This window comes from Pholcus phalangioides, unplaced genomic scaffold (assembly GCF_987345545.1).
Source record: "Pholcus phalangioides strain wild (caught in Gottingen) unplaced genomic scaffold, Ppha-v1.0 ptg000015l_1, whole genome shotgun sequence".
Lineage (NCBI taxonomy): Eukaryota > Metazoa > Arthropoda > Arachnida > Araneae > Pholcidae > Pholcus > Pholcus phalangioides.
The window spans coordinates 42,165,759-42,742,474 of record NW_028301608.1 but is presented as its reverse complement, the minus strand read 5'-3'; the positions used below and the strand labels follow the sequence as shown (position 1 = coordinate 42,742,474).

The following is a 576,716-nucleotide window of genomic DNA, read 5'->3' as shown; positions in this document are numbered from 1 at the left end:
TTATGAAAATTATAGTCATAATTATATAGTTATGTATGATAATTGTTGCTATAATTATATAGTTAGGAGCCATTCAAGTATTACGTAAGCAGATTTTCAGCCATTGTTGACCCCCCTCGTCAGCAAAATTTCGTCAACAACTTAGAATATTTCATATCTTCAAAAAGGGGTGGTTGATGGCGTAAGCAACCTTCAAACTCCCCTCCCCCCTTGTCATCAAAAGCCAGCAAATCCGAACCCCCCCCCGATGCTGACATAATACTTGAATGACCCCTTATGTTATGATAATTATAGTCATAATTATCACATAACACGATTTTGATTATAATAAGTCACGGAAATAATCTGAGTCCTTGATTTCAGTAAGAATAAAAATTAAAGAGTAAGCTTCGTTGATCATATCGGAAGAAAGCAGGACATTTTATTTAAAAAAAAAAGATTAAAATCGGGACGTCCAAAACAACGGGAAATGACCCGGTGCCTAATGGTCACACTATATACAATGAGACCTCGATATAACGATACTCTGTGGACCAAGAAAAATATCGTTATATACATAGATCTGGCCCCGCAAATATCTTAATTCTCACATAATTGCCAAGTGATTGGAGTACTAACCAAAAACCAGTGTGTCCTAGATTTAAATTCTAGTTTGGGAAATTCTAACCGATTTTTTAGCGTACTGTAACAACGTTGAATTGAAGCAAATAGAGAAGAAAGAGAACGTTCATTAATCAATCTCGCACAAAGATTACGTCATCACACACTTCGTTGAGGGTATGCATTAATTACCGACCGAAGCTACTTCTGCATTTCACGTCGAGAGCTGCGCGATGATTGTTTCACTTTCACCAGGGTTAGCATCGGTAATTTGTGATGGCGTGGCTCTAATTATCTCGCAACAGATGTGATATTTTATTGGACAGACTACGCTTCAAGCACCGTCGTGGATTTAACCTGAACCCTCCGAGTTATTCTTTTAAAACCTTATTTGAATGTGAATACAGTAAAACCTCTCTTTACGGACACCCCTGAGATGCGGTCAACCCCCCTCTTTTACGGCATGCATTGACGGTATGAGTGACCACGTAAGTGAGTGGCCTATGAGTGATTATATAAGTGGGTGAGTGAGAGAGAGAGACCGTGAGTCAGTGATCGCATGAGTAAGTTAATGTCAGTGACTGTATGGTTGAGTAAATGCCAGTGACTGTATGGTTGAGTTAATGTCAGTGACTGTATGGTTGAGTGAATGACCATATAAATGATCAAGTGAGTGACCTCGTATTAGTGACCAATCAAGTGGCTGTGTGTATATGCGAGTCACGGTATGAGACTACTTTACCGCACATCAACTCCGGTCATATACATCATCATCATACGGAAATTTCCAACAGAAGCTGGGTGGGAAATGAAGGTTCCATCCATCGGTGGCTTTCCAGGATGGGGAGGTAAAGAACGTGCTTCTAACGTTCTATGTCTAGATTCGAACCCATGGGACTTGATTGTAACATTCGTAGTGGAAGATGAACATCTTACCACAGCGCCACTCGCGCCGTGTTAACAAATTAACATATATACCACGAAGTTTTTCCTATCTTTTTATTTATGCGTTGCTACGAAAGTTTCTAGAGAAGTGACAGCCCTGAGTTCATACGTTTGTGACCAAAGGCGTAAGAAGGAGCGAACATGGGGGGGGGGGCATGCCCTCTTCAAGATGATCAAAAAGTAGGAAATATGTATATTTTCAAATATTTTAGTAAAAAAATTAAAATATTGGATGAAAATACCTCTGTGATGTATGTTATCTGTTAATTTAAAATCTATTTGAAGGGTAGTAGCTTAGAATTTCTGTGGGAGATTGCTTGTCTCCCCGAACCCAATAAACCCCCTTCCCCCCCTGGTTAGAACTGGGTCTAGGTCAATTCGTCGCGATCAACTTGTCGCGCGACAATTCGTCGCAATCAATTTGTCGCAGCGTCAATTCGTCGTGCTACAAACTCGTCGCGGTACAAATTTGTCGCAGAGTCAGTTCGTCGCGGTACAAATTTGTCGCAGAGTCATTTCGTCGCGGTACAAATTTGTCGCAGAGTCAATTTGTCGCGGTACAAATTTGTCGCAGAATCAGTTCGTCGCGGTACGAATTTGTCGCAGAATCAGTTCGTCGCGGTACAAATTTGTCGCAGAGTCAGTACGCCGATCAAATAAATTTTCAAAATTCAGTTTTCATGGTATTCATGCCACACTTCCCGCTTTCTGGCGGGATCTCCATTTCTCGCAGCGAGGGGCGTTGGGCGAACACACGAAGATGATAGATAAGTTATGATAAAATAAATTTTTAAAATTAAATTTTCACCGTATAAGCCGCACTCCCGCTTTCTGGCGGGATCTCCATTTCTCGCAGCGAGGGGTGTTGCGGGAACACACCAAGATGATAAATTAGGATCAATGCCCATCCCAAAGCACAATTTGCCTAAGGGGTCATTTAAGTATTACGTCAGGATCGGGGAGGGAGTTTCGGATTTGTTGACTTTTGATGGCGGGGGGGGGGGGGGGTTGAAGGTCGCTTACGTCATCAACCACCCCTTTTTGAAGATATGAAATATTCTAAGCTGCTGGTGAAATTTTGCTGACAGGGGAGGGGATGGGGGTCAGTGTTTTGCTGATTTTTGCTGACAAGGGGGAGGGGGTCAAAAATGGCTGAAAATCTGCTTACGTAATACTTGAATGGCCCTAATTCACTATTGAATATGTATCTGCCATGTAGAGAATACATCTTTGAGGAATTTTTTACCGACAATATATCTAAGGCTAGCATTACACTATGAAAGTGTTCTAAAAGTCCTTTTATAAAACTTGAAAAATTCAACCAATAAGATTATCGGTTGCATTTGCTCGAATGTAACCTATGAACTTTATTGGTTGGATTTTTTGAGTTTTTAACTTGAGCAACTTATCCGGTGCAAATTAAATTTTGAAAATGTATGTGATCGCAATTTATCATCTCGGTGTGCGCCCCAACTCCCCTCGCTACGAGTAATGGAAATCTCGAGAGAAAGCGACAAGTGTGGCTTATCCGGTGAAAATGAAATATTAATTAAATTAAATTATTAATTATTTCAGGTTCTTGTGGAGATACTGTAGTGGTTAATGTTGGTGGGAGTCTCGAGTCCACATGGGACAGATACAAGTTTACACTTAAAGAGAGCCTCCGCTGTGCTGTAATTTGGGGAATATCATAAACACCGACATTTTTTTACAGAATTTTAAAATTTTATCATAGAAAAAATGATTTTTTTAACATTTACAATAATTGAATAATAAAACATTAATATCAATTGTAATTTTAATTTCGATGTAATTTCGATGATTTTTTTCGAAATGACAAAAAAAAAATTTAATAAACTGTGTGCATTTCTTGATGGAAAAAAACTTTTCTTCATGTTTATTTTTTCACGTATGTGACAAAAAACCTACATACAGATCGCGTGACGAGTTGACTCTGCGATAAATTGACGTCCCGACGAATTGGTTACACGACAAATTGTCACTGCGACGAATTTGTACCGCGACGAATTGGCTCTGCGACGAATTTGTACCGCGACGAATTGGCTCTGCGACGAATTTGTACCGCGACGAATTGGCTCTGCGACGAATTTGTACCGCGACGAATTTGTATCGCGACGAATTGGCTCTGCGACGAATTTGTACCGCGACGAATTGGCACTGCGACAAATTGATGCGCGACGAGTTGAGCGCGACAAGTTGAGTGCGACAAATTGACCGGCTACGGTTAGAACTTTTAGACCTTGACCCCCAATAACTTTGAAGCACGGTAGCATGGCTGGCAACACCACCCCTCCTGCTCAACTATCCCCAATCAAATTTCGATTGACGGCCACGATATAAAACTAGCAAACACCCACATATACAAAGATGGCTCCAAAACCGATGAAGGCGTCGGGGCAGCCTATTGTGTATACACAAACAATATAGAAAAGCAAACGTGGCAAGCAGCGCTAGATAAAAACAATAGTAACTTTCAAGCAGAATTGTTAGCGATAGAAGCAGCTGCACAATACGCAACGGGAGCAGAAGAACGAGTTTTAATAATAACTGATAGCCGCTCCTCCCTTCAAGCACTTCCAGATCCAACAAATAGAAACACAATAGTACGTGCATTGAAGTGGCGTCTATTAGATAACCCAAAAATTTTCCTAGTTTGGACTAAGGTCCATGAAGGTAATCTTGGAAACGAGGAAGCAGGCTCTCTAGCCAAAGCTGCAATCAACTGTGACAATAAACTTGACAATTTCAACTTGATGACCCTTTCCCACTAACGCTCCTGAAGCGACAACTTAAACAAGCAACCCTCCAGAAATGGCAGCAAATTTGGGACCAAGGAACAACAGCTAGGAAAGAGCACGAAATTGTCCCTCGAGTCACATACAACTCACTAAACTAGAATAGGGAGGTGACTCTTTTCATAACAGGACACGGCATATTCCCTATGCACCGAACCGACAAATGTGCCAGAGGTATGGTGGTGGGTACTCCTGTTCACTATGCAACAGAGTGCAAATTTACAAAACATCTACACATGCACAAAAATTCCGAAAACAATAGAAAACAATGGTTCACTCAAATAATCAAAATCAAAAACACAGCAGCAAGGATTACAAGCCTTGTCAAATATATACACGCGAACGAAAAACAAAAAAATCTGTCCACCAGATTTATAAAATAATGTTTTAAATGTTACACCAAAATAAGGGGGAGAAAAACAGAAATGGATAAAAACAACAAAAATCATATCCACACATGACTGCCGCTACTAATACATAACCCTTACATGTACAAGATATAGCATGTACTAACGGGACCCGAACAAGAATTTTTATGACATGCCCGTTACAATGATGTAAATGTGATAGCCACACGTGTCCATCATGCCGCTATTCTAGCTATGGTGCTAGGCGGGACGACACGAATGGTTTCATAATAACCATTACATGTAGTTTATATTTTTATATATTCATTTTTTTAATATAAATATAACCAGCCCGATCGACTTAACCAAAACACGGAGACCGAAGCTGATCCTCAGCTACGACTCTCTCCTGACAATCCCCCATTTAAACCAAGCCCACATTGCTCACCAAAATAGGTTTAGGGCGAGACGACTCCACCTGGCAGTTATATATATATATGTATATAAAAGTATGTATATGTGTATTTCTCTTTCCTCTATTCAAGTTCTTCATGCATTTCATGTCCACAACACACGTGCGTACTCATATTGTCGTATTCATGTTGCTCACCGAATAAGGTGCTTAGCGAGATGGCACGGGTGATCCCCTAATTGTATATATTCCTACACAATATTTCTATTTTGCATATTTTCATCAAATCCACCGGAGCGAGTGAACTCGACCCAATAAAACTGATGTTGGCGTCTAGTCCGCAAGTTATCAAACCCATTTGCTCACCAATAAGGTGTTAAGCGAGATGACTCGCTCCAATGGATATAAACTGAAGAGCCAAAAAAACTGGTACAGGCATGCGTATGCAAATAAAGAGATATGGAACCAATCAGAGTACGGCGCTGCGGTCGGCAACGCCTATATAATACAAGTGTCTGGCATAGTTGTTAGATCGGTTACTGCTGCTACAATGGCAGGTTATCGAGATTTAAGTGAGTTTGAACGTGGTGTTATAGTCGACGCACGAGAGATGGGACATAGCATCTCTGAGGTAGCGATGAAATTTGGATTTTCACGTACGACCATTTCACGAGTGTAACGTGAATATCGGGAATCCGGTAAAAAGTTAAATCTACGACATCGCTGCGGCCGGAAAAAGATCATGCAAGAACGGGACCAACGACGACTGACGAGAATCATTAAACGTGACAGACGTGCAACCCTTCCGCAAATTGCTGCAGATTTCAATGCTGGGCCATCAAAAAGTGTCAGCGTGCGAACCATTCAACGAAACATCATCGATACGGGCTTTCGGAGCCGAAGGCCCACTCGTGTACCCTTGATGACTGCACGACACAAAGCTTTACGCCTCGCCTGGGCCCGACAACACCGACATTGGGCTGTTGAGGACTGGAAACACGTTGCCTGGTCTGACGAGTCTCGGTTCCAATTGCTTCGAGCTGATGCACGTGTACGGGTATGGAGACAACCTTATGAATCCATGGACCCTACATGTCAACAGGGGACTGTTCAAGCTGGTGGAGGCTCTGTGATGGTATGGGGCGTGTGCAGTTGGCGTGGCATGAACATTATTGAACATATCTGGGATGTCTTGCAACGTGCTGTTCAGAAGAGATCTCTACCCCCTCTTACTCCTGCGGATTTGTGGACAGCCCTGCAGGATTCATGGTGTCAATTACCTCCAGCACTACTTCAGACATTAGTCGAGTCCATGCCACGTCGTGTTGCGGCACTTCTGTGGGCTCGCGGGGGCCCTACACGATATTAGGCAGGTGAACCAGTTTTTTTGGCTCTTCAGTGTATATATATATATGTATACTTTTATTTCACAATAAGATTCTCATTTCTTTCTCTTTTTGTATCCTGTGTGTATTATACGCCAAGTGTAAGATAATAGATGAGATGGCATGTGGGGGGGGGGGGAGAGTGCCCCCAATTGCTTTTAAAACATACCTCCATCCTAATATGTGTACATTCATCCGTGTTAACTAAACCCTGAAACTTTTCTCCAACTCCCGAGCCCATCTCGTCTGTAATCACCACAAAATTTGTTCATCGCGACAGTACCTAATTGTCCGGGGAAAATATGTTGTAAAAATTTTGTATGTTTTTTTGTTTTTTTTTGACACAAAATGTGTGGACCCTACAACGAAGCTGGGCTGGAAGAGATCTCGGCAACAGGATAAGTCCAGTGGCAAATTTCTGGCGTTCATTCATTCATGCTAGGTGACATTGTTTTTCATTAGGGGCGGTACAAAAGAACTGCAATTTTTTATTTCCTCAGTAACAATTTTCTTCTCTTTGATTTTTCTTATTTTTCTTTACTTTGAAAATCAACGTTATCATTTTTATCGGACACTTTCGGTAAAACACTTCGTATATCACAAAATAAAAATAAGTTCCAAGGTACTCAAAAATATAGGATAAGTTTTTTTTTTTTTTTTAGTTTTAAGGTTTTCTTCACAGATTTCCTGTGCGAAGGGAATAATTACGCATAAGAGCCTTGTATGGGCTTTTCAAAGGCATTTCACGCGGATCACGCTTTCATCAGCTTCCCGATGGAAAAATGAAAACTTTGGTTTTTATCTTTATTCTTCCAAAATACATATGAGAGCATTAAACACCATTGCGATAGTTCTAAATTGCAAAGATTCTTCTTCTCCGCTTTTCAATCTTGTACAGGAATAAATACAACGTGCTTTCCTAAGAGAAATGTGTCAAACATACTAGTGCAAATGTCTCTCTGTGTCTTGATTTTGTACATCTGTTGATTTTGATGTATTTACTTTAGTGACAAGGAAGAGAATCGACGGAGCAACAAAATATATCTGTAAAAAAGAAGTTTACATTAGCAAGGTATATATACTCGTGTAGATATCTATACACACATATATTAGTAAAAATGCTCGAGAAAACGTCCTTTGGATATCCAGCTAGTTTCAACAAACATTTGCTTTGACATATTCACAGTTCGGAGCGTTCACTGACTGCATTCACGAGCGTAGATATATATATATGCATATTCTGGAATATATACATTTACACAGAAGCATACATGCATGCATGCATGCATCACACGAGCTAGGCGTGAACGTCAATCCGCATTTAATAATTAGCAGTTTCGTTTGAAATCCTGACTTTCCAGTGGCGTTCCTTTCACAGACAGGGGCGTAATTTGTTCTGGATGCAGAGCAGGTAAAAATTAATCATTGTGGAATGGGAGAGCGTGAACAATAATTATTTCACGAAGCAGTGGGAACTAATATTCAGATAGTGATCGTATAGGGGAGGAGGTGGTGGCTTCTTGTTCCGTGATGAATTTGAATGAACTGGATTTCGGATGGGTTCATGAAAGATATTAACTTAGATTTTGAAGTTTTGGGATGTTCGAATTCCCTTTAAAACCTGCAATTTCTAATGAAAGCCTCTCGAATATATGGGGGGGGGGGCGAGAAAGCAATTCACCCGGGAATTTTCATCTTGAATAATGGTCATTTTCACGAAGTTAATATGAATATGAGGGGTACTGTATATTATGATGGACATTGCGGTGGGTGGACACTGTCCCATTCGATGAATATGTATACAGTAGTTTCGATTCATTTGATGTTGTGGGAAATCTTGCGTAGTTAATGTATATTTATGCAATGTATATTATGTTATTCTTAGAATATTAAGAGTCTGTTTATAATGGACGTAAAAATTAGTTACAGGATAAATGTGCTTTTGGCACCGATTTTGAAATGATTGGGAAATTGACTATATTTGGCTATATTGGCATTTATTTGGCTGCCCCATAGACAGTTTATGTTGCAGTTCTATATAAATAGACATAAAATTAAGAGCAAATTCTAAAAAGCTTGGTTGTGCGATATACATAACATAATTCATTTATCTATAATTGATACATTAAAAAATTAAATTTTACAATGCAGGTAAAGTTTGAAATAAAGACAAACCCAATATAGATCTGGACCTGAAATATTTAACATACTAGTATGTGTTATAACAGGGGTGACCAGCAGCTTTCCCGCTGGCCGCATCGGCTCGAGAGGTGATTTTGTGTGGTCAGCGACAAGATGAAAAAACTATTATATTAATAACACACACACACACACACACACACACACACACACACACACACAAAACCTCTTTAAACACACAGGTCACATGATTGATTTCAAAAACTTACTATGGTAGTTATGGAAGTAGCAGTAGCAGATTTTCTTTCGCAATTACCAGATAGTAATCTCGACGACTGAAACTTCCCTCAAAAATTTTTCTTTAGGTTTTTCCATGAAAATTCGAAACGAATGTGCTATTGTCAATTGGTAAAAATATTCAGTCAAGTATTTAACTGGGAAAAAAGCAGCATAGAAAAGCATTGCATGGAATTCCGGAAACAAATTTCAAAATATGAAATTATTATTATTTTTTTGACAAACTTTAAACGTTTTATGTTTTATGAAGTGGAATCCTCAACCCTGGTTAGAGAGCATTGACATTCACAATTTGTTGAAAAGAAAGAAAGATGAAAAAGTTTTTTTTTCCTTAATTTGAATTTAGTCTGGTATAAGGAATTGTAGTCCATGATGCCGCTATTTACGCACATGATTATTTCACGTCGATTTCACTATCTATGAAGAAACGAATTGAATAATCCAAGGTGAATAATCTTACCTAAAAAAATGATAACTATTTATAATTAGTATTCAATTAAAAATAGAATTTATATAGAGTTAATTAGCTAAATACCATGACAAAATGTTTGTGGCTCACGATGCCGTAGCAGGCAATTATACTGATTGCGGCTTATATGGCGGAGTTCTCTCCCCTTGTGCATACGGCTTATATACCGGAGTTTTATACTTGGTCAGGCCCATGACACTTTGTGTATTATGTTGGCTCTGGATCAGACAGAAGTTGGCCACCCTGTCTTAGAATGGGCTCAGTGAAGCAAAAATAGAAAGATACGGGTGTATACGAGTGAAAAAGGATTACAACGTGAGCTTAATTAATATATTAATGTGATGTACTGATGTGTTAATGTAATAAGAATAAAATGAAATCGATATTTACGACGTGATACTAGTACGTACGTTATCTTGCATTCCATAAACAAATTTTCAGGACTTATTTTCGGTTAAATGAACTGAAATAAAGTTTTTTCTGGTGTTTAAATTTTTTTATAGCATTCGTCAATATTTTTGCTTTTTTCCCCTGTCAATATTTTTAAATAATAATTTTCCATTAAATAAACTAATTTATGTCTTGGCGTAAGTGCCGAAAGACTCCAAAATTAGTTTTTTTTTGACAATTTATGTGTTGGTGGTAGGTTATGAGTTTTATGCAGTATAGTAAATTATTTGCGCCTCTCTTTCGAAATTTCCCCCAATATTCGAAGAAGATGTAATCACATAACTTAAATTGAATAGATACTTTTTTTCTCACTATTAACATTTTTTAATTGAAAGAATGTTAATTAAACAGCTATTATTCAGCTTCAAGACGTATTTACTCTATCCAATAAATAAATAATACACATAGAAACATTTCTCTACAACTACCGAAGTCTCAGTGCTTCAAGGTTGTATCTTCATGAAAGGAACTCTTTCATCGACTTGTAGCTGAAACGACGTGTCCTGTTGGTGAGTGATGGAGGAGTTGAAAAAAATAACGATCATGCGAGTTAAAAAATAAAATATTTATTGCTATATATAATTTATTAACTTAACAATTTCAGGACGGTTGTTATACGTGGTCATTCCGCGGTGACTGTCAGAGGAAGTGTGTGTGTGTGTGTATGTTAGGTTTCTCGCCAAACATCGGCGGCATATACAAAAGACGTATCATAGAAAACCAAACTAAGCACTGCTTGTAAACTCGTAACTCTAAGAGCAAAAACCATCATTTACTCAAAAAAATTGTCAACGAATAAGGCAAATTCCAGGATATAGTAAAAAATTCCTAATGCATTTCAACACACAATGTGTGATTCTTCACAGGATAAGAGTATCACGCTGACCGAGTTTCCCACTTGGATTGATTACCAAATCTTCAATCTCGGTTGCTCAGTGGAACGAAAACTATACGTCTGATCAAGTCAAGAATCGTGGCAAGAATGAAGCGAAGCGCCTGCGTGTGTCTTTTGCAACAGGCTGATTGGCTGCTCGCGAAATGGAGCTATTCAATTGGTCTATTCAAATTTTCTTTAAATTCACGATCGTAATTAATTTGAGCCATGCTACTGCGATCGGTATTGCTGATTTATTGTCGTTTATTAATTCAGTTTTGAAGGCTCGGATGGACAGGGGTTGGACAAAATAATGTGAACACCTGTGCAAAAAACAACGCTCGAGGGAACCTGTCGTGTACGCCCACCGTCTAGTGTGGAAGTGTTCCACTTAGTGGGCGATAATGTGCACATATCAGTCTAGTCGTAGCAGTGATAGCGTTCAGATGCGATGCATATTGGGGCGTTAAAACTTCGTTATGGCTGACCTCACAGATTTCAAAAGAGGCATGATTGTTGGCGCCCGTCTTGTCGGGGCCACAGTAATGAAAACGGCTACTCTTGTTGGTGTCGGGAGAAGTACTGTGTCGATGGTAATGGCAGCCTATAGCAAACAGGGAAAGACATAATCTACCAAGCATAGCAGTGGCCAGAAGTCGAAGATGGCTGATAGACCCAGAAGGGTTCCGAAACGGATTGTGGCCAGAAAGCACAAGATAACAGCATCCCAGATAACATCTGAGATGAAAACACATCTACAGGAAGGTGTATCGACAAAAACTATCCGCCGTGAACTGGATGCAGCAAACATGCAAGGTAGAGCGAAATGTTTACGAGGTGCATGTGCGGTGTAATAGTAGTAGTAGTGGATAGGTGATATGGTCAACTGAATTAATTGCCTAATCAATATCGTATATCGAGGAGGTCTAGTTCAGGCTATACCGGCTTATTTATGGCAAACACTTAGCAGCGTTTCACGAAAATTCGAGACACATGTCAGCTTTTCAGTTCTTTCAGATTTTTCAATCTTGCAGAGTTTCACATTATGTGAGAACGAAATTAATTGGCAGTCACAGGCATGCTTTTTTGTACCAATCATTTTGAATTACCCTGTACACTCGTGCATATGTCGGGGAAAATACAGTACTATGCATCAAGTCAATTCTTTGATGTCATCAGAGTCTTAGATGAATTTAAACATTGAAGATACTGCGATTGAGCATTATCTTAACTGATATCATCCTTCTATGATGACATTTAGGTGCTTATTCACTGCGACAATGACTTAGATTTGATCCGGCAAACTCAACTCTAATAATAAACGAAAAAAAAAAAAAACCACTCACATGCTTGATTCACTGCGAAAGTTATTTTTTGTACTTTTTCCCATATTTTCCCGAAACATCGAGAAAAAATTGGCATCACTCCAAGACGAAACATATCTCACTCAAACATACTAAATATATCTCACTATCTTACATCATAAAGAAATAAAATAAATAAAATAGAATAGATTTCTCAATAAAATCCAACAGAGTTACACTTACAGAAAAACAAAACATTTAAACGATTCACGTATTTCAGTATCCAGTTTTTACGACCCAATTTCCGTAAGAATATATGCGACATAATCACGCATGAGATAAATTCCGAAGAAACCGGATAATTATTGTACCTCTTAAACATATTTCAACAGGATAGTTACACATACATGTATGAAATACATAACAAGCAATAGTTTAAGCTCATGGACCTTTTAATCACCGTTCGCTAACGTCAGGTTAATGCCAGAAGATATTTCAAGACGTTATTGCACCCAAAAACCCATCGGCTCCAAATCACCTCACATCCGGGTTTGAATATAAAAAGAAACGAATGTATAAAAGCAAGACATCACAATAATAATAAAAAAACGACAAGAAGTCCACGAAACGTTTTAGCACTTCAATGCTTTCTTCTATTTCTATCTTCTTCTCTCTTTTTTTTAAAGCTATATCTTTTCGGTGTTCGCGATTCCAACTCCTCTTTTAAACAGAAAACTCGATTAAATGGAAGGAATCCAACACTTCTTCACAATCATCGTTTTCTTCTTTTAACGACTTTGGGATTTAAGGAATATATTTCTTCAGCTGAGAGAATCCTCTTCTTCCTCGTCGTCCTTCCCATTCTCTTCCCACAGCATTTCAAGCTTCCTTAAAGATCCTATTTCCTGGATAGTTCAATGACGTAATGACTAATGTATTCTTTGGAACGCCTGATGAAGTCGTAAATAAAACGGAAAAAGGAGCACCCGGGAGATAGAAGGATGTGGGATGTATAAGGATAGGAGGGATTCTAGGTAGCTAGAAAGAGAGAGAGAGAGAGAGTTAGTGTCGTCGACCGATTCCATCTCGAAAAGAACGGCCACCGCTCCAGAATCCCAATAAACGAGAGAAGTACTATCCACAATGGTCCCGCAAGGATTAGAAGACTTAGGCTGTAAACGGTATCGTCAAGGGATTTTAATACTGTCCCTGCTAAAGCTCTAACTCTCTCTTTCTCGCTCTAGCTCGCGCTCTGTACTGCACACCATCCAGAGAAATAGTTTGTAATTTGCTCGTATAATGGCGATAGGGATTTTCGTTCCGTGGAGCTGATTTCTCCTCTCGGTTTGGCACTCGAGAGGATTTTTGCGGTTGTTGAGATTGATTGGATTTTCATTCCATTTTATTGTGTTGTTTGTTTCTAATAATTATTTTGACTGATACGACGTTTTAATTTTAGAAAATAATTACTTTGCTTTATGTTTGATATAAGCAAGGGATTGAGACCAAAATAAAGTAATTTAAATATCAGTTAGTCAAGAGCTGTGTGAATTGGCCATCGTAAGTTTTGATTTTCGGTCATCAACAATATCTATGAATCATTTTTCGGAAAACTACGCAAAAATGATAATTACATTAGGATATATATCTGTCAAATAACTTAAAGTATGGCATTGAATAATAGTGCTATTTTAATATTTTTGTATTATACTATATTTCTTACTCTACTGTATTGTTTAACTTTAGGCTGGTCCACCCTATGTATTAACATAGTTTAGAGTGAAAAAAGACCCCCAAGAGAAAAACAATTTTTTTGGAAAAACCTTTCTCTATTAAATTTTTAGAATGAAGTTTTTAAACTATTTTATAGCAATTATAATATATATGTAACAGTGAAATAAATAAATTCCTGAAACTATGAATAATAACTAATTGCATCGCGAAGTTTCATAAATTTTTCAATATTCATTTTTTGATTAATGCGATTATGCAATGTTAATGCGAGTTTGATAACAATGGGAAAATCATATGAAAATATCACTTTAATCCTTAAAAGTGCATCGCAGTGCTTTATGTGCAGAGGGTCCTTTAAACGTTCATTACTGCAACCAGTTCGATGATAACAATTCAGAATCTCCTTTGCACATAAGGTGAAGTCATATTCTTTCCACTGTATTTTTTCAATTTGCTTGTAGATGCTCCAATTAACACAAATTTTTGTTTGTTGCAGAGCGTGTGGTTCTGTGATTTCGCTAATATGTTGAAATGTTTTGTTTGCATTTCTGCTTTTTTTCTCTTGTTAGCAACCCGAATTTTTTTTCTTACGCTAGTTTGATTCACGAATAATTTAGCTATATATTTGGAAAGTGATATTACTACTTCAATGCATTTATTTCATGTGTTATTTTTGAAGAACTATAAATCCACTTAAAGGCCCTGTATAGGCAGTATAATTAAGTTATACTTACTTATTAAGTAGTTATTAGGCAGTTAAGATTGTTTTAAAAAAATTCTTCAGGCTTTCTATACTTGTCAGTGATTATAAATATAAAATAAATATAAATATAAAAATTTTCCGGTATGGTGTAAATCCAACATACATAATAATACCACCACTAATGATAATAATAATAACTAATGGGACTCACCTATTGATCAAAAAGACTGCATATATGAGAGTTGGTGTTCTTTTTTAATTTTTCGTGTTATTGAATCTCATTGAAAAACCGATTGATTGGGAATATCACCCCCCAGGAAACGCCCCCAAACCTTAAGTCGTGTCATTTAAACATAAAGCGAATGCTTTGACGACCTAAGTGCTACAAATGATCAACTATAAGGAACTTTTACACCGCCAGAAATTTTTTTTTTTCCAAAACTGGACAAAGTCACCCCAGTTGACGGAATTGAAAGTTCTTGCCGGCTAATTATCACGTGTCAATCTAAATAACAAAAGTTATATACGTTAACTTTTTTATTGATTCGGATTCTCGCAGTAGTAGTAAAATAATATAAGTGTAAATCCCCGAACACTTATCACTTCATGGGACTCGGTGATGTTTTGTTTCTTTTCGTATCACCTTTTTTCATATCTTTCATCGCGCAATTGTTTCTTTCGGCAAAAGAACAAAAAATATATAAAAACTTAAATCCCTTACACGACTCCCAAACGCATCCCTAAATCTGCGACTCCTTTTCTTATATATATATATATATATATATATATTATTTTTTTCCTCGGTTTCTTTCTCAGGCTACAGTTTGATTAGATTTGAAGACCTTTAAGTCTGATGTTTTAGACCTTTCCACCTTCTAGGCGTTCATATACTCGTGGGATATCTGTTCTAAATTTCCCGGGGGAGCTCTTTCTTAGGAGGAGGAGAAGAGAGGTGACTCTTTCGGAGACGACTCACTTCACAACCTTATAAAAAGTTTAGCTAGGTAAACGGGTAAAAATAATAATAATAATAATAATAGAAGAAGAAAAAAAGAAACGAAAGGAAAGAAGAGGAAACGGAAGAAAAGGGGGGCAAAATAAATAGATCAGGAGCAAAGAAAGAACTACTACATTCCGAACTTTTAGCTACACTCTGTTGTGACAGGAATAAAGAAAATATAAAAGAATAAGTAGAAGGAAAATCCGAAGAAATTGCTGTGAAGCGAAGTGGAAGCACTTGTAGGCCATTTTCTCTTATCAACAGAGAGTCTGGATGGATACTTTGTGATCATATTTATTTATTTTATATTTATTATTTTCGCCTTCTATCATTTCAAAGTTGGATTTATCCGCTCAGTGAGTCGGACATATTTTTCTCTAACAAGGCCTTCGTGGAAACCAGAATTTTCAGAAATAATTAATTTTACCCAATGTTTAGCTATATTTTCATTAATTGTAGTTAGTGAAGCCCACAGCCACTTCCTTCGGGCAATGTGCTTGCATTAAGCAAGCGCGGAACTAGCCGTGCTCAGTGAGTAAGTTAGTGAAGTTTAATTAAATATAATGTTTCGTTTTTTTTAAATTTTTGTGTCCGACATGAAAATATTCTATTCCGAATGTGGTTGGCCTTCTGAACGCGAATATCACGAGGAAAAAGTTTTACTGGCTGTCGTTTTGGGGATATTTCCCATGTTAAATTTTATCATGGTATCACTGGGAACCAATGAAACGGTGTCTGACATGAAAACTTGCAGTTGCGCATGATTTTGACCTTTTGAACTCGAATATCACCATGAAAAAAGTTTCTTAGTACAATGTTGACTACAAAATTTGAATTCAAAAATCTGAGAAAAGTTGGGGAAGAACAGCATAAACTAACGGGGAACGCTTCTTCCCTTCGTTTATGTTGTTCTTTCTCAACTTTTCACCGATTTGTGAATTCAAATGTCTCGGCGAATATTGCACTTAGTACAATGACTTACAAAAACTTAGAATTAGAATTTTAGAACTTAGAATTTTTTTTTGTTGCCTCAGGAGAGACAGGGCAGACACTTTTTTGTTGGGCCTTTCAAGATGGGGTGTCCATATAAGATTTTTTTATTTTGTAATTGACTGTATTTTCCCTCTCAAAACTCGTACAGGGTGATTTTCCAGCAAATTTGGAGTATTTTTTAAATTAGAACCATTCCTCTACGACAAACGGTTGATAAGATGAAAGTGGCAGCAAAACTTACAGTACACCCTGTATAAATTCATAATTCTCGGTTAAAGTGATAAATGTAGTAAAATTTATCAATCTTATGGAGATGATTTTTCTTGCATAATAACCTATGTAATGAAGAGATTTTTTTCTTGTCAACAGGGGACTGTTCAAGCTGGTGGAGGCTCTGTGATGGTATGGGGCGTGTGCAGTTGGCGTGATATGGGACCCCTGATACGTCTAGATACGACTCTGACAGGTGACAGGTACGTAAGCATCCTGTCTGATCACCTGCACCCATTCATGTCCATTGTGCATTCCGACGGACTTGGACAATTTCAGCAGGACAATGCGACACCCCACAATTCCAGAATTGCTAAAAAGTGGCTCCAGGAACACTTTTCTGACACTTCCGCTGGCCACCTAAATCCCCAGACATGAACATTATTGAACATATCTGGGATGCCTTGCAACGTGCTGTTCAGAAGATATCTCCACCCCCTCTTACTCCTACGGATTTATGGACAGCCCTGCAGGATTCATGGTGTCAATTACCCCCAACACTACTTTAGACATTAGTCGAGTCCATGCCACGTCGTGTTGCGGCACTTCTGCGTGCTCGCGGGGGCCCTACATTATATTAGGCAGGTGAACCAGTTTTTTTGGCTCTTCAGTGTTTAACAAGCAAACATCTTGTGCCATTGAGTGATGAACTTCTCTGGAGTTTCGAGAAATCATGATGAAGACAAGAGCTCGGTACTTCGCACCAACTAGCAACAACAATCTATACCACTCTTTTAAATATTGCTTAACTTAAACCAGTAATTAATAAACTCAAAAGACGAACTAAAAATATAGTGCGTTCAGATTATATAATCATGTGAAAAACAAATCCCCCGGCGTACAATAGAAAAATTCACTACAGTAATGTCAGACAATGGCGATCAGAGTCCATATGTACAATCCAGAGACGTTGAGACGTACACGGGATCGACCTATGAAGGGGCCACAAATGCAAGTGCCGCAAGCGGCAAACTGCCTACCTATGTGACTGGAAAAAAAAACCAAAATATGCCCATAAAAATATGAATAACAAAGAAAAATTTAAAATTCGGCAACCCAAAGTAAAAGAAATTCATAAGAAAAATAAGGAAAGTTACTACGCCTATTTAGCAATGAAGTGACAGATAATCCTGAGATTAGTTTAGGCACCTCTTCTGTGATTGGACCATATCTCGACACACAGCCCAATGAAATCTAAACCAAAAATCCCACGTGAAACAAGCATGGTTCTTGGAATTATTTGATTGAATTTTTAAAAAAAAAAACGTGTCACTTGTTACAAAAATCTTGTTTCTAATCAAATAAATGATGATTTCGGAAGGGATATAATAATATAAGGAAAATGTCTTTCATATAAAAACTAATTACATTGATATTTAACGAAAAGGTACGCCGTAATGTGTTTACGTGGCCCAACTCAGAATGAAACACTCTAATTAAGTTCCCTATCTATTTTCGAGAAGGTAAATAACACTAAAACGAACTTACAAACCTGGGTATTGAACATTCGCTTACATGTATGTCCTTTGCTAGTTACGCAATAATAATTACTGCAGTTCATGTCTCACGGTATGCATCTAAATACTCAGAATACCTTATTTTTTTTGCCGTCGACATATCTGTGCCGGATTCAAAGAGAAACGTCGACAGGAATTAATATAAGTGTGTTATTTATTTTTCCTCGTAACTAAGTGTAGCTAATTAAAATTTGAGATGATAGTTTCTAATGATCGGAAGGAATAATTAAGAACTAGATGTTTTATCTGGAGGCGGAATTCGGAAAATTCGAAAATGTAGAAACGGTGCTTCTTTTCACGCGGAGAAGTAAAGTAAACAAGGCATTCGCGACGTTTGGAAAGAAGACTACAATCTAATTCCTTACGTGCTATCAAATGCTGAATCCGTATAATTCAACGTTAGAGAAGTGTCGCGTGTGTTTAAAGGCATCTTCACAATTAGCTTGACAGCACCTACCATGTGAATCGGGTTTTCATTCCCTTACGACGAAGTGCTCTTTAAAAAGGAAATAACGTAGAATTATCATACAAATGAATAGCGCGTCTTTTAAGAACGAAGCACACGACAGATCTTCGGAGAGATTTCCGTATCTAATAAAGTGTTGAGCGACAGTTTGTCCATTCGAACAGGGAAAAGGGGTCAAAAGGGTATTTCTGCGTCTTTGACTCCCTCTACTAATTCAAGGATTTCAATTCGAAAAGCTAGAGACTATTCCACTTACCCCTCGCCTACCATGAAACACGTTTGTCTTTTGCACGAGTTCGAGATACTCTCCAAGATGTCGGTATTGGAAAAAGATTTTCGAAACGAATTATTTCCGGAGTCGAGTTTGTTGTATATTTTATAGAGATTTCCTTTGGAAAATGTGAAATCTCTGTTCAACATAGGACTTATCTTGTCCGATTCTGTTCAGATTTATTTTTGTTTAATTCGGAGAGAGAGTCAAGTCTTTTTCCGGTAGACTGGGAGAAGTCGAGTCTTCCAGGAAATAATGTCTTGCATTTTTTTACTCTTCCACCACCTGCAGTCACTACAAAGTCACGAATCCGAAAGCTTAATTGGAAATCTCAATTTTGTTAGTGCGTGCAATGAAAAAAAAAAAAGGTAAATTAGACATTTTCTCCGAGATTAAAAGTCCGATAGGTAATAAGATAGGCTTAAGAGATTCACCATGTTTGATCCAGAGGGAACTCAAATTATGTTTTGAGTCTTCGACTTTTACTAAAGCCATCACTAAGATCTTTATTCCTTCCTTATATATATATATATATATATATGCTACCCATTTCCAGAAATTTCTATGGAATATGTTTTTCTCTGCAAAATACGCCTTTACTGCTCGGAGAAGTAGAACTCAATTTACTTGTCTTTGCGGATCAATGACCATAGCACCTGTTTGAAGGATTAAAAATGATCCAAAAGAAAACTGTAAGGCGTGAAATCGCGCAATCACATTCCGAATGCTTCTGGTTTGGGCAGATGTGAAATCTCTGAATCGATTTCGCGAGTCGGGAATGAAATAAAAACAATGCTGAATGGTGAGTTTCGCTTCAGTGCAGTCGTATTGGGAAAATATTTTGAGAAAATTATGAAAATTATATGATTTTATCTTTATTTTTCTTTCAACTGAATTTCTTTAAATTTACTTTTTCCATGAATACAAATTCAAAGAGAGAGGGAGGAAAAAGAGTATTCGTTTTATGAATAAATTTCTTCCAGAAAAAGAAATCTGTGCATATGGCATTAACCTTTTACTGGTGGAATTAAAATATTAAAATTTAAATTTTTTTCATATTTGTCTTCCTTTTTAATTCCCTTTTGATCCTTCATTTTTACGGTTTTAGACACATAAATCAAAAAACATTTATGAAATTTTTTTCTCTGCATGTGTTTTCTCGACTTGCCCATGTCCGTAGAAACAACATTAAAATTAAAAACAGAAAAAAATTAAAGTTCATTTTTCCTTGATAATAGGGGATTTAAAAATAAACAAATTGATTGCATATGTGTTGAAATTATTGAAATTTTTGTTTTGTAAATCGAGTTTTGAATCTCACACCTTCAGGGGGAAAAAATCAAGTGCTTTCATTAATAAAAATATTTTCTTCTGATCAATTAATTAATCAATTGAATTGGGAACGTCAGCCGTTAAAAGGGTTTTCAAGATATTACTCTACATGTAGTATTAAGATGATTTAAGATGGTATCAGATGAATTTTTCCTACATCATCAATCATTGACGAATCTTGAGCAGATGTTGCGGATAATGTACAAAGTCTGGCTCTTCACGAAGTGGACGATGTCAGAAATCTGTCCAATGTGCGAAATGGCTAACCGCTTTCTGAGATATCAGACTTTGTATTTTGCATGTTTCATCTGGACTGTCAGAAGTACCACTAAAATATCCAATTAAATTCCCGGTATTTATTTTTTTGGCTGCCGTGTGTTTGTATGTGTATCATGGTGATGAGCACACATGGGAAAAATCTAGGTTCGGACCATTGACGGAGCAGTGGTGGTCGCAGAAACAGATATAGATTTGATGGGGGAATTAGGCTATTGAAGATAATTGGGCCTTTCATATGTCCAAACTCTAGCTGCTTGCCAAAGACAAATTGTCGCTGTTTTAGTGTCTGCACAATAGCATTAACGGTACTAAATGTCTCAATATGTTAAAATTTGAACTTTGAACAATTTCTCCCAAAAATAACAGTTTCAGATTTTTGACGCCTCTGTAGACTTCAAGGCCGTAGGCTGCACTCTGTCTAACCCAAGGGGTTGTCAAACTGTGCGCCACGAAGCGGCGGCCGGACAAAAGCTTTTCGAAAGGATTCTCTGTTAAACTACTCTCGAGAAGCCTCGGATAAGCGTTGATTAGGGAAAGGGGTGTACTGGGTGGAAAAAGTTTGAAAAATCCTGGTCTATCCTACAGGGCAATCCGGCACTGGGTGGTCTGCTGAAGTTTTCTGAGATTTTTCTAACTTCGAGGTGGTTTAACGGATGTAAGGTGCTTTGCCTCAGTCCGGGGTTGTGAGCGGTTCTATCTATAACTTCGAGGTGTGAATGTCAGTCTCCAATCTGCAATAGTCTCTCTGCAGAGAGCAGGCAGACCTTTAATGCGATGTTTACATAAAATGACAAAAAAAATCAGCCATCTGAAATTTATCTTAAAAATACGTAAGAGAAGTGACAGCAGCACCAGAACACGAAAAATCTACAACTTTGACAACATAAATACGTATAGAAGACACACATGCAAAACATTCAGTCATGCATCAACTTGTTATAAATCAAATAGATGAATGATTCCGAGATGGGGATGTACACGGCTAAGTGGTAATAGTTATTTCTTTGTGACACGAAAAGTTATTTCTTTGTGTATATTGACATGAACAAAACATATTCATGTTTCTAAATGCCGTATCCACCGAGATGTTGGTCATTGAAATCTAAGGAGCATCTCAGAATTTAGAAAAACTTTAACATTAAAAAAAAAAACTGCAACTTTAAAAAGAATCTTTAGAATTTTTGTGCTGTTTTTTCTGAAGTTTGTCTCCTAATATAAGTTGCTCTTTCTTTCATTTTCAGCGATTTTTTTTAGTTAAAATATCGTGGCTGATGTCGAAATTCCCCCACTATTATATATTGAAAGCTATGCAATATACAGTGTGAATGCTATCGACTGCCCAATAATTGGACACGTGATTTCTTTAAGAAAACTAATATACAAAAATGCTTTCCGTTTAAGGAACGAATTAATATTCAGGGAGTTAAGTTATAACGTTTTGAATTTTCGTTACGTGTCAGTCTTGTACTGGTTAGTCACGCGCCAAACACCGAACGAAAGTAAATTTCTCCCTCAGCAGGAGAGTTGCTGCGTTTTGAATATGAATTAAAATATTGAATATACCGTTAGAAGCCAGGTTCGATAGTTCTTTTTTTTTTTTTTTACGATTGGCGCTATTTCTCTCTATGCAGAGTGATGCCATAAACTTTTCATTACACCTATTAACTTCACCCACTATATTCGTAAATTCATCACCAGATTTGTAAAACGTGAGTAAACGAGATCAAGTTATTTTACCAAAATAAACAGTTTTTGCCAAAATTGCACTGGTTGTGCATATTCAGCTTTTTTTTTTTAGTTTCATTGATACCAGGTTCAAAAACATCAAATTATACGTTTGGTGCAAGTTCAGTGAATTTGGTAGGATTTGAAAGTGACGAAATCAATTTCTGAAGCGTTCTAACTCCATACCTTTTGTGTAGTTCATAATTATTAGTCCAATCAAAAAACTGCGGAAACCCTTCTCCATATTAGTTTTTTTCGCCAAAAGGAATACTAAATAACAAAAATCAAGAATCTGAAAAAAGTTAAGATGAGATTTCTCCACTTTTAAAAGCAATACATACCGCATGAACTGCATTGAAGAACTGTCAAATACTTGAATGAATAACAGAATTTACAAAATTCAAAAAAAATTATTACTACCAACTTTTAAACATGGACATCACTATACATATGCATTACGTCTGCACGTATACATACTATTTCCGAATAACTGAATCATGCGAAAATGATACTCTAATGGATTCTAAGGCGTATTTAAATATTCATGCCACGAAAAGCCTCTTCCGTTTCCTTGGCATTTATTTCCGTTTAGGAAATTTATTTTTATTGATGGTGGAAAATTTCTAACGGATTTTCATATATTCAGAAAGTTTTCCAGATTGCCAACTTATCCTTGAAAAATATGGAAATCAGGGAGTCCTTGGAAGACTTCATGAAGAATATAGTTACTATTCATAAGCAACTGAAAGGGGATACATAAGAAAATGTAAAATATTATGTTTTTTTTCCTCATTATAAGCATTTATTCTGATTCATTTTTCAACGGTTCGTAGGCGTCGCACTGCTAGCTATTGATCAACGTCTTACATAAATTAATCTTTTCTATAGAATTTTACTGAAGTTTATCAAGATATGTGTAAGTACTGAAATGAAAAAAAAAAATACCGAGTTTGTGGTTGTAATTTTTTTAAATGGCAGAATAAAGCATGAGTGCACTAAAATTTTAGCCTGCGGGTTATATATTGGCCATGGGTCCTTCCTGCGAGAAAGTAAAGCTACATGTTTAAATATCAATAAAAATACTCATAAAAACTATTCAAACATATTACCAACATTTCTCAATTAAGATATTTGCCATATGTCAGTATTTATCAAAATAAATAATACATTACATAATTATCTTTTCCATACAAATAATGTATTTTATCTCAGTCCTATAGCACATGTTTCAAAATAATATTTTTCTTAATTGCTACATGGAAAGGATAGAATCTTTTAATACATTGCCCGTGAGGCAGGAGCCTCATAATGAAATTTAAAATGAATGAAAAATACGAGTCGATCTCACATTTGGAAAAGTCTTTGCAGACAGAGCAGACAGATATTTAACAAAATACTTATACAGGGTGTCTCAGCGCCAGGTTTACAAACTTCTGGGTTGTATGTAGGGTACGCCTATCATCTATCGACTACGAATCGCATAGCAATGCATGGCTAGAAATGCTTCCCTGACGCGGTAGGGTACACACAGAAAACACCAGAAATGGAAGGAAACCACATATGTGAACATGTGTTTGAATAATAAATGTGAATCGAAAAAGTAACAGAAGTCAAGAGTGTTCAAAGTGTCATCCGCGATATTTAATGCACGTCTCGTATCGCAAGTGAATTTCGAACATTCTGGAAGATTCCGGGCATGTATAGGACTACTCTGCAATGTAGGCAACAAGTTCCTTAGTGCTGTCGACTGAGGTGTCATACATGAATGTTTTTATATGCTTCCAGTCTGGGGAAAACGGAAGCACTAGTCAAGACACGGTAGATCCTTCCTAGAAGTTTGTAAACGAGATGCTGAGACACCCTGTATAACATGAAACGTTATGACATCATCCTTTTCCATTTCAAAATATGGGAGTCAGATGGCAGCACCAGCAGAATACAAAACAAAGCTCAATTCTGACAAGATATACGTTAAGACCACACACACTCAGTCAGAACACACGTTCCAGCATGTAACCAGTTCATTATACTTTCCCCAGAGGAATGCTTACGATATGCGCGTGCGGCCAAGTAGTAGAATATTAATGATTTCATATAATTAAAGCGTAATACGTTTGTTTAACTGAAGGAAATTGACATTTTCTGGATACTATGCCTATGTGACCTCAGAAAGAGAAGTCAAATGGTCTCCACCGGGAATCGAATCCAGGTTCTCTTGCAAACCGAGCAAGTGTACTACCATATAAATCACTAGAGAGACGAACATATTTTCCCTATTTCACGCACTGTGTCGGGAGCTGCTGGATTAGAGGCACATTAGCTGCCTCGCTGAACTTCAGCAAGTGGCACCCAGGTGGGACGGTAGATCAAATGAGACGTCTTTTTTCCCAGCCCAACACATCATCGAAATACACATTTTCTGGACATTACGTTCAGGTGAACGCGGGAAGAAATATTATCTGGTTTCATCGGGAATGGAACCCAGGTACTCTTGCAAACTGGCCAAATGCACTACCACATGAACCCATGGAGACATGAACTCATTTTCCTCATTTCACGCACCGGTAGCGCTCTTGTCCGGTTTGTGAGAGGACTTGGTTTCGATTCCTGGCGGGGACCATAAGACTTTTCTTTCCGGGTCACCTCGGCATATTATCCAAAAAATATCTATTAACTTGATATATTGAGCTGTCATCTCATTTCCGTAACTGTTACATTTGTTTCTTTGCAAAGACATAATGTATGTAAGAAAGTGTCATATTTGGGGCAGGTCATTGAAAATCCTGTAAAAACATATTTAAACGTTGATATTTAAACGAGTTGATTGACGGTGTTAATAAATCATGGTCAACTTTATCCATTCCGTTGAAAATTTTAAAGAATTCAATCACATCCCCCCCCCGACACCTGCGCTCTTCCAATGTAGACATTTCCAGAAAATCAAGTCTTTCTTCATAGCTTCAGCCCCCCGTGTGCCATCAAGAGCACGCGGGGCTCTTCTCTACACTCCCTTTTACCAAGTCAATGTACCTCTGTAAGTATTGTCTCCAACACCTGACGGCATACTTCAATCCAAGACGAACTAAGCCCCGGAAAAGTGAAAGGACCACTTTACGAGAGCGCAAAGATACCTTTTTTGAGAATGAAACCGAACGTTCTGTATGCTTTTTTAACCGCTGAACAATGTTCAGAAAACCTGATCCGCTCGTCGATGAGGATTCTCAAATCGATGATCTTGCATCCGGAATGACATCACCATTCCGATTGTAAGGGAAACGTATGTTGTCTGAATTAAAATGATCGACAATGCACGTGCCAATGCTAAACGCTATACTTCGATTTTTAGCCCATGCTGCCATAATATTCAAGTTCAAGTTTGTCTGGATCCTCTCCCTTCGGCTTTAATTCTCAACTATCCCAATAAGTTTCACGTCATATGCGAATTCGCAATCACATCGATACTTTGATCGAGTTTATCAATAAAAAGGGAAGAAAAAGAATAGCATCAAGGGCACTTTCTTGAGGTACTGCACTTCTGATAGCTCTTTAATCGGAAAATTCCCCGTTCACCATAACCCGCTGTGATCTATCTTGCAAGCACGGTCCTATGCAGAAGTTGCCCCAATACGGCATCACATGTAAACGTTTCAAGAGTCTAACATATTGGACCCGATCGAATGCCTTCTGGAAATCAAAATGACAATGTCGACATTTTTTCCTTTACCCAAATCGTTAATTATGTTATCATAGACGCAAAGGAGATGGGTTACACGTGAATTCCCCTTCCTGAACCAATGCTGGTTTTCCGACATCACATAATTTTCGTCTATCCACTTCAGCAATTGCCTTTTGATAATAGTTTTCAAACTTTGCGAGAGGGAAGCTCGTCAATCACTGGACGGTAATTGGTTACGGTTTCTCTACCACCCTTTTTAAGTATCGGAACCACAGTAGCAAGCTTCCAATTATCTGGGACGATACCCTCAGCAACACTACTGCTGTGCAACTGGCCCCAAAAGTTCATTAGCACGTTTCCTAAGGACCCCAGGCAAAAATGGGGTCCTAGTGCTTTGCTTGAGTATACATTTTTTAAAAGTTTTAGGACTTTCACAACTTTGACCTGAATATCGCTGAGGGCTTTATCACCCCATGACACACTCCTGTATTGGATATAATCTTTTCTACATATTAAAAACCGATGCGAAAAAGTCATTGAAAATACTACAAATGCCTACATTTTTCTCTAACGTAGACCCTTTTACCGAGGAGGGGGGAGGGGGAGTAAATTCATTATAAACGTACCTGAAAAATGACTTTCAGATATGTTTGGATGAGAGCCGTAGCCGATAGATTAATTTTTAAAACGGGTTTTCCACATTTAACGTGGTATTTTCCCCAAATTTCCTGTTTTTCGAATTCGAATATTTCAGTGAATATCACACTTAGAAACGTGGAATGATTTGCTGGCATCAGAAGAGACAGAGAAAAACTTTCTAACTGGGTTTTGGGGCACACGGGGAAAAAGTTTATCTTATATTTTAATAACTATTAATCTTTTGCAACATGAATGGCATATCTGAGTACTAAACTCCATTTGGAAACATTTCTAATTGGAAATATCAACGGTTCGCCAGTAAAATGCCATTACCTCTCGTTTGCTATGCACCCTGCATAAAGAACTATTACTCTTTATGGTCAAGACAAAAAAAATTCTTATCCAAAAAATCAGGATAAAATTTCTGAGAGTTTAATTTATGAAAAATCATAAAAAATTCAATTTTAAAAAAAAAATGCGTTGCGCAACATCAGTCAAAAATGGATTAATAATCTTTTTATATAGATATTGATAGAAATAGTACACTGAAGAGCCAAAAAAACTGGCAAACCTGCCTAATATCGTGTAGGGCCCCCGCGAGCCCGCAGAAGTGCCGCAACACCACGTGGCATGGACTCGACTAATCTCTGAAGTAGCGCTGGAGGTAATTGAATCCTGCAGGGCTGTCCATAAATCCATAGGAGTAAGAGGGGGTGGAGATCTCTTCTGAACAGCACGTTGCAAGACATCCCAGATATGTTCAATAATGTTCATGTCTGGAGATTTTGGCGGCCAGCGGAAGTGTCTAAAGTCAGAAGAGTGTTCCTGGAGCCACTTTGTAGCAATTCTGGACGTGTGGGGTGTCACATTGACCTGCTGAAATTGTCCAAGTCCGTCGTAATGCACAATGGACATGAATGGGTGCAGGTGATTAGAGAGAATGCTTACGTACCTGTCACCTGTCAGAGTCGTATATAGACGTATCAGGGGTCCCATATCACGCCAATACGCCCCATACCATCAACAGCTTAAACAGTCCCCTGTTGACATGTAGGGTCCATGGATTCATGAGGTTGTCTCCATACCCGTACACGTCCATCAGCTCGAAGCAATTGGAACCCAGACTCGTCAGACCAGGCAACGTGTTTCTAGTCCTCAACAGTCCAATGTCGATGGTGTCGGGCCCAGACGAGGCATAAAGCTTTGTGTTGTGCAGTCATCAAGGGTACACGAGTGGGCCTTCGGCTCCGAATGCCCATATCGATGATGTTTCGTTGAATGTTTCGCACGCTGACACTTGTTGATGGCCCAGCATTGAAATCTGCAGCAATTTGCGGAAGGGTTGCACGTCTGTCACGTTTAATGATTCTCGTCAGTCGTCGTTGGTCCCGTTCTTGCATGATCTTTTTCCGGCCGCAGCGATGTCGTAGATTTAATTTTTTACCGGATTCCCGATATTCACGGTACACTCGTGAAATGGTCGTACGTGAAAATCCAAATTTCATCGCTACCTCGGAGATGCTATGTCCCATCTCTCGTGCGCCGACTATAACACCACGTTCAAACTCACTTAAATCTCGATAACCCGCCATTCTAGCAGCAGTAACCGATCTAACAACTCTGCCAGACACTTGTTGTGTTATATAGGCGTTGCCGACAGAAGCGCCGTACTCTGATTGGTTCCATATCTCTTTATTTGCATACGCATGCCTGTACCAGTTTTTTTGACTCTTCAGTTTAATTGGGAGCTCCTGTTTGAGTTAAGAAATTTTAATCATTTATGAGTCCCTGAATGACATTATTCGATTATGATTATCAAATATGTAGTTGAATTCGTAAAATTTTATCTTTGTACATCATTTGTGTAACGTAGTTGTTTTGCACAATGATAATACGTATAACACAATATTTTCAAAAATATTAATCGAATTCCCATATTCACTCAAGAAATAAATGTGATATATTTTCAAAATTTTATTTCTCTCTACAAAATATCTACCATTTCGATAGAGAGAAATTAATGTTTTCGACGAATATGAAAATTAGATCCACTGCACTTTCCATTCTGACATAAACATTTCAAGCAAACAATCACTAAAAATATGAATAATATGTATCGCATTTGTCTCAACACGTATATTTACTCAAGAAAACTGTTTTCTTATTTTATTTTAATGATGCATTCCGATGATTTTGTTTACCTTCTTCATCTGCTGTATAAAAATCACTGCATGAATCTTGTTACGAGACGGCATGAATATTTCTCTTTCCATTTACGGAATTCATCCACATTATAGTCAAATATTATTGATATAAAGTTATCTCCTAGCTCTAGAGCCGAAAAATAATAATCCCATAGCTGACTTCACTGTGTGAAAAGTGATTCCGTCTGGTGACTTTTCATTTTATCGTTGAATTGGATTTATATCAAACCTTTTTTTGACACACACATACATATATTAAGATTGAAAGTTCAAAATGAATAGAAATGGAATAAAATTGAAAGTAATGGAAAAAAAACTTGCATAGAATTTTTTTTTTGTTACTTGTTCTTTTCCGTCTAGACGTATCGATTGGATTACTTTTCTATACGGTAAAAAATTAGTATTTTGAGTAACTTATAATCAAATAAATATAATGAAACATAAAAATTTCTTAACATCATGAAAGCGATAAAAACATTAATTTTAAAAAATAAATAGCAGCAAATAAGATATTCAATACGTGTGAAAACATTCTTTACAAATTTATTTCCGTTTTCGTCATTGTAAATGGATTGCGAAAGCATAAATTAATTGACGCGTAATGATATAGCCAGAAGTATTGCGAAAATACGAGTCTGTAAATATCTTAATGTAGTTTTTGTGCGAAGAAATTAATTAACCAACTAATTAGTTAGGATCGTGGTTAAGAAAACGTGCATTTCAAGCACCGGAGGGAAAAACTATGGAAAAGAATATGGTAACTCTGCCACAGAAGACACAACGTCCATTAGATAACACTAGTCTACAAGGTTTTTCTAACATGGGGAAAATCCAGCTTTTCGTAATTAATATTTGGGTGCTGATTCTAGATAAGACCTTAAAAAATGGTCATTACGTCTAGTTTTTTTTTTTTGTTATATGCCATTTAATTTTGAATATCTTTGAAAGGTTACATATAGGTTACAGGCTAAACGTGTGAAATGTACTAGAATTATATCGCCATTTTTTTCCATCTAAAACTTGTGGAATGGCAACACTGGCTTTATCTCAAATGCAACCGGATTCTCCGTTTTTCTAATTAAAACAGAAGCACGGGCTTTATGTTTATGCACAAAACTTTAGTGAAAAAATAGAGGTAAGTAAATGTCGCAGATGCATTTATGTTCCAAATAAGTTATGCTAGTATACTATATGTTTCGCTGTCACTTCACATTAAATTTGATCAGAGGCGTATGTGGGGGGGGGGTGCATAGGGGTCTATGCCCCTCCAATACAATCAAAAGTTAAAAATATTTGTTATTATTTTCTGTCAGAAATAAAATGTCGAAAGACTAAATAAGAAAGACCAATAAAATGCTTTTATCAGCTATTTCAATGAATTTTTATTAACTTGAAGGTTTAATGTGAATGAAAATCCTCGTGGAACGCCCCCCCCCCCTCCAAAGCTTCTGTGACCCCCTCCTAAGTAGATCTTGCATACGCCTCTGGATATGATGGAAAACATTATGGATGAGAATGGACAGCTCTGTCCCAGGTTTCTCGCACTTAAAAGGAAATTTTTCCAAAATTAAATGGGAAAAAACTAGAAGAAACTAATTGTTCCTGGAATAAAATATGTATAGTGTGGTTTTTTTTCACATAGAACTCGCTGCAAGTCAATCATTCACATCTCCAATGAAGGGGTTTTTAGGGGAACCAAGGCATGTCGGACCCGCCAATGACAAGTGATTATTATTGGTTTTTTGCAGAAAGAAGACATCACAATATACAGTATAAGAGAAAGAAAATAACTATTCTGATAAAATACTGGAAAAATGAGTATACATTTCGTTTTGTGTACATGCATGTGTACTGTATGGTTATTATATGTATGCGTATGAGAAATGTTTTTTTGTTTCATATGTAACGAGATGTAGGGATAAAATAACTATCGTAATAAACACAGTATAATTTCAAGGAAACAGTTATTTTCCGGATATTATACTGAGGTGAGCTCGGAAAGAAAAGTCATCACGTCTCCGCCGGGACTCGAACCCAGGCCCTCTTGCATACCGGGCAAGCATGCTACCATCTACACCACTGGAGACACATGAGTCTGCCTTCCTAATTTCACGCACTGTGTCGTGAGGCGCTGAAGTAGAGGCATTAGTAGCCTCTCTTAACTTCAGGAAATGGCCCCCGGGTGGGACGGTTTAGAGAGATATAGATGGCTTTTTTCTCAGCCAGTGATATCAAGGAAACAGTTATTTTCCGGATATTATGCTGAGGTGAGCTCGGAAAGAAAAGTCATCACGTCTCCGCCGGGACTCGAACCCAGGCCCTCTTGCATACCGGGCAAGCATGACACAGTGCGTGAAATTAGGAAGGCAGATTCATGTGTCTCCAGTGGTGTAGATGGTAGCATGCTTGCCCGGTATGCAAGAGGGCTTGGGTTCGAGTCCCGGCGGAGACGTGATGACTTTTCTTTCCGAGCTCACCTCAGCATAATATCCGGAAAATAACTGTTTCCTTGATATCACTGGCTGAGAAAAAAGCCATCTATATCTCTCTAAACAGTATAATTTGTTATCAAAAATATGCTAAATATCTCCATTACAGATGCGTAAGTCTTTTCACAGTGTATGCGTATTCAAAAAATGACCATCATGCATGCATAAAAAACTGCATTGATGGGGATTTTTTACATTCATATATGAATTCAGCACCCCAAAATCAGTGTATAAAAAGTTATTCCATTCACATTAAAAAAACAAGGTAAAAAATAGTTGACCGGTGTGATTATTTCTTTTGTGGATAGTTGGCGATATCTAATATAAATATATTATAATGAAAGCCAGTATGAACCTTGCATCATAATGTAAGAAAAACACACGCAACCTGTTTTCTTAAACTAAATTTCTTCGCAATAGTTAACATTAAAAATGTGAACTAAGATAAAAATAGAAGGCTTACGTGAGAGAGATAATTATCTTACAAATAATTAAGAAAAGCAAATTAATTGAAAAAAAAAATTTTCTTCACTCATTTGGATGGTTCATGACCAACTGAATTTTGAAATTTAAATATCAAAATAGCTGATGAATTTGAAAAGTATCAATCATTGCCTATGTGGAATCATCACTAGCAACACAATCGTGAGCACACTGTTTGCACATGCGCAAAAATGCACAGTTATAATACTTGCTTTGAAAATTTGTACTACACTTTCTATGGTTACTTTTCTTGAACTACGCATGATAAATCGTCTACGTGACATCCAGATAAGAAAGGTCTGAAGTTTCAAATATCACCTCCAGATCGCTTACTCAGCATACAACCGTATATCAGTGTTAGTTTTGAGAGAAGTGGCTACTTAGCGGAATACATTTTGTACTTTTGATGTTATCAGTGCAACCTGAGAGGTGTGCATTGGATGTTTAGAAGGTGGGATACTCTTTAATTCCCCTCGGCACACTTTACTGGAGAACCATTGATCCTAGAGGCATACTTCCAATTAGAAAAATTATCCTAATAACCTATAGAACTCAGATACGTCATTCATGTTACAAGGGGTTGTATGGTTATTAAAATGAAAAAAGAAATGAACTTTTTGTACGGACAACCTATTCTCAAAATTCCAATTCAAAAGTTGTTGCTTTGTTACTTCTGAGGCAAAAAAAAATCCACGTTTCTAAGTGTAATATTCACTGGAATATTGGAATTTATAAATTGGGGGAAAGCTGAGAAAAAGCAGCATAAATGACAGAAAGCAGCCAAACTTCTGTACAATTTTTGAATTCTCAGTGACTATTACACGTGGAAACGTGGAAACATGGATTTTTTTCCTCAGTAGCGACAGCACAACCACTTTCTAATTGGGTTCTTGAGCACCACAGGATGTCTATATAAAAAGTAAACTTTTTATTTTAATAACTCTGCAATCACTAGGAATATGAATGATGTATCAGGTCCGCACGTTATTTGAATTCTTTTTTTAAGTGGAAGTATGCCTCTAAGATCAACGGTTCACCAGTAAAATGCGACAAGGGGAATTAAAGATTCACTCTGTACACAGGGCGATTCAAAACTCAACGTACACACTTTCAGGGGAAGTAGAAAACACAAAACAAAACAGAATCTCATAGGAATGTATGACCGGAAACCAAAGCCCGATGAGCTGAAGAAAGATAAACGAAGATGCAGAAATGACAAGCCAGTAATGGAAGGGAAAACTCTTTATTTAGCGATACTTTAAACGAGGACAGTACGTGTGCACATTAAGTTTTACAACAAGTGCTCAACGTTCTTACCACATCCACAGTTACGCACGCTTGAGGGCTCTGTTTGCTAGCACTGTAGTTGGGATGCCGCGCTAGTCATTTGAGCTAATCCGTTGTGAAGCGTGCATAACTGTGGATGGTAAGAACTTTAAGCACTTGTTGTGAAACTGAACGTGCACACGTACTGTCCTCGTGTAAAGTACCGCTAAATAAAGAGTTAGAGAAACATACATCCCTATGTGATTCTATTTTGCTTTTGTGTTTTGTACTTCCCCTAAACGTTTTTACGGTGAGTTTTAAATCATCCTGTATGAAAACATGTAGTTTTGATTGAAATTTTTTCGATAAAAACTGGAGTTTTTCATAAATTGGTTAAATTGACCAATATTAGTTGCAGCCTGACTTACGCGAATTCAACTAGTCGGTCCCTAGTCGGTCTCACCTATCAGTAACTACCGGGTATTACTGTATTTCATGTGCAAATGTTTTTTTCCCTCAACCACAAAGTCATGTGGGAAATCTGAATTGACAATGGCAAACACGTTTTACGAATATTCTTTCAAACGTTATTCCCAGAAATGATATAAACATTATGTAAAATGATGATGTGCACGGAATTCATGTAAGAAGAGAACACCATAGATAAAAGAAAGCGGATTATACGACAATTCATAGTGATGAAAACACGGTGCATGCTTTTGGTGCGGACGTGAATAACGTACAGAATGAATCAGGGGGGAATTAACGCGTGCAATTCAGAAGTGAAAGAAGAAAATTCCCTTTGAAGTGAGGGATGCAAAGCGAGGGAATAAGAAAAATCCGTGAATGAAAACTTGGACCCATAGAAGAAGACCAGAATAAAATGAAATAAAACAATATATATATAAAAGCACTCATGAGGGAGGAGGAAAAGCAAAAGTCCTCAGAGGACTGAAAAACAGGAGCATCATCACACCCCAACTTTGTTACTTACAAACTTCTCCCCATTTCCTCCAACATCACCACTTTCTCCCTTTATCTTCCAACTAGAAAACTTTATTTATTTTTTTTCTTATATCTTGTCTTCTTCTGACCGCCTTTAGTAGTACGTGACTCTAAAGAAAAATGAGGACTTTGAGGACCACAAAACACAATTGGATATGGGAGCGAAGATGTTTGGAGGATTGGACATGGCAAATTATATTCCATCTCCCAACGGGCACGTAAACTTTTGCCGTCGTTTCGGCCATCTTCTCTATCTTTCTATCCATCCAACTTCTTCGGCTTCTTTTTTGCTGTTTGTTATATATGTTTATTCTTAAAAAAAGAAGCCAAACACTTAATTTGTTGGCTGGCATTTGTGAAAATGTTTGAGGGGAAAAAAATGTTTGTGTAGAATCGCACATTCAAGAGAAAAAAAGTTGTTGCACTGTAACGTCTGTTAAAGTTCGCCAATGAATGTTTTCGTGATTCAGTTGATATATCTTTGAGATGTTAACATTCACTTTGAAGATTACTGAAGAGTATGGTCAAAATAATATTTGAAAACTTTGTTTTACAGGTTGCACTAAATAAAAATATATGGATTGAAGTTTTTTTAATAGCAATTAAACGTAGTTAACATTTTACCGGCTGAATTATGAATTGGATTGATTTTTTTTTTATTTTCATTTCACCTTTTGATCCTTTAGTTTAAAAATACGAGCCAAAATTGTTTTCTAGTATGTTTTCTGGACTTAAAAAAAAAAATTACCGTATTTTAATAAGGAAGTATATATATGAGGAAGCCCCTCTGTTTTCAAAAAATAAGTCCAAAAAAAAATTATGAAGGGTTTCTTATGTATGTATAGTTACGCAGATACATCGTTTCAACTTTTTTTAAAATTTTAAGACCAAAAAATCAGGGAGGTTCCTTGTTCACGTTAAAATACGGTAAATTTTGTTTCACTTGAAAAATGGCTGATTTGAAAATGAATTTACGGCGTAAATGCTGAAATGTATGAACATCATTTTGTTGTGTAAATTAAAAGTGTGGAATCTCACAACTTCAGGGAAGGGGGGGGGGGTGGAAATCAAGTGCATTCATTTGCGAAAAATACGTTTTTGTAATTAATGAAACAGATGTTTTCCATTAGGATTATTGGCCGTTTTGATAGCGATAACATGTGCACAATTGCAACTTTCTGTACACGGTGTTAAAAAAAAGCCAAATTTTAAGAAGTTGTAGTACACATCATACTAAACTTTTATAGCTATAGTTTACCAGGTCAGGGGATGACCAAATGATACCTGAAGGTGCTACTGAGTTAGGAAGTGTTCAGCAAACTTGAAAGGCGTTATTTTTGTTGTGATTTTATGGTTGAAGAATATAGCTAAGAACGCCAATTTTAGGCCAATACAGGGGGCGATAAAGAGTCCTTATACAAATTTCCGTAACGCCGAATGTTTGAACGGTTTTATAAGATGTTCTTTCGGTTTGCAGAGATGGACAGGTCACCAATCTTTTCATACATCACTGTTGTGAGACGGCAGTCGAGAGATTTTATCCAATGGCGCCTCAGTTTGGTATAAGCATCCAACCAAAAAAACACAACACAGGCCCTACATAGAGCACATAGAAAATTTATTTTAACAATAACGAGGGCCTATGACACAACAGCCACGCTCGGACTCCAGGTGATAACGGGCAACTGCCAACTACATCTGAAACTCCAAATTTAAGCAGTCTATACAAAAACGCAGTTAGGTTTAGGAAAAACATTCAACCAGATAGACTTTGACTCACTCATAGAATATTTTTGAAGCACGAGAGCATGGCTGGCACCGCCGCCTCTCCTGCTCAACTATCCCCAATCAATTTTTAATTGACGGCCACGATATAAACCTAGCAAACACCCATTTATACACAGATGGCTCCAAAGCCGATGAAGGTGTCGGGACAGCCTATTATGTATACACAAACGATACAGAAAAGCAAACGTGGCAAGCATAGATAAAAACAATAGTAACTTTCAAGCAGAATTGTTAGTGATAGAACCAAGACACAATACGCAACGGGAACAGAAGAACGAATTTTAATAATAACTGATAGCCGCTCTTCCCTTTCATCACTTCTAGATCCAACAAATAGAAACACAATAGTACGCGAATTGAGGTGGTGTCTATTAGATAACCCAAAAATTTTTCTGGGTTGGACTAAGGCCCATGAAGGTAATCTTGGAAACGAGAGAGCAGTCTCTCTAGCCAAAGCTGCAATCAACTGTGACAATAAATTTCATAACCCTTTCCAACTAACGCTCCTGAAGCGCAACTTAAACAAGCAATCCTCCAGAAATGGCAGCAAATTTGGGACCAAGGAACAATAGCTAGGAAAGTGCACGAAATTGTCCCTCAAGTCACATACAACATACTAAACTGGAATAGGAAGGTGACTATCTTAATAACAGGACACACGGCCCATTCCCTATATATATATATATATTTACAACAACGGAAACGCTGCCAAACAGACAAATGTGCCTGCGATAAGATGCGTACTCTATGCCACAGAGGGAAAATTCACAAAGCATCTTCACATATTCAAATATACCGAAAACAATAGAAAACACTGGTTCACTCAAATAATCAAAAACAAAAACACAGCAGTAAGAATTACAAGCCTTGTCAGATATATACACGCCAACGAAAAAAAAAAATCTGTCCAGAAGAGGATTTATAATAATGTTTTACAAAAATAAGGGGAAAAAGAAGTAGATAAAACAACAAAAATCATAACCACAATGACTGCCACTACTAATTCATAACCTATTACATGTACAAGATATAGTATGTACTAACGGGACCCGAACAAGAATTTTTACGACATTCCGGTAACAATGATGTAAATGTTATAGCCACAAGTGTCCTTCATTCAGCTTTCTAACGGGACTGCTAGGCGGGAGGATACGAATGGTGTTATAATAACCATTACATGTAGTTTTTATTTTATATATATTCATACTTTTTCTTTAATAAATATAACCAGCCAGAGCGAGTCAACCAAAACAAGACCGTAGGTAATCCTTAGCTGAGGCTCTCTTCAGACAATCCCCCATTTAAACGAAGGCCACATTGCACATTGCTCACCAAAATAGGCTTAGAGCGAGGCTACACTACCTGACAGTTATATATATATATATATGTATATAAAAGTATGTATATGTGTATTTCTCTTTCCTCTATTCAAGTTCTTCATGCATTTCATGTCCACAACACACGTGCGTACTCATATTGTCGTATTCATGTTGCTCACCAAATAAGGTGCTAAGCGAGATGGCACGGGTGATCCCCCTAATTGTATATATTCCTACACAATATTTCTATTTTGCATATTTTCATCAAATCCACCGGAGCGAGTGAACTCAACCCAATAAAACTGATGCTGGCGTCTAGTCCGCAAGTTATCAAACCTATTTGGGCACCAATAAGGTGTTAAGCGAGATGACTCGCTCCGATGGATATTTTATACTTCCCAATATGTGTGATTCTAATTTCGTTTTTATTTATTTTTTTGTATCCTGTGTATATAATATGAGAAGTCTTAAAATATACCTCCATCCTAGTATGTGTACATCCATCCCCCGTATTAAGGAAACCCAGAAACTTTTCAACTCCCAACCCCATTCCGTCTGAAATCACCACAAAATTAAGTGTTCCGGACTCTGCCACGAAGCTGGACTGGAAGCGATCTCGGACGGGAAAAGTCCAGTGGCAAAGTTGTATAGTCCATTCATTCATTGCCACAAAATAGTGATTAGGGGCAGGCAGACACTCTGCTATAAGGGATGATTGCACGTTTTCGAATAGTAGTAGAGCACCCAATCGATAATTTGTTGGTGTTTGTGGGTTCGAACCCACGTTCACAAACTGTTTTTTTATTGCATTATGCAATGGAACTTGTACGAAACGGAACGTCAATCGACTGAAATAATATTCCATTTTACAAAGGTGTGCACACACACACACATAAAAAGTTAATCAATGAAGGGACTTTTTTTGATTCCATCGAAGACAGGTTTTCGACTCATTCAGTGTCCTTCTTAGATAGGTATGGCTTACGAAGTTTACGGTTAACGAACTTGGTTCCGGAGCGCGTTCTCTTCGTTAGCCGAGGTATCCCTTTATTTGCAACCTATGAGTTTGTGTGATACCTATCTTTCACAAAAGACAAATGAAAAAAAAAACCGATGTTTTTTAGGCAAATATTTTGAGAGCAGCTTTTATCCGGCTTATTCCCGCAGCCTAAGAGTGTATGGTACCATAATCCACGCTTGTGAATTAGCATGATTTCTAAAAGAAGTGTCGCAGTGTTCATTTGTTCAAAAAGCCCATTTGGGAGGCATGCAGTCCTTCTGCCAATGCGGCATTTACGCGAATTCCCTTTTAAAGAAAGAAATAATAATAGTATTTTAAGAACAACAACGGAACTTAACACATATAAATGAGATAAACAAAAAATAGGAAAGGAATCCACTTTCGAATTTTGGTAAAGTAATAGTGGCATAAAATGGGATAAGTTGACACGGTGCAGCGTTTCTGACAATAATCGGTTTTTTTCGGATGTACATAATACATATTTTTTAAAAATTACGCATTCGAAAATTGAATCAATTTCAAAAAACTTCTGAGTCAGATGATTGTGAAAATAGACATGGCTGTCTTCGATAAATACAGTACATTAAGTTATTAACATCTATTAGATTTTATAAATATGTGCAGAAAAGAGGAGATATTAACATCATGAAAGATATCGACAGGGAACCAATAATTCATAATTTCCAATGTGTACTTTATATACTGTCTTTAATCTACTAAATTTCATAAATTGAAACACAGTTTAAATCAACATCTATCTGTACAGGGTGTCCTGCAAGTCCTTATTCAGCCTTCGTCATAGAGGTATGTTTCTCATTTGAAAAATGCTCAACACTTGCCCAGGAATCACTCCGGACCAGATTCCAGAGTCAAAACACAGCGTGTCATAAAATGAAAAAAAAAACTAAATTTTTCGGTGATCCTCCCGTTCTATAACTTCAATTACAGTAAAACCTCTCTATAATGATACTCTAGGGATCTGGAAAAAAATATTGTTATAAAAAGGTTATCGTTGTAAACAGTTTGAGCATTTGCGCTATTTCCTATTGAATAGGAATTCCACCGGGACCACAGAAAATATCGTTATAGGGAGATTTATCGTTATAGACAGTATAGTTATTCACAGGTTTCACTGTAGAAATCCAGAAAGTTGTTGCCCTGTCTGTCCTGAGGCAAACTGAAAAAAACAACAACTTCCTGGTTCCTAAGTGTAATATTCGCTGCGATATTTGAATTAAAAAGTCGGAGAAAACTTGGGAAAACAGCGTAAATGAGGGAAAGAAGAGTTTTCCATTATTTGTGCTGTTCTTTCCATTCTTTTCTCCGATTTGCGAATTCAAAAATCACAGCGAATATTGCACTTGAAAAGTTAATAAGTTGGGAAAGAACAACATAAACTAACGGTGAGGGATTATTTTCCTTATTTAAGCTGTTCTTTTTCCCAACTTTCCTCTGTTTTTTGCATTCTAATATCTCTGCGAAAATTTACTCTTCGAAACGTGGAATTTTTCTGTTGCTATCAGGAAAGACAGGGCAACAACTTTCTGATTGGAAGTTAGAGGGCAGGGGGCTGTATAAAAATTTAGATTTTTTTTATTTTGTGACACACTGTATTTTCACTCTCGGAACTGGTAGAGAGTGATTTTTGAACACATTTTGAACAGTTTTAAAAGTAAAGCCATATCTCTACGGCGAACGTTTGATGAGATAAAGGCCGAATATGGACTTATACAGGATACCCTGTATAACTTTCATCATGATCAAATGCTTTTATTTTCCACATCACCATCGTTCATTGATTTTGGAAAATCAGCATATCCAGAATCACTTTCAAAATCAGAATCACTTTCAAAATCAGAATCACTTTCAAAATCAGAATCACTTTCAAAATCAGAATCACTTTCAAAATCAGAATCACTTTCAAAATCAAATTCACTTTCAATCAAATCACTTTCAAATCACCATCAAAACTTTCGATTGCAAAATATTGCCGAATTCTAATTGGAAACTACTAAGAATTATCAAGACCAGGAATCTCGTAATACATACAGAATGTCTTTTATTCTTGTTTTCAAAAGATTCAAGCACATTAAACTGAACAGAAAAGAACAAAAAAGAAAATGAAGAAGCAACAGAATCTCATTCAGAATTTTTCAAAAAAAAATCATCTTGGAAAAAAAAAAAGAAATCACCGGAATCTAGTCACCTATAACCGCTAACCATAGTTATGGTTAGGTGTGGTATATCCATTCATCTATCCATGCACTTCCATCCATCTTCACCACACAAACTCATTAGAAATGTTCTTCCCTCTCATCCATCCAAGGGATTTGAGATTTCGACTCACGTAGCCATCCCAGAATAACGTCTGGAATCATAAAAGAATCCAGGAAAGGAAAAAATAAGAGAAGCGGGGAGAAAGGAATCGAAACTTCGTGAATTATTACGTAGTGTTACGGTCCCAAGTTCCGATGTCCATGCTCAATATTGAGACCACATTCAATAATGATGTCTGCGATTACAAGAAATAAATTACTTATCCCTATGTATATATATATAGCCCTCGAGCCTTACGGTAAATGTGATAAATTCGGTTATTGTGCATAGTAACTGGTTATTATGCATACTTACCAAGCATTTTGGTAAGTTTGATAAATTTCCCTAAATCAAGCTTTTTTTATCGGTGATTATGGGTAATATCAGGCGTCGTTAGCAAGTTTAACTAAAAAATGACACTTTTTACCAGCGACTATGCATAATACCCACTTAATTACACATTAACCCGTTGGCGTTAAACATGGTAAATCGTACTGTATGATATACTATGTATGATAATTCATACATGGATTGTATCATTATATCGGGGTTCGACTATATCCATCACACTTACCAGGATCATTTGACTATATATATATATATATATATATTTATTTATTTATTTATTTATTTATTTATTTTTCATATTTATCCATTTCACCAATAACACTAGTGTATTATGCGTAATCACAGATATAAATTAGATAAATTCAAACCAAACCGAAACCAAACGTCGTGTAAATGTAAAAGTCGTATAAACGAGGCTCTACTGTACGTCGTTCCTCCCCCATTATTGGGAAAAATTTTCGGTCCTATGGGTGTCATGCGGAAATATGTCATTGGCCACCATTGAAATATGCCAATGTAAATTGCCATTTGTGAGTGATTAGCAAAGTTAACGTGGGCCGCTTGAATGATCAAGCACTGTAACACGGGAAACTTAAGTGATCTGGATCTGCACCACAAGCCACTTAAATGTTCTGGAAGTAGCCATACGTCACTTAAATGATCTGCAAATATGCCACGGGCCACTTAAGTGACGTTTAAATGTACCGCGGATAACTGAAAGATTTTTTAATGTTCCTCGAGCCAAGGGCTACTTGAGTGCTTTGTAAATGAACCACGAGTCAGTTGTGTGCTCTGTAAATATGTTAAGGGTCACTGAAGTAAGTCATCCCCAAATGAGGCGCATTTTTTAAAAATTAGGTTTGTGGTCGCGGACCATGGGTTGAACATATACGTACTAAGGGAACCACATATGCTTAATTATGAAAGTTCTGCGCTATCGATCGCATCAGGACGTCCCCGAGAATAGATAATTCATATTCAAGTGAACAGTCTTTTACTTTTCCATATACCTTCACTCGCGCTGTCATTAAAAATCGCTACATCATCTAATTAGCAATTACACTTAATAATCTTAAGAGCGTAATCAGAGTGCTGAGGTGGTATTAACAATCCTGCGTATAAGAAATTACGAGGTTGTCGGAGATGAAATGCATGAAATAGTGAAGAGGTATGAGGAGAAAAAGAAAGAAAGAAGAGGAAGAAGCCAAAGAGTAATGAAAAATAAACCTCACCATGGAAATCAGGTAATGTTTACTTAGCAGGTAGCTCATTATCCACCGACTAATAACTGACAAAGGTAATTAAATCTGTAAATGTCAGCTAATTAAGGTGGCTGGGTTTTACTCATTTTTTTTCGCCCTCCCTTTCATTATACGTATATTTCTCTCGGTGTTAAGGGAATTCGTCCAGAATAAACTAATTTCAGGCTTGGAATGATTGAAAATGGTAGGGGAATAAAAATATATACCTTGTCTGTCCTTAGGAAAGAGGTTTTTTCTTCCTTGGAGTACGATGAAAAAAATAAAAATTCCACGAAGTAAGAAAAAGATCTCACTTATGGGCAAGACGTTTCATTAGAGATGATGCTTTTCTTTCCCCCTCAGTTTAATTATATATACTTTTCTTTTTGCCGTACGTAGACGAAATGTATCGAATGAATTTTTTTTTAATACGCTTTCAATTACTAAGATGACGGTTTCTAAGCCGTTGCTCGAAATTCGTATGCAAATAAAATTTTTTCGTGAAATTTAGAGAAAATTGTTGCGTTCCAAATAAGCATACAGCATATCTAAATTTACCGATATGAATATGTTTCCGGCGAAAAACTATTTAATATAAATGTAGTAGTTTCATTGTAGTATAATTCATCGAACGCTATATCCCCCCCCCCCCCATACCAGAAGCATGAATGTGAAATTTTCTAAAACGTTAGAAATGAAGTTTGAATGTTTACGCTATACATTTTAGTCTATGAGTGCCATTTCTCCCTGGAATGTTTTTTTTCTGATGATACGTTGATAACAAAAATCCTGGATCCAACCAGATGATAACCCCAAAAAAGTGAAAATTTACACAATCATTCTTCCGGCATGAGAGGGCCGATGAATTGTCAAGGGAATTTGAAGCTTAAACTTTCAATTATTAGTAAACACTAAATTAATGATATACAGGATGTTTCAGAAAGGACGCTCTGACTTTGAAATGGCGTAACTTGGAAACAGTGATAGATAGAAAGGTGAAACAAGTAGTTCGTGTAACGGAAAGGCCTGGTATTTAAATTACGCCGGTTCATAGAATTGGTTACAACTTTGGCTGATGGATGGCACCGCAGTCTCGGTGCAATGCCGATTAAGCAGTGAGTGATATTCTCCTTTGTATACATGGCTGGAATCACGAAACGATGGATTCGAACAAGTCAACAAAAGCTAAGAATTGAGATTTAAGCCTACTTTCTTGTACTGTCTGTACTGTAATGGATGCGTATTCCATACAGATGCACTGTTCAAGCCGATACAGCCCTTGAAGATTCTTACTGGGAATTATGACCTTCAAATTGCCCCATAGAAAGAAATCATGAAATGAAACGACAGTTGTATCATCTATAATACAGTAGTAGTAATAACTTGTTAAGGAAAATATCCAGTAAAGTCACGTTCAACGTAAACAAATGAACATAGTGAGGGGACTGCCATGACTTGCGTGCATATGATTCAGCAGTGATAGATCTCATACTGAGAGATGCTCATATCTACATAAATACCTACATGCTACTCAATTTAGACAAAAATGTAAAATCCATTACATTTCAAATATAATGTAATGTGGCCAGACTTAAGATTTTTATGAAAATTGAGCGATGTCGAGGATAATAATCACATGGACAGGCCCGTCATTTAGGGCCCCCCCCCCGGAAAAAGTTGAAATGACGGCCCTGCATATACACATTCAAAACATTTGGAATTTTGAGATGTGGCCTGTTGTATTACATGTGCATTACATTGTTTATTACTGCATTTATTTTGCGCATAACGATTCTAATTATTGCTCGCCAGTGAAAAGAAAACTCCGGCACATGAGAAGCATTAAACATGGCTAGATTGCTCTTTCCGTAAATGTTTAAAGAGGTTAAAGTCGAAGTTCAAAAAAATGAAATAACTATTGAACAGCAGGATTCAACGATAGCACACACGTGCTTCTGATGGTAAACAGTGAAATTCTACTAGACATACGCACAAGAACTTAGACTTTCTTCTTTTCAACAGTGCGTCACTTCGGTTTATACGTTTTCCACTTCCGACGCTATACAGGAATTCCGAGGACACCATTTCAAACAAAAATAGGTATAACATTTTATGTCTACTTTTACACCCTATGCGCCCTGTTACGATATACCTAAATGAAGCACTCTTGAAATTTTTTCTATTCCTATTTTTTACGAAGACACCTTGTTCATTTAGTTTTATAGCAATGTCAGAAATTACAAAGCAATGAAAATTTATAATACTTTGCTACGGCCGATTATGTGCATATATATGCATATATGTGCATATATATGTGCTCCGTATCCCGAGTAGGAAAAGAATTCTTCATGAAAAAAAAACAGGATGGTTTCTAGCTAGCGCTCTCAAAATCTTTGAAAAAGGGGGAAAAAAGGAAGATGGAAAATAATCACGATGTTTGTTGAACTCGAAACCAATTATTCAGACACTTGAACGTCGCAACACGCTATAAACTCGAGAATAGTTGGCGAAATCGGGAAAATGGACCAGGAGTCCCGATTTATTGGACAGAAACACTGAGTCGGAGACTTGTTTATACACCCATCTACTCTACTTGATATTTCTACTCACGTTCTAGCTAATAGCAACCGCAAGATAAATTATGAGAACGTTTCCGGCGCTATTACTATTCCGAAAATGTTGCGCCAAAGTCGACTTTTCTTCATTTTCGCCACTACCATCTAGTAGTCGAGCGAGAGTATGCGTATGTATCCTCGCCGCGAAAAAGTCAACACAGTAGCACAGCATAACGCGATCGCCATTTCCTTCGCGCGCTTCCCCCCTCCCCTCAAGTACGTGATTTCTGAGCCACTAATAATTTAAGACATGGAAAGTTACGAGTGTGTGTGTGATCCACACATTCCCCCCCCCCTCTTTTCGCTTATCCTATCTCATATATATTTTCCCGGTGTGCAAAAAATGAAATAAATAGAAAAGTCCGCCGTGGATGCAATGAAAAAAATTGGGGTAGACACAGCCCCAAGGTTTGACGTGGATACATTCTTTGCGTCTACTTTTGCGTGGTAAGTATTGACGTAATTTAATTGATATCGTCGGATTTGTCTTTGTAAAAGCTAACAGATGATACTAATGTTGCTTATTTGTGATGCGAAATTCTCGAGATACAGAGTAAAACCATTTCGTTGCAAATTCGGGCCGCGTGCATGGGACCCAGTCCAAAAACGTAGGGTATCATCAGATTTGTCTTTTGAATATCTAACAGACATTACCTTTGGCTTATATTTACGTAGCGAACCGCTCAAGATATAGCATAAAACAATTTAATAACGAAAGCGGGACGCGAGGCTGGTGCCTAGACCAGAAGAGGTACTAACACCAAAGTGACATTATTAGACTAGTCTTAATAATGCTTATCAGACGACACCATTGACTTTCATTTGAGTAGCGAACTTCTCGAGATATAGTGTAAAGCAATTTCGTTACGAAAGCGGGTCGTGAGCTTGATGCCCCGACAGGAAGAGAGGATTGAATCAGAGTGTGGTATCACTGGAGATTCGCCTTAACGAGCACTGATGTATTCCGAATACTTTCCGAGCGTTTAAAGAATTTCTTCACGCAAGTTTTAACGAATGTTCACAATATTATCAGATTTAATAGATGTATTCACGTAAAAAGAAGTTGTATTTGCAAGCATTAGAATCGTACAAGGAATGCGCTGTGATAGCAAAGCTCTCTGCACGAAGCTCGTGACGTCACTGAAGAAGGCCATCTTACCTATATCCATTGGATATAATAGAAAAAATACTAGAAGATGGCGCATGCGTTTTCCTTCTATATCCAATGACTATAGGCGAGATAACCTTTTCACTAACGTCACAAGTTTCGTACGGAGGCCTTCTGTTATAAATGATGTTGCCCGGGATCACTTAAGTGAGTCACTTGAGTGAATTGGTCACTCAATTGACGTGGAAGTGCAGTGTAGATCACTTAATTGATCTAGGAATGTGCCGCTTAGTTAAATTTTACAATATAATGTTCGAGGTCGCGGGTCACATCGGATTACTCCCAAGACACATTTCGCCCGCGGACCATGGGTGGATCGTGTATGCCTTAAACAGCGGAAAAAAGTCGTCGTATCATTTTGCTATGGAGTACCAGTATATAATTTAGAGTTTTTGCTCGTTCCGATTCTTATGAAAACGTTCCATTGCCGCATTTTTTCCCCACATGAAATGAATGTCGTGCCTAATAATGATAGCAATATACAGAAATATGCTATTTAGTGTATCGCATTCGCCGGAAAGAATTTCCCGACATACAGTCAATGATAACGCCAAAGCTAAAAGATATAAACTGCTGCGAAGGTTTGTTGCTTAAGTACTACCATTTAGCATTTTAATGATGGTGGAGCTGAGAGAATTTTGGCCTTAACGTTTCCTTTAAACATGTTCCCTTTCAACTCCTAATGGTCTGTGCGAGCTATCATAAGGGCAGAAACGAATGGCAAAAAAGAAAATAATGGCCGGTACGTTCACTTTTGGAAAGTTTTCCGAAAAAAAAAGAAGAAATATATAGAGGGGACTTTTCTTTGCATTCTTTCATTTATAAAAGCAGTAGTTTTTATTCTTTTTTTTTTTGCAACTCCTCTTTATCAATTTCTTTTTTCACCAGGTTCTGGGAAACTGTTTTAAGTTATATTACACAGGAGAAAGAGAGGAGGAAAAAAGTGTCCTTTTGCTTTCATAGGAGAAACTTGGAAGTTTCAATGACTACCTGAAGATTATTTTTTCCTTTATACCTCATTAGATATTTTTTAAAATAACTTATATAATATTGAATCATACATTATCATACATTAGTGATTAATCATACATTAGTGGAAATTAGCTAACCAGTACCGGGATATAAGACAAAATGTCATGTTTAATTTTTCTTTGAGTTTTATAATCACACGGAAGTGAATATAATTTTGATAAGAAGCATCGAATGATCTGAAATTATTAAGGACAATTTGTGTACAATTAAAAAAAAAAAAACAACTATTTTTCAGCGATACAATAGTTTCATTAATATATAAATCTTCTATGTACCGCTGCACGGAGGAGTATGTGACCCGAAAACTTGGCCAAAATTATTTTTACATTTTTAGTACGTTATTTTGTGTTATGAAATATGAACTAATATATCATTAAAATATCGAATAATGATGTTATGTGCTAAATTATGTGAAATATTCTTGTGTTTTTTGAATTTTCTTTATTATTTCGGAGCTGCTCCGTTTGCATGTTTTACACCTTCGCTTGCAACATTGGATAACTATTTTTTGAAGCCCGATGGATCTGTAACTAGAAGCTATTAAGGACGCCTTGGCCCTTGAGGCAGCACCTCCTACAGATAGAAGGCCTCCGCAGTCTACTTGTGACGTCAGCAAGTAGTCCATTTTCCCTCAGAATATTCAATGGAAAAAAATTCTCTGCTCGTGCCAGTATCATCGTTGTGAGGAAAAAAAAATTTATCGGGCTGAGAATTGGCGATTTCTATGCCCCACATCCAATCACTATGCGGTATTTGTGAGCCAATCAGGAGGATTCTGCGCCAAAATAACAAGAAACGGAATAGGATGCTGTGTTTCAAAATGTAGCAAACTTGCTAGGTAGTATGAATGACGTTTATGGCAAACGGTGCAGAGGCCTTCTATCTGTAGGAGGTGCTGCTTGAAGTCACCATCTCTTGCATATTCGAGTTTTTTCATATTTTCTTATCCCGAAATAAAAAAAATCTAAATTCTTATACTGTACCCTTGTCTTTTAACTTCAAATTAGAAAGTTCTTCAACATAAAAATTTCCATATTTTCAAGTAAAATATTTGAATCCGAAAAATCGCCGAGAAGAATGGAAAGGCTACAATAATGAGAGTGCCCGTTAGTTTATGCTGTTCTTCCTTCTGTGTGTGTTTTCTGTTATTAAATTCAAATTATCTGGTTTTGAATTCAAATATCTAAGGGAATGCTGCACTTCGAAAAAGGGTTTTTTTTATTGGCCTCGGGCAACGCCGGTTTAAGTGAAGGCCAACAAAGCTGGAGATCACGTACCTTCATCCGTCTGATCCTCGGGCATGACCGACTCGATCTGTTAGTTCAAGTGAGACATCAACGTAAGGAATATATTTACATTCGAAAATAATATGCGTTGGAAATACATTCAATCGCAGGAAACATGTACCCTAGGCCTGGCGGAAGAATTCACGTGATCTCTAACTTCATTGGCCATATGAGTCGGCCGTGCTTAGAAAAGACAGGGCAACAACTTTTTCAAGTTGGAGAACAGGAGGCCGTATAAAAATTTAGATTTTTTTATTCTGTGGCACTCTATTTTCCCTCTCAAAGTTGATACACATTGATTTCTGAACACATTTGGAGCACTTTTTAACGATACATCTACTACGAACGGTTGATGAGATAACGGCCGAATCAGAGCGTGCAAGACAACCTGTATGGATTAGTTATGCAGTACCAGACAACAACCAAGCATAATACACCGATAAAGATTTGATGGAAAACAAAATTCAATGGATACGTATATATATCTCCAAACACTGATTTGAATATTGTGACTACGACATGGTGTATCAAGAAATCACGTATAAAGCTCAAAGCTCAATTATGAGTTTATTCATGAACCAAGCATAATTTTCGGATGGTTCGACGCGTGAGAGATGATGTCGACGTTGTAGCAAGTTCTCGAAAATTATGCAATGCTTATCTCTATCCAAGTTTCGAAGTAAGTATCCAATATAGAGATGATTGATGAACACGCACCTCACACCTCTTTTACACTACATACACTTCTTCAGAACACACACAAGAAGCTGTTATCAATTTCTCTCGTGTTTGGACATAATCTGGATTATCCATCCTTGAAATATCCTTGATATTACTGAGGATATTACCTATACGCGCAGGTGGTGGGTTGATCGCCAAACAGATGAAATGACTGATTACGTAAATGCATAAAAAGACTAACATAAATCGATAAATTTTGGCAAAAAGTTCCATTCATTGTGCTGGACACGCACATTTTCCGTCCAGTTGTTCTCTTGAATAAATCCCTAAGAAACGGATAAGGCATTTTTCTTTTATTTATGGTGCTCTTTCCCATCTTTTCTCCTATTTTTGAATTCAAATATTTCAGCGATTAATGCTGTTACAGCCATGGGACTTGTTGTTCCTAGGAGAGACAGGTTAACAACTTTCTAATTATGGCAGAGATTCGTATATTAGATTATTCTTAATTTGGAGAACGGGGTATCGTATACAAATGTAAATATTCTATTTTATGACACATACTGTATTTTCATTCTTGAAAATGGTGTAGAGTGATTTTTGAACACATTTTGAGAATTTTTTAAAATTAGAATCATCGGATGATGAGACAAAAGCCGAATTAGGGCTTACAGGTCACCATGTACATATATTTAGTGACTATATGATCCATATTTTCCCGTAAATTGGCCACCCCGATTCATATTTATGAAAATGTTTACATTTTCAACGGATCATAATTGTTTTGCTCTTTACTGAAATCGAAGATTAAGATTAGTTTCACCACTTATAAATTATATTGTGATAATTATGGCTACACATTCATAACTAATTATGGTCACATGAATATTCATCTCACCTATTTGTCAACCTGTGAATGTTTACATTGTAAATTACATTTTACTCTACCGTGATTTACAACAGCGCTTCGTTCCCCTTCATTAGTGATTTTCCAATGATTCCAGGCATAAATGTGACTTTTCTTTCCTTTTTCATCCTTTAGTAACTTTTGGCGACGTATTCCCGCATTTTATCGCTGGATTAATGATTACTCATATTTTTCTCGAAGAATTATGGCGAGTCTCATGCGTGTTTTGATATTTTCTTGAGCAATAACTTTCGTGGGTCCAATGGAACTTTTTGGCAGGCCGCATGTGACCCACGCAACCGAGGTTGTGCACCTCTGCCTTATATCGGGCGCGGTAACTCAGGTCGATAAGATACTCTCTTAAAGTACCAAAGGATGTTTAGAGGTGTTGCGAGTTCGATGTCCGGTTCGACCTTGTCAGAAACTTTCCTGACACAGGGGTACAACAGAAACGACGATGACCAACGAAAAACATTGCTACCGCAGGGAGTTCCACACCGAGGGGTTAGCGCACCAACCTCTTGGTGAGTATAAAAAAAGCTGAAGTTCAGAATTGGCAATAAATTGTAGGTCCCGGTCTAATTAGCCCTAGTGTGCAGAAAATGACCGTGGTGCAAAAAAATGATGAAATGAGCTTACATTAATTCCCGCTTTAAATTACAAAGGACTAAATTATTTTTTGTTCTTGTTTCTACTGAAGGAAAGCTACACTAAGCTTGAATAGCTACTAGGTCTAAGATTTATGGAGATTTTTCAAGTCATTTTGAGCTATCACATTAGAAGTTCTTCGCATATAACTCGCTGAAAAAGATAATACTTTAAATACACTTCTTGATCTAGCCTTGCCGAACTTAAGAATTCCTCAAGATAAATTAATTGAACTACAAAATCTAGAAAATAATAGATATTGTGATTCGGTTCTATATTGTTATTGGAAATTTCTTAGGTGAAATTAGTGTATCCGACTGAAGAAGTCCTCGGAAATCAAATTTCTAGAAATTAAGAGGTGGTATGCCACAAAAGTTTAACAAAAAAAAATAAAAAATCTCATTAAGGTAACTTACTTTATACGAGTAAAAAAAAATCAATTGAAGATCTTGATTTATAGATACCGTAAGTTTAATTCAACTAATGAGGAAATTAATGAAGCCGTTCGTGAAAAAATCACAAATAAATATCTAACACCTGAATATTTTATTGAACAGAAACCTCATATATTTGAATGGGGTTTTTTTTGGTATATGTATTCAAAAAGAAAAGAGGGGAAAAGAATAGGAATAGTAAGGAATTTAAGTAAGACGGAATGAAGAGGAAAAAGGCATTGGAACGCAGTCTGAAAACTGACATCATGAATTTTGCATGAACTCTGTAACGATGTTGATATTTTCCAAAAGGAAAGAATTCACTTTTTTTTTCTTACTCACTTATTTCTCGTGTTTTCGCTGTACCTTTCTTCTTCTTTTTAAAAGCATTTGAACTTTTAGAGGGAATTTGAAAGATTGTGGGTTTTCCATTCTTTTTTCAAAGAGTTTGTAAATAAGGAAGATTTTAAAAGTAAAACAATGTTTGATAAGCTGAAACAAGTACTGCCGAACAGTTAAAAAGTACAAGGTCGTCCGAGATGAAAGTAAAATAAAGAATAAAGCGATAAAACTTTGGAGAACGAAGCTATCAAACTCTACTGTAGTTTTTTTTATAGGAATTGGTTTTTTTTTCATAGAGTTATGGGAGTTTTTTGTAAACGCTAACCAAGTTAGATATAATGAAGAAAATATAATTTTTCATAACCTCTTTACTCCTCAGCCAAAACTGTTAGAATTTTTTAAATTGATTTGTGTTTATTGCAGGGCTGGAGAAATCTCAATGATCCAATTCATTTTGGCGACTGAAAAAATTTTGTCACCTAAAATTTTATTTCTGTAGTTGGTTCTTCTGTAGTTTGTTCTGTTTTTCTTTCTTTTATGTACTTACTAAATCACATTCCAAGAGCGGCACAAAACATTTGGAATTCGTAGCAGCATATCTGCCAACATGAAAGAAGGTCACTGTACCCTATAAAAGTTAAAAGAAGCTTTATTTAGGACCTTTTGCTTCTGGTAAAAAATTTTTGGTTCTTAAAAATATTTTCTGAAGGACAGATATTTTGCGATTTGTCCAGCACTTGTTTATTACACATCAAAATGTCGTTTGAAAAGGAAATAAAAATAATGGATGAATTATTTAATTTTTGTCAGTATCTCCCACTACTCAATCTATTTAGGTTAGATATACATATATGGGCCTCAAGTGGAAAAAAGACTCATTCAAAACCGTTAAAAATTAAATTACACATATGTGTGTATCTTTGGCGCGAAGATGTTATTCGTCGAATCAGTCATTAGGTCCATGAATAGCAATACAGAATGGCTACTTTTATCCCTCATAAAATAGAGGTCTTATAGTTTTAGTAAGCTTGTTTGGCAAACTTATAATAACTAATAATCCATATTTTCATTATACACTAATGGGAAAGCAAAGGCAGCTAATTCATCTGGAAAAATAAATAAATAAACATGTATTCTAACACAGTGCAGAAACATATTCCTCATAATTTTCGACTTTATTTCGATACAAAATAACATATTTTTAGGCTTGTTATAGACGTTATGCTAAGATCAATGACAAAATTTTATTATGACTAGTACGCTGATAAAAGAACTAATGTGAGAATAATAATGAAACTATTAGCGGAATTCTCTCACATTTTTCAGTGAATTTATTGTACGTTGAAAACCATCTTTTTTACAACGAATTTTTTGATAGAATCATGAAATCAGTCCGTTTCTCATGAGCCCGCTTTTTATTCTGATTGTAGCACAGCGTACAGGCTGTTCCACCATAATTGACAGAAAATAATATAAATTCTTTGATTGATTTTAAAATTCAACAAAATATGAAAAATGATCAGCAAAGAGAACGGAATGTATCTGTGATAGTTGAGCCCAAGTCATTATTAGGGGAAATGCAGAAATTAAAATTTGTTTATGGGATCCTGTCTAAAAAATGTCAATTAGTAAATTTTGCATTTTATCTATGAAATGTAAAGAAATTTACCCCTTAAAATTTGGGTCAAAATGCATTGAAATATTAAAGTTTTTCTCATCTAATGTGTGTGTGTGTGCGTGTGGTATTTGGGGGACTAACCAGTACACGAAAGAAAGAAAGCGCAAATAAATAAATAAAATAAATATAATAAATAAATAGAATAAAATGAAACATTACTGAAAGGGAAAGCAGAATTTTTATGAATGAACAGGAAAAATTATGAATAATTATTCTAGTGATTATTTCTTGATGATTATTTAATAATAAATATTTATTATTTTTTATATGGAATGCTAGTCCAGCATTTTTACAATCATAAGTTTATTGATGCTCCCTCATTCGGCTCCTCAGAATCGACTAAGAACATTTTTCTTTGGAAAGTGCCAAAAAAAAAAAAAAACCACGAATTTTACTTATTAGTAATGTATATTGGCGAATTTTGATACACATTTTAAGGGATAAATTTCTTTGAGTTTCAAAAAGAAGGTTCAAAATTTACTGATTGACATTTTTTAGATTGGGAGCGTTACAAAAATGTAATTTTTGTATTTCCCTCTATAATGATTTTCTTTGGGAGGACGGCGTATCGCAGATAAATTTCGTTCTCTTTGCTGACCATTGTCCATATTTTTTGTTGAATTTTAAAATGAAGTATAGAATTTATATTCCTTTCTGTGAGTTACGGTGAAACAGCCTGTATAATATTTACAGCCACATTTAGTTAGTTAAAATTGCTATTATCATTATTTTAATTAAGTCAGCGGTCACCAACCTTTCGAACCTCACGGACAATCAAATTCACGACTTTGAATTTGACTGAACATTAACATGAATTGCTTTTAAACGATACTAAAATAATTGAAATAATGATTTTTAAAGGTTAATTATTTTTAAAAATGAATTGGATTTTTAATTATTATTATTACTATTATTTTGCCTATCTTAAGTTGGTGATGCAAAGACGATTCACAGAAACCGTATAAAAAATATAAAAGTTTCAAATAATATCGAAATTCACAGACTAACAAACTTTTTCGATGGTACATCAGTTGTTGGTTACAACTAATTCACCGAACATGCGCCGTACACATTCTGTTCAGATCCACGTCAGAAATAGTGAAACGGAGGAACGGAAATGACGTAAGCTTTCCATTTTGCGGTACCTTTCCCTACCTTCCGTGACAACACCTCTAATCGTAGAAGAGGACGTTCTACGATTAGAGGCGGGTAGAAGTATTAGAGGTAGATTTCTACTACCTTAGGGATGTTAGGGTGGACGTTGCACACAGTTTGGAAGGTAAAAAAATTGAGGTGGAGTAGAGGAAGGAGTGTGTGTTCCCCACGCTTCGATATCTTGCGACCAGTAACAGATAGATGTGAGGCGAGGTGAATCTCGTCATGGCAAATCAGACTTGGACAATTATTATATTATAAAAGTCCTTTTATAAAACTGCTAAAAAATGTAAGCAATAAGGGTATTGGTTGCATTAGCACAAATGCATTCAATAGGCTTATTGGTTGCATTCTTCAAGTTTTGGAAAATATCTTTTATAAAACTTTTATTCTATAATCTCGGCTTCAAAAACCTAGAAATAGACGTTTCAATTCTATCGCACGAGTGTCTCACGCAGATTTTTTTTTATCTTACATGGGCAATATATTTTTTCTATTTTATTCAATTTATTCAAATCAAATTGCATAGATATAAATTACAGATTATAGGTACAAGTAAGTTAAATAATAAATGCAGAAAAATGATTTGAATACAAAATGTAAAAAAAAGAAAAAATAATAATATTTAAATAATTCGAAAAATATGAATTACTCATATGAAACATATCTACAAAGTACCTCATAAATTTTTTGAATGATCGAAATTTTATCGAAGTATTCTGAATAGTCTGAATCTTATATATTAATGTGAAAGTATGTATGTATGTTTTTAACTTAAACAAATCGACAATTTTAGACCGATCGGCGTCAAATTTTGCATATATACCAAACAGCACAGGGATTGAACCATGGTATAGTTTAAAAGTTCGTCAAAGCTGAGTAAATGTCCGAAATGGGTATTTCAGACATACATTATGCCTTTACAATGGTTTGTCGCATCTTTAATGCTGCCAGTATTATGTATAAAAGTTTATTCCTTTATAATGTTTTTTATGTCACTCTTTCAATCCTCCAAGTAAACGAAGAAAACCCGGGCAGCGCCGGGTATTATGGCTAGTAATTGATAAAAACTGGAAAATTTCTATAAAAAAAAACTAAAAACCCTCAAAATGAACTTTAAGTTAAATATTTTCCGAAATCTTATTGTGTGCACGTATCTTCTTTTCTGTTCGGAAAAAAACTAATTATAAATAAATTTAATTAATTATTCCAAAGTATACTTACGTAACGAAAGAAAAATTATCTCGGTTGATAATTTGTTTCGCATTATAAAAAACGATTTGCTAATTTCTTTGGTGTTTTACTTATAACAAGTTTTTGTTTGATTTTAATAATTTTTTTAAAGGAAGAAAAATTAACATTCCTTGAGTTCTTATAAATATTTTATAAATAATTAAAAAAAATGGTTTTCTATTGTTAGTGGAATGTTGTATTTTGAAGCATTATGATTAACGGCGTGTTCAAATACCTTAATCAGCTTATTTATTTAATAATGATAGCTTCAGCTCCGCGAAAGATAAACCGTTATGTACTTAGATACTAAATAATGAATGGAAAAAAAATGAATATAGTAAGAAGGAAGCTAAGATTTTCATTCATTTCCCGATTCATTTTTTTCTTTAAATTCCAGGAGATAATCAGTACCCAATATGGTTTTATACTGTATATATATTCCGTAGATATATATCTTGGAAGAAATAGTGTTTGATAATATATAAGGGTAGTGAAGTTTTCTAATCTCAAGAACTATTCTGAGTTATATTTCTAGGTTCTAGTTATATTTAGTAATTACCTGTAAATTAAAATAGTTTCGATGTATTTTAATTCATAAACATTAATAACTGTCAAAAACAAAACCCTTTTGAGACTAAAATAAAGGAAAATATTTATATAAATTATTATCTTCTGAAGTATATTTTGAAACTATATTTATATGAAATGAAAATCTCTACCCCTATTCAGAAAAAAATTAAATTGACCCGTTATATTTTCAAAATTTCTTATGCTGTGAAACCTCGATATAACGTTATTCGGTGAACCAAAAAAAAAATAGCGTTGCTGAAGAATTATCGTTACATGAAAAGGCAAGCAGTATTATGATCACATGCCGACAAATTTATGTTGCTATTGGTATCGTTTTTAAATCGGTGTTATTAGTACCACCAAAAAATGTGCTTTTCAGTACTCATTTGCCGTTAAAACAACAAAATTCAGATTATTGTTCCTGTAAAGAGGTTTATTGCAATGTACTTGGTGTGTCACAGAAAAAGTAGCAATAGCGAAAACTGCATCTACACTTTTTATGGTCAGGTGATACTAAACACTGACGCGTTTTAAAAAGACATCCTCGGAAGAACTGAAATATGCGATGAGTTTAAAAATATACTGAAGGATATTTCTAGCGAAACGTACAAAAATATATATGTGATCGCTGTAACAGTTTTGGAATATCCTAAAAAAAATATCGTAGGGGAACGATATCGTTGTATCGAGAAGAGTTCAACATTAGACTTGAACTTATTCCAAATAAGATTTGAAAAAATATCGTTGTAGAGAGATTTGCCGTAATATCAAGTATCGTTGTGTTGAGATTTCACTGCAATTGAACTGCTATTCATTCATTCATGTGATTTTTCAAATGTAAATGCAAATATCTATCAAAATTAGAAACTTTCAAGATGTCGTTCTATCTTTTTCAGATATTTCCTCGTTTTTCCATAAAAACTGGCATCAAAGAAGAACAAACTTCCACCTAAATGCCCTTCTTTCAAGCTAACTCTTTTTCCTCTTTTTTTTTGTATTTGTTCGTATATAAACACTGGAGGTAAAGGAACTAGTGCTCCAAAGAAAATAAGATAGAAAGAGGAGCCCTAGAGAGAGAGAGAAAGAGGAAAGGAAACTGGCAAAAAGGAAGTGAACACCGTGAGGAAAGGAAACAGATAACACTCAAAAGAGATAGCGTATTACACTGCAATTAATTAATCAGGAAGAAGAAGCTGTGAATACCCAAAAAAAAAGAGAAGAAGAAGAGAGAAAGTTTTTCATTTGTCTTCATTAAGAAAAGGGTGGGAAAAAAAACTTTTCTGCTGTCCTTATTCTTTTCTTAGCAGATCGTTCTATGCAACCATCTGTTAACGGAGATGCCGCTGCAATCTCAGAGAAGACTGTATTGTTCTTGAGGTAATTGTTCCAACCTGCTTCTTTTTCGTTTTAGTTCTATGCCTTCATTTTTTTTTTTTACCTTTCATCTCTTTCAGTTCCGCTTAATTGGTTAGTTGAAAGCCGATTGACTTGAGTCAGCTTTTCTTTCGTGTTAGAGAGATGGTTATAAATTGATAATTGGGTCTGAGTTTATTTTTTTCTCTTATTATAATTTTTGCAATTTTTTTCACATATAGGTCACACTACTATAAGTGCTGTAAGTGGGTTGTAAGGAAGGCGAAGTCCCGTGCGTCACGAGGTGTGAGTAAAGGAATTTTTTTATTGGTAGGACCCTTGTGTGCGCGGATCGCAAGAGGAATGAGGTTTGATTTCCCGGTGGAGACAGTACACTTTTCTTTCCGAGAGTTCACTTCAGAATAATACTCTAGAAAGTTTTTCTTTGTTTGATAAATCGTTTTATGACTTCGCGACTGATTATTATGAGAGGGTGTTTAACGGAGCGAGCTGCAAGGTTAATGTTCTAATCTTCGGGTGTAAATCTCTTGATTCGAATCTTTGCTTGACGTTGTTCCCGTGTAGTTGTTTGCGATTGGCTCACAACCGTAGATAGCAAATTTTAAGGCATGTTATCCACTTTTGTTATTATGAGGAAAAACGATTTGATCGTTTAATGTACAGCATATGCAAATTTCATTCACCAAAAATGAAATGGAAGGGTTTGTTGGTAACGTTTTTGTCGAAAATTTTACGATTTTTCTGCTCGCATTTCTACGCCATCTATGAATCTTTAGCATTTTTGCACTTTGATAAATCTTTAGCATTTTTGCACTTTGATAAATCTTTAGCATTTTTGCACTTTGATAAATCTTTAGCATTTTTGCACTTTGATAAATCTTTAGCATTTTTGCACTTTGATAAATCTTTAGCATTTTTGCACTTTGATAAATCTTTAGCATTTTTGCACTTTGATAAATCTTTAGCATTTTTGCACTTTGATAAATCTTTAGCATTTTTGCACTTTGATAAATCTTTAGCATTTTTGCACTTTGATAAATCTTTAGCATTTTTGCACTTTGATAAATCTTTAGCATTTTTGCACTTTGATAAATCTTTAGCATTTTTGCACTTTGATAAATCTTCAGCATTTTTGCACTTTGATAAATCTTCAGCATTTTTGCACTTTGATAAATCTTCAGCATTTTTGCACTTTGATAAGGCTTTTTTATAAATCTCTGTGATACTCTTTCTTTTCTTTGATAATTTCTCTGATAAATCTTTCTTCTCTGTGATAATATTTGGACAATTCTTTCTTTTCTTTGAAAATCCCTTTTATGATTTCGTGACTGAAAGCAATAAGAAGGATTTAACAGAGTGAGATGCAAGGTTGATGCTGTGATCTTCGTGCGTAAAGCCTTCTATTCGAATCTCGTCTAAATGTTTGCGATTGTCACAAATCCTTAGATATCAAATTTTAATGCATGTAATCCGCGCGTCATTTGACTACTTCGAGAAATAATGTAATCGTTTAATTTACAACAAATGCAAATTCTATTCACCAATAATGAAATCCTCAGAAATGGAAGGGTTTGTTAGTCACGTTTTATTTTTATTTCAAACTCTAAGAAAAATAAAGCAGCATATAATACGTTGTGTTATATATTTCACACTAAGGAATTTCGACGTTTCTCAGCTTATAATACGTAGATTATACGCAGGAAAATACGGTACTAGTTTAAATAGTTCATCAGAAAGCATAACGATTAAATCAAAGTTTTGTATTTTTCACTATTTTAGCAATTTGTTTTCACATATCTGTGGTTTATCTCATTTGTACTGACAATTAAGATAGTCATATAACATAGCACACCTCATACAAGGTTAATGCAGGTCAGAATTGAAATTTTTTATTACTTTCACAATTACTATCTAATACTATCTAATATACCTTTGATCTTTTACTAGTTTATACAGACCATCAAGCACATAACAACAGATCAAGGTTTCTTATTTCCAATTAATTATTTTCATAATTCTTCTGTTACACATTTCTGTAATATAAATGTCTTTATTTTACTTACAGCGTAACATTTTACAGTTCCAGAAAAGTCATTCATGAGTTGGAAGCCAATGATGTGCTACAAAATATCAACGGTCTAGGTGCCTCTTACAATATAGAAACTTTTTCTGATTAAGAAACTCATCTTGAAATCCCTTAAACAATAACAAGAATTAAAAAAAATGAAGTTTTGAAGGGGAAAGCTGGGAAAGCTGTTTTTTGAAGTAATTTACATTTATAATTCTTATGGGGAAGTGTCATCTATTAGCAAAACTTTAAAAACAATTATTGTAAAATCCATGACATACTCGTATAACATTTTTTACTTCATTTCTCGCTGAATTTCAAGAATCAAGTGAATTTTTGGCTCACCTTATATATGACAATGTTTACAATTCATGTCGTTATACTGTATTTGATTTACCGAGTAAGTTATGCATGATTAAAAAAATAGTTAACATCCATAAATTTTAAAAATATTATAAACAATTTTTTAAACATTATTCTGTTAAGTAAAATATATAGTATATTCTATCGGAACCACTTTACTTATGTTGATATTATTTTTAAAGTTGACTGTAACTTAAATTTATAAATGAGAAGTAATTTAAATATTTTTATAGGATTATAAGGATTAAAGCCGATGTTATTCTCTAGTGTTATTCAATCAATACAGGGATATCGAAAATATTGAAACTACCGTTCTTGCAAAAAAAAAACTTGGTCACAGTGAAATGCGCCGAAATTTACTACTCAACAACGAAGTAAGTTTAAAAAATAAATAAATAAAATGACGTGATCAGGTGAGAAAGTCTCAGGAAAAGTAGGGCCATGAATTTTTCATGAGTGAAATAACGATGTTGGTATTTTCAAGAAGAAAACATTTTCGCACCTTTTTTAAAGCATTATTTTTCTAAGAAGTTACCTTAGCATTAAAGGAATTTAAGAAAGTGCAAAAGGCTAAAAAGGGAAGAAAAGAAAAAGGAAAAAAAAAAACTTTGTGGATTTGAAAAAAAAAATTGAGTATGCATATACATGTAATTTAAAACCGAACGGGGAAAAAAAAACTTCTATATTTCTTTCCTAAAACATGTAAAATTGGATCTATGAAAAATATAAAACACACACGTGTAATTGAGTGGAGAGAGTTTGTGTATCCGAAAAACTCATAAATATCTAAAAAAGTGAATTTTTTTTTATAATGCTAGTAGAAAATACGTATGAGTAGCATTAACCCATTGACGCCGGTTGGTAAGAAAATTTGCCATTCGAAATTTTAATTTTTTTCTTTTCCAATAAATGGTGGGAGTGGTTCTACACACAACACCCAGTGTTTTTTTTTCTTTCTAAACATCAAAGTCATCTTTTTTGCGTTAAGGAAGATTATGCAGTTGGGTCATAGAAAACCAATAATATCGAGTAATTATTATATCGCATTATCACTTCAAAACTATGATTCTTTTATTGAGATATAGTATTTTCGAAAACTCCTGCTATAATATAAAGAAAATTGAAAATATTTTTGTTTCGACACAGCTATACAAGAAAGCTATATATATTATATACACAGCTATACTATTCAAAGAAATACTCCAATTTTACGAAATTAACTGTTGTTAATGGTGACTGTCTTTAAAAAATTAAAATAATAATCTCAAATAAATGAACTAGAATAAATAATGATGTGAATAAATATAATTTTTTTTGGCAGCAGCAGGCTGTTGTACGTCCTCAGAATACAGTAATAAATTTGGATTTATATCCAAATTTATTACTGTATTCCGTGTCTAATCACATAGATAAATAGATAAATAGATAAATAAATAAATAAATAGATAAATAGATAAATAAATAAATAACTAAATAAATAAATAAATAGATAAATAAATAAATAACTAAATAAATAAATAAATAGATAAATATAATCGGCCGACCATTTCGGTAAGTTTGATAAATTTCCTAAATGTATCACTTATACAGAAGATTATGCATAGTACCCAAGCATCGTTGGGGAACGAGATAAATACTCAATTCATCATATTTGCCAGTTATTATGTATATTCACTAGGGCTTGGAGTCGATTATAATTTTTAATCGATTATTGAAAAAAGGGTTAATAAAAAATTCTTCAATCGAATATTTTAAAAAATGCCAACACTTAATAACAAACGATCAACTAAAAATTAACTACAATATGAACCGAATTTAATAAATTCCGATTTTGTTTTAATTAAATCAGATTTTATTTAATTTAATTCTAATTTTTCCGAACACCACCCCCCTCACCCGAAATAACTGCTATAATTAACTCCTATTTGACGAATTCTGTAATTGAATCTCCATGTGAAGAACCCCTATTAAGAAATATTACAATCATACCCGAATAACAATCCCTTATTTTACAAATTTTACGATCTCACCCCGATATAACAATTTTGCATTTAACAAATTTTATGATCGTACAAGATATAATAAATTCTTATTTGACAAATTTTACCATCCTGCCCCGATATAACGGACCGACGAATTCTTTAATTTAACGAATTTTTACAAGTTTCTCTGCGTATTCAATCACGCCCTAATATAACAAACTCTCATCTAACGAGTTCTACAATCAGACCTCGATATAATGAACTCTTGCGTAACGAATTCTACAATCGGGTTTCAATATGACAAACTCCTATTTTTCGAATTCTACAATCGGACCTCGGAAAAAAGAACTATTAAACAAACTTTATGATTGTACCCCGGTATGAATAATATTTAACGAATTCTCATTTAACAACCATAACTGAACTATAACCAACTACAACTAACGACGCTTGGGTATATTATGTATAATCGCCGGTGAAATTGATAAATTTATCAAACTTTCACAGACAAATGACAATTACGCATAAGAATCGATTTATTACAATTACCATAGCATATATACAGTGAATATATGGCCGCCAACACTAGGTTGGAATGCGCCGTGGATTGTACTTGACATACTGTTGTCAATTGTAGACTACCTAATATATCTCCAATCCAACAATCTTATCGTAAATCTCGTTGGTGCATAGGGTGACAATGCTACGGTAAATGTGACGAATCCGGTTATTATGCATAATCATCGAGTATTTTGGTAAGTTTGGTAAATTTCCCTAAATGTATTACTTTTACCGGCGATTATGCATAGTACCCAAGCGTCGTTGGTAAACATTATAAATCGTACCATATAATAAACTATTCATGATAATTCATACATATACTGTATTATTATATTGGGGCACTATCGTAAAATTGATCATTATATATCGGAGTCCGACTATATCCATCACACATACTAGACCCATTTTGGAATTTTTTCCATATTTATCAAATTCACAAATTACTCTATGGTAGTATGCATAATCACAGATAAAGGCGATAAATTTATTTAAAAGTATTTATCAAGTTTACCAACGACACTTGGTTATTATGCATGATAGTAAAAGTGATAAATCTACCAAACTTATCAAGGTGATTGGTAAATATGCATAATAACCGGTTATTATGTATAATTACAGATTTATTTCATTTACCGTAGCTGCTATAAAAGTTATGCGAAGAGGCTTTGAACTTGCCTTGACATAATTAACCTTTATAATCAACCGATTAATCTCGTTCGAAGAAGTCATACTTGATGTATCGTAATGAATGGTAAAATTTCATTTAGTTGGTGTTATCAATCGAACTAAAACATTATCTTAAACTCGTATAATTATTGAGACATCGGAGGAATTCCTTATTTAACACTTACAGCATTAGCCTTTGTGCATGCGAAGAAATAAGGACCTTCGTGGGAATAAATAACTTGACCTTATACTGCCCTTATCATGGCATTTCCTTCAGCCAGCGCATCGATCTCCTAGGGAATCAGTTTTTCCTCGAGGTACTCGCTTGTCTTAGTCTGGTATAACCAATAGCTTTGCTTTATAAATATTATCTACCGAAACTGATTACGATGGTAACGCGAAGCTTAACGTATTACCTCATCTTGAATCGATCAGGAGATCATACTATACACCTTTAATGCATCGTGGAGGTCCTGATGGGAATTTCCTTCATGGTGGACAAAACAGCAATTCTGTAGAGAGAGAGAGAGAGAGAAGGAAAGAAAATTACACAGACACAGTCATATAATAAAATACTGTTTAATTTTATAACAAATTACAAATGTAAGGTAAGTGAGGGTAATATGGCCATGCTAAGCTCGTGTTTTTTTTTCTGAGGCCTGTATGATAAATTCTGGAAGACAGATGATGTTAAAAAATGCTTTGAAGAGATGTAACATGAATTTTTTTTTTCAAGGGTCTACCTCCTGGCCTTATTCCCCCACAGGCAGATGGTACAGTGGCCAATGAAGTCCTCAACGTATCAACTAATTAACAGGATTTTCACGAGAGCTTAATAATTTAATCAAAGAAAGTTATTCAACTAAGCAAGCTTTTAGCTGAAAGTTAAATACAAAAAGTGCGAAATAAACTTCGTCCGGATAATAAATATCATAAGCTTTAACTAAATCAAAATAATAAATCAAAAATTAAAATTTTTTTAAGGGAATCACGACGCACATTCAAGACATATGAATCCTTTTCCTTCCTTCTTAGTGAATAGATATCAGGGGTGGGGGCACTAGAAACCTGGTCATATGAGTACACGGATACGCGGAGTAGAATAGTAATATTTGTTAAATAAGAGTTCATTGTATGGACGTCTGATTTCAGAATTTGTCAAGTAGGAGTTAATCATGGGAGTTACTTCGGGGAAATTCGCTGAATCAGAGTTCATTATTCTTGGGTTCAGCCTCTTACTAAAAAGTATGGTCATCTAAATAATAAATATTATCACGACAATGGCACCAATTTATTATATTTACCAGTGCCAAATGACGATTATGTATAATAACCGGCAAATGAATTTAGTACGAATCATTATTCGTTAATGAATTTTTTTTATCATATTCACTTACGAGGATTTTGTATTATGCATAATCACCGGTAAAAATGATAATTTTTTTATTATTGATCAAATTTAATAACGACACTTGGGTATTATGTATAATCGCCGGTTAAACATATATAATTAGGGAAATTTATTAAACTCACCAAATTGATCAGTGATTGTGTGCAATAACTAGATTTATCGCATTTACTATGTTTATGGTGTAACTTAACGGATGGTCAGAACTGTAAGAAGTGATAGAACTCGCCAAAACAAAAAAAGACTTCCATCATATAATGTAGAGTTGAAAAGCAAGCGACGATCCGCGAGAGGGCGCTTACTCTGTAGTGAATTAAACATCACCTTTCGCAGAACCCGTCATTCAGCCACTATCTTTCGCCAATGCGACTCCTGTATTGGCGCTCATTTGAGCTTTTTGTTGCAAAGATTTTGAGAATAAAGATTCTTTCCCGCTCTCATCCGTCTTCACTGTGATCTTCTTATCCACCACGCAGGCGCCCTCTCGCGGCTAGCCGCTTGCTTTCCGACCCCGCATTAAAAGGTGAAAATTGTTTGTATTGGCGAGTTCCATCACCGAATACAGTTACACCTTGTATATAAACACCAATAATTGAAAGTTTAGTATTTCAGATACAAGTTCTTTCAAGGCATAAATAGTCGACATAATGAATAAATACTAAAAACAATTGAATCCACGTAATCTATAGATATTATAAACAGAGATCAATTATAACAAAAAATAGATTAGAATTCTTTATTTACGTCAAAACTGAATTAATATAAACAAACAGTACATATTGAGTCCCCGTTCAGAGCAAATATACAGCTAAGATTAAAGATTCGTTTTATTTAATTACGTATGTACATGTCATCGAATTCAAACAAATAGATAGAAGAGTCCTATTGTTAAAAAAAAAAAAAGAGGAAGAAAATAATCAATAAATGAAGTACTTACATGGAGGAGAAAAAAAAAACAGAGCAGTGATAATTAATCAGCAAAGCCAGGAAAGAAAGAGAGAGTAAATTAATGAGTAAGCGTTTTCTTCTTCTTTTTTTTTTTCTAGTCGAACCTCATTAAGACATCTCTACATCTTATCAGGAGAATATTCTCACTCTTCAAAACAGATGCTGTAGACATGGAAATTGAACTGAGAGTAAATTAGTTGACGAATTTTTTTTATCTTTTGTTGTACTTTTCTTTTTTTTTTGCAATTTCGATTGTGTGTGAAATTTACTGATTAGAGTAACAGAATTGCTGTTCATTAGTGGTATTTTTTTTTAATTGGAGTGTGACAAATCCTGTTTCATTCCTCTAATCCTCTTTTATTCCCCTTATTGTACGGGGATTTTTGACTTCTTTTTTCCCCCCGCACTGAATATCCAGAATAGCATCGAATATCGTGAATTTTCTTTTTTTAATCATAGCAATTAAATATCCCTTTGTTTTTTTCTACGCTGATTAGATGCTGATTCAATGATATACATAATGAATCATATTTCAGTTTTTAAAAATTATGTCTATGTATTTTTTTTTTTTTATCATTAAAGAATCGTTGATTCAGACTATTTGTGAGAAATTCCATTACTTCTTGATTGTTAATTTTTAATTACGAAGTCTAGTTAGATGGTATCGTGAGGGTTATTTTATTACGTTCGTGGTACTTTCGTGACAGTTTTTCTTCATGCAAAATTCGTATTTTTCGGGTTGTTAAGTCGACGTGATGGAAAGTTTATACCTTCCGGGGTTCACATCGTTTTATCACGTCGGCCTAAAAACCCGGAAGCTATGAATTTTGCATTAAATAATGGCCACAAAAGACTCGTTTAGTCTTGCTTGAAATGCATTTTTTTAATAGACGAAAGATAATTGAAACGGAGATGAAGTACTAAAGATTTACATTATGTACGCAACCCAGTAGGTTTCGTAGGTGTCGGTGATGATGACGTCTGTTCGTAGATGTCCGTCTGCAGGTGATGTGATCAGTTCATTAACGTGTTTCATACATGCAAATGGAAAATACTGGGTAGATGAGAAGTCCTCTGGACACTGTTAAAAATCAATAACAAATCAACCAATTGACATAAAAAGGTACGGTTTGCGGTTAGATACTTAACATGGCTCAGAAATTCTTTACACAAAAAAAGTTCAAATTTCATTCACAGGTGAAATGCGACACAAACAGTGCATAATTATTGTTTATGACAATGTGCGAAGTTTTGTGAGGTCAAAATTATCTCTCTCTATGTAACTAAAATTTTTTCTGACCAGCCTTAAAATTCTTTTGTGTGGAATACAAATGGCACGAACATAAAAGCACAAGCATATAGCTACAGCAAATGTTACACAGTGAGTAGTTCTTAGCATTTCTTCGTAGGAAATGGGACCAAAACCGGTCAAAAAAACCTTTACTAATTTGAAATCTCTGTTGTATTTTGTGTATACTGACTGTCGATGCAAAAATAATTAACTGAGTGAAATTCTCGAATATTCAGAATGAACTGCTAGGGTGATTTAAATATAGACAACACACCATTATATACGAAATAAACCAAGGATACTCAACCTTTAGAAGAGTTCAGGCTACTTCATTGATTTGAAAACATGTCGCAGACCATTCAAGGCATTTACAGGAACAGCACCTCACGTCACTAAAATGATCTGTAAATGTGCTGCGTGCAACTTGAGTGATCTAAAACTGTGTTGCAGGTTATTCAAGTTGTCTGTAAATACGCCAACGGTCATTCAAGTGATCTGCGACTGTGTCTCAGTGATCTGCACGTATGCAGCAGCACACGTTAGTGATCTGGAATTGTGACATGGGTGACATAAGTGCCTTGGGAATGACACGTGGCTTATTGTGTATGTCGCGGGTTACTTAAATAGTCTGCGAATGTGCCACCGGCATGGCCAGCAAATTGTGAAGCAGGGACCACTAGGGCTATCACGGACCCTTCTGCAGTGAATTTAAAGCATGAAAAAAAATTACAGCAATTCTCGGGACATCAAGGCTGGAGGCCCCAATAATCTCATCTTTGTGGGAAACATGGGCCACGGGATATTTAAGTGATTTGAAAATGTGTTACGAGCTGCTTGAGTAATACGTAAATTTACCACTGGCCACTCAAGGTGGTGACGTGGGACTTTCCGCGGGCGGGTAACTTAAGTCATCTAGAACTATGTCGCGTAGTTCATTTTTACAAAATTAGAATTGGAGCCACATTTGGCCTGCTGGGCTGGACATAGGTTGAGCATGTATAAATTAAATCATGTATAACCATTGAGAAGAAACTTTTACTAATTTGAAATCTTTGTCTTTTTTGCGTTTAAAATGACTGCGGTGCCATAAAAACAATCAAATTAGCGAAACTCTAGTCCTCAGAATGAACAGAATGAACTGCCAGAGCGATTTGATAGATAGACAACACCATTATATACGAATTAAAGTTGTTATTGTCCAAGAAATGATTTATGATAAGAACAAAATAATCGCTAGTTTTCTGATGTATTAAAGATGTAGGTCCAGATCGATGCGGGGGGAGGATCACGTTAAGCCTCATGTTACCATCGTAATCAGTTTCGGGACGATAATATTTATAAACAAAACAACGGGATGCTGGACTTCTAAGAAAAGAGTTAAGTATCTTGAAGAAAAGCGGATTACTTAAAGGATCGTTCCCGAATGTACAGGCGGAAGGAAATGCCAATGATAAGGGCAGACGGATCAAGTTAGCCTAATATAATACGTCATTTCTCTACGTCTAACTGCAGAAGAGAGATGCCGCTAACAGAAATAAATAATTCCAGTTTGAGCACAAAATACACTGAAGTGCCAGAAAAACTTGTACACATGCGATCGTGTGCTAGTAAAGGAGGAATTCAACCAATCAGCGTAACTCGATGCGGTCAACACCGCCTATATGAGAGAAGTAGCTAGGGAAGCTGTTAGATCGGGGTTTCTCTGGTTAAAATGTCAGGTTATCCGGTTATAACGATTTAGGCTGTTTTTAACAACACTAATTAGTCGATGCTCATGAGATGGGTCACAGAATTTCCGAGGTAGAAATGAAATTTTGGATTTCTGCATTCAACTATCGCAAGAGCGTGCTGTGCTATTAAAGAATCCTGGAAAACATCTCATCTCAGACATAGGTGCGGGCGGAAAAGGGCCTTGGAGAAACGGGACATAGACGGCTAATAAGAATCGTTTCACGAGATAGACGTGCGACATTGCCTCAAAAAAATCACTACACATTTCATTGTTGAGACATCAACAAGTTCCAGCATGCGAACAAGTTCCATCATTTTCAGTTGTATCTGGCTGATGAACGTGCACGGGTATGAAGAAAACCGCATATAACCATGGACCCCACCTGTCAACAAGAGACTGTTTGAAATGGTAGAGGGTCTGTCATGGTGTAGGACGTGTGTAGTTGGCATGATATAGGACACCCCCGATAGGGCTACAGATTTCTCTTAATGGAGATCGGTACATAAACATTGAGAAACAAGTTCATTTCTCTGGTGGGAGCCTGGGGTGACCACTGATGTGGATGGAGTCTTTATTTCTCACCCAACTTCATTGATTGGAAATTGCCGTATGGCGAAATATGACCGGAGTTGGTATGCGGTAAAGTAGTGCATAAACATGGACATATTTTCAATATGGTTAAAATGCAAAATGAAATAATACATATGCTCATATCCCATACGCATTCAACAATTTCCAAACATTTCAGAAATACTCATACATACAAGCACAGTAAAATACAAGCAAAATAAAATAGTTACATATGTGCATCCCAATCACATTCCCAATTTCAGAAATAGAAATACAAACAAAAATGTGTACATCAGATAACCCAATCACATATGGCTAGTCATCAGATATGCAATACGTTACCAGAGCGTTTACTATAATATTGAGATTAATGAATTCTGATCGCATTGTTAGTCTATTGTTAGTCTATAGTGCAGGGATTTGCTTCGAGTAATAGGCGGCGAGTATCCATAGGCCGCAGGTGACCCAGATAAGAAAATAATATTAGTCATGTATATGAGGGGTCGTTGTAATTTTTTTTTTCAGTCGAAAATAGGTCTAGACGTACTATTTCGTGTCCATTTTCATTGAAATAGTATATTAGACTGGAGAAACGCGAAAAATAAAAACATAAAGGAAAATATAAATAAGAAAAAAAAAGTCTCCAACAGACACATTTGGGACAACGATCTCCACCGAAGCTAGTTCTAGTCAGAAAATGCGGAACCTGATCTAACCTCATGTTTATGTTAACGGAAATCTCCGCATGATGCAGCCGAACAAAATGACGGCGATTTCGAGTCTCTTTTCTGGCGCAAGCCTAAAGCACGGCTATTCTCTAGGACATAGGGTACGTTGAAATGTTTGAATGAGCCTCCATGTGGAAAACAGTAATATAAAATAGAGGAAGAGAACCAGGCAAACAGAGAGAAGCCAAGATAAAAATGATAATAATAATAAAAAAAAAAAAATAAATAGAAAAAAAAAGCAATATATGAAATCCTACTGTGGGTGGAAAGTTGTACCTCATGAATTTTACATGAGCGAAGTAACGATGTTTATGTATCGCGAGAAAGACTTTAAAGACTATTTTTTATATATATTTTTGCACTGGGCGACCCTCTTCGTCCACGTATGTGTGTATGTAGTCTAGTCCGAAGGGACAAATGAAAAGCAGAATATAATGCGATAAAAACTGAAAATTGTGTTTCCCCCTTTTGCGTGGGTAATGCAATTAAAAGAGCTTAGAAGACGAAAAAAAAAAAACAATTTCACTTTCATGCTCTAGATATATCTCAGGTTCATGATGTTTAGAATTTTATGATGCAAATTTCGGAGTGAATTATAGGAAAGAAAACATGAACTTACAACAATAAAATGTTTCTAAAATTATACTGTGTTAACTGCATCCTGTTTGTGAAAAAAAATTCGCATTCTGTCGTCTTCTAAATTATAAATATAGTGAAGTGTGTGTGCATTGAATAGAATTAAAAAATTACTTAATATTTGAATCGGCGAGAAGAAGAACACAGTACGAGTCCAAAATGTTCAATTCGAGATAATCGAGTTTATATTTCGAAACAGGTACTATTGTTTTACTAGTTCAAATTTGAATCATGCCTAAAACTATTGAAGGAAAGTTGGTATAATACCGCCCTTACACTCAATTTAGATATATATTTATCGAACGGATTCATAAAAAATAATAATAAAATAATAAAGGTGGAATTTTTGAACTTGTACTATATTCTTCTTCTCATCGATTCATTTTAATAAAACCATTCAAAGACAATGTAAAATGAGCGGACCATTCATAGTTTCAAAAAAAAAAAAAACTCCATCGAAATGTTAAATATATAGTGAGGAATACGAAAAACCTCAACACCATTTATGAGTAAATGACAGAAAATTTAATTGGTCATAAAGAATTTTGGATTTAGTGTCAAAAAGATGTATGATACAGAAAAAGTAGTGATCCGAAAACTTCGTTATATACTTTGAGAGCATAGGAATTCATGAGCACTCGTAAGTATGGATGAATACATGAGGGGAGGATACACTGCCCCCCAAGGAACACGTAGGCTTGTGTGAGCACTCATGGATTCTGACCACGACGTTTGACTTGAGTAGACGTCTTTTTCCGCTGAGCAACAGGGAGTTAAGATTTTGTATTCAGGCTGAAGTCGAGCAGTTATGTAGCCCGTTATGCAGTCGAGCTACGATAATTCAAAGCAAAAAAGTTCAAATTATCCAATTCATCGGTATATGATAACTAAACTTTCACGAAAAGTAAAAAAAATCTTGATAATTATAAAAAAAAATGTATTGAATAATATCATATAGTGTTCCAGTTTCTTCGTTGTTGCAACTACTGTTTGTATAAAACGTAAATGATCACGAAAACTATTTCACTTGTAAAACTGTAATTTTAATTTGTCTTCTTTTGGATGCTCTTGAACATTGTACAATATCTTCAAGCTGATTTCCAGAATGAAAGATGCAAGTTTTGAACTTCAACAGTTACAATTTTTCTAGCATGTCCATAGCCTCTGCCGGTTTTTGAATAGAGATCTCTAATGCTTTCTTAGATATGTTTTCGTCACCTTCACGAGAAGATTCATGTGACTTTATCTTCTACTTCTTCAACAATGTTCGCATCTGTAAGTCACAACCACAATTTTATTTCTTAGAGGTGAACAAGCCTATGAACCTAGTTTGGACGTTGAGAAAAATGTTACTAGGCTACATTGATATTTCAAAATAAACGAACAATAACACACGAACTTTCAACACTTTTTAGCAGACGATAAATAGTATTTCAGCACTCCTGTTTTCAAATATTCTGTATGTGAAGGAGGTGTTTATCAAATACACACATAAACTTTCATATTTCCTGAGTAGTGTTCCATCATTGCATGTGTCATTGGCAGGTAATCTAAGATCCGGCAAAACTCTAGCTGCCAAGACAAAGGCCAACAATGTGGAACTGGCAACGAAATCATTGATTTTTGCCTAGAACCAAAACTAAATTGTACCATTTTTAATGTCTTAATGTAGGCTATATGCTGTATTCTGGTAAAAATAAGTAAATCACGGAATAAGTAGCAAGGTGACTAAAAGTTAGCCAGAAATTCAGAGAAAAGAGAAATTTTGCGATTGAGACATTACCTGTGTTAAACTTCGCATTATCTAAATCATTGGTGGGGAAAATTTGAAATAAACAGATAATTTAAACATTAGGTTGAATAGAAAGTTCGAACTACTCAAGTTCACTTGTATTATATTTATCCTTTGCAGACGGCACTCAAAACAATGTTGAAATGTATTAGGAATTGCGTATCTTTTCATGTATTTACCTTTTCTTTTGCTCTACATATATGTGATTATATCAGGCAAAGACCTGGCCATGTTGGAAAAACATCTCATTGACCGAAATGGAAGAAAAACCTACTATGTATAGGATCCTGGTTGAACTGTTGTGTGCATAAATGACCATTTGAGAAAAAGGTGATGGAATGAAAATATTTGTAATTGCGGAAAAATGAGTGAAAAAACGATGATAAGAAATTTACGAATGATAAATGAACGAAAAAATAACAATAATTAATTATGTAAATAATTTATTATCCAGCTTAGCACCGAAAATGCCAATTTTATTGCCGTATTTCTCCTAAATATGTTAGCGAATAATAATTGATGAATAGAAACAGTAAAATTAAGTAAAACTGTGTTCATGACGAATCGGGATTTATTTCAAAACCTTACGTTTAACGAATTATAAAATTATTATATAGATAAAAGGAAATTTCATTACCCATCCTCAAATATTTGAATCAATTTATATGCAAGATAACAAATAAAATCACTTGAAAAACTCCAAAAAATTGAATTTTTCCCATTATAATTGCACAAACATTCTAAATTGAAGAAACCAATTTTACTTAATTAAAAACTAATAACTTAATTAAAAAGCAGATTTTAATAGGATTATTTCTAGTTGAAAGTTTTTCCATTCATTTCCATTGGACACATTAAGTACGTATAAAAAAATAAAAGATAAAAGTATTCACATTCAAGTGAAATAATTTTTTTACGTAAATTTTCAGACGAAAATAAATAAATTGAATTTATGTTGTAATAATTGATCGATAAAGAAAAATATGGTTTTTTTTTCCCTTAAAATTTCTATCTTTTTCCAACAATTTCACACAGACGTTACATCTGTCACAATTTCCTTTAATTTGACTTGAATTGGATATTAAAATAAAATTAAAAAAAACAAAACAAAAGTAACAAGATTTTCGCCAAAATAAAACAAAAAACAGAAAAAGTATCGACTGGAACGTAATCGTTTTCCATCCGGAACAGATTCCTTACTGTGACAATGATTGATTGGAAGAAGAATTTCTTTTATCTTTCTTAAATTCTTTTCTTCTCTAGTTCTTCTCGAAATTTCAATCGATCTTCCCTCTAAACAAATCCAAAAATTTGAATTTTTTTTTATTTGAGATCACTTCCGTTTTCTCCTGTTTCAAATCTTTTTCTTTTCTTATCTTTTTCTTTTAGTCTAAGTTGAATCTTTCCTTGAAATCTGAGGGTAGTGGCAGAAAAGGAAAAGGAAATTGCAATGAGAGCGAATAAGGTTCAAAATAGGGCTCTTTTATTCCTTTTGCAAGCGTGAATTCTTCCTTCCTATTCTTTTATTTCGTTTTCTCTTTTGCTATTTTTTTTTTCTTCTTACAGAGTCCGTTATCATCTGGCAAATTTTCCGGGTTTACGTTTTCGACACACGTTTTACGAATTGGTATTGATTCGAATTGGTGCATTCAACCATGCTATAAACTCGGCTGAGAAAAAGAGAGGGAATACCGAAATAAAAATAGAGAGGGAAATAATTTATAATACACACACATACATGCATAGAAGGATTTTATAGAAAAATTGTTTGGCACATTTATGGTGTATTTTCCGTATCCATTATATGAGTATTGGAAACGTATATGTATTACATAGTTACGAGCTATAATTTTTTTGTTAGACTGATTGATAGCCTGATGGATTATATTTATGCTGCTGCTGAATATTTGAAGATTGTATTATTGAGTTAGTGGTGAAATATAATATAAGTGGAGAACCTAAAACTCCAATAACGTTTTGACTACATTTTCTTGGCTTCGTATAAATCCAATCAATTAATTTCACGTCGTATACAAGTTGCGTAAGACTAGAAGGGAAAAAAGTGCATTTGGCTGTAAAAGTGTATTGTTGAAATGATGTGTTTCAAAGGAAAAAGTAAATTAACAGATGTATGTATCATTTACTCATCTTATTCGAAGTGATAGCAGAGATAGCATATACTCGAAGACGCATACGAGTGAAGAAATTTGTCTTGGTGGGAATTTTCCGTTTAATTCATTTGCGAATACCATAGGAAGTATAATTTTTTTTTAATGTCTTTGCTGAAGTGGACAGATGTCCAGTTTTTTTTTTTGGTAATAAATACATATTACTCCCTAAAATGCTTTTGGGACGCCCATTTATCCCAGTTTTTAACACGTAAGATTTTTAAAGTTTGTCCAGTCTTCCTACTTAGGAATTTCTGTTATGTCACGGTTTTTATGAAGGAATTCCGGTATTTGTCCCGGTTCCGCAGTTGCATATTGCGGTCACCCTATCAGAGGGTGAATCATGAGAGCACAAACTTTTGCGTACATGGGAATACTTTTGCTAGCACTATGAAGTTCCTCCTTCAAAGCCCAAGTATGGAATAAAAAAATGGTAATGAGTTGAATTCATGAATATTTAATTTTTAATCAATTTTATATAATTTAATTAAATATATTTATTATTATTTTTCATTACACGTTTATTTAATTTGATTTATCCAGAAGTACGTGTTAACTGAACAAACTTTGTTTAAATTACTAAAATATGTAGTATACAGGAAGCATGACATTTTACTGGTAAACCGATGATCCCAGAGGCATACTTTCAATTACAAAAAAGTGTCCAAATAACACGTAGTACTCAGATATGTGAATACTTGAAACATGAATGACATATTTGAGTACTGAATACTAGACGTTGTTTGGAAAGTTTTTTCTAACTGGAAGTATGCCTTTAGGATTAATGGTTCACCAGTGAAATGTCATACCCCCTGTTTGCTATGCACCCTGCATAAATGCATTCACTACTTTTATTTCTCAGGCTTGTACCTACAACATATGTCTTAAGTATTATAACTACATGTATAATACTTAAATTATAAGTATTATGAATATAGTATATTATATGGGAAGTAAATAACTTCCCATGAGTAAAGAAATGATTCACAATGCCTGAGATAATAAAAAAAAATAACTTAACTGATTCAATTTTACATAGAGTTTTATGATATATTTTGAAATATATCATAAAAATCAATACATATGGTATTTTGAAATACTGTATATTCTTTGATATATTAAAATATATTCTTCGATATAATTAAAATATTATAATAATTTGATATTTATGATATTTTGTATAAATAAATAAATTTTCTTATAATGCGTTTTAGTGTTTTGTTATTTAAAACTAGGTTCATTCAAAAAATAAGAAATACGTTTTCAAGGTCCGATTTCGAATGTATTTAAACGGTATAAAAAGTAATACCATCAAATAATTGATAATTTGAGAAGAACAGTTGAACCAATATATATATATATATTTTTTTTTTCAATCTATGAAGAATTTTTTTCTATGTTTTTAGAAGTAAAAACAAGCCAAAACTTTTTAAAAAAAAATCTCAATTTTTCTTTCTATTTCCGAATCAAGTAGGAATAATTCTATAGAGGGATACAATACATTACTTTCGGAATCCTTTTTTGAGATATCTGGAAATATAAAGTCTAGGACGTGGACTGTTCGGATTGATCACGTTGACAGCATCATCTTCCTTGGTTCACTTTCTTTTCTCGAATGTCTTTTTTCTTTCTTTTTTTCCACGATAGTCGTCGTCATCGTCTTCCTCAGGGATAAACAGATATAAAACGATTTCCGATTGGATTTACCATCGATTGGTTTATCCCCTGGAACGTGCAAAACTTTGGAATCCGTGACAAGGCTCGCCTCGAGCTGTTGAAAACCCACTAAAACCCTCTTTCTATTCCCCTTCCCCTCATTCTACATTTCTGTATACGTGCTACACGTAAACATATTCCTTTTGGACCGTTTTATTATTATTTATTTTTATTCGAGGGCATGTTCAAAAGAATTCTGACTGGCGTTCATATGATGAGCGGTGCACATGGTACTTTATCAATCTGTATGGATTTGTCAGTGCTTTATTTTCTTCTGTCGTTGAGATCAATGGATGTAGTGCTGGGCAAGATGTCCACTATAATATTCCGGATCACCGATGAATGATGAGGGACGTAGATATTCTTCAGCAGTCTCTGCGACGGACTTTGTCAAGTCACGGAAATTTATTTGAATCCTTTATCTGCCTACCGGGAAGCATAACTGCACCGTGTAAATAGAAAGGTGCGTCATCTAGAACGTTTGTTCTTTCTTCAGAGAAGAATAGCTTCAAAAAATACATTTCATTTCATACCATACACTTCTCAGGCTATATCTACCATTGTAAATTTTATCCATTGCCCCGGATGAGGGGCTACAACTAAACGACACATGCACCTCGTCCATATTCCTCTGCGGAACTCCTAATTAATTGGTGCGTGTTCGTGTTTTGAACCGAATGTGAAGCTTGTTTCTGTGCATTGCTTGTTATAGTGCTGTCATTTGCTTCCTATTTCTGTGGTGTTTGGTCAGAACATGATATCTCCAAAAAATGGCTTTTTAATCTAAAAGTAAGTCTTGCGAATTATAACTAATTAGAAGTGAGTCAAATGTGCAAATACGTGCGTACGGCTAAACAACATGCTGATGTATGATATTTTCATTTGCATTTGTGTGTATGCTATATTTTCGATTTTTAAATGACAATGAAAATGCTAATATCTCAAAATATGATTTTGGAGTTATATTCTGATCAAACACCATCGATTTTTCGAAATATGAGTGAAGTGTAATGATTGAAGATTCTACTGTTACAGGTCTGTTGATCTCTGTTGCATTCGCACCTCGAAGTTGGGAACCACAGAAAACAAACTTCAGCCGACCACCACTATGACGACGGTGGGGTTTGAACCCGGGCCCTCGGATGAGGCGGCTGGATGGTGTCGGGTGCTTTATTATGCATTAGCTTCAATACAGAGTTCCGGGTTCATCATTCTTCTTGAATTCGACTAACTCATACTTAAAGATATTGGCAAAATATAGCCATTAATTTTCCTCCGAATATTCAACATCGAAGTTTAAAATCATGAGAATATTCTTATAATAAACAAATGGACTGGGAATCTATTGAAGTTTTAACTGGTTAATCGAAAATTTTTAATCGATTAAAAATCGATCTAACGGTCCAAGGTTCGTGCCCGTTTTTACACGTGTGAAGTTAGGGCCCACTGGCTTTGCGCAGGTTTGTATATTAACTAAATAAAAATAATCGAGTTTTTTAATTTCCAAAAGCTATATTTTTTATAGCAAACTTATTACAGGTAACTTTTTGTTATTAAGTGAGTTGGATGTACGCTTTAAATAATGCTAAAAATTTCCGTTTTTTTCCTAATCATTCAGTTATGTTAGTCACTGATTTCAAAAGTACTTTCGATCTTTATTCTGTTACTTTTCTCCCTATAACATGCTCCCAAATAGTACTGAAGGAAAGAAGGGAGAAAATGTTTCCCGATAACGTAAAGTGTTCTTGACAGCAGAGACAACAAATCTTAGACTTGTCTTCCGAAATACCCATTGAACCCAAACTGAAATCACACATCTTCCGTTTTCATTTGCTCTAGTAGTATTTCTCTTACGTTGCAAAATTTGATTAAAATATCGCTTCAGATATTGTTACATATAGTTACTCATCTGAAATGTTATATCTGGAATTATAATTCATAAAACATCTAGTCGGTTTCATCAAACAAATCAAAATAAATGATGAACTTTCAGTAAAAATTTTAATCGAGTTTTAATCGGATTGATGGAGTCGATTAACACAACCAAAACTTTTAACTGCGATTAACAACTGTTAGATTAATCGATTAATCAGACTAGCCCTAAAAAATATGAATAACAGGACAACTTCAAGTTCTTTATTCAAAAGTTCTATATCCTTTGTTACTGAAGACCATAGTTTATTGAGACCAAAGCCCAATGTCCAGAAAATTATTTGTCATTATTTTGTCAAATTTAAATTGTCATCGATTCGAGATCAAAAACAGAATACATGGCTATAGTTCTTTTCCTCAGATTTTCTCAGCTCCTCCTACTTTTTTTTTTCGAATATTATTACGCTATTAATAATGAAATTGAAGTTTTTCTATGTATTATTAATGTAGTATTCCGATATTATCGAAATCGATTGGCGTACGTTTATGTTGATTTGAAAAATGCAGCAATTTCACTTCTTTAATAAGCTTACGACATGGGTACATACAAGACCTTTGAGATACGTACGACCGGTATTATCCTAATTATTTCTTCACCACTCAAACAACTATACATGATATTAGCCCGAGTGGAAGCACTCTGAGTATACACAAACTCTCGAGGGGATACTGTCTTTCTTCCGAACCGAGCACAACTCAGGCCTATCCACATCTATGGGCAATTTACTACCTAGTGAGTTGTGGCAGAAGTGTAATCATTGCCGATTCCGAACGGCAGACTTTGTTTTTACACTTACCGAGAAGTTGAGGTGCTAACCCCTCGATGTGGGACTTCCTGCGGTAGCATTCTTTTACTGTGGTCATGTCGTCGTTTTTCTGTTGTATTCCTGTGTCAGGAAAGTTTCTGACAAGGATGAAGAGGGTATCGAACTCGCGACACGTCTAAACATCCTAATGTAACTAACCCAAATTATCGAAAAATAAATATTAATAACTCCGGATATGACGTCATACTTTTCTTTCGCATTTTTCTCGAAAACTATGGGTCGTACAGCTACAGTTCTATGGACATTTTTTATGTATCCCAAGCGAGGAATCTGGCTGTGCATAGTTTGGGCGGTCTTGATGGGACACCCTGTATAGTTAATAAAAAGCAACCAAGATGAATTTGAAAGCAAATAGCTTAGTGAAAAATGAAATCAGAATGTAATTTAAAATATTCAGTCAAAACAAATACGTATCGGTTTTAATTTGAAAAAATCCAGAAATAATTCACCATCACAAGACCGTCAATTCATACACAACAAGGTATATGGCATAGAAGGAAATATCTTCTTAATTCAGTTATCTCGAAGCACTTATTGTCACTATAATTACGGATAATTACACAAGGGTTATTGCGAAGCACCGCATCAATAAAAACATAACCAAATATCAACATAAATAAGCTGATCGCGCGCCAAATAAAAGACTTGAAGACACGAAAATAAATCTAGCACGTGTTTGAGGACAAATAAGTAATTTTCAGAAAGCCGCCGAGAAAAACATGCGGGCAAAAAACACCAGTACAAAGCTCCGAATATCCGCATCTCAGCATGTACTCAGTTATACGGCCATTGATTGCCTACAAGCAATAGGCGTCTCCTAAGTGTAGGGAAAGCTCTCGTTACGTGTCCAGAGCAGAAGGACAGCACAACGGAAGAGTCAATCTCCTAAAGGAATACTTAAACATAGCTATTTTCTCTTCTGGGACAAATACCCCGTTTTTCTTTCTTTCCTGTCTCGCTAAGGAACAGCCCGCGCAGACAAGCAAGACAATGACTACTGGTTAGGTGATAGAACCGAAGTAAAAGATCTGTACCTACCCTTTCAAAGATAACCATTAAGAAAAAAAATAAATGTGGAGTATGTCTTTCCACCTCTTTCCAGTAAGAGAAAACTGGAAATGGAGGAACAGAGCAGAAAAAAAGGTGCATACGTATATAATAGAGAAAAAAACCATCTTATATCTTTTCTTTAGCGCGCTGTCTTCGAGAAAAAAGACATTTGCCGCGTCTTGATCTTGAATATAACTTCTTTAAATGAACTAATAGTAGTAATTGGAACTTCAGATGGAAACGGATCGGAAAAATAGACGTATCTAACTTGATTCATTAAGACCTTCCATTTAGGTATATATATATCGCTTTTCTTCATTCGGCCGTTCATGCTCCATCAAATTTTAGCAATTGAAAGACAAGAAAGAAAGTTGAGATTATTTTATGGATTATGAAGGCATAATTCAATAGGGGGGGGGGAAGAAATATAATTATAGCTTCGTATCATTTCAGAAGTTTCGCTTCATCCATTGATGGATTTATTCTGGGATGATTTTTAATTAACTATTCATCTAGAAACAAACCATTAAACATCGTTCCTAAGGAATGAAACTTTTTATTGCATCGCGTTTCTTTTCTTGAGGTGAAATTATTCTCTGTGAAGTGTGATTTATTTCAGCCGAGGCAATATAGGATGGAGTAATGCTGGCGATGCTCCATTTTTATTCGATTGGTAGCCATCAGTTAAGTTCTTTTAGCACGTAAAGTAGGGTACCTTTTTAGCGCACATTTCATGTGCAGTGTAATACCCATAAATTCGAAAATAGTTCAAAAATTCATTAAAAAAATGAAGGAAATGGTATATTTTAATGCGGTGTTTTAAATGTAATTCTCACAAAAGGGGAATTTATTTTGATTCAGATTAATTTAGTTCATATTTTTGTTGCTAGAGCTCTATATAAAAGCAAACCAATAGAAATATGCATATCAGAGTCTTATAAAATCCAATTAACAGTTCATTTCGCAGTTCTCCTGTTACTGGCGCTTAATTAAGGTTTTCATTGGAAGTTGACATTGGTTGTTGGTGAATAAAGCACTATTGGTGAAGATGCTTTACCTCAGCTACGAATCACCGGCTGAAGCTTTACAAACGTTTCGGACATAGAAGAGATTGAAGAAAGGTTCCGGTTCAATCACACCTGCCGGATGGATTTCCCTGATTTGTGTGGCATTTATAAAGATTCAAAAGGAATGAATGCAAAGTGCAGTGGCATCTCAACAAAGTAGCCCACGAGACCCGAGTTAAAAAAGACCTCAGATTATAGAAAACCTTTTGTGGCCCGAAATTTTATTTCACTGGTTATGAATTTTCAATGATTTTTGAACATTTTATTCAGCTGAAAACGAACCGTTAATTATCGTGAGAAGGAATGAAACATTTTATTGCATCACGTTTCTCTTTCTTAAAATGAAATTATTCTCGTAAAGTGCGGGATATATTCCATCTGGAACAGTACGATGAGGTAATGTTGGTGATGCTCCAGTTTTATGCTATTGGTAGCTATCAGTCAAATCGCTTTAGCATGTAAAATACGATAATTTTTAACACACATTTCATGTACAGAGTGTCCCATAAATTGGTAAATAGTTTCAAAAATTCATAAAAATTTAAGAAATTTCTATATTTGAATGTGGCTTGCGAAGAAATTATTCTCACGAAAGATAATTTCACTTTTTTTGGTTCCAAAATTTAAAATTGATTAAGTTCAAATTTTTCGTCAATAGTGAGCTCTGAATGAAAGAAAATCACTTGAAATATGAAAGTCAGAGTCCTACAAAATGTAGGGTGTACGATTAACAGCTTATTTCTGAATTTTCCTGTTACCTGCACTTATACAAAATTTTCAATTTGATGTTGACATTAGTAAGTAATACACTATTGGTTAAGATCAAGTCTGAAATTATTATAGAAATACAAATATAATCAAATTATTTCTTTCATTAATAATAAATTTTCAACAATTATGAAACAACTTTTTTCAATAATCATGAAATAACATTTCAATAATCATGAAATAACATTTCAATTATCGCGAAATAACATTTTGAATAATCATGAAATAACGTTTTCAACGATCATGAAATAGCGTTTTCAACGATCATGAAATAGCGTTTTCAACGATCATGAAATAGCGTTTTCAACGATCATGAAATAGCGTTTTCAACGATCAAGAAATAACTTTTGAATAATCATGAAATAACTTTTGAATAATCATGAAATAACTTTTGAATAATCATGAAATAACTTTTGAATAATCATGAAATAACTTTTGAATAATCATCAAATAACTTTTGAATAATCATCAAATAACTTTTGAATAATCATCAAATAACTTTTGAATAATCATCAAATAACTTTTGAATAATCATCAAATAACTTTCGAATAATCATGAAATAACTTTTTTTAATAACTATGAAATAAATTATTTCAATAATATGAATTTTAATTTTTTGATAATACTGAGTTTGTTCCTAAAAAGTAATTATAAAATTATTTTTATCCAGTGATTCTGAAGTTATTTCTCTCAGAAATGATGTCGAAATATTTTGAAAATTTTTCTAAAATTATTTATTTCATGTTAGTGTTTTTGAGCAATTCTCTAATTATGCATACTTATAGGATGGTGAATTTTCCTCTCGAAGTACACTGCTGGCCACCCAAATTGCAACACCAAGAAAGACAAGAGATATCGCAACAATATTTATTTTGTAGATAACATGTTGACCAAGCATCAAATGATTAAATTTATAGACTTCTGTGAAGTGTGGTTCCTGCCAAAATCAGTAGCCAGAGTAGCCGCCGTTGTTGGAGATCACCGCTGCCACACGCCTCGGCATTGATTCAAAGAGACTTTGGATGTGTTCTTGGGGTACAGCAGACCAAGCAGCTTCCACGCGTTGCCAAAGTTGATCTGGTGTGGCAGCTGGGGATGTAATCTGGGTCAATCGTTGAGCAACCATGGACCACATGTTTTCTATCGGCGAAAGATCCGGAGAGCGAGCTGGCCAGGGAAGCAATTCAATCTGGCGATTGACGAAGAACCTTTGGACAATGCGTGCCACGTGTGGTCGCGCATTATCCTGTTGAAATATGGCTGTGGGCAAGCCCTGAAGGTAAGGAAGGACAACTGGCTCCAACACCTCGGAGATGTAGCGCTGGCTTTTTGAAGTACCGGCAATGCGTACTAGAGGAGTGCGAGAGTGATATCCAATACCGCCCCATACCATAATACCCGGTGCAGGATCAGTGTGGCGGTGCATAACGCAGCTGTTCAGCATCCTCTCTCCACGGTGTCTCCAGACTCGAATCCGACCATCGTGGTGTTGCAGACAGAAGCGTGACTCGTCCGTAAAGACAATTTCATTTCATTGTGCCGTCCACATCCTTCTTTCATCGCACCATTGGCGGCGGAGACGTCTGTGGTTCTGCTTCAAGGGTAGACGAAGCAATGGACGTCTTGCGGACAGACCACTCTGCTGTAAACGCCGTCGAATGGTACGCGCAGACACTGGATGATGTGGTACAGACTGAATGTGCTGTGCTATGGTTCGTGATGTGGCTGAGCGATCCGTCACTGCCATACGCACAATACGCCTGTCATCACGTGAAGTGGTGCACTGAGGTGGATGCGATCGAACACGTCGGTCCGTCGTACCCTTCTGCATCCAACGATCACATATCCGCATTAAAGTTGTTTGGTTTCGTTCAATACGACTACCGATTTCCCTGAAAGATAATCCACAATCTCGGTAGGCCACTATCCTTCCTCTGTCCAACTCGGATACTTGATCAAAAGATGATCGCTGTTTTCTACGAGGCATAATTGATCGTTTTTTTGAAAAAACCACAAGAAAAACACAATTGCCGTACTTCAAATCGTCGAAATCTCCAAGCCTTAAATAGCGCTTTGAAGTGGCGCCACAGGCACGCGTGATGTGCGTCTGCGCTGAAATTCTAATCATTTGCATATCTCACCTCCGCTAATGCATGTTGTAAATTTCATATTATTTGCATGCTTCCTTCAGGGTGTTGCATTTACGGTGGCCAGCAGTGTATATGGAATCAGGCCACCCCCCCCCCTCCCGAAAAGAGCTTGGGGTTTCTGATCCCCTTATTAATATGAATTTTATTTCTATTATCTCAAAATGGTTGAGGAGCCATGTGTTGAAGATCTCTGCAGTAGACCCTGAAAATCAATCAGTTGCAGAGAATAAAATATGTTGTCTCTTATCAGAAACAACTTCATCGTCGGAGAAATCTGAGCTCAGTCGGATAGCCAATCCTCTTTCTATTCGACCGCCATCTACTCTCTGGATTTCGACATTGTTGAGCTGAGGTTGAGTGTGTGCGTCTCGACATTCTAGCGGTTCTCAGCCTAATTGAACAAACTAAGTACGCCAAAGAGACGATAATACCATATTCTACCGAACAGATTGTTGTGATAAGCACGGACGATTCCCGTTAATTCCGGCAATCAAAATATTTTGTCCACTTGAACACGTTCCCCGTTTGTAACCTTATTCATTGACGAACACCGAGTTGTATGTCTGAGTGGTTCGTCTCTGAAAGATACGCAAACGTCGAGTTTTCAGCCATTGAATGGAAGAAATCCGTGAAACGAATCATTATAAACCAAACGGGCTGGAGATGGAGATTGAGGATTTTCGTAACTTAGGGTTAGGTCTAATAGACTTATAGAACCATTTGAAGTATTTCAGTTTTAAAAGCTATTGTGTTAGTGACATGTTTGGTTTTAAGACGGGGTGCACAATTTTTTTAGTCCACGGGACTGATATGCGGTAATTCTGTCGCTCATGGGCGGAGATACGAGGTGGAGGTGTGTTGGGGGTGGGGGCAATGCCTCTCAGCGTCAAAGGTGGAGTCAACTGATCTAATGTATATATGTATATATGAATTCACATCATCGTCATCGTGCCCCCAGCAATAATGGCTGTGCCCCCCCCCCTAGACTTCCAAGTCTATCTCCACCTATGCTGCCACTCACGGGCCAGAAACTTGCATATATATAGGTTGCAGACCATATAATCGTAGTTTACGGCACATTCGTGTATTTTTGGCAGTCCCAACTATTTCATAAAATATCATGCCCCCCCCCCTGTCTTAACGAGGCTTACTTGAATTTTCCAAATCAAGAATGAAGATTATTTTCATAAATTATAAATTGACGCCTTTGATAGTTTGTCAATTATAATTGAGAAATTTACTTGTGTTTGGCTTCAATTGGCCACCTTGCTTTGCCTTAGACCCTTTTTGGCCATAATTGGCTTCCTTACTGGCTTTAGACAGGTTTGTTGACTATAATTGACAACCTTTGTCGGCAAACTTGGCTTTGACTTTCTTTTGGCCGCGATTGGCAACCTTACTTTGTTTTAAACACTTTTTGACCATATAATTGGCTACCTTATGCTGATTTAGTCATTTTTTACTGCAATTAGCAACCTTACACAATTTTATTGCGTGTAATTTGTACCTTTACTTGCTTCAGACAATTTTATTACCATAATTGGCAACTTTACTTGCATTTGACAACTTTTTCCCCAATTTCCCATATTTTCATGAAGGAAGTATGATCAGCATAGGCTTCTATAGTGTTGCGTGTATTTATAATTTTCTACCGGATCACTTTTCGTAGGCCAGATGGTACTTGATGGCGGGCCGCATTTGGTCCGAGGGCCAGAGGTTGTGCACCTCTGCCTTAAGGCATTTTCGTGTGTTGAAACAGTACCAGAATTACTCGAGTATGCATAATTTTTTTTCCGAGACAGAAAAAGCCGATGAAAACACGTTCAACTGAAATTATCTTGTTCATCTGTAGATCGTGTGAATACAGCAAGGAAATAAGTACCATTTCTCTTTCGTATGACTTTCATCACGGATTGGCGCAGTATCATCTACTTACGGCCAGAAACTAATCATCTGCTTCAACGACCAAATCCAATGGAAAAGATAAATGGAATTGATGATGAATGTACAAACTTAGTAGGAAAAGTTAGATGTCTTCAAAGTAAGTTGCCGCTAAAAAAAAAATAAATTCCAAATTAAGATTTTTCAATGACCGACTTTGTAAAGATGGTATTTTTAGTTTAAAATGATTACACGCGGTAAGTTTTCGGAAACGTAATTATAATATGATTTTCAGGGGAATATTTTTCCATTAATTTCCTCTTTAAGACACTGTATAAGCAATACAATTCGAAATAAGTATTTTTGGATATATTTTCTGGCTTTCATATACGCTTTATTAACTATGGAAAAAATTATAAGCTCAAAAAAAAATCATGCATTGTTGGGTTAAGTGACCAGCGGCGCAGTTTCTGATCCTTTCAGTTGCCCGCGGCATATTTACAGATCAAATAAGTGGCCCGTGGCACATTGCCTAATTAACATGCGGTGTAGTTCCAGACCACTTTAAATACCCACGGTGCATTAGCTGACCCCGCGGGTAATTTGAATGGCCTGGAGCACAGTTCCACATGGTTTAATTGGCCCGCGACATGTTTCCAAACCGATGGGGTGCACCCCCCCCCCCCTATTCCCCAAAAGGAAATGCACACTTGGTGTAAGGTGTGATACTATGTTGCTGTCATGTACTTAGTAGTGTAAGTCATGTAAGCGCTTTGTACAGGGTCCGTAGGAACTTTAAAAATGAATAAAAACCGGAAAAAAACCAAAATAAAAAACATTTTGCAAATTAGCATCGCTAGGTCACGGGAATTTTTTTTAAGACAAGCAAAAAAACTCAAAACAGTCGATAGGTGGTGCTGGTACGAGTGACTTCGGAGGAAATATTCAAATGAGACAGTTATAAGAACTTGTTCTTCTAATCTACAACCAGTTCACCGTTGTAAACCGTGTATGTGGACCTGCTGCACACTGCCGTTGCTGGATTTGTGACTCACCGGCAATGTGTTATCCCCTCTGGTGGTGGTGTCACGGTTTACACGTACTGCTGTAATAAACGATTTGGAGGCATTTTGTTTGTTATTTGCGTATTTTTTTTTTACTTTTCTTTGTGTACGTCAGCACCACCTGTCGGCTGTTTCTGAACTATTTTTTTGCTGTGTTAAAAATTCCCCGCGACCTAGCGATGCTAATCCTGCAAATTGTTTTTGATTTCGGTTATTTTTTCGGTTTTTATGAAATTTTAAAGTTTCTACGGACTTTTTTCCACGCTGTATATAAGTGTAAGTCATTTATATCTGGATATAAACTTTTAGTTAATGTAAAGTAAGTAAATCTGTGTTTCAAGCATGCTTTGATAACTTCCACTGGTATATGGTAATATTGCCAATGATCTAGAACTAAAGTAAAACATGTTCTGATTCTTCTGTGATACAATTAAACCTCGCGACAACGGCCACTAACGGACCGTGAAAATTTGGCCGCCATTGGGAAGTGGACGTTATTGAGAATGAAAATTTTATTTCTGAAAAAAAACAACTAAAATTCATGATCTATGCAAAATTTAAAATTATAATCCGTTCTGTAATTGATCACGAAAACTATATAATTAATTATATTACAATGTATGATTATATTGAGTCACTTTTTCAAAATTTCACGAGGGCAAATTTGTAAACAATATTTTGCAAAATGTGACACTGTGGCTTTTCGACATCTTGCAATTTGCCTCCGTTGGTTCCTTATAAACCGAAAGAGATGGACGAAATTTTCTCACCTTCCATAATTTTGACGAACGAGACTCCAGAATGCGAACAACTCAATTTTTTGGGAAAAGTGACTTGTGACATTTTGCCATCTGACCACAGAACTATTGGTTAATCGACAGGGCTTCAGAAGGGATCAGGTGGTCTGGTGCTCCTGGCGCCAGAGGAGAAAGACCACAAATTTCACTTTTCAAACTCTCCTCCAGCATTAAAAGAGCGTGCCAAAATGTGTGCTTGCCCCGGATGACCAAGCATCTAGTTGTGGCCCTGTAAATCGATCTATATTTGCATCCTAAAGTTTCAGTGCGTTAGCAACCCGCACATAGTTATTTATTCCCACCCACGTTCATCTAGACCAGCGGTTCTCAATCGGTGCTTCGTGTGAACTTCCAGGGGCCTCCGCAGCCCCTCGAGAAAAATAAAAAACCCAATTCTAAATTCGATTCTAAACCCAATTCTAAAGATCTAAATTTGAAAAAAATAATTATCAATATTTTTGAATAATAAGTCAGAAACTTTGATGAATAAATAAAAAGATAGGCGTCCGGGGCTCCGCCATAGAAATTCCATACGGGAAAGGGCTCCGTGGGTAAAAAAGGTTGAGAACCTCTAATATAAACCAACCCATGACGTGCGGGCCAAATGCGACCCTCGGAGTCATCTGATGTGGTCCGTGATCTCAAACCTAGTTTTGTAAGAATGAACTCTGAGACACGTGCCCCACCGACAGACCAGACACGACCCAGGCTCTGTCCCTCCCGGGATATAAGCCTTTTACCCTTGCGGGTTGGGGTCGCGCTGGGGAGTACGTCCCCCCCCCCCACCACACACACATAGATCACATCACCCGTGCCACATTTAGTTCCCTCAAGTGACCAGCGGTACATTTAAAAATGTGGCCCGCGGTGCAACTATATATATGACTTAATTGGCTCCTTTCCCTCTTCACTGCTTTCAATGTACCCATCTAGCATTTGTATCGAGGAAAAGAAAGTTTGGGGAAAATCCCTTGAAAATGCGCTTGCAAATGATTTTTCTCATAGCGATATGCGTTTTTTTTTTCTCCGAGTTCAATGTGGCCGTTGTGTATTCGGAGGTCACCTGAAATTGTAAGTCTATAAGACACGTTCGGTTTCAACAAAATGTGGCCATTGTTCGAAGATTCCTTTTCTCGTTTCCATGCTAAAAAAAAAAGAAAATCGAATGTGACAATAAAATTCGAAAGAGGCAAACGATTATTTAAATCATCATTTCATAATCAGTTCGTATTTAAATCCACTTCTATATATTGTTTGCTTTAACAATTATATCCTTGTTCAACCTCTTAATTTGTGTCATTTAAACCCACGAAAATCCATTTCGATCCGATAATCATACTAGTATAAACTGAAATATAATTCTCATATAAAATGTATGTATAAATATCGTTTCTGTAATGAATTCCATCTACATTTTCCTAATTCAATCACAATATACGATAGTTTTCGATTTTCAACGCTTAATGAGCTTTGCGTAACTAAACATTTCCAATGCTCTCTCATTTAGTAAATTCTTCGGAAAATTTGTAAAAAGTCGGTTCTTTTCATCGGCATATTATTTTCAATTTCAAAGCCACAATATTTTGTTCGACCTTCCTTTTTCATCAGTTACAACATTTTATTTTGTAAAACAACAATTTTTCCAACAATTTTCTGGAAAACAATGGCTATTTCGTCTTCCTTTCTTTCAGGACAGAATATGCGTTAATGGATAACCTTTTTCCAACAAAACGTAAGTTTAAATTAATGTCCAATAATCTTCTGCGTAATAATTGTTTTATGAATAACGATTTAGGTAAGAATTGGAGGCAATGCCTTAAATATTTGAACATGCAGTAAAAGCTATGAATTAATGTTGTATCGAAATTAGATTCTTTGTCTAATCAAAACGCAATCCAGTGCCATTTTTGTGATTTTTTCATCTATTTTTTTACAAGGTTTTATCAGGTAAGATCCGGTCTAATTTTCTGGAAATGCAATAACTTCCGTGTAAGATCTAAAAACTTCTCAGATCTCGATAGAATTTTTATGTGAGTTTTCCTTCGCTTAACAAAACACTCATATTTTCCCTATGTTTCCTACTTTTTCCCCCCTATACATCTCCCACCCAGTCTTTCACGTATAAAATGTCATGAATTTTGATAGTGAAAGATTTCATAGATAATTTCTGTTCTTAACATATGCCATGTCACCAAAAAAGGAAAAGCCTTAATGCATTCCCTTTTTACTTCCTTCGTTCTGATTAAATTATCCAGAATTCTTTATAACTTTGAGGAAACGGGTGCCAAAATAAGCTTGTGCCAAATAAGATACATCTTTTTCACCCAGCCTGTATCTCATTTCATCTATTATAATATACGCGTGTATTACATGACGTTTACAGTTAGGGGGGATAACGTTTCCAAGTTTATTCGATATCTCTATATAATATAAAATACATAACGCACTGACTCAGAGAATACACGCTGTTATACATGGTTATGGAAATGCTTTTAGAACCCCGAACACGAGCCATTTTTGGCTCACAAATTATTTCTACTACAGTGAAACCTCGATATAACGATATTCTGCAGATCAAATGAAAATGTCATTCTAGAGACATTATCATTATACTAAGAGTCAGATCAGATTTACATTAGTATTGGCATTTCTAAACATGACTTAAAAAGGTATCGTTGTAGAGAGATTTATCGTTATATCTAGGATCGTTGTAGTGAGGTTTCACTGCTCGCATTTATATTGTAGTGCACTCCGCACGATGACAGTAGTATGCAGTGAGTTTCGTCCTCATATCCATGACCACTCGACCATCGACTTCGACTCGGCTTATCACCAAATTCCAGTGGCAGAAGCTGACGTGCCCAAGACTGCCGTCATCACGCCATTCGGGCTTTATGAATTTCTTTTCATGATCTACGGACTTTGCAATGCCGCCCAGACATTTCAGAGGTACATCGACCAAGTGTTGGCAGGTCTCAATTTTTCCGCGGGATACATAGATGACATCCTCATCGCATCAGAAAACTCTGAACAGCACAAACAGCACCTGGACATAGTTTTCAAACGACTGACAGAGCATGGTTAAAGATCAACTCTCTGAAGTGCAAATTCTTCCAAGATGAAGTCACATTTCTTGAGCACAGGATATCATCAAAAAAGGGATTTCTCCACTTCATGATAAAGTGAAGGCGATAGAAGATTTCCCAAGACCGGCAACCATCCAAGAACTTCGACGTTTTCTAGGAATGTTGAATTTTTATCGAAGATTCCTTCCTGAGTTAGCAGAAACACAAGCTCCATTGTGTTCATATCTTCAAAACAAATACAAAAGCAACGCGAAGATCGAGTGGACTGAAGTATCAAATCAAGCTTTCGTAGATTGCAAGCAAAAAACTCGTTTCTGCAACTCTTCTTGCTTTTCCACATCCATCAGGCGAACTCTCTATCATGGTAGACGCATCAAACACAGCAATCGGTGCCTGCCTACAACGGCTTGTCAACTCGCACTGGCAACCTCTCGCTTTATACTCCAGGAAGCTTACCGAAGCTGAGATGAATTATAGCACTTACGACAGAGAGCTATTAGGGGCCATTCAAGTATTACGTAAGCAGATTTTCAGCTATTTTTGACCCCCCCCCCCTTGTCAGCAAAAGTAAGTCATTAATATTCTGCCAGGTACGCAAATTACTTCTACTTTTTTCTCTCTTATTCATTCATTTTAGGTCCGAAAATTACTTCCACGTATTTTTTTTTTCAATCCATGAGTTTTTGACCCACAAAAAATTTATGCCATTTCCGCAGATCTACAAATTATTTCTCTTGCTCCTTGCCGTTGCACAAAAATGTTTTAACTACTTTCACCGGTCCGCAGTTGCAAAAAATTTAAAGAGCACTGACTTAGAAAATACATGCTGTTATGCATAAGTATTATAAAACACTCTAAAAATAACCAACAAGAGCCATTGGACCATGCTTCGCGAAAATTCTACGCGTTCCGATGATTATAATAAAGCTGCATGTGAAGCGTGCACAAGCACGCGAATGTGTTAACCTCTCTATATACTCATATATCATGCACAGACGTACTAATAGGCTCAGCAACTACACCTCTCCCGATATTTGCAATCACAGCCAATGACGATTCGATATGATTCCATTAAGGATAGGGAACTGATGCATGTTTACTCTGGTTCGTTTTAATAAGCATTAGTGGTAAGTGGTTCCCCATCGATGATATATTCGCTTGTGTATGAAGTCACCGACATTGATCAAGTTGAATGGATCCAACAGCTGGTGATTTGTGAATTAAATGCTAAAATGTGATAATTAGTATCATCTGTGGATTAACATGAATTAAACCATCCTACAAGATAGATGAAATGTATGAATTTTATAATGACGTGCCGCTATTAAATACAATTGAAATTATATAACTAAATAACTGATAGAAGCACTTGAAATTTCAGTTGGGATAGACTATATTTTATTTATATGAATATATATATAATAAAATTGGTTGTTTATATGTTTTATGAACTCATACTCTCATTGAAGCTATGTGAGGGGGGTGGCCAACCTTTCAGCTCGTCTTTTACACCCGTTGCAATTTTATGTTGTTAGACTGGCCGATCGTACAGATTTTTTGTTGCTATCATTTTTCCACAAATTATTGAATAACAAGATTATTAATTGTATGAAAATTTTACATTTTACAGGAAGTGAAGATGAATGTACCAATGCATCGCACGGGATCATATAATATATTAACAATTAAAAACTATCGATCCATATTATTGCCGAACAGGGTAACTATATATATATATATATATATGTGTGTGTGTGTGTGTAATATTTCTTAAAAGAGTATAATATATATATATATATTATACTCTTTTAAGAAATATTACAAATTACCTTTTTGAACGGTGAAAATTTTGTTTTTATTTCATATATATTTATGTTCTTATACATACATATTTATGTTATTTTTACTTTTTTTGAATTTTTCATCACATTTATTCTTGATTTAGCCTATTTTTATTAGTCAGTCGGACGTTCTGCATGATTTTTATTTCATTTCTTATGTAATTTCAACCATTCGTTTTTGCAATTGTTTCATTTGTTGTGTGCTTTGTTTTGTACTATTACGTCATTTTTCTTCTCTCTCCAACTGCATTATTTGTTGTTGGAATGATGAGTTAATAAATAAATTGTCTCATATCAATGATATCAGACAATAATCGAATCAATGACTGCCTGAGACTACTACTTCACCGCACACCAACTCCGGTCATATATCGCCATACAGCAATTTCGAACCATTGGAGTTGGGTGGGAAATGAAAGCTCCATCCATCGGTGGTCGCCCTAGGTTCGGTAGGTAAAGAACTTGCTTCTGATGTTCTATGCCCGGATTCGAACCCATGGACCTTGATGGTAACCTTCATAGTGGAAGACGAGCATCTTTACCACTGCGCCACTCGGGCGCGACTGCCTGAGACTAGCGAAGACAGAGAACGCAACGTATAGCAACCTGAACGTTATTCGATGGGACCAAGTCCGTGACCTACGTGAGTGACATTATTACTTTCGAAGGTCACGCCAAGTCAATGATTTGGCTTCACTAACAGCAGAGGGCAACAGTTCCGACGTCAAAAAATGAGAATAAAATACCTGACTGAAGCAAACAGCTCTGACGCCACAGGCAATCCCTTATTCAGACCCATAGAGCTGTGAATTACTTTATTAAGTATTCTTTTAACCCCCTTGTATTCAGACCGAGGAGAAAATAATATTATATTCATAGATTCAGACCACGGTTTTTTTTGTGTACACTACCTCGAGAACGACATCTATGAGTACCGAAACATGTGTCGGCATCTTTAAACTTACAACCAAAATAAATAAATTTTAAAACATTTTTAAATTTATTATTTGTCTGTTGCAATTTTGCAATTTGTCTTTTCGGTCTTCACTAGATAAACTGCAATCGAAGATATACTCATTAGTGTTTTAATAATCAAATACATCCACTCGAATTTCTTAAGTTTGGATAAGACTCTTTTTTTTCTCCGATATTTCATCTGTTTATACGAATTTCCTGAGATAACATGGATATAAGATTCTCTTCATGAATGTCATTTCGATGAAATTTGACTACGAGTGAGAAGCAATTTCACATGAGCTTCAAGTATGTTGCTGATAAATGTCTGCAAGTCCTTGAAATCGCAATTAAATTGAACGAGGTATTATTTGAATTTACTCCGCGAAAGCTAACCACTGATTCTAATTTTGACTACTGATGATTGTTATAGAAATACTTAACCAATATGAATTCCTGGCCTCATCCGAGTGCTCTTCAAACCTCCTATTGACTCAGTCCTTTTCTCCTACATGAATTGGGTGTCGTTGAGTTTTGTTGTAATAAAATCTTTCCTAAGATACCCCCCATGTTGTCGATTTCGAATTTCGATAATTGGCAAAATATTTGGAAATGAATTTGCAGCCTCAAACTCGAGCTCTTTAATCCTTTGTCTGTAGCCTCTCGACCTAGCAACTACAACGATCGAACCTACTGTTGGATTTGTCTCAATTATACCCGTCAAATCATGGGGGTGCACAAACTTTTAGACCACGTGCCAGGAAATGCTTCCGCTCAAGGACCAGAAACCGAGGTATACAGTGTGGCCGAACGATTCGTATTTTAAGGAGCATTTCTGTGTTTTTTTAGCCGTCCGAATTTTTTATAAAATCAGCCGTTTTCCCCCGCTGTTTCAACGAAGCTCACTAAAATTTTTATTCCTTACTGAAATCAGCGATTGGGATTATTTTTATATCTAATAAATTATATTACGATAACTACGACTATAATTCTGTATGTCGCAGGTAAAGAGCACTATGTTCCCCAAAAGGAACCGTTCGACAATTTCTTTTTAGTACATCTTTCTATGGAACTCATTTGTTTTATAAAGTGAATATCTCTGTCATTTATTGAAATTGGACGCACACACACACAAAAGAGCATCAATCGCAATGGAGGGACTATTTCTTATTCCGTCGAGACAGGTTTCCGTCTCATACAGTATCGTCTTATATCGTCAGGGGACACATCGTCTATATAGCACATGCATCGTCTTAGATGGGTTTCACTGCACCTCGGCTAAAGAACGTGATTGCGGAACGAATTATTGTCGTTAGCCGAGGTATCACTGTATTTGCAACGTATGAGTTCGGGAGTTTCATCTATCTTTCACAAAAATATCTGAAATTTTTTTTTTACGCAGCCGTTTGTCGGAGATAGCTGTTCTCCGACTATTCCCGCAGCCTAAGGGTTAAGTTCCCAAACAGAAAAATCCCGATTTATGAGAGAGAGACGTGTTTAGTTAATTTCTTTGAATGCTTCACAAAAAAATAATAATTTGATATTTCCTGGACCAGATTTTTACCTTAAAAAGGGACTAAGGGAGAGACGTTATTAGTACGTCATAGTAAGAATGGAAAGTTTTTTATTAACCCGTTTATGAAAACCGAATGAAAATCAGTGGTTGAAAAATACACAATAACAAAAAAAGCGATTCCATATTGTTGCTGGTTCTGAATGAACGCTATTGAAATTGCATGTCTTCAGGGTAGAGAAACTCACTCACACAGACACAGAGGTAAGGCGTGCAGATGAATACGTATTCATAGAGAGACGAAGAACGAAGAGTGGGAGCGAGATTCGCACCCAAACCATTTCAGTTGGAGAATAACAGTCTCCATGTGCATATCTCTCTCTCTCTCTCCGCCCCCCCCCCCCATCTAAATATACGAATCACCCACTGAAAGATCACATTGTAGCAAGTTCGAAAATTTCAGGTTTGGTATTATGCCGAGTTTTGTTGAGAGGCACAGCATCCCATTCTCCACTCGATGCGAATCCATTAAGCTCGGCTTCCTCCTTACCGAAGACCACTGCTCCTCTTTGCTCTCTAGGAATTAATTGTACGCTGAAGTTTGTTTAGCCATTAGGCTTGAAACGGTTCAACGACGTTCTTCATTCAATATATCAGTAGAACCCGTGTATGTTTATACATGCACGTATGAAATATCTGACTGTTTCCCTCCTTCCTTCATACCCCGTGTGACTGAGCGAATATTCGCGCCGTTGCTTGTACAGCTCATGCAAAACGTTCCGGTTAAAGTGGATTTAGGCCAGGTTTCAAGTTCACGATTCACAAAACTCGATCTGCACCCCGAGGTTATCCATTTAGCTGCGGCAATATTGTGGAACTTCGCACGTAGTTTTCACACACTAATGTAAGTTCATGTTCTAACGCTGGCGAAAGCGAGTATGTCAGTATCGGTTCGCAGAGATGACTCTTTGGAACGTGAGTCTTTAACTCCCTCTCATATACATATACATAACCCATATAACCAAGGTCGGTACTAGAAATTCTGCCGCCTAAGGCGAATAACATTTTGCCGCCCTTAAGATACGACTGTCTGAAAAGAGTTTTCTTTCTTCACTTCTGTTACCTTAATACAATGGTTCCCAAATGCAATGTTAGTCAGGACCCCCGTGTGTAACGTTGATGATTTAAGATGTTAAAGATAATTTCCTAAATAGAAACGTTCTGATAGAGTAAATGTATCAAATCAATTTAATAACTCGTCTTTGAGGGGGGGGGGATATTGTCCCATAGTGGGCGCACTTGTTTACATTTTTACATATGGGTTTTGAAAAAATGTCTGCCCTTCAAAGGATTAATTGAGCTATTTAGCACATATATATCATATAACGCATTAAAATTTTACGTAAAATTTACGAAAAATAATATGAAGAAAAAGTTTATTCAATCAAGTATCACAAATGTGTTTTTACGCATTTTTACGAGAAACGTGATAGTTAATAAATACATTTTTATTCCAAGTCCAAAAACAAAATTTATTTATTGAAAATCAAAGAATCATTTCCTAGTTTTTAAACCGTGGCGTTATGTTTCTTACATGTTATTAGGTTACGCAGCGTAAATAAAGTTTTCCCTACCTTTTTATTTATACTTTGCAACGAAGTAACAGCCCTGAGTTTCTACGTTTCTGACCAGAGGCGTAGCACGCAGGAGAAAACACAGGGCAAGTGCCCTCCCGAAGACGATAAAAAATATAAAATATTTCCTAATATTTCAGCAAAAAATTAAAATATCGAAAGATACCTTTACACCGTATGTTACCTTTATCAGTTTCTGTTAATTTAAGATTCTTTTTGAAGGTTAGTAGCTCAAAATTTCTCTGGGAGATATTCCTTGTGCTCCAGGAACCCTCTGTGCCCCCTCTAAAGGTCGATCTTCGTACGCCAATGCTCGTGACCAGGATGCAGGGTATTGTAATGTGGTAGGTCTTATAATGGTGCAACCTGGTAACGCAAATTCTATCACAAGTCATTATAGAGCTTAATCATTTTTTGGCGCATATATATATCATAACCTTGATGGTCGTTGCGCCTATAAAAAACTCCAATCCAATCCGAATGTGCATATGCACCCTCGAATGAATAATAGCACATATCGCAGCAAATTTGTCGGAAAAAATCAACAAATCATTCTCCAAAAACACCCTCTACCACATTTGCTATTGCGATTCAACAGCATATTCTAAAATTACTCAAAATCAATATACAAAGCAAAGAATGGCATCGGTTTGCGGGTTCTAATAACGTTGTTTTACCACCGACAAATAATGAATGCCAAAATAAGTTGATAATTTAACTAATATTATTGCTTATAAAATGTTAACTCAACTTTCATGTGATATTGTGTTTTCACGTGGCGCACTAATCAAAATCCAATTACTACTTTCAATCGAAGAATTTTAATTTTTATTTGATGGGTGGCGGTAGAGGTTCTAGTTCATTGATACGTTTCTCACGTGTAAATATAATACTGTACTGTATAATTGTTTTCAATATTTTTTGGAAGGCATATTTTTTGTGGATGAAATTTTAATTTTTACCCGTTTATTGTTATGGGCAAAAGTGCCTCATTTTTTCATATTTACAAAATATGACCGTTTAGAGTCTGGGAATGCTTCCACGTACATAGGGTTTTTGCTGAGCAGAAAAAAAATCCCTATATTGTATAAGGCAGCATGCTATTTGATCATTCCGCACAGATGTATCGAAATTCTGTGAGCAAAGAAACAGGTCTGTACAGGTGTCATAAAAAGCAATGTGACTCTATCGAGGGGAAAATAATTAAAGGACACATTTCATGTAAGAATAGCATTTTTCCTTTTTACTGTGAGCATCTCGGTACTCATCACCCCCCCCCCATAATCATGGAGCCGCCCCTCCCCCCCAAGACCAAGATCTTTGGTGGGGGCCTCCTCTATAGGGAATGTATAGTGTAAGAAAAACAACGAGGTTTGTCCTGGGCCTCCGTGCTAGAGCCCTGCCAGCCCTACCCTTCTAGGAGTCATAGAGGGTCTCAGGAAGGAAGTTCGAAAATTTTCAGTGCTTCGAATTATCCGGAAACTCAACTTTCCGGGCTCATATATTCGAGGCTCTACTGTAGTTTGTTTCACTGCTTCATTTCGCACAAGTTACACAGATAAGGATCCTAAATGTGACAACTACCGGTACATCGTGAACCGATTGCAACGAATTCCGATATCAGACACATTGATTTTTCTACATAAATACAGTTTCAAACGTTATATTTTATACATGCTCTGGCACGAAACATTTCCCCCATTTCTTGAATAAAACATTGGTCGTTATCCGAGACGTGCTATTTTTTTTCCCTTCAAATTCTGTATTTGTTTTCCACCCGTAGCAATATCGCATTATTTCCACCATAAGATTTTAGTCGGGTGGACATAACAAACATAAAGAAAAAAAAAATGCATACCCCGAATAGAATATGCATCCGTAGAAACAAGAAAGGAAAGTAAGAAAACAAACTACGGATTTTCAAAGGAAGCTGAACGCGTAAGAAAAATAAAATAAAAGACAATAAAAAATATATAGTACATAATACAAGAAGAAAGCTTTCGCTTTCTGCAGGGGATTGATCGATCGTTTCTTCAACTCACGGCATCATACAACATCTTGACGTGAACAAAGTCGGAAGTTTTCAAACTGACATTAGAAGGGGGTTATAAGGGAAGCCCCCATCGAAATGCAACCAAAAGAATGTTGTCGTCACTCACAACTTTATTAGCGATAGCGAAAAAAGAACTTCGCTGCAAATACCGTATATGTATACTCTGAAAGACGAACAAAAGGGTGTCCCGACGAAAAATAAATGAACATGACCTTTTTTCTTAAAAGAAAAAAAAAAGAAAGAATAGATATATTCTCGTAGATATTGATAGGGAGAATGAAGAGAAAGCAAAAAAAAATTATTGTACAAGCACATTGTGTTACACCAAACAACGTTGTTAGTACCAACAATCCACTCCTCCCTCTAATCTTCACATGCCATAGTGTGTATGTATGTACTCTTCTCTTCTCATCAAGCTTTTTCCTATATGGATAGCGTAGCATCAGCTTCTTGGGCACATATCCCTTTGAAAAATGTGCATTTTTCCCTCTCTTTTTTTATTTTTATTTTCTTATCTTTTAGTCCTTTTATATGCAGTAAAAAGCCAATCCCCCCGAAAAATCCATTAGTTTGCTTAAAAGTAGGCGAGGTTGGCAGCATGCGAACATCAATCTTGTCACTTGACGCCAGCTGTAGAGGAGGCATTTTTCCTGCTGCCTTTTCCTTCATTTTTAGTTCCTGTTTCCCGTTTTTTTTTTCCTGTCTCCTGTTGTCTATACACATATGTGCGCGTGTGTATATATACAACATTTATAGAAATATATGTGTACGCGTGCGCGAACACACAACAGACATCGAACTCATCAAAAGACTCTCAGGACCTATGCTGAACCCCCTTCGTATTTTTTCTTTTTTACTCTCTTAGAGCTCTATCTGTTCTTATTTTTCCCGGAGATTTTTTCCTTTTACTGTACAACACTCCGAGATAAACTTTTTTATTCCGAATCTTTCTTTTCCTTTTTCCTTGGCAACACGAGGTGCTGCTTTTAGTGGACTTTTGATCAGAAAAGGCCAGCAGCCCAGCGAGCACTTTCCAAGGCGAAAGTTTGCTTTATCTGGCGATCGTTTCTTTCACTCTACGTGTTTTCCATTATATCAAAATACTTTACCTCACTTTTTATTCACCACGCAGCTCTTTTTTCTCAATATTTAAACTTCGTAGAAGAAGCGATTTTTTTTTATCTTTGTACAAAATATAAAACGTAGATGTTATAGTTTTTTTAGCCAAGCGTTATCCATTGACCAATATTCAAGGAATGTCTCAGTATTTTAAATTCACCTTGATTGCATTCGCTTCTCACAGCATTCAATATAAATATGATGTTCATCGAATAAAATTTATGTATTAATCATTTCAGTACTGACGGTACTTTCAAAGTATCAATAACATTTTTACCCTCGTAACATCCCTTACATACGTTGTTGAATTTTGGTATTTCGAAGAATAAAGGCTGTATAACTATTTCACGATAACTAGATGACAACACAAGTGGGAGACTATTATTGTTATTTTTTAAATCTGTTAATTAATAGATTTCAATGGGATGTTTCGCCCCTATAAATGTATTTACTGCATTTTTGTGTGATGCTGTGAATCACTGCTTTTACAAAATAATAGTATAAAACCGATTATGGGTCTTTTTTGGGGTAAAATAAATAAATATCCATCATTATGTATTCAAAATATTTGAATGGGCATTTTTTTTTTAAATTGTAAGCGTATAGTGTCAACACTATCTATAGCAGAAGGCCTTCGCGCGAAGCTCGTGACGTCACTGAAGAAGGTTATCTCACCTATACCCATTCGATATACTACAAAAAAGGGTAAAAATGGCACGTGCGTCGGCCTACTATACTATACTTAATTTCTATAGATGAGATGACCTTCTTCAGTGACGTCACGAGCTTCGCGTGGAGGCCTTATGCTATAGATGGTGTTGATAGTGCTGATGAAACTTTCAAGTACCAGGTCAATTAAATAATTGTGGACTAATGTTTTGAAAGAAAGTATTTTTATTTTTGTTTTTAAGCTTTTATTTACAACTAAAATGATCTGCAAAAAATTTGCATGATAATTATTTCATTCTTTCATAATGTGGTACTGAAAGGATTAAATTATGCTATTTATACCTCACCACGTAGTAACACCTGTGATATCACCATTCAGCAGCAATTTACTAGTGATCGAGTTGGGTCGGATATGAAGGCGCGATCTATCGGTGGTCGTCTCAGGTTCGGTAGGAAAATAACTTGTTATATCCATGTTCTTCCCCAGAATCTCGAACTCGCGGACTTGACAGCAGCTCCCATGGTAGTAGATGAGCGACTTTCCACTGCGTTACATAATATAGATGTCTTTAATATCCATTTTTCTAAAAAATAACAATAATCCACTGCTATTTAATAGTAGTCTAAGAGTGAATATGAGACATCAAACTTTTTATTAAATTTTGAAACACTTGTATCAAGTGTCAAGTCCGCTGTTCATGTGTTAACACACTGGGGAAAATACTTTGACTTGCTTCCATAACATGTGCTCCTATCAGAGCGCCAATTATGTACCTTGACTCGTCACTCTAAGAGTTGTTTCACTATTACCGATTAACCGTACATGCAACTCGTATACATACCACTTCGGAATTTCTAATTAATATGCCGGAATGTGTGTTTAGACGTTCCGAGTACATGTGCAGCCGTAGCGTATTGATATTGACTGAGTTGTGCTTCTTTCTTATTCTTCCTGGTGCTGCCACCTGTCTTCCATATAATGGGGTGATAATGGTAAATGCTTGAATTCTCATGTTTTGTAATAATCTTGTCGTAGTTCCACATGGTCTCTGTGGAGAGTCGTTTTTCAAATGGCGAACCGGCTTGCATTCACCTTTCGCAGTTTGAAATCCACAGGAAAACATCAATGTGCCGCCAAAGGACGCAGAACCACACGATGTGATTCCAGCACGATGCCAACACGACCGCAGAGAGAGAGAGTTGCACTTTCTTTCACCGCTCCAGTGTTCCATATCGTAATGCTTGCACAATTCCACACGATGTCGATCATTGGTAAGTGGGATGAAAGGTTGACATTTTTTCACCCTCTGACAAACAGACATATAATTCAGGTACGTACCTGCTGAATCGTTGACAAATATAATATTCTAAGCGATATTTTTCGCAATAACTTCAGTGTTATTCAGTTGCGAATAATTACTACGCCGGAATACAGAAAAGTGTTTGTGAGTTAGAAAGCAATCACCAAAGCAAATTTTTGGGGCCTTCCAAGCAGTTATTTAGTTCAGTATGTCCAGGACGTTAGACTTGTAATGACATCTACCTAAAATGAGCAAAGTTTCAACTGCTAGGACATCTCAAAAAATCACCAATGAAAAAGGCGAATACAAGGAATATACAAAACTCCTTATGCATTTCGACACGCTATGGGTGCCGTCTTCAGAGGATAAAACGCTGATCGAGGATCCCAATGGATTGGTTACCAAATCTTAATTCTCGGTTGCTCAGCGGAAAGGAAAAAAAAAAAAACGTCTGTCCGATTCAAACGTCGTGACCAGGACTTGGACAGATCGATCTATTTTTTTCTTTCAGCTGAGCAACCGACAGTTAAGATGTGGTAGCCAATCCAAGTGCGATCCTCGGTCAGCGTGATATATTTTATCCTGTGAAGACACGGCGGCATCCATAGCTTGTCAAAATGCATGAAGAAGTTTGTATTTTTTCCTTGTATTTGTCTTTTTCGTTGGTGAATTCTCTAAGTATTATTAGGCAAGGTTTACCAACTCTTCCATGCTGGAACATCTGCTTCACAGATTGTACGAATTTATTAACTCCTACGACGATTCACCTTTTAAATGTATTTAACTCTCATCTTCAACTGATTTTGGTTGAGGTCCGCGAAACACTACATAGCACATGTTATACAGTATAACATATCATGTATATGTTATACTGTGAAGACATAGACGACTTGTCAGACCATATAAGTAAATATTCTCAAGGGAATATAAATTGATATTCCCAAATGAAGTTGATATTCCCCATTAAATATTAGTGAAGAAATAAAGTAAGTAGAATATAAGTAAAACGTGTGTACTTGTGTCCCATAACAGGAACGTGAGATCCTATTTGGCTACCACCGCCATGCGCAGTCTGACAAATATGCTTCTAACCCCGCTCCCATTATTTGCACCGCCACAGATGTTTTAACGTATAATCCGCGGATTATACGCAGGAAACTGGTTGTTCAATCAGAAAATCAATTTTTTATGAATCTTCGTCAAAATCGGTAATTTTATGCTCAGATATATATTGTCCCCCGATAAAGTGGAAAGAAAATTGTGTAAGAAATGGATCAAATTTCAAAAGAATCGATGGAAATTCTTTTTTTCTCCCTTTCTTAAAAGAATCTGCCAATTCACGAATAGAATTAATAAGCTCCAAAAGCGACGTTATTAACGGAGTTTTCCCCCCAATCTTAGAGAAAGAGCTCAAACAAATTCGGGAACAAATTTTGATATCCGATTAATCTTCCATTATAACCGAAGTGGGATATAAAAGAAGGGGAAAAAATTTAGATTTCTTTCAAGGCCTATCAATCACGCTTTATTCGATGCCTCCGCAATACTTTTTCTTTTAATTTTTCTTTCCTACACTAAAGAACTGCTATTTTTCAACCATTATTAGTGCCATAAAATGCGAAGAACGATATCATATTAAAGAAATAGAAAACATTTATAATAATACATTTTTCAATGACTGCTATGCATTGAAATGAACTCAGACAATATTTCTCTTCCAAATTATTGTCTTACATTGTTTCTCTTTCGCGCGCAAATCCTTCGCGTTCCATCCTAATAAAGTTTTCACCAATTATTACCTAGTATTGTAAAACGCAATACTGAAATCCATTGTAATTGATGTTTTAATATTTTTATTATAATTAAAAAAATCTCTGTCAATTAAGTAAATTTCCCTGTGCTGTGCAAGAATGAGAGATCAGTGATGATGATGCATTCAATTTTAATTTCTCCATGTCATATACGGCTTGGTTATGTTATACCTTATGATGAAACATCATGAAAATGTTTGGCTAAGATAGTCAACGTTCATGTTTATTATATTTTTACACCGTCGTTGTAAAAATATAATAAACATTTCTATCGAATATGCCGTTAAAATGAAAAAAGTTATGAGTACTTAAATTTTATTTAATTTTATATTTCAACCTCTATGTTCCATTATTGTCCATTCAGTTATAGTTACTTAAGCTATTCAGAAATAAAATGTTTTTTTATTTTAATTTAAACACACGAGGATGTTTAGTTCAATGTATCCGACTATATATATATATATATACCTGTTTTTGTGCTTTTCTATATAATGGTCCTGGAGTGAACTTTAATAAAAGTTTTTGTTAGAAAGTGTTTCAAAATGGTGAAAACAATGATAAATTTTGGACTACCTATGCCATTCTCTAGAAAAAAGTCATTTTTAAGTCGGACTTCAAGAAAAATTCACGTCATGTTCAAAACACGATTACAAAAAAATTCTGTGAATGAAATGTTTTTTTTTTGTTGTTTCCACATTACATTCAACTTGTCAGATTAGACATAACCAGGACTCTCTCCCTTCCAGGATATAAGCCCTTTACCCGCGAGGGTTGGGTTATGCTGGGAGAGAGTACATTCAACTAGTAATTATGCAGGTCTGACACCAAAATTGAATGAATTGTACGGTATGCTTATAAGTTATAATCAAATCTGTTAACGTACGTGTGCATTTTTTGAAATTTCATTCAAAATATCGTTTATATAAAACACTGTAATCGGACAAATACATGCGATAGTCCTTAGATTTTGGTTTTTAACATCATTAAAAAAAGTATCAATCGACTTTCAGAAATCATATTTAAAACTCAAGTGAAATGTCAAAAAATTAGTGTTCTTCGTAAAACACGTTTACAATATTTATTCACGCATTACTTATATGTAAAAACGCAATGCTAAAGGGGGCGCAATTTCGATTCTAAGCATTATACCAAGAAATCAAAACCTGTTTTGGAATCAAAACAAACAATAAAAAATGAAAAAAAAAAGTTGAAATCGCGTTATTTTCATCCAAAATGACGTTTTAAACGTAGTCAGATAAATTAATAAATTTGGGCGGTCATAAATGTGCCACGTGTTTGATTGATTTAAAATTAAATACGTTGATGTTTTTAATTTTGAATCAAACATAATCCTATGTTAATTTCGACCGGGCGTGTATTTTTTTTCGACCCCGTGCCCAAAGCGGGCGTTAAAAAGAAAGAAAAAACGAACTTTCGTTTTTTTAATGTTTTCATTGAGAATTTTGAGCGTCCCTAAACATTAGTGAAATTCCACAGAAATTCTTTCTTCGGCGGACATGATGCAAATGTGTAATACGTATTACAATCTATTTTCACGGTTCTACTACAGTATTAAGCGGCTCTGTACGGTCATGGGCTCTCACATAATGCAACTGAGAAGTTTTAGAAAACGGGAAGCACCTCACTTCCATGAATACCATCAGGTATAGTGTTTTTCTGGAAGGAGAAAAAACGACTTCTTCGTTGCATAAAAAAGTAAAAATATATTTTTCCAAAAAAGTATTTACAACGTGTCCCCCCCCCCTCTTCTCTACAGTATTTAAAGTGCCCGGTATGGACAAAAATTCAGCGAATGATTCTCTAATTGTGGAAAAATATTTATGTGTATTTATCTTCTATACGAAAATATAAGAAAAAAATATGACTTCTGCTGACAGTCAATTCAAATCAAAACTACACAATCCGATGTAATTTTTCGTTCTCCTAAAGTCGTTCTTCCATTTTTCCGAGGCTTAGTTTGTCCTGCACCGGAGTATGCCGTTAGGTTTCAGAGACCGTACCTACAGAGGGACGTAGATCTATATGAAGGGGTAGAGAGAAGAGTTACGAGTACTCTTCTTGGTACACAAGGCTTGAACTATAAAGAAAGCCTTGATTTCTTGAATATGTTTACTCTGAAGGAACGAAGGTGTCGGATGGATATTATCGAAGTGCTTATAATTCTCAACAGGATGGATATGATGGATCGTGGATAATTAATACACCGTCAATCGAATGCTTCGACAAGGGGATACCAGTAAGTATCGTTTAGTAAGGCACAATTCCAGGTTCTGGTGTTGCAGAGAGTTTTTGACTAATAAGGGTTGTTAATAAATGGAATAGCTCACCTCCGGTGGTCGTGAATTCTCACACAATTGGCACGTTCAAAAAGAAATATGCTAGAAATGGTGGGGTAAATCGAGAGAGAAGCTATCCATGATTTAAAAAAAAAACATTGGTAAAACAACCATAATCTTAATTATATTGTCTTAACCATAATCTTAATTATATTGTCTTAACCATAATCTTAATCAACCATAATTAAAATTTTATGGGCAGTGTATTATGTATTACTCATTTTTTGGTGATATATGCTTTTATACTGGGTATTTTGGTGATATTTGAAATCCATATTTTTTATGGGCATAATTTTTCAACAATCTCGTATGCCAATTTGCCTGTTGCGGCCTTGTAGTTGTATTCTCAATTTCTTAAGTCAGGTTAGTTGTTGATTTTAGCATGAAAACAGACAAAAACTTTTATGATATGATATATATTATTTGTTGTTTTGCTGCATATCGGAGTGATATTTATGCACCAAAATACCGGTTAACATATTTCTATGTTTGCCGCTGAACCAAATCTTGTAATTATCAAAAACACATTACTTTGTATTTTGACCCTTAAAATTCACACCAGTATGCAGCATAAAAACAAAAATTTATATGCTCATACTACATGTTGTTGATTTTCATTCTCAACAAATTGGTTTAAAACCAACAACCATTTTATTTTGAGAATTATAACACAGATAGTTTTGATTTTATTCGATAGGTGACATCAGGGGGCCCAGCTAAATGCGTTTTCTCGTACTTATAATAGCAAAGTATAAAAGCATGAGATACTGTATAATGGGTCAGAAGGTTAGGAAATTTTCGTCCAATTTTTTTTCCACAGGTTCGCAAATTATCTTTCCTATTTATGCTGGTTCGTGATAATTTTCACTTAATTTCAGCGATTTGCAAGCAGATAAAAGTTGAAGGACACAGAACTAAACCGTAGTAAGCAAATGCTTTCAGTGACAATAGGTAATTTTATCTATTGTCTTACGGTTCGATACGAGATAATGCCTCTCAAATTCTTTCTTCGAGATTTTCCAGATTTCGCCAGTGAATCTGTTCCCAGTTTTTATCAGGTTTTTTTCCTTTTGTCCCGGTTTCTCAGTCGTATAACCTGGCCATCCTATCCAGTCCCGCGCCTGCTCCAAGTCTGGTCCCGTACAGTATATCGGCCATGGTTCTATAGGTGAGTTGACTTAGTGACCTTTTTGGTGCCAACGCAGTAAAAATTATAATTAGCGGTCTGACTAATTTTCGATTGGTGACCGTCAAAATTTCGATTGGAACCGTCAAAATTTCAAAATTAACACAAATTACACCACTTTCGATAAATTTCTTGCAAAGACATACTAGTGTGTTTTTAATTTTTTTATCCAAGTACGTAAATCCAGTGATATTATTTTTTGGGCACGTAAAGTATTGATCCGGGCATCCATTATTTCAAGTTACAATCCCGGTCAGGCAAGTATATATTTTTTTTAGATTTGTCTAGCCCTAGTCGCTAGCATGAATGTTGAGGCACATGTGGATATTGGATATTGTGGACAATTCGGTGTTCCGGGACCATGGAGTTGCGCCTTGGCACCTGTTCCAAGCGTGATAACGCAAATTGTCATATTGCGCGGTCGGTTGAGCAGTTGTTTAACGACTCAGAAGTTGGAGAAGTTCTCTCACCTTCTCAGAGACTCGATCTCAATCATAAAGGCGCCTTTTCGGATGAACAGGAACGAAGGATTGCGATCCTTACCAAGACATTCGACTCTTCTGCCACATTTAACTTTCACTTCGAAGGAGAAATGGCGTTAAATATCGATGAGATATTATTTCAAAAATTGATTCAGAGTATGCCGAGAAGAGTGGCGTGAGTAACCGCAGCAAACGTTAGCATATAAAAATTTTAAATAGAAGCTAAATATATTCTCAAACACTAATTTAATGTCCAGATAATTTTTAACTCATTATTGGTCTCCGGGACTAAAGGTCTTTGTAGGTTTCTCACGCATTTCCAAACCAGATCGATCGATTTTTTTTTCGATTTTCAGATTGACATTTATTTTTAGTTTTGCTACAGATCTATCAGTAGGCGAAGCCATAACAAAAAAATTCCTGAATGCCATTCATTTTGGTGTGTGAACCAATGGTTTGTTGCAAAACAAGATAAGTAAAAAAATGAATTTCAAAATCAGATAGATCAAGATGCGTGTAGGCATGGATAGATCCCATAGTTTGGTTCCAAAACCAGAATAGATCCAAAAGAATCTATTTCTCTTTCAAAGAAATATTTATACAGAGCTAAAATTTGGTCAAGACCTGTGTCTATCTAATACCAATTTGTAATAAATAAATAAGTAAAATTCTTCCATAAATAATGCAATTAAGGAATGTCCGACCCCCTTAAGTAAATTTTTCAAACATAATTACACATAAGTAATATGTCATATCAATCAAATGTAAAAAAATTCGTGTTAACCGGTTAATTTGTTCTATCAAAATAGAAGAAAGAAATGCAATGAATTATAGTATAAACTTATGCAAGAAAAACACTCTCGACGCGATTTTCTCAGATTGCAGTCTTTGAGCTCATCCGTAAGAAATTTAAAAAAAAAATCAAAATTTCAGAATTTTTACAGAAATGTTTATTCAACATGCGTTAGTAAAATGAATCTCTGATTTAGAAATTGACCAATGAGAGCATTTATAAAAAAATGTTGAAATCAGATTTTTGAAATTTACACTTTTCAAATTTTAAAAATTCATAAAATTTTAACGAATGGTCAGGTTCCGCGTGAATTTTACTAACATAAACAATATTGAGGACATATTCAGGAAATGTGTACACTTGCCGTGCATACATTTCCTCAAAACTTCAGAAATTTATTTTGCAGTAGTATTTTTTTTAAATCCTCCGGATTAGCTAAAAACCGCAATCTGGGAAAATCGTGTTCAAAATGTTTTGTCTTGTATAGTCTACGTTTACATGATAGTTCATTATTTCTTTTCTTTATTTTGAAAGAACAAAGTAATCGATTGACAGGAAATTTTTTGCATGGGATTTGCAACTGAATGAAATATTTTTTTTTAAATCCATGCTTGAAAAATATACTTTAGGGGAGTGACAACTCTTAATTACTTTTTAGTTTCTCCTTAAAAATGTATCAAAAGTGTCTGGTTTTGAAAAAAATATATATATTAGACGCCTCAAATATATATTTTTGTCTGAGATATGATTCATTTCTATAATTTTTCTATATTTCGTGAATATTACCTATAATTCCTGAATTTTTCAGTAGTGATTTGAATCATGATGCTATCCTAATCATTTCTTGTAAGATTTCGTCCGACAGGTCATTGTATGGAAAGATGCGAAGGAGCATGCGCCGGCATCCAGGATCAGTGCAGTAAGTGATTGAGTTTGGAAAAATTCCAGCTGCTATCATCAGAATCATTATTTACTTTTCCTCCCCCCTTGTGAAATAAGTGAGAGCATTCGGTAATCCCATGGACGCGGCTTACTTCGCATCTAGTGGGTCTTCTTGAAATATCAGCTTTAGTCACGGCATAGAGGAAACATAACGATTTTCGTACAAGTAAGTATATATGAGATCATAGAGAAGTGTAGTACTCTCTCTCGTCCTTCCCATATCTGGTATAAGTGAAGTTATATATCGAGAATGAAAATGATATCGAGAAGACGATGGTTCTGCTTTCGCATGCCTGAAAAAAAAAATTATTAATTCATCTATTTCCTACATTGAGGAGATGTTAATATTTTTTATATTATAAAAACGGATTACGACAATATTTTTGGATAATTCCATGCTTCCACATACCGTCGAACTATTAAAAAAAATTCTCAGTCCAGACTGAGAACACACACATACTCGATCCATGGCTTGCGGGCCAAACGGGGCACTCGGAGCCATCTGATGTGGCTTCCGGAACATTTCCAGTTCATCTGAGCTACCAACGGCACATATCCAAATCACCCGGGCGACTCCAAGTACATTTCCAAATCAGTTTAGCGTCCCGCGGTGTACACCTCCAGTTAACTTGAATGACTCGTGGTACATTTGCGGATTACTTGAGACGCTGGCGGCAAATTTCTAGATCACTTAAGCTGCCCGCGACACATTCACAGTTCACTTTAGCAGCTAGAGACATTTTTATAGATCACTTAAGTGTCCCGTGTCATTGCAAAGGGAATTTCCAGATCACTAAAACTGCCCGCTGTACATTCCAAATCAATTAAGCGGCCCGCTGCAAACTTTCGGACCACCTGAGTGAATCGAAGTGCATTTCCAAATTAGTCATACAGCCAGTGGCACATTTTTAGATCACCTGAGTGGCTCGAGGATTATTTCCAAATAATCGATGTGCCGTCGCCCGTGCCATTTTTCCAAACCAATGAAGTGGCCCGCACTACCCAAAAGGATGAGCATCTTTGCTATAGAATTTAAACTATTGAGAATATTTTTGTTAATATGGAAATTATTGGAAAGTGGAAAGTGTGGAAATTATATTGCTAATAAACAACTATGGAAATACTTTCATAAATGTGAATGCCGCCAATGATTACTGTTTTAGGACTCTCGTAATCATAGGATGAATGACATTACGTCGTCTGAACTACCAAGTTATGATTTTGCGAATAGTTGTTTTTTTGGTTCCATTACTGAACAGGATGTTTTATCTGCTATAAAAATACTCAAAAGTCGTAAAGGCCAAGGCGATGATGGTATTCCTCCTTACATAGTAAAGGGTTGTGGCTCATATTCAGCTGGTCCTCTGTCTATCATTTTTAATATCTCTATTAGTTCTGGTGCCTTTCCTTCAATTTGGAAGACTTGCTCAATGTTGCCTGTCTTCAAAAGTGGTGATAAATCTGATGTTTCAAATTACCGACCTATAGTTAAAATGAATTCTATTTGTAAAGTATTTGAACTTATCATTCATGAAAGAATTTATCGCCACGTTCGTTCCTGGTTTTCTAGTTGTCAACATGGTTTTATTGCTGAGAGATCTTCATTAACTAAATTAGTCGAATTTTCTAAAGATATAGCTCAAACTATAGATAATAAGCAGCAAATTGATGTTGTTTATACTGATTTCTCAAAGGCTTTCGATTCAATCAATCATATTCTTCTTCTTCAGAAGGTCAGGGGTTGGGGCTTTTCTGGACATCTGCTCAAGTGGATTGTCATACCTTACTGGGAGATCTCAGAGAGTAATTTTCAATGGTTGTAAATCCTCTTCTTATGCAATGCATGTTTTTCTGGTGTTCCCCAGGGGTCGATTTTGGGTCCCTTACTTTTTATTTTATTTACAAATGATTTACCTAATTGTATCGATACTAAATGCTTAATGTTTGCTGATAATGTAAAAAATTTTCATGTTATTAATAATGCTGATGACGCTGCTAAATTACAAGAATCTATTAACAAACTGAATTTATGGTGAGTAAATAATAAGTTGTATTTAAACATTGATAAGTGTAAATGTATTACCTATGGTAGGAGGCATTCTCCACTTATATACGATTACAGTATTTATGGTCAATTACTTCTAAGGGTTGATTGTGTGAAGGATTTAGGTGTTATATTTCACAGTTCTTTTTCGTTTAACCAACATATTAATTATATAGTGTCTGAAGCATCTAGAAGTCTTGGTTTTATAATTCGTAATAGTAAGCTTTTTCACAATGTTTAAACTATTTTGTTACTTTTCAATTCCTATGTTCGATCTGTTTTGGAATACTGTAGCATAATTTGGAGTCCACATTGCTTATTTAATATAGTTAAAATTGAACGTGTTCAAAACAGGTTTTTACGCTATGTATATTTTAAGAAACATCAGTCATATAATCACTACTTATCAAACGAAATACTTTGCTCATCGTTCTGTTATGATTCCCTTGAAACTCGCCGTCTCAGGGCCCTTACTAGGTTTTTTGTAAAAATTATTCACTCTGATATTGATGCACCTGATATTCTAAACCTTATTACTTTTTATTGCCCACGAATCAATCTTAGATGTCGTAATCTTTTTTATGTTCCTCCATATCGTTCTGATATTTTGAAAAATTCTCCATTGCACCGATTTCTGAGATGCAGTAATACTGATGATGTCTATTTTTAAACTTTGAATTTTGTATATTTATATTTTTCTTGTATTCATATATGCAAACTGTAACTGGGCTTTTGCCTGTAGTTTGTATTTAAATAAATAAATAAAGAAAGAAAATTGTGAAGTATGGACAAAAGGCAAAAAAACTCCTCAAAAATGGCAACTTTTATTCACGTTTAATTACAACTCCCTACAGGAGTACATTTTTTGGGGTGTGGAATTTTTCTCTACATATCGGCCTTACTAGGAGACTATCTCTACACAGGAGGGCCTGGAAAACGGAGGGTTGCCATCTTTGCTCTGAGTTCATTCTAAATAATATTGCACACAGTGTTAGTTAAATATCATGGTTCTGGAAATTTATATTTCGGATATACTATTTTTGCTGCACTTACATCCATTCATAAATAACAAAAGTAATAACAATGACCATTAAACGATTTAGTAACTCTTATTTAATGCAATGTAGTGGAATTATCAAAGGCCTCTTTCCTATAAAGCCGCTTTCTCTTGAAGGTTTCAACAGCTGGCTGATAGGAAGATGAATTCAGAAGAGAAAATTCAACTCACTCTACAGGGAATCAAATATACTTCCTCTCACATGCCGGGTGAGCCTAGATCAATGCACTACAAAGGCAAGAACATATTTCTCCTAAATTTGTGTGCCCTGGAACCGTACAGGGGCAGTCAGTCCTAACCCAGTCAACAGCTCACATTTGCTGGCATTGCCACCAAATAGCAACTTATCTGAAGAGGACAACTCATCGCTATCCATGCAAAGGTTTTTACAGCTTATGCACGGTCCCGTTCAGCGCATACAAGTTCTAAAGAAAGGGGGTCCATTGTCTTTGTAGCGTAGTGGTCTAGCGCCCTCACCTGGGATATGATAGGACGCTGGTTCGATCTTCGCAGTAGCCACCTGTTGAAACTTTCGCATAATCAGCTGAGAGTGATATCTTCAGAGAACCTCTTCTTTTTCCGGAATTCTTATCTTCATATTGATTTGTCTCTATTAATCAAGAGGCCACCACTGTATGAAAGGATGGTATCTCGATCAGCAATGGGTGACACCTCCTTCTTGGAGAAATGTTATTTCGGATGTGTGTGGTGCAGTAGAACCGTCGATAACGGACACCCATGGGACCCAAAAATGTTTCTGCTAACGGGGAGTGTTCGCTAATAGGGAAGTACGATGTACAGCCTAACCCCGTTTATACGACTTTCACTTTTATACGTTTATACGAAGTTTGACTTCGATCGTAATTGGTTCTGTGTGGGTAAAATGATACACCGATGGTTATGCATAATCACCAATCGTCTCGATAAAGAATGTTTGATTTTGATTAAATTATACTACATTTTTTTCACTTTTACCGGTGGTTATCCATAATTCCCAAATAAAGTTGGAGAATCTCAAATGCACTAAAATATGGAAAAAAATTATAGCATTTCTTCACTTCATTAAATCAGTCTTGTAACGTTGCAATGTCATCACACGTATGAAAAAACAAAACCAACATTATACAATTTGAATCCACCATCCTGCGATCATAGTTATGTTCAGTTAATGAAGTAATTAATACATTATTTATCATATTTAATAACACGAGCTGAGGATTAAGCATAGTCATAGTTGAATATGATAAATTCTCATTTAATAGACTATAATTTGAAAAAAAAATGGTTTGCCTAATTTTACTGTCCGCTATCGGTAGTGTCCGCTAACATAGGGTGAAATACATTTTAAAGCCCTGTTCCATGGGACCGGGAATCAGAAAATGTCCGTTAATGGGGAATGTCCATTAGAGGAGGTTCCTTTGTAAAAATTTAAGAACCTAGTGGCTTGTTAGGTCAATCTGAATTGCATTTAAAATGACAGTTTGGGGGAGCGTTGCTCTCTACAACTGATAGCAAAAGACCAGTATAATGTCATGGAAATCGAACGATTTAAATGGAGGATGAAATCGATTATGAATTTTATCTGATTTATTATTGATTTCAAGATTTCAATATGTGATTTAGGACTTTATATTCGAATTAAGATTTAATATGGAATATATAGGATTATATGTTTGATTTCCGATTGTATACGTAGATTTGTGATCTCGCAATTGATTTTATACTTAGATTATGATTTTACACTTAGATTATGATTTTATAGTTGTTATGATTGTAATGTATATTTTGTAATGTATGCTTTTTTATGAATAAATTGCCAGAGGTATCCAGTCCGTGTGGACAATGAGCCGATATTGCCATATGGCGATGTGGCCGGGGTATCTTTCGGTTTGACGGTCTCTACTGAACTTCATCTTTACATACACATTTTTCCTGGAATTTCAACAAAAGAGTCATTGCCTATTTTATGATCATGTGCCATACGCCAAACTAGTAGAAATTTGAGGGTCGGTAAATTTTAAGGGGTGACAGTTCTTTTTAAATATTTTAAACTTCTGATATATATATCCCTTTTAGACTCGGTCATGCATTTATCGGAATTTTCAAAATGCTTTTGCATTTTTGATACTCAAAAATGCATTAAAAACACATATGGCAGCAAATCTTTATTTTTTTCGAATTTTTTTTTTTTAGACATCCAATTTCTTTTTGTGAACAATTTTTTCCGACTAAGAGGATGCAGGTTATATATTCATCTTCACATTGAATTTTTTTTTAAGAATTTTATTTGCTAAATTTTGTGGAATAAATCACATTTTTCCCGGAGGCACTTTCTCCTGGAAGCCATCTTAAAAACTTTCTGAAAGTTCAGATCCAAGTGTTGCCTGCTGATGAATGTACCTAAAGTTCATATTCACTATATTGGGTCTAGGCCAATTCGTCGTGCTCAACATGTCGCGTGAGAATTCGTCGCAGCGTCAATTGCTATAAACTCGTCGCGGTACAAATTTGTCGCAGTACAAAGTTGTCGTAGACTCATTCCGTCGGGGTACAAATTTGTTGCAGACTCAATTCGTCGCGGTAAAAATTGTTGCAGACTCATTTCGTCACTATACAAATTTGTTGCAGACTCATTTCGTCGCTGTACAAAGTTGTCGTAGACTCATTCCGTCGGGGTACAAATTTGTTGCAGACTCATTTCGTCGTGCTACAAATTTGTCGCAGACTCATTTCGTCGCTGTACAAAGTTGTCGCAAGCTCATTTCATCGCTGTGCAAAGTTGTAGCAAAGTCATTTCGTCACGATGTCAATTTGTCGCTACAAATTTGAATTGCTTTAAAATTCAAATGTTTGTTGTGTTCTTATAAATAGGGTAGTTGCTTTAGGCGTAAAAAATGGAACTATTTTTTTTCTCATTTGCTCGAAATGTTCCCCCTACCCATCTCTATTTTAATTTTTAACAAATGAAGGAAAATATTCATTGAAGTCATCGAGGGACATTTTACCTTACACCAAGATAATAAATTGCGATTCAAAAGTGTTTGAAACTTGTGGGTTCTTACCTACATGCTCATACCCATTCCATAAAGTACTGTGGGCACCCACAGCATCCCTGTCTCTGTCACCACTGTAAATGTCAATCGATTTTTCTTTGGTTTTTTTTTTCAACTCTAAAGTAACAACTCTCAAATAAAACGAATGAAATCAGACTTTTAATTAGCCCATTGTATGTAACTTCATGTACATGACACTCATACGGCTCCAGTCAACGATTAGTAAAAATTTCTTCTTACAACACAAGTGAACTAACATTAACAGACAATATAGGATTATATTCACAGAGGTATATTCCTGGGTTGGGAGGGGGTATGTGGGCTTTATCCCTAGTTGACAAGTTCAAGTGAAAGGGCGTAACCAAAATTGAGTAATTGGTGATCAAGAACATGAATTAGAAAGGGAGAAGGGAGGCAAGGTTTGAATAGCCCACAAGTGAGAAGGCTATAAATCCGCCTCTGATTATAGCCTACATTTATCAGGATAATTATAATTTAAAAAAATTCATATCGTACATATAAACACACCACAGTACCTAAACCTTTATTTGTTTTCAGTGCTTTGAGTAACATTTTATTTAAACACTTATCTAACGTGAATATCGCAATAAAAAGCCTGCTTAGAGAGATATAGATGGCTTCTTTCTCAGCCAGAGATATCAAGGAAACAGTTATTTTCCGGATATTATGCCGAGGCGAGCTCGGAAAGAAAAGTCATCACGTCTCCACCGGGACTCGAACCCAGGCCCTCTTGCATACCGGGCAAGCATGCTACCATCTACACCACTGGAGACACATGACTCTGCCTTCCTAATTTCACGCACTGTGTCGTGAGGCGCTGAAGTAGAGGCATTAGTAGCCTCTCTTAACTTCAGGAAATGGCCCCCGGGTGGGACGGTTTAGAGAGATATAGATGGTTTCTTTCTCAGCCAGAGATATCAGAGATATTCCGAGCTCGCCTCGGCATAATAGCCGAAAAATAACTGTTTCCTTGGAGCTGCGACAAATTTGTACCGCGACAAATCGACAATGCGACAAACTTGTACCGCGAAGAATTGGAGCTGCGACAAGTTGACAATGCGATGAATTTGTACCACGACAAATTGAGGCGCAACGAGTTAAGCGCGACAAGTTGAGTGTGACAAATTGACCGGCTGCGCACTATATTTCTAACGCAAAACCTACACAAACCTTCAAGTCCGAGTTTTACTCCCTGAGGTCGAATGAAAAAATTCTATATCCGGAAAAAGCAACCCACACACTTACGGTACCAGAGTTTGGAAGGGAACAAGGGAAAACGTCGTAAAATATTTTATTAAACAAAGGCATAGAAGACCTAAATATGGCTCTACATAGAAGCACTACAATCGATTCTTAAATGATAGAACTGATTTGGCTTACAAGTTAATCTATCAAAACAATGATAGATTCACGTTTTATCCTTGTTGATTTATATGCCTTGAAAACGATGACAATAACAAAATTGGAGTGACGCACGCACACAAACAAGTTGAAAACTTGTAAATCGTGAATTCTAATGTTCTGATAAGAATATCGAAAAGGGAAAGAGAAGGCGGGCAAAAGAAATCCCAAAGATATCTTCAAAACTCAGTCACGAACGGAGTCTTCCCTATTGGAATTCCAAAAACAGAATACGATATGCCAATGAGTTACTATCACTGTTTCCAATCGTACTTTAGGAGAAGAAAAGAAAAATAACGAAAAACTAACCAATGCGGAGGAGAGAATCACTGAATCACTGGCGTTGAGAAAAAAAAAATGCAAAAAAGAGAAAAGATTGGAAGAAAATCCACGTGAAGCGATTACACTCAGGGTGATCAGCATGGGAGCAAAATGACTCAATATTTCTCTTATTCCAAAGAGAGAGAGCAAAAAAAATCGTAGATATATTTCTGTATTTCTAGTGTATTGTGTTTCCGGTATATTGAATTCTCGTACGATCCGGAAACCATTTGGTACGTAGCGAAGGCCTAGAGAAGATCAGAAGCAAAAGCAATTGGAAAGAAAGGGAGCGGAAGTATATCATGCTATTCTTTTCTATTTTATTTTGATTGTGTTATTTTATTTTATTATTTTTTTTTGTGGGTCCTTTCTATTCTAGGTAAGAGACAGGTTCATATTTCATGCTTTATGGAGCGAGCAACTGATGCAGGGACGTAATTCGTTAGCTTCCGAAGTGCTGCTCCTCTTTCATTTTACTTTGAAGCATTTAGCTATTCTATACATTATAAAGAACGTGGAACATCAAATATTATTTCGATAACTGAAGAATAAAATAGACAGTATACGGGATGATGTTGCATTATATATCAGATTTCAACGTCCTTGAAAGTCCCTTAAGTCGGAATGAGATACGAGGAAACCAATTTTCTATCAACGAAATATCACCGAACTGTCTAATACTCATGATTTTTATACAGGGTGATTACTTAATTGCCCTTGTCACATTTTACTGTCAAACCGTTGATTCTAGACGCCTCTACTTCCAATTAAGAAAAAAAAATCCAAGTAACTCGTAGAGCTCAGATACGTCATTCATGTTGCAAGCGGTTGTATATTTATTAAAATATAAAAAAATCAGCTTCTTATACTAACTGTATCTTCAAAGACCCAATTAGAAAGTTTTTGCCCTGTCTCTTGTCAGGCCCCCTGTCAGGCCAACAAAAAAAAAATCATGTTTCTGAGTGTTTAGTCACTGAGATATTTCATTGGAGGAAAGTAGGGAAAGAACAGTGAAAACTAACGGGCAATGAATGAATGAACGCCAGAACTTTGCCACTGGTCTTATTTCGTCGCCGAGATCTCTTCCAGCCCAAATTCGTAGCAGAGAAGAGGAAGTCTGGAACACTTTATTTTGTGTCAAACAAGAATTAAAAAAAATTTTTTACAACGTATTTTACCCGGACAATTGGGTACTGTCGTGATTAACAAATTTTGTGGTGATTACAGACGAGATGGGATTGGGAATTGGAGAAAAGTTCCGGGGTTTCGTAAATATAAAATATCCACCGGAGCGAGTCATCTCGCTTAACACCTTATTGGTGAGAAAATGGGTTTGACTAGAAGCCAACATCAGTTTTATTGGGTTGAGTTCACTCTCTCCGGTGGATTTGATGAAAATATGAAAAACAGAAATATTGTGTGGGAATATATACAATTAGGGGGATCACCCGTGCCATCTAGTTTAGCACCTTATTCGGTGAGCAACATGAATACGACAATATGAGTATGAACATGTGTTGTGGACATGAAATGCATGAAGAACTTGAATAAAGGAAAGAGAAATACACATTTACATACATTTATATACATATATATAACTGCCAGGTCAAGTCGTCTCGCCCAAAACCTATTTTGGTGAGCAATGTGGGCTTGGTTTAAATGGGGGATTGTCTGGAGAGAGTCGTAGCTGAGGATCAGCTTCGGTCTTGTTGTTTTAGTTGGCTCGCTCTGGCTGGGAATATTTATAGTGAAAAGAAAAAAGAATATACAGTCGAAACCCGTTTTAACGAATGCCGTTATAGCGAAAATCTCATTTTAACGAACACTTTTCTAATCCCCCAAATAAGTTTACACAGGAACAATGCTAGGTAACCTGGAATTCCTTTATAACGAAATTTCGTTTTAACGAAACGATTTGTCCGATCTCTTGGCGTTCGTTATAACGGGATTCGGCTGTATATAAGATAAAACTACATGTAATGGTTGGTATGAAACCATTCGTGTCCTCCCGCTTAGCACCCTCGCTAGAATAGCGGAATGAAGGACACTTGTGTTTATCACATTTACATGATTGTAACGGGAATGACATAAAAATTCTTGTTCGGGTCCCGTTAATACATGCTACATCTTGTACATGTAATAATTATGTAATAGTAGTGGCAGTCATGTGGATATGATTTGTGTTGTTGTTTTTATCTATTACTCTTCCCCCCCCCCCACCCTCATATTTTTGTTAAACTAACCGCTTTTACTAAAACTAAAGGGGAAAGCTTTTTTTGCTTATTTATTTTAGGCTTTTCTTTAAAACATTTCTTCAATTTGCGAATGTAAACACCTCAGCGAATATTGCTATTAGAAACGTGTTTTTTTTTGGCCATGAAAGAGACAGGCAACAACTGTCTACTTGAGTTTTTGATGACAGGTGCCATTATAAAAAGTTAGTTTTGATTTTGATAATAATACAATCCCTTGTATTATGAATGACGTACTTGAATATTACACGTAATTTGAATACTTTTTCCGATTGGAAGTGTCCGCCTAGGATCAACGGTTCGACCAGTAAAATGCGTCAAGGGGAATTGTCGAATCACCCTTTATAACGGTACATAGGGTGAACACTCAAGTCCCTTTCCCACAAATTACGGACGAATCATTGATCCTAGAAACATACTTTCAATTAGCAAAGATATCCAAATGAAATGAATAAATCTCAGATACGTCATTCATATTCAAGGGGGGTTGTAAAAAAAAGTTATCAAAATAAAAAATAATTTTTCATTTAATCACCCTGCCCTAAGAAAACCTAATTGAAAATTGTTTGCCCTGTTTCTTCTAAGCCGAAAAAAATCCGCGTATCTAAGTGCAATATTTGCTTAGATATTTGAATTCGAAAACCATTGAAAATGATTTTTATTTATAACAACCAGAATTTCCTTTGGAATATGAATAGCGTATCTGAGGTCTTCACGTTATTTGGAAACATTTCTAATTAAAGGTATGCCTCTACGATCAATGATTCACTTGTTATTCCTGATGAGTGAACTTTCCTATGCACCCTATACAATGGTGATTTTTTTCAGTAACTGTAACGCAATTCATACAGGAATCGTCTTTAAACATTTAGAAAAAATATGGAAATTTTGTAATATCACAAAAAATTGAAAAATATGTTTAACAACTTGATGAAACAATTATATATATGTATATTATGTTATTTATTTATTTATTTATTTATTCATTTATATTTATATATTTTAAGTTTTAAATAAAGTTGAAAATCTCGACAGACCGACAATACCGAAATCCCTAGTTCAAAAATTAATTTCATTAGACAAAAATCTTGGAGTTTACGTTATTGAGTTAATTAATTTGTTAACGGGATGACAGAAAAGTAAATAATAGTAGGAATTAAAAAAAATCACTAAAAATTCCAAAAAGTATAGAATAGTTTGAAAACAGTTAATGTTCTCGGGAAAAAAATCGAAAACCACTTGTCTATGTTCTCAAAATTATAATAAACTTATTTTTTGACGCATATTTAATCATTTTACTATGCATCGCACCACATAACATTGGCAAATTAAGGAAATTATGTTTTTAAATTTATTTTCTAAAATGTTTTTAAATTTATTTTCTAAAATGTTTTTAAATTTATTTTCTAAAATGTTTTTAAATTGATTTTCTAAATGTTTTTAAATTGATTTTCTAAATGTTTTTAAATTGATTTACTAAATGTTTTTAAATTGATTTACTAAATGTTTTTAAATTGATTTTGGACTGTCGCAATTATTTCTGGAACAGTGTTGCAGATAGTCACTTTTTTGAAAAATAGTTCTGTGTTTGAAAAACGAAAATAAATCAGTAAATTTCTTCAGTTAATTTCGTAATTTACGAAAAAATGTATGTGTTGAAATAAGTTATATATATTATGTAATAGACAACTGTGAAATAATTGGATTTATGATCATAACCATTTATCATAACATTTGAAATATAATCTGTGCCTCTCTATATCTAATCTATACCTGCTTTTACATTTTTCTAGTCCGTTTCATAGACCATTCATCTCAATTTGATGCAACAAAAAAAAATGTTTTTTTGAAAATGTTGAGCATGAAAAATGGTTTTTTTTTATAGTTATATAAAGAAAAAGGAAACAACCGTTGGACTCTAATGCACCGTATAAAGGAAAACAAAAAATACTAACGAAGATTTATTAAATAGTTACAGGAAGAGGCTTTCGAAAGCTTGCTGATTTGGATTGTCTCGTTACTGCCGCTAATCTAATCTAAAATACCATTAGTTTCCTAATCCTAAATCAGCTCCGCCTTTGTCTGGTTCAAAAAAAGGACAAAGAAAGCATTTTCTTTAAGATTAAGTTTCTCTTCGCAGTGTGGCGAGTGTTCTCTTATTTTTGTTCCATCTTTTTTTTACGATACAAGATACTCTATTCTCAGTTTTGTTGTTCTTTTAATTTTACATCCTTTCAGTAATTTTTTTTTTCTCCAAGTCCGTCGGAATCTTCATTATTTCGGAGAAGAAAATAAAAGAAACAACCTGTAAATTTCTTCGGGGTTAATGAAAATGGGAGAAAAACTACCATTGAAGTACCGAAATATTTGGAACTTATAACTGAATTACTCAAAATCTAGAATATGATTAACACTAGAACGGCCGGAGCAGTCATTTCGACGGTTTTTGATTTCGAAAACGCTATAATCTCGGCAGTATTTGACGTACATACTCCATTTTTGTTGACTCTTCATTATATTTTTTTATTTATTTTTGTGTACAAAAATTTGAGGACATGGAAGGTCTTGTTCGGGAGATATTGACGTTTATACCAAGAACGGTCAAAACAGTCATTTGATTGCTATATGCAAATTGTATATGTTTTCTTCTTGTGGTGGGCGTTGATGCATACTTTTGCTTTTAGGTTTATTTCCTATCATTCCTTGATGGTGCACACAGCACAAGATATATTCACGAGTAACATACCAATACGAAAAAATTAATAAAATAATGATATTTGTTGTATCATGTTACTGGGCAATCTGAAGAGTCTATTGACAGGGACAGTATGTATTCAATCAAAACCCTATATCATATTGAGCTATAGCCTCTGTTATCAGAGTTGAGAAAACTTTTTTTTTTTTCTGATCGTTCACCTTTGCAAACTCAGTTTTAGTTTGACATTTCATAACTCTTCGTGCCACCATGTGCTTCGAAAGCTTCCTAGGAAACAGCGGTTCATTCACAGTGTGTAGAAATGGTTGTTAGAAAAAGGATGTATGACAACGAAATATTCTAATTTTATCGGTGCTGAATCATATTTCGGACAACAAATCTGAGGCTGAGGAGACTTAGGATGCAAACTCTGACAACGAACATCATTATGTTCTGCTATATTTACCGGAAAGAGAAAGTAGTATTTCCGGAAGTGACTGGTCTGAATCAGATAATACTGACAAAAATGAAAGACAATTATACAATTTAAATGAAAATACAAAGAGTATTTTTATTTAAATTGTATATTCTTCATAAGTTAATTTGTAGTAGGAAATTTTATTAGTGCCCTAGTTTTTCCTCGATAGTCAAGTTTAGGGTGGCATAATAGTATATGTTATCCATAGCGTGCGCGAACAACTAAATGAAGTGAATAAAAGAGACAATGATATACATATAAATCATTATAATGGAGCAAATGTACGATGTGATGCAAATGCAATGTATATCTATCTTTTTTTCATGGTAAATGTTGTCCACAGTTGCCCTCTAATTTCCATATTTATAGTTGGAACACCCTGTATGCTTAAAAAAAACCCAAATTTCTTCAAATTTAACACATTATCCATGTGGGATAATCCTTGTTATTTTTTATCGTAAAAACTTAGTGTGATTAAATATATTGCACTAAAAAGAAGCAGCAGTCAAAAAATGACTGCCAGCGGCCCTTGTAGGTATAACGTATAGTCCGGCTCTTTTAGTGTTAATACACTTCGTCTCTTCGACTGGAGTGTACCGTTTTGTTTAGTGAGACTGAACTGTGGCTATGTTATTTTGTATAAGATGATAAATCCTAAAGTCGAGTTGACCATCTGAATTGGGAGTAAACTTGAGAACAAATCCTAATTTAAAAAAATGAAATAAAAAATCATAAAAACATAAAAGAAAAAGTCATAAAAGAAAGAAATGAGAACATTGTTAAAGAATGAAACTAAACAATCATAAAAGAATGAAATAATCACAAAAGAATGAAATTAAGAAAAACCAAAAAAATAATAAAACAAAAAAATTATAAAAGTATGAAATTAAATTCATAGAAGAAAGAACTTGAAAAATCATAAAAGAAAAAATTTAAAAATTCGTTAAATAATGGAATAAAAACTTATAAAAGAATGAAGTAAAAAAAAATAAGTAAAAAGTCATAAAAGAATGAAATGAAAAGAATTAAAGAAATTGAAAGAATGAAATTAAAGAAATTGAAAGAATGAAATTAAAAAAATTGAAATGAAATTAAAAAAATTGAAATGAAATTAAAAAAATTGAAATGAAATTTAAAAGATTGAAATGAAATTAAAGAAATCATAAATAACAAACGTAATTAAAAAACACAATTAAATGAAAAGTAATCAAAGAATCATGAAATAAATTATAATTAAAATAATATATCCATTAAAAATTTATTATCAAAAATAATAATTAAGAAATCAGTACTCAAAAAAAATTACGATTATTACTCATATTAAAAAAAATATATAAAAAAATGTTACAGTATTTTATTTTAGTTGACTGAAAAGTGATTTTTCAAAAATTTGTTATCGATTCTCCTTTTGCATACAAATTACTTCTGCTACAGAACAACACAAGCATTTCGTATTGGAAGAGAAAAAAAAATTATCTTAATTTCCTAATCCGAGAGAATCATAGATAATTATATATTCACATAATTTAAAATTATAATTTCTGATACTGAAAGATTAACCAAAAAACAATAATTCTTACGTCTTCGATTAATTATAATCAGAATTTTTTGAGCAATATTTCATAAATAATTTTTCTTAAGGAAGTCAGTTTTACGTCGGCAAATTTTTTCAAGGGCTATAGTTGATTTGAAATATTGGTTTTCGAAAAAAATTTCTCGCGCACGATGTCCATAAACATGCAAAGTGGTAACGAAGAATAAATTTTACTCGGAAATCGAAACGAGGATAATTAAATGTGTCTTATGACAAATATATATCCATTATAATATTTTTATATAACATTTTTTAACCCTTATGCACAATTTTTGTTGCACAATCAGGTTGCTAACTTCAAGGTAAAAAAAAAGAGAAAGAAATGCAAACAAAATATTTTAGCATATTATCAAAATCACTGCGACACATGCTCTGCAACAAAGAAAGTGTGGTTGTCATTAAATGAGACAATTATCAGCTAATGTAAATTATGTAATGGAAAAAAATGACCTCAGCTTATGCACAAAGTCGATTCTGAATTTTTTATCTTCAAACTGGCTGCAGTAATAAACATCTATAAGATCCTTTGCATAAATGCAAAGCTACTCATTTAAGGTTTAATATTGGTATATAAGAGAAATATTAACGAAATTCAATTTACTCACATCGTCAAATAGACATTGAAACGATCTATTATATATAGTTATTTTTCGACCACCATATGCTATAAAAGTGAATTTTGGAAAGCCAGAATTAAATTTATAAAATCAGAAAAATACAATTAGCAGAAAAGTAGAATTATAGTTTTAAAAACTAGAAATCAACATTTTAAAACTAGAAATCAACATTTTAAAACTAGAAATCAATATTTTAAAACTAGAAATTAACATTTTAAAAAGTAAGATTCACAATTAAAAATGAAAAAGCAGAAGTAAAAAAATATAAAAGTTTAAAGACAAAAAAAATCAGAAATAAAAAAAAATAAAAAAGCAGATATATGAATTTACTTCATCTCTTAAAACAATAAAAAGGAGTTCAATTCGTTTTTTTATAAATACAGTAAATGATATATTTTTAAACCTGTTTTTTTCATCTATATCTAAAAATGTAAATGTATACGTAATATGCAAGCTAATATGCATTGCAAAGTAAACCATCTTGAATTTTCTTTTGAAATAAACCCCCTAAGACAAGAAATTCTTGAAACTTATTTTAATAAATTCCTCATTACTAGAAATAGACATTTACTTCTATCCTGTAGTAACGATTATGGAGAGAGAAAGAAAGAGAAAAAGGGTAGACAGAAACAAAAAAAAACCCCCAACAACATTAAATTTGTAAATTTATTCAAGGAATTCTTTTCCCTAAAATGAAGTCGAAAGTCCCTAAAAAAAACAACAATAAAGGAACAGCAACGGAAACAGGAACAACAAGGAGAAACAGAAGGGGAAAATAAAAATAGAGGATAAACTCATACATAGTATCAGAGCCAAGATCAGAAAGAAAATAAGAGAAATAGGAAAAAAACTAAAAAAAAAAGTGCATCTAATGCACATTTGATGAGAACGTCCCAGAACCGAAAGTAAAGTCCTTCTCCGTGTCCAAATGTCCGGTCCGCCTGCATCGGAGATGCAGTAGTTTTTTTTTTCCTTAGGGCTGAGACGCTGTGTACGGATCAATATTCACTGGGCAAGGTCCAAACCAATCCTTTCACCTACTCCTTCTTCTTATTTTTTTTTTCTTTTCAACCTTTCCTCTCAACTATGAGTTCTTTGTTCATTTCTTTTTTTTTTTTCTTATTTCAAAGAATCTGGATGAATGGAGAGCTAGGATGAAGAATGCATTGGACTCTTTCGGGACGAATCTGCTGACAGATCTGATTTCTTCATCCTTTTTGTTTTAGCGTGTGTTGTTATTGTTGTTTTTTATTTTTTTTTATGGGATACTATATGTTAAGATTTTCGTCTTATCTGCAACATCATATATTAAGCTCGAGAATGGAAAAACAAAAGAAAAAAAAAAGATGTATACGTCTTATTTATGTCTTGTGGTATAATCACGCGGATAAGCACGTGGACTATCATATTTTGTGCCTTGTGTCAGTATGAAATATTAGTGACATGAAATTTAGGGTAAAGGGAAGAATGGATTTTGGGGAGAAATGACTGTTTGATGTTATTGGAAAGAAATATGTGTATTTTTTGATGTACAGCAAACCCCTCTTAGCGGTCAACCCTGTTTTATTCCAAAATAATAATTCCTCATACATGAGAGAAGTGTATATATTTAAAACCCCAAAAGAGGGCAAAGTCCTCAAAAGAGAAGTTTCACTGAATTTGTTTTTACGTGAATTTTACATAAAGTTTTTTATGATACTTAATTAGTATAGCCCGGAAGTTTAGGCATTAAAAATTGCCAAAATAAGCAAGCGGAAAGGTAATAAAAATGCTTAAAAAACAGACTTTGAAAAAAGACATATAATTAATAGGAAAAATTAAAAATAACTAAATGCTACGATATTATGGGTCCATAAACTGACTAAAAATTGACCGCACTCATTGAATCTACTGTTACAATAATAGAGCTTATAATAACTGATAACGTAGAAATATAAAGTATAGGAAATACTTAGAAAATAAAAAAAAAATAGTACGCATACATAGAAAGCCCACGCTGATGAAAATGGTACGAGCAATTTACAATTCGTAATTACACTGCTGGCCACCCAAATTGCAACACCAAGAAAGACAAGAGATATCGCAACAATATTTATTTTGGAGATAACATGTTGACCAAGCATCAAATGATTAAATTTATAGACTTCTGTGAAGTGTGGTTCCTGCCAAAATCAGTAGCCAGAGTAGCCGCCATTGTTGGAGATCACCGCTGCCACACGCCTCGGCATTGATTCAAAGAGACTTTGGATGTGTTCTTGGGGTACAGCAGATCAAGCAGCTTCCACGCGTTGCCAAAGTTGATCTGGTGTGGCAGCTGGGGATGTAATCTGGGTCAATCGTTGAGCAACCATGGACCACATGTTTTCTATCGGCGAAAGATCCGGAGAGCGAGCTGGCTAGGGAAGCAATTCAATCTGGCGATTGACGAAGAACCTTTGGACAATGCGTGCCACGTGTGGTCGCGCATTATCCTGTTGAAATATGGCTGTGGGCAAGCCCTGAAGGTAAGGAAGGACAACTGGCTCCAACACCTCGGAGATGTAGCGCTGGCTTTTTAAAGTACCGGCAATGCGTACTAGAGGAGTGCGAGAGTGATATCCAATACCGCCCCATACCATAATACCCGGTGCAGGACCAGTGTGGCGGTGCATAACGCAGCTGTTCAGCATCCTCTCTCCACGGTGTCTCCAGACTCGAATCCGACCATCGTGGTGTTGCAGACAGAAGCGTGACTTGTCAGTAAAGACAATTTCATTCCATTGTGCCGTCCACATCCTTCTTTCATCGCACCATTGGCGGCGGAGACGTCTGTGGTTCTGCGTCAAGGGTAGACGAAGCAATGGACGTCTTGCGGACAGACCACTCTGCTGTAAACGGCGTCGAATGGTACGCACAGACACTGGATGATGCGGTACAGACTGAATGTGCTGTGCTATGGTTCGTGATGTGGCTGAGCGATCCGTCACTGCCATACGCACAATACGCCTGTCATCACGTGAAGTGGTGCACTGAGGTGGATGCGATCGAACACGTCGGTCCGTCGTACCCTCCTGCATCCAACGATCACATATCCGCATTACAGTTGTTTGGTTTCGTCCAACACGACTACCGATTTCCCTGAAAGATAATCCACAATCTCGGTAGGCCACTACCCTTCCTCTGTCGAACTCGGATACTTGATCAAAAGATGATCGCTGTTTTCTACGAGACATAATTGATCGTTTTTTTGAAAAAACCACAAGAAAAACACAATTGCCGTACTTCAAATCGTCGAAATCTCCAAGCCTTAAATAGTGCTTTGAAGTGGCACCACAGGCGCGCGTGATGTGCGTCTGCGCTGAAATTCTAATCATTTGCATATCTCACCTCCGCTAATGCATGTTGTAAATTTCATATTATTTGCATGCTTCCTTCAGGGTGTTGCATTTACGGTGGCCAGCAGTGTAGTTCATAATCATGAGCCAGAAGATATAATCTCGCAACAAATAATACAGTCGATCCGGCTTCCAACGTTTTTCAAAAAAACCGTCATGGAAAATGTGGTAAGCGGAGGGGGGTGGGGGGAAAGGTAAAACGTAAGGATATGAGAAAAGTTCTTTACTCGATTTTACCACAAAAATATTGAGAGTTGTAGTTGATTCAATCTCTGTGTGCTGCACCTGATTCCATGGCATTTTTATTAAAACATCCACTTGAGATATCATGCAGTTTGAAGATACAGTCGAATCCCGTTATAACGAACGCCAACAGACCGGAGTAATCACTTCGTTAAAACGAAATTTCGTCATAAAGGAATTCCAGGTTACCTAGCATTGTTCCTATGTAAACTTATATGGGGGATTAGAAAAGTGCTCGTTAAAACAATATTTTCGCTATAACGGTATTCGTTAAAACGGGATTTGACTGTACATATTTTTCTGACACCTGTAACTTTTATACCATAGTTCCATCATCTGCTTCCCCATGAGGCACATATACTGAAGCAAGTATTGAAGTTCTAGCATGGAAACTTAATTCCTTTACCATATTGTACAAATTATTATTAGAAACATGACATTTTTGCTGCTCGTATGATTTTCAAGTTCATAATTAAACTCCTTGCTATGTGATTCTTTCAAAAGATTTTTGTTTTTGTTTTTTGCATCGGTGAGAGCTTCGATTTGCAATTGAGTATTAATAGTATTTATTCACGTTTTCTAAATAGTTATTTTGCAGCATAGAGATAAAAATTGGTCATAGTAGTTTTTGATTAAAAAATAGCATGTTAATTTCGAAAACCACGCTTAAATGAATAAGCGAAAAAAATAATAAGTCGCTGTATGTGTGTGTGTGTGTGCGCACGCGCGCGCGCTAGCATTCAGTTGAATTGAATTCAAAACTCACTATTACAGCGATAAACAATGCCCAATTGCTGAATGATTTTCTATAATTCCCTGAAATAATGTAGAAGAGCCTTACGAAAAATTTTCGCAGAAAATCGGAGTAAGCAGAAAGCTTTTCCACTACTGCTTCTTCCACCATTCATTTATTAGATGACTTGAAAGTGACTTTTCGAAATTTTAGTTTAGGCAGAAACTCTCAAATGAAATTCGTGGTCTAAGGAGTGCACCAAAAATAAGGAAAAATGTTTGAGTGAATCTTTATGAAGCTTAGGACATGGTGTAGATGATTAGCTCGAACTATATTCCCCTGCTGTTCATAACTATTTTTTGCCGAACCTCTAGTCGACCCGTGGATCACTGGTTCGGGGACCCTTGCTTTAATGTTTAATGATGTTAAAGAGAATTTTTCACATACCAACAAGTCTCACTAAAAAATTGCACCCTTAAAATTAATGTATAAAAAGAACTTTTAAAAGGCCTTTGTAAGTATTTCTTTTTCCCTTCAGATCATATTGATCCGAACGTAACAAAGATTTTAAAAAAAACGAAAATTAAGAAAAACAATGAAATAATTCTCCCAAAAATACATGACCTTTATAAAGTTGAGGTAGTAACCGATAGTCGCTAAAAATTATAAAATTCTTGTCAGACATTTATCTAATAACCAGTCAAACTTCGTTTTTCTGGTCAAATAGGTCCGAATAGTGCAGCAGGGTTGGATTTGTCCACGGAGCAAAATAAAAAATTAAAATCACATTTACCAAGATGTGACTACATCAAATTTTTGTAAAAATATCTCAGCGAATATTGCACTTGGTAACATATTTTATTGTTGGCCTCAGAAGATACAGAGCTCAGAGAGAGAGAGAGCACTTTTCTAATTGTGTTTTCGAGGACAGGGTGTCGATATAAATAGTTAATTTTTATTTTATTTTAATAACGACACAGCCCCTTCAATCGTGAATGACTTTTCTGGGTTCTACACGTTGTCAGGATACGTTTTTTTTCTAATTAGAGGAAAACCTCTAGGACCATCGGTTCACCAGTAATTTTCATCAAGGGAAATTAGTTACGCACCCTGTTAATTTAGATTAAGAAATGTAAATGATTATAACGTAAAATTCACGAATCATTCTCACAAATTAGCAATAAATGTATAATTTGAAATTAATCTCGCAATGCAAGTGTGGCATTTAACGCATTAAAATAAAAAAAAAGAAGCGTTTTTCGAATTAATTTTTGCCAGTATTTGAATTATTTCTTCTACTGGAAGCGAGATTCTCACAACTAGTAATAATCACGTAGGTTGAGGAATAATTTGAGTTACATCACCGAATATAGCATTGTTCCGGACGAGTACTTCAAAGGTAAGTCAAGTAGCTGGCAGATGTGCTTTGAAATGCACAAATACGCGACGATTGCTGTCTAACATTCCAGTTTCAGACATTAATGAGGAAGCCTCTTCCATCACGGTGTCCGTAAACGACAATCTTGGCATATATCACGGAGGGAAGAGGAAGTCTTTAGCAAAAGCCGGCGAGTTTAGCAAATGCAAGCTTAATGCCCGGTTAATACGCGGGTGGCACCGTAGCTCCTGCCTCTAATTTCGTCTTCTTCGCTATTAAAGGCAAGGCATAGGGTGAACCAGATGTAGGTCGGCAGTAGAGAAGCCCAGTGGGTGGTGCATGGCAGTAGTAGATTCGGTACGAGAGGATGAACCGGGAGCGTCCAGGAACGCCGATAGCAATGCATCAATGGCTTTAAGGTACTGCTCGGCTACGGTTATCGAGACATTTGACCTTCCCTTTCCCCACAGTGTCCCGATTCCAACCTGATTCGTTTCCCCGCTCTACACCCATCCGTTACTTTGAGTACGTTGTCATTTGAACTCATGCCGTCACACTCTATGCGTTGCCGAATGTCGGATGCGAAACGTCGATAAATTCACTACACACAGCACATCGCCGACGTTTCGGCTATAAATTCCAGAATACGAAATACTAAACCACGGAATTACCGGAACTGGAGTTGTATGTGTGTTGAGAAAGAGAGCGGCAAAAGTTTTGCGGGTAACCCGACTCTGTTGGTAGACGAAAAACCTTTCTCGGATTCCATTGGGAACGTCACAAACTAACGAAAAAGTAGCATTCATGAGTTTCTTTAGATATATATTTTTCGGCCACGCTTGCCTTTTTTATGAGTACTTGGGATGAAATCCGAGATAATTTGCGATTTTTTTTATTTCTTCCAAGTAAGATTACTACTTTCGAAGAAAATTTTACTTTGAATTCATATGTTAATATCATTACCCCTGGGAGGGAGGACGCGCCCTGAGTAGAGACGCAAATGCTCGCTTGAGGTACTCGTACCCCTGCCGCAATTACGATTTAATTTATTTTACATATGCAATATTTCAGTCGGAAATTGTAGTTGATATTCTAATGAATATCATATATAGTCGGCCTCGTTCAATCGGATAACTTGTAAACGGATAAAATCCAATAGCACCAAAATTTCTCTCATAAAGACAATGTTTAAGTTTTCCGCTTAATATGATAATTTCCGCTACAGTAGAGTCTCACTTATCTGACAAAAACGAGAAAGCGGAACGTCGGATAAGCGAAAATGTTGGATACGAGGGAGGTGTTCAGAAAAAGCCTATTAAACGTCAAACTATGTTATAATTTTACACATTACGAACCTAATAATCATGTTTTACAACTAAACAATAGAAAAAAATTAACTGAAAAAATGAACTCGGAGTTATTACTCAGAGAGAATATTCTGAAGTTTAGTGCTTAAAAAGTTCAGTCCTGTGATGATTTAACATTTTTTTTGATTGTAGTCTGCTTTCTTGACGAGTACCGTTTCTTCACTGACAAGTTTCGCCATCTTTGCAGCATAATTATGTCGATTCCTGCAGCTTCTTTTTGTTACTCAGTGTATTTTATTGCAGTTTCTAAAGCCTTTCAACTCCGTCGTTATGTGAAATTCTGAAAGGCTCAACAGTTGGTTGCTGCTTGATCTTATATTTTTGCGGTGGGACGTCGGATAAGCGAAGGTCGGATAAACGAGATTCTACTGTAACCCCCCCCCCCTCTTAAATCGAATATTACGCTTCACACGTCAACTGCTAATACACATTAACCACTGTACACAAAAGGGTTTTATTGAATAAAGCATTTGGAATTAATGGAAAATATGTGACTGAATAAAAATTAATAAAAAAAGAAGAAAAAGAAACATTTGAGTGCAGGCACTGTCCTCTTAATAGCCGGTCACAGCTCACAATTGCTGACAATGCCACCAGATGGCGAATTATCCGAGGATGATTTGTTGTCATTGTCAGCAATTGTGAGCTTTGGCTTGAGTTAGGTCCGACCGTCCATGTACGGCCCCGTTCAGTGCACACGAGCTCCAAGAAAAGATTGAGATATTCGTTGACTCTCTAGTCTAGTGGTATAGGGCGTTCACTCGGAAAGTGAAAGGACGTGGGTTCTATTCCCCGCAGGGGCCGTTGAATTTTCTCTCTTTCCAAAATATATCTTCGCATCAGCCAGTTGTTAAAAACCTTCGTGCGGAGACTGGCATCATCCTTGGATATACTGTCGAATGCCAGGGAAAACTAGCTTTTCACCGATTGTGACGTATTCCCCCTACCTACGGGGCATATGGTTCTTTACACTTCAATAAAAACATAAAAAAATATTTTTGAATTTTTTTTTTCTTTATTCTCCATCACTTATGTCGTGAAATAATATTGAACTTAATAGAAATGGAAAGCGCTAATATTTAAATTAAGTAATCTTCGTATATCTTTTGTTCGTCGGGATCCACAGTTGAACTTATATAGCTCAAAGAGTAACGCTCGAGTAGGGTACTACAGCACCCCGACAACCGAAAAATGCTCACTAAAAGACCAACAATGGAGACTAGGTCGCTTAATCCGTTAATATCCTGATAGGAACCACCAAAAAACTCAGCTACTGATAAAATAAGAATTTTACTGATAACAGAATTCTCGGAATTGATGCTTTTGTTATGGTTGGAACACTGCAGTGCCCCCGAGAGTTACTCGTAATAGTTTTTTGTTAATTTTTTATCGAAGCGTGTTTCGTCATTGAACAGAAACTTTAAAGTAAAATACGTTCAAATCTCCTCTAAAGAAGAAAAAATATCAATCAATCATAGATTTATTCTGGTATTCAAAATAATTAGAATGGGTATAATAATTATTTGAATTGTTGAGCCGACTGATGAAAAATGGTAGGTCTGATAAAAATCAACTTAGAAAAGGTTCTGTTGGTCAACGTGTTTCTTAACTCTTTTACATACAATCGAGTAAATACAAATACAAACACAAAATCAGAGGCCATAACGGGAAAATTGCCCAACATGATTTGCTGGTAAAAAATAATAACAAAAGTATGGAAATTCCGATGAAAATGAAATGATATTTTCAAAATGGCATATTCACCGCGTATATATATAAGCGGTATTCACTGTGTATGTATGTATATATATATACATACACAGTGAAACCCGCTTATAACGTCTTTCATGATAAAACAACGTGAGTGGGAAAACGCTTTAACCATCTCTCTGTGGCAAGCATCTTCAACCCATTGCTTGCGAGCACCACGGTGCTCCCTGAAGCACCTAGAGTGCTCAATGCTGGTGTCTGATTTCGTGCTCGGGAGCACTTGATCAACGTTCCTTGCACAAATTGCATGGAAATATTGAAATCATTTTGATTTCATGCATTCGTAAGGTTGGCTTTTCTTTTGATGATGGATACAGGCAGTGCTTACGACTAGGTAAAGATTGAAGATTTCTGACCTATGCAGAGGCGCATAGGACGCATTTGTGGGCTACACAAATTTTTCCACTCTTCTCCCATTAATCTAATTTTCTTTTCTCGGATTTTCGCCACCCTGTGCTATAACCCGCTTGGCTTCCCCCAACTCCTGCAAGTACACCTGTCTCTCTAAGTCATTCTTTTCATCACTGCCAAAAGTACACAATCTCTAAATCACTCTTAGTCACTCACATGCTTGCACGCGCTCTAGTTCACTCCTTTGGTCGCTCAATGACATGGGTCCTTGCTTTATAGTTCACTCTTTTTGATCATTTACACGTTTGCACATGCTCTAGGTCAGCGGTTCTCAACCGACCGCTCAAGCAAATTAAAATAAATGAGTAAATTGAATAAATAAACAAAAAGAAGGAGGTTTATGGGACTCATAATTTTGAGAATTTTCGCTCTAGGTCATTGCTTTGGTCATTCACATATTTGCCCGGGCTCTAGGTTACTCTTTTTATCATCCACATGCTTGCTCACTCTCTAAGTCACTCTTTTTCTCATTCACGTGCTTGCAAACTTTCTAGGTCACTCACTGATCTAGTCCCTTACTATCTGGGTAGAGATTTATTTAGGGTTATAAAAATTTTGCCATCCTTCTGTCATTCTACTAATTTTCTTGGCCACTCATTTCTCAAATTTACAGCTCTGGGCAGCTGAGCTCCATCCCCCTGTAAGTACGCCACTGCATCTATGGTTCACCTTCCATATAAACGCATTGAAATACTTTTGTTTTTACAAAAAACGGATATACAAAACGAGAGTTGCATTATCATTTATGTATGAAGCCTCTAATGGGAGAATTACAACGCACTTCGGATATTTTGTCGGTAGAAGAACGTACTGTATCATATTGATGTGTATGAAGTAATCGAATTATATTGACTTATCATTTATTGAAGAAGACTGTAATTTAAAAAAAAAATTATATTATTTTCTCTTGGTGAAATCATCGGCAAGTTGTACCAAAGGGTGAAATACTTCGAGAATATTTCCAGCAATGAAAATAAATTGAATTAAAAAAAAAAATTATACATCGCACAAGCCACGCGTGTCATTATGTGTGTAATAAAACTAGTCGAAATGCGAAAACCTTAAGAAAACATCCAACATGTTCAATTCCGACACGAAATGTCGTAATATCATTAGATCGATCAACCTGTTAAATTTTATTTTATTCTCCTACAAAAACACAGACAGAAATACAAACCATTCCCTTTGAATCGGCGATTCCACTTACACCGCTCGCTCCATTGGCATATAATTCATCGGAGCGTTTACACAACCAGACAAGCAATACGATCAGTTTCCTCGAAATAACGTAATTAACCAGCAGAATTAATTAATGAAAATCCAAGTTACCGTCGTACACCCACACCTTATTTTCCATCGCTATCCTCGAACACAATTAAGTTAATAAAACGCCCACAAAAATAAATCGCAGACAGAGGTTCATCATCGTTCGCCGCTGCTGCCATCCTAACAAACTCCACACAGGTTTGCTCAATCATTAACTAACTAACAACCCTCTTAATTAATTTACATAATTTTACGTCTATCCTAATCAATTCGTATCGGGTATTTTGTTCAGACAAGGGAGCAGTCTGTCTTCTTATATCGGTCTGAGGTGGTGGTGGTGATCACGTACTGTCCATTGATTGATCCGTACTGGCCAATTGGATTGTGTTTCAGGGTTTTTCATTGGAAAGCGATGCCTGCTGGGCATTTTATGGTCTATCTAGAGAAATTAAATACAATAATTAAATCTTGTATTGGAATGATGATTCATTAGTTCAAATAACAACAAGGGTAGTCAAGATATCTCCAGCTGTCATTCACGAGACTTCGAAGCATGTCCTGTGAGTCTCTAAAAGTGGTGGTCGGAATGGATCACTTTACCGTGGCCTCAAATGGTGTAGAAAAAAAACAGCTATTTGGATTTTTGTTTGGAAAGACGATTTAATAAAACAAATATTCGACAACGTCCTCGGGCCACTCAGAGTTATACTGTGGTATTTAGAACTGTGATATGCTTTCTAGATTCACCAGTAAGTGTATTTGATATATAACCAGGGACCAACTTAACGATTTGAGGCACCTATGGTCATTGATGACCCAAATAACTTTCATGGTCCCTATTCCCTCAGGAGGAAAAATTTCGCACCCGGAAAAGGTGTGTATAATCCCTAAATTCACAGAAACGTTAAAAAAATCTTAATGAAAGAAATAATTTCAGAACAAGGAGAAATATTTTCAAAATTAGTGAAAGAAATAATTTCACGAGGAAAAAAAAATTAATGAGGAAAAAAAATTCCATGAGAAAAAAAAATTCCATGAGAAAAAAATAATTTCAAAATAGTTAAAAGAAATAAATTCGAAGTTATTAAAAAATAAATTCATAGTTATTCAAAAAAGGAATTTAATGTTACTGAAAGGCTGAAAGGAATAGACTCCTAATTAAAATGAAAATAATAATTTATGGAAAAAATACTTCAGAATTGATGAAAAAATAATATGAAAAATTAATAAATGCAATAATCTCTAATGGGGTCACGACTCCTGAAGTTTATTTTTCAAACATGATTTTAAAAATATTTCATGCGATTGAAAATGAATTACAGAAAATTCCACATCTCTTTCTCTCTCTCTGTCTCACTCACATAAACACACACTGGCTCAATTTTCTTTTTCAAAATACAAGAAAGCAATAGAATAAAATATAGTGTAAATGTATGTAAACAAAAAAACCCAAAAAAATAGTGAAAACTATTTTCTGAGATTTCCTCTACTGCACCAGAAATTCTGAAATTTTGTTAGGACTATTAATACAAGTATTGGTGAAATGAATCTTCTTGAATTTAAAAATTAACCAATGGGAAGCTTTTTTTTAAAAAATATAATTCAGTATTTTGAAATTCGTTTTTTCAAATTTTGTGAATTCATAAAATTCTAGCGATCGGTCATATATTTATGTTCAAGGTTCATTTTACTAACATTACGAATAAAAATTTCTGCAAAAATTTCAGATATTTTGGTGCAGTTTTTCTTTTTTTTTACCTTACAGATGAGCTCAGAAACTGCAATCCGAGAAAATTGCGTTCAAATTGTTTTTCCTTGTTTATATACATTTACACTAAATTTTATTTTGTGGAATGATAAAAAATGGCTTTAATTTTCCAAAAACGGGGCATTTTTGTTGAACTCGGGACGTATGAACATCGAAACTGAATCTCAGTTTCACATGGGTCGACCGTGAGTTCCGGTGTTCGAACGTTCCGCGATGAGCTTTTCGACTAAAAAGTGCTCCGTAAAAAAAAAAATTTGAGAACCACTGCCTTTTTTTTGAAAGGTCACTGTACATTGCATCAAGTCCTGGTGATTCTTGGTACACCAACTTGTAATTCTAAATATATCCTGGAGTTACTAATGATACCACACGTGGTTCATTCGGATGATCGTATGACCGTGGATTATTCGTTAGCTTTAATAATATTCATTTGACTCCAAACTAAATTTGAAAGCGTCCAGAATTTCAAAGTTTATGAGAAGAGTTCCTGATTAAACATTCATTAAATGCCTATATTGTGAGTGGTGTTGTAGGGATGTCACATTATATATGGTAATTTAATTTACGTTTGAGTCTCTAATCCTGTACGTTTGATTAGGAATTCATGTAATTTGTCGTTGCGGTACATTTTGTATGCTGAAGCAATTAGAAATATTGAACTTATTTGAATTGAGACAGTTTTGATTTAAACATTCCCTTGCGATGAGGTAAAACTCGATTTGAATTACTCAAATGAAAGCTGTCCTATAAAAGTGCGTCCCCTCCGCACAGACATCTTAGGGTGCCGATAGATCGGTGCGTGTTTCTACGAGATATGTAGAGCTGCAATTTTTTACTGGTGTTCCACAGTAATGAAGGAATCACCAAATCAGCTGGATATTTTTCGAGGGTGCCAAGAAACATTCAAGATTTCACAAGGATTATTTGAACTTTGAATGTTTGAATTTACTTATTTCCTTATAGGGCTGGACGAATCTCTAATATTTTATATGCCCCGACTTGATATAATACTCGTACATGTACGAATCAATATTTAAAGTGCTACCGTCAGGCATGTGGTTGAGAAAAATACATGCTCCGAGCATGTCGGGCAATAGATTTGTCCAGCTCTGTTACATTAGTTATTTCACTAACTATTGCAGTTAATATCAAAAATAGGTGGTGGTCACGATAAAATGACGCAACTGCATAGCATTCATCAGGTAGATTATAACGACTAATAACATTCATTCACAAGAATTATGTTAGAAGAATTTTAGAAGGGGGTTCATCGACTTTAGAAATTTTTTATATTGTAAATAATATGTTGGTCCTTTGCTTTGGTGAACAATTATAATATTTATTTTTATATTTTCGTTTCCATTATTTATGCTCTTCTTATTAATCTAACACATTTTCCTCTCCACGTAGATTTCAAGTATGAATACATACATACATACATAAAGTAGGGTTATATATATTACATGTCGTACATATAGAGACGGGGTCAGGAAGAGAGGAAAAAGAGATAGACAGAGAGATCAGTCCCCTGTCACAGGAAGTATCTTTGTAGCAAAGTAATGGGCAAGGAATGGTTTATTTCAAGAAGCATTCGTTCCCGCTGCCTTTGAAAAGAGCTTCAAATCTCTTTATCTTCTGAATTCCCGACGGGCAGATACAATTTGGCCCCGTTCCAAATGATTTACGCTTGCGTCATTATATCAATGTCCGTCAAGTCGGGACTAAAAGACATTCTGTGCATCTCTCTCTCCCGACTTTCCCATGCGCCTTTTGGACTAAACGGATACGTGACAACAAAGCCCTCTCTAAGAGGAAATTAGATTTCCACTATTACTTACCAGTTACTGCGGAATCTTAATGAAACTTTGAAACTCCGCGAAAGTTTTCGATGCAACCAGGGAAATTATATATGCGCGGTAGAAATATAAACTTTCGTACACAAGATATTCCCTATCTGCGGTTGAAGAAATAGCGACATTTTAGTACGTTTGGGTTTTCCCCATTATATAACTTATCTGTTGGGATTTGGAATTAGACACCGAAACAAGGTCTTTATGTCTGAGGGCAAATTAGATAGGGAACGTGATGTTCTTACTTCCATTGAAGAAACATAACTCTCTTGGTGAATCTCATCAGAAAATAAGACAACAGAATTTTAATTTTTGTATCGTAAAAAGTAACGACTATATATCCAGACTGAATAAGTTACATGAATTTTACTATATGATTGGGCCAAATTATTGCAGAAGATTATTTATCAGAAAATGTAACAATATCATAAAATCATTGTACAATGTGAAAGACTTTTTTTATTATAGACGTGCCCCTCTCTCTCTCACTTTACGCGACTAATTTTTTTCTGCAAAATAGCCGCGTAAGACGAAATCGCGTCAAATGAGTTGAATTTAACATGAAGAAGAGTTAGGGATAGAGAATTTGTTTTCTTCAGAAGGATAAAAAAAATGAACCCATAGTCAAACTTATGAATAAATTTCGCGAATTTTTCAGAAATGGGAAAATACTTTTTACTTCTGTCTTCACAATTTCTGACTGATTCCAGTGGAGTGTTGATGCATTTTTTTCTTGAAGAACCTCATATGATGGATTTTAATGAAACAGTCGGGATTCGGCAGACAACCAGCACATTTTTTGTTTGTATGTAAAGATTTTACCTTGTGTCTCATCATATCTCATCATCAGGTATCGTAAGATCTCATCAGGAAACAATGCAACGGTACTTCGTTGTTATAACAACTCCTTACGATCACAGGGAGGTTCCGTAAATTCAACTTCAGAAAAGCCAGATAGTTCCGAATATTTTCCTCATATAAGGCGTTCTGAATACAAGTGGTGCATGTCCATAAAAACTGTTTTTCAGATATGTAGCGTCTAGAGACCATGAATATATTATGAAAATGAAATGAGCAATGAAAAAGAAAGGTCATGACATGCGTAAAAATTTTACTTAACAATTTTTTAACGCATTATAATCTTAATTTTCTTATTGAGTGAAACGTAGAGTTATGTACGTAAAAAATTGCGGTCGTGATAGCACTGTTAGCTGAGAAGAGGTTGGCCAACTGCAACATTACGTTACCTAACACAAACATATCCAAGTCAATTCAACATTAAAATGTCACTTCTAATTTTCTATAAATTCATTTTACATTATTTATTTAAATTAATTAATTTACTTTAATAACAGTCGAATCCGCTTATCACGGATATTGTTATCATTGTGTATAGTTATCAGTTTTGCAAAGAATGGAACGAACCGATAAAATAACATGGGGGAAATTCGTTTTAATTACCAGGACGTCTGATAATAATATTCAATTTTTTCATCGTCAAAAGTTTTTGTGCCCATGCTGAACCTAAAGTTTAACCACACTTGATTTTTTCCCTGGTAAATTATCGTTATCAGGCTTCACGAATATGTAAGATGCTCTATAATGTGTTCTCTCCCCTCCTTTGTTGGCGATCATTTCCGTACTTAATGTCATAATCAGTTCACAGTATTCGCTGTGATACATATACGTGTTGAGCTGCTTTTGCAATGGCCTTCTTATACTAAAGGCGAATGCATGACGAAAAGAAAGTCCTGCCCTTTCGTTCTTGATCAATTTATTTCAGTTGACCAGATTCAAATTTTTTCCCCCAGAGACTTTCTCAAGAGAAATATGGAACGTATTGTGTGCACACATTAAAAAATATCGTAATTTGTGAAATACATTAGACCAGGGGTTCTCAAATTGTGCGCCGTGGAGCAATGATCCTGAAAAAGGTTTTTCGAAAATATTCTTTGTTAAACAGCTTCGTGGAGCTGGCGCAGCTCGCGTATAAACATTGAAAAGAGGAAAGGGGTGCCGCGGGAGGAAAAACTTTTAATTCCCCTGTATTAGACAGTTCCATTGTAACGCCTCACATTGCTAATTAACAAAAATGCAAAATTTTAGCTTAAAGAATAAAAGAGGTCCCGTTTTAGAATGGAACAAAAAAAAAAAAAAATGGAAAGATTGAGCATTATACAAGCAATTATGTTGGAAGTAAAAAACAGCTATCCCATCCCATTTCACCAATCCTGTTTCCCCACACCGTTCGACGAAACGGAATATATGGTCACCGTACTTGCAAACGGGAATTTTTTTCGGATATATTTTTTTACCTAATTCGGTAGTTTTTATCAGAAATCCCGAGTCCCGATGTGATCACATTAAGCGGCGTGCACTGTCTTCAATTTATCTTGTTTATATTAATTGCTTAATTTATTAATGTTTTCGGGAGGGATAGTGAGGTTGATACAAAAAGTATAACGAGGAAATTATATTTGAATAAAAACAAGGGAGAAATTATTTCACTTTTACATTGAAATCAAAAAAAAAATAAGAGAGAGGAGAAACATTTTATCTGATGCATCGAGCAATAAATTTTCATCTAACTTGTACGAAAACCGAATTTTCGAGAGAAAGAAAATCCTAATTCCTCCAAAAATTACTTTGACGTCCAAGAAAAGGCTTGAAAACCTTAATTGCTCTCGTTATAAACCAAACTTTTAATCGCTTCTTTACGAAAAGCCTTGAAAATTAAATTACGTTGAGGCCTTAACGTGGTTTTATTCCTATTCTCCCATCGTTTAGGGTTTTTTTTTTTTAAACCTCATACACGAATCGTTCATCGATGTTGAAGAATTTTACTGGAAATTAATTTCTGCCTTTGGTCTCATTATAAAAATGAGCTGTGGGAATTCGTAGGCGACGAAATACAGAAATTTGGAGTGTTGCATTAATGTTTTTTTGAACAGCTCATTTTTTTTTTCTTTTTTAAAGTGATGTACATATTTTCAATATTAATGGATGTTACTAAAAATAACGTGTTTTTTTTTCGTTTGTGGCAGAGATTTTTATATTACCACTGATTTGCATCACAGTGAATACGAATTCAAAATTTTAATTTTTTTTCAAAAAGTTGATTTAAAAAAAAAAATGCATTGTGTTGTTCGAATGAATCATTTAATTTTGATTTTCCTAAAATTTTCTATATATTTCCAATTTTACGAAATCTTTATTACTAGATTTTCTTTTGGATTCTCACACATTTGGGTTTTTTCTTACGTTTTTTTTTTCACTTTCGTTACTTTTACTTTTCTTTCATACTTTTACTTTTTATTCATTACTTTCATTTTTCTTTCATTACTTTTATTTTTCTTTCATTACTTTTATTTTTCTTTCATTACTTTTATTTTTCTTTCATTACTTTTATTTTTCCTTTACTTTTATTCTTTCACTTTTATTCTTTCACTTTCATTTTTTTTTCCTTCCTTTTCACTGCGTTCTTTCTTTCATTTTCATTTTGCTTTTTCTTTCAATATCCATGTAGATTCTTTCATTCAAAATAAATCTGAAGTTTTTTTTTATTTCAATAACTATATATTGTAAAATCCCTTGGAAAATGAGTTAGATATCTGAGTACAACCCGTTATTTGGAAACTTTTCTAAGAAGTATGTCTCTGGGATCAACGACTCGCCAGTAAACTGTCATACTTTGTTTGCTATGCACCCAGTGTTTTTTTTTGTACATGGTGTTCTTGAATCCATGGGTAAAGCTTCAAGGGAAGATAAAATGCGCATAAGGAAGTATTTTTTGTATAGCAATGTAGGATCGGAAATGCAAAGTGTTGGCGGAAAAACATGAAATGCTGAGGGGAAAATTTTTTTTTTATTTACATCATTGTGTGATGAAAGTCTTGCTAAGTAAGAATGATTTGGTACAATTAAATGCTGAAACATCCGACCATTAACAGTGATAAAGCTTTGGAAGTGTCGATGGCGTACATTGTGGCCGGTAGAGGGTAGTACAATGCGGTACTTTGCAGCAAACAGTCAACATAATTTCAAAGGCGTATTTCGAACGTGATGGATCAATCTACAATCTTATGTACGGGGCTACCTACGAATTGTAAGAGCAGCGCTAAGATTCGTGTGACGCTTCCCCAATAGGACACATTTCAGTAGCTGATGCAAATAACTGTTCGTGAAACACCAGGCATCTTCGGAACGGTAAGAAAATCACTTGCTAAACGCTGCCAGGCCTTTATGTTGGTAGTGGCACATTTGAGCGCTTACTGTAATTATTAATGTAAATAAAAAGCGTTTTTTACATTTCCTTTGTGTTTTTCCGCCAACACCTTTCATTTCCGACTTCACATCTGTACAAAAAATGCTTCTTTATGCGTATTTCACTTTCCCTTAAAGCAGTAGTTCTCAACCGGTGCTCTGCGGAGCCCTTGGGACTCCTTGTGCACTTTCCAGGGGCTCCGCGGCCGCTCGAGGGGAAAAATAAAAAGTAAATTAAAAAAAAAACAACATAAATATTTGTAAAAAGTGAGAATAAAACAGTAACTCTTTGATGAATAATTAAAAAAATTGGCCTGTGGGGCTTCCACCATAGAGGTTTTTTACTAAAAACGGCTCCGAGAGTCAAAAAAGGTTGATAACCGCTGCCTTAAAGTTTAGCCCATGAGTTTAGGGACACCCTGCATAGTACATTTCGGGTACGGAATACACTTTTATTTTTGCTATTATTTCAATTTGAAATATGGAAGAAATCGGTATTTCTACAAAATTTGATTTCTCTTGTTTCAGCATTGAGAAGTGTATAGCATTTAAAAAAAAATTATAATAAATAAGTTATAGGAATGTATAATATGCATTATACAAAATATTGTATTATGCATATTAGTAATATGCATGTTACTGTAAGAACCAAATTACAAAAAACAAATTACAAATACAGTATTTGTAAAAATTCCACAAAATATACGGGAAAAAAAAGTGAAATTTACACCAATAAAGAAAATATTCCTCACATATTGATGTAAATGGTAACTAATACGAGTGATTTATAACCACAGGACAGTAAAATATAGATACCAATGTCAACGGACTAAAAATTGATTATTACAAGAATAATTTTTTTTATTCATTATACGAGTAAATATGTGTTTTCTATATCTTTTGAAAAACTTTAAGATTAATGATTTTTTATATCTTAGAGGGGGAAAGAAAGTTTCCTCCGGGAAACATTTTCTTTTGATTCTGAATATTATTTGGATATAAAAAATAAGTCTTTTTTTTTTTTTTGCTTTATGTAGAAAAATAAATAAATGAAAAGAAAACTTGGAATTTAAATTACTTTTTTTTTCCTATCATCGAACTGAAGTAGAAGAAAAAAAATGTCTTCCGTTACATCCGGGTAAGACAGCCTGTCTCTGACGCCCATAAAGAAAATAACATGTGATGTTTACATTTAGAATGTGCCTCCAAGCGTGTGTTTCAGATGGTTTTTCTTTTAAACATTTCTCCCTCCCCCCCGTTCTTCATTTTTTCTTTCAATATTTTCTCTGTTGAAAACATTTGCAGCAGTTTTCTGTAGTATTTCATATCATTAGTTTTTTTTTTCTTTTTATCTTTCTCTATTTTATGTGCGATATGATATTCTTCGGGAAATCTACGGTTGCTCTACCGTTTGTTAAGTAGAAGTTATATATTTACCGCTTTGAGAAAATTTTATTTATTCAACAATTTTCCTTCGAAAAATAAAGAATTATTTAAATTGTGTTAGGTGATATAATGTAAACTGCATATATATAAAAGAAACAAAACACAAATAGATTCCTAGATTATAGACATTCACTCTGTGAGCCACAAGGGACTAGGGCAGTGTTTCCCAAAGTGGGGGCGATCCAGGGGGGGCGATGAAAGGTAACAAATTTCTTAAGAAGGGGGCGATGGAATGAAAAGTTTGGGAAACCATTGACTATGGTATCCTTCCAGTAGCCCTACAAAAAATAATGTATTTATTGTCTGTTGGCACATGGTAACCCTCTATAATTTTTCAAGGTTCTTTTTTCTAAATTTATATTATTATTAAAATAATATTGTTTTTTGTTTTAATATAAAGTAGCAATTTAATATTCGGTTATGAGTTGATCAAAAATGTTTCATGGTTATTTCATGATAGAAAATCAGATTGATTCTCTAACGGTTTCTCTCATCGTGTTCTATAGTCTGCAGGCAGACTTGTAATTTAATTCTAACTCAATGAACAATTATTCAATTTCAGTTAGTTACTGATATTTGTAATATCCATATATGAGGAGTTTATTTTCAAAAAAGGGGACACGTTTCCACTTTTTTTTCGAAATGGTTTCCAATGGTTCTCCAAAGGTTTCTGTATTTCTATGATAAGCTCTGTCGGATTATGCAACTGATGCTAATCAAAAAGGGATACTTTCGGTAGAAATTACAGTTTAAAATTAGTCGTTTTTATCAAAAGGGAACACATCCACCTTTTTGATAAATAATTAGGTATATTTCATCTGTCGATAACGGAAACCCACGCCACCGAAAATTTTGTCCGCTAACGAAGTGTTCGTTAATGGATTGCAAGATATATTGAGTCCCGTCGCTGTCATTGGAAATCATGTTCGTCAGTGAAGGTGCCCGCTGGATGGAATGTGCAACTGTTAGGATGACGTAGAACGATTGTATTTCTTTTGTTAAGTGACGAGAGGACTATAAGAGTGCCTTTCTGGCTAGTTAGAATTAATGTAAAACTTTATTTTTAACTTTCTGGAACTAATTAAAAGGTAAAAAAAAATCCCACTATAATTTTCTATCAAAAATGGAACATTTGCTAATGTGGATAACTATCTTGAATATTAATCAAGAAACGTAGTACGTATTTAAATAATTCTTCTACCATTCCTATTTGCTACTTACAGGGCAATTTTATACTTTTGAAAGCTAATGAATTCAAGAGGAATACGTTTTTTGCTTCTGTAAATTGAGAAAAAGTGGAAATGTTCCCTTTTGAAAATAAGCTCCTCATGTGTGCAAATAAAAATTATACCTTCTCACTTAGGTTCACCATAACCCATCGAGGAAAAGGCGAGAAATTACGATCAGAAATATGCCAAAAAAATGATTTTACGACAAATTTGCAAATTACTGATATAAATATTTGAAGCGTGGGGCTACAAGTCACAATGAAGAAAAATGTATATCACGAAAATACATTCAAATGACTAGATGACCATATTCAGTTGAGAATAATAGGGGAAACTGGGATCTTAAATACGACAAAATACTAGATATTGCAAATTGTCGCTGAAAGCATTGTCAAATTGTCACAAATTGTCTGATGTTAAGGTCTGACAAATATATATTATGAATATCTATATTCATAGCCACAATTATAAAAATAAAGTTAAAAACGTAAAAAGTTTATGGAAACTCTATTCACGTTTTGTTAAATATACGATAGGACCTCTTAAATGCAGCACTAATTTAACAAAACGCATAATCCGCACACTTTGTCCAATTTTTTTTAAACCCAGAACTTTATATATGTTTCCCTACACCCAAATTCTGTTTCGGCCTTGCCTAATACATCGGCCATTTTATTTATTTCTTGTACCACTCTTGGACGAAACGATGAACCTCTCTGCTTGGCTGGCTAGTTCCGTTACGAGCTGTTGTTGCGTTAGGAAGCTGTCTATTGCGCTGTCTATTGTTCAGCTCAAAGGAATAGAGTGTTCTTAGGAAAGAAAATGTCTGTCCTCTGTAGCTTAATGGAAGAGCACGACCCCGGAAAGTGCGAGATTGGTGGTTCGATTCCCCACAGAGGAATGCGACAAAAAAATTCCACGTTTTTAAATGAAATGTACACTAAGATATCAGAATAGAAAAATCGGAGAAAAAACAGCATAAACTAAAGGAAAACGCCTTTTCTTTTCAATTATGCTGTAAAAACGAGAAACAAAGCAACATATTTTTAATTTTTAGTGTTCGTATTAAAAAGTTATGTTTATTTTATTTTAATAACTATACAGCTATCTGTAATATGAATGAGATATCTGAGTACTACATATTATGTGGATAGTTCTTCCAATTTGAAGTGTGCCTCTATGATCAACGGCTAGCCAATAAAATGCGGCAAGGGGAATTATGTAATCATCCAGTATTTTTTAATATTGTTGATTATTCTCTTCATTTTATGATTCTGAACGACTCTATGTGCAAAGCGAAATGTTCTCTAAAACATTCTTGTACCAATATTGTTTTCCAATTGGCTGAGAAAACTATGTTTTTAAAATCTTTCAAAAAATATGTTATGTGAGATCATATGAGATACTATATTTCTCTTGTTCCTGAAAATATTAGAATAACGGTAGGCTACGAAAAAATACATAAGAATATAGGAAAGTACTTGAAGAAAATAATATAATACAAAAAATAGAAATACCAGCGTCCTTTTTCAACCACAAATAGATATGTGAAAATGCATGTATGAAATTTTTCTCTGTATAACATCCAATTTCTCTTTTGTATTTCATTTTTGCTTATGGTCGGGTTTCAAATACTAGAAGTAAAAAAAAAAAATATATATATATATACCTATACAAAGTTTCGCTTCACTTCAAACGAAACGCCGGATTTTTCTTCCCTTCTATTTCTTGCTGTCTGTCTGTCGAAGTTGCTTTCTAACGATGTTTTTGGTCATTAGAGTTCGAAGTTTCAAAGATTCAGTACAAAGCAAAACTTTCAAACGAAGGCTAAAAAAATTTAAGTTTTCTTTTTATATAATATTATTCTTTGAACGAAAGAAAAAAGAAAGTGTTTGCTCTCCAAAGTTGAAAACAATTCGTCTTAGGACTGTACCATCTATCACAATGATAGATTCATTCCAGACGGATAAGGACCAAGGAAGGACAGGATATACAGAACCTAAAATAAGAAATAATCCCGAGGAAAGAAAGGAATGAGGAGAAAGTCCGAAAGTTCAAACCGAAAGAAGAAGAAGGCACTCGGCAAACCATGGCAGAAAGGATATCAAAGTTTTACTCTTGAACTGACATCTTATAAGTTCGATCGCCCGAGCGATTTTTATTTATCATTTCTTCATCATTCTTGACTCTTTTTTTTCCCTTGAAAGAGAACCGAATTCATGCAATATATTTTATATATCTTTTCACTTTGACCTTTATTTGACCAAGGTTTTCTAAATCATCAGTCTTGTCCATAAATATATATTTATTAAAGCAATATAATGCATTATGGGTCACACCGGAGAGAATAGAGGCAAAATTGTGTTAATATTAGAGTTGACGTATATAATACAGCAATGGATGTAACGTAGGAAAAAGTGAATATGTGTGGTGCCTTGGGAAGAAATGGATAATTCATAAACTCGTACTATTTCTGTTTCATGTTATACTAGATTTTCAGTAGTTTATTCGCGATGAAAGGTCTATGTGGGGTGATTTAAAGCTGTACTTGAAAAATATCATTGGAGAAAGAGAGATAGATTATATTGAAATGAGCCATATTGATTCACACTCACTGGAATGATCCGCAAAAAGTTATAGTCGGCAGCGGTCTAGGATTTTTTTGTGAAAAAGACGTGGGGTGAAAAATGATCTCTATTGCCGCTGCTCATGTTCAGGAGAGAATATAATTATTACAATTTCCACAAAATGTACTGCAATCAACGTATCTCTGATCCAACGAATACATAACTGTCAAATACCGACGTTGGTGATTTCTGGTACGAAGTGCATTCCAGGGGCAGCAAGTTTTGTATAGCACGGCCTAAGAGATCCTCTGCATAAATAAACTGACCATTGCGGTTAAAATAGTTGCGAAAAATTCTAATCCAGTCAAAGTAATTAAAGAAAGTGGGAAATTCGTTTGTTGGTCATTCAAAATTTTTCCCTCAACCTTGGGCAAAAGGATCAAATTTCTGGTTCTCAGAATGTGGTTCTCAGAAAGTTTTAGGATCCCCCTCCCACTTTCGATAAGTTATTCAATTTAATTTCAAGTAAATCATTGGTTGCATTTCCATATGCTAAAACATAGCTCTTTAAATCTGTTTCCAACTATATAAACTAATTAGAAATTTGTATTGATTATTATAAATTTAGAATTTATCATACCATTATGTAGATGCATAATTAAATAAAGGTCTAATCTATGACTATTATTGTATATTAAATAGCTAACAAGAAAAAGCTCCCAAGGTTTAATCCCAAAAAAAAAACTGAAAAAAATTCAAGTACACATCATCCCACTTATAAACAAATAGAAACCATAAAATTAGTGGAGGAATGTAATTACACTAGTCTACATGGTTTTTCTAACATGGAAGAATTTAGCAGTTCTTAATTAATTTTTGGGTGCTGATTCCAGATCTAGGTTTAAAAAATGGACATCACTTCTATTTTTCTTTTGTTGTTTGATATTTAATTTTGAATGTCTTTAAAAATTTACACAGTTAAGCTATACGTGAGGAGTGGTACTAGAAATCATATTTTATTTCTCCGTCTGAAACTTCGTGAATGGTAACACTAATTTTATCTCTTGCATCCGGATTCTTCATTTGTAGCTGAAGGTGTTTGTCTTTACTCCATTCGAATCTGAAGATACCTGTGTTCGCCCCATTCACAGCTGAAGCCTAATGCGGATCCAGAAGAGAGGGGCAGGGGCAATAGTAACGATACCCTCCCAAGAGCCGAATCATATTGGAATATTTGTCTGTCCCGTAAAATACAGGACAGGACACATCGTCCTGGATCGTGCCTGCCTTAGAATATCCTAGGACCAGAAGTGGGCCAAGAAAGGGGGATGCAGGTTGGGAACCACTGGGTTAAATTAGCGTTTAAAAAAACATGCTATCAAGTACTATCCCATATGCCGAATCGATTTTACATATTCAGAGAAATATATTATAAATAGCATTTGGTGCAGTAAAGTGTACGTCATCCCATTACTCTGCATCGAGATAAATAACACCATTATTTTTTTAAATGAAAGAAATAAAAACGGTGACATTTACATTCCGTTTTATTTCGGCTGAAATGTTCAGCTAGACTTGAATTAGGGAATTTGCATACGATTTGCATGTAAAGTAAATCCCACTCAAAAGTTAATTAAACACTTTTTTTCCCCTCTGAGGAAGCTATTTCGAAAAAGTTATCTTTCACTTGATACGTTTTTATTTATGATGGACAGCAGCTAAAATTATACTATGAAATCTAAATTAAAATTTCCGCAGGTCCAACAATGTTTTGCCAAGTGTGGGATTGCATTTTTTATTTCATCAAAATAAATAACGGTACTTGCCGCTGTGGTGGTCGAGTGGTTATAGTGCCGGACTCGTGATGCGAGGATCCGGGTTCGAACCCCACAGTGGTGGTCGGCTGAAGTTGGTTTTTTGTGGTTCCCAACTTCAAGGCGCAAATGCGAGCCGATCTCCCCGTTAAAAAGTCTCGCCACAGAGAGCAACGGTAAATCATTCAACCATAACACTTCACTCATAGTTAGAAAAACTGGGAGCAGATGACAGCACTACACGTAACAAGCATTACACAGAAACAAACTTTACGTCAGGTTGCACTACACGTACACGCACCGATTCGTTGGGGGGTTCCGCGGGGGGGGGGGTGTATGTGTGGTGTAGCAGTGGTAGGTAGGGCCTCAAAAAAATGGCTCGGGGATCCATGATGCTCTTAAGTTAGCCACCTCGTTGGGCAATTTGCCTGTTGTGGCTTTGTATTTGTATTTGTGTACCTAATTCCCATACAGAGACTGCACGAAAATCTCTGAGTGAGTCCTCTTCTTTACACTCGTGTCCGGAAAATTCATCGACAGCAATTCATCGCTAGGAAAATTCACCGAAAACAGTTCGATATGAGTGAACGGAAGGGTGAATGAATGATAAGCGAGTGATTGAGCGATTGAGCAAGTAAATAAAGCAGTGAATGAATGATAAGCGAGTGATTGAGCAAGTAAATAAAACAGTGAATGAGCGATTGAGTGAGTAAATAAAAGAGTGAATAAATGATCGATGAGTGGATGAATGATCGAGTGAGCAAGTGAACGAGTGAGTGAATGCAATAAGCGAGTGAATGAGAGAGCGAGCAAATGAACGAATATACTTACTTCCTAGACCACTCACGTATTCACTAGGTCGCTCACTTACTCACTTACTTACATGTCTCTCACTTTGTCATTCACTCACTCACTATGTTTCTCACTTTGCTATTCGCTCGCTCACTATGTCTCTCACTTTGTCATTCACTCACTCACTATGTCTCTCACTTTGTCATTCACTCACTCACTATGTTTCTCACTTTGCTATTCGCTCGCTCACTATGTCTCTCACTTTGTCATTCACTCACTAGGTCACTCATTCTATCATCAACTCATTAGGTCACTCATTCTATCATCAACTCATTAGGTCACTCATTCTATCATAAACTCAATAGCTTGCTCACTCTGTACGCACTCAGTCATCTGGTCGCTCACTCTGTCACTCACTCAGTCACTAACTAGGTCGCTCATTCTATCATCAACTCACTAGCTTGTGCACTCCGTACAAACTCAATCACCTGGTCACTCGCTCAATCACTAACTAGGCCGCTCATTCCATCAAAAACATCGATTAATGTACCGTCAAACTGAAACATACCCAGGCCCCATCGCCATACGGCAATATTGGCTCATTGTCCTCACGGACTGGACACCTTTGGCAATTTATTTATGAAAAAAACATGCATTACAAATTATACATTTCAATCATAACAACTATAAAATCATAATATAAGTATAAAATCAGTAAATCAGTTTTGCGATCACAATCTACGCATACAATCGGAAATCAAGCATATAATCCTCTATATTCCATATTCAATCTCAATTCGAATATAAAATCCTAAAAAAATCGCATATTGAAATCAATAATAAATCAGAAAAAATTCATAATCGATTTCATCCTCAATTTAAATCGTTCGATTTCCACGGACTGTTCTTATGTCACATTTCAATGTCTTCTTTATAGTTGATCAGTTTCCTTTCTTCTTTTGAACGAGGGCTTGGTGGCGCAGTTTGTACTTGTGCTATTGGTTGATATGGCGTCCGTGGGATCACTCTGTCTTTATTGTTTCTATTCATCTAATTATTTTCTTGACTTTATTTATTCTACTTTCGTTTTTAAAAACTTCTCTGATCCAGAGTGTGGCAGTTTTAGCAGCGGGCACAACCATGTGCTTTAGATGTGCAGTTAATTTACATGTTGTCAAGTAATGGATGGGAGTGCCCATTTCACCACAAATCTGTTCCTCGTTTTTTGAAGCGGTGAAAGTAATTTGGAAATAGTCCGTGATTGGTTGTAAAAATACAGGTTCTCTGCTCCAATTTTTTGCGTTGTATGAAACTTTTGGTACTATTTTGTGGACACTTCTTTCAATTTTGCCATCATTCCATCGGGTTTGCCATAGATTGAGTATTTCTTTTCTTGCCTTTTGTTTTACTGTAGATGATAGTAATAATATTTTAATTAATTGTGTGCCTTGATTGTCGCTGCTTTGGCTATTGCTTCTGCTTCTTTGTTCCCCCACTCGCACACGTGCGCTTTGATCCAAGATATGCGAATTTGTGTTTTCTTGTGGAGGACCTACCGAATATTCCTAGCCATGGCATGAATGGTCATCGGGTTCTGTATTGCATATATACTTGAAAGGCTATAGATTATAGTTGCTTGTTGGAGTTCTGCGTCGCTCACTATGACACTCATTCACTAGGTCGCCCACTTACGCACGATGCAACTTACTTTATCTATAGACTGCCCATTCTCTCATGCGCTTGCTCACTAGTTGTCTCACTCCCAACACTAAGTACTCTGTCATTCACTCACCAACTACTGTATCATTTACTGTCTCACTCGCTCCGTCATTCCTCGCTCACTTACTGGCTCAGTGATTACTCGTGTCGAACTGTTGTCGTTGAAATGTTAGTCGGTGAATTTTCAACGCGTTGGGATTGCATGACGGTGAATTTTTCGGCGGTGAATTTTCAACGCAATGGATTGCATGACGGTGAAATGTTGGTGGTGAATTTTCCGTAAACCCTTTATATTCCCTAGGCTAAAGATGAGAAAAGAGGTGACTTCCATCACGAAATTCGGGTTTGTTCTCTGAGATTTAAAGACTTGAATTTGGAATTCAAATAAAGCAGTTGGGAAGTGCACTTGATTTGGATATAATTGGCAGGTTCATTAGCATGGTGAAGCTGCACGCGCGGAAATTCCTGAATTAAAGTTGAAGGCCATTAGGCTGATGCTAGCGAATTCATAGGTCCAGGTTTCTCCAACGATGGAAATCGCTCCGCGAACCCTCTATCTCCACATCCGCTCCTCCCCCCGAATCACATATCATACATTATATGCATACCTACTACTCATACAATTGAAATGAATTAGGAAAGGGTAATTGGATTTTGAATCGTTCCCCACCGAAACATGGAAATGACTCAGAACAATATTTCCGTTTCCTCCTAGGTATGTGTGCGTGTGTATGTATGTATATACACACACATACACTAATCATTCTGACAAGACATTGCTGTGAAGTTTGCTTTAGGAGTGATAGCGTGTTACGCGCTGATGGTGTGACTTAAGAGGAATCGAAGAAAGTAAATATTCAAATTTCGAATTCGGTTCCGTGCATATGAAATAATGCATGGTATTTTCCTACAGCTGTTGTGGACAGAAAAATATTCCGCCATTTCCTTGTGAAAGACCTTTGATAGGATATTGTTAAATATGTATTATGGGGTTTTCTTTAAAGTCCTGTTCTGAGATTCTGTACGCGCAAGTGAATGTACCATAACAAATTTGAAGCATTAAAATTCTGTGTTTTGTACATGAACATGTGCATAATCAACTCATAATATATGCTTTATCCCGTTTCTTGTCATATTGAAATTAATTACAATTCAATATTAAGATATTTTCTAATGAATATTGTAAAATGAAACATTTGTTCCGTCTATGTAAATTTCCAGCTGTTTGTGTAGGTGAAGAGAGACATTGGCGATTAATTAAGATAAAACTGTCACATATATTTTCAAAATCAGAATTAACACGAACTTCGAAAATCGTTCACGTTATACTAGACCTACTACTATTTCGTACCTCTTTAACATGAAAATTCATTATGTACATATATAAATGAGGAATTTATGAATTTAGTATTATAGAAAGTCAGTGAGCTTCATTCTACGATAACAATAATTTTAAGCGCAAATACTTCTCTCCCGAACAAATGCAGGATGGGCGGAAAGTCCGAGAGAAACTCATTTTAATATTTATAACAAATCAAGAGATTGACTAAAAAAAATAGTAAGAGATTTGCATTTAAATACTTTCATAATATAGGTAGTTACTTTTTTCCTTTAAATTAAAAAGTAGTTCAAAATTCTGCTCACAAGCGAAAAAATATCTTTAAAAATCTCGATATAGCACATAAAATGCGACACAGGCAGTGTAAAAAGTTCATTTCTATTTGTGTTACACAGAACTACCACATTTCAATAAGAGCATTCTCTGTTGCTCGAGTTACAAATAAACGATACTCAAGGAAATGCATATTTTCCGGATTTTATGCCGAAGTGAACTCGAAAAGAAAAGTGATCTGGAACTAGAACTCCAGGCCCTGTGGCATTCCGGGCAAGCGTGCTACCGTCTACACCACTGGAGACACGGCCCTGCCTTCCTTATTTTACATATTGCACTGTCGCATGAGACGCTGAAGTAGGGACATTTCTGGCCTCTCTTAACTTCAGCAAATCACTCTCAGGTGGGAAGGGCGAGATAGCGTCATACTCACGCCACAGTGCGTGAAATAAAAAGGGTCGGTTCGTGACTCCAGATGGTAGTATGCTTGCCTGGAATGCAAGAGGGTCTGGAATGGAGTCCAGTGGAGACCAAATGACTTCTTTTCGAGTTCACCTCGGCAAAAATATTGGAAAATATCCTTTGATATATTGAGCTGAGAAAAGTCCTCTATCTCAAACGATACTCAGTTCCAATCCTCATATCTGCCATCATCGATTACGGAAGTCTCGATTACTTCCGTTATTGTTGTCTTTAGTTCATCGATGGTGGTTCACACTTTGTGTGTTTGACATTTCTCTACAAGAAGAAATCAAGAGGGGAGTGTTATATATTAAATTTTGAGACTGAGGTGGATAAACTGAGGGATCCGATCTCTCGGCCCAGGCAATTTTTGACACTATGTCACTTTTATATGTATACAGTACCATCTGTGAGTGACATTTATTAACAAATTTCTATATTTATTATAAAAAAACTCTATGTCATGTATGTAATGATGTGTTTTAGTGCAAACCGCTTTTTTTGACAATTTGTTGATTTTTTTTATTAATTTTTCAAAATGTGCCCTGAACTTTTCGCTTACACCTATATATCTACAGAATAGGCAGTTTTAATTAAACTAATTATTTAAATATAATATATAGCAAAAAATGTGTGGTAGTTACTGTTTATAATCGCACTCAATTGCATAATTTATTTGTGAGAAATAAACTTCTCGTGGTTACAGGTATTAAAGAATTTTGACGGGTAATTCTATTGCTATGACAGGTATTACTACTTACATGAATTATTTTTCAAAAAAGTGAAAAATTCACTGTGCATTCGTTACCGAGATGATATGGGTTATATATAATTGATTTATATTTATCCATTAGATGAAGCCAGTACAGCATTTGTACCAGTGTAATGGTTATCGAGAAAATAAACGAAAAGCTTTCTTGCAAATTGTTTTCACTGCATGCATATTCATTTTGAGAAAAAGCCAATGTTAAGGATTCGTGAGTGTGTAATCATTTAAAATATCCATCATAAATATATATAATTTAAAATATTTTTTCTCACAAAATGAGTAATTAAGTTTTTATTGGCCTTTTGATTTTTATTTAATTGGTAAGTTAAACATTTATCTTTATTCACCAAATATGATTCCTCTACAGTTTTTGATTAATTTCAAAGAATTATGAATCAGATTCAAATGTTTTTACTAATTTATAAAAATTTATATTTTAGGGGAAGACCCCAGTAAGTTCATGAAGATAGATGCAGTAGCATCTGCCTTCTCGACACATTTCCGCAACCAGTGAACCATTCTACCAAGCTTAATAGTGATGAATCTTTTCACACGCACTTTCAGAACCATGACCACCTTTCTTTATTGAAGAAAATCAGTCGATAAATCCAAGTACAGGCATTTCTATTGTTTTTTTTCTTCTATCGCTTCCCAATTGTACGATCTTTCCGATTTCTTTTTTATCCACACCAAAATGTGGATGCATGTACGTGTACATGTATGTACGATTCTCTAAAAGTGTCCAACAAGAGATCGGAAAGAAGAAGAATGAAATACAGAAACACAGCAGCACTCAATAGCCGTGACACCCAACTCAATACCACGTTACGGATATTTTTCCACAGCTGTGTCTGTGATCCACGGCTAGTCGATCTTGTGAACCGAAAAAATAAAAGTATCAAGTGTTTGATTTTTCGGCACAATGAATTTTATTCCCAAATTATCATTTACTTTTTCCTCTGAATTTGGAAAGATATATATGCTTAGATAGATATCAATTATGTTTTTATTAGTAATTTATTATTATTGTCTGATATAAATACAAGTATTATAGTATTATGTGTATTTTATTTATTTGTTTATACAATATTGTTGGCGCTGGGGCCTATACAAGAGGATGCAATTGAAAATGACAAAGATATGGTTACATATTGGACAAAAAACTAGTGATAGTGGAGGGTTCGACAACAGCGCTTGGGAGTTTGATCCATTCACCAATGGTATGAGGAAACAAGCTGTACTTAAATCAGTGAGTGGAAGCAAAAATAGGTTTTATTTTAAGGGAATGGTCGAATCTTCTAGAGATGTAGGATGGTTTGGCTAAGATACCAGAAGTATCTATGTTGAATTGACCATGCAAAATTTTATATAACAATGTTAATCGACAAATGAGACGAAGAGTAGAGAGAGGGAGGAAATGAAGTTCGTTTTCAAGTTCGGACACGGAAACGAAAGATGGCCAACCGTCGTGAGCAAATCGGGTGGATTTATTTTGGATTGATTCGAGTTTGTCTATATTACTGGGGGGGGGGGGGTTCCAGATTTCAGCGGCGTAGTAAAGAACGGGGAGATATAAGTTTGGTAACAGAGTAGTCTGATATCCCGAGTGGAGTGTTTAAGGTTGCGGCGGAGGAAGAAAAATTTGTTAAGACACTTTTGGTAAACGTAGTCAACATGTTTGTTCAACATGTATTATAGTATACATGTGTTATATTCATTTATGGAAATTGCACAATAACTGTTTCTTCTTGTATGTACGTCAAGTGTGTGAAGAAGAATTTAATTTTTTTTACATCTCAAGCATTCTCAAGTCCCGAATTCCTCCGTAAATTCTAAAGATAGATACATTTTTACGCCAGTTAAGTTCTACATTTTCCAGGCTAAATAATAATAATAAAATATAATGCTGGTGTGTAACCATATATCCACGTAGAGTGCAATAATTTATATTTATTGAAAATATAAAAATTAAATTAAATACGTTCATAATAAACTAAAATTGAAATTATAAAACAACTGTCCGAGTTTTATAAAAATGTTTAAATTGATTTCTGATAATTTTTGAAATAAATATTAATATATCTAATTTTAAATTTGTTCTTGAACAATAAAACCATTGCAGGCCATAATATTGAAGATGAACGATAGAAATGCTGAATAGTACTACTTAAATGTCCATCCCACCAATATCGGAATTACAGGAAAATATGTGATAGAATTAAAAAAAAACAGGGGAAGAATACCCAGAATCTTATTTAACTAAACGAAAATATGTACGAAATTTAAAACTGAAATTTTTCTTGAAATTGAAAACTGATTTTTCTTCAAATTGAAAACTGATTTTTCTTCAAATTGAAAACTGATTTTTCTTCAAATTGAAAACTGATTTTTCTTCAAATTGAAAACTGATTTTTCTTCAAATTTAAACACTGAAATTTCCTTATAATTAAAAAATAAATTTCCTTCAAAATTAAAAAATGAATTTCCTTCAAAATTAAAAAAGAATACATTTTATTCGAAATTGAACAAATAAATTTCCTTCAAAATAAAAATTATTTAATTTAAAAATTTTAAAAATTATTTTCTTCAAAATACAATGCTCAAAATTTATTTCAGTAAAAGTATTAAATGAAAAAAATTGCAAATATCCCACCGTGGATTTATAGGGAGCCCCAAATTGGAAATGTAACGTTCGAAATCAAATTTAAAAGTGTTCAATATTCAACAATTAAGTAAATACACGCATTGTTTTGTTAGAACATGCATTGTTTGTTATACAAAGCGAAATAATCAAATAAATTGAATTAAAGTTTTAATTAAATAATGTTGACTCTTCAAATCAAGTTTGTGTTTCAGCTCGATTTTCAAATAACAAATTATCTTTTAGCTTCAAAGAAACTTCAAACATATTAAAGAGAAATGTTTTCTACCATCTGTGAAAATATTCTGGGAAGAGAAAATTCAAGAAAAAATGTTTAGCGTTTTCAAATTTTAAAACTTCCTTATTGAATTTGGTTGTAAATAGTTTGGGATGTCTAAAATCCATTTTTTGAAAAAAAAAATAATGAAAAGAGAAAAACCACAAAAATTCAACAAAAATAAGTAAACACAAAGAAAGAGGAGACAAGAAAATGACTTTGTGCCTTTTCGGGTTACAGCAGATTCACACGTAACTATTATCTGGACGTACATTTGTGCTTGGTTAGACAAGTTCCTCGACGCGACGCTTCTACAACCAAACCATTAATCTGTCAACGAAACGATCATTTGTCAAAGTTCTGTTAGTTTTGCGCATTATTTTCTTTCCTTTCCTTTCAAACTCGCCGCAGAACTCAGGACATTGATCGATTCTTTTTTGATTACGAAGTGGGAAATTCGTTTAACAAATACAATTTTTACAAAACATGGTAGCATTTTAAGAATTTTCACAAACTCGAAACAAGGAGATTCTTTTGAAGGAGTCAAATTTAAAATCGGAAAGCGGCTATCCATTCTTTCACCCTCGGAGGCTAAAAAATATTTTAGACCTGGCATTTATGATGAGAAATTATGCAGGGGGATTGCAAATCCAGGACACATATCAAATATTAATAAATAAGCAAATTGACATAAAAATTAGTTGTTTGCAATGAATTACTTATCGTGGCCTAGAATTTTTTTAAATAAATTAGGATAAAGTTTAGGATAAAATTTCACTGATAGGTTGCGGTGTAAAACAAAACAAAAAAAAAAAGCTCGGTATAACACATAAAATCGAACAAAAACAATTAATATTTCCGACAATTTGCGTTACATAAAAATATCACATTTCAGTACTATTGCCCTTCGAGCTGAATCTCAACGGATGAAAGAGTGCTCATGTTGAAATATGGTAGTTTCGTGTAACGCAAATTGTCATGAACATCATTAATTTTGTTCTCACCGGAGGACTTCTCGTCCAGCCCACATTATAAATTTAAGATACGTTAAAAGTTGTTTTTCGAACATTTTGTGGAAAGTTTAAAAACAATTGAATTTATTATATTTTCATGATAAAGTTTTAGCATGCCTGTGTAGCATTTTTTGTTTTATGTCAAATGTTTCGTTATACAGCGTCACTTTTTTGTGTTAAACCTACACTTTTTTTCTTAAATTTATCAAAAAAAAGGATCTAAGCCACAAAAACTAATTCAGTGCGAATTTTCTAAACAATTGGTTGATTTGTTATTAATTTTCAAAATGTGTCTAGGACTTCTCGTCCAGCCCACATTATAAATTTAAGAAACGGTAAAAAATATTTTTCGAACATTTTGTGGAAAGTTGAAAAAAATTAAATTTATTATATTTTCATGATAAAGTTTTTTAAATTTCAAAATACATATAAAATTTATTTTCTGTTCAAAATTTTAATAGCAGTCTACTTATATGATCTGTAATGACCTGAAATAAAAAAAAAACATATTTGCGATTTCCAAACCATATATGTTTGTAGAATAACACTCGTTACGGCCCGATGTTTAAGGTATTTTCACAACTTCTAATTGACTGATTTTTTCCCCTGTGTTTGAGTTTGAGGCATCTGCTCAAAAAGAATTCGATATAAATTTCATGAAACATGTTTTTTTGACAATTACCCAATATGTCTCATCAATGATTGATGTGCTCTTGTTGATGATGCTCTTGTTTAATTTTTTCTGACCTGAATTTTTCGGAAAAGTGAGAACGTTTTCTCTCTATCAATTATTTCATCTTCAGGTTCAATAAAACCTGAATAAAACTTGTGAAAAATAAATTTATGTGATATACATGGGATTCTGAAATAATTCCAATGGTTAACATTTGCAATTTTGGGTAAAAATATTCAACTTGTATAATTCAAAATTAAAAAAAATTAAATTTATGTGCATCGATGTCTGATCATATGACAGATAAAATATTGACATAATTTAAATACCAGTATATTTTTTAAATATTTATATATACGCAGAGGTATAATAATGCGCATATCAACATAGAGGATGAAGTTGAGCTCTCAACTGATCACGATGGAGTAAATCACTGAAAATTATCATCAAAGAATGGAACTGAAATGTACATTGGTAACTGGTACCATTTTTCCCAAACAATGAGCTTTGAAAGCCAAAAGCAACTAGTGATTCCATTTGCAATCACTACTACTACAACTAAACCACATATGCACCTCGTCTACATTCCTCTTTGAAATTTCTTACGAATTGGTACATGTTGGAAATGTGCGTGCAAGTGTTGTGAACTTAACGTTTTTTACTTTGTACTGCTTGTTATGTGTAGTGTGCTGCCATCAATATTTCTAACTATGAGTAAGGTGCGTTGTTGTCTGTGACGAGACTTTTTTAAAGGGAAGATCGGCTCGCATTCACGACTCGAAGTTGGGAACCACTTCAGCCGAACACCACTGTGCCGACAGTGGGGTTTGAAACCGGCTGTTCGCGATGCGAGTCCGTCACTACGACCACTGGAACACCATTTGAACTCACTGGATTAGAAAGGATTGAAAGCTGATCCGTATTTGCGGAATGATATTTTCTCAGCTAGCTATCCAGGATCTTAGTTTGTTGTTTATAATTGGGAAGGATAACACTAGGAGAACATACACGTATCTATACAAAATACTATGAAAATTTTAAATTACATAAAATTAAAATCGATCATCCTAACACATACTCTGGTAAGAACAGTAACAAAACTTTCCCCAAGATCAAGCGCAGTTCCTACCTGTGATTTCATCCATTATGAAGAATACTGTATTTTTTTATTATTCGAGGTAACAAACTTAATTGGGAAACTGGTCATGAGAGTGTAAACGTTGCCAGGATGAATTCAAAGTAATTTGCATTTAAATAGGTTTAAGTGTTTCCATTTTGCAACGAAAATTTACGAGCTTTCAGGTATAATAAATAGAAAGCACAAATATTTGTATAAGAATATATATACCTCAGCGGGTATATGATTGTTCTCACTGGAAAACGCAAGACATATTTCGTTACATAAAGACGAAACAAAGAAGAAAACTTAAGTTGATGTGTTGGGCGATTTTAGTGCATAACATACAATGTTTCTCTCAACATGCTATATCATACTTGAAACGTTTGTTTAATCAGTGTTTACATAAATATGGAGCAAAACGAGAAAAAAAAATTATGTGGTTTTTGTTTGTTTGAATATACTCCAAATTTCTGAATGTTCATTGCAATTCTTCCTAGTGTGGAGAATTGCTTTTGTACAATATATACGTGGTTTGTTCAAAAAGTATCCGAGCATAATTTTTCGTGGGTGAATTAATGAATTTAGGGAAGCGGGGTTTTGTGCACGTACGTAGACAATCCCCATGCGTATTCTGAGACTTCTTCCTGCCTGCAAAAGCTGCCAGTCACCGGCAGACTGCTCGCCGATGAGTGAGGAAGTGTAAGTGAGCAGAGTGTTGAATTTTTGTTTTTTGACAAAATGGCAGAAAAAACTTGAACAACGCTAACGCATTTATCGTGATAGAGCTGCGAATTACGACAACGAACCCGTGTGATGGTTGTGCCGCGCGGTGCAACTCGTGATGAAACACGCGTTCGTGGAGACAAAGTAGACGGTCAACGTGACTTTGACGTTGCACCTCCTGAAAATTATATACATATATATATATATATATATATATATAGATAAGATACTCGTCTAAAGTACCAAAGGTTGTTTAAAAGTGTCGCGAGTTCGATACCCGGTTCGTCCTTGTCAGAAAACTTTCCTGACACAGGGGTACAACAGATACGGGACATGACCACAGAAAAAAATTGCTACCGTAGAGAGTCCCCTATCGAGGGGTTAGCGCACCAACCTCTCGAAGAGTATAAAAAACAAGCCTGCCGTTCGGAATCGGCAATAAATTGTAGGTCCCGGTGTAATTAGCCCTCGTGAGCAGAAAATGACCGTGGTACGACAAAAATGATCAAATGAAAACAATATCGTCAGTTAAAATGGAAATGAGCGTATTCAATATTCGCCTCGTCTGCCAGTTCTCTGATCGTAATTTGATGATCCTGCATCACCAGAATCATCACTAAGTGAATAATGATTTGATGTCTGGATGTCGCGCGCCGCCTACCAAAGCGTGCTTCACTCCCCATCGATGTTCGGCCTTCTTTGAAGCGGTTGTACCTCTATTTTATCGGCAGGGTAAACATTTCTTTATCTTCGGAGGTCTGTTGAATCTTGTGGATTGTTTCCCAATCACTAAGTTTCCCACAAAATTTATGGCAGTAGCATTGTTCAAGTTTTTCTTGCCGTTTTCTCAAAAATGAAAATTCGACTGCGCTCACTTGAGTTTCATTCATCGGTGATCTGCCGGTGACCGAAAGCTTTTGCGGGAAGAAAAAAATTCAAGCATTCGCACTAGGAATACCTACATATTTTACTATGCCTACTACCGCATACATTACTATGTTGCCGCATACATACATTACTATGCATACATTAACCAAATCACGGCTTGCTAGCGTTATTCGTTTTTGCACGAAAATTTATGGTCGGATACTTTTGAACAAACCTCGTACAAATAAAATTGAATTGTTATCTGTAGGTCACATATTTTCCCACATTGTTGATACCATTAATTGGGAGCGGTAGGCCAGGTCGATAAGGTACTCGTCTAAAGTACCAAAGAATGTTTAGATGTGTTGCGAGTTCGATACACAGTTTCTGTGATTGCCAGAAACTTTCCTGACGTGGAGACACAGCAGAAAAGACGACATGTCCAAAGAAAAAGATTGCTAACGCAGGGTGATAGTGATAGGAGCCGGGAGACAGCCAAGCTCTATCACACAAGGTGATATAAGCACATTGTCCCTGGAGACTCGGGTGCCTCAGGGGGACCTAACCATTTATTCAGCTTGAAAAAGATATAGACTATACACATGAGCTGGTGCCATTATACATATCGCCAGTAAACAAGTATAATATTTATGATCGAAATATCATGATTGAGGTAAATAAATCAAAATTATGAGAGAGAATCACAGGTTATATATAAATCACAAAATCGTCAAAATTTAAAATAGTTCTTGATAAAATTTGATTTGCTTCTCTTCAGGGATTTTCATTGAATCCTGTGACCGTAGGGTGTCTCACATCGAGGGGGGGGGGGTTAGCACACCAACCTCTCGGTGAGTATAAAAAAACGGTTACCGTTCGGAATCGGCAATAAATTGTATTACCCGGGTTAGTTATCTGTCGTGTGCTGAAAATGACCGTGGTAAGACGAAAATGATCAAATGATACCATTAATTGTTGCATTCTTTCCTTTGCGGAAAATTACATATTTTTAATATTAATGATAATAAAAGTGCCGAATTAACCGAGTTGTATTGAGTACGAAAACAGTGCTAATCTGAAATGGCAAAGTTTTATCAGCATTGATTTGGTTTATCATAATAAATCATAAATTGAGAGCAAATCACTGTGAGAGAAATTACAGCTACCACATCCTTCCCATGTCTCAGGAGAAGATGGAATTGGAGGGTTGGAGAAGCAAATTGTGTTTTCAAAAAGCAATATTCAATTGAAGTGTTTCACTTCAATAAAGAAGCGTTTTCGGAAGCATAACAAATAATTTGAGTAAAAAATTGGAAATAAATGTCGCATGAGTTTAATAAATTTTCTTTAATTTCCGAAAAGAGTATATGGGAAGTTATCGATCGATTCCGAGGAATGGCAATTGTTAATACTCAGGAAATTATAAATTGGCTGATTATAAATTTGGAATATTGTTTTAATTCGACTACTGATTGTACTGCGATTTCAGATTTAATTTGTCACATCAACCGCCACCTTTGTCAAATTCTGTTACTGCATTCTCTTGTAAACTGCATTCTATCGCTGCAAATTATCACGAAGAAATACGCTAATGTTGATGACCCAGAATCATCCTTTCTCTCTTCGATCAGGGATTTAAAGCTACTTCGTGAACTTACTGGCCCGAAATTCGGACATTCACGGTGTCGATTTACAACGAAATTAGCCAACTCGCGAACTGACCGATTTCGGGGTTTGGCAGTAACACATATGCACGATGGGCATTCATGAATTGAAGTCCAATGCATGACATATAACAAAATTATCGCGAATAATTTGAGTGAATGAAGTTTGCAAATCTCCGTCAAAGTATACTCACTGCAATATCAGCCTCATTGCCAAGAAGTTGCATATCATAGAGAGTGATGGGAACGAAGACTAGTATCACATACGATATATTTATCCACGTGCCAGTTGTGTGGTTTAACCGTGGCTTAGTTTTGCCCATCATTATAACAGAATATTCTTTTGTACTCCTCTTGTTAAACAGTAAGAAGCTTAAGAAACTTACAAGTTAGAGCAAAAATACATGCATAATTGTACATCATTGAATGAATATGCATACTTTCAGTAGCATTACGAGTTTTTTGGGATGTAAATAATTTTAACGAAATTCAAAGTAATTTAATGCCCTAAAACGTTACCATGTTTTATTTAAAATTTTTCTCTTATTACTGGATTTTTAAACAAATATCGTTAAAAAAAAAACTGAATGTGGAACCATATTTTCTGAAGAGAAAACACATTTATATGGAAAATACGCGCTGTTTTATACCATGTGTTTTTATTTTTTTATTTTTTACGTTGTGTGTGTATATTTAAATGCAATATATGCCTCGAGGTATATTTTCGATTTACTGCATGTATATAAGTATGTATGCCGATTTGTAGGTTTCTAATATCGATATCATACTTCATAGTAAACCACATAGATTCCCGCAACTATAGTTTCAGAAACTATCTCTGTAGGAGTATTTCATTTTTATCGCATAGAATCTATGTAGTTCCATATTCTTCATTTCTGGAAAGAAACGTCGAAATTCGAAAAGCAAATATATGGATTTGTATGGTTAAACTTCAAACATTTTTTTCCTTTATGATATTTTCAAATTTTATAGATTGTATCGATTTGGTTTTTTTCTTCGGCTTTTTCTTTAAAACTTTCATATTTAAGAGAAAAGAAAATTGACGAAATACACAAGGAATATTTCTTATCGAGTTCAAAAAACTCATAAATTTAGTATCATGTTCCTTTTCAGCATGAAACTCAATTACATAAGAGCAATTTGATGAATAATAACGAAAACGCAAGAGGAAAAACGCATTTGTATAAATTTTTGTAATATATGAAAGACCATGCATACGGTAAATTTAAGGGGGTAGGAGTGCATGTGTGATCTTGTTTTTCTATGCTTTTATATGAGAAAAATTTCATTAATTTAAGGGACATTTAAAAATTTTACATTCACTTGGGGAGCTCATTTTTTTCTTCTCAAATGCTACGGATACATTTATATAATTTAACGAAAGAATTTGGGATTTTAATTGTTAGGTACTTTTTTCTTGAATTTTGAACTTCAACACGCAGCTTTTTCAAAAATCACTGAAATATACTCCCAATCCATACTGTGAAAATGTCTTTAAATCATTTTAGTAGGAAATCCTCTCGTTAAAGTATGCAGCACTTTAGTGTTGAGAGAGACACAGCAAGTTTCAAGGCATTTGAAACAAGTGGTGTTTAAAAACATTTTCCTTATCCGACAATAAACTCTTTTTGTGAAAATAGCAATGGAAAATAAGTTATTAGCATATGTAATGCCTGCCAGCAGTTTATATTAAAATATATGAAATATATATATATATATAATATATTTCTAGCGCAAATATATATATAAAAATATCGAACCCAGACGCAGAAATTTTGATAGCATTTCAAAATTGAAAATTTCAAAAATGTGCTTGTTTTTCAGAAATTTGCGTTCACCCACACCACTTAATATTATTGAATTGTTGAAAGAATCGTTTAAAAATGTAAATTAGGGTAGAATAAAATAGAAATCTTCATTTCTTTTGAAGACCCATATCTGCTTCAAATTTTACTAGAGGAATCAGTGAAAATATAAGAAAAAAATGTAAATTAATTCTTAAAAATGCTGTGGCGTTCATTTGAGCCGTTTTATCGAAATTTTTTCTCAGTCTTTTTAAATACAAATACAAATGCAAGGCCAAACAGGCAAAATACCCAACGAGGTGGCTGAGGAGAAAGATGTCTATAACAAATATAGATGTTACATATTTCTAATATACAGCAACCCAATTAAACATGCAGTTATAATTATCGCGGTATACATTCTACATTAATTAATAATACACAATAGTTAAGGATGTCTTGCACATGTGTGTGTGTATATTCATGCATTACACGTATATTCACTTCTTTAGCCGGCATTCACCGGCATTTGATCATTTTTGTCGTACCACGGTCATTTTCTGCACACGAGGGCAAATTGGACTATGATCTACAATTTATCGCCGATTCCGAACGGTAGCCTTTTTTATATTCACCGAGGGGTTGGTGCGCTAACCCCTCGGTGTGGTACTCCATGCTATAGCAATCTTTTTCTGTGGTCATGTCACCGTTTCTGTTGTATCCCTGCGTCAGGAAAATTTCTGACAAGGATGAACCACGTATCGAACTCGCGACAACTCGAAACATGTATTCACCGACATGGTTTAAACTGTGGTAACAATTTTTGGATAGGGGATCGACACGGATAGGTTAAATTCATGTTTATAAAAGATCCGTGTCAATCTCTTGTCCAGTCATTGCTACTATATGGAGAATACCGGCCTTACGCATATTCATGTCTGGATTGCGCGTTTTAAGCGTAATGGAATAATGTCATCTATCTCGTAAATTAGAGGGTGAGAAATCGACTTTAAAAGAGAGATACAGCAACTGCATTTTTACTGAGATAATAGCGTTGGGAATCCACTTATCCATCCGGAAAAGTTGACGTCAGTATAGATACCAAAGCATGATCAAATTTCTAATTACGTCGAGTTAATTTGTGACTAGAATTTTTAAATAAATTATTTTAATAAATACGTTAAAGGAATAAATGATTTTATCATACATATATTTAGGGAAGGGAGGTTTAATTGAATATTTATACGTGTATTTTTTTTTAATTTCTAAGCATCACAAATCTAAAAAGGAAGGAAAAGCTATAAAAACATATACATCTTCGGATTTTCCTGTTTTTGAGCTCCTTGAAATATGGGTGAATAGTGAATGGAGGTTCTAGCTTGATTTATCTAGATTAAAGACGTATACATATCGGAATATATATTTTCTTTTCTAGTGAACTTTCCTACGTGCATGAATAGATTCCGTATAAATACTTAAAATGTCATCCGATCCCGGTTCTTTCAGGTAAAAGTCCCCACTGTCGAAGTATCCTAAAATGAGAAAAACATTCAAATCATGCCACGGACATAAGGAATCCTACGCAGAGTAATTCCCCCACAAGCCTTTAGGAATATCTTCTCTCTTTTATTCTTTTTTGCAACCCAGTGGAAAGTTCCCAAGTTTTTTCTCCCCTTTTCTTACTGTATATTTGCCTTAGGAATGATTCGACTTTTCTTTATGGCTTAGTGTTCTTTTTTTTTTACTTGGCTCATGGCATGTCTTATGTCTCCCTCTATCTAGATCGGATCTATCAAATTGATGGATGTCTTCGTACAATTCCTCAAGATGAATTGTCTGAGAATACGGGGACACCCAACCCGCAAGCATTTCTTCCAATTTTTTTCTCTTATTATTTTTTTCTTTTAAATATCCCCTTCGTTTTTCTTAGTTTTATATAAAAAATATAAAAAAAAACGTTAAAGTGGTGGGAGTGAAGAGTGAATCTTTCTTTATTCTCTCTCTATCTCTCGTCCCCTTGCTCCCTTAAAATGGGCGTAATGATCTCAGAGATATCATTTAGAACTGAGGGAGAAAATTTCGAGAATTTTATGAAATTTTTAATACGTTTTCATCCGTCGCGTGGGTAATTGCTTTCGAGGAGAAGTGCCAGTCAGACAACGGGAGCATTTTATAATTGCCGTCTCACGCTCGTATCTGATGGGATAGCCTAGTTCAGGAGAGGGAGAGAGAGAGAGAGAGATAGGCATGAGATGATGATCCGAGAGAGAGGAATTTTTCGTATAGACGATTCTCCATGGAGTAATTTCCATCTGAAATAAGACCATGTAATCCATTTCAGAATCTTATGTCGCTGGCAACACAATCAGTGTGTATTTCGAAGTGAACGTGACGAGCTTCAATGATTCTTTGGGTGTATGATTGATTGATATTCCTATGAAGGACTAAAGATAACGCAAATGATACGTTTTCTTTTGCTGGTGAAATAGTTTCATAGTTTTTCAAAAGAAGCGGTTGTTTATGGTTTCATCTTGAAAAATACCTGATTGAAAAATCATAAAATGCAATGTTTGTGTTATTTCTGAGAATATATCAAGTATGTAATATGATAATTATGTAAAATAAGAGGCATTTAGAGAACTGGATTACGCTGAGGAAAGCGTAAAAGCAAATGGAATTTTCATAAAATTTACGCTTTGCCAAAGACATTGCCAATGTTAGTAATAATCCAGATAATTTGGATACGAGAAGTGTCAAAATTTAGTATATAAATAGCTTTGAAAACAGCCTGCAAAAAAAACATTCTTTTAAAATAAACTTTACCTTGAAAAAAAAAAGTTATTAATTGAACTGAGTTGATTTGTTCGAAGATTCAGCGATGAATGAAAGCTTACCTGTGGTAAGGAATAACGATTGACTACAGCATTACGAATTAAATAAATAGATGAATGGAAAGAGTATTTTTGGGAAAATTGGTCTCACTCTAAATGAGCAAAATACTACTCTTACTGAAAAAAAAGTTGTGTGCTATAACATTAACCAAATTGTGAAAAAAATTTAGATTTGTGTCAGCGATGTGACCCAGAGAGGTATATATTTTTTTCATTTAAACACAGGACATATTCTCAACCTACTTAGATCGCTTTATCTAAACAAACAATTCACTCTGTGGCTTTGGAGAACGTGGTTCAATACATCACTATGTTACATCCTCTTCACATTTCAAAAATACTTTCATTTTTGCGACGTTCCGCATACATCTTCACTCCATAGAAATGCCCCGTCAACAATGAGCCAAATCAATTTCCATCGAATCTCATCAAACTTACTTGTCTAGTTTCTGGAAGAACACTTGCATAAATTCCAAAACTAGCCACCAGACGATGACTATTCAACGGACTCAACTGACTATTTCCTTCTGGACACGAGGAGTGCGAGCCACTATGAATGGCACAGTCACTTTTACATGTTTCCTGTATCTTTCATGAATGAGTTAGAAACATACATTCACATCAATTTCCAATGAGCATTAATTCGTTGGGAATTTCTCAAAGGAATTTTTATGAGATGCATGTACGCTTTAGAAGTTGTAGTAGCATTAAATGGACCAAAGTATGCTCTTCCAAACAAGATGTAGCGATGGGATCTCGCAGTGTCTGGATGACAAAAACATTACGAAAAGGATTGCCAAAATTTAGGCTATCCCTTTCTAAGGCTATTTCCCTTTCCTAGGCTAAGAGAATGGGGCTTCTTTCCAGCATTGGTCTAAAAATAGTCGATAACAATATAAGCTATATTTATTATTTATTTGAAATTGATGTGCGGCATCAAGCTTCCCGCTCCTGGATGACAATCTTTAGCAAACAACAAAATAGCGCTTAATTTATGAAAGCGGCAAGTTTTTAACAGTAAATTAAGATAAACGGATAATTCAGACTTTCGTTATCTTTCATACCCTAATCGAGCCAATGAGAAGCCAAAAAATATCATATTCCCAAGAACATTTCAATCACAGTATTTCCAATATTTTTGTTCGTACAAAGCATAAAGCATGGTTTGACCCATTTATTCTAGGGAAAAGAAAGTAAAATCTCTCGTGTCGAAAATCTCACGGAAACGGTATTTTTCCGATTTCACAGATGCAGATTACGTAAATGGTAATCGATGCCTTACGAATTCCGTGGCCATTAGCCCTCAGTATTACTCGGAACAAAATGAATTAGTATCGCATTATCCTCCCTTGGCTATAATTGACCATCGAGTGGACGTCAACATTTTCTTTCGTTTTTGGCGGCCTCTCCCGTAATGCCCGTAATAAATCTTTATAGAGTTCCACTCTCTCTCTACATCCGTGTGTGGACGTTTTGTTTTACCCTCTCCTGCGACGGTGATTTCGCTGGAGTAATAGACTCATTTCTGTTGCCTGAAGTGCAGGTTATTGCATCCATCTAGAATATATACTGGAACTTTCGTACTGATCTCTCTCTCTCATGCACTCTGCCACGTACTCGGTATATCCCTATTTGATTATCGTTTCATATATAAATAGGTCATCAACTAACGTGTTTGGCGTCCATTGTCAATAGTGATGTACGTTTGTGCTGACCTCGCACAGCACAAATCAAGTTTATTAATCAGCATAATTCTGTTACCAGTGTCCACCGCAATAATAGTCAGAGAATATCATCGATAGGAAGGTTGCCACAATATTACTGAAGGTTTTTTTAGATTTTACTGATGGATCATGAATAGAAACAGAAGATATGCATTTGGCTCTTAACACAACAAAGATATGTACAGTTCTTGATGTATGAAACCTAAGTATCAATTTTAAATCAATATAAAATGATTAAATTGAGATCAAAACTTTTTAAACCAATATAATTTATTAAAGATTGATTGTAAGTTACCTTAGAGCGAGGATGTACCAGTTCCGGCCCACGAGCCAAATGCTGTCCACAAAGGAGGTTCCAGTAGGCCCATGACAGTCGTTCTGATAGAAAAGTATTAATAACGCAATGAATACCTATATTTCTTTTATTAAAAATCCGGGTTTTTTTTTTCAAAAACGTTATCAGGACAATTAAAATTACCAATTACAGCCAAAGAAAAAATTGTCAAAGACCAGTATAATTGCCACTTACAGCCGAAAAAATGGTCGAGTTCAAGTAAAGTTACCAGATACAACCAAAAGAATTGCCAAAGGCAAGTAAAGCTGCCAACGGTCATATCATATTGAAAACACCGGTTCTCGAACGAAGTAAAGTTGTTAATCATTTACAGCCAAAAAATCTTTCTCAGGCCAACTACTTCTAAAATTGCTGAAAAATTGCCAATCGCGGAAAACAATTGATACCGCAAGTCAAAATGTAATTCAAGTCGAAAAAACGTATCTGTTTGAAAAATATGCGAGACATATATTTATGTGACTGATTAATTATAAGAATTAGAGCCATAACTATCATAGTATAATTTAGAGTCACGAAAATAATCTTAATTCTTCATTTCAAAAATTCGACTATGGCTCGAAAATTAAATGGATAACGGAACATTAAAAACAGTAAGTTGGGACGACCAAAATTACAGGAATATCCCGTAAAATACAGGTCATACGACCACACTTTTCTATGCAAGTTTGTGGCCCGCGAGCGGCAGATGCACTGAATATCTGCCCGCGGACTGTAAAGGTTTTTCACACTTGCTTTATAGAGGGTAATTTGATCTCATGTAAGGTTGAGTAATTTTTCTTAAAGGGGTTTAGGAGAGAGGAAAAAAAACATGTCCCCTGTCTCATCTGAGGAAAACAAATAAATTCGTGAAAGGATGACGTAATTCTCCACTATCCATACAAAGGTTTTTAACAACTGGCTGTTGTGAAGATGAATTTTTGGAAAGAGAGAATTCAACTGCCTTTGCGGGAATCGAACCCACGCCCTAGACCAGTAGACAACAAAAGCAACGAAACTCTCAATCTTTCCTTGGAGCTCGTGTGCACTGAAAGGGACCCTACATGGACGGCCGGACCTGACTCAGGCCAAGCTGACAACTTCTGACGCTGTCACCAGATGACGAAAGATTGAACGATTCGTTGCCTTTGTAGTTTAGTGGTCTAGGGCGTTCATACGGAAAATGAAAGAACGTGGGTTCGATTCCCCGCAAAGGCAGTTGAATTTTCTCTCTTTCCAAAGATTCATTTTCGCAACAGCCCATTGATAAAAACCTTCATAGATAAATTCATGTTTCCAAGTGCGTTATTCGCTAAGATATTTGAATTCAAAAATTGGAGAAGAGTTTGATAAGAACTGCATAAACTAACGGAAAAGTTGTGTCCTTAAGCTGTCCTTTCCCTTTTCTCCTCTGCTTTTGAATTCAACTTTCTCGGTTGATTGCTGCAAATGGAAACATTATTATTTTTTGGTTCGATAGAGACAGTGCAACAGTTTTGTAATTGGAAGTTAGAGGAAGAGAAAACAGATTTAGATTTATTATTTTGTGACGCACTGTATTGTCACTCACAAAACTGGTACAGTGATTTCTGAACGAATTTTGAGCCATTTTTAAATTGAAATCTCTACGACGAACGGTTGATGAGATAAAGTTCGAGTTACGACTTACGATGCACCCTGCATATAGTCGTCAAGCATCTTTCCAGCAAAAAGTTTGACTTCCATGGAAATGTCATTCTCTTGTGACAAAAAATTAAATATTTCTCAGAAAATGCTTCCTAAATGCTTCGAATAAACTCTGACTAATAGAATATCATTTCAATTTCTTGCTATTTTACCTTTGTACGACAATTTTCATAGTCAATTTCTTCGAGATTGTGTTTTTCAAAACAAAACCTAATCTATATTATTAGCACCACAAATGTACAAAAAATGTTCGAAAAACGCAAACACCTTGATAGAGGAAATAAGTTGTTAAAATATACAACCTTTAATATAACAGAAATCTAAATTTCACCCACTGAAGAAAATAAATGATTATTTTGAACGTTTTTTGCAGAAATTATAAATTATATCAAATAAGTTGCGTAAATATACATTGTAAAAATATGTGTCAGTCATAAAATATCATCTTGAAAAATGTTCAAATTAATATTTAAAGCTCTCTAATTGAAAAACATATAAATTTATTAAAATATTTTTATTAAATATCATCACGAGTACAGAATTTATAAATCTCTCCTTTGATATTTCGATTCAATGCATATAGAGAAACGAAACCATGGATCTTCGGGATTTTCCGTTCAGTCTTTCGTAAATAGGAGATTTATAATTTGATATTTATTCGTCTTGTTCAAACGGAACTTGTGTGTTTGTGAAAGAGTAGAATCGCTAATGAAATTCATATCTCCCCATTTTCAATTCATACAAACGTTCGATTTATTAATCTGGAGGTTTAAGGAACACTTTGTTTCTATGAGAACTTTGAAATTCAGCTATTGAATATGCATTTCGTATTGAAAGTCCACAAGAAAATATTTATGCAGTCATATAATTTATTCCGAAGTTATTATTCATAGTACATGCCATAGATATATGTTGGTTTCATTTTAAGACCACCAGTTTTAAACTGAAGGAATCCATGGTACTTTGAGATTGAAATTCATCGTGGTGTATTTCGCTTTAGTATGTTTTTGACCTTAAATATAAACGTATATATGTTCAGTATATATGTTTACAGAGAGAGAGAGAGAGAAAGATGAGGTGGGAAAAAGGGTTAGATTGCAAGAAGAAGTAGAGATAGAGAGAGAGAGAGAGGGCTTGGTGAACCTTCTGATTAAAAATTGAGGCTGGACGAAACGCATTAAGACGATTGATGCCTTTCAGCAACAAGCTAAGCAATCACCGTGAGTAGTGGCATCAGCAGCACTGAGAAGCCACCGCGGTGGCTTTTCAGTCGATTCTATATCATAAAGTTGCCGACTTCAAGTCAAAGAAATAAGTTAAATAAATAAAAAATACCCAAAAGGAACCATTATTGAATTAGTTTCCTCCCTGAGAGACCCCGAGGGCTGCTTGTGCTCCTTTTTCCGTGAGTAAAATGAGAAATAGAGTCAAGAAGTTCTTTTTTTTCTTCTGTACCGATAGTCAGATGGGCTGGACCCTTTGGAAATTTTAGATAAATTTTTTTTTTTGTTGGATCCACTTTCAACCTTATACGAGTATACAACTTGAGAACTTGATATATATAATCCGTATACACGTATATATCTGAAATGAATTTGAATTTTTTCTTTCTCGTGAAACTCTTGAGAGCAGGAAAAGGCTTGAATCCTGTTCGTTTCTCGAAACAGGCAATTCTACTGATGAACATTACATACGTTTAATAATGTTGATTATCATAATGTACAGTGGAGTACACTTATAACAGGGGTAACCAACCTTCTTCCAGGCTTCATCAAGATTTGGAAGACTACAAAAGCATGTTGATCGATGACAAATAAAATTTTGAACATTAGTTTTTCTTCTAAATTAATTGTATGAATGATGGCAACTTCAAAAAATACTCAAGTAATGTTAGTGAAATCCGTTAAATCAGTGTTTCTCAACCGCCGGGCATCGGCCCTGTACCGGGCCAACAGTGATTCACTGTTTCATTTTTCCTCACTTTTTTGCCATTAGTCGTGTGTATGATCGGGCCACAAAAAATATTTCAACCGGGTCAAGGGCATCTAAATGTTGAGAACTGCGTTAAACAAAGTAGAAATTTATGCATGTTTGGTATTCTTGTACTCTAATGAGCTTTCAAACTATAAGAGGAGATAAAAAAACAAAAATTATTTTCATGCTGCATTAAATTTAATTACGTGCTGCAAAATTTTATTTTGTCTGCGATAGTCTCAATGATGCACTTATGCATATATACAACTTCTACATAAGCTAATTTCAAGACCTCGCTCATACACTTTGTTTGTAACTTACCCTTTTCGACATACCCTTTTCCCCCTCTTACCCCAATCATCAAGGAGGTATGCTACAAGCGAACTCTACTGTATTTTCTCGAAAAAAGTCGAAACTTGGGAGTTATATGATTCACTGTACGGAGTGTGAATAGCCGATGTATTAAGGGGGTTGATTCACATGAATTTGCCAAAAAAAACCCACATTTATAAATTTTTCGATTTTTGAATATCATGACATTTTTTCGGGTTTTTGTTCTACTTGCACTGAAAATATTTCAAAAATATTTTAATACAAACCGCTAGCAAGTTCCAGAAGCACGAATGTGCAAATTTCCCCCTTTTTTTAATCAGGTGCTTGAATACCTAATTTTGCTATCTAAGTTGTGCCGGAAACGAGAATGTGCATCCCTATTGAAACACATGTTACAAAATATTTCAGGAAAATAATTTTCATAAAGTAACATGGGTAGAATAAACATTCAAACGTCATTTCCCACGTTCTTTTTCCCCCCAAGGGCATTGCACATTCGTGCTTCTGGCATGAGGGAGACGATATATATGTTAATATGTTTTACCTTAAAATCCTCTTTTCTAAAAACCACGTTTTTGGTGAGATAAGGAACATTTTTTTCCGAACACCTCTTGTTTAAGGGCCGTATTCACCGACATGGTTTAAACCTGTAGTTACAATTTTTGGATAAGAGATCAACATAGATTGGTTAAAATCTTGAATTTAACCAATCCATGTCGATCTCTTATCAAAAAATTGTGACTATGGTTTAAACCATGTCGGTGAATACGGTCCTAAATGTCTTCAACCTTTGTGCGCTCAGCACTGAGGTGTTACATGCTTTACCGAGAGGGTTTCTCAAAAAAATGCTTAAAAAAATTTCATGGGACAAAATATAGGTGCATATTAGTGATTTTTGAATTTGTGATTTTTTTTGTATACTTGTAATAAAAATTCGAAAACAAAATAGCCAACAACTAAAATCATAAAACAAGCTCTCATTTTGTAAGTTGTATAAAATTATTAGACAGACAGACAGAGAGAGAGAAAGATATAAAAAAAATTAAATGCTCCTCAAAGACGGATTTTTTTTTTGCTATAAGAACGTATGCGAAGCCAAGATCGTTTCCCTGTGGAGAGAAACCAACTGAAATGTGAATTTTGTTCTGTGAGTATTTTTCGCACTAAATATATTTCATATCAAGGATATTGCTGAGATTATTAATTGGTAAAGACATGATTAAGGTAACAGATTGAAGCAAATGTTAAATACTTGAAATATTTTGAGAGTTTATACCTCAGGCAGTGTATGAAAATTCAGCTCGTGGGATAAGGAAAAAAATATTCGAGATATCTGTCGTGAAAAATAAAGATTCTGAAATTGAAGTGAGAAAAGTAAAATAGCCATCAGAAACGAGTGCAATTTAGTTGATGCGTAGTGGCGTCTTCGAATAATGATAATTAAAGGAAACAATGAAAATCAGAACTTTCAAATGACCCACAATAAATGAAATTGTTGAAAAAAAAAATATGTGTAGCGAAGCAGTAATATTACTCGAGAAAATTTATCCCTCCCACGAGTGTTTGAAAAGAAATTAAACGAGATATCACTGATCGAAAAATTTACTTCCTAAAAGAAAAATTTCTCTTCCTCTCTATTTTTTTACATGCTAATCAGAAAAATCTCAAAGTTTTCGACACGGAAAGTTTCGAAAATCAAGAATCACCGATATTTTTAGCAATGATTTGTAAAAATGTTGCGGTTAAATTTCTTTGATAGCAATGAAAAAAGTAAACCAAAATATTATCATTTCAATTTTTCTATTATCTCAGATTATCATTTTTCAGACGTAAATTGTTCTATTTTTGTTGATTAGTTCGGTTTTGTTTTCATTAATTTATTCCAATTTTACAATCAACCCAGAAGTTTACTGAATTTGAACCCTCTTCATGAAACATCCCGTGTATGAAGATAAAGTAGATCTTATTTACATGCTGAATTCTTACTTTGATGTAAAATAGGCTAATAATACGTAGAATACAGAGAACAACTGGCGTATCACCTTTTTAAAAAAAAAAAAAAAAAAAAAAAAAATATATATATATATATATATATAAATCAAATATATATATGATATATGTATTGTAAATAGATGTTTACTATTATCAGATCCCAAATGTCATTACTAGCCCGAGTGGTGTGGTGGTAAGGTGCTCTCACGGTACCGGGTTCGAATCTGAGAGAGGATATAGGTAAGATATTTTCCATAACGAGCCTGAGCCAACCACCAACAGACAGCGCCTTCATTTCCAAACCCATCTCATATAATGGCAGTAAATTGCAATATAGCGTTATGGTCAGAGTTGGTGTTCGATGAAGTTGTTATATGTCATTACTAGGGCTCGAATTTTCATGCCCTTAAAGATGAAACGTCGTTGCTGATTGGAAAATTCAGGTTTTATCAGCAACGACGTTTCATCTTTAGGGCATAAAAATCCAAGCCTAAATCATTACATTTCACCTCCAAATGTATAACGTCTTTGTCTCTTCGATTGTATTGGTACAAATAAGAGAAGCTGCCATTTTCACCATTGCAACTTTTTTTTTTCATGGGCAATGTATTATATTTTTCAGGATAATTGCTTTCATTTCGGGTTGCTGTATTTTAGTTGTATTTGGCATTCATTTGGAATTTCATGGAAACTAGTTTTTCAGCCACCTCCTTGAGCAGTTTGACTGTGTTGTGGCTTTAATATTGGTTTTAAAAAATTATATATATATAATTTAAAAAAATCATAATTTTACTAAATATATTTATTGAATAATTTTCGATGATGTTGAATAATCCCAATCGATGAAATCCGACTCATTAAAGGCGGCAAACAATTTCTCCCGATCTGAAGAAAATGGTCGTATCTTTCAATTGGACTCACGCCGCAAATACACCTTTGCACTCACAAGTACGTATTTTTAGAAAAACGTGTCCCACGAAATCGAATTTGTATTGCCTCTTGATATGAGAGTCTGATCTCAGCTACGCCCTGATCAACGATACGAATCCTCTTAATGTTAAGTGAATCATTAAACAGAAACGTCTCAATTCTCCGAGAAAATCAGAAGCATTTGGGAATTGGAATGATTAGCAGCAAAAGAGAAATAAATAAATAAATAAACAAAGTGAGAGAAAAAAAGATGGAAAGGAAAAAGGAGAAGAAACTCTAATGAAGCGATGAAGTGCTAAGCTGATTTAAGAGCCTCTTTTATTGGTTTTAAAGTGGTCTTGGTATGTTGAAAAGACTTAATTGAAGATGAGGCTCTGCGGGATTTCAAAAATGGATATTCAGCCACTCAAAACGATGATGACTGTGAGAACTAATGACTAGAAAAATTTGCTTAGATCATACGAATAAATGTTTGGTAATTGTTTAATGTAAACAGGTCGTGACAGTAGTTATTGAGCTTTCGATATCGGAGAAAAACTTGAAAAATATCCATTCATGTTTTAACGATATTCAAGTTCAGCAAATATTAATGCTAATAAATCAATATTCTATTAATACTTCCTTGTATAATTCTATATATGTATGAAAATAAAATTGATTTTCTGTCAGTGTGTGTGTGCATGTTCTCTATACAAATCTACAATTTTAGACCTCCGTCATATTTTGTTTATATACTTCACGGTGCCTGACTTGAACGATATGTTACTTCAGAACTGGAAAAATGCCCAAAATTGTCGAAAAAATTTGGTATCCTCTTTATATGTCAGTCAAAATCACTCTCTTTATATTTTTAAATTATTCACCAGTTTTTGTTCTTTTGAGAGTGTCCAGTAAGATCGGTATTTTGCATTATCTACCCTACGAAGTGTTAATGAATTTGCCGTGTACATATTTTCTGTGTAGTATACGAAATTACTGTATTGGATACTACTTTACAGGGTTGGAAACTACTGACAATTTTATTTATCTTATCAATTTTTTTTTGTGCAGCGAATAAATACTTTTAATGACTTTTATGGTGGTATTAACAATGCAAATTTGGAATAGATGCCAATAACAGCATACATTTGATGGTGTGATTGATGATCTGTGGTGGCCGCTGTGGTGGTCGAGTGGTTATAGTGACGGACTCACGATGCGAGGATCCGGGTTCGAACCCCACAGTGGTGGTCGGCTGAAGTTGGTTTTCTGTGGTTCCCAAATTCAAGGCGCAAATGCGAGCCGATCTCCCCGTTAAAAAGTCTCGCCACAGAGAGCAACAGTCCTACAACGATAAATCATTCAATCATAACACTTCACTCATAGTTCGAAAAAATGGTGGCAGATGGCAGCACTACACATAACAAGCATTACAGAGAAACAAAAAACTTCACGTCAGGTTTCACTACACGTACACGCACATTCCCGCATGTACCGATTCGTTGGGGGTTCCGCGGGTGGGGGGGGGTGCATGTGTGGTGTAGCAGTATTAGGTAGGGCTCGGGGATCCATGATGTTCTTAAGTCAGCCACCTCGTTGGGCAATTTGCCTGTTGTGGCGTTGTATTTGTATATATTTATTTATTTGTATAATGCTATCTCTCAACATAACGATAACCCACCTAGAAAGATATTTTTCTCGGTCATATCGTTAAACCGAGGTTTCACTGTACTTTCTCCAAGCTACAAGAAATGGTTAGATTTTCTGGAGGTACCCGAGTCCACCTGGGACGTTGTGATTATATCACCTAGTGTAACAGAGCCTGGGTGTCTCTCGGTCTTGATCAGATAAATATAAATTGGGTGGTTGCAGTTTATGTTGATTTCATCGCATCTGCAAGCATGGGTAAAACCTCTCGAATTAAAATGTTTTAAGCATTATTAGCAAACATTGACATCAGTGACTTTCAGGCTGTGTCGATGAGCAACCCACTCATTCTCCGAACACTTTAGAACAGTGACAACACTCGAAGAATATGCGGAATCAAAGAACACTTGAAATTCATACTATACTAAGCCCCGTTTACATGGGAAATAAAATATCTCGGTAAGTTACCGGTAACAGGGATTTTTGCTGCAACCAATTTAAATGGCGTTTAGTTTATGCCAGTATTCCCTTCTTCTTTCGGGCAGTCGTCAGTAGTCACTTGGATTGAACAGCAATGGTTGGCTCAAAATGGCTGACGAAGAAGCTAATAATATTTTCCGCGGCACAAAGGATTATGGGAGAGGAGGTCGAGAATCACTCATCATTATTCCGCAAACAAAGATGGGACTCTCGACGGATCTTCGTCCTTCCCATTTTTTCCCCAATGAGGAAAAAATTTTGCAATGCAGGTAATAATCTTCAAAGCAACCCCTCTAGCCTTACACATATAAACGGGGCTTTATTGCTCAGAAGACACTCGAGTCGATGAATGAAGGCCGTTGGACATGGGATGAATCAATGGTACATTTAAATCGCAATATTCCTTAAATTTTCGAAAGTATGCGTGCACACTCAAAGTGATCATGAATTAGAATGTAATTTGACGTGAAGTCCTGTACCTAGACAATAATATGGTTATATTCATGATCTAATAACAATGACGCATAGGATGGTCATAAAATAACTTTGCCCATATATGAGGCCCCTAGCGGCTGGAAACATAAAGAAATGCGAATGAAGTTCGAGATGTAGGTGTTTCAGATTATGCGTTCCAGAAAGAAGAGAAAACAAATGCCTAGCACAATCATGGTTACGGTCACTATAACAACATTTCGAAAAATTGAAATAGCAGCATTTTCATTCATTCTGAAGTGATCGGCGTAGCGAAAGACCAGCAATGACGTTTGAACAATACCTGTAGCACCATAAACGCTTGCGCAAAGTCGCAGACAAAGAAATAAGATCTCGCCAAGGGGTTGGTGCGTTAAACGCTCGGTGGGGGAAATTCCTGCATCAGTAATATGATCTGAATTGGTTGTGTTCAGATGTTTCTTTGTCTTCGTCTAGCGACTGCATTTATTCTGCTACAAGAACCATCTTAACGCTATTTATGCAAATTTTATCATTGTTGCACCAGTCACTTTGCAATACATAGAAATGTGCGTTGCCATCTGAATGTTCCGAAATTTTGTTGTTGTGACTGTAATCGCGGGAGCAAAGGATTTTGGTTCTCTTCCCATTCTAGAGCGCACATTCTGAAACACCTATAACTTGAATTATAGTGGAACCCACCTGGACTGTCTTAAGGCAGAATGGGAAGATTGCATTTATGACTCTAGTGAATATAGACTATGACACCACCGCATTATAAACATACAAAAACAAACGATGAAATCTACATTTTTCATTATCATAGACACTTAAAAGCTTGTTTTTCATCAATTTGAATCAGTTTTCATCATATTTCCTTACTCCATATCTTCTCCCCCTTAAAAACGATATTTTTCTAAGTACGATACACTTGCCAATGCAACGACAAGAATCTTAATTTTTTAAAAATATGTTTCAGGTTTCTATCATGTTTGAAATTGGAAAAATCGAAAAAAATAAAAAGCCATTGCATATTAAACACATTTCTTATACATGAAAATTTAGAAATGGTTTCAATATAATTAGAATTAAGTGCTTGTATATACCCATTTCTATAAAATTGAATATTGCGAAATTTCAAAATTTTTTTCATAATAACGCGCAAAGTAACGAATTATATTTTTCTGAAAGAAATTCATTTCATCAATATAAAATATTTATTTGTTGCGTCCAATCTGTTTAGAAATTATGATAATAAGACACGCGTATGCAATATTCACGTTAACGAATAACACATAATTTGCATAAGTTTTATTGCCTTAGATACCAATATCTCGGCAGTCATTTGACTTCTGCAAAAGATATTCAAAATAATACGTAATTTAATAACCGCTAATGAATTTATATATGCATTTTCAAAAGACATTCTTGAAGAGGATTGCGCAAGTACAGTTTAGATTAATTTCTGCCTACAACACATTTATGACGTTATGAATTTTTCCCATTATTTGTATATATAGACATTGATGTAAATAATATATTCCTCGATCGTTTGTGTTCAAGTAATGATAGACGAATGTACAAATGAATTTAATCTATATTAACTATATACGGAACTCATAAAAGAACACGAATACAACAATTCATTCTAAAAATTTTCAGAATATTACCATTCCTGTTAGTTAAAAGAAAAAAAACATGTAAATACATATGGTTATATTTGAATTGTCTGTACGCAACAGCGCAATTCTATACGTTTGTATTTAAATATATATACGTATGTTTCCTTTGTTCAGTTAAAAAACTTAAATACTATATGTATGATTTTATAAAATATTAATCAATCAGTACATAAACAAGGTTGTTGCTTAATCAAATAAACTTTAATTAGCTCACCCACTGGAAGGATCCTCCCTTGTGGTCACAGAGTCTCTGCTTTGTCCTCGTATATGCCACTTTGTGTCTTTCTTGGTTGTTTTGAATGTATGTTTTATGAGTTGTGTTCAGTCCCCAATAAAAAAAAAAAGGATATAGTTTCAATATTATACGTTTGGGTGCGGTAGCCCCGGTCGATAAGATACTAGACTAAAGTACCAAAGGATGTGTCGCGAGGTAGCTTATCCGTTTCGTATTTATCGGAAACTTCCGTGACACAGGGGTACAACAGAAACGGCGACATGACCAAAGAAAAAAATTGCTCCCGCAGAGAGTCCCGCATCAAGGGATTGGCGCACCAACTTCTCGGTGGGTATAAAAAACGGCTGCCGTTCGGAATCAGTAATAAATTGTAGGTCCCGATCCCCTACTAAATTGTAGGTCCCGTCCGTATTAGCCCTTGTGTGCTGAAAATGACCGTGGTGAAAAAAATCAAATTGTATGACCAAATATTGTAATTACGTTACTCGTAAATATACATCTCCATAAAATTAAATATTGGGCGAATTTCGAAAATATCTTCGTTATAACACACTCGTGACTAATTATACTATTCTGATAGAAGTTGATTTCATGAATGTAATATATCGCCAATCATTTTAAAAATTACGATGAGACCCCGCGTATTACTATTCATATTTACCAATAACATACGGTTTGCATAGATTTTACTGCCTTAGATATCAATTTCCCGGCAGTCATATGACTTCTCAAAAACGTATTGAAAATAGTAAATTATTTAATAACCACTAATGAATTTATATTAGTACTCCTACATGAAGAGGGATTATACAAATATAGTTTTAGATTTATTTGTCTACAACACATACATATGTATTTTTTTCCATTATTTGTGTATATAGATATCGGTCTCATAATGTAAATAACATATCCTTCGCTCGTGTTCTCCCTTTGTGTAGTGGGTATCTATCTACACACGTACACAAATCGGAACAAAAGGAACCGCGAAATGAAACGGTATGAGAATGTGGGCTCCATAAATTTTCCACTTAATTAAAATTTCAGAGTCAGCTCTTTTCCTATTTTCTCAAGTCAGTATTTTATATTTTTTTTCGTTTTTACCTTGAAATTTACGGAGATAAGCAGTTAGAGATAAATTTATTTGTTGATATATATTTATTTTTATTATTAAAATAGTTGTGTACTCGCCGAAAAGAGAAACCTCTTGAAATTAAGTATCTATCTTTTTTAAATTTTCTTTTAAATGTTAAGCATCAGTTAATAACTTAAAAGGTTAAGTAAGAAAAGGAAAACAATGATTTTTCGTCGTGGGGCTTCACGATTATGTTATATTGCATGCATATTTTATTTTTGTTTTTCTTCCTTTCTCCAAGCAAAATTTTTGTATTTAAAATTAATTTTCCACTTGAGAAATTTTTCTTTCTAGAGCGAGCTTGCGTGAGGCCGATGAAGACGTTCTAAAACTCGTCAAGGAAACTGTTTCCCCCCCCCCTCTCTTTTTCTTATGTTATTACGTATTTTTAGCTGTTCGTTTCTTCTTGGAGATTTTATGCCTATTTTTACTCGCGTTCATTTGTTTTTCCTAGTTTCGAGTTAACAATTAAATTACGCGAGATTCGTATATTGAAATGATAAAAACTCGTGGAAAAGCCACGGGTTACAAATGACTTAATTTTCGGAGGAAATGCTTCTCTTAAAAAAATATCTCTATCTTGTAAGCCTGTGATTCTTACTTCAAAACATACTTTTTGGAAATTCAATTTTTATATAAAGGCTAAAGGATTTCTCTCTTCTTTCACATTTCACACACACACAAAACATATTTTTTTTATAAAATTTTATTTTGAACCAATCATTTCCCAGAAATATTTATAGTAATTGATTTATGATTTAAATATTTCACCTATGATAGTATAATGATTCGTCATTTTTTTTAAATTCACAATTTTTCTTAACGCATAGAGTTCATTGTCATAACTTTTATCATGATTTTCTCATTTAGTCAAATAATAAGAAAATGACCCATACTATGTAAAAACATGGATAACATCCATGCGTACCAATTGTTTTTGGAACGTAACCCGCATTTCTTTTGGATGTTCATGAATGCACGCGTACATCGAGCAAATTATACCTCTTCAACAATTTCATGGTTAACATTGCCCTTTTTAAAATCATATTAATGCCAAAACAAAACAAATTGGCCTTTACAATCAATTGAAAGAATTCCAAAAGCGTTTTTCAAATGTGCACAGGAATATCTTAATAATGCATGAATAATAACAGACTAGATAATTTCTAGATAATGTGATAATTTAGAATTTTCAAGACAAAATCCAGTGTTAATCAATAAAATAAATTTTAAGAATGCAATATTGAAAAATATGTTATCATATTATATCAAAAATGGAATCAGACTTTAGTTTCAATTACTTGCTTGACAGACTTCGAAGAACAGACTTCGTGAAATATTTTTACTCATTGATTTATACATTACGGTAGGCAAATTTCATGCGCACAGGTATTTTACTAGTAAAGTGGTTACTTCTGCTCTATATAAATGCATATAAATAAACGTTTTAAAGTATTGATGTCAGCACGTAAATTAATTTCAGTTCACCTACAACTGATTTCATTTGCTCCTTATTAGATTTTCTTTTTGATATTATTAGCTCCACTTGAAGCGAAATTCCAATTTAAATTTGAAAAAGAAATGTGTTATACATTTATCCATATATTGTCATTACTTGAACAGATATATAAAGAAATATATGTGGTGGAATAGATTGGAATCTGGGTAAGAGAAGAGATTAATTGATAAAGAACAGCTATTGTTATTAGTCCGTGAAAAAAAAGATGTAGATAAAACGCCTCCGGATATTAATTGACTTTTTCCAAGGACTCTTTCAAACGCGATCCATACATATATTACAAGTACGTGTGTACTCTTACTTCATTTAAGGGCTCTTATTTGCAATTAATCGTATTCTCGGTTATAACTTTGAGACGCAATTAAAGATTAGCATAACAATCAATCCAAGAGGATCAGTACCACTGAACACAATCTCCCTCTCCTCTTCATTTCTGTCCATGTGCTCGGCTTTTGTGTTCGACAACTCAAGAGCAATAGCCCTAGCCAAGGAGATAAAGAGAGCGAAGAGAGAGTCAGTATGAGCTATTCAATTTTGTTCTCTTATTGACTCCTAGATGAAGTTGAAGGATGGAAAGTGGAGAGAAAAGCAAGAAGAAGTATACGAAGCGAATCAATAACTGTACTACGAAATTCCGATCATAATACGCGAGGGATGAACAATGTCTTTTGAAAGAGCTTTTGATTTCTAGTGGTCTTTGGACCAGATAGGGTTTCTGTTAATGTGAAAAGGGCCCAAGAGCCCGAGAGGAACATCCGGTAGTATACATAGTATCATAGAAAGCATTAGATGGGAATAGGGAAATGATGGTTTTGTGAATAAGTTACATTTCTCCCCAGTATCGCATTAGCCGCTGATTATTTCATGGACGGAATCAAACTAGAGAGAATTAATACAAGGAGCAACCTGTTATTATCCAGTTATTTGATTGTGGAGCATTAAACAACCGAAGTCAACTTATCAGTTGTGATCAGGAATATCTTCAATACCGAATTTTGCAGGTGTATGGATGTACGTAGCTCAAATTATATATAACTATTCACGTAAACTGCGTACGTAATGAAATTGAATTTATCTTGAAACGTGGATTACGTATCAGCGATTGAAATTTCATTTTTTTTTATTATAGGATTGGTGTTTGCCTGATTATTTATTTCTAATTAGTTATAAAATGTTCTGAAATATCAGAATAAAAAGAAATCTCATAAAAAAATTGTTGATCTCCTAATAATTTGAATTAATATTAGAAAAATTAATTCAATTAAATAAATTTTTCAAACAAAATTTCCACACTTACAAAACTGATATGCGAATAAACACAATATAGAGAAAAATCTGTGTCAACTTATATAAGAATTCACAAATATTCTCGAATTTCTAGACTTGATATATATATAGCAATGCAATATATATATATGTATGTACGGGGTGATTATAAAAAAAACTATCCCGACATATGGGCCCCTAACTATCATACCATTCACAGAAACTGAATGAAACTTTGGCATAGGTGTTTTGAGGTATGCGCTCAAGAATGATATGGAAAACAACAGTGTCACTCTAACAGTTACGGTTACAGTGAGAAAATTTCGAAAATATCAAATGGCAACACCAAGTTTTTTGTATTGGAATGCGATCTCCATACTGAAAAACACTAAATAGCGTTGGAATGGCACCAAAATCCCCGGAGCTAGGCAAGGAAAAAGTAAAAAGGACTTTGCCGTGCACCAGTTCGTTTCATTCGTCACACCGTTTCTTCGGCTGAGATCCCAGCATGATTAGTCCTCCACAAGGTCATGTGGAAAATTTGTGAAACACAATAAAATGCTTTATTTTATGCTGCTTCTCTGTCCTTATTGGTTGTCCTCACTTTTAGCCTATCTACCGCCCGGTGATTTTCATGCTACAGTTGCCGTTCGAACGCTATTTAGGGTTTTTTACAATGGAGATCACATTCCAATACAAAAAACCTGGTGTTGCCATTTGATATTTTCGAAATTTTCTCACTGTAACCGTAACTGTTAGAGTGACACTGTTTTTTTCCATATCATTCTTGAGCGCATTCATCAAAATACCTTATGCCAAAATTTCATTGAGTTTCTGTGAATGGTATGATAGTTAGGGGCCCATATGGCGAGATATGTTTTTATAATCACCCTGTATATAAAAATTAAAGGGTTCTTCTTATTGCTCAACTTCACCCTATAAGTAAAAAATAATAATTTATCGACAAGAAAAATACAGAAAAATAGACATATTTTTAGCAATTGAGGTGTTTGCAACAAAAAAAAAAAGGTAGCTCCAATTTTATCAAAACCGTAAAAATAGTTGGAAATTCAAATTTCCAAATTGTTTGAAAATATAACTTTTGATAAATTTCCTAAGTTGTTATATATTAGGACGGTATTTTCACTAGAAAATAAATATCCCATATGACGTGGCACATGTATGTTTGTTCGAACTTTCTCTTTCTTGCCACAAAATAGATGTTCTATCTACTTCTAGGGAAAATATTCACAAAAAAATGCAATTCTATCATAATATTGTATTTAAAGAAAACTTCAATTGAAATATAGCATATATTTCTGCTTTTCAAAAGGAAAATAATATTTTTTCAATCGTTACTTCTAACTAGAAAGACAGCTTCATCTCTCGAGTAACACGCCAACTAACGATTGGAGCTAAATCTTCCACCAAACGGAAGAGTTTTTTCTTTAGTCACCAGATGGTGCATCTAACTCCAAACTTCCCCCGAAAAATAGAGATATTTCCTTTTTGTCCCAAAAACCCCCTTCAATTTCTTTCGTCAGGTCTCTCTTAAGCCGCTAAAAATTCATCACGGAATGTAATGATCCCGAAGACGGTCTGTTTCTGTAAAGATCATGAATATCGACTATGAATATATTACAGATAATTTTCAAAGAAAAATCCGGATCGTAATAGCGCCAGGCCTTTCTTCCATGTCTCGCTTATTAGCTCTGCCGTCGAGTTTATTTGAATGAGATGAATGCCTATTTGAATTAAGGTAAACCAATATCCACGCTTCTCTTTCGATAATGGATCGTGCCGTACATCACACATTCCTGGCTATTGTATTCGAGGAGTTCTTCCCGACGTTGACTCGCATAACTCAGTTCGCAAATTTAATTTAATGGTTAAAATTTCCGTGGGTAATACGTGAGGGTAAGGAAGAAATGTTCGCCGTAATTGATTTTACTTTGGGAAGGAAAGAGATTCGTCGATAAGTTATAATTACCATCTTATCGTCGAGAAATATGTTGCTATCAATTTCCTCGAATCGAATCATCTGCCGTTCGTGAAAATACATTTGCATTCTGTTTACCTCTAAGGTTTCTATAATATATATATGGCCTCTATTAAAAAAGAAGTATGTCCCAAACCATCTTGAGGGTCCTCTTTTAAAATTCAGTTGAAATTTTTTATACATAAAACACTAAATCGAATTTAAAATATTGAAATGGAAGGAAACGCTTAAGTAAGAAATACAGAAAAAAAAATTACAGTCGATTTTCGTTATAATCACACCCCTCCCCCATCCTTCCTCGGAAAACTACAATTTTTCCAAAAATTTGAAAAAAAATAATCTTATTGAGAGAATCCCATATTTGGACATATTAAAAATTATGCAGTTGACTCTCGTTATAACGACCCCCATCGTTCCACAAAACGTACGTTTTTGTGGTTGATAATTATATCGAAAGTAAAAAAAACTATATCTCCTGTTGAGAAAATTCCATATTCTCTCTCTCTCTCTCACACACACACACAGACGGAATAAAAAGTTATATTTGTCTTTTGTGTAAGCAGCAGCAATGGAAATATACCGGATTAGACAATGGTAATAAAGTTGAAATTAATTTATGGTTCAAATACAGTTATCGCATTGCATGTTACTGCACATTTCATTGCATACAGTTATTCACACTAATATGTGCATGATCTTTTTCTGAGAGGTTGCCGATAATCTACTTTTCGTAATTCTATGAAGGATTTTTGAACGAAAATGAAAAATGGGAATAATGAATGTCTCAGACATGAAGTTGCCAATAGGCAACAGAATATAAACGAAGAAAATATATGAGAAATAGATGTTGCGCTAATTTAGAACGGTATGCGATATAGAAGTAGAATAGGCTTTCCAATTTACCTAGACAAAATACAGGGAAATTGCTATATATATATATACACGGGTAATATATGGTGACTAAATAAGAATAGATTTATCTACAAAAAAATGATTGTGCAGAGCAGAGTTCGGATGTTGTAATGGATGGAATGATGTTTTTAGGTTGTAATATTGTGTTGACAATAACGTACTACGAGTTAGAGATATTTTTGGACTTTTATCGTACCGTGTGTACATAGAATAGTCGCTGTAACGGACAGTCGTTATAACGAGTGTCGACTATGTTGTTCGTTTTGTTATAATGTAAGCAGTTGAAATTAAAATGTCTCGGTTAAAAAAACAGTGAAAACAATAATAAAATTACAATAATTAATTGCATGCATCAACCTATATGCACGAAATTCTCCAATATCAAATATCAAGTTTAATATAATTTTAGTGAATGAAGAACACGTATTTTGCTTATAAAAGAAAAATAGAGCTAATTCGGACGTTGTATTGGATGTGAACAAAAAACTCAATGACAACTTCAATGGCTCATCATACCGGTCGTTATAATGGAAAAATAACCCATGGCCGTTATAACGAGCGTCCATTGTAAATAATGTTCTCCATTGATTTAGGATCACTCTTTGATGCGGGGTCCATTGATTAATCTACTTTATTTTTATGTATTTATTTTTATGATTTCTGTTGATCTTCACAAGAGATATAGTCAATAACAGCGACAATAAATTATTTGAGTGGATATTATACTTGTTACGACAATTTATCAACTGTTCAGAAGAATAGCTGTTTTTTTTAAAGCAATTTATTAACATTTTACACGACATAAGATATTATACTTGGCCGAAATAAGGATATAACCTCAAGTATGCATTCATTCGTAGTCACCCTTGGCAATAATCGAAAGATGATGTCAGCTTGTCGAAGTAAGGAGAAGACACGCTCATTGTTATGTCGGGCATGCCAGACCAAAAAGGGAGGGGTGTTGTGGGTTGTTTGGATACGCTCGCTCATTTAGAATCGGCCTTTTGGAAATATCTGAAATTGATGGATTGACCACTACGACCCGTAGGCTCAGATCATAAATCATATGTGTACTAAAGGTGTTGACGGCATTCTCGTGTCCAAACACAAGTTCTCGATCTCTCTCGCCTACGCACGCACATGTACGGGATATAGCCAGCTCTATACACATGTGTGTTCATGCTTTTGTGCGACGTTCGCTTAATGGCTCCGTATAATTACGGTCGAGTGGTCGGTCTTCGTTGTTTCCAATGGATGGAGCCTTATTTAGGTCAAATATCTTTTGTGCGGGAAAAAGAGGGCTTGAAGTTGACGTATCGGATTGCTTACTTTTGAATTTGTCGCAGCCGGAATGGACGAGTTTCTATTCTTCTTGCCTGCGTCATGAGGAAATGATGATTAGAGACGTTATGATAACAATTATTTGAAAATCGAACAATCTATTTTCCCCTATTGTTCATGAATTCCATGGGGAAAAATTGATAAGTTAATTAATTTTCAACTTATTTTCTCCAGTGTGAAGCACAGTTCACTTCTTGTGATTAATTATTATTATGATTATTAATTAATATTGAAGCTATGGAATCAAATGTATAATACAGAATGTGTAAAAAGTTATGTAGTTTTGTTGATGTTTCTTAATTGGTTTCACATTTTTGTCATGCATGTTGTAAATTTATTGCCCCGTATATGTTTTAGTAAATGTGATAAATCGGGTAATTATACATAATTACCGACCATTTTGGTAAGTTTTGTAAATTTCTCGAATTTATCACATTTACCTAGTAATTATTCAGCTCTGGTGATATTTTGGTAAACATGATATAAAACGACAATCAATTACCTTACATTTACCGGCCATTTTCCATGAACTTCAATCTGGAATGAAGAATTGAATTGGTGATGTCGATTATGTTTATAAATGTTGATGAATGTGAAAAATGCTAACATTAACAAGTCTGATAATAATTCATACGTTTTTTATCCTTATAACACTTTAATTTAATTTATTACTTATGTCAAAATATGTGTAGTACACCCATGGAAAATACTGACGAGTGGGTTGATAAGTTGAGTGATATTTCCGCACGATTTCTTCCATATTTATCATACTTACAAAGTTGAATCAGGAATTACGCACAATCACCGGTAAAATTGACAAATGTAGGAAAAGTTATCAAGACTTACCGAGACGATTGGTAATTATGCGTAATAACCGGAAATAACGAACAATTATGAATACATATATATAACACCGATTTATATATCACATTTACCGTACCGTTCATATTGTAACTTGATGTGACATTAAATTGTTATTTGTAATTTATTATTGTCAATTTTCATTGTTATGTGTTATCTATTATTATTATCGATTGTTATTAATTGCTAATATTAATTATCAAGTATTAAACCTCTAGAATGACGCTAAATTATTTATGTCGTCAGAGTTATGATTGTTTCGTATTGTACCGCCATCTTTCTTCTGTACAAGTACTTTCTTCAAATAACAAGTGCCTGAATTTTCATAGCATGAAAGTAGATATCGTATAGAAGGTTTGCCTGCTCTTTTGTGGGGCGAGAGTTTCAATATAAACCATATCACTAATGTTTCTTTACAGTGGCAACGCTGTATTATTGCAAACAATGAAAGTTTATACTAAATAACAAACAAAAAATATATATAGTCGGCCCCAGCCCAATCGGATATAATATCCAACTAAAGGGGGAATTCGAAGCGGATATATCTCGGTTATATCGTCAAAAACTGACAGTCTGGGCTGATTCTCTAAAGAACCTTGCTTATAACGTTGATAAAAACGCAACTGCAGTCGGCCCCGCTTAATCGGATATCAACGATTACAGCACCCGATACACGATTAAGCGGGAAACAATTCAATTTCCATTTCACAACGTTAGTATAGTTTGTATATTAAAAACTGATGAAGGATCAATATCAATAAAGCTTCTCGGATAAATTGGGCATGTAATGAAAATTATATTTAATTGCTATTACCACAATACCTAAGATTTTTAATTTTCATAAGGAGAAAGTTAGCGTCCTCTATTGGCTCAACAGACAACAAAAAAGAAAATAATTAAATATAAGTATTGAAGACAACTTGAATACTCGAAAGCCAGTATCATACTCTCATATGTATTTATTTTACCCGAGTAACATATTTTCCATTAATTCCAAATGTTTCATTTAATAGAAGCATGTGTATAGTCATCGATATGTATTAACAATTAACAGTTGACATTTAAAGTGTAATATTCGATTAAGCGGAGGAAAGTCGCTGAAATTATCACATTAAGGGAGAACTTTAACATCGTCTCTATGGGAGAAACTTGATGCCGGAGGACTTTATCCGTTTATCCGTAATCAGAATAAGCGGTGCCAACTGTATATGTGTGTACAGGAGGAGGAAAAAGAAATCCTGGAACTCTTATATAACTCAACTTTTAATACTTTGGAAGAGAATCGAATCCCAGTGAGTTAATCGTGACACGAGTGTAACGAGCAAAGATTCAAGCAGCGGATGTAATTAAAACGTTCTTCCAGTATCAATTCATAAACTGTTACTAATTGATCAAGACGTTTTCATCATTAGCAGACTCAAATTATCGAGAAAATTTTCTGAAATATAAACGAAATCCAAATTTTCCATAGACTAAGAAAGCACATTATCTAATCCATGGCTCGTGCAAAGAATAATACAAAAAAAAAAAAGTCAAAAGCATTTAGAAATGAAATAAAACACGTATTTGATTTTATTTTCTCGTTTAAAAGCAATGAACCTTGAAAATATAATAAGATATTTGCTGTCATTTTTCCGAAGACAAAGAAATGTCTTCAATAGAAATGGAGATTTCACCGTCATTAAATATTTCAAAGAATTTTACATTTTTACAGTTCTTTTTCATGGTTGTTATTTTTTCAGCAAAATGAACAAAATCGTAGAGGAAACTTAAAAAAAAAGTCATTCAATTATTTAGACATGAAAAGAAATTTTATTTTTCATTATTTTTAGTCAGGAAAATATGAATAGTTTTTCCCATAGTTAAATATTTGACATTTTGCGCTTTTAGATAACTTATTCTAGTTATATAGGAAGAATATGTTTTAAGTAAGAACCATTGGACACGCACAATTTCTTTTCTGTTCTTAATTTTGCATATGCATGATGAACACCAGTGTTTCCTAATCTTTTTTCAACCAATGGATTTCTCTGAATCGTATTTTCTTCTCGTGGCGTCCTTGCCTTACGCCGGGCCTCTCTCATCCAGGAGCGAATCCCTTGTTACTTATTAAATAGAATTTAGTCGAAACTAAATGTAAAATGAACAAAAATTACATAAATAAGGTTGATCTATAGTGATGAGCCAGAATCGGATCAATGGGGGCGATAATCCTTTCCAAAAACCGCATTTTATGGAAAAAAACCGATGTGTCCAGTAAAACACTGGGCAATGCAATGAGCCTACACAAGACATCTTCAACCCGTTGCACACGAGCACGGCGGGGCTCCCTAAAGCACCGCCTACCATGCTGGATGCTCGTGTCCGATTTCATGTTCGCGAGCACTTCATCAGCGTTCCAATAAAGCACCTTTTACAAATTGCATTCAAGGATTGAAATCATCGTGATTTCATGTGCATTCGCATGTCAAACTAGTAAGGCTGCTTTTCTTTTGATGATCGGTATAGGTAGTGCTGTTATTGTTCCAGACTCTGCCACGAAGCTGGGCTGGAAGAGATCTCGGCAACGGGATAAGTCCAGTGGCAAAGTTCTGGCGTTCATTCATTCAGGGAATGCCGATGACTAGAAAAAGGCAAAGTGCTAGTCGGCCCCCCATATATATATATAGCAAGAAGTAACAGTTAATCTTTTGAGGACCAAGGGAAACACATGTGTCCTAATGTAAAATATTGATTAAACACATGGGTGGTTTTTTTCATTATTTTCTGTCAAATATGTAATCTGGTGTGCATTTTTAATCATTTCATCACTGGGAAATCATATATATATTAGCTTCACCCATACGAAAAAAACTGCGGAAAAATTGAAATTTTCCTTCCACAATTTGTTATATTCTATGTTAAGAAGTTACCTGATGAACTCATGTAAATTCCTATAAAGAAATTGTGTTACTCCATTAATCCTTGTGGTCCTGAAAGGGTTAATATATTGATTTGCTTACTTACCTTTTTTTTCGAAGATCATAATACCAAATCTCATCACGTAGACCTTCTATGGGCATGATGCCCGGGTAGAGCGCGGATTGTTCCATTCTGTTGTCAACGTTCCATGGGTGGCTCTGCTAGAAAATGAAAGTTGTCATATTTTTCCCCCACCATACTACACTTAGAAGCTTATTTCTTTACAACAATTTTTTTTTTCACAGTTGTCCTTGGCCCCCTTAATTACCTTTGTGGCTCCTCATTCACATGATTTTTGTCCATCTGTCCCCTTAGAATAGCCTAGCACCGCAAGCAGATCATATGACCCTGGGCTGAGAACAACTAATGTACAATAAATAGTCCGACATTTCCTCCACATGAACCAATGAAACTCCCGTTTAATGTCATGAGTTGGAAAATGTTGGCGTAAATTCATCTGCCTCCGTAACGACTAAACACTTCACTCCTTCAAGTTCACTCCTGACTGCCAGAAATGAGACTAAGGCAATCCGCGATGGCAGGGAATAATCACCAGATATACGAGTTGTGTAATCTGAGTGCCACAAGAAATGGCAACGTTCATGAATGGGTGATACTTAATGAGGAAAACCGGGAGAACATGAGAATCATAGTGACTTCGCGTTCAAGCACAGGATCTTCGACGATTTCCAATTGCTGGAACCCTCGAACTTGAAGTGTCCTTACATTCTACAGATATGATGATTATTCTTTCTAATTATGAAATTTCTTGTGATCAAAAGAAAAAGTGATGACTTAAAAGGGCGAATTGTGTGTAAGAAAACTTACGAGAAAGTGTACTGTCCTAAAGTATCTCTCGTAGACGAACTAGAGCTTGCTCTACTTCCCAATTTCGGAACAATCCTTCAGTTTTATAACTTTTAATGATTTTCGATCTTTCAAAACCTATTAATACCTGATAACACATTCGTTTTTCGAAACTTTCAAAATATTTTTGCTGTAATAATATTTATCCTTCATCAGTTTTCAATCCACAAACTATACTAACGTTGTAAAAGGATTGAAATGTTACTCGAATAATCGGATATCTCGCTTAATTCAATATTGTGTGCTGCAATCGTTGATATCCGATTAAGCGGGGAAGACTGTAGTTGCGTTTTTTTTATAAACGTTATAAGCAAGGTTTTCTAAGAATGTACCCGTACTGCCAATTTGTGACGTTATAATCCAGATAACTGTGCATTTAATAGAAATTTAATAGTACCTCAGACAGTGCCGTCTTAAGGCATGGGCCCCGGGGGCCTCAAGTGAAGAGGGGCCTCACAAAATTTAGATCTGGTTGAAATTTTCGAGAATTCGTTCGGTAGGGCCTCAGAAAAATCAATTGGCCCGGGGGTCCATGATACTCTTTAGACGGCCTTGACTCCAGAACGGAAGCAATAAACTAAGGTCAATGTGAAATTTCAGATCATTGAAAACTAGAAGACTATGGAATTAAAGAAACCAATACGTATAATAAAAAATTTTTACGCATGGATATAATAGTATGCTTGGATATAAAATATTGAAACAGAAAGGGAACGCATCAAAGAAATATGAATATACTTATATAAAAGAAAAGTTCACTCGAACGTATTTCACATATCGAGATTTCATCTCTGTGCTTTCTCTGGGAAATATTTCCGTTCTTAGGAAATATCCTCTTGTCAATCCGTTTCGCAACTGGCAATTTATTTCGCCAATAGTTCTCAGGCAACTGACATTGCAAGCTGGTGCCCGTGAGAAGGTTTAACAAAAATTACCATAAAATCCTGGACCTTTTACCGTCACTAGAGATTCGGGGTTTTCCTTTTTTTACTCGCTTCTTCCTCTCAGAAGAGATTTGGAAATAAAAATAAAGTTGTTTCCGGGGGAAAAAATATAGTAAAATTTCCAACGTTTTCCCTGGATATTATATTCCATCTTTTTTTTTGTTAACCCTATATCCAGATTCAAAACGATCGAGATAATATTTTTTCTGGTCCAAAGATGTATTATAACAATGTTAGTGGTAGAATAGAAATAATATATTGAATAAATAAAAGTTCCGCAAGATATAAAATAGAATTTAATTCTCATAAATTCTTTACTGGAGATGGTAATCGAGAATCCTCTATCGTCTATGCGTACAGGTTCGTTCTAAATATAGTATTGAATCTCTACGGAGTGCTCTGCGGAGAACTAGTAGATGAAACTGCATTGGATGTATGTATCCTATCGTAACCATATTTCTCCCCGTAATAAATAGTTCTTTAAATGGCCAACAGGGGCAAATATAGAGCTTCGGGAAATAATCAGTATACATACCTCTGAAGAGATATCTGTGTTGGAATTTTTAATTCAGGAACCTACCCGTTGATTTTTGTTACTTGATTTTTTTAATTGTTTTAGTGCAGTTCTTATGCGAAATCAAAATGACTACTAAATCACATGCACCCACCTCGGATATGTTCCTCTGCGGAATTTCTAACGAATAAGCGAATGTTGGAATGTGCTTGAACGTGTTGTGAATCTAACGTGAAATTTGTTTCTATGTAATGCTTCTTACAGTATGGCCATCTATTTTTTCGAAACATGAGTGAAGTGGGATGATTAAAGATTTGCACCCGTTGTAGACCTGTTACTCTGTGTGGCGTACTTTTTAACGAGGAGATCGGCTCGCATTTGCACCTCAGAGTTGGGAGCCATAATAAACCTACTTCAGCCGGCCACCACTGTGGCTCCAGTGGGTTCAAAAAATAATTTAGAGTATAAAGAATAATTTCGTAAAAAACCGTTTTTAGATAGAAAACTAACCCAGAGCAGGAAACTAACCCAGGGGAGGTTTTTGGGTCTGGTGCCTGGTCACTGAGCTCATTGATTTTTTTCTTCGGAATTACAGGAAAGGAGAATCAAAATGGACACTGGGCCCCTGGGATGTAAAGTGAATTTCTAGTTGGAGCCATGAAGCAACTTATGCCCAAAATAATGCAACTGGGAATAACTGATAACTGCCAATTTGTATACCAGAGAGCTAAATGGTTGATTGCTTTCTACAAATTGTAAATTATATAATTGGTATGAATATCTTTGTTTTCCTACTACGTATTTGAAATTACTTAAAAAAATTATCACCTTATTTTTCATGTATTATTTCCGTGACATCTGTTCTAATGGGATATCTGAATAATTCTTGCATAATTTCCACTTTCAATTATAATGACTTAGTTTTCTTTGAGTTAATATAGTGTGGATTTTGTTCATTTTTCCCACATAAGAAATTTTTGTCTTTTTCTATAGTTGAATTTTAATCCAAGAACGGTGTTCGGATCAGCTGATTGGCACATTTGGCATATTGAGAAATAAATATCTACCTATTAATGTGTGCATCCTGTACTTATCTGTAAAGAGTGGGATGGTTTACTGACCCCTTTTCAGTTTACTTGAAGTTCCCAGTTACTTTTTAGCATTAAATAATTCATTGACAATTACCAATAATAATCTCCTGTCAGTTATTGCTGTGCTCTTAGTCCTTAAGGAAAAAGTACAAATGACTACTAGTAAACCGCACATACAACTCGTCCACATTCCTCTGCGGAAATTCTACCGAATTGGTACATGTAGGAATGTGCGAATTATGAACCGGTCGCGTCGGAAAAACTCCAGATGACAGTCCGGCCGGGTAAGCGAGAGATAGGCTATAATTGCTTAATAAAAGACTGTCCTCTGCATGCAGTTGATGCAATCACATCACAATCGATTCAAAATGTGCACCTTTCGCAGCACAGAGATTGCACAAGCGATCATTACTGACGGTACGTTGCAGTTTTGGAAGAATTTGTCGTCTGGGTTGGAGGATCAACGCGGCACTTCGTGGTTCATCCCAGACTGAGACCAACCGCATTGCACCACAACTGGTTTTTGCATTTCCGGAGTAACACTTCGGGAATGGTGCCATTTCATTTTGATCTATTCCGCCTTTATTAGAACACGCATGGATTGGCCTCCACAAACAGCCGGTCTTATCCCTGTGACTAAGTTTTTGGGGACAAATTGAAGGGCACCTTTTTTCAGAACAATCCTGCAACACTGGACGAACTTCGAGATTTGATCTGAGAGTTATGTGTGTCCATTTCCATTGAGACATTAAAGAGGGTGACTGAAAATTTCATTCTTCGTTTGAGCCCACTCTGTCTGCGAAAAATGTACATTTTCAATCGATTTTGGTGTGATTGCAACGACCACTTCCGAAGGACATTTTGCAGACTATTTCTCGGACTCCGTACTGCCGATAAAGAGTACCGTGTCACCTGTCGGCTCCCATTTATAACTAATTTTGAAGCTTCTTCATCATATTTATTTTTTTCGAAAAAAAAAACCGCACTGTTGTTTTATTATTTTGTTGATCCCCGTTCTCGAGTTATTTAATTTCAAATTCAGGGAGTCTTTCGTGGGTGATAACTTTTATAGTTAATGTTGTGTAAGTGCGGCATCTAGTTTTAAAATCGGAAGTGGCAAACTGATTATCTGATGACTATTATTTCTGAATGAAATGTGAATTCTGTAAGGTCTGTCAATCGGTTTAATGAGGTTTTTCGAATATGGACCAACTCGTATCATCCCCTTGAAACTACACTTAACTACAAAAAATTAAATTGTACATATATAACCACAGAAATATAACTCGTTTATCGTTGGTACCGGACCATGAGTGATTTGCAGTTTTATTTTACGTAGTAGTCGTGGGTATGAACGGGCCTTTCACTTGCAAAGAAAAAAATTACCGGACCGTTGGCTTCCAAAGGTTGAGAACCACTGAGCTAGACCATCTACGTCACGATGTTGTTAGTGAAGCCACGAGGGTTACTCTCACGCCAGCAAGGTATTTGTAAAACTGTTTTCGATCATTTGATCATTTATGTCGCACCACGGTCATTTTCTACGCACGAGAGATATTAGACAGGGACCTGTAATTTATTGCCGATTACGAACGGCAGCGTTCGAAATTTTGCTTTTTTTGTACTCACCGAGATGTCAGTGCGATAACCCCTCGATGTGGAACTTCCCGCGGTAGCAAACTTTTTCTGCGGTCATGTCGCCGTTCCTGTTGTACCCCTGTCTCAGGAAAGTTTCTGACAAGGACGAACCGAGTATCGAACTCACGACACCTCTAAACATCCTTTGGTAGTTTAGGCGAGTATGTTATCGACCTGGGCTACCGCGCCAAAACTGTACTCTAATTGCTTTTTGTCACACCAACGTGTTGCGTATTCGATTAATTGGAACAAGGAAATATTTGAGAACGCAGCGACGTATTTGCAGCCTATAGGTCATCTCCGAACTGAATATTTTTTACTTCAAAAAATTCTCACTCGTGGACCGAAATGTAAATAAGTTTGGTACAGTTTTTTAATTGAATTTATTTTCCGAAGAGCTTTAGGTAGGTATATAATAACAAGTCACGGAAAATTCCTAATTTCTCTTCGGAGTATAGCGAACAAATATTCAGTTAAATGCCTCATTTAACCGTGAATAATTTACCTCACTCAAATCTGTCATCAACAGTCAAGGGTTTAAAAGAACTCCTCCCAAAATATGAATCGTGGAAAAAGTGTATGGACTGAATTTATAAATCAGTTTTACTTCACTCAAAGTCATTGAACTGTGAAATGGTTCCAATTTTAAAATACGTCTCAAATACCTGAAATAAAAATTCTACACAAGTGAGAGTCAAATACACGTTTCCTGGGAAATGAAGTAATTTTAAAAATAAATACTGAAAGATATGTTTATGTCCGCTGTACGTAAACGGTATGGGAAAGTAACCTTTATAAATGATAACAGAAGTTATTATGTTTTTTTTTTGGATCATACGTTTTATAGCTTAATGGTTCCAGGATATATATCGATAAATTCTCAGCATGATGTGGCTGTCGAGAAACGCGCAGTTACACGCATGACCCATATGCTTAGAAATGACGGATCATTAATCAAATACCGAGTCATGCGACGATGTTGTTACCGAGAGTGACAAATCGTCTCTGACTGGTTCATTAAAGGACGAAATCAGCTTTAAAATTTATGGTGCTAATGACAACGAAACATTGGACTTTCATTTCGGTCCGCAAATATGTATGCTTAAGACAACGTGAGAAAAGATATCTTGGAAAATATTCTATGTTGAGAGAAGTGACCCCCAATCTCTTGGCTGAAAAATCATCAGGACAAAGGATCAGGTATTCCATAAAGTGACCTTAGGGTGAAGTAATTTATCCGTAAGTATCCATCCTTGACCGTACTGTGATTTATGGATCCCGGTTGCTGAATAGTTTTCTCAGAATTCAAATATCTCTCGAGTAGTTGTTTCTTGGAATTTCAGAAAAGAATAGCCCTTAAGAGATTCTTGGAAACGAAAGCTACGTGAGCGATCATGATTCCAAGAATGCATTTTGGTATGAATTACAGTATCATCAGCTCAGGCGATCGTAAATCATTTCCAGCACTAAATAGATATGGAAGAATATCTCTGCTGTGTTATCAGATCATTCCATGTTTGCTTACTGGGTTAGTGAGTGATATGTGAACTTATAATTTCGATCATTTGAATAATATATGTTATAGTTTTAATCATATCAATAATTTTAATTATCAAGTCATGAATAATTAAAATGTCCGTGAGTTTCATTAAAACTCAATTTACTTATTAATTGGCTTATTCGCTTTATTTAATAAATTCAGAAGAAAACGAAGAATAACACACATAACATCCAAAATGAGAAAGAATCGAATCACTTGTATTATAATCATTAATAAAAATGTAAATTAACACCTACTAAATGAAATTATATTCATATAACATTAGAGTCTGCTTGTAACTACATATAAAATTGCTTTCTATATTAGGAGAAGAAAACCTTTAATATATAGATATTCATAGATAAACCTTTAATATATATCTCAGATTCCTATATTCCATATTTTCAACCAGCTTCCACGGGCGTTCATATGCGCCTTACAGAGTTTATACGTTAACTGCATCGGCGTATTTATACGTCTTTACAGCACGTCAGCGGAAAAGGGTGGCACTGGGGAGCGGATCGTGTAAAATTTTTGTCGGCAGTGGTTAAACCTAATTGCAGTGACTTTTTGAAATAGACAACATTAGAAGAAAGCATGCTCTGCTTACACTTTATGCACCTCCACAAAAAACACAACTCCTAAAAAAATGAATACGATTATTAATATATAACATTACAATATCAATCAATTAAACTGTATTACAGTATAATTATTCGGATTCAATTCTGAACATTATATAGCAGACATTTTCCAATAAATATTGGCTCGTTCGTAGAAAACAAGAAAATAGAGGTTACATGAAAGTGAACCTTTTCCATCATATAAATTGTGCCGGTCAGAATCAATGATGGCGCAGTGAAAATAACCAAACCCACTGAATTGAATGCCAGAGCTCAGCCTTCAACCTCATCACCGTTGCTGAGATATATCTTCCAGCCCAGCTTTGTGGCAGAGTTTTAACACACGGAACTCTCTATAAAATGCCACATTTTCTTTCAAGGGGAAGACTTTCTGCCATTTGCATATAGGTAATAGCACCCACCAATCCAGTGAAAAATGAAACCAGAAAGGGAATCACTCTCTACCGTTTCCTATCATATTTACTGTATGCATATTCCTCTAAATGAACAGAAACTGACTCCGTCCACTGGCAGATGATATGGCAGGTTGTGGGTGAATGGAAAAAAAAAATGTTTGAGACCGTGAAGCAAATTTGACCGGGATCACCTTGTTTAAATAAGAGGGTGTTTTGAAGGCATGATATCCCGCAATGGAAAGCACCAAATTTGAGGAGAGATAGTTCGTTAATACCGAAGATATGTTCAAATTTAACCTAAAAGATGCACAGTTGAGTTAAAATATCAACTAATATTTTTTTTTTTTTTGCAATTGCTATTTTTCTCACAAAGCTATATCATTCAGAAGGATGTCCCATTTATTTACCATTAATCGCGTACAAGTTTTTGGCAACAAATTTGTATTATCTCCATTTTACGAATCGGAGATAAATCTGGTAACCTCGTCCTAACCTAACCGGACCTTAGAAAAAGGAAAGGGAAAAGAAAAAAAATATTTAAAAGGGAAAAGTATAATATATAAGGTCGATAAGAAAGAGTGTGCTTTTTTACTCTATTTCATTCTCACCCTACGTGTTCTCTTTTGCTTGTACATGCATGTACAGATACATTTTACGTGTGGTAAAAAGTAATTAACAGGAGTATAGAAAGAAAGGAGGGAAAGAAGCAACTTCAGTTGATAGGGTATATATTATAAAGCTTCACGAGGTGAAGAGAGAGGAAAGAAAACGCATGTCTTGCTTTTGAATTCATTCCACTGACATTTGGACGCAATATTACGTCCGTGATCGTAAAGGGGGGATTAAACCTCTACCCTGTTCAATTCATGCCGGATTTAATTATGATAAAATGACAGTTATCCGTTACACTCTCTCTCTCTCTCTCTTACGATTTCTCTGTATAATCAGGTATTTCTCGATTGATCTTCGTTTCTCCATGAAAATAAGCATAACCTCATTAAGTAACTTTCCACTAACCATCTACAATCATCCACAACTCCGGTCTATCGCCATTGAGGCAATTTACTGCTATTTTAACGGAAAAGATGATTGTGTCAGAATTATTTTTGGTGTACGTACAACATTGTGTGTGTGTAGCGTTTCAGTTATCAGTCTCCCTCATCGGTATGGATAGAAAAATGAAGGTACCGCATTCCCTAGTGTCAGGTGGCATGCCGGGAAATTCGAATCGCAGATTCTGGAAAATTCTTGAATATATTTATTATAAAATTTTTGCGAAAGGAACAGACCCCCCTCCCCCCCAAATAATATGGTATATGTATGTTGTGGGTCTTTTGCTGGTGAAGTAACTAAAATACAGATAAGATTTGGTTCCTTTATGCCGTCATAGCTGGAATGGCAGATCACGCGTTCGCAAGCTCATCTCGGGTGAAGCCACTAAATTTAGTTTGTATTATAAACATTTTTAGAATAACGTTTCTTCTTTTTATATCTACTTTAGTTTCTTGATATCTCCAGTGAAAAAGAAACTGGATGAGAATATATATATATTTTTTTCCCATTTTTATTTGTTTTATTTTTATTTTTCTGACGCATCAAAAGTAAATCAGATCATAAAGATCTGGGATCAATAGAGATCTTTTTTCCTCGTCGAAATCGACACGTGCAGATAAAGTAGGATATTTAAAATTTCACGCATTACATGGAAAGTTTGAGAAGTCGGATTTTTCCTCTTTATGGCCATTATAAATATAAATCTGGCACACACGAGTCCCAAGTTTTGCGGGAGGGAATTTTCCGCTGGGATATTGTTCGGCGCTAATCAGCCTGATTGCTTTTCCGATACCTCAATTTCATCCTCCCTTGTCTCAAATACACACACACACATACACCGACGATAGCTTCTTCTTTCGATGTATGCCTGGAATTTCCCACACACCTCTTTTATTTTCAGAACCGGAAGAGAAGAGATATCTTCTGTGCTTTTAGGGAAATTAATACCACACGTAGCACATACATTCATGCTTAACATAGGCATATTGTAACACGTATGAGAGAGATTTTCGAACGTGCGGCTTTTGTTTTAGCTTCGGTCTTGCCCTATATTGTATCATTTTTGAAATGAACAGCTTGCATCAAGGCCATCGATTTCTTTCTTGCACTAGTTGCCAACATCTTCACCTGTCAGTGATGACGCAACCCCTTGACTGTTTTACACTAATCAAAGCTTTCGGATCTGATAAAATACTTTTCTCGACTCTTTGATATCAAAATATCAAGCTGTTGTACGAATTAAGAGCGTGTCTGTTATAAGTCTTTCCAGTTCAGATAAAGCGGTTCAATTTATTTACCCTTTAAACAATTTTTAAAATTTTCCTGATTCACATTACAATTGTAACTGTAACTATAGCTTCTAGAAATCGCCACCTATTTACAAGAACATTTTTTTTTCGATTGCGAGCTGATAAATGTTTTCCCCCAACACAAAATTATAATAATAAAAAACGAGGAAGAGGAAAAAAATATAGTTTTCTGTTATTTATGCTGTTCGCAATAATACTATACTATCTCGAAGGGAAAGGAAAAAACATCCTTTCTCTTCCACTCCTTTTATCAGACTGAACAAAAGCTGACTCCACCCACTATCAGTTGATTGGCAGGACGGGGGGGGGAACATGTTATCAGGAGAAGAAAACTTACAACGGTATCTGGGCTCGGGTTGCCAATATGAGAGCGTTTTAAGATATAGACCCGAGATATTTCGAGATTGCCAAAAAGAACCGAATGAAGTTAGACGGGATATCTCGGGATTGATGCGGTAATAGTTAATGAAAGATTATGAGAAAATGATAGAATTTTTAGTTAGTGCTAATCGATTTATGAGGGTAGTTTGATAAGGAATGTAAAAAAGAGTGTTTAATTTTTTTTTGGACAAATTCAGTTTTATTTTTGAACAAATTCAATTTTATTTTTGAACAAATTCAATTTTATTTTTGAACAAATTCAATTTTATTTTTGAACAAATTCAATTTTATTTTTGAACAAATTCAATTTTATTTTTGAACAAATTCAATTTTATTTTTGAACATTGTCTTCTTCAAGCTCCACAAACTTCCTCCGATGATTTTCAAATTTCTTTATCATATCAGAAAAGTACATTTTCTCTAACACCTCGAAATAGTCATATATAGTTGCAATGGATTCTTAATTTTGGGAAAAAAGAATTCCTGTGTGTAGTTGTTAGTGAGGTATTAGTGTTTCAGTAAATGTGTGTGTGTGAATTCAGATGTACATGGAAGACAGATGACAGCCGTAACAACCACACGAAACAAGCACAATTCTGACAACATAAATACGTATAGGTCACATATACACTCAGAACACACATTCCGGCATGTGCCGATTCGTTAGAAATTCCCCAGAGGAATGTGTACGAGTTGCACGGTTAAGCAGTCGTAGCAGCAAACGTAAGCATAGCTTATCATATAGTATATACAAAAATACAGTATATATTGCAATTTGGAAACTATTTACTCGCCAACAAATCCTAACCAAAAGTGTTAGTATGAGGAACTCCGGCTGCGGAGTTATCCATTGGTTTCGGAATTATTTTCGCAGAGATACGCACATAGCGAAACCTCGTTTCATGTTGGATCCACGTTTGGAACTCAAACATGGTGGGATATGTACATGTACAGTATATTTACTGTTACAGGAAACTGTATACTGTATTTTTTTCTAAATTACAGTAGAACAGCAACCACGTATATATTCGTTATGGATATACCACTGTGAATAATTATTCCGCGGTTGTCGTTTTAAGAGGGGGGAAGATGACAAATATAGATGGATCTAATGAATAATGGTAATCAATTTCTCGACAACCTAGAACCTTCGTGAACAGGAGTGGTAACACGTCACTACTCCTTGGATAAATTGATTGAAATCCGTCTATTCAACTTGTCACAAGTTTCTTAACCCTCCTTTTTCTCTCTCTCTCCTCTTCTTCTCTTTCACTTATCCTTTCTCATACGACAGACTTAAGAAGGTTTTGTGGATAAGTATTTTCTTTTCTTTGATTAGACATACCCGTACACGTCCCGGAGAAGAGAAAAAATATATATATTAATGGATGTGGTGTGTGTGTGTCTGTGCGCAGAAGAGAGCTTGAGTGATTTATAGGTTTCTAAAATTCTCTTAGCAGCTTCCTAATCTTTTCTGAGGTACCAAGTGTGAACCGTCCTTTGTTTTATGCGGTATTAAGTGAGTATTAGAGCAAGGAGAAATTTCTTTTGAATCGAGCCGGAAGTTCTAGTCATTCTATGATGATACGGCCACATCCTTATTGTTACTACTATTATTATGTATATGCAGGGTAATTAAAGTCCCTTAACTCAGAGGGTATTCGGTGGCTTAGGGCAGTATTTTTCAATATGTGGTCTGCCGACTTCTATGGATCTGTAAGTACTTTCTGGGGGAAGGGGGAGTCTACGAAAAAAATTTATTTTCAGTTACTTCAACTAAACTGGATATTGACTACTACTACTGCTACTTAACCACTACCAGACCAGAACATGGTCCCGCTCTGTCGAAAATGGGGACTTGAGCTGTTATATAGACCATGCTGGGAGAACTTTTCAGCATCAGTTCGGCCAGGGATTCTCGCAGAGAAGTACAGCATGACTCAAGGAACTCAACCAAAATTGAGCGGAGAAATCTGAAAGAAAACTGTTAGAAACACAGAGATGCAAAATTCAAAGTCATGACACAGAACATTGATAAGAAGGTGTCCACTATTCGCAACAATCCAGTGGGAACACCACTGTCCATTGTAAAGTTCCACACAACATTGCGATGGAAATCTTATAAACTTCGCTATTCGTATCAAATATGCAACATAAAATGAATAGAAAAGCAATTGGGATTATAACAATGTATAAACAATATGTAATTGGAATTATAAATTATAGAAATAATTAAATAAGTATATCATCGTTTAGCTGACACTACAAATGATATAGCAGAAACCTCCAACACCACCACTCATTAAGAACATTCATTGTATATGACAAACATATGAAGTAATTAACACAAGTCAAACATTAACGTAAGGAAAGTATGTATGGCACTGGAGAGAACATTGTACTTCACTATCCAATAAATCGCATATAAAGTATGCATTTGTAATCAAAGAGCATTACATTGTAGATATATTATGTATGCAGAATATGAAAAGTAACATTTGTGTTAAATTGAAAAAAAACATTCAATGGCGTGATGTAGAATATTGACAAGAAGATGTTCACTTTTTGTAAAAATGCAGTGGAAAGAACATCACACACTGTCCATTTTAGGTTTGAAAAACAAAGCATAACAGAATGGAAATATCACAAACTTTACTGTTCAAAAATAGGTAAAAATGAAATGAATAAAAACAATGCAATTGAAATATGACAATGCAGTGTGGGAATCATATATAACTTCACTTTTCACTGTAAAATATGCATTATTTAAAAGAAAAATTTACGAAGACTTGAAAAAAATGTATGTGATAGTGTAGAAGATCAATAAACTTCCCTTGACCAAAAATCACATATAAATTAGGTAGGGAAAATCAAGGAACTCATCACTATTGATGGAATCGTAAATACCTCATGTATACAGTATAACTACTTTACTGTACAGGCGCGTCGCATACATTCCTCTGCGTTATTTCTAACGAGTCGGTACTTTCCGGAATGTGTTGCGCTAACGTATTTATGTTGTCGGAACTGTGCTTGTTTCGTGTTGTAGTTTCCATATTCTGAAGTGAAAATTATAAATGCTTTCATTTTTATCTAATAGAGGTGTCGTGTTGAATATCCACCGCCCTCTGTGACGATATTTTTTACTGAATATTGATTCTAAATGTCACATTTACCGCTGTAAAGTTATAATTTACTGCAATTTTTATTGTATGTAAATTAAAAATTTATATATTTTACATCAAATTGGTGGGAAACAGTAGTTTAACTCCTTAAGCGTCATTGCCTAGATATGTATATCGCTTCTTTAAAAGCCTGAAAGTTTAGCGTTGGCAATTTCAGCTATTATTAAGCTTGATTTCTCAATGAATTACTTTTCTCCATATATCATTTGGTTTGCACTTGCTTAAAATCTGAAGGAAGCATACTTCATTTAAAACGATATTACATTTTAAATGGAGTTTAGTGACTTCTGCTGTGCAGCTTAAAGATTTAAGGTATTCTACTGACACAAATGACCAGGAATTCGGAAAACAGACATAGACAAATAATGCATCGGCATGTTACTAATAATAAAATTACGAGACCCGAAAAAACCGAGTTGGTTGTATATGATTTTGATAACCCTTTTTGTTCTTTTAAGAGTGCTCCTCTGCAATTTCTGCTTTTTCAACAAATCATCAACATGAAAGAGAATTACATAAATTACAAAAATAAAATTTTGACGGGAGGAGGGGGGGCTGTGTCTCATACTCTTTGACATGATCACAAATCCCCCCAGAACAGAAATATCATTAAATATGTTATTTATCACTGAATCATTTAAATTCGGTACAAATATTTCCGATTACATATTACCTATCTCATTGGAATGTTGTTTCTGTTTCCAATACTTATATTTTTGAAAATGTTCAAACATTAAGTAAAAAAATGTATCGTTATCACCTTGCTCACCTGATAAAAAATTGCATGACATCAATGTTATTGAATAAAAATTTATTCAAAATGAAATAAACTGTTCAGTTCATCAAAGGTGGCAAGATATTTGAGATCCATTCATAAATATTTTATTTGAGAAAAATATTTTCAATTTTCAGAAATTTCGAATTTAAATAAGATTGAGTCGATAAAATTTCAATATTTTACCCTCATTTCAAAAAATAAGTGTTTTTTTTCAGCTTAAATCAAACTTTTTTACTAACTAAAATGTCATGTTATTTCATCATGGGCGCGAAGAGTTTATAAAACTTTATTTTTCTCATTGTTTGAAAACTTTCAAGAAATAAAATAAATATTGAAAGATTATAAAAAGATACGTTGGCAAGCATAACATATGGAATAGAAAATATGTGAATCAAATTCAAAATAAATCAATGATTAAATAGAGTCCCTAATGGTATTTCTACTAGAGCATAATTTCTGAGGCTTTTTGACCATGTTAAGACGCTTTCAAGTAAATAAAACACAACACCTGATTACGTAGAAATTGAAGCATTAACTGATAAGAAAAACTATATATCAAAAAATTCCTTTTCAGAAAATAGATTTTTTTTAAAATCTCTTGTGAACGAGTTTGGGATGAAAATTGCTGAACGCAATCTATGTGTATTCAAACCTTCTTATACGGATGCAATTATCTGTTGAAATCCTAAAGTATTCACGGCACAAATTTCAGTCTGATAGCGTATTTAGCTGTAAACGGGTTTCACCGGAACAAAAAGCATTTAGAAAGACATTCGGCTTTATCTCGCGTAATAGTCTGCAAAATGCCCGAGCGTTCTCAGCTCAAAGGCTTTCTCACCTTCACTCGACCAAGAGCACGTCCCATTCAATAGAACGTCTTCATTAACATGAAACAACAGTTCACGGGACGACGCTCTTTAAGGTAGGATGATTTTCGGAAAAGAATTTTCTTCTACGCCGAGATTTCAAAACCTTTAGTCAAAAGGGGTTATAAACACCCTCTAAATTCTTCTTGAGATTCGTTCTTCACATTGATACGTACGCAAGTCTTTTCTCTCTCACTCCGGATCTCCGCATCCCAGTGTGTTTCTTATGCAGACAGAGCAAACCTACAAAAGGAAGGGAGCCATTAAGGGCTCTTATCAGCATTTGCTTGGCTTAAACGACCCACCCCGGGAACCATTTCGGGATGGCGTCGGATGCTGGAAGCGCCCCCTGGGGATGAATAGGCGGAAATCCGTCAGCAGTAAACTTTAATAGACAAAAGGGAGCATAAACCAGCCAGTGAAAATGGAAGTAAGAATTACTATGGCTATCCCGTTCAGAATGCAGATCGTACCGCAATTTTCTCTCCGCCAATACCATGTTGAGAGAAAGATACACATCACTTTGTTCATGATAGTACGTATATAATAGCGACCCATTCAACGGCAAATGCTAATTATCAATGATAGGCATTAAGTATTGCTTAATATAAAGTATTTAGAACGATGTAGTTCGTGTTAAATAAATGCATTCCGAAACAATTCGTTACTCAAGTGTGGGATTTGAGATAACTCGAGAGTATCATTATAGTCTGCGAATGTGGAATTGTCGGTTATGTTTCAGGTTAAGACTCGACAATTCCACACCTTCGTGATTCCACTCACGTTAGAATAATCTACATAATTGCCGGAAACAATCACAGCTTATTATTGGGTAATAGCTTTATGAAGAAAAACGTATACATGTTTGCAGTGCAATTTCATTTATCAAATTGGGTGTGAAATATAGTCATATTTATCGCTTCAGTGTAAAAATTATAAATCTTCGATACCCTTCGTTGAATGATTAGTTTGAGCCTCATTGAAACGTCCTTCTATTGCAGGCCTAAGCTAGGGGTTCTTCCGCCTTTGACACATCGCGGGAAAAATTTAAACTTCCCACGAATCCCGCAGACCACCATACTGAGGTACAAATAATTGTGATATTGTATCTAAATTTTTACAAATGTCTTATATAATACACAGTGACATCTTAACAGAAGGGACAATGAGGCTGCGAGTTAGACTGAGGCCCAATTTAACTCTCCAAGAATTTATTTCGGAATAATTAATTTCCTAAGATTTTATTCCCAGTAATTTTGCAGTTTTTTTTTATGCAGTGATTACCCCCAGGTGGAAAAACCAAGAATCAACCTGTGCCTAGAGAGAAAGAGCAAAAGACTGGGTCAGTGAGTGACCCAGTACTTTGACCTAAAGAGTTTTGCACGCATGTAATCGAACGAAAGAGTGACCTAGAGATTTGCAAACATGTTACTGAATAAAAGAGTGACACAGAAAGCAAAGGAATTGGTCAAAAAGTGACCAAAAGAGTGACAAAGGGGTTTTCAAGCACGACAGTGACGAAAACAGTCACTCAGAGATAGAGGCGTATTTACAGGCGGAAGGGTAAGTATATACATTATAAGCACAGCGTTTCTGCTGAATCTGGAAAGCATCTCACAATTCTAAATATCACAGTACAACTCTCGGTTGTCTATGGACTAATCGAATTATTATTTTTACTTAATTTAATCGTAGTTCAATGTCTTTAGACATTTTCTAAAAATGTCTAGATGGCGGCAATAATCTCCGAGGGTCATGCTTTGAGGATCCCTCCCTGGCTTAAGCATAACTGAATCTGCGCAATGCAATAAGCACTAGGTCGCTAGAACAACATAGACCGGGCCGCCACTCAATCAAATCCTATCAAAATCACCCTTTAGAGATAACGCGTTTTTCAAGTGCTATTTTCTTCACGGCACAGCTACAATTTTATAGCTCAAACTATCGCTTCTTTTTCTTCGAGCAACTCAAGTAGAAGACTAGTCTTTTGTGGGGAATGGATTATCCTTTATATCAAGATTGGCATTTCAGTCGACAAGGTGTTCTTCTTACTCAGATATATATCAGGCGCATTCTTTCTCTCTCTTCGCTTTATGGCCCATAAAAGATGTGGGGCTCTTAACGAAATTGTGTAGCGAATCATACTTAATTTATACAGCGGTCGTTTCACAACTATCCAGGAAACCATCCATTCAAATGTGGATGGCGATCAAAGTAACATTTCCATTGACATTTATGCTATCAAAATTGTCTCTTTTTATTTATATTGCTGTTTTTTTTAACGCATCATTTTAATATAGATGCGATTAAGTATTTTTTCTCTATTTTTACGAGATTAATTCATGTTCTATAAACCGAACAGAGGTACAATAAATGCACTATATTTCCAAAAGTCTGTGGTTTTTTTTTAGGTTTAGGCATTTTCTCGAATATTCAGAAAATACTAAGTGAATCACTCTGAAATTTCAACCATATGTTACTGCCTATGTTACTGCACACCATTTCCAGTGAAAATGTAATCACGAGTGTGTATAGAACACTAAAATTGTGCCATATTTCATAAGAATTCTGTGCATTTTCATGAGAATAGCACATATATTTACAAAAGTATAAATGTTTTCTACCCAAATTCCAATTTTCATCTCATGTTTTTTGCTCAAGACATGCGAGTTTTATACTATATTTTACGAAATTTACATAAAAAATGACGCTATACATGAAACATACTGTATAAAAAAAATGGAACTGTATATTAAAATGGGACAAATTATCATTCACTGAGATGTGAGTATCTTTAGTAAGTGATTATTAATTGCGCATGCGGAAAATATAAATTTTATTTTTTCATAATTTGATTGTCAGATTTGATGTACAAGTTCCTTAAAATTTCCAACTGAATGTCATAAAAATCCAGACAGATATCGGTGATGAAGTGAGCAGTGATTTCGAAACTTGCTGAAAGTAACTGAATAAGGCGTTTTCCACAAATTTGTATTTCGATTATTTTCTGTTATTTGATTACTTCAAGGATAAGCCCACAACATTATGCGAATATACGAAGAATCGTATCTGATGCCACGTAAGAGAAGTGGTTTATCATAATACGCGTGTATGATGCCAAAATGAACAAACTGAAGTCAATAATAAAACAAAAGAAAATAATGGAAACACGAATTTGCGGAAACCCCTTATCATGCAGTTACTTTTAGCAAATTCCGAAAAACTGCTGCTCACTATATCATCAATATCTTTCTGAATTTTAATGATATTCAGCTGTAATTTTTATGGAACTTGCACTATATATCTAGCAATCAAATCATGAAAAAATAAAATTTAAATTTTTCTCGCATGCGCAATTATTAATTAGTTACTAAAATATTCATACGTTGTAGAGTAACGATTTATCGAACTTCAATTTTCCACAAGGTATGTTTCATACATAGTGCCATTTTTTCTGTAAATTTTGTAAAACTTGGTTTAAAAGTCCGCTTATTATAGGCAAAAAACTTGCAATAAAAATTGGAATTTATATAGAAAACATTTATATTTTCGTGATATTCTCTCGAAAATGCACAGAAGTATTACCCAAGGCTAGTAAGATATTTTGTTGAAGTTATAAGTCATTTGAAGATTTTCATGAGATACAGGGTTCGTCAAAAACTTTTTTATACCTTACTTAATTCTTTATCGCTCCCTAAATGCACTCATGACCACGTTATCACTGGAAATTGTGAGTACAAGCATAGAGTTCACATGGCCAGAATTTCAGAATGATTCACCCAATATTTTCTAGAAATTCTTAAGGAAATGTCAAAAAGTACTTCAAATACTTAAGGAACTTCAAAAAGGACACATGACTTTTGAAATGTAATGCATTAGAATGATCCAAATATTTGGCGATATTTCATTTCTGATAGTATTTTTCCCCAGGGTTTGAAAATGTAACGGACTGTACTGGTCCGCCACTGGACTTATGTCGATCTCGTTTGATAATCTCCAAGTGATAATTCTCTGAATGGCCTCTGCGGCCGTTCTAAAAGTCTCTAAACTCTGTTAGTCGCAGTTACGAGATATTAAATATTCAGGTGAAGTTTTCACCTGACCTATGCTGTTTATTTCGACATTTACGAGATATTGAGACTCACTTATTTCGGAAATGACGAGCCCAGAGATCTCTTTGAATCAGGCATTTTTCGCGAATATATTTTTCATTCCCCTTAACCTACCGATCAACAGCCAGTGGGTGGAGTTAGCTTTAGTTCAAATGTTGGCAATAGGAGAGAGAGAGAGAGATGCGCCTTCCCATCCGATGCAACTTCTCTTTTTCCAACACAAATAGTAAAGTTTAGGGTACTACTTTTGTTCTAAATCCTTATAAACATTCTGATAAAAATATTTCAATACCTATTAACGAGAATAAATTCATTAAACTTGTAAAACTCATTATTGGTTTTCTTTAGTACCTAATTGTTCATGAACAGTGCACAATGAAAATAGTCAATTTTTTTACCAATAAAATATCATTTCTTGTTCAAAAAGTACCTCATCATCACGGTATTAAATTTTTGCTACGTTCTTGTATCAAACTTGATCTAAAAATACTCACTTGTTGTTCGATGTTTTTATTGAATTTTATTTAGGTCCAATGATTTATATATATATATATATATATATATATATATATATATATATATATATATATATATATATATATATATATATATATATATAAAACATGCATTATAAAAGAGCAACTGACTTAAAACCAAATTTATTTGAAACACTTCAAAAGTCAGAATATAGCGCCAAGAGGCAGCTTTATGCACATAACTAGAAATTATAAAATTATAAATAAAATGAGAAGACGAGAAATAAAAATAAATTGTAAGAAATTAAAATGAAATTGAAATAAATCGCAAATAATATGGAACAAAATGAGGAGGTCGTTCTCAAGGGATTTGTGGATCCCCCCCCCCCCCCACATTGCTCCAAACAGCAAAAATGTTTCTAATGATGGTAGGCCAAAATAGGCATAGATTTACCATCAGTTCCCCCGACATTTTTCTGATAAACAAGCTTTGGAAGTCGAACAGCAAATAAATATGAGAAAATACAAAATTATACCCAAAAACATGAAAAATCGCATGAGTAGCACAATATTAAATAGACACAAAAGTGTGTTTAAAAGTTGAAAATATAAAATTTATAAAGAATAAAATAAAATGAAATATAAAACCTACCAAAATAATTCAACATTTTATTACCATTGTCATCAGCAAACCACATTAAGTGAGTTAACAAGTTGAAAAACGTTTCAAACTTCACCTATACGTTTTGCAACTTAGCTCACGCCATGTGGTTTGCTGATGACATTGGTAATAAAAAGTCGAATTTTTGGTAGGTTTTATATTTCGTTTTATTTTATTCTTTATAATTTTTATATTTTCAACTTTTAAACACACTTTTGTGTCTATTTAATATTGTGCTACTCATGCGATTTTTCATGTTTTTGGGTATAATTTTGTATTTTCTCATATTTATTTGCTGTTCGACTTCCAAAGCTTGTTTATCAGAAAAATGTCGGGGGAACTGATGGTAAATCTATGCCTATTTTGGCCTACCATCATTAGAAACATTTTTGCTGTTTGGAGCAATGTGGGGGTCCGCAAATCCCTTGAGAACGACCTCCATATATATATCGTTTTTCCTAATAAGACATTATTGCGTTTAATTACGAAAGCTAGTTCTGTTTCCCTTGAAAATAATTAAATGATCACCTTACGAAGTTGCTGAACTTTGCGATATTATTATGTACATAAAACGAGTTATATATACAACTACTATTTCCAGTGATTTTCGTAGTGGTTTTCTTCTTCAAATCACACTATATTCGTAAGTAAATATCGCGAAATTTCTGACTCACCTCAATACATACTTGCGTTATTCTTTCAACCGATGGGAAAACAGAAAGGGAAATAGAAGCGAAAACAAGATAACTCGTTGAAAAAATACTCGTACGTACGTATGGACTCGCGGGTGGAGGGCCTCACCGAATTTTTGTGTTTGGTTTTCAAAATTCGGTAGTATAAGCTCTAAAATCCGGTCTGTTATCCGGGATATCCTGCAAGAAAAAAAAAAAAATCCAGATATACACTGGAACGGAAAAAAGGGGAAAAAAGTGGAAGAGGGTGTAAAATTGCTAAGGTATACAAACTCTACTTCTTTCTTTTCTGGTGCTTATTTTTGTAAAATAGAAGAAGAGATCGTGACTGAGATTTCATTCTTGAAGGATTTGTTTTTCTTTTTAATTTTCTGCATCTTACCTCTTTGTTTTTTCTTGCTTGTTGTGTATTTTTTTTTACCTCTGAGGATGCTCCTGGAGATTCCGGAACATGTCCAAAAAAATGCTAAAAGTTATAAAAAGCGAAAACAACGAACAGAAGAAAATAGTTGACGCTGATTAACTTACTGTTGAAAAAAATGTATTTTTTTAAAGTTGTGAGTAATACGGGTATGGAAGAAGGGAAGAAACTTAACAATGGAGAAATTGCATTCTCTTCTGTTTGATTATTTTTCTTTTAATATTAAACACATTTTTAATCAATATTTTTTCTAATTTTTATTGTTTTACCTTATTTATATCCATAATTATTATTTCTCATCAATTTTTTTTTCAATTTTATTGTTAACTACAAAGAAAATTAAGATGATAATTCACAACAAAACAACCAATGTTTGTAATGCAGCTTGGTGAATGTTCTACACATAGTGGTGAAGAGAAAACAAAAAATTGAAAAAAAAACCATTTCACTAAATTTTGATAGACATATTCACATTAGAAAATAATTCAAACTAACTTATAGAAGAGGCGTTTAAAAACGTCATGCATATACCACACCAGAAAATGGAAGACCATCGAATCCTCTCGTGCACTTCTGATGCCCCCTGCACATTCCCTACAAAATATTCTTAATAGTGTGTACTCACATGCCATTCTCTGATATCAACTCCATATCCGCGTTACCCGAATTCAGCTTGGCAACTCCAACGTGCGATATTTTCGATGACCTGACTCATATTTACGTTATTTACAATGATACGAGTGAGAAGGAAATTTAAAATTACTGATTGGTCGCAGTCAGTAACGAAGGCAGTACGTTACCATTGGGGGAGTTATTGCCATTGATTAGGACGAAAGAACAATGGCGATTTTTTTTCCGCTTTGCATAACCAAATAAGTGAAAAAATTATTTGATCCTGAAAGATCCTTTAGATGAATCAACAAATGAAACAGACAAATTTGAAATGAGGTTTAAGAAAAGGAAGTGCAAAACACCACACAAAAATGTAAAAGGAATGGTAGGCAAAATGGGGGAGGGAGAAATCACTGTTCTACCTTCACTTTAACCCTTAAATGCGTTCCCATCATCTATCGATGACCAGCGTAGTAACCTGTTCAGTCATCCTCTTATGATTTAAATTGTTTTTCTCAAGATGAACTACTTAAAATGGCATAGAATTATATGATCAAGTTTTTCTTTAACTTTTCCTGTCCTCTGACAGGTTTGCTATATGAGATGGGTGCACATGGAATGATGTACAACGGCTGCCTCCAATCAATATTTTATATTCGGCAGTGAGTGCGAATCCAGGTTTTGTTCTTGCATCAACCTTTTTTTCGATTGTATTAAATGTGAAACGTCTGTGTCAGTTTGATTGTCATCTATCTTTCACAAAAGAAAACGTAAAGAGAAGCATTCCTCTGATTATTTCAGCAGAAAAAAAAATTAATCGTTCAAGAGCTCCGCCAATGGTGCCGTACAGCCCTTGTCTTCTATTCCAACTAATCATAGGACGCATATTTCTCAATTGGTGTTATCAATGTAAGGTTTGTTGCTATGCTGACCAGACCCAATTCATACACGATAAAAATTGGCTTTTCATTTCCATGAAGCATCAACTCGATTTGTAGTTATGAAATAGTTGTGACAATCAATAAATATAAATATAAATAACCTAATTACGTAGTAGTTATTCAATTCAATAACCAGTATTCATATTAATAAATAGTATTAACCCATAGTAGTTGCATTAATTCGTATATTTTCGTATATGCAAAACCATTTTCTTCTCTTTTTTCTGTGATATAATGAAAAAAAAAATTAAACAGGAAGTCTCCCACCCCCAAGTTTTTGGTAAATTTTTCTGAAATACCGCAGATTAAGAGGATTATATATATATTTTTCTCAATTCTCCTGCTATTGCACAAAAATAAACACAAAAATGCGCAAACACAAAGATATCTGAAGAGAAAAAACATCAAGTGAAATCTAATTTATATGTGTTTCTCTATCACAAAAACATAATGTACAGAAAGAAAAAAAAAAGGCAAAAAAAACCTATACTTACTTAATACTCACTGCATTAATTTTAATGCCAATATCTGCGGACCCGAGCCAATTATACGAATAAACATCATTTGAGCTTTAATGGGAAAAAAATGTGTGTTTTTCCAGAAAGCTCTCCACTTGAAGCGAGAATTGAATTTTCGTATGCACGGTTGCGAAAACCTTTCAAGTGCGGTGTTTATGTGCTTTCAACATTTTCTAGAACAGTCCACCAGTATTTCACGGAAACTAGGTTGCATTACATTTTGTTTATAAAACATTTCACACTGTAAGAGGAGACAAGGTCTTGTAATACAGCCTTGTAATTGTCACCCAAGTCATTGCTATTGCGTAACTTCATTGCTATTATGTAACTCTATTGTTGTTATGTATTGGATTGCTGTTATTTATTGGCGGCACAATTCAATCGGTAGTAAATTGCCGATGGTGATAGACCGGAGTTGTACTCGGTTTGAATGAATGAATGTTATGTATTGGATTGCTATTATGTAACTCTGTTGTTATTATGTAACTCTATTGCTATTATGTAACTCTATTGCTATTATGTAACTCTATTGCTATTATGTAACTCTATTGCTATTATGTAACTCTATTGCTATTATGTAACTCTATTGGTATCATGTAACTGCTTTTATTTATGTAACTTTATTGCTATTATGTAACTGCTATTATATCTAACTCTATTGCTATTATGTATTGGATTGCTGTTATGTAACTTCATTGCCATTATGTAACTTCATTGCTATTATGTAACTTCATTGCCATTATGTAACTTCATTGCTATTATGTAACTTCATTGCCATTATGTAACTTCATTGCTATTATGTAACTTCATTGCATGTATTATAATCTATTAACTTAAAAAGAAATCATACGCTCGACACTGTTTTCCACTCTGGCCAATGTAACTGACAACTGAAGAATTTTGCACATGCAAATATGTATCGGAATGCTGTATATGAGACTAACCGCTCGTACCCCTTCCACCATTGATCTGCCAATAAAATGCAATAGTGTACAGAGCCGTAATTGATATCTAAGAGAATAGGGATATGACAATTTTTAAGTCATTTCACACCACCTCTAACATGGCGAAAAATTCCGAAATGTGGCTGTGGAAGTTCATCTTTACCCCGGGAATTACCAGCCATCTCCACAGGAACTAATGGTAATCATGTATATTTATAATAATTGATTCTGCATAATTGATATGTATTAATATGGTGTAATATGAGATAAATGATAATAAAATCACCCAAACGATTAGTAAGATGCTGAAGATGCAACATGTTAATAGTGATGTGATCAATGCAATATTAAAGGAGATATTCGGCTTTGGGGTTTCCAGCATTTATCGTAAATGCTTCAGGGTGTGGTTGAAAAATTGTGAAACTTGAATTAAATTTGAAGCTGTAAAAATTCTGTGATTGTTATTTGTGATTAAAAAAATAAAATGATTGAGAGAGAGAGTTCATTATATTTGTGTGTGTAAGGTCCATATAAATAAAACTCTTGAGCGAATGAAAACTTTCTAACATAGTGATAAGTTGCCAAAAAAAATAAGAATTTCATATCTCTCGATAAATATTGCACATTTAAAATTTAGAAATTTCCTGCAAATTACTTTTCAGAGCGGGATCCACATGTCAATAATTGGAATTTTTCGAAAACGGCAACTATACAAAAAGTTTATTTCTTTTACATGTATACAACCCTACAAATGAATTTTGAGATTTTAAGTAATTCCACGTCATATATTTGAAAACTTTCTGCAATGGAAAGTATGTTTCTAAAGTCAACGGTTGCAGAGATAACAGGTGCAAGCAATTTAAGACAGTCTAATCAGGCCATATTATTCATCAGCAATGCCTTTCACTGAAATGTACCCAAATAATGTCCATGACAAAAATGCACTTAGGGGATATATTTTTTATGGAATCTGGAAATTTTGCCTCCGACATTTCACCCCAGACATTTCGCTTGTCCTGATCGTATGAGTGACCAAGTGATATGGTGAGTGATCATATGAATGGCTATATAAGTGAATAAACGGCCACAGGGGTGGGTGAGTGATCAATTGAGTGTCAATTGACTGTATGAGTGACCATTTTCGTGATCAGTTGAGTGACCGTTTCCGTGATCAAGTTAGGGACCGTATAAGTAACCACACTCACTTGGTCTCTCATACGGTCACTCATCCCTTTAACTGACCACTCATACGAGTACGCACCCGATCATATGGTTATGCACTTGGTCACGCATTCACTCATATGGGTCACTCACCCCCTCATGTGTTCATTAGCTGATACTGTCACTCACACACCCACTTGGTCAGTCTTACGGTCATTCACTCATACTGCCATTCACTGACTCACTTGGCCACTCATGTGGGACGAAAATGTGACTGAGACGAAATTCCGTCAAAATGAAATTTACCATAAATCGCCGAAATTTTCTCCAATATGACAGTACTGGGATACCTACAAACTTAATATAGTGAATTTTAAATATCATGTAAATATCTCTTTATCAACGCAAACAAAACTCTTATGTTAACGCAAAAATCTTTCGAATGATTCATATAATTATTATAATTGTGCATGTTAAGCACCGATGTGCAGGCAGGTCTCATAAAGGATAATTACTTGAACTCATTATTTCAGAAATGGACTTCAACCGAATATGATATGGCACTACAGTGATTAAAATGAAGATGGCGGAAAACACCATATCACTAACAATCAAGAATCAACGCTTGCAATTGATAACTCGAAAATTCACCATAGACGACATATAATAATTCGTTGTTCAGTGACTATTGTTTCCGCAAAATAATAATAGTATTCGGGAGTCTGCAGGCAGGTAAGGGAGATTCTTTGCGATTGGTTGGCGTAGTATATACCTGTGCCTCGGGCACGAACAATTACTTTTAATAGCGTCATTCCAACCGGTAATGACGCGTTCCTTGCCACTAACATAACAAGATTTCCGACTCGTGTTTTGACAAGCTGTTCTCTAAACAGTTTATATGGGTAAGGGCGGCTGATTAAAGGCGGTTGCACGCGCTATTTATACGCGATTGTTCGTGGGGGAGGGGGGGGGTTGCACTTAACGAGGCGATAGCGTTCAAACATTATTGTTTGCTTGCGGTTTGCCCGAGACATTCGACTAGTTCAATGAAATCTTATAAAATTGAAATCTACTTCCGTTTATATATTCATTGAAATACCGAGATTGTCACTGAAATGCTACGAACGGGGTGGAAACTCGAATCTCCCTTGGCACTTACTTGTAAGATGTAAAAACGAATCGAAATGCATTGGATAATTATTTAAATGAGTGTTGGTTTACTTTGTGAATTTTTTGTCTATTGTGATCAAATTCTTTACCCAAATTAAAGAATTTAAGTGTCTGTAGTCGAAGACACTGGACGTTGAATCCAAATCAAATGAGTAATAGGGAACATCAATCAATCATTTTTATTTCGCTTAGGGTGGTATTCACCGACATGGTTTAAGCTATAGTCACAATTTTTTGATAAGCGATCGACACAGATTGGTTAAATTCAGGGTTTTAACCAATCTATGTTGATCTTTTATTTAAAAATTGTAACTACAGGTTTAAACCATGCCGGTGAATACGGCCCTTATGGAGGCCAAACCCGTGAGAATGGTTGGCACAAATACAAAACATAGGTCGATAAAGTATGAACAATAAAGAACAGCTCAATTTTAACGGTTTAGAGATTTGATCCTGTCACTGAAAAAAAAATATAGATTTCGGATTTGAGAAGCTCGGAGAACTTTGCTATACGAAATAGAAAATGTTGGTAATCCCGAATATAAGGTCATATGATTAAGGATCTAGTTCCAGTTAATTCGGAGTGGTTTTCAGTTCAGATTTTTATATTTTTATTCATTATAGTACAACAAAAATGAAAATAATATATTAGTCAAATTAATAATTTTACTGTTTTTTCTTTTCTCTCGTGATCATTGATTGATTGATGAGTCGTGGCATACGAAAATGCCGCTATGCGGAATTGTCATAGAATCGCATCGCGTGGATCCAGGTTTGAATCCTACACGTGGCAAACTGATGGTCAGCCGAGGTTGACTTTCTACGGTTTTAAACCGACACGCGAAGGCGAGTCCTTTTCCCATTTCGAAAAGTCCCTCCGCAGAGAGCAGGATAACCTTGTCACTACTATTACTCAACTTTTCCTGGCTCAACTTAGGATCTTCGTTATACATTGATGTGAAACTGAAACTTTAATGATTTGCACAATCGTGCCTATCAATACACCAAGTGGATGGCAAGTACACACATTTGTTAATACTTTAATTTTAACATTTAACATTAAAGTAAATACAAATGATGTAAATGTCCAAAGGAAAGTATGGAGATATTGCATGACCTCAGGAATTATAATGGCATGATTAATGCGAGTTTGATCATTTTTGCAAACGATCGAAAATAGTGGTAAAGCTTGGCCATGTTTGCATGCTATGCGTTTTCCTTAGGTGATTTTGCGGAAATTTCCCATCAATGTGTACATATGCCATGAAATATTTCATTACAAGTCGGGCAACGCGCAGTAGACGAATATCCAACTTATGTGGACCGAATTGCGGTCGGCACATCAAAGAGACTTGCGATGAGTCTCTAGCAATTAGTATGGTGGAATGCTGGTGTGGAGTCGCGATCGCAAACTGGTTTGTGCATGGGTGAAAAAAAAAACAAGAGGAAGAAGAAGCTCGCCATATTCATTTATTCATTACCTCACTGTCAAAGCGAGTAAGTATAATGTAGACGTGTTTTTTTTAGAGTATTGGCCACGCAGTGCATATTCACTGTTATTCGAACAAACTTATTAGAATATAAGAGGTAACATTTATACATATGAAAAACTAATTTAGTACGAGGAAAAATATGGCTTTTCTTTCTCTCGAGAAGAACTTTGATATCTGGAATCGAATAATATCAACACAACTTCATATTTATGCCCTTGTTATAGTCTACTGTTATACTAGTTGACTTGAGAAGGTTTGAAAAGAGTAATAAAATTCATTCCGCAACATATAAGGCGTTTATTGCATGTCTGTTTGCGAATGTTACAAAAGTTTTGGTACAATAATGCACCATTATATGTGTAAGCAATCGCACACACACATGCATTTTATTTTCTTGCAACTCAGTGACAGAATATTTTGGTTCTCGTCGTATGAGAGCTGGGTCGAGGGGGGGGGGGGGAGACTTTCACACAATATAGAGACCCATTAGCCTGAAAACGGAAGACATAAAAAGAAATGCATATAGTTTAGTGAGTAGCTCTCGAGCTAGAAGCGATCCGATCGTCAACAGAATTTTATTCCTATGGATATTTTTCATTGCGGCGCCGTTTCAATGTGGATGAATGAACAATTGAGGCTATAAATTCCTTGCGAATGTATTGTTATATATCTCCAATATCTTGACAATACTTTTGGAGGATTTTTCTTTTCATATCTTATGAAAGGAGAAGAAATAGAAGAGGAGACTTTTCTTGTCTTTCTTTGCCATAGCCGTTGGACTTTTTTATGCTTGGCCATTTGAAAATAAAGAGAAAATAACGCGTGACATTATAGTGCATATTTTTTTTTTTTGCTCTTCGATCGTCAACAGTATATTTTTTCTTGAGATTTCAAAATGTTATTTCCTGCTGTGTATTGTATTGTCTCTTATTACATCTTCTTATCAGAGGCACATCCTCATATTAGATCAACATCTTTTGTGAACTCTCCAATCGCCGTGGGGCACGTTCCGTGTTTTTTATTTTCCGTTTAGGGACGTTATTGTACTGTTTGATATTATGCAATGCACCGTGTGTTCCAAGTGGGCTATGGAAATGTATTCCACTGCTTTGCATGATCAGGTTTATGTTTCTTGAGAGAATGTAAACAGCAGAACCCTAAGATAGGGAGAGGGCACAGAAGATTATAGAACTAAACGCAGTGAAAAGATTAAAAGATGCCATTCAGTACTGAGGTGGTACATAACAAGTGCGGGAAGGGGGATAAAATTATGGATCAAAGCAGAATGTGAACATATGTGAAAGCAGTACAGGGGACTGTGTAAGACAAATGCATGAGGATGGCATAGAAAGTTATATATCAAACATATTGCAAATACGAAAGATGTTATCCCATACTTTTCAGGTGGTGCAAAACAAGTGCAGGGGATCATAGAAAATGCTATTTCAATACGCGACTGCATGGAAAGGCAAAGCAGTACAAAGGATGGTATATAAGTGCATCGGGACCACAGAAGATTATAGAACAAAACACAGAGCAAATTAAAAAAAAAATGTTATGCAGTGCTGAGGTGGTGAAAAACGCATTAAAAATCCCACAGAGACATTGTGAATTTTCTTTCCAACTTCAGCTTTATCTCCGTACGGTATAACCAGCCTTTCGTACAGCGCACTTAGTTCTCTCTTAATGACACGAGAATGCAGCATATCGATCAACAAAATTATTACATTTTACTCAAATATGAGAAATGAAATTGTACAATGTGTGAAGATTCTTCAAATATATAAGGCATTCTGCGTAATATAGGCTTACATCGTACATATATATATTTATACAGATATACAATTTTTTAAAAATAACGTGATCCCCACATATTTCCAAGGGATCAGCATGATCCACCCAGGGAATTCTTTAGTGTTAATAGGCATCCATGCTCGAACCAGGATTCAAACCCAGACCTGCACAGTGAGAGGCTGGTTCCTTAACCACTCGACTGCCAGGTGCCTATATACGTCAGATATAGCCACCTCAGACGATTATATTTCCCCAACTCAGAGGATTTTGTAGGTCGTTTTACTGATCAAAATGACGCCAGAGCCGGACTAACGGCACTTCAGATGATGCACACATTGTGCAGTAAATTGAAAAATAGTACCAAAAATCCACTAGCAGTGGTACTGCCGCCCGATAAATCATTCTACGGCGGATGATCAATATGTCCTCCTTGCCTAAAAGCAATGTTTCCATTCGTAAAATATTACGACATTTTTTTTTTATGCACCCTGGTCTGCAGACCTGCGAATAGAAAGTATTGTAGAAAACTCAACGGAACATATTGAACACCTGTAGAATAATTGTTACGCGATGGCGCCAACTGACAATGCATTTTTGAATTATTTTTTTAAATTAATAAATGAGCGCATAGTTTGAAGTTTCTGTTATCTGAAATCGGCCTAATTTGTGTCAGCAGAAGTCAACCCACAATCCTCTAAGTTAGGCAAGTTCAATTTCGATAACCCTCTCTCTATATAGTGGGAAAATAATACGATGTAAATATGGACGAGCAACTTTTTTTTCGAAACGATCAGTAATTAAATTGATTTTAAATTTATGGGTTCACATTTTTGATCTTGGTGATAACAAGTATTTTATTGCCTTTAACAATCAGAAAAATAACAAAATTATTTTTAACTTGGTTTCCCAAGCTGAATTGAGCTATTGCTTTATCTTATGCATGGTCCTTGTCTATTTCCGAAATTACACAAGCGTGTCATTTTTTTTTTACTTTAAATCATGTTGTAAATTGCGATTACCACAAACATTATTAACCATATTCTGAACTCAACATACTTCCCAGATTATAAACATTCAATTATTTCCTTTCTATGTGAGCCATATTTCACAATTTATAGTCATTCGCGCACTTTTTTCTGACTGAGATCTAATTTATCCTTTTTGAGTGACAATGTTGAAATTACAGTACGTTGTAACTGTGATGAGATATGTACGCTTTGTAATTCTGGACTCAATATACTTCCCCTTTCCCATATTTACCGAAACATATATTTTGCCCCACTGTAAATTTATTAATTGTAATAAAAATACATTCACACAAATACAAATACAACGCCACAACAGGCAAAATGCCCAACGAGGTGGCTGAGAAAAATATAATTATGAAATATAAATATCAACCCCCATCCAATTGAAATTTTATATTAGAAATACACAATTTTTTTCAGCAATGTCTGGGTACTCTTATTTGAAATTGATATGTATAAATAATTTTTCCCTTCTTCCTTTTCATTTTATTTTATTTTTACTCCATTTTATTTTTTGAACAATTAAGATTATGATTTCTTGAATTATGATGTATATTTTGATATGAGATTTTTATAAACACTGAAAGTGTTCGCCACAATGAAACACATTTATATTGTACACTGTGCTACTATCCACGTGTGTAGTATTGCTAAATAAAGAGTTTGTATACCCATTCTTGGGTTGTCATTTCTGCATCTTCGTTTATCTTCCAGCTGATCGGGTTGTAGTTTCTGGTCATATATTCTTATGCATTGGCCTACGCAAAGGGATGGGGGGTTGGGGTTCTAACCCCCCTTCCTCAAGCCAAGATTATAGAGTTATTTTGCAGGAAAAAACTTAACCCCCCCCCCCTCCCTTGAGAAGAAAAAAAAATTGAAACACCTTGAGAAAATTCTGCGTACGTCTATGTTCCTATGTAACCTTGTGTTTTCTACCTCCCCTAAAAGTTTGTACTTTGAGTTTTGAATCACCCTGTATATACTGTATTTATATAATTTTTCCATTCTTATTATTACTTGTGTAATCGTGGTGTTTCAACCTTTGTATCGGTCCAGTGACATATATGCAAATAAAAATATTATTATTATTAGTGGATAAAATCATTTGATATAAAATTAGCATTTGATTCATTCAATCAAAAAGCAATAATGCTCGTAAATCTGTAGTCCCGATTCCCAACAAGTCGAAGGTCAATCGTTGAAGCAGAAAGAAAAACTTTTTCGCGTCGGAGCCATAAGAACTCTTATCTTTAGTTCGGTTTCGGAAAGATGTAACAATTTATCCAAGTGGATGGTGAGAGAAAGAGACTTGTGTACCGACTACTTTCCAACTTCCAACAGAAATCGTCCGCTCTTCCGAGCCGTTTATTTCAGAAAAGAACTTCTTCGGTTTTAGTCTGCTAATTGTTTTCCAGACGGAAAATAAGTGGAAGAAAACTACTCTCCCACACACACACATACGCTTTCTAAGGGAACATAGAGCTCATCTTCTCTCCACTTGTGGATGAAACCAGAGAACGTTGTTGTGAAATCGGAAAATAGGTCAGAAATACTAGAGTGAGAGAGAGAGAAGGAGACAAGGGAGATCGCTGCTCTCGATTTGTTACTGTCCACACATTCTTCCGGATGAAGAATTTCAGTTCTATTTTTAAGCCAACACATTAAAATGTCGACTTGAGATTTTCTCTCGAATTCGTAATTACGTGCGTATTTTTGAGCTTTTGAATTGAAACTCTTGAACCGAAGTTAGTGGTATTGAAGATGTGGCTTTATTTTATATAAAGATAGAATTATCCAGAAGAACGCACGGCATATATCAAGTTTATTTATACTGTGCTTTCTTAGTTACTTTTGTCCATAACCAACAAACGGGTAAAAATAAAATTTTATCAATCAAAATATGCAATTCATAAAATAATTATACAGTACAGGATGCATTTTACTGAGGAACATCATTAAACTGCAACTCCTTCTGCCACCTATCAAATAAAAATCAAAACTGTTACGACTCTTTGATTGAAATTGGTGAGTGGTTTTTGATTGATGTGCCGCTTGAAAAACAACACAATATAATAAATATTTTTCGGGTAATTACACATATAGATTGAACTATGAAGTTTACTGCAAAACTTAAGCGGTTAATGTTTGCGTGTAGTAAGATAATGTTGGTAACTCTTCCAAAGCGTGTCCTTCTTGACTTCCCTGACTGGAATCAGAAAGCATAAATAAAACCCGAATAAAACTGCTTCTTGGTTTTATACGCTGTTTGACCAAGAAGCTAAGAAGAACACGCTTTGCGAATGCTACTAACGTAATTTTACTAAGCAGAAACATCAGCTATTAAAGTTTTGCTACAAACTTGATAATTTAATCTATATTATTGCTCGAAAAATATTATTAATGCAATATTACATCGTTTTTTTTCACGCGGAAGATCAATCAAAAACCGATCAATAATTCTAATCGAAGAATCATAACAGTTGTGATTTTTATTTAATAAGTGAGCCTCTTTCAGGGGGCAGAAGGAGTTCCAATTTAATGATATTTCTCAATATAATATGCATCCTGTTTTATCTAGTTATTTTCTAGATGACAATTTTTGCTGATGAAATTTTAATTTTACCCTTTTTTGGTTATGAATTAAAAAAACTAAGAAAGGCACCATTTTTTTCATGGTGAATAACTTTACAAAATATGAATGTTTAGAGTCTGAGAATGGCTAAGAATGAGAATACATCCATGATATGTACACAGAGTTTCTGCTGAGCACGGTGCCGGTTCTGAACATTTTTGAAGTGTAATAATATTTTGGTCTAAAATAACTCCCCTTCCCTTCAGTTAGTGCCACAAAAAATCGTCCCACTTCAGTTGGCACCTTCTGCCGCAACGCAGTTCATAGGATTCACGATCCTGCCTTGTCTGCGCAAAAAAAAGTCCTCATACTGTATAAGGCAACGCTATATTTTCTTCATTCCGTACGGGTATCGAAACTCTGTGTGCAGAGAAACAGGTCAGTGGAGGTAAAATAAATGACAATATTCCCTCATCTGGAAGAAAAAGTTACAAGGCGCCTGTTTTCATGTAGGAATAATTTTTTTTCCTTTCGCCGAGTGCATCTTGGTGCTCACCTTTGTCCCCCATCATACACCCAGCCCTCTCCCCCTCCCGACAGAGATCTTTAGTGGAGCTTCCTCTATAATGAATTGCACGTGCGCTCAGTGGCACATAAGGGCCGACACAACTCTGCCTCTTTTGAGGTAACGGAAGTAAGGTGCTTTGCATCAGTCCGGGGCTGTGAGCGGTTCTATCTATCTATCTATAATGAATTCATAGTGTAAAAAATAATAACAATGAGATTTGTCTCGGACCCCCGTGCTATAACGCAACTGTGCTATTGCCTAAACTTGTGGGGGCATTAATCCATTGCGGATGGATGCTTGATTTCGTACACATAATATATATTCACAGACAACTCAGATAAACAGCCTATGACACAGTCATTAGCAACGTGATTATTTCAGTTAAAGCATATGTCAGAGATCTTGAAGGAAAGATCTTATTCTGTGGTGATGAATATAATCAAAGATCTTAAGTCGTGAATGTGATGAAAGAGCTCCAAACGCTTGACTCCCAATTATGAGTTCAATCGGGCACGGCATGCAGACCTATGGCTCCTACATTCCGCAGTAGGCTGAGGCTGAGTAGGCCGTAGGCTGAGATCTTTGCTGGACCCGCAGGTCAGACACTTAGCGGGCCCCTCTATTATCAATTTAAAGTGTGAAAAACCAAAATGGGAATCATCTCGGATCTACGGGCTGGAGCCCTGCCAGCCCTCCTCCCCTTGTAAGGGGCCATGAGGACACCTCAGTTGAATAAGGATTTCGCGATAAGATCTGGCATAATGATTTAAGACAATATGTATATTGAGAGCAGAGACCTACTCACAGGGGGATGGGGGACCGTGCTGTCCTCCCAAGCCAACCAAAAATTAGAAAAAAAAAGTTCAACGTTAAGGTAAAAAAAAATGAAGAAATCGAATGAAAATTTATTTCTGTTTAATTTCAACTAATTTTTGATTTTTAATGTTTTTTTTTAAATGTGATAATTCTTAATTTCTCGGCATCGCGATTTTTGTATCCCCCCCATGCCTATGTCTCCTCCAAAGGTCGATCCGGCTTACGCTGCTGATTAAAAGGTGATGACTAAGACTTTTTCATTATTCCCTGGATCTATGATGCTGTTTAGATGGCAGTAGGGAGTCATTTTTTTGATAATTAATTCAAACAATTTTTTTCAGTTCGTAGAACAGCCTCATTATCATCAAAGATTCTACTTAACAGCTATATAACAATCGAGGGTTCCGCGAGAAAATCTACGTTGAAGACCCCTCTATCTAAACATACTGTACTTTTATTTCAACAACACATCTACTACTACCATTGTCTTACATGCACATGGTAAAAATTCGTCTTGTGAATTTCAACCGAATTTATTACATGTAGAAACGGATTTTGAGTGTTTATGTTTGGTTTTTGACGTATTTGCATTTTCAGAGTTATGCTTCTTTCGTGTTATGCTTGTGCTGCCATCTAACTCCCATATTTTGAAATGAAACTGCCAATTTCAAAATTTCCAATGTTATGCGTGTATCTTGTCGAAAATCAACAAAGCATCTAAAAAAAATTAGTTTTAAAGTTAAATGGCAGCACCAATTGAGATTACACCAACTGTTTGAGAAAGGGGTTTGAACGGTAGTTGAATTGGCCCGATCACTATGTACTGATGTCTACGCACACACTTTCTACATCTCTACCGTCCAGGAGCCTTTATAGTGCTGATAGTTGTGTCTCGATACCACAGAAAGTGTAGAAGTTTGACAACAAGGTTTTCTCCATTGCAAAACATGAGAGAATTCAGAAAAAAAACGATGACATGTATGTATTATATATTGGCTCATCATTTGATTTACTTGGTTATAGAAAACTAAAAAAATAAATAAAAATTACATTGAAAATGGTCTGTTTCTATTACAGGTAATTTTTATACTTTCAAGTGAAGAACTACCAGAAAATTAATAATCGAAAACTAACTTATACATCCCACGTCACTTTTTGTTATCACATCAGAACTCGGGGTTTTGATAGCAATAACAAATGATAACTATGACAGAAAAAGTCGCGTTTGCAATTCTGTGGTGTTTGGTCAGAACACGATATCTCCAAAAAATGACTTCTTGATGTAAAAGTAAGTCTTGCTAATTATAACTAATTAAAAGTGAGATAAATTCACAAATATGTGTACGGCTAAACAACATGCTGATGTATGGTATTTTCATTTGTAATTTGTGTACATGCTTTATTTTTGACAATGAAAATGACAATGAAAATGCTTATATCTCAAAAATGTGGTTGTGTAGTTATCATGTTCTGACCAAACACCACAGAATTACGTACGACTTTTAATTGGTTTAATGGGACGAATGGTAAAACTAATACTACTAAAACAGGACAACTATGTTTTTTTTCTTTTCTACATAATTGGTTGTAAAATGTGTTCAATCGTTAATTTTTGTTTGAATTCAGTTTTAAGAAGGAACTTTTTTTTTCTTCGAGCTAAAACCCTGCATTTCTGTTACTCAGCCATTGTGAGGCATTAGAATGGAACTGTCTAATGTATGTGACGGCATACAATATTTTTTAATGTTCAATAAGTTTTATAGATAGTCTCTCGGGAAAAGAAATTTGAATCTGGTCAATTTATAAAAGATAAAGAACTGAAGGAAAGCACTTTTCTTTTTCCATACATTTGACTTCACTATAGGGAGGTCATTGCAAAAGCAGCTCCACACGTACATGGATTATAGCGAATACCACGGACTGATTACGACGTTAAGTACGGAAATGTTTGCCAACAAAGGAAGGAAGAGAAAACGCCTTTTAGCTTCCGACATGGACTTTCACCTGATGACGATAACTTACAGAAAAATTTTTTTTTAAACCTTGGCTTCAGAATGGGAAAAAAAATCCGACGAAAAAAAAAAAACTATCCGAAATGTTATCCTTTAAGCACCATCCTATAAATATTATCCGGAGTCCCGGCAAATATATAACCGAATTTTTTCGCATGTTATGATAATGGTCCGTTCCGTCCTTTGCAAGCGTGATAACAATACGAGAATGATAACATTATCTATGAATCTAATAAGCCGTGCGTCAACTGTATAATAATAATATATTCTATTCAATGATATGAATTGATCTTTCAGAACAAAAGTGTATACAACATTGGAGATGTGCATTTTATTGATATCCAGAACTTATTAAAATACAAGAAAAAAGTCTGCCCAAACAAGAATAATATATTTTTTTTCTTTGACGAAGATTATTACTATGTTTTGCAGACAGGCATTTTTGAGAGAATTGAGATTCGATGTTCTCCAAACCGCAAAAAGAGCTCTATGTCATAGAAGGTCTCCGCACGCTGCTTGTGACGTAAGTAGTCCATTTTCCCTCAGAATATTCGGGATAAAAAATTCCCTGCTTGTGCCAGTATAATTATGTGGGCGCGGTAGCCCAGGTCGATAAGATACTCGCATAAAGTACCAGAGGATGTATAGAGCGAGTTCGATATCGGTTCGTCCTCGTCAGAAAACTTTTCTGGCACAGGGGTACAACAGAAACGGCGACATGGCCGCAGAAAAAATTGCTACCGCAGGAAGTTCCCCATCGAGTGGTTAGCACACCAGCCTCTGGATGAGTATAAAAAAAACAAGCCTGCCGTTCGGAATCGGCAATAAATTGTAGGTCTCGCTCTAATTAGCCCTCGTGTGCAGTATCATTGTGCGTGTAGCGCCCGATTGGTCCTGATGGTCCTGGGTTCGAACCCGAGGGAGGATATGGATAAAATATTTCCACTAACGAACTTGAGGCGACCACCAATAGACATCGCCTTCATTCCCAACCCATGTCATTAATGGCAGTAAATTGCGATATGGCCAGAGTTGGTGTTTGATGAAGTAGTATCATCGTTGTGGGGAAAAGAAATGATCGAGCTCAGAATTGGCGATTTCTATTCCCCCACATCCACTCATCATCATGCGGTATTTGTGAGCCAATCAGGAAGATTCTTCACGCCAAAATAAGAAGAAACGAAATAGGATGCTTTGTTCCAAGATCTGGCAAACTTTCTAGGTAGTCTGAATGACATTTATTTCAACCCGTAGGGAGGCCTATCTCTAGGAGTTGTTATCTTTACACACATGTTGTTGAGAACAAGGAATCGATTTCGTCAATGTCTTGTAAAACAAAAAAACTATGGCAAAGTGAAACAAGATCGCATAGCAATCACAGTAATTTGAAAAATATGTAAAAACAGCGCTCAGAACTGAATGTGTGATAAGTATATCTGCAAATTCGAATACTTTTCTTTCCACCGTCCTCATATCAGTCTCTAAAATATCTATTGTTTTAAAATTTAAGAGCATGCATATACAATGGCCATAATTCACGCTGAACAACCCCAAATGCTTGAAACTATAATTAAATTAATTCATTTTCAAAACCTTTCAAACAAACTATTCGCAGAATCAGTATTACTATCATAATTAGTACAAGCATTTTAGTAAACATGAGAAGTAGGTAAACAATTCGAACACACAACACCGTATATCCATATATGAACAACAAGATATGAAGCATTTTCTTCCCCCGGTAAACGTGATAAATCTGGTTATTATGCATAATCGCCGATGATTTTGGTGAGTTTGATAAATTTCTATACGTTTTTTCACTTTTGCCGGCGATTGTGCATCATACTAAAGCATTGTTGGCAAAATATGATAAATCTTTACTAAATTCATTACATTTGCCGGTTATTATGCATTTCCTATTGGTAAATATGATAAAGTCATCCAATTGCCGTAATGAGATTTATTATTCAGATGACTGTTCTTGTGAGCCATAGTCTGAACCGTATAGAATGAACTCCGATTTAATGACTTCTTTTTTCGAATATACCCGAATTTGACGAATTCTGAAAGTGAACCTCGATATAACGAACTCCTATTTAATACATTTTACGATCGCAACCTAATAAAATGAACACTCCTTTAACAAATTATTGATTTAACGAATTTTTACAAGTTCTTGTGCATATAAAATCATATCCCAATAAAAAGAAAACCACTATTTAACGAATTAAGTAATCGAACTTCGATATAATGAATTGTTATTATTTAACAAATTTTACGATTGTACCTGATATAATTAACCCTCATTTAACAAATTTTCCGATCGTACCCCGATATTACGAACTAGTTTATCAAATTATCCTTATGTAAATTTTTTTTACGTTCACCGACGACTCATGGGTATTATGCATAGTCACCGAAAAAACTGACAAATTTATCAAACGTACCGAGCCTATTTGTGATTATATATATGATAACCGATTTATCATATATAATCGCAAATTTTATATGATATAAATCGGTTGTATCGGTTGCGTACTCACCAATCGCCTTGGTAAGTTTAATAAATTTGTCAGTTTTTCCGGTGATTATGCATAATACCCAAGTGTCGTTGATAAATTTGACAAATACTTGAAATTTATCGCCTTTATCTGCGGCGGGGTTTTATGTGTTAGTGTATTGTACATAATACCGAAGTGTAATTGATGAATTTGATAAATAGGAAAACAATCCCAAATGAGTTTAGTATGTGTGATGAATTTTGTTGAACCCCGATATAATAACAAATTTTACATTAGTCCCCCGATATAATGATACAATACACGTATGAACTATCATATATAGTATATCATATACAGTAAAACCTTTCTTTAACGGTATGACAAGAGACCGAGATTTTTTTTCCGTTCAACACAGGTTTTCATTTAATAGAAGTTCAATTAACATAACATGTAAAATTATGTTACGATCTTGCATGAAATTGTAATAAAATAAAAACAATTGAAAATAAAGTAAAAATAACTTTAAAAAAATAAATAAAGTTGATGTACATAATTTTACTTTATAAATATTAAATATTTATCGTTTGATATGATACATTATTTATTAAAAACACATACATACTGTATTTACTTTAACATTACACTATATACAGTTCGTTGCATACAGGGTGTCCATAATTGAAAGATCCTATTTTAAAGTAGCCTACAGGCGAAACCAGTCATCAGAAAATTGTGAAATTTTGTGGACTTCATAAAGTGATGGGAATTTGTTTCAGGGAGAAAAAAAAAGTAGTTGCACATGTCACATGTTTCATTAATAAATGTCACATTTAGGCAAACGTTTACAATTTTAACAATTGTTTGACTGAAACAAAACATGCTCCCCATGATGGCCATCATTCAATGTCAGATGACCATCAGATACAATGTCAAATCGCAAGATTGCATGTTCCACAACTGACCGAAGTGTGTGCGGGGAATTGTTCAGCATGTGGCGTGAAATGCAGGTCAGGTAAAATTCTTGGATTGTCACGACTTACCAGACGTTTCAAATGCACCCAAAGCCAAATACCGTATGGATTGATGTCCGGAGATCGGGGAGGCCATAGATTAGGGAAGTGCCGGCTGATGCGTTTGAAGAACATCCTTAACACACACTGCAATGTGTGGAGGAGTTCCGTCTTGCATAAAGATTGTAGCTGCAAGGCAGTGAGTGACGTGCTTGCAGAGCCGGCACAATTTCGTTCTTTAACAACAATGCATATCGCTTCCCGGTGATCGAACATGTCACTTGACCTGTAGAACGCAACTCCTCGTTGAAGTAGGGAGAAAGAAGAAATGATGCAGTAAATCCACACCATACCTTTGGTGCATGCAACGGAACCTCTAAGATAGCGTGCGGATTTTCTGGTTCCCAAATTCGGCATTTGTGAAAATTGACTGGAACATCCAAGTGAAAATGCGCTTCGTCTGTCCAGAGGATATCCCAAGGCCATTCTGAATCGACCTCAACGCGAAGCAACTGCTTGACTATATATGACCTATTATAATCACAGCATCAAGTACGGAAATTGTTTTTGCTAACGTAGGAGCGGATCATGCAAAAATAACATTGGCAAGCAGGGATTGTATAAAAAAATTCGGTACAGTACTTTAACATTTTGTGTGATTCCCTTGATTCGGGAAACACTCGTAGTGTTTGTGTGAAATTTTCCGTTCAGAACGTACAGTTTTCCTTTCCGTTTCCGCGTTAGACAGATTCCGTTCAATCCAGATTTTTCAATGTCTATTTTGGCATTGAAATCACGGGACCAAGACCTTTTTTTCCATCAAAGACAGGTTTTATTGTTGTATTATTTATTATGTTTACCGACGACGCGAAGCTAGGGAATTATGCATAATCACCAGTAAATATGATTGATTTAAAAAAATTATCAAACTCATCGAGACGCTCAATGATTATGCATAATAACCGGTTACTGTGTATAATAACCGTATTTATAACCTTCTCCGTAATATATGCGTATATCCTCCGATATACATATAACAGATTGAGTTTCCGTATTATGGTACGACATTAGGGAGATGCAAAACTCAATTTTTCTCAGTATATACTTCCCCCTCTTTCTGATGAAATTGTTTTCACGAAGAATATTTTCTTTCTAAGTATTTCCGACGGAATATAATCGTCCTTTTAACCTCAAAGTTACGTTAAGAGTTTTTACTTTGGCAACACACATGAATGTGTGGAGGTTGGGTATCAGGTAAAACTTCCTTTTCCTGTATTCAGTAAAATGAGAGAGAAAGAGCGAGAGGAAGTGAGAGAGAGAAAGGTATCCAAAAATTTATCGCGCTCGAGAGGTTCCATAAGGAAGTAAAGAAGGTTCCGCAGAAATGGTTTTAAAATATAAGGAGCAGGTAGAAGAAGAAGAAGGAAACATATATATGTATAAAATTATTTTTTAAATAAAAATGTTAAACTAAAAAGAGAGAGAGAGAGAGAAGCCAGGTAGTAAATTCAATCCACGTTACAGCAATTTTGTTCAAAAGTATCTGAGGAACTAGGAAAATTGGTCTCCGTCAAATCCACCTGCGCGTTGCTTAATCTTCGGAATATTTTGGCTGTACTTTTTTGTTTTTTCTTATTCTTATTCTAGTTCTAGCGTATATGCAAAACAATTTTTATTCAGTTCTCCTCTCCTCTTGCACCATTAACGGGTGGTTTGAATGTAATTTAAATACACTGTCGAGACTTCTTACTTTCTCTTTCTGTGCGCGTTCACATTATAAAAATCATTTTTGCCTTCTTCAAATAAATCTAAAAATTTCTTGGAAATGACATAAAAGGAAAATGTAAGTAATATTGCCGTTTGAAACCTGATGTCACGCGTTGCTTTCCACCGATGAATTATGTCTAGATTCTCAAGAAATATATTTTCGGCAGGGGAAATTTTTTTTCCCGGATTCTTTTTGCCGTTTTATACTACCTCCGATACTATTTAAAATTCTCAAAAACAATCATTTTCATAATGAATGGACGAGAAAGACTGGTTTTGAAAGATACGCTAATGTAGTATTAAATCTTTCAGATTTGAAGTTCAAATAAAGACGGTAAAGCTACGATGGAAGGTTATTTTCCTTCTTCTTTCTAATTCTACTAAATATGTTGTTGTTAACAATTTCAGTAACAATTCCCACCACAGACAGTGGTAGTCATTATGCGAGACAAACAGCTTGTAACGATGATTTCTGATTTTTATTTCGCTTTCAGGATACCGTATAATGAATGCTTCCGGTTACGAAATTATTTTACGGAGTTGTAATTGGGATTTTATTTCGAAATTCTAGCATTATTCTCTCGTTTTGTTTCGGATTTACTGTTTATGGTTTGTGCATGTTAATATTAAATTTTCATCTTCGTTGATGTGGAGATTTTATAGGTCCATGCTGTTACTGGTGCCATAACGTTAAAGGATGTAATTGTTATTTCCGCTAATGACGTTTTTATGGCTTCTTACTTATTACACTTCTGGTGAATTACATTTCTTGGAAATAATTGAATCTTTTGAGAAAATTCTGAATGGTATCAGTGGCGTATGAGTAGGTTGGAATAGGTGAGTTGAAGTGCTTGCATCCATCAGTGGCAGTGTAATATATTTCCCCCGCGCTACAGTCATGTTTTTCATGTAGGTTCACCAGAACGGCATTTACCGTTGGAAATTCTTAATGCCGATTTAAAACTTCTCTTTCTATGTCCTATACGACAGAAAAACACACACATAGGGTATCTCTAAATTATTTAACCTTCTCAGCGTCAATCACGAGCTATCTCATCAAACGCGATGCTTTGTTTCTCGGCAACTACGAGATATCTCCCATCCTTAAAGCAATTTTATTTCGGCAATGATGAACCCAGATATCTCTGTAAAGCAGGCTTCCGCCCTCCCCGAATATGTTTTCCAAACTTGTCAGATCAACTGCCGGTGGGGTCGAGTCAGCTCTTCTTCAAATTTTGTTAAAGGAAGGAGAGAGAATGTGTTTTTCTTTCCTCGGGGTAGTGTATAGGCATATACGTACAATATAAAAAAAAATTAGTTTTTCTCTTCCTTGATTTATAGATCTTGGATTTGGTGAGAGGGCATAATCACCTATCTAAAATTGGAGTATAAATATTATTCTTGAAAAAAGGGTGAGATTTTACACAGGGTTTAGTGATTTTCACTGTAGCAGTTATAATGTGGATCAGTGGAATTTTGAAAAACACTGAAAGGGCTAATTATCATCAGTGTCCGCAGATCAGCTACCTCCGATATTAGTCAGACGTCAGACATTACTCAGTCTAAACATTCATAGTTTCAGAAATTTTATCCGGATTTCCTATTGGAATGTTTAATAGTATGCATAATACCCAAGCGTCGCGTTGTTTGTAAATATGATAAACCATCTATATGATATACTATACATCATAGTTGATATATAAAGTATATTAATTATATAGGGGTGCAATAGTGATATTTGTTATCATTATATCGGGATTCCAACTATATTTATCACACATATTATATTAGACTATAATTACACATATTATTTATTCCATAAACGGAAATTCTGTAGTTGCTTTAAAAATTTGAAAAATATATACATTTCTCTATTTCTTTGTTACATTGTGCATCACATTTCTCGCAATCATAATTTGTAATTATTTCAGTTTTACAAATTTAATTATTATTTTTAATTTAAAAGTTGATCAATTTAATATTTGCATTAACTAAAAAGAAAACGTATACTATTTTAACGCCCAATTATTTGAAATTCTGAAATATACATTATTAAAGTAACAAGTTATCCTAACGTTTATAAAAGTTATGAGCAATTTGATCATGAATTGAGCCTCAATATTACAACCATTCACGTTCAACCAAATTTGACTTGATTGGTATGAATCAAACATGACTGCACTAAAGTTTTTTGCGGCATTATATTAAAAACACAAATTATTATAAGGAATAAATTGACAAGTTTAGAGTGTGTCCCTTTGTATAACAAATATGAACTGTATAAAGTATCGGCGGAGATACTGAGATAAATTTTAGGAAAAACACTAAAAACATTTATGTAAAATATGTCATTAGAAAAATGTCTCTCTAGCGAAGATCACGAAAAAGCCATTGGTAAAGTTATCGTTATCTCGAACAAGCATTTTGAAAAATGAAGCGAGTTCCAAGGACATCTCATTATCCCTTAATATAAAAATCCAACGTGCTTCAAAATCATTTCATTACCGTAATGAGACGTCAAGTTCTCAGAAAAGTTTTCTAATACACATATTATATATATATATATGTGTATATATACGAGTATAATATGTACATATACACACTTCTCCGTGCATTAGGAGGAGTGTTTCTTAGAAATCAATATAAATAAATAAATAAATATAAATATATATATATATATATATATATACACACACACACACACACAGGGCGTTCTGTTAATGGACCGACAAACTAAGAGGGTTGTTAGTAGAGGAACAAAAACAACAAGAGGAACAAAAATTGCAATGGAACATGGTGTCGCAAACCACATTTAGAGGGTGCAAATAGCAAAAGACGCATGCAGGTTTCGACGTCAAGCTGGAACGACAAAAAGTGCAGTAATAACTACGAAAAGATTTATTTGATTAATTATTACAAGAGTTGTTGGAAGCGGTGGCCACTGACGTCATTGCACAGTGCTACAACGACGTAAAAACGATTCCCGGATGCCCTCGAAGATACCAGGCATGCTTTTGATGTCGTCCGCATAATAGCACTAATTTTCATCGTCCGATTCTATTCGTGAATGATTCTACCCCAGCGTATGCGTTTCGCGACGCTGCTTACGTCAGATATGGTGAGTGAACCAGCGATCAACTGACATCCACCTTCCGTCTCCTCTGGTCTCGGATCCTGCATGCGTTCTTTGCGATTTTCATCCGCATCCTCTCAACGTGGTTTGCTACATCATGTTCTATTGCATGTTTGTTCCTCTTGATGCCTAGTAACAACCATCTGAGTTTTTCGGTTTATTAATAGAACACCCTGTATATATATTACTTTTATATATATTACTTTATTCTCATTACTAAAATTCGAAGAACATGAGGAAAAATAAATACAGTCAATCTCACTAAGCACGAAATCGGATAATACGAAGTATCGGTTATAACACATTTTTCCCCGTCTCAGTGAACCTGCAATACTAGAATAATTTGGAAAATATCGCTTATAATGATTGCCATATTCATGAGAATATGTGGTACAATGTTAGTCGAGAACAGGATTTTTTCATAGGATTAAGAAACAGAATTACATTGTAAAGTACAGTAAGACCCTTCTTGACTTTCATCCATCGCATACAGTCAACTCTGTTTTTTAACTAAATAATAATTTCCCTTTGTACAATAAAAGTACGTATTTCAAACCCCCGACTAACGGTCACCCTTCTTTGATGGACGAATTCTTTTGTCCTTTCGGTGTTCGCAAAAGCGGTGGTTTTACCGTACTACCATACTATTCCGTGGGAGTGTGTGGGTGTGTTCTGTCAGCGCCATCTATTGCTACATATTATAGTATGGTATATAGGCCTATATATAGTAGGATAAAAATACAAGAGAAATGAAGATAAAAATGAAGAGGTAGTGAAAAAAAGTATCTTTTTTGAATGACAAAAGCGCTAGTACTGCTCATATGTTCTTCCAAAAAAATATATTTATACAAAAAAAGAATTATTTTAAGAAAAAGGAAAAAAAATTGAATTTTATGAGAGTGAAATAGAACCTATGCAGTGGGGCTTATGGTTCGTCTAGTAAATTGCAATATGGCCAGAGTTGGTGAAGTATAGTGATCCATTCTAATGCCTTGCAATGGCTGAATCACAAAAATTCAGGATTTTCCTTCACTCAAAGGAAAAAAAAAAGTCCCATTTTAGAATAGAAAAAAAGAGTAGAACGGTTGAACATTTCGCAACCAAAATTACGGGGAAAATAATTACAATTTTGTCTCGTTTTAGCAATACCTATTTACCACACGTCCCGTTTAACCACCAAACTTGTAAACGGGACATTTTTTTTCGGATATACCTATCATTCGGTTCAGAAATCTTGAGTCCCGATGTGATCACATGAAACAGCGTGTCTGCATATGCCTTTCATTAAACTCGAGTACCCATCATGTATCGGTTGCAACGAATATCAGATATTACGAATGTTTTTCCCATTCCCGTGTGACTTTGTTATACCCGGGCTCAACTGGAAATAGCACTGGAGACAGATAAATATCATAACAAGCGTTAAATCAACATATCGATTTCTAAGATACAGACAAAAAAATTCGCAACGGTAGATTAGTTTGAAACAACCAAACAAAAACTATATCCTTCTACACAAATTACTTCATCCTAAAAAAAAAAAACCCCAACGGATATTTTCTTTGAAGAGAAAAATTATTCAGTTTGATAAATGTGCATGGTTGAGAGACTCCACCTAAAACACATTTGTTTAGTTTCCTCTCTGCAGGATCTTTATTTTTAGGAAATCTTCCGTATTTTAGATTATTTCCCACGAAAAGAAAAAATCGAATCGTTTCCAAGATCCAGATTGGTGCTAAGCTTTTACTACAACAGATTTTCTTAGCTGCAGGAGGGTTTCCCCTTCATCTTCTCTTATGTATTTCTTCAGGCATGTTTAGGGAAACTGGTGGTTTCTCTCTTTCTTCAGTAAAGAAAGAATTTATATATAAAGAAGGATTATATGCCTTTTTTCAGAAACGTACCTAATTTAAGCGGTTTCAAGGTGGGGAGGGATGTGGTCAAAACCACTTCTTCATAGTTTAAGCTTACTATCTCCTTCAAGCACCAGAATTCCTGAAGAAAATCGGGAACAAAATACCACTGTGGAAAAATATTCTTCTTATCCTTCTTCCTTTTTCCACACGAATGTTTTCGAAAGTCGGGAAATGTGTGCGAGAGATTTAGTTTAAAGAAATGTAAATTGTTGAAAATACGTAATGGTAGCTCATACACTTCCGTACACCTCCAAGGCAATTCTCCGATTCTATATTTTTGATTTAGAAATGGGAAAAGAATACGAAATATCAGGAGATATAACGTGATATCTGCAAGTCGTTTTGTGTTTTTTGTGAGAATAATATTTTCACATTTTATTTGACGTAATAACTTTGTAGAATATTTTGCTTTTTTTTTTGTACGGAATTTAGAAGATTTTATCTGGTTATTTTATGCATATATATTTTTTTTTCGTTGTTAGATATAAAAAGATGAAGATTCGTTTCTTTCTTGTTTTGCTCGACTTGGTAGAGCTTTGAAAGGTATTTGGTTACGCACGCCATCTCTAATAGTTTCCGTCTGTCTGTTACTTCGTATTTTCTCATGCGCTGTTCTTTTTCCCTCAAGAAGTAGTATTTTATTCTATTAAAATTTAACTTACTTCCGCATACGTACAAACGTATTCAGTCACGGAAGTTTATATTGAATATGCTCTAGACGAGCGTGAATAGAAATATATTAATGCTGTCTGGATGCTTTATGAGTGATCACGTGCTGTCTGTCTCGTCTGTGCTTGGGGACAGTTTTCATTTTTCCTTCTCCATTTTTTTTTCCAGGAAAAAGCATTAAAGATTTTTCGGATATCGTGAATACAAATGCACGTGTTTCAAAGATATAACGAAATTTACAGAGATTATAAAGAAAAAGGATTATGAAAAAGCGATTTGATTATGTTTGATACTAAGCCTACTTATTTATGTATAATTACAATAACACACATAAAATATTAAATATTATTTTAATTATTTATAATTATCATTTTCTATATTCAACCATTTTTGTACTTATATATATACAAGGAGATTAGGGAAACTCCATTTATCCTGAAATAACTCACGAATTGTTGATCTATATTTCTATTTTATTGCTCTTCTATCCAACAGATTACTTTTAATTAGAAAAAAGTATTGAAATAACGTGTACACCACTCAAATACGTCATTCATGTTGCAAAAAGGAGTGTAGTGATTGAGATATAAAAGTAACTTTCCACACTGGCAACCTGTCCTAAAAAATCTGAATAGAAAGTGGTTGCCCTGTCTCTCCTGAGCCCAACAAAAAAATATACATGTTTTTAAGTACGATATTTGTTGCGACATTTGATTTCGAAAATCGATGAAAATGAGAGAAAGAACAGCATGTGAAGACTAGAATGAGCTTGTCCATTAGTTTATGCGGATCTTTTCTTCATTTTCAGCATTTTTAGAATTCAAATATCTCAGTGGATATTGCACTTAAAACATGTTTTTTTGGCTCAGGAGGGACAGTACAACAACTTTTTAATTTGGTTTTTTGAAACAGAGGTATAAAAAGTGTTTTTTTAATTTAATAACTATACATCCTCTTGCACTATGAATGACGTCATTTTGATACTTCTTCTAATTGAAAGTATGCTTCTAAGATTCGCGGTTTGCGAGTTATTCTAGGATAGAGGGAAGTTTCCTATGCACCTTGTGTATACATATATTTGTACATCGCAATATATACATATGGTTGTGCATTTTTATATTACGTTAGACGTATACGTATGTTTTTAATAGTAAATAGATTGTATTTTGCACATATTTTGTGAAAAAAAAAAAAAAAAAAACGTTTTGGAATTATTAGATGGAGAAATATCACTACTTCTGCAAATAAATATATTTATTGCACACGCATATTTATCATGATCTCTTGCGTATAATCAAATCCTTTTAGATAGAGTTTTATTTTAGTCTTTGGTAAAGTCGCAGATGCCAATTTCGCTACATCGATGACAAAATTAGGGTGCAGCGGCGTATAATCTTGAAGTGGAAATTTTATCCATCAATACATTATCCATGAAATTTTAAGGAGAGGAAAGGGTTTTTTTGTCACTTTTTGTGGGGAACAAAAAGAATTTTTCTACTTACATCCAAACTTAATCCTTAAATTTCTGAGAGGGAATTTTTCACTATTTAATTTTGAAAATCTCATGTCTATTGCAACCTCTTATGAAAAAAGAAGCTGTATTTAAGATGCAGCGGTACACAATCCACAGTGAGGAATTCCAATAATTTTTACGCATAATTCCACGAATCATACACAGGAAAATACTGTAAATATCATCATTTCAATATCAGTTTTAATAACTTTAATGGAACCGAAAGTATAAAAATTCACAAATGTCACATTTTGATTTTTCCCAAACAAATAATTGAAAAAAGTTCAGATTTTTCTCTTTATTTACACATAAGTCAAATCATAAGTACTTAAAATTTTCTTTCTTAAAGGGCATTCGATCATTTCATCATTCATTATTTTTGTCGCACCACGTTCATTTCTGCGCACGAAGGCTAACTAGATCCGGACCTTCAATTTATTGCGATTCCTAACGGCAGCTTTTTTTATACTCATCAAAATGTTGGTGCGCTAAGCCCTTGATGTGGGAATTCGTGCGGTAGCAATCTCCTTCTTCGGTCATGTCGCCGCTTCTGTTGTATTTCCACGTCAGGAAAGTTTCTAACAAAGACGAACCCAGTATCGAACTAGCAACACCTCTAAACATCCTTTGGTACTTTCGGTGAGTATCTTATCGACTTGGGTTACCGCGCTCCAGGTCATTCAAACAACAATTCACAGTGAAATCTGTCAGACACTTATAAGATTGGATTTTTTGACCGTCAACGGGGATTGTCCGTTTTCGGACGTTCTATTGTAGTTACAAAATGTTCAAATCATGAAACTTCGAAACCGTATTCCATTTATATCAAATCAGAACATCCAGACAATAAAGATCGAAATCGACACTCACCTGTTATAGGTGGATTTATTACACAACAATCAAAGCAAATCAGGATAAAGTTAAAATTTACTAATTCAGGGTAAAATAGTCTTGTTAAATACAGTTAAAAGTTACAGTCCGTCCGTATTTAATGGTGTAAAAAGGCATGCAAATTTTTCTTCGCTCTCAGTTGAAAATATTTTTTTCTCATCTGAAATCCTTATTCAAAAAAAAAGTTATTTCGTGTATATCGAGAAAGTACATTACGTAAACAGACCTTCAAAAACCAGACGTCTGGTGGCCATATATACTGCTTATACCTCTTTCTATATCCTAAGAAATATTTTATAGTCTTCTACGAAAGAATTCGTTCCAGCCATTCATTTCCACTACTGCAGCACGAATGATATTCAATTCTCAAACCCGGTTTTCAGATAGTAATATTACTTTTTCGTTTATACTTTTATCAAAACAATTCAATGAACGGAAAGAGAAAGAAAGGAAGAGTAGCACATCTCTATAGTTCCATATTTGAAACGTCTGAAGAATCGAGTTTTCATTTGCCTTTACTTTGATAGGCATTTTAAAAGATATATGAGGAGTAGAAAGAAAAGAAAGAAAGACTATTTCATATACTCGTCACATCTCATAAATTTCGTTTTTTGAAAGCTTTCATGAAGAACACAGAGAGAGAGAGAGAGAGCTCTTCACATCACGTGATACCAGATACGTTTTGCTACTAGTAATAACATGAAAGAACGGGGGTTGGGGAATAAAAAAGAAGAGAGACATGGAGGAAACAATTTTCAATCAGTGTCAGCGTGTAAGTTGGACATCGTGACTCGAGGCAAAAGGAATTATGATTGAAAACCTCAACACGGATTGATGGATGGGAAAAAAAATTCCCTTATTTTCTACTTTTTTTTTTACTCCTTTCGGACGAGAATAAAACTAAAATAGAAGAATTTCATTGCCAAGTACAAGGAGAAGAAAAAAACTGCATGTATAAAACAACGCTATGTCAGATTTTATCAATATATTAAGATTTATTTGTTTTTCGTACAGAAAAGGGATACGTTCGACGCCGCTTATTACAATCACACATAATGTTATCATTCGGGTATTGTTATCACTTTCCAAAAGAACGGAAAAGACCGATGTCATAACATGGGAAGAAATTTGCTAATAGTTATCGGGACTTTGGATAATGCTGCAGTGGAACGACCCCTATCGGACAGTCCGCGTGAATGGACACTTTTCTGATCCCCGGTCCCGTAGAATAGGGTGTATTAATGAGAATAGTCGAAAACACAATTAATGTGTTTCACTTCCCGTTAGCGGACACTCCCGATTAGTGATCGAGTGGTCATAGTGACGGACTCGGATCGCGAGGACCCGAAACCGATCGAGGATTGATCTCATTCAGTGGCGTGAATTACATATAAAAAGAACATCACATAACAATATTTTTAACTGGGTAATAATATTTTGGACTTTTTTTAAAATTCAGTTTAAGTTGAGTTGTTTACTACATATTGCTTGTTTCATGTGAAAGTTACAAAATTAATTCCCAGTGGGTACGGAAGAAAAGATGCCTCAAATAGTGTAAAAATTAAATGCTTTTTTCTATATGGAAAACCAAGAAGCACTTATGTTTCTTCAGAATCACCGTAGGCATTCAGAATATATGTAGACACAAAGGTATCCTCTTCACTTGTTGATTCAATTTATGCAGGAAACTGGTTGTTATGTAGACAATGATCTGTTCATGTAGAGGATGATAGAGAAATAAAATTCTTATTAACCTCTACTGAGACTCGAAACAGAGTCTTATCGCAATTGCGGCAAGTGTGATACCATTACGCTATATAAGCCATGAGACTTTTTCCTTGATGAGTATATATGCTGTACAGCATCATGCGATGGATGATGATAGCAATCAGCTAATTGCTCATCAATCAGCTAATGAGGGAGAAAGCTGTGATTGAAGTCCCAGTAGAGGCAAGTCAGGGTCCCGGGTTCGAACCCAAGGGAGGATATAGATAAGATATTTTCCCTAAAACACTCGAGGCGACCACCGATAGACAGCGCCTTCACTTCCAACCCATCTCACTAATGGCAGTAAATTGCAATATAGCGGCGCTATGGCCAGAGTTGGTGTTTGGTGAAGTAGTAGTAGAGGCAAATGTGAATTTCCTTTGCGAAAGTCATCATCTCTTCATAACAATCAGTTTCCTGCATGTCCTTGAATTATCCGAAATTAATCTAATTTCTCATGGAGAAAGCGGATACTGCCCGTTAATAAGCAGAATGCAGATTTACTGCCCGATGGAGAAAGAGAAGCGGAATTCACAAAGGTCTTTGGGATCATCGTTGTCGAAATAAGAAGGGGTTTTCAGAAGGAAAGATATCTCGTAATTGCCGAACTGAAAAACTAGACGAAATATCTCACAAATGCTACTGGAAGGTTGCAAAATAAAGTGTGGGGTTTCTAATAATAACAACGGATTGATTACTATATCAAAAAAAGCCTAGAAACAATTAGAATGTAAGCAAATAACGTCTAGGTTGTTCTGACCAGACGCATAGAAATAGACAACTGTTCCTCTTTCCCACATAACTGGTTACAAAATGTTTAGCCGTGAAGTTTTTTTTTCACATCATTGTGAAACGGTATATTTTTAACTTTATATAAGCTGAAATATCATTGTGAGGAGTTGGAATGACATCTGCCCAATGTACATTAGCGGTAATTCTTCTTAATGTATGGTACGTTCCTTTGATCCCTTGCGAAAGTCTTTCGACCGAGCAGCTGTGAATCGAGTCAGCTGAGAGAAACTGACAAAAAACTAAAGGAAGAGTAATTTATTTTTACATCACATTTGCCTAAACTGTAGAAAGGTCTTCGCAAAAGCCGCATATAACGGCTACTAGGGCTGGATTAGGACATTGTGAACTGAAAATGAAAATACATACTTGTAAACATGGAGGGATTGTACACATTCTGACCCGCTAAATAGTCTTGCAGGTTCATAACTATATCTTACAGCAAAAAAAAAAAAAAAAAAAGATCAGGTTCAACCTTAGAGCTTCAAAATGCATGCAAAAATAAAAATAAATTTTTACCCATGCTTATGATGTTAGCCCGCTTAGTACTTTGTAAAAGTGATAATAACAATGCTCGAATGACAATTTTATCCATGCTTGCAATAAGTGGCGTCTACTGTATAAAAAACGAAAAACAATTAACTGGGAATATAAAATGTTTTTATGTGCCTCGACAGCCCGTCATGAACTAAAACGAAAACCAAATCATTGTACACAGATGTTACTTTATATTACAGTCCTGTTATTTTCCCGTGCATAATGCATATAGTTTCTTTTTATATGTACGCGTATATCGTAATATTTTGAATTCTACCTGCCTATAATATTCACTGCCATACATTTTTGAGCGAGTCCATTCCTTCGGCAGTATTTACTAGTATTTTTTTCATGTTTCTTGTTTCACAGAATCCTTTATTCCTATCTTAGTATTGCTACTATACCTTAACGGAGTAGAATAAGAACTCGAAGCTTTATATCTTAGATACTCTGTCCAAGAATATAAAAGTTGCTGTGCATATAGTATTTCAACACTTACTGCACATGAAGTTTCATTTGATACGCGGCCTCCGAAATCCATACATTTTCAAGAGTGTTTGAATTTTTTTTTTGTAAATGTTTTCAAACTGTTCTCAACTGAACGTACGTAATATACGAGAAAATGCATTATTGTACACCTTCAACTAGGCTGCTTTTGCCCGGTTTTGAAAAGAAATGTTTTTCTGGTGGTTTGAAACATACTTGATTGGTGCTGTTGTAGTGGTCAAAGCATTTTCTATATATGTGAAAGAGACGACCTAAGTCGTCTAAGAGTTTGGGGGCGTATCCTAATGAGGGATATTGCCGATAAATGATTATAGCTTCGGTGGTTTTGGCTCGGGATGATTTCAATATGTTACCTTTAAACCCCTTTTTGATCCCCTTGGCGGTAGAATTTAAAAAAAAGTCTTCTTATTGAGTCTTTGCGTCATGAAACATAATTATTGTCCAAATTTCATATTTATAGTTTCAGTGGTTCCGGCTCGGTGATGATGAATCAGTCAGCCAGGACATGTTATTATATATGTTCCAGGGCAGACTCATAAAATTCCTATGGGTAGCATTCAACCTGTAACTTTTACTGAATTAACTCATATGTTTTCTTTTTGATTCCGGATTTTTTTTTAACTTTTTAAAGATAATAAATGCTTATGTAGCTTCAAACATTGTTAAGTTGTTTCTCTGTATATAACTTTATATTGCAGTGAAAGCACTAGATTTGCCGATTTTCCCTCGTTCTCTTCGAAATTTAAAATTCATTTTTTTCGAAAAGCTTACGTCCTAATAAAAGCAAATTTTTAATTCACAGAATTTACCTAATTTCGACTTTAACGTGTACTCTTCTAATTTATTGTAAACTTTCATGATCTGCTGTAAGGAAGAGTCCTAGTTGAGTCAAATTTTTTTAAATGAAATTTGATTGCTTTGTTTTGCATCCTTTTTGTTGTCGTTGTGGTACTCTTGACACCCCGCGTTGGTCGCAGTACCCTAAATCCACTCGCATCCTTGTTATATACACAAATCAGGTGGTGGGCAACGTCACTCGGCGAAACGGAGTGACTTTGCCCACCCCATTTTTATTTTTTCATAAAAAGGGGAGTAAACCATAGAAACAAAAGCTACCCAAATCAGATCTACAAACTATGTAGACTCTTGACTAACGTTTGAAAGAAAATATTTAATTTCAACTTTAAAATCGGGCAGTCATCTCAGTCGACGATATGGATTTGATTTGTACAAAAAAAAAACAAACGAATTTTACGTGATATCCGTAACTGGTATTATTCATTTTAGAGTATAGGGAACATACTATGCACATAACATAGCTAGATCTACATACTTCTTCATGTGAATTTTTTTCCGGTCACGAAAATATTTTTGTATTTTTAGAAAAAATTAAAGGTTCGAACTGTGTGTGCAGTTATTTTTATTTGCAATAATTTTAATTTATAAAAACAGATGAATCTAATTTCACCTCAAAATATCTATAAATGTATTCGCCAAAATTGAGTAATTTATTTCGTTATGAACGAATTAGCATTGTCGTAAAAAAATATTGACTATAGAAGAGAAAAATATTCGATCGCATTTCATCGTAGGAAAACTACAGCGGAACCTCCCCGTTAACGGACACTTTTCTGATTCCCAGTCCCGAGTAAATTATTCCCCATTTTCCCCCCATTTAATGCATTTAACTCCCCGTTAGCGGACACTCCCGACAATGGACTCACGAAAAATCAGGAAAATTCTTAATTTTTTTCCCCCGACGTTTCGTCTCCAGTACATACCTGACCATATGAGTGATAGAGTAAGTAGTGATCAAGTTAGTGACTTACCGAATGATTGGGTGAGTGATCGTATGAGTAACGAATTGATTGTGCAGAGTGGGTCGGTGAATAACTACATGAAAAACTAAGTGAGTGACAATATACGCAAGTGTGAGTGATTGTATGGTTGAGTGAATTACCATATTAACGATTAAGGGAGTGACTGTACGACTGAGTGACCGTTTTTATGATCATGTTAGTGGCCGCATGAACGACCACACTCACTTGGTCTCTCATACGGTCACGTACTGTCACTCACTCATACGGTGACCCACAAAATCACTTGTTCACCCACCCACTCACTTGTTCATTCCTACAGCCACACACCACTCCCTTAGTCAGTCTTACGGTCACTCAGCCACTAACTTGGTTGCTCATGCAGTCACTAACTTGGTCAATCACCCAATCACTTCGTCACTCACATGGTCAGGACAGGCGAAATTTTTGGGGGTGAAATGTACCGGTAACATAACGTATCAGGGACGAAACGCGGGAAGCAAAATTTCCATAAACCGTTTTTATTAACACATCGAAACAGTTAACGAGAAATATTTCCTTATATTGAAGAACACAAAAATCTAATAACTTTTAAATGTAGATAAACTCCAAAACTTACGGGAAAAACGAAAAATGTGTGTTGAAAAACGTTACGTGCTGAAAACCAAAATTATAGCAAATAACATACATGAGACGGGGGAGGAAAAATGCTTGCTCAACTTAGAAAATTCTTATGATTTCCAACAGGAAAATTGAGCATATATATATAGTATACTCCCATTTTTATTCAGAATTTCAGTAAAGCGAAACGTGCACGATATGATAGAGCTATTCCTCGAGGCTATCGCGATGTATTCAAATTACTGCCATCAAAAAAAAACGACGCGAAAACATATACACAGTATCTTAGAGATTTCCTTAGCGCGGTGCATGACAATGGTTGACTTCCCGTTAGGAAATGCGAGCAAATATGGAAACGACTGACACCGTTGTGTGAATATGGACACGAGAAGTACAAATCTGAGAAAAAGGAAAAAAAATCATATCACATATACTTTATAAATATTTATGCAAAGAATAACCGAGATTTTCCTGCAGATATTAGCGAAAACGGAAAAGATTTCTCTACTATGTTCTACTCGTATTATTTCTACTGAAGAATACATATATATCTGGTTCTCTTCCTATACTTATAATATTTCCACTTTTTTTCCAGGGCCTTCGTTTATGTTTCCTGAATCCGCTACAGAATAAATAGTAAGTAAAGTAAACAACTCTTCCTCGGCAAATCGACCTCGAGGGGTGGATGGAGGATATATATTGGAGAAAAGTACTGAGAGAGAGAAGCTTTCATCCTAAAAACTGCACTACTATATACCAGTCACGGTTCTATTGTTAAAAAGGAAGAAGGGAGAAATTTTCAAAGTTACTTTATTGACTTTTAAGATCTACACGTGACTACAGCGGAAAAACATCTCCTTTTTTTTCTTTTTCTTTTGCCGTTGTGTTCTTCGCCGTTTCTCTTCTTAGTAATATGTTGGCATTAAGCCAGGGTCTTTCAGCAAAGCTTCTTCGATGGAGAATGAGGAAAAAGGATGGGGCTTCATTTCCGAAAGAAAGACATAAGTTCTGATATCAGAAATTCTGAGATGACTTGAAATGTGTTCATAAGTGGAGCTATAGCCCCGCACGCTTTCGCATGTAGATGTTACTGTACACAGCGGAGAAATTACAAATTCATACATCTCAATATTGTTGATCTATGCGATGTGAGACTCATAATTTCGTATTCTTGGGACTTATATATACACATATTTTTTACCATGAAAATATAACATGAATATGTAAGGTGTCTGATGGTAATATGGTCAATTTTCTATATTTTTTTATTGGGAATTTGATGCTCTTATGATGATGTGTAGCTATTTGTTTAGACACATGACCAATTTTGTTTTTTGCTTTGGTAGTGACGTTTCGAGCCAGTGCGCCATATTGTGTCAGAAAAATCATTCGAAAAGTCACGTTGTTATTTTCTTACGATACACATTTGCATTTTTCTCAGGTTTCATTATTCCAAAAATTTAGTTCATTAATCATGACTCGTGCAGTTTTTAACGCTATTTCAACTGCATTTATGGTAATTTTAAAATTGTTTAAATTTCTATCTGTCATGTAGATTTCTTTAGCTTATTTATACTTAACAAGCTAGTCTTATGGGCAAGTTTGCAATATTTACTTCGAATGCGCAAATATCAAAGGTTTTTTGCCAAATCTTTCCTGTGTTAGGTTCTAAAACCTACTCCCCTTCAATTTCTATTCATTAAGAAGGAAAAAAAATTCATCTGCCCCGAAATGTCTCTTAATTAACTTGAATTTTTTTTTTTAATTTTTGATTCATTACGTTTATTTACTTTAGCTTCCGAAATCTAATTTCGGGACGAAATATATATTTTTTGTATTTAACTTTCAATTAAAACTTTGCTTAGTTGAATAACTTTAGTTGAATAAGTCCTCGTAAAAACGTCTGTAAATTTCTTGAGATAAATAGGTTGAGGACTTCTTTGGTCAAAAAAATGATTTCTCCATATTTCCTTTGAGGTATACCATGGATCACTATTTTTTTTTTACTTCAAAAACATTTCAAAATATTTTTTAACATTATCTGTTTTTTCAGAATGTATCATACAGGCTTGTACAAAAATTATTGAAAAGCGCTGAAATCACTCATTTAGCATGACCATATTACCCTTACCTTACGCTGAGAAAAATGAGTTGATGAATGAGAACTTCAACTATTGTATAATCTGAAAATTTTAACACAAAATTAAAATACAGAGTTATGTGGAAGGTTATTGTGTTTTTAAAGAGGGAATGGTTATAAGGATGTCGTAGACGATATTTTCAAAGTTTGAAATATCCGTACCCCATTATTTAAAGTTCAAAGATTTTTTTCTACAATAGGCAATGTTTCTCTTCATATGATAATTGTTATTTAATAACTTATTCGAAATCAGTTGTGTGTTGTATTGTTTAGAGTCGTGATCTTTATTTTGAAATCCGAACGCTTTGTAAATATTGCGAGGAGACTTTTCTGGTTCAACATGGTCGGACACCAGCCCAATCTGCTTGTACCGTAAGTAGATGGTTTCTTAACGAGAGTATTTAGAAATTCGACTGACTAGCTCGGTTCCCCTGACCTGAGCACCTTGGAGATCCTTTTTCACTTTACTTATCAAACGACCCTCGCATATAAAAAGTATTCGGTGAGGACTGCGATAGCAGTTCAATCGTTCCAGGACTCACCTAGCTGATAGATTCAAATTCAGTGTGACCAGCTGTAGAAACCATTCCTAGACAACTGAGAGAAAATCGTGCTTATTACATCCTCTTCACTAAAGATTTCTACCGCAATTGACGACGGGGCTTTTGGATATCAAATTTCTCTTAACACATCTCAAAAGAATTTGACATCCACATTTTATACTGCGAACACTTCTGGAACTATTTTACCATAATTATTGATTTCTTTATTCCCCTTATTGGGTTGCTGTACTTTTGATATGGTTTCGATATATACTCTCGACATTCATGTTCTTTTTATGAGCATCTTTTTCAAGGCCCTTCGTTGGGCATTTTGTCTTTTGTAGCATGCATTTTCATTTGTATTTGTAACAAAGAGACGAAACCTTTAGCGGTTTTTAAAATTTTCCTGATCCGCATTACAACTGTCACAGTGAAAAAATTATCTGTAAAATGCCATATCCTTTTCAAGAAGAAGTATTTTTGGCAAGGTAATAGTACCCCCAAACTCCAAAAATAATGGTAAAAAACTTTAAAAGGGAATCCTCTATATTATTCCTATTACTCATCTATTTAAACATTTTAAAACAGACGTTCATAATTAAATATCCTAAATCTTCTGAGAACTACAAAACCACGATCAATCACAGTAATTAAACTTAATGAAAGATATGAATGACTGTTCACATTATTTTAGAAGGAAAATAAATATTAGCATCTCATCTTTTAATAAGATATCAAATGACTAAAGTTTCCTTTTTATCAATACTTTATTCATGAACCAACAAGAACGAGTCAATATAATCTAAATACAAATCCTGTATTTTATTAACATAAAAATTGCATTATAATCTTCGAAAAAAATGTCCTATACTCAGGATATACATATATTTCTAAGGAAAATCCATCTCTATTAAAAAACTAAAGTTATATTGATATTGTACAAAATGCCTTGGAGAAAATAATTCTGAGAATAGAAGCTTTTGTATTTATCTCTGATATTATTTTTAATTTTTAGCTCCATAATTACCATAAATTAGCATATTAAACATCTTCCTTCCCCCTCTTTTTTTCTTAACAAAACCTCCACGAAGCTCCAAAATTATACAGAATGAGATTTAAAGCACATACACACACACAGGCTTTATACGAAATCCTTAGAAATGGCGATTCCGAAGGAAAAACAAAAAATAATTCCTGGCAATTAAATTCAATTTGGTATTATACAGGGTTCAGTATACATACACGTATAAAACCTAGCTATTCGTAAAACAAATGTCTCGGGTGATTATGGAAACAGAGGGATAATTTCCATCAAATAAGAATACATAAACAAGCATTTTTCTCCTCTTCCTTGAAAAATGTAGAAAACACAACTCTATCTCTAGCTATCCTTTTTTTCCATTCATATATATATATTTTCCTATTATTATTCGTGTTCCTGTTTTATCTCAAAAACCGGAGAAGCTCTTCTGGTTGATTTGAAAAGGAATTTAAGATGAGAATAGAATATACTGGAGAGATGGAGAGGAGAGAGGGAAAGGAGAATGAGAGAATGCAAATTGTGCAGGAAAAACACGAGTAATTAAAACAAATAGTATATAACAAAAGAAAAATACATGGGATTAGTTACGAGGACGAGGAGAAAAGACTTGTGTGTATGTGTGTGTTCTAGATCAAAACAAAAGGTATCATTCCGCTTTTGGTTTAATTGAATGGCTCACATCTAACAGAACAGTAATTTGATGAACATAAGAATCCTCAAAAAGTGAGTTAATGCTAAAACTCCGGTAAAACCATTGAACACAAGAAAATAAAAGCAGTTTTTATTTTATCCAAGTATCTTTAACAAAATTACTACTAACAAAAGATACGGAGGGAAATTTCAGATATATATTCGGAGAAGACTGAATACAATTGCTAAAGAAATTGTTATCTCAAGTGTTTATTTAAATGTGGATTTTAACATAATGAGAATGCGTTTTTAAATAATGCGTATTTGTCTGATGATTATTATTTGAAGAATAGAAATAATATTTTCTAGCGATTCTCTAGTGATGGGAATTATTATACAATCGTAAATAAAGCCTCGCAATTGAAATTCTATTAATATTGGGTCTTGCGTAAAGTTCGGATAAATGTCGGAATAAATGTCACAAACAAATGTTGGATAGTGAGGTTTTCACGAAAGTATTATAGAAATATCGGTTTTTTGACAATAAAAAAATATATACAAATAAAAAAAGACCGATGCACATTTTTGACTTCCTGGCAATGACAAAATTTACAAAAAATAAAGAAATTAGTAATAAATAAATAAAACATAAAAAAAAAAACTATAATAAAAGGAGCGATTAAAACAAATATTCGGAAGGAAACAACATAATATTTGGTATCAATATTTTACGGGGCCATCTTTTTTTCAACCACCTCGTTGGGAAATTTGCCTGTTATGGCCTTTGTGTGTTTTTATTTGTAATAGTAACGAGGACTTGGTGAAAAGACGTGCATGTGTGCGTTTTGGATCCAAAATAAAGGTATGTTCTGTTTTTGTACAGTAATTTGACTCTTCTACATAAGATTCCTCAAAAAATGAGCTAATCCTAAAACTCCGGTAAATCTATCGAATACAAAAAGAGAAAAGTCTTTCTTTATTTTATTCGAGTAACTTCATCAGAATTACAACTAACAAAAGATACGGAGGAAAACTTCTCAGGTATACTCGGAGAAGACTGAATACACAATTGCTAAAGAAATTATGTCAAGGGTTTATTTAAAATGGATTTTCAACATGTTGAGAATACATTTTTAAATAATGTCTATTCGTCTAGATTAGCGGTTCTCAACCGGTGCTCCGTGTGCACTTGCCAGGGGCTCCGCGACGATTCTAATTCTATAGATTCTATTCTATAGATAATTCTATGGCAGCCGTGCCAATATTAATAGCAAAAAAGTTGCACGTGTCAGTTACCGAATTCTGATACTAAGACAATAGGTTCAGTTTTTACAAGACGTGATAATTTTTATTAGCTAATTTATATTATAAATATTACGGTAAATGAGATAAATACAGTTATTACGCATAACCATCGACAATTTTGGTGAGTTTGATAAATTTCACTGAATTTATATCATTTTTATCAGTGATTATGCATAACACCCAAACGTGGCTGGTAAATATGATAGATCGAAGTAAATCCATCACATTTGCGGTAAATTATTTGAATGACTGACTAAGATTTATTATTTGAATGACAGTACTTGTGAATCAGAGTCTGAACCGGATATAATCAACTCTGCTTTAACGAATTTTCACGAACCCCGAAATGACACCGGTAATTAACTCCTCTTTGACGAATTCTGAAATCAGACCTCGATATAACAAACACTATTTAACAAATTTAACGATCGTATACCGAAATAATGAAATCATATTTAACAAATTTTTTGATAGTTCCCCGATATAACGCATTTACATTTAACAAATTTTTCGATTTAACGAATTTTTAAAGGTTTTTGTGTGTATCTAATCGCACCCGCAAAAACTCTTATTTGACGAATTGTACACTCAGACACCAATATACTCTCGTTCACAAGTCTTTCTTTTTTCATGTTTATCAAATTCACCAATTATACTAAGGTATTATGCATAATTACCAGTTGAAGCGATATACCTCAAGTATTTATCAAATTAACCAGGTAGCTTGATTATCACGTATAACCACTGGTAAAAGTAAAATTTTGTGAGCATTTATCAAATTTACCAAGAGATGGTTGGTATTATATATATATATATATATATATATAATCGCCGGTAAAAGTGATTTTAAGGAAACAGTTATTTTCCGGATATTATGCTGAGGTGAGCTCGGAAAGAAAAGTCATCACGTCTCCGCCGGGACTCGAACCCAGGCCCTCTTGCATACCGGGCAAGCATGCTACCATCTACACCACTGGAGACACATGAATCTGCCTTCCTAATTTCACGCACTGTGTCGTGAGGCGCTGAAGTAGAGGCATTAGTAGCCTCTCTTAACTTCAGGAAATGGCCCCCGGGTGGGACGGTTTAGAGAGATATAGATGGCTTTTTTCTCAGCCAGAGATATCAAGGAAACAGTTATTTTCCTGGTATCCGTATTCTGTATTATGTATTATGTATTAATATCTGTATTATTTTCCTTGATATCTCTGGCTGAGAAAAAAGCCATCTATATCTCTCTAAACCGTCCCACCCGGGGGCCATTTCCTGAAGTTAAGAGAGGCTACTAATGCCTCTACTTCAGCGCCTCACGACACAGTGCGTGAAATTAGGAAGGCAGATTCATGTGTCTCCATTGGTGTAGATGGTAGCATGCTTGCCCGGTATGCAAGAGGGCCTGGGTTCGAGTCCCGGCGGAGACGTGATGACTTTTCTTTCCGAGCTCACCTCAGCATAATATCCGGAAAATAACTGTTTCCTTGATATCTCTGGCTGAGAAAAAAGCCATCTATATCTCTCTAAAAGTGATTTTGTTTAGTTTTTATCAAATTTACCAACGACACTGTGCGTTATGTGTTATCGCCGGGTAAAGTGCTGGAACATGTGATAATATCAAACTTACCGAGATGATTGGTGATTATGTATAATAACCGGTTATTTATACAGATTGTTTTTCATATTTCCTGGATGTAAATAAGTTATCTGAAAATTGATTGACGAATCACATTCGCGATATTTTAAAATGACAGATGACCGTATCATATGAAACTACGTGAATTCACGTGGAGCACCAGCTTGCTGTCAGATACCATATTCCTCGAATTTTCATGAGGAATGGATCACAAAAACCATTATTACGAGACATTCCTGAGAAAACAGTGATACCCAAACTGGGAGATTAAAATTCTTAATCATTTACTCAAAATAATGCTCAAATAAATGACAGAAAGTGTTCTGAAAATAGATTTTCCTCCTCTATTGAATAGCAGTATTTATAATGAATTTCCCCTAAAAACGGGGTGTTTTGGACTAAGAAAATATATTCAAAAATATTTTTGCTACCAATCTCAGAATTTTAGTAACGGTTTGAAAGAGTTTCACCCCCAAGTATATCCGTCAAATGACGTTACTTTGATGACGTGAACGGAAAATAGATGGTCCGATGAAAAATTACGATGTGAAAGCTGCGTTTATGAAGATTAATATTATCATCGTAAACTTTAATGCCCATCGCCAGCTTCGCTTAGGTGGAACGAGGTACCAGACACTTCAATTTTATATAACCATCAAGTTTTAAGAGGTCCTAGGTTAAAAGCGGGTCGTTATTTTGGCTGCGCGAAAGAGAACTTTTCTTTCTACACGTGGATCATTCAAGACAGAACAGTGGAGTGGTGCTGGAATGAAATTCGAAGTACCGAAGTGTATGAAGTGCCTGTGAATTGAAGATCTGAAAGATGTATAAAATATAGGTTGTGGTGGCGTTATAGAGAGTACATAGCTAATAGCGCACACCGTAAAATACTAGTGAACCACTGATCAAACAGGCATGCTTTCCTGTAAAGTATCAAAAGTATCCAAATGATGTGTGCACCTAAGAAAGTCATTAATATTGCATGAGGTTGTATAGTTATTAAAATGAAGAAAAAACTTTTACAGGGAATAACTTTTACGGGGATACCCTGTCCTCTAACTTTCAATTAGAAAGTTGTCCTGACTCTCCTGGTGCCAACAAAAAAAAAAATTTCTCGTTTCAATACGAGCTGAAGTATTTCAATTCAGAAATCTGAGAAATATTAGGAAAGAACAGCGTAATCTAACGACAGCGCTCCCCCCACCATATATATATATATATATGCTATTATTTCTAAACTTTCCACCAATTTTTGAATTCAAATGTCTCAGCGAGTGTTGCACTTTGAAACATTGGATTTGTTGTCGTTGGCCTCAGGGAAAGAACGGGGAACAACATTTTTTTAATTGGGTTTTTGAGCACCGGGTGTTTGTAAAAAAAAGTTAATTTTTCTATTTTAATGACTACACAACTCTTTGAAGCATGAATGACGTATCTAAAGTTTGCACGTTATTTTGATACATTTTCCTAACTTGAAGTATGCCTGTAGGATCAGGCTTAGGTAGGTTTGTCAGTAAATTTGTAGTGTGTGCTTTAGCTATGCTTCCTAGATATTATAGATATTATTTATTTATCAATTCCTTTAACAGAATCGGAGATGCAATCAAACAAATTGAAATTTTTAATATTTTTTTTTGTTCAAGGATCGGAAGGGATCATTAAGATATAAAAACTCAGTTCATCGGGCTACACGTTTATACGACGTTTTGACTCGGACTCTTGGACGTCGTATAAACGAGGTTCCCCTGTAGTAGAGATAAGCCCTGATTCTGACGGTAGGAAAAAGGTATTCTACAAGTAATTTAGATTATTTTAATCACCCATAAATTTCGATGAAAATCAAAAAGGAAGCATAAGATGCTGAATAAATAAATGCGAAAAGAAGAAAATAATGGATAGGAAAATCCAGTCTGACTGCAGCAATCAGTTAATATAATACAATTATATGTGAAGATATTTCCCTAAGTACTTCGCTTTGTGCTTCACTATGAAATCAAACATTGAAATTGGAGATTCTTCATGTCGGTAAAAGAAAGTGGTGGAAAAAGAAGAAAGAAAATAAAAGGAGAAAGAAATATTGATTATTTTTCCTGGTGATGAATCACTTTAATTAGGTCGACAATCCGAAGAGCTGTGCTAAAAAGATACACGAGAAAAGAAACCTGAGCCGAATCGGTCGAACAGAGTTGAGGAATGTCCGTACTTCAACATGGAGAGAGAGAAAAAAAAGCTAATTTCCGACTGTTATTTTCTCCTACTTTTTTCCTAGCTGCATGGATAAATTCTCAAGTGGATTAAATCTACTCCTATGTGTGTGTGTGTCTAAAAAAGAATAATGATTAATTAAATACTTGGTATGGTGTAATCATTGGTAATCTCAGACCTCGATCGATTCCGATAGATCGGTAGCTTTTCATTTCAATTTCAGACCACAATTTTCAGTATCTATCCTAATTTTTTGCTCTCACACATGTTCTGCTCCACATTTCTGTTTTGTACGTGTGTACGTGTTTGCTTTTATGTTGTATGTTTTGTACAGATATTTCCAAGTGCACATGTGCCCTGCATTTTTCAATGATTCTGCACACAAATTATTCCGCTTTTCTAGCACGTTATAAATGCATCTTTATGTACGTATATTTTTGCTGTTTATAAATAATATGTAAATATAGAAAAAATCCTGCTCGGCCACGCTTTGCCCGGGAAATATACTTGAATTGCTCAGGCGACAGAACCTAGCCGTGTTCAGTAAGTACGTACAGTGATCTCTCACTTGCATGCACTCTCACTTATACGTTTCTCTCAGTTTTAGACGATTTTCTGCAACCCCAGTCAGAAATATACCGTCAAATGGGTCGAATTCGGTACAGATTTCGGATATTTTTTGTGTATTATCTCCCTTATGAATTAAATTTTTTTCTAAAAGTTGTACCACTAGAGAGAAGTTGTGCTCTATGTTTTTATGCAAGACATGCCTGTTTTTTGGAAGGTTTATCTTTCTCAATAGAGAGAGAGAGAGAGAGAGTGTCAAATGAATATTAAATCTCATCTTTCATCAACGACTTCCCATGTTTACCATTTTGTTCCCATGATATTCATCATCAAAAATCTCACTACTATGACCTGGGTATTTTCTTCTCTCACATTTGACTAAAAGAAAATCCCTAGCTCTGATGTCGGGTCTACTTTGTTCTTCATAAATCTTTACTTGTTATAGGAGTAAGAACAACATGTTTATGCTTCATTTCTTGAGTGCAGGAGCATCGATTTCAGAATCTTCTGTCATGAAAAGTTAATGAGGCTTATTTATTTACTTCTGGTTGTACACTATGATTAGTACTACTGGTTGAAGCCTCCTCAGGGCTTAGAAGTCCCTTACAGAAAATTTGACATACGAATGCTTGAAATCATACTGATTTCAATCTTTGAATGTAATGTGTACAAGATGTTTCATTGCAATTGTTGATCACGTGCTCGCGAGTATGAAATTGGACACAAGCATCGAGCACTCTGAGTGGTTCAGGGATCACCATGGTGTTCGTGAGCAACGTGTTGAAGATGCTTGCTTTAGACTATTCAGGTCATCAATCGTTATTCCTCTTCTTGGATAAACTAATATGAAATGCTGTCCCTCGCAATTCTTAACATTCCTAAACATTTCATGCGCCATATAGACGCAATCTTCAAAATTTGCATATAATCGTAAGTCTTTTTTAAACTTCTGAGACAGCTATTTTTCCAAATTTTGAGTTTACAAAGTTCAGAACTTATTTTCTTTGGCAATGGCCGAAGTTTAAAGTAGGTTTTTGCATTCTGATCACAAGCAAAAATAATGAAATCAAAATTTGAAACGGTATCTATGGCGCAGTTTTTAGTGTTTGAACTTTTGAGACGGACTATAAGTAATCAATTTATATTTGTGGTTGGTTTTTTATCACCATACGTATTGCCTTGAAGCCAAATGTGGGAGTTTGGAACATTTCTCCATAGCCAGCTCATTTTCAAAAAATATTCAAAAAACGTTAAATGCCGGTGAAATTAAAAAAAATCAAAATAATTCGAGGAAGCTCGAATTCCACTGCCATTAACACCGTGTGTCTTATACATTACCCGGGACCGTCATAATAAATTTAGGAAACATCAAACACGTTTTGGCACCCTTGATATTGACCTCCATCATTTAGCAGAAAAGCCGGTGTCCAAAAAATCATACTCAGTCACATAATTAATAGAAATACACCAAAAACTCCTTGTTGAATAAAATGGTTTTGGAATTAGTGAAAGAAATAATTTAAGAATAATTTCGGAATTCGAAAAAAATAATTTCAGAATAATTGAGAAAAATTCAAAATAATTAAAAAAATTCATAATGATCGGAAAAATAATTTCAGAGTGGTGAAAACAACGATTCCAGAATTCAATCATTGAAAAAATAATTTCCGAATCATTGAAAAAATAATTTCCGAATTAGGGAAAGAAATAGTTGCATAATAATTGAGAATAATTGGAAATAAATTTAAAAATAAATAATTTTAGAGTTGGTAAAAGAAATGTGTGATTTCAAAATAAATAAAAATCTTCAATTATTTGCCCCCCCCCCCACAACAATGTTTTTACTCGAGGCCGTGTATTTTGCTAATCCGCTAAGACATACATTGCTTTAAGTTCTCGTGAATCTGTGGATTCCATTTTAAAATTATAAATATATTACAGTTTGACGATATGGTTTCCCGCAACGCCTGAAAGGTTAAAAATCATTGTTCTACGTATTGTTATGTGACAAGTAAAATTATAAAAAATGCAAAGGAAAAGACGACACACAGATGTAAAATGTTATATACAATTTTATTTCTCGATTTCTCATATTCTCATCGCTTTCAAATCATACACAGGCGCATACGACCATTATTTTTGTCGGGAGGAAAAAAAGACGTTCACAATTATAATTACATTTAAAAAAATGCTATACGCTATTACGTAGAAAATGAAAAAAAAAAAAAAGAGTAGAAAAAATCCGATGGTCATTACATTAAGTACATTCAAATAACAGCAATATTCACTGTGATGAAAAGAAAATTATTCCGATGATTTTTTTAACTTGAACGTATCCAATTCAGTTCATACGAACAAAAGTAAGTACGATTAGGGAAAACAATAACAACATGGAAAAGTTCTGAATAAAAAAAAAAATCAAGGTAACATTATACATGAATTACGGTGTAAAAACATATTGAATAATATTTCATATTATCAATAAAGCTAGTACAAGATATAATTCTGTTACCATTATTATCACAATCTTTTTTAAGATATCTATTCACATAACATATTCCAAGTTTTAATTCGCTGGTCTTAACCTTCATTGATTTCAATGGATCTGATTAATTCTTAATTACTTTATTAATTTTTTTGTCATTTTTCTTTAAATAAATAAATTAATTCTTTTAAATTACGTGATTTTTTACGGAGATTTAACCAATAAATATTTTGCAAATTTGATTTTTATATAAATGAGTATTTAATATATTTTTATTATATTTTTCTTCAAATTAATATGAACTCAAAGGTGTGCAGTGATACACACCCCTACAAATTATGAATATTGATGAATATAGTATGTGTCATAATAGTTGTAAATAAAAAAAAAAACCAAAATGATGATATCTCTCTAACCATAATCATGATGATAATAAGCAATATGATAATGTTCATTTGCAAAAGAAGTAATTGCGGTTTTCTTTGGTGGGAGGAGAAAAATATATATAAAAAAAAGCACGACTAGAACAACAAAATGAAAAAGCAATATACAAGTTTTTGTCGATATTGTTATATAACGACTTTATGTGATGACGATTTGCAAAATGAACCTTCCTTACTCTAGGCGAAGAAAAAAAAATAACAGAAAAAATATATGCATATACGAACGTAAATTCTATATGTTTTATATAAAAAAGTCGTTATTTACAAATCAGTCAGACCTTATACACACACATCCATTAATAAAAGCGAATCATACAAAAAACACTCATCTTTAAATACGCTATAACTCTTTTTTTTTTCTTTTTCAGTTTTAATAATTTGTTCTCGTTTTTTTCTTATTTGTTAATATGGAGCATAAATTTGCCAATTTTGAATTTGTCTCGTTTTTTACTGGATTATGTTAGTTTCTTGAGAATATCGTCAAATCGTTGAATATCGTTCATCGTCATATTTCTTTAATGGACCGTCACTGAATTACTTCGAAAGAATCTAAATTACTTTGACTTATAGTATTTGTCTTGTGTTAGCACTTCATTATATTATCTAAGTTTGGGGTCATTTATTTTGATAATTGATTAAGTGTAGAATATAGACATAGTGAATATGGGAATGCTGTCTTTCTTGATGTACGCACCACATGGATGTAAGCGTTCCGGTTGAAAATCAACATCGGGAGAAATTTCTTGAACGTAAACGTGTGTCGCTCTTTTCCATGATTTAATTCAACTTTCATATCAAACGGCCCAGTTAAAGAAAACATGACTCAAAATTTTGTGCTTTGAGATAGCCTACTTCAGTTCAAAGATTCGTTTATCTGTATGGGACTGAATGAGAATCAACTTGAATTTACTTACAGTAGGGGGCGGCTAAGCAGATTTGGAAGCTGTTCCTTACGTAAAGACGTTTTCCACCGTTCTCATTACGTGCATAATTAAAAAATGGATCTTTCGGATTTTTTGCATTAGGATTTTCTTAATCTGGGCCATCAATATAATTAGTTTTTTTTGTGTTCTAAAAACAAATATTTGATCGAATATGGCTTGATAAATGTTCAAAACTGCTCTTTAATTATAGAAATGCAATTTAATTTGTTTCAGATGTTGAAAATGTAAATATAAGTTATTTAGGTAGTCTTAATATATTATATGATGATAGAATTTTTCCGAGAGTCCGTTGTTGGAACTAAAAGGTATTTAGGCACCTTACATACCTAGGCAATTCGTGTATTCAGAAGTGGAAGCGCCGCCATTGGCGGAAAAGACAACAGCTATCTTGTAAATCTGGAAATTCTTTAGTGAATCTACGGAAATAATGCTATGATATAACTCCCGTAATATCACGTTTCCCGTATATTCTTCAGCTACATTGATCAAATGTCAATATTAAAATTACTAATGCCAAGATGATGGTCTTGGAACTTTGGCAACACACTGTATTATATAGAAAAGGTGCGTAATCGATGACAGTTTACCTAATCTTAAATTACTTTCATGGGTTTTCGATTATTTTTTGTCCTGTATGTGCGTGTATAAAAAAATATGTTTTTCCACCGGGTATCAAGTAAAGCTCGCGTCGTTATCGATAATTTTTTTGCAACGGGAAACTCCATAACTAAAATAACAATAATCGATTATTCGATTTTCCTAAATGATAAATCAGATATTGTATTCGAATATAATTCACCTCGCAACCAAAATGGAACGTTCAACCATCGATTAGGGATTAAAAATAATAATAATAATAGAATGACATGCTATTCTACTTATTTTACGTACATCATACACGAGAAATTGTTCACGATAAGGCACAAGATTAGAGGTCAAAATATGAAAAATCACCCGGTATCCCAACGGCCAATGATGACTTTTCCACACTTGTCATTCTCACGGGGAGCCCGTATAAAGTATCTAATGCGGATTATAATTTCGGGAATATTTCACATTCTCAGGTAATAACGACGTAATATACTGAGGCAAACTAATATCTGCGATGGAAAAATTCAAATGTTTAATTTCATTTCCATTCCAATCCGTGATGCACAAATTAGATAAGTTTCAAGAGATCCGATTGGCTGTTGGGATGCGAGCTACACATGATGAAGACAATGAATGCCATTTTTTTTTGTTGAATTTTTTTCTTAATGTCGTATAAAAAATTTGAGCACCACAAAAACCATTTCTTAATGAAGCTCTTCTGCGGCAGGATAAATCCAGAGGTACTGAATATCAATCAGTCCATGAAAACGCGCTGCTGATCGACTGGGCACGAAGACGAACACTGCGATTGAAATTTACTTGTATGGTAAATTAATGCATATTATATAAATTTATACCAAACATCAACTAAAAAATCGGAATTAGATCCACTTTTAGGTGTGAATCAACATCTTTTTTAATTCTCCATTACATATTATTTATAAAAATTTACCAATGTTTAAATTTTTACACTTTTTTTGTAGAGTTTCGTGAAATCCTGAGCAAGCGATAGAGAATTCACATTTATAAAACAAACATTTATTTGTCATACCATGTAGGACTGGAAATTAGTCATGTCCGAGATGACCGCGGCAGGTATAAATTGTGACCGGCATACATTTATTTTTAAAACATGTCTGATCCCGCACATAAAAACAATTGCAATGTGTAGTCAAAGTATTTTGATCTATTTTTACTGTCCATGATATTTTGCAGACCGGTGCGGCCTAGCATTATGAAACTGGACATAGTAGGCTGGGATCTTTTGCGGGCCGCTAGGCCAGGATTTTCACGGACCTTTCTTGTTTTGTAAATTCGTAGGTTTAAAAAATGGGATTCTTCCCGGGCTGGAGTTCTGGCAGCTCATTATGTGGGGGCGAATGCGCTTAAGAAACTGCCCAACTCCAGTCACTGTACATTAAATCGGCTATGATATTCCTAAAGCAGATTCTTTTCAGACGCCTAAAACACCAAAATAATAATGTCTATTTGGCTAATTTTAGATCCTTAATTGGTGACCACATTGCTTTAACACTTTTACGTATCAAAGTTTTTTCAGCTCTTTCAAAATTCTTCGATTTCTTTTTTAAATGTTTTTATATTATTACCAATTCTTTTATCTTCAAATAAATATTTCCTTTTTAATTTCTTGAAGTATGTAAATATACTTTGATAATATTTAGTAATATTTTTCGGGTATGTAAAATATTGATCCAGGCATGTATTTTAAGCTACATGCCCAACATGGCATATGCCACATTTTGCTGAGACTTCAGTCCTGATACCGTGGTCCGAATCGGATCATCCACCGTTCTTATTTCTCTTAAAAAATTTTCATAATTACTCAAATCCTTTTCAAGTCCGTCTTCACGCCCAGCATCAATTAGTTATACAGTCCTCAATTCACAATCACACAATATACATCTGACACTTATTTCGCAAGAGACCATTACAAGAAACAAGGACCCTCTTTCTATATATATACCATTTTTTTTCGGAAGGAACAACTGCGTCCACGCTTTCTTCAAAGATGAAAAAGTTCTGTATACTATGTATATAAGAGACTGAGCAGTTTATTTATATTGTACGGTAAAATAGTCAAGAACTGGTGCAATTCACTAGATGCGTCCTCGTTCCAGGAAAAAAAAAATATTTGAAAAATAGTAATATAAATGAAAACGATTAGTGATAACCTGAATGTCAATTAAAGCATTGAGGATTGAGAACACGCACTATAACAAATGGATGAATGGTCTCCGATCAGCAATGATTTTTTACGCAGGGCGTGCACAAGATAACACACAGGCACTGGATATGATCTCGCTTTTTTTTTTCCTTAATCAGTAGTAAAAAAAAAAGCTATAGCGTTCATAGTTCTCATTGGAAGTGAGCTGGAGATTTCAGCTCCAAGATATATTCGCGTTCAGAGAAAACAAGAACCGAATTCACACACAGGACGTTTCACGAACAGACACAGATACACAGACATGAACATTCGGCGCAGAGAATAAAGAAGGAGTTGATCAAACGCTTGCAGAGAATGTCCAGTTTGAATTTGAGATCAGGTTGTATATAAGCAAGCGCGTAGAAATCTCGTAATCCGATTTTGATGCGACACTCCATCCGCTATCCATTATTCGTTGCCATTTTTTTCTGAACATTGACAATACTTATGTCTGTCTAGTTCAATTTTCTCCTTTTATATTCATTTGTGGAACCCCCATTCAGAGGATCACACAGCAGTACTTTGTCAAACGAGATGACCGTCCATGTCGTCCTGAACAACCATCGCACTCGGGGGTCTGACCTGAGCGTGGTTACACGGGTTCGGCGTCGAGTGTAAGGGAGAGCCTTGGAGTTGCGGTGAGAATGTGCTTAGAACTGGCGATGGCTTCGAAGAGTTGCCACTGGGTTGGTAAGGTACGTAATGGTGGTGATGGTCCTGCAGTGTGGGGTCGTAGTGGTGGACCTCAGCGCCGCTCGCCGCCGTACGACCGGGAGGTGGTGGTGGGTATCCGCCTTTGTCGTACGTCTGAAAAAAAAAATGAAATTATTAAATATTCGGTGAGAGAAATTTTTACCAATTGGAAAATTTTACCAATCGGTAAAAAATTCTTCAAAAGAAAAAGTTTACGAACTGCATGCATGGCTTATTAGTAGTAGTAGCATTTGAATACCACCCGTTTTTTGACAAATGCGATTTTTTAGCGACTATTCACCTCAGCTGGTCTGTCTCCAAGCTTCAAGTTGTACGCATTTCTTCTTAAGGCATTGGTATAAAGTTCTTCTTCAGTACCATACAACATTTTATGGGGCACCGGTCCAGCACGGTCATACCTGTCGTCTATGTTCACTGCTACGCAGGAAAAACAATGTAAAAGCATTAATTAATATAAATAACGATAATTATAAATAACGACAAATAATTTGAAAAAGCTTAGGGTAATTCAAGAGGAATCTGTGTTAATAATTTTCTTTTTCAATTAGCGTTTTAGAACACTTCAATTCAATAAATGACGATAGAAAATGCAAGAGAGATCTCTATTGATATATAAATACAAATACAAATACAAATACAAATACAACGCCACAACAGGCAAAATGCCCAATATATATTTTATATATATTTTATATATATTATATATATTTTATATATATTTTAATATATATATATATTTTCAAGTAGCGTTGTAGAAGATGTTAAAATTACATCTTAAAATGAAATTCAAAAAATTTAGTTAAAATTTATCATGGAAAATTCAGAAAAAGCACAAAAAGATTTTTTCCACAAATATTTGAATTTTGTCCTTGCATAACGTGAAGCACACAAAAACGGAACTATTTCTGAGGAAAAATATGTCATGTAAAAATGCGGGAAAAGTAAAAGAAATGTCTTTATTTTGGATGCGAGGACGAAGAAAAGAAGTTAAAGAAGAAAATGGTCCGAGAAATAAAAAAAAAAACAACAGCATTCTTCAAATCCATCATCTCAAGAGGCGTTTTTTTCTCTTATTTCTTCTTTTTTTCCCTCCATATCCGTCCAGTTCGTATAAATATAGTAGTATACTGCATATGTGTATAGTTCTCCGAGCTACTCTCTGTCTTTATGCGTTTTTCTTTCAGAATACATATAAAGAAAGGATTGAAATTCGACTGGAAAAATACTTTGGTCAGTAGTGATTTCCAGTATATCTCTAGAAATTTCCCCCTCTTTTAACTGTTTTTTTTTTTTGGGGGTGGGGGGTTCCCCTTCGCAAAGTTTAACATTATTAGGATTTTGGCGTTTTGCATTAATTAAAATTTTAACAAGTTTCTTGGCACTTGTTGTTGCATTATATTCATATTCAGTACTGAATGTTCCAGAGAATGTGATGAAATATTTTCTCAACTGCTTCATTTTATGATACTACGTCTCGGCAAGTGTTCCTTACTTCAGGTATTTCGTGAGCTTCATCCTGCAGTCCCAGATACTCAAAGCTCTGGTGACCTAGAACCGCTTCCCAAATGAGATATTTACCAGTCCAAAGAAGCTCACAAGATATTCAGCAAAGACATGGCACTCGGCTGCAAGGATACTGGTGCAAAACCATTGAGGTGATGACGGAAACTTTGGCGACTAAGTTGGATGCTGAAAACCGTCGTTGAGGAACTTCGAGAATCGGCTATTCAATTTCCTCAAAGAACAGAACCAACAAGAGAATTCAGTTTGTGTTTTTATGTGAACCCATACTAACGTGGGAAGTGTAGAGTTCTGTATGCGCGTCTCCAAGTTAAAAATTTGACAACAATATTGTATAAGACTCACGAACACAAGGAGAAGGTAAAAGCCTCAGGAGAACGAAAATCGCAAGAACTGGAGCGGGATATTCGAAAATAAAAAAGTGAGAAGTGTGTTGAAAACGATCGAGTAGGATCGTCGTCACCAGCGTACATTCTTTTTCTAATTTTCACCAATAAATCCCTGTTTAAGTTTCCCTTGATGAGCGCTCACTATACGGAGAACCTACGGTCGCTACACGATGTGTTGCTATAGACTAGTATTCTTCTACCTTTTTACACCTGTGGACCAGTGGGGATACTTGAACAATTTCAATGACCAACGGAAATGGGAGAGATAATTTGCGTGCCGGTTAAAAATAAATATATAGGGAAAAATTCTTCAAAATTTCTGATGGCTAAGATAGAAATACAAACCAATATAGAGTCTGTTAATTTTTAAATCACAAATTATAATATAATTTGTACATTATATCCCAATTTATGTAGATACCATAATATGATGTCTACATGGATTGGGTGGAATTGGACCTGCATTAACCCTTCAAGTCGGTTCAGAAATCTAAATGCCAAGGCCCTATCTGAGTTATTTAAATTTTAAAAAACCAAACTCTGTGCTGCTCTGCTGAAAATAATTTATATATTTTTCAATTTTAATTCTAAAATTGTAAAAAATGTTATTTACCCACGCTTATAAGCATAAACAATCCAAATATAGAAACACAAATCCAGCCGTAAAACTCCCTCTCATCAGTATAGACAAGATATCTCACCAACGTATTTTAGCAACGGCAAGCCGAGATATTTTGTAAAGTTCATTTCTCAACATATGGAAGACTATTCCCTATCCTTCTTACTTTGTACCGGCTGGAAATTGGGAGGAAAGACTAAATACCTCACTAAGATATGACATTTTACAGAGGATTTAGTGATTCTACTGTGTCGAGCAAACTGTTAATTCATTCAGATACATAACTGCCCACTAATTGGTATAATAATATTGGTATAACCTAACTAATTGGTAGTCAACATTTCTGCTGATAGCATTGCATGACCACTTTATCTGATTTTATTACATTTTTAGAAATATTTCAATATAAATGAGTTTCTAATATCTTACCGGGATCGGGATATGGAAAAGGGCAGTAGAAAGGCATCGAGCCGTCGCCAATATACGTCCCATCAGAATGTGGCGTAATATACGCTGTAGTTTCCGATTTGACTTGCTCCTCCTGTTTGAAAGACAGAAAAAGAAAACTATATATGAAAAAGTGGAACTAAAAACAGAATTTTTTTGGAAATGAATATTTATATCATAATAATAAGTCTTAATGGAAATGAATTGCTTCAACTTTTAGTTCTTCGGTAAGTTTCATTTAATTAAGAGTTGGAGCGGAAAAGCGAAGTTACAGTTGGAATAATTGATCGGGAGAATTAAGATGTTTTGTTTGACCTTGAACAAGGAATCGATAAATCCTTGGTACTATTCCAGGTTGTCTCTAGACACCCCCCCCCCCCCAGACTTGTCTAGTGCTCTGGATTTTATAGAAATCAGTTTCATCCATGTATAAATTATAGTTCCACATACTTTTTGTTCCATCGCCCCCTTCTTCAGAAATATTTTTCTCTCATCGCCCCCAACTCAAGCGTACTTATACTCATAGGATTCTATGTTATACCCTTCTATCGCTCCTCGACAATTCCATCGCCCACCGGGGGCGATATTGCCTATTTTGGGAAACACTGATGTAAATGGATCATAAACATCATCCTAAATTTGAAACGGCTGAAATGTGAGGTAACTAATGTGTAAGGAATTTCAGTGAATTTACTAATTAAAAAGTTTATAACGAAATTTTACAAACATTTACTATAAATTAATCAATGCGAATAGATTCATCAATGAAGTTCGTGGATCCAATGCGATCAAATCAATATTTTCAATATTTTAGAAATTAGTATAAATAATATATACTGCGTGTGTGTGTGTGTGTGCGTAATTTTAAATTGAAAATCTTTAATTCCACTGAAATACAATACATATTCTGTAAGATGGTTCATGGTTCTACGGTGATTATATCTCTAAAGAGAGAGAGAGAGAGAGATGGAAAATATCGATGCTTACCGAGTATCCCCCGGCACTATGCCCATCCGAATAATTGTCACTTTTTTCTGAGTTGCAGCTCAGACTTTCGCCGTTCAAGCCCTCATTGTAGCTGCTCGGGGCGTACATCTCTATTGTTGCTGCCTTGCTGCTGGAGTGATCACTTTCTGTTTCAACAAACGAAAAGAAACAACAAAGATTTATAAACATTCAAGAATCGTGAAGCTTTTCAAACAAAGTCAATAGTGAATTCGTGTTAGCAACTCCAATTAGAGAAAAATAATTATGATTTTCAAATGTTTTAAACATTATACTTCAAAATTAGTTATTATTTGCTTTGATCACTTAGCTGTTCTTGGTATTTAGTTGCATTGGGAATATTTTTAGCAGTCGAGTCTCCATCAGAAAAAAAAATTGGTATAGGGCAATGACTTATGAATACTGATCGGTAATGTTGATGTGTTCTGGTAAAAATTTCGTTTTCATAAGCAATCGTTAGAATCAATAAAATTCCACTATAGGCCACTGTATAGGACTTTGTTGTATAGTTTCTTTGAATTGTGAATTGTGTAAATTTTTGGTTTTCCACAATGGAATTTATCGATCAATAATGATATTGAATTCAGGAGATGTAATTTGTTCAAATATGTATGTCAATAGAAGGTTTAGCATAACCTTAACCATTTAAGAACTGCCATAATGTGGAAAAGAAGCGTTGCCCGTCAGTTTGCATTAAGCCCGTTAGTTCTGTTCTACTCAAAGACAGGACAAAACTTTAATTGAGACTTGGAGGACCGCATAGAAGTTTATTTCTTCAACTTCAATAACTACACAACCCCTTGCAATGTGAATGACATATCTGAGGTGTATAGGGTATTTGAATGCTTTTCCCAATTGAAATTATGTCTCTAGGATCAACGAGTCACAGTAATTTGCGGCAAGTGGAGGTAGCTATGCACCCTATATAAGTTTGCATGAGTAAAAAAGAAATGCTTCATTTTTTTAAGTGTAATTAGCATTGTTATATAATAAGAAACATAGATTAACTGATATAATTGGTAATCATATAAAAACCTAAAAGAAAAGCAATGAAAATAAGGAAAGAAACTGAGATAAAAAGGAAAAGTTATAATTGTATAAAATAGCATCTCAAACAAAACGATAGAATGTTTTCTTTTAACAATTTTCTTTATTGAAATATTAGATATAACCAAAGGAAAAAAAAAACCCACAACATTACGACTAGTTGCATTAATGTCGACAATAACCCAATTACAACTCACTACTTCCACGGAATCAGATAATTCAATGAAATCCCATTTAAAAGATTTAAGAGTTTGAAAAAATAAAAAACAAACTTATTAACGTTTACACCTATTTTTTGAAAGTTTTTCCCCCCTTGTAATTGTTGATGTAATTCAGTTTTGTGGAATTTACATGGAGGAAAAGCCTGTAAATAAGTTCACGAGGAGCGAAAAATAAGAAGTAACAATTTTATTTTTTTAAAAAAATTATAATCACATTAAAAGTTATAACCTGCAGAGAAAATTTAAAGTAAAAAGAAAAGAAATTCTATCGTTCAATAATTTTTTTTTTTTGTTTCTTCTTTCTTGTATAGTTCCACAAATGTTTTCGTCCTTCTAAAAGTTTCCTAAAAGCTTCACCATTAATTATGTACTTGAAGCGTAACGATACAAGGGAAGATTAGGAAAAACAAAACAAAAAAAAAGAAAACCTCTTAATAGCTTACATAAATTTTTAATAACATTCGTTTTTCGTGGGGAAAAAATTATCATAATGAAATTTTCAAGTTTCTAGCCCCGAAGGGAGATTATTCAATGTAAATTATTTTTATTATTATTATTTAATTTTAAGAAATGACCCATTTCAATACTATCTGGGTTTTAAATTTATAAAATGTTTTTTTTCTTTAACCTTTTTTTTTCTGTGTGTACCTAACTTTTAATTATTTATCACTCAGAAATTACTTTTTTTATATATATTTTTGTATGTTAAACTTTTATAGTGTATGTCTATAGGGTCATGATTAGTTCATACTTTCGATAAGTAGGATGTATATATTACTGAATTCTGAAGCCACAAAGTTATGAGACTTAATTATGATCATCGATACATACTTTAAAATAACTATTTTTTTTTTCTACTTTTCAATTTTTTTAAAGGCTTTACGAGTGATAAATATTTTTATAGGTTGTACAAAACAGAAAAGTCGAGTGTTATTTTAATGATTTTTTTGTGTTTTTTTTTGTTTTATAGGATTAGGAGAGGAAAAGTAGAAAAACGAGCTTGAAGCGTTGCCAATTTTGACCATACTGCGTTAAATTAATCTTCGCATGCGTGAAGCAAAATTAATTACGCGTGGATAATGATTTTCTTACAGCACAATGCTCATTTATTAAAATTAAGATCACCTAACATTATTTTTGTTTTTCGTGCACTCCCTCCCATCTGCTATTTATACAGCGAAGTCATAAAGTCGTATTCGAATTCACGGATGATGCTCAGTAGGGAGCACGAAATGAATAAAAATGGTTTTTATTGGTGATTTCTCTGCTTTGCTCTTGTTTTCTTGGTTTTTGTTCCGTTACAGTGTGTCTTCAGAGTAGAAGCATAACCCGATGTCTTGAATTTGCCAAATGTAGTTTTAGAATATTTGAGTTAGTCAAATTTAGAAAGAGTTAGATTTGAGTTAGTCAAAGTTAGATTTGTTTTAGAATTTTACAGTTAGTCAAATTTGCAGTTTTGAAATTTTACAGTTAGTCAAATTTGCAGTTTTAAAATTTTACAGTTAGTCAAATTTGCAGTTTTAGAATTGGCTAAATTATAAACTTATTAAAATTTGCAGTTTTGGAATTCGTCAGATTTAGCGTTTTACAATTTGCCAAATTTAGAGTTGAACAATTTTTCAAATTTTAAAAATAATAAAATTTAGATTTTTTGAATTATTCAAATTTAGAATTTTAGTGCAAGTCAGATTTAGAATTAGATAATTATATTTATACGAGGTTAACGGTTTATGCTCCTTTTGATTTTTGCGGGTGTATTCGGACTTTTTCTTTCGATTTCTTGGACAGAAAAAAAAATATATATCGATATTTTCGGGGTGGTCCTTTGAAAATAATTGAACTGCTACTTGGTTGATGTTGGTTGACGACTACTAAAATATTACTGGATCAGAGAAGCAAATCACAAATTCTCTTATATTTTGAAGCCAGTCATTTGGGATTAGTTCTTTGAATTTATATAAAATCATTTTTAACATGAACATGAAAAAAATAAGCATAACACTCTCCACGGTACTTACTCTGACAAAACTTTGCCAACCTCTGCAGCACTTACCAATGCAGCATGCACAAGAAAAGAGAGAAAAATACGAAATACAATTCTAGACAGGGTTTTATTTTGCGTCGAAAAAACTCAATTTCACACAAAATTCTTTTATACATAAAATCATAGGAAAAAATTCTATAAGAACATTCTAACGACGAAACCGAAGAAAACAATGTGGTCGGGAATAATATTTCTACAGGAAAAGAATTCTTAGCTAAACATACTGCACGTACATAAACAGAGATTATCATATTATTTTCCCTAAACACAATTAGAAAGGGTGGACGGATAAACTAAATTAATATTCTTAATTAATGTTAAAGGTTGGATGGGGGGGATGATGAACAATTAAAACAAGCTGCAAGCAATGGAGGAAAGGGAGGTTGTATCACCGATTTTACATCGATTGACGAGCTGCTCGGAGAATGTTTCCACTAGATAACGAGGTGTTATTTTCTTTTCTTTTAAGTACAAAAAATTTAACGTTGAAATGAATAATAGATTATTGCACTTTTTTTAAAGTTATTTAAAAAAGAATCGTGTTATATAATAGGGGAAAAATATAACTAGCCATTTTTATGCGTCATGGCAAAAGCCTGGTAAGACGTAGGTTTCACTGGTATGAACTAGGTTTTTCCAAGGTGAGTTGGTAAAATACACTGGTGTGCGAAAAATAAAGACGAAGCTGAAAATTGAGATCGAGTACCCTATTCTTTACGGATGACAGAAGATTTAGTCTGACCAGAAATTCTGGGCGCATACACATCTGGAGAGAGCGGGGAACACGCAATGACCCCTTCGAACATTATCGAAAGTTACTGATTTTGAGGTGGTGGAATTCTCATTTGGAGAGATATCATGCTTGGTACCCGAACATCTTCCAAGATGGTTCAGCCCGCTACTGTACCCAGGTTCTCCTTCGTCATGTGCGTCTTTCTAGGGGTGCTGTAGGTCCTCAGTTCCTCATCATGGATTACAACGCTACACCTCATCGTACAGTGGAGCCGTTGGAGAGTGCAGATATTCAGCGCATCGATTGGCCGGCAAAGTCCCCGGATCTAAATCCAATCGAACACGTGTAGGACACTCCACGGAGACGCTTGGCAGCACGTCACCAGCCGCCAGCAACGATTCCGAAGTTGCGATTGGCACTACACATCCAGAATGGGCAGCAATGCCTCAACAGCTCGTTGACAACCTTGTACTTAGTATGGGTAGACCATGTAAATCCTGCATGTCAGTCAGGGGTGATCATATACTATGATAAAGACTGGATTTTCCTTGCCAGCCACTTATCACATGGACGTTTCGGTCTTCAGCCCAATTGTGCTCGAAGCTAATTTTTAATAATGTTCATTTTTATGCTTATAATTTTAAGATTTAAAAAGGGGTTTAAGATTAAGGGCTAAGATTTTTCAAGACTTAAAAACCGACAGAATATGCTTCATAAAACATGCATTTATGGCATAAAAACTTAAAATATGCGGTGAAAAACCTAAAAAAAAAATGTCTTTATAAATATGCTGGCCATATTTCCTCGAGGGAATTACGGTAAATCACCAATAATTGCCCAAAATCATGCTAAAGGCACGAAATTAAATTGCCAATTGTTCCCAATAGCATTTGAAAATCGCCAATTATTGCGAAAAACGATGCCAAAGAGGAAAATAAAATGGTCAATTATTGCTAATATCGTCGAACAATTGTCAATCCTATGGAATGAAGCTTGGGGGGGGGGGGGATCCCTCTTCCCAGTTTTGCTGAAATATGCAAATTAATGCTGATATTAAAATATGCTTTACAAATACAAATACAAATACAAATACAACGCCTGATACAAATTCTGAAAAATCATGAAAAATGACTAAAAATTACTGAACATCATTTATTCTATCGTGTAAAAATAGCAAAATATTCAAAATCATAAAAAGCCATAAAAATCTGGGCCCTACTTATCAGGTTCCCTACCTTTGCTATGAGCATTGCGAGAGGGGTGGACAAAAGTTATTCGAACGGGGGGGGGGAAAGAACCATCTCCGAACTCTCGCCTATGACTACAATTTTTAAGTGAATTGTACCCTCCCCGTCTATCGCCAGAATGGGTTGCAATACTACACTCTACATATATATATCACGGATATCCTTTCCTATCAATTTCTTTCACCTCTGGTAAAAAAAGCCGGATTTACGGGAAAAAAAATAGGAAAAGAGCTTTCTGTATTTTTTATTAACATCATTTCTTGGCCTTCGAGATAAAGAGTTTTTCAAAAACATGAGGCGAGAGGTGGAAAAAATGCAGTGATTTAGTACTGCAAACGCAAGGATTAATTTTCTTTTCGAGAAAGAAAGAGGGTCGATTGTATTTGATGATTATATTATCTAATTTTTAAAATAACCTGCAGTAAAAACATCTACTAAGGAATGTTTTGACATTTTGCTTCAACAGTCGAAATTAGTTTTTTTTTTTTTGTCATTCAGTTCAATAAAAAAAGTTAGAAAATTAGAAAGCGATATAAAAGTAAGAAATATTCACGAGTTGTATAATATACGATCGATATATATTGACATTCGCACCAAAATAAAGTAGACATTTCCACCATAATAAAACATTATTACGGTAAGAAGCTTAAAATTACCAAATATCAGCGAACTTATGTATGTGAGTGTGAGTGCCTTATTTTTTTAACAAAAAAACTTATTTTCCCACAAAGTATTCGCGCAAAATTTAAATTTAAAAAAACACACATTCTCACCAGTAATCATTATTTTATATTATATTGTAATCGGAACTTTACACCTCTTTCCATCTCTTCCATTATGTAGGGCTATATGACCCTGTATGTTTGTTATACGGTAACGCACATATGCTTATGAATAAATGAAAAGAAAAATTTAAAGAAAGTGTGGGAGGAGATTTTTTTTTATCGCTAAAAATAAATTTCTTCATCAAACAAATCAATTTTTTAACCGTAACCATGCATATGTCCTACCTTCCTCTAGCCTCTTCTTCCTCCGTTTTCGAACGAAACAGATGACGAGGACGATATTAAGGACGAGCAGAAAAGAGCCGACTACGGATACGCTGATAATGATTATCCTTGGGATATCGCCTTTGTTTGCCAAAGCATCGTCGACGACTTTCTCGCTCTCTCCAAGCGGTGCTTCATCTATGGATACAAACAAGATATCAATGCATAAGCGTTTTTTTACATTTCATTTTATTACTCTGCTGCGCGGTTCTATAATTTCCCGTGCCGTTTTTTTAATGATGAACCCTTGATCCCAGAGAGGTATACTTCCAATTAGAAAAAATATCCAGATAACGTTTAGAACTCAGATACTTCATCAATATTGAAGCGGGATGTGTAGTTATCAGAAAATAAAAATTGACTTTTATACGGACAACCTGCCCTCAAAACCCAATTAGAAAGTTGAGGCTCACGAAAACTATTATACGTTTTAAGTGCAATATGTGCTGAGATATTTGAAGTAAAAAATCAGAAGGGTTGTTCATTAGTTTTTGTTGTTCTTCACAATCTTTCTCCGATATTTGAATTCAAATATCTCATTGGATATTGCACTTTGTAACGTCGGATTTTTGTTAGCCTCAGGAATGACGCAACAAGATTCTAAATGAGTTTTTGGGAAGAGGGTGTCCGTATAAAAAGGTTTTTTTTTTATTTTAACAACTTTACAAAACCCCCTTGCCTCTAGATCAGTCATTTTCAATCCGTTGCTCGCGAGCACCACGGTGCTCTCTGACGCTTCCATAATCCCAAATGCTCGCATCTGATTTCTTGCTCGCGATCAATTAACGTTCCGATTAAACACCTTGTATAAATTACATTTAACGACTGAAACAATCCTGATTCCATGCATTATCATGTCAAACTTTCCGTAAGTTTGCGCTTCTTTTGGTAATGAGTACATGCAGTGCTTGCTGCCAGAAAGAGGTTGAAGACCTCTGCTGTATATCAACGGTTCTCCAGTAAAATGCTACAACGGGAATTATAGGATCACTTTGTATAACTCATCAAGTCGTCGTGGAATGAGAGAAAAAAAATTACCTAGAGTAATTACAGTAGCAGCGTCTTCTAAGTACGCGCTATCTCCTAGATTGTTATAAGCCATGATGCCGAAGACATATTCAGTTCCCAGCGCCAGTCCTCGGACCACGAAAGTCGTAGCATTAGACGGTTCTGTATCGATGACTGTATATGAACCACCAGAATCTACTTTCCGGAAACGTATCCTGAAACCAGATTCGATACCGCCGTTGAATCCCTGGGTCCATCTGAGTAAAGCTGAGTTGTGCGTTACGTTGATAACAGTAAGAGACGTAGGTGGGTCCGGTGCGGCTGTGAAAAATTTAGAGGAAAAGAAAATCAGTAAAATAAAACATAGAATTTTTTTTTTATCTGTTCAAAACATGTTTTTATAGATATCATTGAGGAAAAGTGACAAAATCAACGTAATAGTTACATTTTTTGCCAAGAGGTATCTTGTGACTCTCGAATCCCAAGTCGTTCTTTGCGACGCACTCGTAGTCACCGTAATCAGCTGACCTGACGTTTTTAACGACGAGAACAGATTCCCAGTTCAAGAAATCCAGTTGTCGGCTTGTGATCTCGTGCTTGTTTGGTTTCAGCCCGTCACCGATGGTACTGCCTTCTCGGAACCAAGTGAAAGTCACGTTCGGTGCACCGGAGGCACGACAAACGATTCTAGCTTCCTCGGTTTCTTCGGCAGCTGATTTCGAATAAAACCCGGTCTTCTCAATGACAGGCTTATCTGCATTTGAAAAATAAGTAAAAGTGACAAAAAATTAAAACTCGCGAAACAGTTTTTTTTAATGTAGTTATCAGAAATTTACAAACTTAGAAACGTCATACTTTGAACCAGTGCTCTCCAATCACTGGTCTGCGAGCCGGTACCAGTCCACGAGAAATTTTAACGGATTCATATAGTCATAATGTAATTTTATAGATTTAGTATATATAAATATTATACAGTCTCAATAGTGGTTTTTGTTTCCGTCTTGGCCGTCAGCAGGTCTGTGAATTAATTTTTTTATTTATCTGATATGCCGGCCGGAAAATAATTTCTCTTAGGTCGGTGTTATACTATAAAAAGTTGAGAAAAGTTCTTTATGGAAGAAACCTGTTATACTTGAAAAATGCAACATATAAGCATATAGATTGCATTCGAGCGAATGTCACCAATGGGCTTAGTAGTTGTTTTTTTATCAAACTTTCATAATACAATTCCTGCCTCACTCAATTATTTTCTCCAGTCCGTCAAGTATCTCTCTTATTCATTTGGTTTTGTTGATCAAAATAGTCCTCAGTTACTTTTTTTTTCTCTCTTAGACAAATATTTTTTCCAGTCTGAAATTATCCCCCCCCCCCTTTTTTAAAATTAGAAGAAGAAATTTATTCACTTTTCATTGATACAAGATAAGGAATAAAATATATGCACAGCAAATAACAGACTGACATAAATATCGATACACTGAGTTGCATATGAGTTGACAAGGGGTAACTTGGCTACCCGTACTGACAGCATACAATGGAACTAAAAAAAGTCACTCTATATAGTGCAATTATTATTGCTATGTTAAATGCGCGAAAATAAAAGATAGCAAAAAAAAAAAAGACATGTATGAAAAAAAAATACACATATACATATGTATGTGAACAGCAAATCCAAGAAAATACATGTACTGAGTATAAAAAATAGAGGTGTGTTCATTTGTAAAAAAAATGAGCAAAAAATCCCTTCGGTGGAATGGAAATGCATAAATTTATATCTCAGTATTAAAATAAGCTTCGATATTTGGTATATTAGCATTGTATTGTTGAAGTTGTCGTTTAAAAGTAGGAAATGATGTTATATTTTGCAATTCAATAGGTAAAATGTTATAAATTTTAGGAGCAATGTAAAAAAAATACGTTATTTCATTCATTTATTTGTTTTATGCCCCAGTCTGCAATTTCTTTTATTTCCCCTACTCATTTATTTTCCTCCATTACTTCTCGCAGTTATTCATTCTGTGCCTGTCCGCTAAAATTTTTTCAGTCAGGAAATTATTTATCCTTATTTATTTTTTGTCGGTCCGCAAATGTCTTCCGTTTCCATTGGGCTGCATAATGGTTGATGTTTTTCCACCGGTCTGCAGCTGTGGTAACGTTGAAGAACACACTGGGCTGATTTATTTATTTTTCAAGTGGATTCATGTTTATAAATATAGTTATAATAAAGAACTCACGTTTAACGACTAGCAAGGAAGCTTTCTTGGCCTCTCCTCCGATGCCGTTATCGGCGACGCAGTAGAATACTCCGGAATCCTCTCTAGTTACGTTGCTGATGACAAGGTAAGACCTTCCATTCTCGATGCTGTTGCGAGTTCGGCTCTGAAGATCGAAATCTGATCTAATCCAGTGGATTACGTTATCATTCATCGGATTAGCGTCCACCTGACACTCCAAGAAAGCGTTCGATCCCTGATCAACGAGAGCCATCTCGGTCGCCATTGTTATCGAGGCTGAATCTGCGGGAAGAAAAGAATGTTATTCATTCGAAACAAAAGTCTGAGGTAATAATGTTTTCTCTGTATAATCTTCAGAGAGCATTTGAACTTATTGGCGCAGATTATAGATCACTGCGTGTTATCTGGGTTTTTTTTAATCTTTAATAGGAATGTTATATTAAAATATCTTGAAGACAAATCAACAAGAAATTACCTTTGTATAAACTACAGACACCTGTAACGACGAGTAGAATTCTCGACATTTTTTTAATGTCAACAGATCTCCTTTCATACCTTAAGATTGCGTATTGAACAAATCACTACCAGAAATTTACATGCGTTTCAAATTGAAGTTATATGCTCAACATTATCCGTAGCGGGAGCTACGAATTATAAGCAAAACAGTACGTTATTTTCGTCCATAATACTCTGTGCTGTCATTAATACTATACAACAATGTTTCTCAAAATGTAAGTCGTGGCTCCTAGGGTCATCGCCAACCTTTATCAGAGGTATCGCGGAGAGATGGAGGCATTGATTTGTGTGTGCCCATCTACATGCTTTGCAGTGGGTCTTTTATGCAGAGTGGATATTATCAACCGCCCAATAAGCACACACAATATTTCTTGTAAAAACTAATAAAGGAAAGTGTTTCCCGTTTTAGGATCGAATGAATATCAAGGGAGTTATAACGTTTTGAATTTTTGTGATGTGTCAGTTCTCTAAAGGTTAACTACGCGCCAAACACCCAAAAAAAGTCCCATATAGCAGGTTGCCACTAATTTAAAATGAACTGGAATATTCAACCGCATAAGAAGCCTAGCTCAGTTATTTTCTTTCACGATTGGCACTTTTTCCTCTTCGTGCAAAGTGATGTTGACCTTGTTACTTGTTACCTTCGCCTAAATACATTGGCAAATTTATCACCAGATATGTAAAGTGTAAACCATACGAGATCTATTGGAAAAATTGTTTTCCAAAAATCAACACTTTCTACCAAAATGCGCAATTTTCTTTCCTAAACAATGAAGTCAATTTTTTTTTTTTGAGAGAAAGAGCAAAGAAAAAAGAGTGGTTTATACAGCTTTAGTTTTCTTGATTACTCTTATGGTTACAGCATTGCTTTTAAAAACGCCAAGTTATACGTTTGGTGAATTTGGCTGAATTCGAAAGTGCATCAATTTTTAATGCGTTATAATTCCGTAATTTATTGGTCAAATCAAAAAACGCAAAACACATTTTCCTTATAAGTTTTTCATAAGGAATCACATGTTGAAAGGTGATTCTCGAATCTCTCAATCTTTCCTTGGAGATCATGCACACTTGTCTAGGGCGTTCACCCGGAAAGTGAAATGGGTTCGATTCCCGCAAAAGGCAGTTGAATTTTCTCTCTTTCCAAAAATTCATCTTCGCCAGCCAGTTGTTAAAAACTTTTGTATGGATAGTGGAGAATGGTGCCATCCTTTCATAAGTCGCCATCTGGGGGCAGAGTCAGCAGTTGTGAGATTGGCCTGAGTCAGGTCCGGCCGTAAATAGTCCCTTCAGGTATCGTGTCCCTTTCAGTGTGCACGAGCTCCAAGGAAAGATTGAGAGATTCGTTGCCTTTGTAGTGTAGTGGTCTAGGCAGTTGAATTTTCTCTCTTTCCAAAACTTCATCTTCGCAATAGCCAGTTGTTAAAAACCTTTGGAATCACACGTGTAATTGGGTGGTCGATAGTATCTGTCCAATATAAAGAAGTATCTACAAAACTATTTGGAAAGCCTAAGATGAATCATGGATTACCCAAGAGAGGCGCGGATAACAAAAGTTTGAGAACTACTACTTTACGGAAAATAAAAAGTCGTCGATAATTTGTTCTACATTCAATTATAGCCGCCAATTCTGGTGGATACTCACATAAAACATTCAAAAGAACAGACGCGACGTTGCTGCCCTCTTCGTTGCTAGCTTCGCACCTGTACTGTCCGGCTTGGTCCCTCCTAACGCTACTGATGTTGAGAATCGGACCCGTTGAAAGAACTTGGGACATGCTGACGTCATTTGAATCCGCTGGCATCTGAGACGCCGCGCTTCGCAATTTGCTCCACGTGTACGTGATAATGGAAGGGTTACCACGTGCAGAAACATTGATGGCAGCGGCCTCGCCTTCAACAACGTCGTACTGCTGCATTGGTCGCATATCGAATTCCGGTTTATCTGTAAATGAGAACAGATTCGTAAATTAATTTATCATCAACGAGAAAATATATTTACAATGAAAAACTACCTGCTCCATCACTTCATACTTCAATTTACAATACTGCTTTCAAACTGTTGTGTCAGTTCATTCAAAACTTTGCCGAACGTTGATGGTGACTAAAGTGATCTGCTAGGCCATTGTACTCGATTACGCAACATTTTGAAATTTAAGTGTTTTAACCCTCCAGGAATAGTGGGTCTGTGAGATCCATGAACATGTATTTCTATCGTTTACCGGCAGGTGACGGGAACAATTTTCTTGAGGTTATCGCTAATTTCCTTCCGTCGAGCGCATTTGATCTGACAGGCGCAGCGTGGCCATTTTGTTTTTCACATCGTCCTTCCTCATTAACATTTTTTCGATTGGCTTTAGGTCAAATAAATGTTTTGTTCTTAAACGTGTTTTTTTTTCAATGGCACACCTAATAACGGTATTCATCACTTGATAGTTGTATAAATAAATTTAATTAAGTGTTTATTATGAATGTGTGCCGATCAAGCACATTGCACCAGAACTAAGTGATCAACATATTATGCCCGTCAGCATGTTAATGAACAAGAAGTGATAAAGAGATTTTAATTCAGAAATAGTAACTGAACGTACACAGAACGTTTATAGTGACAGCGTCGTGAGTGCTTTGCTTGAGTTCAGTGTTCGTCGCTTGGCACGTGTAAACAGCACCATCGTCAGTAGATGAAACGTTCAAGTGAAGAAGATTCCTCGTGGACCGTCCACCGTTGGGTGCATCGAATACGCCATCGGGTGTCCCGAGTATCAGAAATCCGTCTTTCCACCAGGATATCTCGGCCTGAGGATTGCTGCTGGAACACTCGCATATCAACGTCACCTAGACGAGAAAATTAAATCGTCTTTAAAAATGAGTTCTTGTTAAACTTGTAAACATGGTTATTATTGTCAAATTAGCTGAGATCTATAAAATTAAATAATATCGAGATGCCCTCCTTCTTTAACATACGGATAACATCAATATGGTGTTCTTAGCGAATGAAACTGTGTAATAACTGATTCAATGCTTAAAATATTTTAACGCACTGAAAAATTTTACTTTTCATGGTACAAATTTTCATGGTTTTCAAATAACTATCAGATTTAGAATTCATAAAATCAGTAACACCCGTCCAAAAAAAACTAAATTTGTTAAGATAGATGAGAAAACGTATTTGTGCAGATAAATTAAATAAGCCAATCTGATGACGCTAAAATGTAATTTTACTCGTTAGAAGAGATCGGAAAATATCCAGACACCCATCAAACTTCAAGAAAAAGACAAATAACATCCATGAACATGGTCCAATTCACTTCAATGGCACGTTGGTCAAGTTGACAAAGCGAAAACATTCACGACGGGACAACACAGCATGCACCGGCTCGTCACATGACATCCAGGAGGATCATTTTGTTGCACAAAAATGCTTCTTGTTGTGTTGCGAACATTTATACGGAACGATTTAGCTAGAGAAACCACACGTGGCTCAGCAATTGCCCCCTGATGTGTCACCACGTGGCATTCATTCGCTCAGAACTTTCACATGAGCTAAAAGGCATGAAACAGGCATCTGAAGAGTCGCGAATCACGACAACTATGCTCATGCACCGCCAATCTATGCTAGGTGATTAAAAGCTGCCATGACAGCTTTTGTCGTATCCAACACTGTGGTGGAACGACGAAAAATTCCTCATCCCCCAGACCACATCTGCCTTCATCAAGAAATCTGATATCGTCAAGTCAAACCGAGGGATACTCAGGTCGTCACATCGACATATAACACTATCGGCTCATTGTCCTTACGGATTGGGATTAAAGAAATTCGATACCAGTCTGAGTGCCTGTGGTGACTTTTTCTAACGAACAAAAGATCATTCTTGCTTCATTTTTACCTTTACCCTTCTTTACTACTTTACAGCCATCTCAACGGACTCACAGGTTTCATTTGATTGACTCTTATAAGTGCTATTGTTTGGCCACATTAGTATAAATGACATTTATAACCAGAAAAACTGTAGGAAAACTAACAACTAGCCCCTTATTTATTTTGTGGCATTACTCATGAAGCAATTGCGAGACACCTAAATGATCAGGGACGAGATATCTCCTCCAGTCGCAAATGTAATAAACTCATTCCAGCTCTCCCCTTTTTTGAATTTTTTTTCATTATCGCGAAGCTTAATTGTAACCCTATCAACAATAGATGTTTCACCCCCCCCCCTCCCGTTCTTTCGATACTCCCGTATATTGATTTTCCCTCCACATATAACGTATGTTCCTACTTTATATTTATTAAAAGAAAAAGAGCAAATAGGGGTGAGTGAGAAAGAGATGGTGAGAGCGAAAATGAAATCTACTGGGTTAATCCCGGCCCCTTCTATTTCTAACATGCAAATAAGGAAACTTTTTTTTAGCTTCAATGGCTATACCTCAAATAATACATATCATCCAAATTTGTTTCCAAAAGCATATACTTGAAGGGGTTAAATTATACGAGTTCTCAAGCAAAGGACTTTGCCATGAGTATAAGAGCAACTATACGCTGAAAAGAGACTTACATTATCGATGTTTAGTAACAACTTCATGAGCTAACTAAACTGAGATTTCTATTTGGATGAAAAGCAGAAATGAGAAATTTTTCGCTCAGCACCGTGTCTATAAATTCTGTGCGGCGTAGCTGCTACATTCTCAAAACTTTATATACGTACGTGTCCCGATAGAATTCAAACAAGACTGATTTGTCAGCACTCGCGATGACGTTATTTTGTTATCAATCTCACTTCACTTCACCCCCGTGGTTGCCGCATTTTCTGTGCACGTGCGCCATAAGATCGTAACACTTACTCGTGAGTATATTTCTAGACATTTATTAGATTAGCTCTGCTACTGAAAGTCGAGTTACTCAACGTCAGAAATGCTCTCTTTCCTCTCGAAGAAAATCATATACTCTCGTAACAAGAAACTTTCAAATATTTCAAGAGGGGGGAGGGGTGCAAAGCGAGAACGTTAAAAGTTTTAAATTTATTGGGCGGTGGGAGTGGGAGAAACAGAGGAAAGGACTCTGCATACTCAATTTCCTTAAACTCGAAACTCTCAAAAGGAGAGCCGGGCACACGCACATGTTTTTGGTTGCACTTCAAGAAGTAGGTCGATCATAAAAATGGTTCCTTTTAGTAACATGTGCTTAAGTGTATAGCGGGTAGCGGCAACGGTAGTCGTAGTAGTAGTAGTTGTTGTTAAGTATTAGAGAGGCCAAGAGAGTGTGTGTGTGTGGGTGTGCGAGGGGAAAGTGCGCTGAGCGTTGCTTTTGTGTTCGACAGAAATTTCAAGATAAATTGCTTCCAAATAATTTATTGCCAAACTTCTGCAGCCAACAGCGCCAAATTAAGTTTGCAAAAGAGCAATCAATAACGCTGTTAAGACGCTTGCTCAAAAAGGAAATGATAGGGGTGGCTTTTCAAAAAAAAATTATGTATGCGTATATATATATATATTCAAGACCTCCTACAATGAGACATAAGAAATATAAAAAAAACAAATTGTACAGTCAATCTAATAACCAAGACTTCGGCTGTCTACAATTTGAAAAACGGCCATTAAAAATAGGAGAACTTACCAGGAAAATCTGATATTCGTCATAATAAAATATACTCGAGTAGTTAACGAGCTTGTTATGAGCAGTTGAGTGCGTTTAGTTAGAATAAGAAATTTAACCGAATGAATTGCACGGATGAAAGGAAAGGGAAAATATTAAAAGACTTTCGGGGATCGAAATATAGACAGCAATGGCATCATTCCCCCTTCCCTTATGCCAGAAACATGAATGTGCAAATTTCTTAATCTTTGGAAATGACGTTTGAATGTTCACTCTACCTATTGTGCTCTATGAGTGTTATTTTCCTAAAATGTTTTTAACGAGTGTTTCATTAGATGATACACATTAGATTTTCTGGTGAAACTTAGAGATCAAAATAAGTGATCCAACCAGCTGATAAACCCAAAAAAGTGAAATTTTGCACATTCATGTCTCTGGCATAACGGGGGCGATACGAGAAATGACGGTAAATCAGAGAACAAAACAAAGCACAGTATACGCTGCTTCATGTGATCCCTATGTGATCGGGGTTTCTGATAACAATAACCTAATTATCACATTACCCGTGATTATAAGTGGTATCAAATGCATATAATCCCATATTTTGTTAATAGCTGACATTTTAACCGAATAAAATAAAGATAATTCAAATTATCTTTAAAAATATTATTGAAATAATACCCCCATAATTTTTTCTTTTTCTCTTGTTCCTATTCATTTCTTCGACTGAACCATATAATAAGGACTGTTTCATGACAGCAAAGTTCCCAGGCAAAATCGGTTAATTGCCATTGGGTACTCTGGTATTTCAAAGTGGCACTTTAGTTAAAATATTAAAGCAGTGACGTCAAGCTCCTGATTATTCAAGGCGACAAGATCAACTTCAAAGGGATAAAACAGCCCTTCACTCTATTGCCCTGGAACAACTATCCGTACGGGATTTTTATATTCGTTATAGAGAAGTATAAGACAATCATATTAATAACTGAAGTCATAGCATGAATACAAAGAACAATTAATGAAATGCGAAAGTCGAATGAAAATTAAATTGATAGTCCCGAGAGTTCCTCTCGCAGTTTTTCAAGAAAATAAATAATCTTGAGAATTTATCTCAAGAACCCGAAGCAAGCTTTCTTCGGGGCAGTTTCAAAATATCGTGATAAGAACTGGGGCTGTTTTTTACAGCATCTGAATCAGTGAATTATATTCTAAATAATGAATTTCGAATGGAGTGAAACATATAATTCAGATGATGAGATGGTGATGTGTGGTGAAACTTCTTGATCTCCCTCGTGTAATTTGCAGTGGGTGACGGAAGACACATGGGGGCCACAAAATGGGCCCCTTTCGTTGCATTTCAAAAGAATCACCCATCCTATATCAAGCCATGCAAATCTATCCGAATAGTTTCACTAACTATACGTGAATGGGCCCCTTTCATAAGAAAAGGCCCCTTTCAAAAAGAAAATTTTTTGTCTCTTCTGAGTATTCAGTGGTCAGTTTTGAGATACCTTCGATTTAATACTTCATCACCATTCTTTGCTAAATGTCATCAACTTCCTAGAATCAAATCGACGGATTTAAAACTTTACGAATCAGTAGCATGTGAAGCATCACTATAGATCTCATGAATACAGTATTACAAATTTTTGAGCAGTATTACCTTCATTTTTTCACTTTTATATGAATTAACTTTAATGCAACGTTTGATCAGTGATTGGTGAGACAAATTTTCAAAAAAAAAAAGTTTCTTGAAAAATGTGCACAACAATTTTCCTTGAAAAAAATGCGATGTCATCAATAAATACATTTTAACTATTTTTTCCCATTAAATAGAAGATAAAATCTATACAAAGTGACAAAAAAAGAGGAAATTTTTGCACATGATATTTTGAAATCTGATACAATATATAAAAATATAACCAGAAAATATACCAAAATTTCAAAAACATCAGCCATTTCAGCTTTAATACAACATTGATTTTGCTTATAAAAATCTAAAATAAAAGCGTAAAAGCATTCATAAAGTCTCCTACCAAAAGATAACTTTCTTCACGTCGTAAACAGAAGCCAAAATTCTAGAAAACCATAGAAATAACTTCGAGCATATCATGAAAAGAAAATAAAGGCTTTTTGCATCGATAGTAAGTAAAAAAAAAAAATATCCACATAAACCGTTTATGGGTATTTTGTCAGACGTTCGAAAAGTCGTGAAAATATAAAATACGAAAAAAAAAAATGATAAAAACGAAAGAAATAAACAGCATAAAATTTCTAGCTAGTTATAGCAAAAGAAACTCCAAAACAAAAATATTTATTCCATTTTTTTCCGTTAGTTCTATTATCAAGATACTTAGAGCAACAATAAAAAAATATATATACAAAAGATTTTATAAAAGAAAATGTCTGCCATTTTTCACCAAAAAAAAAAAAAAGATTATTAATATTTCTGCATTCGTATTGATATTGAAATCAGCGAAAGAGACGATTAGCGTTCCATCGGAAAAGGAGAAAATTATGCGAGAGTGTAATGCAATGGGAGGCTATAATTCACTGATAATAATTTCTGCTTTGTTATGTTATTAAAAACCAATTTAGATTCCCAGAGACATAACGGTATATCATCTTGATTCTTTGGGGGGTGAGGAAAGAAAATGCATAATTCTTTTCTATCACATTTAAAATGCAGAAATTCGTCAATTTAATCCAAATACGCGTTTCAATATTTTTTAGTGTTTTAGTTTAAAAAAAATAATGAGATGTATGAAATTAGGAAAAAAAAACCATATAATAGAGTATATGGAATGCTATCAGTATAGGGATGGTAATTTCGTAATTGGGGTATTGCAGTTATTAATGAAGAAAACAAATCAAGGGGAGAGTTGATTATCAAGAAATAGTAGTGATGTAAATTGGATTATGCATGGTTTTGATTCCGAGCTCGAATATTGAAGCTTTTAAGATACTCTGAAATCGTATAATAAAATAATAAAGAAATACAGAAAATAAATAAATAAAAAGGTCAGAGGGATCACAGGGCACCCAAACACCCCCCCCCTCACGTGGGGGGTTTGCACATGGGTGCAAAAGAAGGTTCCAGCTGGCTATCTAGGCACTCTTGTTGCTGTCCGGAGAGCCATTAGGAGGAAAAAACACCCAAGAACTGCAACATTTTTTTTTTGTATTTTCCTTAAAAAAAATTATGCATAATGTCTTATTTAAAATGTGTTATTTTCACCAATGGTGACATTGATGTTTGGCTTGAAAGTCTTCAAAATAACATGTAACACATGTTTCCAAGCAATTAATAATCGCGTCATTCACGTGCAAAGCCGCGGTCACAAACGATTGAAGGATATCGCAAAATACAGTACTCATACGCTCCCATACTAATTAACAGAGATGTTTAGCCACACACTGCTTTTTACTGGTGAAGAAATCGAAATGTAAACAGGTAAGAGAAAAACTCGTGCTATCAAAACGAAGGCCACGGACCATTTTACAGAATAATATTCAGTTTGAAATATTGTAAGAATAATAAGTAGATTGCTTTATTATCCAATCTCACACACGGACACCGAGAAATGTCTCAAACGACCCCCAAAGAGGGTGCATGGCCTGGTTAAGAACCTCTGCTTTAAATGAAGAACATGTTGCAGTTTTTTTATAACATTATCATCGTTTGCATAAATAACCATTAAATAGGCTATAAGATATCGAAGAACTCTATCAATTGCTTGCTTACATTACTTTAGTATCTAATTCCTGATGAATTTTATTAACAATGAGTTGTTTTAACCGGTAGAGGGCACAGTTTCGCATCAGGAACCACAAGTCGATTCAACGGAAACTAGTCATGATTTATGAAATTACTGATTGAAAAAAAGATGAGTGAAATTAATAGGATATGTTTTTATAGCATCAATATTAATATTAAAAGTTAAAAACACTACGTTGGCTATCAGTAAATATAATTTGAAAATATTCGATTAAAATTAAATTAATTGTCGATTAATCGATTGATTTTTTTTTTTTTTGATTAACCAGTTAAAAATTTTATATACAAATACAGCGCCACAAAAGGCAAAATGCCCAACGATATGGCTGAGAAAAAGATGCCCATAAGAAATATGGATGTCATGTATTTCAAAAATTCGATTCCCAGCCCTAAATTTCTATATAGAAAAAAAAAGTCTTTTTCAGTGTACTCTCTATTATTCAATGTACCCCTCACGGTCATGGAAGTATTATCATTACCCCTCATGAGTTCAGAACAGGCCTGTCCATTATCACATTTGAAATATATATATATCCTGTTTAAATATTTTTTGAAATATAATTAAACAGAATAACCGAAATCTGATCAATATTATCAGAATCATTCCTCGAAATCCCCACACAAGCATTATTTTCCAGCAATAAAATATGTGCCTGGGTATCTGATAAAAAAACACATAAATTTCCATACTGACATTTAGAATTATAAATGCACAAAAAATAAAATAAATTCCTATCGAAGCATTCGTATCTCTTACTAGGAAATTTTTTAATGGTGCTTCGTCAGAGGAATTTTAACGATTCAAACCTAGAGGAGGAGAATTCTTCGCATTTCGGCTTTATCGTTACCATTCCCTTTCTTTTTTAATTTTTTTATTTTGTCTTATATTTTATTGTTCTTTTTTTTTTTGCTTCTGCCATATAGCGAACCAATTTAAACACGGCGATAAAATCGGGAAAAACTCACCTTTTGTCCTGCCTTCGGCCTCTTCGGCTTTATTTTGATATTTACTGCCGCCGGGGGAACTGCAAAAATAATGAGAGAAACAGGCTTTCACACTTGCAGCAAAAGTAGTACATGCATATACACATGTACGCGTACAAGAGTTATTCGTCGGCGTAAATAAGCACACACACACGCACATAAAAAATATAAATAAATAAATAAATAAATAAATAAATAAGTACTAGAGAGTAAAAAGAATCATGAGAAGAATGGGCTATCCTCCTGAAAAATTTATAATTCATGGAGCAATCTTTCGTCTTTTACTGAATACAAAGCAACTATTTTAATAGCTTTCATGTTGTTTTCCCCCTGTCTTTTGTTCTAGAATTAGAGCCATTTTTTTTTTCGGGAGCTATATCAATGCCTGCAGGATAAGGACAAGGAAAAAAAACAAGCGGAAAGGATGACGATAATTATTCCTTTAACTAAATTCTTATATTTTAGTTATGTCACAATAATTACCGTGAGATGTCTCAGTAAAGTACCTTTTCACTATTTTTTCAACTGATATTCGCTGAAAGCATTTTTCTATTCTTGTTTTGCATCTCATTATCCTGCTTCTAAACCAAAAGAATTCCCTTTTTTTTGTATTTATTGGTTTCTTCTCAGAAGGAATCCCAAACAATGTATAGTTTCCATAAAAGTTTCCAAAAATATCAGATATCACTAATGCGACTTCTTGTTATCAACCTGGCATAGATCCTATTCATTGCTTGAATGTCTTGTTTTCATGCGTTTGGTGTCGGGAAAAAACCATCTACATATATACGTTATTTACCGTATTTTCCCGCATTAGCCATCAAACTCGAGGGACACCAGATGTTTGAATGTTGGGAGTCTGGTCCGTTCCTGGCATACCGGGAAAAGCGAGGTTTAATGAGAATTACAGTAAGGATTCAGCCAACTGAAATTATTTTTTAGAATATGTGATTCGAATATCTCGGCCCTGACTTGCCCGATGTTTCTCGGCATGCCGGATGATACGGGGGATTTTGGTATACACGTATATATGTATGTACTGTATTTTATAGCAGTATACAATATCATTGTAGATAATGACAAATATACAGAAGCAAGCAATAGTAATTATTTCTCTATAGCTAATTGCATGATAATTTTGCAACGATACCTGAGTATAAAAAGCCTGAGAGCTTGAGTGTATACACATACGACATTGAAATGCCGAGAGGCATGGTATTTTAATGAAAATAAATCCCGTTGGAATTTCGTATGAATGGGTACTACTTTACCGCACACCAACTCCGGTCAGATATCGGTCAGATTTGAAATCAGTGGGTGGGAAATGAAGGCTTCATCCATCGGTGGTCGCCCCAGGCTCGGTAGGTAAAGAACTTGCTTCTGACGTTCTATGCCCGGATTCGAACCTATGGAAATCTTCAAAGTGGAAGACGAGCATCTTACCACTGCGCCGTTCCATGAATGGGTACTGGAATTTTTGTTTTCCCTTTCAAAACTTACTTACATGTCATGCGTATGTAGTGTGTTGGGATGAATTACGTACCAGGAACATTTCATTAATTATCACTTGTTAATAATTTTAATAATTTCAATGAAGTCATTGAAGTAAGAAAGTCGAACGTAGTTATAATGAGAAACGAAAAATCCTGGCATTTGAAAGTTTGCTCATGACATTATTCTTGAAATTTATGTGGGAATAAAAATATGGAAATGATAAGCTTTTTATCATTAAAATTAAAAAGTAAAGGCAAAACGTCCCAATAATCACACCACCTACCCCAATTAACATTAATATATATATTAATTAGAGTATACTAGAGGAACTTTATTATTTCGTTTTTAGTTATCTTGTAGCCAAAAGGAGTAACTCAGTGAAATAGGGTATGCTGTGAGGAATAAATACGACCCTCACTCAAAAACTAATTCCATATTTATTTATTAATGCCGTTAACTCTCGTGTTAAATTAACATGAATAGATTTTTTTTTTTGCATGTTATAGAGTTTCAAATTCTGTTCGGGGACATCTGAGTTATCATCTGCAGTAAGGAGAAAAGTGCCCACGATTTAGACTTTGAAAGATATAAGGGCACAGTAGTCTATAGATATTTCACAAATAATAAAATGAAACTTCCTTGAAATATTTACTTTTTTTTATTGGAATTCAGAATTGTACATAGAAATTTTGTATTTACAAGTCCGAAAAACATACAGATCTCATTGAACGATATAAGCGCAGCGATAACTTTGAAATTTTTGACTCGAATAGAGAGCAATAATTTTAGAAATGTTGTCATGTGTATGTACCGTGTTTGTATTCTCGTAAAACGAGTGCAATTGCATCTATTCAGCTTATTATTCATAAGATTTTAAATATTATCTTATCAGGCTATGGTTAGAACTCATTTAATAATGAACATTATCAACCAAAAACGCACAATGTAAAGTTTCAATTTAATCTCCATTGATCCTTATGCTTTACAAATTGTTGTGTTGCTTTAAAAAAATATATCTTAAAAATGTTGTAAGATTTCTTTTGTGTGTATTTCTTATATCAGCGTTTCTCAACCTATAGTCCGCGGACTGGAGGTGCTCCGTGACGATATTACAGGTGGTCCGCAGGCAGACCTTACAATTTTATTCCAGTTGAATGAAAGATTATCGATTGTGAAACTGATGTTAGTAATATCTTCTTGGGTTGAAATAAAAAAAAATCTATTCTCAATCTTTGGGTGACGATATTTCAAGAAAAACATGGGGATTGTGATCGCATATACATGGGATATCGTTAATTGTTTCCAAAACATGTAATTCTTAATGAAATTGCCAAATACCGCTGAAGTTACTGTGAAATTAAGGATCAACGATATTTTTTACATACAAATCGCAGTAAAAAAAATTGCACGAAAAAAAAAAACACGTAAAAATCTAGTGATTACAATTTGGATCTCGAATACGGCAAAATACATTAATATAAGCCGGCAAAATCACCAGTTATTTTCGAAAGATCACCAATATTAGGTAACTGAAGGCGATACTGGAAACTGCCATTGAAATGCAGTTCCCCGAAAAAAAAAAAAGTATGACAAATACGCGTGATACATAAATATTCGTACATATAGTCATAATTACCATAACGTAGTTTACAAAGTTATGAAAATAATCTGTATTCAGTGAAGCTAACAGATTAAAATGAGCTTCATTGAAAGAACTTGGCAATTGTATAAAGAATGCAGTCCTACCAGAAGCACATGAATTTCCCGTAAAATACGGGTCTTAAACTCACACTATTCATAGTGGTCCGTAGAAGTGTTTCAGACAGTTTACCGGTGCTTGGGTTTAAAAAGTTTGTGAAACGTTGTCTTATATAATAGGCACGTACAAGCCGCATTAAAAAAAAAAACTATTATTTTATCCTTAGTCAGATGCTGTACTTACAATAGACAGTGAGACGAATGGAAGCCGAGATGGGATGTATCGATGCAGAGTTGGAGGCGTCGCAGCGATACTCGACGCCGTTGTCATTGTCATCGACGGTGATCGATAACTCAGTCGATACGACGTTCCCATTGGTTGTCGTCACGGACATCAGCTGCGAAAAGAATGGAGATAGAGAAAAAGGGGTACATAAGAAAATAATAATAATAAAAATAATATAATAAAATATACAGCATAAAATGGAAAAAACATAATATAAAAATTAAAAATAATAATAATAATAAGTCTCCCTTTTTCTCTCACGTAAATGTACGGCAAACTACGGAAAAAAAAAACAACAACCAAAATGAATGAAAGTTTTTCAGAAGTTGTTCTATTGGAAAATATCAATTTTCAAAGCGTGACAATAACAGAGACGCTGTCACAATAAAAGTGAATGGCGAGGAAGTAATACTTTGAGGAGACGGGAAAAAAAACCCTTTTTTTCCTTTTTTGACGCACTTTTTCCGCCTTCGATATGATTAATTTTAATCTTCAGGCATCGATTCATAAACATAATCAACTTATTTAATTAATTATTGTATCCGAAATACTGAAGATTATATTAAGAAAAATATTTTCTCAGCGCTATTCGCGAATCTATATCAGATCAGAACGTACCTCGTTAGTTTACTCGATGCTGTAGGCGTTTGAAGAAAATTCTGATACGTATTCATTTTATTAATGCAAAGTTTTACGCAAAATTATTCCAGTCAAAAAATGTTTTAGTGATTTTTTTCTTGGAATTTTGAATAATTTATTCATTTATGATGCAGTTTAAATACAAAAACGGTTGGTTCTAATTTAATAACTGAATGAGAATATTTAGAAATAATCTAGATGCGAATACTGTATTTTGGAAACGGACGCATATACATGACACTCGTATAAATGGAACGAATGATAAATAAAGTTCATATACACAAAAAAATGGGTCATTTTTTGACTGTTTCTTTTTTGTTCTTCTTTTATGAAAAAGCTATTCACTTTTTTTGCAAGCAGACAAATGAATCTACTGAATTATATTGCCTGATTCTATTTCTAAATGCTGAACTCTATTACCTACTCTCTAACTGCTAAATGCTGATTTCTATTGCTAAATGCTAAATTCTGCTCCTAATGCTAAATTCTGCTCCTAATGCTAAATTCTGTTGCTAAATGCTAACTTCTGTTGCTAAATGCTAAATTCTGTTGCTAAATGCTAAATTCTGTTGCTAAAAGCTGAATTCTATTGTTAATGCTGAATTCTATTGTTAGTGCTGAATTCTATTGTTAATGCTGAATTCTATTGTTAATGCTGAATTCTATTGTTAATGCTGAATTCTATTGTTAATGCTGAATTCTATTGTTAATGCTTCTATTGTTAATGCTTCTATTGTTAATGCTTCTATTGTTAATGCTTCTATTGTTAATGCTTCTATTGTTAATGCTTCTATTGTTAATGCTTCTATTGTTAATGCTTCTATTGTTAATGCTGAATTCTATTGTTAATGCTGAATTCTATTGTTAATGCTGAATTCTATTGTTAATGCTGAATTCTATTGTTAATGCTAAATTCTATTGTTAATGCTGAATTCTATTGTTAATGCTAAATTCTATTGTTAATGCTGAATTTTGTTGCTAAATGCTGAATTATATTGCTAAATTTTGTTGCTAGAAGCTGAATTATATTGCTAAATTTTGTTGCTAGAAGCTGAATTATATTGCTAAATTTTGTTGTTGGAAGCTGAATTCCATTGCTAAATGCTGAATTATATTATTTCTAAATCTGTTACTAAATAATAAACGCTGAATTCTATTGCTAAATGCTGGATTCAATTTTTAAATGCTGATTTTTTTTTTTCGCAAAATGATAAATTCTACTGACAAATGCTAAATCATATTGCTGAAATCCTATTTTCTAAATTTCCCTTGTTCCCGAAAACTTCAATTTAATGGACGGAAAAACTTCGACTTAAAGGGGAAAAACATCCGAGTCAAGAGAAAATTTTAGCACTAAAATACGGAAAAAAGTTCTGGGCTGAGTAAAATCTAAGAGAGACTCAAACAGATAATCCAATTATCGGAGTTCGACTTATCCAAATTAACTGTACAACAAAAGTGACCAATAGGGGGTACCTATGGTGCTGAGTAAACGAATTTATAACGCATAACAAAGAAATACTCATTACATGTTGGAAGTTCGAGTCATAAAACATCATGAGAAAATGGAGGATAGATGGCATTGTGCAACTATCGAGATGGGACTGCATATTGTTGATTTAATATGAATCACACTATAAAACATGGTCCCAGATTGCTGTATTTGCCCTCTCTCAGCCATTTTCGAGACTATTTGAAAAAAAAGTCGTTTTTCCGTGGTTTTAGATGCATATTTAGTATTTTCGGTGTTAGCTACTATGCACCATTCGTTCACTTGGCCCTCTCCGAATAACTGCTTCTTTGTTTTCTTTTTTTTTTTTATCAGAACTACGTAGTATATAAGTGATGTGAGAAGATTTTTTTGAACTCCGTTTTGTCTGTCTCAGATAAAAAAAAACATTAACAGCCCAAAATAAGTTAAAATACACGATAGGAATTGGTGTAAAGAAATTACACCCGCCAAATATTTATGTGCATTTAATACAACCTCAAACACGGGCTGCTACATGCAGGTATATAATCATTTCAATTTATTCCCAAAACTCACCTCCTTTTCTCTGCGATACCATTTGAGGGTTGGAAGAGGATTACCCCCTCGGGAGACACAATTCAATTGCTGCTGCGTTCCAGTCTCCAGCGGAGTGCCTTCTGTATATCCCAAGATCGTCGGTGGATCCGGGGGATCTTCAAACCAAAAGATAGATAAATATATACATCCATACACATATAAACTATATATACGTATAGAGAGAGAGAGAGAGAGGTAGTGAGAAAACTTTAACCAGTAAGACATAAATCCATTTAGCATAACAGTAGAAAACACATACACACACATTCCTTCAACAAGTTCATTAGCGGTTTTGAATGAGCAAACTAGTTGGGACTCACAAAACTTGCTGCCGAGAAAGTTCCACCCCCAACCACCCTTTCCTAACCTCACACAGAGGAATTCAAGGAATTTCGCGTTATTAATTTCTGGCAACCCAGTTGAAGATTAGTTTAGTAGAGAACACACACACACACACACCGAATGCATAACGGCACACATGAGTTGTATGTAGAGGCAGAGAGAGAGAGCCTTTTCCTTTTAACTAATCCTTCTCCCGGAATTGAAATATTGCCATAGGTGATGAAACTAGTCGGGGTTGCTTCTCTCTTGAGATCATCATATCAAGAAACTTTCCAAAGCGGAAAATTCCAAGACTGTTTTGCTTTAGGTATAAACATCGTTTCGGTGCATTTTGCTTGTAAATCACTCATCGCTTACGCTTTATCACAATTATTTTTGTGCTAGGATAAGATATAAATGGGGAAAGCTAAAAAGTACTCGAGCCCATAAGTGGTACGAAGAATAATGGAAAATCAACAAGGGAAATAGACGCTTCTTGTTTATTTGAATAAAGTTCTCTACGTGGATATCGAAATCAGCATCCATTGAATAAAATATACAAATGTCTCTTGATCGTTTTTCACCCACGAACCCACTTTGTACCATGTTTATATTTTTCTTGAGGCCTTCCTGTCTTAACCAGGGCCTCCCATCTATGGTTTGCTAATACACATCTACATGTGTGATCTCATTAAAATTAAATCTTACTCGTCCAGGAATAAAAATAATCCTTCAATTTTTTTTAGTACAGTTATTTCTCTGGTTTTCATTAAAAAAAAATCCTCTTTCTACAAAACTAGCTCTTAAAATTTTGTACAGGAAGAAATTACATTTCAATTTTTTCATCTTTTTTTTTGGATAACAGCGCTACCATCCAGATATGAGACCCTCTCCAATCGTTAAATTTAATATCTGACTACATTTAGAGCATACAAAATTTGTATTAATAAGATGGATCTCTAGATCCTTTTGCTTGTTATCCGTCAACCTTCCTCTCGAAGTGATGCACGGGTAGATTGACCGGATTTTAACAGAAATAGAAATAATAACGTTTTTATCATCATATTTCGATCAAATGACTGCTATTTAAGGTCTTTAACGTCCCTTTAATAGCCTGACGTCCCCTGTTTAAGTTAATTTTCACCCATGCTCCCATAGAATAAATATTCTGAACTCCAAAATGTCCATATAACCCTCGATTGAAAGCACGAGGGATAGACTTCACTAGATAGTACTAGTCTGTGCAAAGATTTACCATCTTTACTTCAAATATGGAAGACAGATGGCTACACCAGCAAAATCCCAAAACAAGAACAATTCTGACGATATAAAAACGTTAGGGCAACACATGTACTCAGATACATTCCGGCATGTACCGATTGTTAGAAATTTCGCATAGGAATGTGTACGAGATGCATGTACGATTAAGTAGTAGTACTAGTGTGTGCCAAGACAAGTATATACTCATTGCTTATTGTATCATTCGTATCCTTGGCCGATCTGGGAGAAAAACTGTAGAGACCACTCATGAATGAATGAATGACTGAATGGAATAGATTAAAATGCACTAATTTAATTCTGTCTAACATAACCATGAGATTGCTCGTGACCATCAAATGGATTTCAGTGCCTCTTTAACAAGGCTTTGTTCAGCCAGGGATGTAAAATCTCTTTAGAAATCATCCTTTAGAGAGAGAGCGTGGCCCGAATTTCTGAAGGATTCGTTTGTAAAATTTAGAACTTTGAGAAAATTCTATTTTTAATTCTTATCCAAGGAATAAAAAGGTTGTATTGGATTATCGTTAAGTATGAAGAGAAGGTGAACCCTTTGTTATAAATTGTTTCATATTAATTGTATATATTTTACTACGGTTTGACGGAAATTATTTTTGTTGTGTTCAGGGTGTCATTCATTGATCAGTGGTTTTCTCTCAACTTGAAGAAACTAAATCACATACATATAAACTAAACTGAGATGACCATACACATACTTTTGCTGGATTATTTCCCATCACACGATTCATTGAATAGTTGATTATTTTACTGATTCCACACAAAAAAGCGGATAATGATTCAAAGCAAGCCCGCCCCCCCCCCCTCAGGACACAATAAACTTCCACACACACATTTACATTCAAATAAACTTCATTTCGCGCAATCGAAAACGTTGAAATTAAAAAAAAAACGATGTCTGATATAAGTCTGACATCATTGAACTTCCCATGTAACTGAATGTAGACAGTAATTGAAAGAAATACAATCGAACTTCTTATTTTCTTTCAAGGAAACTGTCCCTTATGCTTTAAGCAAATAGTATAACACGTGAGCTTGTCCAACGAACGGTTAGCGAATCTTATTGAATCCACTAATCCTTTATTACTCTTCTTAATGTTACCTTTATAAAGATCGATTTTCTATAATTGGAACGGATAGTGCATTTGGATTCTCATCCCCTAAGGAAATACCAATTCTCAGAATACCCTCGAGCAAATCGCAATTCGATTTCCACGTTGATAAGAAATAACAAGAATATACGTACATTTCCATTACAATCGGTCGCATTATTAATATAGGATTTATAAATGGAACGGCGAAATCGGATGGAACATTTTAAATTTAAAAAAAAAAATTGAAAAATATGGAAATATTTGTTTTATGAAAATCAATTCCAATTTAAATACTCACATAATACGCTGACCACTGCGGATTCAACCATAGTTTCACTAAGTGCTTTGTTAACAGCGTAGCAAGAAAACATTTTCATATCTCTCTCCTGGAAAGAAAAAATAACTTTTTTAAGTTTGAAATTATGTAGGAACTGGCAAAAATTCTATAATATTTTAGTAGAGAAGATTCCGCTGTGGTCGTCGAGGGTCGAGTGGTCATAGTGATGAGCTCGCCTTGCTAGGGCACGGGCTCAAAACCCCACCGTCGCCACGTTGGTGGTCGACTGAAGTTGGTCTACTGCGGTTCCCAACTTTGTGGCGTGAATGCGAGCCTATCGCCCAGTTAAAAAGTCCCGTCACACAGGGCAACAGGCCTACAGCGATACAATTACCCAATCATTACACTTCACTAATAGTTAGAAAAATGATGGCAGATGGCAGCACACTACGCATAACACAGAAACATTAGTTTCACTACACGTACACACACATTCCAACATGCACCAATTCGTTAGAAATTCCGCAGAGGAATATGGAAGTGCATGTGAAGTTTAGCAGTAGTAGTAGTAGAAAAAGTGTATGGGCTGAATGAAGAGAGAAAAACAGCGAAAATCGTTCGTATAGCATTATGAGCCGAAAACTGAAGTTTATTGACATATACAAATACATAAACACACACAAAAAAAGTAATAACACGATGTATACAAACATTCATATTCAACTATTAAAGATTTATGCAGACAGCAAACACATTCCAAAGCACATATTTATTCATAACCTTAAGCATGGATTTCAAAATCAAATTTCAAACCAGTTCCGATTTCACCAAAATTTTAGAATGGTATCCAAATCTAAAAACTCATGTACCTTTGGTTTGAAGTAAAGAAATATATATTTTATATCATTTGATTATTTATACAGTTGATAATATATTTCTTGTAGGAGTTTATAAATTTTTATCGTTCTTCACATCACGGTTTAAGTTGTAATACGTACGTATCTGGGGTTGAAATAGAGTAGCTGTTTTGGACCCAATTTAAGAAACTGCATATTCTCCCGTTTATAGTCAAATATGGAAAATGATCGTAAATTTTATCAGTTTTGGAAACAAAAGTACTGAAAAAGTTTGCTGAAATTGATTAATTAACAGGCGTTTTCCAACCATACGGATGAACATGAATGCTTGAAATCTTTAGCCGTCACAGATTTGTATTAAGTTTTTTAATCAAGTTTAGACTTCATTATGTCCCGGATATTATTAATGTTTTAATGCAAACGTATGCAGAGTTCAGAATTTAAAAAAAAAAAATTCAACTAATGACTCATAAGATTGCACAAGAACATTTTGTTTTTTTGGAGCAATTCGTTCTCAGTAAAATCACTGACAGCAATTCACTGAAAGAAAAATCACCGACATCAATTCACTGGTGCATATATTACTTATAGTATTTTATCCAAAGGAAGAATCACCACAACAATATAATATTTATCCACGCACAAATCATTTACAGTAATTAAACCAAGAAAAATCACCACAGCAACAGAATCAACGAAAAAATCACCAACAGTAAAATTCAACCAAGAAAAAATCATCGATAGCAGTTCAACCAAGAAAAAATCATCGATAGCAATTCAACCTGGAAAAAATGGCCGACTCCAATGGAACGAAAAACGGATCGCTCTCAGCAATTCATTGGCCCTAAATTCACTGACTGAGTTCAGCATTAGCAATTCAGCTACAGAAAATTCGTTGACAGAAATGTTAATTAATAAAAAATCATAGATGATAGACTCACCGCGCGACAACATTTCGTAGACAGAAAATTTAGTTTCACAGTTCACCAACAATACTTTACTGACGAACAACCGGTGATTTCAGAGAATACTGTCGATTTTTCATCCTTACTAAATAATTAAATGGCCATTTGTGCACCAAACCGTTACAAGTTTTAAATGCGCATTTAATAATTACACTGCCTAACACACACTGATTTTGTTTTCTAATATATTTCAGCGAGTTTAGGATGATTTAGCGGCGCTGATTACAAATCTGGCATCGATCTTGTCAGATTGGCTCTAGCTTTTAAGATAAAGTTGAAATTAAATTTCAATGGTTTTACATGAGAAGCATATAAATCACATTGTATGTGTTAGGAGTTTGCATTATCTCAAAACTAGAGCCAATTCGGCAAAAGCAATACCAGTTTTGAATTTAGCCGCCAAATACTCCCTAAAACCATTGAAATTTCTTTAAGAACATTATAATTATTATTTTGTTGAGCAGTGTTATCAGCCTTTATTAAATAAACTATACTGGGGTGAAAGCAATATCGTTGCAGAGAAATGCTCACAAGTGAAAATGACCCCCCCCCCCCACACACACCCACAAGAGTGGGGCTGACAGGTCCCTAGCCCTCGAGCCAGGACAATTCTAACCATTTTTTGATTTTCACACTATAAATTTATCATACAAGGGTCCGTTAAACGTCTAGACTAGGGTCCCTACTGAAGGATGTGGGGGGGGGGGGCGGCATGCCCGGTGAATTTACTGCATACCGAATGATACACGCGTAATGAAGAAAAAAAAAATTAACAGCACAAAGTGTCGCAAATCCCATTTGGAAAACATTTCGAAGGTAATTTCATTATTTCGGATCGACATTTTAAAAACATCCGATTGCGTTCATTGATCACGAGTGAATTCAGAAATAACAAAAAATCTTCTTACGTGTCCATTGATAGCGATAGTGACGTTAGAAGACGTTATCCATCCTCCACGGGGATCAGCGGTGATTGTATTAGCCGCTTGCAATGGACGTCCATCAACAACCCACGAAACATCCGCGGGAGGATTACTCCTATCAGTCGAACAAAACATCGTCACGGAGTCACCTTCCTGCGCTTCTTTCGGGCCGACTATAGTCACTTTGGTTGGAGCAACTGAAATAAATAAATAAAACACAGAAATATTCATTTTATACCTTTTAAAACAAAATACATTAAGGGGGGGGGGGTGTCTAAGAATTTGTGTATGTGTGTGTGTGTGCGTGCGTGCGTGCATAAAGCTTTTATAGTGTAATACCAGCCTTAGCCACATTAATTTATTTCAAATTTTTTACACATATTTTTGATTGTATATGCTATCCTATGTCAGTGTAAAAAGTTCTACATACTATACCTCTAAGGCGGGATTACACTGTAAAAATTTTATAAAAGTTTGTGTATACAATTTGAAAAATCCAAACAATAAGCATTTATCAGTTACGTTGAGCGAATGTAACCAATAGGATTATTATTGGTTTTTATCAAGTTTGGTGAAAAATATCATTTATCAAACTTTTATCAAATCACGTCAATCAATCGCGTCAAAATCAATCATTTATCAAATCGTGGCCTAATAGATGATTTTTCACCAATTTTTAAATTAATGCATTGCTTAAAGCTTGCGCCAATGATAAAATAGCATTACATCAATATAATTTTATAAAAATTGATTCAGAAAATGTAAAGGAAACTGTTTAGTTCGCAAAATGAAGCAAAAGAGTGCCATTTCATCAACTCAATCTTTTACAACATTTCACGAACTGAACTAAGAAGTTGACTTTGAAGTTTACTTTATATATTTTGAATCAATTTTGATTCAATTGCGGTGATGTGATGCTATGGTGTGATGCTCGTGCAAGCAAGCTGTTTTGCAATGCTGTGCAAGCAATGCTTTTTTTTTTTTGAAAATTTGCAAAAAATTATGCATTAGAGATACATAAAACTTTATACTCGCATAAGGTAGTACAGTGTATATATAATAGAAAATTTATATAAAAAATTTGAAATAATTTGAAATAAATCAATGATTAAGTGCATTGTTAATGATATTTTTACTAGAGCATACCTTTCTAACCGTGTTAAAAGGTATGAGACCCCTCAAAAGAAAATCATGAACGAATTTTATTTTCTGTTCTTTATTACTAACAGCGTAAATATGTAAGGTTGTAAAAGAAAGAGAAAAACAATTTCAAAAGTGGAAATATCTAATACGAATCGGATGAAACGTGAATGTACTTCATGCACGAATAAAAAATAATAATTTAATTTTTATTCGATTTTCTTTCTAAAATTTCACTTCAAATAAATATACATTTCCTCTCCCCCCCCCCCCCTGAACTTTCTTATTTTCTTTCTAATAACGTTAGAAAAATAGGAAATAATAAGAAATGACAGATCAAATAAATTCAAGTCTCATTTTTTGTGATCGTTTCTGTGGCAGAATTTAGAATTTCAAAAGAATTCCGTTTTTATTTTTTTATTTTAAAAGAAAATAAAAAAGACACAGATAAAACGGGTTATTATAAATTCATTCCCACTAAACAGACATTTTACTTCATGAAAATGAAAAAAAAATAGAAAAAAAAATGTACATATAAAGTTAGAGAAAAATAAAGAATTTATAAGAAGAAAAATTTTAACAGTTTTTTTAGCTCTTCGAGTTTTTTCTCTGTTTTATTCTAAGAAATATTCACATATTTTATTTATAAAAGCATTGAAAATATTTTTTTTCTCTCTCTTTTTCTCACAGTAATAAGTTTTCGAAAATGATTTATTATTCATACGAACTGTTTGGACAGATAAAATTCCGTGTTACGTTAACGTTTGGGATCTGTGAAGTAATTCAAGTACGTTTAATCCATTTTCTTTAAAGCTATCGATATTTATTTCGTATCGATATTATTTCATGATGTGCTTGTTTGGAAATTTGTTCTGTGTATTGTTTTAAACCTAGATTTTTTTTTCTTCATATAACTAGTGTATTGTTGGAGTATATATGTGTGGTGTTGAGATATTCTTTTTCTGAGGTATAGCGAATTTCTTTAATATAGTTTTATGTTATTTCTTGCACTAATTATACATTTACTCTGTAATTAACACTTATGAAATGAACGAAAATAATATACTAGTAAATAAAAAATGTGAGGTAATGTGTGTTCGAGAGGAAAAATGTGTTTATTTCTCAAAAGATAAATAAATCAGTATACAGGGTGACGCGTTTTACCAAACGGAAGGGGGGCGTGATAAACGAGTCCAAGTGCAAGAAACATCCTACTAACATTGTGCTATCTCGAACAGTTTTCCAGTTACCGTGGATAATCGATTCGGAAGAAAAATGCAACATTCTGAAAAACCTGATTCCCTAAAGTTTCTGCGAAACCTACACTCAAAATCAGCTCATAATTGGAAAGAACAGAAAAAATACTTAATGGCATCAATTCCATCGGAATATCTGGATTTATTGGCGAGGTATAAGCGCTGAAAGATTGGCAAGTTCTAAGTCGAATTGTCGCCAAAATTATTCATCGCCAACTACGCAAACACCCCTCTAGATACAACCGATCAAATTTATAAAAAAACTTGTCCGTTTTACCAACTTTCTCGAAGAAGCCTAGTATACGGTTCAGGAGAAATTTTCGTAATACATCACTGAAATCGGCGTTCGTCGAAGTCGATATGCGACGAAAATTAAGAATTGGCGGGTACAGAATTTAGTTACAATTCGATTTATCACTTCGCCAATCTTTCAGCGCTTATAGCTCGCCAATGAATTCGGTTATTCTGATGAAATTGATGTCAATTTATAGGATTTTTTTTAAAATATGTCCCTAGTTTGCGTGTAGGCCTTTCAGAAATTTCACAACTTCGGTTCTTTTTTTTTTAAATTGACATATTTTTCATGCATAATTGAATACCCCCCCCCCCCCCCATAATTCGAAAACTCCTCGAAATAGGACAGGGTTGGTAAATGTTTCATACACCACTTGGGTTCGTTTATCATACCTTTTTGTTTTTCAGAATAGGTCACGTTCATCCTTTATATGGTGTGTAAAAAGACCATGGCACATTTTAAAAATTGATACAGAATTTAGAAATGAAAGTGTGGTTTCCTGTGAAATGTTTATCATGATCGAGCTAGTTTTTTAAAGAGTTAAAAAAATGTGTTTTTTTTATAATTCATGTATGAAATAGGTTGTTTTTTGTAAACAATGATCATCCGAAGACATAATCACACAAATAATCGAGATTCGACAACATACGACTCGCATAAAGTATCGTTTCCTTAAGGTTTGAGTTACATACATTATATCAAAGTGTGTTGCTGGTAGATATAAGAAGAAAAAAAAAGTTAATTTTCTAATGTTATCTACTGTATAACAGCTGGTGTCAATTTTATTACAGTGCACAGCGCCATCTATAGCCTATATGTTACTGCCAATCGTTAGGGTTGCTATAGCTAACCATAATTATTATCGTTAGCTATGGCTAATTATAAATGGCCATAATTATCACAAAAAAATACGCCAAAGCGGCGATGACTCCCGAATCGTAGGGATCGATATAGGGATGTATAGGGGATCGATATATAGAAGCCGGCTAAAGCTCGACGAAAGCCTGAATTTTGAATATTGGCCGGTTCAACTGGGCTAGCTACTTTGCGAAGTGGCCAACTTCGGAATATATATATAGAGAGAGGAATTTTATGTATAAAACTTTCCAAATTATTGATCGGCAAAAGTATTTAGGGCGAAACACACTCTCATAAGCCAATTGCTTGGTATTTATCCCCTATATATAGAATTATAATTGTTTAAAGAGGTGATTCATATACATGTTTATGACATCACATCACCAATATGCAAATGGGATTTTCACATGACATTAATTTTACGCATAGTAATTCCACCGCTTACAAAATCGTAAAAATGAGATTTATCTGCATTTTATAACTCCACTTACATTGTACAGTGAGCTCAACCATAGCAACCATAGGATTAGGTTGGACAGAGTTTGTAGCGTCGCATCTGTAGATGGCCTTATTATCGCTGGAATCGACGACGAAAGTCAACGTGTTGGTCGATTCCCGCCCAGTTGTGGTGTAAGTCACATCGACTTGTATGTTGTTCCTGTACCAAACGAGCTGAGCCAGTGGGTTGCCACCTCTTGATACACATGCTAGGGTTAGAGTGTCACCCATGCGAACTGTCTCACCTTCTTGATAGCCTTCGATTTCAGGTGGACCCGGAGGAACTATATTGGAAATAATTCAAAAAATGAAATTTTTTTAAACACATTATTTCAATGTATGTAGAATTATAATATTAAAATAATGTAGGTTATATAAAACATCACAGGCAGAGTTCTCCCCTGTCGAAAACAATGTGAGAAACATTGAGATACTACACATAAAATAAGGCAGTTCTTCACACTCGGTACAGGCAATTGCTATATACCCCATAAATTCTCAAATAAATACAAAATTGCATCTTTAATGTATGTGTGACCATTCAGGTCGAACCATTACCGAAGAGAGAGAGATCCACGAATTTTGTTGTGTAACACCGAGATTTTGCTGTAAACATTGGGAAATATGAAAATGTTACAATTCACATTTTTCAGACTGCAGCGGTATCTATTGGTGAATTTTAAAAATATCATTGTAAATGAAAACATACGTGAAAATTTGCTGATTTTCTGCGGATTATCCAAGAAAAAGACTGTCCAACTTTGAAAATGAATATCGTGAAAACCGTTGATTGAAAATAAAATATTTTTGTTCATATATTCCTGTAAAATTTTAGTAAATTACAATTTTGAGGTAACCCATCAATGTTTTCAGTAATTGATGGCACCATAGTCGTCAACCTTTACTTGTCGGCAGACTCGGATAGATAGATAGAATCGCTCACAACCCCGGACTAATGCAAAGCACTTTACTTCCGTTACCTCAAAAGAGACAGAGTTGTGTCGGTAAAGTTAGCAAAGATTTATAGTGGTGGCACCCCGTGCTCGCAAGTATCGAATCACTCGCATCGTTCTCCCCATGAAGGCAGCCATCAACTCGATGCAACGTACAAGACATTTGACTGAAATGGACAACTGAACCCAATGACTAGGGAGAAAAATTGCACGTGCACCCAGTGGCACATAAGGGCCGGAGACCGCAGAATGGGATTTCGAAAGAAATGTGGAAAAGACTTGTGGACAAGAAAGAAGAAGAAACTGACATGTGGAAATGGGCGAAATTTGAGAATGGTCAATGCACAATGTATACAAAATATATATATATAAATATATATATAAAGCACCTCAACTGTGACGGGAAACGAAGAAACAAAGCTTCTGTCCACAGTGCTGGGAAATTTTGTTTCCCTAACCACTCTCGTATCTTCACGTATCTCAATCATAATGATTTGTAAAATTTTGGATTCACCATACGCATGAGGATTGTATTAGCACAGCGTCATCCAGTTACGAAATGTTCAACTAAACCCAAAAAATGTTGTGATAATCACTGCACAAGATGTCTGACAGACGTGAAACCAGAATGAACTTTTTCAGTTAACCGTTTTCAAGATACGTAATTTTAAATTGTGGATGAGTTTTTTTCCAGACACCCTGAAAATCCAAAAAATGATCTGTATATCACAATTTAAGTAACACTAGGGTTCTTAACCCTTTTTAACCCCGATCCAAAACTAACAACATAATCAGTTTCGCGACCCACAGGACTGTTTTTTTTTTCAAAATTAGTGAAACTAATGTCCCAGTAAGTTAATTTATAACAGGACTGTAAGTGGATTTGTACGATCCATCTCGGAAGTCCCTGCGAATAAAAATTGAATCATAACTAGGCCACAGATGTTTATGACCTAAAGATGAAACATCGTTGGTAATTGGTTAAAAAAAACCTGAAATTCAGTTGTTTTAACCTATCAACAACCACGTTTTCATCTTTGGGTTATAAAAATCGGAGCCCTAGTTATGTTACATAGCTCAAGAATCCGCGGAGTGCATGTGTATTTGAACATTGCTCAAGAGTCTGTGGTTGCATGCAGATTTGAATAACCCATCTCGGATATCCCTGCAACCAAACTATCGGTAGCGACCCATAGGTTAAAAACTCCTGAACTAGCACATCTGCATCAGACTGCATAAAACAATTATGATACGATGTATGAATCACGAATGTTTTGGTATCGTTCTCCAGTCAATACAGACCAAGACGGAAAGAAATACGCTCAAGTATAGCGCTGAAAACTACGAGAGATAATATCTTTTCCTACAAAAGATAACTCCTTTCAAACTTATACGTATCCAGTTGAAATGTCCATCCTGCTGAAATTCGTATTTCGCTGCCCTCGACAGGAAATCCTAACCCTTGGAAAAGGGTTATTACCGCATTTCTCCGGTATTTCTGATCTGTTTCCGAGAGTGTAGGCGTGTGCGTTTGTGACTAGAAGGATAGAGAAGGGGTTTTGCGGAGAAACATCCGTTTTATACCTGGCGGCGGAGTTGGAAATCCTCAATCAGAGCGTACAGATAAGTATAATCCTAGCCCCCCCCCCCTTCGATTCCGAACTGCGTAATATTTCATTGCCCGATCGGGATAAGAGTCTGTGTGAGAAAGAGGGAGGCACCCGCACGCACTCCCTGCCATTGGCGGTGAAGGTATAGAGTCGCTCGTATTCTGCTCTCCACGCGTTCATCTCTCCCGTTTTCAGCTAGACTAGCTAGACGGCCCAGTGCCATTTCCCAAGCCAAATTAACACACTTCCGTGAGCAATGCTCGAGAATTAATTTTCGCAGACGGCTTCCACCCCATCCGCCACTAGTTTCGCCCGAGGGCCGTTGAACATTCCTTTCGTTGTCGATGATTGCGGTCATAGATCTTTGGATGGTTCTAGGTCCCGTGGATATCCCATCCTCCAACGCTTCTTTCCTTCTATTCCACTTGGTGTGTGTGTGTGTGCTTGAGATGGAAAGGAGCAATCTCTGGCAAATCCGAAATCTCGATACATCTTGGTTGTGTTTTTGTAAGATGGATATGGTTGCAGAAATCATTGCAACACGATCTGTGCATCTAGTGCATGCTGCTTAAAGTGATATTGCAATCGATTGGGGTGGTAGCAAATGATCAATATATTTAATTGTTATTTTATGATATATTACTAGCTTTTATAGTGAAGTTACATTGAGAAATGTCAAAAATGGCTAATTTTATGCATGGAATTTCTGTTGCCAATACATATGCAGTCTTTCAGTGTAACTTTTCTCAACAGGAGCGGAAAAAATTGAGATTACCATGTTAGAGTCAAGTCAGGAATATTGATGATATTTCACGGGTTCCGAAAGACACCATTTCATGGGTTTCCGAAGCGTTGTTTCCAGGGTTCCTTACAACATTATTACTTAAAGGATTCCAAGAGCCATTATTATTGCAAGTGTTCCAAGAAGCATTATTATTGCGAGGATTCCATAAATTATATACAAATACAACGCCACAACAGGCAAAATGCCCAACGAGATGGCCCAACAAATATGGATGTCATATATTTCAACAATACAGCAACCCAATTAAAGGTTCCTCACAACATTAAGGGTTAATTATTTCCTTACAACATTGAATGGTATTAGAAAAATTATTACTTCAAGGCTCTTGATATCAATTGTGGTCAACGCTCGTTTTCCGTGAAATTAATTGTGGTTTGCGATCTGCAACAGCTCTTTATGCCTCTCCTTTCAGCAATTTTAGCAGTATTTAGCAGATTTTTCGTGAATTTTATATTTTAAACATCCCCTATTGAGCATCGCAATTTCCTGCATTTTTCTCGATGAGGTATGGGTAAACCTCAGCATGATAGTGTAATTTTCATTTCAACCCAGATGAATATTACTAAAATCCTTCACAACAAGTTTTCATTCAGTTACAATGTGCCTGTGGTCCATCGTCGCAGACCATAGCTTGAGAAACATTCAAAGTGTTATTCATTTCAAGAGACCGATATTATTATTTGAAGTCAAAAGTTGGTAAACTTATTATAAGAGAAGAATGTTATCCCTATTCATACTGACGAACACAGAGACAGATTTCAACAAAATAGTACTCACACAACACGCTCAGCTCTATGTAGCTGAACATAGGACTAGGCAAGGCTTTGTGCACAGCTTCACAACTGTATAGTACCCCGTTATCATCAGGCGTTGGCGTGAGGGTAATGGTGCTGATTGCATTTTGTCGATGTTCGTCCACATCTTCGACACGGTACTCGACATTGTCTGCGGAAAAAAAAAATTATGGGATTTGAAATCTCATAGTAATACACATGAAATATCAGTTCATTTAACATGAATTCAGAAAGACCTGATCAGACCTGGCATTTCGCTATTTAAATATTCTTTAATATTACTCTTTTATTTCTGTGTTCAGTAAAGAATTAACTTTCCCTTAAACTGCTCCCATGACATTTAGGTGATGACCGTATATTGGCCTTCTCAAACATCAATCTGTAATTTGAATTTTTTTTTTTTAGATGAAATTTCTAAAATGATGTATATGTTGCGGTACGTATGATACTGTAACTATGCATACTTACCGATCGCCTTGGTAGGTTTGATAAGTTTATCACTTTTACCGACGAATATGCATAATACACACGCGAGAAACGTTCACGCTTGAGAAGAGGAAGAAGCATATCTCCAACTAGTCAAACTCGGTTATAACAGCATTTGAGATTTTTTGAAATTTCATCGTTATAACCAAGTTATCGTTGCAAGTTGAAGTTGAAATTTTGAAGACATTTTAAATATGAAAGCTATTTTCAGATGCAATCAAGTATAAAAATGAACTTGTTTCAAAATGAATAACGTGCCCATATTATGTCGATTAAAATACGGGAAATTGGGATCATAAACAACTTATATCTCTGATTCTCGCTGCAACTGATAACAATTTTTGCGCAAAATCGAGACATTGCCTCTAAATAAACCTTTGCTGGAAATAAATAAATAAATGCTAGTGGGCTCACAAGCTTGCTTAGCCCCTAAATGTTTTGTAACTGTGTTTAAAAATCTTAAATAAAAGATATTTGAAAAAAAAAAAAATTGCCACAACAAGTCTGAAAGGAATTCAAGGTTATTTTACGGGAACTGTTTTCTTCGACGTTATAAGCAAGGTCCATTAATAATAATCTCTATAGGAATCAGTCGAGGTGTCCAAAAATATGGACGTTGTAGCCGGGGTTTTGTTACAATAGAGGTCGTTATAATCGAGTATGACTGCATTTACGCAAGCAAAGGGTTAAAGGTAAATTACCATAGATAAATTTCGAAACTGGTAATTCAGAAATTTATCAAAGTAATGAATATTTCTATTACTTATTTTACGACGGCTCCGAAAAACTATCCTCTGTATCAAGTCTATCATTAGTGAATGATAATAATGAAAACGCAGTCGATATTATAACGCCGGAGGCTAGGTGACCACTGTGATAGAAGCTTATCCATCTCATCGAATAGACATTTTCTAGACAATTACAGATGCACAGACAAAAGGCTATCACAAGTTGCATTCACAATGAAGCGATAAACAAAGAGAACCCGTAAAGAAAACGAATATAAATCAGACACGAAATTTTTTTTTATGATATATTCCATAACCATAGGCTCCATTCCAGCGAGTAGGTTTCTGCTGATGTAATAACGTTGAAGAGAACGGGCGTGGGGTGGGGGGGAGAAAGCGAGTTGGTTGATGAAATTGCGGGTTCTGTGGTTGTAGAAACAGACCCTCGGGCAAGAATGGATCTCGACCAGCAATTAGATGAGATGGAAGTTGTTATTGGAATGGACTTGAATGAAAAATAGTTGTAAAGTATGGAGAACGGGTTTAATGAATGAAGGAGAAAAAAAAAAGAGAACCACAAGAGAGAGAGAAGATTCATCAGACGAGAGGGAGAGCCATATCTTCTCACGGTCAATTTTCCCACGGTTACGTGGCTTTTTCTTTTACCATCTTGATATATTTTTATGTGATTTTTTTTTTCCGATAGCCCTCCTTCCCCTACCGAGGATATGGTCCATCGTGGTGATATCTTTTGGCACGTGACCCATTGAAGGACGATGCGCAGCAATCGAGCTTTAATAAGTGCTATCCGAGATATAATTCATCAAATTATCTGATAGTTTCGAACCCCTTCGCAATCACACATGTATCGATGATGTCCTTCGTTATTTAGAGCGTTCATGAGTTACAGTTGAATTAGCATATTCTTGTGTCATTTTACATGTACGTGAGTTGCAAGAGGATGCAAATTACGAAATGTTTCTTTTCGTTTGGCGTTAAAGAAGAGCGTGCGGATTGCTTTACGAGCGTGTGGCAAGTTTATTGACATAACGTCTGGCATTGAGAGAGGTTTTTTTTTCTAATTTTTGAAGTGAAATGTGAGAAAATAATTTGGCATTTTTGATAGAGTAAATATCACGAAGTGTTCCGTGATTGGTTGGATAGGGTTGAAGCGATGATAACTGTGCGTGGATCGGTGTACGATTTTGCTTACAAATACATATAAATATTAGTTGAATTGGACCAAAATTTCGGAATAACATCTGTCTTTATATTCCTTATTATAGATGTACCATTTAGGTATTTTGCTATGGCTTCATAAAACTTAATCTAACTCAAATCAGGCCCTTAGATAAGGACTGAAATCTGTGCCAATGAAAATGCCGTGTTAAAAACTTTGAATGGGCCTTTAATTTTAGGTCATTACAGTCCTTTTGTGGTTACATAGTGTATGTAGTTATATGTGTGTATTTTGTGTACTTATGTTCGTGTTTGTAAATGATTTAAAACACCTTGGTCCATCGAGAGAAATAAGCTGCTTGTGATTGGAGGCAAGAAACAACTTTCATCAGTGGGTCGAAATAATTTGCGTTGCAGAGCAAGTGCATTGTTATCAAAAAGATCACCACGTTGACCAAACTTTTTCCAAGACCTGGCAATAACGTTTGACTCCAGGTATAAAATTTTGATTTCTTGCGTAAAAATTGCAGGTACCATACAAGCCTTGAGATTTCATTTCTAAAAAATTCACGGCAGATTTTACATCTCTGTTTACAGTATTCTCTCAAAAATTAGTGTATTTCCATTGCTAATTCTGACCGAATAAAACGATTCTTACTTGATCACCACTTAATAACCTCTACTATCCCAAAACTAATCAAGTTATTATGCTTGAATTTCAAAAATGTGAATTTCCGAAATCGCGCAACTTGATATAGTGTAAGTCATTAATTCCGATAATGGTGTCATCAATATTCTTCATCATCATTACCTGGTCGTAGCTCGACGTTCTTTCTGTGCCACCTGATTCCAGCAGCTGGCTTCCCACCGGCTACGATGCATTTCAATGTCACCGTCTCGGATTCGTGTACTTCAACGATACTACCGTTCGGATGCTGAGCAATGGACACGGTTGCTGGAGGCACTAAAAATTTCAGACATAAATAAGAGAATTTAATTTTACGTTCACGTGAGATTAAGTAACGATTTATACTTAGAATGGTTAGGATTTTAAGTTGAATAAAACGAGTCACACACTTACGTAAGACAGTCAACTTGACATCAGCTCGAATTGGCTTGTTGTTCATATGTGGACCCACCTATGTTCAGAATCAGAGAAATATTCAATGAGACTAAACCCGAAAAATCATGGCAACATTCATATCAGAATTTTTCAGTGAATGAAGACAAAGGGTGTATGTTTCAAACCACGTATTCTTTGGTTAGTCATTTGTTTAGATTAGAAATAATTTTGGTGCTGGAACATATCAGCATATAAGCTAGAATAAATTTGATTAAACTTTTAACTCTTCAAGTGGCATTGACGACATATCTCGCCTCCTTAAAGCCCCCATACTTTAGCATTGGTAAGCCCAGATAATTTGTGAAATTGATTTTTTTTTTCTGAATGGAACAAACACTTCTGTCTATACCCCTTACATTGCATCTACTGAAAATCGCAAGAAAGTATGTTAAAAAAAGATATGACATTCCGTAGGGGGTGGGGTTTAGTGATTTCTGGTATGCCAACTCAAAGGGTTAATGGCTGCCAAAATATAACCGGAATATATTTGGTGTGGACATATAAAAAGAATATAAAGAATAGAATAGAATATAAAGTATAAAGAAGGTACTATAGGGACTCAATTCTTTTTGTTAAAAGCAATAAGTATTTTCGAAAAATTATTTGTGCTGAACGTAAAAATTTATACAAAAGGTGATAAACTCTTACTTGGCACTGATATTCTCCATCATCATCTAGTTTCGCACTTTCTATCCTCAAGTCGTGGACACCGTCCTCGCCACTACCCTGCATCATGTACCGGTCGAACCCGGGTATCGTTCGATCGAAACCTTTGATTAAAAAAAACAATAATAAAATTGGTACAACATGACATTACGTGATTTATTCACACTGAAATACTGTATTTTAAGATCTTAACCAACATAAAACAGATATGATCATGAAAATAGTAATAATTTCATTGCAATAAACTATACAGGACTACCACTACTATTTAACCGTACATGTCATCTCGCAGACATTCCTCTGCAGAATTTCCAACGAATTGGTGCATGCCGGAATGTGCGTGTACGTGTTGTGAACCCAACGTGAAGTTTGTTTGCGTGCAATGCTTATTATATGTAGTGCTGTCACCTGCCATAAATGTTTCTAACTATGGGTGAAGTGTAACCTCTAAGGGACTAAAAACATTGAATAATGACTTTGAATCAAACTTATCACCAATATTTAAATTAAATTTTCAAAAAAACTTCTCATTAATTGAAATACTTATTTGTTTCCCTTTCAACGTATCTATAGTAACTCATTTATCGAACCAAATATTTTCCTCTGGTGGTATGAATCTAAGTCTGAATACGATAACATCCGAGTATTCCACTGATTTAGCTTTAAAAGATTTCCTTCCATTGTAATAATAATAACAATTATAATTATACTGTGTGTGCATGGATAGGCTTTCTTCAATAAATGTTTCAGATGAAGAAATAATCTCTATAGTAACAACTGGTTTTTTTTTTATTTCGCCGTCGAGTAACGTTCATTATAACGAACCATTTCTAGCTTGTTCGGATATTTTTTGACAAATGATTTCCCCCAATTTACACTGACATCTTTAGTTATGTGAGGTAACCCCTTGGAATTCACCATTTGATGATTGTTGTAGGAAACTAAAACATTCCTGAAAGAGAAATAAACAACCTAATTCAAGCAGTGATCATTCACCAAGCATTCTAAAAATCCGCGTTTCTCTCTACGCCATTATGTACATAACATCCATGTAAGTAATTTGTACGAGGATGCACTACGAAAGTTCAAAACTGGGTTCCGGTTTGATTCCGAAATCTATTTTTGCAACTCCAATTAAGTAATTCAACGGAAATCATCGCATTTTATAGAAAGAATGATACACAAACAATGGAACTCGTACGGGGTGTTTCAGAAAGGACTCCATAAATTTGGAATAACATAACTTGGAAACACTGATAAATAGAAATGTGGAATGTGGGGCATGGGGTGAAGGTCGCAACTAGGGAAGGGCAGAGGTGCCTGATGTTCCGGGGGCTGGGTTAGGAAGGGTGCTGAGTTTACTTTTTTTCTGTTCAAAACTACGGGGAGGAGTTCGCCAAAACTGATATTGACCCCGGGTGACAGACTTTTTTTTTTGTTGACCGACTTTTCCCCAGACAGTTTTCGTTTCTAGATGTGATTGAGCAGGATTGTTGGATAGGCCTAAAATTTTAACCACATCAGTTTTTGAAAAATGCTACGATTAAAATCAAGAAATGGTGCCACAGTCTTTCTTTATATTTTAAGACTATTTTCTATGGGACTAGCTTGAAGCAATTGTTTACAGCTTTCAGCTAAGCTCTATCAGCTTGAAAACCTCATCTTTGTGGCATACGCAGTACATAAATTTCAGGAATGTCACTTCAAACCCCACTCCTCATTTTTTGTCATGTCCTCGCTAGGCGAAGTGAAAATTTCAAATCCACCGCAATGTGATGTGACCATGGTTTAGGAAGGACAATATGACCAACCATTTAACGGGCCGTGGTGCCATCTATCAATCGAAGTTGTAACCAGTACCAAAAACACCTTATCATTTGAAATTCCGGGCAAAACCGTTAAACAAACTAGTTCTTTAACCTTTTTTTTTTTTTTTTCGGTTTCCAACTCATCCAATTCAAAGCTTTCTGAAACATCCAACCTGCATATAGTATTAGTTTAATACGTGCCGCTAGATGAGGAACGGACGTACGGTTCTTCCCCGTTGATCCGATGGAGTGACGGATGGTGCCGTCCTGCTGTAGGTCCGGCGGGACCATGGGCTGCCAGGGTGTCCGTACTGGTCATTTGCGTGGGCCGGAAGTCCGGTGATGCGATGCCGGCCGGCGTTCGACCGGTTGTCTTGATGGCTGGCAGGGCTTTCCTTTTTCCAACATGGCCCAGCCGTAAGGTGACCTGCTTATATCCCACAAGGGACAGAGCGGGGACCATGTTTGGTGTTTGTGTGCATATAGTACGTTAACACTCTACTGAATTTAATTGATGTAAAAGAAATGCAATAATTAATTTTGTCAATGTTAAGGCATTAAATAAAACGATATTGATAAACTTTTAAACACATTAAAACACTATATCCATATGATTTTAGTTTTTAGGTATATTCAAAAATCCTTTTCAATGCTTTTCTTACCGAAATGTGAAGCAATATAAATAAATCATGTAAGTGATAAGCATGCTCTTCCCTGATTAAATTTTAATTATTTAATATCAGGATACATCCTTTCAAAGTCAACTTCCATGTCAGAAATATAATTCCCATGGTCATTACACACAAAATCGATTTGGTAACACTGCTAAATAATAATTTTTTCTCTCCCTCTGAAAAATCAAAAATTATATTGAGAAAAACAATCCAAAAAAGAAGAAGAGTAAAAATTTTCATTAAACTAATTCTATTTTTCCTTAACTTCCAAGTAATTAATGTTATTCACGCATATTGCCCAACATCACGCATACTGTTATTTATCTTTCAGTTCAAAAACCGTGACACAGGAAAAAAAGAACAATTTTTATTTTCCTTCCTTCTAATAATAATAACAATAATAATAAGATAATTTAAAAAAAAAATTGTGGTTTTGTCCAGGGAAAACCCTGTTTAAATACAATGCAAATCCGTGAAGTCATTTAAAGTCGTAAATAGTGAAAATTTTCCGCTCCGGCGCACGTAATATTTTAATACCTCTACCTTGACTTTCTATTACTTATCTGGAACACGCTTAACAGTTATCTCTTGTTTTCTTAATTTCTTGTTGAAAAAAATAAGACAAAATAATAATAATAATAATAATAAAATAGGAATGTGGAACTACGATTTATATTACGATGTCGTTATTTTGGATCCAAAAAAGAAGAGAAATATTTTTTTTTTGAAGAAAAACGTCTCTTTAATTTCTCTTCAATTACATTTTCTCGCTACCTCTTGAAACGTGAAAGAAAAGAGTTCCTCAGAGAGAAGCAATTAAGGATATTTTTTTGGTTTTTTTTTTTACTTCTTCTAATAATATTATTATTTTTCTCCCAAACAACTTTTACTCCTACGTGTTTAGTTCCTTTAAAAGGTGGAGCTGTCGAAGTCAATGTTTAAAAATTTACGTTTTCGTGACATTCTTAATGGGAATTGTTAGCGATTGGGATTAATGACAGTTCCCAAACATTTCATTTGGATTTACTAAACATATAAAGTAACGGATTGTAAATTTAAAAAAATACAGTAGAACTTTGTTAGTAGTAGAACTCTCCGTGAGTTTTCTTTCCAATTTAATGCTAAAATTTCTTGCTTTATTCGAATTTGTTTCGAATGTTTCGGATAATTCGAAGTTAGAGGGAAAAAAATTCATAATTTTTCTATGAACAAATTTAGTTTTGAAAAATTCTACAAGTCAGACTTTGGTTTTCTCGATCAAGTTGTAAAACAACAAATCTTTAAAAAACAAATCAAACAAATCTTCTGTTTTTGTTTTGGTAATTTAATGTCATTTTAACATTGTTCAACTGGAGTGTATCGAGACTGTGTACAACTCAATAACAATTATGCTTTTCAACCTATAGATCAAGGTGTACCATTACAAATATGATTTTTTTTAATCGTCATTTTGGAAAGTATTAGAAAGTAGAAATTGTGATACGTTAACGAAAATATATTTCCTTAGTAGCATAAGGATGATAAGCAAAATTTGGAAAACAGTTTGGTAACGGATGATCCTTCATTTGTTACCGTAAATCAGGTTTTGGCCGTAGTCAAGAAATTCTAGACTGATGCTGATTCCAAGCAGTGAAATAATGTAAGAGCTAAGATAAATTATAATTGATCTTAGTTAACTATATAATTTGCTTATTGTAATAAGTTAATTATTATAATTATATACAATTTAATTTTGGGAAACTATGATCGTGGGAACTTATGATCAGTTCCGTAATTGATCATAAAATTTTAATAATTGATAATTATTATCCTATGTGAATCTTGATAATTAAGTTGCAATAAAAAATAGATTATGGATTATTCGAACTTTTCTCCAGTGATTTTGGACTTCGAATTAACCAAGTTAGACTGAATATAGTGAATTTCTCTCTCTCTTGGATATCAAATATTTTTGTCACGAAATATTTTAATTAAAAAGTCATAAAATCGAAGTTGGAAAAAATTTATTTATGATCTAGTGTAAAAATTATGATTGGATTAGATCACGGACTGGTAACAAATCCATTTAATAGGAAATATTTTTTTGACAATACCGTTTGTAGGCCTGTTGCTCTCTGTGTTTTTAATGGTAAGATCAGCTCTAATTCTCGCCTCAAAGTTGGGAACCACAAAAAACGAACTTTAGTCGACCACCAATATGCGTGCTAGTGAAATTCGCACCCCGTACCTGGCGATGTGAGTCCGTCACTATGGCCACCACAGCCCATAGCGGCGGAGATATTTACAGATATTCGAAATAACAGTAATCTCTCACTTATATATCCTATCACTAATATGTTTCTCTCAGTAATAAGACGATTTTATACACTCCTTCTCAAAAATATAGAGCAATAATTCAATTCACATGTGCGCCTCTCTCACTTATGCGTCTTTTTTTCTAGTTCCCTTACACCGACGTATAAGTGAGATCAGTGCATAACTATTTCATTAACTGATGCACCAATCTATCCGTCGATCCTCCATGCAATGTTCTTGGGTTATATGAATCGCGAACTTCTATATCATTAAAAAAAAGTAGGGCAGGGAAAGGAAGGTATGATACATATTATTGGGTATATATTGGGTAAATGTTTATGTACTCCATGAATAGTGAATTCCTAAATAAAATGACATTTTATTTAGGACCTAATATCATGTTGCTATTATAAACAGGAGACATTTTTGAAATTCCATGGAAAAATTTCATTAAAAAATTCAATGCAAATGTTTGGAAATAAGATGAACAGGTGCAATTCTACAATTCGGGTGATTACTAAATATATTTGTCAGTGGCACATTGTACAGCATATATAGTTGTACGTAATTTCACATTTCCCACATAGCATATTTCCGCGCTTTCTACATATTTTTTTTTTGTTCTTCCATTACATATTGTTATATACCAATGGAACTCCGATTTCACGTTTCTACGTTTTCTATATGTGTTCTCTCATTGAAACATGCAAGTAAAATCAGAGTTCTACTGTAGCTATATTTTGCTGTAAAAATCACGTTATCACATGATCATGCAAACGTATCGCTATACTGATTTTAAAAAAAAATCCCAAAACAATGCATTGAAAAGCCCGAAAAAACAGACTACATCCTCTAAAAGTATCCTAGATAACTCTTGAGCTCCAATATAGTCTTCCGTGAGCTAATAGAAAAAAAAAACCGAAATAAATTCCGGTGACGTAGAAGCTACTAAATAGAACAATAAAACGAAAAAAAAAAAGTAGAACCCAACAAAAATCATAAACTTTTTTCCAGGCCATTTTTTCTCCCCAGCGTAAACAGCTTCAATTCAGAGACTCTGAAAAGAAAGAGGAAAAGACGGGCGAAAAGTCTCGAATGATTCTCAGCAGCAGCAGCAGGATGAATTTTTGTCGCTCGATTGCCGACTCCGTAGATAATAATAATAGGAAAAGAAATGAAAACAGGAAAAATGAAAAAAAAAATAAAAACAGGATAGGCTGAGCTACTCTCATAAGCAGGAAATAGAAAAAAAAGGACAAAAAAAATAAAAATATAGTTATTCGCCCTAGAGCAACTGAAGCGTTCAGCTCCCAAACTCGGCAGGATTATTGGCATCAGGAGTCATAATCCTACTCATGATGTCATGAGAAACACTGAGAAAGAATCTAAGAAGAAATGAAAAGAAAATGAAAGAAAACGAAAGAAATATCTCTCAAGGAAGAGCCGATAAACGTATCGATCCGAAAGTCATTCTTATCATTTTGAATATGAATGACGAACGGAAGATAATTGTCATTTTTGTGATTTTCGAAAGAATGAGACGAAAGTTAAATCCTATTTTTGTTTAAAATATGAGATACGACGTAAAGATCCTAAATCGAATCTAATCTCAATCGTGATCGGTTCTTTCATGAAAAAGTAAGCCGATATATGGCTAAGAATTCTAATAATAATTGTTTTCAATCGGGATGATTGTGTTCTGGATGAGAAAATGATCATGCCAGTTTAGACTTTAATTTTGCTTGAGTAAAGAATTTTTATTGATTAAAACCTACATGTCGCATTTTCATTGAATGTCTATGTATCTGAGGTGTGATTATGAACTTGATTATGACGTATGAAAATTAATTGAGGTGAATTTAAAGACTTCTTAAATCAACTGATGAAGATCGAGTGTTAGATTTTTCATTCTTGATTATTTACAAGATCATATTCGATCAAAAATCAACTACATAAATCCGTACGCCCGTGTTGTTTCCTCTATCCATTGAAAATCACCCACAAAAATAAAACTGGTATATTTCTTGGCGTGAGAGCTGCAAGTAATCAGAAAGAATCAAACGATAAAGAGGTATAACGACAATAAAAATAAAAACTGAAGCAGAATGAAATTAAGAATTAAAAAAAATCAAAAAATCAAAACAAGAATCAAGAAAAATCAAAAACAATCAAGAAAAATCAAAACAAGAATCAAGAAAAATCAAAACAAGAATCAAGAAAAATCAAAACAAGAATCAAGAAAAATCAAAACAAGAATCAAGAAAAATCAAAACAAGAATCAAGAAAAATAAAAACAAGAATCAAGAAAAATAAAAACAAGAATCAAGAAAAATAAAAACAAGAATGAAAACAAGAATCAAAATGAATGAGAAAAAGAATCACGAAGAATCAAAACAAGTATAAAAAGAATCAAAACAAGAATCAAGAAGAATCAAAACAAGAATCAAGAAGAATCAAAACAAGAATCAAGAAGAATAAAAAATAATCAAAACAAGAATCAAGAAGAATCAAAACAAGTGTCAAAAATCAAAACAAGAATAAAAAATAATCAAAACAAGAATAAAAAATAATCAAAACAAGAATCAAGAAGAATCAAAACAAGAATCAAGAAGAATAAAAAATAATCAAAACAAGAATAAAAAAGAATCAAAACAAGAATAAAAAAGAATCGAAACAAGAATAAAAAAGAATCAGAACAAGAATAAAAAAGAATCAAAACAAGAATAAAAAAGAATCAAAACAAGAATAAAAAATAATCAAAACAAGAATCAAGAAGAATCAAAACAAGTGTCAAGAATCAAAACAAGAATCAAGGAGAATCAAAACAAGTGTCAAGAATCAAAACAAGAATCAAGAAGAATCAAAACGAGTGTCAAGAACCAAAAAGAATCAAAGCAAGAATCAAAACAGGAATCAAGAAGAATCAGAAAAAAAATGCAGAAGGGTCAGAAAAAAAAACGAGAAAAATCAGAACAAGAATAAAGAAGGATCAGGACAAGAATAGAGAACGATCAGGACAAGAATAAAGAAGAATCAGGACAAGAATAAAGAAGAATCAGGACAAGAATTAAGAAGAATCAGAACAAGAATCAAGAAAAACCAAAACCATAATAAAAGAATCAATAAGAATAAAAATAAGAAGCAAAGCAAATATTTTTTTTCAAAATCCACTCAAGTGTCGCTGGTTACGCCTCCGAAAGTATGTGTTACAAAAAACGTAAGCTGCGGGGCAGATAGATCAAAAGCAGCAGCGCCGGTAGTAGTAGTACCGTTTTCAACGCGGAAAAAAATGTCTCTCTCATATGCATAGACGCTAAATGAATCTCGAGAAATAATGCATATTTAAAATTTTCCTGATTAAGTAATTCATTTAAGACAGTCTAGATTAGAAAAAAAATCAAGCAAGAGATGCAAGATCTTTCCAAACTTCAACAAATTCCTTAAACGCATCGGATTGGATACTAAAAGCCGGCTTATTTCGATACACACCCACTCCAACGAAAGCCACACATACATATACAAACCTTGAGAACTCTGGGAGGATGGTCGTAAAATTCATCCAAACGACGTAATAACAGAAGTCATAAATTTTACGTGGTAACTGATACACCGACATTCCGAAAGTGTCACACTCATAAATTGGCCATTAGAGCCTGAGAACATTAACTAATAAATCAGAAAACGGTTGAGAGCACGCCGGAGAATCTGCATAGTCTCTCTCTCTCTTTAGTCTCAATCTCAAAACCACTTCTCGGTAGAAAATGATACATTCTCTTGGAGAATTAGAGAGAGAGGTAAAAGGATATAATTACACACACACACAGGGATGGGGGGAAATACCGTCTTCGAAAAATCTATAAAATCTCTTTCTATCAAAATTTTACTCCTTAAAAGAAAATGAAGACTGATGTAGGGAGCAGTAATCGGTGACACCGTAAAGCCTTTCCGATGTCAGACACATCACTTTTTCGGGATTAACTCGAGGCGTTATCTTGTGATACGGAAGAGTGAAGTGATAAAAGTGAGAGAGAGTCTGATGGACGATTGCGGCCACACGAAACGACGATCAGATTCCATAGTATATTCTAAAGATAATACGTGCGATATGTTTACCGAAGCCTTCATCTCTTGTTTGCCGAACAACTTATATTATGACATATATTTTATAATTGAGTTTTATACTGGAGGTGTCAGAAAAATTTGCGACTAGCGATATTATTTTTCCTTGAAATTCCAATCAGCGCACGTCAATGTTGTTTATTGATCCATCTTTGTTTGAAATTACTGTTGGTATGTGTACATATAGCTGTACAAAACCGTTCTGTATTATCTTATAATACTCGTATATGGAATATTAATTATTATAAAATAATAAAGATGAAAGATAAATATTTGTGTAATGTATCCATCTAAAATTACTGCCTCAATTAGCTTTTTTTCCTAATATAAATCAAACCACTACTTTTATTCTTCATAACTTTTATTGAAGCGCTGTGCCTCCTAGTTTTAATCTCATATTAAACTATATATGTTACTGTCAAAGCACGAACTGCAGCCAATTTGCAAAATGGCAGAGAGGTTTGGCCAGACACCGATTTTCAGAAATGATTCGGGCATTATCCGGCCTATTCACGAATTGGCCGGAGAGTCCTCGCCAAAGTTCGATGATGTAAGACGATTCTGTAGGCACCTAATCCATACTTTTTATCGCCAACGTGGCTGTATATAGTAGCTGTATTGGATTAGCTCCATGTGACGAGAGAAAAGAAAACGAAATTTGAGAGAAAAATTATTTATACATAGTACAGACATATAGTTTTTACTGTCAAATTTTGAAAAACAAAATGGTTACCGCATCGCGACTGTGGTTTGATGAGTTGCCATAGTTGACGTGGACATAATTATCACGACAAATACGCCAACTTGGTGTGACCTGGTGCCATGTCTTTTGTTATAGGACTCTGGCCATGGATCTCCAGCCATTTCGCAAACTGGCTGGACAAAGCCGGAAATTCGGACATTGGCAGAGGTCAATGAACAACGAAATCGGTAACTTAACTCGGTTTTTACGATCTCGATTGTACAAATACAAATACAACGCCACAACAGGCAAATTGCCCAACGAGGTGGCTGACTTAAGAACATCATGGATCCCCGAGCCATTTTTTTTTTGGAGGCCTTACCTACTACTACTACTACTACTACACCACACCCCCTCCCCGCGCTAACACTTTTACCCTTCAATCAATTACGATAGAGTCATAATTATCATAATATAATTTATGAGTCGCGAAATAATCTAAATTTTTGATTTCAAAATCCTCAAGTAATCTTTGTTGGGAAAAAAACGGGACATTTTATGAGAACAATTGGGATGGACAGAATTACTGGACTGTCCCGTAGAATATTTCATATTATAAACCTATTTCAGGTCCACGAGTAGCAGAAATACCGCATACGTGAACTGAAATGATTGTGCACCCTGTATTAAACTACATAAGTGATTAAACAAATATTGATGTATCATCGTTTCTGAAAAATGAAAACCCGATTCGCGATACATTATCAAGAGTGTAATTGTATCTTCAGATATTAATTGTATATCTTATCTCTCCTGTATTCTCAATGTCGTGGAAAAAGGTCTTTGACCACTCGATTTGGCCCGTCTTGCCACATGTATATTCATGTACTTACTGGGTGCGTCAGCGTTGGCCAAAAGAAGAGACTGATTTTGTTGACTGGTCGTAAAGCTGGGCGTGATACGGAGAAAAAAAGTGCAATGACCTGGAATAGCCAGTACTATAATGCAACGTATTCATTCGCTTCACAGTTCGAATCTAGCATTTGCGCGTAATACGCAAAAAATAGCATGTTTTCTATTCGAAAAGTAAATGCCGCGAAAACTGGTGAAGATTTGAACGCTCGTACCTTAAGGAAGTATATCATGTAGATCAGATGTGTACAACCTCCGGCCAGCGGGCCGAATTCGACCCACAAAAGCTGTAAAAAAGTAACAACATGATCTATATCTAGGGTGACCATATCTCCTCGTTAAAAATACGGTAAATCAGGAAGAGTACGAGATATGACAAAATACTACAAAACACACTTCCAAAGCCAAGTAAAATTGCTAATTACTACCAAAGAAATTGTCAAAGGCAAGTAAAGCTGCCAATTACAAGGTGAAGCGTTGCCAATTATAGACAATCAAATTGAAGTTTTTTTTAGTTGACAACTGTTGCTAAATTGCGGTAGTTTTTTTCCAGTAAGTTATCGTTACCAGGCTCCATGACTATGTACGAGGCTAGAAAGTGTTCTTCCCCCTTATTGACAAACATTTCCGTACTTGATGTCGTAATCAATCCCGAATAATTGATGTGATTCATATACCTGTGGAGCTGCTTTTGTAAAGCCCTTCCTACAGTGAAGGCAAATGTATGATGAAACAAGTGCTTACCTTTAGTTCGTGATAAGTTTATTTTCAGTTGACTAGATTCAAATTTCTTTTCCCGACAGACTGCCGTACACACACGTATTGCATACAATAAACAAAGTATCGTAATCAAGGTCTGAATAACAAAAATACAGAATTTTAGCTTAAAGGGGTAGGGGGGGGGGAGATGCCTCGTTTTAAAATAGAATAAAAAAAAATGTAAACGATTGAACATTTTGCAAACAATTACGTGGGCAGGGAAAACAGTGTCGTGTCCCATTTTAACTAATGTCCGTCCACCGTACGTCCCATTCGATCAAATGAGATTTTTGGTCACCGTACTTGCAAACGGAACTTTTTCGGATATAGTTATCGTTCGGTTACTGTTATCAGACACCCCGAGCCCCGATGTGATCATATTAAGCGGAGTGGACTGTATTCAAGAAAACGCTCAGTTTTTAAATCGATAAATTTTAAAGTCAATTAAACTGCTCACAAAAGAAAATCAACTATCTTAGACAGAAATGGATTCCAAGAAGATGAAACATTTCGACGAATTACTTTGTCATTCATTCAACCACGAGAACGTTTTTTCTTCTTATTCTCTGTACATTTCAATGTAATGATTCTTTCACGTACAAACTTAAAGAAAGAAAAAATCGATTGGCGTAAATAAAAAAGAAGACAGAAAAGAGTAACGAAAGGGAAAAACTCACTGTACGCGGAAAATCTGCAATAGTGCTCAATAGAAGGTCGTATATACACACATACACATAGGGTGTATAACAAACTCTGGAAAAGTTCTAGTAAAGATCCTAAAAGATAAACTGTATGAAAAGCAATAAAAAAAAAAAGAATCGGTTGAGTAAGGGATGCTGTGAAAAAAAAATAAATAAAAAAATGAATAAAGAAATAAAATGAAAAAAACTCTAGAAATCCAAAGATACAGAGAAAGAGTCAATGTTGACACACACACACACACAGCAACCATCAAACGAATCGAAGCTTTCGTGCCATCAGTATAGTGTTATCTCTTTTTTTTTTTTACCCCGGGTATTTTTTTGTTTTATTTCAATACCCATACGTGTATGTGCACTTTTTTTTTTTTTCCTTCTCTTCGCTATTTAACTTCGATCCTTGCAATTTATCTCTCTCTTTGACAAATATGTATGCAGTCATCCACGCTTCAGATACCGTAATTCGAATAAAACAATAACTTTTACGATGCATACCGTTTATTTCCTTTTAAAGAAGGGAATTGATTCGAATCAAATAGGATTTTTGTTGAAATTTATGCATTGGTTTTAAATTGTATCGAGCTTTTCGATTCAAAATCGATTTTTTTTTCTCTCTCTCTCTCTCCATAATTACGTAAATTGCAGATGTATGCGACTACTATAGGCTTGGTATTAAAATTGTTATTTATCGATTACCTATACACGGTGTAACTAAACCGGTGGTCAGAACTCTAAGGGTTTATTAGAACTCGCCAAAACAGAAAACTTTCACAATACAATGTGGGGTCGGAAAGCAAGCGGCGAGAGGGTGCCTGCGAGGTGAAAATGTAAAACACAGTAAAAATGAATGATGGATAATCTTTATTATGGAAAAATTTATAAGTGCTCAAATGAGCAACCACAATTGTTAACGAGTCAGAAAACTTTCCTGACACAGGGATGCAACAAAAAACGGTGACTTGACTGCAGCAAATGATTGCTACCGCGGGGAGTCCCCCATCGAGGGGTTAGCACACCAACCTCTCGATGAATATAAAAAACAAGCCTGCCGTTCGGAATCGGCAATAAATTGTAGGACCCGGTCTAATTAGCCCTCGTGTGCAGAAAATGACTGTGGTGCGACAAAAATTATCAATGATCAATTGTTAACGGTTATCCGTCTTACTTTATGGGTTTCAAACTTCACCCACGTTTTTCGACTTGCTAGTTGACACCATGTGGCTCACAATTTGTGACATTACCATTAAAGATTGAATTTCAGGTAGAGGTTTTTACAATTTTTTCCCCTATTATTACCATATTTTTGAACACTTTTGTGGCGGTGCCCATTTAATATTGTGCTACTAATGTATTTTTCATGTTTTCTAGTTTTCTTCATTTATTTCATTGTATTTTCTCATATTTGCTTTTTTCGACTTCCAGAGCTTTTTTTCACAAAAATGTCGGGGGAACTGATGGTAGTTCTATGCCTTCCTTTGGCTTACCATCATCAGAAACATTTTTGCTTCATGGGACAGTGTGGGGGGGGGGGGGTTCCACTTGAGAATGACCTCCTCATTGTTTCATTTTTTTCCAATTATACGTATATATGCGTACAAGATTCATCGAAAGACTGGTTATTTGTGGACATGAAGATTACAAGGAAGAAAATTCATCACTGCCCCCACAGGGACTCGAACCCCGGTCTCTCGCTTGCCGGACGAGTGCTCTACCATCTAAGCTATGGAAGCAGATAGAATATTTCAAGATTGAATATCAATATTTTAGATGGAATATATATAATATATATATATATATATATATATATATATATATATATATATATATATATATATATATATATATATATATATATATATATACATGATAAAATATTATACAATGCACGTAAAATGTACTTATGGTTGTCTTTATTTTGTAGTAAATCAGACAGCACCCACTGAAAGACTCCACTTCAGAGAAGGCGCCCTCTTACTTTCTGTATGGTAGAAGTTGTTTGTTTTGGCGAGTTCTTTCACCCCTTACAGTGCTGACCATCAGTTTAGTTGCACCGTATATATTGTATTATTTTTGTGAATAGATATTATACAGAATTTGTATTTTCATCGTGTCAAAGAAATGAAATCGTTGAAATTCAGGGCATTTTTTTCCCCATGGAAATTTTGAGTAACATTAAAATTATATTCTGTACGGGAAAAAATTATATACTAAAATAAAAACCTGGTACGGGTACAAATTTTGGTATTAATCTGAAAATTAGAAAGTGCAAAAGGCTGTGAATAGGCGAACATATTATTACTAACAATGAACAAAGAGACTTGTTTATCGAACTTTTTCCTTTCAAATTCAGCTTTATTCCCAACAGCAGTTATTATAGTGTTGATCAATGAGCAATTCCACACAAGTGATATATTAGAATTCAATTATAAGTTTTCTAACGTGCAGTTTATTTCAGAAGTTTCACATTTCCCTTCAATAAAATAGACTGTAAATATATAAGGAAAAAGTTTTTCGTGTTAATAAAAACATTCAGACCGTGAAATTCGAAATAATGAAAAAGAATGTTCGACTATTTTTCTTAGCTCTTCAAAATGAAAAAGTCAAAATGTTGTCAGAAATAGAATAAAGAAAATATTTTTGAAAGAATGAAAAAAAAGGAAAGAAAAAAATTTGTGTCTATATAGGAAAAAAAACATTACTCAATGGAAGATGGAAAAAAGGAAAAGGCATGGAGAAGTGAAATAAAAACTCTGCAGCTCCATTTATAGCTTCCTTTTCATATATATTTGTGTGTTGTGTTTGTTTTTTTTTTCTCTACGGTATTTTTCTAAAGAAAGCACTACTGATGCTTCTGACCAATGGTACCTTCCGTTCTCGTCTCTCACATACACACTTCTCACCTTTTGTGTACAGCTCTTCATACTTATCAAGTACAGAAGAATGGTGGAGGTGGTAGCTATACCATATATGCTACTGGCACAAGACTTTGATAGATTGATTTGGTATTTTTTGAAGTATCTCCCTCTCTCTCTCTGTCCCTTTGACAGCATTTCTATAGATTCTATGAAATATAGAGTTCTCTTATACCGAAAATAAAACTGCGCTTTGTACAAGATATCGATTACTCCAATTCAGTCATTATATTCGGCAATTGCAAATAATATTTTCTCCAGAAAAAATAGTTGTTTTTTTTGTTCAGAATACATTATAATATAGAAATTTAACACATCTGACGTTACGATCTATAAAAATCTGCAATTTGAAGAAACTGGAGCTTGGTATAACGCGAGCAACACCCATTTTAGTAATCTTCAATTCTTCTCGAGCCGTGAGCATCGTTTATTCCCTGTTGAACAGCCATAGTAAAACTCAACTGCTGTAAGGATAACTTAACTCACAGTTTATTCCCAGCATCATAAGAAGAGTGCCCATGTAGGCACATGTTTAAAATCAGACAAGCATAATGGAGATTCTTAAATGTAACTTGAATTATATATAGTTTAATTTTGAATGTCGAACATGAATTAATGCGTTATTAATGTTTAATTTTGAACGCGAGTACAGTTCATGAAACACGATGCTGACAAAAATTTGAGATACAGTGGATGTCTATTATAAAGAGCACGCGTTATAGCCACCGGTAAGATAAATCTCAAATGTCTCCATATACTGTTCTGATTCACTGTTCTGTATGCGTTTCCCCTTCCAATATAATGATCACCAGATCCGCCGTTCGTTTTCGACCGAATGATGGAGGGGTGGTTATAACGAACATTGACTGTAGTATTCATATGTCGTCTTCGAAATAGTATTCACATCTGCTCATCGAAATAGGATTCATATGTCCTCTTATAAATAGAATTTATATCTTCTTGCCAAAATAGCATTCATACCTTCTTGTCAAAATAGCATTTACATCTTCTTGTCAAAATAGCATTTACATCTTCTTGTCAAAATAGCATTTACATCTTCTTGTCAAAATAGCATTTACATCTTCTTGTCAAAATAGCATTTACATCTTCTTGTCAAAATAGTATTTACATCCCTCTTTGAAGTAGTAACATATTCTGTCGAAATAGTATTCACATATTCTTGTCGAAATAGTATTCACATATTCTTGTCGAAATAGTATTCACATATTCTTGTCGAAATAGTATTCACATATTCTTGTCGAAATAGTATTCACATATTCTTGTCGAAATAGTATTCACATATTCTTGTCGAAATAGTATTCACATATTCTTGTCGAAATAGTATTCACATATTCTTGTCGAAATAGTATTCACATATTCTTGTCGAAATAGTATTCACATATTCTTGTCGAAATAGTATTCACATATTCTTGTCGAAATAGTATTCACATATTCTTGTCGAAATAGTATTCACATATTCTTGTCGAAATAGTATTCACATATTCTTGTCGAAATAGTATTCACATATTCTTGTCAAAATACCATACACAACTTCACGTCGAAATAGTATTCATATCCCATTTTCCTGTTTGAAATATATTTCACATCTTATTTCAAATAGTATTGAGATCTATTTGGAATAGAATTCACATCACTTTTTTTTAAATAGCATTCACACATCTGGTCTTTGAAATATTGTTCTTCACATATTCTTTTGTCGAAATATCTTTCACTTCTCTTTAAAATAACATTCACATCTCCTTTTCGAAATAGTATTCAAATATTTTTGTCGAAATAGTATTCAAATATTTTTGTCGAAATAGTATTCAAATATTTTTGTCGAAATAGTATTCAAATATTTTGGTCGAAATATTATTCAAATATTTTTACAATATAGTATTTTTACGAAATAGTATTTATATATTTTCTATCGTAATAGTATTCATTTCTCTTTTTTGAAATACCATTGACATCTCTTCTTCAGAATAGCATGCACGTATTCTCTTCGTTATAGTATATTTACATCTCCTCTTCAAAATAATATCAATATCTTTTCTTCCGAATAGTACACCCTCTCTTCAAAAAACAACCACATATTGCACGGTACAAAAACCACTATCTACCTACTCTTTATATGCTGACTAAACAACAATTTTCTTCTCTTCTTTCGAATTAGTATTAAAATTCATCAACGTTTTAGCACCAATAATCCCGCCTTCTAAAAAAAAACGTATTTTAAGACATACTTATCATTCCTCATCCTTAAGAAAAAAATAATATATTCATAATAAAAATTCACGTTCATTTCTACACATTAAACGCTGGCATTGTCTTTAATGTCAATTCAGTAACGTTCCAAGAAATTCCAAAGTTAAGCTCTTTGCCTAATTCAAATTCACCCGAGCAACGGAATTCATTCCAAATAAATTATATTTCAAACTTCATATTTTTCGCGGAGATTATAAAAATGCTATAAAAGAAGAAAAAGCCATTAATCGTTTTATAATCTCATTGAATAGAAATTTCGTGACATATAAAATTTGTCGGAGATAGTTTAATGACCGAGAGGGAGAGAAAATAGAAGCTTTCGATCTAATATAAATATATAAGGCGAGACATTCTCTCTCTCTCTCAAAAACCCTTCTCCAACTGATGCCCGAAGCACCATAAATGCCTTTTCGAAATTCTAATGTATTCCTAATTCGCGTGATAATTCCAAAAATTTTCATCTCTTCTCCAGGAGTAAAGCATAAAATGGACCCCCCCCCTCTCCTTCTCCATTCCATTCCCTTTCCCACTTATAGAATATTCCGTAGCTTATAAATTTCTTCGATTGCTTCTCAGAGTTTAAAATCCATTCAAACTTCGGTTGGCATTTAGGCGTGCATAATAAATAAGGAATACATTATGTGTTTGTTTTTGAAAGGGCCCCCTCTGTCCCCCCACCTCCAAAAAATGCAACTTCTTCTCCACCACTTACTTTACTCCGACTTTTCCATCCAACGCTATCGAGTTTTAAAGTAAAATTTCCGAGAGTAGTTTTAAAATTTTCTCCCCGTTTGTTCACTTTTAACGAGGAAAGTTTTAAATTTTTGAATTTGTAATACCCACTAGTTCCTTATTTGAATTATGTTAACGAGGTGGAAAAATGTTAAATGGAGTATGCGTATATAAGTGTATTCGGGAACTGTGTTTTTACCCCTTCCAGCGAGAGTGTTAATCAGAGATGCTCCACAATTGATGGAACTTGAATTAGGTATACACTTTATTAGTGCATGCAATGTTTCTCTGAAGGGGTGATAGAACCTGTGTCGTTGGATGGTATGTGATAAAGTTTATGTTGATGTATGGAAATTCCTTCTGGGAATCGGGAATGATTACAGGAGCTCGGAAATGTTCAATTGCACTCGAGTCCTCGGGTCAACTTGTGCCCAGCCTAGTATCATCAGTTTTAGGCCTGTGATAGCGGAATGAATGAAAAAAAAATTGTTGGAAGCTATTAATTTATTTAAACCTTTGCTCTTATTCATATTATTAATATATTAAAATCCACTATGTACTAGAAGATGATGACGTTTTGTGCCTAAGCCTGACTCATTTTACCTGAGCTATACAATTTTTTATGATATATATATATATTAACCTTTCAGCAATATATTTCCTTCACAATTCTATCACTGGAAACAAGTCAACTTTTAATTACCCGTCGTCTGGTGAGTATTTGGACACATATATTGCAAATAAATGAACGAAAAGCCCACATAACACCGATTTATTTTCTTAATTTTTTCGGTATTTTAGAAAGCATATCTTTAGATAATTTCAGAATAAAATACAAGTAAATTGAGTTCAGTGCCATTTTTTGAGAGCTCCTGAAATTATACGTATTCAGAAATTTATAAAATTTCCCGAATAGAGGGAACTGGTGATTTATGGTTACAACTTTGCCAATAAGATTTCACCGGTTTATAGAAACAGTATAATAAAAGAAAATTATATACTTTCACTTTTAATTGGTCATTGCAACTAATTAAAAAATCCATTTTAACTGATTAAACCGCTGTGTTGATGTATTGTTTCAGTTGAAAATATGCTAACGGCACCCATTTGCATCAGTACTTCCTTGACACGTTTTTATAAGGCTCAAACATAAAGGGTTAAGAACTGTCGACCCAAAATCGAACTTATGGACTATTCACCACAGAGAGTAAGATAGCTGAGCGGATATACAGTACAAGCCAATCATAATCTTGTCCAAAACTACATGCTGTTATAACAATGAACAGTGTGTCTATGAACAATCAGATGGCCAAGCTATACGAAGACGTTGCCTATTCACGCTTTTCGAAAAATGATAAGTTACGAACAACTTGGCTCTGTGTTCGACAATAAATATACATCTTCAAAGTAAGTCAAGTTAGTTTCTTTCAGCAAATTCAAGTAAGGTAAAGTAATGATTCGGTTATGTGATCCTAAAAACCTGATCAAATATACTTTATACAGTATAACCATAGGTGGGTACAGATGGGGAAGGATAGGATCACCCCCATCGTCCCCCCCCCCGTTCGCTGCTATACGTACCTTCAGTAATATCCCCGGTATCAGTTCATGAATGCAAAAGATTTAATTTAATGACTTACCTAAGACGAATCCGTCTTTGCTCCATTGCACAGACCCTGCTTGATTAACGACTCGACATTGAAGCTCTACAGATTGGCCTTCGATAACCTCAGTGTCCTGGGGCTTCACCCGAAAATATTGTTGTTGAGCTAGAAATATCAAACAAAATCGATTAGACACATATTTCAGAAAATATATTTATTTCATGAATTGCAGATATTATTTATACATGAACAAATCAACTAAGCAGATATAAAGGGTGCATAGCTAACAGCACGCAGCGCGCACCGAAAGTTGCTGGCGAACCGTTGATCACAGAGACATACTTCCAATTGGAAAACGTATTCAAATAACGTGTTGACATCAGATACAGTTGAATCCTGTTATAACGAACTCCAAGAGACTGGAGAAATCACTTCGTTATAAAGAAATTCCAAATTTCTACATTTTTCCTGGGTAAGTAAACCTATCTGGGGATTAGAAAAATTTTCGTTAAAGCGAGAATTTCGCTATTACGGTATTTGTTAAAACGGGAATCGACTCCATACAGGGTGTCCCATCAAGACCGCCAAAACCCTTGGGATACATAAAAAATTTCCAAAGAACCGTACCTGTACGACCCATAGTTTTCGAGAAAAATGCGAAAGAAAAGTATGTGACGTCATATCTGGTGACCGTCATATCAAACGACGGCCCTAACGTCATTGGGGTCATTCAAGTCACTTATAGTTATTGAGTATAGTTATTGAAATAAAAAAACGGACACCCTGTGCTGAAAAACTCAATTGGTGAGTTTTTGTCCCGTCTGTCTGAGGCAAATATTCCAATGCAATATTCGCTGAAATTTTTTAATTCAAAATAATTGAGAAAATGCAGCAAAATACGGGTAAAATACATTTTTTTCACCCACCACTCATTCACTTATCATTTCTTCCAATTCACATATATTTTGGGTTTTTCTCAAATTATTTCTCCTATTTATTCATTTTTTGCCATCCTAAAACTATTTCTATTTATTATTTTTGCCGGTCTGTAAAAACTAGTTCTCCAATTCATCTATTTTTTGCCGGGGTCCAAAAATTATTTCTGTTTATTTAGTTTTCACCAGTCCGCAAATTTAACTTCCCATTTTCACTGGTCCGGAGTTGCAAAAAACACTTATTTACAAATCTCGTGAAGTTCCTACATTTTCCATTCGAAAGAAATGAAGAAATATCATTGACAACACATACACAACGCGCAGATCCAGTCACCGATTGCCCTACAGTGGTGTAACATCCACATCCCGACATCAAAGATTTACTGAATACAGATACGTATATGCCTCTATCTTATACCGAACTAAGAAGCTAAAAATATGTTTGGTTTTTGCTCCATTGCAGAGCAAAAAAAAAAAGTATTAAACCGGGAATATATTTTTCGCCAAGCCATTACTAGGACCATGAAACTCGGTACAGCACAGTGAAGTAACTCGCTCACTGATCAGTACAAATAGTGCATATGGTAGTCGTCTGATCATACACAGATGAAATTGGATGTTTTCCCATTCCTCGAAGCATATAAGGCTTATATTTCATATAAATATACGACCTACGCTCCCGGGGTTGGTACACACACAATTTTTTTCTCGTTCTCTCTCTCTTCATCCGTACTTATACTAGATTTTTCAAAAAAAAAAAAAAAAAATACACTCCATGAGGTATTTCCCAAGCGGACCACAACAAGCAAAGCGTTTTCGAGAAAACCCAGGGTTAAAAATAAAATAACAAAAATAATAACCTTTTTATATCGATTTTGCTGTTTACTCCTCCACTGTACATACATATTATACCTTCTTATTTTATTTTATTTTCCTTGTGCTTTCCCTTAAGACTGTCTTTTCTTCTCCTTGAAGTTGAACGCGGCATTTTCTTTTATTTTCTTTTATTTTTTTTATCCGGTGGCAGCAGCATGTCATGGTTAGTGGCCGTCAAGTTCTCCGGAACGTAATAACCGTGATTTACAGCCATAGGCAGCAGCAGCAGCAGCATCGCTCGCTCGTTCTCTGTACTGTACTGTGTACTAGGCCTAAAACGCGAACGGATGCGCTTGGATGGAATTAAGTGAGAGTGTGTTTTTTTTTTTTTTTTTTTTTTGGGCCGGAGAGTCTTCTTTCCCGGGCCAGTATCCATGACAAATCTGTACCTCGCCCTCTGGAGCACTAAACGGCAGAAGTGGGGCTATAATCATCTATCTAAACTACTGAACGAGGGAAATGGGAGAAAAAAGTACCCGGGAACAGAAAAAAAGAAATACTTTCGCGAGTACGCCACTGAAAAGAAATTCATTTGGACTAAGAGCTTGTGTATTTTGCTAGGGAAAAAAAATTATTGTATTTGAACATAAAAAAAAATATCCCGGCAGTAAATTCTTTAGATATATATATTCGATGCTTTTAGCGCGCATTTTCTTTAGTACACTGTATGGTTTATGTGTAATGACTTTACTAAATCGTCGATCGTTCCTTCATATATATATAAACTGTGAATCAAGTGCATCGCGTATATCAGTATTGTCACGTGAATTGGCTTTGATATATTTTAAGTGTTTCTACGGTTTATATGGAGGGGTTATTCCCATGGTATGATTTCTTTTTGTTGTTAGTGACAGTCGTTGTCATTTATGCGCCATTCTATTGCTTGGTGATGAGTCTTTTGTGGATGTCACAACGTCTTCGTTTTTCGAGTGTTTTATGGCCTCGGTTTCTGTGATAGATTTTTATTTTTCGACGTTAAGACGCTTTTTTTTTTTAAAGTAATTATCATTGACATCAATTGACTTTGAAAAGTAGTCATGGGTTTAGTCTGTTTGATTTAGCTTAATGGCCACCGCATAAATTGGATTATGTCTCGAGGTATTATAAGTCTTGCAATGTGTACATCAGACGTTCTTGCGGTGAATGGTACTTGAATATCCTTTTGAGTTTTTAATTAAATTTTTTTGACTGCACGATTAAGCCCCTCTCTCTCATAACATAAATTAAGTATTCGTTGAATATTTGTGTTGGAGTGAATATTAGCCTTTATGTAAGAAAATGGAAGGAATATCGTAAATGTTATATTTTCCTAGCCTTCTTGTTGTGTACGACTTAGGCAAATAAAAAACCCCAGCTGGTTGTAAAGAATTGAAAAATAATAATTGTGCAATGCGGCCGGCCAGTCAGAGAATTATCTAACACTTTGGAATCATTCTGATATTTTCACGGTTTCTTATTATGAGCCCATACACACACATTTCAGCTAATTGGAAAACATGTAATAATAAATTTTTCAGAAAAAAATATGGTAATAATAAGGAAATAGGTGTGTCTCTGTGATGTGTTGCTATTGCACTTGCCCGAATTGCAACATGGACCCAATCCAATTCACAATAAAACTTTTACTTTGTAAAATATTTCTCAACTTTAGTACCTAGAAAGTATTTTTCTTTGATTTGCTGTTTTGCAGAAGAGGGTTGATTCAACCGGGGGGGGGGGGGGCATAGTTGAGCCCATGACAACAAATTGGTGATTATCATTTTAAGCATAACCACACACAATCTATAGGTTTCTAGTCACGAGGATTGTGATAGAAATGAGACAGAGCTCTATATTGCTGGCAGGCCTATATACATTTAAAATTCTCGGTGGATAATCTTTCAACATTTGCAGATACAATCAACATGTTTTGTCTTTCCACTGAAGGTCGTCGCTATGTAACGCACTGTGATACAACCACGACCTTCCCATCTCGGCACACGAAAAGAATTATGAAACCATTTTTACCTATATATATTGCGCCGGGGAGGCGCAGTGGTAAGATGCTCGTCTTACTATGAAGGCTGCCGTCAAGGTCCATGTCTTCGAATCCAGCCAAAAATACATCAGAAAAGTTCTTTACCTAACGACCCTGGGGTGATCACCGATGGCGCCTTCGTTTCCCACCCAGCTCCGCTAGTTGGAATTTGTCATATGACAATATATGACTGGAGTTGGTGTGCGGTAAAGTAGCTTTATTCTTACTTACAGAGATACTTTGAGATGTATACTATTTGATATTCGACTTCAAAAAAAGCATGTAGCCATCCCCAAATTATTTAGTCACCTGGTTACACTGAAGAAAAACAACGTAGATACACCTACTTTGTGAGAACGACAGCTATCTCTTTAGCTGCCGATCTAGTTGTCGTTCTCGCCATATTTTGGGTATATCTACTTTGTTTTTCCTTCTATTTACTCCCTCACCCAAAACGTAATCCGTTTCTACTTGGTGCATTATATTCGTTAGTTTCCATGTTATATATTTTTATTTGAGAAATAAATAATCAAACAATTTTTTCCCATAAATCGAGAAGAAATTTATTCGATGCATGTGTTTAAAAATAAATATTATAATTACTTATATGAAAAGTGAAAGGTTATTGCACGCGTGAACCAAATCATGACTTTCAGGTCAAATGGGTAGGTCTCTTCCAATCAAGTACATCATTAATTGCATGATCCCATACGTATTCGAAACCTATTCCAATTAAGTGAGGATTTCAACTCAAGTAGTAACTATCCCCTGCGCGATTCTCTCACAGAGCGATTGCGATCATTTTTATCAAGTCGTTGTGCCTTATTCATGATTCAATCCTTTGAAAGTTGTCTTCCTTTTTGTGGCAACGCGATCGCTCTACTCTTCCTTTTTATTATTATCATTCTCCTCGATGCACGATTTTCAATTAGTGAACGGAAGCCCCGTATTGCTGGCACTTACTTCTGTGAACGCCGTGATGTTGAAATCTCATTAATATTTTCAAGACGATCGAATTATGTGAGTATACAAGTAAATGCGAACGCGAAACTTTACCAGGGATGGGAAAACCACTGTAAAATTTCATTTCTGTTTCGCCAAGAGAACTAAATTGTTTAAACTTTTGTGAGACGTCGGAACAGTTTATATGGCAGTTTAAACTGCCGCTAGTTTCCCCGTTTAAACCATCTCCAAGTCTGAGAGGTAAAAAGATGGTAGAAAGGAGATTGTGCACAGAGAGAGAGAGAGACGTACAACACAAAAGCATATAATGCTATTGCGGCGAAGCAGCCAAGACGTACTTAGGATATGCGAAAGCTAGTCCCTGAGCGAACTTCCGTTCTGCCTGATATCTCCCCCACCCCCCTTTTCCCTGAGCAATAGTCTCCCGGGGCAGCGCTCATGTCAATTGCTAGAGGCTTGATTTGCATAAACACCGTCGCACGAATAGATTTAGCGAGTTACGGGAACTGAAGTGAGGCATTTAAAGCGGGTGGATCGGTCGAGTAAAGACAGGAACATAAAGCCCCCGTGGAACATCTCTCGGCTGGTTTGAGAAGGGATGTTTCCCAAATTGTGATCGGTGTTGCGTGTGACGGTCATCTTCGACCTGTTCAAACATCGGAATACCATTAAACAGAACATTCTGGTGAATAATTTAGTTTTTTGGAATATGAAAAAGTTCATGAAATGTCAAATTGTTCTTAAAATTTTTCAATGAATTTCTGGGTTAAAATTATATTTTTTAATTTAGAGAAAACAAGAGTAAATGAAGTTGATATTACATTAAGGTGCTTAAGGATCAATGGATAAATGACAAAAATGAAGAAATACAGTCTCTCGACCCCGCTTTGTCGTATATAACGATTCCAGCACGCAATATTCGATTATCGGGATGGTGGCGTCGCGTCGTACGTAAACAAGATAAATCGTACTATATGATACTTATACATGATAATTCCGACATAAATTTTATCATTATATCGGGGCACGATCTTAAAATTTGTTATCATTATATCGGGTCTGACTATGTTCATAACACATACTAGAATCATTTGCATATTTTTCATATTGATCAAATTCATCAATTAAATCACGGTATTATGCATAATCACAGATGAAGGCGATAAATTTGTTTGAGGGCGATAAAAGTATTTATCAAATTTACCAATGACACTTGGTTATTATGCATAATCACCGGTAAAAGCGGTATTATTTAAAGTATTTATCATATTTAATATTTATCAACAACGCTTGAGTATGATGCATATTCGCCAGCAAAAGTGATAAATTTATCAAACTTAACCAGATGATTGGTAAGTATGCAGAATAACCGGTTATTATGTGTAGTAACAGATTTATGACATTTACCGTAAAATATATAGCAATTGGAAGTATTGTACGTAATATTGTCAGAATTTTAATCACAACTCGATATCAATATTTAATTTCGAACGGCCTGGATTGATCAGACGCGAGAAAGTCTCGAACACATCCTGACCTTATTGCAAACCAGCAAGACGTAAGTTAGCATACGGTCCATCATGATCATACTCTCTTGAAATTCAAGCTTCGTTCGATATCGAGTTTAGAATATGACGACGGCGAGAGGACGAGAAAATATATTTATCGCATAACCTCACACCCACCACAATTCCTCGTCCAAGTACGAGTGTCCTCAGTGGTCAGCAAACATCAAAGGAATAAAACTCTCGACATCATCACGTTACATCTCCGAGAAAATTGGCTCCGGTTATTCGACCCGAAATCCCAAAATTTTACGTCCTAATGATGGTCTGAAAGAGCTTATTTCGAGTTGCCAGATAGAAAACTTGTCAGGAGATTTTGGTAATATACAGGATATACCTCTGTGTCACTATTACTGTACCTCTAACAAATTTATCTGAGGTGTAAAATATACCGTGAAAATATGAATATGCAATTATGGAATTTCCTTTAAAAGATTAGAAACATTGAAAAATATTTTTCTAGCCGAAATATCTTATTTAATCAATTAGGCTTTTATTACCACAGAAAAATGCTCAAAAAAAAGTAATTACATTGAAAGCATGAGTGAAGATTTAATACTCTAGGTAGAAAACATTACGAATTTCCGTAACGAAATTTGCACTTTAATATTTACGATGAGGTTTCGTCATTTCGTGATGTATAAAAGTTAAAACGTTCATTTTCATGTATCATTTAATTTTTCATGTACCTATTTCGGGAAATTTACTCGTAATACTCAAAATCGAATAAATAATTTTTGAATATTATTAACAAATATTTCTTCAAATATTATACAATGTACTTTAATTATATAAAATTGCAGACGATGATAACATATGTAAAGGACAATAACACATTAAAAAAAAAAGGCTTGGAACTGTTTTATACATTTTGAGAAGAATACACACGTGTGTTGTTTTCTCAACACGTGTCAAAATGTAAAAATTGCCACCTTTAATTTTTCGTCACGAAAATTCATACTGTATATGATCACATTAGATCCTGAGTTATAGAAAGTGTTCCTGCTGTTAACAGAAAATATCCTATCGGTGAGAAGACCAGTCCTCCAACTTACTTTACGCGGTTATTTAATTAATCGCGTAAAGTGAGATGAATTTTAACATGGCCAGGATATGGAGGTTCTTTCTCTTCAGAAGTAAGAAAAACTCGTTGCAGAAAAAATAGTTTTTGTGAATGGATTACTTTTTTTTAGAACCTTGGCCACATTCTCAGGAATTTACGCTAGATGAATGAATTAAATCGTTTTTACTTCCGTCCTCATCCGGAGGATGAATGGACTGGTTCAAGTGAGTGTGAATTTTTGATCCTCTGAAAAACCTGCGTTCAGCGGCTAACTTTATTAATGAAACTCTCAAGATTCACAGCTGACGGACACATCTCTCTCTCTCATTATTCGTCTCTCTGAGAAAACTTTTGCAGCGAATAGAATTTTTAATATCCCTGGCAAATGAGGTGATTTTAGTCTCAACGAGATACTTCTGTTCGACTGAATTGTCAATGTAGAAATAAAAGATCCTCATGAATGAACAATGTCTAGTTAGGTTTGAGCGTTTTATCCACACACACACACACACACATATATATATATCGTTCGTATAATCTGTATGTTGAAAACTGATGAAGGGTTAATATTAATAAAGCTATCGAATAAATCAGTCAAAAAATGAAATGAAAAATCATATTTAAATACAATTACATTTAATTGCAAATTTTTACTTTTCATTAGGAAAGTTAGCGCTCTCTATTGGCTTAACAGAGAACATAAATAAAATATTTAAATGTACGTATTGAAAACAACTTGAATACTTGAAGGCCAGTACCTACTCTCAAATGCATTTATCTTAACCTAGTAATATATTTTCCATTATTTTTTTCCAAATGTTTCACTCGATAAAAATATAACGTGTATTGTGGTTGATATTGTATTAACAGTTGACGTATGAAGCGTAATATTCGAATAAGCGAGGGAAAGGTGAAATCTCCATAATAAGCTAGGAACATGAACATTGTCTCTATGGGAGAAATTAAGGTGTCGGAGGATTTCATGCACTCTGTCGACTGTATGTCGTAATTTTAATTTCTCTCATTTTTAGAATTAAAATAAATCCACCAAACTTAATTGATTGTGATTTTTCAAAATTAATTGAAGTGATCGAGAGATACCTATACAATCATTAAAAAACATTTTTCCATTTTTTGCTACCTTACGTTTCATTTTCAGTCTTGGCTTCGATTTCTCAGCGGATCAGCAAACAAACTGGAAGCGCAATCATATTCAAAAGTTTAACAATATCTTTGATAAGATTGTTGGCACGCCTGGATGGTTTATTTCCTACCATCTTCATAGTGTTTTGAAAATACAGTGTGATTCTCTTCTGATTTCCAATAACTTGCTTCTTCAGTGTTTCGTAAATCGCGGGTTAAAATAATGTTTATTAATTTTAATTGAACGTCCGTGTAAATAGCACGGAATCTGCGTATGCTAAAGACACTATTATGATAAATCCCAGGTGACCTACTTGGGGTGAGTAAGACCCATTACTGTATCGCAAACCGACGATTGAAAAATCTTTTGTAGCTTATTTTCCGGTTGTACGCTAGTTTCTCTCGACCACCAAGAGATGGGGACACTGCAGCGTCTCTGAAGTAGGTTGTTTGTTGAATGAAGAACATTGCGCAACATGTCGAGTTGCGCATGTGCTATGAGCGAAAAACGTCTCGGATAATTAATACTTCGTGACTCGCATCGTTTTAAAGACCGATATCGGGGTTGATCGATTAAAGTGCGAACGACCTTAAAATTAATAAATTGCAGTAAAGGAAGATATCAATTCTTTTCTGAGTAGAAGTTGCGGAACCGATAAAATTGCTACGGTATTCATCATCAATTCTATTTTGTGTTTTTTCCCTCTCTCCATTATTATCTGTCAAACAAAAATGCGTTTATTATTTCATTGATTTATTTTTGACATCTTCCACTCTGCCGTCTCTTTTCTCTATCTTTCAAATTTATTCTTTTAATAAAAAAGTTTGCTTATAACGGAAAAATATTATTTTTTTGTACGACATCCCATATTTTATGACTCTAAATTCAAAAATGTCAAAAACAGGATTTCCTCATTATAGATTATAATTAAAATAATATAATTCGTGATTATATTTTTATACTATTACAAATCTTATATCAAATCAATCAATCAAATATAGCCTTTACAAATCTTCTTTCAAGTAAAATTTTATTTCATCATTAAGGCCATCAAAATCCAATAAAAACGTTTGAATTTTTACTTTCACGTTAATTCATGTCAGACAAAGATTTTCACAAAACTTGCTAATGTGAAAAACACGGTACGATGATATCTTGAGTAATTAGTATCTCACGTTGTGATTTGTTTGAGGCACAAGGGACAAAAATTGGAAGAAAGTGCTTTGATATCGGAATAAATTATTCAACTAACAGCTTCAAACCGGCGAGGAAAAACTTATTCGACATCTGAAAGCCTTGACACGTAATAAAAGTCGAAGCCTAACAGGGTTCTTTGGACAATTATTGCAAGTCAACTACATACAGTAACACATTGTGTGTGCAAATGGCACAGCGTATTTATGTCGCCAGAATTATGCTGCTTCATATTGTACTAGTGGTGCCGTCTATCATCCATATCTTGAAGTGAAAGTGAAAATTTTCTGAATTTACATGTTAGCCCGTGGAGACTGAATAGATTAACGCCAATACTCTGCTACTCGACTTATCCCACAATGCCAGGATGTGTTCCTGACAAGCTTCATGGCAGAGTCCGGAAAAAAAATACGTGTATCTAACAGTCTGAGTGCGTTTCTAGTGTTGCGTCTGATTGTGCTGCCATCTATATTTCGAAGCAGGAGCTAAGTGTAATGATTGAATATTTCTACCGTTGCTCGACTTTTTAACTTATCCCGTTGGGACTGTATTTTATTCCGCACTGTATAGTTGATATTAAGCAATTGATTTTCAAATTACCATTAATACTGCGAGGTTCTAGAGCGGATCGAAGGGATCTCCATCTCTTAAATTAGAAATTTCGGTTGGTGGTACGATTTTTTTCGTGATATACAATAACTTTTTGTGACGAATTAAATTTTATATAGATTCCACTTCATTTATTTCAACGATTGGTACCAAAAAAGGAATTTTCCCAGGATGCTATTTTCCGCAGAAAGTATGTGATTCGTCCCTCATCGTGTAATCAAATCGATAGCCCCTCCTATAAGAAGAATTGTTCGTGTTTTAAAACATGTCATTACAAATGTAATACAATTCACTGTATTTAAATAGAGAATCGTAAACTAGTGAAAGTATTGATGGAAAATTTAGAACAGGACAATGCTATTTTTAATACGGAAAAGTTTCCTGTCATTTTAGAGGAGAGTTTCTCCTGAAAAAAAAGAACAAGAAAGAAGAAGCTTTTACCTAAAGTATAACACATTTTGAATGAATCAATACTTATTTTGTTTTCTCTGGATTCTGTCTCTCTTTTAGTAAAGTAATATATTGATAAGCGCTGACTGGGAAAGCATTCCCCGAACCCAAACCCGAGTTCCAACATCTTGTTAAGCAAGATCGAAAACGGGAAAATAAGGAACCGACAACGGTAAAGGTTTGTTTTTTATTTTTCTTTCCGGCAATCCACCCGTAACGATAGCTCGTCTTGAAAACCAAGATCATCTATTAGAGGCGAATCGCATCGATCTTATTGAAGAGACGAAGAAGACATCGAACAGATTCTTACGAAGGTCCTGCTCATTCCAGAATCGATTTTACGAGAACGAAACGCAATTTTTATTTACTTCGGATTTTGGATTAGGAACTTGAACAAGGAAATAAAATTTGATTAATGGAAGTCATAGCAATCGTACAACGGACTCAAAGTTACTCATTAGAGTAATGAGTTTCGGTTTTAAAAGGAATGCGAACCATTTTCTAAAATGAATGTTCGATTCTTTCCGATAAAAAGAAAAGAAAAATCTTTAACTATTTTTATAGTGAGAAGTTTTATTTGATTATCGAAACTCTTTTCTTACATTATAGGGCAGGGAAAAAAAGTTATGATTAGATTTGCGTGTATCAAACATGTTTTTTGTATCACCTGCGGATTCTTAGATTCCTTCGATATGAACGGATGCTCTGCATCCGTAACAGCGTTTTTTCTCCAAGGTGTTTCTGAAGAAAATTCTATGTGCTTGTATGAGTAAGATAACTTATTTAACCTGAGAGAATGCGCGCCTTGAGTTGTCACGCGTTGGGTACTGGAGTACCCCAGGTGCATTTAAGATGCAAATTATTTTCCACATACATGTAGGTGTGACTAATATCCCTTTTATCACATTATGAAATGATGTAGTAAATTCTGCAGTAAAATTGTCAATGACATCATCATTATGCATTGTGAATAGTAGGATGCCCGATTTTTTTTTTGGTTTGACGTAAGTGATTAATGTAGTCTTTTTTTTCCCTTTGATAATGAGGAGTGACTATCTCTTCTTTTAGAACATGCGATCTCTGGGGTATTTCTCTTTTATTTTTCCTGCCATTCCGATTTTTTGTGTTGTTGGATCCATATAGCAAGAGGATAACTAGTAAACAAATTGTATGTGGTCAAATTTAAATGAATGAGAAACTAATCTCTTTATGAAGTCATAAAGCTTGTGGTAACTTGAATCTAGCTTTTGTTTCCTTACGTACATCTAAGTTACATTACGGAGTTGTAAAATGCGCAGTGCCAATTCCCCCCCCCCCCACAAAAAAAAATGTTTTCATTTCACATTTAGCAGGTCTGTTCAGAACATATTGTGTCGAAAACCATGAAAGGCCTCTAGCTTTTCATTGATTGTGACTTATTCTCCCTACGTAGGGTGCATGATTCTTTACACTCAACTCAAGAACATTTCAAAAAAATATCTGATTTTTAAAAATTTCATTTTTTTTGTTCTCCATCAATCATAACATCAAATAGCATTGAACTCAATATAAATGAAAAGTACTGATACTTGAATTAAGTAACCTTTATATATATTGTTCATAAGGATCCACACATCTACAGGGCTCAAACTTTAAACGCCGCATGGGTAAGTACCCAACAACAAAAAAATGGGTCACTAAATACACAGAACAATACAAACTGGGTTGCTCAATCCATAAGTATCCGGATCAGTACTACTAAAAACTCAGCTACTGATAAGAAGAGAATTTTACTGATAACAGAATTCTCGGAATCAATGCTTTTGTTATAGTTGGGGTGCTGCAGTATCTCATGCGCGCCTACCCGGGTTAAATCCATTGTGTGAAACCCTTCCTTCAACTTCTAATAGAGTTTAAAAAGTAAAATGAGTTAATTTGTTCTTAATTATAAATATTCTTATCACAATACATAGAGTTTTTTTATGGCATTAAAATCAGGTAAAAATGTGCAAGGAAGGATAATTATCAACAGAATAAATCAATCAATCTCATTGCGTCACTAAACATTTACATAATCGTCGAATTTCTCATCCATAACTTCCAGTGAAATATTGCATGAAAGTAATCAATATCTAACGTGAACTCTTTTGTGTAATAATAATAATAATAACAATAATTGGAATCATTCAATCATTCTAGGTGAGTAGCCGCTACTGATCCATAGTTTTTTTTTTTCTAATGCTAATTCACCAACTCTTAATTATTCTTCTTATTTCATTCTACTTCATTTTTCACAGGAGTGACTTCCTTTCCGTTGAATAGATTGGCAATAAGAGTGGAAAATAATAATAATAATAATAAAAGAAGAGAGATATTTTTCCATATCCGAGGAGTCAGTTCAAACCAAACCTCCTGCCAGTGAATCTGTGGGAACTCTTGAAACAGGCAGGCAATTAGGAAACGGCCAGGAGGCCAATTGTGAATGTTCCCTGAAGAGCTTAACCAGCAGTGGCAGCAATATTCTGTGGAGGATGTAGTGAGTGTGTGGTAAAATAAAATATATACATGGGAAAAAAAATCACGTTCTTCAAAAGTGAGAGGAAAAGAAAGCATCTCGATTCAGTAATGAAAGGAAGAAGGAAAGAATTAGCAGGTACACACTAAGGGGGGGGGGGGAAGAAATTAGTTGCTACTCTTGTTGCTAACGATGTTGGCTAAGAAAAAGGTAACAAGAAAAATAAGAAAAACCAGAGAAAATTATAGCCTTGATAAAATAAAGACACGGGAAGTGTGTGTTTAAGGATAGCTCAGTTTGCGTTTTCGCATTCGATATTTTAATCTAAATTCTTCAGTATTTTTTTTTTCTTTTTTCAATTTCAATGATTTCTTCATGAGTACCCATCAGGTTTTTTGACAACATTTTTCGTTTTTCTTTCATACGTTATACGCTTAAAACTATTGAAGAAAACGATAAATATGAATACTTACACGGTTAGGAAGAAATCTAAACATGGAAAAGTCTGAATTTAAGCGCGAGTGTATCAACTTGAATATTTAGATTTCAGAATACTGATTTTTTTTTTTTTTTAATTTCTCGTTTTCGAAACTTTCTGCGCTTAAAGGAACTGAAAAAGTTTTTATTTGAAAAGTAATTTTTTTTATTTAGTTATAGGTAGCTGTAATACCTGGCGCTGCGCGGGTTTTCTTTATATACTGAGAGCATTGAAGAAGTGGCAAACCATTGTAAAGACGTGTCTGAAAAACATTCTTAGGGAACTATGGTAACCAAAGTGAATATTCCGAATGTCATAGTTGAGGCACAAGACCCATTGGTGCCAGATCGTTTAAAATTGGAGGGTTGAGAATAAAAGTGGTCTAAGTCACTGGAGAGAAACTTTTCATATATATATAACAAAACTTTCATTCCTAAAAGCTATCAAAAAAACAGTTTTCCTTGAAATAAATTACATTTTAAGGGCATGAGACATTTAAGACTGAAATATTGAATAAATACAAATACAAATACAACGCCACAACAGGCAAAATGCCCAACGAGGTGGCTGATCAAGCTAGGATAGCTAGAAAAAAATCTTTTAAAAAAATTCAATTTTTTTTTGGTTTTGGGAACTTTCAGGAAAGATCGCTTAGTTATAAAAATTGCACTCCAGTGCTTACTTAGACCACTTTGATTTTCAAACCTAGATTTGTATAGACAAGTTTCCCGAAATCGCAATACTAATTATCTTATTAAGATAATTAGTAATTATAGTATATTAAGTAATTTACTAATTATACTTAATACTATATTAGTATATTTACTAATTATAGTATTAAGATATTAGTAATTACTAATTATCTTAATAAGATAATTATCTTAATAAGATAATTAGGTTACACCTATATAAATAAAATTTATTTTCAGTATGTATGTCTGTTTGTGCGTATGCGCGAGTTCTCTATACACATCTACAATTTTGTATCAATCTTCGCCAAATTTTGCATATACGTCAAGCAGGAATTGAACGATAAGATACAATAAAAGTTCATCAGAGCTGGGCAAACGCCCGAAATAGACAAAACTGTCGGGGAATAAATAGTTATTGGGCCTCACCAATGATTTTTGCTACGTTTACTTTTGTTACCGTGATTCCCTAACAATGCGTTTCAGATGCGTTTATCCCCTCACAATAGTTCGGCACTTCTTTTCTGCCCTAGGTATATGGAAGAAACCCGGGAAGTGTAGAGCATTATAGCTAGTAATTTTTATATTAATTAAAAAGTTATTTCATTTGAAATTTACATTCATTACAAAGATGAGCAATGTTAAATTAATGTCCGATTTTTTGGAATATTTTCAAATACGCTATCCAAGTAACCAGTCTTTATGGATAAAAAAAAAATTGTATACTATTTGGTCATAAATTAGAAGAGCGGGCAAAAAAAGGGGATAAAGTATAAAATTGTATTATTGAGATAAATCTTCCATTATGTATACTATATTGGTTATTCTTCTTTTTAAATTTCTTATCAAAATAAATCAATTTTTTTTCTCAATATGGACGGTATAATTCTAATCCAAAAGTATTTCTGATTACAGAAAGTTTGAAAGAAAAGAGTTGAATTTAAATAACAGATACATAAATAATGCATGTAACAGTAACAAATATTGAACCGATACGTGCATTTTCGAATGTCATCAGGGTAGAAATAAAGTTTTAAAAAAAAAGAAATAAAAGAAAATATTTCTTGTGGTAGAATTCTGTAAATTTTCTCGAAAACTCTGCGCATAGAGATTAGTTGGTTATCAGGACACGGGAATGGGAAGTCGGATACGATACCATTCGCAGATAGAAAAATCGTTGCGCGAAATCGATGTTAATGCGAAAAGACGCAAACGTTGGGCATTAATGATGCACTAAATCATAAATGATCACACATGATAACGACATCGATCTCCACTTTTCTCACACTCTACCGATTCGTTTTGACTTTGTAATCATACTTAACGACTCAAGTAATTATCACTACGTTTATTTGGGTCACATTTACTATTCGCGTGCATTGCCCCAAAAAGAATGGAATTCCTTTCGATCCTGGGAAAATGAAGAAGCCGAGGGTGATTGGATCGGGGGTGCCGTTCGATTCTTTCCCGAAACTGACTTCTCTCTCTCTCTCTCTGTATTATGTTTTTATCTCATTAAATGGCATGTGGAAGGTTAATTCTAATAATTATGATGAAATCATAGTAAGATCATTAATTATTACCAAATGAAGCACGGGCTAAGCTTTTTGGTGTCAGAAATATTATTGATGCTCTGGAATGATCGTACGTAATCGTTACCGGTTGAGTAAGATGAAATACATGACACCTCTATATCTGATATGATGTTCCATTAGGGTCATCTACTATATCCTCGCAGAACGAAAATCGTTAAGAAAAAATCTATTACGGAGCGTTTAGGATCATTACAGGTCGAAAATTTCTGTCATGTTCGCCGGCACGTTCTAAGGAAGAATCTCCGAAGCCTGTGTACGGAACGGAACGCAATTTAAAGGTTTAATGCCGGGAACGAGCACCAAGCCTCTTTCAACGGCAACTGAAAGGGCCCTCTGGGTGGGCGGTGAAACCGAAGCCTATGTGTCACAGATTTAAAAGACAAATTTGATTGAGGACCCATTCGGAATAGTAGGGGTTCGTAAATACTTTTAGTCGTGGACCGCCCCCCCCCCGGAAATCTTAGTATTTGCCATGAATTACCAACCCCCCCCCCTACGTTTAGTCGTGAATCCCCAGAAGATACTGGTGTCTGCCATGGACCAGCCATCTATCAGCGAGAAAGATCTCGAACATGGGCGACATTCTATCCAGTACTGGCAAATATGATGCGATAGCAATGCAATCTACTGGACTGCGAAAGAACCAAAAAAAAGAGAGGAAAAAAACACTTTCATACTCCAGACGAGAGGTGTCAAATCATAACAACATCACTACTACAGTCTACCAACGTCTCAGCAGTGGTTTTGCACGTAAATTTATTATGTAAAAATTTTTATTTTGAATAATTAATTTATATTATATTTTTTGAACTTAGTATTTTTTCATAATCCTGCAACTAGGTTGTGGACCCTCTGGGGGGCCCAGTCATCCCTCACTTGGGAACCGCTGACATATAGCAATACATTTTCTTATTGGTGGTGACATTAACCAGTTACCCCTGTACAAGGGCTAGACTGTCTCAAAACAGGAGCGTAAGCTGGACTTTGCAATGACACAACGGGTTTGTGGAGGGGGGGGGGGGAGAGGCACAAGAAATTAAATCTCTTCCTGAAAAATTTTTGGTTGTAGGTTAGTTAGTTTAAGTATTTCAAGTATTTTCGACAATTTTTTATCGTCTTGGGGAAGGCCCGTGGATCTCTAGGCACTCCTGCGTACGTCTCAGTGTCCTAGTATGAGTGCTACCATGCCATCGCTGACGACTAATACAACTGCTATTTAACCATACATGTACCTCGCAAACATTCCTCTAGGGCAACGGTTCTCAACTTGACCCACGGGCCCCTATCCGGTATATAATTTCTATGGCGGAGCCCCTTAGGATTATTTCTTATTTATTCATCAACTGACTGACTACTGACTTATTTTTAATATTTAAAAATATTAATAATAATAATTTTTTTTTTTCAAATTTGCTGGTTGTTTTTTCTTTTCCTCGAGCGACCTTCCATTAGGGCTCCGCGGAGCACCAGTTGAGAACTGCTGCTCTAGGGGGGAATTTCTAACAAAATAGCCAATGCTGGAGTGTGTGTGCTGAATGTATGTGTGGCAGTAACGTATTTATTTTGTCAGAATTTTCATGTACTAGTTCCGCCATGTGTCTCCTATATTTTGAAATTAAATCGACAGATGCCTGAATTTTCGTGTTGTGTTAGTGTCTGTTGAAGGTTTTTCTTTTCTTTTTTCCCTACCGGATGCAACTCCAGTCTATCGCCATGGACAATTCACTACTGAATGAGGTGTGCATGTATACTTGGCAGTCTGAGTGGGTATTTCGTGTCCTGTACGATTTCTTTCCAGTGCTGCCATCAACACGCTCTTTGTGCAGTTTATGTACCATAAACGAGTTTCCATTCAATGTCGATATTCCTTGACACTGTAATCACACCAAATGAAGAAATCTTAATTTATTGAAACGATATATATCTTTCAGTCCGTTTCAGTTTGGAACCGATTTTGTGATTTCCCCCCCCCCCCACCTACCATTTCTGACGAATCCGTACATGTCGGAACGTGATGTGTGAGTATATGTTTATGCATGACCCTAACGTATTTATGTCGTTACAGTTTTGCTTGATTCTTGTTGTCGCTGGTACTGACATCTGTTTCCATATTTTAAAGCAAAGATAGTAAATACTTGAAAGTCCATGTTATGGAAGTATCATGTGGAATGTCTGCTTGTCCTCTGTGGAGAGACATTTTTAAATGGAAGATCGGATCGCATTCACACCTCAAAGTTGGAAAACCGCAGAAAGCGATTTCTCAGCTGACTACCACTGTGCCGTCACCTGGATTCGAACCTGGATCCTCACGATAAGAGCCCAGCACGATGCCCACACGACCGCAAAACGGCTAAACCCGACTGCAATCATAGCTGCAAAGACACATAACTGCACAAAGATCGTGTTGAAGATCTGCCTGCTCTCTGCAGCGACTTTTGCAAGGAGTGATGAATGATAGTTATTTACAGCTATAAAGTAACTGTTTTTAATGCAGTGTTTTTCATCTACACTTACCAGAGAACCCATCAGCCAAACACTAAAGTAACCAAGGCCCCCTCTTTAATATAACAAAGTCACTCTCTATATTTTCATTCCGATTTACGTTATTTTTTAAGGTGTTTAAAGTTATTTTTAGGTTGACCTCTTGTGACCCCCCGCCCCGTTACCTACGGACCACTTTCTTTGGAAATAACTTTTCCTAATGAATGACGGTTTTGGTAGTGCGATTGAAACATCAGTCTCATCGAATGCGTCTATTGAACGGTCAGTTCCTTTTAATCTCTACCAATTGGAATACGAATAAGATGACGAAAACTCGGGGCATGTAGCTAGCAGCAGCAGCAACAAGGCAAAAGCCGGACTTCAATGGACTAGTTGGATAACCTCCAGTCTCTGTGTTCAAATGGTATGAAATTAGCTATCATAAAAACAGAGAGTGAAGGGGAGTTTGGCAAGAGAGATGGCAAGGCAGGGACAGAGGCCAGTCGGGACTTAAAAACAGAGATTCTCACGCAAGACCCTGGAGTCCAAGGGCAGCGAAGCGAGGCAAAACACAAAACCTCCTGCAGCGATTTATTAACACAAAACCCTGGCTTTTATTTTATTATTATTTTTAGAGAGCCAGATAGAGCCAAAAGAAAGAAAGAGGTAGATAGATATTGAAGAATAGAGGGAAAAAGCCCCCCTCGACAATTAACTATATCTCGCAGACGGATCAAGAAAGGCCAAATGAAAAAAAAAAGAGGGACTTTAGTTCTTTGGAACTTTTTTTTCCTACACGAGAGTCCTCATCAGTCGCTATTGTCCGAGTTAAGAAAAGGGCAGAGATAGCAACGACTGATAGCAATGATGAAAGTAAAGGGAGAAAGAAATGAAAAGAAATATATTAGCAAGGGGCCATTGCTAGTTTGATGGATCGGAAGGGAAAAGAAAAATAGCAAACTAAAATTCGAAGGAGAGAATCACTGTTAAAACTAGATTCAAGATCACTAGACCGTTCAATTTTATCAGGCGTCAATTGTAAACAGTGCTACAGGAGCGACACGGATCGGATCACAAAATCGGTTCCGAACTGAAACGGACCGAAAGATATATCGTTTCAATAAATTAAGATTTCTTCATTTGGTGTGATTACAGTGTCAAGGAATATCGACATTGAATGGGAACTCGTTTATGGTACATAAACTGTTCGAATACGATAAATATCAGTTAAAATACAACAGAGGCTCCGTTAAATGACAAGACAGAAAAATTATTCGGGGCGAAAAGGGTTTTGTTTATTTATTCTAAAAATACTGTAGCGTAAAGTGAGTCTAATGTTTGCGATATTTATGATACGTAATAGTTATCGCAGATCTCAAATAGGACGAATCATAATGTAGTATAGTGCGATGCCGATCATGCCGAGGTATATCGGATATGAATTTATAACTTGTTAAAAAATTTTGTATTCAACTAATATCAACGTCTTGAAATTTTATTTCCCCCGCTTATTCTATTTTCCTTAAATTCTAAGTTTGTCCCCTACCTGGCTTTTGCTGGTCAGTACCTGAGTAAAATAAGGTTTATCATTCAAAAAAATAAAAAGTAAACTATATTTTTTTTCTTAAAAATTTGTGATTGAAAAAAAAACTAACATTATGACATAATCGCTGAAATTAATGAAATTTTTTGTTTTGTAAATAACGTTTAGGATTTCGCTTCTTCGGGGGGAATTAAATAAAGTAAATGAAATCAAAAAATTAACGAAAATTATTATTTTTTCTGATTAATAAAACCGAGATGTTCCCACTAGAAAACATTGCAGTTAAAAGGTTTAGAGTCATTGGGAGCTCCGTTTTTCTGATGTTGTGCAATAATCTTGGCTCCTCTCAAATTTCTTGCATAGAACAAATCAATGCAAAATTCATAAGTATAAATCCTTGATATTAGCTACATTTTCGTTTACAGACTTTCTGATAGTTAATAAAATTCAACTATGTCCCTACACAAAATATTATAAAACATTTGACTCCTCGAAACCCACAGGTAATAGAGGTGTTTTTCTGCAAGACAGTAATGGTGCCTGAAAAATTTTACATGTAAAAATGGACTACCATCGTAATGTATGGTGTATATGGTGTGTGAACGATTTAATATAAATTCATTTTTTATCAAGTAAAACTCGTTGCTTTACGTATATTTGAAAGTTTATAATTTCCAAAATTAACGAAATTTATTTATTTTTTCTAATTAATAATACCGAGATATTCCCAATCGGAAACATAGGCAGTTTTAACAACAATAACAACACTATATTAGGGAGAAATGTGGAATGCGGAGAAAGGGTGAATAAATTACAAAGAAGCCCCAAATAGCCTTTACTGGAAATCACAAATTACAATTTGGTATGAATCAAGTAAGCAAGTAAATAAGTAAATAAAAAAGATAAAAAAATTAACACAACATTTACATACAGAAAAGAAAAACAAAACTAAACACACAGTATGGATTTATAGGTCATAGTGGCCGCAGGCATGTGGTCATAACATTCCGATTGTAGAAAAAAAAAGGGAAAGTTCATTTTCAATGTTAAATTTATTTTCATTTGCAATTAATTTATGTTAATTTTTAATATTAAATTTATTTTCATTTGCAATTAATTTATGTTAATTTTCAATGTTGCAAGTGAAACACATTTGGTTACATTTACATTACATTGTAAGTGTCGGTTACATTTTTAATGTAAAATTTTTAGGACTAGGTAGTATTTTCCTGATGTTGCGCAATAATCTGAAATTTAGACAAATCTAAATCCTGCAGCGAGTCATAGCAGAAAGAGAGGAAGGAGGATTTTCAGCATTTTTCGTGTCACGAGCAGTATTTGATTCCCATAATCCGGAGAATACCCATGTAGCAAATCTGACTTACACTTAAACCAACACCACTATGATGTGCATTTCCGTTCCGAATGCAGCTTGAATTGAAAATTTATAAAGACCTAATGAGCGTGAAATCAAACTACATATCGGGCAGTTGTGAGGGTTACAGTGCTCTCAAACAATTTGAAAAAAGCTGGTTGGTGTACAGAAAAATTCCACAGTATATGACTTTTCCATGTCCTAACTTCGTTCATGGTGCCAACCCTATTAAACAATCATAAATTTGAATTCGTGACAAATAGCAAAACAAAAGATGCCATCCCAGAACAATTATTCAATTCTAAATTCCAAATATGAAAAATACATTTGCTTATCCAAGATAACCTTAAATAAACTGAGAACAATCCATTCTCCAACTAAATAGAAAAAAAAGATAAATTCAACTGCGAGAAATTCCAATTTATTTCTACAATATGCAGCCTCACAATTTTTTTGTCTTCTAAGCGAACAACAGGAAATGATAACAATGAAAGGAGGAAAATAAAATTTTCTAAACGAAAATATATACAAGTAACTGATTGTTTGTCGACACAATGCCAAAAATATAAGGACGAATCATCGACCAAACAAGTCCAGAAGTTATTTTTCTCCTCCTCTACCATTTTTTTTCTCTCTCTCCTCTTTTTCACACTCGATGCCCCGCAATCAATTATTTTTGGGAGATCGGAAAAAAAAAAATATATATATATATACGTAATGGTAATAAAGAAAACAGGAAAAAGGAAGCACAAATATCAAAAACCATAACATACATACAAAAATATATGAATAGAGCAATGTGTCTCTCAGTGCTGTTTTCATTTTTTGCCTGAAATTGATGGGAATAGAATGCGGAAGAAAGAGTGAGAGAAAACAAAAATGTATATATATACGTGATTTCAAGAAAAATGTGGCTTTTCGAAATTGCTTCAAGCATATGAAATTTATAAAAAAAAAACGAAAAAAAAAAACCACCAAACCCCAACCATTACTAACTTAAGTTGATTTTCGTCAGAGAGTGGCAGAAAGACGAAAAACCAAAATATATGCATCCAAGGAAATATATAACATTGAAAGTTGTTACAACATATATACATATATAATTCATGAAATAGAATAAAAACGGGAAATGTCGATGTAGCAGTCGATAAAAATATTGGAATCGCATCGAAATTTGTCCGTGTTTCCCCATTTATAAAAAAATTTGAATAAAAACAAAATTGGAATAACAAAGTGATAAGAGTTGATGAGAAATCAACTTTGTGGATATCCAGTGATGAAATTTCGACGCTTTAAGAATCTTACGTATAGGAATATTGAATTTTCAAGCCTCTCTTCTTTTTTTTTGTTATTATATTCTAGACGAAAATGAAATTTTTTTTGCCGTAGAAATGTTATCGATGTTTGATCGTCTTTTTCGAGGAGGAAATATATCTCTTACGAATGTTTCCTCTTATTTTGTTGTAAATGGCTTCTATATACATACATTTTTATTGTGAAAGGATTTTGATGTATCGGTTTCCATTGGTTTCATGATAGGTAGATTATTTCTTTGGTTTTGATCCTCTCTTCTGCCATAGTTGCTAAATAATTCATCATTAGGTTGTAAGATATGAAAAAGATTTATTTGAGATTTTTTTCCCCGATTTGAAATCATATGAGTTTTATTTTTGAATATCGAATAATAATAATTAAGGTACGAAGAAAATTTGGATAAAGCTGTTTTTAAAATTTTTTTTGTAAACTTCGAGAGCTGTTTATATAGATGTGTTATAATTAGAGCCCGGATTATATGAACTAAAATGAGGCAAAATATGCACTAAAAACTCTGAAATATGCACTAAAAACTCTGAAATATGCACTAAAAACTCTGAAATATGCACTAAAAACTCTGAAATATGCACTAAAAACTCTGAAATATGCACTAAAAACGCTAAAATGTGCACTAAAATGCTAAAATAGGCACTAAAAAACGCGAAAACCTGCACCAAAAATAGAAGCAAATCCGTTCAATAATGCCGAAGTATGACACTAAAACTGAAAAATATGCACAAAAATGGAAAAAAAATCTGAAAGTGCTGAAAAAAGTTAATCAAAATTGTGGAAATATTCTTTTAAAAATACCGAAACGTGCGTGAAACAAAAATATTACCTAAAAATTCTTCAATATGCCCTGAAGAGCATAGGTACATGGAAAAATATACGTGGAAATTAAAACATATTCATTTAAGAATGCTGAAGAAAATTCGTTTTGCGGAAAAATGAGGAATTATGCGCAAAAATGAACAAACCAAAAAAAACCTCGTGCATTTAGAAATGCATAAATATGACCTAAAAATGAAAAATATTCATATTAAATGCACTTCACTGCTTAGCCTGAAAAGAAAAATATGAGCGAAATGAATATATATTTACAAGTACAGAAAAATATGTCTTTAAAAATACCTAAAAATGTGTCCTAAAATGAACAATACGCGATGTTGAAATATTTTCTTAAAAAAAATGACAGAAATTTGATTAAATTCGAGGAATAAAAAAAATAAACATAATTTTTGTAAGCATTAGTACATTACGATTAATAGCTAAATTATGAAAATAAATTAATAAACAAACAATTTTGGAACTGAATGAGAGAATTAATGCTAGTCTCTTATTCAAAAATTTCGGTGATTTTATGCATTTATATGCACTTACTGTAAAAATTGCTAAGATACACAATTGCATATGCACTTGTGCATTTGCATATAATCCAGACTCCCCGTCTAATGATAATATATCTACAAAAATACCGGTTTTAAATTCGCAAATTGCGAAATATTGTTTTGTAAATTGTAATTTATAACTTTTTTACCCCGACACATACGTTTTTTTTATATTCTAATATACCTATTTTTTTTAATTTTATTTATTATCTTTGGATGTATTAGCGTGTTTTACCACCTTGATTATAGCTTGCCTGCAAAATCGATAAAATTTGAATTTGAATTCTTATTTATATGATTTTTATTTTGTAAGCTTTTGTTACACATTAATTTCAGTTTTTATTTTTATTTACATATCTCATTCGTATAATATGCATCATTTTATTATCGGGCAATTTCTTTTTAATTTTAATTTTATGTTCATCGGAATTAATTGAATTGCTTCCACTTTGTACAACACTCTCAGAATATAAGTAAGAATATTAAATTTTTAAACTGAAATATTATATTAAATAATATTAATAACTACATCGAAAAAAAATATTTGAATAAGTAATTTCAATTTTTTAACGATTAAAATGATGAAAAAGTTTAGATAATAATTAGATAATGTATAATTTAGATGACAATTGATAGTAATGGAATAAACAACTTGAATTTCTTATCAATTAAAATAATTAGTTTTGAAATTGCTAAAAATTTCTTTTTTATATAATCCGATTCATTATAATATTAATATAATTATATAATTCTTTTTTTTTACTTTCGGTTTTTCATGATTGAATTGATTACTTGTGCAAGACTCAATTATGTTGAGGAAAATAATATCAACACAAATTAATTATACAGGATCAAGATTTACGATGTTTCATTGAGATTTTTCTAGGAAATATTGACGGGTTTTTAATTAATGACCATGAGTGACATGAATAGGTTACGAAATAGACTTTAGGAAAAATCTTGGATGATGTAAAATTGATGCACCAGTGCCTAAATAATGTCTTTGACTGATGCATTTATTCGAACGTAAATAAATTCATTAACTTTTCGACTGTTTTTTTTTCTATATATATATATTTGTATTTAACGCTTCCGATTCTTTACGCTCATGTGTCAGGAACAAAAAGCGAAACGCCAATTTCCGAAAAAAAGGAGAAAATAAGCGATTCAAAATAAGCGTTATCACAGAAACGGAACAAATCATTCATTTTTTTTTTATTATTATTATTCTCTCCTTATCCGCTGCCATCGTTAAACAATAACTCCGTCTATTCATTGTTTATTTCCCCGAATTTCTCTCTTTTTCCCTCCCTCACAAACAATTGGATCTAACAACACATAGAAATACTCTTTCATCGTCCCCTCCCGTGGCCATTGGAAATAACCTACGATGATCTCTGCACTTAACGATCTAATATTTCGGTTCGTCCTCGATTATCCCGTACCGAAAAAGGAACAAAATAACCGGAATGGAGCAAAAAATATAATAAAAGTAAATTAAGATAAATAGAGTAAAGAAAACATATAAAAATAAAAACATCTAGCTTATTATTGTTATTTTTTATTAAGCAATGCGGGAGTTGGAAATTTTCCAAAAAGTGTCCTCCATATTTTTTCGCAATTTTCGGGGATTTTCGTTCCCGTTTCTATCATATAAATTCATTTATAGAATGATTGGGGGAAAACAAAAATATGGTATACATACGTGACGGAATGTGATTTAACAACAACGTATTGTTGTCATACATGTTTATATATGATATGAAAATAAATGATGCTATACTGTACTTGATTGTAACTAATGGGTTATTGTGTAATTTAGACAGGTTTTGATTACGAATTGATCGTTGCCCTACTTAATACACGCGTGAATAGTAAGAAATCTCTTGGAATGATTTGCAATGCGAAGAAAGATATGGCAAATGTGAATGACTATTATTTTCAAGGTAAAAAAAAAACAGGAAAAAACTCATTTGCTATTAACAAGTTCAAAATCAATTTTATGCCAGGAATTAATTGGTTATAAAATCATTTATTATTAAATATATATGTTACGGAATATGTGATAAATCTGGTTGTTATACATAATAACCTGTTATTATTTAATCGCCGAGCAATTTGGCAAATTTGATAAATTTGCCCAATTTTTTTACTTTTACCGGTGATTATGCATAATACCCAAGCACCGCGCTATTGGGAAACATGATAAAATCTTTTTTTAGATATACTATACACGAAAATTTATACGTGCGTTGCATCATTATATCCAGGTATAACCGTAAAATTTGTTATCATTATATCGGATATCCGACTATATTCATCACACATACTAGACACATTTGGAAATTTTTTCATATTTATCAAGTTTACCAATAGCACTAGGGTACTATGCATAATCCCAGATGAAGATGATAAATTTCAAGTATTATCACCAATGACACTTAGTTATCATGCATAATCACCGATAAAAGTAATATTGTTTTTTAGTATTTACCAAATTTACCAACAACGCTTGAGTATTATGCATATTCACAGGTAAAAGTTATAAATTTATCAAAATATTCATAATAACCGGTTGTTGTGTATAATAGCCGATTTATCACATTTACCGTAACATATATAAATTATATTTCCGAACACTGGAAAATTTTTGAAAAAAAATATTTTCATTCTGATTATAAGCTTGTTTTTAATTGGATAAAAGATTTAATTGAATTTTATTCAAAAATCCAAATATCTTCAACTGCATATCTTTTTAATAATATTATTCATTGATTTTTTTTAAATAAAGTTATATCGAAATATCCAATGGAAAAACATTTAGAACAAAACGTTGGATACAAAAGTAAACACTCGATATTTAAATCTACGTAAGAAATATTAGATTCCTTCTGATAAAACATATTTTCAACTAAGTGTTCACTCAAAGTAATTTTCGTGCGTTTTTTTTTTTTTTTTGAAATCGGAAAAAGAAACCTGGAGAATGAATAACAATAATTTATTCACGTTTGAATTTCAAATTTATCGAAATGTATAAACCCTAAATTTTTCATTTCCGATGGAAATCGTATATTTTAAGGGAGGAAAGAAAAAACAGCTTTTAAACGTGATGTGAATCAATGTGAATAGAATTCGAAATTAAACCGGGAATCTTTCGTAAAAATTAAGATAATGATAATGTTCGTGAATGATCATGGTTGAATCTCCGTACTTGAAAATGGAATATCCCCAGAATAAAAATCATTTGGAACATTTGAATACTTACACTACTTAATCGAGATGGATTCCACTCTCCTAATTACTTTGGGATGAAATAATGCGATATATTTTTATCGTTAAATACGAGTTTTTCCCCCTCTCGAGAATATCGCAAAACGAATCAGCGATTCTACGCCATTGACCTTTTTTTTCTTTCTTTTACCAAAAATAATTTTCAACGTGATTTACTTGAAAATCATGAGTAGAAATTTGTTTTTTTAAATTTCAAATGGGATTTTTGGAATTTTAAAAAAATTTAGCAATTTTTGAATCTGATTCTACTGGGATAATGTGATTGAATCGATAAATATATTTATTACTAAATTTTTGTTCCCAGATATTATTTGTCGATTGAAGAGTATGTGAAGCTTTGATATGTCATTGTAGATGTTTTTATGGAAAAAATGAAAATAATTATAAAAAGAGTTATTATGATGATATAAGGATTTTATATATATAAATTGGATGAAGTTATAAAATCAATTTTATACAGTATTTTATTGCAGGAAAAAATCCATAGATATGACTTCTTTTAAAATTTTATCCGGGATTGATTTGTTGATCTTTTCATCATTAGAGATCTTTTAAATCTTCAAACTTAAGATGATTAATTGAAACTATCGATTTTCTGGGGAACGTCGATTCTAAGAAATATTGATTCTCACGAAAAAGAAGGACGATGAAAGATGATAGTTTGCACTTTATCGGTTTTAAAAAAATAATAATAATTTCTCTAGAGCGGTATTTTCATTGAATTTACATAAAATAGATTTTTTTGAACTTTTTCTTAATTAACTTTTTTTACGTAAGGAAACATATGGAAAGTGATAATTAATGAAAATTAATTAGTTTTCTATTCTTCGTGAGAATACCATTATTCGTTAGAAATGATTTATGTGTTCTAGAATCATCAAGTATATTTAAATCCTATACTTTTGCGTACATACTGCATATAGAAGTTGAAATTTTTAGAAACTCTAATAGGAGTCATGATTACGGTACATGAAATGAATCGAAAATCACTCAGACTTGGTAGAAGAAATTTATACATCATCTTCATGATGTTCATTGGGTGAATTGTTACTGTGTTATTATGCATATTGTAGTGTTGTTCAAGAATCCCATGCGTTTAACATCAATAGAACCAATTCCCTTTGCATTATGTCTCACTAAATTTACATAACTCTTTCAGATCCTAGCGTTAATTTTTTTAAATTTTCAGAATGTTTTGCATTTTGGATACTCATAAAAATGTATTAAATTTATAAATGTCAGCTAATATGTAGTTTTTTCAATTTTTTCTTCGAATTTTCATTTTTTTGAAAGAGAAAATTCACTTCTTTAAAAATTTCCCCCACCTATATGATGCAGGGGCATAGTATATTCATCTTCACATACCATTCTTTCACAGAATTTTATTGCTAAATGCTATGTAATAAATCACACTTTTCCCGGAGGTATTTTCTACTGAATTTTGAAACCCTCTTAATTAAAGCCGTCTTAAAAACACCCTAAAAGTTTTTGGCACCAGATTCTGAAAGGGATAATTCCATTTTAGTTTTTAAACCCCTCTGCAACCGTTTAAAATAACCACTGGGTATCTTAATGAAGATAATGATAACCCAATAAGCAAATGTATGAAAATATCTGGCAAGTATGGTTTCGGTTAACCATTTCCGGGAATAGTAGAAATCCCTAACCAGCCCCTCCCCCATAATATTCCCTAACTTTATTATTTTATCAAGTAGGTTTCTTGCGATTTTCAGCAATCGCAAAGTAAGGGGTACAAGGAAATGATTATATATCAGTGATCCGCCATTGAGGGGGCATACGCTTTGGGTTTTGTAGATCAAAGTTGCGAGGGCAATCTTACATAGCACTAAAAAGGCGAGGCGAAACGCAACTCGCACTTTACGCAAAAGTTTGCAAAACGCGCAAACCAAAGAAAAGCACTTCTTGCACTTTTCAGTGTCTTGACGCAAGAGCAAGATGGTCGTATTGTCAGTGGCAGAGGAAACACTGCAGTTGGTAAAGGGAAAAGTGTTTCATTTAGAAATAAACATTACAAAATATCTGGGCTTCCTAATGCTAAACTAAGACGCTTTAACCCTTTATTCGGCGAGGTTGCTGCTCTCAAGAAACATGAGTTACTCACATTTTTCAAATAAAGTTATTGCATATTTGTAGCTCATTTCGGCATCGATGCTTCAAAGCATCTCCTGAACATTTGATTTTTACTTGTGAGCTGTTCATGAAGTTTCTACAATTACCAGCAGAATGGCTCGAAGAAGCACATGCCCACTATTCCTTGACAAGCCAAGCAAGAACTATTTTTGACCCTTGCATTTTGGATTCGAATACCAAGTGTGGAGGAGACATATTACTATGAATTCTTCAACAACGATAGAGAAGCAAATTGGGAAATAATGAATGATATTTTCATACTATTCAAATCCTCCTAAGTTATATAAATACAGTGCATTCCCTGAAATGCAGTATCCCATATTTTTGTAATATTCACAGTATTGTTTTTCATGTAATAGCATTAAGCGAACTCGATATGCTTATATATATATATATATATAAACTCTGAAAAATTTTCTCCTCTTGATATTTCAACGCTTTCTGTTAAAAGAGGCGAGATATCTCGTTTAGGCTACTTAGAGTGTTAATGCTAACTTGGTGATGTGTCTGTTGATCAAGGTCTTGAATTCTGCTTTATGTTCGACTTTTTGTTTCAAATTTTCAAAATGATTTTCTATTTTGATTTAAAATTAAATTTTTATTTCAAATTCTCAAAGTTACACATTATTTTATAAAATTTTCAAACATTCAGATTGATATTAAAATATATTTTTAATTTCTGTTACATTAATTTTTTTCTTGGGCTAACGCTAAAAAAAAAAAATCAGCAATTTTTTCCCTTTAAAAAACAGCGTAGAAAAGATGATAATTCCTGACGTAAAAAAAAAGAGTGAGGGTGGATGTATGAATATCTGGATAAGTTGTAAGCAAACAAATAAAATCTTCAGAGACATTAACAGGATATATACAATCCTTTGCTTTCGCAGAAGCAGAGCAGGCAAAGCACTACTATCCGGAAGCGGACATGGAAGTAGTAATCTAAAGCCAGGACTCATCAAAGATCAATAACCGCTGCTGTTTCGATTACCAGAAAGCGAAAGTAAGGAAGGAAAAAAAAAAAAAGGCATCTCTCCCAATCTTGGGATTCTGCCCTTTTCCACTTCTATAGATATATATATAAGGCACAGAGTGAGAGCGAAAACCATTAAGGCCTGAACGATCGTCTCTCTCTCTCTCTCTATTGCTCGAAAACCGACCATACCACCAACCATCTTCCGGATAGATATATACATGCTTCTTGCAGGAGGTTCAGTTCAGATCTGCAGTCATCAGATGACGTTAGCCCCATCTTATGAAGGAGGAAAAGCCCCTGGTACATTTTCTTTTCTTTTGGCTGATGCTTGCTGATCTTTTAGGCGATGCGACGGAGGCTTTTCCACCACCCAGTCGACGAAACAGATGTTTTCGATGGTTCACGAACAGCTACCGAAGGGGTTGAACCCTTTACCTGCTTCTTTTTCTTTGTTCATTCTTTCTGACTTTATTCTCTTCTTTTCATCCCTCCTTGTCATTTTCTTCTGTTTCTATTTCGAGTTTTCTCTTTTATCCGCACATATAGGTTTTTTTCACCCTCTTTCACAATTTTTTTTTTCTTTTTTTTAAATTTTACAAATAATGTTCATGAGTACAGATCAATGTATGAAAAAAAAAAGTAGAAAAGAAACAGCTAAAAATGCCTTTCCAATATTAAATTTTCTTCGGTTCAATGTACAGTAGAACCTCTCGATAACGGACACTCACAATAAAAAAAAAGATTGTCCACTAACAGGGAGTGTCCGCTAATGGCGAGGTACGACGTACAGTGGAATCCCGTTTATATGATTTTCACATTTATGTGACGTTTGGTTTCGGTCGCAATTGGTTCATTTTAAATCAGAATGTTAAAATGTATTATGTAAAAGTGGTGCATCCCCCGGTGGTGGTGTACAATTCCCCCCCCCCAACCGTCTCGATATAAAGAAACTTGATTAAATTTCACTACATTTATCACTCAATTACGCATAATTCCCAAATAAAATTGAAAGACTGATAAATATGAAAAATTAATAACTTTATATAATAAGATACTCATTTAAGTCGCTGATATTTATAAAGTTATAAATATCAGCGACTTAAAAATTTCATTTTCTTCATTAAATCAACGGGAAGTGTGCGTTAGTGGAGGTGGTAATACTTATCTGATTGTATTAGTTACAATGATTTTTTTGTCATTATATTTGATGAAAAATAACATGGGACAAATAGGAGAAATATTTGAGACTTATCATACTGGTCATTATAATCGAACGACTACAATAATGCACGGTTGCTATAACGAACGTTGATCATACTAGTTGTATGAAATCCCTTTTTTTGATTAGTCGACGCAATACCACGTTTTGGCTACTCGAAAATTAATGAAGCTTAAGTGTGTAGAGCACCTTTCACTTTTCACATTTCGACCATAAAATTTGCCATTTCAGTAAATTCACCACCTGGGAGCAAGTGCCTGTTTGCCCCATCTAGTCCCGGCTCTGACTTACAAACCGAGCCCAGTACAAAGTCAACCGTCACAAATACAGTCGATTGATTCCCGTTTTAACGAATACCGTTATAGAGAAAATCTCCTTTTAACGAAAACTTTTCTAATCTTCCCAAATGAGTTAATATAGAAACAATATAATATAATATAGAATTCTTTTATAACGAAATTTCGTTATTACGAAGCGATTTATCCGTTCTCTTGGAGTTCGTTATAAAGGGATTCGACTGCACGTCCGACTCTTTAAAAGCACTGAAACTCTCGAGTTAATTCACTTTTCTCATATATTTCATGCTCGTAAGTCGAGTGTCATGAGTCGTCATTTACAACGAATATTTTTTGCTTGTTACTGGATAATTCTAAACCCGAGACACCCGTAAATCGAGTTAATTCTGTAGCAAAAAATACAAATACATCCAGGAACCATTTTCGAGGTACCGACTTCCAAAATATTTGTATTTTCAACGCAAACCGGAAGAAATTTTTCAAGGAATTTTACTTGGGGACTTCAGGACAAAAAGTCGCTCGCACGAGCCATTTCTCACTGAATCTTTAGCGCGTGACGAAGAGAATTAATTTGGTTGTTACCTTTCCTTTTTTTCTTACTTTCCAAGTTAAAAACGGACAGAAAAGGTGAAGGAGAAAAGGGAGAAAATTCTCTAATCTGCATAGAATCTAATTTAACAACCACAGGAAAGCTTTTAGCTGAAATTAGTTCTGATATAAAAGAATGGCCTGTTGGGATTAGTAAAGACGAGGAACACATTTTGAACATCCATTAGAGTCCAGGAAAACAACCAAAAAGTCTCACTGATTTAGTTTATTGCGATCCAGGTGGCAAAAATACTTGATTTTTTTTACTGAATAAATAAATAACTAGAAGAGCAAATGAATAGGAAAAATAAGTAAAAAATATAAAAGGAAGAAGTTGTTCTATTTTAAAACATCTTCAGTGGCAAACAGAACCACAAATCAAGTGTAAACATGCCTTTTACATGGCCTTTTTTCCACAGAAGTGAATTTTCGAAGATTTGTTGTTTTTTTAGCATCGTAATTATTTTGTTTGCCCTCCCCCTAATAAAATTGTTCGAGTAGGTTACACGTAATACAAAATAAAAATAATACAAATTTTCCTCATTATTTCATTAAAAAATACCGTCTTTACCATCGATTCCCTAAAAAGGAAAATTTGAGCAATTATTTTTATTGATCCAACTTTGGGGACGTATTCGCTGCTTCAATTCAATCTTATTTCTACGAAACAGATTTTGAAGAATATTTACTTTTTATTATACAGGATTCACTTGAAAGATTACCATGAAAATTTTAAAGGGAATAAAATAAATTGTTATTTATTATTTTAACGAATGATTTCTGAAGATTTTAATGTTTTCTATAAAAGACCATCAAGAACCATCAACCTGACTATTTTAAACTAAGATGAACTAAATTAATAGAATATAGATTAGTTTAACTTTTAAGAGAACTACAATGGTGGTTTATCTTTGATTTGTTGTCACCTATCAGGAAAATTTGGAGAATAAAAAACGTTGATGAAGTACAATTTTTTAAGGTAACTGGTAACTAATACGTTTAATACGTATAAAAAATAGTTATTATCAATTCATTAAATAGCAAGAAGGCAGCATTTTCTTTATTACATCAGTTAATGAAGAGAAAAATTGTTAATTGAGCATTGCGTAATAAGTGTATGTGTTACTAATTATGCAAACTTATCAAATTAATTATGTGTATATAAAATTTAATTTGTATGCGATTCTCGGTGGACAGTGACTATTAAAAAAAAATTGTCAGAAATCAATGTAACAAATTGAGTGACTTTTTTTTAGAAATAATCAAACATTTAAAAACAAGTTTGATTTTTTTTTCAATTTTTTTCTTGAAAAGTATATTTTTAATGAAATCGATGTATTAACGACGCTTGTCATTAAAAAAATTCAGCTGCTATTATGCTTTAATCATAGCTTTACGATTCAAAAAACAACCGCTACATCTAGACGTATCCGCTTCATTTTCCAAACCAGTATTTTGCCTTGTAAGAACGATAATAATAATAATCATTTCACACCAAAATATCATATTTATAGATTTATATAAATATGATATCATATTGATATAGATATAAATATTTGAATCTTTGCCTTAATTGCATAATCTCATATGCAATTCTACCCTTAGCGTATCCCTGTTGACCACCGTAAATGCTGTTGTATGCAGATTCGAATTGAATAATGTGCGCACCCGATTCCTGAAGTGAATACGAAAAAAATTGTTAAAAATTGATTCAAAACATTTAATGGCTCTTCTTTAGAAAAAATTGAAGATCTAAGAAAAAAAGTTTCAATTCAAATTTTCAATTTTCTTTCTCTCAACGGGCATTAAAAATAGTGACACATTTAGACGGTTTCCCATAAAAAATATAGTACTTTTTCAATAATGCGAAAAGTGAAATAATTCAATTTTTTTGGTCTTATAAACCAACACGAAACAAAACTGAAATACAAGAACATTCGCACTTATATTAGAGCCGCTATTGTACACAATCACGATTTTACAATCCGAGCGTCACGCTGCAGCTAGATACAGCTGCTGAATATCCACAATCTAGATTTCGGTTAATAATAACAATAGAAATAATACCTTTTATACTAAAATTTCATAATTTATATGGATTTTGCATCTTTGCCTCACGTTGCTAATCTCACACGTAACTTTAGTGACTAAGGCAATTTAATTTTACGCTCAACGTACCTCTGTTGACCACCGTAAACGCGGTTTTATGCGGATTGGAAGTGGACAATGTGTTGGGTATAAGCGTTTCGGGTGGTTTCGGCGCCGGACGTGATGGTAAAAGCTAAACCTCAATGATGTGCCTCGATGCTATTACTATACTACTATCCACTTTACTCGAGTCATTATTCTGAGCAAGCAGCGTTTCGCATTTCCATATACACTGTACCAATATCTAGCCACTAAACTTGGTGCATTGAAATTACCAGGCAAACTGCAGAGTGAATTCAATAGCGGTTAACGGTATTGAATTCACAGACATTAAGTAAAGGAAGGATAAATCAAAGATTTATTGTTTTTCCTTATAAATTAGGCGAGACTTATGAAATAATTTCGTAATTATACCATATTCTAGAATACACAGAGTACATTGTACTTAAATATTTCTTTCGTTTTGAACTTAGTTTCGAATTAGCGTCCATTCAATTTCACGAGCAAAATTAAATTTCATAACGAAATACAAATACACGAAATACAATATTTAATTTCATAACGAAATTTAATAAACAATATTTTTCATTTTAAATTATTTCTGTAGCGATGAAAAATTAGCACCTTACGAAAAAATGTGCATTATAATTTTATTTATTTTTCTAATAAAAATCAGATTCTGGTAAGTAGTTACATATTCAAGTTTAATTATTAAGTTTTGACTCGTAAATTTAAATATGCATATTTTTTTCAGCTATAAATCTGTGTAAAATTAGTTTTCGAAACTGTTATGAAAGAGAAAATGAGACGAAAAAGTTGAATAAATAAATAAATTTTGTCGAATTTGCAGCTTTTTAATTTGAAATTTTAACTTGGAAATAAAGGGGGGGGGGGAAACTTGCAGCAATTGCAACTAATATTTAATTACGACTCGAGAAATTGTTGATTGAAACTAATTTTCAAGCTTATAATGACAACAAAAGATTGATAATATGTGAATAAAAATTAGAAAATTGGTTTCGTCGAATTTTTTTAGTTTTAATCTGAAATGCAAAAGTTTGAATTCGAGCTTTCGGAAATAAAATTTTCAATCGAAACTTCAGAAAAAAAATTTCAAACCTTTATCAATTGACTATACTTTAAAGTACTAGATTAGATGATTTGTTATTTACAAACTAACTGTTTGCAAAAAACAATGAATTTTTTTTAAATCTTTAATTACAACTAAAATGACCTAGCAAATAATTAACATGATAGTTATGAATTACGAGGGTTCGGATATTTATGACATGAAGATGAAATGTCATTGCTGAATGGTTTAAAAACCTTAAATTCGGAGTTTTATTTCATCTTTAAGTCATAAAAATCAGAGCCCTATTAATTACATTATATATATTTATATATATTATAATTTTCTTCTCACTTTACTCTTGATAATATGGTAAATTAAGAGTTAAATTGGAACTTTAGAGACTAAGAATTTAAATCAAAACTGGAGAAATTCAAATTTTTCATTGAAATTAAATTATCTGAATAATTTGATCGATCTATAATTTACCCTCCAAATATTTCTCACTATTTCTCCAAATCCGTTTCTCAAAGTCTACATATATTTCCAACGTAAAAAAAAAAATGCATCCTGATCTGTTATCGTCACTCAAGAAGCTGTCATTGAATCCAAAATTGAATACATGGTGTGAATTTTCCCACTTTTTTTTCTCTCTATATATACGCGTATTTGTTATAAGGGAGAGTAAAAATTCTAAGGAAATTGAGAACCTTAAAAGTTTATGAATTCGGTGACATTCCACTCAGAGGAAAAAAAAAAAGAAGAGACAGAGATTGCGAGAATCGAAATCGATTCTAGGCCGAAATACAGCAAAGTTCAGAATTCTATTCATTGGAACTCACGTACATATATGTCTATGTGCGTGTGTATATATACATCAATATATATGTGCATTGATTTTTTTTTCTCTTTTTTTTGTAATGCATGCAAAGATACATGCTTGAAAAAATAACATTTTTTTTTTTCATATTTTAGTTCTGCTCTATTTTCGTGCAAAGTTCTTGCACTTTTAGCTTTCGTGTACGCGTGGAGAGAAAGTGATGGAAAATGGAAAAAAGACAGGGCAAAAAAAAAATAAATAAAAGCACAGAATCACGTCTAACCCAAACATCACATATCCTTTATCCTCGCTATTTTCATCCATCAAGTTTCTATTTTCTTTTTTTTTTCTATTCCTTATCCTTATATTTTCGCCCCCTCATCTTTTCGCTGCAGCGCTATCTTTGCAATATCACCTTTCTATCATCTCCTTCGTCGTCCAACGCTCCCGATACATTTCCCCAAACTTTTCCATGCTACTTTCGTATCCATTTTTTCCCCTCTTATCCTTTTTTTTTTGCCCTCCAGGTAAAATGAGAGAAATGATGTAAAAAAACTGATATATATCAGTTGATTGTCACTAAATACTGTAGGTATCATCAAGAATGACTTTGTGTAAACAGCTGAAGACTAGTTTGATATTGGAATTTATCTGTGATACTGATAATAAAATTTTTTTTGATAAGTCTTATTAGATTCGATTACAAAAACCTACTCATTAGAAATGTCATTATGGTATGCTTGTTATGAAGTAACGTGAATTACACTCATATGAGTATTAATCAGTTAAAAAGTGTTAATTATAATTAGAGGCCGGAAATTCAGGTGGAATGTCATGCCTTTTTTTTTTTGTCTATTTTTGAACTTTTTTTGTGAAAATACTGTTTTGAAATTTTTCCTGTCATAAATGCTTATTTCGAAATTATTTTATGTTTATTCATGAATTTTAGAGGTCTTATTCTGTAGAACTTAGATATTTTTAGCATTGAGAACTTCAAAAGAATTTTTATGTTTAAAATCTTCAACCCTTAGAACGAATTAATTAAGGGTGTTCGGTCGATTGCCATCAAAATGGAACGGTTTGTACTTTCGAGTTCCCGCCGGCAGGTCGATTGCCATGTCTGATTTTCTTCATTGTAGGTAATGAAAGTGGTGAAGATTTAGAAACTTCTAAACGGCTATTTAAGTGACCATGTGAAAAAAATTGTGCATCTATGTGGTTGAGAAAGTGGAAGAGCGATCAGTTTTATTTTATGCCTGTACCAGAAAGAAATTATTTTACTTGCTTCCTCTGCTGTTGACTTGAAACATTAATTTTTCAAGTTATATATAATTGTAGGAATATCCATATCTCCATTTTTTTGGAAAAAATTGTGTGCAAGTTATTATATTGATGAAATTTATTATAGATGACCCCCAATTATAGCTAAATTTGATGCAGTCAAAAATTGGTTAATTTATTTTTATCTCATTTAGTAGTGGTAGACAATATTATTACCTTTCCAAACTGTTTAAGTTTCGGTTTTGTGCGTGTCAAAATAAATTAGGTTTTGTTTTTAGCGTCATCTATCGCTGACATCAAGTAACATCATTTAATTTTACACGTAAAATTTTTGTTCTTATCTTTTTTTTCACTTTCGAACGTTTCTTTTGCCCGAAAAATCAATTTCTTGATAAAAAATAATTGATTATTTTGGTAAGTTGTGCCCACTCATAAAATAATCGGATACAGGGAAATATCAGTTAATACGATGTTTCTTCTTCCTTAATGTGACAGATCAATTAAAAAGCGTTATTAAGCAATTATTATTGATACAGGAGATTTAGTGTGTGCGGTCAATGTTTAGCCAGTTTTCGGACCCTTAATATAGTAGTTTTTGGTTACTTTTTTTTAATCCCTTTAATTATAAATGTCTTTTTTAAAGTCTATCTTCGTGATTTTGCCAGCCTATTTTGAATATGTTTGGTGGCTGCACATCCGGGCTCTACTTGGAATAAATATTTCTTTTAATTATTTAGACTACATGAATGTTACTTTGTACAAGCTCTTTATAGGATATCAAAACAATGGCTGTTTAACAAAATATATATTTAATCCTCATTGTATGTATATACTGTATGTTATAGAGTATATGTATATTTAAATATTGAATTTACTTCTAATGTTTAAAATATTTTACATGTTTTTAATGAATCCGTGGTTAATAAGAAAATACAGTTTTAAATTTGACGTAATTCGCTTTCTAACTTTTTATATGTTTTTGAATTACAGAATCTGTCTTTCTCACCGTTTCTATTTTCAAAGTTTATTCAATAATGAAATAGTGTCATATAATGACCAGGAAAAAATATATTAATTGATCACCAATGGATTCGTTCTGACAAACATATTCATATAAGACGCATGCATATGGTTATTGTAGCAATACTAATGGGGGGGGGGGGTTTCTGAAAACTTATTGGGATTTTATGTGAATGAACTACATACACCATACGACAATAAAACAATTAAATTCATTTTCATAACACCTCAATCCATCCAAACATGCTGATGTAAAGATAACCGAAATTCTACACAGCTAATGATTCATTGTCGTAAATTTCTTTCGGATGGCGTTTCAACGCGTTCTGTGTTACCGAAAACATCTTCGTTTCTATGAATCCCTCCACATAAATGATCTCACTTCCTTTCACATATAAAATAATTCAGAAACACTGAATGTGGAGAGAATCCCAATACTCTCTTACTATCATTACATCTGAATAGAAAAAAAATCGACGGGAAAAAAATTAACAGTGGTCACGCGAACATAATTACACGGGGCCCTATAAAACATAGTCAGTACAGCATATTTATGCATAATAAGGTATGGGGCAACCTGAATCACAGTTAATTCAAATTTCTATGAGCGCTGAATTCAAATCGACATTACATTCAGCAGAGCATAACTTTATTTTTTTCCGTTTTTAACCGTGTGATGATCAATTTTATTTTTCCCTTCGTCATTCCCTGATTTAAAAAGAAAAATAAAAAAAAGAAAGTCAAACTGGGCTACTAGAAAAGACTAGCCATTTTTCAAGTATATTTTTTATGCACTGTTATTATTACCGGGACATAATCTACAGAGATGTGTGTTGCGGACGAGGGAAGAGAAGTAGTGTCGAAGGTTGGTTTCACTGCAGTATCCCCCTCCCGTACGATTAATATGAGAGGTAGGGTCGGCGGCACTTGACTCTCTCGCGTGAGAAAGTCTCAGTCGCCTCGAGGCCATCAAGAACCTGGACGAGTTGAGCATCTCACCGGAATTGTAAACAGTTGAACGACGAGACTCGCCTCTTCTCCATATTAAGCCTATATTTTCGATTGGATAGCGTAGATAAGAGGCCACTTCTGGCCTCCGGGGCATGACAAATCAAAAACTCCATCTCCGTTCCTCTCTTTTGCATTTGTACTGCTTTTCTTTTCATATCTCCACACACTTTTATATGACAGAATTTTTATCTTAATGTGTATATATATATATACACAAAATAAAAAATAAACGCTGGAAGCTGTCTTAATCCCACAATTAAAACACTCATGATGGGAATCATGTATTTTATAATCACGATAGAAATAGGTTCCAGCATAATATGCACAAAACTGGCTGTATGTAGAGATGATGATATTTTTGTTAGCAAAATTTATCTCTGTCTCTACGGGAACACGAGAACCTCCACCCTCGTTAACTTCCAACAAGAACTTCTAAAATATGGGGAGTATGTATTAAAACAGTCACACCTCTTCTACGGAGGCCCAGATCACCCAATCAGGCGCAGAATCACAAAACAGTCCACCATGGCATACGCCATGAAACCCGCCTGAAGGACGAGAAATAGCATCAAGGCCACCAGATAGCCACATATATGTAAAGGAAGATGTTCTCTAACTTGTCAACACAAGATTTTCAGAAAACAGCCTGTATGTACACATGCTAACTTTTTGGAAAATAAAATCCCCCTCTGCCTCTTCAAGAACTCGAACACGCGCTTTCCTATGTACAGGACGAGTGCGGTACCACTACGCTATAGAAACAGAACATTTCCACCTAGGAGCGTAAATATGCTGGACGGCGGCGTGAGATGGACAGCGACAACAATTAGCCATCAAAGCCACCAGATGGCGACATTATATGCAAAGCCAAATGTCCTCTCTACTTGTTAATACAAGATATACAGGAAACTGGAGATATGTAGAGATGCTATTTGTTTTTTTTTGGTTTTTTTTTGGATACAAAAATTCATTTCCGCTTCAACGGGGACTCGAACCCATACCCTCTCATATATGCTTTCCATTACAAACTAGAAAATACATCCTTCACAAAGATGTGGCATGTATAGCGCGAAAATTCAGGCAAATGTCAAAACGGATATAAGTAATGCTAATTTAATCAAACTGGTTATGTTTTTAAGAAAGTGATCTTAGAAATAGTATGAGACACGACATAGCGCGAAAATATATTAAAATCAATCGTGTAGACGAGTAGAGGTAATCCAGTGTTTAATCAAATTGTTTTTTTTAACAAATAATTTTTCATATACGATAAGTTTTAACATATATTTTTTTAATTTCTAACATGAAATAAATGGTCTTAATTCACTTGGTATTCGCATTTTTAGCGCCTGTTTTTATTACATGAAGCAGCTAAAATCTGTCTCTTACACTTACGATTTTACTGAAATTATTTTTCTCCGAACCTTCTCAAAAAAACTTCAGCTACTACAAAATTTTCAATTATTTCATTTGATTGAATTTTTATTTGAATTTCCAATTAAAAAATTCCAATCTACTTTCAACGCTCGTATAAAAATATTTCCACCACTTTAAACTATACCATGCATTACAAAAAAGTTAAATTATTATTAAATATTTACTCGTGAAAGTTTTATTACCGAGAATATCACGTTCCCAATAAATCCAGGCGTGAAAACAAATATTAAATTTTTTTCCTCAAAACAATACAGCATAGATTTAATATTTGAAAAAAAAGGGTGAAAAAATAAGAATTGATTTTATAAAAAAGAAAATCTTAACATATCAGATCATATTCGAGTTGACACAAACTCAAGAAAAATCTTCTTCAGAAAAGAAAAATCTGAAAGTCAAACATAAGAATAAAAGAAACTAAATTTATTATTATTATTATTTTACTTTATTCTTTTCAACGACTTTTATTATCATAAAAAACCCATGAAAATCTTGGAAAATCGAATTTTAATTTCAAGCAAGAAGAACTTCTATGAAGTGAATAAAAGTTTCTCTCTGAAGCATTTGCTTAATGAAATTTCTTCTAATCTATTTTATATATAAGAAATGAAGGGAGGGGGAATTCCTATGATATGAGAATACATAGTAGATGAGTTTTCTCTCACGGAAATAACGAAAAAAGAATTCACTATTTTGATTTAATTTATATATTTTCATTATTTCTTCAGCTTTATGTTCGTCATGAATTTTTTTTTAAAGAGATTTCCCTCAAAAGATTCTTTTTTGTATCATACTTTAATCAATTGTGAAAGCAATTAGATAAATGTAACTAATAGATGTACGAATGCAAGTCTTGTATAAATACGAAATTGTACATTTCGTGCCTTCAAATATTAAATATACTTCCAGTGAATAATTGAGATAGCATTTTCATTTTATGACACGTAATTATCAAACTTCTTTTTTCTAATTTTATAGTAATATAACCCCAGCTCTAATACATACACCGGTTGAAAATCATTAACTACAACATGAATTTTCACATACCCTTTTATACGTCAATGGCATGTGATTCCTAGAAAAATCACATATTTTAATGAATTCTTATGCATAATTAAATTGTTATATTAGTTTTGTTGACAATTCTTTCTCTCAAACAGATTTCATAAATTTTCTAGTGAGTTTGTGTATAAAAGAATCTGAAATTATTCAGAAAATTTGAAAAATTTCGGTATAAGAAGCATAAAAACTGTTCTGACGAAAGAAAGTCAATTAACTCGTTAATGAAATTTCACCGTTAAATTTATTCATTATTTTCCATTTGAAGCTTGAAAAATAATCGCATAACTCTTATACAAAGAAATATTACTTTTGATTATAAATATTTGTTCTAATTTCAAAATAAATAGTAAATTGGAATAATTAAGGATAATTTTTTTTCAAATATAAGTCATTACTTACCTTAACAATCAATAAATTCAACATTTTTGAAGAATGATATAAACATGTTCTTACCTGTAAAGAACAAAAAAAAAAACCACAATGTATTTTTTCTGGTAACAAAAATCATACAATTAAGAGACATAAGAAAGACAAAAATAAATAACGATTAACTTTTATATATATATTTTTCCCACGGTCTTTATTTTCGGTAGTATCTTTTATCAACAGATTAAAATTCTATCAGTGAAGTCAATGATGACGGCAGCCACATGAGGCTCGTCTGGGAAAGCGATATCTCCGGAGACATAGGCATAGCAAAAAAAAAAAATATATATATATATATCATGATTATACAACTCGAAACTGGTTTGGGGCCGACCGATGATATGTGCCAATGTTTCGAAAAGTTAACAAAACTAACAAACTAAAACACGGTCAGTGTTCGGAGAAACGAAACGAAACAAAGTAAGAGGGTTTTTTTTTATAGGTTATTCTTAAACACGCATAATTACAAGGGAAAGAGTTGGTTACGTAATTAATTTTTAAGTAGAATCGAATAAAACCGATAATTTTTCTATATCGATTTGCAGAGTTTCCCAAAGTGGGCAGTATCATCCCCTGAGGGGCGATATTGCCGATTTATGGGGGGGGGGGGGTAGAAGATTTGGGTTTAGTATAGGTTCGTATGGGTTTGCTTGAGTTGAGGGCGATGAGAAGAAAAAAATTTTTGAAGAAGGGCGTGATAAGACAAAATGTTTGGGTAATTAGGATTCAGGCTTAAAAATACTTTAAATTGCAATGAATGATGGGTTTTATGCCAAAATAGGTATCGAATGAAATTGTTGATTTACACATTTTATTTTAAGCTTTGAAATACACTTTACGTCGCTTAATGTGATCATATCGGGACTTGTGGTTTCTGATAACAATAATCGAATGATATGTATATCCGAAAAGTCCCGTTTGCAAGTGCGGTGACAATGCACCCAGTTTGGTCTCATAGGATGTATGGTAAACGGGTATTGGAAAAACGTGACAACTCTGCTCTTCTTCCCAACAAAATTGGTTGCATAATGCTCAATCATTCTATTTTTTTTTACTTCTTTTCTTACACGGGACTTCTTTTAACTTTGAGCTAAAATTCTACTTTTTGTTATTCAGTCATTGTAAGGAGTTAGAACGGAACTGTCTACTATAAATCATGAATTGCGATATTTTTTTAACGTACAATGCGTTTTATAGAGCCCCCCCCCCCCCACCCACCGATAAAGTCCCTCGGAAAAAGAAATTTGAATTTGGCTAATTGAAAGAAACTAATCGATAACTGAGTTAAAAGACATTTTTCCCGTCATACATTTTCCTTCACATTCGGAAGATCATTACAAAAGCAGCTCTACACTTACATGTATCGCAGCGAATACTAGGGACTGATTACGACATTAAGTACGGAACTGTTTGTCCATAAGGGAGGGGGGGGGAGAGAACACTTTATAGCGTCGTACATAGTATTGCAACCGGATAACGATAACTTGCGGGACAAAAAAAAAGTAAGTTGTGTTTAACGTTAGCTTCAGAATACACAAAAAAACCCTTTTGATGGACAAAAAATTATAACATTATCCAAAGTCCCGATAACTATAAACAAATTTTTACCCATGTTATGATATTTGCTTGTTCCGTTCTTTGTGATAACAATACCCGAATTTTAACATTATCCGTGATTTTAATAAGTGGCGCCGACTGTATTTTGGAAATTGTCGTGAATAAGATTTGTTTTGTAGTAAAAAAATAAATTCACGGATGAAGAAAATTTCAGTTCTTGTGAAAGACCGGGTTTTCATGACACATTTCGACACATTTCCGAATTCTCCCAATTATAGAATCATCCAATTACATTCGCTGGATCTAGATCCCATATCACATTTGGTTATGGGATTGCACAAAGAGGAATTCTCCATCTTCCCACAATCTTATTGTTTCATGGAGTAACATGTCTCTCATGTTACCAAAATTAATAACCTTTGTCTTGTTAATAAGGTGCACAGTACCAAAGTTAAACCAGCTCGAACTACTCATTGTTATAATGAGTTTGGAGGAAGATTATGTATCCTGTTTTGTCGTTACGAAATCCATAAATTGTATATATTAACTTGATTATTGTAATAGTTTCTTATAGACTCCGCGTGTCTAATATAATATAAGCCATAGCAGAGTCTCTATCAGTAGAATCAATTATAAAAGTTTTCTATTATATATCACAAATAGTGATGACTGATTATCAGTAGAAATCCCTTTCACAAACTCATTAGATATTTCATTTTCCTAAGGCGTCGAACAAGCCAGTTTCCTTGGAAATTCTGATTTAATCGCGATACGCGTACTCTTGCATGCTTTACTATACGCAATATAAAATTATTATTATTTTCCTTTTTTGCCTTGGAAGAAATTATAATAACATGAGACAATGTGCACAACACTATGACGGGTATTGTAATGTCAAATTAATGAGACGCTTTCCTTAGCGAATAAGGTATTCTAGACGTTTCACGTACCAAAGAGGGATAATAATGCACCATGTCTCCGACGAGAGCTCGATGTTAAATAGAATATCAATATTAGAAGATTTCCCAACGATGGAAAAATAGAAAAGCAACCTCTTCCTCAGCGGAAAGTTTATGAAACTAACTCTTGTAGAAGAATTTTTATTTTATTTCTCTCTCCTTTCCCATTTTCAACAAGAAATTGAAGGGTAATTGTGTTCCCCCGAGAAGAACTTAATTTGATACAACATCCATTGGAGCTACAGTACTTGCACCTTTCAGCTCCGACACAGTCTGTCATCATCATCATCATCCCGAAACTTGAGAAAACGTTATTTTTTAGTTCTTTTCCTTTTATCTCTCTCTCTCTCTCTCTCCTTAACTACAACTAAATGATCGGAACGGTGTCGTTTTCTTCCTTGAGGTAAACATCGTTTTACACGGAATGAAACGTGTGTGAGCATCAGCCTGAGCATTTATCAGATAGCACTTCCTTCATTAAAGTTAATTTCCTTTTTCTTCAAGATTATACACTGGGAAGAAACTTCGTGAACGTAACTTAATACATTTTCTTACTATTTTATTTTAAAAATCTCTATTTTTAAAAAATTTTAATTCAAGATCGAATTTGACATAAACGCATGTTTCATTTTCTGTATGTCTTAATAATGTGCTAAAACTGCGCAGGTGCTGACCGACTTGATCAGACGATTAATTTTAAGTTCAAAAAATAATTAATTAAATCTTTTTTTCAATTTCCTGTTGGATTTGCTGTATTTATTTAATTTTTCACCAGACCAATCGATCAATCACAGCGTTTAAGTAAGAAAACCGCTGGGAAACTTGCTTAACGTTATGAACGAGCTAAATCGGCAACAGATGGCGCTGTAAGTTCATTACCTGAAGACCGGAATCATGGCAGGCAGAGGAGAATTCGAAGAAAAAAATCCCGTGAAAAAATTAGAAAAAATGATCAATTAAAAAAAAAGAAGAAAAATTTGGAAGATTGGAAACATGTTTTTAGGTGTATTCATGGGTGAAATTTCCCCAAAGAAATACAATTACGAAATATTATAATTCACGAAATATTTAGGTTAATAGAAAAAAGGCGTATTTTAATGAATCTTACTTAATTATAATGACGGACAGATGTTTTAAATTCGATTTATATTCAAACCATGAAATTACATGCAGCTGTCATCATAATTTACTTATCGCTTTCTTGTGTCATGATGATAAACAAATGGAGGAAAAGATATTATTAAATTGGGGGTTTTTTTCAGAACTTTTTATTAATATTTCTTTTCAAATTTGTGGTATTAATGTATTGTCAATTGTATATGTTACAGACATTATTTCATACTTTCCAGCCTTGAGAATTCACCTGTTGCGGCTTCTGAGTTTGCATTTTTTTTTTTCGTTCATTGGTGTAAACAGAGTCATCTTGAGAACACCATAGCCCCTGCTCCGGGTAAAACAATTTTTTCGGAGGCCTCCCTACCTGGCTAAAAATACCTACTTAGTTCACATGCCTACTCTAAAAAAATTTAAGGAAATATCATTATTATGAGGACACTTTGCGATTGAGGGGCCCTGGATATGTTGGTCAAAATATCGCTTGTCAAAAATCGTCGTTACAAAAACATCGCAAATAGATTCCTCATAAAACATCACACGGGGAGGGGTGGTTATGAGACCCTATCTTCTTCCCTGTGTACCTCCTACTGCCTCAGGATGACTAATTATGCAACTACGTTCATATCACTGTTCCAGTATCTCAGGAAAAGATGCAGTGGTTCTGCATCTGAAAAAATAATAAAGAACATTGAGAAAGTCCAATGTCTTTCAACACATAATCCGCTGATTATTATATGCAAAGAAATACGATAATTTTTTTTTTTTCGGCGATGTTTTTGTCACGATACCGTATACCTCAGGTGTTAACTTGAAAAAAAAAAAAAGTTATCAAAAATCATTTAAAATCGTTAAAAACACATATCTGTGTAACTCTGGAGCGGAGATGTTAATACGGCACTTGCTGTTTATTCAAACTCTTGAGAGATGAAGTCGATTTAAAAAACTCTGATAAAAAAGTTTCAAACTAAAGCCATTACATACGCTAAAATTTCTCATGACTCCGATGATGATATCAGTTCACTGAATACCATCTAATATTATGAATCCGGATACAAACACTAACAAATTCTCCCAACCACATCAACCGCGAACAATTGATTGAATAAAAAACGAGCCTTCGACTCATCCTTAGGTATTTTCTCACAGATCCCGGATTTCATATAGGCACCGCATAGGCATATTCATCTCGAGTACGATGTCTCAGAAGATTGCATGTTACATAATATTAGCAGAATCCATCCCTGGTCTTCGTTTCAAAGTTGTCATTAATCCAATAAAATATACGAATATCGGAACCTCTTAGTATGATTCATGAACCTTCAAATAGAAACGAGTATAGATACATATACGTTGCCGCGTCCACGAAAAAGAATCAAGTCTCTCTCTCGTTCACTTCTCGAACTAAGATTAAGACAGAAGGGATAGATGGAGATAGTGAAGATGGAGAATGACTGCAGAAGAAGAAAAGGAAGACAGAAAAGAAGAAATCATTTAAGACATCACGCACACCTTTGCCCGTGGAGTAACTTTCCCACGTTTCCGCTGACCATTATCATTTGACACGCACCGGGTTTTTTTTTTCTTTCTGGTTTTGTTTTTCAAAAGCAAAGGAGTAAGGCGAAAGGGCTAGTGGCCGGCCACCACTGTAAACAAAGTCTTCTTTTCCAAGCTCAAGAATAAGAAAAGAACTCTTACAGAAAATAAGAAATAGTATAAACGAGACACATGAAAAGAAAAGAAAAAAAAAATTTTTTTTTTTTCCATGCTCCTTATTTAAGCTTTTCTTTTCCCACTGAGGAATAATTTTGGTTTCTTTTTTCTTATGTGCTTCTGAAATTCAACTAACAACCGGTTCTAGGGTTTATAAAAGAAAAGAAAATCCATCGCTTATTAGCGAAAAGAGGAAAGGGAGGGGAGGTAAGAAGTGATATCATCTAGAGCAGTGCAAAAGCATTAAAAACAGTGTCTGAGAATTAGTTAAGAGGACAAAAGGCAACAACTTTAGGGGCGATGCATTGTCTGTTCCTTGTACAATGGGTGGTTGAAATAGCCGTACAACTGCTCACTAAATAATAATAATAATACGTAAGAAAAGGCAAAGTAAGGGCCCGATTGCATGCTTTTTTTTAATATCGGTAAGGTTTCCATACAATATTTCTTTTCTCCACGTTTCTTTCTTTAGACATAAGGAAATTGAAAAGATGAATCCAACGTGAAGTTCACAATCTACAGGTCGTTATGTCTTCTTTTTTGTTTGTTTGTTTCGAGATTTCATTCACAGATCTAAAACTGTTCGTTTCTTTATCATCACGGTCATAAAATAACGTTCTGTGGAACATTAAATCAGTCGTTTGAGAAATAAATGCTGTGAGAACCATAAAGAACAAGTGTAGGTATAGACCGAACATACCGTACATACAAATCCCAAATCCTAAACATAGTTATCAGCTAGTGGCAAGACTTTGAATAACAGGTATAGGGATGTCTTAGTTCGGATGAGATTTTAACGAGTACGAATGATTTTTATTGTCATTTTTTGTAACAGCTATACAATTTCATACTAACCAGAGGTCTGCTTTTAAGCAGAAAATATGATCTCCTTTTGTACGATTGCTTGCTTGACATTCAAATGTTACCATTGTGATAAATATCAATTGACAAATTATTAGGTCAATGACTGATTTGGTAGTTTATACCGGTGTTCTTCAATTGCTGGTCCGGGGACCGGTGAAGGTCTGTAGGAATCTCCTGCTGGTCTGCCAAACATTACGCTCGATTCCAATATAGCCACTGTATAATTACGATTAAATTAAATATTAAACCGTATTCAACTGTATTAATTTTTATTTCTGTCTTAGCCGCCAGCAGATCTGCGAATTCCCCCCATTTAATTTTTACCCATCCGCACATTAATTACTTTATTAATTTGTTTTTTGTCAGGCCAGAAATAATTTAGAAAATTTACTTTATTTTTTGTAGGTGCACAAATCAGTCACATTTCTCCTACTTACTGTATTTATTTTCTTTGCTGGTTCGCAAATGAATTTCTCTCACTTATTTATTTTATGCTGGTCCTCCAGTTATTTCTCCTATTTACAGTAATTGTTCTTTTGTCAGTGCGCAAATTATTTTCTTTATTTATTTATTTTGCCTCTCGGTCTGCAATCTACCTCTCTTATTTACGATATTTGTTTTTTGCCGGTCTGCAAATTACTTTTCCTATCCAGTTATTTTTGCCGGTCCGTAAATTATTTCTAATTTCTGTCGGTTCGCAAAATACTTCAGCTATATTCACTGGTCCGCAGGTGTAAAACATTTGAAGAACACTGGTTTATGCAACGTTCCCCTTATTCGAAAAATGATAACTCCGGAAATTGCATATTGAAATAACATCTATCTTTCCTTATCTGTAATACTATTCAAAAGCTCTACATAGGACTACTTACGTTTATTATTCTTACAGCGGTCGTTTAAATATTTCTAAATTGCCTGTCAGTCACTTTAATCCACATGCACAAAAGAGAATTTAAAAACTCGTTCTGTCATTGGAATGAAAAATATCTGAAATCACTGAGTATTAGCATTTGTTTCTTTACTGTACTATCCAATCAAAAATTTTCTGAACAACAAGATTTCCATCCTATTAAGTGATCCGTAGACGTAAGTGATCTTACATACTTTTACTGCTTTATTCTAATCTGCGGATATTTCTGCAAACGTTGAAGATTCATCTCAAGTTGGAGACCCATTGAGAAACAAACAAAAATGAAGATAAACGAAACTGTAAATACAAAACTAAATCCATTGAAATGGAACAAGAGCAAAACGCTTCGAACTGAAAGAATGAGCTAAAGGAAAACACAGGATTTCAGAAGAAAAGAGAAGAAATTTTGTCTTTTTTTTGCTCTTCTCGAGAGGCGATAACCAAAGGAAGAGGATCTGAAATCGGCTTTGGAAATGATTTCCTATCCAAGTCCACTTGTAAAAACTCTTTTTCTTTATTATTTCAGAAGAAAATTTCCAATCGATCTAAAGAATAATAATAATAATAAACTCAATTTCGATATCATTCATGAATGTATCTTTTATTATTGTATTTTTTTTTATATATAGAGAGCTTTTGAAAATACAAGGAAAGAAACGACTGGAATCGACACAACATTCAATCACGTTAGAAGATTTATCTATAAAGATTTCAATATACTTATCACTACATACTCTATAAGAGAAATGCATAGCCAGAATAAAATTTTAAATGGTAGAAAAATATTTCAGATACAATAGAAATTTGAGTAAAAAAAAATCTATTTTATAGTTATTTTCATTTTGATACTAACCATTCGTGACAATTCAGCTGACACATGAGGAAGTGAATATACAGGGTGGTCCAGACGTCTGGAATTGTTTTGAAAAAATATATATATATCTCTAAAAAAAGCTATTAAAGATAGAGACAAATATATAACCACTTCCTCATGTGTGAGTTCAATTTTCAAATGCAATATATATTAAGCCTCAGGCAAAATGCGCAACGAGGTGGCTCAATAAATATTCAATGAAAAATATGGATATCAAAAATATATCAAAAATATGTATATCTAATAAAGTTATATAGAATATATACAAGGTGATTACTCAATTCCCCCTTTCCACATTTTATTGGTGAACCGTTGATATCCGAGGCATATTATTCACACAGATTCAAAAAATTGCAGGGAAGTTAAGAGAGAACAGCAATAACTAACGGACAACGCATTTTTCCCTCACTTATTCTGTTCTTCCCCACCTGTCAACCGATTTTTGAATTTTAATATCTGTGTGCATATTGAACTAAGAAACGTGGAATTTTTTTTTCCCCTTCACATCAGGAGAGACAGGACAACAAATTTCTAATTGGGTTTTTGTGAACACGGTGTTCGTATAAAGAGTTAATTCTATTTATTTTAATAGATATACAATCCCTTGCAAAATGAATGGAGCATCTGAACTCTACACGTTATTCGGATATTTTTTTCTAATTCCAAGTATGTCTCTAGAATCAACGGATCGCCATTAATTTTGGCCTTGGGAATTGAATAATCTCACCCTGTATATCACGAATAGTTAGTTTCATATAAAATGGAAAAATCAGAAAAATAGAGAACAATCGGAAGATTCTGATTCAAATCAGTCAATTATAGTGATTAAAATCAGGTATATTATCCACAGTTCAAAGTTCCAGATCCTTATTTTTACAAATACGAATATTTCTGATTAAGCAACAATACGTTTTCTAAATTATTGTACCTATTATATAATAATTTGTAAGTAGTCAAATAAACATTATAACATAATTTAATTCTTAACGTCTACAGGTTTTATAAATGTATTTCTCCTCACAAAATCAGTATGAATATGAACCAATAATATTTTTATAATTCATAATAAAATCAAAATAGATTTATAAAACATCAATGCGAATTCAAAAAAAAAATTAAAGTCTAGTGTAAAGAGTAAAAACAGAATCAGTACTATACTAGCGAAAACCACATGTTACTAACCACTAATTTAATGAAGACGGGAAACTTCCTAAACTAGTAAAAAAAGCACACTTCAGAATTGAATTCATTCGCATTAGATAAACTACTATTTCATAATTTCCTGGAGAGTGAAAGCATTAACGAATATTCAACTTGAAAGAGGGAATATAAAAATTTATAAAAAGGATTAATTCAGATCACAAACACTTGCGATGTTCAGTTTTTAGTTTTATCTTTTTTATTTTGTATTATCATTTGTTTATTTCTTCACATTAAAGCAGCGAATAACTATCCTTTGAAAGTTGAAAAATTAAATATAATGTGATAAATCCCACTACCATGCATAATCAACGACCATTTGTGTGAGTTGTATAAATTTCCCTGTATACTGCACATTTTACCGGGTACATTTATCTGCATATTTTAAAAATGATAAATAACACTAAATTCATCACAAAATTTGTCGGTTATTACGCATAATTGATATTCCGTAATGGTAAATATGATAAATCGGTGCCATTGCCACACGATAAGATGTATTATTCAGATAGCCGTACTTGTTTGTGCGATTTTGAACCGGATTAAATGACTAGATAAACTCAGATTTTTCGAAATTTTCAGAACATCCCCAAAATAACTCTTATTAAACAAATTTTACGAACTTACTCCGATATAACAAATTCCCATTCAACAAATTTACGATCGCACACCGATATAATGATTTTTCATTTTTAACAAATTTAAAAAATCTTACTCGAATACAACGAACTCCTATTCATCAAATCATTTGATTTAACGAATTCTTACAAGATTTTGTGCGTATAGAATCAGACCCCGATGCAACAAACTCCAATTTTACGGATTCTACAATCGAACCCTGATACAATTATTCCCCATTTAACGAATTCTACAATCACAATGAATTTATTCGCATTAAATAATTACTATTTTATAAATTCCTCGAGTTCGAAAGCATTAACGAATATTTAAGATGGAAGGGACCATATAAAAATTCTACGAAAAAATATTAATTCAGAACGCAAACACTTGGTGGCGCTTCGATCCACAGTTTTTACTTTTTTATTTTCCATTATCATTTGTTTATTCCTTCACATATTTTTTAAAAAAGAAAATCGAAAGGCTTGAGAGACGTGAAAAGTGTTTTTTAGCGCCCTCCCCCCGCCTCTCTTGAGCTGAGATGACAAGACCTGCTCGCATTTTCGTTTATGCGCTAAGTGTCAAAGCACTTGCTCAAAGAGATTTATCGTGTCAGGGAGCCTGACGAGGATACATACAAGAAAAAGTATTATAATAAAATAAGAGAAAAATTCCTTTCACCATTGAACTTCTTAAAAAGCCTTCATACATACACCAAAGAGGTTTCCATGTCCCATAAGGACATTCTGAAGGGGTATGCTTTTCAACAAGGGGAAATCAAAGCTCTTTTATTGAGGACATACACTTTACGACGTAAAAAAAAACTACATTTCAACACTGTAAGTACTTTAACAGCTGGGAATTTTTGAAGATTGATTTTGCTTCCGAATTTTTTTTTTAGAAGGAAAAGAAACAAAACAAATGAGACTATTCAGAGCTGTAATCAGAGATGTTGAAAAAAGAGAAAAAAATGCAAAAAAGAATTATGCAAGTAAATACATTTTTTCTGATTATTATGATTCTTTAATTTGTAAAAAAGTATAATGTATTTTTGGCGTTTGGAATAATGCAGTTAAACTCAACTGTAACGACCTAGGTTGTTCCGACACCTCACTTATAACGTCACTAATTGGTGGTACTGACTGATTTGCATAGAGAATGATGTTTAAAAGCAGGGGGTGCAGACCAATAGCAGCCGCCTCATTTATTTATATATGGCCGATATCGTTTGCACATGTATCACATAATACCTTACTTACAGGTTCTAATATTTAACAAAATGGTAACATTTACCATGTCTTTCCTTCCCAACACTGTTGCGAAACTTCTGGAAAATCTTCACAGAGAATGACACTTCTTCACATCTATATGATTCATAATTCGCGTTATACTACTTGGTGTCAGAAATGGGAAAAATTGCCTAAGCTCTTCTCTCTTGGGACATGATGATGATGATGATGATAAAGGGGTAAAGAGAATGTGGCCCGCCATGAGGTTCAATCCGACACGCGAAACGTGCACCGATAAAAAAGTATTAATATACACACCCCCCACGAGACTTTAGATACCTGGACCATATGTCCCTCATAAAAATACGGAAATCGGGATCCATATGGGATATTGCCAATTATCACAAAAAAAATCTGCAAAATGCAAGTAAAGTTGCCAATTACTGCCGAAACAATTTAGCAACCGGCTTTGCAGAAGCAAGTAAAAAAGGATCCAAAAAAATTGTCAAAGGCAATTAAAGGTTCCAAATACCCCAAAAAAATTGTCAAAGACAAGTAAAGTTACAGCCAAGAAAAGTTACAGCTCTCAAAGGATAGATACTCGCTGTTTTAAAAATATACGGAATATTCCATGTTTCAAAGTTTTATTTAGAATATTGCATAGTTTGTTCAAATCATGAATTTATAACGTAGGCTTTTTTTTTCGAAAATTTGAATTCAACCCAAACAGTAGCTCGTTTTTCCGTGTGAGTTTCGTCTTAACTTTCAGAAGATGACACCCTTATTTTCTACAAAACGGCATAAAAAGGGGGGGGGGAATAACATAAAAGGAAAGGGAATAGGTAGAGAACTCAAAGAAACAGTTGCTTCTCGTAGATCTAAGTAATTTATGTTGCGAGCGTAGCGCTCCGAAATGTGGGAAGAGCGAAAAGAGAGCGCCGTTGTTTGTGGTTATATTTTTTCCTAAATCTCTTATTTTAGTCTACTCTTTCGACTGCTAAAATCCCGACTTTTTTGTGTGTAACTTGAAGTTGGTAAAGTTTTTTTTTTCTTCTATGATCCACATAAAGATGCACGTGCTTCTACAATAAAATCTCTAAGAAAAACTGTTAGGATGCGACTCTGGAAAACTTACCAGACTGAAATAATACCCGTCTAGTCTATTATTTTATCCTCTATATTCTATATGTATTTATTGATATGGAAAAATTGTAAATATTATGGTATAATCCGCTATAAGTACGTCCAAGAAAAACGAATAAGATAAATTTGTTTATTTTTTGAAATATTTGTTTTATTTTATTTTCTATCTTGCAAAAAAAAAAAAGTGCAAAAGATTGTTTTTCAAAGACGATATGGCATACATGGTATAAATCAATACACTTGAATTACATGCACAGTCGAAAAATATTTCGCAGCTGAAAAAAAATATTTGATGTATCAGTTTTAAAAATGTAAGTTTGATACAAAAACATAATCAATGACACAGGCAACGGTAAAAATTAAATAAATCTGTAGCGCGATACATGTATTCATAATATAATTGTAATCCAAAAAATTCACATGTGCAGTCGAATCCCGTTTTAACGAGTACCGTTATAGCGAAAATCTCGTTTCAACGAACACTTTTCTAATCCCCCAGATAACTTCGTATAGGAACAATGACACGACCTGGAATTCCTATATAACGAAATTTCGTTTTTACGAAGTGCTTTTTCCAGTCTTTCGGAGTTCATTATAATGGGATTCGACTGTATATATACAGTCGACCTTGGTTAATTCAAATTCCAAAGTCACTGGAAAAACGTTCGGATCATCTAATTATTCCATCTTGGATCTTTAAAATGACCGCAACTTGCAACTCAATCATCAACATTCACAATAGGATAATAATTATAAATTGTTAAAATTTCATCATCAGTTTACGGAACTGTTTCTGGGTTTTTTATAATTTATAATTGTGTAATAATTCATCTTAGCTGCAACATAATGATACTGTTATGGAATCAGTTTCACTGAAGAATTCAAAGCCTTATTTACGAAAATAGTTCATGATCATTCCGTTACAAAACTGTTTCCAAAATTGTTCTGATCATTCCTATGATACCAAGTAAGTATACTTTCATTAACGCATCACACAATCTGAAGTTTCCGATACTGTCCATACTATGAATGACGACAAAAGATTCAGATTTAGATTTTTTCAACTCAAATGTATCAGCGGATATTGCATTTAGAAAAGGATCTTTTTTTCTTTTGGGCTCAGGGGAGACAGGTAAACGACGTTTTCAATTATAAGCCTTCAAAGACTGGGTAGCCAAATAAATATACATTATTTTTATAATTCTAACAACACTACATCCCCTTGCAATATGAATGACGTATCTGAAGTCATTGGAGGTATGGCTTTTGGGTCTAGGATCAACGGTTTGTTAGTAATTTGCAGCCAAGGGATTTTAGTAATCACTCTGTATATATTCTGCTCGCTACATATGCGCTAATATCCAATTTCCATCTATTTATTTGATGAGTGTTTGTAAAATAATATCTTTATCTCAATTCAATGAGAAGAAATAAATTTTTGATATATTATAAATTATAGATACTTACTAAAACGCGCGGATATAAATCATGAAAAACTTCAAAGTAGTAATTGGTTTTTGTTCTTGAATTTCATTATTTTGTTTATTTACCCTTCCAAAGGAATTTGCCATTACTAAAACGGTGGAAAAATGTGTTTAATTAAAAATGTTTCGAAAGATGACAGAGGTGGAGGGCAGAGAAAAAAAAAGCAATTCTTCGTCAAGAGATTTGATACCAGCGTCTTTTCAAGGTACCGCGTGTCATGGCAATGAGACAAGAGATTTAATCGAAATCCTGATCACACGAAACCGTTGTCAATCGATGTCTGTTTGTGTGTCTATAAATATAAAATTTGGCAAACGAGTGGTGCCAACTCGATATTAAGGATTAACCAATACGGTAAATAAATAAATAAAATAAATCTCCAGTCTTTTGTGTGCAATAGATCTTCTATTTTTCAGAGTTTCATGTGCGTGAGTATAGTAGATCCATCGATGAGGCCAGGATGATGGCCGCGGGGCCATTAAAAAGCAAGCCTGTCCTTCCGTCACTTTTTCTCATTGGTTCTTGTCCATTCAGAGAACCGGTCGAAGGCAGAGAAGAGGTCATGTGACCGGGCCGTACATTTGCTTCGGGACATTTTTCCTACCCCCTCGGGTCATACATCATCATTTGTATCAGCCCATTTCCTTTTATCTGATTTGGCGGGAACATCGAGGCCTCGTGGAGTAGCCAAAGCCAGTTATCTTCTTGTGGACACTTGCAAAAACTGACCTCTTTGGTATATTTATCTTATTAACTATCAACACAAACACAATCAATGTGTTCGTCATGAATTGAGAAGTCGTAGAACATACGTTCTCATTATGGAATCGTAATTGATGCTCACAAGAAAAAAAAAATCACGAAAATTAATTGTAAGTCGTCAAACTTGGTTATAACGCCATCGAAGATTTCACTAATTTTCTTCCGTTATAACCAACGTGTCGTTATAACTGAGATGACGTGTTTTTGGACGTTTTTGGCAAAAAATGTAATCAAATTATGTGCATAAAGTTTTTGTGTCTTTATGATTAGGCTGACCATATTTGATCGAGAAAAATATGAAAAATTTAGGTACACGATACGGGACATCATGATCCTTACGAAACGTGTTGCAAAATGAAAGTGAAATCGCCAAATACTCCTTATAAATATGCCTTGGATATTCAACCCTTCGCCCGCGGGCAAAATGTGGCTTTGATGAGATTATAATCGTCGTTGTATTTATATAAAACGTTTGATTTACAAATGAACGCTAGATACATCCATTCCTTGGGAACGCATCAATCTGAAAAAGATGAAAAGCGGGATGTGTCTGGTCTTATCGGGACAAATGTGGTGCTCGAAATCATCTGATGTGACCCGCGACCTCACAAACCTAACTTTATAAAAAATGAACTACGCGGGACACTCACAGATCACCCAGGTGAACCCCGGTGCACAGTTCCACATCACTTTAGTGCCCACAGTACATTTCCAGATCACTTTCCAGTGACCCCCAGTACATTTACAGACAATTTGAGTGACCTTTAGCGCAGTTCCGGATCACTCAAGCGACACATTTAAAGCCCACTTAAGTGAACTGTGGCACAGTTCCAGAGCACTTGGTGGCACACCTTCGTTCCTACAATGTAAATATATTCAAGAAATCAATTGGAAGTGTTATATTATCAAAACGACGTCATTTATCATTGACACTATTTCTTCCCCTTATTCATAACAAAACATGGAAAATGGATCGACAATTTTGAAGCTTCAAAGATGTTCAAACTTATTTTTCCTCCCCAATCCCCATATGTCTAAATAATATTATTCGCCTCATTTTTATTTTCCGCCTAATAATCACAAAAAAATCGAAAATAAATCATTATTTATCTTTCTTTGAGAGAAAAAAAAATGTGAGTTGTTTTTCTTTTCCTCGAGAAAAACGTATTTTATTTCAATTACTAGAATCTTCTCGAGTTAAAAGAAAAATTTACAGTTTTTTTTTTTAGTTTTAATAAATGTTAAAAAAAATATTTTCGTTGTTAAATATGTTTCGTTTGTGAAAAAAAAAAAAAAAACTTTTTTGGGGAATTTATTCTTCGAATCGAAAGCTCAAAAGGGAATTAAAGTGGAATTTAGCGCTTTCTTATTATTTATTTTCCAACATTCGTAGAAAGATTTAAGAGGATTCTACATATTTCTGCATTTATACAATGAATTCAATGCCCGAAAATACTTGGCGTGTATTATACGCAAATCTCTCGGAAGAAGAAATATCTTTTTTCGTGTGTATTGAAGCTGATGCAAGAGGTATATGCTTACGCCTTACAGTACCTTATTCAAATAAAGCACACGCGAGTCTTGAAGAGATTTATATATATACATATATATAAACTTAGGAATTATGTATTCATGAATCCATTCAGTGACTGTGTTGTTGAAATTGCAGTATCCACCGCAACTGACGATTTTTCAGCAATTTTAGCGATAGTTGGCAACTTTACTTGTCTCTGGAGATGAATGTATGAATGCCAGAACTCTGCCGCCGGACTTCTATCTCGTTGCTGAGATTTCTTCCAGTCCAGCTTCATGGTAAAATCTGGAACATGTGTGCACTTAACAGTCTGAGTGCGTATATGGTGTTGCGTCTGATTTCTCAGTTTTGCCATCGATATTTCAGAAGTGAAGTGTTGTGATTGAATATTTGTACTGTTGTAGGCTTGTTGCTAGAGTTCAGCTCGAAATCGCGTCTCGAAGTTAGGAACCACAGAAAACAAACTTCAGCCGACCACCACTTTGACGTCGGTGGGATTCGAACCAAATTTTTATGGTTGTAATTGGCGACTTCACTGGTCTTTCAGAATGTGTTTTAGGCTGTGATTGGCAATTTTATTTGTCTTTGACAATATTTCTCAGCTGTATAACTGACATCTATAATTTCCTTTAGAAAATTTTTTTCTAGCTGTAAATCTCACTTGCCTTTGACAATGTTTCTTCTATAAATGACAGCTTTACTTGCCTTGAATACTCTTTGGTGATTTCCCATATCTTATGAAAGTAATATATATCTCCTTGTAAAATATTTTTGTATAAAAAATGTGGCCAGCCAAGAAATTTACCGTATTGTGTGTATTGATGCTTTTTTACAGCAACTGCGCATCTGGTCCGCGGTCTGGAGGTTGTGTACTTATAGTATTTTGTTTAAATAAAGAACACACGATTCATGAAGAGATTTATGTCACAAAAAAAAACCTTAGACATTATGTATTCATGGACCTTGTACTCAGCGTCCTCTGTTGTTGGATAATATTCAAAAAAAAATTTCTAGTAGCATAGTAATCGGAAACTAGACCGTTCGGATTAAATCTCAAGGACGAAAACGTCACAAATGCCAAGTAATCGTCCAACTCGAGAGAGAATCATTTTTTCTCTACTTCTTCATTCAAGTGTTTGAAGTAGGAAACACTTTCAAAGTCTTGACTAGTTTTTATTCCTTGTTTGGACTCTTTTGTTTATTTCAGAAGCCTTTTTGTCTATCTGTGATGTGTTCTTTTAGTTTGAGATCGTGATCGGAGCCCTACTAGACGCTCTAGAAGTCTGCAGGCACCAACAAAACACGCTCATGACAGAAACACAGAGTTTGGTTTGTTTCTTCCTTTTTTGCTGAAAGAGCAGTTAACAGGGAACATGCCATTTCAATGGATACGTGTTCTGTCCCAAGGACCCGGACTAGTAAATGGAGGAGAAACCGTGCTCCCCTTTTTTTTTTTTTATTCCATTCCCTCTCTGTAAAATAAATAAATAAAAATATTTGAAGAGTGACACACCCTTATATCGAAGTTTAAACCGACTCTCGAGTGCTTTATAATGGTAATTTGTCGCCGTAAACTTTACAAGTACTTCATTAATATTAAAAAAAAGTTATAGTCAATGCTTTTTTTCATGAAAAAGTATTTTCAATGAATATCAAGTTTAGCATAATATTAGTATCGTCTAATGAGATTTAAAAAAAAAAAAATTTCAAGTAACAATTTTTTTTCTAAATTCTTTGTTTACCCTAAAGCCAAATTGCATAATTTTAATTCATTTTTCTATTGGTTATTGAAGAACAAAAGATTTTTCAAGGAAAATAAAAATGTTCTTATCTGATAAATATTCTTTCTTATACTATATTAAATTGATGGCCTTTTTTTTTATAAGGAATTATCTTACTTTAATGCAAAAACGGTAGTTTCTAAGCTTATTGTTAAATGCACGCATCCATACATAGGACCTTTCAATCTGAGCGGTACATAAAAATGGTTGCGACCAAACAGCAGCGCTCCCAGTGACGATATTACAACATTTGGAAATCGAAAACGAAAGAAAAAAAAGCGAATGTTATCATTTCAAATTATTAGAAAACCATTTAATTGACACAAAAGGCTCACTATACACCATATACGTCGCGTTTTGTAGTAATGGAAAGGTGCTCTACAACAGAGGCTCTTGAACTTTTTGAAGCTGCGACCTAGAATTAACAGCATGGCAAACTTTGCAACCCAAGATCAATTTGTCTATTTTAAGTTTTAAAATGCTTATTGATTAGGCTTATTTAAGAAATGTTCGGTTTTCGAAATTAGTAAAAGAAGTGGAGAGAGAGAGAGAGAGAGGGAGAGAGAGAGAGAGAGCCCTTGCTCTACAACTTGGGAGAGCTACTAATACTCAACCGTACATGCACTTCATAAACATCCCTATGAGGAATTTCTAACAAAGTGCAAGATGTTACTTACAGGAACATGTTGTGTGTATGTCTGTGTGTGTATGCGGCGCTATCTATGGCGCTATCTATTAAGAAGGCGCTATCTATGTTTTGCCTCAGGTTCGGCTGGGAAAGAACTTATATATGGCCTGTCCCAGGATCAAGCCCGCGGACCTGACAGTAGCTTTCATAGACGAGCATCTTACCTCTGTGCCACTTGCACCTCCCATGTGTTTCACCGGTGCAGCCACATACCTTCCATATTTTGAAGTGAAAATTGCAAGTTCCGAAATTTTCATTTTATGTAAGTATCGTGTTGAAGGTCTACCTTTTCCCTGCGGATAGTTTTTCAAATGAAAAAAAAGGATTGCATTCGTCCCTTCAAGTTGGAAAAGCAGCAGAAAACTAACTTCAAACGATCACCTGTGTGCCACCAACAGGTTTCGAACCTGGATCCTAATGACGGAAGTCCAGCACGATGCCCAACTTCGGAACTGAAAGTTTCGCTTCAACTATTTTTTTGAGTCATTTCTAATGACTAACTTCTAAAATTCACCACCAGAAGCACTGCACCGTTATACCTATGTTGCATAGCTTTAAGCTCTGTCACTTTCAAGTTATTTCAGGTTAAATAGACTCTTCCGTAGCGCCCTGTATATCACTATAATAATCGGGAATTAAATTCTGTACGAGATTCAGTGAAATTTAATATCAATGATAATCAAACTTCGAGAGTTTGGTTGAATATATTTATAATTTTTATATATTTTTAATTACTAGCAGCAATTATAAAGGTCAACGTGTGATAGGCGCATCTTTTTTTACTCCTTCTCACACAGACAAATGAACTGTCATTTCGCATCTTGTCAGGCAATGACATTATCTGACAAGGAAAAAAAAGCTTATTATAGTCATTAATCACCTGATTGGTCTCGATGACAAGACTGAATGTCACCAGCACGTCATTTCTAGGAAGAAAACTTCGACAAGGAGCGTCTGGATAGCGTACGGGTATAACATTTCCCCCCTTGATCGCTGAAATTAATACGTCGACGAGATAACATCAAACTGTGAGTTCATTTCTCAAAGTATTTCAAACACGAACGAGTCTTTCAGGGAGCATTAGACAATTTTCATGACAGATCCGATTGTAATTTCGAATAATCAGGTCCATAGAAATGAGTTACGAGGGAGTACGGAGGATTCAAAGAAAGAGCCAGTTCTTATTAAATATTAATTAATTGATCAACTAGTAAACTTCAAAAATATGATACAAAGATTTCTGTTTGAATATACGGGATGTTCCACGAAGAGGGCCAAAAAAATAATAAAATTTCTAGCGTCGATTAATCAAAGTAAAATTTCTACGGTTGATTTGGAAAGGAATAAAAATTCTGTGGTTGATTCCAAAAAGAATAAAAATTGTGTTGTTGATTTCTGAGGGAATAAAATTTCTACGATTGGTTCCAAAGGGAATAAAATTTCTACGATTCATTCGAGACGGAATAAAATTTCTTTATTAATTTCCTTTTACGTTCGATTCCAAAAGAAATACAAATGATATTATTTATTCCAAGAGAAACCACATTTCTATGATTGGCTCCGAAAGGTATCAATCAGAGAAATGATTGATTGAACCAGGAAAAACCTGGTATAGAACCTAAAAATAAGGACTAATGACATATGGCAGGAGGTGTTCAACCCAGCCGTGGTCCGTCGGTCATTTTGAGAAAATATCTACATGGAAAAACGATTAAATTGAAAAATATGCATTCATATATTCATTCATTCTGGCCAATGAAATCTGTACTTCTGCATTTAAGAACTGTGAGATACTTCCCAGATTTAATACAATTGCTATGCATTTGATACATTAATGATTTCATATATATTTCGAGAGGAAAAATTCGGCATCGGAAAGGTATACATAATTGCATAATTTACAAAAATGCTGAAAAACACGATGAAGGAAATAATTTCATAATTATTTAAAAAAATCATAATTTTATAATTATTTAAAAAAATAATAATTTTATAATTATTTAAAAAAATCATAACTTTATAATTATTTAAAAAAATAATAATTTTATAATTATTTAAAAAAATCATAATTTTATAATTATTTAAAAAAATCATAATTTTATAATTATTTAAAAAAATAATAATTTTATAATTATTTAAAAAAATAATAATTTTATAATTATTTAAAAAATAATAATTTTATAATTATTTAAAAAAATAATAATTTTATAATTATTTAAAAAATAATAATTTTATAATTATTTAAAAAATCATAATTTCATAATCGATGAAAACTTTTAATTTATAAAGAAATAATTTCATAATTTCTGATAGAAATCATTTCAGGGTTGTTATAAGTAATAATTCTTGAAAAAATTTAATAATTGGTTAGAATTAATAGTTTCATATCATACTTAAGAAAAATTTAAAATGATTAAAAAAAATAATTTCAGAAATAACAAGAAAAACTTCAGAATTAATGAAAGCAATAATTAAAAAAATCGTTGGAAGAGAGAGAGATAGAGAAACTTTCAAAATAAATACAAATTCAAATTTAATGAGATAAATTATTTCAGAGTAAATACGAAGTTCAATAATTCAGACAACACTGTTTAATAAACGGGAATGTCACGATATGACTTTGTGGCCCCGCGGGGCTTCGGGGAAAGTTTAAATTCGGCCAACAATCCATTGAAGGTTGAAGACTCCTGATATAAAGTGTAACATAGAAAGATTGATCAATACTCATTTCATACGTTCCTCTTTCTCTTTAGGCTGAAAAATAATTCAAATTATATCGATTGGATCAATGAAATCTCTTCCGGTGTAGTTCTATACACTGTATTTATATATAGGCTGATATGGTATTTTCCCACGACATAACACCACTGCTACTTCAACCTTTTCGAAGATGGATTCAAGAGTTCCGGGCCTCACGACAGCCTCCACTTACAGCCGACATGAATTGGCAGAAGGGCAAACCAAATTGCCCACTTCTACCCACGTTGGCTCCCACAAAGTGACAACAACCTCTCTTTCGGTATATTGGATCTTATGGTTATTTTTCTTTCCTCCAGGTGTGTCACCGATTCCGCCCGCACCTCTCATAACCCCGATAGGGCAACAACAACAAAAAACTTTCTCTGTAGTATTTTAGAGGTCAGTATGGACGATGGCTGGATGGTCGCCAATGCGTGACGCCATATCTCATACGTGGGCGACTGATGTTCGTTCCTGTTTAACAATTACTTTGTGTTGTAGCAGCACCATCGGAAGAGGTAAACCGCGCGAAAATACTTCGAGTCCAAAGAGTCGCCCCTCTCATGAGCTTATCGTTCATCTAATTGGCGGAAATCGTTGAGAAACATCAGCGAAATTGTACTTTTTCTTGTCTGACCTTGGTTTCACTAACTTTTAGTGTCATCTCTTTTCCAGGTAATGTAAGAAATGCTTGCACACCACAAGGAATGTATTCTCCCACTGTCTTTTCATGGTATAGCCAGCTTATAGAGAATTTTTTTTTTGTCTGAGTGACTGATTTTTGATATATATGGAATACTGATGACACGTAATTGGAGAAAAGGAAGTTAGACGTGCAGGGTAGGCATTTGGAGGTACGGTGTAAAAAGCAATTTTGAGGCCTTCTATAATATCTATTTGCATGTCAGTGTCTTTATCTTAAAGAAGAAGGTATGACTAGGTCCTAGTCGAGAGGATTGACGAAAAATTTATTGTTTGATTATTCACAACCACAAAAATATCAATATATTACTGGGTTACCAGCTGAATCTTGGCCTACAACAGTATTGTTTATGGATCTTATGACATATGCGTCTATGAATTTTTACATAAAGCAATAATTCAAAATGCAATTTCATTGTTAATGTGTATTTTAATACCATTTCAAGTGTCCTAATCTGAACTTTACTGTCCGTTAGCACATTTTGTACTTGCCATGGTCCTTCCCTGATTACGTTTGGCTGCCATATTTGCTAATACGTAGTAATACGCATCAGTTCATACGAGAGTAAAGCTTCCGTATTGAAGTAAAAATGGGTTTCTCGGGTATAGGCTAATCAAATTCCCTGAAGAATACAGGAAATATTGGAAAATAAATGTGGGTAATCGTTGATTATCGCCAAAGATGATGATAAAAATAAGCAAAAGTGCAAATTATTCATATAATCACACAAAAATCACCATTAGGGAAAAATAAAATGCAACTGCAAATCGCAGTGAACCAAAATAAGTATTTTCAAAAGAAAAAAACATTCATTATAACAACAATATGAGAGATGAATATTCATATTTATAGTAGCAATTAGAGAAAATAATTTTATTCCATGATTTCTGTGAAGAATAAAAATCCAAAAAAAGTGGCTTTTTTTGAAAAAATACTGAAAAAATTGGATCTTTTCTTTAAAAAAAAAAGTCCAAATTACCAAAACCATGGGGAAAAAAGTAAAAGTAAGAACGGGTCGTATGGTCACCCTACTTACATAAAAATGCGTACGGATAGCTTAGTTGAGCTTCAAAAAGAAAAAAAATTTACAAATACCATTTTCAGTTACTGTATTACAAGTAAGCGAACCGTCGTTCAACTTATTCTTGATACCTAAAATGATGGTAATAACGATAATAATAATAATAATAATGACAATAAAGAAGTATATTGTACAGGAAACGCAAATAATTCGATCACGTAATTATTACTCGACGATTCAATATAATACCACCAATAATTATCCTAATAGGCATACTCATAACAATTAAGGCACATTTATTGAATATCCTAAACACATCGCGTTTCCTTTACGTAACATAAAAATATTATTCCAATTTTTTTTTTGTTACAAATATCAAACGATAATTTCAACGGGAAAAATGCGACGACAAATCGTGAGGTGAAGCAATTATGTGATTTACTTCACAGATTTATTTATCCGAAATGCGATTAAAACTAATGACTGTACTTGTTCTGTTCGGAACAGTGAAAAGAAAGGAGAAGAGGTTGGCGTAAGAAAATGGAAAAGAAAGTCGGGTCAAATGCATTTGGATACACTGTATTATACATTACGAACCAGCTTATTTTCTTGAAAGAGTTGCAAGAAGACAACACAATAAGAAACGGAAAGGCGAAAGTCCATTAGACCGTGTCCAAATCCCAGCCATTAAGATGCCCGGCGGTAGATGGAACGGGTATTGTTTCTTTTATTTTTTTCTTCTTATCATTTTCTTATTTTTCTTCTTCTTTTAAGACGTATCCGATAAAATGCATTGTGTCCTAACCGTTTCCGTTAGAAGGGAAATAGCGGCTTAGTGTGTTGGTAGTATTAGTAATAGTCGCGCAATGGATGAAGTTGTCCCGAAGGCTGATCGTGGCAAACGCTGTGACAGATCGTGAAAAAAAAAAGAAAGAAGAGAAATAAATGAGATTTTTGCTGTCGAACTCGGCTGTAACGACAGCGAAGCTTCTGAGAAATTATGTTGTTATAGTCGAAGTTGACGTTTTAAAGAGGTTTGGTTTTTTTTTCGGTGACAAGTTTCTATCACGTGCGATCAAATATTGTGCATGGAGTTGTTATTTCATAATGATTATGGTGACGATGTTTAATCGAAAAAATACAGAAAATTGGGATCATGAACACGAGACATCGCGAACTACCGCGAAAGAGGTCGCTTATTGTCGGCGAAATTTATAAGGAATTATTGGCGGCATTTCCAGCGAGAATCGGTAATGCTTCGTGTTTATGATAAAGATTTCTCATATTTATCTCGATGGAATATGGTCAGCCCAAATCCTAATATATTATATGTATATATAATAATACACACTTTGTAGTACCTAATACACACACACACACACACACACACACACACACACACACACACACACACACACACACACACATTGTATGTCTCCAAAAATCATTTAAAAATTATTTATATATATATATATATATATGTATATATATATATATATATTTATAATTTTTCCCAAAAATCATTTAAAAATTATATATATATATATATATTTATTTATTTATAATTTTTAAATGATTTTTGGAGACATACAGGGCTACAACGAGTCTGCATTGGGTTTGAAATGCATTTCACGGAAAAAAATGAAGATATTGGCAAATATGCGAGATAAATATATTTATGTCTATAGACTTATTAATTATAAAATAAATGATAAATTATGGAAATTATCTTCACCCTAATTATGATAAATAATAGTGAATAACAACAAAAAAGTGTGATTATTATTCGAAGTCATTGACTTCATAAGAAAGACTCATTATATAGCATTATTCTGCATGGGAATTAGCTGGGTCATTATTGCTGATGTTATAACCGAAGTTTCGTTACAACCGAGGTCTTTAGAACGCAGTTAAATTGTATTTAGTCCTACACCAATGCAACTTCCACACTTTACGGTGCATAATCTGCCAAAACTCAGCCAATAGATGACGAAAAATGCCCAACCCGAAGAGTCATGCAAATAGACTGCTTTTTTTTTCAGCCCAATATATCAAGGAAACGGATATTTTTTCTGGATATTATGCTGAGATGAACTCGGAAAGAAAAATCATCTAGTCTTCCCCGGGACTTGAATCCAGGCTCTCTTGCAAATCCAGCAGGCATGCTACCATCTACACCATTGGAGACACGATCCTGCCTTTCTTGTGGCGCCTCACACTACATTGCGTGACGTGAAATGAGGAAGGCAGTGCCGTGTCTCCTATGGTGTATATGTCCTATGGTAGCATGTGCTATGGTTTGCAAATAAGGCCATGGCTCAAGTCCCGGGGAAGACCAGATGACTTTTCTTTCCGAGTTCCCCTCAGGATAGTATCTGGAAAATATCCATTCCCTTGAGTCATGTAAATGCTTGGGAATCTCACTGAACGTCTCACCTTCATGCTTGGTCTGAAGATATCTAATTATGATGACTTCACAATGTAGAAAAAAATGAAAATTACAGTAATTTACTAAAACTTTATGAACGAAATATCCGTGTTAAATCTAGGTGGCTCTACGATTCGTATTTCCCAGTAATAAACAGACGAAAAAGTGTACATATTCCCGAAAAGGAGAGAGATGTCTCTGTGTTGTTTCTTGCGGCAGCCTCGAGGGAAGAATACATCAGAGCTACATGCCAAGTGGCCATTGAGAAATTAAATTTCTAAGACAATGGACAATATAGAAGAATGGTTGAAAACGAAACACGGTAAGAAGACCTACTCTCTCGTTTCCTTTATTTTATAACTTACAGGTTGTACTAATTCTTTCTTTGTGAAGTTTTTTCTCCAGTTATCGACCCAATTCTGGACGGGAGGTTCAATCGAGACTTCGGAAACGATTGCTTTATGTTCAGAAAAGGAAAAAATTTTATTTTAATAAAACAAATGAAGTTTCATTCCTCATTATAAATTGGCATTTGAAGCGAAAACATTTCAATTTTTTGATTGCTTTCAACTAGCACGCACCTCTGCAGATGACAGGCGAAAAATTTATTGATTATTTTTAAGCAGTTATGATAGTAACTCCAAACAAATGTAATAACACACGAAAAGAAAGTTTTTTTTGAGCTGACATAATTAGAAAACATGGCCCTGCTCGATTGGATATCAATGATTCCAGTGCACTATATGCGATTATAAGGGGAACAACGTAATTGCCATTTTACAATGTCAGTATAGTTTTTATAATGAAAACTGATGAAGTATCAATATAAGTGACGCTTCTTAAATAAATCAGACATAAAAAATTAAATGAAAAATCATATTTAAATCCAATTACATTTAATTGCAAATTTTCACTTTTTATTAGGAAAATTAGCGTCCTCTATTGACTCAACAGAGAACAAAAATAAAGTAATTAAATGTACGTGTTGAAGACAACTAGAATACTTGGAGGCCAGTACCTACTCTCAAATGTATTATTATTATTATTATTAATTAACCTGGTAAAATATTTTCCATTTATTAAAAATGTTTCATTCAATTAAAACATAAGTGCATATTGTGTGTGGGACGTGTAAAGCGCGCAATATTTGATTAAGTGGGGGAAAAATCATTGAAATTATAATTTTTAGCGGGGAACATTAAAGTTGTCTCTTGTGGGAGAAATTTTTGTGCCCGAGGATTTTATCCGTTTAATACAAAATGCAAATACAATTTTTTGCCAAAGTTCATAACTGTAATTTTTTTTTTTTCAGAACACAACACCATAACATAATCAACACGAGAAAAAAAGTGCGTATAATAAATTAAATGCCACTCATCAACACTGAAACAGTCAAACGAAATTAAAAAAAAAAAAAGAAATGAAATTCATTTCGAATAAAAATACATTCCCTCATCTAAAAATTTGTTCTTATTCTCCAACGAAAATGTCCATAACCAAAAAACAAAGATTAGAAGAAAAAAAAAATGAATAAAGTAAAATTAATGAAAGAATATTTCATAGAGGGGAAAAAAAATCCTGTTAATGAAACATTCGATAAAGCAACGGATTCAAAAGACCGTAATAACAAAACATCCCGAGCTAAATTGAAAAGGGGAAAAAAAAGGTTGAAAAATGACGTACCCATTTTTCCCTATTTCCCTTATTTTTCCCTTTTTTCCTCCCTATGCCTTTAGTGAGTTATGCTCATTGCACTAAGCTTTTTATCCCCGGAGCTCGCTCCATTTTCCCCATCACCGCCCCCTACAACGATTTGGCAATAGTGGTGTTTGACGCCGAAGACCGCATTTTATTCAAAAAAATGGATAAAAGTTGAACAAAAAAAAATATATAAAAGGCCGGGGTCAGCAGATCGATGCTAAACAGTAGTATCCCTCCCATCTTCTCTTATTTATTCTTTCCCTCTAGAAATATGCATTTTTTCCCCCATTCTATTCTCAAAACATATTTATCCGAAGGAGAAACGAAAAATATTGTAACAAGGAAAAAAAAAATAGTAAACCGAAATGCAAATGAGGTTTCACATAAAACATGGTGGCTAAAAGAGCCAGGTTTATTATTATTATTTTCTTATCATTTTTGTCATCATAATTCGATGAGGGATTTGCATATTAAATTGAAACTTGAAGGACTCTTCTCCACTAACAGTTGTCATTTTTATGTGTGACCTGTATTATTGGAATTGTTTTCATACGATGTTTACATATTTTTTAAAATATATTTTCTGGGATCTTTTCTCTTTGAATGGAAAGTTCAAACAGACCTTGTTGCGGTGAAGATGGGACTTTTATCGAAAGAAGAATAAAATCATATTTCAAAAAAAAAAGAAGATCTATGTATTATTATTAGACTAGTAATATATGGATGTTATTGTTGTGTATTGGGTTGCGGATTTGTTGAATTTCAATCTTTAGAAATTTCAGAACAATCTCTTGAAAAAGAAGAAACGCGTCAGAATTTATTGTAGTATAATGGAGAGACTCGAAATTAAAAATTCAGCAAACCAAAAATAGAAGCAATTTTCATGATAATACTAAATAATATCAGAAGAAAAGGATGAGTACACTAGATGTACTCATCACTCAATGAAAAGTACACTGGACTGTTTTTATCCAAGTATGGATATCTTCTCGATTTTTCACAATATGATGATTTGGATTAACAATTCCCAATTTATTCTGTATGAATAGCATATTTCGTTTTCATGATCCTATTGGATAAAAAAAATTCTATGAATTTCATTTTCAATCTGACGCACAAATTAATTAATAACATCCAGCAAACACATTAAAAATGTCACTAAATCGGGAATTCCTATCACCTGATAATCTCTGCATCTCTTCTATAAAAAAATTGAGTGTCTAATGGCAAAGTATATTAAAGTGAGTGCTAAGATAAACTGATTATGATAACACTAAATCACAAAAATATTTTCGAGTTTTGAATGTCTTGAGTGGACGACCGGATTATTCTGCCCTCCTCATCTGCTGACACCTCTTCTATGTGACAAAGCATGAGCTCAACCAGCGCATTTAATTGAATAAACTACTAGCATTCAACCAACGTCTGGCTGTCTTTCGGCTGGCCAGCGAATTTGAATGTGTGAGAAGTATTGCTTGCGAAAACATCATCCTCGATTGTCTATAATTCACTCCTTTGTTCACAGTTTTCTCATTAGGATATCAACATAGGCTTCCAGGTAGCCAGTGATGCGTAAATGTTCTCAGACTGTTCTACAGCCAGTGCTTTTGACATCAGGGCACGTGTGACGCAGTGGTAGGATGCTCGTCTGCTACCATGAAGGCTACCGTCAGATCCGATCCTAGAGGAGAAGGACAACACATAAGTTCTTCCCCTATATGACCTGATTCGACCACCGATAGATGGTGTCTCGATATGCTCTCGCCGGATGTCCCCTCTGTCCAAGATGAGGACAGAAGTATAGCATATCACTTTTTCTGAAGAGAAAGACTTCCGGCCCAACTCGATCAGTAGTAAATCGCTGTATGGCGATGTGACCGGTGATGGTGTGCAAAGTAGTAGTGCTTTTAATAATGACAATATGGATGGGACTGAACTAAATAACTCGAATTTCCCATTGGCTGATGCTGAAGGATTTCCAAGCTTTACCCAGAATAATCCAAAAGAATTACACGGCTTTATATTTACGAAGTGCCAGTGGCAAATGCACAGACGCGAGTTAAAAACACTAGAAGATTTGCCTACTGTTGTCATTCCTCATTCGACGGTACTTTAAAGCACTTTCTACATAAAAACAATTATTTACTGAATGCTTAAACGGATAAATTACGTGGAAAACAACTTGGGGTGAGTTACAATTTTGAGTGTCACTAACCAATGCGTTTTTCTGTACCAGAATACCCACAAATGCGGATGCGGGTTTCGTTGTAGCTGTAATTTCTTTGACTTGCCCTCTTGGTAATCGAGTATGAACCTGTGTAAGTGCATTTTAAAGCCGAAAAAAATACATCTACGTAAAAATAGCTGGAACACTGCTGCAAGGACATGTCCCGAATCGACTCATGCAATATAATATGCATCTATTCAAAGCAAAATATCGTATACCAGCAGCAGCAAAATAAAATAAAGGGGGGGAAAAAAAGATGATGAGCTAAAGCCAAAAAAAATTGCGGCTCTGTTTTCTTTGCTGTTCTTGTACATTTCTTCACATCGTCAGTCGCTGTTGCCACGATTACACATCCTTGAGGGGTATGAAAGGTATAGAATATCTTTTTCCCATTGAAGGTGTCATCCTATTGGTTAACTGCAGCGTCCCTCCTTTCCTTGCCATCAGCTTCTTATACTGTTCAGCTGAAAAATACATACATGCATATACTACGTATATATTATGCCCCCCCCCCACCCTCCTTGCACGGTCTCATCCATTATTTTTTTGTTGTCAGCATCGTTCTATCTTGAATTTTTCGTATGTGCTGGTCTAGGCTGAAATGAAGACGTATAACATTTCTCATTCAGAAGGAAAGACTAGAAGAAACGAGATCTGAGACATGGCAACTGCTATTCCAACCATCCTCAACGACTTCTGTTTTTAAAAATCAAGGAATGCCCTTCAATCACTGTTTTTGTGACAGCTATTCTTAGAATAAAGAATGAAAAAAACCATATTTCAGACATTGTTTATTTAAGAAGCCTTTGTCCCATTTATTTATTTATTTATTTGCTGCTCCAACGTCCTGGGTAACAAAAGCTAAACAAAAGGTATGTAAATAGAGTGCGTCAAAGAAGATACAGAAGTATAAAGTAGCCGTTTTGTGAGTCCGTGATTTAGTCCAACAGTCTCTTCGAAGGTAGAACTATAACACTAGTATTCCCATTGTTGAATCAACTCTCACAAATGAGTACGTATCCGTGATTAGTATAATCTACCGGCTCCTGCTTTGAATATGTAGGCTCTATGATCAAATGCTGAATCGATAATAATTCATGCGATGTGCCATGCTTATGAGTTTCGGGCAATTTGGATTGTCATTTCACTTCGAAACTGTCAGATGATTTAGCCATTCTCTCATCCCCTATTCCGTATATGCGGTCTGGAGATGTGATAATCCACCTTTGCACCGTATAGCGTCATTGAATCCTTCCTGTAACAGTGAATGATGCTGCGTTATGATACTTGCATTATTTTGTCTGATTTTAAAAGTAGAATTACGTTTACGAAGTTTGAGATTTGATCCCCAAAGCTACATTTTATTGTGTAGATTTTTTTTAAATAATCAGTTTTGCTTACATTTCTGTTAAGGGGTATCACGACCCTTAAAATCGAATTTTCAAAAATGACTTCAAAAATATTTCATTCAATTGCAAATAAAATACTAAAAATTTCATATCAAGGGGTTGATTTGTTCTTTTATAATGGAAGAGAGAAATAATGAGTTATAGTATAAACGTCTGGAAGAAAAAACACTAAATGCGATTTTGTCAGATTGCAGTTTTGCAATCTGAGAAAAAGGTAGGCCTACTACTGCCCAAAAAATTCTGAACTTTTGGAGAAATGTTTATTCGCCATGTATTAATAAAATAGACCTCTCGGAACTAGACATCTGATCATTCGTTAGAATTTTATGAATTTTGAAAGTTTGAAATATATATATATTTCAAAAATCTAAGTTCAACATTTTTTCAATACTTCTTATTAGTCAATTGCTAAATTCGAGGTCTATTTTACTAACACGTGTTTACAACATTTCGAAATTTCAGGCAATTTCAAAATTTTTACGAATTCCGAAATTTTTACGGCAGTCGTTTTTTTTTTTTAATCTTACGGATGAGTTCAAAAACAGCAATCTGAGAAAATCGCGTTTAAAGGTTTTTTTTTCTTTGTATACGTCTACACCAGTGTTTCCCAAAGTGGGCAATATCGCTCCCGGGGAGTGATGGAATGGTTGAAGTGGTCAGTGGATGCTTTGGGTTTAATATAGGATCCCATGGGTTGGCTTGGGGGTGGAGGCGTTGAGAAGGAAAAAGAAATTTGGAGAAGGGGCGATGGAATAAAAAGTTTGGGAATCTATGGTCTACACTACAATTCATTTTATTTCTTTATATCATTATGAAAGAATAAATAAACCGATCGACACGAGAAATTTTTAGTATTTTATATGAATTGAATATTTATTGTTTGAGCATTAGCTCATTAGTATTTTATTTGGAACTGAATGAAATATTTTAGAAACCATTTTTGAAAATTCGACTCTCTTTAAGGGTCCTCAGAGCTCTTAAGAAAACTATTGTTATTTGCATTTTCGAAACAAAAAAAAAGTTGCACATGTTAGCCTATAACACAGTTTCACTCTATACACCTTCTATACCTTATTCAGAGCAAATGACACATTTCAAAGAATTATTCAGAGAGATAGACTATATTGTCTGTTACATTTCAAAAGAACATTACTTTTCGCAGGAGAAGAGAAATATTGTTTATCTTAGAGGATTTCCAGAAGCAATGTCTCTTATGATATATATTAAAATAATAATAATAGTAAATACTGTTTCTGAGGAGATTTGAGGAAAAAAAATAAAACATTGTTTCTGAAAAGACTAAAAAATATTGTTTCTGAAAAGACTAAAAAATATTGTTTCTGAAGAGAAAAAAAAATTATTGTTGAAAATATTTTAAAATTCATATTGTTGCTGAGGGAACTTGAATCTTGGAAAAATCTTAATTATATGCAACATATTATTAAAAATATATGTTGTTGCTGAGGGAAGGGAGAAAAAACTTTCTGATGAGACTTGGAAAGAATATTGTTGCTCAGAGAATAGATTTGGAAACCCCCCAAAAAATCAAATATTGTTTACAAAGAGATTTAAAGTATATTGATACATATAGTATATTATTGTGGAAGTGGTTGAAAATTTATATATATTGTTTCTGAGGAGATGAAAAAAAAAACATTGTTCCAGAAGAGATTTGAATCGAATATTTACTAAAAAGATTTAAAAAACATTGATTTTTTAGAGTTTTGTTGACAGATCATTGTTACCTAAATAAAAAATAAGAAAACCCTATCGTGCAGAAGAAAATAAAAATGCTCAAATATTATTACTGTAATGCTTCCACTAATTTCCTTAGCACTTAATTGCAGAACAGTAAGAATGTTGAATTGTGAACCAAAATTATACGTGGGTGGTTTAGAAAGTGTATTGTGATCATAAGCACGACGTAGATATGCAAATATTTAGCAAGCTTCGAATACACGAATGACGAACACATACACTACAGAATTTAACTTCAAGGAAAAAAAACAAAAAATAAAAATAGCCCTGAAAAAAAAAAATCACTATATAGAAGAAGAATGATGAACGGTGCAGTATATTTATTTTTTATTTATTAACTCAGTCAAACCAATAGCCAAAGCTTTACCCAGATAACGAAAAACGATACAGTAACCACTCGTTCCCCAAACGCAGGTATTCACGTAGTACAGCTTAGAACGAACTGGATGGAAAACAACAAAAATAAAGTAGGAAAAAAAAAAAAGCGTTAATGGAGCAAGCTGAGGTTAGTTCTTGATAACACAAACACTGCGAGAAACTCGGCAGCTGGGACCAGTGATTTCAATCTGTTTTTCCTGTGGCATTTTTCTTTTACTCCCTTTTCCAGTACAGTATTCCTCTGCGTGTCCTGCTGCTGCTGCCCCTATCAACTTCTATTACAACACTGTCACAACACAGCGACGATCGATTCATAGGAATACATACATGGGGACTAGAACAACCGCCGCTTACCCTCAAGTACAATTAGAGTCATGTTGAGTCGATATATCGGGGGTATAAAAAAATAAAGCCATGAAAAAATTTCGTTATCACGTGAAATCTACATAAAATTTGCTCGGTTCCTCTGATGCATAACGTACTGGTCTTGAAGACACGATAAAATCCAGTGAAATATCGCTACAACGGAACGCGATATAACGATATACAGTCGACGGTCGTCACAACGACCACGCGTTATAGCTAACGCTCTATATAACGACTGGTACGATAATTACCAATTATTTCTCATTAACCGCATGCTAGTTTATATAATATAACAGCCTACAAAGATAATTCAATCCAATACAACGTCCGTTCTCAGCTCTGCTCCAATTTTTTTTTTGCAAAGAAAGAAAGGTACAAAAAACCTTGATTTCGGAAAATGGAGAATTGGGTACATGGGTGAATGCATGTAATTATTTATTACAATTATTTATTGTGCTCTAAACTTGATGCATTTTCACCGCATTTACATTATAATAAGATTCAACTTTTATTCCAATGAGAAAAAATTTAATTAATTTATTTTATATAAATAAATATAAATTTCTATAAATCCTACAAGAAGCTAATTTTTAAACGTTCGATAAAACGATCTCTTAATATAGCGTCCGTTTTCCATAGACCGAGCGGAGTCGTATAATGTACGTCAGCTTTCATTTTAATTCATGTTTGGAAGCCTTTATATAGTCTGATCTTCAGGTCGATTCAATGCAACGATATCTTACGATAGCAACGATCCTACTAGCAACGATGCAATGATATTACGATAAATCTCTCTATCTATATCGATATTTTTGGAAAGGCTGTGAAACCACTACAGCGAAGTTTTTCATATCTTGCTCAAGACCGCCTTCAATGCATACGTTTTTTAGGACAACTAGGGCTAGCTCCGCATAACATATGCAACAAAGAGTCCGTGATAGCAGAAACCAAGTGAAAAGATGAAATATTAAAAGCTTTAGTTATAATACAACTTTCAAGGAGGTACTCAAGTCACTTCCACAAGGTACTTGATGCATTCAAATTTAGGAACTATTAAGAAATCGCCAATAAGACTTAATCGAAAAACGTTAAGTTAACAAAGCAATGCTACTGCACTAAAATTAAATGTAGTAGGGAACAGCTGGTCAATTATTTCAGCGATAATTTGAGAGCTGTTGAGTTTCATAATTGCTACGGGTACCTGTTAACGTTACGTCTATGCGGGGAATGTACAACGACTTGCTTTCACTCAACGACCGATTCATATTGTTCAGATCAATTAGCGGTGATGATAAAGGTGATTAAGAAAGACAACGAACGTGAATTATAAATTCCATGTTGACTCCGAACACAAAGGCCGAATGAATCTCCACAAAATGGATCTGAAGCGCAAACGGACCAACGACACTCATACTACGCCGTTTTATCATTTGAATAGCGTAACGGCAATTTAAATTGTTTTGTTTACAATAGATGTTCATATTCGATTTTAACAAGACGTGGGAGTTCAACGTAATTCACACTGTAGAGTGCGGTACAGAGAATTCAGTTTGAAACTTTATCATATTAAGTTGTTTAGGGTCTTTCTGAGCTCCATTCAGGGTGGAGAGTTCTATTATACAGACTAAAAAAATCGCAGGATTTTGGTCTACAGCACAGTTTCGAAACCTTTTTTGTCCTATTGCCCCCCTTCCTCAGAAATTTTTTTCTCCCATCGCCCCCAACGCAATCTAACCCATAGGATCCAATGTTATACCCGTAGTTTCTACCGTCCCCTAAAACTTTCCATCGCCCCTAAGGGGGCGTTAACGCCGACGTTGGGAATCACTGGTCTACAGTCTTCATCGACATTCAATTGTGACTATGTTCTGGTTGGCTAGTCATTATATTGGTGAGCATACTAATTGAATAACTGTAACAAAATGAAGCTATATCCAATAAGAAAATACCGTCCCACGTATATTCGACTTTATCGAACTATTTATAATAAACATCATAAAGTTTGAAATCATATCTGTCTCATCGATTTAAATTCCATATTCAGGGGCAAAGGATGGTTTCCCAGCAGAACGTCGGGCATTCTCTCACATACGGCAACAGATGGCAGCAGGAGCACAATCGACATAGAAAAACATCATTCTCAATATAGATTTATTCTGTGGGTCTGGGTCAAAGCGTATTAAAGCGTATAGGAGAGCCTTTATAAACACAGACAACACACACAAAGTTAATCACCAAATAGTTAATTAAAACACCGGGAATATAAAGTTTTTAGCATTTATCCGAATCATAATGTTGATCTCGTTCACGTGTTTTAAAATATTTACGCACACGCATATAAACTATGTTTATCCTGTTCGAGAGATATCATTTTTTGATTATTGTGCTCCACTGAGGCCGTCTTATGTGCATTATGCCCTCCCCCCACCTGCCAACAATGCCTCCGCCTAATATTGTACATACCGATTCTCGAAAATCTCAGCCGAGATCTCTCTCTCAATCACATCACATTTACTAGTAATTAATAAAATGTGCGAGAACACTCTTACCGACAAATGGCTGTAGTTTTTGCTGCCATAAATGGAGGTCCATGACAGACGGCAATATTTCCGGGGGTTTAGGATTAAATGGGGAGCGGGATTCATGACAGACACCGATACTTCCTGGGGGGGGGGCCCACTACCAAAAGTATTAGGAAACCCTTCGGGGGGAGCTAGATTTCTAGTAGCTCTTTTTTACATTAATCGTATAATATATCCGTTAATTGTAGTTAAATATGAGTAACTTATGAACCCCTCTGATAGAAACTAAAATAACTCAATGAAAACCCCTGTTAGCAATTATCCCGGAGATGCGGTCACCCTTCTTTTACTCCCGAAAATAAATTATATCACTTTTATTTTAAAGGCTTTAAAAAGAATTCCCTTAAGTATCACCCCTGTTTTAAGGACTATTTTTTTGTCCCAGCAGTGTCCGCAAGATAAGTTTTACTGTAGTAAGGTTGATCCCCGAGAGACCGGGCTAGGTATTCAGTCCATTATGGGAAGCATGCATTTATCATACACATTACTAACCACAAGAAAAAAAAAATCCTTAGATATTGGTATTAAATTATCAATCACTTGAAAAGTTTGCTTCTCACTAATCCTTTTATTTCTGATACCAACCAGGGCCGCAACTTTGGGAGGGCAGAGGGTATGGTGCCCCGGTCGCTGGACCAAGGAAGGTTGCAGAGTTTACTGTTTTTCTCGTTCAAAATTACGGGGAGGGAGCCAAAATGGACACTGGTCCCGGGTGACTGAAAAAAAGCTTCTAGTTGCCGCCTGGGAGCAAATGAGTCTGTTACCCCGGGTGCCGGCCCAAAAGGTGCGCAAATTTGACCTTTTAGCCTATCCTTCAACAAAATATCTGCTCGCCCATGCTGACTCAGCATTCATTTGTAATTCTTGATACTAATAAATATTTATGATCAACAAATAATTTTTTCTCAAAAAAATTAAATCCACTATTTGACGAAATAACTCTATTTCCCGTCAACAGAGGGCAGATACGTGTCTTTTTCACGTATACACCGGAAAACAACTAAGAAACTTGAAACATCTGGAATCTTCTCATTGAAGGCAATGAAAATGTGTTTAGTACGAGACACTCAAATGCTTTAAAAAAAAAAAAGCAGAGAAACGAGTTTAGACGGAAGACGAAAAAGATATGCCCTTAAGGGATGGCTTGGGATGCATGGAGGATCCATGTAGTATTCCTACAGGAATGAAACAGGGTGTGCGTGTGTGCATCCCCTAAAATGGGGAAGCTGGAGGCGCAGATCTTATCCCCTGCAGACAGACAGGTGCCTCACTCTGTGCTTGAGATGTCAGGGCAGCTGCTTCAGAGTGTCATCAGATTTCTGATTCTAGTTGCGTCCGTCCGGCATGAAATCAACCAGAGTACTTACTTACTACATAGCACTTAATGTGATTCTTTCACTAGTACGAACTCCTATGTTTCTGGGCTGAATGTGGAAATCCCCGAAAAAAAAGGAAAATTTTATTTTTAAATTAAATTTGAATGTCTAGACAAGGGGTCTGGATCGTATAGCCCGCGGGTCGCATCTGGCCCTCAGAGCTTTTTTTTTGTCGTGGCCAGCGCAACATTTTCAGAACATGGGGTAAAACAATTAAAAGCGATCAGCTCTGAAATTAATGAAAGAAATAATTTCGGAATGAATGCAGTTATTATGATTATTATTATTTATATGAATTATTTCTCGAAATGAATTGAAGAAATAATTCTAGAATTAATAAAAGAAAAGTTTTTATATTTTTTGGATTTTTGAAAGGAAAGGCCTTGTTTCAGAGTTTGTGGGAAAAAACACCATAAATCAATGAGAGAAATAATTTCTGATTGAAATTATTCCACAATTATATATATACAGGGTGATTATAAAAAAAATATCCCGACATATGGGCCACTAACTATCATACCATTCACAGAAACTGAATGAAATTTTGGCATAAGGTATTTTGATGTATGCGCTCAAGAATGATATGGAAAACAACAGTGTCACTCTAACAGTTACGGTTACGGTGAGAAAATTTCGAAAATATCAAATGGCAACACCAAGTTTTTTGTATTGGAATGTGATCTCCATTGTGAAAAACCCTAAACAGCGTTCGAACGGCAACTGTGGCATGAAAATCATCGCGGTAGATAGGCTAAAAGTGAGGACAACCAATAAGGACAGAGAAGCAGCATAAAATAAAGCATTTTATTGTGTTTCACAAATTTTCCACATGACCTTGTGGAGGACTAATCAGGCTGCTGGGATCTCAGCCGAAGAAACGGTGTGACGAATGAAACGAACATTAACGCTCTGGTGCACGGCAAAGTCCTTTTTACTTTTTCCTTGCCTAGCTCCGGGGATTTTCGTGCTACAGGTGCCATTCCAACGCTATTTAGTGTTCTTCAGTATGGAGATCGCATTCCAATACAAAAAACTTGGTGTTGCCATTTGATATTTTCGAAATTTTCTCACTGTAACCGTAACTGTTAGAGTGACACTGTTGTTTTCCATATCATTCTTGAGCGCATACCTCAAAATACCTTATGCCAAAATTTCATTCAGTTTCTGTGAATGGTATGATAGTTAGGGGCCCATATGTCGAGATAGTTTTTTTATAATCACCCCGTATATACTAAATTACATATATGTATAATATATATATATATATATATACATATATAATTATACATATAAATTATATATATATATATATATATATAATTACAGAATAATTTAAAGGGATTTCAGATTAAATTAATCAAAATTAATTATAATTTCACTGTAAATTATATGAGAAGCCCTTTTGAATCTGTGTGGACTCTTATTACAATTATAAACAACTGAGTATGAATTTGTGGTCGAATAATTTCAATATGGCCCGTGGCGTCTGAAAGGTTGAATACCACTAATCTGGACTATATGGTTATATTAAAAAAAAAACTCATCGCAAACATTGTGAGTATCGATATCAATCGATTATGCATGGAAATTTGATATATTCTTCTTGTATATGAATGACTTTAAAAATTTGATGTTTTTAAACCGGAATAAAATTATCTAATGGGAATTTCTAGGTATCAGGGAATATAAAACTAGCGCCGCATATAATCATGTGGAGATGAGAGTCAAAATTTGTAACATAGGAAAATTTAAATTGCTGTGAATTTTATCGGCGATGATTCTCAAAACGTTCGTTTACTGGATGTAGACTTCCTGGCTCTTAATGCTTGGCTAAAACGCTCAAAGACAGAGAATACAGACTTTTTTACTAGACTTTAACAAGGCAAAACTGCCATATTCAAAGTGAAGGGAAGTTAAGTTTTGGCTTTTTATTATCTCCAGCAATTTCGCTAATTGGACCGTAGTAGTTTCCACAACTGGTGCTTCGTGTAATCAATCATACGCTCCCAGAAAGAACTTTTGTTTGCATTCCTTAGGTCGATATCTATGAACATTGGAAATGTCTAAATTTGGCTTGAAAAATTGTTGTCAAAAAACGCAAAATAGAAGAAGAAACAGCCAATTCGACGTTCATGTCACTGTTTGGTGACATCAAGAAATGAACACTGTCATTAGGGAAAATCGGATTTCTATTCGAACATATACTCGCAAATGAAACATCTCGTTACAATTTAGACCCACGATGATATGCAGCTGGAATTCTTCCTATTAAGCTTTATAAAAATAATGAAGATAGTTCAATGTTTAAACATCATTCCATCGTTGCAATGATTCAAATTACAGCCCTTTATCTTAAACTAGAATTGCCCAGCCATTTGGGTTTCCTGAGGCCCATGACGTACCAACAACCTGAAGCAGGGCTCTAAGGCGGGACATTCAGTGGGCCCCTCTCTATAGTGAACTTTTCGCGTGAAAAAATCGGGGCCTGGAACGATTCTCGTTCCAGGCCCGGACTGAAACCCTCCCAGCCGGCCCTCATGGATGCCATGCCTGGGTCACTTGAGAAGAAAACGAAAATGTTCTGAGCTACATTGGCAATACAAGAACTTTGGGCAATTAATGGGTTTTCATGTAGTACTTACATGACAAACTCACAAATCCCAGTCGAACAAAACGAATCAAGCTCATTAACACAATCGAAAAAAGCAGCAACAAAAACAAACAAAAAACACACAATTGAAGTTTATACTTGAAACGGTGTCGAAACTGTTGATAAATCAGTTAGTTATGTTAAGATTACTTGTTTAGCGTAATCATAGCTGTAATGATCCTCGAGTTAAACACCCGACTCAAAGTAGTTAAATTTCTAACCAGTTTCCCCACACTACTGTTCACAATAGAAACATGAGTTCACGACTATCTAAAAAACGAAACGGGATGTTACGTTGGAATGGTAACAAAACTATCCTACCTATAAGCAATACGGTTTACCGAGGTGATGAATTCTATTGAGAGAGACATACTTGAAGTATAGCAAGTATCAATACCTGAAACCTAATCATACGTGGCCGAGATATATTTCAGATAAAATCTCACGAGGATATCCACATATACCCGAAGAAGATAAACACTCCAGACTGTTTTCTATTCAAAAAAGAAAGAACTTCACGTAACTCCAAACGATCAAATTTCTTTTCTTATTATTTTTTCAACGCTTCCGCAAATGTATAGAATAATATAAAAAAAATATCTCATTCTATAGAAAACTTCTCACAGACAAAAGTAGGCGTTACTTATAGCGTACGTGAAGAAAACAGTTCTTTTACATTTTTTTTTTCCTTTCGTGGAAATTCCCAAAAGAAGGTAGATTCCATCTATTTTATACCAAGTGGGTGAGACTTAAAAGGATTTCATGTTATTATTATTATTATCTTATGGCACGAGCCGTTTGTTCGTCCATCTCCGTATTTCTTTTGAGACCAGTCAAGGGCTGGAACAACATTCACTGGGTTTTCATGAATGGAGAAAACTGAATAAATACGTATTCTCGTTTCTATATTCGTAGCTGCTTCTGCTTTTCTTCTATACATACATTTTTGTAATATAATAATGCACATATATATGTTTGAAACGTCATGATTTGCATATTAGAGATGGGCGAAATTGTAATCTGGAATCGTTAGGATAGGACGCATGTGCTCAGCATCGTAAGTACTACGAGTTTGAAGACGCCCGAATTGGGTGAAAAAAAAAAGAACCGCCTACATTTAAACGGCCTAGCTGAGATTTAAAACACTGTCGGAAAAATAAAAATAAAAAACTTACAGTCTCATATTATATAACATACTCTTTGTTATCTTTGACCTTTTTTTATTTATTTATTTTCTTATTACATATTTTTATCTTGAATTTATTTAGTTATTTTTTTCATCTTGTCTTTGGTTCCTCCTCGACGCCCATAAAAATCACTTACAGGTGCCGTGATTTAATGGAAAGTAATCGCCTACCATACTTTTTTTTTTGTCTAAGTTATAGTATCTTCTTTTAACATATGACACTTGTACATTTTTTTTTTAATATTGTTTTCTTCTATTTTTATGAAGGTTCCTTTTGAAACAGAATTTCTTGAAGCAACTTCCTGTACTTTCTTTGAGTTTTTTGACAAGTTTAACTTTTGTAAGGAAATATTTATTTTTAGATTTATTTATTTCTTCTTTTATTTATTTATTTTGTTTCTTCTTTAAAAAGTAGGTATGTATCTTTGAGTCAAAGGCTTATTCTGTTGATATTTTGTATTATTAGTTTTTGAGTATTTTCTGTTGATATTTTGAGTTATTATTATTTTTTTTTTTGTAAAGATCGATGGATATCTTCTAAAATGTTTAGAAAAGTTCAGTAGTTCGAAACTGTTGAAATGCGATATCAGTAGCATTTTTATTTGTCACATAAATATGATTATTTTGTACATGGCTTTGGATAAAATTCGCGTTTCTTAATGAGTGAAATAATTTTAAAATTTTTGTTATAAAGCAGAAATTTTCAATTGTGTTTTAATTCTTATATTAGATTCATTTTCAAATCACAATGAGTTAGACGAAATCATCGGCAAATCTCCCATTGAAAGGGATAAGAAGGATTAGCCTATCCGTTATCGAAAATTAATCATTGAACTAACATTGATATATATTTACTATATCTTCTCTCTCTGAATTTAATCCGAATTGCGATTGAGAGTTTTAGGAATGAAATAAAATAAAATAAAATATGTATGAATGAAATGAAATTCCAAGTGGGGAAGGATAAATTTCAAGTATACGACTTCCAAGGGAGCAGCAGAAAGAAAGTCGAATACGATCCCAAAAAAAATGAAATGTTAGAAAAATAAAATTGAAATTGCTTCCCGAAAATCTCATAATTCACCCAGAGATAATGTGAGCCATCTTTTTTGACCTTTTATTTTCATTTTTTTTTTAAATTCTTCTTTTTCTTAAAAAAAAAGAAACCTTTCATTCACAATAAAGAACAAAAATCCATATTTTATAATTACGCCCCGAAAAATTGGACTCGGGAGCAAAAGACGTTTGACACTCTGGCAATTAATTTTACAGTCAACACTGCCTATTGAATTTTTCGCCAGAGACGCGATTTTTTTTTCTCATACAGATTTTTTTCTCTTTTTTAAAAAAATATATATATAGATATGGAAAAAAATATATTAATTCTGGAAACTGGCATACACACACACACACACATCAGTTAAAATACAGAAAAAAAAATTGAATTAAATTCATTCCTCTGCCTCCGGTATATTGGAATCAATGCTCAAGAGATCATCATCTTCTACAAATCAATTTCTGCATGATATTTCTTTTAATTTAATTCCTGAAATATGCACATATGTGAAGCAAAAGTTGCCAATATTTATTTTAAGATATTCCTGATACCGAGGAAAAATTATTGATAGAATGACACGAGTCAAATTATTGGAATCACCGTATTTGAATCATGGAAAATGGTTATAGATTTTTTTCGTAATTAAATATTCAGGAAAATTGATCACTTTCTGGACTAATTAAACTTGTAAGTTGAGTTTTTCTTATTATTTTTCTTATCAATTCATACGATACTAATGAACTTTTTGTTGCGCCAGAGGAGTCAGTACTGACTGTAAAAGTTTAAAAAGAAAAGGAAAAACCCAAGATTCATAGAAACGTCAAATAGTTTGTTAATAATTATAAATAGATTACACCACATGGTGATTTGATTTATACATTTCACAAGTAGTAAATTTATATTTTTGATCAATGCTAATAGTACTTGTGAAGTTTCTGAGTGTTTACTTGTCCACTTACTGCTTCGAACATGCTGATGTAACTCCCAGAGACGGCGTGTAAATTTCGAGGGTACCGAAAGTAATAAATACAGTAGACTCTCGCTAATCCGGCATATATCATACCAGGATATGCCGGATTACTGGAAGCTAATTGGAAAAGCCCATTTAAATAATGTAAAATTTTGCTTACAGACATGCTTTCCTCTTCTATGCTCGCCTGAAAACGCTGGATTACGGGGCCAGATCAGCGCACGGCGGATTAACGGTAGTCTGTGGTATCATGTTTAATCCTAGGAGGGGGGGGGGAGCTTAAATGCAAAAATATGGTTGTTTTCTTTTTTCCCCATGATTATTTAGATGGAATAGTAACACGAGTAAAATTTTTGGAAGATCCGTATTCGAATCATGCAAAAGGATAAAAGTTTTTTTTCGTAATATTCATAAAACTTGATCACTTTCTCACTAGTACGTTGATTTTCTCATTATTTTCATCAATTTATATGATACTAATTAATTTTTTGACACCAGAAGCGTCAGTACCCAAAACGAAAGTTAATATAACGTGAAAAAAATTCCAAGAAACAGAGACGTATATTTTCAATAATTAAACGGAAATGAAATACATTATAATGCGATTAATATATCGCACGAGTACGTAGTAAATTTATATTTCCGATTAATGGTAATAATACGTGGAAAGTTTCTGAGTGTTTGCTTGTCCAATTACTACTCCGAACATGCTGACTTAACTCCCAGAGACGGCGTATAAATTTCGAAAACGGATACCGAAAGTAATAAATATCTAGTTTAATCCTACGGGGAGCTTAAATGTAAACATATGGTCGTTTTCTTGTTTGTTCATGATTATTTTAGCAGGAGAATAATGTGCAGCTGAAATAAAAATCCTGTAATATAAGAAAAAAGGTGGCGGGAATCGGTGATCACTAATCGTTGTGCTTAGGGGGCGATGGATTGCATAAAACTAATTAACGGACGTAATTATTTAAAAAAAAGGAACAGACATTCTCGTGCTGAAATTTTGATTTTTTTTGTGTAACAATTTAAACATTGTAAGAAAAGATTCTGTGGCAATAAATTATGCGAAAAAAAATAGTTGCTACTAATTTTTCCCATTAGCACTTTTACTGTTTTTTTATATTTTTTTTCTAAAATGTCAGAGAAATTTCGCGGAAAGACATTATTTACTTTGTGGTTGAAAATGGGGAAAAAAATTCAAAAATTACCCGTTGAAATCCTCTTATGAAAAAAAAAATTAGTAAATAATTTAGAGAGAAAGAGTAAACTAAGAAGAAATATAGGATTTCGTAATGATAATGCTATTAAATTCTCTGCAGAAATATACGGTAGAATAATCATTGTCATGAATGTTACCATTATGTAATAAAATATAATATACATGAATGTTACCATGCAGTATTATATTTTATTACATAATGTAAGTCATTGAAAATTGATGTCATTAAATAATTTTTGTCACATCACGGTCATTTTGGGAACACGAGGGCTAATTAGACCGGGACCTACAACTTATTGACGATTCCGAACGGCACCTTATTTTTATACTCATCAAGCGGTTGATGCGCTTATCCCTCGATGTGGGACTCCCTGCGGTAGCAATCTTTTTCTGTGATCATGTCGTCATTTCTGTTGTACCCATGCGTCAGGAAAGTTTCTGACACGCACGAACCGGGTATGGAACTCGCGACACCTTTAAACGTCCTTTAGTACTTTAGGCGGGTATCTTATCGACCTGGGCTACCGCGCTAAAAAATTAATAACTTCAATAAAGTTTCTAGCACCAGATTTGAACTATTGCAGCCTCTGATTCGTGTGAAATTTTAATTACTGATTGTGTGAAAGTTCATCATGTGTGAACAGTCCAAGTCGGTCTTATAGATAACGGGAATACTTGTAGATGAAAGTAAAAATAGATATGACTACTCAAGGATGTCGATGAAAATACCGAGAAAATTTCTGGTGCAGTAGTAATTATTTGGTCGTCACAAGTTCGATCGCCTTTTTTCCGATTATTATATGACAGTTTCTGTTTTCGCTTGCTTTTAAAATCGATATTTTCGTCATTGTTTTTGTTTCCCTGACAGTTAGATCGGATCTGAGGGTGATAGAAGCTACAGATATAACATTTTGGTTCGCTAACAAAGAAGGCTATGAGAGCTTTTTCTTTTGGGGGGGGGGGGGGTGTGGCATGAAATTAAGTACGGAATACTGTTATGGAGTCTTTAAATTTTTCTTCGAAGCACACGCACGGTTTAGGACCATCACCGGGAGAAGAGTAGCCATATGCCAACTCCACAGGTTACTCAAAGTCAATACAACATAACGCAAATCCTTGAATACCGTATTTCATTTGAATGCCGATAAATTTTCTGTGAGTGAAACATCAGCCATAAACGCTCTTGAGTGCTTGTGACCAGGACTGTAGTGTTCGCAAGCATTAGATCTGAGACGACTGTTTTGGGTGGTATTGCCTCATTATTGTTTTTCTTTTCCTCATATAAATAGCCGAAACGAAAATTATAAAAAACAATATTACTATTAATATTATAATTCTAATATTATAATAATAATATTAATGTAAAATTATATAAAAATATTGTTTCCTTTTGTCTGAGACGAGTATATGTTCTCATATCTCTGTATATGTATTTGTTTATTTAATAAAAGTTTGTTTTCAAAATTTTGTATGAGAATATATCCATTATTTCCTGTTCTAGAAATATTTGACACCACTGAGATTATATTCATTCCTGTTACTCACAAATGGTAATGTATGTTATAGAACGATAACAGTTGAGTTGTGCATCCGACTCTTCCTTTCGCAAACCGATCATATAAGTTTAGTCATGGCTTCTATGAAACAATATCTATAAATCCATGCGAAGTGGACAGTAGATAGGAAAAAAAAAACCCCAACGGGAAAAACGATACTAAAACGACGGGAATAAACCGTGAATATTACGCATCCCACGAGTATTTACGCATCGTTTCATGGTTATGAGCCCATGTGAAATAGCATTAAAAGTCAGATGATACCGTTCGGATCGAGATAAGCTCGTCCGAATGCTTTTTTCTTCCTCTTGCATAGCATCGACCTCATCACGCCAGCAGCTTCCGTATGACAAGCAATATAAGGTCTAGCTACTACAGGACGTCATTTACAAGGAGTGGAGTACGAAACTGCAACCGGAAAAGGAACGGGGGTACGTTATACCCCACGATATATTTCTTTTCCGTATCTTAACTTCTTAGCCTCTCTCATTTCGCCTCAGTCAGACGAAAATATAAAAATAAAAATACAGAAAAAAAATACCTTGAGATTGAGTTTTTTTTTTCGTATGGTATAGAATGAGTACGTGTACAGAGCCTGTTCTATATCCCTGCGTGGTCATTCCCCATGGGAATTCCCAACCCTTTGAAAAGACGGGTTTTTTCCCTCTACTCTTAGCTCTATGGCTCTCTATGGTCCTTCTTTTAGTGAGAAACTAAGGAAAGGCCAGGGAAAAATTTTCCCTTTCGGTATAGATTGTAGGAAAAGAGCAGAAAGAGGTAAAACACGCAAAAAAGGAAAAAAATGCTATATAAGGGAAAGAGGACAAAGTAGACGGAAGAAATAAGTTACATATCTGCGGGATTTCTTTCGTGAAGAAAAGATGATGAGCTGCTATATAGGAGACTAGATGCGCCCTGGATCATGGGAAGGGCTCCTTGAAGACTAGACCGTAAAGATGAAGCGGAAAAAGTGTTAGAACAGGTGCGTCAGGGACGCCACTGCGATATACTTAATACATTACTGGACTGACTGGCAAGGGGATCTTCCCGAGGTCGCAGCTGTCGTCGATGCACTTATGGCTAAAGGAAGCCTTCTTCTTCCTTTCGTGTTGGGGATTTTCTTCACTTTTCATAACGTTTTTGCTTATTTTTAAATGTATAGAAAAGATGCATCGACAGCAGGGGATTCATATTTCATATTTAAAATAATAGCGTCAATGCTACTCCTTTTATGGTTGCATGTGTGCGATAGAAGTAGCATCCGCCATTGCATTTTTGATACGTATAAAATTGATAAATAAAAACTAAAAAAAAAGAGAAACATTAAAAACATTTTGAGAACATTACATGCAAACACCGAAGTCTCAAAAGTCATTTTCAAATTATAATATAATAAAAAATTAACATTAAATTCAACAACTGATGATAAGAAAATAAATTATTATTGCAGCAAACTTTCGAAAACTAATTGTAGTAAAATCTTTGTCTCACTTAAGTTTCCAAGAAAAGTTGTAAGTAAATTATACTTCTTAAATCCCAGTCAGAGTCTCAGATTTTTCGATTGAAGTGGTCTTCGAGAATATAAAAATATTGATATAACAATTATTTATTTTATAAATCAGAACCATTTTCTTTCTCTCCTAAAAACGAGGTTTGTTCATTAGAATAGATATCGCATTAGATTCAAAACCAAAATTTTATCGAAATATTTCGAAAACAAACCGAATATTCGTGGGTACGAAAATTGCACTCCAAACGTAATGGTCATAACACTCGATTCGATTTAATATGACTATAAAGTTATGATGAGATAAAGGTGTTATCCAGAAATAATACCATTCGTAATGCTAGTTATAAAGACCACGATGTGAGTGAGTGAGCTTTACATCAATACCAATGGAAGAGAAAAAAGGGAGTGATGAAAAAAAGAAAAGCTAAAGAGAACTAGGGTAATTTAAGAAAGTGTGATGAAAGATTGATAGCTTTTTCTGGCATGCACGTAAATTCCCCCTCAGCGGTTTCTATCTTTTCTTCTTCTTTTTTTTAAGTTTTTCAATCTTTTTCAAGGAGTAACGGAAAAGGAGGAAAGACAAAAAAGAAAAATAAAGAGAAAAGTTCCGGAAACTATAGGAAGATATGGTCGGAATGTGTTCGAGAGCCTCAAGAAGGTAAAAAAAAAAAAAAAATAGGAATGTCTTCCATCAGAAATAGTGCGCTATCGGTGAGAAAATGACGGGGGACGTCGGGGAGAAACGTTACTTTAAGAAGAAAAAAAATCTAAAAAAAATCTTTAAAAAAATATTTCATTTTTTTTTCCCCCATATCGCTCGACTCGACTCAAACGTCAATTTATGACAAAAATTTCCGATACATTCAGTAACGTTCACTGTAACGCTTAAAACTCGAATCGAAGAGGCCTGTTTTACGTTTCGAGTATCTAAAAATGAAAAACGTGTAGGAAATACTACGATGTCAAGTTCAATCACGATCTAGGGAAACGGAAAAAAAAAAAGTTATATCATATACATGTAAAATTTTTCAAAATTTTTTTTTCCGCTGCTGTCAATGGTCACGCGCAATACACAGTAACGCGTTTTTATGTTCTCTGCAATATTTTTTATTACTATTGAATACAATTTACCATATGGTGCTCCGGTTTTTTATCTTATCCGATCACTATCATGATGGAAATTTCAGAAAATTCAGAAATCCGCGCATGTAACATTCCATTCTTTACACAACTGAATGTCGCGGTATCATAATTTCCTCGCAAAAAAAAATCAAACCTATAAAAAATTCACTTTATCGACGAAATAAATACAGAGAAGGTCAGAATGATTGCTTTTAAGAGAAATATAGATTACCATATAATTGATATAAAGAGAAAAACTATATAATACAGAAAAAGGTTCAAGTTTTGTTTGCATATTTCAGAAGTATTCTGTCACTTTCCGTGGTGGTATTTGAAAATGTTTCAAAAAGTTGTTTTTAGTTAAACGTGTTCAATTGGAAATTCATTTACGGGTTAGGTATAAAATAATGAACGGATACGATGCGGATGTTTTTCCCTATTCGTTTACATGCTTTAAATGAAACCAGAAGGCGAGTTCGAGTCCCAACGTCTAAGATTAATACTCATTTTTACTCATTCCTAATAATGTTTCAGGTTTTGACTGTGTATATTTGTGTAGTTATTTTACCCGATTTTTGTTGTATTTCTCTGCATGTGTAATATGGTTTTAGAATTCTATTGTTTTCCAGCTCTTGATTGCACATGATCATTTATTCATGTTGTGAGATAATTTATCTTTTCAATTATGAGTGAGAGACGTCGGTATTCACAATTTTTTTCAATATAAAAAAATTAATTAACGAATGTTCTTAGCCACTTTGATACCGTTGCATTCTCTCTTGATACGTAAATCCAATTCTTCATTTTTGCGCGCCCAATAAATACATAGTTTTCGACATATCCCCGTGAAAAAAGTCACAAGGCCTAATGACCAGAGATCTTAGTGGGACACTTGAAGAGCACTTTGTTGTCATGTTCGCAATGATTTTTCACACATCAAAGAATCAAATTCTTCAAAATTTCCTTCTTTGTCGCGTGCACATTAAAACGACGTATTAATATTCATAACAAAATATATTGTCATTGATAATCGGACAATGCTTTAGACAATCTGTATATTTTGAGGTAAGAAAAAAAAAAAGTTTCTCCTGTGTCAATACACGACTGACAGTTTTCAACGTTTAATTAGTAAAGCATTGGTATTAACAATCCCCTGAAAGTTCAACTTCAAGTACTGCCCTCTGATGAAAGCCCCAAAGTTCACGTTAACCATATTTCTAACTCAAAACTTGCACAATTCTTCAAGTCAAAGCTTAACTCCCTAAGGTCAGAAGAAAAATCCTACATTGAGAGAAAGCAACGCGTACATTGGCCGCACCAGGGTCTGAAAGGGTTATGATAAAAATATATTGGAAATTTTTTTTTCAAAATTTTAAGCCGAAAAAATCAGGGTTCCTCGTACATGTCAAAATACGGTATTTGGAATCAAATTATGGTGTGGACTCAAGACGTTAAAAAGTCGTGGTGATTAATAGCAGTGGTTCTTTCAAACTCAGGAAGCCCGCGGCCCGGTAAATCTCTATTGCGTAAGTGAAAGGCCCGGCCATACTCCCAACTAACGAGAAATTAATGGGAAAAACGAAACTCTCTGCGAGTCACTCACGGCCTGGTGTAACTAGTGTTAAGGTCCGCTATTGGGCCACGGCCCGGCGGTTGAGAAACACTGATTTTATACAGGACGTATTTCCTGTCAAAAAATAAAAACAATCTTGAAACCATTACACTCAGATTTTTACATGTCTATTAATACGAATAATATAAGACAATCGAAAAAAAAAATCGTTTAATTATCCATTTAGAATACCAACAGTGATCATTTCGTGGAGTATTTTCCCACTCCTGCCGAGTATTCAAGCATTCTCCCTCCCTCAAATATGCAAATAACCTTCGACTTCACTCCTTAATCTGCTAATCTTCTGACTGAAACACGCACCAAGAGTACAGGGGAAGCACCAGGGGGTTGGAGAGAAGATGCGATTAGGAATCGGGGCGAAACTTCTCTCTCTATGACTTTCGTCCCGATTCCTGCAGAGATCCATTGGGAATTCCGATTAAAATCAATGTAAAAGGAAGGTGGTGTGTGCTCATCTCTTCGGGGGGAAGAGGCAAGGCGTTAATTCCCGCTAAGTGTTATACGTGCGATTATTGTGATAATCCTTTAAGACCTCAGGCGAGAAAATAATTCCGATCAACCTCTCTCAGCCGCCATAATTATTTCCAGCCGCAGACGCTTACAACGTTTCTTCCCCCCAAGCTGATAAAATTCAATTAATTTAGAGTGATAGAAATTTTGATGAGTTCTATCGCATTTTTCTCCAATACTGTCACTCATTTCTCTCTCTCTCTCTCTCCCCCACTCTTTTAACCTCAAGGAAAAGCTCTTTTGAAGGGGAATGAATATTTCCGAGCACAAACTATTTCATTCCTCCTCTTCAGTTCTTGTGGTGCTTATAATAGCAATTTTTTTTTCCTTTCCATCCCAAAATATGTACATGTAATGTCATTCAATTTTCCTTCAGACTCGTTACTTTTCTCATATTCAGTTATTATTATTTTTTGGGATTTGTCTTTCTCTGCAATAGCGAATTTTAACGGGTAAACATGATGTTGATGACAACGTGAATTTTTTTTATTTTTTTGAAATTGTGAATTTTGAAATCCCTACGATGTACAAAATTCACATTCTGAAAGCCAAATATATTTCCTAGGATATAAAATTTTTAATAGAAAAATTCTTTTAAAGAAAAATAAATTGAAAGTATTTGAATAAAGAATTGTTAGGATGCACGTAGAGTAATTTTAAGTTCTAGTTTTCAATTTTTAAAAAATTATGACATTTTTTCTGCAAAAAAAATGAGTTAAAATTATTTAACAAGACTGGGCGAAAAGTCCTGAACATATTTTGAAAGCTAATAACAAATCTACCAATCGACATAGAAAGTATGGTTTGCACTAAAATACTTAACAAAAGACCTATAAATTTTTTTTCAATAAATTTAAAAATTAAAATTGCATCCACAGTTGGCGATGGAAAACGAAAAAATTAGCATAACACATAAAATGAAACACAAATAGTGTATAACAGTCATATCAGTTTGTCTGACAATTTGCGTTGCATAAAACTACCACATGAACACACTGTTACCCGTTTAGTTATCCCGAGCTGAATCTAGCCCGGGCACACATATTGAAATGTCATAGTTTTATGTAATGCAAATTGTCATAATCATCAATTATACACTGTTAGTGTTGCGTTTTTATGTGCTGTGTTGAGTTTTTCGTTTTACAGCGTCACTTGTGAGTGAAATTTGAATGTGTCATTTAACTTATCAAGATAAATTTCTCGGCCATGAGTATTTAAGTACAAGTATTTTTGTGTCAACCGCACATTTTTATGTCAATTGGTTGATTTGTTTTTAATTTTTGGAATGTGTCCAGAAGTTCTCGTGACCCTGTACCATTTCTAGGGTTATTAAAACAGAAAATATAATAGTATATATATATTCAGTTCCCATAATTTCTCCTGTTTACAATCCACAGATGCTAATTTCCCTACTTTGGGCAAATGCCATTGCATAGTCCGCAGTAATGTATAATTCCCATGGGAAAATAGCATTAACTAATAAAATAATAAAGCTCAAATAGCAGTGGTTACATTTTTCGTGAAAATGTTATCACTTCTGCAATGTAACTGCTAACCAGTCTGTTAAGTACGAAGCACACCGTTTTCCAGAAAATCATTGTTTTGGTATTACTTGCATGCTAACAGCTGTCGGTGAATATCGGCCTAATAAATACATATAAGTGGCTGTTTATATAAAAAATTGTGATTTTTTTTGAGTGCCATCTACAGTATATACTTGCGAGCACGGAGGGGATATGGAGCACTGCTATAAATATTTGCTAACTTTTTCTTATATTTTTTCGAATAGACACATGTTACATTTTGAGCTCGTTTAGGTACTGCTGCTTCTAAACAATTCCTAGACATCCAATTTACACGTTTGCGATGTTCATGAGGTTTCTACTGTATATTTACCATGTATCAAAGGTACACCAGTCTCTTATTTATTGACAAGCCAAGCAAGAACGATTTTTGGCCCTTTTAATTTTGGAGAGTGTGGAGGAGACATATTGCTGTGCAAGAAAAATACATTTTTTCGTTTATTCAAATTTATGTAAATCATAAATAGGGCCACGGTATGTTCTCTTGAAAAGATCAAAATCCCAGTTTTTTTATTTCAAACATTGAAAATAATTTTTTTAGCATTCAGAGTACCTCATTATCTTAATAGAACCAACCACTCAATTTTTTTCGATATTTAAATGCTTACCAATTAATTAAAGAGTAAAACATGTTTCGCTGAGTAATTTCCGAAATAATTATTGCTGTTCTAAACTAATAGAAAAAAAATCAGCTGATAAGACCCTGTGGTATACAATCCGTTCTAAAAATTATCGATGCTCTTCTAACATATAATTCCTAGATTATAAGCAGGGGGGAAGTAACGGTATTTTTTATTAATATAAACTCACCCTGATCAACGAACAATATGTACAGCGGCATAAGATATTAGATATTTCTTACCTAAAAAAAGAAAGAAAAAAATTCCGTCAGTGAAAGAAGAGATTATATTAGAGATTGTGCTATTATATAGAAATGTTTATAAATCAAAATTTTGATACATGTATACAAGCATTGCATAAACTTTGATCAACATACTTGTGAGACCACCTAAGATGATCGTTTTTCTTCACCTACTTCATCAGCAGCAGCAACAACAACAACAACAACATAAACGAGAAGAAAATAGGACTATGTAGACTAAAGAAAGATCACCTCTATTTAGAGCTTGAATATACAGTAGCGAAAACAGTTCAAGGGTTCGATTTACTTCAATCTTTCATCGTGAAGCTGCTTGAGTTGGAAAAATTCTCGTGAGAGAAACACCATGTTGTGTGTTTATACGCACTAGTATTAGACCACCCATTGTGGTAACGCACCATAATGTAAACTTTAGCTTTTGGAATCACCACTGTGATGATGTTCTGCTTTCAATCTGCTGCTTGAGAGTGCGTTCGTCCTCAGTTTAGACCATATTTCGTCACTTACATGTCCGCATATATTACTTGTGAAAGAACAATGAGCTTAAGCCCAAGAATTTTTCTTTTCTGCATCTGGAGTATAAATCCTTCCATGTGTGTATAATAATACAAGTAATATATGCATGCAACAGCGCTTTCAACAGTTAACAAGTGCTGTTGTTAACTGTTGTGTTGTTAAGTGTTGTTAGACTTTGTAAAAATGTGTGTACAACATTGGTGGTCCCTATGGACTTCGTCGTGTGTGGTTTGTACTCGCCACCGTAATAAACAGATTATGTTCTTGGGACCACTCTTGTCGATGTTTCTTCCGATTTACCATTGAACAAACATGTGGAAAGTTACTTCGTGGGTTGTAGGGGCACAAATATTTTCATTTTCAAGTGGATTGATTTTGATGTGAATACAACTTCTAAATATGATGATACTGGATCCATTCGTGAAAAGTTGCGTACGAAATAGTTTAAACGCTCATATCTCAGGATGTTTTTTAGAATTTTTCCGTGTTTTTGGTGCTTGCGGGTGAATCTCGTTAAGACAAAAATCCAATGATACGACTCTAGTTCTCTTAAAAAACTCTGGGCGAACTCTTATAGTCTGGGCACCAGGCTCGCGGCCACACTTTCTTAATGAAATTGTTTTCCGCTATATTTCAAGCAGATTCGTACCGCAAACAGAAGCCAATTGTCTCGTCTGATAGACATTAAGATAAATCCAATGATACCACTATATATTATCCAATAAAACACATCATTACAAATTATATCGAATTATTAACTGGATTCTAAAAGAATCGCTTATGTTTATCACTGAAGTTATAGAATGACTGGTTCCGTCCCCGAATCAAATCATACATGTCCTAGTTATGGAATATGGATTGTTTGATCACAACGCAGGATCGACATTTGGAAGGGACACAAAATGTTGGGGGGAAGGAATACAAAGAATTTCATACAGATAATTTTCAGTTACTAACTTTCAAAAAGCATTTAAATAAACAGAAATCGATTAGGATAGCACATATTTCTTGTGCTTACACGATACCTTTGTGCCTCTTCCTGCTTTCGCCTATGATAGATGGGCGTTGTCGCATAAATAATTTATGCAGCATAATAATTTGATGTGTTAGTATCTTGAACATTAAAATTAATATTATAATTCCACCAACAATATAAAAATGAATTATTAAATTATTAATTTGTTCGACGAGATTAATATTATTTTACACATTTATCTTTAAGAACAGCATGTACTATATATTAGTATTACTTAAGTTTGAATATGCTTCATTATACTTGTATAAGATTTTTAGTGAATACGTTGAAAAATGTTTATGTAACCAGGGATTTTTTTTTACCTGATTATCTTGTGTTATATGTTACACACAAATGGAGTTTTTCTCAATATAAACAGTGAGTGTTAATTTTAAAAAATGTATCAAGTTTAATCATTTTAATGGTTAGTATTTGGTTTATAAAATGTTTTATATTATACAATTAAAGCGAGCACACACACCCAGCTAGTGAACGTTTATCTCGATTTTAAATTATCGTTTACTAGAACCCCTTAACGCACAGTCGAATATAATAGCTTTCACAACGTAAGGTTGTTGAACATAAATGAATTCACGAAATTTGAGGTAAAAATAGTTCTTTCATTTCTGTAGGATGACCTCTCGTATCAGTGCTCGAAACCTTAAATTCAATGTCAACGGCTCATAACGGCTTTCTTTTTTTTTTGTTATCTTCTCGGAGGGGGCGAGAGACAAACAACTGGAGTCGTCGGACGGACATCTTGGCATTGGCATTAGGTTGCCGAAGCCACATGCTGGAGGTCCGAGGTGGGGTGTAGTTGCAGGAACGAAAAAAAATGCTAGGCTAGACTGTATGAAGCTTCTACCACAAACTGGCATGCCACATATGGAAAACATCTGGGGGATCAAGCCTCCCACGGTCTACTATATCCTACCACGGTGACAAGAGAAAGCGAAATCCCCCTACTACCCTACTTCTTTTCTGCTTTTTGAACTTCTTCTCTTGTGCACAGAAGTTTTCAATTTCCCCTCGGATTTGAACCTTAAAAAAAGAGTCGTCGGTTGCCAAGAATACAAACGAAGTGTCAGTTACGCACATGCGGACGTTTTTTGCATGCATTTTTGATAATGAAGCAGCTTGAGAAATTCGTGTTTTCAAATGTGGAGTGTTTATTTTAGATTCCTCCGCGTTTTCATTTCTTCTCTCTCTCTCTCAAGAGTTAAAAGCAATTTAGAGAACCTAGACTGTTTATTTATTCATTCGCGTACGTAATGAAAGCAAACAACTCTTTTCATATAAGATAATGTTCCGCTCTCATTAAAGTTGGAGTTTATGGAAGCGATACTCAAATGAATATGAGAAAATATGCGTGCCGAGGTGACACGTGTCAACATGTTTTGGCATTCGATAGAAATGTAGCAGTATGTATGCTACATGCGATAATATAAACATAGAAAATGAATACGATCGATAAAAATGGTCGATATTAATCTGAATTGATATGATTAGCGCAATATTTGGCTGGAAAAAACCATGCCTGCTGGTGTCTAATATTTAAATTTCATAAAGTCTAACTTAAGAAATTCTTGGATTTCTTCCTCCACACTTCAATTTTTTACTTCAATCATTTTGAATGCAAATTAATTTAACCTTTCAACAGTTCTCGCGTTTTCTGTATAGATTAAAAAATATTTATTCATTAAACTGATTCCCAAAACACTTCTGAAGAAGCATTTTGCTTAGCTTATCGTGAGTTTTTCCAATGCTTTAATACCACTCGATAATTTTAACATCACTAATTTATCATTTAATACATTACATCATTTATCACTCAAAAGCACATGAAGCAACATCTATTTTTAAAATCAGTGTATGAAGTTGTTTTTTTCGCGCTTCTTTTTCTGACAGAGATCATGAATCAACTCAATCTCGTGTATTGCAAATTTTTTGTCGTTTTTATTATTTATGCCAATATCAAATCCCGCAATATGTGATTCCATGCGCAATTCCCTCCTGTTGCCAAAAATTTGATGGAAAAAATGAGAAAGTACAGTATTATAGGCATTGGAGTGACTCTGTTCTTCTCCTAACCAACTATATTCATTACTTATTTTTTTCTCGCAAAATTTATGCATATATTTTTCAAAAAAGTTTTGTGGAAATTTTGATAATTGATAATAAGGAGTATGATGGTAGTTTGGCCATGTTGGTAATATATGCCCAATTTTCTGTAGTTTTTTTTTATTTCGAACGGAATTCAAAATTTGATGTTTTTATGATTTTTGTAGCTATTCGTTTGGACACATAACTTAAATGTTTTTCCTTGTGTGATGCTTAGTTTCACGGCATTTCGCTACATTGTGTTGGAAGTGTCATTCGGAGAATCACTTCGTTATTTTCTTACAGTGCATTATTGTATTACAATTCATTAACCATGAATGTGCAGTTTTCAATGTTTTTTCAATTGCATTCATTGTAATTTCTCATTCTGTCGTGGAGGTTTCTTTACAACATTTGACAAGTTGGTTTTATGGTTACGTATGCTACATCCACTGCGTTTGCGCGAATATCAATTTTTTTTTATCAAAAAATTTCATGTGACCAGTTATTTTCTTCCGTCTCCCCACCCGTTAATTTCCATTCACTAAGAAGGAAGAAAAATAATTTATCTGTACGAAATTTTTTTTTAAATTCGCTTAAATTTTTTTAAAATTTTTGATCTGTTATTTTATAATTTAGTTAAAACTTAGAGAATATATTTTCTAGACCGAGTATAATTCTTTCTGTATCTAATTTCCAAGTAAAAGTTTTCTTGGTTGAATAAATTTTTTAATGCATAAGTTCTCGTGAAAGTGCCTGTTAATAATTTGTCGAGACATACTTGTTGAGGACTTCATCGGCCATATCACCTTCACTTGGTGGGAATATAGCCAAGAGGTAGACTGTGAAAAAAAAATCATATTTACCGTTGAGATATACCTCGGATCTTAATTTTTTTTTCCTTTAACAACGCTTCAAAGCATTTATTTTACATTATCTGCCTTTCCGAATTCATAATACAAGCCTCGACAAAAATCCCTGAAGCTAAGCATGGCCATATTACACTCACTTATTTTATGCATTTTTGTTTGTTATTAAAATTATAAATTTTCATTGTGTCAACCAGTATGCGTTTTTTGACCCCTTGGATGATTTTTTTTTTTCTACTCTTGTATTTTGGGTAAGAAATTGGATGAATTAAATGAATTGAAATGAAAAAAAAAAATCAAGGGTCTGGGGGTTTGAATCTAGACATCCAAATTGCGACAATACCGAAATAAAAAGCCAATAACCTAGCAATGAATTTAAAATAGTTTGCTGAAAAGTCCGGCATTTCAACATTCAGTATTTTGGTTTGACGGACTGGCTCTCCAGAATTTCGACAGTCGAAATTATTATTATAACGGGCGAATACAGAGTTTTTTTACGTGTCATAGTATGACTTTTCTACTCTTTAGAAGTTACTGAAAACAATTCCGGTAAAACAAATCGAACCGATCGGATATGTTATCTTTCCCTGTTACTTGTCAGAGCAAGGAATTCAATCTGTAAGAGTAATCGTCCGATATGAAACATCTTTTAAAATAGAGAAATGTATATACCAATTGATGAATGAACACTTTTCTATACAGACATTCTTCTTCCCAATTCTCGTGTCTGCTACAAATCAGACGCCACCGTCTAGGTTCAGGTCATCTAATCAGACATCATATATATCTGTCCTATCTACTAAACAAGAAAACCTACCAATCAGATTAATGATTTTTTTTCTTTTTGAAGAAACAAAAACAAAAAATCCTCATCATGCCTAATCAGAAACGTAATCTTCATCAGTCTGAATTTGATGTATTAACACAGAAATGAGGATGAACTTCGGAGCCACCGCCAATTAGCGAATGGAGGCCATACGATAAATTTTACCAGATATTATATAGATAAAGGAAAAATTCTTCGTAAAAGTAGTAATAGAGAGATAGATACAGATAGATGTCGTTTCTTTTCTAACCGATTTACGCTAGAAAAATCACAGCATTTCAAAGGACAAACATCCAGACACTTTTCTACTCTCTCGAGCCTTTATTAAAGAATTCTCCCACACATATATAAAAAAATATATATATATATTCGATCTGTTTTCTATCCGAATCGGTAAAAACACACACACAAACACAGAAGTTTCGAGTTTTCACGTCTGTTTGTTCTCGAATGTTCCATCACATTCTTTTTATCTACACTGAGAATAGTACTTATCGAAGAATGGTGTGGCTCAGCTCTTTTCCCTTACACAGGAATATATTTTTTTTTCTATTACTTTTCCGGAACAGTGTACGTATTACTATGTACTTGGTTTTCATTTCTCTACCTTGTATGAATTCGTTCTGACAGGTTCAAAACAGTAGAAAAATGTTAACGAGTGGGCGTAAGGGGATATTTAGCAAATATGTGAGAAGAGTTACGCTTTCTGGAGATTTCTACTCATTTCAGTCATATTATTCATACATTGTGTACGTAGGAGAATGAGTTCAGCTCGGGGAATATCTGACAATGGCGATGTTCGTTTGTGAGGTTTTGATTCATTAGATTGATTACTTGCTATTTCTCTTCATTTTCTATGGAGCCGTTTCAATTGAATTAAAAATTAATACAGCGCCAAACTGATTAAGACAATTTGGTATTGGTTACTAAGCCGAATCTTTAAAATACCTTCAAAAAACGAATTTAATTTTTTCACTGCGTATAATAGACATGCATAGAAATCTTGAAAAAAAAACCCTGCTATATTCTTGAATTTTTTTTTTCAAACAAATTTCAACATTGATAGGCTTCATGGAAAAGTTTAAAATCTTCACCAAATTTATGTTATACAATAAAAGCGACATGCTTGATTGTGATGGGTGTCATGACTGAGATGTAACTGAATCTCTATAGGACAGATTTTCTATCAGGGATTTAAACTGAAGATTCAATTTCGCCGATCATCCAATCCCTATTATTTGGATACATCTTCACTCAGAATTCAAACTGAGGATGGCCGATTGTTTTATGATGATTTATTGATTGTATCAATTGTACGCTTTTTGATTACAATTAATAACGTGATCTTCACGTATTCGCAAGGGATCAGCATGATCCAGGGAATTTGTTAGTGTTAGGTTAGTAGACATCCATGCTCGAACCGGGATTCGAACCCAGACCTGCACAGTGTGCCAGAGTGGCATGGTGGTAAGATGTTCGTCTACCATCGTGAAGGTTGTTGTCAGGGTCCCGGGTTCGAACCCAAGGGAGGATATAGATAAGATATTTTCCCTAACGAACTCGAGGCGACCACCGATAGACAGCGCCTTCACTTCCAACCCATCTCACTAATGGCAGCAAATTTCGATATGGCCAGAGTTGGTGTTTGGTGAAGTAGACCTGCACAGTGAGAAGCTAGTTCCCTAACCACTCGACTGCCAGGCGGCCTTATATTTTATCATTGATTATATTTTGCCAAAAAATAATTATTATCATCATTGTTGATATACTGTTATCGTTTTACTGAATATATTCATTTAATCTTTTCGTAGCCTTCGTCAAAGGTGATCTCATGTTATTTTTGTTATTTAATACAAATTTCTGCATTCACCCATCCTTCGGAAAAGCTTCGATATCTCCCTGAGATGTGAAGCGGGATGTGGCCGGCCATTTAAAGCACAATATCATGGAAGTTCTTCTAAACAGAATCACATCAAAAATATGCAATGTACTATTCGAAAGGAACGTATCTGTATAATGAACCTTAAAAAACACAAAAGAGAAAAAGAGCGTGACAATAAACGTTAGAAAAGTTGGTTCATTGATGAAGTGAAAAATATGTACACAACACAATCAATGCTAAAGCATATTCAACGACATTTAATGCTGAAGGTGGACACATGTATTATCAATTTCTCTATTGCCAGTGAATATAAATTTATGTGGGACTATATACGTATAATGAATAGTTTATTCTCTCTCTCTGTCCCAACATATTTGCGGATTAAAGTAGATATCCACCAGAAAATCATGATTTTATTTTAAATGTTAATAATAGGGGATATGAAACAATATCATTGCATAACTATACTTAGATGAAAATATTTGAAGAAAAATGATATGGCCACAAAGCATAACTTTCATTTTTCTCCACTGAAATACTATTCTGACTGAAATAAAACTTCTTTTCGTTAAACCATAAACTCAGTTTTTGTTTCTTATAGTTCATTTATGCTACGTTACGGCTTTATTTTCCCATTCCCAACTAATATCCACGAGGAAACTCCTCACGACCTTGAAGTTTGATGATAAAACATTCACAACTAACGTCCACAACATTGGGAAAACTACTCGTGTCGTATACAACCCACAAACACAAACTCGAACACAAAAATCTCTCGTTCCGATAAAAACCGGAAGAAATAAAAAATAGAAAAAAGAGAAACGTAAAAGAATCCAGTCCGTACATACAATTCCTAACGATTGAACCGAAGTTGAACTCTCTGAAAATGGCCTTCGGGAGGAAATATTTTCCTACAGAAAAAGTCTCAAACTTCAACAGAACATTTTTGAAGAAAACAAAATTCCAAACTTATTTTCAAAGGAGGGAAAAAAAATAAACAAATAGGAAGAAACGTATAAACTCTAAAGAAAATTACTGTTTAGTGTACTGTTTACAAAGGAATTGAAACAAAAATCCAGCAAACACTATGAGGGAAAGAGTTCTTTTCCCATTCCCATGCATTGCATGCTAGTTCTATGGCTCTGAAATTGTTGTTGTATATGTCCAAGGAATGTATATATTTCTGCATGTACACCCTTATCCAGATCCTTTTTCTCTTTTTTTTTTTTAAATTTTTTTCCTTGAAAACAGCCCAGAGAATGTCCTGGATGCTATGTGTAGATCCAAATAGTAACAGAAATAACGACTATGTGAAAAAATAAAATAAGATGTGTAGTTGTGTAGCTCCGGGGTTTTCTTTTGGAATATGAGAGCGTTCTTTGCTATTACTGAGGATTATTTATATGTGGTGTCAGTTTATTTATTTCCATTTTTTCCCCTTCTTATTCTCGTGATAACTTATACAGCTATTTGCTCCGGGAAATGTAGAAGAAAACTACATAGAAACTGGCGATATTTTCTACTTTTTGGTGCATTCCGCAAACATAACGTTGTCGTTTCCGACGCGTCTGCGCATCCATAAAATCAAAAAAAAGTCATGCACAAAACGTACATTGAATCTGTACATTTACACAAACATTGTTCAACAATTCCAACTTTGTTGCGCCAGAATATATTTCACATTTTACAACATGGACAAGTTGTTTCTCAACATCTCAGACATGAAAAAGAGTTGCTTACTGAGAATATACCAACTTAATTATTGAGCACATTATGGATTTCTCTGTATTTTTTTATTTTGGTACTTTTTCTAAATCAGGGTTTTTCATTTTGTGGCCCACATGTGGCCCGACGAATGAGATTAGGCATTAATAATAATAACAGTGTTATGAGTGGCTGAGTGTCATCAATAAAGTTTACAAAAATGTAAAAATACTCAGTCGAATTTCGAGGTTTTTTTCCCACGTAAGATGAGTAGAAAATAATCGACTTCCGTATTACAGTCGACGCCGCATAATAGAATAACAGGCAATGCTATCGTTCGGGTAATGTTACCAATTTTTGAAAGAACGGAAAGGACAAATATCGTGGCATGGAAAAAAATTGATTTCTAGTTATCGGGACTTCGGATAATGTTATCACCCTCTTTTAGTCAAATTTCTTTTCTTTTTTTGAAGTCAAAAGTTCAACCAAACTTTTTTCCTGGAAGTTATCGTTACCAGGCTGCAAAAATAAGTAGAAGGCTAGAATGTGTGTGCTCTTCTCACTCTTGTTGGCGAGAATTTCGGTATTCAATGCTATAATCCCGCCGTAGTATTCGCCGTGATCCATATACATGTGGAGCTGCTTTTACACTAGTCTTCCTATAGTGAAGGCAATTGTGTGACGTGGGAAGAACCGTTTCCTTAAGTTCTTGATAAAGTTCATCCAGTTCAATAGATTAAAAAAAAAATTTTCCAAGAGACTCTCAATGAAATCAATTGCACATGGAAAAATATCGCGAATCGTTGATATACATTAGATAGTTCAATTCTAACGCCCCAAAATGGCTGAGTGACAAAAATAAAGGATTTTTGCTCAAAGGGGGAAAAAGTCCCGTTTTAGAATAGAACAAAAAAAAGCAAAAAGCGAACGAGAGTGAACATTTTGCAGCAACTTATGCGGGGAGAAAAAAAGTTGTCCTGTTTCACCAGTACCCGTTTACCATACGTTCCGTTTTAACCGAACGAAATTTATAGTCACCGTGCTTCCAAAAAGCACTTTTTTAGGATATATGTAACCAAATGTCAGCGAAGTTGACAAATGATGCTTATAAATGAACTTTGGCGGGAATTACCACGATACAGCAAGTTTGCTGAAATGTATTTCATGGGAGCAAATATGTGGAATGAAAAACGGAACATTTTTATAAGAAAAATTCGGTGAGGTTAAGATACGATGAAATGATTTGCATAGTGGTCATGTCAATAAGGAAGTCGGAGCATCAAACATGTAATAGATCTTTTTTTTCAACGTTTGGTGTAAATAGAACAGTAGACGAATATTTTTCGAGAATGCGATCAGGTCTTTATCTTGAGAGTTTCTTGGGAATACGTAATTGAAACGGAAGCAAAAGTGACGAAAAATTTGACGTTGTATCGGAGAGGTGGCTATTTTTCATCCACGTTATAAGCAAGGTTTATTAACATTATACTCCATGCGTCGATAATTATTGACGTTATAGCCAACGTATCGTTATGACCGAGTTTGACATCATTGTAATGGTCTAATATCTTATAACGCCCTCTCCCCACTCACCAGTACCATTCACAAGATATCGTTCCTTCTTCAAAGCATTTTATTTCAGCAATGACAAACAGATATTTTTAAAATTGATTTCTCAATGGGACACTATTACTTATATCCCTTAATTTGCACCTGCTGAAAACCAGAAGAAAACGTATAAAAAAGAAAATGCACCGAAGTTTACACCGAACAAAGCCTCATCAAAAATAGATATAGCGTTTTACAAAGGGTTCAGTAATTTCTGGTGTGGTTATAGTCATGACTCGAAATGGTTAGCAATCATATGTGCTACCCCGGTTCAAACCTTACCGTCGCCACAGTGGTGGTCAGCTGAAGTTGGTTTCCGAACTTCGAGGCACAACAGCGAGCCGATATCCCCGTTAAAAAGTCAGGCCTACAGGCCTACAACGGTACAACTATCCAATCATTACACCTCCCTCATAGTTAAAAAAATGTACGGCAGATGGCCTCACTACACACAACAAGCATCACGCAGGAAACAAACTTCACATTAGGTTCACAACATGTACACACATTCCAACATGTACTAAATTCCAACGCGTAATTCGTTACAAGTCCCGAAAAGGAATATTGGCGAAGTGCAAGTATGGTTTAGCAGTAGTTATTCGAGCCTTCTTCCAAATTTGATGGGGTTTGTATTTCCCATAAAATATTCACAAATATCTCATCTCTCTTGAGAATATTTTTAAAAATATTGATACCAATAGTTTTATATTTCTACAAGAATTGCCAAAAATTTGAGAAATATTGATTTTAGAGGATAAAGATGAAATTTTTAATTTCAAAGACGTTATTGAATCCTATCAAAGAAATGTTTGGAATCTAGACGGAGACAATAGCCGAATAAACATAATTTTTTTTTAGAAATATATCAAATTTCTTTCTTGAAAAATAATTTTGCGTGTGTGTGTTTTTCGTACAAGCAGGTAAATAATAAACGTCTAAACATCATTGTTAGAATGGATAGTCATTACCCATAGATAAGCTCAGACGTAAGTGGGGCAACATCATTTGTTTACAGTCAACTCTACATCAACTAAAATTTCTCAGTCTCCTAGTATATTTTCGAGATGAAACACGTTCCCCAAACTCGGTCACGTAAACATTTCAAATCTCTTCCACATGTAAACACAGACAACCTAAAAAACATGCTAAATTTCATTATATTCCGGCTCTCGTTTTTTTTTTTTTAGTTCATGATTGTATACCGAATTCGTACTCGTGTTTAAGTTTTCTTTATAGTAATTTTTTTTTCTCTATATATTTGTCGGAAGGTGTAAAGAAATATTCGGAGCATGAAGGTGTATGAACTCGAGAACTTACAAGCGTTTGTATGTGTGTGCGCGCGTATATGGTACACTCGTGTATAACACAGAGACTCGTTCGCATTGAAATACTCGAAGCCAGGGCAAAAGTAAAAATATACATATAAAATTTCTGTTTTTAATCTAAACACTTTTTCGGAACGAAAAATCTCAGATGTGACTGGCTGTTTATGTTTCCTGCCCTCAGTTGCTGACGTTTCGTATTTTATTTATTTTTTTGCATTTTTCTTCTCCGTTTTCATTTCTCAGGAAGCTGAAATAAAGAAAATAAATAGCAAAGAAAGGAGAAAATAACAAGAAGAAAATTCAAGAGAAGCTTTCAGCCTTTTGGCACAATTTTTTTTTTACTTTCTTTTATTTTAAATATTTTTCTTCTCTTGCATCGCCGTCTCGTTCGTTATATAGCATTTTTTTCTCATCTCTCATCCTCTCTCAACTTACTGTTATTTTTCTTTAGAAAGTAAGAGGGGTTTTTTTTTTATGATTAGGTGGATATTTAGAATGTTGAGAGAAAACGAAGAGGACCGCAATGTGTGTAAGAAAAAAAAAATTTTAATGAACCACAAAAAAAAAGATAGAAAACAGTGAACAGCTTCAACATGTCACCGAGCTCTGAAAACGCGTGTTTCCGCTGACAGTCACATAGCATGGTATATAGCCCGGCTCTTGAAGTGTTAACAAAAATAGAGTGAGCCGCAGCTTGACCCAGGATCAAAGAAGAACAAAGGCAATGGGAATACGTCTTGAGAGGCTTATGGCCCAAAGCGCTGTTTGTGAAACTTATAACAAGGGTACCTAAACAATTCTATGGTTTATTTGGCGCAGTGTTATACTACTACAGTAATATTTGTTGAGGTTTGGATATTGTTTTTCTCCCCCTAGCTTAAAAGAAATACAGTGGAATCTCGATATAGCGTTACATTGAGGACCCGGAAAAAAAATCGTTGTAAATGGATTATCGTTACATCGAGAGACAACATTGTAATCACGTGCCGTCGATTATGATGTTGTTGACTTTTTTTTCTAAATATGCGTTTACACCGTCACAAACTATAACTATTGGTTGATTAATAAAATTCATCTAGATGCATTGCCCCTGTAAAATATTTTACTGTATTGCAGTTATATGTCTAATGTGGTTCAAAACACCGATGTTATTAGACTCCTTCGGAAGAATGAAAACAAGTGACGAAGTTGAAATTGAATTCATGACAATTTTGAGTGAAATTTAAAAACATATAGTAATATCGGTTTGAAAAACTCATAAACAACATTGTTATAGAGGAATTTATCGTAGTAGAGGATGTTGTCGCATCGAGAGGAGTTTGATATCGGACTATAGCCATTTCTAAACAAGATTTGGAAAAATATCGTTGTAGATGTAGAGTGATTTTTCGTTATAAACGAGTATCGTTGTAGCAAGGTTTCACTGCGTATCGGTATATGTTATGTTTTCCTTATGTAAAAGTTTATACTTTGTTGTATTGCCTTTAAAAATGTGGTGGTGTTTTTTACACCAGTCGAACCTCTCCACGTATTGTAGATAGATAGATAGAACCGCTCACAGCCCCGGACTGATGCAAAGCACCTTACTTCCGTTACCTCAAAAGAGGCAGAGTTGTGTCGGAAAAGTTAGCAAAGATTTATACTGGTGGCTCCCCTTGCCCCGTGCTCGCAAGTTTCGAATTACTCGCGTCGTTCTCCCCATGAAGACAGCCATCAACTCGATGCAACGTACAAGCCATTTGACTAAAATGGGTGACTGAATCCAATGACTAGGGAGAAAAATTGCACGTGCGCCCAGTGGCACATAAGGGCCGGAGACCGCAGCCTGGGATTTCAGAAGAAGGGTGGAAAAGACTTGTGGACAAGAAAGAAGAAAAAGAAGCTGGCATGTTGAAGTGGGAGAGATTTGAGAATGGTCTAAATACACAATGCATACAAATTACATATATACAGCGCCTCGACTGTGACGGGAAACGAAGAAACAAAGCCTCCGTCCACAGCGCTGAACAGTGTGTTCTGCTCGCTCTTCCCCTCACAGAACATGCAATATATACACACACAGAATACACACATAGCCCGCACTGCGACGGGAACAATCAAACAGAGCCTCCGTTGACAGTGCTGGGCATTCACATTTGAATTACATGCATACATTATTTACTTTACAAAAATTTCCCTTTTTTATACTATTGGGAATGCACATAAACATTACTATGAAGGTAGTATTGGGTACAAATATCACCCTGAGCTCATACAAATATATATTCAAGGTTACAAAATTACTATCATACTATAAAAGTGCGGCGGGAACAATCAAACACAGCCCCCGTTCACAGTGCTGGGTGGCAGCGATCACATTTGAATTTCCCATACATATATTTACATAATATATTTATATAATATACACTATTTACATAATAAAAATTTCCATTTTTATATAATTGTTGATACACATAAACATTACTATGCACGGCACATATATTGGAAAAAATGTCATAATGAGCTCATACAAATATTCAATTACTAAACCACCATCATACTATGAAATTGTATATACAAAAACATTCATAATTTATACAGGGTGTATTACTAAAATATTATAGTTTAGCAGCGTATATAAGTGCGCCCCTCTATGTTGAATCTGCATCTGTTTCAGATTCTACTTCCGAATCATTAGTGGATTGTTCACTGCTTTCAGTTATTATCAAAATAGTTTCTTTATTATTCATCAAATAGCCCAAGACTTGTTGTAGTTTTCTCGTTGCAGATCTTTGCAAAATAATTTTCCGTTTCCACAAGATCTCTCTTCCGCTTGGCGGCGCCTCCAAATGGTATCCCTTTGTGTACTCACACTGTGTCACATAGTGTATCACGCTTCCCGGATGGCCGCATCTACACGTGCTGGTCTGGCTGATTTTGAACCTTTGCATGTATTCACCGAATGGACCATGTTCTGTGAGGAACATTATTATTTCTCTCGGCATGACTTCTTTCATTTTACCCACTTTTGGTATAACGTCGAAGACCTTTCTTCCAGTTGTGCATATTTGCCAATGGTGTTGCCATTTCTCTGACGCTTCTTTCGAGAGCAGATTTTTAATATAGGATGCCGGCAATTTCATTAGGTGGTTTTCAAGTTGATGTTTTGTAGCCTCTTTCGCGAATTTATCCGCCATTTCATTCCCCTCAATGCCTACATGAGCTTTCACCCATCGTATTGTAATCTTCCTGTTGTCCATCAGTATTTTTCTAATGTCATGCACTAGGCTATGAGGGGATTCTCCGTCTCGTATTGCCTGTATACATGACATGCTGTCTGTCTTTATAGTTGATTTTTCTGCACAATTTTTTGCATAACTGACCGCCATCCAGATTGCGTATAACTCTGCTTGAAATACAGTGTTGTTATTTAGCAATCGGCAGTTCCATTTGTCTGTTACTTCACCCATGTATATACTGATGTAGGCGGCCCCTACGCCATCCACGGTCTTTGAACCGTCTGTGAAAATAATTCGATGTGTTGATTCTTCTACATCTGTGGTCAAGACCTGCGTCGGCAAAATATCTTTCACCGGGTGATACGTCCATGGTGGATGTTTATGCTCTACATCTGTAGGAAGATATGTTACATTGTTTATTTTAATCTCACGCTTCAGCCTTAAATTTGCTTTCTGTACTTCGTTGTCCAAAAGTACATGTAGTGGGGGATTGTTAGTTAATACTTGTAAAGCACTGTTTGGTGTTGTGGAAAAGGCTCCAGTGATGAATAGCAGGAATTTTCTTTGTAGAGAGTCTACTTTTGTTCTTAACTGTTGTTTGGGATCACCGAACCATGCGATGGCACCATATGCTATAATGCGGATGGCGACAACTTTATAAAGCGTATTTCTAATTCTTGTATTAATGCCCCATGCAGGACCAGCCATTCTTTTAAAATTTTGTAAGCATTTCTGTGTTTTCGTGATCAGATAATTCACATGTTTGAACCATGTCAGGTTTCTATCAAACATTATTCCTAAATATCTGATGTTCATATTGTGTCTTATTGGATTGTTTCGCAGTCTAATGGTTGGTCTTCCCTTTTTGTGAGAAATCCACAAGTAATTTGATTTGGAGAATTCGATCTCTAAATTATTTTTCGTGAGCCAAGTATCCAATAATACCATTGCTGCTTTTGCGTGCTCAGTGACCTTGCGGATTGTAGAATCACCAATTACCATAGCAATATCATCCGCATACACTTGAATTTTTATATTTTCAGGCCAGTTTTTTGTGAGTAAGTCATTTATGACAAGGTTCCACAGCATCGGCCCACTGCAGGAACCTTGAGGGCACCCTTTCGTTTGAACTATAGTGGCCTCGCCCTCATCTGTAAAAAGGGATATATGTCTTTCTCTGATTGCATCAATCATTGTTCTTCTCACATTGTCCGGCATTGAGATGTTGAGAAGTTGTTTTACTATTGTTTTATGTGAAATGTTATTGAAGGCTCCCTTAATATCTACTGATATTAGGGCAACATCTTGTTTTTGGCTCTTAAATGTTTGTATGCTGTCATGAATCTTTGAGAGTGCTGTCTCAGTCGAGAATCCTCTTCTAAATCCATGTTGTTTATCGCTGATCCACTTCGTTTTCTCGATGTAGTAGTTGATCCTTTGTGTCAGCAACTTTTCGAGAATTTTGCCCACTGTGTTTAGAAGAACTATTGGACGGTATGAGTTGATATTGTTCGGATCTTTTCCTGGTTTTAGAAAAAGTATCAGTTGCCCTTTCTTGAATGCTGTAGGGAAAATATTGAAGCTGAGGCATTTATTGAATAGAGTCAGGAAAAAGAATTTGTGGAAAGCATGTATACTTTTAATCAATGCGTTTGTTATTCCATCAGGACCGGGAGCTTTTTTCACATTTAGTTTATCAATTAATCTATTAATTTCTTGAATTGAGAAAGGTGGATCATTTCTAGTATCAGTATTCTGTGTATTTCTTGACTGCCTTACAGTATTTTCGTTTCCCCCATTATTTTGGGGGAAAATTTCTTCTAAAATGTTTTGGGCAGCTTGCAAAGATGTTGTTGGATGATCAGGATTTACGAGGAATGTTTGTGGAGGAAATGAACTTGTATTTGTGACAGTCTTGTACGCTTTCCCAAAAGGCTCCGTCGCTTTTTCACAAAACTTCATCCAGCCTTCTTTTTTTGCACTGTTGACTTTCTTTTTGTATAATGCAATTTCTTTTCGATATAATTGCTTTAACCTTATTTGATTGTCCGGATCCTTTTCTCTTTCACACCTCCTCTTTAGTGCTCTCAGACGTTTCCTTTCTAACGTTAGTTCATCATTCCACCATGCGAGGTTTTGAATTGGTGAAGGTTTTACTTTTGGAAATGTCTGTTCACACATGTTAGTAATATATGCCATTAGTTCCTGGCATATTCGTTGGAGGGTTGTCTTGTCTTGACATTTCCTTAAATTGTATTGTATTGTTTTAATTACGCTTCTTGTTTTCAAGTTGAAAACCTTTAGCTTCCTCACTGTTATTTTATATCGTCGTTGTGGCTTTTGGCAAATAGTCGCATTTGTTTGTATATAAATGTATTTATGTCCGCTGAGCGTCACTTTCTCGTCCACTTTCCAAGATGTATTCAGAAGTGTTGCATGCGAGTTCGTAATAGTCACATCCGGCCATCCTTTCCCATAATCCGTCTCGAAGGTGGGAGGAGAATTACTATGGTTGAGGAAATATAAATTGTTCCTATTAGAATAATCAATGAGCTTATTTCCTCTAGTATCTGTTCTATGGTCTCCCCAAAGCGGGTGATGACTATTGAGGTCGCCGCACAACAATAGGTTCGCTTGTGTGGCCAATTTCAATAGTTGGTCCATTTCTTTGAGAACATTCTCAACACAATCTTTCGGTGAAGAGTACGCACTAGCTAATATTAGATCATGTTGAGGCTGTGAGATTCTAATCGATGTGATGTTGTTGCTCGTATGATATGTCATAGGGTGAATGTCTGGATTGAGTACCAGGATTGCCGCCTTTCCATCTCTGGACATCCATCTTTTCCATCTTTTCGGAAATCCAAGCAGTGGCTTCCCTGGTATTCCTGGCTCCTGTAAAGCAATTATGTCAATCTTGTCCTTGATTGCTGTCTCTATGAGCAAGTTTATTGCCGCTCTAGTTCGATCTACATTTATTTGTAGTATTTTGAGATTGTCCATTGAAGATGGTGTCGTTGAATAACATTGAATTTGCTCTTTTCGACTTAATCTTGGGTGTTTTTCCCGTCTGTTATTTTGACATGTTATCCGGGAGTTGGCTATTGCGTCCTTAAGGTTATCTTGAGGCATTGTATATCAAAAATGAAATATTAAAAAAGTTACCTATTATACCTGACTTATATGAGTAGGAAAACTATATGTTGTCTTGTTATCAATTTTTCAAGTGTAACTTCAACTTGAAATTGTTCGCGACTGCCGAACTTATGGCCTTTGCAGCCGACGAGTCTGTACATATCAAAGTAATTTGACCTTTATGTTCATCTATACCAGCAATGAACTCCTGTAGATTGCTATATTTTAACTGTTCTTCTAAGTCATTCATTACTTGTTTAATCTCCTTTTGGTCAATAGCGTTGAATGTCAGTTTAGATTCATTGTTATCGGCATCCTTATACACGGTATTACAAGCTCTTGTGGTTAGATTTTTCTGGTTAGCACAAGAGATTCCTGCATATGTAGTATGGCTGCTTAGAATTTCACTATGATTCTTAAGATGGCAACGATTGTAGAAAACCAAGCCGGATCCAAATCTGAATGTCGAAGAGGCCTCTCCCTTACAGCTCTGTTCCTCGGATTCATAGACAATATCACCCAAGAGGTTTAAATTTTTCTGATACATTGCTGTTTTTTTATTATTGAAAGTACGTCCAAAGTTCTTGTTATTTGAAGTTTTAACCCCTTCATATGTTTGCGGTTGAAGTCGGTGCTGTTTAAACGCATCGGCCCCTGGGCACACAACATATATGTACTGCCGGAGGCTTCGGTTGTTGAGTATAAATCTTTGGATGTTTTTACAGTCTTCTTTAGTGTAACAATCAACTGCCGTACCATTTCTAATGTGTCTGATGTTGTGAATTTTTTTCTCAAATTTTTTGATAATAATTTGGTTGTTACTGTTAGTTCGATGTGATTGAGCCAATCTGTTCTTGTATAACAGCACTGAATACATTTGCCGATTCTTGTTTTTCCTCTGCTGCTTCTTCCTGTAGCTGACTTCTTGGAAAGGATTTTCTGTATTGGAAGAGAGCTCGTCAACTATGATATAGGAAGATGAACTGTCATTTAATTCATCTACATGATTTGATATTATAGAGTCCTTTTGTTGAGGAGGGGAAGATATGGGAATTGATATCTGTGTGATTTTTTCAGAATTAGTCACAACGGGCAAATTCTTCTCTGCCGATTTTCTCGCAGTTCCATGTTGTTTTTCAAGGCGTTGTCCTTGTAGTGATGGGGAGTCTGTTTGGGCCAAACCACTGAGTTCTTGTTTTACAGTCTCTTCAATCCATTCCACAATAGAATCTATCATAGAGTTGGTTTTTTCCAGTGACGCTGCAGGGGGGTTGTAATTGTTGCTTAACCACTGTTCAAGTCTTGTGCGAGTTCCAACTCCAGAGATGCAGGTGTTGACAGCTTTAATACTAGTTGCAGTGTTAATTGATGTGGTTGCAGATGGAGAAAATATAACTTTCTCTGATTGTCGCAGATCATGCGATACTTCTGGAATGTTGGTGTTGACTCCAGCCTCTCTGTGAGTTTTTTTAGCGCCATCTCTTTGTGGTTTCGGAGGTTGTTGTGGTGCTCTGTTGCGCATCTCACCCATTGCTTCGATCTGTGGTTGAGCTGAGAGACGGTCTTGATGCGACTGAGTAAAAAAATGTTGTGTAGTCGAAGTGAGTGTTAGTTCCTGAGGAGAAGATGTTTCTGTTTGGCAGAAGTTGTCCCTAGTAGATTTGAGGATGTTGTCTGCCCAGATATTGATTGCATCAATTATTTTATTGCTTCTTTTGCGTTGTTTAGCGGGAATGTAGAACCCTACATTTCCTCTGCCATTATCACTTGTATAGGAGTTCAAAATTTCCCGAAGCTCCTCCAGGAGTACTTGTACATTTGGTTGGAGTGTTTTATGTGCTGAAAAATCAGTTGAGATTGAAGTATTGGCACCCATCGTTTTTTGTGCATATACTTGATGACCGTTGAGTTTGGGTATGACTTGAGATGAAGCTTGTTGAGAAGGTAAGGTTACAGAATTATTTGCACTCAAATTATCACTGGATTGCATTTCTGTTATCAAACAGGGCTTGAGGAGATCCTCAGAACCTCCTTGACCCCTAGATATGGCAAGGTTCTTGCCTTTTTCCTTAAGTCTTGATGAACTTCGTCTGACAGGTTTTTCAGCTGATTTGGGTGTTTCTAACCGACGAGAAGTGTTTTTTGTATTCTTGTTCCGACAGCAAATTTTGTCTTCACATTGAGTTTGTTTTTTGACCCTTATCTCAAGGTTCTCTTTTTTTTCCTTGGAGGTTTTTAAACTTCCTGTTTCTTGGGAAATGTTCATATTGTCAGTATTGTGCTCCTCACTTCTTTTCTTAACTTGAGACTTGACGTTTTGTTTACCAGACCTTTTATTTTTTTTTACACTATTATGACTTTTGGAATTTTTATGCGAAGAGTGATTCTGTACTTCTGCTGACTTTTCTTGTAAGAAAAAGTGGCTTTTATCAAGTTTCTCTTTCTTGAAGTCTAAATAGTCAAGCATTGTCTGAAGTTCCTTGTCGTTCCCGGTGCAATCACTTCCCTCTGGTAGAGAATCCAAATAACTGCCTTCATCCCATGATTCAATTGATGAGTCCATTATTTTCGAACTAAAGTGATTTGGTTGTTGGACCGTCGATGTATTTAATGAGAGAGAAGTTCCTTTCGAGTGAGATTCAGGGTCACAAGATATGTCAGTATTTAGTTTACCAAGCAGTTTGCGCCCGCAAGAAAGTGGTGTGTTTGACAGACCCAACTGACTTTGGGAATCATTGTAATTGAGATCATCAACAGAGAGGAGTGTCTTTGATTCACTGCCCTGTTCCTGTTCCCCGGAATTACTCGTCCTTTCTTCTACAGAGAAAATCTGTAGGTCATGTAGAGTGTTATTATTCAATACCATTGAGGGTTCAGTTTTCGTTTCCATTGTTTCAAGATCTATGTTTTGTGTCTTTTCTGTCAATGGGATTTTCACTGCTACTTGACTTGTAAATGTAATCGGTCCATTATAGGCATCAGTTGCTCGAGAGACTTTTCTCTGACATTCTGAATCTTCTATGCTGAACTTGAGCGAGTCTTGCTTTTCTGGTTGTTCATTATGCACAAATGAAGATGTTTTCTGTATGTTGAAAATACCAATTTTATGTTTCCGTTTTATCTGCTCTGCTTTATTCGAAATTGATGTTTGTGGGTAGCAGGAATTCAGTTTGTAGACCACGTCTGACGTTGACGACGAAGATGAGTGGGAGCCAATCGATGAGTTTGACGACGAGATTGAGACATCTGAGTTTTCCGATGTTGCTAAACGGGAGCTAATATTGAAGGTTTCATTGAAAGACCTGGCCAAATTTTTAAAGACTTTGTGAATTTTGGAGGTTTTCTTGTTGATTCGATTATCTCTCTGTTCTTTTTTCTTTTTATCTGGTTCATTGTGCTCGCTTCTCTCAAGATCTAGTATTGGACTTGTCATGTTTGTGTCCGTATGGAATGGGTGATCTGTGCAGTCTGGTTGATTTGAAGTTCCCACAAGGGTTTCTTTTTTGTCCATGTTTGAATCAAAAGCTGGGGTCCCTATAGGTGTCTTATTTGACTTATACATAGTCTGTACAAAACAATTAACGCCACTACCAATTATGAAGAATATTAACACGAGAAATTTATGCGTGACCTGACTCAATGGTCACCAAATCAAATCCGTTCACAAAAACTATATTAAAATGTTCTCAAAATGTAAATTCAGTACAAAACTATTGGCACCACTACCAATAAAAAGAACGCCAACACATGAGAAACATGTATGCGACCCGACTGAATGGTCACCAAATGAAATTCGTTCACAAATATTATGAAATTCGTTCACAAATATTATGAAATTCGTTCACAAATATTATGAAATTCGTTCACAAATATTATGAAATTCGTTCACAAATATTATGCAAAATGTTCAAAAATGTAAACTCAGCACAAAACTATTAACACCATTACCAATTATAAAGAATAACCACTCATGAAAAACATGTATGCGACCCGACTGAATGGCCACCCAATGAAATTCGTTCACAAAAAATTATATAAAAATGTTCAGAAATGTAAATTCAGTACGAAACTATTAACGCCACTACAAATTATGAAGAACACCAATACATGAGAAACAAGTGTGACCCGACTGAATGGTCACCAATGAAATTCGTTCGCAAAAAATTATAGTATAATGTTTGTCAAAAAACTTTTACCATGGCAAAAGAAAGTCAGTTAAAGAAACAATTCAGGACTTCAAATACCAAACATGGCTAAATGCAGTGAAAAGTCCAACAACCATTTACATGTATAATAAAACTTGTCACCTGGTTCGAAAATGGCGAGTCACACACACAACGCTGGATTCCTTTTAAAAAAAATCATATCTCACCAATTATAAGAGTTATAGCAACGATCAACAGGTCGAATTATTGCAAATGTTCTGGTTGATGATCTCTGTTATCAAGTTTCGAAAATCACTCACCCCTATCATGTCCACTTGGTCTTTAAATGTAGTTTAGAAAACCGCTTGAAAACCATTGAAGTTTATATCCGGAGTTTGAAATCATACCATCCACTTCGAACTAATTGGAATGTTTGAACGATCTTCATACCGTTTTGAAGCTGACATTCCCGCCGACAAATCAGATGAAAAATTTACACCGATCATCACTGAAAATTTTCAGTCATTGATAGCGGAAGATGATAACCGTCGCCCGTTGATCACGACAGCACCGATATAGCACGCGTGGCATTAACAATATCCAAATTTTTTCCTACATCACACAACTTCACATATGAACCTTTACTCCTACACTTAATAAACAATAATTACGCATTCACTGCCTGCCATAACCTAATATTCACGTTTTAAAACGAAATTTTAACGGAGCACGAAAATAAACAAACTGCCTCCATTGTGACTTGACTGGACTTCCCTCCACGTATTGTAGGAAAAATCTGAAATTCTGAGTGGACAACAACTCTAACGCTGAATTCAGGAAACACATATCATATTTTCGTGTGCGTAATCTACGAATTATATGGTGAAAAACATCAGAATTATTTTAGTGCGGATCGTATACTGCTACTTATCATCTGCATCTTTTTTGAAATAGGAATAATTATTTTCAAAATTAATCTGTAAAAACAACATGTTTTGAAACATGTAATTATCAGAATTTTTCTACTTTATTTTGAACACGGCAAACCACCTTTTCTATACCTTAATGTTTTACTATTGATGAATGAAATTTTTGCATGGTATCAATATACGCCACTCAGACTGTACGGTGATATGTTTCCTCAAGGAAATGAAACTTGCATCTGCGGATTATATGTGGTAAAACACGGTAGTCCGATTACATTCATTATAAAGAAGATACAGAATGTATCAGCAATTAAAAAATAATTAAAATGAATGGTCCTAACAATAAACACCAGGGCATGTATGCCTGAACTGAAAGCAAAATATCCATTAGGCCGGGGGATTACACTATAAAAATTTTATAAAAAATATTATTTTATAAAACTTGAAAAATTCAACTAATAAGCGCATCTGGTAATCCCGACCTTACAGCGGTTTATCCACGTATCTACTCGATGGCAAGCAAAATACAGTGAAATCGTTACATTGGTTTCTTTACTATGTACTGTATTATAAAATTATTATAAATACGCGTGAATATTTTTTTACATTAGATATCGACAAAAACATGTATTCAGTCGGGACCAATAAGCTCATCGGTTACATTCAAGCAAATGCAACCGGTAAGTTCATTATTTACATTTGTCAAGCTGTAAAAAGAGTTTTATTATGTAAAACCGGCTTCCACACGTAATTTGTGCAAATAAGTGAAGAAAAAAATTAATCGGGAAATTCAGTATCAAGGAGTGTTATATTAGGGAGCGTAATTCACATTTTACCTAAAGATTTTGGGCTGAAAATAAGTATTTAACTGATCGATCTCAGGTTTTACTTACACTGTATCAGTGTTACAAACAATATGTGTCTAGAAAAAATTATCTTTTCAACCTATATGTTCTCTTATCTGGCCACTACTCGTACTGGTCAGACTTTATCTAAAATATATCGGTAAATATGAATTTGATATCGTCTTGTAGATCGATTCCAGGTCAAGAAATAAAATATCTTTGTTTCTAAAAAATTTGACTTTTTCCTATAATTTATTCAAGCGGAAATCGGGTTTTGAGCAGCAATATTCCAATAAACAAACATATAATCAACGAAAAAGCCTCAGTAAAAGCTCGTTTGAGAGAGAGAGAGAGAGAGAGAGAGAGAGAAGTGATCAATATCCGGTAAATATCCATCGATAAAAACAACGTGTTCTAATTTCTACATTATTGAGCTTGTTTTCAATTTTTTTTCTCTACTTTACTTTTTTATTTTTTTTTTATCAAGTTTAATTTACCTAATTTTTTATTTTATTTTATTTATCAATTTCCCGATGTGTTGAGATATTTTTTTTCCACCCTCGATCGCCGACAGTATCCTTTATATCTTCCAGACCATTACAAAAGCTTTAGTTTTCTTTTCTTTTTTTTCTTCTCTATAAATTCCCAAGTTGCCGTTAAACAACTGCCCTTAATTAAAATCCATTAATTTCCATTAATTTAGAGTAACCAACTTAAGTAACCCGTAAAAATAAAGGAGAAAAAATAACTTTTCTAGAAACAAAAGAATCACAAGCTTCTACAACGAAATGATTTTGAAGGGCCGTGGGATAGTATGAGCATTTTACTTAAGAGAGCCAGATCGCCATCACGATTATCACGGAAATTTTCCCCAAAATTTAGTCCAATTAATTTTTTTTTTTTCATTTTTATTTTCAAGAAAGGATAAAAAGATTATTACGCTAACAAATGTTTTTACGGAAAAATCTAACGGAGAGAGAAAAAAAATAGTTATATTATCATTATACGCAATCACTTAACTTTATTGTTAAAAGTATGAGATTTTTACATTTAATATGGGTTTTTATTTTTCTTAATAATAAGAGTTGATAATGAAGAAAAATTACAATGGTGTAAAGGGGTTTTTTTTTTAATCTCATGTCTCAACATAATCTCTCTTAATCTTGAGGCCCATTGGGCACATACTTCTCTTTGAAATTCCTTTAATTAACTCATTTAAAATTTTTTCAAATAAAACTTTTTGCACCTAAATATAAGAAAAGTAGAAATTCCAATTTATTTCTAATTTTATATGTTTCTAAATAATAAACAAATTCTCATAAACACATTATTAAACATTAAAATTAAATATTCATTTTATGAAACCTCTTCAGGCAATTAAAAACCAGATATTCATGCAATATAAAATTTCCTAGGTAAATATATTTTTTTATGCATAGATAAGATTTTTATCAATTAATTTATATTAGTTTATATGTTCGAAATTCTTCGCCGCGGTATTTTAAATACACTGCTGGCCACCGTAAATGCAACACCCTGAAGGAAGCATGCAAATAATATGAAATTTACAACATGCATTAGCGGAGGTGAGATATGCAAATGATTAGAATTTCAGCGCAGACGCACATCACGCGCGCCTGTGGCGCCACTTCAAAGCGCTATTTAAGGCTTGGAGATTTGGACGATTTGAAGTACGGCAATTGTGTTTTTCTTGTGGTTTTTTCAAAAAAACGATCAATTATGCCTCGTAGAAAACAGCGATCATCTTTTGATCAAGTATCCGAGTTCGACAGAGGAAGGATAGTGGCCTACCGAGATTGTGGATTATCTTTCAGGGAAATCGGTAGTCGTGTTGGACGAAACCAAACAACTGTAATGCGGATATGTGATCGTTGGATGCAGGAGGGTACGACGGACCGACGTGTTCGATCGCATCCACCTCAGTGCACCACTTCACGTGATGACAGGCGTATTGTGCGTATGGCAGTGACGGATCCCTCAGCCACATCACGAACCATAGCACAGCACATTCAGTCTGTACCGCATCATCCAGTGTCTGCGCGTACCATTCGACGCCGTTTACAGCAGAGTGGTCTGTTCGCAAGACGTCCATTGCTTCGTCTACCCTTGACGCAGAACCACAGACGTCTCCGCCGCCAATGGTGCGATGAAAGAAGGATGTGGACAGCACAATGGAATGAAATTGTCTTTACTGACGAATCACGCTTCTGTCTGCAGCACCACGATGGTCGGATTCGAGTCTGGAGACACCGTGGAGAGAGGATGCTGAACAGCTGCGTTATGCACCGCCACACTGGTCCTGCACCGGGTATTATGGTATGGGGCGGTATTGGATATCACTCTCGCACTCCTCTAGTACGCATTGCCGGTACTTTAAAAAGCCAGCGCTACATCTCCGAGGTGTTGGAGCCAGTTGTCCTTCCTTACCTTCAGGGCTTGCCCACAGCCATATTTCAACAGGATAAAGCGCGACCACAGGTGGCACGCATTGTCCAAAGGTTCTTCGTCAATCGCCAGATAGAATTGCTTCCCTGGCCAGCTCGCTCTCCGGATCTTTCGCCGATAGAAAACATGTGGTCCATGGTTGCTCAACGATTGACCCAGATTACATCCCCAGCTGCCACACCAGATCAACTTTGGCAACGCGTGGAAGCTGCTTGGTCTGCTGTACCGCAAGAACACATCCAAAGTCTCTTTGAATCAATGCCGAGGCGTGTGGCAGCGGTGATCTCCAACAATGGCGGCTACTCTGGCTACTGATTTTGGCAGGAACCACACTTCACAGAAGTCTATAAATTTAATCATTTGATGCTTGGTCAACATGTTATCTACAAAATAAATATTGTTGCGATATCTCTTGTCTTTCTTGGTGTTGCAATTTGGGTGGCCAGCAGTGTAATTCCAAAATTTACGCATTTTTATTATTGAAAGAAAAAAAAACTAATGAATAAAATATGATGGATGTATCATGATGGATGTGAGGATTTACGTTGCTTCGAATAATTTCGAAATCACGTTCAACTAATTAAATATGTATTAAGATATTTATATTTCACATTTATATATTTATTACAATCACGAAAAAATAAATAATTGTTATTATTTTTATCATAAATTTTTATTAAAGAAATGGGAAATTATTCGTGAGCGTGTAATACAATAGTGTCACGCAATTTTGGTGCACGTATTTCTCTTGGTACATATAAGTTGCTCTTGTGTTTATTTTTTTGGAAAAATTTGTATTATATTCTGAAAACACGTGCTGTGCCTGTCGGAATTCATACCTATTTTATTATTATTTTTTTAATAAATATTTATAGTCGGAGAGAAAAGGATTTAGAAGTATAATATTCTTTTTCTATTCAAACATTACGGCATGTGACTGAGAGACTGACTGCCAACTCTCAGGAATTCACTTTTTGAGAATTTTCGTATTGTTTGATACTGACGTTTAAAATTATCACTATTTTGCACTTCATGCGGCTCAAGAAATACCTAAAATTCTTACGCCAAGAACTGTTTCCACATTCCTTAGAAAGTGTAAAAGATGTTAAATCATCGTACAGTTGAAGAAATGGTAAAACTGCGCATCCTTATACAGCCTTATACAACAAATATTTACAATGCAGTGCAAAATGGTTAACTTCCTTTTATGCATGGCGCTACTTTTTTAATCAAATAGCTTATGGTTATTGCAGCTTTTACCCTTTAGTGCATAAAAAAGTATTTTGTAACTTGATATTGACCGTGTTTAACCATGTTTAATTTTTTTTTCAGGTATATTGAATCAAAAAAAAAAGATGGAATTATCAGGTTTTAATTGTGAGAAAGAGACGAAACTATGAGTTTAGAATCATTAAAAAATGACAAGTATATCAAGTTGAAGTTCAAAGAAGAGGCAGTAACAAGGTTGTAATAGAAAAAACGCGAAATTATTAGGGTTAAATCAAGAAAAATAAAAGATTATTACGTTCGAATTGGGGAAAAAAAGAGATTATTTGGTTCGAATCAGAAAGAAATACGAGATTATTAGGTTCAAATTGGAGGGGGGGGGGGACGAGATTATCAGGTTCAAGTCGGAAAAAACACAATATTATCAGGTTCGAATAGGAAAAAAGGACAAGATTGTCAGGTTAAAATCAAGAAAAGAGACCCCAAATATCATCTTTCAAAATCTCAACCACATCTTGGTAATCAAATTCAATACTTTAAAGGCTTATTACTAAGCGTAAAAATTGCAGCAACAAAAATCATTCGAATGCATTTGTAAAGATAAATTAGTGTGAAAATATTCTATACATTTTCTATTTGTAGAAATGTTCTTAAAAATATTTTCCCCAAAAGTATCGTGACACCGAATATAAATCTTTCACTTTTAATAGTGCCAACACAATCTTCCACTAAATGACCAGAAAAGCATTAACTTCCCTACTCTATGCACATGACAAGGGAATTGCAATATTTTCGTAGAATTTAATACATCTCAAGCGAACAGATGCGTGTTGTAATTAGGCATAAAACAACACATTAAAACGGCTTATTTCTAAATTCCTCGTGTTATTTAACTTTGTTTTAACTGCTTCGGGGCGACGTAATAACAAAGCTGGAAATTCAAAATCCCGCCAGCCCATCACTCTATTGTTCCTCATGATCCGTTTAAACGGTTATTTCTCGGCTAGGGATGGATGGATGGACGGGTATGTGTGTGGTAGAGAATGCTGTTCTTACAGCCGAGCACTCTCTCCCTCTCTGTCTCCCACTTTTCTACCATAACTTACCATGCATCTCCATTAAATAAAGTCGGTTGCATGCATGCATGCCATGCAAGAGAATTCCGAGAGGGTGTTTGAGAGTGAGAGAGAGAGGCAACTTTTCTCCTACCAACGCCATCCATTGCTGTGTGGCCCATCTTCCCTCTCACTCTCTTTCTCAACTCAGCCGAGCATAACAGCTCGTTCTCATCTTCCCATTATACAATAACTGTGCAAAAGCGACGTTGCCTGCAAGATTGGTAAACTGCCAGCAACTTCTCGCTGCCGCCGCTGCTCGTGGTGGTGGTGGTGGTGGATGGATGGTAAAGCTTCGGCTGGATGTTCTGACTAGAGGAATCGATACGATCTGGCTACAGCTGATGTCGGCCATGGATATGTGTGTGTGTGTGTGTCTTGATGTATATATGTTATGTATGTATGGTCGATGCCCATGCGCGGGTGGCGGCGACATCGCGGCAAGAATTTGCGAGTTTTCTGAGGGTGTTGGGTGTTCCGACATGGTGGCAGGAACTTTTCATTTCAATCCTTCCCATCTTTTGTAAGGAGCAATGCTCTGTTGCCCCCCCCCCCCTATTTCCCATTTTGGTTGAATGAGGGATAATCGGGAAGGGATCCTTGACGAAGAATTTGTTCTAGTATATTTTGTTATGAACTTTGAAATGTTCGCTGTGATGGATAGAAGTCAAACAATATTAAGATATCATTACGTTTCAAGTTTTGTATCACTTTGCAAGATGAAGAGAAGTTGATATGACACTGGAGAACTGGTGAAACCGGCGGGGCAACCAAGTTCTGTCGCATGAAGCAACGCAGGTACTTTGTCCTCCAGAGGGGGACCCGGGCACCTCCAGCAAAACCAGAAGTTATTGATATGTCAAAGATTAGATGTAGTGCATGACAATTGAAATTATGTAAATAGAAGAACCAAAAAAATTAAGTGAAAACCAAAGCGCAACGGGTACCGATAATGAACAGTTATAGAAAGTTGTATAAAATCGTATCGCAAAAGTTCAAAAGTTTGATCCTTGATCGATTACAAGGATTACCATGACAAAAGAACAAAACACCCCCATTCCACAGTTGAATCCACCCATTCTAATTTACTCTTCAACATTGTTGAAGATCTTGAAAATTTCTTCAGGGCTTCACTAGATTTCGGGTTTCACCATGATCCTCGACAGCAAACACTGCCATCAGCGCTGCCAAGGTGAAGACGCGGAAGATTTTCTTAGCGGGAGCACTGGTACCGGAGGACCAATATGACACTGGTTGTTAGAGATGAAACTCAGGTCCTGACCACTAAAAATTATCTATCGCTTGGAAAGCATTGGCTGTTCATGCCGGAACTTTATTGTTACATTAGCAATAATAATAATATTGATTCTTTACAAAAATAATATAAAATTCAAATTCATTGAATGAATCAGAAGTCGAAAGATCAAATTATATCCAGGTGACATGAAGACAAAGTAACTTCCTCGTGTAGTCCCGTCGTGAGCATACGACGGGAACAGTACGCATTTCTTCACCGAGGTTAACATTAACGTAGCAACTGGCGAACACAGTGAAATATTTGATATTGGTTTGACCATATTATGTGACATAATTCATGATTTCATTGTGGACTAGGGTATCCTGAATACATCATCAAATAAGAAGTTTTTGATGTTTGGATATTACCAACGTAATTTATGTGTGGACCTTCAACGTAAAATTTTCATAAGAACTTCATTGTTATATTAGTTTTTCTTCGCATCAGAATAATTCTTATCAGTTCCAATGATGTTTTGTCAATTCAACTTCACAGGAGAAATTATTCCTCAAATCCTCAATTATAAAATGAGGTTATACAGAAAACTGCAAATTTGATTATTCTATTTTTTTTTACAAAATATCCCAAATGAAATTTGTTGTCATTTGTAGTCATTGTGTTTGAAAACGATCGCAAAAAAAACATTATTAGGATATAATCTCTAAAATTATTCATTGCCGGAAAAAATTCCCTCAAAACTATTCATTGTTGTAAACTGATCGCAAAAGAGATTCCTTGTTAGGAAATAATACCGAAAGAAAGTCGCGGTTTCTTTTTTTGTTTAAAAACACACACACACACACACCCCGCTTTGAATTGTATTATTAGGGAAGAAGCATAGCCAACGATCGCGAAAGTGATTCATTTTGTTGGGAGATGATTCCAGAAGAAATCTATTGTTAGGAAATTATCTCTATAGTGATTCTCATTGTTGGGAAAAATTCGCAAAAAAATGGACATGCTGAATACTGATCACAAGCGATTCATTATTAGGACATAACGAAAGAAACACGTTTTTGTTAAAAAGGCGTCATAAAATCCATTGCTAGGGTAGAAGCTTAGCCAAAAAAGTAATGTTGATAATTATTAGAAAATAAACGACATAAGTTGATCGCTGCCGTTGTCGTAAGCAATCTCAACATAATATACTTAATACACAAATGTATCCCAAATATTCAAAAGCATCGCATACTTCGATATGATGATACCCATCAAATCATCTATTCGGATTTTACGATCCGAAACCAATCAATTACATCAAAACGGACATCCAAGGGTCATTCCCAGTGTCAAAAACATTCAAAACGATCAAGAAAGTACGCCTATTAACCAACATCCAAAGACACACAAAAGAATATTATTACAGATCTAATGAGTTATTCATTTTCCTTATAATACTTTCTTATCAGAGAAAAAGATATATCTCTTATTTGATTTAAGGAGGGGGGAAAATATAAAAACCACAAATGCTACGAAAAAATTTCGATGGGAGAAGGGGGAAAAAATCTATTAATGGAATGTACACGGATCAAGAATAAAGTTCTTTTTAAGATCAAAACGTGTAATTTCAATCAGAAATGGAGATGAAAAAAAAAAGAACCAATTGATTGTTCGAGAGAAATAGTATAGCCAGCAGTTATAGGAAATGATACTGAAGAAGAGATACGTAAGGAAGTTAAGGAAAGAAAAGATATGTGAAGATCGTGGAATTGAAACCCACAGACGTTTTCGTGGGTATTTCGCTAACGTGCGTATGAACTATTAGCCCCGGTGCTATCCCACACGAAACAGCTACCTGATTCGCCCAAACACGCAATTTACTTGCAATCAGAATTCACCAGAAGCTTCTCCATTTTTTAATAGTTTTTTTTTCCCCCCTTCTCAAATTTGGCTCAAATACTGCTCTTTTTTTCCCCCAGTAATCTAGGCTCACGTAAACATCATGGCCCATCACTTGTTCCTTTGTTTTTGTTTTAAAACTTTTTCGCATTAAAAACAACAAAAACAATTGAGCTTTGTTTTTGTTTTTTTTTTGGATCTCACACCCTAACATGGTGAAAAACGGTGTATAGACAGATCCGCACGGCGCATTTACGTACCTGCGAAATTCGGGGACATATCCACACAGCACATTTACACATTTGCGCACTTGGGGAATTTGGGGACGGATCCGCACATGCGGGATTCGGGGACAGACCTTCTTGCCTTTCTTTTTCTGTTTTACTTCCTGTCTGCAAGTCATAAAGGGGGGGGGGGGGGAGGTGGGTCACATCCGCATGAAATTGTCACTGCAATCGAATTCCATGCATATTTGTGATTGAAATTATGGTTTTGTCCTTTCTCTTCTTCATTAAATGACATATGAAGGATTGGATTTATTAGGCAAAAGCAAATTAATCCTGAAAAGAAGGCGCTTTGTGAAGTTCCTCACGCGTCTTTGAAACTTTTAACAAAAATCACCATGCAATGTTATCTCAGATTTATTTTGTGGCCAGATTGCAATATCTCACCAGAACCCTTGGTGGATTCATTTATTTACCAAAAATTATGCAATCGATCGGTAACGTTGGTTTTATTCGTACATAATTATGTGTGAGGAAAAAAAATGTTCGACACTTATTTTAATGCAATTTTTATGCTAAAACACGCTTCGTGGACATACCGCGAACTAATAAATTAGTTATATATACTATATTACATACAGGGTGATTATAAAAAAACTATCCCGACATATGGGCCCCTAACTATCATACCATTCACAGAAACTGAATGAAATTTTGGCATAAGGTATTTTGAGGTAAGCGCTCAAGAATGATATGGAAAACAACAGTGTCACTCTAACAGTTACGGTTACAGTGAGAAAATTTCGAAAATATCAAATGGCATAATTAATAGTTCATTTCATAATATAAACCAAAATATATTAGAATTTTGTTCATTAATTCTTATTTAAAAATTAATTTGAAACTTAAATTTTCAAAAATTAACAAAGTGATTTTTTTTCAGTGTATGTATATATCTACATCTTTATAAGCTATTATCCGTACAGTCTGTTATTCGCTCTGTAGCTTAGTGATGAGATCACTCATCCGGCAAACGAGGGGACTGGGTTTTTTCCTCAGCCACCCCGTTGGGCATTTCGCCTGTTGAGGCCTTGTAAGTCCATTTGTATATATATATGGATCTCTCTCTCTCTTAAATATTTTAATATCTATGTATACATCTGAAATATTTTAGTTCATTTTAATCGTTGTATGGATACAAATGAAAAACTGCAAAATTCAGTTATTATTATTTTTTAATTGTTAATTATTTTTTTCAGTAATCTTGCGCAGTTGAAAATTGTGGTTTTGACAAATGAAAAAAAAAAACAAAAAAACATGAAAACTCTCATCACGCAATAATCTTTTTTTTACATATTTATTTTTAAAGATAAGTCGTCTTCCCGGTGGAATTTTCTGTGTTTTCAGTACGTAATCCAGTTATCGAATAGCAAATTTTAAAAAAAAAATATATTTTTTTTTTATGCTCCAAATATGTGAGATCCCTTAAGTAACAGAAACAACCGCTATTGCATCAGGATGCCATGGCAAGCCGTGTTTGGACACGTAATTGAAAAATGAATATTTACGATGATTATCGATTTAAATTTTTGTTTCACAAATATTTTTTTCCGCATTTTACATTTGTTTATCGGATTTTCTTTATCATTTCCGTTGGTTAGTTATAGTATAATATTAATAAAAACATTATTACTCATTTTTAATCATTGAAGATAAAGTATTTTCTCTTAGTTTACTGCCAACAAATCAAAAATAAATATTTTTTCCCCTTCCAAATCATTGCATTTTTTTTAATCCGAGGAAACGAATTATTTTAATTAAAATAACTGGTTTTTTATTCATTTTTTTCATTGTTATATTTGAAGTACATTTTCCATTTTGGATGTTTTCTGATTAATTCGAATATTTTGAATGTTTATCGTGTGATGTTTCAAACGATTATCATAAGATTATCTTATTTTTATGACACTGGCATGAAGTTGCGAAATATATTTGAAAGCTAAAGATGAACATGGGAATAGTGCTTTAAAGAGCTTTCATAAAATACATAATTCGCGGTTTTTTTCGATATCTTTTAAGATAAATCTTATGTTATAAATAGCATTAGCTGAAAAGAATATAAATGCCTGTCGTTGTAAATATCACTGCCAATTTCGTAAAAAGTTTTCACTAGTCGAGGTGATGAGTGATATTTTCTCCGATATTTCTAGTCTTAAATATGACTATGGAAAAAAAAAATCAATGAGCTTTTATCGCAAAAGCAACAGAGCCTGGGCGTGCTCGGTTCTATACTATCATTATGGAAATCGAGATTGAGAATTTCCGCAAGCAATGAAATCTTGGTAACTTGAATTAGAAAATTAACAATGTGATTAATTAAGGGTAAAATATGCAGTTTGTTTTATTTTTCCTGTTATCTATAAAATCATGAAATTTTGCTTAGCAAAGTTGTAATAATAGTTGTCACCTTAAATTGTTACATTTGAAAAACTCTACAATCGATCCTTCATTAACGATATAATATGACCTATGAATTAACAACCTTAACTATAACTTAACTATAAGCAACGGCACTAGGGTAGTTTTTGCAGTTATCAAATTTACCAAACGACACTTGTGTTGGTACTACGCATAATCACCGATAAAAGTGAATAAATTTATCAACATTTTCGAGGTGATTGGCGATTATGCATAATAACTTATTAATAAATTAATAACTTATTAATAACATTAATAAATTATTATTATGCATAATAACCAGTTATTATGCTTAAAAACTTAATTTATCACATATATCGTAACATGTGCACTGTAAGAATGCATAATCAATATAAGATGCTTTACATCCCGGAAAGTTCCGGACATATTAATATCTGATTGGTCAGAGAAGATGTCAGTATCTCCTTGCTTTTAACAAACCCTCCCCCCCCCCCTTTTTTGTCTCACACTGAAAGGTTCTTCCCAAATTAACGCTATCCGTTCGAAACAAACTTCGGAAAATCTCAATTATCGAAAGTCCGGAAATGTTCCGAGATCGGGAAACGGGAGCATGTTCATCGTGGAGAGTTCAATTCGACCGTGTTCTTTTGCAATGTTACAAGGTCCCTTATTAGAAGAGAATACCATCCATGAGTTTTCTCAATTAGAAACACATTAAGAGAAACAATTATCCTTCCTTTCCTGTTCTCGTGAAAGGGAAGACGACGTCTTTCCAGCAGCAGTTAAAAGTAGCTGGCTGGAGTTGCCAAAGAATTTCATATTTTCCCGAGGATTTTGGATGAATTTATTTGCGAGAGAATGGCGGAAATTGCCGGATATATCTCCTCTTCCTCATCGGTTACAGAGGATTCGATCCACATACATCTTTTCTAGAAGAGGAATGATTCAAAGTTTTAGAGGTATTTAAGACGTTTCCGAGAGAATAATACGATCCCCTATCGAAATATATATTTTTTACCGATTTTTCCCTAGAAGTATGACTAAAATACGCATGGGAAATGAATGGAATAACAGTTCGGATTTGGAGTTGAATGTTTCAGAAACTCGAAATTTAAAGGGACTCTTGAGCGCCTTATTTTCTATAAATGTGGTTTCTACATAAAATTAATCCGAGAATTCCTGTCTTCCGATACTTTTACGAAATACTGATCATTGTCGCGCATTAAAAGTAATTTATGAACCAATGACCTTCAAAAAATTGCAGGGAAAAGTTACAACGAAGCGATGTAATGGATATACATAACACTTTTCAGATTTTCTCATGCATTTATATTGAAAATTCCCTCCTAAATTTTACGAAGAACTTCTCAAGATACACTAAGACAAAATCAGTTCAGATCATGAACTCCGTGTTATCGAAAATTCAAACACGACGATACGGATTTCTGTAAAATATTTGTATATTCATATCCTTTTCACAAAATATTCGAAGGAAAGCAAAACGCGGTTTCGTCGATGGTATCGAGATCATCGCCATGTCCCCCAAGATCCAAAGGTCTGACATAACCTCAGATATCGGATCAAAGGGAATTCATTGAAAAGGAAATTTACGTCGTCCTTCCACCACATGTATCCGCACGCATTCATGATGGATACGTGAAGCAGAGCAGGAGCGGTGTCGGTGTGAACTCATTTTCATAATTTGTAAATCTAATGAATTTTAATGAAAATCTATCTATGCTTGAGTTAGCTGATGGGGTTAATGTCATGCTGTTTCCTCTCTTCTAATATCTCTCTCTATCCGACGACGACGTTTGCATTTAGCCGTACATGAATTTTGATGTCATTATGGTCTCGCATTTTTATTCATCCGCAAGATTGCCTTTTTGTTATTCATCATTAGGGTCTTTTTTTCTGGCCTTTTTTTCAGAATTGTTCTTCTCTGTGCTGTAAGTGTACGTAATGAGGCTTGTAACAAATTATTTTATAATTTATCAAATGAAAGAAAAGAGGAATTTTATCACAATGTTAATTAACATTGTGATAAAGAGTTCAAATTTTATATTTGCATTTTTCAAGAAAATAATAATAATAAATAGGATTAATGAATAAAATACTCATAGTAACTATACACTTATACAGATGCTAGTACGCCTTGCTACTAGGATCTGATATTTTTTGTAGGTATAATGATATTGAGTTATATATAGTTGATTTTTTTTTAACTTTTATTTCTATTTTACTACTATTTGACATCAAAAACTTAAAAACTCCCCTGATTTTGCCGTTACCCAAAACTCTCTGAAGAACTCTAAGAACTATAATTCAAAGAAAATCTTGAACTTTCATTTCCATTCACAGAATTTTCGCCTGAAGTTTCTCAAATATTTACATATTTCTGTGACGTTTTTCCCGAATAGTTCACCACGACCATTTTTCATTTCCCTGACTTTTGAGGTCGCTGGGAAAGCTGCTATATTAAATGCACAAATAGTCGTTCAGTAAACATGATAAGTCCTGGCGCAAATGCAGCTTAACCCTTAAATACATAGCTTTGGATATGTGTATGAAGGGCCTTTTACACGTTCATTATTTACTTCAACCAGTTCGAGGATAAAAAATTCAGATTTGCCATCGCACATTAGATGAGGTCATAGTCTTTTTTCATTATGTTTTTTTTTAAATTTGCCGGTAGATGTATCAATTAACGATAACAACTATTTGTTAGTTGCACATCACGTGTACCTGTGATTTCGCTCACTTTGTTAAAATGTTTTAATTGATTATTTTTTACCTTGAAATCTGCAACCCGTCTTGTTTCACCAGTTTGAATCACACAAAGAAGATAATTATATGTTTGGGAAGTGATATTATACTTAAATACATTTATTCTATATGCCATTTTTGACGCTCTGTAGATCCTTCTTAAGGACCCATTAAAGCAGGATTAGATATCAAAATAGATTTCTTTAAAGTATTATTTCGCCTATTTATACGTGTCAGCAACTATGGAAAAATTATTTGCTCAAGAAAAAAAAACAACAACATGCATTAAAGCGTTAAATCATTAGTAATTAGTACTGCTTTTGATAATTCACAAATGATTTAAAAGTAACGTAATTTTCCTTTATCAAGTTCAATTAAAATTTTCTAAAATCATATTTGTGATGAAATATGATCACTACCAACAGTTTTTCGTATTCAATTATTTCTATTTCCTGAAACATCTTCATGAAAAATATATAGTTCCTTTTCCAATCTTCCAGAATGAATTTTGATCACTGATTCAGTATTGCACTTACAAAACAATTAGAATGAAACGATCTTAGATGGAAACTCTGAAATAAATCAGACAATGGACAACCAGAGAAAAGAAAACAAACCAAGTAATTATCTTCCGCTGGCAAAATTAAATTACTTAAAAAAAAATCTCAAATTTTGGATTTCATCACAAATTATTCAATTTATTTTCCCCTCGGTTCTGGAACCGAATAACAAAGAATTTATGCGCTCGTACAAGTGAATTCGAGACAACGTTTCATTCTGAATTATTTTATGAAAAGTTATGTGTTCCACATGAGTGTAATTTAACCTAAATATTCGTTAAAGATGCTGCAACTTGCGATCAATTATCCATTTCCCGATTATAAACCTAAGGAGAGAAACCTCTTCTACGAAGGAAGCTCCATACAAGTAACCGCTGATAATGATTGGCGTATTGAACGGTGCACTATGTTTGAGTTCAAAGTTAAATTTCAATGCATAGTATTCAGTGTACCATGCCACGATAATTGATTTTTATACGATTATGGATATTTTAAAGATGTAAACGAATTAAAAATATATGACCATTATTTCGAATGGAAAAGTTTAACGCTGTGCTTTCAATCGATATACAATCGATGTTTATTATAACGAGCCCCATCGTTTCACGGAAAACGGACGTTATATTTGGTGTTGATTGTATTAAAACTGTATATTGAAAATAATAAAATTTAGTTTCTTAAGAAAACTGCGTATATATATTAAGAGGGAATAAAAATTATATTATTCATTTGGTGTATACGCAAGTAAAAATTAAATTGTATGGGATTCGAAGATGATATAAAATTTAAATTTATTCACAATTTAAGTGCAATAAATCAAACAGAGTTAAGGATCGGCTGACCATGTTTTCCTTAGAAGTATACAAGAAATGTATATAAATACGGCCATACGGTCACTCTAGTTGTAGAAATTGACAAGGGTGACCTTAAATAAGAACATATTTTCTTAGTTCCATTGAAAAGAATGAGTGAGAAGAGCTGAGACGTTGTATATTATGAATGGAAAGATATTTTCAAGTTGTTATATGGGGTTCAAATAACATGCATGAATAAGAACAAAATTCAGGACACCTTACTGATTGCTATAATTGAACGGTTGCCACGACGTACAGTCGTTATAACGAGCTTGGACTGTATTTAGAAAATATAGATTTACTATCAAATCAACAAGACATCCGAACTAAAAACAGTTACCGTATCAACAAAACATCTATGATCCTCAATCACTGACAGTATTGGAGCAGTTTTTTCTCATTTACAGAGCATCTAATCTCTCATCTGCCATTTTTTTTAAAGGACGATCCTGTTTCAGCAATCACTGAAGCTCATTAACAGCATTAATCTTGTAGTAAAATCTTCAGAGAAAAAGTCGAGATGAATACAAAGCAGATACAAAAGGCAAACAAAAAAGGATAGCTTAGTTTGCCCTCATTCAATTAGAAGAACAAACAGAGAGCAATGTGTGTTATGACAAAAGAAACACAGGTGTAAAAGATATGAAAGTTACTCAAAGGAGGTAAAAACCCCTAATAAACTGAAAACTAACAGCTTCCTGGTTTCGCCCTGAAACCATTTCTCTCTGGTCTTTCATTTTTCTTTTCCTTTCGTTTACATGCATATAATAACTGACAGAGCAAAGGAGGTAACGTTGGCGGTAGAAGAGCGAGATACACAAAATAATAATAATCAAATAAATATTGAAGAATAAAACAAAAAAGAGAGATGTCAGGTAAACAGGAATACGAGTGGGTGACAACTAATGTGACTGGCAGTAGACCAACATTTTGAATACTGAATGGGGGACTTAAATTTATAACGAAAAGAAAGTTTGATTATTATAGGTGAACTGATATGGCAGGTCACTATGCGTAGGATTCCTTTACTTTTCCATGTGTTTGCTGTTATTGCGAAATAAGAGATGGATGTCATCCTGTAAAATTTAGAGTAGAAAGGAAATGACAGGTGAAAACTGAATGTAAACTGTTTTAGTAACAACATACATGATTTTTTTGATTTTCCACAAATGGAATGTTTATAGTGGACTATATTCCCGATGCTCTAAAAAAATAGTATTGGGGAAACTGTTGTACCTTGACCATAGTAAACCTTGAAGCATTTGAGACAGTTTTAATAGTATTTCATTCTCGCTGATGTTGTTATAGTGCAAGATATTAGAAAGATATAACATCATAACTGAATATCGTTTCAGCTGTCTTTGCAGGACATTCGTTCAAGACATTTTCCAGAAGCGTTCATGGTTTCAGTGCATTCATTCCCGAAATGTGACACTTGCCAGTCCACTCATATGAGAAAAGGCTGTGGAATTTACATGTGCTTTGCTTTTGGATGCGGAATCTTTCAGGCTGGAGCTCTTTCCGCTGGAGCTCGTTTTAACAAGATTGTACATAACCTTACATTGTACATACATTGTACAAGATGTTACATAAATGGCTGTAAATTTCAATATAGCGATAAAGCCAGAGTTGGTGTTTGGTGAAGTAGATATAGCAAATATTAACATCACCGGATGTTTTATCTAATGCAATCACATAGCATCAAAGGAATTAACAGAACTAAAGATTTAGAAACATTTGATTTTCTTTTCTACAAGTATAATGTAGAAAAATTATGCATTTCATCTTTATAAATACGTTCCTACTTCTATTATTGCTATTTTTGTTTATTCACTATCTACCAATACGTATTTGGACACCTATGCAAATGACGATATCTGCGGTCCTGAGATACGTCACGCCCTCCGCCGGTATATATCGTGTAGGAAACAACATCGGCATGCAAGATGCCTCGCAGTTCGGAGCTCTCTGATTTCGAGAAAGGTATAATTATCGGGTAGCACAAAAATGACCGATCCTTAAGGGACATATCTAGCGAGCTGAAGTACCCAAAATCGACAGTAGCCTATGTGATTAAGAAGTGGAAGGTGAGCTGCGATTGTCGGAATTTGTCCCGAGTCGGCAAACCAACGAAACTGGGAGATAGAGACCGACGGGAGCTGTCCAGAGAAATTCAAAAGAACCGCACCCAACCGATGGCCTTCATCCGCGAGGAGTTCAACAGGCATCCGGGAGTATTGTTTCAATGAATACCATCCGTAAGCACATCTGATTGGTTTTCATGGTCGTGCTGCCGCCCATAAGCCTTTGATCACAAAGTCCAACCGCGTTGCTCGGTTAATATGGTGCAAAGCACATCGAAATTGGACCGTAGATCAGTGGAAACGGGTTCTTTGGAGCGACGAATCAAGGTTCATCCTCTACCGTTCGGATGGCAGGGTCTGGGTCATACTGCGAGGTTAGCCAAGGCTTGGTATGGTGCCAATGGGGTTCATCGAATGGACTGGCCTGCCCAGAGCCCAGACCTGAATCCTATCGAGAACCTCTGGGACGAGTTGGATCGCCGAATTAAGGGGTGCCCTACCCGTCCAAAATCGGTGAAGGAACTGACATGTCTGCTCCAAGCCGAGTGGAAGAAAATACCACTAGCCGTCACACAAGGACTTGTGGAAAGTATGCCCCGGAGGGTTCACGCTGTAATTGCCTCTCGTGGAGGCTCTACCAACGATTTTGAATAAAGTTAGTTTTTCTTTTCTATCACAGGTGTCCAAATACTTGGTAAATAATTGGTAGATAGTGTATACAATAATAATTATAATTGTACCATTATTTCGATATTTTTATTTCAAATATAATTTATATACTTATTATATCATTTTGCCAATAATATTTATACTTTTTGTCTTGTACGTTTTTTATACGTTTACCTTGTTTCAAGGTACAACAGTCAGTGATGTACCTTGAAACATTTTAGCTTGTTCTTAAATCCATATCTTACGGATATAAGTAGAACAGAAAGGCAATTTAAATATCACCCGATATCTCATACAGTATGCACATACTAAAAATGAATTTAGTGAAATTTTACTGTAAAAACTGAGACTTGGGGAAAATAAAGTTTGAAAAATAACATCCCAAGGAATAGCAGTCTATTCAGTATGATTTATACAAAAATTTGAAAGATGGAAAATGGATAAGTTTATCAAGTGCCCCTTACTATTGAAATTCCACCACGCAAAGGTGACGAGGAGAGAGCAGGGAATGAAATATTATGCGATCCGTTATAGCTGTAACTCTCTTATAAGCTCATCATAACAATCCCATTTTGCCGCTTATGGAATTCCGAAGCTGAGGGAGGCAATATCAATATTTTCCATCCTTTGGCTATTTTACGATAGAAATATCGCCCTCGAGATACTCGCTTTACGAGAGAAATCTCTTGCAAATAGAAATTCCGGAATAATTCCTTCATTTTTCGCAGGGTTTCATCTTTACCCCAGCGTCACAATGGATCCATTAAAAGTAATATGTTTGAAGTATTCGGAAAGTTTACGTTGTACATCGAAATTTATTCATATGTTCTCTCTTAGGAGGAGGGGGAAAAAAAATTCGAGAAAGACATGTAATTCGCGTCGCAGGTTCCTCCTATCATGTTCACTTGGAAAACAATATTATCCTTTCTACTTTTCCTGGAAGAATAAGAAAAAAAAAAGAAAACCAGATAAGTTAAGCAGCTTTGGAGATAATTACAAGCGCAGAGATTTAATCATGCAGACTAGAGTAATAATTCAAAGACGGGGAAAAAATTAAAAGAATTTTCTTTTTAGTAATTTTTAATTTTTCATTACTTTCATTATTCCTTGGACTTCAATTCTTTTTCTCTTTATTTTATTTTTTTGTTTCCTTGGTTCTTAATTTTCGTATAAGCGTAAAAATAAAGGAAAGTTCCATTAAAATACGCAGTTACATTCAAGGAGAGAGGGAGTTTTTAATTTTTCAATTAAAGTTTTGGAATCAAATAATAAAAAGTGAAACAGGAAAGTTTCTCTCTCTTAGATGAGCTTACACTGAAATTCGATTCAAAACAATGGACTTTTGAAACGCGAATTCTTTCCTTTGAGATGTAGAAATAAGAAAAAAAAGCGTAAGAAGTGGAAAGCGATTCGATTTAAATTTTATTTCCTTTTCCTTTTTCATTGCTTGATATTTTTCTCTTTGTCCAGTTAAATCAAACTTTATTACCCATTTCATTTAAAATTTATTTTTTTCCCTCTTACTATAAATAACGGGAGCGAAACCTTTTATAAAAGAATCCGAAATATCATGTCTACAATTCACTTGTTCGAATACTTCGATTCTTTGTTATACGATTCCAAAGAAGCTGGAAAAATATGGACTGAATAATTTGTTATGAAATTTAATATTAGATTTTGAATAATTTTCCTAGGGAATAACTACTTAGTTTATTTCCCATTGGACTGTTTTTTACGGTGTTGGGTTTATTTTAGGGGTTTTCATTCGAGTTCGGGTCATTCTAATTGTTTTGTAAATGGAATGCCGAATGAGCGATCGGAATTGAATCTCGATAAGAAACTTGCTCAAGAAGATGTTTATGGACACATAAATAATTAGTGGTTGGAAGTGGCGTAATGCATCACAGATGTGATTTCTCTTTCAAATGAAATTTGCATGTTATTCGTATAGGATTTGTAATTTATCCATTGCTGTTTGAGATGTGACATTCATAATCCTAAAGAAAATATATTTTAAAGAGAAATTTATATAAAAAGATCAGATGTAAAATTTGCAAGGTATCCTCAATAATTCTAAATTCAACGGGTTAAATCACGAGTGGATTTTTTTTCTTCAGTAATTCTGGTTTTTGTACGGAAAAGTGTAATATCAAAGTATAAGATAAAGCGTTATATTCTATCATGATTTATTTTTCCATTTTGTAATCTTCATCTTGAATTTAGTCTTAGTCATATGATCCATTCCTAATGTAAATGAATACAAATTTTAATTCCTGATGTTTTAAAATTTTCCGTATTCTCTGGAAACCTTTACGTTAATATTTGATATGCAATTTAATATCTATCCATAGAACTCGTCTATAGCATTCGGAAATTCAGAAATCAGCTAGCGTTCAATTAAGCTTTTTGAACTCAAAATTTTTATTTGTGGTAAGCGAGACAAGAGTGTGATGAGTGATAACAGTAAAAATATCGTAACACTTGAGAAATGAAAGTTTATGAAGTTTTTAACGAAAGCAACCCTTCTAAAAATTTCGGATATTGATAATGTTAATTGATTTCTAATAGAGAGTTTAATACATACATGTATGACGAATTTTATTTTTCAGTACATTGGACAAATGATCAACTACCAATGTGTTCATGAGAACAATCAATTTACATATTCTTCAACGTTTCCATTATATCTCATTTGACGCATAATGAAAATACTCCACAATGTGACACATCTGTTAAATAACTGTTATATTTTTATTCAGAATATTATTTCATTTTTTCAGCATTCATTTTTATCTTTTCCTTTTGCATACGTATTTTCTTCATTAGATAATTTTTTACCATAAAAGAGTCAAATACATTTTTTCTTCTCAACTGAGACGTAAAAATGTTAAATCTGACGATAAATAAAACCAATTTCTTCTCAATTTAAAGAGAAAAAAGGGTTAAAAATATAAAAAAAAAACATACACACACAAGAAGGAATGAACTTTTTCTCTCTCTCAATCTTTCAATCACTAAAAATAAAGTGTTGAAAATTTAAGAATGAAAAAAAATCGTTTGTACTTAAATTCTTTTCCCCTATTTAATCCAATTTAGTTTATGCTTTTTTAAGTAACATCAAGACCAATGAACGTATAAAATAACCAATAATACTCCAAAAAAAGTATTTCAAATACATTTTGAAAAATATACATCAAGTTTTTGTCTTCAATATCATTTTAAAATTACTTTTTTCATATGTATCTTTTATTTATTTATTTTTTTCAGAGTTGGAAACCACATATTATTATGCGAAGTGGATTGTCTTTGAAAAAAAAAAGAAAGAAAAAGTCAAATGGAGTTGTAAAGTCTGGAAAAAAAATTTAAGTAGGTGAGAAATGGTCCTGTAAGAAGACTAGGACTTGAACAAGATGGGGGGAGAAACGAAAAGAATAAGAATCTTGCGGCAGAACGTCTTGCGAAAATAATCTGAAGAAGAAAACATCTTACTATTATTTTTCGCCCCGAGTTTTTTTTTGAATGAAAAAAAAGAATGAAAAGGTATTAGAAAGCTTTTCTTATGTTCCCTGAAAAAAAGAAATTCAGCATCTCTTCATTGATCACTATAAAAACTGAATATATAGTTTTTTTTGGAGGGAATTTAACCTAACGTTGTTATCTAATCTTTTTTTGAAGCTGCGAAAGACCGATTGCCTGGCAATTTACCAACAGGGTTTAAGTATGAAAACTTATCTCAACTAAAACAAATGGATTATCATCGGTACAGATTTTCTATCTAATTTTATTATTATTATTATTATTACTGTATCCTTTTGATGAATTTATTCATTTGTTATTGCAGTTTTTTTGCTCCGTACACCTCTCCAGTGAAAACAGCAGTCGTGTTACGGTCAGATTGATATAATTTATATTACTTACGTGCGTTTTTTTTTTTTTTTGGTGAAAATTGTGAATCAGACCACCTTGGAGTAGGGGATTAAAGACTGTTGATATCAAAAAATTGATATTTTTTAATTATTCTAAATTTTTTTTACAGATTTTCCTAACATTTTGATGCCTCATGTTTTGAGGGCTGGTGTGGCGATAAGAATTTCAGAAGCTCTGTCAGTCCACTAAAACGTTTTTAGAATGCAAAAATGTTTCAGAAAACAAATCGTGGTGAGATCGAAAATCGATTTCACGACTGCCCACAATCCTGTTCATTCATCAATATTGAAACAAATTGATATCTAGCAGCTATTATAGTGGAATCTTTCCTAACGAACATTCTCCGTTAACGGAAAGTTTCCTGATCCCAGGTCCTGTGGAATAGGGTTTTTATGTATTTCACTACCCGTTAGTGGATACAGTCGGTTGCGGACAGTAAAATTATTCAAACTAATTTTTTTCCCAAACTCTGACTTAATTATTTTTGGTAGTAAAAAGATCTTTTTTAAAATCATATTCAACGGTTATTATGAATAACCCCAAGAGCTTGTGTTGGTAAATATGATAAATTGCCAATTAATTATTTAATTAACTGAACATAACTATGGTCCAAGATGGCGTGTTCAAGTGATAATGCGGTTTTTGTTTTGCACATATTGAATTTTAAATGTGAAGAAAGCCAACATTGTACGACTGATAATGTTATGAAAAATATTTCTATCTCCTTCACACATATTTTAATTTAATTAATTTTTATTAAAAAATATGAGAAGTGAATGTATGTAAATATATAGTTAATTGATTAATGTTAAATATAGTTAATTGATTTAATTAAGAGAAGAAAAATTATGAATTTTTCCATATTTATCAGACTTTCCAACTATATTTGGGAATTATGCATAATCCCCGGTAAAAGTGATAAATGCAATCAAATTTTATTTATCAAGACGAATGTTGATTCTGTGATTCTGTATAACCACTGGTGTATCACTTTTACAATAACATGTAGATTTTCAACGTTAAAATTTATAGGAACCCATCGCGATCGAAACCTGGTATAAGTACGTAAGTCATACAAACGGGGTTCCGCTGCATATCGTACCTCCCCATTAGTGGACTCTCCCCGTTAGAGGACAAATTTTTTTTCCCATGCGTGTCGGCTACCGAGAGGTCCTACTACACAATGCAGATGCAGCAGAAATTTTCTACAATTTCTACCTGACAGAACAAAAAATTGTAATTCCTAACAACGAGGAATCCTTTTGAAGAAAATCTTCCGTGATTGCCAGATCTATCTATAATTGACTTTTACTGTATTTTGGTGAATATTTCATCGATAAAATGTTTACCAATCATTAATTTATTCAATAAATCGTTGTTGGATATCGAATTCATCGCCTTGTCTGCGCTTTCGCGAAAATGAATAATCTGCAGACATTTTCTACTAAAATATAAAAGATTTATTTTTTTCATTGAGTCTAAATGACAAATAAAAAATTGCGATGAAGTTTTTCTCCTTTTTTTTTCGTCATAGTAAGTGACCCGTTTCACATCGAGGCCACGACCTGGTCATCACGGCCTTTAGCTCCGAGCAAAATGGCCAGCAGTGGTGATTATTATGACGATAGGAGGTGCTCTTTTGGCTTTTGTGAAATGTTTGGCAAGCGCCCCCAGGCCTCTGTCTGCCTCTAGATTATCTTTCTAACGCTCTGTTGTTCTCTGGATATTATTGTTAAAAGCGGGGGATGATTCCGGAAGTGTTGATTTTTATTATGACATAGTTTTTTTGTTTTGTTTGTAGTTTATTTTTTTTTCGGTTTTCCCAGGCTTCAAGCGCAACTTATTCTACTCGAGCTGTACGAGATGCATGATTCGCATTCTGGCAAAAACCATGGAAAACAATTGATTTCTGTTCAAAAATCTTATTGTTCCATATATGTATTGTTACAAAAAGGTCTCAGCGAATATATGTTTTTGAAGCTTGCTGAAAAAGTCTAAAAAATATAAATTTAAAGAAAACATTTTATTTTCAAATAAAAGTAATATAGCCAACATTACAATGAAAAAAAATTATTGCCCAGATCTTTGTTTGATGTTGCCTAGTTAAAAAGTAGAATTCAAAACGCTGATTAAATATTTCTATTTAATCTATATTTGTAAAAAAATTTTATTATTTATCATAGAAATATTTCTATGAAACTAAAAAATATTATATAAATGTGTAATATAAATTTTTACCAAAAAATGTCATTTCACGTTTAAACAGAAGTAGTAGCCAAACAATACTAAAAAAATCATTATTGACACTTTTATTTGACAATGTTGAACAGCTTTAACAAATCCTTATTAAACATTTCTTATATCGGAAAAAAATATTATTTATCATGAAAGAATTTACAAGTTCTATGAAGCTGAAAACTTATATGTTTGTGCTACAGAACATGGACAAAATATATTTCTTATTGCTGCCACAGAATTTTAGTAATTTGAGCACTGTGAGAATAGGATTTTTCAAAGTTAATAAAATTGGCTGTACAGTATATATCAGATTCTTTCATACTTAATAATATAAACTATAGAAAACTATCAGTGAAATTTTAAGAACCAAATCGCATAAATTATCAAAATAAATTCCAACAATCCGATCATAAAAACACTGAATTTATGTTCGAGATCAATTGCAAGTTTTGCCTGAAAGAATTTTTTTTTTACAAAATAAATTTATTTTTTATGATTTTTTTTATAAATTATATTTTTTTTAAAAATTGCACTATAATTTTAGATAGGACTTTTTATACGTCCTCATTACAAGCAGAATTAAAAAAAAAATTGGGTTTTTTTTCAATTTCTTTTAGTTTCTTGATGAACGGGATTTCCCGTATATAATCATAATTACTTAATATTTTAACTGAATCAAGTTAATTAATTTGTTAATTAAAAAGTTGAATCGGTTTAGAAGAAAAACATACTAAATTAGTGTCCGATTTTTTGGAATCTTCAGAAATAAGTTATTTAAGTAATCAGCAATAAACATTGCAATTGGACAAAACTACGTAGGATTCGGTCACGAATTAGATGAGCGGTCAAAAATAGGTTAATTGCATAGTTTGTTTTCTATGATGAGGAAAAAAAAACCACCAAACTCTTATTACAATACACAGTAAATTCATTCCAACTTGTGAAATCTCAAGAATTAAACAAAAAAAAGGCTATTTCGTGTTGTAATTTGTTTTTAGGTGACGAAATGTAAATTAACTTTCATATGCATAATATATTCCGTGCGATACGGAAAAAAACAGAACTTCTTTTCAACGTGTAAAAGATTAATACTGAAAAAAAAACCAAAAAGGAATAATATAAAAGTCTGTTAAGAATTATTTTTTGACTAAACAAACAGCAGAAGCGCTGTTAAATCCGGTCAACCGCAAATATTCCACGATTTTCTTTTTATTTTTCTTATTTTTTGAGTTGAAAAAAAAAAAAAAATCCCGATAACGGCTTGGAAAATCAGTTTTCTGTGCGGAATTCGAATATGAGGGAAAGTGGGGCAGAATAAATCTAGGGAAAAATGTAAAAGACAAAAGACAAAGTTAAAAAAAATATATATGTGTACATAGGAAAAGAAAAAAAAATCCATATTTTCTTCCAGATTTTAACTTGCAAAATTTAAAAATTCTTTGAATTCTCGCTCGGCTGAACATCAAATCAAAATGTCCATTTTTTCCACTTTTTTTGTATTTTTCATATCCAACATTTTCTAGTTTTACCTGAATTTATATGTATGTATATATGGCTCTAAGGGAATGGTAAAAGATGCGATTTTTTTTTTGTATTCTTAGGATTCTTCTTACTTCTCGAAAAGATCTTTACTGAGAGTATTGGGTTCGTTCGAAAAGCAAGGCGTTTGGGCGTCAACTTCATTTCTGCAGTTCTTCTCTGTGGCTTCGAGTTATTGTCTTTCCTCTTTCTTTTCTGTATTATATATATATATTTTTTTTCTGAATTCGTTCTGCTCTTGAATAAAGTGTGTCTGTGTGTTCCTGCCCCTGAGAGTTGTCAAGAACGAGAATGGGAAAAAAAATTGGAACTCGGGGTGCCAAAGCTAAAAACTATTTTCAGCTAAGAAAAATGCTGCCTTGGAGGGTGAGGTTAAGTGTTCCCTTGTGTATGTGTGTCTCTGTGTATGCGTTTGGTGGTACCTAATTTTGGAGGAGGTAGATTTTCATTTTTTTTATCCCATATGTGCACCTATCCATCAGTATATCTATTCATCTCTACTATATATACGTTTTCTCTCACTCACTCTAGTCCTTCGCTAAGTATGTTTAGTAGTTTTTTTGAAATCTCATCCAAACGAAGGGCATCGACCTATAAGAAGTAGTTTCGGTTTCTAATATTTTTGCTGCAAAGATGTCCACTTTTTCAGGGATTAATCCTGTGAACCTGTAATACGTCCTAAAAATCTTTGCTTAAGACGTAATATTTACCCAAGACATTATTTGATTTTTATATTATTTTAAAAGGATTTTATTACTGTTACGAGACTCTTTTCTTTTCGTTTTAAATATCCACATAATTCTTAAGTGGAAATTTTATATAACGGTGCAATGAAATAGAGGTTCTTATGAGTTATCTGATACCGAATCTATTAGGATACAGCTGGCTTAACAGCACCATGTTTGAAATAATGTTCTAACGCTCCTGCCTGTTTGAAAGTGACTGTCTATCATACCTGGACAAATATATTGCCCGACATGTGCGGGACTTATATTAACCGGTTATATTTTTCCATCCACAATTGTGACGCCAACTATCGATTTGGGTATGTAAGTTTTTGGAGATTTGTCGAGTCCTATTTCCTCCTAATTCACATACAAATATTAGTAATAAGGTTCTACTCATATATATGAACAACCATTTATGTTATCTTAATATATCCGATCCCCCCACCCTCCCCCAGCTCTTGAGGTCCCCGGGGAATGTCCAGCTGGGGTCATACAAAACGGGTTTAATCTAGGAGAATATTTTTCTATTAATGAAATAGCGGTTAATTTCTGAATGGTAATTTTATTATTTCTTTAGCGTCCACAAAGACCCTGGTGACACAAATGTGTGTGTTGCTTTTCCTCTTGATCTCAGGAAGTTAAGCCCTGACTTGTGTAAGTTTCTAGTTAGAAATGTGATGAATATGGACACTATGGGGGCTTTCATCAGAGGGCAGCATTTAAATCTGAACTTTCGGGGGGAAGGGGGGTTACGATGGCTTCCGGGAAAAGTACGATTTATTACACAAAATTTAGCAATACAATTCTGAAAAAAAACATGTGGAGATGAATCATGTATATGTCTGTATCACTTTGGCTGAAACAAATTTAATGAAGTGCATTATTAATTCACAAAAAAAGTTGAAAAATTGAAAAATTGGAAAAAAAATAAGCATTTATAAGCATTTAAGTTTTTAATGAATTTTATGAATTTTTTGAGTAGCAAAAATGTAGAAAGATTTGAAAATTAAAAAAAATGAATGCTCGGATCTGAAAGGGATAAAATTTAAGGCAAATTTAAAAATACGAAAGGCGTTAATTTAAGCTTTTATATATAGCCTAATATTATTTTCAAATGAACGTTCTTCGGTGTGTAAAAGGCAAAAAAAAAAAAAAAAATGATATCTATGATATTTATGTAACAGTAGGGTATTCTTGGCTATAATAAGAAGAAGCCTTAATGCTCTAACGAGTCTCTTTATCTGAAAAATCTTTCAACGCACAACCCCCCTATCACCTACAGTCATCGGAATTTCGGGTTCGCGTGCGAGTTACGCTGACATTTCAGAAATTATAGCTTAACTTTTAATCCCGAGCAACTTGGTAAAGTTCGCGCAATGAATTAATTAGTTTCGAGCTATGAATATTTAAAGAGGTGTTAGTGAATATTGGTCACGGTGGGCGATTAATCCAGGCATTTATCGTATGTATAACTCTTTTCTTGAAAAGTGTTTGTTTTGAAACTCTGGTGAAGCGGGTTGTAGGTTCTCTCTCTTATCTATAAATTACAACTAGACATATTTAAGGATATTTTTCGAATTAACCCCGTATTAACAAATATGGTAGTCGTTTTCTTCCAAATAGATTGTGCTTAGGAGGCTGGTGCACGATCTTGGCTTCCCATGCTTTCCTGTGGGAAAATTTTTTTTCCTTTAAGGAACATTTTAAAATTTTTTCTATTTACTTTAGACACTCAATTTTTTTCCCCAAAATATTATGGACATTTTTATGCAATTCAACACGATCTTTCAGGATTTTAATTGTTTTTCTTTTTTATATAGAATTTTAACTTCGACAACATGCATCTTTTTCAAAAATCACCAAAATGTACCTATATTTTGTGCCATAATTTTTTTTAATTATTTTAGTAAAAAATCCTCCTTTTAAATTATGTAACACCATAGTGTTGAGAGATAGACAAAGTTTCAAGACATTTGAACGAATGATGTTCGAATATATTTTCCTTATCTATCAAAACAATTAGTTTTGAGAAAATAACATTTTATAATAATAACGTGGTCTTCACGTATTCCCAAGGGATCAGAATGATCCGTCCAGGGAATTTGTTAGTGTTAGTAGACATCCATGCCCACACCGGGATTCGAACCCAGACCTGCACAGTGAGAAGCTAGTTCCCTAACCACTCGACTGACAGGCGGCTTATTTTAATGGAAAACATTAGCATATATAATGTCTGCCAGCAGTTTATATTAAAATATTTGTAAAATATTTCCAGTATAGGCAGAACAAAAATTTAAACACAGTTAGAAGCATAAAATTTTATAATATTTGAAAATTAAAAAATTCTAAAATGTGTGTTCCAACTCCCTTAATAAAATGGTATTAATCTCCCTTAATAAAGTTATTTTGTATCCAGTCGTGGTACAGAACCCTGTGGTATTAAGAAGAATGGCTTATTTTGTGAAATGCGTGGTTTCCTCCCTTTGAAAAAAAATCGAATAATTTTCGAATATTTGCTTAACGAGATAGTACTTCCAAATCAATTTCTAATTTTCTTGAGGGCTGCTTACAATACCATTATGATCGGCAGTAAGTTTTATAGTTGAATTTTAATATCTTAATGTATATAAAAATGTTTTAATATATATAAAAAGTGGTAGTCGGCTGAAGTTGGTGTTCTGTGGTTCCCAACTCGCAAATGTGAGCCGATCCTCACTTTAAAAAAAAGCTCGCCACAAAGAGCGACAGGTCTACAACGGTACAATTATTCAATCATTGCACTTCACTTATAGTTAGAAAAATTGACGGCAGAGATTACAGCACCACACATAACAAGCATTACACAGTAACAAACTTCACGATTGGAACACAACACGTACACGCATATTCCATCATGCACCAATTCGTTATATAAAATAATTACGGTTCAAATTTGATTTCCACTCGTAATACTATTTGCTGATAAATATGTGTGCTTAATGCCATTAAAGGCATGTTATCATTAACTATTTTGATTTGACACACACGCCTTCAATTATGGAAATCATCAATTACCATTTATCTATTCTTTATTTACCTTATACCACGAATTAATTTACGAACGGTTAGATTTCAATTTGACCGAACGTATCATGGTCAAGTCGCACACCGTAATGAATCACAATGTGAAGGCATCTGTTTCAAGCGGATGTTACTATCAATTTCTATCTCTTTTTTACATTCACCTCAATATTTACGCCTTCATTCTAACTAATAAACATCTGCCTCAGGGACACGCAACAACCACAACGAACTTATTTCTCTTACACGTGACCATCGACAATACTTCTTTTTTTAGGGCGATCTTGTGAAAACAGACTCTGAGGCAGATGTTGATGCCGGGATTTGGATTAAGGAAGCGTTACACGTTTCCGAAATAAACACCTGCACCGTATGTCAAAAGGCGGAGAAAAATCAGTATGGGCGTTGGCAGATCAAGTTTCAGTGCCTCTCATCCATCCTTTACCAACCTTGATGTGTAATATGGGACGGAAACACAGTTATAATACACATGTTAATGTCTTCGACGAATGAGAAAATATACTAATGTTAGGACATGGTAGGTATAGATAACAGATTCAAGATTTCAAGACGTCAATAAAGTCGGTACTCGCACTCACGACTATGTATTATTACAGCCGTTTCATTATACAATAAGTCATCCTTTTTTGCTATTCATTCCATGATATTTTCCATATATAAAGCCGTAAAAAGGCAATTTAACCCAATACAGCGTCGGAACTCGCCTCTGACCTGCTTCATTTTTGCAAATAAATCAATAAAATCCGGCTTTTAAGTATGTTTGACCAAGATTTTTTGATATTTAAAGAATTTGGCACAAAATTCTCGTGCCATGCAATTAATTAGAAAAAAAAATTTCTAACCCTATATATTTTCATTCTAACTGCTTTACTGCATTTCATCAACACGATTATTGTAACTTATAATTTCCTCCCAATATGCACGGACACAGATTCAAAATTTATAATGACAACCCAATGAATATAGTTCATTTTCTGTGAAATGGTGGGGGTTCGTTATAACGAACGTAGAGTGTGTTTTGAAATTAATAGGGGACAAACACATTAATGTCCTAATACTATATTTACTGCCAAATGTACACATAGTTTGTTTTTTCTACATTTATGTAAACCAAGAGATCTTAAATGGGTCACCATTGACCTTCTGCGGGATCCTTGGGAAGATCGCATTTAATCCGTGAACTTCCATGAGATAAGAATAGCTTCTTACATTTGGATGTAAGCGTACTGGATATTATTCTGTAAAGGTGTCTATTTCCTCTATTTTATTGGTACAGAGGGTCCATAATTTATTTTATTGGCACGGGGTTCCGTGGACTGCAAATGAGTGACGCGAAGGGGCCGTGGGACAAAAAACGTTAAGAAACTCTGATATTGAGTCATTTATTGGTAGGTGGGGGAGAGGAGAGAATTTGGACTCGAACTGATTTGCACAGAGGATTTGGGAAACCCTGATCTGAACTGGTTTCATTTGAACACGAAGGAAACCACCGTATTTCTTGGTGTACCAGGCGCTAACGTGTAAGAAACATAATTTTGGAAGCTTCCGGTATTGATATCTACATTGAATTTTGATCTAAACACACAGCATTTTTAAATCGTTTCGCATCAAAATGTGAACTAATTAAATTTTATTTCAACTATTCATACTCCGTTACGAGTGGTTTGACAAGCAGTGTCTATCAAATATTTTTTGCATTGAATTTAAGATAATTGAATTAAGATATTACATTGAATTCCATTATACTACATGGAAACTGCATTTGCTACATGTTGGCAAAATTTTTTTTGCCATAATGCTGCCTCTCAGACTATGCGATAATTACTCCAAAAGTACGGTAATTTAAATTTATTTCACTCATTATCTATATTCTCAAAAATAACGTGAAAATCAGAAAGTCTATAATTATTTTCTCTAAGAAATGTAAAAATTAATTACTGAAATTTCATTATAGACATAGATTTTTGAGAAATTACTTTTTCCTCAATTCAATAACGTGAGAAAAAATCTATAACATCTACAGTATAAGAAAAATATCTATATTCATTCCGCCAAGCAAAAATAAATTTCAATCATTTCTCAGCAATTTTCATTCAATTCATTATTATTGCAAAATCTCACGTCCTTCATAGTGAAGAATAAAAACGAATGAAAAAACGGGAGAAATAATAAAAAAAGAAGAGCAAATATCTTGTGGTCAAATGGAGTAAATTAATGTAGGGAACTGTAATATGAAACACGAGGAGAAGTAAAAATCCAAATTACACTTCATTATCGCTAAGTCTGAGTATGCGGACAATCTCTCTAGACTATTATATTGATGACCTATACTCATGTGTTTCTATTTTAAAGTTTAAAAAAAAACCGTACTCTCCAAGCCATTTACTATAAGTATAACCCATCATTATATAAAATTCAAATAAGAACTATTTAAATTTCATCTCAACGATTCAATATAGGTTGTGAACTCGTTTCTACATTTCCTATGAAGAATACGAAAACAATTTTCTTTTGGCATTTTTGACCTTGACGATTAAAAACAAGCGATAATTAAGTCAAAAATACGGTAACTTGATGCTTCATTCATTTCAAAATACGTGGGAATGAGAACAATAATTGATTTTTCTTAGGAATGTATAAATTAAATAACCAAATTTCATTAAACACATGAACTTTTCAGAATAATCAATTTTTTTCTTCTCTATTTAATAACGTGAGAAGTAATTATCTATATTCATTCCGTCAAGCAAAAATAAACAGAGAATTTTCATTTAATTCATTAATATTGCAAAATCTCGCGTCTTTCATAGTAATGAATAGAGACGAGGGAAAAACGCGAAAAATATTAAAAAAATATATATTGATTGATTAAAATATAAGCAAATATCTTGTGAAATCGAAAAAGTTAATATATGGCGCTGTAATAAAACACAAGGTGAAATGAAATTCCAAATCGCACTTAATTATTGCGTAGCCTGATTATGTAGAATATCTCTTCTAATATACAAAACGTAATTAAACTGAACAGCGATGATGCTGACATGCGATTCAATAGAGAATGAAAGCGGATACTGACTACTATTTTCGATTCCCGAGTTGCAGGAGGTCATGAATAGGTGGCGTTGGGACAAGAAAAAGGATCGATGAGACTCGAGGGTAAATCATATTTGCCACCTTTTCGCGAACTTCTATAATTTCGTTTATTTTTCATTTTATGTTTCTTATTTATGTATTATTGTGTGTGTGTGTGTGTGATCGTGAGAAATAAAGAGTATTTCGGTGAATAGAGCTTTTAAAGACAGAAAATCAACACTACAGAAGCAAATAAGAGAAACAAACTTACGTCAAATTCTCATCTTACAGATTTTAATTGAAAAATATTTTCGAGATTTATTTTATATAATAAGAGATTGCCAGTCCTTTCTTAATAATTATTATCCCCTCAACTACGAGCGACGTACTGAGTACGTTGAGGTGGCCAGATGCATATCTTATAATTTTCTATTCCATTATTTCACGATCTCTACATGTTTGGTATCATGATTATTACATTATTTTCATTTGTCATATTTTATTGTGAGTGATGAACGGTGAACATTTGCTACTTAACACGTGGGGAACCGAAATATTATTGTAAAGAGAATGTTTCAGCTCGAACGACCTGTATAATTATTATTATACAGAGCGTGTATAAGTTCTTTTGAGCTAAAATCCCTATACTTAGTAGTTCTATGTTACAGTAACGAAGTTGAGTTATAGAAAAATCCTATTTTTGGGACATGGTAAAAGAGTAAAAGAAATAAATTTTTGCAAGATTATAGACAAGACGTTATTTTATAAACATAAAAAAAAATGTCAAATCAATTCAATGATTAGTTTAAAAGCTATAATTTTTTAACTAAATATCTAATCTATCTATCTATGCATTCAATTTTAATCTCCTCCAACCTGCGAGACGTATCCCCCGAGCTTGAGGGGTTAAATGCGTGTGTATGTTTATGCATCTTAGTTCACGTGAGAAATTTCTACTTTTGAATCATTAAATTCAGATGCATTTTATTCATTCACGTAAAACTGTGTATCAACTTGTTCTATGAAACGATAAATTTGCTTGTTATGCTTTTGTTCGAAACGTTTGGTTTTCATATTTCGAAAACTATGAAATGAAAATATTCACTTACATATACGGTGTGAATATATTCATTAATATATAAGCATGACAAATTATTTTAGAGCACTTTTTGAAAACAAAACTTCATCCAGAGCATGGTTAGAAAGGCATTTTTGTAGAATATTGTTTAAGAAGTATTGTTATTAATGCATATTGGTGAGAAATATATATTTTTCTTAGAGCAAATTGGTTGGTGAAACTTCAGAGCATTGTTGATGAAACTTGTTTTCCAAAAACAACCTTTAAGGAAATTGTTTCCCAGAGCACACAAAGCTATATAGTTTCTTAGAACTAATTGTTCGTGAAACTTGTTTTTCGAACGCTACAGGTTTTTATAACAATGTTTGAGATTTATTGATAAATATCATTGCTACAGAAGCTGTTGTTTCCCACATCATTGTTAAAGAAAGTATCGTTATTAAAAAAAGACATTTTAAATTTGTTGTTATTCCAAAAGTGTTTTGGGAAGCTATTGCTATTCAATTTGTTGTTGGAGAAATTATTCTAAACAGCTATTCAAAGTACTGTTGAAAAAGATATTCTTACTGTTTGAATAACAATAACTGTTAAAAAGCTAATGTTATTCAAAAAACTGTTAAAAAGCTATTGTTATCCACAGCATTTAAACAATACAAACATATTTCAAGTAAGGACTACGTGTGATAGAAGACATATTTTTATTCTGAAGGTGAAAGAGATCGTTAACTGAATTTAATTTTCTCTCTCTCTCTCTCATTTCAGATCAGACTGCACGTAAATGAAGAGTTTTTAATGTATTTAACCCTACTCATTCTCATCCAATGGTTAAGCGTAAATCTTATGGTGAATAAAATATAAACGTAATTAGCAGTAGACATAATACAGTTGTATTGCGCTAAAAGAAAAACGCAAGGAAAACGCTTTTCCAAGACAATACATGTCATTAATAAATCAATCAGCCGCATCCACGTATCAGTTGTTCTTTTTTTTCTCTCATGGGCACCGTTGATTATCAATTCTATTAGGAAGCATCTCCCCTAACGTTCAAAACTGACGCAATAACCACAGTCAAGAATAATTACGAGTTAGCCTCCTACACGATAGCAATAATGAACTCACAAAAACACATGATATGCGCCATATCATTCCTTTCCTCTCATTTTTCTTGTGGTTTTTGTTATTTTTCTTCGCAATATGTCTTGGAAAATAAACGAGTCTTTTTGCACGCGAAGAACACATTCGTTATTATGCAAGATGATTATTTTATTATTAGTTTTCTATCTTCGCATATTTATTTTAAGACCCAGTTTTCTATTTCTTGTGAAGTAAGAATTCCTTTTGTTTTTCGTTATTGTCTTTTTATTTTACTCCGTAATAAATGAAGACTTTTGTTCTTCTTTTATGAATAATATAATAAGTTCTCTATTCGTTCCATCTGTGCAAAACAGGATTCGGGATTCGTATTCATTAGAAAAAAAATAAGGTCCGTGTATTTTCAACACATTTAGATTATGGGTTACTTTTTCTCTTTCATTCTAAACAATGTGAATAATTATTCTTTGTTCGTTCATCTCTATGAGCTGACGTCACTGGCGTATTTGAATAATAAGGTCCTTATATTATTGATCAGCTGGACTCTCTTTCGAAATCAAATTTTTTGTGGATTTTTTTTCCTGATATGTAAGGTTTTAAAGAGAATTTTTTCCATAAATTTGAATAAGTATTACCTTGACCTATAGGAGAGTCTAGACTTGCAAGTAGTAGAAGTTATGAGTTAAAAGCATTCGCCAAAGAGCATTTATAACCGTTTTCAACGACAAGAAAGAGACGAGATTAAGCTCATTCAACACTCGAAAGCCTTGTTGAAGATTAAAAATTTTTCGGGCGATGTGCACTATATCTGACTTGCAGGCGTATATGCAGATAGAATACAATGTATTGCAGAGCTTATCGACATAATATCGATGCGACAAATAGAAAAAACATCTAGGTGCTAGCCAAGTTTCTTAGGAGTCAAGTATGGCTTTTGTTCAAGAAAAATGTCTTTACATGATGTTTTTTCGACCTCCATGGGACTTAAATTTACTGTTTATGTTAAAAGACGTAATGTAATGAAATTATAAAAATTTGTGCCAACTTTATATAGGCTGCAATTTAGCAACCACATATAGAAAATTTTATATAGACAGCAATACCGATTTTCTATTCACCACAGTGATCTAGCTTCTGGAATTTATCATGTCCAGCAGTACTGTACTCTGGAAACTTATTTTCCGGAGAGTGTAATTATTTCATGAGTTCGGAATGAATACCAATGACGGTATATGGAAAAGTTCAATTTCTAATTTCGAGGTTTTTATGATACCGGTACCGGTACTTCCATACTTTTCAATACGAGGAATTAATAAATCTCAAAAGTCAACTAATTAGGTATATTAAAAATTGTCGGTTTATATTATATTCAATTCGATGAAATAATTTTTATAGTTGTTGAAAAATTTTTTTATGAACTTTGGAAAATCTGTTCTTTTGTATTGGCTATAAATAAGGCTTTTACTAGTAAAAAAGTAAGAAAAATCTATTGACACATATATTAGCCTTTTGTTTTCGCGGTGTTGTTGAACTGTAAAATTTTAATTGATGAAACCGTCGCGTGATTGCTTGGGACGCTAAGCTACAAGCAGTAATTACCGATAAATGAAGTTCAGTTTCGCAAGTAAGCCGAGACAGACTATGAGAGAGTGTGACGAATCCTAGATGTCGTGATGTCACCAGATCATCGCATTGTGATTCCGTTTTCCACGAACCGCGGTGCGAGACACGCCATGTTGATCCTCTAAAATACGCACGCGAACCACATAATAATAAAAGGGTCCGTGCACAATTTTCCTATTAGTAAATTTCGCTCCGAAGTCACGGTGGCAGGACCAATAGAAATAATAATAAATAAATAAAAAATAAATTATGGTCTTTACAAGCTTCGATTCCGAAGTTCACATCATTCTCAAGGAGAGTTCCGAAATCATATTTGCCATCGCGTGAAGCTGAAGAGCTGAATGAATGCCATGTAATCTCAAACACGGGAGGCAATCCTACCAATACAACCAGCAGCTAAGGAATAAAGGGTTTTTCGACCTTTAATAAGACCCGAGACTAATAACAACTTCATCTACTGAGATTCATTCATAATTCACGTTCTATTCCTTCGTTTCACATTATTCGTTGAATCATCTTCATTGTAGTAGGGGCAAGAACTTACATCATCAATCTCTAAGAACATTGTGCTCAGAGACGATGAATTTCACAAGATTAAAACAGTTATATTATGCTGATGCACCTATTGTAAATGATTTCATGAGAATATGAGAGAAGTTTAGTTTCTTCTCAAAATTTTTATCGAGCTGAATTTAAACAGGCACGAAGCGAAATCTGAATCCTAGAAACTACCTGGCCAAGCAATAGAAAAAAAAGGATGAATTTATTCTTCTTTCAGTTTTATTCAGTTATTATTTCAGTTTCTGATTATTGTCCAACGATCTGGCATTATCAGGTTACCGTGTTTCTTGGTCGGGGGAGTAGGAAATATTTTAGACTTGCGCGTGTCTCAGTAGAAGATTTTAATTTCTGAATTAATTCTATAGGTGCTCTTGTCCGTGATACAAAATACGATGTCAGAGTACTCGAGCACCTACAACACTCTGTGGAGCGTCGCCACCGTAATTGGACTCACAAGTATAGTATTTACGTTTCTGAAAACATCATTTTGTAGGCTTTCCGCTCCTAAACTGATACAGCAAGTGAGGTTGTTTATTTGTTTGTTTTTTTTTAAATAAAGTCTTCAAGAAATTTATACTGAACATTGTCGTTGTAACATTCAAAAGTTAAAGAATGTCATCGTTCAACAAACACTTCCTATCAAATATTTGTATATAAAATGCAAAGAAACAGTAAACACAGGATATCTTTCACACAGACAGTGAATATTATTATCACTTATTGTTACAGTGGATAAAAAACGTTGAAAAAATATTGTTCAACAGCGTATATTTCAATATACGTAGCAAAATAAATGGTAAAAAAAAAATTCCATTTTACAAATTTTCTTTTCTCAATTTTTTTAGTTTGGTTTTCTCAAATATGATATCTTTTTATCTAGAAAAAAGTTGATTCCTTGTCGGTGTCATCTTTTGAGAGCTGCTGAAGTCATGCGTGTTCAGAGATAAAATAAACGTGTATTTTTCCCCGATAAAGTTGGACAATTTTTCTCTTCTATGCATTTTACCACGCCAAGAAATACGATGTCTACGGATCTCATGTATAAAGCGTTCCAAGTGACGTAAGTAATTTATAGACACATCACAGCCCGCATGGAAGACAATGACACTCATGATTTGAACCACTACAATTGTGTACCATTGATTAGTTCTGAGAGTTTTGCGTACTTTTAGAATAAGCTCATCCATTAGTCATACACCTCATCGAAACTGCCAATGAAGTAACGTAAAAGTACGTTACAACGACAGTTCGCAATTACCAAAGAATTGTCTTTATAATGAACTTTCGTGTCAAAAGAAATTTTCCATATTTTGCTCTGCAAAGTGATAAAATTGTAGAAAATTGCTACTTTATATGAATTAAAATATATTTTAGATCGCTTCGTTATATAATATCAACAGATGCATAGAACTATAGTCGTGGAATTGAATTTTTGTTCTCACAACAGTTAATTAGACTTTTTGCATAGAATTTCGTATTATCAAAGTGATTTAGTCGACCAACTAAACAAATAAAATCCTCAATAATTATACCGTGGAACTGATCATTCCCATGGCTGTATGGTCTCGTCAACATTCAATTTCTTGCGAATCAGAAGGGTTTTTTTTTTGTAGCACAATTTTCAATCAGTCATTCGTAATGACTTCAAACTGCAGTTCGGGTGCCGTGCTCTTTTATCAACTGGAAGAGACTGAAGTCGAATAAAATCATGACATAACCCATGTCCATAGTGAGGAAGCCCAATAATAGGAAGAAGCGGTTAAAACAATTTCACATTTTTCTACATCCATTCTTTGTTCGAATTAACTTTATAATTGTTTTTTACGTGGAGCATGTGCTATGATAACGCCATCATGTTCAATCAGTAAAAAGAGGGAAAGAAAGAGAAAAACTAGCATTTTTCAGCCTTTTGACGTTATAGCGAATGATTCCAATTTACAACTCATTATAACTGAATATTTTCGTATCTTTACCATTAGTTATCACTTGCAAACCAGTCGTTATAGCGGGATTCTCGTTATAAGCTGTACTCGTTATAACGGACTTCTACTGTACTTAAATTTCTATTCCAAAACGAAGTAGACGAAACGCAATGTGGAATTTTACCCTCGACATGACCAAAGGAAAAAAAAAATCGAACAAATGCAGTGGTTGGATAGGACGAAAACACGTAACAGCATCTCGCCATTATCCCTAGATGCTGACTGAGAACACCGGGGCGGGTATGTATGATGATATTCAACCTGTGGCCATGAAACCGTAGATTAACACAAATACAACTACTGATACTTGACCACAAGGATTCTTCCGACCGGAAGATGGGAGCCAGGCCAGAGAATACATTAATCCTAATTTCCCATCTGAAGTCAATTTGTTTTCTGTCAACATGAATGAAGACTTTCTCGGAGAGTCAGAATAATGGCAATAAAAGTAAAACTGACAGACGCAGAAGCATCTGTATGTGGGCGAATACACCACGCGCACACACACACACACACTATATATATATATATATATATATATATATATATAAGGATGAGATGTTATTACGCCTGAACAAATTTTTATTACCCTGTTTAATAATAGTAATTAATCATTATTACACGTAAACATGATTTAGTCATTTCCTTGCCCCCCCCCCCCGAAGACAGGGGAATCGATTATGAAACGTGTCATTAATATACAAAGTGAATGTTGCTTTATCGATCATTATTTTTATCGATTCTCTTAATGGGTACGCCAAATGATGCTAAATGTACAGTCAAATTCGGATATAACGTCCTCGGTTACAACGCAAAAAATTGTCGGTTCCTGCTGACTCTTATAGCGTTTGATGTATAGATCCTTCCTTATAACGTCGATGAAAACACACGAATTCGAGATATAGCGACAATTTCTGACATTTTGAAAAACCGTTATGCTCTTGTCCCTCGACAATTTGAGAGATTAGCACATCCAGGTAATGTTCGTCTGCTGTTCTATTGCTATCCAACTACAGTCGAACCTCGTCATAATGACCCCTTGTTATAGTGACTATTCCATTGTAATGACCTATAGGATAGCTCCCAAATGTTTTCATACAACAACTACCTTATATGAATGTAATTTCGATTGTACGACAACTGGTATAACGTCAGTTTTCGACGGAACGATGGGGGTCGTTATAACGAACGCCGAATACATTAAAAAAAAAGAAAAAAAGATTTATTATACAATGCAAGTTTTCAAATTACATTAATATAGCAATCAGACTTGATTATTAGTATGATGCGTAAATGAGACATTCCCGTATTTCTCCGTAATTTTTCCTGGCTTTTTTTAATGTTCTCAATGAAGCTCACTTCACAACCTTCACTAACGTCCGGGATGGTAGTAATACCTTGCAGAATTTATAAATTATAATGAATATGGGTACAAAACCATACACATATATGTTATATTATACTTCTGTTTTGTCGTGGGATATATACATTTCAATTCACTGCACACTTTCTGCTGCACTTCATTGCGCATCAAATTTATTCGCAATAATTGGCGACTTTGCTGAAAATTGGTAGCATTTTTGGCGAGAATTGGCAGTATTGACCGATGTTGATGTGATCAGTTTCCAGTGGATTTCCCGTGGTCACCTCAGAGACATAAACAACTTAATGTTCAAAATTTGATTACGCTTTCATATATTTTTCATACTTCGTTGGATTTCAAAATTCGTTGAATCTTCAATGTTGTTGAACCCTAGTTTGACTGTAGGTCGAATACCGAGGAACAAACTTCATAACATTTTTCTGTGTAGTATAAAATAGGAATATGAGTAATAAGTTTGAAAGTCTCGAGTGGGAGTGAATTCCAATAAGAGATCTGAAGGAAAATCGGGAATTTCTCTAAAAAAAAAAAGAATAACGACGAATAAAGCAACGGTAAACCAGAGAAATTGGCGAGATGTAGATTTGTCGCCGCAATATCGCAGTTCCAGAACGTTCTGTCAGACTGTTTTCCAATGTCTAGTCTGTCAAGGATGGGTACAAGTAGTTGTTAAAAGAAATTGTGTTTGTCTACGGAAAATTTTTCAATGTATTATTTTGGAGAAAAATATTTGTGTTTTTTATTTATTTTTCTCCCCGAAGGAGAAATTCGCGGAGTGTAGGATATTTCTGTATCTGGTCGGAAAAATATTTTTCCGAGCACATATTTTTGTCTTTTTTCCTAGCCAATTATTTGCTTACTGTGTCTTTTCTGTTCGAGTGACAGTAACTTGAAAAGTAACTGACTATAACAATACTGGTTATTCGAGTTATATATACCGCTGCTCGTTCCGCTCACTTGAAGAAAATGATGTTTATAACAATAAATGTTACATAAACTATGATTCCATCTTCAGTTCTTTTTCAATGAAATTATTATCGGAATTCGACTGATAGTCGAATAGAAGAATTGATATTTCGAGTTTGGAGAATTTCCTCAATAAAATCAATCCTTCTTAGTACGACTTCGGTCCCTCAGTGAATAAACACACCATGACATGTTCTACGTAATACATGTTCAACCCATGACTCGCGGTCCATATGCGGGCCTCGGAGTCATGTATGGTGACCCACGACCTCAATTTAGAGACTCGCTGTTTAGTTCCACGTCACTTGAGTGATCCTTAGCAATTTTACCGATTACCCAGGCGGCCCGAAACACGTTTTAAAATCATATAAGTGTCACGCGGCACATTCGCAGATCATTTAAGTGACCCGCGGCATATTTACTTATCACAGAGACACACTTCCAAAGCACTTAAGCGGCCCACGGCACAGTTCCACATAACTTGAGGGGCCTGCGGCATATTTATAGATAAATATCACTTGAAAAACTTGCGGCGCAATTCAAAATCACTTGAGTTGCTCATGACACATTTACAGGTCACTTATCATTTTACAGGCCGAATTAAGATTTTAATTAAGTTTTTCTTAATTGCTTTCCACTTATATATTTTCCCTCCTGATCCTTTAGTTTAGAGATATCAACCATAAAATTCATGAACAGAAATTACCTATGTTTTCTCGACTTGCCCATGTCCATAGACACAACATTAATATTGAAAGGGAAATAAAACAAGTTCTTTCATGTAAGAAAAATATATATCTTTTTCTAATTAATTAAACCGACGTTTTCAATTTCAAACATTTGCCATTAAAAGGTTTAGTTGCTTGTGGTACATTTACAGATCACTTGAGTTACCCGCGGGGCATTTATAGATCACTTCGATGACCTTCGGTGCTGTCTTAAATGACCCAAGACAGGTTTTCAAATCAATGAAGCGGCCCTCATTCCTCCAAAAGTTAAGCCCCCTTGTTCCACATGGTAAAACCAACTGACATAATCTGTAGACTAAATTACTCTTTCTGTGAAACTCGATACATCGTGAAAATGAGAGAACTACAAGAAGTAGATCGAAAAACGAGGCTGAAAAACTGGTTGTAAGAACTTGATGAAGCCACTACTGTTCGTGTAATCGAATACAAACATTTTATTTGGGAAAAAATAACGGAATAAAATCCATATAACGGGAAAATAAAAACAAACATAACTTCGACTGTAATGGCGTTGCATTTTTTTTGAAACCGCAATCGCCGAAATACACGCCATGGATTCCTTAGACATCTATTATTAGGGAACTGCATTGTTATTGAACTAGAAACGGTGTTTTAAACCGATGTATCACAGCATAAGAAAAAATAACGTACGTTCTTTAATATAAAATAGAATTTCGCGTAAACATACAAAGCGTGTTGAATTTGAGTTTTCACCACGGACAAGTTCACCCTAACTATTCATTTTTTCTTAATGATAGACAGATAGCTGCATAATCAGGTCATATCAATTTTGGATTATTTCCACACATGAAGTTTGGTTTACTATTGATAGCTAACAATAAAAATATATATAGTGTGCCCTGCAAGTGATAATGCGGCTTTTGTCTCATCAATCGTCTGCGGTAGAGGTATATATTGCTGGGTTTCAGTTAAAAAAAAAATTCTCAAAGGCATTCAAAAATTAGATTTTTATTTTGTGACACACAGTATTTTCACTATCAAAACTGGTACAGGGTAATTTTTGAACGCCTTTTTGAGCACTTTTTAAAGTAGAATCCTGACTCTATGAAGGACGGATGACGAGATGAAGGCCGCTTTAGCACCTTTTCACTCACTACACCCTGTATATATTAAAAATTTTGATGATCCGATTTACTGATTAGTATGACTCGACGCCGTCTATGGGACATTTCCGTACTTGACCATAATTCCACCCGACTTTTTGTTTTTTAATGTACTATTTGTCAATGAAGTTAAATTTAATTCACAATTTTAATAAAATCAGGGATGGGTATTACTCACATAATTTATGAACTATAATAAATACGAGTGTGACATCCGGCATATATGCCAAGCTCAACTTTTTTTGTCCTCAAATGCATTTTAATTCACTGCACGTGTTGTAGTTTCTTTCCTGCCGAGATATATTCATTTCCAATAATTGGCGATTTTGCTCGAAATTGGTGAAATTTGGGCGAGATTGGCAATATCAAGTATTTGTGATATCAATTCCCTTTTTTCCCGAAAAAATGCGATCGCACTTCACTCATAATAAAATGTTTTGCATCTGTGTGCGTGATTTTGCATCTTCCTATATTTTTCATACCTAAGACGTCTTAGAAACGCCAACCTCAGTTATAACGACGTTATATCTTATTGGGCATGACTGCTGTCAAAAATGTCGAACTTACAGCTCTGAAGCCCTACAGCTATCTGTCCAGTCACATTTGCCCTACGAAAATAGGAGTCTGGTGTATGATGAGAATATATATACTTTCTATATATAAAGCGGTTCTCTGTTTTTTTTTGTTTTTTTTTTTAATTTCATTTTATATGGAATTAGATGCGGAAGTCCTCATTATATTGCCTGGGAGTTCACATTTTTACTTGAGGAAGGTGAACGTGACTGCCGGATACAGCAAGACAGTTCGACTTGCCACACCACTAAGCATCACAATTGCAAAATTCATTTAAGAAGGAAAGTGCCCACCAAGATCGTTTATATGTTTGCAGTTAGTTTCCTCTACTAATTTTGTTGGATCGCCTTCGACTGAAATTTATATTCGTATATGTTGTCACATTAATTTCATGAGGCTATGCAATATCGAAACATTGATTTTTTTGGACATGATTTGTGCATGAATTATTCACGTAGATCTTTTGCTTTTACAGAAAAAGACGAATGACTCCTCACTAAAACCCCCATCTCTAACAAGTTCCGTAGGCTCCCAATTCTATCTGGAGAGGCACTTGGTGGATCACAATCCTAGTGTCCGAATGATGATTCGTGGTCACAAATATATGGACTATTATTCTGGAACATTTTATTTCATGAAAGAAAATATCCATTGTCGGGCATAAATGGTCATAAAGTATGATAAAATATTCATCAGACTTCGTTTCATTGCTGACCCATATTCTACATAGAAAGGGAATCAATTTCGAAATTTAAGAGAAATTTCAAAACGAATCTTAGTACTCAGAATATCAAAGGAAACAGCATGAACAGCCCTACATCTGATCGCAACACTTTTCCTGAAGCTTTCATAGTGGGTGAAATATAATTTGATTAGACGTCTTTCTTTTTGACCAGTTAGTGTAAAATGAACCTATACAAAACAGTCTGAAAAAACCTCGAAGATGAAGACCAAGGTTTCTGAGAGAGCAGTGTTCGCCAATACGCATCTAGATGCGTGACTCACACATAAAAACTCAATTTTACTCCTCCAAATCTCGTTGACGTGTGAAAATACTCCTTTAAATTTTAGGTAATTTTCTAAATAAAAGTATTTCTCTGTTTTCTATATATATGTATATATACGCCCGATTTTATAAACTACCTCCCTAAAATTTCAGATAGGAGCGAAACTACTCTTGAAATTATTATTTTTGGGTAGTACTGTGCGAAAATATATTCCTTAGAATGCTGCTCCATCAGGTCACAAGTTCAAAAATACATTTGAATGCAGGAACGTAATTTCTAACACGAATTTCAGTCGAGTTGTGCATTTTTCAACATACAGGAACATTAACCTATTCTAATAATGTTTCTCCTCGGATATAGTTTCGAATGGAACGCGCTACTGAACCTGATAGATATAAGAAACTTGTGTGTCCGAAACTGATTAATCTGACACCTCGATTGCCCGCATTGTCGACAAATAAAAATTAAGTGCGATAACGGAAGCAAACATGTTAATTCGCGTACAACGTAATTATCTGGGTGTTAAAATTGCAGATTTCACTTCCCGATACGTCCGACCGAATGGCATACTCGTGACTTGAACCATCTCAGTTTTGTCCGGATGATTATTATTTAAATGGTCTGATATCAAATGATTCCAAATGAGATGAAAATAAAAGAAGAAGGGATAGTCATCTTTGGCACCTCGAGGGATGGTTTCCAGAAAAGACATCATCAGAAAGGTTTCGCTTCCTTATAACTATTGCTACTAATAAGAAATCATTTCTTCTTCTCCCTTCCCCTCAATGTTTTCTTTTACCACCCAGCAGACATTGATGCCATTTCCTTATGCCCGCGGCCAATAACTACATCGCTTCTTGTGACTTATACGTCAGTCTTTAGTGCTAGGGGTCAAGATGCTCATCATCTTCTGCACCATCCCTTTAGCTGTATAAAAGAGAGAGACCGACCAAGGAAATAAGGGACATCAAAACGAGACAATTATCATCATATCAAGGCCCGTCAACAAAACGCGCCTTACACCAACACTTCCTCAACACCCAATAACATTGAAAAAAGGATGGAGCGTCGTTCGTCGATCAGATTGAATGAGCCGGGAAAATAAAGCCACAACAAAACGATTCGGATAAGAAGAAGCACGTGGAAGGTGTACCCCGATGACCGATGATGCATCATATTATTCTTACATCGCCGATGATAAACGCATACCCGTAATCTCTGGATTTGACACGATGGCTAACACCGACTTATACTGCATTATCCATGTTGCTCGAGGCTCATATACATATATATATTAAACATGAGGAGATTCCATCGATTACAATGAGATATCAATGAATATATTGAATTATGTATTTATTGCAGATTCTGCCGATTTTATGAAGCATACGAGATAACATAAGAGTATGGGATTTAATTTATACGAGATTAAATAGAGATTGAGTGAATCTCTCCAACTAAATTATTCAGCTCACTTCAAAATGCTAGAATACTAAACAATGTATGTATATCTGTTGTGTTAATACGGGCATTACTAGACATTTTCTCTTGAAAAATTAACCATTACAAAGTCAATAAGAAAAATTTATATAATTCTATTTTTTCCATTCTCCACATAAAAAAAAATATTAATTAAATATATATCCATGCATTTGTAGCGAGTGTTGGAATCTACATACTTAATTTAAAATATATTTTCTGTTTGCTTCTTACATCATAACCAGGGTCCTCTCACTGGGAATGGCTGACATCACTATACTCCATGACAGGGCTGGAGCTAGACGGAGGGCATGGGATGGACAACACCCGAGGGCGGCAAAATTTTTTTGGGAAAAAAATCTGTCATAAGATTATCTAAATTTATAGTGAGAGGGAGGTCATACCTGCCCCCCCCCTAAAAACAGTTACGACCCTCGCCCTGAAATGAATATTATAAACGTTTATTTTTCTTTTGACTGTATACCTTTTATTTGGGTCATAGGGAGGAGGGGGGGGGGGGGCTCTGATCGCACTTGAATACAATGAAAAAAGATAATTATAATTTAATAATTTCTATATAATTAATAACAGGGAAGACAAATTAAATAGTTTAACTTTGTATTATGATATAATACGAAGTATATTAATCACTTAAAACATAATTGAAATTTATTTATTTTTTCATTTAATTCTACTATTTTACAAAGACCTTCTGCGAATACAACGTATAAGAATGTATTATTGCATTATGCTTACATTCGGTTGTATATATTATAATGGCATTTCTCAACCTTATTTCATTTCATTCCATTCATTATCTTATTATTCAAAATTGAAAATTGTAGTAAAACAACAGTAAGCTACACAGGTTGCCCTGAAGTGCTATTGCGGCCTTCATCTCATCAACTGTCGGTCGCAAAGGTCTAGTTTCTATTTTTAAATGCTCAAAAGGCGTTTAACAATTACCCTGTACTAGTTCTCAGAGGGAAAATGCAAATACAAATACAACGCCACAACAGGCAAACTGCCCAAAGAGGTGGCTGGGAAAAACAGTGTGTAACAAAATAAAAAAAAATCTAAATTTTTATACTCTTCCCCTGTCCTCTAACTTCCAGTTAGAAAGTTGTTGCTCCGTCTCTCCTGAGGTAAAAAAAAGCTCGAAGGTTTTAGCAGCAATATTCACCGAGATATTCGAATTCAAAAAATCTGATAAAATTTTGGAAAGGTGAGCATGAATGAGGGAAGGGAGCCTTGTCCGTTAGTTTTTGCTCTTCTTTCATAACTTTCATAACTGCGGTTTTTGAATTCAAATATCTTAGTGAATACAGCACTTAGAAACATTGAATTTCTTTTTTATTTCTGTTGGCGAGACAGGGAAACAACTTTCTAATTGGAAGTTAGAGGACAAGGGGACCGCATAAAAATTTAGATTTTTCATTTTGTTACACGCTGTATTTTCTCTCTCAAAACTAGTACAAGGTAATTTTTGAACGACTTTTGAGCATTTTTGAAACGGGAATCATCCATCTACGACGGTCGGTTGATCAGATGAAGGCCGCATTAGCACTTATAATACACCCTGTATAAGGACGAGTAAATATTCGTTTAATGTAAGTATTTTCGAAATTATACTTTTCCACGTGTATAACTACTATTGGAAGGATTTTATAAATAAAATTCGATATTTAGCTTTTCTTTTATACTAATAAAACTGACATTACCACACAAATTGAAAATAAAGAAGTTCATTAATTCACTGTCTGCACTAGAGTGAAAAGAAGTACGTATTATAGAAATATTAAACAAAACTGACCTTTCGCTGTCCAGGCAGAAGCCACTAGGCACAATAAGCTGCACCACAAGAATGCTGTCCTCATCTTGGAAGGCAAATATACGAAGAAAAAAAAAAATTTTTTTTTTTTTTCTAAGGACACTGTAAGACGAATTCGCGTTTCTTGTTGTTTTTCTTCTCCTCGAGGAGGGGCGATCGGATCCCCTCCTATAAGGTCCTTTCACGGCCGATGAATTTCATCACCTACCACAACACATCATCCAAGACATCAAAAAAAAAAAAAAAAAAAAAGAATAATCAAAAACAAAATCCTTTCGCAGTTTTTCTTCTCTGTCGGGAAGAGAGATGGCGATTTCCCCTCTATTATTTATTCTCGGAGTTTGTTCAATTATTAATTAAGTGCAAGAGAATTGCAGTAAAAAAAGCAAAACAAATTCCTCTCATAGAAGAACAACGGTCTATATGAACGGGATCGCACAGTACACTAATCCACATCGAAAGATATAATTATAAACGTAATGAGTAGGTGCTCATCAACGCGATCAAAAATGATAAATTATTTCAGAAAAAAAACACAAAACAGGAAAAAAAAATTTTTCTCTCTCTCTTTCTCGATATTTTCATAAATACAACAAACACACACAACTCGCAGTAGTACGTACTAAACGTATAGCCGCGTAGCGGTTTCAGTCATCAACCGTTTCAAGGCTCCCGTGGACTCGACTATCCACTGCACAGACCGTCAACTGCTGGCGGTGCCGGTAAGTTGGCATGCAGGGGGAAGGGGGGGGGGTTCCCACTGCGCTTTCGGGTTTGGAATTGCGGCGCCCTCTAGTAGTAGATAAAATAATTAAATTGACTTCGAAACGAAAAGATGAGATAATTTCATGCTCTCTCTCGGATAAAACGACGTTATATGAAATCTATGAGTTCGATTTTTTTGTTTAGAAACATCATAAATATGTGGTAGAAATTTTTTTTTGCATTTAAAATTCGTATTCACACGGTGATGAGCTGCGTTTAATGAATTTAAATTTGGTATTATTTTGATTCAATTGACTGTGGCTTTGATGCGGAATTTAATTCTTCCTGTAAAGCAGCGCCCTCAGGCGGGGTTCTGAGGTCACCGTTCTCTTTAGTAGGCTTCTTCTATTAGTTGACTTGTTCGGTTATTTATACAAATATGATGCTATATTTATCGCGTTGGCCTTTTATCATTCTCTTCGGAAAGTTCATCTCGTGGAAAATTGATTCGATAAGCATCACGCAGAGATTTATATTTTATACTTGCTTTTTAGCTAACAAAATTCATTCAAAAAAATCAAGAAATATTCAAAAACAAATATCTCTATACAACAAAATTTAATGAATTCAAAAAAATATTAAGGCGACTGTCTGCCTTCAAATGACGAATTTCACAAACAATTTTAGAATAACTTTTACGTGTTCGTTTGAAACTGCAATTATTCTAGCATTCAAAACTGATTGATTTTCATCCCTACAATATCCAGAAACAAAGTTATTGCGAATTAGTGTAAAAATGAAATATTTGAATGTGTTTTCTGAAGATTTGTGTGTGTTTTTTTTTCTCACTTCACGAAAACCTTGATTTTTCTCAAGCATTTTTCAAAATACAATATCCCCATGGAACTTTTCCTCAGCATTTTAAACAGGTCCGGCCGTGCAGTGAATTGTAAACTAAGCGATATGTTCGAAACTTTTTTATTTACATGATTTTGAAATGATAACATGAAGTGCTTTTGTACGAAAAATGATATAATAATCAAACAATAATGTCAATCATTCCTCAAAACGTTTTCGTACTATTAGTAAATCAGTTATATAAAATTTTTAATAAACCACATTGTTTCCTTAATTTTACACCATAAGCAAACCAAAACCTACATTCGTTTTATCTAAAATGACCTTCCTTTAAAAAAATTAACCCTGAAGGTAGGCACTTTCCTTGAAACACTTCAAAATGTTTAGTTCACAATATACTGATTATCATATAATCTATTATACATTGTGGTAAAATTATTTACTCAAAACAGCATCATATTATTGATGAAAAATTAACTTAGCATTTAATTTTTTCTAGAAAAATGAGAAAGAATGGTGAATTTTTAACTTTTCGGGTGATGATAAAGTTAATCATTCAAGGAGATTCATTAAATAGTATAAAATCCATGAGTACAACTAAAAAAAAATAGTTATTCTGAACTAGTTAATATATTTTACTAGTTCGAAATTGTGTTATTCGCGTCATCCTAAAGCACTGGCATGAGAAGAAATGGTTTTTTGAACATCCGCAAATAGGATCAAGGTTAAATTCCAGCCAGAAAAAAAAGTGTTTCTAAAGAAAGTAACTATATGTACAACACGATAAGACATTTGATAATTTTTGGCCCGCGAGCAGTAACCATCTGTTATATAAGCCCGCAAACTGAAATGAAAAGAAACTCCACCCCTAGATCAACCCTCTACAGCCCAATGTATATTTGAAGTTAAAAAAACACATATATTATACCATTTTTTTTCTCTCAATTCATTTTGTATGTTTTAGAAAGTATATCTTTTAGAGTCATTTTAGTACAAAATGCGTACATAAACAAAATATTTTTTTCATCTAAAAAGGCCCTTGTTGTTGTTGCTTTTTGAGAGCTGCTGAAATTTTACGTTTTTGGAGATTTATAGAATCATGCCAAATTGAGAGGATCGGAGGGGAAAAGGTTGAAGGGGTTAGAAATCAAATTCACGGAAAAAATACTCAATCATGCTATAAGCAAGATTTTATCATTAATAGATAACATTGAAATTAGGGCAAAGCTATATTATTCGGTACAGCCCTTAATTGGTCACTTTAGATAATTGAAAATTACACTTTAATTAGTCAAACCACTGTTTTGTATTATGTTTCATATTGTTTAAATTAAAAATACATCTACAACACCAATTTACATCAGTTTTTGTAGAAAAAAATATATATGTTCAATATGTGTGTGTGTATACCCAATATGTTTACATTGGGGGTGAAACATAAAGGAATTAAGATCACCAATCTTATTATTACGAAATATGAGCGAGAGAGAGAGAGAGAGAATCGTACCAAAAAAAATCATTCTTTTAGTTCTATCGTTTGATCATTTTTGTCGCACCAGATCATTTTCTGCACACGAGGGCTAGTTAGACCGGGACTTACAATCTATTGCCGATTCCGAACGGCAGCCTTTTTTATACTCATCGAGAGGTTGGTGCGCTTACCCGGTTATGTGGGACTCCCTGTGGTAGCAATCTTTTTCCGTGGTCATGTCGCCGTGTATCCCTGTGCCAGAAAAGTTTCTGACAAGGACGAACCGTGTATCGAACTCGGGATACTTCTAAACATTCTTTGGTACTTCAGGCGAGTATCTTATCGACCTGGGCTACCACGCCCTAATTCTGTCGTAACTTTTCTTTCAGTTGCACAAATATCATGGTCTAAAACATCATACGTGCATATTTTGTAATTTTAACAATCCGTTACACCTAATCTACTACCCAATAAATTTTGCTCATGTTTATTTAACTGTACGCTATGTCCGGAAAAATTGTAAGCAGTCTGTGTTCGAAGACAAATCCCGTGGATACGTCTATTTCCGAAGAGCATTGTGTTCGAATCTAATTTCTCCAGGTTGTAGAAGGCAATATTTTCTTATGCAACCACTTTTCGTACATTCGATTTCGATAACATGTATAACAAAATTATCCCTACTTGTCAAATTTGAAAAGTTGTCATAGGATTTTCTCAATACAAGCTACTGCTGAAATATGTATATAGCCTCCCTGCTTCACGTGGCCAAACTAAATTGGGTGTCTGTGAATTTCTGTGAACAACTTCGTTTGGAATTGTGAAGAAGAAAAAACAAGGCGCTATCAATTTTGGGCTCAATCGAGAACCAATTTGGTGGTTTGTCGACTACAAGCTTTTCTACCATAAAGAATGAGTTATCGTTGGATTTTTTCTCAACCAGCTTTATCCGTGTAGACTCACTCTGTCCATTTCTTTTCGCTATTGTAGGAAAATTAAGTTTATATTCTACAAAAATTTTGAAAAATTTTGTATTGCGAAACTTTATTTATGTTCTTTTTAATAACTTATTTATTATATTCGATAGTTTAATTTTATTAAGAGAACCGAAAGTTTATTTCATGACACCATATGGGTGGTTTCTTTAGTTATTGGTTGAATAGAAATTACAGCATGACAAAAACCGGTCTATTTTTTAATAGCCTGGTTTTCTGTATGGAACCAAAACTTGTTGGTTTTCAATCTATGCAGTAGGCTATATATATCGTTTCAGTGTGTATAGGTTTTTAAAGGCAGCACGGAAAGGTAACAGCAAATCTCATATAGTACCCGATGCTTTATGTAATCAGATCAGTACTCGAGATTTCTGATTATACAATAACTACTTGATAACTAGAGACGAAAAATAAAATCACTGTTGAAATCAAGTTTGATGATCGCATGTCCCGTTTGGTCGAATGGAACAATTTCGTTTTTCTTTACCATATAACAGATTTGAAAATGATGTTAAATTATACCCTTTTTTTCCAAATGTTCTAAAACAAAACTCTTTCTCCCTTGAGCTGAAATCCTTTTTTTTTAATTCAGAAATTGTAAGGAAATACAATGGAACTGTCAATTTGTAAAACGAATTACGATACTCTTAATAATGTACGGTACATTCCCTTGTGAAAGTCTTTCGACCGAGGAACTGTGAATGTAAGTCAGTTAATTAAAAAAAGCTGGCGATGAACTGAAAAATAGTAAGATTTTTTCCCTCATACATCCCTTCGTTTTCGAAACGAAATTGTAAAAGTGATGTAAATCTACGTAAACACGTATATGATTCATGGCGGCTATTACGGTCCCATTTTGAACTGGATACGGCAATTTTTGTCAATAAGAAAGTCTTCTGTGCTCTTTTACTTATTCTAGCACAGGAGTGGTTAACCTTATTCCCAAACCGTGAGACAATCAAGATCATTTTCGATGCACGTGCGACTCTACAAATATTAACACTCAGATCATACGTCCCGTTTTACGAGACATGGGCATTCTTTCCGTTCCTGTAAAATTTTGTTCGGCTGCCCTCCTATTTTTCCCAAAATGGTTAGTTTGCCACTCTTTTTTTGACTCGTTTTTTTGTCTAATTGTTTTTATTTTTGAGTCATAAATTTGATTATCGCAATGCGGATTGTGTATAGGAGGGCTTAGCTCTCTATAGATGCAAGAATTCATGGATGCACAATGCATGTCCGCATGTGGACGGTCCCGAATCTCGTTCGCATAGGACGTCTAGCAACTATGCCCAATGATGAATCCAACAGCAACGCATTGAATAGAAACAGACATAGTATAATTATTATTTTAAGATTAGAGTGCCTACCATATTTGATACAAGTTCGGCAGCATAGAAGACCATCATTCATAAGAAAAGGATTGTTTAAAAGTTGGAGAGAATTTTTTTGATTGAAAAATAGAATATATATAGAATTTATTTAATTTTTGAAAAGCGTTTACATACCACTCCTGATTTGCCATTTATGGCAAGGGTGCTGCGTAAGGTTTGGCTCAACCTTAACAAAAGTAACGTGAGCCGAAGTCCCGATAACTATAAACGAACTTTTCTCAAGTTATGATATTGGTCCGTTCCGTACTTGGCGAAAGCGATAACAGTATCCGAATGCTAACTCTGTCTCTTACTCTGCCTAACTTCTGCCTCTTTTGAGGTAACAGAAATAAGTTACTTTGCATCAGCCCGTATGGTTGTGAGCGGTTTTATCTATCTATCTATCCGAATGCTGACATTATGTTATGAGTGGCGTGATTTTAATAAGTGGCGTCATCTGTAGTTGGCTTAGTACTAGCGTGTTTCCATAAATGTGAATAAAAGTCGTGCCTTTTTTTTCCAACAATTTCAAATTAAGAGTCATAACCGTTTATTTCGTTTTTATATTTTCTGAAATTGCGAATTACTCTTTTTTTCTCTAGTGATATATTGTGAGAACATACGGTCCTGAAGTTAAAATAATTATGCAAGAAAATAATCTTATCCTTATTTTGAAGTACATCCTTTAATTTTTAATCATTATCATTTTTACCGTGATTTCAATGCGTGCATATAATTAGAGTCAAAAAAGTAAAAACTAGCGAATCCTCACATCTAAATAATTAATCTACATTTCATCTTGCAATGAAACCTTTTGTTTTAGTCATTAATTTTTCACGGGATATTTTATGGTATTATCTCAAATTCTGATATCCAATGCCTTTAGGAATGAAGAAATTCAATATCCGATACAAAAACTAAGCCGTAATAAATTGCTAACGCCCCCATATAAAATAAACAAGAGAAAGCACGGCTTTAAACCCTGTCTAGACAGTATTTATCATTTAGAGCAAAAGAACTATTAAAAAAAAGATCCAGTAAACCTACAGCGTTATATAGCGAGCGAGTGAGTGACTTTAGTTATAGGGCTTTTAATTAAAAGACATCGCTTAACTACATAGAAAATTCTATGATAGCCGTTTCTTTTTCAATTACCCATATATAAGTTTGTAAAAAAAAAACCGAACAAGTGATCCTTAAACGTGCTCCTGGTGTTTTTTTTCTCCTCAAAGTTACAGTATATGTATTTAATTATTTAATGGTGATCTTGTCTTGAGAGAGTCTTGCCACGTAATGTAGTTATTTTTCAGCTCTTTTCTATTGTTTACCGCGTTTTTCTTAGTAAGTTATAGTTTTTCTTAGCTGCCTATTGCTGTATTTACATTTATAGATTTTTCCCTTTCTTGTAATTTATGTATTCAAATGAACCTCATAATATGAAATAAGACTTTCACTAACGGGATACATCCGTACATCACCCTTCATAATCCTATTCCTTATTGGTGATTTAATAAATAACTCAGATTCATAGTAAGTCTTTATCGGCTCTATAAAATATACCCCAATTCTTAATTTATCAGCCTAATCTTTATATATAGTGTCATACTCGCTTAACTAGTACCAACGTATATAAGGCAATTAATCAATGTGTATGAATACGAATACAAACATAAATACCACAAAAGACAAATTGTCCAACGGGAGATGGCTGAAAAAAAAAGAAAGATGTCCATAAAAAATATGGATATCAAATATAGCTAAAATGAAGCAACCAATATAAGAACATATATTACGAAAAAAAAGTGATTAATAGTAAATAATACACTGTTCATAATTGAGATTATGGTTGCCTTTTATTAATACGGATAGCTTCTGGATTTTTATATCCAAATATGTTTATCGTACTTTTATTTTTTAATGTGTCTATTGTGTTTGGAATTCAGAACACCTGGGGCGCTAATCTATTACATTTACTAAACCTAACCGTTGAATAGCATTCAAACACCAAACATGGCCCCCGCTCTGTCCCTTGTGGGATATAAACAGGTCACCTTACGCGTTGAATAGCATGGTGTCAATGTAGTCACTTGAAGAGTTTTTATATTTTTTAATCATTGAATGTGTGTGGTCCACACTTTCTTTCTTTTTAACCGTTCACATCCCCGGTGTACGATCATCGATACAATTTACTTCCATTTTAACTGGTAGAGAAGAGTTGTGCCGGAATTATTTGGTGTACAAACAGCATTACGTATGTGTATGTTTTAGAATGGCTCGTGAATGCCAAAAGAAACTTAGACGGTGCGGTGGTGGGAAAATTTTCGTGAAATACGGGCATATACTTTAGTACAACAAAATACAGTAAGACTTATATTTGATACAAAACAAAACCATATATCAGGGAATTCTAAAAATTTTCAAGTCCACGCCAGTGTTGTGTATATTAAATATTTCTCGGCACGCCTTACAAATCCTTGCACACTTCAGTGGCACACTTTCATGAATTACCTCTACCATTGTTTCAAAAAAAGAAATAAATAATATTTTCCAAGATAAAATTTAAATAAAATATAAAAAAAAATATTTTATGAATAGCTCTTGATTCATTATAATTATTTTTCAAGTTTAAAGGCAAAAAAGAGAAGCATTTAATAAAACAAATATCGATAGTAATTTTTCCGTTTATTTCTTGTTATACAAATGATTCAGTAAATGGTGTACCTAACTTCACAGCCTTTTAGCTGCGCGTTTTCACAACGTAAGAACGTTTAAGAAAGGATCCATTATGTCGGTTGTGTCACACGTGGTACATTATAATGCCGCTGAAAACTTCAAGCGCCATGGCGTCATTATAGCACCATCAGGATGCAATTAATACACCCTTGCGTAACACCTTGATGCTCTTTTTACACTGAAACTTCTTCTGTTCCTTATTCCGTTACCTGTACCTTTTTTTTTCTTATTTCTTCTTCTTTCAGACTTCTTATACTTTGGAAAGTTTCATTATTTTAAGTTGACATATACCTTTTCACTTTTCTTGGCCCTTGTCAAATTGTTAAATAATGACTTTTGTTTTGATTTTTTTCTCCCCAGAGTTTCTCGCGCGGAAAGTGTGCGTTTTTCTGCTCCCTTGCTCCGTAAATTTTCCAGAAACACACACTAATAAAAGAGACAGAGAGAGAGAGAGAGAACAAGACCGCGGCATTTTTTTCTATCGAATCGAATCGAAATAATAGTTATTTTCTCTGATTGAAACAAAGGCTTATTGAAATTATATTTTATTTGATGATCTCTTTCAGTGAGACAATCTACTGTAAAATCCCATAGGAAGACCAGCTATAATGAATAGATAATCTTGAATAGAATTGAAAATTTGGTATTTTAGAATGAAAAATACATTGAACTAATTAAGGATTTAGTAATGTTACGGAACTTATCAAATGATAGCGAGTAACTGGATTTTAGTTCAAAATACAATTTCTCGGAATAAAATAACGTTCTCTTAAAGTTCTACTGATAGGTTCCCTTATTGCTATAGCATCGTTATTGAGAGTTTGTATTGATTGTTTTCAAGTTTTTGAGAAACTAAAAATTAAAATTATTGGACATTTACAAAAACGTTAATTAGACACTTTCCAAAATTTCACAAATTTGAGATTAGTTTTGAATATAATATGCAGAATTCCTGAGCCTATTCGTCACATGTGTGTAAGCGCTGGATTTCAAAAAACAAGTATTAGCAAAAACAGAAGTATATTCAACGTATGTGTGCTGCACCAGCGTAAGGGCCGGGACTTTCTAAGAAAAAAAAAGTAAACCTAATAATATTAACGTAATCCACTTTTTCTCCAAGATATCTGTGTGATTTGTCTAGGGAAGTTGTCACTGTTAGTAAACATTCATGTGATAACCGGGATTCGACCCCCATTCAAGCTGATTTATTCTTTTCTTCTTAATTTAATGATACAGCACAAAAAAAAAAAAAAACAGTACATACAATCTATGCAGCTGTTAGGGACCCACATGGTCCGTCCAAGAGCGTAAAAAAATGTCAATACAATAAACATCATTGTCTTCATTTGTTTCAGATTTTCTAGAACAACTTATAAGTTTTGCCTTGGGGTTGCCTATTTATATTTTCGATGAATGTTTCAAAAAATTTGATATGGAATTTGCAAATATAAAAATTTCTTCCTTGAGATTTTTATTTATCATGACATCTGATAATTATATTTTTATTTATATTCTTTTTTTAATTTTTTTCAAATAGTTGGTCCTAGTTTATTCATACTTTTTTTAACGAGACGCTTATGGGATTTTGGCTTTGAATAAAAGGGATCGATTGTATTTCAGGTTCAATCGCTATTATTTGTGAGAAATAAGTTATAGTTTTTAGCCATGAAAACTATCATTTTATATACATAAATTTACCTTAGATCAAGTATTAAAATTTCGGGTTTAAGTAGATTTGGATTATTAAATGTTATTATTTTACATTGCATACGATTGCAGGTGTTAATTAAGTTGTTGATGTTATCGTGGTAGGCTCCTCCCAGCACTGCATGACTTATTCTATATTAGACAAACAAATGTTTTTTTTAAGCAGGGTTACCGAATGTTCAGAACCGTTTCTCAATAGTCGAAATCAGCCGGTACATGAATGTTATATTGTTGGAAACAAAAAAAAATCAACGTAGTAGACACCGCATTCGAGTAAGCACCGCTAGCACACAAGTGCGATAGCGGATACGCCATAAAATACGGTACTAGTACATGAGATTTATATTTCGTAACACTTAAATTTTGTAACTGTTGCACGTTTTCAGTGAATGATTTTTTTCCCAAGATTTATAACTGAAAAGAAAACAAATCTTCTTATCAAAAAAATCACGGTGCTCTTAACATTTGAGATGAAGAACACACACTGCTCTTTTTATTTCACCTCTTTTTCTTATTTCCTTTTTACTTCTAACATACAATGGAAAGTGCGTACGTACGCCTCCGGCTACATCAGTTGTCCCCACGCCCCTGTTTCCGGTGACCCGGTTGACCCTAGTCCACCCTGTTGGACTATCACGCATGCGTTGAAATAAAATAAAATAAATATTATGTATCTACGAGAGCAAAATTTTAAGACAGTGGGGATGATGAAGAGGAAAAGAGAAATAAAGAAAAATAAATCTCTTTTTACTAAATATATTATATATAGAATGAAAGAGAAAGATGAAGGGAAAGAGAAATCGTCTGTATGAAAAGACAAGTACACATTTAACATGATGATTTCTATTGTCTGGCCCTGCAGGATCCACACATGTTTATGGGTGGGATTTTCTTAGTGTAAATTTTATGTGACGAATTTCGACGGTGAATAAGGGTTGAAATTACTATCGTGGGATGGAGTAATCTGCATGTCACTGGTGGGACGTCTATAAAGCAATTTGTTAGTTGTTGTTGTTATTATTAAATTCGTGTTCAAGAAGTGCCAGGTGCTTTCATGTACATGCAATAATAACAGCTTTTGACTTTCACTTCTCTAATTTACATCGAAACTTTTTATTTTTATTCTCAGCTTTTCTACCATAATGAGTATTTGAACGTTAAGTGCATACGCACTTTGTCTCGGTGTTCTTCAACCGCTGGTCCGTGAGAATTTTCTCCTTGTAAACGAAAAATCTTGACCAATCAATCCATAATATGAATAGGTCAAAATATTTCGTTATATATGTCAATTATATATCACGATTATATATGACAATGTATATGACAATTATACTGTAGTTATGTTATAATTGTCATATACCGTCTCTATATTGGTTTATATTTCGGTCTTTGTCATCAGCAGAGAGATCTGTGAATTATTTTACCTTTTATTTTTTGCCAGTCCACAAATTAATTCTGTTATTTACGGTATTTTTTTGTAAGTTCCCAAATTATTTGTTATTTTTTAATACTTTTTGCTGGTTTTCACATAATTTATTGAATTTATTTAATTTTTCCAGTTCTCAAGTTATCTGTTTCTTTCTTTTATTTTATTTTTTTGCCAGTGCGCAAATTTTTCTCCTGGTCACGGTACTTATTTTTACTGGTTCCCAAATTTTTTCTCCCATTTATATCATTTTTGCCGGTCCTCAAATTATTTCTACTGCTCATTAATTTTTTGTAGGTCTACAAATTATTTCTGCCATTTACGTAATTTTTTTGGCCGGACAGCAAATTATTTCTTCCATTAACATAGTTTCTGCTGGTCCAAAAAATATTTCTTTAATTAATTTATTTTTGACCGTTCTATACATTATGTCCCTCATTAATAAATTATTTGTTGGTTTTTAAATTATTTCTCTCATTTATTTAATTTTTGCTGATCTTGAAGTAATTTCTCCTATTTAGTTTTCATTAGCTGCAGTTCGCAAATTATTTCCCCATTTGCAGCCAGTGCATGAAATTATTCAACTACTTTCACCTGTCCGCAAAAGTAAAAAGGTTGCAGAACACTGTTTTATCTTTTTTTCAGTCACACTCATTTTTCCACGGGTCCGAAAAAATCATCATTAATTCACGTCGATTCTCCCTTATCCGTTTGTTTTATAATCAGTTTCTACTCGGGAGTCACGTATTCTTGTATTCTCAGGAGACCATGCAATTTCGTTGAAATTGCGCTATTTTTATTTAACATGGTCATCGAGAAATTACTTTAAATTGACAATGCCCATTAACCATTAATGGATTCTCACCCGAGCCGAAGGAAACCTGTTGCAAACGATGAACAGATAGACCAGCCTGATGAAGTACGACGAGGAGTTACCACGAGTAAAATAATAATTACGCAGCAAAATCATCATTATTTGGGAAGGAAGGTGAGTAGATGTTTGGCTGAACCATCGTATGGTTCCTCTTGGAGCCACGAATGTTTGTAATATAGCCATCCGTAATATTCTTCAAACTGTAGTTCTCGCTTTTCTAATCGGATCCTCCTCTTCTACTGTGAACTTGAAATGAACGTGGTGCAACAAACAGCGTCGAAGAAAACAATAATTACGTCGATATCGAACGCGACGCGTCACGCGACGCATCTGGGACACACGCCTTTATGAACGCGACGTCGCACGAACTGATTTCTGAACCGCTTATTTGGACTTTAATAATGTTTGCTTACATGAAATGTTAATCATCATTAAACATTAAAAATATCAATCAAAGCTTCGTATCCTTTCCGATTAATGATATGGAGGTGCGTTTTTCTCCAATTTTCTGTACACTGACCTCTGTTGATAGAGACGCTTGAAAACAAACAAACACATCTCAATCGAAAAACAAAAATGTGATATTTAATGGTAAAATACACAGCACGGATGAAGAAAACTTAGAGATGTTTACTTCCATTGAGAGGTGTCACGACACCTGAAGTTAATTTTTCAAAAACATGACTTTGAAAAAAAAATATTCCATTCAACTGAAAATCAAATCCAAAAAATTTCGTGTCAATTGGTCAATTTCTACTTTCAAAATAAAAGAATTAATGAATATTATATTGTAACATATAATATACAACATGAATTATATTGTAACATATAATATACAACATGAATTATATTGTAACATATAATATACAACATGAATTATATTGTAACATATAATATACAACATGAATTATATTGTAACATATAATATACAACATGAATTATATTGTAACATATAATATACAACATGAATTATATTGTAACATATAATATACAACATGAATTATATTGTAACATATAATATACAACATGAATTATATTGTAACATATAATATACAACATGAATTATATTGTAACATATACGAGACCAAACACTTTAAACGAAATTTTGTCAAATTGCAGTTTTTGAGTTAACTGCAATTCTTCATTCTTTCTTTTGTAAGATAAAAAAAAAACGAAAAGAAAGTACTGTCTGCTCCAAAAAAATCTAAAAACATTTACAGAAATGTTTATTTACTTGCCATATTAGTAAAATGAACATCAGATATAGTGTTTAATCCATGAGAAATATTTTTAAAAAATGTTGAATTTGAAATTTTTATTGAGAATTGAAATTTCTATACTTTTTCAAACTTTAATAATTCATAAAATTCTAACGAAAATAGTCAGATATTCAAGTTCGAAGTTCATTTTACTTACACATGTCAAATTGACATTTCTGCAAAATTTGAGAACTTTTGGTGAATTAGTTTTTTTGTTTTTTCTTCAATCTTACGGATGAATTCAGAAACTGCAGTTTGAGGATATGCCTCAAAGTACTTTCTCTTGTTCACGTTTACACTTCAAGAACTAAATAGTATATGTAAGTTATTATGGGGATTATGTCAAATAATGGGGTGGTTGCCTCATGGGCATAATGATCTTTTAAGACTACGGGCATATGGGCATATACCATAGGATAGTTCAAAATTTTTTTTGTTTTACTGCCCCTTTTTCAGCAATTTTTTACTCTGTTTCATTCTTTCTTTTATTCTGATAGAACAACCAATTGACACGAAATTTTTTTAAGTAACTTTCAATCGAATGAAGTATTTTTTAGTGGATGAGTCATGTTTGAAAAATCAACTTCAGGAGTCATGACACCCCCCTTTAAAATACTATGATACCATACAAATCTGATCCTCGGAGTCATTTTATGAGGCTCGCGATATCAAACCTAATTTAGTAAAAACGAACCAAGCGGCCAGTTTATTGATTTCTTTAGTGACCCGCGACACATTTTCAGATCACTCGAATGACCCGCAGCACATATAAAGACCACTTGAGTGACCCGTGGCACGGTTCCACAGCATTTAAGCGGCTGACGGCACAGTTTCGCATCACTTGAGTTACCTGCGGCACAGTTCCAAATCATTCAGACGGCTCACAGAGCATTTACCATATCACTTGAATGACCAGCAGCGCTGTTCCAGATCACCCAAGTGACCCCCAGCTGTGTACACATATAACTTAAATGAATTTCGTCTCTCTTCCAGATCACTTGAGTGGCCCGCGACGCATTTTCAAACCAATACAGCGGCCGCCACTCTCTTAAATGTTAAACATGCTTGGTGTAAGTCATATTCCGAAAAAAAAAACAACGATTAAAGTGGTGATTTGCCGCCTGACAGTCCAGTGGTTAGGGAGCTAACCTCTGACAGTGCAGGTCTGGGTTCGAATCCCGGTTCGGACGTGGATGTCTACTAACAGCAACAAATTCCCTGGAGAGATCGTAATGATCTCTTGGGAATACGTGATGATCACGTTATTATTTACGTTATTTATTTCGGTTCACTTGAACTAACGTAATGTATTTATCATTGGATGGTATCCATTTTTGAAATATATGCTATAATTTCTTAAATATTTAAGTAAAAAAAATTAAATAAGTATACATATTTTTCACTTACTTAAATTTATTTAAAAATATTTAAATAAATAAAAAATAGATATGTTTCTTTCCCCAAAACTTATAATAGTAAACGCAGAATGCTGATATAAATCTCCGTTATCTATCATTTCTAACATCGATTTTTTGAGAATTTTTTTCCTGGAAAATAGTGTTTTTTTATTTCACTTAAAAGTAATATAGCTGGAATCGTGAGATGTTTCCCGGATGTGATTGAATATATGGTTTTTTCGAGTCAGTATAACTGTATACAGTATTACTATGCACAATGTACTGTATAACTATAAATAAATAAATGTTATATTTTCCATGAATTTTCGGAAGAAGACAAATATTTTTCGAACTGTAACATTATTCATACATAGACCAGATATATAGCCGTCTTGTATACATGACTTGAATACTAAAACTTGAACTATTGGAAGTTAGAGAAATAAATAAATTAAAAAAAAAAATTATGTCGAATCTCTCGGTAAGTTTTTATCTAAAAAGTCACAGAGCCAGTTACGAGTTTCAATTGAATATATGATCCCAAATATTTGCATCAATCATAGAATATGCAAATGTTTTCTTGAGCTCAATATTCATATACAGTATTATAAATTCTTTGATTTACCTCCAAATTCACTGTGAAAACAATGTTGTTTTTTTTGCAATTAATCACAGCTATCTCATTTATTCACGATTTGTTCTTGCATTGTCTTATTTGCGCATAATTTGCAGTTGTATTTTCTCCTTTTTTGCAATGTCAGCAATATGGTTATTTTCCATATTCTTGGTTATTATTGTTGTAATGATAATAATAATTATTATTATTTTCTTTTTGGCTGAACAAATGATCATAAAATTAATCTGATGTTGCAATTGATGTGGTTACAATACAGAGATGGTGTGTGTCACGTTTTCATTAAGGGAAACTTTTTCTTTGACGTTCTTGATTATGGTTATATTACTGATGCCGGTTCTAGAGTACCTGTACTGCCGAGTGAACTTGTTTACACAAAAATTTTGGCACAAAGCAATCTTTTATTCATTTAAACATCTCTGATTGGTGTCTCTCGATTATGTAAAATTTTATAATGTTTGGAGTTTTTCTGGGTAGCATATCATCAGCTACTTCTATAACATTTCTTTTTTTTTCTTCGACTGTGCTGTTTTATCTCGATGAGCACTCATTTTGCAAAGATTTGTAAACAATACTGGACTGTGGTTAGGGAACTAGCTTCTGACTCTGCAGGTCTGGGTTCGAATCCAGGGTTGGGAATTTTTCCATAACAGATCCAAACACTAAAAATTTCTCTGGACAGATCGTAACGATCTCTTGGGAATAAGTGCTGATCACGTTATTATAAAAAAAAAAAAACTCTCTCCTGGCTCTTTCATTCTCTACATATACACACATGCACAAAGTTGTATTTTTCTCTCACGTACCATCCCTGGCGATCTGTAAGTCGCCAGGCAGCCTGCAAAGGCTAGGCAGCGACGGGAACGTTCATTTCTGGTCTGGACCTCCAAATTCACTCACATTGATTCATCTAGAATAAAGAGAAAGAATAGATTCGAGATTTCGTGTATGACATATCATTTGAATTTTAAACAGATACAGTCAGACCTTGGTAGAAAGTCTACCAATTTTAACTTCACCCCTTTCCAATTACACTTACTCAAGGGGTTATTTAGGTACAAAACAAAAAATTGGGTAGTTTAATTTTTCGTCGATACAGGGCGCTGCATGACAAAAAGTCATTGTAAATGTGCAAATCAGTTATCTGAAGATGATGTCACTCTCCGCTATTGAACGAAAGTTTTGAGAGCTGGCTAATGCGAAGATAAGTTGCCATGTTCTGGCAGTGTTAGAAATTGTGAGCTTTGGCCTGAGTTAGGTGTGGCTAAGTACGGCCCCGTTCAGCGTACACGACCGTTAAGGAAAGAGGATCCGTTGTCTTTGTAGTCTAGTGGTCTAGTGCGCACATCCAGCAAGTGAGAGGACGTGAGTTCGATTCCCCAAGGCCAGTTGAATTTTCTTTCCTGGATTTATCTTCGCATCAGCCAGCTTTCGAACCCTTCGTAGTAATAGCGGAGAGGGACATCATCTTCGAATGATCTATATGTATTGGCTGACCATATCTCTCCTCGATGAAAATACGGGAAATCTGGATCCATACGAGAAAATTTGTCGAAAGCTCTCCCAAAGGCTAAAAGTGATGATTATAACCAAAAAAAAAATTGTCAATGACAAGTAGAGTTGCCATTTGTATGGTCAGAGGAAAATAAAGTTGCTAATAGACAAAAAAGAATCATGAAAAGAAAGTAAAGTAGCGAATTATAGCCAAAAAAGTGTCAAAGGTGAGTGAAGTTGTCATTTATAGCCAAACATTTCCCAGTCAAGTAAAGTTGCCAAGTAAATGTGAAAAATAGCCAATGACGGGAAATACAAGTAAAATATATTTATATGGCTATACAGCCAATCCAACTTAGAATTTTCCTCGCTTATTACGAGTTATTTTCGTAATCCCGACTTTACCTGTCATTAATATTTCCCGTTTAAAACGTTTTCCCCTCTTACAATGTTTTTTACACATTACGGGTTTTTTTTTTGAAAAACTTGGAAGTGTAATCAACTGTATTTTATTATGATAGTCATATTTATCATAATATAATCTGTAATTCATTAAAATAATCTTAATTCTTGAATTCAGTAAAAAAAAAAAAATTGAAGCTAGCTTCATTTTTTCATATTCTTTCAGAATTTAAGACGTATTTTCATATTTTGGAGAATTATTTCGCATATTCAGAATACCAATGAAAGGAATTTTTCCCCTAAACTTTCTCTTCTCTAGCTTCATTTCACACAATAGACGATTTTAACTAATAATTGACAATTTTACGCATCGTTTCTGGGAATGATTGGGGATTTTTCGGCAATATTAACAACTAATGACAATTTTATTTGCTTACCTTTGGCATGATTTTTCACAATAATCGACGATTTCCTGTAATTTCCGCATTTTTCTGGAAGAAATATGGTAACCCTATTTATAATAGCATATTTTTACTGCTTTTAGGTCATAATTAATGCATTAAATTTTTTTGCGGAGCATATTCTCTCGGTTTTTAGGTCATAAAAATCCTATCCCCATTGATCAGACCTGAATTCCATGTGATTTCTATATAGTCCCCTTTCTCAACTATTCAACGCGACGCTCGTATTCTTTACAGAAATCGCGTTTCGCACATTGTAGCTGGAAAAGTGATTTCAGGAAATTGAGACAAACTTTTACACTAAGATACTCCAAGTTCTTTGTAGCTGTTTCTCCGACTCGGATGATATACAGAAAATAATGCTGTCTTTTTCACCCAGATAGCTCGTATTTTGAGCAGAGCCTACCGCGTAATACACACGGAAGAGAGGAAACACAAGCGAAGCAGCGTCTATGTTTATCCGGGTTGGCTTTTGTGTTGCGTGGAGAAGGTTTTTTAAGGATATACGAGGGGAAAAAAACATCGTTTACCAAATGCAAAAACCCAACAAAAAACCTCCTTTTTTTACTAAGAATATCTTTAAGATACAAAGTTGAGAAGTAGAAACTTCTTTCTTTGAATATCTACCGTGTAGTGCTTTGCTCTGTATCAACTAGCTTCGGTATCGTGTGTTCAAATACCGAATACAGAATTTATTCCCTTCAAAATTTGCATATGCATGTAAAATAAGTTATGCGGAGTTATCGATCGATTATCTACGTGTTAATATTATATCGATGTATGGTTTGATGCACGTGAAGAGGAAAAAAAATATTTTAATACATATGATAGTACGAACGGGATTTCAAGGAACCGGAATATTACTTGTGGCGTGTTACGTAATTGTGAATTTATTAGAATTCGAATGTGAATTATTGACCACAGATAACATTGCTACCGCAGGAAGTCTCACATCGGGAGGGGGGGGGGGGGTTAGCGCATCAAACTCCCGTTGAGGTTAAAACAAGCTGCCATTCGGAATCAGCAATAAATTATAGATCCTGGTCTAATTAGCCCTCCTGTGCAGAAATTGACCGTGGTGCGATAAAAATGATTGAATGGTTTGGCAGAATATCATATTAAAACATTTCAATAATTTTCTCAATAGATTTTATCAATAGATTTTTAGAAATCATATTCCAAGCTCTAGTAAAATTTCAGAAAAATTAGCATTCTCCGTGAAACACCTTAAACATTTTTATTCACAGACTACTTGTATATAAAAACACAACACTAAAGTGGGCGCAACAGAGATTCTAAGTGTGATGTAAACAAAATATCTTACGATTTGTTAATATCACTGCAGAACTCTCATCAAATGTGTTTTTTGATTCTGAAAACACATTTTTTTTCTTTCTTAAATATTTAACGTAAACAGAAATTTTTGTATTATTAATCTATGTATGAATTTTCAAGGAGGAATGTTACATCCAACTTTTATTCAAATACTTCGAGCTGATATGTATGATTCATACGCATGAATTAAGTAAAACTGCTTAATTTTAATGTCAGATTTCGCCTTCACTTTACCGCAAGAGAAATATTGTTGAAATGATTAATATTTCTGATAATTATTTTCGAAAATCTTCATGTTTTCTCGAGAGAATCCGAGATAATTAACGTGATTGTGTGAGGGTATTCCTCTCAATACTTGGTTATTTACTGATTGCTTTATTTTATTTTTCCTTTTTTCTTATTAATTTCAATTCTTTTATGTTTATTAGGATTACTCTGAAAATATATTGAGATAGAAAAAAAAAATAGCAAAATGTTTAAAGAAAGGTATTTTTTTAATCATTTCCCGGAAATTGGCAAAAACAATCAAAATAATTGAAATTCAAAATTCACTGCTTTCGAATTTCAGTAATTTATTGTGGACTCACCAATTAATATAAAGATCTATAAAACGTATACATTTTCTAAATTAACTGGGAACAAGTTGAAATATTAATCGATTTTTTTTTTAAAGATATCTTACGTATATATTTTCTCAGCAACCTCGTTGGACATTTTGCCTGTTGTGGCCTTGTATCTGTATTTGTATTAGAAAATTATGATCATTCGTAGAGATTATAAGCATCTTTACATTATAAAGATGTTCATAGAGAGAGAGAGAGAATGAGTTTCATTAAATATTTTTTCAACAAGCATTTACGTAATTCTTATAAATATAAATGCTTGGATTCATTAAGTAATTTTTATTATTTCATTGAACTTTATTTATTTCGTTATCTATGAGAAGGATAATGTGCATTCGCCATATATAAATAAAGATTTACGGAAAGTTCATCTCGCGCGCCATGCAAATTTCCACGACGGAAAAATCGACAAATAATTCATCGACGACAATTCGGCACAACCGAGTGTATGATAAGCGTGTGACTGAGTGATAGCCTGAGTGATTGAGTGAGGGGCCTAGTGACTGAATGAGCGGCCTAGTGAATGAGTGAGTGGCCTAGTGACTGAATGAGTGGCTTAGTGAATGAGTGAATGGCCTAGTGACTGAATGTGCGGCCTAGTGACTGAATGTGCGGCCTAGTGACTGAATGTGCGGCCTAGTGACTGAATGTGCGGCCTAGTGAATAAGTGAGTGAATTTGTAAGAGAATGAGCTATTGAGCGATGGACTGAGTCAGTGATTTGATGACTGAGTGACTTAGTGAGAGAGTGACATATTACGTGATCGACTGATTGAGCAGCCTAGTGACTGAGTGAGTGACCTAGTGACCGAGTGAGTGACTTGGTGAGAGAGTGACCAAATGATTGATCGACCAGATGACCGCGGGATCAGTCTAATGAGGGAGTGAGAGAATGAGTTACTTAGTAAATGAGTTACTGAGTGATCGATTGACTTTCTCATTCACCCAATCCCTTGCTTGCTCACCCATTCACTTGCACTCACCCAACAACTCACAATCACTTACTCAACTTGCACTTGCACTTATTTAACCCCTCACTTCTACCCACTTGCTCTCTCACTAACTCACACACTTGATCACTGTGACTTGCTCATTCACTCGCTCACTCACCCTCTCACTTAACTTATTATTCACTGCCTCATTTACTGACTCGCTCACTAGGTGCCGAACTGTTGTCGGTGAATTTTCTCGCAGGTGAATGATGTCAGGAAATTTTCTGACGGAAATTTCCTATGCACGATAAATAAATCATGATATAGTTCATGAATGTTTTCTTATTTAGGACTAAGTATCTGCGATAAGTAAATGGGCATTCATTGATGATCCTGTTAGTGTAGTCATCTAAGAATAGTGAATGAAGAATTAACTATCCCCACGTTCTATTTCAGACAGAAATATATTTTTTCCCAATCAAATAAGTATGTCACGGTGGTTACTTTTTTTTTTATCCTACACGTGAATCGATTTTTTCTTCGGTATTTGCACACCGTACAATTCATTATCTTCAAAGAAGAGAATTGATAGAACTTTAAATGCAAATTTAGTACGAGGGTCGAATGACTGTATGTTCACTTTTGACGCTTTAAATGAAGAAGAAGAAGAAGAAAAAAATCACTTAATCCTCTTATTTCCAAGTGGCATTAAACAGATTTGTCCACATTCCACTGATACGAATATGAAAGGCGAGGTAAGGTTTCCATTCGGAATTTTTGCATTTTTTTGCTCTGAAAAGAGCTAAATTTCAAAGGTAGGCGGTAAGAAGTGGGATTACAGCGTCATCAATGAACTTGGAGGAGGCTCTCAATATTCGAAGATTTTCACTGCTAAAAAAAATAAAATAAAATAAATAAATTTTATAAGGTAAACAAAATTATCTCAGATGCAAATTTCTCGGCCTACACTACACGATTTCTCTCGAAATTTAGAATCAATTTTATACATTTCTTTTGTTACTCAGATTTAACGCACTGGTGAAAATAAACATTCATATGCAAATTATATAAATCCGTGTACACTTTAAATAAAGTTTGACACTATAAGTGTGCGTGTGTGTAAAAGAGTAATTTTTTTCCTCCATTTTATTTTCTCATCTTTTCTATTCAGTTTTTCCACAAAACGCTCCTTTTTTTTTCTCTCTCTCTTCTATTACATAGTCCTTTGGGGGCATCTATCTCATAGCTCAACGGTTTCTTCGAGAGGAAAATTTGAATAATCCTAAACTGCAGTTTTAAAATGCGTCTTTTGAATTCCGAATCTGCTGCTGTCTACAAGATTTTTCAATTACGTATAAATTTCCTCGTGTAAAACTAATTTTGAATTCTCCGAATCCGACACAGGCGATTTTCTAGTTCCGGAGTTACCGAAGACCTTTAAGCACCGCTAAATTAACGTAATCCTATCGAAAAGTTTTCGATGAATTCGAAATGAACGAGATTTTTCTTTTTTTATTCTTTTATTATCATTACTATTATTTCTCGTGTGCTCACATCTCTTTCGAATTACTGACACGTTGTTAGGTAGTAGGGAATTATAATAAACTGATGCCATACGATTCAAAATACATTTAATATGCCTAATTTATGGTTACGGTTAAATGAATTTCTTTTCTATCTTAAACCACTAACAATTAATCTTTTGTTCAAGGAATTTCAATTTATACGGATTCACAGATGTTGCAAATAAGGTTTTATTCTTCTGTATATACTGATATACAATCTGTATATTTATGTTAATATTTGGAAATATATGTAAATGTCACAGAGAAATCTGTAATTAAAGAGCAATTGGAACGCGATTCGAAGTTCAAAGGTTTTTAATTTTTTATTAAATCTCTTTTCACACCTTTGAATTTTCAGTTTAACAACTGTTTCTTCTCTTCAGTACACAGAGTATCAACTATTGTAATTGAAATCACACATACACACATACATATTTGTAGTATGACTTATACATAGATTAAACAGGGAGGACGAGAAGACCTGAGCACAGTTTAAAAATGAAAACAAATCAACCAATTGACATAAGAAGTGAAGTTGGCACAAAAATACTTATGAAAAAAAACTGTAACAACTCCTAATCCATGATAGTGCAAACAGCACCGCACCTTCTTATGCCAATTTGTTGATTTGTTATTTATTTTCAAAATGTCTTCAGGAATTTCCATTCACCCTGTACATAACCTATACCTGCCTATTAACTTAGGTATATGTTATCTATTAAACAATCAAGTGTCATGTCCCATTAAATGACTTACAAAGTTTGCTTTTATAGCAGTTATTTTAGTTTTCTTCTTCAGTGGCATTTATTTATTCTGACATCATCATCATCAATCATTTTCAATCCACTGTTGGATGAAGGTCTTTAAATTTTTCCGTATCGCTTTGTCTGATGCTTTTACCATCCATTTGACTCCAGCCACTTTTCTAATCTCGTCGATCCATTTTGCGTGGAGACGCCTCCTTGGACGTAGAACACCACTGGGATACCAATCTAGAATACTTGTGGTCCATCTCTTGTCTCGTCTTCTTTCAATATATGTCCAGCTCATTTCCATTTCAAACGTTTAATTCTTTCCATGATATTAAATACCTTTGTGTGGTTCCTTATCCAATGAATCGTTTTCTGTCTCTTCTTATGATGCCTAATATACATCTTCCCATGCCCCTTTGTGTTGCTGTAGCGTTTGTATCGTCTTGCTTGTGAGTGTCCATGTTTCAGCTCCATAAGTGCTCCGTTAGTGCTGGTAGCACACACTGGTTAAACACTTTTCTTTTCAGGCATAATGGCATGTGGTTCTTCAGAATTACACAGTTTATGCTGAAAGTGCTCCATGCAATCCTGATCCTTCTGTTCATTTCATGAATGATTCCGTTGTCCATGGTAATTCCTTGTATAAGGTATACATAACTTTCTACTTCTTCTATCTCTGTGTTGTTGAGCAAGATCGTCTTCTTCAACGTAAAGGAGTTGAACATAAATTTAATCTTCTGCAAATTAATTTTCAAACCCACCTGAATACTTGCCTACGCCAGTTCTTGCATCATTCCTTCTAGTTCGTCTGGATTACTGCTGATAATAACAATGTCATCGGCAAAACGCAAATGGTTGAGAAAACCTCCATTTACTTTAATCCATTCTCTCATCCCAATCCAGTTAACTGAATGCTTCTTCTAAAACAGCGGTAAAGAGTTTTGTTGAGATAGTATCACCCTGTCTGACTCCTTTTTCAAGTTTAATATTTGCTTTTCCTTTACCCAAATAAATGGTTGCAGTTGCTTTGTCATATATTTTCTTAATGACATTGATGTATGTCTTCTCTGTTCCAATTGGTTATAGAGCGTTAACAACAGCAGATGTGAAGACAAAGTCAAACGCTTTCTCAAAATCAATGAATGACACAGACAATGGTGTGATTCGTATTCCTTGTATCTCTCCATGAGTTCTTTGATTGTTTGGATATGCATAGCATAAATTACAAATTTTTGATTCTTTGCAAATTTTGTTATTACTTTGGCTAAATGTAGCTCTAAAAAATAGGTTTTAAAATGAATAAAACCATGATCATTTTGCATCGAACTCTGACTTGGGTAAAGTAGTCACTAGCATTCTCTTAGCATGCGGCTCAAGAACTACAATCGAAGGTACAAATCAGGATACCCATTGTTAGATCGCAATCACAAAAAAGAATCAATTACAATGGTATTAGTGCCGACTTCGCTTATTTTTCCATAACAGATTCTATTTTAGGTTTAATGACAATTTAATAACGTCAGTTTTTCCCAACTCGAATTTTTATCAATTAAATATGAAATTATGTTTGAGATTATGTGCCTCATAAGATGACTTTCAACATCACATTTAGCTCATTTGGGTTTAGTATGTATATTTCAAGAGATACATGCCGCATCATCTAGTATATAGGCTCTCCCGGGATTGTATGCCCGGCGGATATCTCCGCAACCGTTGACTTTAGAAACACATACTTCCAATTACAGAAATTTTTCAAATGACATGCGTTGTCTTGAAATTTAAAAATGTGTATGATGTGCTAAATACATTCAAAAAAAAAATAATGAAATTGCCTTCTTATACAGTGCCCGTGGGCTAAATCATCCAATTATTGAAATGTAAATCCCGCTCTGAAAAGTCGTTTGTAAGAAATTTCATATTTTTAAATGAAATATTTTTCGATTTATCAAATGATATAAAATCAATATTTTTGGCAAGCTTTCACTGGCTCAAAAGTTGTCATTTTTAGGGACTGTACACAAATAGAACGTGGACTCGACAATTTCATTTTTTTAATCAAAATAAATAACAATTACATTTTTCAGCCACTATTTTGAGAACTTTGAATTTAATTTACATTTCGCAAGTTTTGAACCACACCCTCAATTCACTGGGGATACATAAATTCAAAAAAACTTAAAAAACTTAAAAATATTGAATTTTTTGTACAAAACTTCTTAGACCTGCATTTCACTATTTGGAAGTTTTAGCGCACATGGTCTACATAAAAAGTTAATTGTCTATTTTTTTTACGAGAAATTTTAAATTTTTGTTAAAATCGCACATCATTTGAAAACTTTTTGTAATTGAAAATATGTTTCTCTAAAGCTAATGGTTGCAGAGATACCCGTACGTAAATGACTCGGGACAGCATGCACATTCCTCTGAGGGATTTTTAATGAATCCGTACAAGCCAAAATATGTCGAAAGAACGTGTGTATTTTTAACATATTTATGAGGTCCGAGACATGTGTGTTATGTCTTTGAAGTGCTGTCATTTGAATTTTCTCCTGCAGGTCAAACAATTGTCTGAGGAGACTTTTTAAAAGAAGAGTCTGATTCACATTGCAGAGAAAATTCTTGCTGAATAACTGAAACATTTTTAGTACAGTATTTGATAAGCATTATAATGAATCGACTTTTTGTGTAATCTTCGATAATTTAAGGAAGTTGGTGCACGCAAATTTTCCGAAAAACACATTTTCCAATTTTTAAATTTTTAAATACTGTGAAATTTTCTGCGTTTGTGTCCAAGTTTTTGTTCTGCCTGTACTAAAAATATCTTTAAAATGTTTTAATATAAACTGATGGCATGCATTACACATTCTACTGCTTTGCACTAAAATGAGTTTTTCCTCAAAACTAAGTTTTTTGTTACATAAGGAACATTTTTTCGAAAACCACTCATTTTAATGTCTTGAAACTGTGTCGTTTAACATTATGGTGTTACATACACCACGTATGGTGTAATTTAACACGAGCTTGTAGGATTTTATATTAATTTCTATATCCTTCTAGAGGAAACCCGCTGGTGCCTGGCGCTAGGAAGGCCCACCAGCGTGATAATTTCTATATTTTTCTTGAGGATACCCGCTGGTGCCTGGCACTAGGAGGCCCACCAGCGTGAGAATTTCTTTGGCTCTCAGGGAATACCCGCTGGTGCCTGGCACTAGGAGGCCCACCAGCGTGAGAATTAAAGCTTTCCAAATTCTCTGTTGTACATTTTTGATTTTGAATATTTGCCATGCTACAGTTAAGACAATGTTCCACTGAGGACTGTTGTCGCGAGACATCGATCTAAAGCATGGATAAGTTAATATATATATATGTATTTTTTTTGGATATGGGGATCGGGTTGCGCTATGGCGGCCGCAGCGTTGTCGTTAACAAGCTAATTTCTTGAAAATAGTGTTTTCTAAAACGAAAACTGACGTAGGCGCATTGCTGTAAACGTTTGTAAGCTCCCAAAATTACGTTTTCTAGGAAAAGTAGTGCAAAGGCAAATTTGCTAAAAAATGCAGTAATAACACTGAATTTGAGAAAGAATAGGCATTAGATGGGGGAAAGAAAGTAGAGAAAAAAAAGAAAATATCGGGCATAATATGAGAAGAGAGAGAGAGAGAGAAAGCGTTGTTTGTTAATTTATCTTTCGTCCGTCCATCAGATGGTATCTGTGGGATGTAAGAGCGTACACATGTGACAAGCGCACCACCCGCAGAGATCATTCAGCCCTTATCAAATGATCCAGATGATAAAATTTATTAGTATGGGTCACTCTTATCTTCCAATTACATTTAGGGACCCTCATTTCTCATCACTTCACAACTAATAAATCAGCTGTACAAAGATTCCCATTCATATCAGTGTTTGTGTGTGGACGGAGGGGAAACGATAAGCTTATTAAGGCTTACTAGACTGTTGAAATACATATTAATTTAAAGCACTTCACATTCTGCAAGTGGTTTTATTTTTTGGAGACTTTGGTCTCTGATCCTAACGGATATTATATCAGGGCTAATAGAAATAATATAAACAAAGATCTAAAATTTCTTTATCGGTATTGAGACGAAAACAACAAACATGAATATATATAACCGGACTTATATATATAAAAGTCCGGTTATTGTTTATTGTTCATAATTGCCGTACGTTTTGGTCAGTTCGATAAATTTTTCTTAATTGATCACTTTCACCGGTGATTATGTATGATACCACAGCATCGTTGGTATAAACATCATATAAATCGTACTAAAAATTCATCACATTTGCCTGTTATTATGCATATTCGACATTTCCTATTCGTAAATATGATAAATCGGTCCCGTTGCCGTAATAAGATTTATTATTGAGATTACCGTACTTGTGAGCAAAGTCTGAAGTGGATATAATGAACTCTGGTTTAACGAATTTTTCCGAACATACCCGAAATAACTCTCATTTGAAAAATTATGAAATGAGACCTGGATATAACGAACTCATACTTAACAAATTTTACGATTGTACCTGATATAACGGTATATCCTTAAACAAATGCTTTTATTTAAGGAATTCATACAAGCTTTTGTGCTTATTCAATCAGACGAACGAATTCCTATTTAACGATTTCTACAATCAGACCTTGTTATAATTAGTACCTACTAATGGTTTCTAAAACCGGATATCAATATAATGAATTTCATGATCGTACCTCGACATTACATAGTATTTTATTAAATTATCATAACTTAAAATTTCAGCATTAATCAAATTGACCAATGAATCTTGGGTATTATACATAATCGCCGATAAAAATTATGAATTTATGAAACTTGCCGAGACGATGGTGACTAACCGATTTGGAATCTATCGAAACCTGAAATTGGCCAGTTCACGAATTAGCCAAGTTTCACTTTTAATTGACCCAGCGAATGTCTGAATTTTATGCTTTGGCAGACTAGTTTACGAAGTTGCTGGGGATCCCTTGGCTAATGTTCGAAAAGAAAAGGCATGATTCGGGGTTATCTCCATTTAGCGCTTTTTTTCGTGATAATTATGTCCACATCAGCTATGCAACCCATTACATCGCAGTCACTATGTGGTAACCATGGTTCTCACGAAAGTTGGATTGGCCGGGCTCTAGCCCTTGGATCCTGGACAGTTACCACAATTTTTTTATGCTACAAATTCCTTATGGAAATCATGTGAATTCTTGCTTGGGGGCCTGCCAAAGACTCCAGCCCAGAGGCCACCGCGGTTATAATTTTTTTCCCGAAATTTGACACAAAAAACTACAGTATATATGTCTATATTATTATTTAAATAATTTTTTACCCTCAAATATTTTCTCTCTCCTCACATGGACCTAATCAAATACAGTAACTATATAACTACAGTGGAATCTCCATAACGGAAACTTTTCTGATCCACGGTTCTGTGGAATAGGGCTTTAATCTATTTCACTCCCCGTTAGTGGACACTTAGTAGCGGGCAGTAAAATAAGGCAAAGTAATTGTTTTTCAAACTCTAATTTATTAATTTTTGGTCATATATCGATAACTTATCACGTTCAACTAAGGTTATGTCTCAAGCTCGTATGGTCCAGGATGGTGAATTCGAATGATGTGTTGGTTTTGTTTGTTGATAATGTGGACAAAAACCAACATTACAAGACTAATAATGTTGTAATGAATGTTTTTATCTTCTTCACACTTATTTTAATTTAATTTAATTTTTATTGCAAAATATGTGTAGCACTCGTATCATGTACGGGTGAAAATAATTACAGTAAAACCCAGGCCGGTCACCCGTCATTTAGGGGGAGTAGGGGGGGCGGTGCCACCCCCTCCCCCCAGCTTTTGAAAATACACTAAAAATGGTATATATATATATATATACATACATTGAGTACATGTGCTTTGCCTCCCCCCCCCTGGGAAATGTTTGCCCCCCCCCCTCCCCGGAAGAAGTTGAAATGACGGCCTTGGTAAAACCTCTCTTTTGCGGACACCGGTGGGACAAAAAGGTTTGAAAAAATTCCAAAAATAATAAAAGGTTATTATATACGGGGAAATTATTAGTTGGCCGTAAAAGAGGGGTGACCGCATCAGAGGGGTGTCCGTCAAGAGGTCAAGAGGGGTTTTACTGTAATTGGTTTAATGAAGAGAAGAAAGGTTATTTATAATTTTTCTGTACTTATCAGACTTTTCAACTTTATTTGGGAATTTATTTATTTATTTATTTATTTATTTATAGACTCTCACAACAGGCAGATGCCCAATTACAGTGGAGTGAATAAAGAGTAAAATAACAAACATAAACAGCACGTTGCAATACAGAAAGGCGCAGAATAATACAAATAATAACGGCACAATAAAAATAACGCAAAAAGAAAAAAAATACAAATGATACCATATGTGTGTACAAAAAAGGAGAAAAAAAAATGTCAAAAAAGCACATAAGAACTTCCACACCTGAGGAAGCGGAAAAGAGGAGAATTTTCCAACACGTTTGTTCGGTATGGTGGGACATACAATAGATTTCGGTTGCGAAGATTTATGCAGTGAAAACTGATTTGGGCTAAAATGTCTTGTACATCTAAGTCGAAGTGCAGAATTTTCACAAAATAGGTGATTAATGCATTCTGACGGCGGACTTCGAGTGATTCATAGTGAAAAGTAGATCTGAGTATGTCTGTAGGAATTCGATCAAAAATTTGAAACTTCTTGAAGTAAACAAAGCGCAAAAGCCTATTTTGTGTGCGTTCAATCCTCGTGTTATTGTACAAGTAATATGGATTCCAGATTATTATGCATAATATCCGGTAAAATTGAAAAATGTAGTCGAATTTAATCATTCTTTATTGAGATGATTGATGATTATGCATAATCACTGGTGTATCACTTCTGCATAGTAGGAACCAATTGTGCGACCGAAGTCAGACGTCGTGTAAATGTGAAAGTGGTATAAACGAGGTCTCACCATATACCGTATTCCCATTAACTGACACTCCCCGTTAGCGGACAAAATATTTGATCCCATGGATGTGCGTTATTGAGAGGTTCTACTGTATCACTCGTTGTGATTAAAAAAAATGAATTTGGAGCCTACTGGATGTCTTACATCAGCAAATCGAACATTGGCTAGGGATCTCCAGCCACTTCACCAATTGCTCAGCCAAAGCTCGAATCATTTCTGCAAATCAGACTTTGGCCAAAACTCTCTGTCAATACGCAAATTGGCCGCACTTCGAGCTCTGGCATTAACATAAAAAGTAATTAAATTTCCTAACTCAACATCCATGAAAAATTAATTTACATTGTGTTACTAAATTTTGTTACTTTGGCTTTCCATTTTTACATCCATGTGTGATAACACTAATAGGCAGTGTTTGCTATTTAGAGATGGGAATTTTGTGAGCAATTTCGCATGTCGGTGAATATCGATAACTTTAATGTAACCGAGGGTCATAAGAGCGATACATTAATATTAAGTATTTTCTCTTTATCATGAGAGTTTGATACCTCGCGTGTCCTTTTAGTATCACGGCTATTACGCTCGATGGTTTATGCATCAAAGGCAGGCGTTGTTACAAGCAAACGCGTGACATCATCTCATAACGCTTGCGTATGACACGTATGATACAACAAATAAGTGTTGCGTTCAAAAAAATATATATTATAAAAAAATCTAAGACATGGAAAAGCACTCAGTGAAATAGTAGATAGCGTGATCGCCATTTTAAATCTCTTCCATTTGGCGTCGGGTCTTCTGACGATGTCATTTTGTCATTATGACCGCTTTCGTCCGTAATGAGTCCCGTGAGGTTCGATTCCCATATCCAGAATGGAAATGGTGATGCAGTACCGAGTCCATAAAACGATTGCGTTTCCACTTCTGAGGTTTCCTTTAAATACGGCACCGACATCACACAACCTTCATCATCGTACAGAATATGTTGTAATTTACTCCCTTTCTTGGAAATTCTTTTTTGTATATAAGCGCAGTGAATAATTCATAGAGTGAGCACTATACTGACTGCGCCCAGACACTTTCAATTTGGACATTTTATTTGTTTTATACAACATTTTCTAACAAGAGAACGACTCCGTTTAAAATAAGAAATTAAAGCCAATGGTTTCCAATGATGTGAAAAATTATTTCTCTCTTTTCATCTTTTACGAGCATTCAAAAGACCAAAATATTTTTAACATTTTTCGCTGGTTGCCAGTTATTTTTGACACAAAAGAAATGCAAAAAGAAACATGAAACTTTGAAATTTTCATGCTAAAAATCTAAAATTATTTTTTATTTAATTATTTATTTAAAAAAAATATATTTTTTTCACACATAGCATTATACAGGGTGATCCTAAATTCATGGGAAAAACTTTAAGAGGTGATATAAGACCTAAACAAGCATTTTTGATACTAGAATTTGCGGTCGAATCACATTAGCATAGGTGGTAGAGGGTGTTTTTATGGAGTGTTCAACAGCACTTCACCTCTTAAAGTTTGTCCCATGAATTTAGAATCACCCTATATTTCTATGTATCATGTTGCTATTTAAAGTTATAGATTTAAAAAAAAATATATTTTCAACAAGATGTAAAGTGATCCAAAAATGTGAAGGTTAATTTTTCTCAAATAACCATAGAAGTTCGTGTTGCTGTTTTTTAGTGAGCTCCAATGGAACACCTTTAAATTTCTCTTCAAGGTCGTAAGGCAGGTCTGGAACTGGAGAGGGCGAGGGACAACTGCCCCGTGCGAAAAACGTGGGGGGGGGGGAAGTTTTAGTAGGAACAAGGAATATCGTTACAAAATTATCGAATTTTAAAGTTGTGGGGGGGGGGGGGGGGTAGTGTTTGACCCGGAGGCAAAAATCCTAGTTACGGCCCTGTCGTAAGGTATGGGTGCATCTGTTTGGTTGACCATGAAATGTTCAACTGGCACGAGACTTTTATCACCTTACCTTACGTGGAAATAGGCTTTTCTTGTATAATGAATTTCTCCCGAAATATGAATAATTAATTAACTGTGATAAACAACTTCCCCAACACTTGGCCAGTACCGTGTTGTTACTATTGATATTTTTTCCCAATTACGAATTTATATGAACATTGATTTTCACAAGTGAACTGGTAATACATACTGGTAGGCAAAAAAAGAATCTATATGCAAGAAGTACTGTTATTCATACTCTGCCACGAAGCTGGGTTGGAAGAGGTCTCGGCAACGGGATAACTCTAGTGGCAAAGATCTGGTTCATTCATGTCACTTATTCGTATTGTGTTTCAAGATTTCTAACAAAGAATAAACATTGAATTTAGAGTTTTATCAACTGTCGAGGCATAGTATTTTTCCTAATATCTTAATACAGTAAAACCAGTCTGTAACGATACTCTAGGGACCTGGAATTTTTTTTTATTGACAAGTTATCGTTGTAGACAATTCGAACATTTCCGCTGTTTCCCATTAAATAGGAATTCCATCGGGACAAAATAAAATGTCGTTACACACAGGTTTATCGTTATGGACAGTATCATTATACACACTTTTCACTGTATCAACACACCTAAGGAAGCATGAATATATTGGGAGGAGTACTTAACCGGTTTAAATTCTTATGTCACTTACAAAGATTCAATTGAAACAATAAGAGAAACTCATATAAATATGTATGTAAGTTCTTAAATTTATATTAAATACACGTATTATGGATGTGTATTTTTACTTTGTAAAATATATTTTTGAGTTTATTATCGACAATTACTCTTGTCAGTAACGGATATTTTCAAAATTGTCATGAAAAATTATAATATAATCGTTAAATCAATTAAAAAAAATAATAAAATTATACAAAATGGAAACAAAATAGGCATTGATGGGGAAAAATATTTCATACATTGCCTCATACATTGCTTTTCATACATAAAGGAAAGAACTATTATTATAAAAGATCAATACATCGAACGGAAAACCAAATAAGTTTTCTCAATCGCTGTCAGATTTCATTTTATGAGCGAAAAGAAAACATTAATATTAACTTTAAAACCTTTCGAGAAATGGCATCAATTTCAGCGGAGGAAAATAACTTTATGCACTGAGTTTTTACCACTTTTTAGCTCCTATTTCTTTTTTCAGTCGAAACTTTAATTAAAAGTTATCTCCGAACTCTCTTTTATCGAAAAAGAGTACGTGTTACTTGCACATCATCAAGAAGATAAAAATACAGCAAAAATCTCTGTTCAACTGAGATTACGGGTCATTTTTTTTCTTTTACTCTCCTCATATGTATAACATGTATTATACAAAAAACGGTAAATCTTTCAAACTAAAACACTTTTATTTGTAAAATCAAATTACATTTTCAGGACATAAATTTATTTCCTTACTTTTTGAAAAAAAAGAAATACGGATGTCTTTTTTTTTTATGTTAACTCACAATATATCATTTTAGAATTTTGGTCGTTATCGAAATTAGTTCATTCCATCTACATAGCACTATTTTATTTTTTTTTAATGTATTTATTTACGAAGGAAAATCCGGTATCGCTTTTCTCGGTATCCACCATAGACGTTATTTTGAAAGAATAAATATTATACGACGAAGCTCAAATATGGGAATTTTTGCTTCTTTGCTGTTTTCGCTAACCATTCACAACCGTGTTGTATTGTCACAAAGGTATAATTTAGAACCGTTTTAAGCCCGAGAGAGGTCGCTGCGAGGGAATTGTGGGTTTTTTGCAGGGCCAAACTGTTCCTATGAAATTTATATATAGGTGCTCCCACCTATCTTCCAAATGAGAGTATCACTATGCAGCTGTCAAGTATGATATAACATTTATAATGTTAAGTTGTAATTGCATATTTGTTGTTGTAGATGCGATGAATCCGGTGTGATTATGCATAATCACAGATCATTTTGGTAAGTTTTAGTAAATTTTGTTTATTCATCACATTTGTCGATGATTATGCATAAATCGCAACTCGTGCTGGTAAATATGATAAATCGTCAAGGAATTATTTAAATTTACCGGACAAAGATGAATTCAGTTGTTATTGGTTATGTTTGGAAATGTTGTTAAAAATGAACAAAGTCAACACATTAAAAAAATGATAAATTTTATATTTTCCTCTTTTTTTAAATTATTTGAATTTATACAAATATTAACAAATTAAAACAAATATTTTTTTGTTTATTTTTTTAATTTTAATTTTTTCAGTTTTACCATTTTATTCTCAAATTCTATTATTTAATTTTAATCAATTTACTTTAATTTTGATGGCAAAATACGTGTAGCGCATCCGCATACATTTATTTATATTTATCAAACTTAACTTCATTTGGGAATAATAGATAATCACCAGTAAAAGTGATAAAAGTGGTGAAATTTATCAAACTTACCGAGATGATTGTTGATTAAGCATTACTGCATTTATGTAACAATTTCACAGCATTTGAATTCCATTCAGAAAAATAATCGCGAAATACAGTGTTTCACCGTATCCCCTTCTAGTTTGGATGATAGACGGCAACATCTCAACATATGATATGTAGTACATTGGGAATTTCTAACTATTTTTGCCGAGACCCAAAATCAACAACGAGATCCCCATCTCGTCCCATGGCACTGTTTTTTCTCAAAATTTGCGAAAGTTGGATGCAGCAAGTGGTGCATGCATAACAGGAGTGTAAGTAGATACATAAAACACAGTCTCTTTTGAAAGACCCCGTGACGCAAGTTGGGGTCGCAACTCATATTAAGAACCACTGCAGTATATAGTCATCAAATGCACAGTTATGTTCCAAAAAAAACTGACGCAACCAAATCTTTGATGTTGGATCTTTCTAAATATTCAGTGTTAGTTATTGTTCGGTGGGAGAAATATGTATTCTTAAATAGATTATTCTTATTATTACCATTTTCTTTAAAGATGATTGTAATTTTGAATGTTACTGATGTATTTTCTACACACAAAAAATAAAAATAACTGCATTATTATAACTGCACGTTAAAATTGGGATTGGATAATCCAATGCATATTTATTATGATCAATATATCGATGCAACACATTCCACGCAATCAGCACTTTATTAAATTGCGCCATGGTTCTCGAACAAAATAGAGGGAAAAATCTTTACGTGATATTTCATTAATTTATTTTCTTCACTTGTTATCATATGTATTGAAAATCAGAATATAATTGATGGAGCAGCGCGCTGCATGACTGGTAGCGAATGCAACTGCATTCGAATGGTCGCGTGCCTACAGTGAATAGGAGGGACGCGAAACATACCCATTGCATATCTCATTTGACCTGTCGGCCTCCACCTTTGCGTCCCGTGGGGGGCTAAACGATTTGTATGAAGTGCTCGGGGAAATTGGCTTTGCCATTAAGTGCCATGAGATGAGAGAATGGGAAACCCCTCATACAACGTTCTATTCTCTTTCTGCCGCCATTCGGATAAAGAATTGCCAGAAAGTCAAACGTTGTCTGTTTTTTTTCGTATAATAAAAGTGGGGAAGACCATATGAACGGGCGCATGTCCCAGATTATTGGTAGCAAGGGCTACGATTCAGAAAGGCGGAAAATCCTTAGAAGTTAGACGATTTTCTCTCTTTTGGATCCCTCCTCTTTTGTGGAGGAGACTGAGTCATCTTCGATTTGTACGTATATTTTAGGTTGCGGGACCCTGTTCTGCTAGTCCCTTATGACATGGAGGGCGAGATTCAAAGAGTCATCGTGGTTGCAATAGGGCGTTCATATGTAACGACTCCGACACATCATTTCCACAAGATGATGATACATGTGGCATAGAAGAAAAAAAAAACTGGATTGTATTTTCACATTGCTTCATTGTCCCAGAGGTTCATATTTATAATAGTTTACAAGTTCTGCGATATTTGGTGCTTGGAGAGCATACTGACTCAAAACAAACGTAAAATGCTATCAAATCTTCTGTATATGCCCATAAAAATCTTTAATATTTTTTTACAGCTATTTTTTGTTGTTTTCAGACATCTCATGTGGGCATTTTGCCTGCTGTGGCCTTTGTATTTGTGTATTTGAAGACTTCTCCGTATATTACCTATTGTAAACAGATAGAAAAATAATTATTTTGTAATTTCTTGGTATGAATTCATCCTCTAGAGTCTGTTGAGCGGACTACACTCTCAAATATGACGAGAAACCCGAGCCAAGCGCGAATCCATCACCCCCCCCCCCGGGATGGAAGCGATCGCACCTCCCAAGAGCCGAATAGTATAGGACAGCTGTTCTCAATATTTTTTGACTTGCGGAGCCCTTTCCGGTATATAATTTCTATGGCGGAGCCCTAGGCCTATTTTTTATTTATTCATCAAAGTTACTGATTTATTTTTATTACACATAAAATAATCATAATTTTTTTTTTTTTCACATTTACTGGTATTTGTTTCTTTTCCTCGAGTGGCCACGGAGCCCCTGGAGAGTGCACACGGAGCAACGGTTGAGACCCACCAGTATAGGAGAAAATTTGTCTGCCCCGTAAAATACGGCATGATTCGATCCACATTAAGTCACTTGTCTGACACATTCACCCTGGATCCGTCTGCATCCGCTGTATTCGCTGCTGAAGATACCTGCGTTCACCCAGGCACGAATCCAGAAGGAAAGGGCAATGGGAACGATCACCTCTACCAAGAGCCGAATAATGTGGAAAAATGTGTCTATTCCTTAAAATATGGGACTGAGATCTAATGATCTTGTAGTATTCGCCCCCTCCTCACATCGTCCTGGATCCGCGCCTGGTTCGAGCCCACGCCACAGCGGTGGTCAACTGAAGTTGGTTTTCTGTGGTTCAAACTTCAAAGTGATGCGAGCCGATCTTCCCGTCAAAAAAGTCTTGCCACAGAGAGCAACAGTGCTACAACGGTATAAATATTAAATCTACACTTCATTCACTTCAATCCTGAATTATAGATGAGAAGTCAGGCACAACACTATATACACACTCAGACTGTTAGGTGCACACATTCACGCTCACGGCACAACTCATTCGTTAGTAAATTGAAAACATTGCGAAATCGGAAAAAAAACTGCATATAAGTAGTGGATTTCCATTCAATAGCTACCCAATTTTTTGGTCCCATGCCCACCTCTACGACTGCTTTTTTATTTATTTCTTACCACTCACGTGTAGAGAGAAGCTTGAAGATACTGAGAGCATACAGGGTGTCCGGTAAGTGCTAGCACGGCCTTTATCTCATCAACCATCCATCGTACAGGCATGATGCTAATTTTAAAAAATGTTCAACAGGCGTTCAAAAATTACTCTGTATACCAGTTTTGAGAGTGAAAATGCAGTGTGTAACAGAATTAAAAATTTAAATTTTTATGCGGTCTCCCTGTGCTCTTACGTCCAATTAGAACGTTGGTGCCCTACATCACCTGAGGTCAACAGAAAAAATTCCATGTTTCTAAGTGAAATCTTCACAGAGACAGTCGAATTCGAAAAACGGAGAAAATTTATAGAGATACGCTGTTCTTTCCCGAATTTGGGAGTGAAATGTATTTCACTTTAGACTAATACATTTCCATTCTAATTTCCATTTCGGACTAATAGTTACAATCATTAGTTATATTAAAAATAGCGTAGTACTGGAAACTTGTAACAGACTGTTTGCAAGTTTTGACCAAATACTCTTCGTGTTTTAGTAACTAAGCATTTTGTCAGAAATAAATAATTATTGTGTTAGGGCATGAATTGAAACTAACTCATGTTGAACCTGTAGGCCATTTCGAACTAGTCTAGTGTAGAGAAATCACTTCACATAACTTCACAAACTGAAACAAGTAATTCCTGAATATGTACTCGTCGGTCGCCCGATGGCTATTGATGGTGAGTGTCTTCATCCCTCCGATAAAACCTTGAAATTTTCCGTAATGCCATAAATTTCGTTGCATCAACTTGACATTGTCTCTACCCTTATCTATACACCAATCTTTTCTCAACTATCTGTATCCTCTTCTGACCCTGTTGCAACAAATGTGTAGTGTAGGTTGCTTTTTCTCGCTGTAGAATTTTTTTCTTTTGACTTAAAGGATAGTGTAAGAGTCTAGTGGAAATACGGTGAATATGAACTTTAGGATCTTTCACCAGAGGGCAGCACTTAAAGTTGATTTTTCAGGGGTTTTTTAAGATGCCTGCCAGGAGAAAGCGCCTTCGGGAAAAGTGTAATTTATTACATAAACTTTATCAATAAAATTGCGTAAAAATATTTTTTTAATATGAAAATGAATATACATTACATCATCTTAGTTTTCAATAATCTCAATAGATATTTTAGGTTTTCCTTTTTAATAAGTATGAGAAAAGAAACCAATTATTCAATCATACGGAAATTCCCCTCCAGTTATCTTCAAAAAGAAGTAATTTGTTATAACAACAATACATGAATTTTAGACCTATTTCTTTTTATTATTGCAAACGTAGGGGCGTAAAATGAAGAGCGTGTGAGCTTTCAAATTAAAAATTGAATTACAATAAATTGCGATTATAAATGTGTTTTGATCTTTCAAGTATGTTCGCTCAGTGCACAGTACACAGGATTATTAATTAATTAATTACAATTATAAATATTAATACTTTCATATAATTTGAAGACATACAACAAAAAATGCATTCTCTTCCATTTAAAAATATTAAACACGTAAAATTTCCAATTTTTTAGAATCTTTTCTGGATATTACTATCTTTGTTTGAACAGTTTCGGATTATTTTATAGGAAAAAATAATTGCTGCATCAATTATTCTGCTCTTATTTACGTATCGGGTTCGTTTAATGTTTATAATTTATCATTTTTATATAAAACTAATATCCCCTGGAACCGAGAAACAAGATGCTTTTCACTAAAATTTATGGGGATATCTCGTATTTAAATTAGACAAAAAAAACATTCGATATAATGTAAAGTTGATCGGGACTTTGTTTGCACCACGGATGCACTCTGTATTTTGATATTTTTTATCAGGTGTAATATTTCCTTTCTTATCAATTAAGCAGATTCTCAGCAGGTAAAGTAGATTTTTATGTTCGTGTCTGATATTTCAACTGAATCCCTTCTTGGGCTAATTACTTTCAAAGATTCGCTTTAAGTTTCATGAAATGCACTCAAAACTGAGATGCAGAATATTTGTGTTGGTTAAACGGAGCAATTAAGTTATCAAGAAGACCAAATAAATGCATTATCTCTCTGTGGTAATTTGGATGATGAAAAATAATCCTATATCTCATTATTTCAATCTATTATTTTCCTTCTCCTATTTCATTACTGTTTTAATCTATTTTATATTTCTTTAAGAAATTTTGTATGAATGAATAGGAATAAAATGTTTACTTTTTTTATTAAATCGATTTTTTTTCGATACTCATATTTACATTCACGTTGCAGTCGAAAATATTGATTTTTTTAAATTCATGAATTATTGTTAAATGCGAAATTTGAAGATTGAGCGTGTTTTGTATTTAGTAATTAGGATAAATTACCGTCTTTTCCTGCACGGATGTACGTTAAAAAACCTCAGCAATTTTTAGTGAGGATTCATCCCTTTCAAACCCAGGCACCACAAATGTGTGGAAGTTGCTTTTCCCGCTGCAAAATTTGTTCTTTTGACCTCAGGTAGGGCGATTTTAAAGTCATTTTCTAGGGGTTCTAAGGGAGTTAAGCCTTGACTTAGAGGATTGTGTAGGTTTTGAGTTAGAAATATGTTGAATATGAACTTTGGGAGTTTTCTGCATAGGGCAGCTCTTTAACTTGGACTTTCAAGGGGTTTCTGAAATGGCTTTAGGAGAAAGTGCCTCCGGGAAATAAAGTTTATTGCATAAAATTTTGCGATAAAATTCTGGAAAGAAATTGTATGTGAAGATGAGTATGTCCCCACATCATATTGGCTGAAAAAGTTTGAATGAAATAAAAAAACAAATTCACAAAAAAATGAAAAAGAAATCGAAAAAAAGATATTTGATGACATTCTATGTTTTTAATGACTTTTCTTCAGTATCAAAAATGCAAAAACATCTTCCAAAATATGAATGTTCTCGCGCTTCCAAAAAGAAACTGGGTTCTTGCATGAGAAGTCATTCTTTACACTGAAGAATTTCTAATATTATAATACTGAAATTTACATTTTAATATGAAAATTGAAGTGAAAAAAATCCAAATTCACTCGCGTTTCAAATTTTCCGCAATTTTATTTGGTATAATATCTGGAATCTACAACATCTACCTTATTATATACAACATCTATGTATTATTAATACGCAATCAATTGTTTAAACAAGGGGACACAGTATTGTTTAGTAAGACGCAATTCCAGGTTGTGGTGTCGCAGGGAGATTTTTTCTAATAGGATTGTCTATAAATGGAATAGCTTACCTCGGGGGATCGTGTATACTAACACAATTGGCACGATTAAAAAAAACAAGTACGATAAACATAGTAGGATAAATCGAGAAGCTATCCATGCTTAAATAAGGTCATAATCTTTTTTATGTTCAGAGTATTATACGTTATTGATTATTAGTTTTTTCTTCCGTGATACATGCTTTTGTGCTAGGGTTTGGTATTTTCGTTACAATCGGCATCCATATTTTTATGGGAATTTTTTTCAGTCACCTCGTTGCGCAATTTGTCTGTTGTGGCCTTTGTGTTTATATCGCTATTTGTGCCTTCACCATTACGCGAAGTGTAAATAAACAAAAACAAAATATATTCCTATTTTTTTTTCAAGTACTTCTTACCAGGCTGAACGGCTAATATCAAATGCGTATTAATATATTTTTTATAATAACCCACTTACATTATCCGTTAACATATTCGGTATTCAACCAGTCGCAGATCAATACATGTCTTCGCAGAAATTTCTCTAATGAATTTTCCAAGAAATCTAAATATTCCAAACACGCACAAAATTCAAAAGCCCTTTTCTCAGTATTTCACATATTTATGTTTCAATAAGATGGTTTGCTGATTAAGATTAATGCAAATAATAGTCGAATACATACACATGAAGTTGAATAACACGCTCCTTACATGCATCAGAGATAATGTTTACCCTTTTGAATTTCTAAACTCTACCCTGAATTCAAGTGTTTTCAGTGCATTCTGATGATTTTAAAATTTAAAGAACTTCTCCAAAAGGAATCCTTTTCCCTTCTTCCTAAATAAGATATCCTATTAACTTTATTCAATACGACTAGATGGTTCGTATATACACCGAGGATATTCAATCCGGATTTCATTATATTAAAATCCCATTAGTGAAACGGAAAAGAGGTCAAGGGATCAAAGACGAAATAATATCTTTCTATGTCTTCCAAAATACTTGTACACGGATTTTCAAGGAATTCTCGCGAATCTATTCAAGAAATACCCATACACGTGCAATTTAAATGCGGTATATGGACAGTTTTACCTCATCTACTTCAGAAACGTTTTATTCGTCTCAAGATCTTATTGTAAATTATTTGGTTTCCGTGGCAAACAATAAACATTAACTCAAAAATGTATTTATTTTTGTTTGTTTTCCTCCATTTAAACGAGAAAAATTCTGACAACTAAAATTTTTAGTTGTTCAATTGTTTTTCTTTTTTTCCCCTGAATTTTTCCAAAGAAAGGTTTTACGGATAAGAATTTAAATAGTTAATGCTCTGATAAGTAAACACAATATCCATTTCAATTAAACAACCCTTTTAAGATATGAATAGGAAGCCTGGAAAAGAATAATAATCATCCCTAAAATTCTTTTCTTCAGTGAAAACACGAAAATGATTTAAATAAAGAGTGAGCTATGAAGTAAGTATACAAAGATATGGTGGAAGAGGAAAGAAAAACCTTTACTTATTTTCAATGGAAAGTAATTATTCAAGTATGTGTGCACTGAATACCCCCCGTACACTATTTCAGTTGATTAATTCTAATTTTCGACGAACATTCGGATGAAGAAATATTATTTACTAGTTCCGTGGACAAATTCAAAACACTAGAAATGTAATTTATTTTAGTAATTAAGAATGAAGAACAATGGATAATTTCTCTAAATATTTCATCTTTTTTCCTTATTTTAATAAATTAAAATAACTTGGTGAGGTTGGAAATTTCGCATTCGAATGTATTCTAATGGCCTGAATATCCCAAGTATTTTACGCTTCGTGACTTATTCGAAGAAACTCGAAGAATTGGAACTTTTTCAATAAAATAATGAAAAAAGAGGGGAAATTAAATTTAATTGAACTTTATTCTTTTGTTACTATAGTTTTTAATGAGTATTAAATTCCATTACGGGAAATTTTGATTGAATATATAAGTATTTTCTTTTTTTTTTCATTTTAATTGGAGAATCTCGGTAATGAATATTTGTTGATAGAGATCTTTTTGATGATGGATTCAATCTCAATTCAATGCAAAATTAATAAATATGTAGGATTATCAGAATTGATTTAATTTTTTTTCCTCATGAAAAACAATAACCAGTAAAGCAACTTTTGTTGGTAATAGAATTATTACATGAATATTTAATGTCATTTCTATTTATTATTAATTTATTAACCACTGGTTCCGAAATTAGCCGGTGGTTGGTGAAACATAAGTTAAAACTGAATACCCAAAAAAAACTATATCCATATCCTTGAAAACTAGAAGTATAAACAGATATTAACATAAAAATCCATTATCTAATATTATTATCCATTATCTATCTGAGAAATAATACAGGACGATCTTGAATTGAATTTTTCGCTGTTAAAAAATAATTTGCAAAAAGATGAAAGTAAATTCAGTAATCAATGTACAGGGCGTATGACATTTTACTGGAGAACCATTCGCCCTAGTAGCATACTTCCAATTAGATAAAGTATTCAAATAATGTGTTACTCAGATATTGCATTAATGTTTCAAGGGGTTCTATAGTTACCAAAATAAAATAAAAAGTAACTGCATATTTGGACACCCTGTCTAAAAAACACAGTTAAAGAGAGAAACTTGCTACCCAGAGTCTCGTGATACCAAAAAGAATCCCCGTTTCTAAGTACAATATTCGCTGTGATATTGGAATTCGAAAAACGATATATTCAGTGGTTATTTATCTAATTTGTGGTTGGGAAGGAGGAGCTTATTATGATAATATGTAGGGCAGGTCCGATTAGTCGGACATCATTGTTATGATCATTTGTTAATTGCTGTTAAAATGTTTGTTTGAGTTAATCAACTTGATCAATCTTATCGAAATTCAATTAAAATTTTAATTAGCAGTTTATAATTTTATTTGATTTATTCGACTAAACCGATTAAGTGCCTTAAATTACGATCCTATAGATAGATTTTTGGATAAGTGACCGTATTAGTAGCAATATGTGTATATATATATATACATGAGGAAACATATACATGAGGAAATTAATACATTAAAATTACTGATTAAAAAAACAGCAAGATCCAAGTTAAAAAATTCCAGGATATGACAAGCTTATTTCAGCATATCATCCTCTTTATGCCAGAGACATGAATGTGCAAATTTCCACTCTCATCAGTTGGTTGGATCACTTTCTTTGCTAAGTTTTGCCAGAAACGCGCAAATGTGTTTCGCTTTATTGAAGTGCATTTTACAAACTTCCATAGAATAACATGGGTAGACTGAGCATTCAAAAGTCTTTTTTGCAAATTCTAGAAATTTGCACATTCAAGTTTCTGGCGAAGGTGGATAGATGCGTGAAATCTATTAGCATTACATAGTTACCAACACTACGTTTGGTATGAATGAATGGCATTTGAAAATATTCGATTAAAATTCAATTAATCGATTGCAGTTTTTTGATTAACTTTTTTTTTTTAATTCCCAGCCCTGATAATATGTGATTGTTCCAGAATTACAAAAAAAAAGAAATCGTGAAAGAATTCAGCAAAAAAATGACGTTTTTACATTTAATACAACGAGATTCATGAAAGAATAACCCTAACTTCATATTGAGAACTTGGGAAAGTAATAGATACAGTACATATATCCAGTCTCGAGTACTCATCGCGTGTTTGGATTTCGTTATTTGCTTTAGTGAACCACGAACAAATTAAATCGACAAAAAAAATAAAATTTCATTACGAATACGTGACTGTATAATTTGCTTCTACAAAATTCGTGAAGCTTACATTTCGATTACGTTCTTATTTTTTTGTCTTATTTTTTCAGTGTATAAAGAAGTCTGATCGTGAAATGATTTACTACATCATCATAATATATACTCCTATCTTTTCGATAAAGCTTGAGATAGATAACAAAATTTGTTTTTAACGCCACTTTCGTTACTCTTTTAAGAGCCTTTCGGACAGTCCTTTGATATTTTTATTAGTAGTATTAAAAAATAAATAAAGGAGGACACATACAGTTTATATAATTATATTTCACTGACCAAAGTACTTTCTCCCGAAACAAAAATAAACAAAGTACATATCTTCAAGCCATCGTTTTCAGTGGGTTTTCTTTTGAAGGTATAATGGGCTCTTTTTCACCTCTTATAGCTCATTCTATTCCATAAAAATGCATTACGCATCATTATGGTGTGAGATTTCCCTCTTCCCCCTTATGTGCTTTTATCTATTTCAGCTCAAAGAAACACATCAATTCAAAGATGTTTTCCCTTCTTGATATCTGAATTAATCTTTTGAGCATTTTTCGAATACTGATGGATTTTAAGCCTGTAAAGTTGCATGAGTTCATCAACCTCATTATATTTACGAAATATTTTATTTTCGAGTAATTATATTTTTTATTTTCATTTAATTGAAAGAAAATTGTTTTATTCAATAAAATATAGAGATAATTTTTTAAATCATGTACAAATTCCATAAATAATCATTTTGATGGGAAAAATACTCAAAACACTTTTTATTACAAAAATATTTCGTGTTAAATACTTATATATAAATTAATTTATAATTTTATAATATATACATTATGAATAGCAATTATTTTCAATCATTATTATTCAATATTCTGCACTGATATAACGATATTTTGATGAAGCTATTATATAATAAATGTCATGAAAATAATTCAAAAAAATGTTTTATTTTTTTGTGTGTGAGCGTATTTTACTCATGTGTGTGTGTGTGATGTAAATTTTTTATGCCGAATTTTTTTTTTCTCATGTAATAGCGAAATTTTAACTGATAGGATTTTTGTTACTTTCATCCTTACGGTATCATTTACGGTACCAACTATCTCAGGGAGTATTGTACTTCAAAACATAGATTTTTGTTCTGTAGGCCTGAGGAGATACAAGGTACCAACTTTCTAATTAAAGTTGGGAACCATTTAAAAATTTAGAGTTTTTTTATTTTGTAACACACTGACTCTTAAAACTAATACAGGGTCATTTTTGAGCATTTTTTAAATTGGAATCATGCCTTCACTACGGAAGGTTGATGAGATATAGGCCTTACATTAGCACTTATATATATGCAATAATATATATAATATATATATTATCACACTTATAAATATATACAGGGGATAGTTTTTTTATAATATATATATATATATATATATATATATATGTATATATATATATATATATATAAATGCTAATGTAAGGCCTATATCTCATCAACCGTCCGTAGTGAAGGCATGATTCCAATATACGGGGTGATTATAAAAAAACTATCCCGACATATGGGCCCCTAACTATCATACCATTCACAGAAACTGAATGAAATTTTGGCATCAGGTATTTTGAGGTATGCGCTCAAGAATGATATGGAAAACAACAGTGTCACTCTAACAGTTACGGTTACAGTGAGAAAATTTCGAAAATATCAAATGGCAACACCAAGTTTTTTGTATTGGAATGCGATCTCCATACTGAAAAACACTAAATAGCGTTGGAATGGCACCTGTAGCACGAAAATCCCCGGAGCTAGGCAAGGAAAAAGTAAAAAGGACTTTGCCGTGCACCAGAGCATTAATGTTCGTTTCATTCGTCACACCGTTTCTTCGGCTGAGATCCCAGCCTGATTAGTCCTCCACAAGGTCATGTGGAAAATTTTTGAAACACAATAAAATGCTTTATTTTATGTTGCTTCACTGTCCTTATTGGTTGTCCTCACTTTTAGCCCATCTACCGTCGGTGATTTTCATGCTACAGTTGCCGTTCGAACGCTATTTAGGGTTTTTCACAATGGAGATCACATTCCAATACAAAAAACTTGGTGTTGCCATTTGATATTTTCGAAATTTTCTCACTGTAACCGCAACTGTTAGAGTGACACTGTTGTTTTCCATATCATTCTTGAGCGCATACCTCAAAATACCTTATGCCGAAATTTCATTCAGTTTCTGTGAATGGTATGATAGTTAGGGGCCCATATGTCGGGATAGTTTTTTAATAATCACCCTGTATGTATATATATATATATATACATAAACCGCAGATTTGTGGGTAATGCAGTTACGATAATGCGTCGTAGTAAATCTTAATACCATTTATTGTGTAAACGTATTCCTATTTCTTTTAAAATTTTGTATATTTGTGACGTTTTGTATTTCATATGCTATTGAATTGAAAAATCTAGGCGCTAGAAAAATTTAATGTTTGTGTAAAATATCTGAAAAGCGTGTGATTCACATTGTCTGTAATTTTACTATGTTTCGACGTAGCAGCCTCACGTGTTCCAAGGACAGTTTACATGACACATAATTTACTTTGGAAACATTTCTTCAAAATCCGAATCACTTAGTTATAATAAAACAGAATGAGGTCATCTAAATTTAAAATTATGTTTATTACATTATACAGATACTAACGATGAATTTAGTGAAATTTTACGATAACAAATGACTGAAGAAATAAAGTTTGATAAATAATATTCAAAGTGTAACAGTCTTCCTCTAAAGTAGCTATTTTGTGAATAGTTTCATTATTTCTGTTAAACGGAAGCTTCGGTGATGAACAGCCATCAGTCAAAATTGATAATTCATGGAAATTCTCAATTCTGTTGAATAGATATCATATCACTTTCAATCAGAGGGAAGTGCTATCGAAACTTTGTAGTAATGCTATAGAGGAGCTTAAATGCATCCATCGCCAGCGGATCTTTCAAAAACCGAAATTCAAAAAATATCTTTTCGATAGCCACTACTTCTAAATGGAGTTCAATACCCACGGGTGAACCGCAAGCAATGGATACACATTATAGACCACAAATATTCACATACGGCGGCTCATGGAAAATGCAAGATATGGAAAGGATCCTCTTATACACACACTCGCGCATATATCATTTAAATACCCAGAAGGGGAAATGCACAATAACATTAACGTATTTGTACAGTTCGTATTGGCTATATGCACTTACCAATATGAAACTCGAGTGCTGGGAATTTGATTCGGCGCGAGTGACTCTATGATAAATGGCGTTGTAGAGAGTTTCACAGCATATAATTCGTAGTTCCTCATCTTTTCTTTGAACTTATGCATTTTAAAGGTGTTTTGTGAAAATACTGGGATTGAAATATATTCGGGTTATATTTAAGCCATTTTAAAATACTCATTTCCATTATGCGGTAAAGAGCCATAGTGTGCAGGCACAACACATAGTGCAATAACACCACTTCCTACAATGTTTGGTTTTTAAAATTCAATATCAGTCGATCCAGATATAAACTTAATCGCTAATATTTGTGGCAAATATAGTATACGTCTGCTCTAACAGAATTCAAAAACTAAATGCAGCTTTTGATGATTCGAGATGAATCTACATTTATTTTGTTGGGTGACCCATATAAATTTGGCAGAAAATATATTTGAAAGGTTCACCGGTGATGGATGATTTTTGAGCTGTTCTATCACAAAACTAGACAGTTCCAATAGCACTTGAATCATCTCACAATAGAAATATGCAATTCAAAAAAGCTCGGAATTATTAAAATGTTCAACTGGAAAAAGTAATTTTTTTTGACAAATTTAATTGAAACAGCTCGAAGTTATTAGAAACATTGAATTAAAAAAGATGGAAATTATTAGCAAAATTCCAACTAGAAACTAAATAAAGCTCAAAATGATTTCAGTTGAAATTATGTATAAGAAAATCTCAATTCAGATTATCTATAAGATAAACTGAATCGGAAAAATTCCATTGAAATTAATAAAACTACTCAATCGAAAAGATATTGAAATTATGTAAAATAGTCAACGGAAAAAGTCAGTAATTAGAAATATGTGATCGAAACTGCGAAAATCAAAGTTATCGAATTTATATCGAAGTTATCAGAAGTATTCAATTGAAAATTATCAGAAATAGTCAACTAAAATAGGTCGAAATAATTTAAAAAGTACTAATGCTCATAATATTAATATTTGAAAGGAAAAAAACTAATGACTAATTTCAACGTGCTGTCAAATTAATTTCAATACTATTATATTCATTTCACAGGGAAAAATATCTATATACATGATCATAAGAACTGAATTCGAAGACATGAACTATAAAAATGTCATAGTCATGATTTTCTTTGCAGCTATACCATAAAGAATGAGATAAACATTGTGTGTGTGTGTGTCGTTGTGACTCAAGTTGATGTTGAGATTTTTTTTTCTTGCAACAATGTGATATATTAATGTGGGATTGCTTGTCCTCTACGCTCATATATTCCATGTAAAACACAAAAACATAGAGAATATTTTGTCTTACTTCAATTGGGGAAATGCCGCAACAAATTTGTCTTCACTGTTTCTTTCTTACCATGTTCTTTCTCGCAATATGTTTATTTCTATGCACGCCTTATGTCACTCTGCTTCCATACTTCTTACTCTAGCAGTTATAAATGATTTTTTCCATATTCAAACAGAGTTGACTGCGGTCCAACTTTTACCATATACACAATTGCATTCCATTCATGAGAGTGGAAAATGCTCGGTTATATAATCTAAACGTTATTTTTTATGTCTTTTAGACACATTTATTGAGGCAATACCATGGGATTAGTGAATCATTAATGGACAGAGATATTATCCACCGAAAAAAACATTATATATGTATAATATACAGGGTGTTTATAATTAAAGTTCCTATACCGAAAACAGCCAAATTTTCAGAATAGCTTAATTGAATCATTGGAGAAAGGGCTATGCAATGAAAAAATAGTTCAATTTTTAACCTCCAAGTTAAAAAGTGACGCTTTTCACTGCTTTTTCCCATGGTCCGTATAGCGTATATAAGAACTTCGAATGGAATACGTCCTCCAGAATGGGCACTACATAGGTCTGAACACCGTCCCTATGATGATACTACTCACAAGGAAAGGGTTCCAATGTGACATCTTGGATTTTTGGTTTTGAAAAAATTGCCACTGATTCTACTCATTTAAATATGCACAAAAAAACAACAACAAATAATAAAAATCTGGTGTAATTATTATGGGTCACTGAAAAAGATTGTAAATATTAATATTTTGAGCGCCAATACAGGCCAAGAATGAAGTTGAAAACCCCAGTGTTGCAACTCTAAGTGGCATCATTCAAAAAATATATGATCAAGTACAGCACAGACAAAGAAAGAGAAATGAAAAGAGAAGTAACTGGTTTTTCAGAGAAGCTGAAAGCAAAAAAAGGAAAAAGACAGTGAAAAAAAAGTATTTTCATACATATATTGGTAAGAAGCTCGAATAGCCGACTGTTATAATTTTTAATAATTTTTTGTTTAATAATTAAATTCAGTCGATAATTTTGTTTGTATTTGTTTCTGGGTGAGATTAATTTTTTTTTCATAATTTGTTGGACGACATCTTGGAACCCTTTCCTTGTCAAGCCTATGTAGTGTCCGTTCTGAAGGACGTATTCCATCAAAACGCACGTATACGTACGCTATACGGACCAAGACGAAAAAGGAAAATGGAATATAAAGCGCCACTTTTTTCACCCCATGGTTGAAAATCGAACTATTTTTTCATTATAGAAATCTGTTATTTATTAAAATATCCGTACACATCCATCTTTCGGGAACACCTCAATATCACTCTGAGAGGTATAAGGGGGGGGGGGGTATCTGGTCCTTCAATAATCAATGAATAAATCTCTTTCCCATGGTCCCATTATATCCTAAAAATTTGGCTGTATTCGGATGAGTATTTTTTGAAGAAATCTACTCAGAGAGCACGGGGACTTAAATTATAAACCCCCCCCCTCTATTTATACTTAGCCGTATCAAAGAATAATTTAGCATTTATTAAGAAAACTATCTAAGAAAGTTTTTTTTTCCCCCAGAAGAAAATAAATCTGGACGAATAAATTTCGATAATTACCTCGGAAAATCGGGAAAATTTTTTGCTACTCTATAAATATGAGATTTTAGGTTTTGTGATTAAAAATTAAAAAGAGAAAAACTAAAGAGAGAATTTTTTTTTTTTTAATTTTAAGAAATGCATTTTTTTGCAAACAAAGCTGACTCATTACTGGCTCATTAAAAAAATATTTCTAAAATCCTCATCATAAAAATAAAAATAGTAAATAATATATTTTTTGAGATATTTTTTTTTTCATTACCGTAAAAGGAAAAGTAATCATTGTTTACATTTTAAGTGGCAGCACGTGTACTAATGATTCGCTACATAAATTTGGTTTTTCAAAGAAATTAAAAAAAAAAAATACTTATTTTAAAAGCCATGTAGTTAACGATTACAATCCATCCGTTGAACTCCAATCGGATTGAATAAATTGTTCAAAACCCGCAAAGTTGAGACAAAAAAAAAGTTAAAAAGTTGAAATTCTCAATTTCTTTAAAATTGTGATTAGAAATGAAAAATTTCAATCGTTATTAGAAGATCAATTGAAGGGAAAAAAATTGTATTATAAAAATGTGTCCCAACATTTTCTGATTTTCTTAAAAGCTATAATAGTTGGAACTTTGTGTGTGCGTGTGTAGCCATATTTCATCAAGAAAAATATGAAAACTTGAGATCAGGAATATATACGAACAAATACAGAAAATCACCAATTGCAACTGAAAGAAAGGTGACAAATGGGGAAATTTGTAAATTATTAGCTAAAATTGCTGAAAAAGTGCTTATGGTGGGGTGTGGGGTGGGAAATTCAGGGATATACAAAACGCGAAGTGAATTAAAATGTATTTCCGCTCAAAAGATTGAATATGACGGATTTCCTATATAAATATAGGTATTTATTGGCATAACTAAATCGGAACGCGGCCAAAATAAAAGTAACGTTCACAATGGTGCTACTTGAAGCCTCTCTTTTGCGGTCACCGGCGAAACAGAAAGTTTGTCTGTAAAGGGGGTCACCCCCTTTAGTAGGTCACCCCCTTAATAGGAGTTTGAAATGCATACTTTTATACTTTATTATTTTATTATACTAGGAGAAATTATTATTTGGCCGTAAAAGTGGGGTGACCACATCTTCTGAGGGGCTGTCTGTTAAGCGAGGGGGGGGGGTTACTATATTTAAGCGTGCTCAATTTCTTCCTGACGAGTTCTCGATCGATAGCCCAATTGAACACTGCCTATTCAGAGAACAGAGAGAGAGAGAGAGAGGGGTTTCATTCTCGGAAATCTATAATATGCTGATTCTAGTTTGAGCACATATACAGAAATCTTCTGATTATAAGGGTATATAGATCGTGTTCAAGCCCGAAAACCAAACTGGCAATCGCCATTCATACTTAAGTTATAAATTATTTGATGAAAAATTAGTGGATAATTTAGGCATTTTACAAGTAATAATTTAGGCAATTGTCTCCAAATTTCAACCCAAAATGTTGTCATCTTGACTTTTTATTCCCTGATAAATTAAGAGCTATGCAAAATGGTTTTCTGGATTGAAACTCATCCAAAAAACACACTTTTTCATGATAGATTTTTTCTTATGATAAAAAAAAACCTACGGAAAAAATAATAAAGAGGAGGACTATAAAAAAACGGAAAAGGGAGGAGAAAAAGGGATATGTGGAATGACAAAGAACACACTCTGGAATCGATCCTTAGGGGGGGAGATGCAAGAGGCCACCACCGTCATCCGAGGCGCATCATCTGCATGGGTGTCCACTGAAACGGGCCGTATTATAACAAAGCCTCGTCTGAAATATTTCTGGATGAACACAAAGAGAGACTCCCTCAGCCTCCTCTCTATGGTCGGTATATACATCTCAAACGTGCATCCGATATGCGGAGGATTTGAATATATCTTGGAGTGTAGTGGTCCACCAGAGGAAGCTTCATGGCTCAAGTATGTACCAAACAACTGTCTTGGGATTCTGCTTTGCCCGTCAGTTCCACGTTTGACACGGACCCTGAAATGTGCTTTCCCCCTTTACCGCAATATTATAATTTTATTTTTTCTCTTTCTTGCTCTATAGTTCACTTGGGCACGTCACATTTTTGACATAAATCCGATGCCACGAGTTGGTTTCTCGAAAGCTTTTCTTCTATTTTATTGTTATTTCGTCGTTGGTGATATCGAGATTCACACGTAAGAATTCTATGGAGCGTGTTGTAAATTGTAAACATCTTGTCACTGGTGTGATTCCTGTTCTGTTCTCATTTCTGCAAGAAAAACATAAATGCCATTTAAAAAAATCACACATGAAAAGTTCCACACTGAATGTTTTTCATCTCCTAGGGCACATTTTTTAACGCAAGATAGTTTGTTTCATCAATACAGGGTGTTTGTAACTAGACGCGCACTACTCAGAGTCATCTGTAGCTCGATCTAACAATAGTAATGATATCGAATTTGTTAGGGGGGGCTAATGACGGTATGGAAAGCAGAGGCGTCGACATAAAGAAAATATTGGGAGGGGCTGAGATTTCCCAGCTGTCCCGTATATACGGAACTCAAGCGCGGGAAGGAACAAAGACAACAATTTCTGCCCTTCTGAACCAAGGGCCTTCATTGCCGACCCAACTGTATTGGTGGTAAATTGCTGTGTGGCGATATGACTGGAGTTGGCGTGTGGTAAAGAAGTAGTACGACAGGTACAGGAAACTGGCTAAGCGAGGAGATATTGATGTTTCAGGAAAGGAAAATTCATCTTGCCTTCACGGGGACTCGAACCCCGGTCGCTCGTTGGCCGGACAAGTAATCTACCAACTAAGCTATTAAGGCAGACAGAACCTCCGCTCCTTGGAGCGTATGTATATGCTGAATGGCTCCGTGCAATGGACGGTGGCAACATTCTACTAATAGCTCGCAAATGACATCAGGACCACCAGATGGCGGTATATGACGAAAGACGTCTCCCCTCCCCCCGTTAATACGACAGATACAGAAAACTGGGTAAGTGAGGAGATATCGATGTTTCAGGGAAAAAAAAGGAAAATTCATCTTGCCCTCACGGAGACCTGTCGTATTAACAATGGAGAGGGACGTCTTTCATTATATACCGCCATCTGGTGGCCCTGATGTCATTTGCGAGCTATTAGTAGAATGTTGCCACTGTCCAGTGCACGGAGCCATTCAGCATATACATACGCTCCAAGGAGAAGAAGTTCTTTCTATCTGTCTTCATAGCTTAGTTGGTAAAGTATTCGTCCAGCAAACGAGAGACCGGGTTCGAGTTCCCGTGAGGGCAAGATGAATTTCCCTGAAAAATCTATATCTCACGTAGCCAGTTTCCTGTATTTGTCGTATTAACAAGGGAGAGTGACGTATTTCGTCGAAGAAAAAAAAATAGTCGTAGTATAACAAAACAACTACAACATTTAAATATATTATGATCAAGCACACACAACACGTCTGTGCATGTACCAGTTCGTTAAAAATTCTTGAGATGAATGTTTACAAGGTGCATGTACAGTAAATAAAGTAGTACTGTGGAAAGGAAGCTACAAAAACCAGAGGAATAAAGTAAAGGTGAAATCACTATCATGAAGCTTTTCCATATTATTCACCTTCTGTGAGGACATCGACCACATTCAATGTATCCGCAGTTCTCTCTTATACACTCTGCACAACATCCCTGGTTGTTGCTGATATCAGCAACATAGGTTCCCTGTGTGCCACAACATCTGTGATGAAACTGGTTTCCGTCCGCTGCCAGGATAAGCGAGCCCATTTCTTTACAAATTTCGGAATCACAAAATTTAAATTTATAGATTAATAGAGGGGCTTCAACATATAGGCTATACCGATTTCTAAACAAACGAGGAGGGAGGGGTGCTGCGCTGCACATGCGAAGATGAAGCAGTTTGACAGATAAGCCGGGTTTTCCTAAGAGCAGGTTTTCTATGGTGCGAGCAGCATGAAAACGCTGATTGGTTAAAAAACCTGAATTTCGGGTTTTTAACCAATCAGCATTTTCACGTTGCACACAGCGCAGAAATTCTACTCCTAGGAAAACCCGGCAATAGCGCTCGCTGTGGTAACGTAAGACGCACGTTTATCTGAGCTGGTCCATGGGATGTCATTTGAATGTTTACCCATGTCTTTAGATTTCGAATTACTAGAGGAGTGAATTTGCATTTTCAATTATTACCTGCGCTTTATGAATATTCTCGACTATGTAGACCAAACAGCGATAAATTCTCCCCTATCAGTGACATTTGGAACATTGAAACTACGATTTTATCTCGGAATCCTTCTTCCCATATTTCCATCAGTCTCCCAACCAAGCTTTGTGTTATTCCGATTGTAAGATAGAGCTACAGGTGACTCAGAGCATCAATTTCATTACAAACACCAGTATTTCAAAAATCCTCAATTCACCAAGCGTAAAAGGTAAAATTTTAGAATCCAACAGAATGAATATATTCAAATTTATTTAATAGATATCAGAAAATAATTTCTATAAATTTTCTTCAACAAACTTAGTACGAAAATGTCAAGCATGACACTTTTTTTGATGAAAATTCCAAGCAAATCTCTGTCTGCAACATTGATAAACACATTGAACCCCCCCCCCCCCCATCCGGCTAAATAGGTCTCCAAAGAAAAAAAAAGGGGGCACATGTGCCGAAATGAATAAAGGTACTAGATATAAACGAGAAAAACATTGCATGACAAACCTTTAGTCTGAACAACTTCCTCATTTATGTCTGAGTGCTGAAAAAGATCCCATCCGTCTTCGACAGCGAAGAATCATTTGAGCGAATGCTTCGTTATTCAATAATCAAAACCTTAGAAGCTCTTCCACTTCCGGATTAATGACAACTTTACAGTATTCGTGATATCGCTAATGACCGATAAGCTCTACTTAAATATTTGCATATAATGGCGATAGTTTATACCGAATCCTCTTCGTGAAATCTCTCATACATTCCTACCGAAAGGAAATCATAATCTCTGCCGCTATCAAACATTTATAATATTATTAATAATAATATTATAATATTCATCACGCAGAAATTCGTATAAACGGGCTTATTCAAAAATAATTTTTGCGTTATTGTTACTGAAAAATACGTATATTGACGTAAATATTATATTAGATAAGCTAAAAGCGATAATTTTATTTATTTTATTTATTCACAAAACATTTTGGAGCTAAGCTGGCATACAAGCCCCGAAAAATAATAAGTGATACATGTTTGTCGGTACAAATAATGAGGAAAAAAAATAAAAATAAATTCACACACACACACACGCATATATATAAATATATGATATAAATAAGTAAATAAATGTCAACAGGAATGGAGTTTATAGATTTAATAAGTCACACAGAATTTAGTGGCGTCTGCAAGATTAAAGAAGATTAAATTACAATATCAAACATGTAATTTCAATCTTCTTGGGGTAACAACTATGATTTTTAATTTATATAAGAAAAGATGTGTATACGAATATTTTTGAATTATTAACTGTGGAAGTAAATTATAAATATCTCGGGAGCTAAATACAGGAAAAAGTTTTGGAAACTAGTTTTATTGGACCTTGGTACCTGTATAATATGACGCCTACATTGTATTCCAGATTTATGTAACTTCAGATTGTGAGATGGCTACTTCTTTTATAAAACATCATTAAACATTTATAAACATTTGAATGTATAAGTGGACCATAATTAGTAGACCACACTTTAAATCGTCATAACCCCTAGCGGAAGTGCATTTTCTGACATGTTTAATTTGTAACATGTAGCAGAAGTGTTATATTCCAATGCAAGATATACGGAAGACTGGATGTTGTGAAGATATTTATTATTTGAGATGTTAATTTTTTTAAGGAAGGAAAAAACTCATCTCTGCCTCTACCGGGAGTCGAACCCGGGTCCCTCGATTGCCGGACGAGTGCTCTGACCACTAAGCTACAGAGGAGATAGAGATTTTCCTTCGCTAGAGCGTATATATATGCCGAACGGAACCGTGCAATGGACGGTGAAACCGATCAGCTAATATATGTTCCGTTCGGCATATATATACGCTCTAGCGAAGGAAAATCTCTATCTCCTCTGTAGCTTAGTGGTCAGAGCACTCGTCCGGCAATCGAGGGACCCGGGTTCGACTCCCGGTAGAGGCAGAGATGAGTTTTTTCCTTCCTTAAAAAAATTAACATCTCAAATAATAAATATCTTCACAACATCCAGTCTTCCGTATATCTTGTATTAACAAGTGGAGAGCGACATTCATGTCATATATATTCCAATGGTTATGAAATCGAAACCATTTCGTGGGTGCGGTAGCCCCAGGTCGCTAAGATACTCGCCTAAAGTACCAAAGGATGTTTAGAGGTGTCGATACCCGATTCGTTTTTGTCGGAAACTTTTCTGACACAGGGGTTACAACAGAAATGGCGACATGACCACAGAAAAAGATTGCTACCTCAGGAAGTCCCACATCGAGGGGTTAGTGCACCAACCTCTCGAGGAGTACAAAAACATGCTGCCGTTCGGAATCGGCAATAAATTGTAGGTCCCGGTCTAATTAGCCCTCGTGTGCAGAAAATTACCGAGGTGCGACAAAAATGATCAAAATGATCAAATGAAACATTTCATACGACACTCATCAACCGGCTGAATGAAAATGATCCAGTTTTCTGAAGAGTGACTCATCAAGTTGGAAGAGGATCCACAGTTAGAACAGTATGTGGTGTGGACTAATGAAGCAAAATTTCACCTGTGTGGTAGTATAAACGGAAATAATTGTGTGCACTGGCGTGATTCCAATACAAATGTGGTGATCCAGTGCGATGATAAAAGTCCTGGCGTCATGGTGTGGGAGGTGTTACGCATGACGGTGACACATTGGTTCTTTCTTCTTTGGTGTAAATGGTGAGAATTACCTGAACCTCATTAGGGATACTGTTTACCCTTTACTCCAACAGAGGGATCACTTTGATCAGTTGTGGTGGAAGCATTTGGGTCGTTGGATCGGCCGTCACGAGAAAATTAATTGGCTGGCCCGCTCTCCGGACTTCACCAAATCAGACTTTTCCCGCAATAGTATTTAAGGAATACAATTTAATTCCGTGAATCAACACTGGACAGGACCTGAAGGATTTCATTATTGAGGAATTTACTGCTGTCCCTCAAGACCTGTGTGCAAAATCGTGCGAAAATATGTCTTTGCGATTACATGCCTATATTGACGTTGATGGCATGCAAGTTAAGGCAACACAATGGAAAACAGATATTGAAGAGTGTTTGTGTTATCTTTGTATTACTATGGATGTGTTGTGATCTGTTTTATTTTCATGCGACTTTGCTAGAAGTTACGGCACTTCAGAGAATGGTCTTCTACTTACAGGCCACTCTGCATATATGATGCAGAGGAAGTATCTTCAATCGAACGAAAAATAGAAATGTGTACGTTTGCTGAAGCATGTCCCCACGCCCAACATGCAATGCAATAATTCAATCTATATTATGTGCACACATAATAAAGTAGTTTTAAAATGGTTTGAGGAAACATTTATTCCTGATAAAATAAACTTTCCTTATGGTTCTATTTAATCCTGCACTCAGACATATATAGCACCTTGACGTGACGTGATAATCACCTCAGTGTAGTGTGTTTCGGCCTTTAGTTCGCGCTGAATCCGGCCAAAAAATGAGTAGGCGTGTTGGCCCGTGGTTATAACAAATGCATCGCAACAAGCACTTACAAGCTAACATGAATATGTTGTAATGTATTAGTACTCTTTTGAGCTGATTTCAAGTGTAGTTTTCCACCAAAAATAAAAGGAAAATACTTTTTTTTGTTTTTTTTGCTGATTATTTTTGACATAGACTGGCAAATTTGGCTTTAACATGTTTAAAAGCTGTTGTGAGCAGCTATAATTTCATTTTGAATGTTGTCACACAGACTCTTTTTTTATTTTTATTTTTCTGCCAATGTGGCCAAAATAGCTTTTTATCATAATGCGGCCGAAAAGCACAAAAACTTCGACACATCTTATGTTAGAGACATACGTTTATTATCGTACTTTCGGCAAGCGATAGATAATTATGCTTCTGATTGATTAACTGTTTCAATCGATAATATGGCAATGTCATTGCACGGTCGTTCTCACGCCTCGAAGAATATTCAGACCGGGAGTCACAGTTGATAACGAATCACAAAACGTTTTTTTATCAATGACTATCACCAAGAGATTAGTGAGCAAACCAGTGCAAATGAAGGATGTTTTTTTTTTTAATAGTTATTTAAATTTCGAGCATTAATCAGCTTTATAGTTGTACTAAAATATTTTTTACAAATGATGTCGCGATATCATACAGTATCATATAAATAGGTTCAAAGCTCCCTTTTAACAACTAACAATTTCAGACAAAAAAATAGCATTTCAAATGATATCAAAAAACTTCGTATGAATATTGCTTTTTCCAACCGAAAAAAAGTTTAATTACTGATGAAAAGAATATTAGAAATGGAGGAAACTATTGTAAGAAATGGGATATTTTCCAAGTTTTTTTATATTCGAGGAATCTCTAAATAATAGAAATAGGCCAGAGAAATAAAAGAAAAACATATTTTTCCCATAGTATATGTCTAAAGAAGAATTCAGAAAACAGTTCTATCTTGTGCTTCTATCAATTGCCTTCAGAACAATTCAAAATAATATAAATATCTTCGGAAACGAACAACTATACACGTATTGTCGTATATATTTCTACAATATATTCTCATACATGCTTTTTTTTATTCCATTTTATGCCAATTCAAGTACCCAAAATACCATGGAAGGGGTAGGGGCAAAAAAAAAAGTCTTGGAAGATTTCCAGGAATGTAGACAATGCCAAACGATGCCTATCATACGTAGTCATTTAAAACATCGTTTATGGATACACAACCCTCTACGATTTCTTTTATATGTATATATATTTTATTTTATACTTTTATTTCTTCATCTATTTTCTTCCCTGAAGCAAGAAACTCTCCGTTGATTTCTAAACATCAAAAATAACAAATACCGGCCATTGGAAAAGCAGGGGGGAAAAAGAGATATAAGGTTGTAAGATGCAAAATCTCGTTACAAAAGTGGTGATGTAAATAGCCACATTTCTTTTCTGTTTTTTTTTCTATCCTACTTTTACGGTTTCATTTCAAATCCCCACAGGGCAGAAAAGCTTCCTACTCTATATATATTCCTCCTTATACATGTTTTTTCTTTTCTCCCAGCAATGGCAGCAACGCATCCCAACAGCCAATTCGATGCATATCTTGTAAGGATATGAGGGTTGTTTCCAAGTTTCAGTTTTGTGAGGGTATATTGCACACCAGTTAAAAGATCGCCGTCATTGTTCCCGGAATTTTTTCCTTTTTTTTTTTTTTGCATTTTCCAGGGCGAGGAAGGAGATGAAAAAGAAAAAAGCATAAAATTGCGAGAAAATGTTATAGAAGTGGGAATTTGGTATTGCGTGAACATCACCATCGCGTGTAATATATCCTTATCTCTTTGGTGTGAATCGATTATAGAGAGGAATATGAAAGGAAGGTCTGTAGATATGGAGGGGAGGATGGACCCATGGGGAAATATATCGACAGAAATAAGGGAAAGTAGGAGATGATTGTACAGCGAGAGAGTAGAAATATATATTTTATGTTTTCCAGAAAAAAGGCGATCTTCCTAAAGGAACGGTTTGCTTGTTTCAAACAGTCAGCAAATAAAATAATGCAATTGGACCGAGAGTAAAATGGAAACCGTTCCAGTCTCCTGACTTGAAATTATCTGAATTTGTTCCGAGGTGTGTGGCCCAAATAAAGTATCCCCCCCCCCCCAACCCTTTTGAATTTATACATTTTTATTTTCTGAAAATTGATTCAAACTACATAAATAAAGCTCTCTTTTCTTTATAAAACCAAAAGAAGTCTAAAATAAGTGCACGTGTGTTAAAATAAATTCCCTTTCAATTCACCTGAACGTATTTGCTTACAGTGATCGTATTTCATCGAAACAAGTATCAGATTTTGAAGCTCTGAGTTCGTAGATTACGGGGTATTGCATGTTATTGCCAAATACTTCTCAGCCATTCGTAAAACTGGCAAAATATGTTATCCACCATCATAAACCGCCACCAGCCGGAGAGCTGAACTCAATTCGAATTCAAGCCTACCACATACAGCGAAATTCCTCCTTCAAGCCTGCTTAGCACTAAAAACGTTTGGTAGCTGTATCACTGAAAGAATAAATCAAATTATCTTATTTTAAAATTAGGAATAAATCTCTGCAGTAACAGAATGCACTTTATTAACCTTCTCACCAGCATTGACGAGATTTTAACTTCTTATCACGCTAAGAGGTACGTTACCCCTTAATATTGTGTCGGGAGTGTTACATTGGGGGAAGGTAAAAAAGGGGTATACAATTTTTCTTATTATGACAGTGGGTTATGAAAATTTGGGAAAAATCTCGCGGGACGTCATATCATACTTCCATGCAATTCCGATGAAAACACTGTATTGTTATTATGATAACAAGAGGAAGAATTCATACCGCTTTTTACGTTATAGACCACGCATGTACGGAATGCAATTGATTTTCACTGAGACGAGGAAACACTTTTGTATTAATACAACCGCGTATGCATTTCCTTATCATTCATTATGTTTTTTTTTAATTATTAACGATGTTCAAAACTTATATACGATGTTTTCCTTCATATTTGAGAATAACTGTTATTAGTTCCCGCTAGAGGTTGGCTGTCTATCCACCGATGAAGAATGCAAACGAATATGCGAATCCGTATGTAAATTAACTCAGAGTCATCACAATTTAGTAGTTCGATTCCGTAAACATTTCTGAGATAATTAGCTCAAAAACAGACACGTAAATATAACGAGTGAGATAATAATTATTACATCATAAAACAGGGGAAACGATAGTATTAAGTGATGCCTGTTTGATATTAAGTATTCGTGTTGTTTATACCGTCAACTGTTATTAACCTTTAGCCAAGGTCCCTGCTCCTGATACACGAGTAATATAGTCGTTTTGATGCGTATAATATAAATATATACCTCAAGAGACAGGTTTCTGGCGGTAGCCGCCATACGCCTTGCACGTGCAACAACACCATCACCAATGTATAACCCCCAAGGGTCGAGAGATTATAATTCACAAACTCGCTATTAATGTTCAACGAGACGTTAGGAACTCACAAGTCTCGCTTTGGGCCATGTTGAAGAGGAAGCAATACTTATTATTATATGTTCCTCTCTCTACCTCTCTGTCTAAGTTCCTCTTTCCATATCGTCCAGCTAGTAATTGTGGATCTCTATGATTGCCGCATTCCTGGTTGTTGTACGCCGTAGTAGTTCTCTCTTGAAATCGGTTCTAGCCCCGAGGTGGTGGTGGTCCACGAGGAAAGTGGAACTGCTGATACAGCAATACGAATAGTGGAGGGATATTCCCTCGCGAGAAGAGGACGTCTTTCTCTCAATGATTCTACCCAGAAAACGTTAATTGTAAATGGGTTTGCTACTTACTCCTTATTCGGTTTCGGGAGAATCATTAACATCCCTTCCGATAACTGAACTCAATTCGAATGATTATGCTTAACGTAAACAAACGAATAGCTTTATTTCCGCGAAAATATGCGTATCGATACTGAGGATGATTCACGGTAAACAATTTTGTTTAACCAGAAAGATTTTAAAAGGATTTGAGAAATGCTTTTTTTAACGAATTTTATCAGTGAAATTCTGATGCTGTAATAAAATAAATAAAAAATTGTAAATGTAATACGAAAAACAAAAGAATCCCAGGAGAATAAATGGAAAAATAAGGAGGTCTTCATCAGGGGGAACCCCCACATTGCCCCAAAAGCAAAGCATGTTTCTGATGACGGTAAGCCAAAAATAGGCATTATTTTACCATCCGTTCCTCTGACATTTTTTGCGAAGCAAGCTATGGAAGTCAAAGGACATGAGAAAAAAATAAAATAAAAATCCTTAGAATTGAAATACACGAAAAATATCCACGAAAAAATATCAGTTACCTGAAATGTGCTGACACTATCACATAATATGTGTCTCATTAACGCTTATTATGATAGGAAATTAAAAATTCCTACCAGAAATTCATCTTTAAAATGAAAGTGTCACGAGAATGTGAAACAAAGACTAGCCTCTCAAAAACGTGGGTGAATTTTGAACCTCATAAAGGAAGATGGAAAACCGTTGCCACTCAAGATATTTAAAAGATCAGAAAAATATTTATTGAAGTCATTTATATTTTATTGCAATTTTTTTTAATTCTTAATAGTTGTGCAAAAAACATATTTTTTAAAACTTTTAATACTAATATTAGAATTGAAATCGCGCGGAAAGAAAATAGTATTAAACTAGAGCATAACTTTAAATTACTTTCTTTTATGTTATCATGATAGCAAAATGTTGATAATACATATACAATGCATAATTTTTCTTAATGTGTGAAAATTTGCAGAAAAAAAATATGGAAGTTATGCGAAACATGTATTGCAATAATTATATCATATAGTATAGCATATATATGTACGGGGTGATTATAAAAAAACTATCCCGACATATGGGCCCCTAACTATCATACCATTCACAGAAACTGAATGAAATTTTGGCATAAGGTATTTTGAGGTATGCGCTCAAGAACGATATGGAAAACAACAGAGTCACTCTAACAGTTACGGTTACAGTGAGAAAATTTCGAAAATATCAAATGGCAACACCAAGTTTTTTGTATTGCAATGCGATCTCCATACTGAAAAACACTAAATAGCGTTGGAATGGCACCTGTAGCACGAAAATCCCCGGAGCTAGGCAAGGAAAAAGTAAAAAGGACTTTGCCGTGCACCAGAGCATTAATGTTCGTTTCATTTGTTTCTTCGGCTGAGATCCCAGCCTGATTAGTCCTCCACAAGGTCATGTGGAAAATTTGTGAAACATAATAAAATGCTTTATTTTATGCTGTTTCTCTGTCCTTATTGGTTGTCCTCACTTTTAGCCTATCTACCGCCGGTGATTTTCATGCTACAGTAGCCGTTCGAACGCTATTTAGGGTTTTTCACAATGGAGATCACATTCCAATACAAAAAACTTGGTGTTGCCATTTGATATTTTCGAAATTTTCTCACTGTAACCGTAACTGTTAGAGTGACACTGTTGTTTTCCATATCGTTCTTGAGCGCATACATCAAAATACCTTATGCCAAAATTTCATTCAGTTTCTGTGAATGGTATGATAGTTAGGGGCCCATATGTCGGGATAGTTTTTTTTATAATCACCCTGTATATTTACATACATACATACCTATACATATATATATCATGTATCAGTGCACATATCGATTGCAATCATGAAATTCTTCGTTTAATGACTTTAATGATATTGAGAGCTCTCGTACCTTTGAAAATTTTCAAAGATACTCAAACGTCAATAGTTTCGTACAATGACTAGTACATAGTTCCCAACTTTTTTGTCCCATCGCCCCCTCCTTCAGAAATTTTTTCCCCCATCGTCTCCAACGCAATCTAACCCATGGTATTCTATGTTATACCCGTAGCTTCTGCCACCCCCTGGAACTTTCCATCCCTTCAAGGGGACGTTAACGCCTACGTTGGGAATCATTGCTCTAATAGAAATATCATTAAAATGGTATTTATAAACAAACAAGCTGCGATGAATTACGAGACAACAAGAAACGAAACTACTAGTCATGAAAATAATTTCCTTGTATGACGGAAACCTGTGGTCGCAATTGATTTATGCCCAGGTAAAGCATTGAAAAACATCAAAAGTTTGGTATATTTTCACTATTTCCTACACGCATGATGTGTGCCCACCTTGAGCTCGGAAGAAAATTGGTAATAATTGGCTAGTCAAGACCAGACCTATCCACAACAATTCCATCAATTGTATCGATAGCTAAATAAAAAGGAATTACTGTGCAATTCCAAATTATTCAAACGGTTTTTTTTAAGCAAACCATTTTGCCATTGATTGATTAACATCTCTGGAATTCAGAAAAACCGTGATGAGGAAGACAGAGCTCAATGCTCGGTACTTCGCACCGTCAAACCGAAAGATACACAAGGTCACATCGTTATATGACAATATCGGCTCATTGTCCACACGGACTGGATACCTCTGGCAATTTATTCATAAAAAAGGATACATTACAAAATATACATTACAATCATAACACAAGTATGAAATCATAATATAAGTATAAAATAAGTTGCGAGATCACAAATATAAGTATACAATCGGGAATCAAGCATATAATCCTATATATTCCATATTAAATCTTAATTCGAATATAAAATCCTAAATCACATATTGAAATCAATAATAAAAATCAGATAAAATTCATAATTGATTTTATCCTCAATTTAAATCGTTCGATTTCCACGGCATTATACTGTTCTTGTGCTATCAGTCAGTCTTCTTTATAGTTGATCAGTTTCTTTTTTCTTTGTGAACGGCGAGGTGGCGCAGTTCGTACTTGTGCTTTTGTCTGACATAGCGTCTGTGGGATCACTTTGTCTTCATTGTGTTCTATCCATCTAATTATTTTCTTGACTTTATTTATTCTACTTTTGTTTTTAAAAATCTCTCTGATCCAGAGTGTGGCAGTTTTAGCAGCGGGTACAGCCATGTGCTTTAGATGTGCAGTTAATTTACATGTTGTCAAGTAATGGATGGGAGTGCCCATTTCACCACAAAGGCAATGATATATTCCTCGTTTTTTGAAGCGGTGAAGGTAATTTGGAAAAGGTCCGTGATTGGTTGTAAAAAATACAAGTTCTCTGCTCCAATGTTTTGCGTTGTATGAAACTTTTGGTACTATTTTGTGGACACTTCTTCCAGTTTTGGCATCATTCCATCGGGTTTGCCATAGATTGAGTATTTCTTTTCTTGCCTTTTGTTTTGCTGTAGATGATGGTAATAATATTTGAATTGAATGTGCGCCATTGATTGTCGCTGCTTTGGATATTGCGTCTGCTTCTTCGTTCCCCCACTCACCCACTTACTTCGCACCAACTAGCAACAGCAATGTATACCACTCTATTAATTAGTGCTAAAACCATTAATTAATACACTTGAAACACAAGCTAAAAAAATATAGTCTTTTCAGTCTATAATCATGTAGATACATCACAAATTTCACTACTGCACTGTCAGACGGTGGCGGTCAGACTCACTATGTATATTATCGAAGGGCAATCCCAATTAGGGGCACACGCAGGATAGACCTTCGGAGGGAGCACAGAATATATTATGTGGGGAGGAGGGGGAAGCACAATTAATTTCTTAAAAGAGAAATTTTGATATATTTGCCTTCAAATAGCATTGAAATCAACAGAAATTTACAACAACAACATATGAAAGGATTTTCTTCCGATGTTTTAATATTTTTTTATAAAAATATCTTTTGCAACAAAATACATTTTTAATGTGGAGGGGTAGGGACACAGGAGACTCCGGCGTACGCATCTGCTTTCTCAATGTGCGTTAAGAGGTCGGAGGCAAAGCTGCTGACGAGGGCTAAAATGGCTAAAAATCTACTGACATAATACTTGAATGGCCCTTAATTTTGCTAATCAGAAAACTCAAAAATATTTTAATTCAACGAGAAGTCCTTGATTAAGACATGAATGATGGTCCAAAATTTAAAAAATATTCAGGCCAGTCGGTGTAATTCTAGAAAACGAAGCCAGAAGACTCTGCCAAGGCACTAATAACATAAAATGGAATGCCGTGAATCTTTTCTATCCTTGAAAAAGAATTGAAGGGGAAAAAAAGACAAAGATCGTCTCATCTCATCTCCCTGTTCAGATAATGGCGTCTATTTTTCGTACGGATATATTTATATAGATTTTTTTTTTCTTTTAATTTCTTATTCTAAACACGACTTGTTTTATCAGTGTGTAAGACTGAAGGTGGGGGCTATGAATTGGATACTCAGACACATAACAATAGGTGAACATCATTAAATACTTCAGAGACAGAACGCGCACTATTCTATCCAGACCCGAGCATGTAATACTTCTCTATATCTTATACTTTTGTTTTCTCCTTTGCAGTCACATTCATTCTTATAGGCCTTATAGTTCTTTGTTCTTTCTCACTCAGCCATTTTGCTTGCTGATTCCTGTGTTTAGCGGACCTTTTCTTAGATATATTTTATTCTTTGATCTCTTTTGAGTTAATGAAAGTGTTTCAATTGAATATATGCCTTTGAATAGATCTTAGATTCAGTAGAGTGAATACCACAGTCTAAATCATAGTTTCGAACCTTTTTTTGTCCCATCGCCCCCTTCTTCAGCGCTTTTTTCTCCCATCGCCCCCAACGCAATATAACCCATAAGATCCTACGTTATACCCGTAACTTCTACCACCGTCCTGGAACTTTCCATCCCTCCAAAGGCGGGCGTTAACGCCCACGTTGGGAATCACTGGTCTAAATCATCACAGATCTGTCAGGAATTCTTTTTATGTCTCTATATTTCCGAATTTTACTGAAAAAAACATTCAGGATTTTTGTTCTTTGTAAAAGGAATTATTCGTCATTTTCTAACAATTAAAAATGTTTTTAACATCGAAATCTTCAGAAAATGTTTTCTATTTAGTTTTATGCATTTATGTGCAATATTCAAAGCATGATCTGTATGATATCCTTTCATTTTTGTTTAATGTTTGTAATAAAAGCCATCTATCTCTATATGCTCTAATGTATTTATTAGAGCATATAGAGATAGATGGTTTTTTTCTCAGCCCAAGATATCAAGGAAACAGTTATTTTCTGGATATTATGCTGAAGTAAACTCGGAAAGAAAAGTCTCGGCGGTGACAAAATGGCATTTCTTTCCAAGTTCACCTCAGCATAATTTCCAGAAAATAACTGTTTCCTTGATATCTTGGGCTGTGAAAAAAGCCATCTATCTCTCTCTCTAAACCGTCCCGCCTGGAGGCCATTACTTGAAGTTAAGAGAGGCTATACTAAAATGTCTCTACTTAAGCGTGTTAAGGGTAGTGTTTCCAGTGGTGTAGATGGTAGCATGCTTGCCCGGTATGCAAGAGGGCCTGGGTTCGAGTCCCGGCGGAAACAAGGTGGCTTTTATTTCCAAGTTCACCTCAGCATAATATCCAGAAAATAACTGTTTCCTTGATATTAGCATATATTTATTTAAAATTCAGAATTATATTTGTATGGTGTATTCTCTGTATTCTTTGTAGCTAAATTGTTTGATAACGTTTTTAATGAGAAAAACTTGCCTTTTTAATGAGAACGATGACTGAAATTAGCAAAATTTAATAGATCCTGTGGCGTATTGGTATGGAGAAAAAAAGAATGCCAAATAAGTGTAAAATGTGAAATGCATTCAGCTCAGTGATGGATTTTCATGTTCTGTTTTCCCTAGCATAAATCATTTCTGCATCTTTTGTTATACGGGGTTTTCTATCGAGAGTGCCCAAAAAAAAGGAAATATTCTATGGTCGATTCTAAAACAAATGTAAAATATAGAATCTCAAAAATGTACAATTTATAATACTATTTTTTTTTTCTGAAAATTTTCCTCTTTTTTTCACGTGGAAATAAAACATTTTTTTACTTCAAATTAACGTGGATAAGAAAAACAATACCCCCCAAAAAAGGAAAAGAAAATTTATCTGTTTTAATCCTCTTAAATTATAATGAACATGAGGAATGAAAGAATAAAAATTTTTGTTAGGCCGAAATGCTAATAAAAAAAAATTACATCTACGCCAATTATACCGAAAGAAATTTAGTTTGAAACATTTAAATGAAAAATTTGATTAAGATATCGGTGATATTGAAATTATTTATTATTAGAGTATTATTTTTTTTTTTACGCAAACTTTTTAATATTCCTAAATTTTCTAATTGCAAATAATTACTTTATTTTGTATAATAATCTTTATTTCTGCATTGAAATTATTTAAATACTTTTCTTTTGTCATTTTATTTAGTTATTTATTTTATTTTACTTTTTACAGTCATAGTATTTTATTCTTTTATAAAATACTTTAACCCGCTTCTCTCCAGGTCCTATGTAACATTTTTTAATTAATCATTTTAAAGTGTATTCACCAGTGGTTGTAATTTTTCACCTTTTTTTTACTTTTTCCTCGATGTTGCCGAGAAACTGTACTGTACAAGTTCAAAAAGCTCAGGCCTATACGATTTCGATTTTGTTTTACTTTTTACGAACTATAACGACAATTGTGGGTGGTTCGAAAATAAATACGGAGGAAAGTTGTAAAAAAAATTATGCTAATTATAAGAATTCCCATTTACAGATATTATAATAATGTTTATTATCCTAGTGGTTTGCCCGCTATTTGCCCTGTTGAGGTTCCATTAAAAAATGACAGTAGCCGCCGTCGAATGCTTTCTTCTCGGTAGTCTTGGCTTGGATGTTATGTAAATATATATATATATATATATATAGAATTATATGTAACCGCATCTATATATCATAATATAGATTATTATTTATTAGCTAACTTGTCATAGGTAAAATCACTGTCAATTCTACTGGAGAAACTGGAAAAACCGCGAGACACCCAGGCTCTGCAGCATGAAGCAACGTAAGCACTTCGGCCACCCAGGGAAGACGAGGACATCTCCGGCAAAAATACTGTCAATACTATTGAACACTTTACGATAGTCATGTTTTTATTAGGCGAGTCTCCTTGCTCATCTTGAGGAAATGATGGTCGAGGGTATCATATGTTCTACTACCCAGTAGGGTATCAGAAATTCTAAGGGATTTCAAATCAAGTTTTACCTATCATATGACATTAGTCGTACTACTGTCTTAGATCGACAGAGTTATGACCTAGGGGTATGCACTGCATTGATTCGGGGTACTTCAATACCACCACTCATGGTTCCCAGGTTCCCAAGATATAATAATGATAATATTAATAACATAAATATGTATGTAATCATATATAATCATTTCTCCTGAAGAAATCTGTGTGATCTATTCAGAGAAATTATTAGTGTTAGAACACATCCCATGTCCAAACTGGGATCGAACCGAAGACTAGAACTCTAACCACTCGATAATCCGGCGGCAATATTTTGAGAGAATGACGAGAATCCAAGAAGAGGATCTACTTCAAAAGCAACAAATATTATTTATTTTATTTACTAAACTTTAACATTATGGGATGCGGTTAAGAATGATTGACGAAACTGACGCTGCATGATTATTTTGTGTGAGCTATAGAGTTAATGCGAATGAAGTTATAACTTTAGTGATATTTATACTATATCTGTAATGACGTATTAAGGATGCTAGTTGAAGGTTCTAGTTAACGTTCGCCATAATCTCAATGAATTTTCATTCTAATATATGAACTTAATATATTTTAGTACAAAAAAGAGGCACGGAATTTACTCAATTTTTATTTTTCTGATTGGAACCGTAAGAAAATTCAGTTTTTATTCGTTTTACAAAATGAAAACTATTGCAGCTCTACCCTCCTCTTCTCAGCGATTTTTTTCCCATACTTCACTTTAATTTTAGAATCATCACATAAGTTTCATTTTTTTCGAACACACTTTTCACAGACATATTCTCTGATAAATTTCAGAAAAAAGTGAATATTTTTTTTCGATGACAATTATTTCAGAATTGGCGAAAAAAGGAAAGTCCTAGAAAAACAAATAAACCTCTGCAATTTGTTTTAAAAATTTTCTTTCATATTCATTTTGTTATTTGCTTCTCTGATATTTATCCTAATGAATATTCACATCTCTCATTTTCACTAAGTAGCTGGACAGAAAATAAATTTTGATAACTTTAGTGTAAACCTCAATGGAGTTTGAAGGAAAAAAATGTAATTAGAAGAATATGCATAAATAAATAAAGAAACTAAAACCAAACGGGGAAATATGCATGGCAATTTTTGCCTATTTTTTTGTACCCTTTATACTCATTAACATAATACAGGGGAAAATAATAAGTATGAGGAAAATGAATAAAAATACTGGAAGTTGATTGCAGAGCGGTACATAAAAAAATGGAATTTTTCCCCTTCATATTCTACGTTTTTTAATTAATTACAATCTTTTTTAATTATAAAAATGCGAAAAAAAATGTTTCTCTTATATTTATATTTTTTGATATATATTCTTATTACATTTTTCTGCTTATTCAATTGCATATTAACAATTGAATGAATAGTTTGGTGCGACGTACTTCAAATTTTGATATAGTATCGGAAAGCATTAATATACGACAATGGAGAGCATGGAATGAAATCGCTTCCATGATTTATTCAAAAGGTATTGACACTTTTCATATGTTAATCAGTTGCATGTTCTGAGAATTTCACAGAGAGATAAGTCTTAAACATCCCTTTATTTCAAATCGAATGATATTACTGAAAGGTGCGTTTATTCTTCTCTTTCATTCTTCAATTAACATACATATTGCTTATTACATTTAGGATTTGCTCAAGATGTGCGTATATGCAAATCGGTCACTGACGCAAATCTCTTACACATCGAAATTAATTGGATTTTCTATGGCCGTGTGTTATTTTGAATCTTAAACGCTCGCGAAGCTTTTTGTCACAAGTAATCCTCTGATTTATTTAATAGGTACACTCAATAACAAATAGCAGAAACAATAATTTTATAATATATAGCCGTGTAATCGACAATATATTACAGCACATTTTTACAGTCTTAAACGGAATTAACGAAGGTAATGTTGATAAATTCCGTTCGGTTATTTATACATACGGAAAAAAATTAATTTGTTTCGCATACGGAATTATCCAGAGATTACAATATATGATTACATTATAACTCTCAGTTAATAAACATTTCCTATCCGCAACCTAACTTAGAAATTAAGAAGTCTCTCAGTCCTAATAATTCTATAGTCGACACTCACTATAACGTAAATTCGCGGCACGTAAAACAGACATTATATTGTATGTTCGTTGTATTGGAAGTTATGAAAATCATAAAATTTAGCTTCTCAAGAAAATTTTATATTCGAACGGGAAAAAATTATATTATTTCTTTTGGAAAAAATTTAAGCAGTAACAATTGCAATGTATCAGGTTAGAAAAAAAAATCCGATTAGTTTAAGTTTCAAGTGCAATAAGTAAAATCCAGCTAAGGATTTTGTCAATTTTATGCAAAACTATGAGTGAACAGAGCTGAGTTTGGATGTTATATATGTGAAATGGTGTTTTTAGATGGATGAAAAATAACATGGCATGAGTAGAAGAAAGTTTGAGAATTATCGTGCCGGTCGGTTATAATGTAACGGTTGCTAAAAAACACAGTTGTTACGACGAGCGTCGGCTGTGCTACACATTAACAAACGAAAAAATGATGTTGCTGAGCAATTTAAGTGCAATAAGGTTTTATGTAAAATCTTCATATCACTTGAAAAAAATAGCTTTGTTTTTCGATCAGTTTGCGAAAAGAGAAATATATCTCTGTTATGGTAATCGTGATAAAGCAGTAAATATGTATAATCGTTGATTACTATCTATGATTACCAATCGTCTTGGCAAGTTTAAGGAATTTCACACAATATCTATCCCTTTTACCGGTGATTCATGCCTAATTTTCAAATCAATTTGTTAAATTTCATACATATGGAAGAAACCGTATTGAAATATCACTCTAATTCAATTATTTATTAGTAGAGCCCAAAAGTTCAAGCACTAAAAATGTTAGAAA

The 576,716-nt window shown here is 34.5% G+C and overlaps 1 protein-coding gene and 1 non-coding gene across 3 annotated transcripts; both read right to left on the bottom strand.

Annotated features, from left to right (window-relative positions):
- Positions 1-116,027: 116,027 nt before the first annotated feature.
- On the bottom strand, positions 116,028-116,101 carry TRNAT-GGU (transfer RNA threonine (anticodon GGU)). Its single transcript has one exon. It is a non-coding gene; the product is annotated as a tRNA-Thr (tRNA).
- Positions 116,102-266,450: 150,349 nt separating this feature from the next.
- LOC149076046 (nephrin-like) lies at positions 266,451-505,263 on the bottom strand. Of its 2 annotated transcripts, XM_089243570.1 has the most exons (23): positions 504,549-504,736; positions 336,956-337,084; positions 317,439-317,560; positions 316,749-316,806; positions 316,479-316,631; positions 313,258-313,425; positions 309,106-309,396; positions 305,051-305,262; positions 302,342-302,429; positions 299,315-299,451; positions 296,587-296,740; positions 293,133-293,191; positions 285,390-285,633; positions 284,444-284,743; positions 282,286-282,567; positions 280,500-280,808; positions 280,085-280,375; positions 279,008-279,184; positions 275,992-276,021; positions 272,688-272,833; positions 271,683-271,794; positions 269,005-269,141; positions 268,448-268,817 (listed from the first exon to the last, which is right to left on the bottom strand). In XM_089243570.1, the coding sequence occupies exons 1-23, from the start codon at positions 504,610-504,612 to the stop codon at positions 268,536-268,538; spliced, it is 3,945 nt and encodes a 1,314-aa protein (XP_089099696.1). In that variant the 5' UTR covers positions 504,613-504,736; the 3' UTR covers positions 268,448-268,535. The 2 variants fall into 2 exon arrangements, with proteins under 2 accessions (XP_089099695.1, XP_089099696.1); XM_089243569.1 differs by lacking the exon at positions 275,992-276,021 and having other exon boundaries at positions 266,451-268,817; positions 504,549-505,263.
- Between the last annotated feature and the right edge of the window lie 71,453 nt (positions 505,264-576,716).

What these genes read in the sequence shown, in the direction of transcription:
- LOC149076046 (XM_089243570.1), bottom strand. Translation starts at nt 504,612, where the DNA reads ATGAGGACAGCATTCTTGTGGTGCAGCTTATTGTGCCTAGTGGCTTCT. An exon ending in CTATCGCTATCAATGGACAC is followed by an intron (nt 302,430 to 305,050) that starts GTAAGAAGATTT and finishes TTTTCTTTCCAG; the next exon opens with GAGAGAGATATGAAAATGTT. An exon ending in GAAGAAGAGGCTAGAGGAAG is followed by an intron (nt 276,022 to 279,007) that starts GTAGGACATATG and finishes TGCATTGGTAAG; the next exon opens with TGCTGCAGAGGTTGGCAAAG.